Source organism: Pristiophorus japonicus, chromosome 2 (genome assembly GCF_044704955.1).
Source record: "Pristiophorus japonicus isolate sPriJap1 chromosome 2, sPriJap1.hap1, whole genome shotgun sequence".
Classification (NCBI taxonomy): Eukaryota; Metazoa; Chordata; class Chondrichthyes; family Pristiophoridae; genus Pristiophorus; species Pristiophorus japonicus.
In genome coordinates, this window is record NC_091978.1 from 131,788,460 (window position 1) to 132,333,391 (window position 544,932).

The following is a 544,932-nucleotide window of genomic DNA, read 5'->3' on the forward strand; positions in this document are numbered from 1 at the left end:
ACCTTGCTTTATAAAAACTGGTAAATTGCTATGACATGTCAATGGTTGTATATTTAGGAACAGGAATGCCCAGTTAATGGAAATTCATCTTTATTATGCCAGTGTCAATGTGCCAATTTTTAGACAGCATGTTTTCTCTGCAGCTTGATGAGTCTGTGTGATTTCCTTAATAAGTAGATATTGGAAAAATGTGTTGATACAAAATATGCAGCACTTTATTTTCTGTCTACAAATTAAATGGCATTACATAGAAATTACAACACAGAAACAGGCCATTCGGCCCAACCTGGCTGTGTTGATGTTTATCTTCCATGTGATTCAAGAATAATGGTCAGAACAATATTGTGTAGCATAAAGATACAAAATAGTTTCCAAATTGATATTTCTAATTTTATTTGAAGACATTAGGACCACTGCTCAGTTTGATAGATATTAATGACCTAGACTTGGGTATACAGAGCATAATTTCAAAGCTTGCAGATAACATAAAAGTTGAAAATGCAGTTAACAGTGAGAAGGATAGGAGCAGACTACAGACTGGTGAACTGGGCAGACATATGGAAGATGAAATTTAACACACAGGGGTGTGAAGTGATGCATTTTGGAAGGAAGACTGAAGAGAGGCAATATAAATTAAATGGTACAGTTTTAAAGGGGGTGCAGGAACAGAGAGACCTGGGGGTTCACATACACAAATCTTTGAAGGTGGCAGGATAAATTCATAAAGTTGTTACAAAAGCATATGGGATCCTTCGCTTTATAAATAGAGGCAGAGTATCAAGGAAGTTATGTTAAACATTTATATATTGCTGGTTAGGCCTCAGCTGAAGAATTGCACCCAATTCTGGGCACCACACTTTAGGAAGGATGTCAAGGCTTTGGAGAGGATGCAGAGGAAATTCAAAAGAATGATAATAGAAATGAGGGACTTCTGTTATGTGGAGAGACTGGAGAAGCTGGGATTGTTCTCCTGAGAGCAGAGTTGGTTAAGGGGAGATTTAATAGAGGCGTTCAAAATTATGAAGAGTTTCGATAAGCGTAAGTAAGGGGAAACTGTTTACACTCACGGGTGGGTTGGTAACCAGAAGACACAGATTTAAGATCATTGGCAAAAAAGCCAGGAGGGAGGCGAGAAGTTTCTTTGCACAGTGAGTTAGGGTCTGGACTGCACTGCCTGAAAGGGTTGTGGAAACAGATTCAACAGTAACTTCCAAAAGGGATTGGATATATACTTAAAAAGGAAAAAAATTGCATGGCTATGGGGAAAGAGCAGGGGAGTGAGACTAATTGGACAGTTCTTTCAGAGAGCAAGCACTGGCACAATAGGCTGAATGGCCTACTTCTTTGCTGTATGATCCTGAGATATTTAATGAAGATAACCTTGCAAGATGGTACCTCTCAGGATATGATGTTCTTCATGGTTAGTGTATAGGTTCTTCAATCAGACCCAGACAAAATTTGATAGAAACATAGAAACTTAGAAAATAAGTGCAGGAGTAGGCCATTCAGCCCTTCGAGCCTGCACCACCATTCAATAAGATCATGGCTGATCATTCCCTCAGTACCCCTTTCCTGCTATCAGGTAGTACTGTAGCAAATTAAATTCAATTGAAGATAAGTATAAGGTAGTACAGGTCATCCATCATAGACAGTCCCTCGAAATCGAGGAAGACTTGCTTCCACTCCAGAAATGAGTTCTTAGGTAACTGAACAGTCCAATACGGGAATTACAGTCTCTGTCACAGGTGGGACAGACAGTCGTTGAAGGAAAGGGTGTGTGTGACTGGTTTGCCGCACGCTCCTTCCGCTGCCTGCACTTGGCTTCTGCATGCTCTCGGCGATGAGACTCAAGGTGCTCAACGCCCTCCCAGATGCTCTTCCTCCACTTCGGCAGGTCTTGCTCCAGGGATTCACAGCTGCTGGTGGGGATGTTGCACTTCATCAAGGAGGCTTTGAGGGTGTCCTTGAAACGTTTCCTCTGCCCACCTTTGGCTCGGTTGCCATGAAGCAGTTCCGAGTATGTCTGCCAACACAGCCCCGAACTTACACGGTCCTGCTAGTTGTCTCAGGTTGGCAACGAATTCCACCGCATTCTGGCCCTCTGAGCGAACGTGCGTATAAAATCTGTATCTCGAGATGATGATGCCTTCATCTAGCTTAAGGTGGTCCTGTACCAGTGTACACAATTCTTCATACGTCTTCTCTATTGGACTCACAGGCAGGAGTAGATTCTTTATCAGACCATAAATATTTGGATCGCAAACCGTGAGGAACACTGCCCAGCGCCGATCTGCGTCGCCGACCTCCTCCATTTTGTTGGCCACGAAGAACTGTCTTCAGCGGCTCACAAAGTCTGCCCGAACTTCTCCTTCCACAAATCACTCCAACAATCCAATTGTGCTCATTTTTGCATGCAAAGGTTCTTGTTGCCTCATCAGCAAATGTTGTGTATGCAATAACTGTTAGACTGAGTACTGTTTAACTCCAAGAGGTATGACCTTGGCTCTGCTTTATTAAGGCCCAAAGTGACTAATGTACAAAATAGCTGGCCTTTTATACTTGGGCTTCACACACGTGCGTGCAGCCCAATCGCCTCCAACAGTGACGCCATCTCGTGGCTAGTGATCCCAAAAGTACATACATGACAGCCAGATACACATGTTATAACCAATTAATGGGCCACATATGATTATAATGTGAGCTGCCAGACAAAAAATGAAACCTCATACCTAAAAAAGAGATCTCATTTATAAATTACAAGATTCCCATACACAAAATAACACAACTACTCAGATATAAAGAACGCTGGCCCAGATTTTATGGTACCTATGATGACATATGCATATATGCCATTGTAAGTGCCCCGCAAGTTCTGGGTTTCTGCATGTGATGCGCATGCACAAAAACCCAGAACTTGCGATCTGTCAAGCTTCTGCTTGACAGATCATAAGCATCCTTGGAAATTGACATTTGCTGCTGTAGAATTAAGCTATTTATCCAACTACTGCCCAGTGAGTCGTTGGCAAGGCCAGCATTTATTGCCGATCCCCGATTGTCCTGGGGAAGGTGGTGGTGAGCCATCTTCTTGAACGGCTGCAGTCCATGTGGTGAAGGTATTCCCTGTTAGGGAGGGAGTTCCAGGATTTTGACACTGACGATGAAGGATGGTGTGCAACTCGGAGGGGAACTTGGGAGGTGATGGTGTTCCCATGCACCTGCTGCCCTTGTCCTTCTAGGTGGTAGAGGTTGTGGGTTTCGGAGGTGCTGTCGAAGAAGCCTTGACGAGTTGCTGCAGTGCATTTTGTAGATGGTACAAACTGCAGTCATGGTGCACTGGTGGTGGAGGGAGTGAATGTTTAAGCTGCTGGATGGGGTGCCAATCAAGCAGGCTGCATTGACCTGGATAGTGTCGAGCTTCTTGAGTGTTGTTGGAGCTGCACTCATCCAGGCAAATGGAGAGTATTCCATCACACTCCTGATTTGTGCCTTGTAGATGGTGGAAAAACTTTGGGGAGTCAGGAGGTGAGACACTCACCACAGAATACCCAGAGTCTGACCTGCTCTTGTAGCCACAGTATTTATGTGGTTGGTCCAGTTAAGTTTCTGGTCAATGTTGACCCCCAGGATGTTGATGTTGGAGGTGTTGGCGATGGTAATGCTGTTGGTAATGTCAAGGGGTGGTGGTTAGACTCTCGCTTGTTGGAGACAGACATTGCCTGGCACTGATGTGGTGTGAATGTTACTTGCCACTTATCAGCCCAAGCCTAAATGTCATCCAGGCCTTGCTGCCTGCGGGCATGGACTGCTCCATTATGTGAAGAATACCACCAAACCCTTAGGCCTGGTAAATGCAGGTGTAAGGCCTTCTTTTACCAGTGTAAGGGTTTAAATAAATGTTAGAATTTAAAAAAAATCATTTAAACATTCCCTTACATTTAAAATTAGCTTAGGTTATTTTTGTCCCATTTAAAACTATTTAAATGTTTTTAAATCTAATTTTTATTTTCATTGTTTAATTAAATGGTATTTTCATTAATTTTGAACCTGTGAAAATTTATATTTATTTCAGTGTTGTTAAAATATATTGTTTGGGGGATTTCTATTATGCCTATGGGATTCCGTACGTAAATGGAATCCCCTTAAGCATAATGGGAATTGTTGTGTATTGGAAAGCATGCACTCCCATGTTCCGCCACCAGGGAGCGCATCCCCTAAAGTCCCAAGGAATCCCAGGTCACTGTTACTTTCATCTGTGTTAGGAACACAATAGAAATCCCTCTTTGTCATTGGTTGGGCCAGCCCACATGATCTCAGGGATGCCTGTGGCCCTAGGATGCATGGGCCTTTATGCAGGCACACACCTGCAGGCCCAGGAGCGCGAGTGTTCGAGGGGTCTGCAGCAATCCGGTAGGTGAGGAGTTTTCTTGCAGTTTGGAAGCGTCCCCAACCGCAATTTCCACCTCAATATCATGCAAGGGCCCCATCGTTCTTCCCCTCAACCAAAGTCTCCTTCCATTATCCTCCTTTCCCTTGCTTTTTTGGTCCTCTCTCTCCTTTTCTGGTCTTCTGTTGCTTTCTCTCCTTTGCTTTTCTCATTCTCCCCTTGGCTTTTCCATCCCCCCTCTTAGGTAATAGTATATCTTTAGAAAGATTCCATGATTTTCAAGAATATAATGCTTGCTTCAAAAAGCATTTCCTCTGTGAATTAAGGTAGCAGGAGAGATCTGGCTGGGCCCAATAAAATTGTACAGGTAGCGGGAGGGATCGTTTAAAATGGCTGGATCTGCAGAATGGTAGAATTGGTCCTAATCCATCTAATTGCTTAAACTTAGAGTTGTTAAAGTTGTCTTTGTGAAGGAACCAGCAAGAGCTGCAAAGGCCAGATCGCAGGAGCTGAAAGGCCTAATCTAGAACTGTATAAAACACTTGATAGACCGCAACTGGAGTACTGTGTGCAGGTTGGGGCCTCCAGCAGCAGGTCGGGGCCATAAAAGGGGCAGCGTGGAGGCCTCGGGGAGCAACGTGGAGGCATACTACTCCAGGGAGCAGCGCGAGCTGATGCAGGAGGGCGATGGTAGTGAAGAGTGACATCATCAAGGTCCAGGTCGGTGATTGGAGCATGGGCAGATACAGCTACCACGGCGAGGTCGGGGCGAAGGAGTGGCGAGAGATTGTAGCGGGACGGGATCGGGGCCCAGGGGCAGCACGGGCTAGTCCACTCTGCGATATGTGTGCGCACTAGGTCCGTACAGCAGAGCTGGTCTCCAGTCATCTTGGGTAATCCTTGCCACTGGACCAAGACCTAGCTCTGTCAAGCCCGTGTGGTGACTGGTGTGCAACGACCACCACACATTAAAAAAATCCACGCATAGGCATCTTCCACCCTTGAGGGTGAATCATTGAAACACCTGTGAACTCATCCTTTTTTGGCATGGAAACAAGTCATCCTTGTTTTGAGGGACCCCTATGATGATGACTGTGTGCAGTTCTGGTCACCACATTACAGGAAAGATGTGATTGCACTTGAAAGGGTGCAGAGGAGATTTACAATAATGTTGCCTGGGCTGGAGAATTTTGGCTATGGGGAAAGATTGGAGATGCTGGGTCTGTTTTCTTTGGAACAGAGGAGGCTGAGCGGAGACCTGATTGAGGTGTATAACATTATGAGGGGCCCGGATAGTGTGGGTAGGAAGGACCTGTTTCCCTTGGCAGAGGGTTCAAAAATCAGGGGCCACAGATTTAAAGTAATTAGGGGGAGGTTTAGAGGAGAGATGAGGGGAAATTTCTTCATCCCAAGGGTGGTGGGGGTCTGGGACTCACTGCCTGAAAGGGTGGGAGAAGCAGAAACCCTCACCACATTTAAAAAAATATTTGGCTGTGCACTTAAAGTGCCGTAACCTACAGGGCTACAGTCCAAGAGCTGGAAAGTGGGATTAGCTCTTGGTCGGTCGGTGCAGACACAATGGACTGAAATGTTCTCCTTCCATGCTGTAAATGTCTATGATTCTATGATAATCGCAGGAGCTCAGGGGCAGGATCCCTGGAGCACAGGGGCCGGATCAAAGGAGGCACATTTGGTCTGCAAGACAATATCTTGCATATTTAAAGTCGAGGCTGAAAGAGATTTGGGAACAATAGTAAACTCAATAATGACTATGGCCAGTCATTTCAGAGCAATAATCAAAATAAAAAACAGAATGCTGAGCTGTATTACCAAATGAGTAGAGTGTAAGTCTGAGCCAGTTGTGGTGCCTTGATCATAGCATATGTCTGTGTTCAATTTGGATCACCAAGGAAACTATCGGAGGGTTGTAAATCTGTGGAATTCGCTGCCTCAGAGAGCTGTGGAAGCCCTCTGCATTGAATAACTTTAAGACAGAGATATACAGTTTCTTAACCGATAAGGGATAAAGGAATTATGGGGAGTGGGCATTGAAGAGGACCTGAGTCCATGATCGGATCAGCCATGATCTTATTAAATGGCGGAGCAGGCTCGAGGGCCATATGGCCTACTCCTGCTCCTATTTCTTATGTTCTTATGACACCTATGCCCAGCAGGCAGTACTGAGAAGGGCTATAAGGCCGATCCCTCATCTCATAAGATTGAGTATGAAGCTAATCTAGAAAAACTAACTAAAAAGCAAAATACCATGGCTGCTGGAAATCCGAAATAAACACAGAAAATATTAGAAATACTCAGCATCTGTGGAGAGAGAAATAGAGTTAACGTTTCAGATCGATGACCTTTCGTTAGAACTGGAAAAAGTTAGAGAAAACCAGGTTTTAAGCAAGTGCAGTGTCAGGATAGAACAAAAGGTAAGATCTGTGATAGGGTGGAAGGCAGGAGAGATTAAATGACAAATGGTATGATTGTCATTCTAAAAATTGTCATTTTGACAAAAGGTCACCGACCTGAAATGTTAACTCTTTCTCTCTCCACAGATGCTGCCTGACCTGTTGAGTATTTCCAGCATTTTTTGGTTATATTTCAGAAAAACTAACTGTTCAGCTTTGAAAGGAGGCAAATGAGATGGAACCTTATGGTATAACATATCAAACAGGATAGTTAAATCCAGACCACTGATTTAAACCACAACTGCAAGAGAAGATGATAAAGGCACAGCCAACAATTCTCTACACCCGGCAGACAATTCCATAGAATAATAGAAGCAAATACTCTGGAATCAACCAAAAGCCAGTTTAGTGCTGTGATAGGAGAAACCATAGATTTTTATGGAAGGATGAAATAGAGGAACTGAATGGCCTCCTTCAATTGTGCTTAACTTTGTGTTCCACCAAAATGGTAAGACTAATAGGACCCTGCTTTCACAGCTCAATCTGTGCTCACTAGTATTACCTTGAGATGATTGTATTAGATGTGATCTCAAATTGACTTGGAACAATATCATGAATCAGAAATTTGTCAGTATCAAATTAAATTGCGTCAAAGATCTAAAATATTTACTTTAATTTGTAATTTGACCATCCCACAGAAGTAAGTTTGAACTCCAGAGATGATTGACATTCAAACTCACTTGACCTGCGATTTTTAATGGGGGTGGGGGTGGGGGGGGGGGGGGTGGAGTTAACATATAATTGACAGGAACAGCTCTCCTCACCCCTCAGAAGCTTCAAGTATATCTCCTGTCATATACAGCCTGGACTTGGCTTCCTGCCTGAGGAAGTGTAGCAGCAGGAGAGAGACCCGAAATGAGGAAAACACCAGAATGAGGAACAGAGATGAATGATGAATGGAACTGATAGGCAATATATAAAATACATTCAATGACACTGTTTTGTATTTGTTACACATTTTTTGTGGGGAGGTGGTATTTAAAAACAAATATTGTGCTGTTTTTATCTTACTGTTCATGTTAAGCATATCACAATAGCACAATCAAATAATCCTCAATCATCAAAAAATACTTTTGAATCAGCTTTCACTATTCCAATGAAATGTGACTGATTGCAGTCACTATATATATGTGGAATACAAGTACACATTTAGATCCATTACAAGACACATATTCAGTGAAAGAAAACTGTATTGTTGCAAATATGCAATGTGACAATAAATAAACAGATTTATAAATCAGGGTCAAAGTCACTTGTACAGTGGAAGAGTTTAACCCTAATGCTAATTGCACCCCTATTTTCTTTCTTTAGGTGAATTAAAGAAATGTGAAATAAATTTGCCAGGACTAACAGCAGCACCGTAACAGATTATCAAATACATAGATAGCATCATTTAGAGGAAAATGTCATTTGGAAAACATCCTTCATATCCATTCACTTTACAAACTTTAACAAGTACAGAACCACGAAGTAAAGCAGAAAATTTGGAATTTTATTTCCACAGGATTGCATTGGAAAAAAATAGCTCGAGACTCCACCTGCTTTTAGCTATGGCTCTGCAAATGAAGTCTGAACTAGGGATTGTACCAAAGTTTTATAGTGTTGCTTCAGGACATATATATCAACTATGCATATACATTACCAGGCTATATTACTCAGTTGATGCTTTATATAATTAACCCACCAAATAAACAACAGGGTAACAGGAATTCTTCTACGTTTAGAAGCTGCATTTTTATTGTTTTAAATTACCTAGGAAAAAAACAATTCTGTGTCACAAATATGGAATACCATTTCACTGCATTCAGTATTACCTTTCAATATATGCAGTGAAATGAATGTAGAACAAGTGTCTTGAAACATGGCAATAAATTAGCATATAATTTACAAAAAAAGGAAAATATTTAGTAACAGTGTACCACATTAATACTGAATATAAAATATAAGCAACTAATCACAATAATACAATGCTAGTTCCATTCTGGATAAGGATATTTATGTGACATTCAGTGATTAATAGAGTCCATAATTAAGTGTACCGCTCCATGAAGTATGCACCTTGGGGGTATATCTGTGGACAAGCCCTTTCTTAGTCTCTATGACCAGATGCTGATAATACTGCAGTGTGTGCCTTGGGCTCTTCATTGTACTGGTTACAATGTACTGTTCTTCTCAGCATGGCAGGCCTGTCAAACTCCTTTACAGCTTGCGCAATTAGTTCTGTTATCAGTTTGAAAACTACAGAAGGAATTCAGCTTTGATATTAAGGTGGCTACAAAGTAGCAGCAGCAATGCACTGTGCTATTTGAACACTTTTTTTTCTTTCTGGTCCAATTTCATATCTATTCATTTGGGTCCCAGTTTGAAGTTTTTTTTCTCTCAGTTTATTAATTCAAACACATTTTGCATTCTGTTCCCTTTAATAATGCAATCCAATGTTGCTTTAAGGGAGTTGCTTTAATTCCACTCTCAGTGCTGTTCAATAGTGTAGATATACATTCAACTCCCTGGTTATATAGCACCAGTACCACAGAACAAAAATAAATCTGTGGAAACAAGTCTTTGCAATGTAAATACCCAATCTGAGGTAAAGAAGAGTCCTTTAAATAAAGTTCCTTGTTGAAATGAAACATTTACTGATAAACACACTCATGCCCTGGAGTATTAAGCACTGATATGAGGGCCCCATTCTTGGGATTGTCATAGCAACACTGTTCCCTTTATGATGACTTAGACTTCTCAAGGCATGACAGCACCAAGGTAGGCTGACTAGTTTTATTCAGAAGGTTGTCCAATGTTTGGAACTAGTTTGTTAAGCAAGCCTAGTGATAGGCATTCGAACAAACATATGCTAGCATGGCCAGTTGTGTTGTGGAAGAAAGCAGTTTAAAAATACTGTCGAGAGGTAGTAGATGACAGACAAAATTTTCATGGTTATGACCGAGTGTGCAGCACAACATACTATACAGATTGTCAAAAACCTTGTTGGTCTGCATTTACATTAGAAAGGTTTTTTTGTAGCTATGACTTCAGACCAAATGTGCGACATGACAATTTCCTGTGCAGACTGCCGTCAAAGAAAATTGTCAACTTGTACATTTTTGAATAACAAATCACATCCTTGCTGATGTATTTTAGCTGATGTATGGTTAGCTTGTTAGTTCTCTTTTATTTAAAAAAAATCACATTTTTCATGAATATTACTTTAAAATAATTCCTTTGAAATGAAAATAAATGTACTCTACTAAACATTTGTTTCATTCAACATCTACAGAATCTCACCTAACTGATGAAAAGTGCCCTGTTTTGCATGTTAATGGATTTTGTACACAATGATTTACAAATATTCTCACTTAGGATAGATTCATTGCACTAGACAAAAGAGGCACAGTTCAATACAAATGCACATTCATTAAAGTACCTGCTGCAAACTGCAAGTGTTCAAGTACTATAGTAATATGAACATGTATCCTCTTTTATTATCTCAATATTGAGTCTTTAATCAAGCTAGGTCATTTACTCTGCTAGCACTGCGCTTTGGAATCAGGTCTGTTTTTAGCTTTAGTGTACCAATACTATGTGGTTTCACATTTAAATATTATTAAAGTATCAATACATTGGTCAAATCTAAACATAATGTATTGCTTAGTGAGAGTAGTGCTACCTAAATATTCTAACATCATTTATATGTTCTCCTTTGCAAGTATTCTTTGGCTGCATTTATCTGTTTAGCAGCACAGAAATGATTTTGAAACAGGTGTTTCCCCTTTGAAACAGAGAAGCATCTGGAGCATATTTTACCTCTTATTTATTACAAGTTTTGCTGAAAGGTGTGCCTCATTTCAAAGTAGATAGTCTGTCTTTGCGTTATACCTAGCATGGTGGTCTTGACCAGAACTGCTTGAATGGAGCCTGGTTTAAGAAACTGGATGCCTGTGTGGTCGAGGCCACTTCAAAACCCGTGGCATAAACAAAGGCAGTTAGAGTGGTACAATTCAAGCTCTAGGCATCATTTGCACTGGCAGAGCAGTGCTCAAGTGCATGATCTCTGACTCCTCTTACTTCACAATGGCTTCAACAGAAACATCTGTGTTTCCCTTTTATTTTATTAAAAAATTCTAGTGAATAGAATGGTGTTAAAATTATTTTGTCAATAAGCCTTAATTTGAACTGTCGACTGTGCTGGCAGCAAGAAACCTTTTTCTTCGGTATCCCTACTGGACTAATGTTTTACGACTTTCATTTATTAAATGGAGTAATTCTCCTGATTGAGAATTCCAGTGTTGGTATATCATTTTTTTTAAACCATGTAACCATGAAATTTCAGCGGAAAGTACTGGAAATTTAGCACCACATACAGAAGAAAGCTGCTCCATTTTTGGTTCCTTTTTTAAAAATAACTTATCAGCTGATACTATAAAACTTTTTTGGTCACTGTTGCGTGAGATAAATAATTGTAATGTTTTTGAAGTGTGTTGAGAACATCATATCTTTCAGAGTTTTATACAGCTAGGCAAGCTCAGATCATTATTATTTTCTGCTTTATCAGCTTTTGAACATATATGAACTGTTCTCTCTCTCATTTAGGTCCAATATATATTACATTAACTTTCTGGTCCCTGGAGATTAACCAACTATTCAATTTGGTCAAGTGAACATGCATGTTCTTTAACAGCTGAGTGTTTTTTCATGTTGCTGAGCAGAAAACTGAGAACTGGCATCTCCTCCTCTCTGTGTCCAGCACCTTTGTTTAAAAAAAAATCCCACTTCACAGAAGTTAAAATAACAGCAAATTATTGTCAGCTGAAGCTGACCAGTGGTTACATTTTCCACAGGGTAAAGAGTTTGTGGGACATCAAATCCCATTCCTTTGTGTAATACAGGGCAGGCACGTTTTCCATGATAGAATTAACGAGGCTTGCTTTGGGTCAGTGTCCTTGGCAGGTCTTACAGCACATCTGTCTAAAGTACGCTCTGCTGCAGAACTTGAACTTCAGCACCAGTGGGCAGTAAGCCACTTTGTTCACATCTTTGCATTCTATGAAGTAAAAGAATTGACAGCACTAAGTAAGGCAACAAAACTGATATGACTCACTTCCAAGATGTACATGCTTCTGCGAGCACCCCACTTATCCTCCAGATGGATGAAGAAAATCGTTGATGAACTGTTGTGGCATTTGCTTCATTTGTTATTTTTATTTCCAGTTTATAAGCCATTTAAAAAAAATTAAGTTGCATTTTCATATTTAATCATGCACGTGGTACACCAATGGATACATTCCCTAATCCTGTACTCCTCGTGAGGAGCCCGCTTTAAGGAAGCAAGGTCAGAGATAGGGTTACAACATTCTAGCACTGACTCTCCCATGCTCCCGTCACGTGCAGATCCCCAACAGAGTTTACCCGATAATTTGTTGCTATGAGAACTGTTGGATGGTCACATACAGAAGCTTTATATTAGTTTCTGAAAACAGTCAAATATATGTTTTGTGTATGCTATTTGTCCAACCTGTTTTTCCTTTAAAACATTAAAATGTCATCATTTGTTCAGAATACAACGTAAAATGTAAAACAATGTCAAAATTAACTTCTCCCTAACAAAATAAATGCTTTATGATCTGATATAGGATCCCATCCAAAACATTAACTGGTCTTTCTCTTTCAGATACTGACTGTGCTGCTGCATATTTCTAGCATTCTCAGTTTTTACTTTAGAGTTCCTACATTAATGATTTATCTTTTGTTTTATGATTTACTTTTGTAAAATGTACAATAGCCATGAGTAGAACATTCTTCGTGCAACTTGCCTAACAACTGGTTAAAATAATACTTAGTCTGGAATCAATGAATCGTAAGGGAATATCCACTTCTTGATTTACAGATGTGGAATACACCAAGGATATATGTTACGGTCAAAACAATAAATACCAAATGACAAAGTACTTGCAGCTACTGTGAGAGGTGCATGCACACGCTACATAAACTACAAGGAAACTTGAAACTGCATGAAAAATTATTAAAATGGCATTTTGGTTCAAGTTTCAGATGACCTTGCACTGTCTGGATCCTGCAGCCACACACATACTTTAAAAGAAATGGGACAGAACTGTATTTCATACATTCTAGTTCAGGCTGGACTGTTGGTGTTTGTACTATAGTATAGCCTCAACAGCAAATGTAACATTATACTTAACAGAAGCAATCCTTCAAAGTCTGGCTTTAAAAAAATACTGTAATTCAAAAAGCACAACTCAAGAACCCAAACAGATGCTGAGTTCAACATCATGTCTTTCATTGGTATAAACTTTCACAACTGTTTGAAATTGCACTGCTAAATGCAGCCTCACTTCTGTCATCAATTGAGAAACCATACAGACATTTCCTCAAAAAAAAAGATTTTTTTTAAGTGATTTATTGCAAAGAACTTACTTGGACTGTTTGCAACTGCCCAATCTGCTCCAAAATCAAGCAGCACATCTGACACTAAACATGGAGTGTGGAAGCAGCAGGTTTTGCAAGTATTCAAAATGAGAACAAAATACTTGTTCAGATTGTTTTTTTTTTAAAATAGCAACCAAGCATGTGTCTAGGATGGTAGGTTCTTTATTTTTCATACTCCTGGTTATTAAAATTTGAGTATTATTTATAATTTTATGGTGAAATTATCTATCAAAATTGTGTTGTCAAAGAAAGCGTTAACGAATTAAATTCTTGAATGGACTGACCTTTACCAGTGCATTTTTGACATTTGGAATAAAAAACCTACGTCAATTGCCATAAATCTGCTGTTTCTTTACAAAATACTATGTAAGCATGATCTGCAAATTTATTCCCTTTTGAAACAGCACTTAGGAAAAGCCCAATGTTTTCAAATTCCATGGTTTTCACTTGGCAGAAATTTTTTTGGCACAACTAAGAGATCCTCATATTCTAACCAGCAAGCAACATACCACACTGGAACAATTTAAATTGCTCCAGTGTCTCTTACCAGAGAATTCGTGCATAAAATAGCTGATATGATTCAAACTGAAGAGATCCTAAAAGAGTAATTCCTAAAACGTCACCCTATTCAATTGTGTAATTATAAGTACCTACCTTCTGCATTGGTGATGGGAGTAGCATCACATTTGCTCTCACACTGTTGCATTGAGGGTGGTCGAAGGGTTTCCGGACACTCATTAGATGGTTGACCAGTATATGAGAGACACTGGACTGTCCTCATCTGCTGACCAAGACCACACTGTGCAGAACACTGCAATAAATAAGGAACAAAAAAGCATGTTGAATGCATAACATTTGTGCATGGCAAATAGATAATGAAAACATGCTCAACTTAAATTATATTTTGATTTTAATCCTGTAAAAGTCATCTAGGACTAAGCTTTCCTCTGTTTGATAACTTTATTGAAAACATTGACTAATATCAACGGAAGTGTAGCAAAGTTGGAATTCAGTTGGCTGCAAGGATGTGCCGTCGACTTCAGATGAATTTATTGGTGTCAGTCATTTGAATAATGTTGGTGTGTTCAAGATCCTCTGCCTGGAGGAGGTGCAGGAAATGACACGCCAAAGCATCAGAGGCCCGCCCGGGCATAGCATGACCCTCATCCATCCATAGTGTTACCCTCGACTTGCCCTGACATAGCGTGACCCTCGACCTGCCCCGGCATAGTGTGATCCTCGACCTGCCCTGGCATAATGTAACCCTCAACCTGCCCTGATATAGCGTGACCCTCGGCCTGCCGTAGTGTGATCCTCGACCTGCCCCGACATAGTGTGACCCTCGACCTGCCTCGGCATAGTGTGATCCTCGACCTGCCCTGGCATAGTGTAACCCTCAACCTGCCCTGATATAGCGTGACCCTCGGCCTGCCGTAGTGTGAACCTCGACCTGTCCTGACATAGCGTGACCCTCGACCTGCCCTGACATAGTGTGACCTCGGCCTGCCGTAGTGTGACCCTCGACCTGTCCTGATATAGTGTGACCCTCGACTTGCCCCGACATAGCGTGACCCTCGACCTGTCCTGCCGTAGTGTGACCCTCGACTTGCCCCGGCATAGTGTGATCCTTGACCTGCCCCGGCATAGTGTAAACCTCGACCTGTCCTGACATAGCGTGACCCTCGACCTGCCCTGACATAGCGTGACCTCAACCTGCTGTAGTGTGACCCTTGACCTGTCCTGGCATATGTGCTTCCTTTAAAAGCAATTTTTTTTAAATTAAAAATTCTAAAAGGCACTTTAGTGGGCAATCGATGGCCCTTGACAGATTCATGGGATTAGCTCCTTAAAATTTAAAAAGCTTCATTGGCTATTCGTAACACTGCTTGATGTCAGGGATGAACAGATGTCCCTTGTGCTCAATGAGGCTCTGGCAGACAGAAGATATGTTGGATGATGTATTTCCATAATTTGTCCATAAATTTGTACACTATTAAAATATACATCCAACAGGATAGTAGGCTCCTCTTACTACTGCAAACTTACAAGAGAAAAAGGTAGTATGGTGTGTACCAAACTCATTTGTATTAGGTTGTAGCACTTTCTGACCAAGGAATTCAGCTTATTTTTTGATTCCTTAAAACATAATGAAAGACAATCTGGTCAAAATGCCAACATAAGTTTGAATGTTGTCTCTGATTTGAGGATACAGACTACTTGGTGTTGGTTTTAGGATCGTGGTCAGATTTTTTCAGTACTAATGTCTTGTTTCTCGGTTTGACTTTAGAGCCTGATACAGAAGAATGGCCCATACTGAAATGGATTGTCGCTTGGGACTGGCTGAGATCAATTAAGTGTAATAATGAATGTCACAAGATAGAGATTTTAAAAATTTGTGTTTGCATTGTGGGCAATACTGGCAAGGCAGCATTTACTGCCCATTGCCAATTGACCTGAGGGCATGAATCAACCACACAGTGTGGGACTGGAAACATATGCAGGTTCCCTTCCCTGAAGGACATTAGTGAATCAATTGAGTTTTTACAACAATTTAGTAGCTTTCATGGTGTGTACAAATGACCAGATTTATTAAATTTAATTTTGCAACTTGCCATGCTGGATGTTGAACGAAATGTTGAACTAGGTTGCTGGCCTAAAACCATAACCATTAAGCTAACCATTAGTATCACTGGAAAAGGATGCAAAGGATTGGGCCAAATCTACAGACTTAATTCCTGGAATTTGTTCTATAGGATGACATCCCACTTTATCTGATGGTTCTTCAAGCTCCTGCAGTAATGGGATATGTGTTTCATGTGGCCATGTTGTGCATCAGCAGTTCCTAATAAGCACAAGTCCACAGTACAAAACTGCCCATAAGAGATACAAATGGCCACCAAATAAAATGATTTGACTGAGAAGTGGAAAAATTCACAACGGTGCGACAGGGGAAGCTTTTGTGAGGTCGAGGTTAGGCACATATTTGAGCCAGAGGAGAGGAGGTTTAATCTCCTTCTGATCCTTTCTATACCAACATGAGAATGAAATGTTAAAAACTGGTGTCCAAAATAAAAAGTCCTTCACTATTGAAGACATATTGTTCACATTGATGAGTGCAAAAATTCACTTCACCACCCCCCAAAAAAAAAAATCGGGATTGGTGCATTTTGTTTTGGGGGTGGGGTGAGTTAAAGCACATTGTTGCGGCATAGTATCGGGAGCTTCGATCTGCAGCTAGTCATCTACCAACATTATAAAAGGCCATATTGAAATTGAGTGAAGGAGAAAACATTAACCACACACAATCGTCCACCTTTGTGGGAAGCACTTTTTCTGACAGATATAAATATATAAATGCATTCTGTTTTGGAACTGTCAGCACGCCGTGAGTTATAAGCATTACACGCACAGGTCCTCATCTCACTTCTTGTGCTTCTGCTGCGCTACCAAATGATAAACTGATTTGACTAACGGTCTTATTTAGCACCTGTGCAAAAATATTGAAACAGCTTTACTGCCTGTGGGTAAAAATGAATTCAATAAAGAATACAAACTTTAGACAGAGTGGTGGGAATGTGAAAGCACTGCCTCATGGGGTGGTTGAAGCATTTACATTTACATGTTTAAGTGGAGGCTTGATGCAGACATGAGGGAGAAAGGAATAGACGGATACGGAGGTGGTGTGGGAAAAGGTGATTAGAGTGGGAGGAGGCTCGTGTGGAATATAAACACTGGCATAGACTATTTATGCCGAATAGCCTGTTCCTGTGCTGTAGACTCTGTCATTTTTCATAAACAGCGAAAGGCAATTATCTGTATGCCCAAATCTCCTTTACATTCAAACTTCTGGAGATAGTTTTAAATAAGTATTTCAATAAATGAATCCCAATTTGTAATTGATAATGATCTTCAACAATTTTAGTTCCAGGCAATGAGTAAGGAAAAACTACAAATGAATAATATGATTAAAAAAATGTATACAACCTGAAGAATGTGATGGATAATTCAGACCCATTTATATAGTTTCCTTGTATGAAGTGCAGCTCATGTTCGTTTGTTCACCTAGAATCAACAAGCATATATGTAGAAATGTAGAATAGTACAAATTTGAATTCGTGCCAACTTACCAGGCCCCATTCTCCTGTGACCCAGCGAGGGGGTGGGCAGCGCCCCAGGCTGCAGCGGATCCGGACTGGGGGCTTGCTTTCATTTGAGCAATGGGAGGGTGGGAAAGTCTTGCTTAGGTCACTGCTCTTACACAAAACAATTCGATGCTTAAATCCTGGGCCACATTTTGGAGTACACTGCAGAAGAGGGAGGAATTAGTCTTTCAATCGTCATAGAACTATTAGGATTTTCTAAATTGCAATGTTTACACTATAGAATGAAATGACATCAGCACTGTGCAATAAGCGATATAGCCTGAGAGCAAATTAATGTAGTTTTTAAAGAATTTGGAAAAATCATGTTTGTTCATAAATATTTGACAAATATTTATACAGTAGCTGTGGTCTCGTGAGTAGTGAGATACCAACATTGAAAATGCTTTCAATATTCATAAACTAACTGCTACACCATGTGACCAAATTTGGTTTTGCAATCATTACTGTGATCATCTAGCAGAAATAAATATTGATGTTGTAACAAATGGGGGAAAAATGCTCTCCCGATGGCACTGCTTGGTTGGTATTGAAATAGAGAGATCAGGAAAGTCCTAAGTTTGATTCCTGGTCTTATCTGAGTTACCCGATTTCAACTAGGATGACAATAGGGTGATTACAATTGGTCTTAGTCTTCTTTAGCTAAAGAGAAAATTGACTGGGGTACTGCTCTGATCACTATCCAGTGAGTGCATGTGTGTGCATGTTAGCTGATGACACGTTAGAGCTCAACTCTGCTGCTCCATAGTCAAATAGCTGCTGTCATTCACAATCTAGACACACAGAGAATGGCCATTTGGGCAAGGTACCAGAGAGCAGGGAGTTTCTGTAGAACAGTAGCCCAGCATTAGTCAATGCCTTCAGGTCAATAGAGGCAATGAAACAGAACAAAAATACATCTACTCCACAACCTCCACTACACTTGACAAAATATCACAAAAGGAAATAAGACCATACCACACAAGTGCCGTAGGGGTACTCCCAATCTCCTGCCATAGTCTCGGCATAAAATCAGTGGAAACCCCACAGAAACAGCGTGATCAGTTGTTTATACCTTTTCTCCAGAGTTTCACTGATCTTCTGCCGAAGTTATGGCAGGAGAACGGGGAATCCCTGTGGGAATTCTACCCCAATTGCCAGAAAATCGGGAGTTCCATGAGTCAAGTGCTTTGTTCTCCGACTGGTGCTACCATCGAATAAGACTCCATGTCAGAGCAGTCTTTCAATCTTGGACCCTAAACCGTAACCCCAGGCACCAGACCAGAGACCTTCTACAACCTGAACAATATCCAAACATGATGTGACCTAAAGGAAACTGACCACATAAACTGACTCAACTCTGACATGTGTCTGTGAGTCAGGATTTAAAAAAAGAGAACTGGCATTTATATAGAGCTTTTCATGACCTCAGGACTTCCCAAAGCTCCTTTATAGGCATTTAGAAGTGTAGCCACTGTTGTATTGTTGGGCAATATCTTAAAAATAATTTAAATATCAGGCAGGCCTCCATTGTTAATTTGTTTATCCAGCTGAACATACTTATGGCTGCATTGCTCAGATTTACTTGGAGGCCATAAACATGGCTGCCAGGAAGGCATGTCAAATCAAGCCTGTCGGGGACATAATTCTGGGAATTCCTGTATGTGACATCATCCCATCAGTCCTACTTTTTTTTTTACATCACCTGGAATGGAGAAAATTAAAGAAATGCCTCCCCCCCTTATCCGTTTGAGGAAACAATGGCATAGGGGAAATGGGGCAGAGACGAGGAGTCACCCTCTATTTCCGCTCACACTAGCTTCCCCGCCTCCCTCCCCCCCCCACCGTCATGTTCTTCAATAATGCTATCAGTGGACCAGGAGCCCTGAAGAAATTCAGCACCCGGATGTTGAAACGGGCTTCTGATCTCTATCTCACTACTAAACATTTCCTGAAGGGAATGGACAATTCACATTGCTCTACTAGCATTGCTCTGCTGAAGTGGAGATTGAGGCAATTGTTTGGGCCCAAGTGAAGGGTTTTACTCTACAACCAGTATCCCTCATCTCAGTAAACACACAAAAAGAGAATCTCATCTTTTGTAGTGCCAGTGAAGCAATGCTCAGAAAACATAAATGCTTACACAAAATCAATTTTTGTAAACATTGGTAAATGCAAAAGAAAGCACACAAGTAAGTTGCATCATAAAAATCTGTAAATGCCATTACAAGTCTGCAAGACATGAAAATAGGCCCCTAAATGTTTTGATAACTGATGCAGAATATCAGATGACAGTAAGTTTTTAGCCATAGAAAATTCACTCATAAATCGTCCTTTTCACTAAGCACCCTGCAGAGAATGTTCAGAGTCTAAAATAAGCACATGTGAGACCCATTACTCAGCAATAATACCAAAATGGTATTTCTTGTTTTTCTTTTTTTTAAGCTAACAGGAGTTTTTACTTGTAATTAAAATAAATGTAAAATCACAACATCTTTGAACAGAGCAAGTATAAATACAAAAGTAAGGAAGCACTTCGGTTTCTGTACCTCTGACCAATCCAATGCAACCCACTGTGGTGGACAGGACTGGTTGTTACATGGCTCTTTCTCAATAGGCCTGTGTGTTAGACAATGGCTGTCATCTAGGGTTTCTTCCTCAGAGGGTCCAATTTTCCTAATGCACAATACAGTTCGTATACGCATCCCACCATCGCATGTTTTACTGCATTCAGACCAATCTCCGATAAACCATCTGAAAGTCAGAGAAGATAAGCTTAGAATCATAGAATCATACGGCACAGAAGGAGCTCATTCAGCCCATCAGGCCTGTGCTGGCTCTTTGAAAGAGCTATCCAATTAGTCCCACTCCCCTGCTTTTTCCTTACAGCTCTGCACTTTTTTTTCTTTTCAAGTACATATCCAAATCTCTTTTGAAAGTTAATACTGAATCTGGTAAGAAATGTTAAAACTGCTCTCTTATTCTAACCACACAATTAAAATCTGGAAACATTCATATAACAATTCAATATAAACATTATTTGAAGAGCTAGCATAAATGTGTTAGCTAGAGAGTGCCCTTTGTGATGGCAGAAAGAGTTCAGGGATCGTGGCAACAGTTGTGCAAGAAATTTACCGGACTACAAAAGGTTACCAAGTAGAGTATCAGCACACTGTGGCAAAATTTACAATGTTGCCTCACATTGCATGCTCCCAGAATTTCACTGTTGGCTTTGTACAGCCTCACAGAGGGGGAAATAGCCAGCTGGCAACTCACACAGCACTTCCTCCCACCCCAACATATTGAATCCATTACAAAGGAAGTGGTAACAGGGCACTTAGAAAATCATAATATGATTAGGCAGAGTTAACATGGTTTTATGAAAGGGAAATGGTGTTTGACAAATTTATTAGAGTTTTTTGAGGATGTAACAAGCAGGGTAGATAAAAGGGAACTAGTGGATGTAGAATATTTGGATTTCCAAAAGGCATTCAATAAGGTGGTATTATAAAAGGTAAGGACTCAGGGGATTGGGGATAATATATTAGCATGGTTAGAGGATTGGTTAACGGACAGAAATCAGAGAATAGGGATAAATGGGTCATTTTCGGGTTGACAGGCTGTAACCAGAGGGATGGGGTGCTGCCAGGATCAGTGCTTGAGTCTCAGCTATTCACAATCTATATTAATGACTTAGATGAAGGAACCAGGGGGGCAAAATTGCCCCTTTTAATGATGGCCATTATCATGGACGCAAAATGTCTCCCGCCCAGGCACAGCACAAAGATAGCCCCCCCGCGGAATTGGGCAAGGGTTTTGCGGAGGTAGCGCCTCGCTCCTGCCGGGAGCACCCCATTCAGCTGTGCGCAGCAATGATGACATCATTGCCGTGCGCATCGCCCCGTTGCTACCACGGAAGTTAAATTGCCCCGCGCAACCTGGTGTTGACAATGACAGCTTCAGCTGAAGCTGTCGAGTTGCAGTCGGGAGCCAGCTGGAGCAGCGCCATTTAAAGGTGCAATCTTGAAAAAAATTTCTGTTGACCATCACTTTTTTCTATTTTCCAACACATAGGCAGAGTGGCTGGTGGACTGATAGCAGCATTTTTTACTTCAAGGAGTCTTCTGCTTCCTAACTATTCCCCATGTATAACTCAGAGCAGATTTGAAGTTACAACATTTCTGTCACTTCATGGGGACTGTGCTGGCACTCAACCTCCTGCTCCGACGTCACCTTCAGAGATTGCTTAGACAAAGACAATTACAGAAAGAAAGGCATAGAGAGAGGGAGAGAGAAAGGCACAGATAAAGACAGGGAGAGGCCTAAGGAGAGGTCCAGGGAGCAAGGCACAGACAAAGGCACAGATAAAGACAGGCAGCAGGACAGGGAGAAACACAGCAAGATTTGGCCAAAGGGAGAAGGCACCATAGGGCTGGCAACAGGAGGCCTTACCCTCCCAGGGTATTCTAGCAGCAGTTCCCCTACATCAATTTCACTGAGGAGCAGTGTGTGCGAAGGCTACATTTCAGCAAGGACGTGGTCCATCTTCTGCAACTAGACCTGGAGCCTCAGACCAGGGTGAGGACAGTTCTTTCAGTGGCAGTCAAGGTCATCATCATGCTCAATTTCTATGCTAATGGATCTTTCCAGGGAGCAACAGGAGACATCTCCCAGTTTGCCGTCCATTGTTCCATCCGGGAGGTCACAGATGTTCTGCACAGAAGGAGGAGGGACTACGTCTCCTTCTCCATGAGCAGAGAGAAGCAGCACGAGTGTGCATGTGGCTTCGTCAGGATAGTGGGCTTCCCCACGGTGCAGGGTGCCACTGACTGCACTCACGTCACTTTGCGGGCACTGCTTCACAATCCTGAGATTTTCCGTAACCGCAACCACTCACTGCATGTACAACTGGTCTGCGACCACACACGCAGAATCCTCACCGTCAATGTCCGCTGTCCTGGCAGCAGCCACAATGCCTTCATCCTATGCCAGCTCTATTCCAGCTCCCAAATAAAGCTCGTAGCTGGCTGCTCGGAGACAAGGGCTATCCGCTAACAACCTGGCTCATGACTCTCCTCCTCAATTCCACCACTCCTGCCCAGCACTCATACAATGACAGCCATGCCACCACCAGGAACATCATTGAGCAGACCATTGGTGTGCTGAAGCAACGATTCCGCTGCCTTGACCGCTCGGGAGGGGATCCCCAGTACTCGCCTGAGCGGGTGTCCCTATTCGTTGTTGTCTGCTGCATGCTGTACAACCTCGCCATAATGAGGGAACAGCCATTACCACCAGGCATAGCCGCACCACCTGAGGAGGAGGAGGAGGAGGATGAGGAGGAGAAGCAGGGGCAGGAGGAGGAGGAAGAGGAGCAGGAGCAGCAACATGAGTGATGGAGGAGGCCGCGAGGCCCTCGCGCTGCAGCAAGGGATCAGACCAGTGAATTCCATCCCACTTCCCAGTTCCTCTGGATGTCCCCATGACCACATCCATTTTCCCTTCCATTGCAAAGCCCCAGAACTGAAATGAGAGACAACAGCAATGATTAAACATTCCAATCAAAATTTATATCATAATAACAACAAAGGCTTACATAATGTATTAACTAATCACGCTTGTGCATTTCCTTATATCCCCTCTTTGTTTGAAATAATCCAATGCTCCTCCGCAGTGTGTCCCCTCCAGCTCAGGTAGTGGAAGGCTGCTGTATGTCAGGGTCAGAGACTACAGACGTCCTAGCAGGATGCCTTCGACATGCTCTGGGCCTGGAAAGCCCGGCTGTAGACTGCACCACCTCAGGCTGGGCGGCAGCAGTCTGGGCTGGCTGGGTGATGGCCAGCGACAAGTGCAATGTCGGAGTGGCAGTGGTGGGCTCGGGAATGCTGTCATCCTGAGAGAGGACCTCAGGTTCCTGCTCCACTGACCCACTGCCACTACTCCGGGGCAGCACCTCAGCATCCCCACCAGTCTGCTGCAGAACAGTTTTGCGGGTTGCTGCGAACCATGAGATCCCCGGTGGATTGTGATGGACCTAGCAGCGATGGCAGCATTCAGAGCATGCGTGGCATCGAGCTGAGACTGCACGAGAGCAGTCTCAGATTCCATGCCACCAACCATTGTCTGCATAACAGCACTGAGACATTAGCTTCCGCCTGTGCTGCAATGGAAGCTGCCACATTGCCATGACACGCGTCATGAGGTCTGGATCTATATGGTCTCTCTGGGAGTCCACCATGGTCTGCAGCCTGGCAATGATGGGCTCCATGGTGTGTGCCAAGCTCTGTGCAATGCTGGAGGCGGTCTCCTTCACGCTCTGTACCACTACCGAGAGGCTCTCGGGCACCCTTGCCATTGCACCTCTGATGCCTGAGTCATCACCCGTTGTGTGAATGCCTTCCCATCAAGGTCCTCATCTGAGTCCTGTGTAGCAGAACTTTCACGCGAACACGCCCTCCGGGGAGATGACTCCCGAGGTTTCATTTCCCCTTGGCCTTGCTGCAGCCCGATAGGCCCATTTACCCAGTGCAGACCCCTCTACCAAGCTAACCTCTAGTTCCAGTCTCTGAGCTGGTGCCTGCGGGTGAGAGATGCAATGACACAGTGCTCGACTCCTACTCCTCCTCTTCCTCTCCCTCCAGAATCAGTAGGGGGAGGGGGCTCTGGTGCAGGCTGTACAGCTTCTGCCTGGTTATCTGAAAGCATAAATGGCACAAGACTCGCATCAAGGTGAGGGCAGCGGGAGAGGAATAGAGCAAGGAATGTAGACAGTATGAGGAGCTGGAAAGTGATAAAGCCTTCTGGTGGGGATGGGGGGGGGGGGGCGGGGAAAGTGGTATGAGAGAAGAGGCGATAAAGATACCATTGTTGCCCCCAGTAGGGTCGATGTCTACGCCGGCCACAGCGACCACCACCTGGCTGCCAATGAGCCGCAGCACTTGCTCCTCAATGTCAGAGAGAGGTCATATGTCAGATGCTCCTCCTCAAGCCCTTTGCTGCTCCCGGCTGTTATGTGCCATCTTGGCCTGCAAAAGAAAGGAACTGGTATAAGTAAGAGTCCAGCAATGTATGTGGGAAATATGCCTGCCGTGGCTGAATAACTGTGAATGTAGGCAAGGTGTGAGATGAGGATGGGAGTGCGAGTATCTGCAGATGCTTGGTGGTTGAGTGGTTGAGTGGTGTGGAAGTGTTGGTTTTCACAGTGTGCACAGACAGAGGTTGAGAGGCTGGTATGGAGGAGGTGTAGAAGCTTGAACTCACTTTGACCATCCGACATAGGTCGTTGAATTTCTTGCGGCACTGGGTCAGGCTTCTCTGCACCTCAGTGCTTGCCGACATCTCCTGGGTAACCCCTTGCCACACGGCATGGAACGTCTGCGGTGATGGCCGCCGTCCCAAGGCAGGGAAGAAGGAGGCCCTCCTGGTTTCTAGTGCCCGCACCGATGCCTCTAAAGTCACATCACTTAATCAGGTGGCACTCTCCCTTAAAGGGGGATTTGCAGCAGCCATTTCACCTCCTTCCTGGACTCCACAGATCAGTGAATGAGTTGAGCAATGCTGAAAATGAGCATCAGCAGGTTCAAATGATCAGCGCTTTAAGAGCCTGATGAAGCTGGAGTTGAGGATTGAAGGCTGATTGATGAATAGAACTCAGCTGAAATTGGGTAAGTGCCTGTGAACTCTTTTGGGAGCAAACAAAAAACATTAAACCGTGCCCCCCGATCTGGGGGAAACACCAAACATTTACAAGGAGTGCCTGTGAATAGCGCCCCTGCAATGCCCAGCTGAGGCCATTAGTGCTTCATTTAAAGCCCCTCCCCCTCTCATTCTTGGGGCAAAAACACAAACATTTGACACAATTTGCCATCTCGCAGGGCGCTAACTTTTCTCTGAGAAAAAAATTATCCCCCAAATGGGGCACTGGCCAATTTTGCCCCCCCCCGCCCCCCGAGTGTAATTTATCTAAGTTTGCTGATGATAAAAAGCTAGGTGGGAAAGTAAGCTGTGAGGATGTCACAAAGAACCTGTAAAGGGATGTAAATAGGTTGTGAATGGGCAATAAAGTGGCAGGTGGAGTATAACGTGGGGAAATGTGAAGTTATTCACTTTGGGAGGAAGAAATAGAATATTTTTCAAATGGTGAGGAAATATTAAATGTTGGTGTTCAGCGAGATTTAGGTACAGGAAACAGAGTTAGCTTGCAGGTATAGCAAGCAATTAGGAAGGCAAATGGCATGTTGGCCTTTATTGCAAGGGAGTTGGAGTACAAGAATAAGGAAGTTTTGCTACAATTGTACAAGGCTTTGGTGAGATCACACCTGGAGTACTGTGCACAGTTTTGGTCTCCTTATCTGAGGAAGAACATACTTGCCTAGAGGCGGTGCAACAAAGATTCACTACATTGATTCCTGGGATGAAAGGGTTGTCCTATGAGGAGAGATTGAGTAGAATGGGCCTACACTCTGGAGTTTAGAAGAATGAGAGGTGATCTCATTGAAATATATAAGATTCTGAGGGGGATTGTCAGGGTAGATACTGAGAGGTTGTTACCCCTGGCTGGAGAGTCTAGAACTAGGGAGCATGGTCTCAGGAAAATGGATCATCATATACGACTGAGATATGGAGGAATTTCTTCACTCAGAGGGTTCTGAATCTTTGAAATTCTCTACCCCAAAGGGCTGTGGATGCTGAATCATTGAGTATATTCAAGGCTGAGATAGATAGATTTTTGGATTCTAGGAGAATCAAGGGATATGGGGATCGGGCGAGAAAGTGGAGTTGGGGTCGAAGATCAGCCATGATCTTACTGAATGGTGGAGCAGGCTCGAGGGGCCATATAGCCTACTCCTGCTCCTAATTCTTATGTTCTTATAACTCCCCAAACAAGTACTTGCAGTTTTCTACTCTTCAACCAATTTCTTATCATTCCCAATGTTGAATATAAATCCCCACTGCTTTGAACTTAACTAATAGCCTTTTATTTGGAACTTTGTTGAAAGTGCTTTTTGCAAGTCTCGGCCAATTGAGAGTTCACTTTCTCCGAAAGGTTCATCAGGCAAGATTTTCCTCTGCTGAATCCATGCTGAGTACTGTTTACCAGGTTATTAGATGATCCTCAAGTTTACTCCTTATAACCAATTCCATTAGTTCGCTTGGCGATGAAGTAAGACTAATGGCTCTGTCGTTTCCTGCAGCTTCTTTGCAATGCTTTTTGAACATTGGCACCACATTAGCCTGCTTCCAATCTGCTGGTACCTCCTCAGTTTTCAACTCTCTTGTGATCACCATCAATGTCTCTATCACAAAGCATCTTTCTTGTCTTTGAAACTGATCATATATCCCTAGGATTCATTTGTTTAGAGCCTATTTAGCATGTTAGGACTTTCATCTCATTTATATTGATGCCATTAATCCTACTTAGGTTACTGGTACTTAGGGAGGGCATTTTGCTCATGTCTTCCCTTGTGAAGGCCTGGAGAAATCAATCTAATACACATCCTCTGTTTCAGCTCTTTTTGCTTCTTTTAGAGTTCTTGCCAATTCTCTGACTGCCCTCTTACTGTTGAAATATTAAAAGAAATCTTACTGTTATGTTACAGTCTGCAGCTAAATTTTCCATGTCGCTCTCTTACCTCTCTGATCATCATTTTAACTATTTCTCTAAGTTCCTATGCTCATTCCAGTCAACTCTTTCCTCCCTGTATTATTTATACAGGTTGCTCTTCCTCTTTATTTTGCTTTTGATTTAAGGTCATGCTTGTTTAGTCTAAGCTTGCTGACCTTAGGCATGCGTTTATCCTGCATGTTCAGCAGTATGAATATTCCACTTTCTACTGAAATGTTATGGAACAAGCCCTGCCAATCAATTGCTTAAGCTGTTTTCTCATTGCTTTTAAATTAACCATCTTAAAATTAAATACCTTGGGCTGGATTTTCGGCCTGTTGCTGTCTCGGTTTTTGCCCCGGGGGGCGGCAATGGCAGTGGCAAGCTCTTCTGGATGGCCAGCTTCCAGCGCCCCGCCGGGCTTTTCGATGGGGCGCGGAGCATTACCGCCCGGAAGAGGCGAGTCGGTGTGCAACGCGCCTGGTTGCGACATCAGCTTGATTTTTGGCTCCCTCCCGATCCGTAGCGCTGCGCAGAGTGCTGTGCTGGGACCGCCTGTGAAAGTGGGCGGTCTGAGCTATCGTGGCGGCAGTGAGGTAAGTAATGTCAATCTCAGGTAAGTGTGATTGTTTTTATTTGATTTTTTTTGTGATTTATGTTGTGGTGGCGTGAGTCATTTATTGCGAATGCTTTTGGTGTTTTCTTTTCAGTTTGTTTTCTCCCCAGGTCTCTCTCAGAGCGTTCCAAGGCCGGTTGTTTAGCTCTGGATTTTCGCTTGCTCAGCCGGCCTAGCGCCCAAAGAGAGGTGTGCAACACTTCCCTTAGCGTTCCACCCCGCATTCAGGGCCCAGCTGCTGAAGTTAGCTGACTGAGGCGCAAACTGTTCCCGGGCGCAAACTTTACCGTCCCGCCACTATTACCGCCCGAAATGAGCAAAGCTGAAAATCCAGTATTTCTAGATCCCAGATCACGCCGAACTTGGTTATTCTATGTTCACAATTCCCTAATGATGGTACCGGTTCCCTTTCCTGTATGTTGTCTGCATTACTTATCATACCAATACAAAGTCAAATTGTGCACCGCCTCTCATGATTTTCTTGACACACTTGGTCATGAAGCAATCATTTACCTCAGACTCTGAACTGCTTGGGTAGTTCCAAATTATTGACATTTTTCAGTTAAATAACTTTCTTGTTTACATATGCCTTTCTTATTTTTTAATAGACTAAACTGTCTTCCATCTTTTTCTGATCTAGCGGTCTGTAATATGCCCTGAGCATGTTTTCTCTTTGACATTAAAGATATCTAACCAGAGGAATTCATTTTATAACTTTTCAACTCCCATAGGATCAACTTCATTAACCTCCCATGTGTCTCTGACATATAGGGCTGCACTACTCCCTTTCCTGTCTGCTACTTTTTATTTGAACACTGTATACCCCTGTTGCATGTTGTATTCATTACAATCCTCCAGGGTCAACCATGTTTCTGATATTCTTATCACATTGTGTTCCTTACTGTTACAACAGCATCCAGTTCCAGCATCTCATATCCAAAGCTTCTAGTATTCATGTGTATACATTTTAATTGTAGATTTGCCTCCTTCCTTGGCCTTGTGTCTGTCTGGTCCTGGTACCTGGCTCCTGTTTGTGTCTAAGTTTGCTGGCCCATAGGTACATGTTGACCCTGTCTCAGTCTTGTCTGGGATCTAATTTCCTCTCTGCCCATCCCCTTGCCTATCTGGTTTAAATTATTCTCACTAGCTGTGTCTTATGTTCCTTAGAAGTCTCATGTTCCTGCTTTGTTTAGGTGCATACTGTCTCTCCTGTACTAGTCCTTACTGTCCCAGAAATATTCCCAGTTACTTATAAAGATAGTATTATTTTCACACCAGGTTGTTGCCAGTTATTTACATCCTCAAATTTCTTGGTCAACCCTCTTTATCAAATACCAGAATATACCAAAGAACATTACTTTGCATTGCTTTCCTTTGAGTTCTAAAGCAATCATCAGGTGTGATTTTAAAGCCTGCATATTATTTCTCACTATATGTTTACTGCTACATGAATTATTACCCCTGGGTTCCATTCTGTCCACTTTGGTTAGCCCTTCTAACTTTCCTTCAATGTGCATTGCCCTAGCTCCAGGTAAACAAGCCACTACTCTATAGGTACTGTCCTTATATGCACCAGAATATTCATTTTCCAGAGCAAAGAGTTGGAATCATAGAATGGTTACAGCACAGGAAGCTGCCATTTGGCCCATCAAACCCATGCTGGCTCACTGCAAGAGCACTTCAGCTAGTCCCACTCCCTTGTCCTTTCCCCGTAGCCCTGCAATTTTTTTTCCTTTGGGTACTTATCTAATTCCCTTTTGAAAGTCATGATTCATAGAATGGTTACAGAACAGAAGGAGGCCATTTGGCCCATTGAGCCCGTGCCAGCTCTCTGCAAGAGCACTTCAGCTAGTCGCACTCCCCCACTTTTCCCCGTACCCTGCAATTTTTTTTTCTTCAGGTACTTATCCAATTCCCTTTTGAAAGCCACAGTTGAATCTGCCTCCATCACCCTTTCGGGCAGTGAATTCCAGATCCTGAGCCAGATTGATTATAGAGCTGATTCATGGGTGTGCGATCATCGCTGCGGAACTTCCCTCTATGTGATGCACTCGAGCGTTTCCTTTATAACAATTTGCATTTATTGAGTGCCTTTAATGTAGTAAAACATCCCAAGGTGCTTCACAGGAGCGTTATCAGGCAAAATTTGACACCGAGCCAAATAAAGAGATATTAGGACAGGTGACCAAAACCATGGTCAAAGAGGTAGGTTTTGAAGAGGAGAAGGTAGAGAGGCAGAAAGGTTGAGGGAAGGAACTCCAGAGCTTAGGGCCTAGATAGCTGAGGGCACGTCTGCCAATTGAGATAAAAAAGTAAATCAATCAGCTTCTGCTGATTCAAATTGCATTAGAAGGAAAAACTGTTACTGCTTCTACAGTGCACAAAATTATAAAGAGAAAAATCTGCAAACTTACTCTGGTGGACACGGCTCAGTGTTGCAAGTTCTCTGAGTTTCTGGTGGCTTACTGTCAAGGTCACAATAACTATTCTGGACAATAGAATTGTCATCTAATCTTTTACAAACTACTTCTTGCTTCTGTGCACCTGTAAAATAAGAAGTGTTTTTTTCCTTTTTTATTAAGATTAGCACATTTTTTAAAATAATGTCTATGCATAATCATGATTTAAAAATCGTAATAGGGATCTGCTGGCATTATAGAAAAATATTAATTTCTTATTTGATATATAGTATATTCTGAATTTGCCTAGATGTGCAATATGTTTAATTACTAAAAACATAACATTATCCAACTTCTTCATGCATGACAAAATACCTTTCATGCTTTAAGCACACATCAGTAAATGGTGGGTAGTGCACTCCCAATGTTCTGATATGTGCTTGCAAGGTGAGGACTTGGAGAAATTTTCTTCATTTCTAAATATTAATCAGTGAAGAGGATGGTAGGAGACTTCAGCAGGGCACAGACTAGTGAAATGGGCAGACAAAATTTAATGCAGAAATGTGCGAAGTGATGCAATTTAGAAAAAAAATTAGGAGAGGCAATATAAACTAAATGGCAACATTTTTAAGGGGATGCAGGAACAGAGAGACCTGAGGGTTCAAGAAACTTGGGCACAAAGCTCTAGGCTGACAGTCCAGTGCAGTGCTGAGGGAGTGCTGCACTCTCGAGGTGTCACATTTCAGCCCCGTCTGCTCTCTCAGGTGAATGTAGATGATCCTATGGCGCTATTTCAATGACGAGCAAGGGAGTTATCCCCGGTGTCCTGGCCAATATTTATCCTTCCATCAACATAACAAAAACAGATTATCTGGTCCTTATTGTTATATATGAGGACCTGTATTTACTATGTACAGCCACCAGAGGGCTCAGCCCCTGGAGTCCCAAGGGATGCCATAATTCCTTGGGAGCACAGGTATTTAAGGAGGCTTCACAGGTTGGAGAGGCACTCTGGAGACCTGCAGTAAAAGACTAAGGTCACACTTTACTTTGAGCTCACAGTGTTCAGTCTGATTCTTTCTCCATACACAACAACTGGTGACGAGATACAGATAGCGAACCCAAAGATGCAGAGAACAGTGGGCACCGTGGAGAAATTCTCGGAGGGAGATGATTGGGAAACTTTTGTGGAGTGACTCGACCAATACTTTGTGGCCAACGAGCTAGATGGGGAAGAGAGCGCTGCCAAACGAAGGGCGATCCTCCTCACCGTCTGTGTGGCACCAACGTATGGCCTCATGAAGAATCTGCTCACTCCAGCGAAACCCACGGAGAAATCGTACGACGATTTGTGCACACTGGTCCGAGAGCATTTGAACCCAAAGGAAAGCGTTCTGTTGGCGAGGTACTGGTTGTACACCTACAAAAGGTCTGAAGGCCAGGAAGTGGCAAGTTATGTCGCTGAGCTAAGACGCCTTGCAGGACATTGCGAATTTGAAGGACATTTGGAGCACATGCTCAGAGACTTTTTCGTACTTGGCATTGGACACGAAACCATATTTCGCAAACGTTTGACTGCAGAGACCCCAACATTGAGTAAGGCCATATCGATAGCCCAGGTGTTCATTGCCACCAGTGACAATACGAAGCAAATCTCTCAGCACACAAGTGCTGCTACAAGTACTGTGAACAAAGTGATGTTGTTTTTGAATCGTAACGTACAGGGCAGGTCACACGTCCCTGCAGCTGCACGTCCGCAGATGACTCAGAGTCCACCATCAAGGGTGATGAATGCAAGGCCATTAACATCTTGTTGGCGCTGCGGGGGTGATCATTGTTTCCATTCATGCTGATTCAAAGAGTACGTTTGCAAGGGCTGTGGAACAATGGGACACCTCCAACGAGTGTGCAGGCGAGCTGCAAAGCCTGTTAAACCTGCAAACCACCATGCTGCAGAGGAGGACAGATCCACGGAGGATCACGATGAACCAGAGCCTCAGATAGAGGAGGCAGAGGTACATGGGGTGCACACATTCACCACGAATTGTCCCCGAATAATGCTGAATGTTGAACTAAATGGACTCCCGGTGTCAATGGAGCTGGACACGGGCGTGAGCCAGTCCATTATGGGCAAAAAGACTTTCAAAAGGTTGTGGTGCAACAAGGTCTCAAGGCCAGTCTTAACTCCAATTCGCATGAAACTAAGAACTTACACTACAGAACAGATTCCTGTAATCGGCAGTGCTACCGTCAAGGCCTCCTACGATGGAGCGGTGCACAAGCTACCACTCTGGGTGGTACCGGGCGATGGTCACACGCTGCTCGGCAGGAGCTGGCTGGGAAAGATACGCTGGAACTGGGATGACGTTCGAGCGCTATTGCCCGCTGATGATAGTTCATGTGCCCAGGTCTTAAACAAATTTCCTTCGCTGTTCGAACCAGGCATCGGGAAATTCCGAGGAGCAAAAGTGCAGATCCACTTAATTCCGGGGGCGCGACCCATCCATCACAAGGTGAGAGCAGTACCGTACATGATGAGAAAGGGTAGAGATCGAGCTAGACCGGCTGCAAAGAGAGGGCGTCATTTCACCGATCGAATTCAGCGAGTGGGCCAGTCCTATTGTCCCAGTCCTCAAGGGAGACGGCACCGTCAGAATCTGTGGTGATTACAAAGTAACTATCAATCGTTTCTCCCTGCAGGACCAATATCCACTACCAAAGGCCGATGACCTCTTTGCAACGCTGGCAGGAGGAAAGACGTTCACGAAGCTGGATCTGACTTCAGCCGACATGACGCAGGAACTGGAGGAATCATCGAAGGCCCTCACCTGCATCAACACGCACAAAGGTCTTTTTATTTATAAAGATGCCCGTTTGGAATCCGATCAGCGGCGGCGATATTCCAGAGAAACATGGAAAGTTTACTGAAGTCGATCCCGCACACCGTAGTCTTCCAGGACGACATCTTGTTCACAGGTTGGAAAACAGTTGAGCATCTGCAGAATCTGGAGGAGATTCTTAGTCGACTCAACCGCATGGGGCTCAGGTTAAAATGCTCGAAGTGCGTTTTCCTGGCACCTGAAGTGGAGTTCTTGGGAAGGAGGATTGCGGCGGACGGCATCAGGCCCACCAATGCGAATACAGAAGCAATCAAGAACGCACCGAGGCCAGAGAACATGATGGAGCTGCGGTCTTTTCTGGGACTCTTGAACTACGTTGGGAACTTCCTATTGGGTCTCAGCACACTGCTAGAACCATTACATGTCTTACTACGAAAAGGGGGCAAATGGGTTTGGGGAAAAAGCCAAGAAAATGCCTTTGTAAAAGCGAGAAAATTGTTATGCTCAAACAAATAGGGTAAAGAAAATGCATCAATACCTGTTTGGGCTAAAATTTGAATTGGAAACTGACCATAAGCCACTTATATCCCTGTTTTCCAAGAGTAAAGGGATAAATACCAACACATCGGCCCGCATCCAGAGATGGGTGCTCACGTTGTCCGCATACAACTATGCCATCCGCCACAGGCCAGGCACAGAAAACTGCGCCGATGCTCTCAGTAGGCTGCCATTGCCCACCACGGGGATGGAAATGGTGCAGCCCGCAGATCTAGCCATGGTTATGGAAGCATTTGAGAGTGAGCAATCACACGTCACTGCCCGGCAGATCAAAATCTGGACAAGCCAGGATTCCTTATTATCTCTAATCAAAAGCTGTGTGCTTCACGGGAGCTGGGCCAGTGTCCCAGTGGAAATGCAGGAAGAGATAAAGACGTTCCAGCGGTGCAAAGATGAAATGTCTATACAGGCAGACTGCCTTCTGTGGGGCAATCGAGTACTGGTCCCCAAGAAGAACAGAGACACCTTCATCAATGACATCCACAGTACTCACCCAGGCATCGTAATGATGAAAGCGATAGCCAGATCCCATGTGTGGTGGCCCGGTATCGATGCGGACTTAGAGTCCTGCGTTCACAGATGTAATACATGCTCGCAGTTAAGCAATGTACCCAGGGAGGCGCTGCTAAGTTTATGGTCTTGGCCCTCCAAACCGTGGTCTAGGGTATACGTCGACTATGCAGGCCCCTTGTTGAGTAAAATGTTCCTTGTATTTGTAGCCGCATACTCCAAGTGGATTGAATGTGAGATAATGTCGGCTAGCACGTCCGCTGCCAACACTGAAAGTCTGCGGGCCATGATTGCCACTCACGGCTTACCCGATGTCCTGGTGAGCGACAACGGGCCACGTTTTACCAGTGCTGAGTTCAAAGAATTCATGACCCGTAACTGGATCAAACATGTCACAGCTGCCCCGTTTAAAGCAGCATCCAATGGTCAGGCAGAGAGAGCAGTGCAAACCATCAAGCAAGGCTTGAAGAGGGTAACTGAAGGCTCTCTGCAGTCTTGCCTATCCCGAGTCCTGCATAGCTACCGCACGAGACCCCACTCACTCACTGGGATCCCACCTGCTGAACTGCTCATTAAAAGAGCACTTAAGACAAGGCTCTCGTTAGTTCACCCTGATCTACATGAACAGGTAGAGAGCAGGAGGCTTCAACAAAGTGCATACCATGATCACGCAAATGTGTCACACAAGATTGAAATCAATGATTCTGTATTTGTATTAAATTATGGACAAAGTCCCAAGTGGCTTCCTGGCATTGTCGTGGCCAAAGAGGGGAGCAGGGTGTTTCAGGTCAAACTTTCATCAGAAACACTTGGACTAAATCAAACTCAGATTCACGGACTACCCTGAGCAACCCACCTTGGACCCTACCCTTTTTTGATCCCCCAACATACACACCAGTGGCAACCGGCACCACGGTTGACCACGAAGCAGAATCCATCATCCACAGCAGCCCAGCGAGGCCAGCTGCACAGCAGCCCAGCAAGGGCCCAACAAATGATTCAACAACACCAGCTTTCACACCGAGACAATCAACCAGGGCAAGAAGGGCCCAGATCGACTTACAGTGTAAATAGTTACACTATTGACTTTGTGGGGGGGGGTGGGGGGGTGAGTGTTGTTATATATGTAAACTTGTATTTAATCTGTACAGCCACCAGAGGACTCATCCCCTGGAGTCCCAAGGGATCCCATAATCCCTTGGGAGCACAGGTATTTAAGGAGGCTTCACAGGTTGAACAGGCACTCTGGAGACCTGCAATAAAAGACTACAGTCACACTTTACTTTGAGCTCTGAGTGTTCAGTCTGACTCTTTCTCCATACACAGCACTTATCACATTGTTGTCTGTGGGAGATTGCTGTGCGCAAATTGACTGCTGCGTTTCCTATAATTACAAGAGTAACTACACTTCAAAAATACTTCATTGGCTGTAAAGTGTTTTGGGACGTCCAGGGGTTATGTAAGGCACTATATAAATGCAATTATTTTTCTCACATACATAAATTTTTGAAAATTCTGAAAAAAGACTGAGGGGTGACCTAATAGAGGCATTTAATATTATGAATGGCTTTGATAGAGTGGCTTCAGAGAGAGTGCTTCCACTTGTAAGGAAGAGCATAACCAAGAAATCCAATAGGGAATTCAGAAGAAACTTCTTTATCCAAAGAGTGGTGAGAATGTGGAACTCGCTACCACAGGGGGTGATTGAAGTGAATATTATAGATGGGGCCATAAATTGCAGCCCCTCCGGGTATGTACGAAGTGCGCACGCACCCGAAGAGGCCTCGCAAGTGCCGGTTCTCAGCGCGCGATGCACATGTGCCAAGAGCTGACATTTGTGAACTATCAAAATTTCTCTTGACAGATCGCACGCACCCCTGGGAGAAGGAGACATGCACTCAGAGATTTGGGCTATTTGTCCAACTCCTGCCCAGCGAATGTCCTTCAAACTCTTATGCCTGGTAAAAGCAGGTATAGCCTGCTTTTACCAGCATAAGAGTTTTAAAAGATAGAAAAATTAAATTTTATCACTAATTTTTATATTTAAAAACTGTGTCCATTAAGGTAAGTTTATTTTTACCCCTATTAAATCATATTAAAAAAACTCAAAAAAATACATTTTTGTCTAAAACATTCAATTTTAATTAATTTTAAATTTGCGAGGTGTCTTTTTAATTTATTCTGTTGTGTTTCTGTATTTTTGGGAGTATTTTTATTGATAGTAATGGGAGCTTGTATAAACGGAACTCAACCATTCTTATCAATGAGAATACTTCCTCCGGGACCACCAGGTACTTTTGTAAAATAAATTTCAGTCAGAGGTGTCTTTCCAGAGGAAGCCTCCGATTGCGATTTCTGGACCATGCTTTTAAGGGGAGGCTCGACAAGCATATGAGGGAGACGGGAATAGAGAGTTATGAGAAAAAATTGGAAGAGGCTCGAGTGGAGCATAAGCACCAGCATGGACTGGTTGGACCAAACGGCCTGTTTCTGTGCCGTATATGCTATATAATCCAATGTAAAATCTTTCAAGTTGGCAGGACAAGTTCATAAGGCTGTTAAAAAGGCATACGGGATCCTAAGCTTTATAAATAGAGGCATAGAGCACAAAAGCAAGGCACTTATGGTAAATCTTTATAAATATTTGGTTATGCCTCAGCGAGAGTATTTTAGCTACAGTACTTTAGGAAGGACTAGAGAGCTGGCCATCCTAGACTGGGTGTTGTGTAATGAGAGAAGACTAATTAGCAATCTTGTTGTGGGAGGCCCCCTGGGGAAGAGTGACCATAATATGGTAGAATTCTTTATTAAGATGGAGAGTGACAGTGTTAATTCAGAGACTAGGGTCCTGAACTTAAGGAAAGGTGTGAGACGTGAATTTGCTAGGATAGACTGGCAAATGATACATAAAGGGTTAACAGTGGATAGGCAATGGCAGACATTTATAGATTACATGGATGAACTCCAACAATTGTACATCCCTGTTTAGAGTAAAAATAAAACGGGGAAGGCAGCTCAACCGTGACTAACAAGGAAAATTAGGGATAATGTTAAATCCAAGGAAGAGGCATATAAATTGGCCAGAAAAAGCAGCAAACCTGAGGACTGGGAGAAATTTAGAATTCAGCAGGGGAGGACAAAAGGTCTAATTAGGAGGGGGGAAATAGAGTATGAGAGGAAGCTTGCAGGGAACATAAAAACTGACTGCAAAAGCTTCTATAGATATGCGAATAGAAAAAGATTAGTGAGGACCAATGTAGGTCCTTTGCAGTCCGAATCAGGTAAATTTATAATGGGGAACAAAGAAATGGCAGACCAATTGAACAAATATTTTGGATCTGTCTTCACTAAGGAAGACACAAATAACCTTCCGGAAATACTAGGGGTTCGAGGGTCTAGCGAAAAGGAGGAACTGAAGGAAATCCTTATTAGTCAGGAAATTGTGTTAGGGAAATTGATGGGATTGAAGGTCAATAAATCCCTAGGGTCTGATAGACTGCATCCCAGAGTAGTTAAAGAAGTGGCCATAGAAATAGTGGATGCATTGGTGATAATTTTCCAACAGTCTATTGACTCTGGATCAGTTCCTATGGACTGAAGGGTAGCTAATGTAACACCACTTTTTAAAAAAGGAGGGAGAGAGAAAACAGGGAATTATAGACCGGTTAGCCTGACATCAGTGGTGGGGAAAATATTGGAATCAACTATTAAAGATGAAATAGCAGCGCATTTGGAAAGTAGTGACAGGATCGGTCCATGTCAGCATGGATTTATGAAAGGGAAATCATGCCTGACAAATCTCGAATTTTTTGAGGATGTAACTAGTACAGTGGACAAGGGAGAACCAATGGATGTGGTGTATTTGGACTTTCAAAAGGCTTTTGACAAGGTCCCACAAAAGAGATTAGTGTGCAAAATTAAAGCACATGGTATTGGGGGTAATGTATTGACGGGGATAGAGAACAGCTTGGCAGACAAGAAATAGAGAGTCGGAATAAACGGATCCTTTTCAGAATGGCAGGCAGTGACCAGTGGGGTGCCGCAGGGTTCAGTGCTGGGATCCCAGCTATTTACAATATACATCAATGATTTAGATGAAGGAATTGAATGTAATATCTCCAAGTTTGCAGATGACACTAAGCTGGATGGCCGTGTGAGCTGTGAGGAGGATGCTAAGAGGCTGCAGGGTGACTTGGACAGGTTAGATGAGTGGGCAAATGCATGGCAGATGCAGTATAATGTGGATAAATGTGAGGTTATCCACTTTGGTGGCAAAAACAGGAAGACAGAATATTATCTGAATGGTGACAGATTAGGAAAAGGGGAGGTGCAATGGGACCTGGGTGTCATGGTACATCAGTCATTGAAGTTTGGCATGCAGGTACAGCAGGTGGTGAAGAAGGCAAATGGTATGTTGGTCTTCATAGCTAGAGGATTTGAGTATAGGAGCAGAGAGGTCTTACTGCAGTTGTACAGAGCCTTTGTGAGGCCACATCTGGAATATTGTGTTCAGTTTTGGTCTCCTAATCTGAGGAAGGGTGTTCTTGAGTACAGCAAAGGTTCACCAGATTGATTCCCGGGATGGCAGGACTGACATATGAGAAGAGACTGGATCAACTGGGCTTGTATCCATTGGAGTTTAGAAGAATGAGATGGGATCTCATAGAAACATTAAAAATTATGAGGTTAGAGGCAGGAAGAATGTTCCCGTTGCTGGGGAAGTCCAGAACCAGGGGTCACAATCTAAGAATAAGGGGTAAGCCATTTAGGACCGAGATGAGGAGAAACCTCTTCACTCAGAGAGTGGTTAACGTGTGGAATTTTCTACTGCAGAAAGTTGTTGAGGCCAGTTCGTTAGATATATTCAAAAAGGAGTTAGATATGGTCCTTACGGCCAAAGGGATCAAGGGGTATGGAGAGAAAGCAGGAAAGGGGTACTGAGGTGAATGATCAGCCATGATCTTATTGAATGGCGGTGCAGGCTCGAGGGGCCAAATGGCCTACTCCTGCACCTATTTTCTTTGTTTCTATGTCAAGACCTTGGAGAGGATGCAAAGGAGATTTACCAAAATGGTACCAGAGATAAGGGACTTCAGTTATGTGGAAAGACTAGAGAATCTGAGATTGTTCTCCTTAGAGCAGAGAAGGTTAAAAGGAGATTCAATAATGGTGTTCAAAATTATGATGAGTTTGATAGAGAAGGTATGGATAAATTGTTTCCACTGGCAGGAGGATTGGTAGCCAGAGCATGCAGATTTAGGATAATTGGCAAAAATTCCAGGGGGGAAATGAAGGGAACTTTTTTAAAGCAGTGAGTTGTTATAATCTGGATTGCACTACCTGAAAGAGTGGTGGAAGCAGATTCAATCGTAACTTTGAAAAGGGAATTGGATATATAGTTGAAAAGGAGAAATTTGCTGGAGTATGGGGAAAGAGCAGGGGTGTGGGACTAATTGAATAGCTCTTTCAAAGTGCCGGCGCTGGCACGATGCATCAAATGGCCTCGATCTATGCTGTATGGCCTGTATTACTGTACACGTAAAACCTAAAAGGAATGCGGGATCTGTGACAAAAAATAATTGCTGGTAATACTCAGCAAGTATATCAGCTCCTGAACTGAGAAAAGATAGATTTATGTTTCAGGTGCAGAAGCATCAACATAACCAGAAAAATACAAGTAATTCTTTTAACTTTCATTAAAATATGACCATAATGACCAAGATTATGTATGAGTTAGCTAAGCACCCCATCACTACTGAAGACTGTTGGATGAATGTGTGATTTATGCTGGAGGAATATTGGGCATTTGACATCAGAAACATCATATAAAAGATAAATGTGTTTGTCCTTCTGATAGAAAATATGAGTATTACATTGAAGTAGTTTCAAAAAATACAGGGGCATAAATTGTCTTGTATATATTATAATTTGATTTAGATTTAGTTTCTATTTAAATTGTATACCTGAGATTTAAATGACCTTCAACACTATATCATCTAAAACAATGGCCCTGAATTTCCTGAGCTCCTGTCATAACTTGGGCAGAACCCCGTTTTCAGCATTTCTCCAGGGTTTCCACTGACTTCCTGCCAGCACGAGAGCAAGAGAATCCCCGTGGGAATTCAGGGCCAGTAAATTTAATTTACCTGAAATACCAGTACAAATTTGGAAATGTCATGCAAACTTTCAAAATGTGTTCAAATATAACAGGATAGAATAGAATAGAATAGGGTAGGATAATCTTTATAACGTAATCATGTTTAAAATTGAGGAAAAAATTACACAATGCTAAACTTTCCATAGAAAAGTAAAGCCATTTTCTTGTGCACATTCCAGTTGTCTCTCAAAAATTAAAATGCAACAATCTGACCACTGAAACCACATAAATCAGCAACTCAAGAATCCAGTGTGCATATACTAGATACACAGTTTACAAAATACCCTAAAAATCTCCCCTCCTCTCCAGAATGTTAGGGGTCAGTTTCAAAGGTGCTCCAGTACTTCAAGCAAGTGGACATTTTTACAGTGTGAGCCCAGGCAGTGAGCAGCAGCAAGTTATTCAACTGTGGAGGGTGTCAGAGCTGAGCCCGATTTTGTTGTCACCTGACGTCCATACTTTCCAGTCAAGGTCATGATTCGGAGCAGTAACCATGGCTGATTTTCCCCTTCTGCCCAGATGTGCCAAGTACAACAGTAGTTACTTACTGCTGCTCGGCTGAGTTCAGATAGCTCAGCACAGGTTGGGAATTGAACCAAGGTCATTCAGGTGTGTATAGCTTACTGCTACGCCAGACAAAGCTTTTACCTACTAGACTATTGGAGAAACTATAATCTCCTCTTCATAAGGTTTCTTTATTTTCTTCTGAAGTCTATTACTGAATGAATTTAGTGAGATCTAGCGCTTAAGTATTAGTGCTAGCCCCCGAACTGAGGAAATAGCAAGGGAGTGGAATTAATTGGATAGCACTTCAAAGAGTCAGAACAGGCACGATGGGCCAAATGGCCTCCTTCTATGCTGTAAAATTCTATGATTGTAAGTATGGATAATATTGTAAAATGTATAATAATCAGATATATGTACATTCTGAGGAACAATTGTAACCACTGATTCGAATATACCCTGCAAAGATTACATAGGCGCACAGATACACTGCCTTAGTAGTTTTACACCAAATCATAAAAGCTGTATTAAGAGTCAGTGATTATCAACAATTCTGCGGTATTCATGCGCTTCTACCTCCAGAACAGGTGGATGAGCATTCTGACCATGGCAGATTATGCCATGCAAATCCCACTTCTGTATCACCACTACCAGTACGAGTGATTGGAACGTTAAACTTGTACCGAATTCCCTGGTTTGGTTCTTGTAGAAGCACCTATGATGAAACAAAACAGATCAGACAGACCCTGCTTAAAAGGTTCATGTACACATAATGCCATTCTGTAACTTTTAATATTACAACAACCTCTTTCATCTTGTTACATTGTTTAGAGGGAAAAAAATATCTTTAGTGACTTTCTATGTGCTTATGTGAGGGATGCTGGTGCCACAGAATTGGATACTTTATCCATATTTGTCACCTAATATTAGCACTGAGATTTCCCGGATCAGGCGCAGAATAAAGGGCCTGAATTTGCTCAGGAGTTCTGGCACACTGGGGGCATTATTGGGGCAGGAGGAGCTAATGGGGAGAAATTAGTGGTGGGGCCAGTTTACTCCGGGTCTCTGCTCTACCTTGGCCATGGGTTTAAGAAGGAGTGACGGTGGGCGGATCTTGAGCCCACCTTTCCTTTACTGGTGACGGGATCACACCAGCAAACAGAATTCCTGCCAATTCTGCTTCTGATGCCCCCCTTCCCTGCCCCCAAGCCCACATTACTGAATGAAGCTGGTGTACAGTACTTAGCAAGTGGCGGGAGTGGAGACACCAAATTTTAAAAGCCACTTTCCCTGAGGAAGCTTGTCACAAAATAATCGACCGCCGTAAGTAAAGTGGTCTCTATGGAAAAGGGCAAGCTCTTTGAGCTGTGAAACTTCCTCAGCCAGACCTGATGGCACTCAGCTCCATTGGCTGGCCTGCACTGCTATTTCTAGCCTCCAACCCACTGGGTGCCCAACATTATATAAATAACCAAACCCCGGGAATTCGGATGGAGTCATGGTGTCCTGGGGCCAGCAGGTGGAAGACTTGGAAATTCAGTGCGAAAGCTCTCTTTGCTCTTTTATAAGCATGCTTCCCGACTTTTCCTGAGGATCCCCTACTGCATTAATGTAATGTTTCCACATCTCTAATTCAGTTCTCATAGGATTTTTGCAGTCAGGAGAGATAGATTTTCATTCCATCAAGCAGGGTGGAATCAAAGCCACGGCCCAGATGTGAAAGTCCAATACATTGTTCCACTGACCATCTTGTACCAAAATCTGATAATTTTTGGACAATTTGTTACTTTTAGATTGTTGTTGTATAGTTGAAAACCACATGAGGCGAGAAAGTTGCATGTTGGAGGTTTCATGCTACACAGAAGCCTCTGACCTTTAGTAATATTAACTACAATGAGGGGTCATGGAAGAAGAGTTCCAAGATTTTTGAGGTACATCTTTAGTCATTTGTGGGTCTCTGTGGATAACTGACAGCTGTAGGCATGCTGTATGGTGGCAGGGGAGAATTCACATGCAAGTCAAAAGGCATGGGAAAAAGACCAGCAAGGCACATTCAGTCAAATATAAGTTGGCTATGGATAAGGACAAGGATAGGCCTGGAATAAAAGTCCCGAATTGGGGAAAACTAATTTTGCTAAGTTAAGGAGTGGTTTGGCCACAGTAGACTGGAAACAGCTACTTGTGGGTAAATCAGTGTCAGAACAGTGGGAGGCATTCAAGGAGGAGATCCAGAAGGCTCAGGCCAAACATGTGCCCTTAAAGAAAAAGGATGGGAATAATAATTCTATAGTCCCCTGGGTGTCGAGGGACTTACAGGAGAGGATAAAGAATAAAAGGGACGTTTATGTCATATACCAACGCTAAATACTATAGAATCTTTAGAGGAATATAGAAAGTTAAGAGGCAAAATTTAAAAAGATATTAGGAATGCTAAGAGAGAGCACAAAAAATTCTTGGCTAGTAAAATTAAGGAAAACCCTAAGATGTTCTATAAATATATTAAGAGAAAGAGGGTAACTAAAGAAAGGGTAGGGCCTATTAGAGACCATGAGGGTAATCTTTGTGTGGAGGCGGAAGATGTTGGTAGGGTTCTTAACAAATACTTTGCAATTGTTTTCACAAAGGAAAGGGGCAATGCAGATACCGCTATCAAGGAGGAGTGTGATATTCTGAATGAAATAAATATAGTGAGAGAGGAGGTATTAAGGGGTTTAGCAGCTTTGAAAGTAGATAAGTCCCTAGGCCCAGAAGAAATATATCCCAAGCTGTTGAGCGAAGTAAAAGTGGAAATAGCAGAGGCCTTGACCATCATTTTCCAGTCCTCTTTGGATTTTGGCATGGTGCCGGAGGATTGGAGGACTGCAAGTGTAATACCCTTGTTTAAGAAGGGAAAAAGGGATAAGCCAAGTAAATACAGGCCTGTCAGCCTAACCTCAGTGGTGGGAAAATTATTGGAAAAAATCCTGAAAGACAGGATAAATCTACATTTGGAAAGGCAAGGATTAATTAGGGACAGTCAGCACGGATTTGTTAAGGGAAGAGTGTGTTTGACTAACCTGATTGAATTTTTTGAGGAGGTAACCAAGAGGGTCGATGAGGGTAGTGTGTACAATGTTTTTGATAAGGTCCCACATGGTAGACTGGTCACGAAGGTTAAAGCCCGTGGGATCCAGGGCAAAGTGGCAAGTTGGATCCAAAATTGACTTAGAGGTAGGAAGCAGAGGGTAATGGTTGATGGATGTTTTTGTGACTGGAAGGATGTTTCCAGTGGGGTTCAGCAGGGCTCAGTACTGGGTCCCTTACTTTTTGTGGTATATATCAATGATTTAAATTTGAATATAGGGAGTATGATTAAGAAGTTTGCAGACACTAAAATTGACTGTGTGGTTGATAATGAAGAGGAAGGTCATGGGCTGCAGGAGGATATCAATCTACTGGTCAGGTGGGCAGAGCAGTGGCAAATGGAATTTAATTCAGAGAAGTGTGAGGTAATGCACTTTGGGAGGGCTAATAAGGAAAGAGTATACAAACTAAGCGGTAGGCCACTTAACAGTATACATGAACAAAGGAACCTTGGAGTGCTTGTCCACAGAGCCCTGAAAGTAGCAGGCCAGGTGGATAAAGTGGTTAAGAAGGCGTACGGAATGCTTGCCTTTATTGGCTGAGGCATAGAATATAAGAGCAGGGAGGTTATGCTTAATTTATATAATACTTTGGTTAGGCCATAGCTGGAGTACTGCATGCAGTTCCGGTCGCCGTATTATAGGAAAGACGTGATAGCACTAGTGAGGGTTCATAGGAGATTTACTAGGATGCTGCCTGGAATGGAGAATCTTAGTTACGAGGACAGATTGGATAGGCTGGGTTTGTTCTCATTGAAACAGAAGAGGTTGAGAGGAGACCTCATTGAGGTTACAAAATATTGAGGAGCCTGGACATAGTGGATAGTAGGGCCTATTTCTATTGGTGAAGGGGTCTATTATGAAGGGGCATAGTTTTAAGGTGATTGATGGAATGTTTAGAGGGGATTTGAGGGGGGTGGGCTTCTTTACGCAGAGGGTTGAGGGGATCTGGAACTCACTGCCTGGAAGAGTGGTGGATGCAGAAACCCTCACCACTTTTAAGAGATGGTTGGATGGGCACTTAAAGTGCTGTAACCTGCAGGGTTACGGACCTAGAGCTTTAATTGGGATTAGACTGGATAACCTCTTGTTGGCCTTCGCAGATATAATGGTAAGTACTGCAGGGAATCGAATACGGCCAGGGTGATTTTACTGGACTAGTTTTGATCACCTGGAAGGATCGGAGAGGAGTTTTCCCAGATTTTTTCCCCTCTAAATTGACCTGGGTTTTTATCTGGTTTTTGCCTCTCCCAGGAGATCACATGGCTCCGGTTGGGGTGGAGTGTAGAATGTTTCAGTATAAGGGGTATCGCAGTTGTGTGGGGCGGATAGGTTGGGCTGGGTGCTCTTTACCTTCCGCCATTGTTCATTATTCATAGGTTTATATGTAACCTTCAGGGCTGCTGACCGAGGGCCGTGCAGCTCTTTGTCGGCCGGTGCAGACACGATGGGCCGAAATGGCCTTCTTCTGCGCTGTAAATTTCTATGTTTCTATATGGGCAGGGTGGGAACAGTTACACAGATAAGGGTTCTGTACTTGAATGTACGTAGCATTAGAAATAAAACAAGCAAGTTTGAAGCCTAAATTCAGCTTAAAGAGTATGATGTAATAGCCATTACAGAGTCTAGCTATAAACTGGGCATGATTGGGAGCTAAATATTCCAGGCTGTAAGATCTTTAGAAAGGACAGGGACATTGAGAAAGATGTGGGAGCAGCGATATTGATAAAAAATGCTATTGCAGCAATAGAAAGAAGGGATTTTAGTTTAGTTGAAGGAAGAAATAGCAGGACATCTAGATAGGAATAGTGCAATCAAGCAGACGCAACATGGATTCATGAAGGGGAAATCATGTTTAACTAATTTACTGGAATTCTTTGAGGATATCACGAGCATGGTGGATAGAGGTGTACCGATGGATGTGGTGTATTTTGATTTCCAAAAGGCAATCGATAAGGTGCCACACAAAAGGTTACTGCAGAAGATAAAGGTTTGCGGCGTCAGCGGAAATGTATTAGCATGGATAGAGAATTGGCTGGCGAACAGAAAGCAGAGAGTCGGGATAAATGGGTCTTTTTCAGGTTGGAAATCGGTGGTTAATGGTGTGCCGCAGGGATCGGTGCTGGGACCACAACTGTTTACAATATACATAGATGACCTGGAGGAGGGGACAGAGTGTACTGTAACAAAATTTGCAGATGACACAAAGATTAGTGGGGAAGCGGGTTGTGTAGAGGACACAGAGAGGCTACAAAGAGATTTAGATAGGTTAAGCGAATGGGCTAAGGTTTGGCAGATGGAATACAATGTCAGAAAATGTGAGGTCATCCACCTTGGAAAAAAAAATAGTAAAAGGGAATATTATTTGAATGGGGAGAAATTACAACATGCTGCAGTGCAGAGGGACCTGGGGGTCCTTGTGCATGAAACTCTTTTAGAGTCTACCTGTAAAACAAAAAACATTAAACCGTGCCACCCGCCCTGGATGACACAGCAGACATTTACAAGGCCCTTTTTTTTTCCTTTTTTGTGGTTTTTTTTTGTGTTTTTCTTTTTTTTTGTGTTTTTTTTGGGCACTAAAATCACATTTTTCCCCAGTGCCCCCTATAAAAGGGAAAGGGGACACTAAAAGCACCGTCAATTAAAACAAATTAAACTTTAAAACGTAAAATCAAATTAAAATTTGGTTGCCGGGCGTGATGATGCACTCCAGTCCCTCCGGTGCCCACCTCTCGCGGAAGGCCGCGAGCGTACCGGTGGACACCGCGTGCTCCATCTCCAAGGACACCCTGGACCGGATGTAAGAGCGGAAGAGAGGCAGGCAGTCAGGTTGAACGACCCCCTCGACCGCCCGCTGCCTGGACCGGCTGATGGCACCCTTGGCCGTGCCCAGGAGCAGTCCTACGAGGAGGCCTTCGGACCTACCTGCTCCCCTCCGCACAGGGTGCCCAAAGATCAGGAGAGTGGGACTGAAGTGCAGCCAGAATTTCAGGAGCAGCCCCTTCAAATAATAAAACTCCTTGTGCATGAAACTCTTTTAGAGTCTACCTGCAAAAACATAAAACATTAAACCGTGCCACCCGACCTGGGTGACACACCAGACATTTACAAGGCCCTTTTTTCCTTTTTTTTTGTTGTGTTTTTCATTTTTTTTTTGTTTTTTTTTTGGGGCACTAAAATCACATTTTTCCAGTGCCCCCTATAAAAGGGAAGAGGACACTAAAAGCACCGGCAATTAAAACAAATTAAACTTTAAAACGTAAAATCAAATAAAAATTTGGTTGCCGGGCGTGATGATGCACTCCAGTCCCTCCGGTGCCCACCTCTCGCGGAAGGCCGCGAGCGTACCGGTGGACACCGCGTGCTCCATCTCCAAGGACACCCTGGACCGGGTGTAAGAGCGGAAGAGAGGCAGGCAGTCAGGTTGAACGACCCCCTCGACCGCCTGCTGCCTGGACCGGCTGATGGCACCCTTGGCCGTGCCCAGGAGCAGTCCTACGAGGAGGCCCTCGGACCTACCCGCTCCCCTCCGCACAGGGTGCCCAAAGATCAGGAGAGTGGGACTAAAGTGCAGCCAGAATTTCAGGAGCAGCCCCTTCAAATAATAAAACTCCTTGTGCATGAATCCCAAAAAGTTAGTTTGCAGGTGCAGCAGGTAATCAGGAAGGCGAATGGAATGTTGGCCTTCATTGCGAGAGGGATGGAGTACAAAAGTAGGGAGGTCCTGCTGCAACTGTACAGGGTATTGGTGAGGCCGCACCTGGAGTACTGTGTGCAGTTTTGGTCACCTTACTTAAGGAAGGATATACTAGCCTTGGAGGGGGTACAGAGACGATTCACTAGGCTGATTCCGGAGATGAGGAGGTTACCTTATGATGATAGATTGAGTAGACTGGGTCTTTACTCGTTGGAGTACAGAAGGATGAGGGGTGATCTTATAGAAACATTTAAAATAATGAAAGGGATAGACAAGATAGAGGCAGAGAGGTTGTTTCCACTAGTCGGGGAGACAAGAACTAGGGGGCACAGCCTCAAAATACGGGGGAGCCAATTTAAAACCGAGTTGAGAAGGAATTTCTTCTCCCAGAGGGTTGTGAATCTGTGGAATTCTCTGTCCAGGGAAGCAGTTGAGGCTAGCTCATTGAATGTATTCAAATCACAGATAGATAGATTTTTAACCAATAAGGGAATTAAGGGTTATGGGGAGCGGGCGGGTAAGTGGAGCTGAGTCCACGGCCAGATCAGCCAGGATCTTTTTAAATGGCGGAGCAGGCTCGAGGGGCTAGATGGCCTACTCCTGTTCCTAATTCTTATGTTCTTATGTTCTTATGTGATCGGACAGTGAAAACACGATGGGTAGAGTGAGGAACAGTAAAGGATACAAAACTCTGGAGGGAGCCGTCTATAGACAACCTGAAAGTGGGGAGATATGTAAATATGGAGATCAGGGAAGCATACAGCAAAAACAATGTGTTTATAACAGGAGATTTTAATTTTCAGATAGACTGGGAGAAGCAGAACAGCTCAAGTATAAAGACAATGGCCTGGAAATGAGATCGCGCCCAAATTGGGGTGGGATCCGGGAGCAACAGACACTGCAACGCGACTAATGATATTGGCGGAGGACCACGGTCCATCAGTATAGTACCAACAAGCTGCGGATACCATTCGCGGCCCCAGAGGCAGCTTGCTGGTTGCAGGGAGAGCAGCAAGAACAGCTGTCTCAGAATCCAGCCAAGGGTCTTGGGAGAGTCTGGGGAGAGGGTGGGGGGAGGGGGTGGGTCGCGAGCATTGAGCCGCAGCGGCCCATGATTTTATGGAGAAGCCGGAAGAACCAATCCTGCTCCTCATGGCTCCACACTAAGGATTGTGAAGTTGGAAAATTACCCCTATTATTTTTATGTCAAAACACAGATAGAGGAATTTCATACCAGAGTGTTAGTGCAATATTAGTAACAAATGCACTAAGTCATTTCATCTGCAAAGAATTCAACTTTTTCTCCTGCCAAAGGTTAAATGGAGTTTCACAGGCCTGCTGGTGCAGCTGGTAAGGGCATTTGTCTCTGTCACGACACTTCATCCCTGAAAAAACCATGGTCAAAGCCAGCTGGAAGAAAAGGGCCAGACTTACTAACAGCTGTTAAAGGTCAAATGCTAACTGAGTGCTGGGTTCTAACTAGGGTTACAATGGAGGTGATTCCACAACTCACAGATTCAACATTTAAGGGACAATTTTCAAACAGTTTGGAAGTCATTTTTAATGGTTAAAATTGCAGGGTGCAAGAATTAGGCATGTTTTGTGGTGAAGGGGAATGAACATAGAAATGGGTCCAGTTATGAAATACTTGTCCCAGGTCTCCCTGTGATAATAAAATGGGGCTTTTTATTTAATTTTATGTTTTTATTAATTATCTGTGCTCTGTATTGGTCCAGTAGCTCATTCTTGATCACTTCCAGAATTTTATCCAGAATAATTGACCTTCACCACTGTCACTCAGTGAAGTTGTTGAAAGCATGAACATTTTTGAAAACACCATCAAAATGTCACGTGTGAATAGCCAGACAATTTGCATTTGCAACTAAAATAGAGTTACTTGCAGAAATATGATGGCCCCAAAATTCCACAAGAGACATTTTAGGAGTGGATCTGGGACAGAACAGAACATCTACCCACTCCACAGATGCCTCATCCCAAATCCTGGAGACAGGGATAATTGCACACTTCTGGTGGAAATCTATGCTATTTATTACACAACTGGGGCACCGGGATCAGGTGGGGAGGTGAGGGTGGAAAGTTATTGTAATCCTTCACCACAGTTTAAATGAGACAGTTATTGATTTCCATATCACAATCAATCACTTTGTAATCACCCTACCCAAATGCCCTTAGCAACACTGGACACCATCAATGTGATTATTTCTCCTTCCTTGAGCATCTTCCTAATTTTCACTACCATTCTTTTCCTCATCATTTGCATAGTATCATAATACACTATCCCCAACTGCTACCAATGCTGAGGCCAATGGGCTCAAAGGAAAACCTTCCAGTGACTGGAGTCATACGCGACATAAAGGAAGATGGTTGTTGGAGGCCAATCTTCAATGCAAAAGTTCCTCAATCCAACCATCTTCAGCATCTTCATTAATGTCTGACATAAGGTTGTTTGCTGACAATTCCCAAGTATTCAGCTCCATTCACGACTCCTCTGCTAATGAAGCAGCCCCTGCCAACCTACAGCAGCACCTAGATAACATTAAGGCTTCGGCTGACAAATGGCAGGTAACATTTGTGCCACACAAGTATTAGGTAATTACCATCTCAATCAAGAGAAAGCCCAGCCATCTCCCTCTGAACTTCAATGGCATCACCACTGCTGAGACCCCCACCATCGCTGAGTCCATCTGAAATCTACATCTTGGGGGTTGACACTGACCAGCTATATCAACACCATGACTACAAGAGCAGGACAAAGAACAGATACCCTGCAATGAATGGCTCACCTCCTGACCTCTCAAAGCTTCTCCACCATCTATAAGGCTTAAGCCAAGTTAGACATAGCTGCAACAACATTCAAGAAGCTCAATATCATTCAAGACAAAGCAGTTCACTTGGTTTGCACCCCTGCCACTGGACTCAATATCCATTTCACTCTATCACCAGCACACTGTGACGGTAGTGTGTACCACCTACATGATGCATTGCAACAACTCACCAAAATTACTTCAACAGCACCTTCCTCTTCTGCTACCTCTATGACCAAGAAGGAGAAGTTCAGAGACATCGTGGGAACACCATCACCTCCAAGTCACATACGATCCTGATTTCAATATATCGTCATTCCTTCATTGTCACTTGGTTAATATCCTGGAATTCCATACCTAACATCATTGTGGGGGTACCGTCAGCTCATGGACCGCAGCAGTTCATGGAAAAGGTCTACCACTACCTTCTTAGGACAATTAGGGATGTGCAATAAATGTGGCCTTGCCAGGATTATCCATATCCCAAGAACACATTTTTTTTAAAATATGGTGAGGCTCACCCGCAGGATTAAAAAGTCAGAAATGTATCCCTATAAACTAATGAACACACTGGGGTAATTCTGTTATGGAGACTCATTGACCTATATGCCCAAATTCCTATTATGTGCTACCAGTAGATAAACCTCAATACCTGGGAGTACAAATTTGTAAGATTAACCCTTAACTCCACATGGGTTCATTTATGGGCATGAATACATTTCCAAGGATGGGTTCCAAATCATGTCAGTTTCAAAGGAGCCAGATGAGCAAATATTTTAATGAAGAAGATATGCTCAGGCAGGTTTGGCAAACTTTTTTTGTTTGGAGAGGGTGTACAGCCAGAAGAGCTTTGTGTTCCCACAATGATAGCATGAAAATTGATACAATTATGCATTCTGACATGATTACTATTCACATTGTGTGCTTGTAAACAACAAAAATATTGTTTTGGCATATAGTGAAACTGGTGCCCCTTTAAGTTACTAATATGGCAGGCACTCAACACTGAAGATGATGAGTGCTACATCCTGTTGCCAGATACAAGACACATTTGGGCCACTTCAGTATAGGAGACCTTCTATTGACTAATACATTAGCAGTTCTGCGTACATCTTCCTTCTTTTCCCCTCAAATATGCCAATAAACCACAGGCTCTTCTGTTTCCGCAATTCATAACAGCAACTACTACACCTGTCCATGAACAATGTCTGCATGCACAGAAAATTCTGAACACCAGAATCCTATTCATATGTGTACGCAGAATACTTCTTACTGTGATTGGTTTTAAACCTAATCTTGCAATTCTCCTAGGTAGTACTTGAACAGCAAGACTGTATGGGTGACAGGCTGCTGTGTTCGAATAGGAGTCTCTTTAGACCGATGTGGGCCTCATCGCTTGACAGCCAAGTCCTGAGATGGATCTGCTGAAGTTGGATCTCTTCGGCTACTGCCTGGGCAAGTGCAGGCACCAGAAGAGGCTGGCGGTAGGGCATAGATGTGCTGCAATACTGAGAAACAGCACTATCACCTATACCCATTCCTACCCTGCCACTGCTACTGGCCACTGGCTCAGCATGGTCACTGATCTGTGGGAAATGCAGACCTAGTGGTACCAAGGAAATCAGTGAAACCCAGTCTCATGGTTGTCTGCAACCAGTCGCCAAGCTGTTAAAGCTCCAAGAGACAGTTCTCTCCAATCTGGCACCCAGGGTAATAATCTTAGCATCCATGGAAAAGGACAGATTTCCCCCAAGAATTGTACCATAGGGGCCTCAGCTGCAGAAGTCCCTGGAGCTGCCATATACTCCATAGAACTGCAGAGTTATGTAACCATCCTCTAATTTACTGAGCATGCTACAGATGAATTCCTCCACCTGAGCCACCATCTGATACGGCTCCCAATGACCGCAGCAATACTTGATGCTCAGCATCCTTCTTTTTAAAGCAGGACCAGTGAGATCTAGATTCCCAGGCTCTTCAGCCAAGAGGTGATGCATCCTGACTCTCCAGTCAGCAACATCTTCTTCCTCATGAGCCAGTGCCAGCTGATGCTACTCACTCATGCAGTGTGTGTCACCAGTGCACTCCCCTCTAACTCACTCACTAAGTCTCCTGGACTGGACGGCTCTGAGCTGCTGTTTGGGTGGTATACAGTGCGTGACAGTACATGCTGTGACACGCTGGTAATGCTGGATGCAATGGGCCTGTGATTTCTTCCTCTAGAATACCTATAGGAGGAAAGGAGGAAGAGAGGTTAGAATGATTTCCAGAGGAGCAGAGCACACATCACTTTCAGTAGAAGTGATATGAGGGTTTCATGATATGGTTCAATGGCTATTAACATGGGAAGGAAGAGAAGCAGAATGTCATCATGAACCAGCACATGCCACATGCTCCTTTACTCTGATATCTCCGACATCCCCTGTGGCCTCATAGCCCAGGATTTGGAGCACTTACTCCTCATGGGTTCAAAGGGGGGCCACTACCTGTTGCAGCTCTCTTCCAGTTGCTATGGGCTATCTTGGCCTTAGAAAATCAAGGAGAAAGAACCAGATTACTTTTTGTTACCATAACCTGTAGCAATAAGCAGCACATAATGATTGTGGTGACAGGTACCTGCAATAGGCAGTTATGCACCATGCACGGCTTGAGGAGTGAACATTTGCAATGATGTAAGTGAAGGAATGCTTGCAGATGAAGGTTGGAGTTGCGAAGGGCACCATGATACCTCACTGGCATTGCTGTCAAGCTGTTCAAGCAGTTTAGCAGAGTGGGAGAGGGAGATCATTGTTAGAGACAGACATGTTTAATACATTGCATTAGTGCAAGGTATGGCTGATTTTTCTTGTCTTTCCTAACCTGGTGAGCTCATTAAAAATGTATCCAACACTGAGTGCCTATCCATGGAGTATTTGAGTTGGCACTCAGTGCCCTGCCCATCTTCTTTCACTATTCCCGAGCAGCTCTCCTTGGCCATCTGTGTTCCTCCATTCCCAATAGAGCATCCCTTCTTTGCCTGACCTTTTCCACAGTTGCATCTGAGAGGGTGGAGGGGGAGGGGAGGGGTGGGGGGGGAGGCGGGGGTCGGCTCTATGCTCTTCAACTGACCTCACAGACAGTTTTTGGAAAAAAGATACTCGAGATCTCCCAAACTGGTGCTGGTGGTGATATCCATTATGCTACTGCAGGCCTTTAAATTCTGCAACAGCATGTTGGCAAGAATCTTAGGCCCTCCCTCCGCTGATTTTTTGGCAGAACTGGGGTGACCGGGAAGGGAAATGGGTTTGGTATGTATTCTGTCACATCCCCACCCATTTCTATGCCCCTGCCATCCAAAATTATTATGGGTAATGGCGGAACCATTTAAAGATTAAAGCTTTCTGAAATAGTTGAGGATTTTTCTGAGAAGGTCTTCTGTCACTATAGTGACCATCGGCGACACACCTCTTCAGCAGGCTCTTCCACACCCTCTCCATGTGCGATGCTAATGAACTCGAGACTAGAAAGTCAGCCAGGGTCAGGGGCAACTGGTGTCCTGGTCAACATTTATCCCTCAATCTACATCACTAAAACAGATTTTCCGGTTATTATCTCATTGCTGTTTGTGTGACCTTGCTGAGCAGAAACTGACTGCCACATCTACTACATTATAACAGTGATTACATTTTTTTTAAACTCAATCAGCTATAAAGTGAGTTGGGACACCCTGAGGATGTGAAAGATTCTATATAGATGTAAGTTCTTTCTTTCTTTCACATCTTTGTGATGGGCGGAAGTCCCAACAGGCCAAAGATGCCCTGCAATTCTGTAAAAGTTGACTATCTGGTCCCTTATCTCTTGCACCCCAGTGGGTGAATTCTCAATCAGTGACATTCCTCAAACCTGCAGCTTGCTCACAATTTTGGGGCTATAGTTTTTCTATACCAAGGTGATATATCACCTCTTACAAGTGGGTGAACAGGACATGGGAACAGTTCTAAATTTCAATTGTTTTCAAAGGAATCCAAAATTTAATTAACTGCAGGGACATCTCAAATTTAGTTATAATATGGTGGGTCAGTTTTATGTGTTTGAGTGTTCACAGACAAAGCCCAGTCTAACATAAACCTACTCACGCCATGTTGCTCAACCGACTTTGCCCCTGTTTTGGATGCAAGTCATATTTTTCTCCCACGATTGTAAAACAAATGCAGCATACTTGCATTTGAGAGGAAAACAATTTTGCAGCAAATCACCAATTGCTTTGAAAATAGCACCTGGTGCATCTTCTCAGAATAATATAATGTGAGGTTCAATCAATACTAGATTGTGCTCTTCTGCTGCAAAACTGAGCTCGTAGTTCATCAATTCAACCACACAGCAAACTTAGACTAACTGTGCTAATTGTTGTCACATGATTGTCAAATTTTTGTTTGTTAATGCTCCCGTGAAGTGCCTTGGGATATTTTACTACATTAAAGGTGCTACATAAATGTGAGTTGTTGTTGTTGTATGATGTAAAATACTTCTATTTCTGAACAATATTAGCCCTTATCTTAATCAGGAGAAAATCTCAAGTAGTACAATGAGAACCAATTAGTTTCCACGTCTCCAGAATAGTATTTAGTAAACACAAACATAGTATAACTCCCCAATGGCTCAGCTGGTTGAGGCAGTTGGCAGGAATTTCCTCAAGGATTCTCCTGATGGGCCGTCAAAAATTTGGCTGAAAATCGACAGAAACGCCATTTACACAGTGCATTCGGGATTTCTGATTTTCCGGCAGAGTTACAGGGGTGAACCCTGAGAAAATTCCTGGCAAATGAGCAGGTGAACCATACAAACGAAGGCGGCCCCAGTTTGATTCTCAGCCTGTGCTGCTAACTGATCTGAGCCAGGGTAGCAGTAGGGGCACTACAATTGACATTGGTGGTCCTAGTTAGGGAGGGGGAAATCAGCCAGGGGAAGTATGTGTATGTGGACAGGGTCAACTTGGCTATAACTGTTGCCTGCTGACGCTCACTGTCTAGGTTGGTACATAAAGAATGGTGAGTAAATAGCACATTGAACAAACTATAAGCAAGGTGTCAACACCTTTAAAAGAGGAGGGAGAGAGGGGGAAAATAGATAGGAAAAGCAGGAAGAAAATAAATAAATGGAGGATTTTTTTTAGATGAATTACCATGACAACTAAATTTTCTGTGGTGGGCCCTAATGCCTCCAGAGACTCTGGTTCATCTGCAGGTCTCCTGTAGTGGAAAGCTGTGTCAGCAACGTCAAATTTTCTTGGCCAGTCAATGGTCCAGGCACCATTTATGTAATATTCATCACCTTCAGATTTCAAAGCTACAAGTAAAAATGTTCCAAATTATTCTTCAGACAAAACTTTGACAATTTCTGAAACAAACAAAACAACACTATGAAATACATGTATTTTGCATGTAATATAAAAGTGTGCAACATTGCTTAAAAATTACAACAGAAACTGCTGGAAATAGTCAGCAGGTCCGGCAGCATCTGTGGAGAGAGAGAAGCAGAGTTAACGTTTCAGGTCGGTACTGATTATTTTCGGCATTTTCTATTTTTATTTCGGATTTCCGGTACCTCAAGTATTTTGGTTTTGTTTTATTACTTAAAAATTATTGTTTTATCAGACCAACTTACACTCTTTAAAAAAAATTGCTACTTTGTTTAAATTTATAAGACTTGCATCCAATTCTAATCCTTGCAAAGAAAGAAAGCAAATAAGTTAAGCAAACAACCCATCTCCATATTGACACTTATCACTAAAAACTCACCAATGTAGTTTTTTGACATTGCCAATTCCCGTATTTCAATATGAACTGATCCTCTTGGAATCTGGACTACTTCCATGTAACCTGAAAGCACAAAGAACATAAATTACCTTATTTAGATAGAACAGCTGAAAGTAACCATTTTTGTTATTCAATTCTTTAAAAAAAAGCAACCCTAATTGGTTTAGTAATGTGTCTCCACAGATGTCGAATACAAAAACTTCCCACACGCAGTGCTCAATGGAACCGATCTCAGAACAGCCTGATCTGAACAATGTTGTTACATATAACAGCTGAGAAAAAGGACACAATGATCCAAATATCCTTTGGACAAGCGTTTTTTTAATGCGTTTGAGACTCACATTCTTCCATGTAAATGAATTCCTAAATGTTAATCTGCACCAAGCCTTTTTCTTCAGCTTCTGCCCAACTGTCCCCTTCATCTTTCTGATGCAACCAAGTCTTTCAAAAATATAATGATCCCACTCAATCACACTGTTCTACCTACATCTCTGAGTGGTACATTTTGTTGCACCTGCGACACAACCCATTTCTCAACCATTTCCTTTTTTACCTTTGTACTTGTAAGCGATGCTCAGTACTAGGGAATAGAACACTTTTCTACTGGTTTTGCATCCAGTGTCAGCATCAAGCACTCCTTGGGCAGGCAGTGCAATACCTAGGTTATGTAAAGGTCCCTCTGCTCTGGGGCTGAATTTCACCTTGCGCCCAGACCATTTTTCGATGGGAGTGGGATGGTAGTGAGACAAAATTTGACAAAGTAAAACTTGCTCCCGACTTCCCGTCTACTACAACTTTGGAGGGTGTCATGAAATAGGCGTCCAAGGCTGCTGCCTGAAATAGGTGGGAGGCTCATTAATATGTCGTCCCCGTTTACAGCGAGTGCATTGGTGTCAACGCGATTTCTCCCCATACACGGTGGACAGTAAAATCAAACAGCAAAGTAACCAACATAATAAAAAAAAGGAATATCTCACTTAGCAACTGCCTCTCCAAATTGTTAGCAGCTGCATCCAGAATCTCATCACTAAGGTGATCGCACATTAATGAGGTGCGAATAGTTGAAGATTTCACCTGAAATCAGCATGTCTTTGCAATTGACTTCTTTCGTAATGGAAAATGGTTGGCGCCATTTGCCCGATATAGGCAGTGTAAATGGTAGAGACTGTATTTAAATCATGGTGCTATGAAGTATTTCGGAACTCGATGAAATTTTGGTCTTCCATGAATGCTCCTCCCGGCCACAAAAATATCGTTGTACCTGCTGCTAGTCCCACTACAACCTCAGCTCCCCCTCCCCTTTGGTTGTCCCAGCTGGCCTGGCTCCATGGAGGAGCTTCTAGATTTCCTGCCCCCTCTCTGCTGTCGATTGGTGAACTGCTTGTCACTGCTCGTTTAGCATTGGCAGCTTGCATATTTTATCATAATATGGCCCGATTATCAAATTTAATTGGGCCTCTCACTGCCAACATTAGGCAGACTAATTGTCTGCCCAAATTGAAAATCATCCCGTCTTTCAATGATGGTGGACAAATTTGATTTGTACCGAAAACGGGTGCAATGTCACGAGAGCACCAAGGTGTGTTGGCCTGAGGCCTGCGCCAAATTCGGCTTCAGGCCCCATTTTGCTGTCGCTAAGCTGCAGGTGGCAAACAGGTATTGTATTGCCACTCACCGGCCGGTTTAAATTCGGCCAGTTGCTATGGTATGCTGGCCGGAGTGAGGCGATCTTCAGTAGTAGGCTGCTGTTTTTTTGTGGGCCCAAGAGGAACACCCTTGCTTCTCCTAGACCCAGGAAAATAAAAACTGAATAGTTAATAAGCTTTTTTTGAGTGGCCTCCAGCAATTCTGTTAAGGATCGTTGGTTAGGCTATTCAACACCTGGTACAGCAAGGCTGAACCCACTTGTACCTCAATTTCACATTCAGGATCCTATAACCAGGGCCTGGATTTGCTATTTAAGGAGCACAATGCCCATTTCAAGACAAGCATCCTGGATGACTAAAAGCCACCCGACATATGCCGCACTTCTGGCACAGCTCGGGCACAGCAGATCGCAACACAAAATTCAACAGTTTTATAACTGGGAATAACAGGCAGTCACAAGTTGAATTTCTTGCCAATTTGTCTTAATTCCAACCTCAGAAAATCATCTACAACATGAGTGCAATTTAGTTTTCTATTTTACCAGATCAGTCATCCTTGTGGCCTCTCTGAATGACAAAACCAATTTGGTGCCAATGACACAGGTTATAGGTACTATTGTGCTGTGTACTCATACCCACTAGAAACTGGGCCAAGGTTATGGTTATGGTTACAAACCCTATTTTGTAACCATAACTCATTTATTTCTACATGATTTAATATCTGCTCGCTCTTCAGTATTTTTCAACAGCACCAGGACAGTTATTATTCAAGCTTTGCATAGACATACGGGATTCAGGCAATAAATTCTTTCAAAAGCTGAGCTTACGTTTATTTAGGCCTCAGTTTGTCCATATTATCTGTGCCTTGCTTAATGGTTTCTTGATAAACCGAACTGACATAAGATCTATTTTGCACAGCTTACATTTTCTGGGCACAACATTCATGAGCAGACGAAGTGATCAACTTGTTCCAGCTTTCATCATTAATCCTGATCATTAAAAGAATTGTACTGGATGCTGCCATTCTTGTGGACTTTTTTGGTATTAATTTCACAAGTTGCGCATTTTTGCTTTCTGGCTGATTAGGTACGAAAGGACTTGAACTGCATCTGCTAGAAGTGCAATGTTGTTTGCATACCTAAGATTATTAGTCACTTAGCCAACAAGACCCCCACAATCAGTCATTTCTAGTGCTTGTCTTAGAACAAGTTGAACAGGACTGGGTAGAATATCACCAGACTGATTCCTGGGATGGAGGGACTGACATATCAAGAAAGACTGGATCAAACTGGGCTTGTATTCACAAGAGTTCAGAAGAATGAGAGGAGATCTCATAGAAACATTTAAAATTCTGATGGGTTTAGACAGGTTAGATGCAGGAACAATGTTCCCAATGTTGGGGAAGTCCAGAACCAGGGGTCACAGTCTAAGGATAAGGGGTAAGCCATTTAGGACCGAGATAAGGAGAAACTTCTTCACCCAGAGAGTGGTGAACCTGTGAAATTCTCTACCACAGGAAGTTGTTGAGGCCAATTCACTAAATATATTCAAAACGGAGTTAGATGTAGTCCTTACTACTAGGGGGATCAAGGGGTATGGCAAGAAAGCAGGAATGGGGTACTGAAGTTGCATGTTCAGCCATGAACTCATTGAATGGCGGTGCAGGCTCGAAGGACTGAATGGCCTACTCCTGCACCTATTTTCTATGTTTCTATGTTTCTATGATGCCCTATCTCAATCCTTGTAAATCATTAACTATTCCATCTGTTATCTGCTTTGACTGCACATTTCTCTGTGGTACAGATTGAAGGATGTAAAGTGTTATGTTCAGGATAACTCTACAAGACTCTATGCTGTAAGCTCAAACTGATCAGGAAATCATGCTTGACAAACTTCTCGAATTTTTGAGGATGTAACTAGTAGAGAGGACAAGGGAGAACCAGTGGATGTGGTGTATTTGGACTTTCAAAAGGCTTTTGACACGGTCCCACACAAGAGATTGGTGTGCAAAATCAAAGCACATGGTATTGGGGGTAATGTACTGACGTGGATAGAGAACTGGTTGGCAGACAGGAAGCAGAGAGTCGGGATAAACGGGTCCTTTTCAAAATGGCAGGCAGTGACTAGTGGATTGCCGCAGGGCTCAGTGCTGGGACCCCAGCTCTTTACAATATACATCAATAATTTGGATTTAGGAATTGAGAGTAATATCTCCAAGTTTGCAGAGGACACTAAGCTGGGTGGCGGTGTGAGCTGTGAGGGGGATGCTAGGAGGCTGCTGGGTGACTTGGACAGGTTAGGTGAGTGGGCAAATGCATGGCAGATGCAGTATAATGTGGATAAATGTGAGGTTATCCACTTTGGGGGCAAAAATGCGAAGACAGAATATTATCTGAATGGCGGCAGATTAGGAAAAGGGGAGGTGCAACAAGACCTGGGTGTCATAGTTCATCAGTCATTGAAAGTTGGCATACAGGTACAGCAGGCGGTGAAGAAGGCAAATGGTATGTTGGCCTTCATAGCAAGGGGATTTGAGTATAGGAGCAGAGAAGTCTGACTGCAGTTGTACAGGGCCTTGGTGAAGCCTCACCTGAAATATTGTGTTCAGTTTTGGTCTCCTAATCTGAGGAAGGACATTCTTGCTATTGAGGGAGTACAGCGAAGGTTCACGATACTGATTCCTGGGATGGCAGGAGAGACTGGATCAACTGGGCCTTTATACATTGGAGTTTAGAAGGATGAGAGGGGATCTCATAGAAACATATAAGATTCTGATGGGACGGGACAGGTTAGATGTGGGTAGAATGTTCCCGATGTTGGGGAAGTCCAGAACCAGGGGACACAATCTTAGGATAAAGGGTAGGCCATTTAGAACTGAGATGAGGAGAAACTTCTTCACTCAGAGTTGTTAACCTGTGGAATTCCCTACCGCAGAGAGTTGTTGATGCCAGTTCATTGGTTATATTCAAGAGCGAGTTAGATATGGCCCTTACATTTAAGGGGATCAAGGGGTATGGAGAGAAAGCAGGAAAGGGGTACTGAGGGAATGATCAGCCATGATCTTATCGAATGGTGGTGCAGGCTCGAAGGGCTGAATGGCCTACTCCTGCACCGATTTTCTATGTTTCCATGTTTTCTATGATGTGACCTCAGTTTCTTTAATCAAACTCCAGACTGCCAAAGCAGCATGGCAGACAGCGTTTTATACTTGCTTGCACGAGGTGTGCAGGTGACCCTTGGGTCTCCAACAGGTGCACCCTTTGGTGGCAAGTCTTACACTATTATAAAGTTTACATACATAACATAAAGGACTGATTGTGGGAGATGGAAAACACAACTGTTAGTGTAAGCACATAATCTATGCAGACAATGCAGTGATGTACTGAATGCTCTATTGTTGGTAGCACCATCCTTTAGGAGAGCTATTAGGGCCAATTCCCTGATTGCGTGGAAATCATGGCTAGCATTAGTATTTGCTTCCACACTGATAAAGTAGACTGCAGACCACTCTGGACTCAGCTTCTTCATGTGCACAGGAAGTGCTGTGACAACTGGTGGGTAGGAAGTGAAGAGTGAAGCAGCTCTTTAAGGGCTGCTGCTATTAAAAAGTTGCTATTTAATTTTCATGGAGCCTGGCTGTTCTGGCACACCACTGTGAAGATAAGAGGGTGGACTTTCCTCTCCATCCCTGGGGTGGAATTAAACAGGAGAGAACACCCAACGTGCAGTACTCCTGTCCAGCCTCAGGCTCCTTAAGACATCCTGCTCCAGTCAGTTTACATGGCCCGGGGCACCCCTGGTGAATACCTGCCCACTGGCAAGACCTAGCATCAGAAGAAGGGGCATGAAAGGCAGGCCTCTCAGGCACACATCTGAATGTTGGGCCTCGACAATGAGAAGGTTGTGATTCTACCTGACGATCTCCGGGTCAGGGCACAGTGCTATGTTCTTCATACACTCCTGTCAGCAAACAAACAGGAAAATGAGGCACGAGGCTGGGAATGGCTCTCTTTTCTTCCTCAGAAAGCCCCCAAATTCTGGATAATGTAAAAGGCTTTAAGTTACAATGATTCTGTTCTCCTTTGAGCTTTGGTCTTTTTACCGGGAAACTGAGTGATCCACAAGGACAAAAGCCATGAAAATCCACCCTATTGACTGGAGCAGGTGGTAGAACTGCACGATTGAGTTTGGATGTGCTGCCAGATGAGGTGCAGCAGAGAAAGGTGGCTTTTTTGGGGGCTAAGGGACGGCATGCACTCAAGATGATGATAAACAAGCTTGGCGGGCGGTGTCTACCTAACTGAATGGAGTGTCCCACATCCATAGCAAGCATGCTGGAGGATGCAGACTGACAAGGAATAACTGTGTTATGCAGAAGGGAGCAGAGCATGGGGAGTGGTGAGGGGGGAAGCAGAGCACAGGAAGGGAAGCAGAGTACGGGGGTGGGAGAGCAGGAGCCCGGGGAAAGCAGAGCCTGGAAGGGGGGGGCGGGTTGGGGGATGTGGGGAGCAGGAGCAGAGCAGGCAGCAGAGCCCAGAGAAATCAGGTTGGAGAGGTAGAATGTGATCCAGATCTTGGGGGGAGGCGGGGAGGGGATGGGGTGTGGAAAGAGAGAGGGAGAACAAGAATGTGGTCCAGACAGGGAGACGAATCACATTCTCCACCTCCTTTCCCCACCATTAGACCTGAATTACACACTTCAGCATCAATGGCAGCAAGTTGATTTGTCGGAAAGCCCAGCACATGCACAGGATGGCCTGAAATCCAGAAGTTAGGACACATCGTCATTGTTCACTTTGTAATGTAAAATGCTCTCCACTTTATACCCAATAAACCTGTAAACAATCCATGGCCCTCACACAAAACCCCATCATTCATTGCAGCACTCTTGCAGAGTGTTTAGTTTGATGGAGTGTTTAGCGAAAGTGTGGGTACCTTCCGGTTTTCAATCGACCTTTGATTTAATCTTTCTGTACATGAACCGGGCCACCCAATGATGCAACTCTCAGTGGCTGCCAAAAAGCTACACAGAATTACATAGAATATACAGCACAGTAACAGGCCATTCAGCCCAGCCTGTCCATATTGGCATTTATGCTCCACTCGAATCTCCTCCACTATGGCTCCGCTAGTGACTTCACTTCCAATGACATCAGCCTCAGCCATTCTCGTTGAATGAAATGTGCCTCATTGCAGCTCAAGTTATGTAAAATAGTCAATCTTGTGGATTTTTAAAATTCAGTCTCAAAGTACCGGGTACAGCACCCTGCATGTTCTTGTAGTGCTCATTCATAGGGTCACATATTTGAAGGGGCCCACAAGTCAATTGCCGGGTTAAAAACATAGAAACATAGAAAATAGGTGCAGGAGTAGGCCATTCGGCTCTTCGAGCCTGCACCACCATTCAATAAGATCATGGCTGATCATCACCTCAGTACCCCTTTCCTGCTTTCTCTCCATACCCCTTGATCCCTTTAGCCACAAGGGCCATATCTAACTCCCTCTTGAATATATCCAATGAACTGGCAACAACAACTCTCTGCGGAAGGGAATTCCACAGGTTAACAACTCTCTGAGTGAAGAAGTTTCTCCTCATCTCAGTCCTAAATGGCTTACCCCTTATCCTTAGACTATGTCCACTGGTTCTGGACTTCCCTAACACCGGGAACATTCTTCCTGCATCTAATCTGTCCAGTCCAGGCAGAATTTTATATGTTTCTATGAGATTCCCTCTCATCCTTCGAAACTCCAGTGAATACAGGCCCAGTCGATCTAGTCTCTCCTCATATGTCAGTCCTGCCATCCCGGGAATCAGTCTGGTGAACCTTCACTGCACTCCCTCAATAGCAAGAACGTCCTTCCTCAGATTAGGAGACCAAAACTGAATACAATATTCCAGGTGAGGCCTCACTAAGGCCCTGTACAACTGCAGTAAGACCTCCCTGCTCCGATACTCAAATCCCCTAGCTATGAAGGCCAACATACCATTTCCCTTCTTCACTGCCTGCTGTACCTGCATGCCAATCTTCAATGACTGATGTACCATGACACCCAGGTCTCGTCGCACCTCCCCTTTTCCTAATCTGCCGCCATTCAGATAATATTCTGCCTTCGTGTTTTTGCCCCCAAAGTGGATAACCTCACATTTATCCACATTATACTGCCCACTCACCTAACCTGTCCAACGAGACCTGGGTGTCATGGTATATCAGTCATTGAAGGTTGGCATGCAGGTACAGCAGGCGGTTAAGAAAGCAAATGGTATGTTGGCCTTCATAGCGAGGGGATTTGAGTATAGGGGCAGGGAGGTGTTACTACAGTTGTACAGGGCCTTGGTGAGGCCACAACTGGAGTATTGTGTACAGGTTTGGTCTCCTTACTTGAGAAAGGACGTTCTTGCTGTTGAGGGAGTGCAGCGAAGGTTCACCAGACTGATTCCCGGGATGGCGGGACTGACATATCAAGAAAGACTGGATCAACTGGGCTTGTATTCATTTGAGCTCAGAAGAATGAGAGGGGATCTCATAGAAATGTTTAAAATTCTGATGCGTTTAGACAGGTTAGATGCAGGAAGAATGTTCCCAATGTTGGGGAAGTCCAGAACCAGGGGTCACAGTCTAAGGATAAGGGGTAAGCCATTTAGGACCGAGATGAGGAGAACCTTCTTCACCCAGAGAGTGGTGAACCTGTGGAATTCTCTACCACAGAAAGTTGTTGAGGCCAATTCACTCAATATATTCAAAAAGGAGTTAGATGTAGTCCTTACTACTAGGGGGATCAAGGGCGAGAAAGCAGGAATGGGGTACTGAAGTTGCATGTTCAGCCATGAACTCATTGAATAGCGGTGCAGGCTCGAAGGGCCAAATGGCCTATTCCTGCACCTATTTTCTATGTTTTCTATGTTTCCATGACCCGTTTATCCCGACTCTCTGCTTCCTGTCTGCCAACCAGTTCTCTATCCACGTCAGTACAACTCCTTTGGTTGGGAACAGAAATAAACATTAGTTCAAGTGCCCCCCGATCTGGGGGACACTCCAAACACTTATCACGACCCTCTTTATAACAAGTCAGTGCATTACCCCCAATACCATGTGTTTTAATTTTGCACACCAATCTCTTGTGTGGAACCTTGTCAAAAGCCTTTTGAAAGTCCAAATACACCACATCCAGAGGTTCTCCCTTGTCCACTCTATCAGTTACATCCTTCAAAAATTCTAGAAGATTTGTCAAGCATGATTTCCCTTTCATAAATCCATGCTGACTTGGACCAATCCTGTCACTGCTTTCCAAATGCGCTGCTATTTCATCTTTAATAACTGATTCCAACATTTTCCCCACCATTGATGTCAGGCTAACCGGTCTATAATTACCTGTTTTCTCTCTCCCTCCTTTTTTAAAAAGTGGTGTTACATTAGCTACCCTCCAATCTATAGGAACTGATCCAGAGCCCATGGAATGTTGGAAAATGCCCACCAATGCATCTACTATTTCTCGGGCCACTTTCTTAAGTACTCTGGGATGCAGACTATCAGGCCCTGGGGATTTATCGGCCTTCAGTCCCTTCAATTTCCCCAACACCATTTCCTGACTAATAAGGATTTCCCTCAGTTCCCCCTTCTCGCTAGACCCTTGGTCCCCTAGTATTTTCGGGAGGTTATTTGTGTCTTCCTTAGTGAAGACAGAACCAAAGTATTTGTTCAATTGGTCTGCTATTTCTTTGTTCCCCATTATAAATTCACCTGAATCTGACTGCAAGGGACCTACGTTTGTCTTCACTAATCATTTTCTCTTCACATATCTATAGAAGCTTTTGCAGTCAGTTTTTATATTCCCAGCAAGTTTCCTCTCATACTCTATTTTCCCCCTCCTAACTAAACCATTTGTCCTCCTCTGCTGAATTATAAAATTCTCCCAGTCCTCACGTTTGTTGCTTTTTCTGACCAATTTATATGCCTCTTCCTTGGATTTAATACTATCTTTAATTTCCCTTGTTAGCCACGGCTGAGCCACCTTCCCCATTTTATTTTTACTCCAAACAGGGATGTACAATTGTTGAAGTTCATCCATGTGATCTTTAAATGTTTGCCATTGCCTATCCACCATCAACCCTTTAAGTATCACTCGCCCGTCTATTCTAGCCAATTCATGTCTCATACCATTGAAGTTACCTTTCCTTAAGTTCAGGACCCTAGTCTCTGAATTAACTGTGTCACTCTCCATCTTAATAAAGAATTCTACCATATTATCGTCACTCTTCCCCAAGGGGCCTTGCACAACAAGATTGTTAATTAGTCCTTTCTCATTACACATCACCCAGTCTAGGATGGCCAGCCCTCCAGTTGGTTCCTCGACATATTGGTCTCGAAAACCATCCCTAATACACTCCAGGAAATCCTCCTCCACCGCATTGCTACCAGTTTGGCAAGCTCAATCAATATGTAGATTAAAGTCGCCCATGATAACTGCTGTACCTTTATTGCACGCATCCCTAATTTCTTGTTTGATGTTGTCCCCAACCTAACTACTACTGTTTGGAGGTCTGTACACAACTCCCACTCGCGTTTTCTGCCCTTTGGTATTCCGTAGCTCCACCTATACCAATTCCACATCATCCAAGCTAATGTCCTTCCTTACTATTGCATTAATTTCCTCTTTAACCAGCAACGCCACCTCACCTCCTTTTCCTTTCTGTCTATCCTTCCTGAATGTTGAATACCCCTGGATGTTGAGTTCCCAGCCTTGGTCACCCTGGAGCCATGTCTCCATGATGCCAATTACATCATACCCATTAACTGCTATCTGCACAGTTAATTTTTCCACCTTATTCTGAATACTCCTCACATTGAGGCACAGAGCCTTCAGGCTTGTCTTTTTAACACACTTTGCCCCTTTAGAACTTTGCTGTAATGTGGCCCTTTTTGCTTTTTGCCTTCGGTTTCTCTGTCCTCCACTTTTACTTTTCTTCTTTCTATCTTTTGCTTCTGCCCCACATTCTACTTCCCTCTCTCTCCCTGCATAGGTTCCCATTCCCCTGCCATATTAGTTGAACCCCTCCCCAACAGCACTAGCAAACACTCCCCCCAGGACATTGGTTCCGGTCCTGCCCAGGTGCAGACTGTCCGTTTTGTACTGGTCCCACCTCCCCCAGAACCGGTTCCAATGTCCCAGGAATTTGAATCTCTCCCTTCTGCATCAGTCCTCAAGCCACGTATTCATCTGAGCTATCCTGCGATTCCTACTCTGACTAGCACGTGGCACTGGTAGCAATCCTGAGATTACTACTTTTGAGGTCCCACTTTTTAATTTAGTAACTAGCTCCCTAAATTCGTCTTGTCGGACCTCATCCCGTTTTTTACCTATATCTTTGGTACCTGTATGCACCATGACAACTGGTTGTTCACCCTCCCCCTTCAAAATGTCCTGCAGCCGCTCTGAGGCATCCTTGACCCTTGCACCAGGGAGGTAACATACCATCCTGGAGTCTTGATTGCAACTGCAGAAACATCTATCCATTCCCCTTACAATAGAATCCCCTACCACTATAGCTCTCCCACTCTTTTTCCTGTCGTCCTGTGCAGCAGAGCCACCCATGGTGCCATGAACTTGGCTGCTGCTGCTCTCCCCAATGAGTCATCCCCCTCAACAGTATCCAAAGTAGTGTATCTGTTTTGCAGGGGGATGACCGCAGGGGACCCCTGCACTACCTTCCTTACACTGCTCTTCCCGTTGGCCACCTATCCCCTATCTGGCTGTGTAACCTTTGCCTGCGGTGTGGCCAACTCACTAAACGTGCTATTCACGACATTATCAGTTTCGCGGATGCTCCAGAGTAAATCAACCCGCAGTTCGAGTACCGCAATGTGGTCTGTCAGATGCTGCAGCCGGATACACTTCCACACATGTAGTTGTCAGGGACACTGGGACACTGGAAGCGTCCCTGACTTCCCACATAGCACAGGAGGAGCATGACACGTATCCGAGCTCTCCTGCCATGATTTAACCCTTAGACTAACTTAATTTGGCAACAACAATGCTAAAGGTTGGCCTTACTTCGTAGGTTTTCAGCATCAAAGTGAGGTGGGCGGCTGCTCAATATGGAGACCTCACTCCTCCAGCAGACAGGGGTTTTGTGGGAATCTTTACAGATCATGCTGATAGTATGGCCAAGGTTCTTCTGACTGGCACGAATTGGTGCCATGCAGCCCTCTATAGTGGAACGTAGCTTGCCAGACTGACCTGTCCTCATAGCTACTTAATTCACCTGCTTGTCCGTTTGGTCAGCCCTAAACCAGGGCAGTAGATACTTTGCCTGGTCACAGAACTAGTTTTGTGTCTCCTCACTGAATTCTGAGTATCTTGGTGCATGACACTTCAACGTTTACCACCCATCTCTGGGTGGGCAAGGGCTAACATTCTGTCAGAATCACAGTAAAGCCTTCAGCTGTCAGTTCTTAATCAGGTGCAGGGAAACGCTGCGATGCAGAAGAGGAGCACAACGTTATGATGCACATGTCAGTTGGTTGTCTTTTGCTTCCTGAAAAGGTGCTGCATGCTGAGCAGCCTGTGACTCCAGAGGACCCTGCCTGCCCCTGATTCACCTATTCGGACATGGCAGACTTACTCAAACAGCAGCTCAGATACACCCATACAGGGAGGTGGTACTACTGACACAGAACAGATGTTATCGGGTGGATCACAGAGCAGCCATGAGCAGTAGGAACTAATAGGCAAATTTGAGGAGACCTCTTTCCAGAGGTGACATAAGCAACAGCCGCTAGTTAAGGATTCCAAGACAAAAATCCCAGCAGTTCAGGCTGTTAAAGATCAATGATTCAGGAGCATGGGTCTCACGGGCTGACAGAGGAGACAGTCTCTTCTCTAATGGTACTGATGACAGGACAATTGGAAGGAGTCCAGAACCTACACCTGCAATGCAATGAAGAAGGCAAGATATGAAGTGAAGACATTAGGAGACTTGCATAAGAGCTGTTGATACATCTGTACTGGCAACAGCTATTGCTTCCATAGATGACATTCTTGCAAAGTTGCCATGACTGCTCAGGAACTACAGTTTCAACATGATAGACGTGACTCCTGGTCAAATCCATGTTCTAGAATCGTGTCCCTGTGTGCTTAGTGCTGTGCATTTAGCAATTCCATCCCCCCACCCCAGTTCATTTGATTTTGGTGGGTGCACTGCTAGCAGAATGATCTGGGCTACAGAAGGGTCGGTGGGGGAAAACCATTGCAGGAATCAAGGTGGCCAATTCTGGTGCAAAGCTTTGGCCAAGGGGCCCTGTCCCACTTCACTTGTTCGACCACCACCCAGAAGTGAGTGGTTTTCATAAGGAAAGTCCAGACTTCATGTAAGAGTAAGTTGTGAACAGTTTGCTGCTCAGACCACACCTTGACTCCCTTGTGCAGTGCTGGTCACTAAGGCGAAAGGGAGCTACTGATGTGCTGTGGGCAGTGCAGAGAAAAGCCACAAAGGAGGATCGCTAGTGTTGGAGAAAACAACATAGATTCAAATGTAGGAATGATATCAAGAAATTATTCTTCACTAAAAGAGGGATCAACACTTGATTTAAGGTGAGCCTAATGTCCTTGCTCATCCATAGTTATCTTGTGATCTCTGTTTTTTGAATGAAGAGAAGGAGCAATGGAAGGAGCATATCAACATTCATAGGTATACATAACCCAACTGGCAGAGCAGCTATAGGAGTGAAGAAGAGGCACTGTGCATTTTGTATTGCCTGCAATTCCCAACAGTTATCATCTATATTCCAAAAGGCATTGGGGCAATTTTCGGCAATGCATTCAGACGCTAACAATCCCCCGAGGTGGCCAAGATGCAGTCTTGAGCTGAAATGCCAGTTTAGCCTGCGTTTAGCACAAGCCACCATCTTGGTAAAGAAATTGAAGCCTGCTAAATCCAAAACTTTCAAACAGGCTAATCTTATTAGCACAACACCCATTTAGCTCCTGTTTTTACTCTTTGGCCAAAAGAACCCCCACTGTGCGTTATCTGCAGCTATGGAGTAGAAGGCAATGCTGTTGTCCATTGTCCCTGTACCTGTCTGCCAATTTTCCCACAACTCCATGTTTAAACCTCACCAATCAGGCTTTGGCCCGATTCAAAGTTAAAAGTGCCAACATGGTCGTGGTGCACTATTCCTCCTCATCTTTATGTCAGTCATTTTTAAACACAGTTAACCACACCATCCTTCTCCAATGCCTCTCCTCTGTTGTCAAGCTGAGTAGGAATGTCCTTGCTTTGTTCAACTCTTACCTATCCAGTCATAGCCAGAAAATCTCCTGCAATGGCTTATCTTCTCGCTCCTGCACCATTACCATTGGACTCCCCCAAGGCCCTATCCTTGACCTCATTCTATTTCTCATCTACATTCTGAACCTTGGCGACATCAATTGAAAACAGACGTTAGTGCTGTGCATTCTCCGTACTCCAGACTGTTAGTGCTGTCCGTTCTCTGAATTCGGTAGTGTTTGTGCTCTGCTTTCTCTGAATTCCAGAGCGTTAGCACTGTGTGTAATGTCATTGCTGGACTTCTCTGAACTCCAGAACATTAGCACTGTGCATTCTCTGTACTTGTATGTCAGTGCGTGCCTTCTCTGAACTCACTAGTGTCAGCGTTGTGCGGTCTTTGAACTCCAGTGTTAGCGCTATGCAGTTTTTGAACTGTGGAGTGTTCACGTTGTACATTCTCTGAACCCGGTAATGTTATCACTGTGCATTCTCTGAATTCAAGAGTGTTAGCACTTTGCATTCTCTGATCTCAGATAAATGTTAGATATTACTTGGAGGGTGCTAGTCTGGGTGGGATCTCAGGTGTACAAATACATAAATCACTAAAAATAGCGACACAGTTTCATAAGGCCATTAAAAAAAACAAACATAGAAACATAGAAAATAGGCCATTCGGCCCTTCGAGCCTGCACCACCATTCAATATGATCATGGCGGATCATGCAACCTCAGCACCACAGCCCTGCCTTCTCTCCATACCCCGTGATCCCTTTAGCCGTAAGGGCCACATCTAACTCCCTTTTGAATATGTCCAATGAACTGGACTCAACAACTTTCTGTAGCGGAGCAAGCACTAGAGTTTATTTCTGGAGGGACAGAATTGAAAAGAAGTGAAGTTATGCTAAACTTGTATCGAACCATGGAGCGCTATTTGCAGTTCTGGTCGCCATATTATAAAAAAAATATAGAGGCACTGAAGAGGGGGCAGAGAAGATTTACAAGGATGATATCAGAAATGCGAGGGGATGCATATCAGGAAAGGATGAACAAGCTGGGTCTCTTTTCTCTTGAAAAGAGAAGGCTGAGGGGTGGCCTAATAGAGGTCTGTAAAATTATGAAAGGTTTTGATAGAGTAGATACAGAGAAAGTATTTCCACTTGTGGAGAAGTGCATAACTAGAAGCCATCAATATAAGATAGTCACCCAAGAAATCCAATCGGGAATTCAGAAGAAAATTCTTTACCCAGAGAGAGGTGAGAATGTGGAATTCACTACCACATGCAGTGGTTGAAGCGAATAGTATAGATGCACTTAAGGGGTGGTTAGATAAGCATATGTGAGAGAAGGAAATAGAGGGCTATGCTAATAGAGTTAGATAAGGAAAAACGAAAGGAGGCTCGAGTGGAGCATAAACGGCGGCATAGACTGGTTGGGCTGAATGGCCTATTTCTGTGCTGTATATCCTATGTGAACTCCAGAGTGTTAGTACTGTGTGTTCTCTGATCTTGGTAGTGTTGGTGCTGTGTGTTCTCTGGACTCCAGAGTGTTAGCACTGTGCTTTATCTGAACTCCAAGTGTTTGCACTGTTTGTTCTCTAAATTCAGTAGAGTTAGCACCGTGACTTGTCTGAACTCTGTAGCCTGCCTGACAAAGACTGGATCAAATTACACATACTAGACACAGGGCTAGACTTTCTCGAGAGTCCCTCAACGCCCGATTGCCCGCCCAGAAAAACCGCTAACGTTTGGTAAGTAACGCTGGCAATAGTTTCCACTTTTAAATTAAAACTAATTAAAACTAATCACCCAGCGAGAAATGCATCTTGCGCCATTATTCTTGCTGGTTTTCTCGGCGGTTAAGGGAAAACTAAGTAAATGGGCGTTTTTTAAAAAATTTAGTCCGAGGCTGCAGTTGGGCCTAGGGAGGGGGGGAGAACTTAAAAAAAATGTTCACAAAAAAAAATAAAAAGTTAAAAAAAAACATTCCCAAGATACTTTTACACCTAATCGCAGTTTTAAAATTAAAAAGAAAAAAAGAACCTTTAACTTACCTTTCTTTGCAGAGTACTCACCTCCCGCCCTGTTTAAGCAGCTTTCACAGGGCGGTTCCCTCGGCGATCTGGACGGGCTTCCATTGAGACAAAACTTACGCCCTGGCGATTTTCTCGGCAGTGCATGTCGGCGGTTTGGTCCTGGCGGGCGCTTACAGATTTGGGCGATACCATTGAAAAACAAAAGGGGAAACTTTCGCCGGACAGAAAAACAGCTGTACCGCCGAAAATGAAAGGAAAGTTTAGGCCAAAGTGTTGGATGAGTATCGCCCTCCCACTTACTCTTGGTGAGAATAAGAAATTCAGGTATGTACAGTGATGTAAATAGATGTAGCCAAATTTAGGACTGATGTCAGAGAGCTCTTCAAAAAAAAAATGTGATCAACAAATGGAATCCAAACGGGGGGGACTCGAGGGTCTTTCTCAATGTGTGAGTTGAAAGACCTTTCTCATTATGTTCTAGTGAAATCTTTGGCAGGGTTCAAATCATAAATTAAAGGCAGCTGATCAGGTCTTAGTTTTTAAATCTAAATCCTCATTAAAGGTTACCTGTGCTCACTAGTTCGGTTTGTGTCTATGTACAGTGGATATTCAAAATGTCCAAATGAAAGTCACAAGGATATAGTCAAATTGCAGCTAAGCCATCCAGAAAAAATATTATCTGCTGTATGCCCAATATCTTCTGCTGGAAATAAGACAAGTTATTAGTTATACTTGACTGAACTTAATAATGGGCCTGAAATTGCGGTCTCCCCGGGTCCGTATGGAGTGTGTACGGAGCCGAGGAGGCATTGCAAAATAGGATTGGTTTTCGGCGTGTAATACACGTGCGCCGAAAACTGGCTTTTCTGATCTGTCAAGTTCTGGCTTGACAGATCCAACGCATCTTGGGCAGAAGGACATTCGCATAGGCGAGATTGGGTATTTGCCCATCTCTTGCCCAGCAAATGTCCTTAAAACTCTTGCACCTGGTAAAAGCAGGCGCATAGCCTACTTTTACCAGCGTAAGAGTTTTAAAATAAAACTCTTTACTTTAAAAACCCTGCCCACTAAGGTAAGTTTATTTTAATCCCTAATTACAAAACATTAAAAAAAAAATTCCAGATTTTTTAGAAACACATTTATTAACTTTAATTGAAATTAATGTTTAATATGTGAGATGTGTTTTTTTATTTTTTATGTTGTGTTTAGTGTGTTTGTTTATTTTTACCATTAGTAGCAATAAGAACTCTTAGATACGGAGTTCTCATGGCTATTAATGAGAATACTGTACCTGATTGGTTGTGCAGTCACACTTGACTGCACCTTCTGCGTCCGAACATCGAGGGCGGGAGTGTGCTCTGAAGCATGGGAAGAGAAGGCCTCCCCACCGGAATTGCAGGCTCCTCCGGAACCACCAGATAAATTCATTAAAAATTCTCGGGTCGGAGGCGTTTATCCGAAAGAAGCCTCCGACCAGAATTTGAGACCCTTTATGATATTCTAAGCAAACAAGCCCCAGGTAGGAATAATGCTTTGATTAAATGTCAAACTGGTCCATTTTTCACAGCAAAACAGTAATCCCCTCGAGTTTTCTGAAATTGGCACATTCAAATGCCTTCATTTAATTGAAAAGTAATTTGACTCATAAATCATTCAAATCCAAGGAAAAGAAACACTTTCTGCTGTTATTCAAGACAAAAATATGTCGATGGTACTCTATGGTCTATTCTGATTGCTGAATCATGATTATGTCCACCTACCTCCCCGAGGCAGGGAATCATTGAATAAACCTTCCGTTGCTTCACAAGTGCTTCCATCACCCCCACAAACACGACATCTGTCTTCTTTTGCATCAGAGCCCAAAATATGATCGCAGCCTACATGCTTTAGACACAAAGAAATAGGTACATTACAACAGTGACTACACTTCAAAAGTACTTAATTGACTGTAAAGGACTTTGGGAGGTTGTGAAAGGTGCTATACAAATGCAAGTCTTTCTTTAAATCAAAACAGCTTGAGCTATCACTGTAACACTGATTGAAATAACGGAAAATATTTATGGCTGACTCATGCAGACAAAACCATATAAAACACCGACTATTTTTTGTACGGTTTCCCAATAGAATGTTAATTTTTCTTTATACATTTAAATTTAAGCATAATTTTTCCCTCCCTATCCTCCCGAATGCAGTGACTCCTTTCTAGGGAACAGTACCATGGGTACAGGCCATCCCCGGTAGCTTGGCCAAGTGCCCATTATTCATGTGTGACCCTTAACAGTAAGTGTTGGCAGATTATTTGATGGGGCTGGGAGGGGGAAGGTATTAGAACTGAGGCTGAGCCTTTCCTCACCTAATGTCCGTGCATGTTCACTTCCAACATAGGTCATTGAGTACTGCTCAAGAGCAGAAGCTTTTGATGATTTCGCCCCTGCCTGAGCCCAAAGCTCCTAATGTCACCTTACTGAGATCAGCTAACTCAGCACAAATTAAACCCGGGTCCTTTGGTGCAGGCTCAAAGGGCCAAATGGCCTACTCCTGCACCTATTTTCTATGTTTTCTATGTTTCCTTCCTGGTGAGTTTGAATAAGTTATTCAATGAATAAACTCACTGAGCTACCAGGGAAGGACAAGCATAGCAGACTTGACACAGGTGACCATAAAAGCAAAATAAATCTTTGAGAATGAAGGACTTATAAAGAGGCTTTGAATGCAAAGAGATTCACAGCCAATACTCAATGCACATTTGCACTGGGGAAGCTTGTTATGCTGTAGATTATGTCTATATGTTGCTGAGTGCAGGTCAGTGATTCATGTCAGCCATCACATTTGCACATATCATATATGCTACAACTCAAACTTAATGACCTCACACATTGTCTAGTCTCCTTCATAAAATATAATTCTGCAATGCATACATTGCCATAATGATGTGCAAGGTCCAGTGCAATTGGGCTCTGATTAAAACAATGACCTCAGACATGAGCAAATTTAGTATTATCCAAAATCATGTACCTTTAAAGTAATCTAGGCATTTGATTTAACATCAATCTGTGACATTTAAGGATGTCACCATGGTGAGGGGGAAGACACACAGTTTGGGACACTAGTCATCCCATTTTACTAAATTCAGTTACAATGCTTGAACTTTGTGGCAAGAGAGAGAAAAAGCTTTTCCTTTGTGGCAGATTTAAAGTCCATTCAGCCAAACAATTTTATTTCTTATAACAAAAATAAGTGAGGATTTATATTCATGAATTCTGTCACTTGAGGTTCAAAACAAGAAAGCTAACTATTGCGACAGATTTAACATTTTTTAAATAGACAAGTAAAATGTTGAGTTTGCAGAATTTGAATACATTCAGATCAGACAGCTACCAGCTGAATTCCTGGACCTGAAATTTCATAACTGTTGATTAGTTAAAATATTTATTTGTTTTTCAGTTTTATATTGATTTACATATTAGTTGATGAGCAAAAATGTTATAATACTTAAACTTTCTTCACTTTTGTAAAGAATGTAATATGAGAAAACCTTCAAAATTAGGTTTCATCTTCTATCAGCTGAATTGTAGCATTCAGCAGTTAAATCTAATCACTATGTAAATACATTGATAATTTCAGAGTAAAAGTCTAACCTTTGCCCTTTACTCCTTACGTATACTTGTTTGATAGAGAAAAAAGCAGGGGATAGTTCTGAGAACCAGCAATTAAAATGTGACCTTTCCCCATTTGTGGCAAACATCCTAAACAGTAACTGCTGCAACATTTCTTTCATCAAAATAAACATTTACAAGAACTTTCCTGTAGAACTAAGCTAATCCCTAGTAAAATATCCTGGAATATTTGTCAAGCTCCAACAATATAACAGCGAATGTAAAGAGCAGAGAGCTGATTTTTGGAACATTTGTCGTTGCATGTGGCTATCTGCAGTATTTATTTGTTATGTGTGCGAGCCCTGTGAAGTCTGTGCAGGTGTAGTCTGTCTTTAAAAGTGTCATTTGTGGATACATAAGGGATTTATAGATTTCCATTCAGGTACTTGGGAGGAAAGGTACTTACAAAGATTCTGTTGCCCCCCAGCTCTATGCTTTGTGGCATTTGCAATTGTAGGAAGTACTATTGTTTTTTTTTAAAAATCAAACACCCTGGTGTTTCAAAGGGTTAGTTTAAAGTTTTAGTTTAACTTTGAAACGTGCAAGTTAGCAGGTTGTGCCTTTTTAAACTTGACAATGAATTGCTTCTTGTTGCTCGCAGTAACATTGACATGAACCGCCACTGAATTACTGCAAAGTCATTTACATAGATTCATCGCCAGGACTGTGAATGCTGCAGAACCAGTGGAAGGCATGGAGAGTTGCAATATTGGTGAATTTCATAACTCTTCTGTAAGATAGGAGGGATTTACAGAAAAAGTAAAATCTTTTCATAATCAGACTATTAAAGGATGAGGTTTATTCGTGGACTAATCCACTAAAGTCATTTAGAGAGGGAATCTCACTATCACGATCTCTTTATCAATCAATGTTACAAATACAGAGCATTTACTATAGTGTCCTTGCTTCTTCTGTCTATTTTAAATTGAAGAAAATAGAAATTTTGTTTAAATGATGAGTACTGATTAGTTCACTGGGGAATGAGCTTAGAGGATATGGATTAACATCACACAGGTCAACAGAAATGATTACCGAGTCACGTGGGTTAAAGCTTATCTCTCTTTATACATTAGCTTAAACATAATGGCCCTGAAATTCCAGCCTCGCTGGGTCCGTACGGAATATGCACGGACCCGGCAAGGCCTCGCAAAAGCTGTTTTTTGGCGCACACAGTGCATGCACCGAAAACTGTCTTTTCCGATCTGTCAATCCTCCGCATCCCCGGGAGAAGGACATCCGCGCAGGCGAGATTGGGCTATTTGCCCATCTCTTGCCCAGCGAATGTCCTTCAAACTCTTGCGCCTGATAAAAGCAGGTGCATAGCCTACTTTTGTCACCGTAAGAGTTTTAAAACATATAAAAATATCATTTAAATACCCATTTTATAGTAAAAACCCTGTCCACTAAGGTAAGTTTATTTTAAACCCTATTAAAACACATTAAAAAAAAATCCAAAAAATATATTTTTTTCTAAAACATTTAATTAACTTTAATTTCAATTAAATTTAAATATGTGTGGTGTTTTTTTTAATTTATTATGTTGTACTTGGGTGTTTTAGGGGGTTATTCTCATTGATAGTAATGGGAACTCGTAAAATCGGAGTTCCCATAATATCAATGAGAATATTGTACCGTGATTGGTGGTCCAGGCCCACGTGACTCCAGCTTCTCTGTCCGTATCTAGAAGACGTGGACGCACTGTGACGCACATGGAAAGAAGGCCCCCCACCGGAATCGAGGGTGCCTCCCGGACCACCAGGTACATTTGTAGAGAAATTTTGGGTCGGAGGCGTTCGTCCGAAGGAAGCCTCCGACCGCAATTTCAGGGCCATTTTTTCCTCGGTCATTGCTTAATTACAGCTCCAAACATTCTAAGGCACTACCCTCAACTGATTCAAGTCTCCCGTTATGTTAAGCATAGATATCTATGTAATTCACTATATGGGTCTCTCACTTTTTGACTATATATATACACAAAAATATATATATATATAGATAGATCTATGCATACATGATATAAATGCTTGTCTGTAATCCTCTTCTTCCTCCCTCTTACCAAAGGGAAACACATTAAACAGTAGCATCAACTGCCAGGATCATACACCAGATACCAGACTGACCTATATATAATGCATATCAATAATAAGTGTATATACCCGATATTCACATTGTTGCATGCACAGTCTTTCTTCTATATATATATTCCTCATTTTAATGCACTTGATTTGAGCGACCAGAGGAGAAGGCCAAGCTCAGGTAGACTGACTTAAACCCACTAAACAGGAAGACAAGCCTGTTCGTGAAGTTAGGAAGGAATTGATCCTTGTGCTTTATTGACACTGTAAATTTGTTGGTTGGAGCCCACTTTTGTGTGCACTGTTGGGATTTTTGCTTTTGACTTACTTAAGAAGCATAGAATTGTGCAGTATTGAAGCAGACTATTCAATCCAATGTACCAGTATCGGCTCTCTGAAAGAGCTATGCACAGTCCCAATCTCCTGCCTTTCCATACACCCTTTTAAATTTTTTTTTCAACTATTTATCCACTTCTCTTTTAAAAGTTATGATGGATTCTGTTTCCACCACTATTTCGGGTAGGGAATTTCATGACTTTTTGTAACTCTTTGTAACTCTTTGTAACTCTCAATTCTTTTGTGATGACCTTAACGTTATGCTCTCCAGTGGAAATAATGTTTCCCTATTTACTTTATCAAAACATTTCATAATTTTGAACACTTTTATCAGAGCTCCTCTCTTCTAATGAAAAGAATCACAGTTTCTCTAATATCTCTAAAGTCTTTCATTTCTGGCGAATCTTATAAAAGAAAAAAAACAGAAACGTGAATATCATTTATTCTGAACGAAGTCCATTTGTCATGTTTAAAGTTGCAAATGGGAACAGAATCACCCAGGTTTTAAAAAAATATATATTTGATTCCCATTTGCAACAATGAAGAAGGAATTCACAAGTTTACACATCGCTGGGCTCAATAATTCCTCACAGCCTTCCATGAAATGCTACTAAAAGGTGTTAAGGAAATGTGACACAATTTCTGAATGGTTTACTAATAAAGTATATGCAACCTTGCATTCTCCATTGATACAGATGTCCAGGGAGTCTGCATGGCAACGAGTTCCATCAATAACTGCAGGAGCCCGTTCGGTGTAAAAATTATATCCTTCAGCCAAGCAGTTTAAAGCACATGGCTTAACACCACCTGTTGAATAACAGAAGTATTTAAATGTAAGACAAAGCAGTACAGTGTACTAATGTTCTCCAAATGCAAAAACTCAAAAAAACAACATTTCATACAGGTGTATTCAGCTTTAATCTTCTGAGCAAACATGTGTGCCTTCTAATCAGAAAAATAAACATTGTTATTAATCCTTATTCTGTCCTTAAATTTCTCCCACCTCTCCTGGAGCCCATGACTGATGCTGGCGTACAGCTCCACTATCAGTGGCAGCTTCCTAATATCTCATCCAAATGACTACTGATCACGTGCAATGCTAGATAGCAACATGTTTTAACTTCCGGTTGGCGGAGGAAAACAAGCGGTTGAAGTCAAGAAGAAGAATATAGGGCAGGGTGTATATCAGGCAGCTGGTCCACTACTGCCCGATTCCCTGATTCAAAGCAAAGACCAATTCCGACTTCACCTGTCATTCACAAACATGAACTTCTCATCAGGTGCCAATGGATAGTGATGATGGACTGATTCATCAAAGACACAAATGATATCTTTTGTGACTGTGACAAAGTCAAACTATCCCTCCTCATTCTTTTTGACCGGTCTGCAGCATTTCAAACGGTTGACCACTCTGTCCTTCTCCAACGCCTCTCCACCATCGTCCAGCTGGGTGCCACTGTGCTTGCCTGGTTCCATTCTTATCTATCTAACCATAGTCAGTGAATCACCTGCAACGGCTTCTCGTCCCGCTCCCACATCGTTACCTCTGGTGTCCCCCAAGGATCTATCCTTGGCCCCCTCCTATTTCTCATCTGCATGCTGTCCCTTGGTGACATCATCTGAAAACACAGTGTCGGTTTCCACCTGTACGCTGATGACACTAAGCTCTACTTCACTACCACTTCTCACGACCCCTCCACGGTCTCTAAATTGTAAGACTGCTTGTCCAATATCCAGTTCTGGATGAGCATAAATGTTCTCCAATTGAATGTTGGGAAGACCAAAGCTATTATTTTCAGTCTCTGCCACAAACTCCGTTCCCTAGCCACTGACTCCATCCCCCGACCCAACCTCTATCTGAGGCTGGGGCTGAACAAGACTGTTCGCAACCTTGGTGTCATATTTGACCCTGAAATGAGCTTTTGACCACATATCCGCAGCATAACTAAGACCGCCTATTCCACCTCTGTAACATCGCCCCTCTCTGCCCTTGCCTCAGCTCATCCACTGCTGAAGCCCTCATCCATGCCTTTGTTACCTCTAGACTTGACTATTTCAACGCACACCTGGCTGGCCTCCCACATTCTATCCCATGGAAACTGGAGGTCATCCAAAACTCGACAACCTGTGTCTTACCTCGCATCAAATCCCACTCATCCATCACCCTTGTGCTTGCTGACCTACATTGGCTCCCGGTTAAGCAACGCCTCGATTTCAAAATTCTCATCCTTGTTTTCAAATTCCTCCAAGGCCTTACCCCTCCCTATCTTTGTAATCTCCTTTAGCTGCCCCCCCTCTCCCCCTCCCCCCCCCCCGAGATTTCTGTGCTCATCCAATTCTGCACTCTTCAACATCCCTGATTATAATCGCTCAACCATTTGTGGCCGTGCCTTCTGTTGCCTAGGCCCTAAGCTCTGTAATTCCCTGCCTAAACCTCTCCGCCTCCCTACCTCTCTTTCCTCCTTCAAGATGCTCCTTAAAACCTACCTCTTTGACCAAGCTTTTAGTCACCTACCCTAATTTCTCCTTATGCGGCTCAGTGTCAACTTTTTAAAATCTCATAATACTCCTGTGAAGCTCCTTGAGACATTTCACTACGTTAAAGGTGCTATATCAATACAAGTTGTTGTTATTGTTGATTCTCCAACTAGTGCCTGAAGTGTTATATTCACACATTTTTCACCACAAATACTAAAGGAAATGAAGAATTTAAAGAAAATTAATTTGGTTTCATAAGAATTTACACATGTAATTAGAAAGTGGGATGGCACAGAACTCCCAAGTGTTGTCCCAACAAAGTAGTGGGACATGAGTTTGTGTCTCCGATTCTCAGCTTTGCTGCCACAGGGAGCAGATGCTAGATTTTTTCCTGTATAAAGAGAGGGAAAAGTCAGAGAAAGGGTCATTTCTAATTGCTTTCTCAGATGTCCTGGGGTACAGTTGCAGAGTAGCATTGGCAGAGGGCTGTCAGCATGTTGCTTGCCCATTCCACTAGCCTGAGAGTTACATGATCCAAGGAGACTGCTGGAGGGGAAAAGGGCGAAATAGTAAAATAAATGACAAAGAAAACAACTGAAATTGCCCAGAATCACACTAACCTCCAGTGTATGGCTTCCAGTTGTAATACTTTCCACGAAAAGGTAAATTGTCAAAGTCTGCACACTGCTTTTCCCGAAAGTCACGAGATCCAGTTGGACATGGCTTAAATGGAATTGGGGGAGAAAAAAATGCATTTTTGTGCTGTACTTTGTGCAAAGATATCACTTATTACTTTTTCCTAAGGATATTTTCCCTCCCAAGAAAGACGACATTTTCAAAGTCAAATGCTACATGAGTTGAATGCCAATTGCCATTAAATAGACAAATTTAAATTTAAAAATTCTTGTTCTGAAACAAAATCAGAAAATTTCACGAGAAGTGGCCATGTGTTAATTTAGTTGCTCCATGTCGCCATGATCTTCCTAGGTGTAGATACAAAGACATGGCTACCAAAGCAGTATAAAAGTATCAACATGTAACTTGCATCATAGGTATGTTTAGCATTTGGATATATTAAACTTGGTGCTGGAACTTGCAGCACAAAAACGGCAAAACTGTTATCTATTCTCTTCCTTGTAAATTATTAAAAGTTGTGTTAATAAACAGTCCAGCATGATGACATTTACCACCCCAGTATCCACCAATCATCTTGGGATTTTCATTGTTATTGACAGTCAACCAGGAACACTATGGCAGATCACAACTGGCCAATCAAGATTAACAACTAACTTTTAATGTTCGAAAAATGTAACTGTGTTTTTGTAGCTCATACTAATGTGTAAATTGAGCAACAAAAATCAATATGGAGTGAATTGTGCAGCCATTTTTAATTGTTTTTCTTGCAATAGACCAAAATGTTCATTTGCTCGTGATTATAGTTGTGCACATGACAGCATTTACATGTATCACGATCGGAAATAACTACAGCGGTTGCACGCTGTTCCAAAAATTGTAAACAGATCACAATTACCTGTCAACATGATATAGATTAAGTTAAATCCAAAGATATGTGCTCACCTTTGATAACAACAACAGGATGTAACTAGGGCAATGTAACTAGGGCAATGATTCAAGAGAAATAAAACCCAAAATACCATTTCTGCCCATCCTACATCAAATGCACATTCTGCAAAATTACTCTGAAGCCAAGCAAAAAACATTGATTAGATTTAATTTCCTTATGTTGCCACCATATATATTGGGGCTGAATTTCCGAGGGGCTGACCTGAGACCCTGGTGCAAGGGACAGGACGTGCCCACCCAGGACTTCCAATGCTGACCTGCCAAAAGTTCATTCGGGCAGTGGGAGGTCTCTTAATTTTAAATACACTCGGCAGATATCCATGCCGGTAGCAGTGCATCTCAGGAGCCTGCCTGCTGAAAGAGGTGAGGAATCGCAGCTGAGTCAATCGGGTCCCGGGGCACTGACACCCCCTCAATAATGAGGGCTCCACTTCACCATTGGAAAGGTGGGTAAACTTGGTCTCAGTCAACATAATAACTGCCAATGCTAGACTCTGTGTATGACGGCCCAAGGATGCAGGAACTCTCCAGTTTGGGTATCCCCACCTTGGCCTTGCATTCTTCTACACCACTGGCTTTGCTGGTGGGTGGAGGCTTTCCCCCCAAAATCCCTCACAGAAACTCTGGGAGAAGGCTGGAAACCATTATATCTACACCCTGGGTAATGTGCAGCTCTCCCATTGCACTCCCGGTGGAGTTATGGTGGGATTACACTGGAAAGGTCGTGGATTTTTAGCCCCATTAATTCATCTGTAAACAGCCCTGTGCACTAACTCAAATTATTTATGCCAGACCTGAGCCACCAGATGGGCCCCACAATCGCTGGTTGACCAGGCGTTGCTCAGAGGACCACGCTGGGCTCCCTTAAGGTCCTGAGATGCAGGAACTCCTGATGTACTGAGTCCCCACCTCCTCGAATGAAAATGGCTTTGCTTGGTGTAGGCTAAGGCTTCACTCCTAAAATACCACCTGGATACTTCACTGGTTGGCCTAGATTCTAGCACACTTCTGCCGAAGTCACAGTGGCTATTTGTCAAAATGGTTACAGATTTTTAAAACTCTCTTTTCTCTTTTATACAGTATATATCATCCGTAAACACGGAGTGTTTTCGCATGTGCGCAGACGACACCCAGCTCTACCTCTCCACCACTTTGGTCGACCCCTGCTTGGTATCTAAATTGTCAGATTGCTTGTCCAACATCCAGTACTGGATGAGCAGGAATTTTCTCCAATTATATATTGGGAAGACTGAAGGCATTATCTTTGGTCCCTGCCACAAACTGTGTTCCCTAACCACTGACTTCATCCCTCTCCTTAGCATTAATCTGAGGGTGAACAAGACTATTCACAACCTAGGTGTCATATTTGACCCTGAAATGAGTTTCCAACCACATATCCGCGGCATAACTAAAACCATAACATTGTCTGTCTCTGTCCCTGCCTCAGCTCTTCTGCTGCCGAAACCCTCATTCATGCCTTTGTTACCTCTATACTTGACTACTCCAACTCATTCCTGGCCGGCCTTCCACATTCCACACTATGTAAACTTGAAGTCATCCAAAACTCAGCAGCCTGTGTACTAACCTACACCAAGTCAAGATCACCCATCACCCCTGTGCTTTCTGACCTACATTGGCTCCCAGTTAAACAACACTCCTACAGGTTGGAGGATGGCAAATGTAACCCCATTATTTAAAAAAGGAGGCAGAGAGAAAACGGGGAACTACAGACTGGTTAGCCTGACATCAGTAGTAGGGAAAATGCTGGAGTCTATTATAAAGGAAGTGATAACGGCACACTTAGATAATATCAACAGGATTAAACAAAGTCAGCATGGATTTATGAAAGGAAAATCATGTTTGACAAATCTGCTGGAGTTGTTTGAAGATGTAATTTATAAAATAGATAAGGGAGAACCAGTGGATGCAGTGTATTTGGATTTTCAGAAGGCCTTTGATAAAGTCCCACATAAGAGGTTAGTGTGCAAAATTAAAGCACATAGGATTGGGGGTAATGTATTGGCATGGATTGAAAATTGGTTACATAGAAACATAGAAAATAGGTGCAGGAGTAGGCCATTCAGCCCTTTGAGCCTGCACCGCCATTCAATAAGATCATGGCTGATCATTCCCTCAGTACTCCTTTCTTGCTTTCTCTCCATACCCCTTGATCTCTTTAGCCGTAAGGGCCATATCTAACTCACTCTTGAATATATCCAATGAACTGGCATCAACAACTCTCTGCGGCAGGAAATTCCATAGGTTAACAACTCTCTGAGTGAAGAAGTTTCTCCTCATCTCAGTCCTAAATGGCCTACCCCTTATCCTAAGACTATGTCCCCTGGTTCTGGACTTCCCCAACATCAGGAACATTCTTCCCGCATCGAACCTGTCCAGTCCCGTCAGAATCTTAAACGTTTCTATGAGATCCCCTCTCATCCTTCTAAACTCCAGTGAATAAAGGCCCAGTTGATCCAGTCTCTCCTCATATAACAGCCCAGCCATCCCTGGAATCAGTCTAATGAACCTTCGATGTACTCCCTCAATTGCAAGAACGTCCTTCCTCAGATTAGGAGACCAAAACTGAACACAATATTCCAGGTGAGGCCTCATTGTACATCCCTGTCTGGTGTAAAAATAAAAAAGAGAAGGTGGTTCAACCGTGGCTATCAAGGGAAATCAGGGATAGTATTAAAGCCAAGGAAGTGGCATACAAATTGGCCAGAAATAGCAGTGAACCTGGGGATTGGGAGAAATTTAGAACACAGCAGAGGAGGACAAAGGGTTTGATTAGGGCAGGGAAAATAGAGTACGAGAGGAAGCTTGCAGGGAACATTAAGATGGACTGCAAAAGTTTCTATAGATATGTAAAGGGAAAAAGATTAGTAAAGACAAACGTAGGTCCCCTGCAGTCAGAATCAGGGGAAGTCATAATGGGGAACAAAGAAATGGCAGACCAATTGAACAAGTACTTTGGTTCGGTATTCACTAAGGAGGACTCAAACAACCTTCCGGATATAAAAGGGGTCAGAGGGTCTCGTAAGAAGGAGGAACTGAGGGAAATCCTTATTAGTCGGGAAATTGTGTTGGGGAAATTGATGGGATTGAAGGCCGATAAATCCCCAGGGCCTGATGGACTGCATCCCAGAGTACTTAAGGAGGTAGCCTTGGAAATAGCGGATGCATTGACAGTCATTTTCCAACATTCCATAGACTCTGGATCAGTTCCTATGGAGTGGAGGGTAGCCAATGTAACCCCACTTTTTAAAAAAGGAGGGAGAGAGAAAACAGGAAATTATAGACGGGTCAGCCTGACCTCAGTAGTGGGTAAAATGATGGAATCAATTATTAAGGATGTCATAGCAGCGCATTTGGAAAGAGGTGACATAATAGGTCCAAGTCAGCATGGATTTGTGAAAGGAAAATCTTCTGGAATTTTTTGAGGATGTTTCCAGTAGAGTGGACAAGGGAGAACCAGTTGATGTGGTATATTTGGACTTTCAGAAGGCTTTCGACAAGGTCCCACACAAGAGATTAATGTGCAAAGTTAAAGCACATGGGATTGGGGGTAGTGTGCTGACGTGGATTGAGAACTGGTTGTCAGACAGGAAGCAAAGAGTAGGAGTAAATGGGTACTTTTCAGAATGGCAGGCAGTGACTAGTGGGGTGCCGCAAGGTTCTGTGCTGGGGCCCCAGCTGTTTACATTGTACATTAATAATTTGGACGAGGGGATTAAATGTAGTATCTCCAAATTTGCGGATGACACTAAGTTGGGTGGCAGTGTGAGCTGCGAGGAGGATGCTATGAGGCTGCAGAGTGACTTGGATAGGTTAGGTGAGTGGGCAAATGCATGGCAGATGAAGTATAATGTGGATAAATGTGAGGTTATCCACTTTGGTGGTAAAAACAGAGAGACAGACTATTATCTGAATGGTGACAGATTAGGAAAAGGGGAGGTGCAATGAGACCTGGGTGTCATGGTACATCAGTCATTGAAGGTTGACATGCAGGTACAGCAGGTGGTTAAGAAAGCAAATGGCATGTTGGCCTTCATAGCGAGGGGATTTGAGTACAGGGGCAGGGAGGTGTTGCTACAGTTGTACAGGGCCTTGGTGAGGCCACACCTGGAGTATTGTGTACTGTTTTGGTCTCCTAACTTGAGGAAGGACATTCCTGCTATTGAGGGAGTGCAGTGAAGGTTCACCAGACTGATTCCTGGGATGTCGGGACTGACATATCAAGAAAGACTGGATCAACTGGGCTTGTATTCACTGGAGTTCAGAAGAATGAGAGGGGATCTCATAGCAACGTTTAATATTCTGACGGGTTTAGACAGGTTAGATGCAGGAAGAATGTTCCCAATGTTGGGGAAGTCCAGAACCAGGGGTCATAGTCTAAGGATAAGGGGTAAGCCATTTAGGACCGAGATGAGGAGAAACTTCTTCACCCAGAGAGTGGTGAACCTGTGGAATTCTCTACCACAGAAAGTTGTTGAGGCCAATTCACTAAATATATTCAAAAAGGAGTTAGATGTAGTCCTTACTACTAGGGGATCAAGGGGTATGGCGAGAAAGCAGGAATGGGGTACTGAAGTTGCATGTTCAGCCATGAACTCATTGAATGGCGGTGCAGGCTCGGAGGGCCGAATGGCCTACTCCTGCACCTATTTTCTATGTTTCTATTAAGGCCCTGTACAACTGTAGTAAGACCTCCCTGCTCCTATACTCAAATCCCCTAGCTATGAAGGCCAACATACCATTTGCCTTCTTCACTGCCTGCTGTACCTGCATGCCCACTTTCAGTGACACCCAGGTCTCGTTGCACCTCCCCTTTTCCTAATCTGCCGCCATCCAGATAATATTCTGTCTTCGTGTTTTTGCCCCCAAAATGGATAACCTCACATTTATCCACATTATACTGCATCTACCATGCATTTTCCCACTCACCTAACCTGTCCAAGTCACCCTGCAGCCTCTTCGTGTCCTCCTCACAGCTCACACCGCCACCTCGTTTAGTGTCATCCGCAAACTTGGAGATATTACACTCAATTCCTTCATCTAAATCGTTAATGTATATTGTAAGAGCTGAGGTCCCAGCACTGAGCCCTGCAGCACTCCACTAGTCACTGCCTGCCAGTCTGAAAAGGACCCGTTTATCCCGACTCTCTGCTTCCTGTCTGCCAACCAGTTCTCTATGCACATCAGTACATTACCCCCAATACCATCCGCTTTGATTTTGCACATGAATCTCTTGTGCGGGACCTTGTCAAAAGCCTTTTGAAAGTCCAAATACACCACATCCTGACAGGAAACAGAGAGTAGTATTAAACGGGTCTTTTTCGGGGTGGCAGGCAGTGATTAGTGGGGTACCACAGGGATCAGTGCTTGGGCCCCTGCTAATCACAATATATATAAATGATTTGGATGGGGGAACCAAATGTAATATTTCCAAGTTTGCTAACGACACAAAACTAGGTGGGATTGTGAGTTGTGAGGAGGATGCAAAGACGCTGCCAGGCGATTTAGATAGGTTGAGTGAGTGGGCAAACACATGGCAGATGCAGTATAATGTGGATAAATGTGAAGTTATCCACTTTAGTGGGAAAAACATAAGGACAAGGTAATATTTAAATGGTGATGGCTTGGGAAGTGTCGATGTACAGAGGGATCTGGGTGTCCTTGTACACCAGTCATTGAAAGCAAACATGCAGGTGCAACAAGCAGTTAGGAAGGCAAATGGTATGTTGGCCTTCATTGCAAGAGGATTTGAGTACAGGAGCAAGAATGTCTTACTACAGTTATACAGGGCCTTGGTGAGATCGCACCTGAAGTATTATGTGCAGTTTTGGTCTCCTTACCTAAGAAAGGATATACTTGCCATGGAGAGATAGCAGCGAAGGTTCATCAGACTGATTCCTGGGATGGCAGGACTGTCGTATGAGAAGAGATTGGGTTGATTCGGCCTGTGTTCATTAGGGTTTAGATGAATGAGAGGGGATCTCATTGAAACGTATAAAATTCTGACAGGTTTGGATAGACTGGATGTGGGGAGGATGTTTCCCCTGGCTGGGAAGTCTAGAACAAGGGGTCACAGTCTCTGGATACGGGGTAGGAAATTTAGGACCCCGTAAATGTTTTCACTCAGAGGGTGGTGAACCTGTGGAATTCTCTACCACAGAAGGCTGTGGAGGCCAAGTCACTGAATATATAAGAGGGAGATAGATAGATTTTTAGGAACAAAAGGCATCAAGGGGTATGGGGAAAAAGCGGGAATATGGTGTTGAGATAGAGGATCAGCCATGATCATATTGAATGGTGGTGCAGACTCGAAGGGCCGAATGGCCTACTTATGCTCCTATTTTCTATGTTTCTATGTTTCTATGCCTCGATTTCAAAATTCTCATCTTTGAACTTGCCCCTCCCTATCTCTGTAATCTTTTTCAGCCTCACAATCCCACAAGACGTCTGTGCTCCTCAAATTCTGGGCTCTTGAACAACCTTCATTTTAACTGCTCAGCCATCGGTGGACGAGCTGCCTGCGCCCTAAGCTCTGGAATGCCCTCCCTAAACCTCTACGCCTCTCTCTCTTCCTTTAAGATGCTCATTAAAACCTACATCTTTAAACAAGCTTTTTGATCATCTGCCTTAATTTCTTCTGTGGCTCGGTGTCAAATTTATCTATTTGTCTGTAACACTGTTGTGAAGTGCTTTGGGACATTTTACTACATTAAAGGCGCTATATAAATAAAAGTTATTATTATTAAAGTTATTATTATATCTTTTAGTGCTCTGTACCTGTTGTGGTCACAGTTTAAACAAATCAATACAACTGTCTTCAACAGACGCCCAGGGACTGTTTGGGTCCAATGTAAAACCACTCAACTTGTTCTGTAATTTCTCCTTCCCCCACATGGTGATTTTCAATGTACCTTCTCAAACATTACACACTCACCCTATTGGTCATTGGCAATAAGTTTGCAACAAGCCATGTTCACAAAAATAATGCCCATGTCATTGTGTGAGATTTGTTTCTTACTGCAAAAGATCAAAGCAGAAAAAAGCAGGAGACTTACTTCATAGTAATGGGTGACCTTCACTGTTTATAAGGAACAGGTGCTACAGAAACAAACTTGCTTTCTCTGTAAAGTGCTTGCGGAGTAATTGATGCAAAGTTGTTCATGAAGAAACCACAGTAAGTTACCAAGTAGCATCCAATTGTAAGTTTCCACTTCAGATGAATTTTATCTACTTTGATTTACAATGTTTAACAACAGACAAGATTAAGTGCCATTTTAAACATTGCACAAAATACGTTGCACCCCAGTTTGAAATCTTATTCTCAGAAAGGTAACATTTTACACAACACTTGGCTGATATCATCTCTGCAAATCCGCTTTGGTCTATGCCAGCAGCCATGCACTGTCTTGTCATGAAATTACATTTCATAATATAATAAAATGATCAAATTGATCTGATCTGAGCTAATTCATATCTATTTGAACTAGTTTGGATCAATTTGCTTTGCCATCATCAAACACTGGTCAGTTCAACAAAATCCAGCTGCAGGTTTGTGAACACAGGTGTTGCAGACATACCTGACATTTTTCAAGAATTTCAAAATTTCTCCTCTGATATCAAATGTGTGCTTTTTAATTGCAAATCTATCACTGACAATTAATGGAGTGACATTTTAGTATTTGAACATTGAAAAATCACCACCTGGGGACAGGGAAGATTCCAGAGAAAGGTGTGTACAGTGGGCCTGAACAGTCCCTGGGAACCACCAACTGGTTCCTTCATGAAGAAGTGAAGGCTGGGAATAGGCTATCCTTTGTAAACTCCCAGCTGGGTGGTGTTAGGGGCTGGGCCTTTTGACGAATTATAAATTTCAATTTGAGTTCTCCAAATAACCTTTCAGCCCTTCTCAATTTTTTAACTTCTATATTTTGTAAATCATGCACAAAACCTTGCCTGCAATTCTCATAGGGAGCTAGTTACAAAAGTTCCTGGATTTTGTTATTGTTTGTCAGTAAGGGATCCACCACCAACTGGTTTCATCATGAAGAAGTGAAGGCTGGGAATAGGCTATTCCTTTGTAAACTCCCAGCTGGGTGGTGTTAGGGGCTGGGCCTTTTGACTGGGGAACAAACAACATAAGAGCTATGGAGGAAAATACTTTCTAAAATGTTTTGAATAAAAGTGAAACTCAGATTGTTAATGCTTGTGAAAAGATAAAAATAAAAGCCATGTATGCCAGAAATCTGAAATAAAAGCAAAAAATAAATGCTGGAAATACATAACAGGTCAGCCAGCATCTAAAAGATAGTGTTCAAAGGGCGGTCTTCTTCAGAACAATTCAATGCGATACAGAACGATGCAAGGGTCCCACTGGAAATATTAAAGCTATTGTCCTCATGCAGATTTTGACTGGCCAGCTGTGCATTTCCAAAACTTTCTGTATTTAATTTTGATGAACAGTTGTTTTCTCTGGAGGATTGAACAATTGCAAAAGTAAAAATTTACATGCTCCCCCATTACCATTGCCAGTAACCTTTAAAGGATTCACTTACGTCAGTGTTACAGGAGCGATAACGTTTTCTTTCTCCAAGGCAGTACTTCCCACCACCAGAAGGCCTATTTCACAATTAAAAAAAAATTATTAAAGAAATAGTATTCCATTTTGTCACATAGGCCTTGAGAAGTTAATAAAATAAAAATTAAACTGTGCTCAGCATATCATAGCTGGAAGTATATTTAAAATATAAATTAAAAAATGCTTAGAAAAAAATTGTTTTGTTTGGCAAAAGAAACATAAGGATGTTTTATTAAACATGTTTTATAATATAAAAAAATAAACAATGATCATAATAAGCTCGTAACTTCCTTACACTTTCGTCCTTGCACAAAATACCTCAGTCTTGTTCTTCAGAAACCAAAATCTAATGTTCAGACAGCAGGAGGCTTAGTGGGGTATACTTTCCCTCTGTGCGAAGGCCTGGCCAATTTTGAGGGATGGCCCGCATTGAAACAGGACCAGCGGGCTGTGTGCGGAACACAGGTGCCTTGGGCCACTGCAATATTGAGTTAAGGTCGACGAGGGTCCAGGTCATTTATGTGGAGCCTGGAGGAGCAGTGCTGCTTCTCCAAGCCCCACAAAAAGAAATAACCTCTCACCTTCTGGGCTCTACTTTGGCTGGGCCATTAGCAGATGCCAACGGGGCATGCACGGCACACGGTCTGCCCAGTTGAGTTTGAAAATGGCAACTGCATCCCATTGACATCTTAGTAACATGATTTAAATACACAAGTTAGCAATCTGCTTGCTTCAGCAGCTGCTAATTTTAAGGACTTGAGCAAATTGGCAATAGCCACAGCAATGGCGCTAAGGGGGTGGGAAATCTTTCCTCACGATTTTAAGGGCACCGGAAGGCCTCAAAATCTCTCCCAATTTTTATTTCACCTAAAGCATGGGGGTACCTTTCAACTCTGGGGTTGGGACATAATACATGCCTATTATATATCACATCAATACTATACCGCTCATTTTATAACCCTACCAAAGTTGAAAGTTCCCTTCATTTAAATCTCTTTACATCTTATGTGTTCATGGTTAACTGTTTCTAGCTACTGATTTATGTGACTCAAGCTTAGCATTTTTTTAAAATCTTTGTTTGGAGCATATCACTGCTTTAAGCATTTCCTACAGGACAGCATCCAAGCAGTTCTGAATTTGGATAGATCACATTATCCACTTATTTTACCACCTTGGTGACAAAGTTAGCCTATAAAAGGCAGAAGCTGAGTCTAAGCTATCTTAGTGACCAATAGAAAAACTATCAAGATCATTTAAATAGAAAGCTATTCAACTATTTTTAAATTTAGACATTAATACTGGATACACTAAACTAAGGAGAAGATATTAAAGAAAAATAAATAAAATTTTGCAAAATGTTACTTTGCGGCTTCTTCCGCTCTGCTGACAAAACTTTAGCAGAAGTTCAGTGGAATACCCATTTGCACGCGTAAACAGGATTTTTGCTGAACTTCCGCCAAAGTTATGGAAGAATCTTGGAGGAAATTCCCAGAATTATCATGTATCTGTGTTTCACATCAATTCTATCCAATTCCAAGAACTAAAATCTGAAATATTGGTGACAAACAGTTGCTACATATTCATGAAGTATGCTTGTATTAATTTCTCTTTGAACATGCTACCTATTTCTGTTATTATTTAATTAGAAAACAGCTGCATAAAGTAAAAAAAAATGTTCTGTTGTCTAAGTCTATATCACCGTATTGTATTCAGTATGTTATACAATCACAACATACCGACACTAAAACAATAGTAATCTATATCCACATCCACTGCATTTCCCCATCCACCAGTCCTGCCATTCCCTCAAAGAACTCTTATCAAGTTTGTTAAGCATAATCTTACTGAAATCTATGTTGGCTGCATCTAATTATTTTTAATTCATCTAGATATTTAATAATTCAGGTTTAATTAAAGAATCCAAAATGTTTCCTACCACAGATGTTAAGCTAACTGGCCTGCAATTACCTGGGTTAGCTCTGGTTTCCTGTTTGAAAATGGGTATTACATTGGCCACTCTCCAGTCCTCTGGCACACATCTACTCTGAATAGTACCCTAAAATATAATAGGTGAATTTCCACAAGGGTTCTCTCAGAACTTCAGAAGAAACGGCATCTACGTTGTTTATCCAGGAATTCTGTGGTTCATCCAATATGATTGCGGTGGACGTGTACAAGAACCCCCACATAAATTCACCCTGTAATTTCTCACGCTACTATTATCTCATCCTCCTATTTTCTTCAAGATCTTTGAATACATCCCGTCAGATTCTGTGATTTTCATATCATAAAAGTTTAGGGCACAGAAGGAGGCCATTCGGCCCATCACTTCTGTGCCGGCCGAATAAGAGCGATGCAGCCTAATCCCGCTTTTCAGCTCTTGGTCCGTAGCCTTGCAGGCCATGGCACCTCAAGTGCACATCCAAGTACTTTTTAAATGTGATGAGGGTTTCTGCTTCTACACCCTTTCAAGCAATAAGCTCCAGATCCTACCACCCTCTGCCTGAATAAAGTTCTCCTCAACTCCCCTCTAATCCTTCTATCAATTACTTTTAATCTATGCCCCCTGGTTATTGACCACTCTGCTAATGAAAATAGGTCCTTCCTATCCACTCTATCTCGGCCGCTCGTAATTTTATACATCTAAATTAAATCTCCCCTCAGCCTCCTCTGTGCCAAAGAAAACAACCCCAGCCTGTCTAATCTGTCCTCACAGCTAAAATTCTCCAGTCCTGGAAACATCTCACAAATCTCCTCTGCACCCTCCCAAGTGCATTCACACATTTCCTCTAATGTGGTGACCAGGACTGTACGCAGTACTTTAGCTGTGGTCTAACTAATGATTTACACAGTTCCAGCATAACCTCCCTGCTCTTATATTACATGCCTTGGCTAATAAAGGAAAGTTTTCCATATGCCTTCTTAACCACCTTATCTACCAGTCCTGCTACCTTCAGGGATCTGTGGACATACACTCCAAAGTCCCTCTGTTCTTCTACACTTCTCAGTATCCTACCAATTATTGTGTATTCCCTTGCCTCGTTAGCCTTCCCAAAATGCATTACCACACACTTCTCTGGATTGAATTCCATTTGCCACTTTTCTGCCCACCTGACCAGTCCATTGATATCTTCCTGCAGCCTGCAACTTTCTTCCTCACTATCAACCACACAGCCAATTTTTGTATCATCTGCAGATTTCTTAATCATGTCCCCTGCATTGAAGTCTAAATCATTGATATACCACAAAAAGCAAGGTACCTTGTACTGATCCCTGCAGAAGCCCATTGGAACCAGTTTTCCAGCCACAAAAACACCCTTACCCTTTGCTTCCTGCCAATGAGCCAATTTTGGATCCAACTTGCTACTTTCCCATGTTCTTTTTTGACCAGTCTGCCATGTGTGACCTTGTCAAAAAGCCTTGCTAAAACCCATTTAAACTACATCAAACATGCTACCCTCATCGACCCTCCATTTTACCTCCTCAAAAAAATTCAATGAAGTTAGTCAGACATGATCTAACCTTAACAAATCCATGCTGACTGTCCTTGATTAATCCGTGCCTTTCTAAATGACGATTAATACTGCCCTCAATTTTTTTCCAATAATTTGCCCACCACTAAGGTTAAGCTGACTGGCCTGTAATAATTAGGAGCATAAGAATAAGAGTAGGCCATTTGGCACCTCAAGCCTGCTCCGCCATTCACTGAGATCATGGCTGATCTGCAACTAACTCCATATAGCCGTCTTTGCCACATAACCTTTGGTTAATAAAAATCGATCAATCTCAGATTTTAAATTAACAATTGATGTAGCATCAATTACAATCAATAGAAACGTTTAAAATTCTGATGGGTTTAGACAGGTTAGATGCAGGAAGAATGTTCCCAATGTTGGGGAAGTCCAGAACCAGGGGTCACAGTCTAAGGATAAGGGGTAAGCCATTTAGGACCAAGATGAGGAGAAACTTCTTCACCCAGAGAGTGGTGAACCTGTGGAATTCTCTACCACAGAAAGTTGTTGAGGCCAATTCACTAAATATATTCAAAAAGGAGTTAGATGAAGTCCTTACTACTAGGGGGATCAAGGGGTATGGCGAGAAAGCAGGAATGGGGTACTGAAGCTGCATGTTCAGCCATGAACTCATTGAATGGCGGTGTAGGCTAGAAGGGCCGAATGGCCTACTCCTGCACCTATTTTCTATGTTTCTATGTTTCTACTGTTTGCGAAAAAGAGTTCCAAACTTCTACCACCCTTTTTCCCCTAATTTCACTCCTGAAAGGTCTGGTTCTAATTTTTATTCTATGCCCCCCCTAGTCTTAGATCCCCAACCAGCTGAAATAGTTTCTCTCTATCTACCCACTTAACCTTCTAAATTCAAGGGAATGCAACCCTAATTTGCGTAATCACCCCTCGTAATTTAACCCCTAGTGACCAGGAATCATTCTGGTAAAGCTACACTGCACTCCCTCCAAGGCCAACATATCCTTCCTAAGGTATGGTGCCCAAAACGGCTCACAGTACTCCAGGTGTGGACTAACCAGGGCTTTGTACAGCTGCAGCATAACTTCTACCCCCTTGTTTTCTAATCCTCTAGATATAAAGGCCAGCATTCCATTAGCCTTTTTGATTATTTTCTGTACCTGTTCATGACATTTTAATGATCTATGTACCTGGACCCCCAAGTTTCTTTTTACTTCCACTGATTTTTACTTTTCACCATTTAGAAAGTACTCTGATCTATCCTTTTTAGATCCAAAGTGGACGACTTCACATTTGCCGACACTGAAGTCCATTTGCCACAGTTTTGCCCATTCACTTAATCTATCAATAACCCTTTGTAATTTTATGCTTTAATCTACACTGCCTACAATGCCGCCTATCTTTGTGTCATTGTCAAATTTGTATATGTGGCTTTCTATCCCATCATCTAAATCGTTAATAAATATGGTGAATAACTGAGGCCCCAACACAGATCCCTACGGGACACCACTAGTCACATTCTGCCAATTAGAGTACCTGCCCATTATCCCTACTCTTTGTCTCCTGCTACTCACTCAATTTCCTAACTAGGTCAATAATTTGCCTTCATGGGCTTCAACTTTAGTTAACAGTTTGGTATATGGCACTTTATCAAATGCCTTCTGGAAGTTCATGTAAATAACAACCATAGACATTCCCCTGTCCACTACTTTAGTAATCTCTTCAAAAAAATTCCATCAGGTTCGTCAGGCATGACCTACCTTGAACAAATACATGCTGACTCTCTCTGATCAGCAGAATATTTTCAAGCTTTTCAATCACCCCGTTCTTAATTATAGAATCTAGTAATTTCCCGACAACAGATTTAGGCTAATTGGTCTATAAGTCCCTGGTTTCCCTCTCTCATTATTCTTAAATAGCAGAGTGACATGCGCAATTTTCCAATCTAAAGGAATGGTTTCTGAATCGAGAGAACTTTGCAAGATTATATTTAAGCCACCTGCAATGTGCTCACCTACTTCCTTTAAAACCCCTGGGATGGAAACCATCTGGTCCTCTGGATTTGTCATTCTTTAGTGCCATAAGTATCATTAGTGTCATTACTGTTGTTTTGCTTATGTTAGTTACGTTGAGTCCCTGTCCCTGATTCAATGTTAGTTTCCTTGGGATTTCCTCTACTGTAAATACTGATGCAAAGTAATTATTCAACGTCTGCCATTTCCTCATTATAAGAACATAAAAACATAAGAAATAGGAGCAGGAGTAGGCCATACGGCCTCTCGAGCCTGCTCCGCCATTCAATAAGATCATGGCTGATCTGATCATGGACTCAGCTCCATTTCCCTGCCCGCTCCCATAATCCCTTATCATTTAAGAAACTGTCTATTTCTGCTTAAATTTATTCAATGTCCCAGCTTCCACAGCTCTCTGAGGCAGCGAATTCCACAGATTTACAACCCTCTGAGAGAAGAAATTTCTCCTCATCTCTGTTTTAAATGGGCGGCCCCTTATTCTAAGATCATGCCCTCTAGTTCGAGTCTCCCCCATCAGTGGAAACATCCTCTCTGCATCCACCTTGTCAAGCCCCCTCATAATCTTATACATTTCGATAAGATCATCTCTCATTCCTTTGAATTCCAATGAGTAGAGGCCCAACCTACTCAACCTTTCCTCATAAGTCAACCCCCTCATCTCCGGAATCAACCTAGTAAACCTTCCCTGAACTGCCTCCAAAGCAAGTATAACCTTTCAGAAATATGGAAACCAAAACTGCACGCAGTATTCCAGGTGTGACCGCACCAATAACCTGTATAGCTGTAGCAAGACTTCCCTGCTTTTATATTCCATCCCCTTTGCAATAAAGGCCAAGATTCCATTGGCCTTCCTGATCACTTGCTTTACCTGCATACTATCCTTTTGTGTTTCATGCACAAGTACCCCCAGGTCCCACTTTACTGCAGTACTTTGCAATCTTTCTCCATTTAAATACTAACTTGCTCTTTTATTTTTTCTGCCAAAGTGCATGACCTCACACTTTCCAAATTTTTGCCCACTCACTTAGCCTCAGTTATCATGGGCGACTTTAATCTACATATAGATTGGACTAACCAAACTGGTAGCAATACAGTGGAGGAGAATTTCCTGGAGTGTATTAGGGATGGTTTTCTCGACCAATATATCGAGGAACCAACTAGAGGGCTGGCCATTCCAGACTGGGTGATGTGTAATGAGAAAGGACTAATTAGCAATCTTGTTGTGCGAGGCCCCTTGGGGAAGAGTGACCACAATATGGTAGAATTCTTTATTAAGATGGAGAGTGACAAAGGTAATTCAGAGAATAGGGTCCTGAACTTAAGGAAAGGTAACTTCGATGGTATGAGACATCAATTGGCTAGAATAGACTGGCGAATGATACTTTAAGGATTAACAGTGGCTAGGCAATGGCAAACATTTAAAGATCACATGGATGAACTTCAACAATTGTACGTCTCTGTCGGGAGTAAAAATAAAACAGGGAAAGGTGGCTCAACTGTGGCTAACAAGGGAAATTAAGGATAGTGTTAAGTCCAAGGAAGAGGCATATAAATTGGCCAGAAAAAGCAGCAAACCTGAGGACTGGGAGAAATTTAGAATTCAGCAGAGGAGGACAAAGGGTTTAATTAGGAGGGGGTAAATAAGAGTATGAGGGAAAGCTTGCTAGGAACATAAAAACTGACTGCAAAAGCTTCTATAGATATGTGCAGAGAAAAAGATTAGTGAAGACAAACAGAGGTCCCTTGCAGTCAGATTCAGGTGAATTTATAATGGGGAACAAAGAAATGGCAGACCAGTTGAACAAATACTTTGGCTCTGTCTTCAAGAAGGAAGACACAAATAACCTTTCGGAAATACTAGGGGACTGAGAGTCTAGTGACAAGATGGAACTGAAGGAAATCCTTATTGGGAGGGAAATTGTGTTAGGGAAATTGATGGGATTGAAGGCCGGTAAATCCCCGGGGCCTGAGAGTCTGCATTCCAGAGTACTGAAGGAAGTGGCCCATAGAAATAGTGGAGGCATTGGTGATCATTTTCCAACAGTCTATCGACTCTGGATCAGTTCCTAGGAACTGGAGGGTAGCTAATGTAACACCACTTTTTAAAAAAGGAGGGAGAGAAAACGGGGAATTATAGACCGCTGAGCCTGACATCAGTTGTGGGGAAAATGTTGGAATCAATTATTAAAGATGAAACAGCAACGCATTTGGAAAGCAGTGACAGGATCGGTCCAATCAGCATGGATTTATGAAAGGGAAATCATACTTAACAAATCTTCTGGAATTTTTTAAGGATGTAATTAGTAGAGTGGACAAGGCAGAACCAGTGGATGTGGTGTATTTGGACTTTCAAAAGGCTTTTGACAAGGTCCCACACAAGAGATTGGTGTGCTAAATTAAAGCACATTGTATTGGGGGTAATGTACTGACGTGGATAGAGAACTGTTTGGCAGACAGGAAGCAGAGAGTCGGGATAAACGGGTCCTTTTCAGAATGGTAGGCAGTGACTAGTAGGGTGGCGCAGGGCTCAGTGCTGGGACCCCAGCTATTTACAATATACATTAATGATTTAGATGAAGGAATTGAGTGTAATATCTCCAAGTTTGCAGATGACACTAAGCTGGGTGGCGGTGTAAGCTGTGAGGAGGACGCTAAGAGGCTGCAGGGTGACTTGGATAGGTTAGGTGAGTGGGCAAACGCATGGCAGATGCAGTATAATGTGGATAAATGTGAGGTTATCCACTTTGGTGGCAAAAACACGAAGGCAGAATATTATCTGAATGGCGGCAGATTAGGAAAAGGGGAGATGCAACGAGACCTGGGTGTCATGGTACATCAGTCATTGAAAGTTGGCATGCAGGTACAGCAGGTGGTGAAGAAGGCAAATGGTATGTTAGCCTTCATAGCTAGGGGATTTGAGTATAGGAGCAGGGAGGTCTTACTGCAGTTGTACAGGGCCTTGGTGAGGTCTCACCTGGAATATTGTGTTCCATTTTGGTCTCCTAATCTGAGGAAGGATGTTCTTGCTAGTGAGGGAATGCAGCGAAGGTTCCCGGGATGGCAGGACTGACATATGAGGAGAAACTGGATCGGCTGAGCCTGAATTCACTGGAGTTTAGAAGAATGACAGGGGATCTCATAGAAACATATAAAATTCTTACAGGACTGGACAGGTTAGATGCAGGAAGAATGTTCCCGATGTTGGGGGAGTCTAGAACCAGGGGTCACAGTCTAAGGATAAGGGGTATGCCATTTAGGAATGAGATGAGGAGAAACGTCTTCACTCAGAGAATTGTTAACCTGTGGAATTCTCTTCCGCAGAGAGTTGTTGCCAGTTCGTTAGATATATTCAAGAGGGAGTTGGATATGGCCCTTATGTCTAAAGGGATCAAGGGGTATGGAGAGAAAGCAGGAAAGGGGTACTGAGGTGAATGATCAGTCATGATTTTATTGAATGGTGGTGCAGGCTCGAAGGGCCGAATGGCCTACTACTGCACCTATTTTCTATGTTTCTATGTTTTGATGTTTCTAGCCTGTCTATGTCGTTTTGCAGATTTTTTGTGTCCTCCTCACACATTGCTTTTCCTCCCATCTTTGTATCGTCAGCAAATTTGGCTACGATACACTCAGTCCCTTCTTCCAAATCGTTAATATAGATTGTAAATAGTTTGGTTCACAGCACTGATCCCTGCGGCACCCCACTAGTTACTGTTTGCCAACCAAAGAATGAACTATTTATCCCGACTCTCTGTTTTCTGTTAGTTAGCCAATCCTTTATCCATGCTAATATATTACCTCCAACCCCGTGAACTTTTATCTTGTGCAGTAACCTTTTATGTGGCACCTTGTCAAATGCCTTCTGGAAGTCCAAATACAACATCCACTGGTTCCCCTTTATCCACCCTGTTCATTACATCCTCAAAGAATTCCAGCAAATTTGTCAAACATGACTTCCCCTTCATAAATTCATGCTGACTTTGCCTGACTGAATTTTGCTTTTCCAAATGTCCTGCTACTGCTTCTTTAATAATGGACTCCAACATTTTCCCAACCACAGATGTTAGGCTAACTGGTCTATAGTTTCCTGCTTTTTGTCTGCCTCCTTCTATAAATATGGGCGTCACATTTGCAGTTTTCTAATCCGTTGACAATATCACCGATTGCTCCTGACCATCCTCTTTTTCCTAATATAATTGTAATTACTTGGTCTATCCTTTTCTCCCTTTTTAAACAACCATACATTGTTAGCAGTCCTCCGGCACCATGCTTGTGGCCAGAGAGGTTTGGAAAATTATAGTCAGAGCCTCCACTAGTTCCCCCTTTTCTTCTTTTCCCTTTAGCCAGAGAATAAAAACACTCTTTGTATCCCAGAGGCTAACATGAAAAAAAAAATGTAATGCCTGGTCTGTTTTATAATTGTAAAGTAGAAAACAAAAGAAAACTGAAGATTATTTTCTGGGAGAACCGAAGATTTCTTTGTGATGTCAGATAGTGTTAACAGCTGTGCTTCATACTAGTCATGAGTCATTGGAGTGATTTTAATTTGTTGCAACTGGTGTTCATAGGTGGTAACTGCCTCAAATGGAATCGGTAGCCTTAACCACCCACCCTCGCCACCCCCACCATTCATTCCGATGATGTGCAAAGTGATATTTTGAAAGTGCCTACTGCTAGGTGCCCCAGAATACCTGCTTATTTCAGGTGGTAGGCCCCTCCTAGGATCCCGACTGCCAGTTTAGGTTGGAACCTGTTGGACTGTGCACCATGCGCACTCTGAAACAGTTCCATGGGCAATAGAGCCAAAGCAGCCCAGCAAAGGTAAGTTTAAAATTATTCTTCTGAGGCCCAGAGAAGCAGAAGTGCAGAAGCACAAAAATAATCTGGAAGCCTGCTGCCCTGGAACCTCCTCACCACTTGCCTTGCTGCTGGCCTGGGCGACAAATTCACCAGAATTGTACCAGGGTTTAAAGTTTAAATTATGAGGACAACTTGGCTTGTATCCCTCAGATTTAGAAGGTCTGATCTAATCGAGCTGTTTAAAATGGTAAATGGATTTTTTAGGGTAGACACAGAAACTTTTTTCTCTGTTGGGAAAATCCAGAACAAGGGGCATAAATTTAAAATTAGAGCTAAGTCATTTGGGAGTGAAATCAGTTAAAGGATAGAGGAAATCCGTAACTCGGTCCCCTAAAAGTGAATGTTGGGTCAATTGAAATTTTCTAAACAGAGATCAATAGATTTTTGTTGGGTAAGGGTATCAAAGGATATGGAGCAAAGATGGGTAAATGGAGTTGAGGTGCAGATCAGCCATGATCTAAGTGAATGGTGAAACAGGCACGAGGGGCTGAATGGCCTACTTTCTGTCCCTATGTTTCATTGGTATTGGGCAGACTTAAGAGGTGCATCAGGTGGCTCATTTGGTGCTAATGAGGCCAAGGATTCAAAATTGCTGCTGTCTCTTCGCGTGTGTACGTGCACCCCTGGCTGGCACCCAGAATCAACACCAGAGTGCCACTGGCATCTGGGCAGTTCTTGCCTGAGTATTGATGTTTTTCTTTAAATGGAAATGCTTGAAGTGGAGAGGTATCACCTGTTTGCTTAGTCAGGTTGCAGGTATGGAGATGCTTTATTAGGAATATATTATGTAATGGATGCCCCACCTGTTTTGGTAAGGGGGTATTGACGGATACTTTTATTTATCTTGTGAGCTGTTTCACTGTTAGAAATCATTACAGTTCAGCATGTTATCCAACTCATGCTACTTAACTATTGTCTGCGATCACAGACATGGGATAAACAGTATTATTTAGAAGTGCTAACCCCCAATTATAGAATATTAATATATTCAGTCTTATTCTTCCATCGCAAACTTCTAATCCATTTTGTAGAGAACATATAAAACCAAGTTACTGTGTTGTTTTCAAATATCTTTTTGCTCTGGCTTACTTTAGCTACTTACGCTGGACTGTCACAGTGCCTCAGAGATGAGGAGACTCCTCCCCCACATGTCCTACTGCATTCTCCCCATATGGACCATGGTCCCCAGCCCCCATCTACACTCTGAGGCCAAGTACCAAAAGGTACACATTCGCCTTGATAACACCACTGTAAGAGACCAGAAAAAACAGAATTAGCTTTTCAACTGACAGAGTGCAAACAGTCTAACACGTCAAGCAATGACGAATTGTAGCCATTAGTATTCCTTATCCTAACAAAATGTATACTTAAGTACTAAATAGCAATCCCTTTTGTTAAACTATTAGAGTCCCAGGGTTAGAATTATCAGAAATAAGATGCTTCTGATTCTGCTGACAAATGTTCTGAAATTTGCATGGAAAGTAGTTTGTACTTATTACACTTCCATTATAAATTTCAGTAAGGAACATAATGTTGTTCAAGATTGCTATAGTTGAATTTTGTGTTCGTCAAGGTGAAGGATCGGTTCTGGGGAGTGCAACATTTTTCCCATTTTGTGTCAACATCAAGAATTCATAAGTTAAGTATTGCACAGGTAGGTGACAAACAAAATTCACTGTGCACTGCCCCAACAACTTGCCTTAACCCTAATTGCAGAAGTGAACCTGTTACTGCACCTGTGCAAATGTTTTCACTTTCCATTCCAACCATCCTTACAGATCCTCTAAGTGACATTGCCAATTTAGTGCTAAATATGGGCAGTTTTCTGCTTTGGTTAACATACACCGAAAACCGAATTGAGACTGCCAACATATATTTAATGTTAAAGTGGAGAGGGGAGATTTTCATTCCATCAATCTGAGCTGCTTTCAAACGCAGTCTTTAGGACAATGTGCTGATCTGCTGAACCACTCATTTCCTCAGCTGAAAATATTTTAATACTGAATTAAAATGCATCTTCATTATAGGTTGTTTGGATTCAGCATATTCATAAAAATGTTCCATATTTGCTCTAAAAGATTGGTTTCTAAAAAAAAAAGCAACAGTTTTCAATTCATTTAAACCTAGACAAGTAAAATACACGGCCGGTAAAAATACACTCTGGCATTCTTTTCAAATGGGTACCATTTACTCTTTGCAACAACTTTTCATTTTCCAATCCATTACAGGAAAACATCTTCAGAAAGAAAATGGCAAATGTCCATTTTCACATGGTTAGTTGAAGATTTCCCATCACTTTACTTTGGTAGACCAGTGAAATATCAATGCGGATTTTTAAAAACTTATGATTGTATCAAATGTACTACAACATTTCACCAAATTAAAATTCCTCTAAAGAACTGCCAATCTCAATTACATTTGGAAATAAAAACAGAAACATTTGCAGCTTCTTTTACTATCATTTTATAAAATTATCTTGAGACACAATTATTACCTAATACAGTAATGTAACATTCTTCAGATATAGCACTTGTACTATGAACATGCACATTTATTAGACATCTAGGACTTGGCTTTAAGTAAGCAAATAAGGTTGAGTTTAATGCAATGGTTTAGGAGTAAGTAGGGAATTCAGGCAGAACTACTTCACAGTAAAGGTAATGGACATACGTTACTAGGGAAATCCCTTTAAGTAAAGAGCGTAAATGGTTCAAAGACAACTAGCTATGTTCTTACGAAATGCAATCAAGGGATATGGGGCCAGAAATTTGCCACTATAATGATCAATTTAGTTCCATTTTTTGGAGCTAGTTTTTTTTTCGAGCTAAATAAATTTAAGGCAGTTTTGCAAGTTTCACCAATGATATAACGCCGTCGTTAAAAAAAAAGGGCTGTTTTTTTAAAAGAACCGTTTTTGTGATGTCACTTGAGGCCAAACCGCCATTTTTGCGAGTTTCCCTAATAAGGATATTTTTAAGGACAGTGCTAAATACCATTTTTTAAAAGCTTGCCTTACCTAGTCGAGTCCGATCGAAATTGGCATTAACGGGGCCATCTTGGAAAACAGTTAAAGCTTTTGGAGGGAACAAAACTTAAATTTTATATAAAAACTACTTTAAAATGTTTACAGCATTTCCTACAAAAGTATATCCAGCATTCTAGATAGTTGCTGCTCTTTATTGAGATGGAGTTATTGGTACAACACGGAGCTAAAAGACATGCTTGTAGATTTTAATATTTAAATGCTGATATTGTGTTTATGAATGCTGGATATGTTTGAGATATTATGGAGGGCCACTAAAGGGCGAGTGTTTGAAAATCAACGCTTAGCAAGTTGATCATCAGCAACAGGAGAAAATTGCAGCTTTGAAATAAAACAGACACTGGAGCTTAGCTCTTGAGACCGAAAGCATATTTGTCAAACATTTAAACGCAACTCTTTTTGAAAACCAGTGATCCCACGGCGTAGGTGGAAAGGATCTTAACTTAATTTGAAATCCAACATTTTGTACCAGTCTGTGGTAAAAAAAAATAGATTTGATACACTGAAAAAACATAAGAGAATCAGAGATCTTAAACATGCCGGGGATTGTCACTTGTGCTTATGCAAAGACTGAACTATGAAACCTTCAAGGTTCAGCCTATATTCCCCAGATGCTATTTGTTGACATTTAGAGATGTGATGATTAATGAATAGTGCAGTCAGTTAATTGTGACCTGTATCTGATTATTAATTGATGCGTCCATTATAACTGCTGGAGCAAATTAATTCAAAATGTATAACTAATATACAAAGGTCATTTAGAAATAGTAAAACACAATTGAAAGTTTCGGAGCTGGGACGTGAACAGTTCAGTGTTGGCCGAAATCTCTGCCACCCATAATCAGGTCAGTGGGAATCCTTCCAACTCGGGGTTTTGTGAACAAGTCCCTCCTGTTTAATTCAGGCTACTATAGCTGTTATTAGTTTAAGGAGCTGGGGTGAAATTCAAACAGAAAATGCAATTTAAGGATACATTAAGATTGCTGAGAGCCCCGTTTTTTGTGAACAAACTCACCGAGTTGCAATTGTGCCTCGCGTTTCGTTGAACAACGTTACCCTGGAAACCTAAATGCTTCGAGTGTTGGGCATGCGCAGAACTGGCGTTATTTTTAAGGCAAAGAAATCTGGCTCCATCCTTAAAAACAAAGGTGTTTTAAGGCTACGCCAAAATTAAAAACCTTTTGGCGAAACTTAGGCCTTATTTTTTTGGCATAATTTCGGCCTAAAAAAATGTCCGTTAATCGGAAATAACGCCAAAACGCGGAACTATTTTTCAATGTGGAAAGTCTGGCCCATGGTGAGAAGATGCTTACATGGGATTAAGATCAATCTAAAAGGGGTAGATTAATGCATCAAACTGCTTACATTTCCCCAGTGGCAGCAAACATTGGATTTTCATTAAGGTGTGCACAACACAGGGGGAAAAATAAGCAAATAAGCAAGTGGGAAATTTAAATAATTTGGCCCAATAAAACAGATACTCGTTTCCCAGGGTTAATAGACAAAGATGGCTGCTTCCAGGAGAGCTTCTGTGAATCCTTTGACTCTAATACAAAGAAAGCACCAACACTGAGGCAGACAGACACCAAAGACACATCAGCAGCAATCTAAGGCAATATAGTGGATGACTGATATCATCGGGAATTATCTAATGTAATGGGGCAATACTTCAAAGCATTCAGGAAACCACGAATGTTCAGTGCAACCAGGTAAGATTAAAGAGGTGAGGAATGATCAGAAAGAGAGGCAAGATATAAACTTAATTGGGAGCTAGAAACACCAGGGAAACTAAAAACCTGCCATGTTAAAAAAAAACCTTGGGAACGGCAAAGCTTGGCATGGTACTTCAGGAAGAGCACTCAAAACCAAAGGGGGTCAAAGAGCTAAAAGGAGATTGCTAACTTAAATAATTCTAAACAACGGCAACATAGATATAAACAAATTTATTGAAAAGAGAATATCTATATGCATGCAAAGGACAGTTATTGACAGGAAGGCAAGTAAAAAGTAAAAGAGCGTATCAGAAAATCAAAAGGGAACATCCGAGATAAAATAGAAAAATTGGAAGAGGGCGACTGAAGAAATATAACAAAGGCAATACCCAAGAGTAGTATAACTAAGATTACAAAATACTTTTGAATCTTAATACTGTACATCCATCCAGAACAATTCTACACTCCCCCCTGTTGTTGAGTCTAATAATATTTTAAATAATTTTAGGGTTTCGTCTCCAGCACTCTACCAGTAAATCCATTCCAAGTGCTGATGATTTTCTGCATGAAGAACCTCTCGATATAAGTTCTAAAGTTATCATTTAATAGTCTGAATTTGTGTCCCCTCCCACTGATTAATTTAAAATTGTAATCCAGATTTATCTTAACTGTACCACGTGCTATCTTAAATACCTCGATAGAATCAACTCTCAGATTCCTCCTTTCCAGGCTGAAAAGTGCATGTATGTCTAGTCTTTCCTCATAACTCCGAGCCATGACACACGGGAGCACCACCTCCAGTGCTTAACTATCTCCATTCTTTCTCGGCCACCAGAAGTAGACACAGTACTCAAGATGTGGTCTGACCAAAGCACTATACAGTTTGAACATGACTTCCTCTGACTTGTAGTCCACTGTTTTGGCAATGTATTTTGACATTTTGTTTTTTGCTGACCTGCATTAGTTGGACATGTTGGGCTGGATTTTCTGTTTTCAGCGAAAACAGTAGTTTTATGCCTAAATTACCGTTTTCACTGCGCTACCGTTTTTAGGCCTAACTTTCGGCCTTTATGTCATCGGTAAAGTCGGCATTGCATGTGGATTTGCAGTGCAAACCGCAAGTTTTGCCAAATTTAGTTGGAGGCCGGTAGCACTGCGAGAGCGGCATGGGAGGGGCATAAAAACAACAAAATTGCAAAAAAATTCACAAAACACTTACCGACTAAATCACTGAAAAATAATTAAAAAATAAAAACTTTAACTTACCTTTTTTGCAGGTCTTCATACTTACCGCTGCTGACAGGGCTGCACCGACAGGTTTGACTTTGTCGGTATTCTGGGCGTGGCAGAGAGTGCCGAAAGTACGACGGTAATGCAATCACGCCGGTGCACCTCTCCCCACCAGTACATGGAAGCGCCGCCACAAAGAGTTGTCCGAGGATCCCGCCAACCAGGTTTTCGCCGCGGAGGATCAAATCGCAGAAAAAACCCAGTCGCAAAGTCGGCGAAAATCCAGCCCCATTGAGTCTAAGGGGTAGAAATTTCCCTCCACCCGAAGCGAGGTGCACCTACCATTTTTGAAGTGTTCTGGCTGCTGCAATGGATGAGGAGGCAGCCTATCCATCAAATTTCAGCTCTTCGCTGTTTTTTTTTCCAGTGGGGCGGAAGTGGCCTCATCATGGGGGAGGAAGTGGGGGCGGAGGGGAGTGGCCTTCACTAGCGCGGCGGAAGTGGGGGTGGGACGGAGTTTCTGCAGCTATCAGTCATCAGCACCGCGCTGACGACATCATCGGGCTGGCACGTCACAAGGTCTCTCAACTTCAGTTAAAGGGGAGAGCCGCTGCGAACTCTGCATTCATTTTAGTTCGGTTCACTGGGCCATCAGGGAGGGTTTCAGCTGGGCCAGCGGCCTGGCACCCAAGAAGAGGTGCCAGGTTGCCTGTTGGCGGCCCGGCCAAACCCAAGGCCATAATTGTTGGTCCGACCTGGCAGTCGGCTGACAAAAAAAAAAACATGTCGTGGACGGCAGCGCCACCTCCCCTTTAAGGGCGGCCGCGCTGCCCTTTCACAGAGAGTGCACTGACAGCAAAAGCTGTTGGGGGCACCGCCCGGCCTGCGGCGGCACCACACCGGCGGGGCAATTTCAGGTAAGGGGAAATTTCGTGAGGGGGTCCCCGCCAGACGGTAATGGGTCGGCGTGTGCACTTTGTGGCGGGAAAACGAGTGGAGGAAGGACAAGTAACAAAATGGCGTCCCCTTCACGGAGAGTCGATGGCCATTCCGCACCGCTCCATGGCCGCCACTTTCAGGCAGTCAGAGACCTTACCGGAAGGGGCCTAACTTCTGCATTTCATCAAATATACATGTTGCCCATTTTTTCCTTTCTTTATACTGTACTTTAAACTTCTCTGCCATTTAAATGTCATCTGCCATTGTTTGGTCCACGTACATATTTTGTTTAGCTCAATCTCTAGTTTCTGGGCTGCCTCTTTCGATTCTGCTATGTATGCAAACCTCACCAATGTGTAAGACTTGCCACCGGGGGGCACACATGTGGGAGACCTAGGGTCACCTGTGCAAGCAGGTATAAAAAGCAATCCACCTCGCTGCATCCTCACTTTGGAGTTAAATTAAAGAGACCAAGGTCACAATGGTTTGAGCTTACAACACAGTCTTGTGGAGGTATTATGAACATAACAGATTCCACTGCCCTCTCCAGTTTAATATCATCTGCAAATGTAACCTCTTTACATTAGGTTTCAGAATCCAAGTCACTAATTCACAATAGTACTCCCAACACTGAGTACTTAACCATATTCAGGTTTTGCCCACAATTCCTGCTGCTTTGAGCTCAACTGGTAATCTTTCATGTGGAACTTTAATCTTTTGGAAGACTAAGTACACAGTGATGTAGGGTTTACCACAGATGACTAGGGCTGTCAGTTCTTCAAAGAAATCAAGCAGGTTGGCCAAACAGGATCTTGTCCATCTAAATCCGTGTTGACTGCTGTTTACTAGATTCTTGTACAGATAATTCTCAAGGTTACTTTTGATAATCAATTCCATTGGATTAAAATTTGCCGTGCATATGATGGTGAACTCTCAGAGGAAGCCATCATACCGCCTTTGAAATGGACTGCAAGTTCAGGATTTCCCGAACATGCAATCTGTCAAGTTACAACTCTTTTGGGGAAAACATAATAAATTAATCCAAGTGCCCCCCGATCTGGGGGACACTCCAAACACTTTTCACGTGCCTTTTTTTGTTTTTTTTTGTTTTTTTGTGTGGTGATTTTTTGTGTTTTTTTTAGGCAGTAAATCCATAATTTACAAGTGCCCCCTATAAAAGGGGAGGGGGACACTAAAACCCAGCAATTAAAAGAAATGAAACTTTAAAACATATAAAATCCAATTAAAATTTGGTTGCCGGGGGTGACAATGCATTCCAGTCCCTCCGGCGCCCACCTCTCGCGGAAGGCCGCGAGCGTACCGGTGGACACCGCGTGCTCCATCTCTAAGGACACCCTGGCCCAGATGTACGTGCGGAAGAGAGGCAGGCAGTCAGGCTGAACGACCCCCTCAACCGCCCGCTGCCTGGACCGGCTGATGGCACCCTTGGTCGTGCCCAGGAGCAGTCCTACGAGGAGGCTCTCGGACCTACCCGCTCCCCTTCGCACAGGGTGCCCAAAGATCAGGAGAGTGGGACTGAAGTGCAACCAGAATTTCAGGAGCAGCCCCTTTTAAATAATGGAACAGGGGCTGCAACCTCGTGCACTCAATAAAAACGTGGAACACGGACTCTTCCATCTGTCAAGTTACAACTTGGAAATCCCAATTGCAGGTGCAGAGTTGAACTAATTGCCCACCAACGGCCCAGCAATTACATAGGGAAATTTTACAGCTGTTTGCATCAGCGTAAGGAGATACCTTAAAAGATTCAAAGCATCGTTTGACATATAGTTAGCTTATTTAGCTCACATAAAAGTGAAATTGTTCATTTATTTTGTCTACACATTTGATTGAAACCCTGATTTTCGGCAGGCTTGCGACCGGGTTTTCACTGCGATTTGACCCTCTGCGGCGAAAACTCGGTGGCAAAGCCCGGGTGGGATCCGCGGGTACTTGTTTGCCGCAGCACTTTCAAGTACCGCTGGCACTGGGGAGAGGTGCGCCGACGTGCAACAACTCAGATTACATTTGCGTCCCGAGTTTCAGCACTCTCCCGACCCGTACGCCGTGCCCAGAATAACGACAAAGTCAAACCTGTCAGTGCAGCCCTGCCAGCAGCAGTAATTATACAAATCTGCAAAAAAGGTAAGTTCAAGTTTTTATCTTTTAATTTTTTTTGCAGCAACTAGATAGTTAAGGGTCTTCGAAATGTTTTTAGGAGTTTTTTCTTTCCCCCCGTCCTGTCCCGTTCCCCCCCTCTCTCGCAGCACTCCCGGCCCCGGACTAAAGCTGCCGAAACTCCCGTTTTGTGCTGCGAATGCTTGTGCTACGCCTCCCTTACTGATGCGACCCTGGCGCAGACGTAAAGGCCGAACGTTCGGCCTATAAATGGTAGAGCAGCAAAAACGGCAAGTTTCACGTATCGCTACTGTTTTCGACAAAAAACCCCGAAAGCCAAAAATCCTGTTGAAGCTTGGTACTGTCATTTGGACAGTTCTTTTTGTGTCGGTAATCTGAATTCAACTGATACTACATCCCAAATAAAGAACAAAATGATAAACCTAACTATATATTTATAGCTTATTTCCTGATATTAAGGGGCTGAAATTGCCCCTTTGCGCAGGACAATTAACGCTGGCAGCCGGCAATAAGGGTTCACGAAAGTGTTTTTGCCCGGGCACTGCGCACAGAGTGCGCCCCCCCCCCCCCCTCACCCCCGGAATTGCCCCCAAGGGTCAGTGGGTGAAAAGAGGTTTACACTGTGCCCTGGCAATGACGTCATTGCCGTGCTCGCCGACCCCTTATCGCCTCGATCCGACCCATTAGCATTCCGCGGGGGAAATTTCCCCGTGGGAGCAATGTCTGCACGGGGCGAGAAGCTGTGGTGGCAGTGGCGCCCCAGCCGCCCTTAAAGGGGAGGTGCCGCTGCGGCCGCCCGCCGCCATCTTTTTTGTATAAGCCGACTTTTTGGTCGGCCCGACAATAGTGGCCGCTGTTTTGGCCGCACCACCAACAGGCAGTCCGGCACGCCCTCTGGCCCGGCCGACACCCTCCCTGGTGGCCCAGTGAGTGGCACTGAAGGTGCTGCTCAAATCGCAGTGGCTCTCCCCTTTAAGGGGAGAGACATTGCAACATGGTGGCATGTCAGCGATGCACTGTCGTCAGCACCGAGGCGCTGATGTAAGGAGTGTGCGCTGAGCGTCGTGTGCCGCGAGCACCCCAGGAGCGCCGCAAGACCGCGTGGTTAACATTTTTTTCCCAACATAGGACAATCCGCACCGGTTCCGGTGTTTCCCACACCAGCGCAAAACAAAGTACTAATTTGAATTATGCGCTGCAAATCCAGCGCGGGGCAATTTCGGCTCCAAAAGCTTTTAAAGTCATCGTACAGTGCTCTTGTCATTGACCATGCTATTTCTGAGTGGATTCAGCGGGTCAGGTACCAGTCTGCACCCTCTTTTCTCCTCTGTCGCCTTATTCCCTCTTGTATTAGTTATCATAAGAACATAAGAAGATAAGAAATAGGAGCAGGGTTATAGCCATTTGGCCCCTCGAGCCTGCTCCGCCATTTAATAAGATCATGGTTGATCTGATCTTGGGCTCAGCTTTACTTCTCTGCCCGCTCCCCATAACCCTTCACTCCCTTATTTTACAGGGCTACGGACCAATAGCTAGAAAGTGGGATTAGGCTGGATAGCTCTTGGTCGGTCGGCGCCAACTCGATGGGCCAAACAGGCCTTGTTCCGTGTTGTAAATTTCTGTGATTCTATGATTCTATGATTATCGTTCAAAAATCTGTCTATCTCCACCTTAAATATATTCAATGACCCAGCTTCCACAGCTCTCTGGGCAGAGAATTCCTCAGATTTACGACCCCGAGAGAAGAAATTCCTCCTCATCTCAGTTCTAAATGGGCGACCCCTTATTCTAAAACTTATTCTGCCCTAGTTCTAGATTCCCCCACGAGTGGAAACATCCTCTCTGCATCTACCTTGTCGAGCCCCCTCAGCATCTTATATGTTTCAATAAGATCATCTCTCATTCTTCTGAACTTCAGTGAGTATAGGCCCAACCTGCTCAACCTTTCTTCATAAGTCAACCCACTCATCTCTGGAATCACCTAGTGAACCTTCTCTGAACTGTATCCAATGCAAGAATATTCCTCCTTAAATAAGGAGACCAAAACTGTACGCAGTACTCCAGGTGTGGTCTCACCAATACCCTGTACAGTTGTAGCAGGACTTCTCTGCTTTTATACTCCACCCCACTTACAATAAAGGCCAACATTCCATTTGCCTTCCTGATTACTTGCTGTACCTGCTTACTAACTTTTTGTGTTTCATGCACAAGGACCCCCCAGGTCCCTCTGTACTGCAGCATTTTGTAATTTTTCTCCATTCAAATAATAATTAGCATTTTTATTTTTCCTGACTAAGTGGATAACCTCACTTTTCTACATTATATTCCATCTGCTGAATGTTTGCCCACTCACTTAGGCTGTCAATATCCCTTTGCAGATTAAGGGCTGCAAATTCAGAAAATAGCGCTAAGACTTGTTTTTGGGCGGTATTTGAGGATTTAGATTATTTTTTTAACCGCCGGAATACCACTATGACGGAAGGCCACAAAATTTGCCAAACGGTGACCGGCGGTAACAGTAGTGGTAAAATCCAGTCTTGCATGATGGCACTGGAGCCGACTTCAGCGATCTGAAAAAAACCGGACGTTCTGCGCATGCGCAATTCTTTTTCTTTTGTCGGATTTTTTTTCTGATTTTTTTTTTCTTCCCCACGATTCCATTCAGGTGTCAGGGTGCACCCGCGTATACACAGTACACCCAGCTCTCAATTAGACATTTTTCAGACACAGACAACATGCAGCACATTGATCAGAGCAGGCAGAGGGCCCGAAAATTTAGTTTTGAGTGCCATTGAGGCTCTTATTACAGCCATAGTGAGTAGATGGGGGGAGTTTAACAGGAGGGGTTGAGGTAAACCCCACCCATTGTAAGAAGATTTTGGAACGCTGTTGCTGAGGAGGTGTGCTCAACGGATGTTATTCCTAGGGACTACTAGCAATGTAGGGTGGTGAGAGGAAGTAATATTTTAATTTATTCACTCGTTGATTACTTAAATTATAAATCTGGCACATGTAGGTCGGCTTAGTGTTGCACCTTATTTGCCATGAATGATCGTTACACATTATTAAGACTGCTTTTTGACATCTTAAAAGATGTTTCTGCACGTCTTTGTCTTCCTCATGAACCACGTGGAATTACCAGTACTATTAAACAGACAGCTGTATTAAATGCACACATTATGGTATAAATGCTTTGATGGCTATCTGTGTGTGCCACAAGAGCAGAATAGCCCTCTGGTAACCATTTATAGTGTCATTTTTGCAGGAAAAGCCATCACACAATCGGCGTGAGCAGCGATGGACAGGTGGTGGTCCACCCAATACCCATCCTTTGACAGACTTGTTGGAACGTGTGGCAGCCTTAATCGGTGCTCACGAGAGATCAATTACTCATGCGGGTGCTGAACCCATGGTCGGAACTGAGGGTAAGTCCTGCAAAAACCCTGGGCTGGTTAGGAGTCATGTCATGTAGTATCTGTGGACTCGAGTTCGGGTAATGTGATGCAGTGTCTCTTGACGACATATAATGCAGTAGTGGCGGTCCTTCAAATAAGCCTGCGCTATGTAACCTTACTCATGTCACCCTGCCCCCTCCCCTGCTGTTAACCACTTGTCTGTTATTTTCTATTTTGCAGATGAGGATTCTGAGGCGCCACATTGTCCCATGGAAGCCTCCACCTCAGTCCATCGTGTGTGGGTCGAGGAGGAAGATGAGGGGCAAGCTGAGGACCCTCCACGGGAGGAACAAGATCCTCAAGCTGTTGCGGGGGGTGGGGGGGAGATGTTGTTAGTGGGGGTGGAGGAGGTGCTGGGGTGGAGGAGGTGCTGGGGGTGGAGAAGATGCTGGGGGTGGAGGGGTGGTGGGGATGGAGGGGTGGTGGGGATGGAGGAGGTGCTGGGGGTGGAGAGGTAGTGGGGGTGGAGGAGTAGTGGGGGTGGAGGGGTGGTGGGGATGGAGGGGTGGTGGGGATGGAGGAGGTGCTGGGGGTGGAGAGGTAGTGGGGGTGGAGGAGTAGTGGGGGTGGAGGAGGTGCTGGGGGTGGAGAAGATGCTGGGGGTGGAGGGGTGGTGGGGATGGAGGAGGTGCTGGGGGTGGAGGAGGTGCTGGGGGTGGAGGAGGTGCTGGGGGTGGAGGAGATGCTGGAGGTGGAGGAGGTGCTGGGGGTGGAGGAGGTGCTGGGGGTGGAGGAGATGCTGGAGTTGGAGAGGTGCTGGGGGTGGAGAGGTAGTGGGGGTGGAGGAGTAGTGGGGGTGGAGGCGGTGAAGGGGGTGGTGGGGGTGGAGGGGGTGGAGGAGGTGCTGGGGTGGAGGAGGTGCTGGGGGTGGAGAAGATGCTGGGGGTGGAGGGGTGGTGGGGATGGAGGAGGTGCTGGGGGTGGAGGAGGTGCTGGGGGTGGAGGAGGTGCTGGGGGTGGAGGAGGTGCTGGAGATGGAGGAGATGCTGGAGGTGGAGGAAGTGCTGGGGTTGGAGAGGTGCTGGGGGTGGAGAGGTAGTGGGGGTGGAGGAGTAGTGGGGGTGGAGGCGGTGAAGGGGGTGGTGGGGGTGGAGGGGGTGGAGGAGGTGCTGGGGGTGGAGGGGTGCCGGGAGTGGAGGAGGTGGAGGGGGTGGAGGAGGTGGAGGGGGCGATGCAGTCAGCACGTCTTTTAGCTGCGGCCACAAGTTCCTCGGAGGAAGCCACATTCACAGGCTTTGTCCCATCCGAGGCAGCGGGTCCAAGTCGTGTGCTGCAATGCATCCCCAGGGTAGAACCCCATATGCTGTCTCTGCAGAGGTTGAGTCGACAAAGCCAGTCTGCTGAAAGACAGGCAGACACACACCTGAACATGCTGGAACTGTCAAGGGAGAGCGTCAAACACGGCTGAGAGCATCTTTAGGCCCTGGGTGGCATTTCTGGCAACATCGCCGCACAATCTGCGACACAATCTGCGGACATGTTGCAGATTGCAGTGCGATCCGGGAGAACACTGAGGCTGTCAATGCCCTGCATCAATTGATGGTCTCGACTTTCCGCACTGCAGTCCCCAGTGTCATACCACCCAGACCGACAGCACCTGTGAGTGGGGAGGCAGAATAAGAGCCTTCTGACTCAGAAGCCGGGCCTTCCATACCCGGAGCTTCTCCAGGGGGTCCAGTGACGTCTCCATTATCTTTCCCACAACAACAGCAGCGCCCTGCACGCCTTGCTGTACACCGTCTTGGTCCCAATGCAGGTAGGGGTAGGGGCAAGAAGCGAGGGGGGGGGTGCGGGGTTAAGTTCTGGGGGAAAGGTGGCCGCAGTTAAAAACATTGGGCCCAAGTTTGCCCCCACGCTTAGAACGACGCACCTCCATGACTTTTTAGAACAAAAACCGCGTCTAAAAGTTACCTAGGTATTCTCCATGCAGCTGGAACGATGCAGGCCCTTGGCGTGGCGCACAGAAGGAATGGGGGCGGAGCCAGGTCCCGGCGCTGAAAACTGTGCCAGGACCTCTGCTTATGCACGCTAGAGTGTGCGCGCATGTGCAGTAGCTCCTCGCTCTCGAATCTCTGCAGGATGTTGGAAGGGGCCCGAAGCACGCCGCCCCTAGCCCTGGCCGAATGGGCTCCCCGCCATTTGATTAAGACTGCTGTGACTGTCCGCAAGCATTGGAGAGTAACAGGAACGATAAAGATGCCAAGTTCCGTTTGATTCTTATTGAGAGCAGAATCCACAGGCTGGCTCGTTATTACAAGTCCAAGAGGGTACTTCCACCTAAACTGGAAGTATGAATCCTTCACAGCTTCAGCACTTGTAGCCTAAGAAGTTTCTTCATTGGTTTATTGGATCTAAAAAAAATAAAATGCTCCCCCACTTCCCCCCCCATCCTCCGCCCCCTCTCCACAAACCCCTCGCCCATCCCACCGCCCCCAAAACCACCCCCACTTACCTATACAGACCTGGCTTACAACAGAGATATTTAAAATGATAGCTACAAATCAGTCAGTGTGAATCTGCAGGGGACAGTCTTGCTGTAGATTCACTCCCGTTTCAATGCTCAACTGTATCCTCGCTTAGCTTCTAGAGGAAGAAGTTAACTTTTCAGGTTAAGCATTGAAATGCAATTCTGTGGAAGGGATAATTGCCATCAATCAAAGTCTATATATGGCAGCTTTTGAGTGACACCAGGCCCTTTCACACAAACCACAAGGCGGCTTTCATTATCAGCGGGGTTTTGGACCATTTCCAAACACACAGGTGACTAATTGCCTTACACTATATGAGACGCACAGATCTCTCCTGCTGCTGGCTGCGAGCATCCCCCTCTAGCCCTGGCCGAAGGGCTTTGCTGGTGCGTGCTCCAGTCGGCAAGGTAGGACATTTTATTTCTTATTACTTGATTTATTTTTCATTTATTATTCTTTATTAATTATGATGGTTTCTGTGCTTCGTTATTGTTAAAAGTGAAGTGTTTAATGCTTTGGAGAATCCTCTAACTTCCCTCCCTCCCCACCCCCCCCCCCCCCCAATCTCTGGCTACCTGCGCTGATCTCTTAATTCACCGTTTTTTTCAAAGGGTTTTTCAGAACGTACAAAAGTAGCCACTTACTCAGGCCTAAGTTAGTTTGGAATAAGTTTTAGCTGGCTAAACTTGCTTAATTGGCCTAAACAAGCGTAAGTGGCTGGTAACACCCCCTTTTGAAAAAAAAACTGAACTAAAAAAAACCTAACTAACTCACTTACACTGGAGCAACTTAAATGGGGAGAATTGCGATTTTTAAGTTACTCCAAAAAAATCTAATTGCTCCAAAAAAAACGGAGCAACTCCTGGGGAAACTTGGGCCCCTAGAAACATAGAAATCTACAGCGCAGAAGAAGGCCATTTCGGCCCATCGTGTCTGCGCCGGCTGACAAAGAGCCACACGGCCCTCGGTCAGCAGCCCTGAAGGTTACATATAAACCTATGAACAATGGCGGACAGGTAAATAGCATCCGGCCCAACCAGTCCGCCCCATACAACTGCGACACCCTTTGCACTGAAACATTCTACACTCCACCCCAACCGGAGCCATGTGATCTCCTAGGAGAGGCAAATACCAGATAAAAACCCAGGGCAATCTGGGGAAAAAAAATCCGGGCAATCAAAACTAGTCCAGGAGATCACCTTGTCCATATTCAATTCTCTGCAGTATCTGTGCCAGCCAACAAGAGGTTATCCAGCCTAATCCCACTTACCAGCTCTAGGTCCATATCCCTGCAGGTTATGGCACTTCAAGTGCCCATACAAGCACCTTTTAAATGTGGTGAGAGTTTCTGCATCCACCACCCTGCCAGGCAGTGAGTTCCAGACCCCCACAATGCTCTGCGTGAAGTAACCTCTCCTCCAATACCCTCTGAACCTTCCACCAACCACCTTAAAACTATGCCCCCTCCACCAAGGGAAATAGGCCCTTGCTACCCACTGTATCCAGGCTCCTAAAAATGTTGTACACCTCAATGAGGTCTCCTCTCAACCTCCTCTGTTCCAATGAGAACAAACCCAGCCTATCCAATCTCTCCTCATAGCTAAGATTCTCTATTCCAGGCAGCATTCTAGTAAATCTCCTCTGCACCCTCTCCAGTGCAATCCTATAATAGGGTGACCAGAACTGTACGCAGTTTTCTAGCTGTGGCCTAACCAGAGTATTATACAATTTAAGCATAACTTCCCTGCTCTTATATTCTATGCCTATGTTAAATAGAAGTTCGGTGCGGGGGGTTGTTATTGTTTTGTTCCTGTTTATTTTGGTTATTTTATAATATTTTTACAAATTGTTTCAAGCAAAAAATGTGTTTGAGTTGCAAATTTAAAGTTTATCATCCTAGTTTCTACAATGTAAATATGTTTCAAAAATTTAACAATGTTTTATAAATTCTTGTGCAGTGTCTCATTTGTAGGGTAAGAGGGGTAAAACTTGCCTTTCACTGTTCAAGCAAAGCATTGATTTATGAGCTGCTGACGTAAGACTTTTGCAGTGGAGAGACCTCCACGAAGCCTCCCTTGTGGTGGGGTGGGAGTGGTGGCATGGGTTCATCGCCAGGCTCCTCGTCCTCCTCCTCCTGGTCGTCATCCTCCTCCTCCTCCCCTCTCTCCTCAGGTGATCCTGCAATCCCCATTGGCAATTCCTGTCACCTCATGATGGCTAAGTTGTGTAGCATGCAGCACACCACAACAAACTCAGCGACCTGCTGAGGGGAATATTGCAGGCTGTTCTAGAGTGGTCCAGGCATCGCAAACGCTGCTTGAGCACTCTAACTGTCTTTACGACGATATTGCGTTTGGCTATATGATTGTTATTGTAGCGATGCTCAGCTTCTGTCTGAGGGTTCCGGAGGAGGGTCATAAGCCAGGTCGCGAGGCCATAACCTTTGTCCCTCAGACGCTCAAACAGGTCAGAGACACTGCTCTCACGCAAGATGAAAGCATCATGGACACTCCCTGAAAACTGGGCATTTACTGCCATGATGCGCTGAGTATGGTCGCAGACGATCTGTACATTCAGTGAGTGGAATCCCTTTTGGTTTCGGTAAACCTCTGGCTCCTCTAAAGGTGCTCGCAGGGCAATGTGCGTACAATCAATAGCACTCTGAACCTTGGGGAAGCCAGCAATTCATGCAAAACCCACAGCCCTCTCACTCTGTGCCTCCCTGGTCATTGGGAGCTTTATAAAGTCCATCCTGTGTGCGTACAATGCAGTAGTCACCTGCCGAATGCAGCAATGTGTAGCATGCTGTGAGATGGAGCACATGTCCCCTGCTGATGCCTGAAAAGAGCCGGACGCAGAGAAGGCAAGTGTTGCAGTCACCTTCACCTCGACGGGCAGTGCAGTCCTATTCCCGCTGGTAGGCTGTAGGTCTGCCTTTATGAGGCATTTCTCTGTGACCACACCTTCGAATGCAGTGTGCCTCAGACAGCTGCAGATATGAGCGCTGTTTCCTGTAAACTCATGGAGGGTAAGGCATCCTCCCCAGAGGTCTGCGAGCTCTTTGATTACGTTCATAATGCTTTTAAATAAACCTTCTTCCAGCTCAATGCTGCATAGAAAAAGCAGCCAGCATTATTGGCAGAGATATTATAGTCCCCATTCTTTTATGGAACTAAATATTTATACTGCACTTTTTTTAAACAGACAGCTGTCTGTCAAGCCCCACCCCCCACTGCCTGCACTGCATTTTTTTGACAGACATGCGTCAAACTCCCCCGCCCCGGCTGAATCATTCCCTCCATGTGGGGCCGAGGGCCGAGTGTGAGAGAGGCTGGGGGGGAGAGAGGCTGGGGGAAGGTGAGAGAGGCTGGGGGAGAAAGAGAGAGAGAGGCTGGGGGGGGGGGGGCGGAGAGAGAGAGGCTGGGGGGGGGGGGGGAGAGAGAGAGGCTGGGGGGGAGAGAGAGAGGCTGGGGGGGGGCGAGAGAGAGAGGCTGGGGGGGAGAGATAGAGGCTGGGGGGGGGGGAGAGAGAGGGGCTGGGGGAGAGTGAGAGGCTGGGGGGAGAGTGAGAGAGGCTGGAGTGGGGGGGAGTGAGAGAGGATGGGGGGGGGGGAGAGAGAGTGAGAGAAAGAGGCTGGGGGAGAGAGGAGCTGGGGGGAGAGTGAGAGAGTCTGGGGGGGAGAGAGAGTGAGAGAGAGAGGCTGAGGGAGAGAGGAGCTGGGGGGAGAGTGAGAGAGTCTTGGGGGGTGGGCAGAGAGAGAGAGAGGCTGGGGGGAGAGAGAGGCTGGAGTGGGGGGGAGTGAGAGAAGATGGGGGGAGAGAGAGGCTGAGGGAGAGAGGAGCTGGGGGGAGAGTGAGAGAGTCTGGGGGGGTGGGCAGAGAGAGAGAGAGGCTGGGGGGAGAGAAAGAGGCTGGGGGGAGAGAGGAGTTGGGGGAGAGTGAAAAAAGCTAGGGGAGAGAGAGAGGCTGGGGGAGAGAGAGAGGCTGGGGGAGAGAGAGAGAGGCTGGGTGAGAGAGAGAGGCTGGGGGAGAGAGAGGGAGGCTGGGGGAGAAAAAGAGGCTGGGGGAGAGAGAGAGCCTAGGGGAGAGAGTGAGGCTGGGGAGAGAGAGAGGCTGGGGGAGAGAGAGAGGTTGGGGGAGAGTGAAAAAAGCTGGGGGAGAGAGAGAGGCTGGGGGGGAGGGGCGAGAGAGATACGGCGGGGGGGGGGGGGGGGGAATCCGAAGGGATAGAGGGAACTCAGGAAAGACAGATCACGTTCTTCTAACCCCTACAGGGGACATCGTTGGAGTGGATGATATCCAGAAGTCACGAAACTGTCACTAGTCACCTCATACCCAATAAATCTCTTAACAATCCGTACATAATGCCCCATCTATGGGGGGGGTGTCATGTATGTACTTTTGGATTCACTAGCCACTAGATGGCGTCACTGTTGGAGGCCATTGGCATAAAAGGCCAGCTATTTTGTATATTAGTCACTTTGGGCCTTAATAAAGCAGAGCCAAGGTCATACCTCTTGTAGTTAAACAGTACTCAGTCTAACAGTTATTGCATACACAACATTTGGCGACGAGGATACAAGAACCTTTGCATGCAAAAATGAGCACAATTGGATTGTTGGAGCGATTTGTGGGAGGCGAAGATTGGGCAGACTTTGTGAGCCGTTTGAGCCAGATCTTCGTGGCCAACAAACTGGAGGAAGTCGGTGACACAGATCGGTGCCAGGCGGTGTTCCTCACGGTTTGTGGTCCAAAAATTTATGGTCTGATAAAGATTCTACTCCTGCCTGTGAGTCCAACAGAGAAGATGTATGAAGAATTGTGTACACTGGTACAGGACCACCTTAAGCCAGACGAAGGCAACATCATCTCGAGGTACACATTTTACACGCACGTTCGCTCAGAGAGCCAGAATGCGGTGGAAATCGTTGCCGACCTGAGATGTCTAGCGGGACCGTGTAAGTTCGGGGCTGTATTGACAGACATGCTGTGAGACTTCTTTGTAATCGGCATCAACCACGAGGTGATCCTGCGTAAACTACTGGCGGTGGAGACGTTGGACTTGAACAGGGCCATCACGATCGCTCAGTCATGCATGACGACGGATAGAAGTCTAAAGCAGATATCAGTGAAAAATCGAAACTCGGCAAGTACTGTAAATATGATTGATTCATCATTCGGCAGAGTGGCACATGTCAGGGCCTACCCGACTGTGAATACGAAACCTGTGGCTGTCCAAAGTCCGCCAGCGGGAACGCATCCGATTTCTCCGTGTTGGCGTTGTGAGGGAAATCACTGGCTCCAGCAGTGCCGATGTAAGCAATATTGTTGCAAAGGCTATCTGAGAGTGGGGCATTTCCAGCGCAAATGTCCGCAGATGAGCAAGCGAGCTGCGACACACCACATGGAGGATGAGAGTCAGACTAGCACGGATCCGGATACGCAATCCGAGATACCAGAGGAGGAAGTGTATGGACTGTACTCATTCCTAACTAAGAACAAACCGATAATGATCAATGTGAAATTTAATGGGGTGCCGGTATCGATGAAACTGGACACGAGGGCGAGTCAATCGATAATGAGCCAGAGAGCATTCGACAAGCTGTGGGATACTAAGGCTGTGAGGCCCAGGCTGAGTCCAGTCAATGCCAAGTTGTGCACATACACCAAAGAACTCATAACGGTGATTGGCAGTGCCACAGTTAAAGTGTCATATGAAGGTGCGGTTCATGAGTTACCGCTATGGATTGTTCCAGGCAATGGCCCAACACTGTTTGGCAGGAACTGGCTTGAAAAAAATCAGATGCGATTGGAACAACATCAAGGCGTTGTCGTCGGAGAAAGATACATGTGCCTAAGTACTGAGCAAGTTCCCCATGCTGTTCGAACCAGACATCGGCAACTTCACGGGAGCCAAGGTGCAGATCCACGTGGACTTGGATGCAAGACCCGTCCATCATAAAGCTCGGGCAGTTCCGTATATGATGAGAGAGAAAGTCGAAATCGAACTGGACAGACTCCAGCGTGAAGAGATCATACCACCAGTCAAATTTAATGAATGGGTCAGCCCCATTGTTCCTGTGCTGAAAAGTTATGGCACAGTCAGAATCTGTGGAGACTACAAGGCTACGATCAACAGGGTTTTGAAACAGGATCAGTACCCGTTATCAAAGACTGATGACTTGTTTGCAACACTAGCCGGGGGAAAAGTCGTTCACCAAACTGGACTTGACGTCTGCCTACATGACACAGGAGTTGGTCGAGACGTTGAAGAGACTTACATGCATTAACACACATAAATGACTTTATTTATCACAGGTGCCCTTTTGGAATTTGCTCGGCTGCAGCAATATTTCAGAGGGAGATGGAGAGTCGACTGAAGTCCGTTCCCAGAACCGTCGTGTTCCAAGACGACATCCTGATCACAGGTCGTGACTCCGAGGAACATCTCAACAACCTGGAAGAGGTTCTACATCATCTGGACAAAGTGGGACTCAGACTGAAATGCTCGAAGTGCGTCTTCATGGCACCAGAGGTCGAATTCCTGGGGAGGAAAATTGTTACTGATGGCATCAGGCCCACGGACATGAAAACCAAGGCCATCAAGGATGCACCCAATCCGCAGAATGTGACAGAGCTGCGTTCGTTCCTGGGTCTACTCAACTACTTCGGTAACTTCCTACCTAAATTGAGCACCTTATTAGAACACTGCACATGCTGCTAAGAAAAGGCGACAACTGGGTGTGGTGCATCTCAAGAGAGAGCTTTTGAGAAAGCCACTAATCTGCTTTGCTCTAACAAACTGCTGGCACATTATGACCCGTGTAAATGTTTAGTATTGGCCTGTGATGCTTCGTCATATGGAATTGGTTGCATACTCCAACAAACTAATGAGTCGGATAAATTACAACCAGTCGAGTATACTTCAAAAAGTTTGTCTAAAGCGGAGAGCCTACAGCATGGTAGAGAAAGAAACACTAGCCTGTGTGTATGGGGTTAAAAATATACATCAGTACCTGTTTGGTCTTCGGTTTGAACTGAAGACAGATCACAAGCCACTCAATTCACTGTTCTCTGAAAACAAAGGTATCAATACCAATGCTTCATCCCGCATCCGGAGGTGGGCGCTGACATTACCCGCTTATGATTATGTCATTCGCCATAGACCTGGCACCGAGAATTGTGCCGATACTTTGAGCCGTCTGCCGTTGCCCACACTGGAGGTGGAAATGCCACAACCGGCAGGCCTATTGTTAGTTATGGATGCTTTTGAGAGTGAAGGTACCCCTGTCACGGCTCAACAAGTTAAGACCTGGACCAGACAGGACCCGATTTTATCGGTGAAGAGTTGCATCCTCAAAGGTGATTGGTCTGCCATACCCAAGCAAATGTGCGAGGAGACCGAACCTTACATTCGTCGCAAAGACGAACTGTCTATTCAGTCGGATTGTATACTGTGGGGCAATCATGTTGTTATGCCCAAGAACAGGAGAGAGAAATTTGTATGTGAGCAACATAGCACACATCCTGGCATTGTAATGTTGAAATCCGTCACCAGGTCTCATGTATGGTGACTGGGAATTGACTCTGAGCTGAAATCACGTGTGCATCAGTGCAACACTTGCATGTAGCGCAGCAAAGCACCAGCAGAATCGCCACTGAGTCTGTGGTCGTGGCCGTCCAAACCATGGTCCAGGATCCACATCGACTTTGCAGGTCCCTTCCTGGGGAAGATGTTTTTAGTTGTGGTGAATGCTTATTCGAAGTGGATAGAGTGTATAATCACGTCATCCAGCACAACCACAGCTGCCATTGAGAATCTCAGTGCCATGTTCACCACACATGGTCTGCCTGACATTGTTGTTAGCGACAACAGATCATGCTTCACCAGTCAGGAGTTTCAAGAGTTCATGAAACTCAGTGGTATCAAACATGTAAGGTCAGCACCGTTCAAACCTACATCCAATGGGCAAGCAGAAAGTGCTGTCCAAATCATAAAGCAGAATATGAAGCAAGTAACCCAAGGGTCATAGAAACATAGAAACATAGAAAATAGGTGCAGGAGTAGGACATTCGGCCTTTTGAGCCTGCACCACCATTCAAAAAGATCATGGCTGATCATCACCTCAGTACCCCTTTCCTGCTTTCTCTCCATACCCCTTGATCCCTTTCGCCGTAAGGGCCATATCTAACTCCCTCTTGAATATATCCAACGAACTGGCATCAACAACTCTCTGTGGTAGAGAATGCCACAGGTTAACAACTCTCTGAGTGAAGAAGTTTTTCCTCATCTCGGTCCTAAATGGCTTACCCCTTAACCTTAGACTGTGTCCCCTGGTTCTGGACTTCCTCAACATTGGGAACATTCTTCCTGCATCTAACCTGTCCAGTCCCGTCAGTGTTTTATATGTTTCTATGAGATCCCCTCTCATTCTTCTAAACTCCAGTGAATACAGGCCCAGTCGATCCAGTCTCTCCTCATATGTCAGTCCTGCCATCGCAGGAATCAGTCTGGTGAACCTTCGCTGCACTCTCTCAATAGCAAGAATGTCCTTCCTCAGAATAGGAGACCAAAACTGAACACAATATTCCAGGTGAGGCCTTACCAAGGCCCTGTACAACTGCAGTAAGACCTCTCTGCTTCTATACTCAAATCCCCAAGCTATGAAGGCCAACATACCATTTGCCTTCTTCACCGCCTGCTGTACCTGCATGCCAACTTTCAATGACTGATGTACCATGACACCCAGATCTCGTTGCACCTCCCCTTTTCCTAATCTGCCACCATTCAGATAATATTCTGCCCTCGTGTTTTTGCCACCAAAGTGGATAACCTCACATTTATCCACATAATACTCCATCTGCCATGCATTTGCCCACTCACCTAACCTGTCCAAGTCACCCTGCAGCCTCTTAGCATCCTCCTCACAGCTCACACCACCACCCAGCTTAGTGTCATCTGCAAACTTGGAGATATTTCACTCAATTTCTTCATCTAAATCATTGATGTATATTGTAAATATCCGGGGTCCCAGCACTGAGCCCTGTGGCACCCCACTAATCACTGCCTGCCATTCTGAAAAGGTCCCGTTTATCCCTACCCTCTGCTTCCTGTCTGCTAACCAGTTCTCTATCTACATCAATACATTACCCCCAATACCATGTGCTTTAATTTTGCACACCAATCTCTTGTCTGAGACCTTGTCAAAAGCCTTTTGAAAGTCCAAATACACCACATCCACTAGTTCTCCCCTGTCCACTCTACTAGTTACATCCTTAAAAAATTCTAGAAGATTTGTCAAGCATGATTTCCCTTTCATAAATCCATGCTGACTTGGACCAATCCTGTCACTGCTTTCAAAATGCGCTGCTATTTCATCTTTAATAATTGATTCCAACATTTTCCCCACTACTGATGTCAGGCTAACCAGTCTACATTTCCCCATTTTCTCTCTCCCTCCTTTTTTAAAAAGTGGTGTGACATTAGCTACCCTCCAGTCCATAGGAACTGATCCAGAGTAATTGCAAAAGATCTCAATACAGAATCACTGAACCTTTCAATCCCTAACATGGCCATTGCCACTCCCACCAGGTCAGCCACCCAGCCACCAGTCACAACAGGCTCTGAACACTTACCCAAGAGTGGAGTTGAACTGAGATGGTCAACCCAGGACCGTAAAACACTGGACTGTCTTAATTTGTAAAAGACTGTGTTAATATCTCAGAGGAGGGTATTGTCATGTATGTACTTTTGGGATCACTAGCCACTAGATGCTGTCAGTGTTAAATGCCATTGCGCTGCATGCACGTGTGTGCAGCCCAAGTATAAAAGGACAGCCATTTTGTATATTAGTCACTTTGGGCCTTAATAAAGCGGAACCAAGGTCACATCTCTTGGAGTTAAACAGTACTCAGTCTAACAGTCATTGCATGCACAACGGGGAGAGGGTGGGGGTGTGGGCGGTGGTGAGAATGCATTTGCGCTTGGGTAAGGCATTTCGGCTGGGGCAAGCATGCACTGGTTCTGGGGTACGGGACTTTGGTTGGGGGAGGCATGCATGGACTGGGGTAAGGCACTTCGGCTGGGTAGGGATGTGTAAAGTCCTTACTCTACACTATGAAACCATACGAGGCACATTCTGGGGCAAGGTCACTCTGTGACCTTAACTCTTTATTCAGAGGACTCCAAAGACGATGACCCTGCGTTGGACCTCCCTTTTGATACCTGTGTGATCAGGTAAGGAGCGTCTCCCACAAATTCACCCCTTGTAGTCAAGGTGTGCATCTAGGTTGAGTGTATAAAGTAATACAGTGGTGTTACATTGTGGTTACATACATGACATCACCTCCCCCCAAGTCTTATTGGGATCATAGGTTTAGTCTTTCAGGTGGTCTACGCTCCCTCGTGGAGCGCCGCAGTTGGGGCTCTGGTTGTTGGACACTGACGTGAGTGTCTGTCACCTGTGGTGATTCCGGCCTGTCCGGGCTGACCGCAGGGACTGTGCATTCTTCTGATTGCTCTTGTTGCTCATTCACTGGCGGTGTTGTGAGCTCTATCTCATGGTCTTCTTCAGGTTACTCCGTGTCGATGCTGAACCTTTTTTTTTTAACTTGGTCCAGATGCATATCTGACCATTGTTAAGTTTTACCAAGATGACCCTATTCCCCTCTTTGTCAATTACAGTGCCCTCAAGCCATTTGGGCCCCATGGCGTGATTGAGGATGAATACAGGGTCATTTATTTCTATACATCTCCCTCTCGAATTACGGTCATGGTACTCGTTTTGTGACTTGCGCTTGTCCTCAACTATGTCGGTCAGGACTGCGTGAATGAGGGACAAACGAGTTTTGAGTGCCCGTTTCATTAGTAGCTCTGCAGTCAGGAGCGATATCTATAGGCCAGCAGGAGACGCGATAGACGGCATTGTAGGGAGGGTCCTTGAATCCTGAGCATACCTTGCTTAGTGATTTGGACCGCACGTTCCGCCTGGGCATTGGAGGCCGGCTTGAACGGCGCAGTCCTGACGTGGTTGATGCCATTACCCGACATAAACTCTCGGAATTCGTAGCTTGTGAAACACAGGCCATTACCACTAACCAGGATGTCGGGCAAGCCATGGGTTGCAAAGATCGCACGTAGGCTTTCCACGGTGGGGGATGACGTGCATGAATTCAGAGTGATGTACTCAATCCATTTCGAGTACGCATCTACCACAATAAGGAACATCTTTCCCATGAACGGGCCCGTGTAGTCAACATGAATACGTGACCATGGCCCGGTGGGCCAGGGCCACGGGCTAAGCGGGGCCTCCCTGGGGGCATTGCCCAGCTGGGCACACGTCGTGCACCTGCGAACACAGTGTTCCAGGTCTGAATCAATTCCAGGCCACCAAACGTGTGTCCGGGCAATGGCCTTCATCAGCACAATGCCTGGGTGTTCGCTGTGGAGTTCCCTGATGAATGCCTCCCTACCCTTCTGGGGCATAACTACCCGGCTGCCCCATAGTAGGCAGTCGGCTTGGATGGCGAGCTCATCCATCCGTCTGTGGAATGGTCTGACCTCCTCAGGGCGTTCTCCGTGTGCGGGCGCCCAATCCCCAGTCAGGCCACACTTCTTAATCAGGGATAGGAGGGGATCTCTGTTTGTCCAGATTTTGATCTGGCGGGCTGTGATGGGGGAGCCTGTGCTGTCAAAGGCATCAACAGCCATGACTATCTCTGAGCTTTGCTCCGCTGCACCCTCAGTGGTGGCCAGTGGAAGCCTGCTGAGCGTATCAGCGCAATTTTCAGTACCGGGCCGGTGCCGAATGGAGTAGTCATAAGCAGCCAGCATGAGAGCCCATCGCTGTATGCGAGCTGATGCATTGGCATTGATAGCCTTGCTGTCTGACAACAGGGATGTTAATGGCTTGTGGTCCATCTCTAATTCAAACTTCCTACCAAATAGGTACTGATGCATTTTTCTTTACACCGTAGACAGCTTGAGAGCGCGACCTGGACGCATAAGCCACAGGTTGTAGTTGACCCTCAGCATTGCCCTGCTGCAACACGCACCTAACCCCATAGGACGATGCATCACATGTCAGAACTAATTTTTTACAGGGGTCGTACAGGGTCAACAACTTGTTTGAACAAAGTAGGTTTCGCGCCCGACCAAAAGACAGTTCGTGACAGTCCCCCCAAAACCAATTGCAACCCTTACGCAGGAGCACGTGTAGCGGCTCCAACAACGTGCTCAAGTTCGGCAGAAAGTTCCCGAAATAGTTCAACAGTCCCAGGAATGAACGCAACTCCGAAGTGTTACAGGGCCTGGGTGCTCGTCGAATCGCTTCTGTTTTGGATTCGGTGCGCCGAATCCTATCTGCAGCAATCCTCCTGCCCAGAAACTCAACCTCAGGAGCTAAGAACACACATTTAGACTTGAGTCGCAGGCCTACCCGGTCCAGTCGATGTAGCACCTCCTCCAGGTTGTGAAGGTTTTCCTCGGTGTCTCGACCCGTGATGAGGATGTCGTCCTGGAATACGATCGTTCCAGGAATGGATTTAAGCAGGCCTTCCATGTTTCATTGAAAAATCGTGGTCGCTGATCGAATGCCAAAGAGGCATCTGTTCTAAACGAACAGTCCCTTGTGCATGGTGATGGTGGTCAGTAGTTTAGATTCGTCGGCCAGTTCCTAGGTCATATAGGCTGAAGTGAGGTCCAACTTGGTGAACAGCTTGCCGCCTGCCAGCGTGGCGAAGAAGTCCTCCACTCTCGGGAGTGGGTATTGATCTTGTAGGGACACCCGATTGATGGTGGCCTTGTAGTCGCCACAGATCCTGACAGAGCCATCCGTTTTTAGTACGGGAACGATGGGGCTCGCCCAGTCACTGAATTCAAAGGTGAGATGTTGCCCTCTCTCAACCGCCGGTCCAGTTCGCTCTCGATTTTTTCCCGCCTCACATACGGCACCGCTCTGGCTTTGTGGTGCACTGGCCTGGCATCCGGGGTGATGTGTATCACTACTTTAGTGCCTTTGAAAGTCCCGATGCTAGGTTGGAATAGTGAATCGAATTGTTGTAGGACTTGTGAGCACGAACTTCGCTCCACAGATGACATTGCGTGAGCATCCCCCCATTTCCAGTTCATCTCGGCTAACCAGCTCCTCCCCAACAGTGCGGGACCATTGCCCGGGACAATCCAGAGCGGCAGCCGATTCACTAACCCAAGGTGTGTGACAGCCAACATTGCACTGCCAAGCACCGGAATGATTTCTTTCGTGCAAGTCCGTAATTGTGTCTCAATACGTGTTAATATGGGTCTACTGGCTTTAAGTGGCCATAGCTTCTCAAATTGCTGAACGCCCATGAGTGACTGGCTGGCCCCAGTGTCCAGCTTCATGCGTACTGGGATACCGTTTAATAAAACCCTCATCATCATTGGTGGCGTTTTGGTGTATGAACTGTGAATATTCGCGACATGGACCCACTGAACCTCAGCATCCATCGATTTGCCCCACAAGTCATCCTCCCTCAAAGCACCCTCTTCTGGTCCATCCACCTCATATATTAGTCTGGTTGCAGACTTCCTGCACATTCGTGCTAAATGGCCACTGAGATTGCAGTTCCTGCAGACAAACTGTTGAAATCTGCAAGATCTAGCTGAGTGTTTTCCTGCACACCTCCAACATGAGTTAAAGTTTCCATTGTTGGGAACAAAGGGACTATGGCCAGGCATTCTGCGCTGACTGTCCCTTTGACTGCTCTTATGTACCCTATTAATGAGTTTCAATGGCCCCATCCTGGGCCGCATTGTCCACTGTGATGGCATGAATGTCGATTCAGCCTGCCATTGTCTCTGTTGAAGTCCTACTCTGGGATCGATTGCTGCCTGGGGAGTGTCGGACCGCCCCTGCCTGCCTGCGGGGCTCTGAGTCGCATTGATGATGTTGACTCCCTGCTCCATCGCCGCGTTAGAGGCAGAATTGCGCGCGTATATTATTTTTGTCTCTTCCTCCCCCGCCATGAAAGTTTGAGCTATCAATACCGCTGCTTCCAAGGTCAAATCCTTGGTCTCAATTAATTTGCAGAAAATTCCCACATGACCGATGCTCTCGACAAAGAAATCCCTTAGCATCTCCCCCCTGCAGGCGTCTGTGAACTTACAGAGACTGGCCAAACGCCGGAGGTCCGCTATGAAACATAGAAACATAGAAAATAGGTGCAGGAGTAGGCCATTCGGCCCTTCTAGCCTGCACCGCCATTCAATGAGTTCATGGCTGAACATGCAACTTCAGTATCCCATTCCTGCTTTCTCTCCATACCCCTTGATCCCCCTAGTAGTAAGGACTTCATCTAACTCCTTTTTGAATATATTTAGTGAATTGGCCTCAACAACCTTCTGTGGTAGAGAATTCCACAGGTTCACCACTCTCTGGGTGAAGACGTTTCTCCTCATCTTGGTCCTAAATGGCTTACCCCTTATCCTTAGACTGTGACCCCTGGTTCTGGACTTCCCCAACATTGGGAACATTCTTCCTGCATCTAACCTGTCTGAACCCATCAGAATTTTAAACGTTTCTATGAGGTCCCCTCTCATTCTTCTGAACTCCAGTGAATACAAGCCCAGCTGATCCAGTCTTTCTTGATAGGTCAGTCCCGCCATTCCAGGAATCAGTCTGGTGAACCTTCGCTGCACTCCCTCAATAGCAAGAATGTCCTTCCTCAAGTTAGGAGACCAAAACTGTACACAATACTCCAGGTGTGGCCTCACCAAGGCCCTGTACAACTGTAACAACACCTCCCTGCTCCTGTACTCAAATCCCCTCGCTATGAAGGCCAACATGCCATTTGCTTTCTTAATCGCTTGCTGTACCTGCATGCCAACCTTCAATGACTGATGTACCATGACACCCAGGTCTCGTTGCACCTCCCCTTTTCCTAATCTGTCACCATTCAGCTAATAGTCTGTCTCTCTGTTTTTACCACCAAAGTGGATAACCTCACATTTATCCACATTATACTTCATCTGCCATGCATTTGCCCACTCACCTAACCTATCCAAGTCACTCTGCAGCCTCATAGCATCCTCCTCGCAGCTCACACTGCCACCCAACTTAGTGTCATCCGCAAATTTGGAGATACTACATTTAATCCCCTCATCTAAATAATTAATGTACAATGTACACAGCTGGGGCCCCAGCACAGAACCTTGCAGTACCCCACTAGTCACTGCCTGTCATTCTGAAAAGTACCCATTTACTCCAACTCTTTGCTTCCTGTCTGCCAATCAGTTCTCAATCCACGTCAGCACACTACCCCCAATCCCATTTGCTTTAACTTTGCACATTAATCTCTTGGTGTGGGACCTTGTCGAAAGCCTTCTGAAAGTCCAAATACACCACATCGACTGGTTCTCCCTTGTCCACTCTACTGGAAACATCCTCAAAAAAAAGATGGTTCGAACCCCATCTTTCCTCGATATGTACTGCTATAGTTCCAGGTAAGACAGTTTCCAGTTCTTGAGAGATTATGAGCAATGTTGCACACTCCATTTCCTCTCAGGGCGGGTTCGGGGGCACTAGGGCTAGTGATGTACAAATTGAGGAAACCTTCAAAGGAATACTGAAAGGGGAAGGCAGGATCCAGTGGTGAGAGTCCACATGAAGAGGTAAAAGACATGGGGAGATGCAATGTAGGTTTCATAAAGCCACATAGCCAAGGATTGCCTGAAACAAAATGATGGAGGATGCAAAGTAATGTTCTCTGGTGCAGTTCCAATGCTACTTTCATAAATAGGAGGAAAGTGATAATAGTACGATCAAGTCTAACATGATCTGAGAGTCAGAAATGCCCAAGATTTACTTCAATGAAAGGAGGGAGTAACTAAAGCTAATGAATTGGGGGGTATTGTTCAACATCACTTCAGTGTAAGACACGTGGAACACCTTTAAAGGTATCACCCCGGTTATGGGCGGTAAACTTTCCGAGACCAGAAATTCTGGGCCCAGCACAGAAGTCCCATCATAGAAGTGAAATTGGGTCTACCGACCCTCACAGAAAGTGGAGCGCAATGTTGCACACACCACTTCCTCTCAGGGCAGGTTCGGGGCGTTGCCGGGCACATCACGGAGCGTTACGTGACCTTTCTGCATAGCGTTCACGTGTTTCAACGTCCCTCCACTTCCGTTAAAGGAGAGGGACGCTGTGAACTCTGCAGGCCTTTTGATAGGCCTCCACTGGGATGCGGGGTGCCGTGGCCACAGCCCAGAAGTGAAACGGAGTGCCGAGCTGCATGATCACGGCTTGGAGCCCACGACACCGGTGGACAACGGCCCGACCGGTGAGTTCGAGAGAAACAAAAATGGTAGCGTGCAGCGTAGCGCACTTCACCCATAACTTTCGCCCTGCGATTGGTGTGCGTCCTGGTTCGCGACCTGCGAGGCTGGCCCTGACATTTCTGCCACGGGGCGAAAAGGGGTTGCTGCGCATGGCGATGACGTCATCGGCGGAAGTTCGGCGGTCCGTGGTGCGGCGCTACCGAATTCGCACCTCCACTAACTCCCTCGCAATTTCACGGGAGCCGGTCATGCCTCCCTTCCCCGGCGTAAACACCTTCGTGCTCCCCGGAGGTGCACAACAGGGGAGGTTTGCCCCCACAGTGCTTAGCATGTGGGATAAATACATACCAAAAATCAACATATGCAGACTAAAGAAATGTGATCCTAAATGGATTAATACACAAATTAAAAGTGACATTAAGAGGAAAAGCAACCTTTGCAAATCCTGCAGGGAGAAAGGGAAAGGGATTTCCTGGGATAAGAAAATGCAGAAACAAGTTAAAGAGGTGTAAAGAAAGATCTGAAAGACTTGCATTTATATCACGCCTTTCATGACCTCAGGACTTCCCAAAGTGCTTTACAGCCAATGGAGTACTTTTTGAAGTGTGCTCACTGTTGTAATGTAAGAAACACTGCAGCCAAGTACGCTCACAGCAAGTTCCCACAAACAGCAATGTGATAATTACTAGATAATCTGTTTTTGTGATGTTGATTGAGGGATAAATACTGGCCAGGACACCGGGGATAACTCCGCTGCTCTTACAGAATCATAGGGCCCAAGTTTCGGGCCGCGCCTAAAATGGCGCAGCCCCGACCTGGACGCCCATTTTTTGCGCTCGAAAGTGCACCAAAAAAAACCTCCGATATTCTCCAGCTCCTCGCAGATCTTCAGCAGCTTGCGCGGCGCGCACAGAACAGCAGGGGGAGCGGAGCCAGACACTCGCGCCGATTCTACAAGCAGTGGGGGGCGGGCCTAATTTAAATCAGGCAACGTCGTGCCGGCAACCCTGCATGTGCATGTTGGAGCGTGCGCACACGCGCAGTGGGAAATAAACATTGGCACTCGGCCATTTTTAAAGGGACTAGAGGAAAAGTGAAGATTTGTCTCGTGGACCCCTGGAAAGGCTTGTGATTTAATTTTAGTGATCTTTTGCATAATATGTGGTGTTGACAATGCAGCACCCATTCTGCAAATTTAAGTTTAAAAGTATCTATGTGGCTGCCTCTCCCTGTCCCTAGGGCCTCAGTCTCCCTTGCAGCTCGAAGGCTGCTTGATTGCTGTGTCTTTGGCTGCCGTCCAGCCACTGACGCCGCTCCTATTCCTGGCTGAATAGCCTCAGTCCCCTTCGCAGCTCGAAGGCTGCTTGTTGTTTCTTCGGCTGCCGTCCAGCCACTGCCGCCGCCCCTATCCCTGGCCGAATAGCCTCAGTCCCCTTCGCAGCTCGAAGGCTGCTTGTTGTTTCTTCGGCTGCCGTCCAGCCACTGATGGAAGGAAGGCCTGCCTGAAGCACCGCAGCTCGAAGGCTGCTTGCTGCCGCTGTTGGGCTGCCATCGAGACACTGAAGCCACCCCTGTCTCCAACATGGAAGGCCTGCCTGAAGCACCACAGCTCGAAGGCTGCTGCTGCTTCACACAGGTAGAAACATGGAATATTTAATCTTTGCTTTGTTTATAAATTTTTATTCAGGTTGGATCTTTATTTGTATAAGTATGACTGTTGAATGATTGTAGAATTTAATTACTTCCCTTCCCCCCCACACTCCCCCCCACTCCCCCCGTTCCCTACGCCTGATTTGTAAAGTGTAGGCAAGGTTTTTTCGATAGTACAAAAATCTTCACTTGCTCCATTCTAAGTTAGTTTGGAGTAAGTTTTCACTGCTGAAACTTTGAAAACAGGCGTAAGTGGCCAGACACGCCCCCTTTTGAAAAAAAAATAATGTTCCAAAGTGAAACTGTTCCAACTGACTAGAACTGGAGCAAACTAAATGCCGAGAATTGCAATTTCGAAGATATTCCATTCTAAACCAGTTGCTCCAAAAAAACAGGAGCAACTCAGGCCGAAACTTGGGCGCATAGAATGGTTACAGCACAGAAGGAGGCCATTTGGTCCGTTGAGCCCATGCCGCTCTCTGCAAGAGCACTGCAGCTCGTCCCACACTCCTGCCCTTTCCCCATAGCCCTGCAATTTATTTTCCTTCAGGTACTTGTCCAATTCCCTTTTGAAAGCCACGATTGAGTCTGCCTCCACCACCCTTTCAAGCAGTGCATTCCAGATCCTAACCATTCGCTGCCTAAAAACTTTTTTCCTCATGTCACCTTTGGTTCTTTTGCCAATCACCTTAAACCTGTGTCCTCTAGTTCTCCGCCCATCGCCAATGGGAACAGTTTCTTTCTATCTACTCTGTCTCGTCACCTCTTGATTTTGAATACCTCTATCAAATCTCCGCTCGACCTTCTCTGCCCTAAGGAGAATAACCCCACGTCTCCAGTTTATCCATGTAACTGAAGTCCTTCATCCCTGGAAAGCTAAGCAGCAGATACATAACTGTAGAAATTATTTCTGTATCACAGTAAAAGGACAGTCAGAAAAGTGGTGAAAACCATAAAAGTTGCATATGAGTTCAAAACTGAGGACGAGCACAAAATAGTAAATATTCTGAATGATTATATCCTCCAGTTAATTACAAGAGAAGCCATCGGCAACATACCTTCTCTAAAAAAGATTGCCCAAGTAAAATTACTAAAGTTGGAATTCTGAGCAAGGCTAAAAGTTCTCAAAACAAATAAATCCCAAGGATAGTTGGTATTTATCCCAAAGTGCTGAGAGACACTTGGAAGGCAATTTGTGAGACACTGACAATCATCACGAGGGAGCTGATAGTGTCTCGGGAGATATCAGCAGATTGGTGGCGAAATATCTAAGGTTGACGCTGAGTGAGATCGAGGGGGGAAATTGCCCCCTTCTTTAAGGCCCGTTACCACAGTAAGGCTTTTCCGGTCTGGGACAGGCGGCAGGGCCAACCCATTCGCAATTGCCCCCGGGCCGGGGGCGGCGTGAACGGGTTTCTGCCACACAACGTGTTTCCGCCCCGCCCGGCACGCCGACCCCTTACCACCTGGTGGCGACCCCTTTTCCGCCACATGGGGGAAATTGCCCCGCGGGGGCACAGCCACCCCTGGTCGGTGCCCCTGACAGCTTCGCGGCCGCAGCTGTTTTAATTGTCGGCCAACTCCTGAGTCGGCCCAACAATGGCGGCCACTGGTTCAGCCGGGCTGGCAGCCAACAGGCAGCCCGGCCGAACCCTTCCCTGGTCGCCCTTTAAGTGAAGGGGAGGGACGTTGCAACGCATCAGCAATACGCAGTACGTCCGCGTCGTGCTGGACGTCATCACTGCCGCACTGACATGGTCAGCGAGGTAGTGATGGACACCGCCCCATGCCCGACTAGAACCCACCCCAAACCGCCTCAAACAGCACCCAAAGCGCTGGGAGGCAGTGTCACAGTTAAAGAGCCGAATTTTCTGGCTTTTCCCTCTGACTCCCGATGAATGTTAAATGTCTGGATAAATCGAAGTGTCCTCCCCAATTTCCCGCTGAGGGCAATTTCGAGCCCCGAGGATCTTACCAGACTCAGTGCTAAGTATGTCCAGAGCTGCAATGAATAAAGCCAACAGAATGCCGAATTATATACCCAAAACAGTAGAATATAAAGTCTGAGGAGGCAGTGATCATCCTTTATAGTCCTCTGTTCAGGCCACACCTTGAATACTGCATCCATTTCAGGTTGCAAAAAACAAGGGATACATTCAAGCACTGGAAATTATTTTTCACACAAAAGGGCCAATTTTGACTTCTGGGCATGCAGGTCGGTCACTGTACCCACAGCGAAGAGGCAGCTGCGATTTTGAGCATTGACCTCATTTACATCAGGCTGGCGAGCTGTAGGCAGCTAGGACAATTTGCATATTGAAATGGGCTGACCACCTGAAACAGGCAAGTGCTTTGGGTACCCAGAGGTAGACCCAAATAGCACAAGTTGCATTGTCAGTGTTAATGGAGGTGTAAGGCCACCGACTCCATTTTGAGGCCATTAATGTCAGGCAATGATGTGAAAATTGCCCCAAAACATGAACATATGGGATTGGTGTACAAAATTAAAGCAGGTTGGCAGACAGGAAGCAGAGAGTCGGGATAAACGGGTCCTTTTCAGAATGGCAGGCAGTGACTAATGGGGTGCCGCAGAGCTCAGTGCTGGGACCCCAGCTATTTACAATATACATTAATGATTTAGATGAAGGAATTGAATGTAATATCTCCAAGTTTGCAGATGACACTAAGCTGGGTGGCGGTGTGAGCTGTGAGGGGGACGCTAAGAGGCTGCAGGGTGACTTGGAATGGTTAGATGAGTGGGAAAATGCATGACAGATGCAGTATAATGTGGATAAATGTGAGGTTATCCACTTTGGTGGCAAAAATACGAAGGCAGAATATTATCTGAATGGCAGCAGATTAGGAAAAGGGGAGGTGCAACGAGATCTGGGTGTCATGGTACATCAGTCATTGAAAATTGACATGCAGGTACAGCAGGCGGTGAAGAAGGCAAATGGCATGTTGGCCTTCATAGCTGGGGGATTTGAGTATAGGAGCAAGGAGGTCTTACTGCAGTTGTACAGGGCCTTGGTGAGGCTTCACCTGGAATATTGTGTTCAGTTTTGGTCTCCTAATCTGAGGAAGAACGTTCTTGCTATTGAGTGAGTGCAGCGATGGTTCACCAGACTGATTTCCGGGATGGCAGGACTGACATATGAGGAGAGACTGGATCGACTGGGCCTGTATTCACTGGAGTTTAGAAGGATGAGAGGGGATCTCATCGAAACATATAAAATTCTGACAGGACTGGGCAGGTTAGATGCAGGAAGAATGTTCCCGATGTGGGGGAAGTCCGGAACAGGGGACACAGTCTAAGGATAAGGGGCAAGCCATTTAGGACTGAGATGAGGAGAAACTTCTTCACCCAGAGAGTTGTTAACCCGTGGAATTCCCTACCGCAGAGAGTTGTTGATGCCAGTTCGTTAGATATATTCAAGAGGGAGCTAGATATGGCCCTTAGGGCTAAAGGGATCAAGGGGTATGGAAAGAAAGCAGGAAAGGGGTACTGAGGTGAATGATCAGCCATGATCTTATTGAATGGTGGTGCAGGCTTGAAGGGCCGAATGGCCTACTCCTACACCTATTTTCTATGTTTCTATGTTTCTATACTTCCAGATAGAGATGGGGAGGCATTTAAGAAAGAATTGGATGCTGCAGTGGGCTACAATGGGAAGGGGCATTTGGAATGTTTCTGGATGGGTGAGTTAAGATGGGCAAAATGGCCTTCACCATTTGCTGCAAGGGTATGCTGGCAAATGGATTGAACAAATTGCACAAAGACAACATGAAATTTCAAGTAATCAGTAAAAGGACACCAACTTCCAGGTTTGCTTCACTGCAAGTTTCTTACTTTGAAATGTATTTTTTTCTAATACAAGTCATAGACATTCTTGTTCGATGTTTGTGTAGCTTAATGTCCTTTCATTTTGTAATCGACAGGATTTCAGGTGCAGCCTTCTGCAAGTACACAATCTGTGTCTTGGATAGCAGCTAGTTAACACCACCAATCCCTCACCATCTTCTTCACTAGATGATGAACTTCTACCACCAAGTGCTTCCCAGTGTGGCTGAAAATGGCATTGTGCCTTTAACAGGGAGTAATTGGACCTGTAAAAAGAACAAGTCTAGGTGAGATGAATATGCAATTGTCATTTGGGAGAGTCCATAACAAAACAGAGATAAATTAAGGATGAAAGGACGGATGAGTGGGTAGATAAAAGAAAATACAAGGCTACATAATGATAGATAAGCAACAAAATAGTTAGACAGTTAAGAATATGATGGAGGTTAGAAAGAATATTTTTGGGGGCTAGAGAAGGGTGAAGAATAGCATGGTGAGGCTGGGAGGTATGTGGAGCGACAGAGATTAGCCGGTGACATCAGTTAGGAGCCATGCTCACTGGCTTTCTTCAGTTGCATATCTACAATTACCTTATTTGGGAATTCTTCAGGTCCTGGTGCTACTAGACCACGCAGTAGGGAAAAAGATAATGGTCATCAGATCGGCATCTACCTGTGTCAAAGAAAAAACAGATATACAGATAATAGCCCGCATTACTTTAACAAGTTATTTAATAAATGTCATATTTTTGAAAATGTGGGAAAATTATATATGTGAAACAAAATCTTCTGAATATGTATAATTAATAATGAACAAAGTACCATACCTTCTTACTTTGTGTAATAAATGGATTCAACTTGTTTCCTTATATGGAATTCTTCAGCTTATTCCTTGTGGAAAGCAGTCATTTTTATGCAGTTGTCTTCTCAAATAATGAATCCAATTACCCTTCACACTGTCTTTGGTAGTTAACATTTTTCAAGATGATGTGTGCTCAAAGATAGCATTTGTCCCATGAGGAGCTAAAGCAAAATGGGACGTTGTTGACACGTACGCAGTGTTCTTACCTATCATACATGCTATGTGTGTGTGTTTGTACCTTTACAAAAAGTGATTATAGCTGATGGCACTACACAGGTCTCTGACATTATATTATTCCTGTATAACATCCTTGGTTCAACACCTCTCTCGTTAACTATCATTTCTGCTTTCTAACATATTATGCACAAAATTGTACAGTGTTGCCTTGTTGTGCAGTGTGCAGCAACAAGATATTTGCAGATATCACAGTGCGGTATTATGATCAACCCACTGTGTAATGTAAATATAAGTTTAGAAGTATTAAAGTCAATACTATAACTATCATGAATATTGCCTGTGCCCGATTATCTCTCTCTTTTGAGAAGGTTTGGTTATCGGTCAGATGGCTTCCGACCATAATCTCAAAAATCTGCAAATTACAGAACAGAACTATTTAGAAAGATTAGAAATAGCACAAAGAGAGCTAGGCATTGATTAACATTTCCCCTGCTGTTAATTGTCCTTTAATCAACAGCCTACCTACTCCAGAATTGGGAAATTGCTGGTGACAGGGAAAGTTGCACTCAGAACTGGGATCCTGACGTTGCCTACATGCTGTTCATGAACAAAATAGACACCATTCTCATTACAGTAAACATACAAGCTCTCCATGTGTGCACAAATTGGGTCAGTCAATCAAACAAACTAAAAGGTAACGAAGGAATTCGGAAAAGTCAAGGAACATGTCTTCGGTTCCACACAGTTAGGTCGCAATCTTGCACCTTTTTTAAAGATGGGGTCTACATTAGCCTCCTTCCCTTCTATAGGAGCCATTCCAGAGTGCAGTGAACCAGTAAAAATACAGGCTAGGGGCTCACATAGCACATGCCCCATCTCCCTGAGTACCCTCGGTGGATATCATCTGGCCCGACTGCTCTATCTACGTTCAAGTTCTTAATTCTTTCTAAAGCAATATGTTCATTTATGTTAATACTAGTTTTGTTAGTAACATTATTAAATTCTAATAGTTGAGCATCATCTTCAAGGGTGAAGACCGATGTAAAATGCTCATTTAATATTTCCGCCATATGCAGTGAATCCTTTGTAACCTGTCCTTGAATATTCTTCAATGGTCCAATACAGTCTTTGACAGTTCTCTGACTCTTCACATAACTGAAAACGCTTTTCCTATTATTTCCACAGTTGTCTACAATCCTTTTTTCCATTAGCCTTTTTGCTGATCTAATAGAGGCCTTCATTTTCTTCAATTGTTCCTTGTACTCAACTCTGTTTAGTTGAGTATTAAATGTCTTAAACTGTTTACATCTTATTTGTCATAACCATTCAGCCAACTTGACTTTTTCTTACCACACTTCCTTCTTTTGACTTTGGGTACATATTTGTTTTCCACATTTTTTAATCTTGTTCTTAAATCTTTCCATTTGTATTCTACATCTGTCTCATCACCACCCAGTAGGGTTAACCAATTTAACCATTCCAAATCATCTGCTATTTTGGTGAAGTTTACTCTTCTGAACCATAGTACGAGTTGCAGATTCTCAGTACCTTTAGTTTTACTAGCCAATTGGAACCATATAATGTGATAACTGTTGGCCAAATGTTCCCCCACATGGAGGCCCGATACGAGGTCAGGCTCATTACTAAATCCTCCCTTCCCGCCTCGCAGTTAGCCTCAATTGGCCTCGGGGCCAACGTCTCTCAAGCCCCGGTAGATGCTTCTCTTTTGCCTGTACCACATAGTTACTTGTAAATATGAACTTGGAAAATGAAGCTGTTTACATGCTGCATCACCAGACCAATGCAAACATTTGAGACTGTTGTGCAGAGTAATAAAGACAGAAGGGGTCTTTTTTTGTATTGACACAAGTATCACTGAACCAACACAGAGGACAGAATGGATGTCAAACAATGGCACACAGCATTTCTGTATTACGCACTTTAGTACAAAACATAAGCTTACTTTACTTTCGAATAATGGCCTGGAATTTGGGGTCAGCAGCGAAGCAAAGGCATTCGCCACTGGCCCCAAGAAAGCTGCCCTCAAAGATATCAACGCAGCTGGTGAATGACTGACCGCAGCTTCAGGATTTCCATGTTTAGATGTGCATGCGCTGCATCCTGAAGTTGCGGTCAGGTTCAATGTGGTAATAATGGCGAACACTGTTCGTTCGCCATTATTACTCACTGCACATTCTGGCCCAATGTCTTCCCATATGACAGAATACAAAGTCACAAGATTACTGTTTTTATTACAACAGTTCTAAACTTCATTTGTTCCACATTATATAGGATAAACTCAAGATTGTGCCACTATATAATATATAAAAAACACTCACTGTTTAGAAGAGCAAAGTTAATAATAAAACAAATCATTACTAATTATAAATCTGGACTGCATGCCATTTTTGGCTTTGTTTCAACCCTGTGCTGCACAAACAAATATAAGCACCAAAAATAAAGAAATCACTTTTATTTATAAAGCTCCTTTCACGCCCTCAGGACGTCCCAAAGTGCTTTACAGCCAATGAAGTACTTTTGAAGTGTAGTCACTGTTGTAATGTAGGAATATGACTCTTGTGATTGAGAAACTGCCCATTGTTTTCATTTTAAAGTGAACGCTCCTGGTCAAAAAGCTCTGAATAGGTTTCTGTAATAACGCAATGATTAACTCTTAAAGCACCATAGACCCAACAGATAGGTAGTCCCATGGGAGTTATTGGGCCAAATATTGCGGCCTCGTCGGGTCTGTACGAAGTGCACACGCACCCGGCGAGGCCACACAAAAGCCGGTTCTCGATGCGCGATGCGCATGTGCCAAAAATCAGCTTTTCCAATCTGTCAATATTTCTTTAGACAGATTCTATGCATCCCCATAGGAAGGGCATCCATGGGGTAGAGGTTGTAAAATCTTTTACCAACGTAAGATTTTTAAACATAGAAAAATTAAATTTAATCATTCATTTTTATATTTAAAACCCTGTCCATTAAGGTAAGCTTATTTTTTACCCTATTAAAACACATTAAAAAAATTTAAAAATATATATATTTTTAATAACATTTAAATACATTCAATTTCAATTAATTTCAAATATGTGAGGTGTTTTTATTGTGCTATGTTTCTTGTTTTAGGATTTTTTTCTCAATGATAGTATTGGGAGCTCGTAAAAACGGAGTTCCCTTTATTATCAATGAGAATACTAGATAGTGATTGGTGGTCCAGGCCTAGCTGATCCCAGCAGATGCGTCCGTATGCGGGAGACAGGTCTCCGTACGCTGCGCAGAGAATGGAGGCTTCCGACCTGAACCCTACCGGGGTTCCACTGGGACCAACAGGTATTTTTGTAGATTTTTTACGGACTGGAGGGGTTCGTCCAAAGGAAGCCTCCGACCGCAATTTTCGGCCAAATGTTTACTGAATCTCGTTGCATATTTGTTGCAAAAGAAGAAAAAATGTGCACTTGTATAGCACCTTATCACACCCTCAGGACATATCAAGCAATTCATAATCAATCAATTACTTTTTAAGGGCAGTCACGAGCCCCAATTTTATCCTAATGTGCCCGGTGAGAACAGAGCACATTTGGGTCGGGCGCCCGATTTTACGATCCATTTACTCCAATGGTGCTGAAAATTGAATGAGGTGTAAAACGGGTGTCCAACCCAAAAGTGCCCCGTTCTCGCCAGGCAAGGTAGGTTAAAATTGGGGCAATTGTAAGCAAATGTGGCAATCAATTATACACGGCAGGCTCTCCAAAACCAGCAAATGACAAATACCAGTTAATCTGTTATTGGTGGTACTAGTTGAGGGGAAAAAAAGTTGCCAGGACACCAGGATAACTCCCTGCTCTTCTTTGAATTGTGCCAAGGGATCTTTTATATCCACTTGAATAGGCAGATGGGACTCTGATTGAATGACTCATCTGAAATACAACAAAGTAGCAGCCTCTCAATACTGCTAAAGTGTCAACCTAAATAATGGCTTAGAATTTCCTGGAAATGAAGAAAAAAGCTGCGCCCGTATGTGGTCCACAGAGGGAGCTTCCCGTGGGTTTCCTGGGTCGGGTCAGTTACATTCGCATTTGTGCAGTAATTGGCATAAAACGGGTGTAAACAATCAAACTACATAAAAACTGTTGTGCAGACATTAAAAGGACAGTTCAGCCTGAACACTCAGCAATAGACTGCCAGGTATGTGATGAACAGTGCTTGGCTCTTTAACTTTGCTCTCAAATAACTGCATGACTTATCAATATTTTTACTATACTTTTATAGAATAATGATCACTCAAGCATCATCTGTACTGAGAACAATTTTCATAATAACTTGTGCAACAATTAAAAATATCCTTCGAAATTATAATTTATAATTCAATAGAAAATAACCCTTCTATGTGACAAAATTCATGCTTTCCATGCTTTTCTTCCTACATTTTTGATCATATGTACCTGGAGGTAAACTAACAAAAATCAGGAAAATTCCATTAAAACCTAATCATCAGTAAAGTATCTAAAACAAGTTCAAGTAAAGCATATAGCAGTCCTAGGCCTGGACATGCAAAGTAATTAAGGAAGCATCTATCATCATACGACACTAAGGATAGCTTCGAACAGATTGTGATCTGGCCGAGATATCAGACATGTGTACTAAGCAGGTTCTAAAATAAACACCAAGGAGCCAAATATCTGTGATCCTTCCAGCACAATCCAGTCATAAATCCAGTGTCAGGATGGCCGAAGAGCCAGAAATTAGGCTGTGATCTGGAAACACCAGGTCCTGACTTTTTGTGCATGTTTCTGTAGAGCCTCTGTTTGGGAACAAACTTCTGTTCATCCAAAACAAGATCACCCATATCAGAGAGAAGATATGAGCAGGTACGAAAAAACAGCTTGGACCTCTCTGGTCCAGGATTCTCTGGTCCAGAAACATTCGTGCTTCGGCATCGGCATCGGTTTCCCGCACTTCCTGGCTCTCAGTGATCAGTGTGCAACTTACACAAAGAGAGAGAGCGAGGCCCGAGTTTCACAGCCTGAGCCGGAGCCAGAGTGTGGCGGAGGCGTTCAGGAGCTCGGGCGCTGCCTAGGCTCGGCACAGAAACATAGAAACATAGAAAATAGGTGCAGGAGTAGGCCATTCGGCCCTTCGAGCCTGCATCACCATTCAATAAGATCATGGCTGATCATTCACCACATTACCCCTTTCTTGCTTTCTCTCCATACCCCTTGATCCCTTTAGCAGTCAGGGCCATATCTAACTCCCTCTTGAATATATCAAACGAACTGGCATCAACAACTCTCTGCGATAGGGAATTCCACAGGTTAACAACTTTACGAGTGAAGAAGTTTCTCCTCATCTCGGTCCTAAATGGCTTACCCCTTATCCTTAGACTGTGACCCCTGGTTCTGGATGTTCCCCAACATCGGGAACATTCTTCCTGCATCTAACTTTTCTAATCCCGTCAGAATTTTATCTGCCTCTATGAGATCCCCTCTCATTCTTCTAAACTCCAGTGAATACAGGCCCAGTTGATCCAGTCTCTCCTCATAAGTCAGTCCTGTCATCCCGGGAATCAGTCTGGTGAATCTTCGCTGCACTCCCTCAATAGCAAGAACATCCTTCCTCAGATTAGGAGACCAAAACTGAACACAATATTCCAGGTGAGGCCTCACCAAGGCCCTGTACAACTGCAGTAAGACTTCCCTGCTCCTATACTCAAATCTCCTAGCTATGAAGGCCAACATGCCATTTGCTTTCTTCACCACCTGCTGTACCTGCATGCCAACTTTCAATGACTGATGTACCATGACACCCAGGTCTCGTCGCACCTCCTCTTTTCCTAATCTGCTGCCATTCAGATAATATTCTGTCGTCTTGTTTTTGCCACCAAAGTGGATAACCTCACATTTATCCACATTAGACTGCATCTGCCATGCATTTGCCCACTCACCTAACCTTTCCAAATCAACCTGCAGCCTCTTAGCATCCTCCTCACAGCTCACACTGCTACCCAGCTTAGTGTCATCTGCAAACTTGGAGATATTACACTCAATTCCTTCATCTAAATCATTGATGTATATTGTAAATAGCTGGGGTCCCAGCACTGAGCCCTGCAGCACCCCACTGCCTGCCATTCTGAGAAGGACCCGTTTATCCCTACTCTCTGCTTCCTGTCTGCCAACCAGTTCTCTATCCACATCAATACATTACCTGCAATACCATGTGTTTAATTTTGCACATCAATCTCTTGTGAGGGACCTTGTCAAAAGCTTTTTGGAAGTCCAAATACACCACATCCACTGGTCTCCCTTGTCCACTCTACTAGTTACATCCTCACAAAATTCTAGAAGATTTGTCAAGCATGATTTCCCTTTCATAAATCCATGCTGACTTGGACCGATCCTGTCACTGCTTTCCAAATCCGCTGCTATTTCATCTTTAATAATTGATTCCAACATTTTCCCCACTACTGATGTCAGGCTAACCGGTCTATAATTCCCCATTTTCTCTCTCCCTCCTTTTTTAAAAAGTGCTGTTACATTAGCTACCCTCCAGTCTATGACCTTCCATGGTTCGGAAAATTCTCTGTTCTGGCAGCAGTCAGGTCCCGAGGGTGCCGGACCAGAGAGGTCCAACCTGTACAATACTCTTACATCAAACAGCAAACAATTATGAACCGGTATCGACAGCTATCAAAATACATAGCCTTGGCTAGAGTGAGTTACAAGCCAGAAACACATGGAAGGGTTCAAAGATTAAAAACCACAAGAAGTAAACATAATCAAATCCAAGAGAATTATGATGCCCAGAAAGCATTTGTCGCTTTCATAATATATAATACAGATGAAATTTGTGGAAGCCGTTTTACTCCACTTGGATCCTTTGTTTTTGGTACTTGGCTTTAGGGTGGACTGATGGGTGAGAGGAACCTGGAACCTGTCATTTGAACTGAAGTGTTACTGCACCAAGTGTGATACTGGGTTCCATTTCATTACATTTAGCTGGGAAATAGAACATATTAATGGCCCTGAAATTCCAGTAGAGCTCTTCCCGCGGGCAAACGAAAGAAAAAGAGAAAAAAGATGCCCATTTATCTGTTGCTGCTGCGCCCGTTGGAACTTCCGAGCCTGAGGCCTCTGGTGACTGCGCGTCGCAGCGCGTGCATGTGGGGACATGCGCAGGCCGGGATCTGGTGACAGCAGCCAATCAGGTGTTGTATAGATTCTCATTCATTGTAATAGGAGCTCCGTAAGTCCGGAACTCCTATTACTATGAATGAGAAACCCCCCCCTCCCACCCCCGCCAAACACCCAAAACACAATTTTAAAAAGTTGCATGTTCAGCCATGAACTCATTGAATGGCGGTGCAGGCTCGAAGGGCCGAATGGCCTACTCCTGCACCTATTTCCTATGTTTCCATGTTTCTATGTTTATAACTACATATTTAACATTCAGTTAAATTAAAGTTGTTATAAAAAAAAATATTTTCCCGACTTTTTAAAAAAATGTTTTAATTAAGCCTTAAAATAAACTTACCGTAGTAGGGAGGGTTTTTAACAATAAAATGTGTTTTTATAATTTTATTTTAAAATATTTTTGTGTATTTTTAAACACTTGTGCCTGTAAAAGTAGGCTATACGCCTGTTTTTTCAGGAGTAAGATTTTAAAGGACATTTACTGGGCAAGATAGTCGTAAATATCAGAAATCTTGCCCTGCGAGTGTCCTCGCTCCCGATATGCGTTGGATCTTTCAAGCCAGAAACTTGACAGATTGGAAAAGCTGGTTTTCAGTGCGTGCGTATTGCGCGCTGAAAGCCGTTTTTTCCGATGCCTTCCCGGGTCCGTAGAAACTTCATACGGACCCGGGACATCGGAATTTCAGGGCTAAAAGTAATACTAGCAATATACATCTTAAACCAAATCTGACCATAGCTCTGCATAAGTGCCCATAGCTACCATTTGGTGTATGATTTTGATGATCACATAACTAAAGGAGAACTACAACACAACAATGGGTAACCAAATTAGAACATTAGCAGTATAATAACCTAGTGATATTATAAGCGCATAAGAATTATGAGAAAGAGTAGGCCATAAGACCCTTCGAGCCTGCTCCGCCATTCAAAAAGATCATGACTAATCTTCGAACTCAACTCCAGTTTCCCACCCAATTCCCATATCCCTTGATTCCCCTAGAGTCCAAAAATCTATCTATCTCAGCCTTGAATATATTCACTGACTCAGCATCCACAGCCCTTTGGGGAAGAGAATTCCAAAGATTCACAACCCTCTGAGTGAATAAATTCCTCCTCATCTCAGTCCTAAATGGCCGACCCCTTATCCTGAGACTGCGTCCCCACGTTTTAGACTCTCCAGCCAGGGGAAACGCCTCTCCGCATCTACCCTGTCAATCCCCCTCAGAATCTTACATGTTTTAATGATAACCTCTCATTCTTCTAAACTCCAGAAAGTATAGGCCAATCTACTTAATCTGTCCTCAAAGGGAAACCCTCTTGTCCCAGGGATCAATCAAGTGAACCTTTGTTGCACTGTCTCTAAGGCAAATATATCCTTCCTCAGCTAAGATGACCAAAACTTCACTGTACTCCCGGTGTGGTCTCACCAAACTCCGATGGATGGGCCACATCATCCGCATGCCCAATACTAGACTTCCAAAACAAGCGTTCTACTCAGAGCTCTGACACGGCAAGCAAGCCCCAGGTAGGCAGAGGACACGCTTCAAGGACACCCTCAAAGCCTCCTTGAAAAAGTGCAACATCCCCACCGACATATGTGAATAACCTCACATTTCCCCACAATATACTCCATCTGCCAATTTATTGTCCACTCACATAACCTGTCTATATCCCTTTGCAGGCTCTATGGGGCCAATTTTCAGCAAGGTCTCCACCCGCCCAAGTGCCGCCCAAAGTGCCGCCGAGGTACCGGACGGTACTTTGGGCAGGATATTCATGAAGAAGGTCCCTCGAAGTTCATCGGGTGGCAAATGTGCGCCACCAATCTGGGCGGCAACGGGCGGGAGGTCGCATTCTCCGCGGCAGAGGCGCTTGCCGCCCAAGTGCCGTTGAGGATGGAGTCGGGCCCACGGAGGGTCGAAGACCTGAAAAAAAAAATCACAAATAAAAAATACAAAAACTATCCAAAGACCTTCAGGGGACCCCATGCGGGTAAGTCGCTGTTGAAAATTTTAAAAACAATGTTCACTTACCTTTTTTTCGGGTTCTTCAGACTTACCGTCAGGGACAGACCAGCCTGCAGCTAGCGGTCCACCCCCATTCTGCCGCCGACTCCTGCCCACAGGAATCTGGGAGCTCGCTGTGCGGAAGCTCAGTTGCGCCACTCGTTCGTCCGCTGACGTAAGCGGACAGTTCACGGTGGCTCTCCCCTCTCGCCTGCTCCAGGCCACCTCCAAAGTGTCACTGCAGGCGGAATGTCGGCGGGAGTGGGAGGCAGTCGGCGGCAACGGACGGTGGGCTGATGAAAATCAGCCCCTTTGTGTCCTTCTCACAGCTTACTTTCCCATCTAGATTTGTATCAATAGCAAACTTGGATACATTGCACTCGGTCCCTTCATCTAGGTCATTAATATTGGTTGTGAATAGCTGAGGCACAAGAACTAACCCTTATGGCACCCTGCCAACCTGAAAATGACCTGTTTATCCCTAGTCTCTGTTTTCTGTCCATTAACCAATCCTTTATCCATGCTAATATATTTCCCCCAACCCCATGAGCCCTTATCTTGCGTAGCAACCTTTTATGTGCCACCTTATCGAATGCCTTTTGGAAATCCAAATATACTACATCCACTGGTTCCTCTTTATCTACCATGCTAGTTACATCCTCAAAAAACTCTAATAAATTTGTTAAACACAATTTCCCTTTCAGAAAATCATGTTGCCTCTGCCTAATCATACTATGATTTTCTAAGTGCCCTGTTACCACTTCCTTAATAATGAAATCCAGCATTTTCCCGCCCACTGATAGGCTGACTGGCCTGTAGTTCCTGGTTTTCTCTCTCTCTCCTTTCATTACCAAAATGACAATGCTACTCTACTAACACTATTTGATGTTATTCCCCTCAAAGCTTTGCTGTGAAAAGAACAGAGGTGTGTATTATTACAGCTGGGTACAAATGATTCAGTATGGTGGTTCATAGGGAATGAATTGAAGAATTTTCCCAATAACTTAGAGCTCACTACCACAGAGAGTAGTTGAGGCAACTAGCTTGGATATTTTCAAAAGGAAACTAGACGAGTACATGAAAGAAAGGGGAATACAAAGATATGTTGAAGATGAGTGTCATTTTTGGTTCTCATCTTCAAAAAAAAGTCTAATAGTATAAACCAAATTGAATCTTGTAAATTGGGAATCTGCGTATCTGAGGCTATCACCACCAATGCTTCCTCTGATTATTTTTTGTACTGAGCGGGCCATGAACTCCTTTGAGCATGACCTTTTTCTCCGTAAGGCAAATTTTACAACAACAAGAAGAACTTTTACAACAGCAACTACTTAAAAACAGATATACAGTACATAAGAGCATAAGAATTAGGAGCAGGAGTAGGCCATTCAGCCCCTCAGCCTGCTCTGCCATTTATTGAGATCATGTCTGATCTTCATATTGCCACACCACCGTCTCAAACCTTGAGAACATCAGACAAACTCTTAAAAATCATGAAATCAGTTGCCTTTTCTTGGTTATAAACCTCATTAGTGGCTTTATTTAATCTCTAACAGGTAACAGATCTTACAAAAACTATATTACACATGTCTCATGTTCAAATTTACTCTGTCAGGTGCCCCATCAAAGTTAATCATAACATCTCGGGGTCATTGTCCGATTAGGATATGCGAATATTGGAGATTAGGCGGGACAATGGTGGAGTATGAAACAGACGTGTCAGCAACATTTCATGTGAGGTGTTAATAGCAGATTGGCCAGAACAATGGAGGCACCGAAGCTAACACATTAGCATCTAATAGCAAAGTCACATTAACTATCTGAGATTGTCCAGGTCATCTCCTACTCCTTTGTAAATTCACAGACAAGAAACATCAGGTTAAATTGATTAGGAGTTAAACCATTAAAATGTCCATTACGTCAAGGTCTGGAAGTTTGGGGAGAAGAAACCTCACTTCAATATTCATTCTGGGCAAAGTCTCATACATTCCGTGCTACCTCAATCAAATTAGTCAGACACAGTTTGCCTTTAACAAATCCATGCTGGCAGTCCTTTATTAATCCATCTGAACCATAGGAGCAGATTTAACCTCTCATCCCAAAAACAACTAGACTGGATATTGTTGGTGGATGAAAAACACTTGATGAACCAAATGACTTGTTCTGTTAAGTTTTCTTATTATTACACCAGACATTAGCAATAACTTTGTTTCCAACACTTGTTGGGAGGTGGTGAGAAACTACAGCTGGAGTTAACGTGCACTCAATGCAAACATAAACCTGTACGAGACTCGTGCTTCACGCATTTAGTACCCGCAATTATCTCTTGTGTTATACCACCAACTTTTCCATTGAAGTACACCCAAAGCCGCTTTCCATGGGAGCCAAAGCGCTTGTTGAAATGTGGCCTACTTTAAAATTAAAAAGTGCTTCCCTCTCCCGCCTTGGTATTATTCAGCTTTAATCAGAACTCATTCACATCAATATTTCCATCTCCTTGTGTTACACATCCACAGTTCATCTTTGTCTACATTACACCGCATGAATTGAAACGTGAAACATAAAAAAAAAATTGCCTGAAGAGGTTCACCAAGACACTCAAAAGGAGAAATTGCCCCTTGCCCCAATTGGGGACGGTAACCTTCCAGGGCCGGGTCTTTTATCGGCAGGCATGGAAGTCCCACCCCCCGACGCGAATTGCGCCATGTGCCTCTCAAGGGAAGCAGAGCGCTATCTCCGACGCTCTGCTTCCTTTGAGGGGCGCTCCCGGGACAGTAGTGCAGCACTAGGTCCAGCACTACTTGGAGCAGACCACAGCTACAATGCCCCTTCCCTTCAATTAAAGGGGAGGCCCGCTCCACACTCTGCATGGCTCTTTGGTGGACGCCACTCGGATGTGTCGCACTCTCCGCCTGTCCCCGGTCGGTAAGGCCTTACTGCCCCGTTACTGCCTCTTAGAGGCGGTAACGGGCCTTAAAAAAGGGGCAATTTCGGGTCCATTGTTTTTTTGAATCAGCACACCCCCCATCTAACATGTCAGAAATGTAGCACTTATTCACAAGTGCAGAAAAACACATACACAATTTGCGTCACCAAATTAATTAAGAACCAATCAATCAGACTTACTTGGAAATGTTTACCAATATGTTGATGTAAAGATGTTAATTTATGAATTTCACTTCTAAATCTCTCAAACATTCCCCACAATATTCATCTCTGCTCTTACCATGAAAAGTGTCCATTTATTTTCGGTACTTTGCTATTAAATAGCGGGAAGTAAACTTCATTGTACTCTCAAATTTTAAACTCCTATTTCAAATATTTATAGCAAATCGAAATTGTATATTATCAGTTTAATCAAAGTATTTTCTGTGTCTTTCGCAATAAAAGAATAGTGGTTTCTTCTAAAGTAGCTTCCTGCATTTTTTATACATCATTACATAACTCTTGTTTCTATTAACACTCCACTAAAGTTGAAAATTAAATCTATATTTACATTATTTCTGAGACTTGTTCGGTCTATAGAATGACAGCCAAAATAAAATGGTTTGTGTTTTACCCCTTTTTTTGGTCTTTTCCTAAATGGCTTAATGACATAATTTTAAAATGTCAATAAAAGGTCATATGTAACTCCTACAAATGCTTCCCGACTCTCTTCCTCCTTAACAACACGGCTGCACGTTTGTGTAAAGCTATTCACTTCAGTTGACTATTCAAAAGATATTTAGAAATTTCAATTTTAAAATGTTTTAAGCATTTCAGAGCCTCTTTAAAAGTATTTGGACTTGGAGATCTGATTGAAACTTCTTTGGATGAGGGAAAAATTGATTTTTGATTATGTTTCTTCCAAAATCATATTCAAAACTTAGGGGGGAACAAAGTGTCTTTAACCTTCATTTTTTGTGAAATGTTCAATGAAAGTCTTTAAATTATTTCAAATCTTGTTGCAGCTATGACAGAAAAAGTTGCTCTTAAGTTTCTCTTTCACTCTTCAATGCTGTCAATATACATACAACAAACAAAAATAATAAAATAAACACTAACTCCAAACAGAGTTCAAATAAGAAAGTGAATAAAGTGGTTAAACTCCCCAATCTTAAGGTTATCCCTCCCCAGCCATGTTTTGGAGAAGTTGTTTCCTTTTTTTTGCTGCCTTTCCCTCCGTTTCTCACAGACACTGTGGCACAAACCTTTTACTTTCTCTCACAACACAAATTAAATAACCATGATAAACTATTTCAAAACAGGGGCAACACCTGGCAAAATTTTACTGGAACTGGACATTCAACATCACTTTCCCATACTTTTTCCCGGCTTTAAACAATTTTCCGAATTTAAAAAAAATTCTCATTTTTTTTCACAGCGGGCCTAAAAATTGTTTGCTTTAGCCTCCTTCCAGCGGCCATTGTACACGTGCTGTGCCTTCACCTGTGTTGTATCAAAGTATAGCCGTCGCTCTGTCCCTGGGAATGGAGTACGCGTATCTCCACAGAAAAAAGTACTGACAGAATCCTGAGACAATGCTCATCGGGTTCCAGTGCTCTATATTTTAGCAAATGGCATTCCAATTCGGATCAGCTCTGTGAGGTCACAAATGACTGTGAGGATTCCCGAGCCATTGTGTATTGGGCCCCTCCCCCAGCTCTCCAGCTCAGTGTATGCAGGACCTTACAGATTAGTACATGGCTATGGACATGCAGTTTACAGGGAACAGTGGTCACCACTTGCTCAAACCAAAACTTGGGGCCATAAATACAAGATAGTCACTAATAAATCCAATAGGGAAATAAGATTAGAATGTGGAGCTTGCAACCACAGGGAGTGGTTGAAGAAAATAGCTTGGATGATTTCAAAAGGAAATTAGATGAGTACTTGAGAGAAAAGAAAATAGAACGACAAGCTGAAGATGAGTAACATAGAATGGGAGGAATATAAACACCAGCATGAACTAATTGGGCCAAATGGCCTGTTACTGTGATGTACTATGTACTATGTAATTTCCTTCTCACGATCAGATTACAACTGGGAATATAATGACCCTGAAATTGCGGCCTCGCCGGATCAGTACGGAATGTGTACTGACCCGGGAAGGAATGGCAAAAGCTGGTTTTCGGCGCGCAATGCATATACGCCAAAAAACGGCTTTTCCGAAGTTTTAGCTTGACAGATCTTCCGCATATTTGGGAGAAGGACAGCCACACGGGTGAGATTGCTGTATTTGTCCATCTCTTTCTTAGCGAATGTCCTTCAAACACTTGCATCTGGTAAAAGCATAGCCCACTTTTATCAGCGTAGGAGTTTTAAAACATATAAAAAACACTGAAAAATAAAATTTGAAACACATTTTTATGTTAAAAATCCTGCCCACTAAGGTAAGTTTATTTTAAACCCTAATTACAACACTAAAAAAAATCAAAAAAAAAAATATTTTCTAACACATTTCATTAACTTTAATTTAAATTAGTGTTAAATATGTGAGGTGTTTTTTAATTGTTTATAATATGCTTGGGTGTTTGGGTGTTGAGGGCGGGGAGGGGGGTTGTTTCTCATTCATAATAATGAGAACTCCTACTTACGGAGTTCCCATTATTATGAATGAGAATACTTTATCTTGATTGACTCCAGCTTCTCGCTCCACATCTCGAACACGTGAACGCGCTGCGAAGCGCGGGAAGTGAAGGCCTCAGACTCGGATCGCTGGAGTGTGGAGGAGCAACAAGTAGTTACGGTTCTTTTTTCTTATTAACAGGCGAATGCCTGCAGGAAGACCAGAACCGGGATTTCAGGCCCGTTATGTTTCAGAGTTGCAGTAAGAAAAAAATTCAATTCTCAACCCTAACATTTTTTTACACTTGTATTTGCTACGTTATTGCTCTTTATAGTGTAATATATAGAGTTTATTGAGGCATTCTTGAACTGTTTTAGGTTCATTTTCTTGACAGTGAAAGTATACACAACTTGTGCTCTTATAATTAATTTGTAAGATTTAAACTGTGATTATATTGGGGGTAAAATTCACCCTGTCAATAATTTGACTAAATACAGTTTTGCTTATACAGTATTTATGCCAACTTTTTTCACGAATATCATCAACAGATGGAATTGCATTCTCTATGGCCTAGAAATTGGATCCTGTTTTGTCCTATTTTCAGATGTAAAATGGGAACAAAAATTTGCAATTTCACAGGGCTGTGTCCCGTGCCCCAAGGACACCTGAAATACTTCTGCCACCATATTAGCCTTGGACGATATTCAAGCATTCTGGGTGGCCGCCTTTAACAGGCATTAGGCCCCTTGCATATGCTAATAATGGGCCTAACGCCTGTTTAAAAACTCCTCTGCAAAATTGGTCAGTGCTGAGTAGAGCAGAAGCCAGGCTTGCTCGACACAGGTTTTCCAGTGATTGCCATGGCCTAACCAGCAGCTGCCAACCAAAAGATATAATTTTATTTTTATTTGACCTTCCTGCTCCACAGTAGTACTGTGGACTACTGCTGACCCATAATCACTCCTTCCACCATCCTCCTCCTCCTAGGAATTACGTCAAGGCAGCTGACCCAAATTGGAAGCCAGTATACCGTACGGTGAGTTGCCTCTGGAGCCCAGCAGGGGTCCACAGCTTGCCAGATATTTGCTGATGAGGCCTGAGGCCCAATTACAGGTGAGCCTTGGACTCCAGATTTTGGCACATGCTCGTAGTGTACCAATCATTTCAGACCTGCAAATAGGCCTACGCAATTTCTAGGCCATGCTGTTTAGTTTCACTGCATGCTGCAGCTCCATCAAAAATATGAGACTACAGGTGGAGTCTTCCAGTCAGCTCGCAATCCTCAGTTCCTTGGTCCAGTGCACACAAAATCCATTTAACTTACTCAAATTTACATGTTAATCACATTTACTATTGAATTTGTTTGGAAAATTGTTAATAAATTTCTGGTACTTTTTCAATACATTTTCTAGGCTTTGATAAGTTTGATACATCCCAACACTTATCTGAAATTTCTCCAAGTTTTCAGCAGTAAAGTCTTCCCATAGCTCTTTGTGAAAAAGGTAAATAAAATGCAAGATGCTGCTTCCAAAAACATTAGAAAGTAACAGGAAATGTGACTAATGTGCAAAGATTAAGAACAGAAGAGAAGGGTGGAAGAGCAAGCATGTTCTCCAGTTTGTTTATACACTTTGTACGAGGATATCTTCAGTGATAGTACAATAACTTCAATCATTTTCTAAAATACAATTGCCAGCCAGACAGAGTCCAAGTATTCTGACAGCTATTAAACTTACAATAACACTATATCATCATCAGCATCATCACAGGCAGTCCCTTGAAATCGAGGAAGACTTGCTTCCACTCTAAAAGTGAGTTCTCAGGTGACTGTACAGTCCAATACGGGAATCACAGTCTCTGTCACAGATGGGACAGACAGTGGTTGAAGGAAAGGGTGGGTAGGGAGTCTGGTTTTCCACGCACTCCTTCCGCTGTCTGTGCTTGATTTCTGCATGCTCTCGGCGACGAGACTCGAGGTGTTCAGCACCCTCCCGGATGCTCTTCCTCCACTTAGGGCGGTCTTTGGCCAGGGATTCCCAAGTGTCAGTGGGGATGTTGCACTTTATCAAGGCAGCTTTGAGGGTGTCCTTGAAACGTTTCCTACTGTATATACCCAATGAAACACAACACTACACCTCAAAGAGGTCTGATAACTCACAAAGCAAGCAGGAACTATAGTGACAGAATCAGGATAAATATATGCAGCCTGAAATTGCTGGTTTGGCTTGATTCAGCTAAAACTTGGCTTGATCTGATATTGCTTTTGTCTCCTGCTCATTTTCACCATTTTAGATTGTTACTGAAAGAGAAAGGGAACAATCCAAACCTCTCCAACCCCAAATAAGAGAAAATTCAGTTTTGATTCAGTTTGCACGACTTAAATGTTAAGAGATAGGGTTGACCTGTTATCTTAGCTCTGGTCTCACTTCAAGACATGTCAAAACTTTAAAACTATTTCTATTACATTCACTACCAGCTTTATTCAGGATTGAATCTGGTGTGGTGTAAAAATTGGCATGAATAGACTGTCACATTACATGTATATCTCTTCAATTGTGGGCATGAAGATCAATCGAAACAGTTGCCTGGGGCCACTCTAGAATCCTTATCCTACCAGTTTTAAAGTTGCCTGGAGTCACAAGGGCTAATAAGATTACATCGGTGGTAACTTATGTTTCCTCATTAGTTGGTTTCTGTATCTTAAAACTGAATGAGTACGTGTAGCCTATTAACTGTAACAGAAATGCCCTATGAGCAGTTCAAATATTTAGCAGCATCAGTACTTTAACTGAGATCAAGTAATATTAAGCAACGTTACTCTGGGTATAAATTCTAACAGAGCTCTGTCTTACAAATAGATTAATAACCATGCAAATCAGTCAACTATTTTTTGTTAGGACAATGAAATTTGATGCACTCTTGCAGCCTTTGCATAAAAGTTCTGAGCAAACAGAGTTCTAAAAGGTTACTTACCCCTTTTTCAATAGTTCCAGTCTGGCACAGGGTACCTTCAGCAGCAGGGATGCTGTTGGTCACACATCGATTGCTCTTGCTGAGGCACCAGAGCTCTCTGCACACTTCCTAGGAAAGAATGCAAAGGCAAGTTGATCAGAATAAAGTTTTAACGCCGATGGTCACGTTTACATTGTGCTGGTGCCACCTGCTATAGATGCACGTGTCTTGTGCAGCCAATGACATCACCAGCTTGCCAGATTTTCTAAATTCGGCCATCAGGAAGGCCTGCTATTTACAAATCATCCTGATTGCCATTGGTCTTCAGAGCTCAGTAAGGTGTTAACAAAAGCTCTGGGTCGAAATTCAAGATGCAGTATCATGATATCAGCGCACAGATGCACACGTAGGGCCCAAGTTTCGGGACGCGCCTAAAACGGCGCAGCCCGGACCTGGACGCCCGTTTTTCGCGCCAGCAAGTGCGCCTAAAAAAAACTTCCCTATTCTCCAGCTCCCTGCAGGTTTTCTGCAGCCGGACGCAGCGCAGCACGAGCTGTTGGGGGCGGAGCCAGGTCCCTGCACTGAAAACAGTGCCGGGACCTCTGCACATGCACGCTACAGTGGGCGTGCATGCGCAGTAGCTCTAGGCGCCCAAAACTGTGTGGGAGGAGCCCGCGACTCTCTTCCCCCCCCCCCCGGACCTCCGCGACCCCCCACCCCCCCCGAGACCCGACGCCACCTACCTGTAAATCTAGCCTGAGGTCTTGGGCCCGGCCGTTCAGCCTCCTTCTCTCCCTCCCCCCCCTCTCCTTCCCTCCCTCCCTCTCTCCCTCCCTCCTTCTCTCCTTCCCTCCCTCTCTTCCTCCTCTCTCTTCTCTCCTTCCCTCCCTCCCTCCTCTCTACTTCCCTCCCTCCTCTCTCCTTCCCTCTCTCCTCTCTCCTTCCCTCCCTCCCTACATCCTCTCTCCTTCCTTCCCTCCCTCCCTACATCCTCTCTCCTTCCCTCCCTCCCTACATCCTCTCTCCTTCTCCCCTTCTCCCCCTCCCTCCCTTCTTCCCCCCTCCCCCCACTTCTCCCCCTCTCCCTTCTCCCCCCCCACCTCCCCACTCCACCTCCCTTCTCCCCCCCAACCTCCCTTCTCCCCCTCCCCCCCTCCCCGCCTTCTCCCCCTCCCCACCCCTTTCTCCCCTCCCCTCGCTGTCAGAAACACAGACACTGACAGACAGAGAGTGAGAGACACACACACAGACAGACAGATAGAGACACTGACAGAGACACACTGGGGGGACCGTCCCAGCACGCTGTTGGAGGACTCCCGGTGCTGCAGTCGGTAAGTAGAAACTGTTTTATTTATTGATTTTTAAATTTTTTTTTATTTTTTATTAATTTTTTTTGATTGATTTATTGGTTGATTTATTGATGTATTTATAATTTATTATTGATGATGGCTCTTTATTTGTAAAACTGAAGTGTTTAATGTTTGTAAACTTCCCTTTAAACCCCCCCCTGCCATTCCCAACGCCTAATTTGTAACCTACGCCTGATTTTCTAAAGTGTAGACAAGGTTTTTTCGAATGTACAAAAATCTTCACTTACTCCATTCTAAGTTAGTTTGGAGTAAGTTTTCACTGCCGAAACTTTGAAAACAGGCGTAAGTGGCCGGACACGCCCCCTTTTGAAAAAAAAATTCTGTTCCAAAGTGAAACTGTTCTAACTTACTGGAACTGGAGCAAACTAAATGCCGAGAATTTGAATTTCTAAGATACTCCGTTCTACACCAGTTGCTCCAAAAAATCAGGAGCAACTGAGGCCGAAACTTGGGCCCGTAATCTGGGCACAAACCAATATGCTGAAATTGTCTCCTCGATCTTTTACATCCGTTCATCAAACCTTCCATCTGAACAAATCTCCACCCACAAAACTGGCTAGACCTCCCAGCTCTCAAATGTAAGACTCCTACAATTGCGCTTGTTTGGTGACCACACGTTATAAAAGCAGCTCATAAAAGCAACCAACCTTACTTCACAATTTCAAAAAAAATTAATAACATGTGAATTGCACATTACTTTGAGAAAATAGCATAAATTATACCCTCCCTTTCTAGAATTTAGCATTATGTCAACAGCCTATTAGATGTTGAAGCAAAAACAATACAATTCACTGAAAGCCTTACAACAACCTACGTTTATATAGCGCCTTTAAAGAAGTAAAATGTCCCAACAAAAGGTGCTTAAACAAAATTTGACACCGAGCCACACAAGGAGGTATTAGAGCAGATGACCAAAAGCTTGTTCAAAGAGTTAGGTTTTAAGGTGCACCTGAAAGTAGGAAAGAGGGGTAGAGAGGCAGAGAGGTTTAGGGAAGGAATTCAAAACCTTAAGGACTTCGCAACTGAAGGTACAGCTGCCAATGGTGGGGCGATTAAAAATGGGGATGCACAAGAAGTCAGAATTAGAGGAGCGCAAATATCCCAGATACTGTCAGGCTGAAGGAGGTTGCAGAGATAGAGAGGGGCGAGGCTATGGAGGGATTTGAAAACAAGGATGAGAACTTTAACATCAAGCACAGGGGTGATGGGTGAATGGGACTTGGTGCGAGTTAGGCAGCAGGTTCTTGGATGACCTTAAGTTTGTGGAAGGTGGAAGATGGGAGGCCGGCCAAGAGTGTGTTGGAATAGTAAAGTCTAGAGTTAACAAAGGCGTGGATGAGGGTTTCCAGCAGCAGATGAGCGGAAGCAGTGGCGGAGTCGGGCGATGTTACAGAGGTGGAAATTATGATCTAGATATATATAAAATAAAACGTAAATGTAGTAAGTGAATAAGCTAATGTATTGATTAATATGAAAAGATTTAATAACCTACAGTCGCCAATATTATTTGCAAAATACGATTGTGTTTTCACCATGGTTGAAATGGCATACAATTAGAGACTGAATAAACCACACATTCCTTACAGCCCTGTAGAAAGCATCTACTGGGAAAGTGCACGACTTTAAGTAGCTTCCTTATACATATAGTTCAGTATGGAGAGTTGGACAGTGGTGCATTTTTGTCCTTTTTTTGCTCACACTGTTTCTGTCTCAAGATATGAAAAAGCTTTTTAAAAAAAGATTCCATTTACACCAACAAGTTTTATTCTACGTTAAATGTGATAGTGCTCCAAGCTATTTCTCAACAATAATTTAATGACAACACTATGAAGAACATTGTACTGTCTGTCTGTAGCACCTGAAACTTTACATTAATATTTATGGCTGTCCTGGCAGCCATCATTGAACGTTCAGGTTTTTCCAGCGGCCCAAGCCTATAAAGCTTCATTGACTTGAACGCATGGATTAAAGAAGTCTGTTCTTTCTTACAGACTCAAAACTTTAACTGCTGCAAAAATAAACAAATGCAATATAATAATTTATTTTCATTTTACTGTCATTTCATTCTCCCTTTATTGGTTTCGCTGAATCATGCAGCATTCCCTGACCAAAAGTGGAGGCAAGCTCTGTGCAAGCATCTACTGGGACACCTGTGACAGAAACCTGGAGTGATTCATCCTCTGAATTTGCCATGCTCCCTGTGGAGATGGGCTTAAGCTGAACCAGGTGTTGTTTTGTCATCTCATAACAAAGACTGAGATATCACTGTGTGGGTAAACACAACAAACCAAAATCTTGTAACTCAGTAGTAGCACAGTACATTAGAGCACTTTACCAGCTCACCACTTAGAAGATATAAACATGCAGCAAAATCACTTGCACCTATATCAACTTACCAGTGAGCAGCTGCACATTTCTCAAGTACAAAAGCACAGTTGAAACAAAAAGTATGCAATCAGAGGGCCAGCTTTGGGTGCCACACATTTGAAATGAAACTTGCTGCACTACAGGATAGCAGAATGCTGATGGCTGGCCATGACTCTTCACATAGTAAGATTGCAGCAAGATTTCCATATTATTGTGAGGTACCAAGCAGAGTTCAAATACTTCTCAACAGGAGAGAAAAGCAGAAGGGTCAATCATCCTGCACACTCTTAGCTGTCAACCAAGTGATGGTTAGGCCCAGCTCCACAGGGAGTCAGGGAAATTCAGAGTACAAATGGGTGCTATCGCAGGTGTCCAGGATGGTATGTTGCCTCCCTGGTGCAAGGGTCAAGAATGTCTCGGAGCGCGTGCAGGACATTCTGAAAAGGGAGGGTGAACAGCCAGTTGTCGTGGTTCACATTGGTACCAACGATATAGGTAAAAAAAAAAGGGATGAGGTCCTACGAGACGAATTTAAGGAGCTAGGAGCTAAATTAAAACGTAGGACCTCAAAAGTAGTAATCTCGGGATTGCTACCAGTGCCACTTGCTAGTCACAGTAGGAATCGCAGGATAGCTCAGATGAATACGTGGCTTGAGCAGTGGTGCAGCAGTTAGGGATTCAAATTCCTGGGGCATTGGAACCGGTCCTGGGGGAGGTGGGACCAGTACAATCCGGACGGTCTGCACCTGGGCAGGACCGGAACCAATGTCCTACGGGGAGTGTTTGCTAGTGCTGTTGGAGAGGAGTTAAACTAATATGGCAGGGGGCTGGGAACCAATGCAGGGAGACAGAGGGAAACAAAATGGAGACAAAAGCAAAAGACAGAAAGGAGATGAGTAAAAGTGGAGGGCAGAGAAACCCAAGGCAAAAAACAAAAAGGGCCACTGTACAGCAACATTCTAAAGGGTCAAAGTGTAATAAAAAGGCAAGCATGAAAGCTCGGTGCCTCAATGCAAGGAGTATTCGGAACCCAGGAGAGGGCTCTGAGCTAGTTAGAGTGGGTGAGAGCTCAGATGAACAGGACCCCAAGAAAGAATGCAAAAGGCAGGAGGCAACAGAGCAGAGTAGCACTGGGTTAAGTGTAAACCACAAGGTGATAGGAAGGGACAATATGTATGAATATAAAGGGGCTGCAGGAGGGGTCAAAACTAAAAATCATGGTTTAAAAACTAGTATTAAAACACTCTACCTAAATGCACGCAGCATTCAAAATAAAGTAAATGAGTTGACGGCACAAATCATTACAAATGGGTATGATTTGGTGGCCATTACAGAAACGTGGTTGCAGGGTGGCCAAGACTGGGAATTAAACATACAGGGGTATCTGACAATTCGGAAAGATAGACAAGAAGAGAAAGGAGGTGGGTAGCTCTGTTAATAAAGGATGATATCAGGGCAGTTGTGAGAGATGATATTGGCTCTAATGAACAAAATGTTGAATCATTGTGGGTGGAGATTAGAGATAGTAAGGGGAAAAAGTCACTGGTGGGCGTAGTTTATAGGCCCCCAAATAATAACTTCACGGTGGGGCGGGCAATAATCAAGGGAATAATGGAGGCATGTGAAAAAGGAATGGCAGTAATCATGGGGGATTTTAACCTACATATCGATTGGTCAAATGAAATCGCACGGGGTAGCCTTGAGGAGGAATTCATAGAATGCATACGGGATTGTTTCTTAGAACAGTATGTTACAGAACCTACAAGGGAGCAAGCTATCTTAGATCTGGTCCTGTGTAATGAGACAGGAATAATAAACGATCTCCGAGTAAAAGATCCTCGGAATGAGTGATCACAGTATGGCTGAATTTGTAATACAGATTGAGGGTGAGGAAGTCGTGTCTCAAACGAGAATACTATGCTTAAACAAAGGGGACTACAGTGGGATGAGGGCAGAGTTGGCTAAAGTAGACTGGAAACACAGACTAAACGGTGGCACAATTGAGGAACAGTGAAGGACTTTTAAGGAGCTCTTTCATAGTGCTCAACAGAAATATATTCCAGTGAAAAAGAAGGGCGGTAAGAGAAGGGATAACCAGCCGTGGATAACCAAGGAAATAAAGGAGAGTATCAAATTAAAAACCAATGCGTATAAGGTGGCCAAGGTTAGTGGGAAACTAGCAGATTGGGAAAATTTGAAACGACAGCAAAGAATGACTAAGAAAGCAATAAAGAAAGGAAAGATAGATTACGAAAGTAAACTTGCGCAAAACATAAAAACAGATAGTAAAAGCTTTTACCGATATATAAAACGGAAAAGTGTGACTAAAGTAAATGTTGGTCCCTTAGAAGATGAGAAGGGGGATTTAATAATGGGAAATGTGGAAATGGCTGAGACCTTAAACAATTATTTTGCTTCGGTCTTCACAGTGGAAGACACAAAAACCATGCCAAAAATTGCTGGTCATGGGAATGTAGGAAGGGAGGACCTTGAGACAATCACTATCACTAGGGGGGTAGTGCTGGACAGGCTAATGGGACTCAAGGTAGACAAGTCCCCTGGTCCTGATGAAATGCATCCAGGGTATTAAAAGAGATGGTGGAAGTTATAGCAGATGCATTGGTTATAATCTACCAAAATTCTCTGGACTCTGGGGAGGTACCAGCGGATTGGAAAGCAGCAAATGTAACGCCTCTGTTTAAAAAAAGGGGCAGACAAAAGGCAGGTAACTATAGGCCGGTTAGTTTAACATCTGTAGTGGGGAAAATGCTTGAAGCTATCATTAAGGAAGAAATAGTGGGACATCTAGATAGGAATAGTGCAATCAAGCAGACGCAACATGGATTCATGAAGGGGAAATCATGTTTAACTAATTTACTGGAATTCTTTGAGGATATAACGAGCATGGTGGATAGAGGTGTACCGATGGATGTGGTGAATTTAGATTTCCAAAAGGCATTCGATAAGGTGCCACACAAAAGGTTACTGCAGAAGACAAAAGTACGCGGAGTCAGAGGAAATGTATTAGCATGGATAGAGAATTGGCTGGCTAACAGAAAGCAGAGAGTCGGGATAAATGGGTCCTTTTCGGGTTGGAAATCGGTGGTTAGTGGTGTGCCATAGGGATCGGTGCTGGGACCACAACTGTTTACAATATGCATAGATGACCTGGAAGAGGGGACAGAGTGTAGTGTAACAAAATTTGCAGATGACACAAAGATTAGTAGGAAAGCGGGTTGTGTAGAGGACACAGAGAGGCTGCAAAGAGATTTAGATAGGTTAAGCGAATGGGCTAAGGTTTGGCAGATGGAATACAATGTCGGAAAATGTGAGGTCATCCGCCTTGGAAAAAAAAACAGTAAAAGGGAATATTATTTGAATGGGGAGAAATTACAACATGCTGCGGTGCAGAGGGACCTGGGGGTCCTTGTGCATGAAACTCTTTTTAGATCCTTATGCATGAATCCCAAAAAAAAGTTAGTTTGCAGGTGCAGCAGTTAATCAGGAAGGCGAATGGAATGTTGGCCTTCATTGCGAGAGGGATGGAGTACAAAAGCAGGGAGGTCCTGCTGCAACTGTACAGGGTATTGGTGAGGCCGCACCTGGAGTACTGCGTGCAGTTTTGGTCACCTTACTTAAGGAAAGATATACTAGCTTTGGAAGGGGTACAGAGACGATTCACTAGGCTGATTCCGGAGATGAGGGAGTTACCTTATGATGATAGATTGAGTAGACTGGGTCGTTACTCGTTGGAGTTCAGAAGGATGAGGGGTGATTTTATAGAAACATTTAAAATAATGAAAGGGATAGACAAGATAGAGGCAGAGAGGTTGTTTCCACTGGTCGGGGAGACTAGAACTAGGGGGCACAGCCTCAAAATACGGGGGAGCCAATTTAAAACCGAGTTGAGAAGGAATTTCTTCTCCCAGAGGGTTGTGAATCTGTGGAATTCTCTGCCCAAGGAAGCAGTTGAGGCTAGCTCATTGAATGTATTCAAATCACAGATAGATAGATTTTTAACCAATCAGGGAATTAAGGGTTACGGGGAGCGTGTGGGTAAGTGGAGCTGAGTCCACGGCAGATCAGCCATGATCTTGTTGAATGGCGGAGCAGGCTCGAGGGACTCGATGGCCTACTCCTGTTCCTAATTCTTATGTTCTTATGTTCTTATGTTAATGCTTGGAATAAAACTGCCTCCCCTTTTGGTCAGGGAATGCTGCCACTTGGCCCAGCCAAAGTCTTCCCTCGTGGCCCAGTGGGCGCCAAGGAGACCTCGCTAAGCCTTGCAGCATCCCTCCGTGTCACGCTGACGTACTCAGCGCAGTGCTGATGACTCAGCCTGACTTTCACCCCGCTCCCCACTCACTTCCGCCCGCAACACCGCCCCATTCATTTTTGCAGACAAAAGTTTCCAATTTCCCTCTATTCCCCGCCCCATCTGTACTGGCGGTAACTCACCATTTAATTCGAATTACCCACCTCAAACAGGGCGGAGTGCAATTTCGGCCCCCAGGGATTTCATCTATGTAACAAAAACTTGCATTTATATACCATCTTTAACATAGAAAAAAAATGTCACAACATGCTGTGCAGAGGGAAACAAAAGCAAAGAATGGCAAACTAAGGTGTGAAAGATTAGGAATGATGACCGAAAGCTTAGTTGAAAAGATGGGTATGCTCATATTTGATAGAAACACCAGTCTTATGTTTCAACCTTTCAAATACAGGTATTTAATTTTGATCAGTGTAATGCATGACATAAACAGGAGGAAACATTACCGTGTGCTAGGTAATAAAGTACAAATTGCCCACTGTATTGTAAAATTATTCCGTCCTAAAGTGTGGAACAGGCATCCAGTGCACAAATAAGATCAGCCCTGTGAAAGTCTTATTGGTTCTCAGGACTCCCTCTTCCTTACATAGGGAGATAGACAGGCTAAGTTTTCCGATCAATGTTATTTTAACACTGCTGGTGTTAAAAAGTGGCAATTAGAAAATAGAGGCACATCTCACATAGAGCCAATCTGCCAATAAGACATGATTGTTAATATAAAAGCATACTCCAGTCTTTTAGGGTCAGGAGTCCAGCCACCTTCCCAGTTTTGAAAAAAAAACTTGGTGCTCGAGGCTGATAAGATATGAGTCTGTGCCTGTGATTCCCACATGGTATGTTCCCAGTCTTGACCATGCTGTGGATGAAGATATCAAGCAGAGGTCAGGTGCTTCTCCACATCAGGAGTGGGGAAATAGGTGAAATCTAGTCCAAGAGACTTTTGAGTACCTGTTAGCATCTGACTCAAGACTGGCACTGACAGAAACTTGCCAATAAGTGCGCTGCACCTTCTCATCTCAGGGATGGTGCATGGATTGTGTAGAGCAGGGGTGGCTAATTATTTGGGCTGGAGAGCCATTCAACAAGTTTTGGTGAGCTGTTGAGGGCCGCCCACCAAAGTTCTACCAATCGAGTGGTCCCGTGCAGGATGCTCCCCAGCTCCTGCCGCTGGAAGAGATACTGCGCACGCGCGGCTGTATGGTGGCCGACCGCGCAGCAAATTTAAAGGGACGCGCGTGAAAAAAATTAGAAAGAACATTGCAGAAACATAAACATTGCAGAAACATAAATTCAGATAGTCGTCAGATGCTATCTTGCATGCACAACATGTATTCGATAGAGCTTAGAAATGAATCAAAGATAAAAGTTAAAAATATTGTGGTATCTTCTGGTCTCTATAAATCAGTGCTGTGAAATAGACCTGTATCCTCTTTAGAGCCTGTGTCAGCATCAATTTCCCACCTCAGTCATCCTTATGTCCCTCTGCAAAGATTATTAACGCCATCCCAATTGGTGCCAGATGAGAACTCACCTGCCGTTGTACTCTGGGGACCGGGAGAGGAAAGATGCAGCACCGGTCACTTTTTTCACTAAAAGATTTGTGGAGATGAGCAGCATTTAGGGTTAGGGTTATTCTAAATTGGATAGGGCATATTCAAGTACACAGTGCATTCTATGTATGGATGTCCGCCATTCTAGCTCAGAATCATGGAACGGATTCTTTTACATAGAAACATAGAAACATAGAAAATAGGTGCAGGAAAAGGTCATTCGGCCCTTCAAGCCTGCACCACCATTGAATATGATCATGGCTGATCATGCTACTTCAGTACCCCATTCCTGCCTTCTCTCCATAACCCCTGATCCCTTTAGCCGTTAGGGCCACATCTAACTCCCTTTTGAATATATCCAACGAACTGGACTCAACAACTTTCTGTGGTAGAGAATTCCATAGGTTCACAATTCTCTGGGTGAAAAGGTTTCTCATCATCTTGGTCCTATGTGGCTTACCCCTTATCCTTAGACTGTGACCTGGTTCTGGACTTCCCCAACATCGAGAACATTCTTCTTGCATCTAACCTGTCCAATCCCGTCAGAATTTTATATGTTTCTATGTGATCCCCTCTCATTCTTCTAAATTCTAGTGAATATAAGAATAGTCGATCCAGTCTTTCTTCATATGTCAGTCCTGCCATCACGGGAATTAGTCTGGTGAACCTTCGCTGCACTCCCTCAATAGCAAGAATGTCCTTCCTCAGATTAGGAGACCAAAACTGCACACAAAACTGAAAGTGTGGTCTCACCAAGGCCCTGTACAACTGCAGTAAGACCTCCCTGCTCCTATACTCAAATCCTTTCGCTATGAAGGCCAACATGCCATTTGCTTTCTTTACTGCCTGCTGTACCTGCATGCCTGCTTTCAATGACTGATGTACCATGACACCCAGGTCTCGTTGCACCTCCCCTTTTACTAATCTGTCACCATTCAGATAATAATCTGCTTTCCTGTTTTTGCCACCAAAGTGGATAACCTCACATTTATCTACATTATACTGCATCTGCCATGCATTTGCCCACTCACCTAACCTGTCCAAGTCACCCTGCAGCCTCTTAGCATTCTCCTCACAATTCACACTGTCACCCAGCTTAGTGTCGTCTGCAAACTTGGAGATTTTACATTCAATTCCTTCATTTAAATCATTGATATATATTGTAAATAGCTGGGGTCCCAGCACTGAACCCTGCAGTACCCCACTAATCACTGCCTGCCATTCTGAAAAGGACCCGTTTATTCCCACTCTTTGCTTCCTGTCTGACAACCAGTTCTCTATCCACGTCAATACATTACCCCCAATACCATGTGCCTTAATTTTGCACACTATTCTCTTGTGTGGAACCTTGTCAAAAGCCTTTTGAAAGTCCACATACACCACATCCACTGGTTCTCCCTTATCCACTCTACGTCAAAAAATTCTCGAAAATTTGTCAAGCATGATTTCCCTTTCATAAATCCATGCTGACTTGGACCGATCCTGTCATTGCTTTCCAAATGTGCTGCTATTTCATCTTTAAAAATTGATTCCAGCATTTTTCCCACTACCGATGTCACGCTAACCGGTCTATAATTCCCTGTTTTCTCTCTCCCTCCTTTTTAAAAAAGTGGGGTTACATTAGCTACCCTCCAATCCATAGGAACTGATCCAGAGTCCATGGAATGTTGGAAAATGACCACCAATGCATCTACTACTTCTAGGGCCACTTCCTTAAGTACTCTGGGATGCAGACTATCAGGCCCTGGGGATTTATCAACCTTCAATCTGATCAATTTTCCTAACACCATTTCCTGATTAATAAGGATTTCCCTCAGTTCCTCCTTCTCGCTAGGCCCTCAGTCCCCTAGTATTTTCAGGAGATTATTCATGTCTTCCTTAGTGAAGACAGAATGAAATTATTTGTTCAAATGGTCTGACATTTCCTTGTTCCCCATTATGAATTCACCTGATTCTGGCTGCAAGGGACCTACATTAGTCTTCACTAATCTTTTTCTCTTCACATATCTACAGAAGCTTTTGCAGTCAGTTTTAAGATCGGGCCAGCGAGAATCGCTTTTGCGAATTATTGGCCCAGAAATACTGGCCTCCCTGGATCCGTACGAAGTTTCTACGGACCTGGGAAGGCATCGGTAAAGCCGGTTTTCAGCACGCAATGTGCATGTACTGAAAACCAGCTTCTCCGACCTGTCAAGTTTCTGACTTGACAGATCATCTGTATCTCAGGAGCGAGGACGTTTGTCAGGGCAAGATTGTGGGATTTACGCATATCGTGCCCAGCAAATGTCCTCAAAACTCTTGCACCTGATAAAAGCAGGTGCATAGCCTACTTTTACAGGCATAAGAGTTTAAAAACATACAAAAATATAATTTAATTAAATTTAAAAAACACATATTATTTTTAAAAACCCTGCCCACTACGTTACATTTATTTTTAACCATAATTAAAACTTTTTTTTTAAATCAGCAAATTTTTTTTCTCAAACAACATTTCTATCAACTTTCATTTCTATAGTGTATTTATATGTGCTGTTTTTTTAATGTTTTATGTAGTATTTGGGTGCTTGGGGGCATTTCTCATTCATAGTAATAGGAGTTCCGGATTTACGAAACTCCGATTACAGTTGAGCATCCCGAATCCGGCAACCTCGGGACCGAGGCCGAGCCAGTTTTCATGTTTTTCCAGACTCCGGAACATGTTTCTGATGTCCAAAATCCGGAAACACCCGAGCCTAGGTTCGGGTATTTCCGGATTTCGGAACGTCAAAAGGAGGGCGGGGGGTGCGGTTGCTCTCTGATGAGCTGTTCGGGTTGCCGGCCCCATCCAGGAGGTCGTCGGGCAGGGCCCCACCAAGGAGGTGTTTTGGCGGGCCAGCAAGGAGGCCCCGAGGCAAGGGCGGCGAAGCAAGCGACGGCGAGGCAAGGCCCAAGGTTGGGCAGCGGCGAAGCCCTGAGATCAGGCAGTGGCAAGGCCCAGAGGTCGGGCAGTGGCGAGGTCCAAGGTCTGAAGGGTCGTCCGGTCTGGATTGCGGAACATTTTACGGATTCTGAACGACCCTGCCACGAATCGTCCCGGAGTCCGGATTCCGGAACATTCCAGATTCCAGAACACCGGATTTTGGACGCTCAACCTGAACTATGAATGAGAAAATACTTTACCGTGATTGGATGTCCAGGCCCACGTGACTCCTGTGGATGTCCCAACATGAACTCGTTCCGTTGGGCAAGAAGAGGAGGCCTCGAGTCCGGGATCTCTGGCGGGCGTTCGACCAAAAGGTAAGTGTGCATCTTTTCTCTTATTTTTAGTCGAACGCCCGCGGAAAGAAGAAACAGGGATTTCTGGACTAATAATTTGAATGAAGTATTACTATGTTTTTTCCTTGGCTGTAGTTTGGGTCTGTCTTTGACACATGAGAAGTGAAAGTGGATAAACGAATGTGCAGCTCAAGCTCTGGCTTGCATTCTATTTCTGTCCCATCCAGCGGGCCGGATATAGCCTGCGGGTCGTATTTTGCCCACCACTGGTGTAGAGGGAAATTGTATTTACTTTGATGTGTGTTTCATGTGGCTATTCCTCCCATATGCTAACAAAAATAAATGCTTGCATTTATATCGCGCCTTTTATGACCACCAGACATCCCAAAGCACTTTACACCCAATGAAGTACTTTTGAAGTCTAGTCACTGTTGTCATGCAGAAAACCCGGCAGCCAATTTGCACATAGCAAGCTCCCAAAAACAGGAATGTGATAATGACTAGATAATCAGTTTTTGTGTTATATTGATTGAGGGATAAATATTGGCCAGGACACCAGGGATAACTCCCCTGCTCTTCTTCGAAATAGTGCCATGGGATCTTTAGCATCCACCTGAGAGTGCAGACGGGGCCTCGGTTTAAGGTTTAAGGTCTCATCCGAAAGACGGCACCTCCAATAGTGTAGCATGTCCTCAATACTGCACTGGAGAGTCAGCCTAGATTTTTGTGCTCAAGGGTCTGGAGTGGAACTTGAACTCACAACCTTGTGGCTCAAAGGCGAGGGTGCTACCATCTGAACCACAGCTGACACTTAAAATTAAAATTAATGAAAATGTCAAGACTAGTGCATCATAATCATTTAAATGTAATCATAAAAGTATAACAGCGCAAAAGGGTGAGGAAAATGGATTTGTCCATTTACATGGCACATAAGGTGGGGGTGGCGAGGGGAAGAAATGCCTATAGCAGTGGATTGCTGAAACACATGAAAGACTGCAATTGAACAACGTTAGGATTCAGATGTCTTACCCCATATTTACACTGGCGTGACGTGGTACCATACTGGAACCGACATTGCTCATCAGCATCGTACACCTGGCCTGGTGCAATCGTTGGATAAAGAAAATCACGTTTCGGTGGTTCGTTATCCAGGCAAGTTCCACGCCCAGAACTGTTATAAAATGAACAATTTTACAATGTGAAAAAATTATCTATTCCAGAAAAGTATTTAAATTATCCATCTATCAATTTTTTTAAATGACACACTTTGACCTTTGAAGAGTATTTCTTTTCATCCTGTTCCTATTTACTAACACAGATTTAATCAAAAACATGGCACACATAAACTTGTTATAGAAACATAGAAAATAGGTGCAGGAGTAGGTCATTCAGCCCTTCAAGTCTGCACCACCATTCAATAAGATCATGGCTGCTTCTCTCCACACCCCGTGCACAAGAAATGATGCCTAGATTCAGTATTATTACCGTAACGAAGTCACAAAGTTGGTCAATACTCTCTTGTGGAAGTCACAATACACACCAGTGAGAAATTAGAACTATTTTGGTAAGTGTCATGTATGTAACCACAATGTAACACCACTGTATTACTGTATACACTCAACCTAGATGCACACCTTGACCACAAGAGGTGGACTTATGGGAGACACTCCTTACCTGATCACTCAGGTATAAAAAGGGAGGTCCCACACAGGGTCACTGTCTTGGGAGTCCTGTGAATAAAGAGTTCAGGACACAGAGTGACCTTCTCCCCAGAATGTGCCTCGTGTGGTTTCATACTGTAGAGTAAGGACTTTACATTGGCGACGAGAAACGGGAATTCACGACCCACGAGAATGGCCACCGGTAGCACAGAGGAACGGTATTGTGTTGGGGAAGACTGGGACGATTTTGTCGAGAGGCTTCAGCAAAGCTTCGTTACGAAAGAATGGCTGGGGGATGCAGCAGCCGACAAGCGAAGGGCTAATATCTTGACGAGCTGCGGACCAAAGACTTATGGGCTCACGAAGAACTTACTAGCACCTGAAAAGCCGGCGGACAAAACCTTTGAAGAACTTAGCAAATTGATTGGGGAGCACCTCAAACCGGCGATTAGCATACATATGGCCCGACACAGATTCTACACCCACCGATGTCATGAAGGACAGAGCATACCGGACTTCGTAGCGGACCTCCGGCGTTTGGCCAGCCTCTGTAAGTTCACAGACACCGGCAGGGGGGAGATGCGAAGGGACTTCTTTATCCAGGGCATCGATCATGTGGGAATTTTCCGCAAATTAATTGAGACCAAGGATTTGACCTTGGAAGCGGCGGCGTTAATGGCTCAAACTTTCATGGCGGGGGAAGAAGAGACGAAAATAATATACACGCGCAATTCTGCCTCTAACGCGGTGATGGATCTGGGAGTCAACATCATCAATGGGACTCAGAGCCCCGCGGGCAGGCAGGAACAGTCCGAAGCAATAGAACCCAGAGCAGGACTTTAACAGAGACAATGGCAGGCTGAACGGACATTCACGTCATCACAGTGGACAATGCAGCCCGGGATGGGGCCATTGATACCCACTAATAGGGTACTTAAGAGCAGTCAAAGGACAATCAGCGCGGAATGCCTAGCCATAGCCCTTTTGTTCCCAACAATGGAAACGAACTCATGCTGGAGGTGTTGGGGAAAATACTCAGCTAGATCTTGCAGATTTCAACAGTTTGTCTGCAGGAACTGCAATCTCAGAGGCCACTTAGCTTGAATGTGCAGGAAGTCTGTAACCAGACTAATAGATGAGGCGGATGGACCAGAAGAGGGTTCTTTGAGGCAGGATGACCTTTGGGGCAAATCGATGGACGCCAAGGTGCAGCGGGTCCATGTGGCGAATATTCACAGTTCATACACCAAAACGCCATCAATGACGATGAGGGTTTTAGTAAACGGTATCACTGTATGCATGGAGCTGGACACGGGGGCCAGCCAGTCACTCATGGGAGTTCAGCAATTTGAGAAGCTATGGCCACTTGAAGCCAGTAGACCCAAATTAGCACGTATTGAGACACAATTACGGATTTACACTAAAGAAATCATTCCAGTGCTAGGCAGTGGAATTTTGGCTGTCACACACAATGGGTTAGTGAATCGGCTACCGCTCTGGATTGTCCCGGGCAATGGTCCCGCACTGTTGGGGAGGAGCTGGTTAGCCGAGATGAACTGGAAATGGGGGGATGGTCATGCAATGTCATCTGTGGAGCGAAGTTCGTGCTCACAAGTCCTACAACAATTCGATTCACTATTCCAACCTGGCGTCGGGACTTTCAAAGGCACTAAAGTAGTGATACACATCACCCCGGATGCCAGGCCAGTAGCACCACAAAGCCAGAGGGGTGCTGTATGTGATGCGGGAAAAGATCGAGAGCGAACTGGACCAGCTGTTGAGAGAGGGCATCATCTCGCCTGTTGAATTCAGCGACTGGGCGAGCCCCATCATTCTCGTACTAAAAGCGGATGGCTCTGTCAGGATCTGTGGCGACTGCAAGGCCACCATCAATCGGGTGTCCCTACAAGATCAATACCAGCTCCCAAGAGCGGAGGACCTCTTCGCCACGCTGGCAGGCGGCAAGCTGTTCACCAAGTTGGACCTCACTTCAGCCGATATGACCCAAGAACTGGCCGCCGAATCTAAACTACTGACCACCATCACCACGCACAAGGGACTGCTAGTTTATAACAGGTGCCCGTTTGGCATTCGATCAGAGCCCGCAATTTTTCAACAAAACATGAAAGCCTGCTTAAATCCATTCCGGGAACGATTGTATTCCAGGACGACATCCTCATCACGGGTCGAGACACCGAGGAACACCTCCACAACCTGGAGGAGGTGCTATGCCGACTGGACCGTTTAGGCATGCGACTCAAAAAGTCTAAATGTTTGTTCTTAGCTCCTGAGGTTGAGTTTCTGGGCAGGAAGGTTGCTGCAGATGGGATTCGGCTCACCGAATCTAAAACAGAGGCGATTCAACGAGCACCCAGGCCCTGCAACACATCGGAGTTGCGTTCGTTCCTGGGACTGTTGAACTATTTCGGGAACTTTCTGCCGAACTTGAGCACGTTGTTGGAGCCGCTACATGTGCTCCTGTGTAAGGGTTACGATTGGTTTTGGGGGGACTGTCAGGAACGGGCTTTTGATCGGGCACGAAACCTACTTTGTTCAAACAAGTTGTTGACCCTGTACGACCCCTGTAAAAAAGTTGGTTCTGACATGTGATGCATCGTCCTATGGGGTTGGGTGCCTGTTGCAGCAGGACAATGCTGAGGGCCAACTACAACCTATGGCTTATGCCTCCAGGTCGCTCTCTCAAGCAGAACGGGGATATGGGATGGTCGAGAAGGAACCGCTTGCATGTGTCTACAGTGTAAAAAAAAATGCATCAGTATCTATTTTGTAGGAAGTTTGAATTAGAGACGGACCACAAGCCATTAACATCCCTGTTATCAGACAGCAAGACTGTCAATGCCAATGCATCAGCTCGCATACAGCGATGGGCTGTCACGCTGGCTGCTTATGACTACTCCATCCGGCACTGGCCCGGCACTGAAAATTGCGCTGATGCGCTCAGCAGGCTTCCACTGGCCACCACTGAGGGGACAGCGGAGCAAAGCGCCGAGATGGTCATGTCTGTCAATGCCATTGACAGCGCAGGCTCCCCCATCACAGCCCGCCAGATCAAAATCTGGACAAACAGAGATCACCTCCTATCCCTGATTAAGAAATGTGTCCTGACTGGGGATTGGGCGCCCGCACAGGGAGCATGCCCTGAGGAGGTCAGACCGTTCCACAGACGGATGGATGAGCTCGCCATCCAAGCCGACTGCCTACTATGGGGCAGCCGGGTAGTTATGCCCCAGAAGGGCAGGGTGGCATTCATCAGGGAACTCCACAGTGAGCACCCAGGCATTGTGCTGATGAAGGCCATTGTCCAGTCACACATTTGGTGGCCTGGAATTGATTCAGACCTGGAACACTGTGTTCGCAGGTGCACGACATGTGCCCAGCTGGGTAATGCCCCCAGGGAGGCCCCGCTCAGCCCGTGGCCCTGGTCACGCATTCATGTTGACTACACAGGCCCGTTCATGGGTAAGATGTTCCTTATTGTGGTAGATGCGTACTTGAAATGGATCGAGTGCATCACTTTGAATTCATGCACGTCATCCCCCACCGTGGAAAGCCTACGTGCGATCTTTGCAACCCATGGCTTGCTGGACATCCTGGTTAGTGATAATGGCCCATGTTTCACAAGCTACAAATTCCGAGAGTTTATGTCGGGCAATGGCATCAACCACGTCAGGACTGCGCCGTTCAAGCCGGCCTCCAATGGCCAGGCAGAATATGCGGTCCAAATCATTAAGCAAGGTATGTTCACGATTCAAGGGCCCTCCCTACAATGCCGCCTATCGTGTCTCCCGCTGGCCTATAGATCCCGACCGCACTCGCTCACGGGGGACCCACCCGCAGAGCTACTAATGAAACGGACACTCAAAACTCGGTTGTCCCTCATTCACCCAGTCCTGACCAACAGAGTTGAGGGCAAGCGCAAGTCACAAAACGAGTACCATGACCGTAATGCGAGGGGGAGATGTATAGAAATAAATGATCCTGTATTCGTCCTCAATCACACCATGGGGCCCAAATGGCTTGAGGGCACTGTAATTGGCAAAGAGGGGAATCGGGTCATCATGGTAAAACTCAACAATGGTCAGATATGCCGTAAGCATATGGACTAAGTAAAAAAAAGGTTCAGCATCGACACGGGGGTACCTGAAGAAGACCATGAGATGGAGCTTATCACACCGCCAGTGAATGAGCAACAAGAGCAATCAGAAGAATGCACAGTCCCTGCGGTCAGCCTGGACAGGCCAGAATCACCACAGGTGACAGATACTCATGTCAGTGTCCAACAACCAGAGCCCCAACTGCGGCGCTCCACGAGGGAGCGTAGACCACCTGAAATACTAAACCTATGATCCCAGTAAGGCTTTGTGGGGGGAAGTGATGTCATGTATGTAACCACCATGTAACACCACTGTATTACTGTATACACTCAACCTAGATGCACACCTTGACCACAAGGGGTGAACTTGTGATCACTCAGGTATAAAAAGGGAGGTCCCACACAGGGTCACTGTCTTGGGAGTCCTGTGAATAAAGAGTTCAGGACACAGAGTGACCTTGTCCCCAGAATTTGCCTCGTGTGGTTCCATACTGTAGAGTAAGGACTTTCTAGTCAGAAACAGAAATTCATAACTTAAAAAAATGTAAAGGGTCCATATATAAAATGCGAGACTTACTGGGTAGGACTGCCCTCATCTGGTTCCATTCTTATCTATCCAGTTGTAGCCAGAGAATCATGTGCAATGGCTTCTCTTCCCATTCCCACACCATTACCTCTGGTGTCCCTCAAGGATCTATCCTTGGCCCCCTCTTATTTCTCATCTACATGCTACCCCTTGGCGACATCATCTGAAAACACAGCGCCAGTTTCCACATGTATGCTGATGACATCCACCACCTCTCTCAACTCCTGCACTGTCTCTAAATTGCCTTACTGCTTGTCTGATATTTAGTACTGGATGAGCAGACATTTCCTCCAACTAAATATTGGGAAGACCGAAGCCATTGTTTTCAGTCACCGCCACTAACTCCGTTTCCTAGTCACTGACTCCATCGCTCTCCCTGGCAACTGTGTGAGGTGGAACCAGACTATTCACAACCGTGGTATCCTATTTGACCCTAAGATGAGTTTCCGACCACATAGCCACGCCAGCACTAAGACCGCCTATTTCCAACTCCGTAACTTTGCCCGACTCCATCCCTGCATCAGCTCAGATGAGCTGCTGATACCCTCATCCATGCCTTAGTTACCTCTAGACTTGACTATTCCAATGCACTACTGGCCGGTCCCCCATCATTAAGCAATGCCTCGCTTTTAAAATTCTCATCCTTGTTTTCAAATTCCTCCCCATCTCTGTGACCTCCTCCAACCCTACACCCCTCCGAGATGTCTGCGCTCCTCCAATTCTGGTCTCTTGCTCATCCACCAATTTTAATCACTCCACTATTGGCGGCCATGCTTTCAGCTGCCAAGGCCCTAAACTCTGGAATTCCCTCCCTAAATCTCTCCACCTCCTTTTCCTACTTTAAGATATATTTACAATATACATTAATGATTTATACGAAGGAATTGAATGTAATATCTCCAAGTTTGTAGATGACACTAAGCTGGGTAGTAGTGTGAGCTGTGAGGAGGATACTAAGAGGCTGCAGGGTGACTTGGACAGGTTAGGTGAGTGGGCAAATACATGGCAAATGCAGGATAATGTGGATAAATATGAGATTATCCACTTTGGTGATAAAAACAGGAAGGCAGAATATTATCTGAATGGTGACAGATTGGAAAAGGGGAGGTGCAACGAGACCTGGGTGTCATGGTACATCAATCATTGAAAGTTAGCATACAGGCGCAGCAGGCGGTGAAAGCGGCAAATGGCATGTTGGCCTTAATAGCGAGAGGATTTGAGTATAGGAGCAGGGAGGTCTTGCTACAGTTGTACAGGGTCTTGGCAAGGCTACACCTTGAATATTGTGTACATTTTGGTCTCCTAATCTGAGGAAGAACATTCTTGCTATTGAGGGAGTGCAGCAAAGGTACACCAGACTGATCTGACACATGAAGAAAGACTGGATCGACTAGGCTTGTATTCAATGGAATTTAGAAGAATGAGAGGGGATCTCATAGAAACATATAACATTCTGAGGGGACTGGACAGGTTAGATGCAGGAAGAATGTTCCCGATGTTGGGGAAGTCCAGAACCAGGGGTCACAGTCTAAGGATAAGAGGTAAGCCATTTAGGACCGAGATGAGGAGAAACTACTTCACTCAGAGAGTTGTGGGCATGTGGAATTCTCTACCACATTGGGGCCAGTTCGTTAGATATATTCAAAAAGGAGTTAGATGTGGCCCTCACGGCTAAAGGGATCAAGAGGTATGGAGAGAAAGCAGGAAAGGAGTACTGAAATGAATGATCAACCATGATCATATTGAATGGTGGTGCAGACTCAAAGGGCCGAGTGGCCTACTACTGCACCTATTTTCTATGTTTCTATGTAAGATGCTCCTTAAAACCTACCTCTTTGACCAAGCTTTTGGTCATCTGCCCTAATATCTTCTTATCCACATAAGAATTGGTGTCAAATTTTGTTTGATAACGTTCCAGTGAAGTGCCTGCGGATGTTTTACTATGTTAAAAGTGCTATACAAATACAAGTTGTTGTTGTAGACACCAGCAAGTGAATTTAAGGTTGCAATCTAACCTTGTGGTTTAAATGATCTTAATAAGCTGCTCAAGACTCTCTCATGCCCTTTACAAAATGATCTGGAATCTCAACTAAAATACAGACTTTTCACTCAGTCCATTATTCGAACTTTAATATTTAATTGACTAATTTCCTTTGAAACATAAAAGATATTACATTTCAATTTAACCAACAAGCATTATTATGTTACACTTCAATGTTTATTTCTTTTGTCAGTTCATTAAGATTGTTAATAAAATCAAGGTATGCCAACATTTTTTAAAAATTGTGATTCTCTATTACCTTATGGAGAAGGTACTGAATTTCATTAATTGCGTGGTTTGGAAATAGTATACCACAGAAGACTCTATCCACTAACATCCGCATAATCTCCAGACGTGATAGATAGGGGCAAAAACTGCACCAGGACCAAGGAACATGTGGAACAATTTTTCAGACTATATAGAACATAATCTTAATTTGGCCAAAAAGGTTCCTTTATTTGTTTTCAATCAAAACATACCTACATCTGGTTGTATGATTAAAAGCGAGACTAAAGGTAAAACACAGCTGCACTATGAAAAACTAAACCATTCGGGGCAGACTTTATACAGGTTTATGCTACACAGTTCCTGAACCCTCCCCCACCCCCACATACAATGCAACAGGTATGACTAATGTTACCAAAGGTCAGAACTCTACCAAAGATCTATGAAGGTACTTTATATGGCGCAAAATCCTAAAAGCAACATGTGCAACAAGCTATTCTGTGCAGGAGCTTCATTTGAAATACAAATGAGGGGCTTTTGAGGTGCCAAAGCATTTCCCAATCTTCAATTGGAGGTCTCCAGCATTACCTCCATCTATTCAGAAGGTTGTGGGTTCAAGTCCCACTCCAGGGACTTGAGTACATACATCTCGGCTGACATTCCAGTGCAGTGTTGAGGGAATGCTGCACTGTCGGAGGTGCCGTCTTTCGGATGAGGCGTTAAACCGAGTCTGTTCTCTCAGGTAGACATAAAAGATCCCATGGCAATATTTTGAAGAAGAAAAGGGGCGTTATTCCCGGTGTCCTGGCCAATATTTATCCCTCAACCAATATAACAAAAACAATTTATCTGGTCATTATCACATTGCTATTTGTGGGAGCTTGCTGTGCACAAATTGGCTGCAGCGTTTCCCACATGACTACACTCCAAAAATACTACATTGGCTGTACAGTGCTTTGAGATGTCCGCTGATCGTGAAAAGTGCAATATAAATGCATGTCTTTCTTTTTTCTTTTTATTCTAAACTGCATGCAGAAGGCAACTGTTAAAGGGACACATGTTTTATTAGGATTTTTGGTTGGATTTAAGCTAGTGTTAAGAAGCTTTTTTGGGGCTATTGTTACCAGACAAGCAGTCAAATGATTGTCTCCAACATCACCGAGAAATTCACTCCTCAGTGTTCAGCAGAACAGGAGGGTCCTTAAGGAAGAAGGGAATTTTAAGTGTTTCCCAAGATGCTATCTGTTATGTATGCAACCCTAGGCAATCTGTATCATACCTGTTGGAGTCCCAAGGGATCCCAGCATCCCTTGGGAGCACTGTTTATAAGCAGGCTTCCCATAATGTACCAGCACTCTGGAGTTTGAATAAAGGAGCTAAGGTCACACTTACTCATTGTCCATAGTACTCAGTTGCATTACTTTATTATGAGCTGAAAAAACGGTCGTCGAGATAACGAACAACCACTCGAAAATGCAAAGAACTGTTGGTATCCTGGAGAAATTCTCAGAAGGTGATGATTGGGAGGCCTTCGTGGAGAGACTCGACCAATATTTCCTGGCCAATGAGCTGGAAGGGAGTGTGAATGCTGCCAAACGAAGGGCGATCCTCCTCACCGTCTGTGGGGCAACAACCTATGGCTTCATGAAGAATCTTCTAGCTCCGGTGAAACCAACAACCAAATCGTATGAAGAAATGTGTACGCTGGTCCGGGAACACCTAAATCCAAAGGAGAGCATTCTGATGGCAAGGTATTGATTCGACACGTGTCAACGGTCTGAAGGCCAGGAAGTGGCGAGCTACGTCGCCAAACTAAGGCGCCTTGCAGGACATTGCAAATTCGATGGATTCCTGGAGCAAATGTTAAGAGACTTTTTTGTGCTTGACATTGGCCATGAGGTTATCCTTTGCAAACTATTGACTGTTGAAACACCAAATCTGAGCAAAGCCATAACGATAGCTCAGGCATTTATGTCCACCAACGATAATACCAAACAAATTTTGCAGACTAAAGCGGTTTTGGCTAGTTCTGTACACAAAGTAACGTCATTTTCAGGCAGGAATGCATATGGCAGAACGTACACGCCGGCAGCTGCGTGACCTCAGATGACCCAGAGTCCGCCATCAATCGTTAATGCGAGGCAGTTAACACCTTGTTGGCGCTGCGGAGGTGATCATCGAGCCCATCAATGCCGCTTCAAACACTATGCATGCAAAGGCTGTGGAACAATGGGACACCTACAGTGAATGTGCAGGCGAGCTGCAAACCCTGCAAACTACCAAGTTGCAGAGGAGGATCGATCCATGGCGGATCAGGTTGAACTAGAGACTCGAACCGAGGAAGCAGAAGTGTACGGGGTACACACCTTCACCACGAAATGTCCACCGATCATGCTAAAAGTCGAACTGAATGGAATTCCAGTATCCATGGAACTGGACACGGGTGCGAGTCAGTCTATCATGAGCAAAAAGGCCTTCGGCAAGCTGTGGTGCAACAAGGCAAACAGGCCCAAGCTTAGCCCCATTCATACCAAGATAAGAACTTGCACTAACGAGCTGATCCCTGTTATTGGCAGCGCAACAGTAAAACTCTCCTATGATGGAGCAGTGCATGAACTCCCACTATGGATTGTACCAGGAGATGGCCCCACACTGTTCGGCAGCAGCTGGCCTGGAAAAATCCGCTGGAACTGGAACAACATCCGAGCACTCTCGTTCTGAGCAAGTTCTCGTCGTTGTTTGAGCCAGGCATCGGAAGTTTCTCCGGGGCGAAGGTGCAGATCCACTTGGTTCCCGGTACATGACCCATCCACCACAAGGCACGGGCGGTGCCATACATGATGCAATAAAAAGTGGAAATTGAGCTGGACAGGCTGCAGCGAGAAGGCATCATTGCACCGGTGGAGTTCAACGAATGGGCCAGTCCAGTTGTTCTGGTTCTCAAAGGCGACGGCACAGTCAGAATTTGTGGGGACTAGAAAGTAAAGATTAACTATTTTTCGCTACAGGACCAGTACCCGCTACCAAAGGCAGACGACCTATTTATGACCCTGGCTGGAGGAAAGACGTTCACCAAGTATAACCTGACCTCGGCCTACATAATGCAGGAGCTGACGGAATCTTCAAAAGGCCTCACCTGCATCAACACGCACAAAGGTCTGTTCATCTACAATAGATGCCCGTTTGGGATTCGATCAGCCGCGGCAATTTTCCAAAGGAACATGGAGAGCCTGCTAAAGTTGGTTCTGCGCACCGTGGTTTTCCAGGACGACATATTGATCACAGGTCGGGACACCATCGAACACTTGGAGAACCTGGAAGAGATTCTAAGTCGGCTAGATCACATGGGACTTAGGTTGAAACGCTCGAAGTGTGTTTTCCTGGCCAAGAGGTCGAGTTCTTCGGCAGAAGAATCGCAGCAGACGGCATCAGACCCACCGATGCCAAGACGGAGGCCATCAAGAACGCACCGAGACCACAGAACGTGACGGAGCTGTGGTCATTCCTGAGACTCCTCAACTATTTTGGTAATTTCTACCTGGGTTAAGCACCTTGCTAGAACCCCTACTTGTGCTGCTACGCAAGGAGACGACTGGGTATGAGGGAAATGACAAGAGGCTGCTTTTGAGAAAGCCAGAAATCTGTTATGTTCCAACAAACTGCTTGTTCGGTATAACCCATGTAAACGTTTAGTGCTAGTTTGCGATGTGTCTTCATACGGGATTGGGTGTATGTTACAACAAGCTAACGAATCGGGAACATTGCAACCCGTCGCCTATGCATCCAAGTGTTTGTCCAAGGCCGAAAGGGCCTACAGCATGATTGAAAAAGAAACACAGGCATGCGTTTATGTGGTGAAAAAAATGCACCAGCATCTGTTTGGTCTCAAGTTTGAGTTAGAAACTGACCATAAGCCGCTCATATCGCTACTCTCAGAGAGCAAAGATGGGCGTTCATGCTGTCGGCATACAACTATGTAATCCGCCACAGACCAGGCACAGAGAACTGCGCTGATGCTTTCAGTCGGCTACCATTGCCCACCACCGGGGTGGAAATGGTACAGCCTGCAGACTTGCTCTTGGTGATGGATGCATTTTGAAAACGAAAAGTCACCCGTTACGGCCTGCCAGATCAGGACCTGGACCAGCCACGATCCTTTACTGTCCCTTGTAAAAAACTGTCCTCCATGGGAGCTGGTCCAGCGTCCCAGCAGAGATGCATGAAGAGATCAAGCCGTTCCAGCAGCACAAAGATGAAATGTCCATACAGGCGGACTGTTTTTTGTGGGCTAATTGCGTGGTCTTGCCTAAGAAAGGCAAGGAAACGTTCATACATGATCTACACAGTACCCACCCAGGCATAGTAATGATGAAAGCTATAAGCCATATTCCATGAGTAGTGGCCCGGCATTGACTCAGATTTAGAATCATGCGTGCGCCAATGCAACACTTGCTCTCAACTGAGCAATGCACCCAGAGAGGCACTGCTAAGTTTGTGGTCATGGCCCTCCAAACCGTGGTCTAGGATCCATGTTGACTTTGCGGGCCCGTTTCTTGGCAAATGGCAAAATGTTTTTGGTTGTTGTGCATGCTTATTCAAAATGGATTGAATGTGTAATTATGTTTATAAGCATGTCCACTGCCACCATCGAATGCCTACAAGCCATGTTTGCCACGTACAGCCTGCCTGATGGCCTTGTCAGCGACAATGAGTCGTGCTTCACCAACGCTGAATTCAAAGAATTCATGACCCGCAATGGGATCAAGCACATCACATCTGCCCCATTCAAGCCCACATCCAACTGCCAGGCAGAACGGGCAGTCCAAACCATCAAGCAAAGCTTGAAATGTGTGTTGGCAGCCTCCCTGCAGACCCGCCTGTCCCGAGTCCTGCTCAGCTACCGCACCAGACCCCACTTGCTCACTGGGGTTCCCCCGGCCGAGCTGCTCATGAAAAGGGCGCTCAAAACAAGGCTCTCTCTTGTCCACCCTGATCTCCATGATCACGTCGAGGGCAGGCGGCATCAACAAAGCACGTACCGTGATCGCGCAAACATGTCACTCGATATTGAAGCCAATGACCCTGTATTTGTACTTAACTATGGACATGGTCCCAAATGGCTTGCTGGCACCGTCATAGCCAAAGAAGGGAGTAGGGTGTTTCAGGTCAAACTTGCCAATGGACTAATTTGCAGAAAGCATTTGGACCAAACCAAACTGCGATTCACAAACAGCCACGAGCAACCCGAAGAGGACACCACCAACTTCGACTCTCCAACACACACACAAGTGGCAACTGACATCACGGTTGACCATGAAGCTGAACTCACCATCCCCAGCAGCCCGGCAAAGCCAGCTGCCCAGCAGCCCAGCGAAGAACGAACCAACTCACCCACACCTGCATTTGTACCGAGATGATCGACAAGGGAGTGAAAAGCCCCAGATCGTCTTACCCTGTAAATAAGTGTATTGACTTTGGGAGGGAGTGATGTTATGTATGCAACCTTAGGCAACCTGAATCATACCACCACCAGAGGACATACCTGTTGGAGTCCCAATGGATCCCAGCATCCCTTGAGAGCACTGTATATAAGCAGGCCTCCAATGCTGTACCGGCACTCTGGAGTTTGAATAAAGGAGTTTAGGTCACACTTACTCATTGTCCACAGTACTCAGTTGCATTACTTTATTATGAGCTTAACACTATCCATGGGCCCAAATTTCGCCAGGAGTTGCTCCGTATTTTTTGGAACAACTTGATTTTTCTGGAGTATCTTAAAAATCTCCATTCTGCACATTTAATTTGCGCCAGTATAAGTGAGTTAGTTAGGATTTTTTTTAGTTTAGTTTTTTTTTCAAAAGGGGGCGTTACCAGCCACCTCCGCCTGTTTTGGCCAGTTAAGCCAGTTTGGACAGCTAATAGTTGCTCCAAACTAACTTAGGCCAGTGTATGTGGCCACTTGTGGCCCGCACAGAAAACCCTTGTGGAGAGTTAAGAAATCAGCGCAGGTAAGTACATTCTAAAGCACCAAGCACTAAACAAAGCACAGAAATAAGCATTCAATAACAAATAAAAAATACAAGGAAGCTGAATAGACCTGCACCAAGCACCAAGACTTACAAAGCACTAAACAAAGCACAAAAAGTAATAAGCAATTAATTAACAAATAAAAAATAGAAGGAACCCTGCACCTAAAGCACCAAGACCAAAGTAATAAGCAATCAATCAATCAATAACAAATAAAAAGTAAAAGTCCTACAAAAACACGACCTGGGAAGGCAGCGGGTCGCCAATGAGGGAGACCATTCGGCCAGGGATAGGGGTGACGCGCTTCGGCCCCTCCCACACAGCCTGCAGCACACTCTCACAGATTCTGGGGGCGAGGAGCTACTGCGCATGTGTGCACACTCCAGTGCGCATGTGCAGAGGTCCTGGCACTGTTTTCAGCGCTGGGACCTGGCTCCGCCCCCGAATCCAATGGCCATGCTATGCCACCATCGAGGAGAGGCTGGGAAGCGGCCAAACTCGGCCCGAAGATTTTTGGAGCACTTCGAGGCGGACAAAAACGGCGCACCTCTGGTGAGTAAACCAGGAATCTGGACTAGCCAAATTCTACTCCATTATCTCCACCTCAGGGAATGGCGGGGCATCTGACTCCAAGCTGCAGAATCCAGTTCTGTTTGGCAAGTCAATGTAAAATGAATGCTCTGGGTTCCATTGAAAGTGCCCTAATAACAGTATTTCATGCTTTGTGGTACATTATGAAAGGCGGCATTTTCTGCCATTTTAATTTGCACCAACGGAAGGAAGCTTTCTGGACAAAGTGGTAAGAGGTTAAATTGAATTTATTGCCATACAAGTACTCAGCACAAAAGTGCTCGGTGTTCTTTATGCCAGTGCTCTGCCTCGACAGAAGTACATGTTTTGAGTTCTACACCTAATCTTATGCACTTTCTAGATGCTCTCTCAGTGACAGGAGTAAGTGTGATGACTGATTGCTGGCTGTTCATGGAAGCTTCCTGGGACTCAGGTGGTCCTGTACCTCTTTGTGCTGGATCATGAGACGTGACTGCAAATGGCGCCACCATGTTGATGGCTGGCTGGTCCTGTCTGAATTTATCATTTGGGGGGCTGGGGGATTGAATGAGCCAAAGTGGCTTTATTCTGAGAGACCAAGAGACCAACAGTTTTCTCGGTATCTTTTCCAGCCAAGTATCTCCTGCTGGGCTGTCCTTCAACATGTATCTGACCTGCACAGGAGCAGGGCTCTCGGCAGTTAGCAGCATCATGGAATCCTGCCTCGTGGCTTTCTCCATCAGATCAATCAGCAGGTTGAATTTAGACAAGAAAGCCTCCTATAGACTGTAGCCCAAAGCCTCTATGGCAGCAGTATGAACATTCATGAGAGATACTCCAACACGGTTTAGGATTTCTGTATTTTGTGTTTTGCTTCAATGCCACACGTCCCAGGTTGGACTGCAGATCTTTTAAGCAGTGAAACACACTGCATAAGTCACAACCAGTCCTTGCAGGGTGTTTTAGACACTCTCAAATGATTACATAAAAGGTTGCTCAGATAACAGCATTCTTTTATGTACAGGCTCTACGAGATGCAAATCTCTTGGCTCGTAAGCTGAGGAAGGTCCAGCCATCAGTTTCCTGCTCCTCAGCTGTCACCAACCACCACCTGTCATTTGTGTTCTGTAATTATCTGGTTCTCCTTTCTCAAAATGACTATCCAAATCATCTGGAACGGATCTTCCTGTGCTAGTGCTTGCAATGAGTGGAGTGAGAGGTGCAGGGTACTGGCATCTTGGGATGCACTGGTATCTGTAGTTGGTTCTTCTGGGACACCTACAGAAACAGAGGAGGAACAGGCATTACAATGCTAGCTGCATAACTGTAATGTATTATCACATGGTTTGTCACATGGTTTGGTATGAGCATGTTCAGTTCGCTCTGGCCTAATAAAGCAAGTACATGGGTGAGCAACTCATTGTGTCTCTGTCCTTCATTTGTTCTACCCTCATATATTATATTTTGCCGACGAGGATGGGATCCCATTTTTAGGGATCATGGAAGGAGACGGTGTTCAACTGTTGAGTGGATAAGTTTAAAGTGAATCTGTGGCACCGAAACTGAATTTTTGCAATGTTTTATTATTAATGCTCATGCAGAATCGTCTGTGCTTCACCTTCACATGTATGTATATACAGCCACAGTGGCGTTGATTCTCACAGCTACACAGTTAGCGTGCTGGGTCACTGCTCGATGGGATCGGGACAATCATGGTCGCACCTATGTGATTCAGCGGAAGCCTCAGCATGTATGACCAAACTCGCAAACCACTCAGTTCTTACGTTGAGTAGATGGAGATTTTTTTTAGGGCCAATAACTCTATTGAGACTGAAGGTGCAGATGAGAATGTTCAAGCTCAAATTAAAGTAATTCGTGAACAGAAGAAAGCAATTTTTCTAAGGGAGATGTCTACAGAACATTGGGAAAGCGAAGGATGTTTGTTTGAAGACATTGTCAAGAAACTCGAGGACCATTTTGATCCAAAGCTGTTCGAGTTAACAGAGAGCTTATGGCCCCAAGTTTCGCCATGATTTGCTCCTGATTTTTAGAAGCAACTGGTGTAGAACGGAGTATCTTAGAAATCGGAATTCTCGCCATTTAGTTTGCTCCAGTTCTAGTCAGTTAGAACAGTTTCACTTTGGAACAGAATTTTTTTTTCAAAAGGGGGCGTGTCCGGCCACTTACGCCTGTTTTCAAAGTTTCATCAGTGAAAACTTACTCCAAACTAACTTAGAATGGAGTAAATGAAGATTTTTGTACACTCGAAAAAACCTTGTCTACACTTTAGGTAATCAGGCGTAGGTTACAAATCAGGCGTAGGGAATGGGGGGGGGGGTTTTAAAGGGAAGTTTACAAACATTGAACACTTCAGTTTTACAAATAAAGAGCCATCATCAATAATAAATGATAAAAACATCAATAAATCAACCAATAAATCAATCAAAAAAATTAATAAGAAATAATTTTTTTTTTAAATCAATAAATAAAACATTTTCTACTTACCGACAGCATCACCGGGAGCCCTCCAACAGCGTGCTGGGATGCCCTCCCCCCCCAGTGTGTCTCTATCAGTGTCTCTATCTCTCTGTCTGTCTGTCTGTGTATGTCTCTCATTCTCTGTCTGTCAGTGTCTGTGTTTCTGACAGCGAGGAGAGGGGAAGAGAGGGGGAGCAGAAGGAGGGAAGGGGGAGGGGGGGAGGAGGAGAAGGGGGAAGGGGGGAGGAGGAAAAGGGGGGAAAGAAAAAGGGGGGGAAAGGCGAAGGGGGGAAAGGAGAGGGGGGGGAAAGGAGATGGGAGGGAAAGGAGATGGGGGGAAAGGAGATGGGGGGGGAAAGGAGATGGGGGAAAGGAGATGGGGGGAAAGAAGATGGGGGGGAAAGGAGATGGGGGGGAAAGGAGAAGGGGGAGGGAGGCTGAACGGGCTGGGCCCGGCCGCCCGAGACTTCGGGCAGGGCCCAAGACTTTGGGCAGGGCCCGTCCCCAGCACCAGATTTACAGGTAAGTGGCGTTGGGTTGGGTCGGGTCGGGGGGAGCGCGGGTCGGGGTCGGGAGCACGGGTCGGGGTCGGAGGGGTGGTGGGAGGGAGGTCGGTTCGGGTCGGGGGGAGGGAGGGAGAGGGAGGTCAGGTCGGGGGGAGGGAGGTCAGGTCGGGTCCAGTCGGGGGGGGGGAAGTGGGAGTCGGGTCGGTTCGGATCCGGGGGCAGGGGGGAAGGGGAAGCGGGAGTCGGTCGGGTCGGGTCCGGGGGCGGGGGGGGGAGCGGGAGTCGGGTCGGTATCGGGGTCGGGTCCGGTCCAGGGGCGGGAGGGGGAAAAGCGGGAGTCGGGTTGGGTCCAGTCCGGGGGGTTGGGTCGGGGGCGGGGGGTGGGGGGGTGGGGGGTGGGGAAGCAGGAGTCGGGTCGGTGTCGGATCCGGTCCGGAGGCGGGGGGCAGGAAGCGGGAGTTGAGTCGGGTCGGGAGGAAGCAGGAGCTGGCCGTGGGAGGAGCCTTATTCACGCAGCCCCAGTGAGGCCATTCGGCCAGGGCTAGGGGCTGCGTGCTTCGGCCCCTCCCACACAGTTTTGGGCACCTGGAGCTACTGCACATGCGCGCCCACTGTAGTGCGCATGTGCAGAGGTCCTGGCACTGTTTTCAGCGCAGGGACCTGGTTCCGCCCCCTGCAGCTCGTGCTGCACTGCGCCGAGCTGCAAACAACCTGCAGGGAGCTGGAGAATCTGGAAGTTTTTTTTAGGCGTACTTTGTGGCGTGAAAAACGGGCGTCCAGGACGGGAGTGCGCCGTTCTAGGCGCGGCTCGAAACTTGGGCCCATAAGCTTGGTACCAGAAACCAAAAACAAAGTGAAACCATCACTAAGTACATTGTAGCTCTTAAGAGCCTGTCTTTGCATTGCAACTTTGGCACATTTTTGGATTGTGCGTTGTGAGATAAGTTTGTGTGTGGACTGGTGGATGAGCACACACAGTGCAAGTTACTGAACACTCTGATCCTAATGTTTGACATAGGGCAATTGCCCTATCTATGGAGATTGCGTTTAAGAATGTTTGGGAGCTTCGTCCAATTCAAGTGACTAGTGCAGCTGAGGTCTACAGTCACAAAGCCACTGCCAAACCTAAAGCTGAGAGACCAGGTCAGAAACATGAGATCAGTTCAGTAAATTTTTATTGTTGTAATGGAAATCACTCACCACAGTCCTGCCAATAGAGAAATGCAATTGTTTTCACTGCCAGAAGCAAGGCCATAATTCAACAGCTTCCAAAGCAGGAAGTAAGAACCATTCTAGTGGCAATGCAAAGCAGCGACAACAAAAGGGAAGAGTTCACAATATTGAAGTGAACATACCTAGGGACCGAAACTGATGAACTCACCGCCCACTGTCGCCTGTTGCCGTCGAAATTCCTCTGGAAGATCTGCCCAGTGCCACTTTCGAGGAGGGGTGGAGCGGGCGGGAGGGGTGAGCTGCCGGGAAGCGCCCACTAACGTCAGTGGATGGCCGAGTGGCGCAACTGAGCACCTGCCTGCCAAGCTCCCACGTTCATGTGGGCGGGTGTCGGCGCCAGAACGGGGGTGAACCGTTGGTTGGAGGCTGGTCTGTCCCTGACAATAAGTATGAAGATCCTGAAAAAAAGGTTAGTAAACATTTTTTTTTCCCCCACAGCGACTTACCTCAATGGGGTCCCCTGAAGGTCTTCCGATGTTTTTTTTTCCTGATGATTTTTCTTTGCAGGTCTTCGATCCTCGGTGGGCCTGACTCCATCCTCGGCAGCACTTGGGTGGCAAGCACCTTTGCCGCCGAGTTTGGGCGCTCCTGTCGGCTGCCACCAAGATTGGCAGCATAATTCCCTCATTTGCTGCCCGCCGACCTTCGAGGGACCTTGTTGTTGAATATCCCGCCCAAAGAACCGTCAGGTACCTCGGCGGACATCGGCGGTCCTTTGAGCGGCACTTGGGCAGGTGGGGGCCTCCACCAATTTCGGGCCCCTGATGTTGAAGAATTAGGCAACTATAGTATCTATGCCACTGGTGGTAATGCTAGCAGTCGTGAGAAAGATTTCCAAACAAAACATTTGATCAATGAGCAATATATTGATAGGTGTACTGACACAGTGGTGGACTTCCCTATCATGAGAGTAAATTAAATCAAATACCACTTACAAAGAGTACCATAGAGTTATTAACCTACTCTGGAGAAATCCTAGAAACATATGGACAAATGGAAAGTACAGTTCAACACAATGACCAGTCAGTAAAGCTGCCTATTATTGTAGAGAGCTACAACAACAGGCCAACTCTCACGGGCAAAGACTGGTTGAGAAAGTTAACACTAGACTGGAAAAACGTCTTTAGTATAGATGCTTCAAAGAAGCAACTCGACACAATACTGAACAAGTACGGAAGCATGTTCACAGACAGTTATGATGACATTACTGGGTATGACGCGCATATCTGCATCAAGTCCAACGCGAAGCCTGTCCATTGTAAGTCAAGGCCGGTCCCCTATACATTGAAAAGTCAGGTGGAGGAAGAGCTAGCGAAGCTCAGAAAGAACGGAGTGCGAATAAAAACTGACAAAAGTGAATGGACTACCCCAATTGTGGTAGTGCCCAAAGTAGACAAAACTGTACGCTTGTGCAGTAACTATAAAGTTACTATCAACCAAGCAGTTGACGATGAGCAGTACCCGTTACCTACATCACAAGATTTGTATGCAGCACTCTCTGGGTCAAAGGTTTTCTCCAAGCTTGACCTGTTGCATGCTTATGCTCAGCTGAATGTTGATAAAGAGAGCCCACAGTAACTCACCATCAACACACACAAGGAACTGTACTCAAACACCAAGCTGCCGAATGGTGTAAAGTCATCCTCCAAAATCTTACAAGCTACAATGGATAAGATTTTGCAACGATTTCCAAATTGCTTATGCAATTAAGACGATGTGTTGATCGCAACAAGAAGTGAGGAAGAAAATCTAGAAATGTTAGATATAGTGCTTCAAAGGTTAAATGCCCACAATGTCAAATTGAAAAGGAGCAAATGTGCTCTTGTGCAACCCGTGGTTGTGTACCTTGGTTTGAAAGTTGATGCAAATGGCTTGTAACCAGTGAAGGAAAAGGTTGATGCTGTCATCAATGCTCCAAAGCCACAGAATGTGTCTGAGTTAAGATCTTTCCTTGGAATGGTTCAGTATTACACACGATTCTTACCTGAGTTAATGACTATGTTAGCTCCATTGCATGAGCTCCTCAAGAAGGATGACCAGTGGAAGTGGCCAAAAGTGTAACAGGAAGCTTACGATACTTGTAAGAGAAGTCTCTCTAGTGATGCTCTACTTGTGCAGTATGACACAGAGCGTGAGCTTAAGTTAGTGTATGATACTTCCAGCTACGATGTGGGAGCTGTCATAAGTCATGTAATGGATGACAGACAAGAGAATCTGTAAAGTCCTTACTCCATAGCATGAAACCACTCGAGGCACATTCCAGGGACAAGGCCACTCTGTGACCTTAACTCTTTATTACAGGACTTCAGAACTGATGACCCTGCGTGGGACCTCCCTTCATATACCTGTGTGATCAGGTAAGGAGTGTCTCCCACAAGTTCACCCCCTGTAGTCAAGGTGGGCATCTGAGTTGAGTGTATACAGTACTACAGTGGTGTTATCACCTTCCCCCCACCCCCAAAGTCTTACTGGGATCATAGGTTTAGTCTTTCAGGTGGTCTACACTCCTTCGTGGAGCGCCGCAGTTGGGGCTCTGGTTGTTGGACACTGACGTGAGTGTCTGTCACCTGTGGTGATTCCGGCCTGTCCGGGCTGACCGCAGGGACTGTGCATTCTTCTGATTGCTCTTGTTGCATGTTTTACTTGGTCCAGATGTTTATGGCATATCTGGCCATTGTTGAGTTTTACCACGATGACCCTATTTCCCTCTTTGTCAATTACAGTACCCTCAAGCCATTTGGGCCCCATGGCGTGATTGAGGGTGAATACAGGATAATTTATTTCTATACATCTCCTCCTTGAATTACGGTCATGGTACTCGTTTTGTGACTTGCGCTTGCCCTCAACTATGTCGGTCAGGACTGGGTGATGAGGGACAACCGAGTTTTGAGTATCCGTTTCATTAGTAGCTCTGGGGGCGGGACTCCCATGAGCGAATGCGGGCGGGATCTATAGGCCATCAGGAGGCACGATAGGCAGCATTGTAGGGAGGGTCCTTGAACCCTGAGCATACCTTGCTTAATGATTTGGACAGCACGTTCCGCCTGGCCATAGGAGGCCGGCTTGAACGGCGCAGTCCTGACGTGGTTGATGTCATTGCCCGACATAAACTCCCAGAATTCATAGCTCGTGAAACACAGGCCATTATCACTAACCAGGATGTCCGGCAAGCCATGGGTTGCAAAGATCGCACGTAGGCTTTCCACGGTGGTGGATGACGTGCATGAATTCAGGATGATGCACTCGATCCATTTCTAATACGCATCTACTACAATGAGGAACATCTTCCCCATGAACAGGCTCGCATAGTCAACATGAATGCATGACCATGGCTTGGTGGGCCAGGGCCACGGGCTGAGCGGGACCTCCCTGGGGGCATTACCCAGCTGGGCACAGGTCGTGCACCTGTGAACACAGTGTTCCAGATCTGAATTAATTCCAGGCCACCAAACGTGTGACCGGGCAATGGCCTTCATCATCACAATGCCTGCATGCTCGCTGTGGAGTTCCCTGATGAATGCCTCTCTGCCCTTATGGGATATGACTACCCGGCTACCCCATAGTAGGCAGTTGGCTTGGATGAAGAGCTCATCTATCCGCCTGTGGAATGGTCTGACCTCCTCAGGGCATGCTCCGTGTGCGGGCGCCTAATCCCCAGTCAGGACACATTTCTTAATCAAGGAAAGGAGGGGATCTCTGTTTGTCCAGATTTTGATCTGGCGGGCTGTGATGGGGGAACCTGCACTGTCAAAGGCATTGACAGCCATGATCATCTCAGCGCTTTGCTTAGCTGCCCCCTCGGTGGTGGCCAGTGGGAGCCTGCTGAGCGCGTCAGCACAGTTTTCAGTGCCGGGCCGGTGCCGGATGGAGTAGTCATAAGCAGCTAGCATGAGAGCTGTATGCGAGCTGATGCGTAGGCATTGACAGCTTTGCTGTCTGACAACAGGGATGTGAGTGACTTGTGGTCCGTCTCTAATTCAAACTTCCTACCGAAGAGGTACTGATGCATTTTTTTTACACCATAGACACATGCAAGCGCTTCCTTCTCGACCATCCCATATCCCCATTCTGCTTGAGAGAGCGACCTGGAGGCATAAGCCACAGGTTGTAGTTGAGCCTCAGCATTACCCTGCTGCAACACGCACCCAACCCCATAGGACAATGCATCACATGTCAGAACTAAACGTTTACAGGAGTCGTACAGGGTCAACAACTTGTTTGAACAAAATAGGTTTCGCGCCCGATTAAAAGCCCGTTCCTGACAGTCCCCCCAAAACCAATCGCAACCCTTATGCAGGAGCATGTGTAGCGGCTCCAACAACGTGCTCAAGTTCGGCAGAAAGTTCCCGAAATAGTTCAACAGTCCCATGAACGAACGCAACTCTGATGTGTTGCAGGGCCTGGGTGCTCGTTGAATTGCCTCTGTTTTGGATTCGGTGCGCCGAATCCCATCTGCATCAACCCTCCTGCCCAGAAACTCAACTTCGGGAGCTAAGAACATGCATTTAGACTTCTTGAGTCGCAGGCCTACCCGGTCCAGTCGGCGTAGCACCTTCTCCAGGTTGTGGCGGTGATCCTCGGTGTCTCGACCCGTGATGAGGATGTCGTCCTGGAATACGATCATTCCCGGAATGGATTTAAGCAGGCTTTCCATGATTCGTTGAAAAATCGCGGCCGCTGATCGAATGCCAAATGGGCACCTGTTATACGCAAACAGTCCCTTGTGCGTGGTGATGGTGGTCAGTGGTTTGGATTCATCGGCCAGTTCCTGGGTCATATAGGCTGAAGTGAGGTCCAACTTGGTGAACAGCTTGCCGCCTGCCAGCGTGGCGAAGAGGTCCTCCGCTCTTGGGAGCGGGTATTGGTCTTGTAGGGACACCCGATTGATGGTGGTCTTGTAGTCGCCACAGATCCTGACAGAGCCATCCGCTTTCAGAACGGGAACGATGGGGCTCCACCAGTCGCTCAATTCAACAGGCGAGATGATGCCCTCTTGCAAGAGCCAGTCCAATTTGCTCTCGATTTTATCCCGCATTATATATGACACCGCTCTGGCTTTGTGGTGCACTGGCCTGGCATCCAGGGTGATGTGTATCACTACTTTAGTGCCATTGAAAGTCCCGACGCCCGGTTGGAATAGTGACTCGAATTGATGTAGGACTTGTGAGCACGAACTTCGCTCCACCGAGGACATTGTGTGAACATCCCCATATTTCTAGCTCATCTCAGCTAACCAGCTCCTCCCCATCAGTGCGGGATCATTGCCCGGGACAATCCAGAGTGGCAGCCAGTTCACTAACCCATTGTGTGTGACAGCCATCATTGCACTGCCTAGCACCGGAATGATTTCTTTGGTGTAAGTCCGTAATTGTGTCTCAATAAGTTCTAATCTGGGTCTACTGGCTTTGAGTGGTCATAGCTTCTCAAATTGCTGAACGCCCATGTGTACTGGGATACTGTTCAACAAAACCCTCATCATCATAGGTGGCGTTTTGGTGTATGAACTGTGAATATTCGCCGCATGGACCCGCTGAACTTCGGCGTCTATCGATTTGTCCCAAAAGTCATCCTGCCTCACAGAACCCTCTTCTGGTCCATCTGCCTCATATAATAGTCTTGTTGCAGGTTTTCTGCACATTCGAGCTAAATGGCCACTGAGATTGCAGTTTCTGCAGACAAACTGTTGGAATCTGCAAGATCTGGCTTAGTGTTTTCCCCCACACCTCGAGCATGAGTTAAAGTTTCCATTGTTGGGGACAAAGGGACTATGGCCAGGAATTCCGTGCTGACTGTCCCTTTGACTGCTCTTAAGTACCCTATTAATGGGTGTCAATGGCCCCATCCCAGGCCGCATTGTCCACTGGGATGGCGTGAACGTCCGTTCAGCCTGCCATTATCTCTGTTGAGGTCCTGCTCTGGGGTCTGTTGCTGCCTGGTAAATGTCGGACTGCCCCTGCCTGCCTGCGGGGCTCTGAGTAGCTTTGATGGTGTTGACTCCCAGATCCATCGCCGCGTTAGAGGCAGAATTGCACGCGTAAATCATTTTCGTCTCTTCCTCCCCCGCCATGAAAGTTTGAGCCAACACGCCGCCGCTTCCAAGGTCAAGTCCGTGGTTGCAATTAACTTGTGAAAAATTCCCGCATGACCGATACCCTCGATAAAGAAGTCCCTTAGCATCTCCCCCCTGCAGGCGTCTGTGAACTTACAGAGGCTGGGCAAACGCCGGAGGTCCGCTACAAAGTCCGGTATGCTCTGTCCTTCACGACGTCGTTGGGTGTAGAATCTGTGTTGAGCCATGTGTATGCTGCTTGCCGGTTTGAGGTGCTCTCCGATTAATTTGCTAAGTTCTTCAAAGGTTTTGTCCAACGACTTTTCGGGTGCCAGTAAGTCCTTCATGAGCGCATAAGTCTTTGGCCCGCAGCTGGTCAGGAGATGAGCCCGTCGCTTGTCGGCCGCTGCATCCCCCAGCCAGTCTTTAGTAACGGAGCTTTGCTGAAGTCTCTCGACAAAATCTTCCCAGTCTTCCCCAACACAGTATTGTTCCTCTGTGCTACCGGTGGCCATTCTCGTGGGTCATGAATTCCCGTTTCTCGTCGCCAATGTAAAGTCCTTACTCTACAACATGAAACCACACAAGGCACGTTCCAGGGACAAGGCCACTCTGTGACCTTAACTCTTTATTACAGGACTCCAGAAGTGATGACCCTGCGTGGGACCTCCCTCTATATACCTGTGTGATCAGGTAAGGAGTGTCTCCCACAAGTTCACCCCCTGTGGTCAAGATGTGCATCTAAGTTGAGTGTATACAGTAGTACAGTGGTGTTACATTGTAGTTACAAACATGACAGAACCCAATCGCGTTCGCATCGCGAACCCTCAAAAAGAGCGAAATAAACTACACGCAAATTGAAAAGGAAGCACTCACCATAGTGTTTGGAATCAAGAAATTCCAACAGTTCCTCATTGGCAGAAAGTTTACCCTGGTAACCGATCACAAACCGCTTCTAGCAATATTGGGGCCCAAATCTGCCAAACCTGAAATGGTCGCATCAAGAATGCAATATTGGGCAGTATTGTTGTCACACTATGAATACACAATTGAATATCGCACTTCAAAGCAGAACGCAATCACAGGTGCCTTGTTTAGGTTGCCACATGAGGACTCATGTGTTGGGAGTAAAGGTGCGATTTTCATGCTAGGTGCAGTTGACAATGACTTTCCCGTGAATGCAACTGAGATTGCAGATGAGACTCAAAAGGACTCAGTACTGAAAAGAGTTTATGAACACACATTGAATGGATGGACTGATCAGTCTATGGGCACAGAATTGAAACCATTCAATAACCATCATAGTGAATTGTCTTATGAACAAGGCTGTATCAAGTGTGGTAGTGGTGGTACCTACTTCTTTGAGAGATAGAATTCTGGCCAAACTTTACACTGAACATTCAGTATGAAATCAATTCCAAAAGCTTTGTTTACTGGCCTGGATTGGACAGTGACCTTGAACCACTTAATCATGAACACACATGAGTTTGACTCAGTTCAGACTTTAGTAACTGAGGTACCAGGTTCAAACAAGTCTGAGATAGAAACTGTCATGTATGTATGCTTGGAGTTACTAGCAACCAGGTGGCACCACTGTCAGAGGTCATTGGGCTTTACGCACATGTGTGCGGGCCAGGTATAAAAGGCAAGCTATCATGTTATGTAATCACTTTGGGCCCTAATAAAGCAGAGCCAGGTTTGTACCTGTGTTAGTTTACAGTATTCAGTCTAATAAGTTATTACATACATAACATTTGGCGATGAGGTATTAAGAAACTTCGCATGCAAAAATGAGCACAATTGGAATTCTGGAGAGATTCATGGAGGGAGAGGACTGGGCAGATTTTGTAGCTCGCCTGGACCAGTACTTCATGGCCAACAAAATGGAGGAACCCACTGACGCAGTTAGATGCATGACAGTCTTCCTCATGGTTTGCGGTCCGAAAATCTATGGACTCATAAAGAATCTTCTCTCGCCTGCAAGTCCGATGGGCAAGGATTATGAGGAATTGTGTGCTCTGGTACGTGACCATCTCAAACCAGAAGAAGGCATCATCATCTCACGATATCGATTCTACAAGCACGTTCGTTCTGAGGGCCAGGATGTGTCGGAATTCGTTGCCGACCTAAGACGTTTCGCTGGACCGTGCAAGTTCTTTGGGAGACATGCTGCAGGACTTCTTTGTAATCGGCATCAACCATGAGGTGATCCTGCGTAAGCTACTGGCAGCAGAGACGCTGGATTTGAGCAAGGCCATCACGATTGCCCAGGCATGCATGATGACAGACAAAAACTTAAAGCAGATATCATCAAAAAATCAGAACTCGGCAAGTACTATAAACAAGATAGTATCATCGTTTGGCAGAGCTGCATATGGCAGGGCCTATCAACTGAGTATGCAAAACCTGTGGCTGCCCATAGTCCGCCAACGGGAATGAATCCGATTTCACCGTATTGGCGTTGTGAGGGAAATCATTGGCCTCATCAGTGTCGGTTTAAACAGTGCATTTGTAAAGGCTGTTCGAGACTGGGGCATCTCCAGCGCATGTGTCTGCAACTGAGCAAGCGTGCTGTGACACACCACGTGGAGGATGATGACCAGTATAACACGGATCCGGATATGCAATCAGAGATACCAGAGGAGGAAGTGTATGGACTGTATTCGTTCCTAACAAAGAGCCAACCGATAATGATTAATGTAAAACTTAATGGTGTGCCGGTACCGATGGAACTGGACACGGTTGCGAGTCAATCAATAATGAGCCTGAGGACATTTGACAAGCTGTGGGATACTAAAGTTGAGAGGCCTAAGCTGAATCCAGTCAATGCCAAGTTGCGTACATACACTAAAGAACTCATGGATTGGCAGTGCAATAGTCAAGGTGTCTATTGTCAATGATAGTGCGGTTCATGATTTACCGTTATGGATTGTTCCAGGCAATGGTCCAATGCTGTTTGGCAGGATCAACTAGAAAAAATCAAATGGAATTGGAACGATATCAAAGCGTTGTCGTCGGAGGCTGATACTCCAAGTGCTGAGCAAGTTCCCCTCGCTGTTTGAACCAGGCATCAGCAGTTTCACGGGAGCCAAGATGCAGATGCACATGGACTCGGATGCAAGACCTGTCCATCATAAAGCTCGGGCGGTTCTGTATATGATGAGGGAGGTGGTTGAAATCGAACTGGACAGACTCCAGCGTGAAGGGGTCATATCACCGGTCAAATTTAATGAATGGGCCAGCCCCATTGTTCCTGTGTTGAAGAGTGATGGCACTGTCAGGATTTGTGGAGACTACAAGGTTACGATCAGCCGAGATTCGAAACAGGATCAATACCCGTTACCAAAGGCTGATGACCTGTTTGCAACTGTAGCTAGGGGGAAGTTGTTCACTAAACTGGATCTGACGTCGGCCTACATGACACAGGAGCTGGGCGAGACGTCGAAGAAACATACGTGCATCAACACTCATAAAGGACTGTTTATCTACAACAGCTGTCCTTTCAGAATTCGCTCGGCTGCAGCCATATTTCAGAGGAACATGGAGAGTCTACCAAAGTCCGTCGCTAGAACCGTCGTGTTCCAAGATGACATCCTGGTCACAGGTCGTGACACCGCCTAACATCTGAACAATCTGGAAGAGGTTCTACATCGTCTGGACAAAGTGGGGCTCAGACTGAAACATTCGAAGTGCGTCTTCATGGCACCGGAAGTCGAATTCCTAGGGAGGAAAATTGCCGCTGACGATATCAGGCCTATGGACTTGAAAACCAAGACCATCAAAAATGCACCCAAGCCTCAGAATGTGACGGAGCTGCGTTCGTTCCTTGGTCTACTCAACTACTTCGGTAATTTCTTACCTCGATTGAGCACCTTATTAGAGCCACTGCACATGCTGCTAAGAAAAGGCGACAACTGGGTTTGGGGTGCATCTCAAGATAGAGCTTTTGAGAAGGCTACTAATCTGCTTTGCTCTAACAAGCTGCTGGTACATTATGATCCTTGTAAGCGTCTAGTATTGGCCTGTGATGCTTTGTCATATGGAGTTGGTTGCGTGCTCCAACAAGCTAATGAGTCAGGTAAACTACAACCTGTTGCGTATGCTTCTAAAAGTTTGTCAAAGGTGGAAAGAGCCTACACAGCATGATAGAAAAAGACGCACTAGCCTGTGTGTATGGGGTTAAAAAGATGCATCAGTACCTGTTTGGTCTTTAGTTTGAACTGGAAACAGGTCACAAGCCACTCATTTCATTGTTTTCGGAAAACAAAGGTATCAACACCAATGCATCGTCATGCATCCAGAGGTGGCCGCTGACATTATCTGCCTATGATTATGTCATTCACCATAGACCTGGCACCGAGAAATGTGCCGATGCACTGAGCCCGTCTGCCGTTGCCCACACCGGAGGTGGAGACACCACAACCTACAGACCTACTGTTAGTTATGGATGCTTTTGAAAGTGAAGGAACCCCTGTCACGGCTCAACAAGTTAAGACCTGGACTAGCCAGGACCCGATATTATCGGTTGTGAAACGTTGTGGCCTTAGTGGTGATTGGTCTGCCATACCCAAGCAAATGGGTGATGAGACCAAACATTATAACCGTCGCAAAGACGAACTATCCATTCAGTCAGATTGTTTACTGTGGGGTAATCGTGTTGTTATGCCTAAGAAAGGCAGAGAGAAATTTATACATGATCTACATAGCACTCATCCCGGTATTGTCATGATGAAAGCCATTGCCAGGTCTCATGTATGGTGGCCTGGAATTGACTCTGATCTGGAATCATGTGTGCATCACTTACATGCAGCTAAGTAAAGCACCAGCGGAATCGCAGCTGAGTCTGTGGTCGTGGCCATCTAAACCATGGTCCAGAATCCACATCGACTTTGCATGACCCTTCCAGGGAAAGATTTTTTTAGTTGGGGTGGATGCGTATTCCAAGTGGATGGAGTGTAAAATCATGTCATCCAGCACATCCACAGCTACCATTGAGAGCCTTCGTGTCATGTTTGCCACTCATGGTCTGCACGACATCGTTGTAAGCGACAACGGACCTTGCTTTACTAGTTTGGTGTTTCAAGAGTTCATGAAGCTCAATGGTATCAAACATGTGAGGTCAGCACCATTCAAACCCACATCTAATGGTCAAGCAGAGCATGCTGTCCAAACCATCAAGCAGAGTATGAAACGTGTAACTCAAGGTTCACTGCAGACTCGCTTGTCATGCATATTGCTTAGTTACAGGACAAGACCCCACACGCTTACCGGGGTACCCCTGCTGAACTATTGATGAAGAGAGGTCTCAAGACCAAACTCTCTCTTGTCCACCCTGACTTGAACGATCATGTTGAATACAGACGTCAGGGTCAGCAGTGGTATCATGATCGCGCTGCTGTGTCACGTGACATTTCTGTTAACGATCCTGTGTATGTACTAAATTATGGTCAAGGTCCCAAGTGGATTGCTGATACTGTTACAGCCAAGGAGGGTAACAGAGTGTTTATCGTCAAGCTCAAGAATGGAGAAACATGCAGGAAACATGTTGATCAGATAAAGCTGCGGCACACGGATGAACTGGAACAGTCTGAGGAAGACACAATCAGTGACCAACCAACCTACCCTCAGTCATCAGAGGACTCTGCTGTCATCAATGAATCTGGACTTTCAGTCCCTGACGTGGTCATTGCCACTTCCATCAGATCGGCTACCCAGCCCCCAGTCATAACAGACTCAGAACACTCGCCCAAGGCTGGAGTTGAACTGAGGCGATCAACTTGGGAGCGGAAAGCCCCGGACCGTCTCAATTTGTAAAAAGACTGTTACTAATATCTTAAAGGGGGATATTGTCATGTATGTATGCTTGGGGTTACTAGCCACCAGGTGGCACCACTATCGGAGGTCATTGGGCTATACGCACGTATGTGCAGGCCAGGTATAAAAGGCAAGCCATCATGTAACGTAATCACTTTGGACCCTGATAAAGCAGAGCCAGGTTTGTACCTGTGTTAGTTTACAGTATTCAGTATATAGAGTTATTACAAACATAACAGAAACAGGATCATCTTTGAGTTCAGAACCAAAATAAAACAGCCCGAAAATTGGTTCAACACCAAAAGCTTGTGTAAGGAGATTAGAAAGGCTCTGCAAACCTGTTACTAAACTGGATTGTAGTTAATTTGTAGAATTTGTAGTTAATTTAAAAAAGAAAAAGCCAGGAGTTTTTGTTATGTGGTACATGTAATGCTGGGAAAGTTGGGACCATGGTTTTGTTGTATTTAAGAGGGGAATATATATATTTTTTTAAGGTTTGCAACATGGTTTGGTATGAGCATGCTCAATTCACTCCGGCCTAACAATACAAGCCCATGGACTAGCAACTCATCGTGTCTCTGTCCTTCATTTGTTCTACCCACATATATTACAATAGCCATCCTTCAAACATTACTTAGGCGACAATTCACTGTGTGATACAGTGTTATGTTTGAGTGTATGCCTGGGGCAGGAATAAGTGAGTGACTGACTAACAAGAAAAGAATACAACTAGGATATTATTAGCCCCCACAGATTTAAGGTGATTGGCAGAAGAACCAAAGGCGACATGAGGAAAACGTTTTTGTGCAGTGAATGGTTAGGATCTGGAATGCACTGTCTGAAAGGGTGGTGAAGGCAGATTCAATTGTGGCTTTCAAAAGGTAATTGGATAAGTACCTGAAGGAAACAAATTTACAGGGATACAGGGAAAGAGCGGGGGAGTGGGACGAGCTGAAGTGCTCTTGCAGAAAGCCGGCACGGGCTTGACGGGACTGAATGGCCTCCTTCTGTGCTGTAACCATTCTATGATTCTATTACTCCAACTATGGGAATGATTTCCAGCTCCACCTCCTCAAATGCACAACAACTTCAGTCTATGGGTCCCATCTCCTGTGAGCAGTTACTCCCTTCTGTTATATGCTGTCTTCTCCTGCAAGCAGAGAAGCAGTGCTTCATTTGTTCCCTGTTACATCGTGGCCATGCATGGTAAGCATTCAAAGGGCTGTAATGTAGCTTTAGTGAGAGGAAACACGTTGGCTGGAGTCATACCTGGCACAAAGGGAGATGTTTGTGGTTGTTGAAGGTCAATCATCTCAGCTCCAGGACATCGCTGCAGGAGTTCCTTGGGGCAGTGTCCTAGGCCCATCTATCTTCAGCTGCTTCATAAATTACCTTCCTTCCATCATAAGGTCAGAAGTGGGGATGTTCGCTGATGATTGGACAATGCTCAGTTCCATTTGCAACTCCTCAGATAATGAAGAAGTAAGTCCCTGCCCACATGCAGCAGGACCTGGATGGCATTCAGGCTTGGGCTGATAATGGCAAGCAACATTAAAGCCACACCAGTGCCAGGCAATAACCACCTCCAACAAGAGAGAGTCTAACTACCGCCCCTTGACACTCAACAGCATTACCATTGCCGAATCCCCCACCATCAACATCCTGGGGTCACCATTGACCAGAAACTTAAGTGGAGCAGCCACATAAACACTGTGGCTAAATAAAGCAGGTCAGAGGCTGAGCATTCTGTGGCGAGTGTCTCACCTCCTGACTCCCTAAAGTCTTCCACCACATACAAGGCACAAGTCAGGAGTGTGATGGAATACTCTCCACTTGCCTGGATAGGTGCAGCTCCAACAACACTCAAGAAGCTCAACACGATCCAGGACAAAGCAGCCCGCTTGATTGGCAGCCCAACAACCACATTAAACATTCATTCCCTCCATCACCGATGTACCGTGGCTGCAGTGTGCACCATCTACAAGATGCACTGTAGCACCTCGCCAAGGATTCTTCGGTAGCGCCTTCCAAACCCCTGACCTCTACCACCTAGAAGGATAAGGGCAGCAGGTGCATGGGAACACCATCACCTTCAAGTTTCCCTCCAAGTCATACATTAGTCTAACTTGGAAATATATCACCATACCTTCTTCGTCACTGGGTCAAAATCCTGGAACTCCCTTCCCAACAGCATTGTGGGAGTACCTTCACCTCAAGGACCGCAGCGGTTCAAGAAGGCGGCTCACCACCAGCTTCTCAAGGACTATTAGGGATGGGCAATAAATGCTGGCCTTGGCTGCAATGCCCACATCCCGTGAATGAATAAATAAAATAAAATATTTTTCTCAGCTACTTGGTATAAAGTAATGGTGGGTAGCCTTACCTTGACTAATCTTTTCACGTCTGCAAACTTAATTTGGAACCAATTCCTTTGGTTAGCATAGAATTGAAATGGAGTGTCACCTCCCCTCAAGCACTGGAGACTTACTTCCCTCCTCTTGGGAATGTCAACCCTATTGGGTCTCGCTTTTAACAGCACCGCCACTGCCGAGTCAGCAAACCTTGCTGTTCTAACCTTGTCATATTTACAGTTCTGATATAGTTTAGAAAAACTTCTTTGCATAAAAAATGCACTCTCTTATGAAAAGTTAGTCCTGCTGACAAACAGTAAGACCAATCGCCGACAGACTGCATGCTGGGAGCTCACTCAGAATGTGTAATGAGGAAGATTCATTGGGCTGGTTGTGCAAGACTTAGGCAGACATAACATCCAGGCTGCAATGTTCCTGTCACAAACATGCTCAGATCAGTAAATTGGCCTCATCAATTTTTAACATAAAACTATGGAATCAATTCCCAGGTGGACATGCATCCGTATCGCCTACAGAAATAAGCAATGTCCCAGCTATTTTATATTTAGATGATTAGCTCGTTACTTAAATACTTAAATTCACTGTCAGTAGGTTACACATTTTCTTTGCATCTCATTTTGTGTAAGAAAGCCATCTGATCACGAGGGCAGGTTTTGGGCTAAATGGTCATTTTTGGAAAAAAAAATTAAATACTGCCCCTGCCTGTGGGGAATGCACACAGCTGGAATGCTGCTTTATTAAGGACAGGTCTCGAGCATTCTGTAGGCTTTTTCACTTTTGGAAAAAAATGACCTTGAGCATGTGGTTAGGTGTTAAAGACTACAAAGGTATGAGGGCAGAGTTGACTAAAGTGCACTGGGAAAATAGATTAAAATATGGGATGGTTGATGAGCAGTGGCAGATATTTAAAGAGATATTTCATAACTCGCAATAAAAATATATCCCAATGAGAAGGAAAGACTGTAAGAGAAGGGATAACCATCCGTGACTAACTAAGGAGATAAGGGATGGTATCAAATTGAAAACAAGGGCATACAATGTGGCCAAGACTAGTGGGAGGCCAGAGGATTAGGAAACTTTTAAAAGCCAGCAAAGAACAACTAAAAAAATGATACAGAGAGAGAAGATAGATTATGAAAGTAAACTAGCACAAAATATAAAAACAGATAGCAAGAGTTTCTACAGGTACATAAAAAGGAAAAGAGTGGCTAAAGTAAATGTTGGTCCCTAGAGGATGAGACTGGGGAATTAATAATGGGAACAGGGAAATGGCAGAGACGTTGAACAAATATTTTGTATCGGTCTTCACGGTAGAAGACACTAAAAACATCCCAATAATGGATAATCAACGGGCTATAGGGAGGGAGGAACTTAATACAATCACGATCACTAATGAAGTAAAATAATGAGACTAAAGGCAGACAAGTCCCCTGGACCTTATGGCTTACATCCTCGGGTCTTAAAAGAAGTGGCTGCAGAGATAGTGGATGCATTGGTTGTAATTTACCAAAGTTCCGTGGATTCTGGAGAAGTCCCAGCGGATTGGAAAACCGCAAGTGTAACACCCCTATTTAAAAAAGGAGGCAGACAGAAAGCAAGAAACTATAGATCTGTTAAAATCTGTCATGGAGTCCATTATCAAGGAAACAGTAGCAGGACATTTGGAAAAGCATAATACAGTCAAGCAGAGTCAGCATGGTTTTATGAAACGGAAATCATGTTTGACAAATTTGCTGGAGTTCTTTGAGGATGTAATAAGCAGGATGGATAAGGGGGAACCAGTGGATGTGGTGTATTTGGATTTCCAGAAGGCATTCGATAAGGCGCCACATAGAAGGTTACTGCACAAGATACAAGTTTACGGGGTTGGAGGTAATATATTAACATGGATAGAGGATTGGCTAACTAACAAAAACCAGAGAGTCGGGATAAATGGTTCATTCTCGGGTTGGCAATCAGTAACTAGTGGGGTGCCGCAGGGATCAGTGCTGGGACCCCAACTATTTACAATCTATATTAACGACTTGGATGAAGGGACCGAGTATAACCATAGCCAAGTTTGCTGATGATACATAGATGGGTGTGAAAGCAAATTGTGAGGAGGACACAAAAAATCTGCAAAGGGATATAAACAGGCTAAGTGAGTGGGCAAAAATTTGGCAGATGGCGTATAATGTGTGAAAATGTGAGAAACATAGAAACATATAAACATAGAAAGTAGGTGTAGGGGTAGGCCATTCGGCCCTTCGAGCCTGCACCACCATTCGATATGATCATGGCTGATCCACTTTTGCAGAAAAAATAGAAAAGTAAATTTAATTTAAATGGAGAAAAATTGCAAAGTGCTGCAGTACAGAGGGACCTGGGATCCTTGAGCATGAAACACAAAAGTCAGAATGAAGGTACAGCAAGTAATCAGGAAGGCAAATGTAATGTTGGCCTTTATTGCAAGGGGATAGAGTATAAAAGCAGGGAGAAGTCCAGCTACAACTGTACAGGATATTGGTTATGTATGCATGCTTGTATTGTTATATGATGTCTGTAACATTGAATGTACCTTCACACTGTACACATCTTACCTGTACACCAGAGGGTGCTGCTGCTGGAGACCTAAGGGTTACCTGCAGGTAACCCAGTATAAAAGGGAACTCACCTCTTGTGTCCTCACTCTCGGAGCTGCAAATACAGTCTTCACAGTTTGAGTACCATACCTCTGCCTCGTGGAGTCACTAACAAGGTGCCTACATGTACAATACGAGGTCACAAACTATGCTCAGCATGTTGAATCTCAGCAACTTTCAACAATTCACTGATGGGGAAGATTGGGATCCTTTCATGAAATGATTGGAACATTTTTTCATAGCCAACGACCTGGATGGGGACACACCGGCTACACTACCGAACAAGCGCAGGGCCATCCTGCTTAGCAGTTGTGGGCCCACTATCCATTGTCTCGTCAGGGACTTGCTAGCCCCAGAGAAGACAACAATCAAAAGCTATGAGGAACTCGTAACACTAATACAGGAGCAACTAAAACCCAAAGAAAGCATCCTCACAGCCAAGCACCGGTTCTACACTCACCGGCGACCCGAAGGTCAAGAAATTGCTAAGTATGCTGCACATTTAAGAAGATTGGCTGCACCGTGTGATTTTGGCAACCACCTTAACGAAGCACTAAAGCACATATTTATTATCGGAATCAGCCACGAGGGCCTCCTCCACAAATTGCTCTCTGCGGACTTCACAGTCACCCTGCAGAAGGCAATTAAAGTGATCCAGGCCTACATGATTTTGGTCGGCGATTCCAAGCGAATATTGACCAAGGACTCTAAGCTGATGAACACAGTGCACCGAATGGCTACTTCTAAAGGCAGAAATGCTGCCCCGAGTCCCGCATCCCTGCGTCTGCCACATGGGGCAAACCGGCTGGCCCCGTGCTGGCGCTGTGAGGAAACCACAGGGCCCACCAGTAGCTGCTACTGTTATGCCCATAATAAATGGTGAGACTGAGTACTGTGTGTAATGAGCAAGTGTGACCTTAGCTTCTTTATTAAGGTTCCAGAGTGCAGGTACCTCGTGGGTGGCCTGCTTATATACTGTGCTCCCAAGGGATGCTGGGATCCCTTGGGACTCCAACAGGTAGGCCCTCTGGTGGTCAGGTGTAATGCAAGTTACAAAGGGTTAAATAGATAACATCACTCCCCCATGAAGTCAACAGTACACTTATTTACAAGGTGAGACGATATGGGGCTTTGCGCTCCCTTGTCGATCATCTCGGTACAAATGCTGGTGTGGGTGGGTTGGTCAGTTCTTCACTGGGCTGTTGGGCAGCTGGCCTTGCCGGGCTGCTGGGGATGATGAGTTCGGTTTTGTGGTCAATTGTGATGTCAGTTGCCACTTGTGTGTGTGTTGGAAGGTCAAAGTTGGTGGTGTCCTCTTCGGGTTGTTCGTAGCTGTTGGTAAACCGCAATTTGATTTGGTCCAAGTGTTTTCTGTGCGTTTGTCCATTGGTCAGTTTGACCTGAAACATCCTACTCCCCTCTTTGGCTGTGACCGTGCCAGCGAGCCATTTGGGACCATGTCCATAATTGAGCACAAACACAGGATCATTGATCTCAATATTTCGTGACAAATTTGCGTGGTCATGGTACATACTTTGTTGATGCCGCTTGTCCTCCACGTGATCACGGAGATCAGGATGGACAAGAGAGAGCCTTGTTTTAAGCACCCTTTTCATGAGCAGCTCAGCTGGGGGAACCCCGGTGAGCGAGTGACGTCTGGTGCGGTAGCTGAGCAGCACTCGGGACAACCGGGTCTGCAGGGAGCCTTCCGACACACGCTTGAAGCTTTGCTTGATGGTCTGAACTGCACGTTCTGTCTGGCCATTGGATGCGGGCTTGAATGGGTCATGAATTCTTTGAATTCAGCACTGGTGAAGCACGGCTCATTGTCGCTGACGAGGACATCAGGCAAGCTGTTCGTGGCAAACATGACTCGTAGGCTTTCAATGGTGGCCGTGGATGTGCTTACAGACATTATTGCACATTCAATCTATTTTGAGTAAGCGTCCACGAAAACCAAAAACATTTTGCCTAGGATTGGGCCTGCATAGTCTACATGGATCCTCGACCACGGTTTGAATGGCCATGACCACAAACTTAGCGGTGCCTCTCTGGGTGCATTGCTCAACTGAGAGCAAGTGTTGCACTGGCGCATGCATGACTCTAAATCTGAGTCGATGCCAGGCCACCACACGTGAGATCTGGCTATGGCTTTCATCATTACAATGCCTGGGTGCAGTTCGCAAATAAATGTGTCTCTGTCTTTCTTGAGCAACACCACACGATTGTCCCACAAAAGACAGGGACAACTTGTCTTTGCGTCTGTGGAACGGCTTAATCGCTTCCTGCATCTCCACTGGGACACTGGACTAGCTCTCATGGAGGACACAGTTTTTTTTACAAAGGACAGTAAAGGATCCTGGCTGGTCCAGGTCCTGATCTGGCGGGCCATAACAGGGGACTCATTCTCAAAGGCCTCCCTGACCATGAGCAAGTCGACTGGCTGTGCCATTTCCACCCTGGTGGTGGGCAATGGTAGCCGACTGAAAACATCTGCGCAGTTCTCTGTGGTGGATTACATAGCTGTTTGCCGACAGCGTGAGTGCCCATCTTTAGATGTGGGCAGAGGCATTGGTATTAATCGCTTTGCTCTCAGAACAGCGATATGAGCGGCTTGTGGTCAGTTTCAAGCTCGAACTTGAGGCCATATAAGTTCTGGTGCATTTTTTTTTACCCCGTAAACACACGCCAGAGCCTCTTTTTCAACCATGGTGTAGGCCCTTTCGGCCTTGGACAAACTCCTGGATGCATACGCAACTGGTTTCAAAATTTCCGATTCATTAGCCTGTTGTAACACACATCCGACTCCGTATGACGACGCATCGCAAGCTAACACTAATCGTTTACATGGATTATACAGGACAAGCAATTTGTTAGAACACAATACGTTTCTGGCTTTCTTAAAGGCAGCCTCTTGTGAATTCCCCCATACCCAGTCATCTCCCTTGCGCAGTAGCGCATGTCGGAGTTCTAGCAGGGTGCTTAACCCAGGTAGGAAATTACCAAAATAGTTAAGAAGTCCCAGGAACGACCGCAGCTCTGTCACGTTATGTGGTCGCGGCGGGTTCTTGATGGCCTCTGGTTTGGCGTCGGTGGTTCTGATGCTGTCTGCTGCGATTCTCTTTCCTAAGAATTCGACGTCCTGTGCCAGGAAAACACACTTCGAGCGTTTCAACCTGAGCCCCACGTGATCCAACCGACTAAGAACCTCCTCCAGATATTTCAAGTGCTCAATGATGTCCCGACCTGTCACCAATATGTTGAACCGACTTTAGCAGGCTCTCCATGTTCCGCTGGAAGATTGCCACGGCTGACCGAATCCTCAACGGGCACCAGTTGTAGATAAACAGACCTTTGTGCGTGTTGATGCAGGTGAGGCATTTCGAAGACTCCTCCAGCTCCTGTGTCATGTAGGCCGAGGTCAGGTCCAGCTTGGAGAATGTCTTCCCTCCAGCCAGGGTCGCAAATAGGTCGTCTGCCTTGAGTAGCGGGTACTGGTCCTGCAGCGAAAAACGGTTAATCGTTACTTTATAGTCCCCGCAAATTCTAACCGTACCGTCCTCCTTGAGTACCGGGACAATCGGACTGGCCCAGTCGTTGAATTCCACCGGCGCGATGATGCCTTCACGTTGCAGCCTGTCCAGCTCAATTTCCACTTTTTCACGCATCATGTACGGTACCACCTGAACCTTGTGGTGGATGGGTCACGTACCGGGAACCAAATGGATCTGCACTTTTGCCCCCAAAAAGCTTCCAATGCCTGACTCAAATAACAATGGGAACTTGCTTAGAACCTGGGTACATGAGGCATCGTCGACGGACAAAAGCGCTTGGATATCGTCCCAGTTCCAGCGGATTTTCCACAGCCAGCTTCTGCCAAACAACGTCGGGCCAACCCCTGGCACAATCTACAGCAGGAGTTCGTGTACTGCTCCGTCATAGGAGACTTTGACTTCTGCACTGCCAATTACAGGGATTAGTTCCTTGGTGTAAGTCCTTAGTTTAGTGTGCATGGGGCTGAGCTTGGGCCTGTGTGTCTTCTTTCCCCACAGCCTGTCAAAGGTCTTTTTACTGATTATGGACTGACTTGCTCCCGTATCCAGCTCCATAGATACTGGAATGCCGTTCAGTTCAACTTTCAACATTATTGGTGGGCATTTCGTCATGAACGTGAGTATCCCGTACACTTCTGCCTCTTCCATACGAGTTTCCAACTCAGTCTGATCCACTGTGGATCAATCTTCCTCTGCAACGTGGTGGTTTGCAGGATTTGCAGCTCGTCTGCACATTCATTGCAGGTGTCCCATTGTTCTGCAACCATGGCACGAATAGTGCTTAAAGCGGCATTGATGGGGCTGATGATCACCTCTGCAGCGCCAACAGGGTATTAACTGCCTCGCATTAACAGATGATGGCGGACTCTGGGTCAATTGAGGTCGGGCCACAGCAGCCGGCGTGTACGTTCTGCCATGTACATTTCTGCTCAAAACCGACGTTACTTTATGCACAGAAGGGCAGGAAAAAGAATGGGAGAGTGATACTGATAGGGGATTCAATGGTGAGGGGAATAGATAGGCGTTTCTGCGGCCGCTACCGAGACTCCAGGATGGTATGTTGCCTCCCTGGTGCAAGGGTCAAGGATGTCTCGGAGCGGGCGCAGGACATTCTGAAAAGGGAGGGAGAACAGCCAGTTGTCGTGGTGCACATTGGTACCAACGACATAGGTAAAAAAAGGGATGAGGTCCTACGAAACGAATTTAAGGAGCTAGGAGCTAAATTAAAAAGTAGGACCTCAAAAGTAGTAATCTTGGGATTGCTACCAGTGCCACGTGCTAGTCAGAGTAGGAATCGTAGGATAGCGCAGATGAATACGTGGCTTGAGCAGTGGTGCAGCAGGGAGGGATTCAAATTCCTGGGGCATTGGAACCGGTTCTGGGGGAGGTGGGACCAGTACAAACCGGACGGTCTGCACCTGGGCAGGACCGGAACCAATGTCCTAGGGGGAGTGTTTGCTAGTGCTGTTGGGGAGGAGTTAAACTAATATGGCAGGGGGATGGGAACCAATGCAGGGAGACAGAGGGAGACAAAAAGGAGGCAAAAGCAAAAGACAGAAAGGAGATGAGGAAAATTGGAGGGCAGAGAAACCCAAGGCAAAGAACAAAAAGGGCCACTGTACAGCAAAATTCTAAAAGGACAAAGGGTGTTAAAAAAACAAGCCTGAAGGCTTTGTGTCTTAATGCAAGGAGTATCCGCAATAAGGTGGATGAATTAACTGTGCAAATCGATGTTAACAAATATGATGTGATTGGGATTACGGAGACGTGGCTCCAGGATGATCAGGGCTGGGAACTCAACATCCAGGGGTATTCAACATTCAGGAATGTTAGAATAAAAGGAAAAGGAGGTGGGGTAGCATTGCTGGTTAAAGAGGAGATTAATGCAATAGTTAGGAAGGACATTAGCTTGGATGATGTGGAATCTATATGGGTGGAGCTGCAGAACACCAAAGGGCAAAAAACGTTAGTGGGAGTTGTGTACAGACCTCCAAACAGTAGTAGTGATTTTGGGGAGGGTATCAAACAGGAAATTAGGGGTGCATGCAATAAAGGTGCAGCAGTTATAATGGGTGACTTTAATATGCACATAGATTGGGCTAGCCAAACTGGAAGCAATACGGTGGAGGAGGATTTCCTGGAGTGCATAAGGGATGGTTTTCTAGACCAATATGTCGAGGAACCAACTGGGGGGAGGCCATCTTAGACTGGGTGTTGTGTAATGAGAGAGGATTAATTAGCAATCTCATTGTGCGAGGCCCCTTGGGGAAGCGTGATCATAATATGGTGGAATTCTGCATTAGGATGGAGAATGAAACAGTTAATTCAGAGACCATGGTCCAGAACTTAAAGAAGGGTAACTTTGAAGGTATGAGGCATGAATTGGCTAGGATAGATTGGCGAATGATACTTAAGGGGTTGACTGTGGATGGGCAATGGCAGACATTTAGAGACTGCATGGATGAACTACAACAATTGTACATCCCTGTCTGGCGTAAAAATAAAAAAGGGAAGGTGGCTCAACCATGGCTATCAAGGGAAATCAGGGATAGTATTAAAGCCAAGGAAGTGGCATACAAATTGGCCAGAAATAGCAGCGAACCCGGGGACTGGGAGAAATTTAGAACTCAGCAGAGGAGGACAAAGGGTTTGATTAGGGCAGGGAAAATGGAGTACGAGAAGAAGCTTGCAGGGAACATTAAGGCGGATTGCAAAAGTTTCTATAGGTATGTAAAGATAAAACGGTTAGTAAAGACAAACGTAGGTCCCCTGCAGTCAGAATCAGGGGAAGTCATAACGGGGAACAAAGAAATGGCAGACCAATTGAACAAGTACTTTGGTTCGGTATTCACTAAGGAGGACACCAACAACCTTCCGGATATAAAAGGGGTCAGAGGGTCTAGTAAGGAGGAGGAACTGAGGGAAATCTTTATTAGTCGGGAAATTGTGTTGGGGAAATTGAAGGGATTGAAGGCCGATAAATCCCCAGGGTCTGATGGACTGCATCCCAGAGTACTTAAGGAGGTGGCCTTGGAAATAGCGGATGCATTGACAGTCATTTTCCAACATTCCATTGACTCTGGATCAGTTCCTATCGAGTGGAGGGTAGCCAATGTAACCCCACTTTTTAAAAAAGGAGAGAGAAAACAGGGAATTATAGACCGGTCAGCCTGACCTCAGTAGTGGGTAAAATGATGGAATCAATTATTAAGGATGTCATAGCAGTGCATTTAGAAAAAGTTGACATGATAGGTCCAAGTCAGCATGGATTTGTGAAAGGGAAATCATGCTTGACAAACCTTCTGGAATTTTTTGAGGATGTTTCCAGTAAAGTGGACAAGGGAGAACCAGTTGATGTGGTATATTTGGACTTTCAGAAGGCTATCGACAAGGTCCCACACAAGAGATTAATGTGCAAAGTTAAAGCACATGGGATTGGGGGTAGTGTGCTGACGTGGATTGAGAACTGGTTGGCAGACAGGAAGCAAAGAGTAGGAGTAAATGGGTACTTTTCAGAATGGCAGGCAGTGACTAGTGGGGTACCGCAAGGTTCTGTGCTGGGGCCCCAGCTGTTTACATTGTACATTAATGATTTAGACGAGGGGATTAAATGTAGTATCTCCAAATTTGCGGATGACACTAAGTTGGGTGGCAGTGTGAGCTGCGAGGAGGATGCTATGAGGCTGCAGAGTGACTTGGATAGGTTAGGTGAGTGGGCAAATGCATGGCAGATGAAGTATAATGTGGATAAATGTGAGGTTATCCACTTTGGTGGTAAAAACAGAGAGACAGACTATTATCTGAAGGGTGACAGATTAGGAAAAGGGAAGGTGCAACGAGACCTGGGTGTCATGGTACATCAGTCATTGAAGGTTGGCATGCAGGTACAGCAGGCGGTTAAGAAAGCAAATGGCATGTTGGCCTTCATAGCGAGGGGATTTGAGTGCAGGGGCAGGGAGGTGTTGCTACAGTTGTACAGGGCCTTGGTGAGGCCACACCTGGAGTATTGTGTACAGTTTTGGTCTCCTAACTTGAGGAAGGACATTCTTGCTATTGAGGGAGTGCAGCGAAGATTCACCAGACTGATTCCCGGGATGGTGGGACTGACCTATCAAGAAAGACTGGATCAACTGGGCTTGTATTCACTGGAGTTCAGAAGAATGAGAGGGGACCTCATAGAAACGTTTAAAATTCTGACGGGTTTAGACAGGTTAGATGCAGGAAGAATGTTCCCAATGTTGGGGAAGTCCAGAACCAGGGGTCACAGTCTAAGGATAAGGGGTAAGCCATTTAGGACCGAGATGAGGAGAAACTTCTTCACCCAGAGAGTGGTGAACTTGTGGAATTCTCTACCACAGAAAGTAGTTGAGGCCAATTCACTAAATATATTCAAAAGGGAGTTAGATGAAGTCCTTACTACTCGGGGGATCAAGGGGTATGGCGAGAAAGCAGGAAGGGGGTACTGAAGTTGCATGTTCAGCCATGAACTGATTGAATGGCGGTGCAGGCTAGAAGGGCTGAATGGCCTACTCCTGCACCTATTTTCTATGTTTCTATGTTTTCTATGAAACGTCTTTGTTCTGCTAAATCTGCTTGGTGTTGTCGCTGGTGGACATAAATGCCTGGGCTATCGTTATGGCTTTACTCAGATTTTGAGTTTCTACAGTCAGCAGTTTTCGAAGGATTGTCTCATGCCCGATGCCCAGTACAAAAAAGTCTCTGAGTATTTGTTCTAGAAATCCCTTAAACTCACAATGTCCTGCAAGGTGCCTTAGTTCAGCAACATAGCTCGCCACTTCCTGACCCTCCGATCGTTGACACGTGTAGAACCGATATCTCGCTATCAAAACGCTTTCCTTAGGATTTAGGTGCTCCAGGACCAGCGTACACAATTCTTCGTAGGATTTCTCTGTTGGTTTTGTCGGGGCCAAGAGATTCTTCATGAGGCCATAGGTTGTTACCCCACAGACAGTTAGGAGGATCTCCCTTCGTTTGGTAGCGTTCTCGTCCCTTTCCAGCTCGTTGGCCACAAAGTATTGGTCGAGTCTCTCCACAAAGGCCTCCCAATCATCCCCTTTTGAGAACTTCTCCAGGATGCCGACTGTTCTTTGCATTTTCACGCGGTTGTTCGTTACCTCATTGCCAATTGTTATGCTCATAATAAATGGTGAGACTGAGTACTGTGTGAAATGAGCAAGTGTGACCTTAGCTCCTTGATTAAGGTTCCAGAGTGCAGGTACCTCGTGGGTGGCCTGCTTATATACTGTGCTCCCAAGGGATGCTGTGATCCCTTGGGACTCCAGCAGGTGGGCCCTCTGGTGGTCAGGTGTAATGCAAGTTCCAAAGGATTAAATACATAACAGCTACAAAGACTTTACCTGCAAAGGCTGCAAAGAGAAAGGGCATCTTCAGAGAATGTGCAGAAAAAGCTTTACTCATCGTGTCTCTGAAGAGTTGGCTGATCACCGGGGCTGTGCCACAGATGAAGATGAAGCTGCTCAACCCCTGGAAGAAGAGTACGGAATTTATACCTTCTCCACCGAAAGTTCTCCATGGAAGATGGAAGTAGACATCGACGGAGTTCCAGTTTTGAGGGAGATCGACACAGAGGCAAGCCAGTCTTTGATGAGCCAGAGGACCTTTGAAAAACTTTGGATCAATCCTGCCAACCGACCAAAATTGTCTCCTGTCGAAGCGAAGCTGCTCACCTACACCAAAGGTAAACTCCCGGTCGTTGGCAGCGTGGACGTCCAGGTCTCCCAGGGCGGCGTGATGAACAAACTCTCCCTGTGGATTGTTGCCGGCGATGGTCCGACACTGCTCGGCAGAAGTTGGATGAAGCAGGTCCAAGTCGGTCAAAGTGACGACTGCCTCCGGGCTCCAACAATCGACATCCAACGCAGCCCCGAACATGGATCCATCGCTAGAGATCCCACTGTCCAGCTCGACTGCGCGGCGATGACTTCACTACACCGTGGCGAGATCTCCGGAACCGAAAATCCAAACTTCACCTTCCGGGCCATGGCAGGACTCTATGAGACGAATACCGTCGAAAAAAGTGGATCCCCGACGTCCATGGCCGAACCTGAGGAGGGAAAGATCATCACAGCCTACCTGGAGGAGAGCGAGAAGATGGCGGCTGCACCACGAGACGAAGAACCTAAAATCAAAATGGCCGCGACCAGACCACGAGGGGCAGCGTTGGAGGAGTGACACGTGGCACTGAGCGGCGAACCGGATTGGACGGCCTCCTTAAAAGAGACCGTGTAACCCAAAGAATTTAAAGGGACAGTTTCAATTTAAAGATGACAAGGACTTTAAAGTTAAAAATGCAGTTATCAAATGCAGGTATGATAATGTAACTTGAAATTGTGATGCCGGAGTAATTGATGAGAAAAATGAAATGAATAAGTGTAAGAACAAGTTTGTAATGTCTGATGATTATGATAGAAAGTTCAAAATGACTCATGTAACCATGTTTGGAGAGCCTATGATACAAGAAAGTGATGTAAATGCTGTAATTAACAATGCAAAGGTAGTTAATAATGTAGACTCGACTGTGTATGATCGGAGCCAATGTGTCATGTATATAGGTAGTAGATTGTTACAGGACACTGGGTTCTACAGGGACAATGTAAAGGCTAGTGGAATCCCCCCCGTGGGAGATCCCCAGGTCCAGCGAGCTACCTGACCATGTAGCCTGGACTTTTGGAACAAATATGATGCCCCAGGAAGGGCTCACATACACCCAATGGGAGCAGACCAGTGGTCAATGGGTAGCACAGCCACCACCACTGGCAACCTTCCCCAGATCGGCCCTACACCCCCTGGCCACCAGGGTCAACACCAGGAGTGAGAGGCCAGTACCCTCCAGCTTTCCTGCCGAACCCTGGGATGACCAGACTCTGATCCCAAATGAAGGACAAGTAGCCCACACAGTCCTGTAGCCCTGCCCACCACCACACACTTACCCACTCTACAGAGTATGTACCCTACCCACTGCTGCACTGGCTACCCCACTGAGGGATCCCACAACAATGGCACCCACATAGTCTATGTATGAGGGAGGGGGGGAAATGTATGAGGCCAGCCTCAAGCACAGGGATCACACCTGGCACCCACACAACCCTCACCATAACCTCCCACAGCCCCCTACTGATCACCCCCCCAGGTCATGGCAATACAGACTTAAAAAATGCTTAGGGGGGGGGGGGGAGTGTTGTTATGTATGCAGGCTTGTATTGTTATATGATGTCTGTAACACTGAATGTACCTTCACCCTGTACACTCCTTACCTGTACACCAGAGGATAATGCTGCTGGAGACCTAAGGGTACTGCAGGTAACCCAGTATAAAAAGGAGCTCACCTCTTGGTGTCCTCACTCTAGGAGCTGCAAATAAAGGGCTACAGTCTTCACAGTTTGAGTACCATACCCCTGCCTTGTGGAGTCACTAACAAGGTGCCTACATATACAATAGTTTTGGTCTCTGTATTTAAGGAAGGATATACTTGCATTGGAGGTTGTTCAGAGAAGGTTCACTAGGTTGATTCCGGCGATGAGGGGGTTGACTTATGAAGATAGGTTGAGTAGGTTGGGCCTATACACATTGGAGTTCAGAAGAATGAGAGGTGATCTTATTGAAACATATAAGATAATGATAGTTAATGAGGGGGGCTCGACAAGGTGGATGCAGGGAGGATATTTCCACTCGTAGGGGAAACTAAAACTAGGGGACATAGTCTCAGAATAAGGGGCCGCCCATTTAAAACTGAGATAGGAGAAATTTCTTCTCTCAGAGGGTTGTAAATCTATGGAATTCTCTGCCCCAGAGAGCTGTGGAGGCTGGGTCATTGAATATATTTAAGACGGCGTTATGAACAGATTTTTGAGCGAAAAGGGAATAAAGAATTATGGGGAGCGGGCAGGAAAGTGGAGCTGTGTCCATGATCAGATCAGCCATGATCTTATTAAAATGGCGGAGCACGCTCGAGGGGCCGGGTGGCCTACTCCTGCTCCTATTTCTTATGTTCTTAAAGACAGATCTGAATATTCCTCAACACCATGCATTTTTCAGGATTGGAAACCTGTCCCCCCCCCCACATACACCATTCTTCCAACTTGCATAAATCCCCACAGGAGCAGTAAGCTATTATTTATACAGGGTGGTATATCAGTTTCACATGTCAGCAGTACAGAATAAGCCGTTATAACTCATCGCTGCTCAGGCTCCCGCTGGCTTATAATGCAAACTAACATTTTGGAGCCGAAGCCTTATTACTGGTTTGACGATTTGTATTTTCTTCAGTGATCAAAACCAATGGAAGTATGAGTGCAAGAATCAGAGTGAACATGCAGTATTATTTTTTACAAATGAACTGCTATCGATAGTTAATTAGAAAAAGACCAAAGATTAGCTTCACAAATCATTTATCCTCCACAAAGTACACAACAAAAAATATAAGAATATTGATGCAGTTTTGGTGCATTGGAGACGTCCCATGATCTTCTCCCAGCCACAGAACCAGATAGTTCATTAATTGGCTCTATTTAAACATAAAGACTTGTATTTTTATAGCGCCTTTCATGACCACTGGACGTCCCAAAGCACTTTACAGTCAATGAAATACTTTTTTTTGGCGTGTAGTCACTGTTGTAATGTGGGAAACATGGCAGCCAATTTTGCGCTCAGCAAGCTCCCACAAACAGCGATGTGATAATGACCAGATAATCAGTTTTTGTTATGGTAATAGAGGGATAAATATTGGCCAGACACCAGGGATAACTCCCCTGCTCTTCTTCAAAATAGTGCCATGGGATCTTTTACGTCCACCTGAGAGGGCAGACGGGGCCTCGATTTAATGTCTCATCTGAAAGACAGCAAGCACCTCCATCAGTCCAGCACTCCCTCGGTATTGCACTGGGACTGTCAATCTAGATTTTTGTGCTCAAGTCTCTGGAGTGGGACTTGAACCCACAACTTTCTGACCCAGAGGCAAGGGTGCTAACACGGTAGCAATAGGAAGGATAAATCAAAACCAACACGAGCAAATCAACTCAAACTCCTGTGGATGCATTTGCTCTACATGGAAATGAATGACCACTATTTTTAAATGTTTATATTGCTACCTTTAACTGAAAAAAACAAAGCAACAAGATAAGGAAAAACTAAATGGAGAAAAATAAAGAATTCATCAGCTGGTTTGTACTCATTTGCAAATTTGTGCTTACTTTAGATGGATTAACAAACCTCAAAGAAAACCTGTATTTTAAAATCAAGCACATTTCCATTACATTCAGCAAAACCTAAATAAAAACCTTTCAGCAAGCTGCACATCCAATAATATTAATTCATTGTATATTTATGTGTGAGGACAAATAGGTGTTACTTTCTTTATAAATTTGGTAAACTAATTTGTTGTGTTACTGGGCACTTACTCCAAAAAGCTGGTGATATAATCTCTGCTGCACGTAGACCAGGAGAATGGATTGGTGTTGGCAGTAATGTGAGCCGCCATGAGCTTTGCTGCTTCATGACCTTTCGTCCCACAGGAGTTTCCAATTCCATCATGGTTCATGCCGAAACTGTCAAGAAAGAAGTACTGTATTAGCTCAATGTGCAACCAGACAACTATCTATCATGGCACCATCTGACATTCAAAGCACTGAGTGTCTTGACACACAGCATCACTCTCAGTACAGGGAGGTTTTCAAAACCCCGTACGTGTTTCGAGATGTGACTCCTCTTGCTTAAGTACGTTGATGTACATTTATTCTCAAAACCTTTTCTATGTCAGTCTTCTTTCATATTAAAACACTCAGCTGATGTGGTCTTCAACAAACTTTCTGGGTTTTTTTACTCCTTCACAACTAAAATTGTCTTTAGCGTAAGTTCTAAGATACACAGATGATCCATAACAGGTAGCAAAAAAATGACTCATTCCATGATGAGGAACATTTCTCAAGTGATATTGAGTATATATTGTACAGCTCTCTACCATACCTGTCATTTGAAAACAAATTAATAACGGCTACTTTAATACCCCCTATCCAACCTGAGACTTTCAAGTGAAGCATTCTCTATCCAGCTGAGGCATTTGGAAGAGAGCAGTTCACAGGCATAGAAAATGGTATAATTACGCTTGTTTTCAGAGCAAAAAACTGGTGCATTGCATACAGATTTAGCAGTGGGCAGTCTGTGCCCAATCTGCACAGGCGTGCAGCGCACTGCTAATTTCATAGGGCTCATTTATTTAGGCGCCCAGGTGGCCGTCTAAATCAGTCGCTAAGCCCCTTGCATTTGTAAATGAGTGGTCTGACACGCATTGAAGTAACCCTTGCTGAAATTAGTTCATGATGAATGCAGCAGGTGATGCTCCTGCCCGACTCAGTTTATTCAAATCATTTAGAAACATAGAAACATAGAAAATAGGTGCAGGAGCAGGCCATTCAGCCCTTCTAGCCTGCACCGCCATTCAATTAGTTCATGGCTGAACATGAAACTTCAGTACCCCCTTCCTGCTTTCTCGCCATACCCCTTGATCCCCCGAGTAGTAAGGACTTCATCTAACTCCCTTTTGAATATATTTAGTGAATTGGCCTCAACTACTTTCTGTGGTAGAGAATTCCACAGGTTCACCACTCTCTGGGTGAAGAAGTTTCTCCTCATCTCGGTCCTAAATGGCTTACCCCTTATCCTTAGACTGTGACCCCTGGTTCTGGACTTCCCCAACATTGGGAACATTCTTCCTGCATCTAACCTGTCTAAACCCGTCAGAATTTTAAACGTTTCTATGAGGTCCCCTCTCATTCTTCTGAACTCCAGTGAATACAAGCCCAGTTGATCCAGTCTTTCTTGATAGGTCAGTCCCACCATCCCGGGAATCAGTCTGGTGAATCTTCGCTGTACTCCCTCAATAGCAAGAATGTCCTTCCTCAAGTTAGGAGACCAAAACTGTACACAATACTCCAGGTGTGGCCTCACCAAGGCCCTGTACAACTGTAGCAACACCTCCCTGCCCCTGCACTCAAATCCCCTCGCTATGAAGGCCAACATGCCATTTGCTTTCTTAACCGCCTGCTGTACCTGCATGCCAACCTTCAATGACTGATGTACCATGACACCCAGGTCTCGTTGCACCTTCCCTTTTCCTAATCTGTCACCATTCAGATAATAGTCTGTCTCTCTGTTTTTACCACCAAAGTGGATAACCTCACATTTATCCACATTATACTTCATCTGCCATGCATTTGCCCACTCACCTAACCTATCCAAGTCACTCTGCAGCCTCATAACATCCTCCTCGCAGCTCACACTGCCACCCAACTTAGTGTCATCCACAAATTTGGAGATACTACATTTAATCCCCTCGTCTAAATCATTAATGTACAATGTAAACAGCCTGGGAGCCAGTAAAAACAGGAGTGCTTATGCAACACCACAGTCATGTCAATTAGTCCCTCGTCCACTGGAACTCATTTCATCCGCCTCCCCCCAGGACTTGCCCGAGAGCCACTGCCGGCGAGACGGGTGGCTCATAATTGCTTTTTCCCATCGAGTGAGCTAGCAGTGGAGACTAGATAGGCCCCGGCAGCTCTCCCCGTATATGTGGATAAGACCCGAGGACCAAATCTTGGCTATGCTTGAGTCTCTTGGTTCAGGGCGCACTTCTTCTTTGGGCCCAGATGAAAATGTACCCCAAATAGTATAAATTAAGCCTTTAAAAAAAAAAAGATCTCACCCACTCCTTTTGCAGCACTATAGCTAAAGCTTTAAAATGAAACGGTCTGGCTACTAAAATTACAGTAGAATCTAAGCAACACACTTGCCTAGACACAGAGAGGCATTACCCAGCATACTAGGAAGCCTGGCAGTGCCTTAGTGATCTAGGTATCATCATCATAGGCAGTCCCTCGGAATCGAGGGAGACTTGCTTTCATTCCCAAAGTGAGTTCTTTGATGGCTGAACAATCCAATATGAGAGCCACAGACCCTGTTACAGGTGGGACAGACATTTGTCGAGGGAAGGGATCGGTGGGGCTGGTTTGCCGCGCACTCCTTCCGCTGTCTACGCTTGGCCTCTTCACGCTCTTTACGTTGAGACTCGAAGAGCTCAACGCCCTCCCGGATGCACTTTCTCCACCTCGGGTGGTCTGCGGCCAGGGTCTCCCAGGTGTCAGTGGTGATGTCGCACTTTACCAGGGAGGCTTTGAGGGTGTCCTTGTAACGTTTCTGCTGCCCACCTTTGGCTCGTTTACCATGAAGGAGCTCCGCATAAAGCATTTGCTTAGGGAGTCTCGTATCTGGCATGCGTACTATGTGGCCTGCCCAGCGAAGCTGATCGAGTGTGGTCAGTGCTTCAATACTGGGGATGTTAGCCTGGTCGAGGACACTAATGTTGGTGTGCCTGTCCTCCCAGGGGATTTGCAGGATCTTGCAGAGACATCATTGGTGATATATCTCCAGCGACTTGAGGTGCCTTCTGTACATCGTCCATGCCTCAGATCCATACAGGAGGGCAGATATTACTACAGCCCTGTGGACCATGAGCTTGCTGGTAGATTTGAGGGCCCGGTCTTCAAACACTCTTTTCCTCAGACGGCCGAAGGCTGCACTGGCGCACTGGAGGCAATGTTGAATCTCCGCATCAATGTCTGCCTCTGTTGATAAGAGGCTCCCGAGATATGAGAAATGGTCCACGTTGTCGAGGGCTGCGCCGTGAATCTTGATGATTGGAGGGCAGTGCTGTGTGGCGGGGACAGGCTGGTGGAGGACCTTTGTCTTATGGGTGTTAAGCGTAAGGCCCATGCTTTTATGTGCCTCAGTGAATACACTGACTATATCCTGGAGTTCAGCCTCAGAATGTGCGCAGACGCAGGTGTTGTCCGCATACTGCAGCTCAACATCAAGAGCGATAGGATCCTCTCATTTATGAAAATTGTGAATGATACTGCACCATGAAGTTTTAATTAGATTGATCTGGCTGCTGCCATTGGTCTGGAATTAGACCATGATGCTCCCTGATCCTCCAGTGACGAATGTACGCCAACATTTGGTAGACAACTCGTTGGAACAGGTTGCAGCGAGTCGGAAGCGCTTCAGTTAGTGTCCGATATAAATCCAAGGTGTCCCCTTGTGTAAACAATCATTTAGGGAAGTGGCCATTTTGGAACATTTAAGAAGTTTCTCCCCTTAGCCACATACAATTAAATATTACTATGTACGATGAATATTAATAATTTCACTGTTTAAAAAACTGTTAGTGGAATTTTATTAAAGATACTCAGAGAATTCAAAATGTGGATTTAATAGTTTCTCATCACAGGTATGCCGTTAATTTTATAAATTAAAATGGGCAACAGGGATTAAACAATATTTGAGATGATTTTATTTCAATAAAAAGTGAAGTTGTGGTTGAAGATCAGCCATGATCTTATTGAGTGGCGGAGCAGGCTTGAGAGACTGTATGGCTTACTCCTGCTCCTAATTCTAATTGTTCTAATGTTAATAACCAGGAGGGCAAACCTCAATAGGTAGTAGTATCTTATTAGAGATAATGAAATCTATATTTTTTTTTAAGGAAACTGGAGTATAAATGCAGTAGTTGCTCTGATTCTCACCTGTAAATATTTTATGTGGCACCAAGAGGACTTTCACATGGATAAGTTATTGTGAAGCTAATATCCACAGGGTGATTTTGAAGTTTTTTGCTGATACAGCAGCGAGACTTTTAAAGTTTATTATAAAATTAAGCTCTTCCTCAGATATATGAAACCTGCTGAGTGATTATTTACAGATTATAAGCACTCCAGCACCATACAGTGACTCACCGGCCCCATTCTGTGACCTACCAACGCCATTGTGTAATGGTCCAACTGTCAACAATCAAAGTAGTTTTAATTCAGCTAAATTGCGATTACGAGTGATTTTGATTGTTGGGTGGGGCGGGGAAGGAGCAGAGATATTATTAACTTTCGGCGAAGTGGCTTAAGAATCCCAGGAAATTATGGGTGATGCAAGTAATGGCACATCACTCATATCATCATTTCCAAGAAAATCAGCACTGTAATGATGGCATACGCCCTACATGGGCCATTACTATGGCACAGATTTTCAGGAAAATTCAGTCCATTATTTATTTCCATTTAAACTCTCTCTCTTCTTGCTGCCTCTACCACCTCTTTATTTTACAGTGGATGTGAGGGAATTCCTGTTAACTTAATACATCACATAACTTCAGGAGGATCAATTAAGTCATAGACAATTTAAACAAAACTTCTGGGTTTTATTTTGTAGTGACAACCTAGGATCAGTGTCTTAGGATTCTGATCCCCACTGGTTTTGAATAAATACTCAGGGTTTGGAGAACATGAGCATCATAGCAGGGGTAAGATCAGCAGCTACAATGCCATAATGTTTGATTCTCAACTAAGAGAAATGAGCTTGATTCCCTATCTTGAATGACATTCTCACTTGAGCTTCTTCCAAGGATGAGACTATATAGTCCTGAAAAAGTTGTAAAGACATGGACTGATGAAAGCAAATTTGGCCCATCAAGCACCTTCCTTCCACAGACCTTAAAAAAAGCAAAATACTATGGATGCTGGAAATCTGAAATAAAAAACATTGTGCTGGAAACACTCAGCAAGTCAGGCAGCATCTGTGGAGAGAGAAACAGAGTTAACGTTTCAGGTCGATGACCTTCCTTCAGAACTGGAAGAAGTTAGAGATTTAACAGTTTATAAGCAAGTGCAGAGCCAGGAATTTTGCCTGACCTGTTGAGTTTTTCCAGTATTTTCTGTTCCACCCTAGCACAAGCCTTTCTCTTTGTTCTTTTCTCCCACCCCTTTTCCCCTGGCACTGTACTTGCTTATAAACCATTAAATCTCTAACTTTTTCCAGTTCTAATGAAAGGTCATCGACCTGAAACATTAACTCTGTTTCTTTCTCCAAAGATACTGCCTGACCTGCTGAGTGTTTCCAACATTTTCTGTTTTTATTCCACAGACCTCGTTTAACCCGTTCTGCCATGGATTCTACCCAATTCATCTCCTTTGAAAAGGTTGTATAAAATTTGATCATTTCTAGCCATAAACATCAAAAGTTCCTAACTATAAATTAATCAAGCTTTTTTAAACATATGTGCCTTAGTTGGCAGCATATTGTGTGTATCCACTGCTCTGGAAAAAATCTAACTTTAAATCATCTGGGAGAGGGAGGGAAAACTGGCAGGACACTCCAGTATGCCTCCTCCTGGTGACTCAACCAAGGAGTGGCAAGATGGGAGGGTGGAAAACTGTGCACGAGGGTTGGAATCCTTTCCACATAGCTTACGAGCAGATCATACTGCTGAGTCAACCAGGAGTCTTGAGACATCTCCAGGGTGAACACAGTTGTCTTCTGACCAGTGGAGCATATTGTGGGAAGAAAAATACAAAAACAAGTGAGTCAGAGTGATAGAAAAGCAAACTGGACTGGTATCAGCCTGACAGTCAGGACCATGTTAGATAGGGAATGCTAGAGAAAGTAATTAGGGGTTATATCTTGTGCATGTGAAAATGTATTTCCTTTGTTAAAAATAGTCCTTTGAAGATTCAATGGTTTAGAAATGAAGCTGCACTGATTGGGTAGAAATTGTTTTTTTATGGGTGCCGTGAGGGCCAATGTCAGAAACCAACATCCCACATCTGAAAGATGTCCAGCTCGACATAGGGTCAGACCATTTTCCAGGCATCCTCGAGGGCCATCTAAAACAGGCATCAGGATTCTTCTGTGGTAGGTCAGTTTTTTTTACAAAAAATGTAAAACATTATTGCCGTGGATCCCGGAGGAACAGGAGAGTACCCCGACTCCTCAGTAACCTGGCTGCATCCCTACATTCCCCGGGACTTGCTTTCAGGCAAGTGGGCCGATATTCATTTTCTTAAAATGGACGAACTGCTTGTGGAGGCGCGTCAGCAGCTCGTCCAAATAATATTAATAAGGCTCAAGGCCCAATTACAATCTAGCGTCAGGCCAACCAGTTGGGCATTTCAGGCCCGAAACGGACCTAGAGGATTTCAACCCCTAAAAGTGCTACTGCATGAACATTATTTCATTACTATAGAATAATGATATTGATTTTTCTGCATCAAACAATTCAAAAACTGTAGATGAGGAGGGTTCGCTGGACTTGACATTGCATTTTAGTGGCACCCTTAGAAGAGATGCCTTTTCTACATATGGAGGTCCCTGACTCTATGTTTACTTCTTTACCATAAGTCTGTTTAATCACAGCAGTTCTTACACCCTGAACATCATCACCTGTGAAGCAGAAATTAAGAGACAACAATTCACTTACACATTGGCAGTGGAAAGCCAATGAGTCAGAGTGGAATAAAGTAGAGTCAGATAGAAAATCTGGAGTTTTGCTCAATTACTGTGGGTGTCAGGAAGAAGTTTTGCAGAACGATTCCCTGGGAGATTAAATACGTGGGGTAACGTCAATAAGAGGACAGATTGTACATGATCTGTGCCAGGGATGAACTGGATAGGACGGGTGATATTTTATTCTTCCATGCTTTATGTTCATATTCTGCTTGCTTTCTTTTTAGTAGGATTCTTGGCTTAAGAGGAACACTTGTCTGCTTAAATCACAACCAGTTTTTACACCACAGCACTCCATATCACCTGGAAACAGAATGCAAATGATAGCAACTCACTTATGCCTGTGATCTCCCACAATCAGTAGGGAGCAATAATTTATGCTGATGTTTACAAGCAAGTCATTGCTCATTGGAAACCAGGAGGCGTTGCACTCTGCACCATTTGAACGATGTGAGCTGAGCCAAGTCATAGCCTAGGTTTAGAGAGTGTGGAATGCTGCCTGTGGGGGTGGTCTCTCTGGCTGGCTACCTGCCTCGCTTTCGCGGCTTTGTCTGCGACTGGGTGGCCCTGGAGAAGGAGCACGCGGTGTCCGTCGGTATGCTTAAGGCCTTCCGCAACTGGTGGCCACTGCAAGGACTGGAGTGCCAATGCATAGTAGATATAGAAAATATTATTTCGTTTGTTAAGTTTCCTTTCGTTTTTATGATTGGGTTTTATTAGTTGTGTCCCTCTAACAAGGGGCCACTTTCATTGTCGTTAGATTACTTTGGTCGACGACATTGGGGCAACCCAGTGTCTCTATCATTTCAATTAAAGAGTAGAAAGGAAACAGGAAGAGAAGTTATCTCATTCCTATGGGAAAGTCAGATATTTAGACATAAACTGACTCTCGCCCAATTCGTGACTGCAGCATGAATGGTTTGGTTTGCAAAAAACACACCTTTTTTGACACATTTCAAGATATCTCTGACTAATTTCCAAAAAATTAGTTTGGTGAGAATGCAGTGTTTATAAGCGAGTGATGGGTGTTGAGTAGCACTGAATAACAAATATCTTAAACATTAACTAAAATGATCAAGATTCCCTACATTTTCAAAAAGGTATTGCTTGAATTATGCACAACAGAAATTCAAAAGTCCCTTAAGGGGGATTTTGTGAGACTTTCTGTGATGACTTACAAAATTTATCAAGTGAGTAGTTCAGCCATGCTGGTCAGGAAGTCCCAGATTTGATCCTTAGTCTGTGCTGAGTTAGCTTATCTCAGCCTAAGTCGTGGTTGGGACTCTACCATTGGCCTCAGTGTCACTGTGTTAGGATGGGGAAAGTGTTCCCTCTCCTCAATATACAGCCAGTCGAACTAAAATGTGTGACTGTGGATGTTGGGTGGAGAGGGATTAGGTTCAACTGTTAAATTTCACACAAGAAAAATGAATGACTAGAAGCTGTGTAGCTCAGGGTAGGATTAACATTTTCGGGAGGTTGGGAGGGGAGAAATCATCATATTGATTAGCATTATATCATGTAGAAGTGCCACAACAATAGATTTTGACTAATTTAGGTAAATGTATTGTGCGAGTGGTTCCCCTTTAATCAGTTGGCATTTGAAGAAACATTCATTAGATGTTTATTTTAATTTGTTAGAACTGCCATTTGATAAAATTTATCAATTAAGGATACTAAACTGCTTTCTGAATATTAGTGACATTTGCTAAAATTTGCCAGTTTCCACACTTATGCAAAATTGGACAAGTAGATATATAGTTTAAATACTACAATGTGTCAAATTTTAGAATGAAATATTTAACCCTTCCCTTTCTTCATAAATACAAGCTGTCGGTAATGTTGTGACTGCTGCTTTCAAAATTAAATTTGAGTACACCTGTTTTGCACATGAAGGAGGTAGAAACCATTGTTATCCATGATTTATGAAAAAATAACAGAAAGGTTTGAGTGTTAAACCTTCCCTACATTTATACACTGAAGCAATCCCTAAGGAAATAACAGGTTGAGGAGGGGTTATTTTCTGTATTGTTTCCTGTGTGATGGCATTCAGATAAAGACAACTCTCAGAACTAGGTAATTCTCCCCTCCTCCCCATTTCCTCTGGTGAGACATCATCTTTCCCACTATATGCTAGGACTCTTCACATTGTGGAGAGCAAAATGTCAAGGAGTTAGAGTCAGATGTATCAACAATATCGGCTATGGAATCCAATGAACTGGATAGCGAGTGCATAACATAGCAAATGTTGAAAAGATAGTTGCTGCATTGAAAACATTTATTAAAGGATTGATTTTGTTAAATTATTATATTCTTCACTGCTGGTACACAAATGGTAACGATCTGGTTTAGATTGGGATAAAAGGAACTATTAAAAATGAAATTGATTAAGTTAAGAAATTCAGTTGTCATTGCCTCACATCTCATATGATAAACATTACCCATCTTTAAAGATTGAAAACTACCACAAGATTAATCATAGTTGATTAGATTAGGCCAACAACAAAACAAATTGCCTCTAGTATTGTTTCTAAAAAAAACATCACCTACTACACATTGAACAGTAGGTCTCCCTCCATCACCAGCAGCAGTCTTTGGCCTCACAGCCCTGGGCTAGCCCATCAGTTGAAGCAGTTTTCAGAGTGTGATCACTGACATGTACTATGAGTTCCATGCATCTTATCCTTTTCAAACAATGCCAACTCCTTTACTAAACTTCTCAAGTAACACTCATATTAATTTAATTATTTCTCTGATTAAAAACTTCACAGCCAGCCATCTTTAAATGTAATGCACAGACAATAAATCAGTTGGGTGATGTGGTGTGCAATGCATCATTGCAACAATGCACGGCGCAGTAGAGTGGTGGTATGTGCATTCTTGCCTGTATTCCTCCACATGAAGGAATTCCCAATTTCATAGAATCATAAAAAAGGATGGCACAGAAGGAGGCCATTCAACCCATTGAGTCTGCGCCACAATTTTAACCATGTCAATAGTGGAAAGTGAAAACTGAAGACCAGTCACTCCCCCATGTAAATCATAGTTACAACCATCCTTGAGTTGCTTTTGTGCAATTCTTAATGACCAGTCCAGAGAGCTATTGGCAGAAGCCAAAACGATAACACACTGTGTGGGAAAAGCCAATTGTAAAAGGGGAGGGGAAGGGTGGGCGGGGGGGGGGGGGTGAAATAATAAGATGAAGCATTACCTTATTAAAAAAAAATACTGTCACTTTATTTTTTTTTTAAGCAAGCATATATTTACAGCTACTGTACTACAGGCAGGAGGCTAAACAGGGGGAAATATCATTTCTTTGACATTTGTAGTTAGGATTCATAAACTAATATCACCTCAAGTTACTAAAAACTGCATTTCTGTAAACTTGGCAAAGATATACAAAGAATTCATTTTAAAATTGGGAATAGGGATTACTTTTAATTCACTCACTTGTGACCAATCTCATGTGCAATTGTGAATGCTGAACCCAAGCCAATATCTTCATTGATGCTGCAGCTTCGCTCAGGCTCACACATTCCAGCCACCGAGGCCAAGCCTGAATAAACAGAGGGAGACACAAAGGGTCAAGCCAAGGTGTTTCGGTCTTAAATACGCTTGTTATAAAGGCTTACGCTCTCTTTTTTTTAGATATATATAACCTACGTACACAGAAGGAATAATTGGCACAAGGTTAAGTTTATAGTCATTTGCAAATTCACTGGAGGGAATTGCACTTTACAAGCCAGACATTAATTTTTTTTGAGCCACAGCCAGTGCTGGAAAACGTCTAGACTAGGGGTTAGATTTATAAATTTACTTCTGGTAACTTGGGACCACCTGAAACTTGAGCCTGAAGAGGGAACTAAAAACAACATTTCTATTTTTTTTCGATTCTTACCTAGCAAGAAGTAAAATGTACTTTTTTGTCAGGCAATTTTTTTAGGAATAGTAATTTGTTTATATTGCAGCAAATTGTTGAAATAGGTAAGTGTTTTCATAACACGTTTGAATTTCTGTCATGTGAAGCTGTTTTATAAATAGAAGAAAAATGGCTGATGTAGCTCAGAGTAGCAGTGAGTAATTTATCCTTCAATTTTTGTAAGTAATGAATTATGCATAAGAACATATTTAAGTATTTGATGAAAAATACAGCATTTGACCATAGGGTGCATTCTGTATTTTAAACAATGTATAACCTGCAGTGGAGCATTTAAGCATTATGGAAGCCAATGTAATTTAAGTTTATGAACAAACTGTAGTTAGAAAGCATCAGTGAGCAATTTTTTATTCTTCTGGTATAATTTCTAAAATTAATTAATTATATGTTGCATTTATATTCAAATCACATGCAATAAATATTGCATAACATTTGTGCTGGAGCAGATTCCAACAGTCAAGAACCCAGAATAAATCATGGAGTAATTTTACAAATTTACACTGCTGGTGTGGAGTGTAAAATGTATCCTCATAAAATTGTGATACTAAAACTCAAGTGGTTTGTGCAGAATATATGAACCCCATGTAAGTGTGTTTTTGTTTATGTGCTTTGTAGGCAAAATAGAAGTAGTCACAGTACTGTAAAACTTGATATAAGATTTGTTATTGTTAATCGTGGCAGGATGAGAGGGTACAACAGTCGTTACCATGAAAAATATCATATCATTGGAAAGGGCCAGTGATACAAAAATATATTTGCTCGTGCATTACTGGAAACAAAAATAGTTATCATGTAGATTAATTATATTTGCATACTGCTCCAAGTTGAGAATTTACATTTTGTTTTAAAGAAGCTTACTGTGAGGAAAGAAAAGGAAAATAATACTTCACCAAATTTAAACCTCGAATAATTCGAAAGGGCGAGTTAAAATAATCTAAAATAAACTGCTTTATCTTTCCAGGTTAAGAAAAACCAACTGGCATCGAAGTAAAAAGTTAATGGATCAATAAGAACACCTGGGAAACAATATTAGCTGCAACAGTAAAAACTTACCCAGGGTTCCACAAGGCTTGTTTTTATAGGTGCAGATGTCATATCTACGAGGGGGAGAAATTGTGAAGAATTCAGTAGCATATAAAATATTGTTTTTTTATAACTGTTCCATTTACATAGCATAGTTAACACTTGTAGATGATGATCGGTAAAATTATATGTTGCCAGGTAGTATTGGTGTTTTCAGCACTATAGTGAGGATGATGTGAACAGCACACTTACAGGATCTGGCTTCAAGCCAATGGGACATCTGCCAGTTTAAAAAAAGTTAAGTTTGATCTTTGCAGTCACAAGCCTCAGTGAAAAGAAAATGGTTTGAGGTGAAGAGATGCAGCATGTCTGGAGACAGCCACAGTAAATGGTTGGATCTGGGGCCTTTTTGTTTAAAAAGAAAGAAAATTTGAACTATAGATAGATGATGGGCTTCAAAGGTGGTCAGATTAACGCATATTTTTAAAAAGTTATATGAAAATTTAGTTTAAAAAGTTAAAATATAAAGTACAGCACATTTATTAAAAAGATAGAATACTTCCCTAATCAGGTCTTCTTCATTCTTTGACTGGAAAACATCTTCCCCAAGCCCATAGGATAAGTCCAGGTTAACAGTACTGTGAACTGCAGAAGTGACACCCCTTTTAACACATTTTGAATGGCAGTAACATCATGACTTTAGGGTGTTGCTTCCATTACTCTTCCTCGTACCACATAAAAGTTGTGCCTTTCCTGAGCAGTGTCAAGCTCTTTCCCCAGGAGAGGCAAAGCAACGTGTACAATCACTATGATAAAATACTTGTAAGCAATATATGAGATACACATAACTTTCAAGCTGAAAAGGTCAGTACACCAAGATTTGGTACATGTAGTGGATGCTTTCCATTCGAAGACTGAAGACCCTACTGAATAGGTGTCTATCTTCATTCATCAAACACATCATCTGGGATGTGGCCTGACTTGTAAACCTGACAAAAGGAAGACGGATCTTTCAGGCATTTCAGGGAAATCACTTGCACTGTGGCACCTTGGAGGAAGTGGTTACTTGGGTGGGGGATGGGGAAGTAATAATGTTGATAAGAAAAGGCAGGCTGAAGATTATATTATTGAAGGGGTAGATACTCTTTGCTGCAACTGCAAGGAGGAGTTCTGAATAGTGTGTTGCCTCACTGTTGCCAATAAGGGAAATAACGAACAGATGGAAAATATTCCAAAAAGCAAGGGTGATCACTTAGACATCATGATTCATGTGACATTCAGTGACGGAAGAAAGATCAGGATGCTTATAAGGGAGCTTGAGGAGTTAGGCATTTGATTAAAAAACAGGACTTCAAGGGAAGTAATCTCAGGATTGCTCCCAGTGACACATACCAGGCCAGTTTGGAAAAGGCAGACTAGACACATAACACATGGCTTTAAAGGTGATGTAAAAGGGAGCATTTCAGATCTTGAGGATACTACGACAAGTTGTGAGACAAGGGGAAGCTGTACAAATGAATCGGCTTCACCTAAACTAAACTGTTAGCCATATCCTTGCAAAGAGGTGGAAAAGAACAGTAGAATGGAAAGTAGAAGAAAGTAAAATTCAAGATTTTAGCCTAGGTATCTTGTTAGGAGGGAAAATAATGCAGACGTGGTGGACTTGGAAATTTAGCAACATTTGAGCTCGGGAGGATTTCAAGAAGAGTGGAAACAAAAAAGTTGGGAAACTGAGAGAGAGAAAAGTGATAAGCAAACAATGAAGAAGGAGGAAAGTGATTGCTTCAAATTCTGTTCCAGTCTAAGGGACAAAAGTAGATATAGGGGCGAAATTGCCCTGCGCCAGGTTTGGGGCGCATAATTCAAATACACTGAAAATTTATCGCCCGGCACCAAGAGAAGGAAAGTGACTCGGAATTTGTGTCTTTAACTTGAAAAATTGTCCGAGCGCTATTGGAGACACCCTGCTCCTCCGCGGGTGGGAAAGGGGCGGGAGCGTGGCGAAAACGGTACTGTCAGACAGCACAACGCAGACGTGCCATGTTGCGCTGATGCATCACAACGTCCTTCCACTTCTCTTAAAGGGGAGGGCTGCTGCGAACTCTGAAGCCACTTTATGGCACCCACCGGGCCACCAGGGAGGGTTTTGGCTGGGCCAGCGGCCCAGTGGTTGCCATTGTCGTGCTGACTGCAAAGTCGGCCTGCAAAAAATATAAGATGGTAGTCGCAGCACAAGGCTCTCCCCTTTAAGGGCGGCCAGGGGATGCCAGCCAACACAGCTTTGCGACTCGCAAAGTTGTCGGTGGCATCGCCGCACGCCAACCTCACTCCCGCGTGGCAATTTCCCCCACGGGGCGTAAAGGGGTCAGAGCGTGGCAATAAGGGGTCGCAAATTACGGGGCGCAGCGCAAAACCATTTTCGCCCACAGCATCCTGGGGGCAATTCCAGATAGGTCGCTTCCATCACTTGCCCCTGGGTGAAACACCCTTATCGCCCGCTAGCACCTCCCGGAGATACTAACGGACCTGTCGCAAAGCGGCAATTTCGGCCCCGTGGACTCTGGAGTCTATGTTGAGGAAGGAAATTATAATATAATGTACTTTATTGATGCAGGGGGGGGGGAGGCGGTGAGGGAGGATATATTTGCAAGGTTATAGATTGTTCTGAATGGATGCAAAGTAAGTTGATGCCTGGCTTGTTGATTCCATCGTTCTTAAATATGAGCGACTGAGGGACATTGGGATATTTCAGACAGAAGACGAGAATGGAGGGAGGGAGGAGAGTTGGTGATTAGTCAAGAATGCATCTTCAAGCTTTCTTTCTTGCCGAAATAATTGGAAAGGAATTTCCTTGAATCTGCCCAATTTTGCCTTCCCAAGGAGTTAGCATTGCTAGTGATTGAATAGGATGGTGCTTAATATTGCACCATCGAACAGATCAATTAAGAACAGATCTATCAAAGAGCAAGGGGGCAAAATTGACCCTTTTTATAGCCCTGTTAGTGCCTCTGGGCACACGGTAGTTTTCACTTGGGGGATGGGGGCGCTACCGCCTCCTGGGAAATTGCCCGGGTGGTTGGGGAGGCGCTACCCTGGCAGTGCCGCACCTCACGTTTAGCGCCATGGGCCACCCCGCAACCGGCAATGCCATCATCGCCATGCTCGGCAACCCCTCACCACCCTGTGCTGACCCCTTAACGCCCCACGGGGGAAATTGCCCTGCGGGTCGCGAAGCGGACATACATCCGTTCTCGGGGTGCTCATTAAAGGGAAGGACGCCAGCGCTCCAATCGCCATCTATTTTTATTGGCCGACTCTTAGGTCGGCTCGACGATGGTGGCCCTAGCATGGTCCGGGCCGCCATTGGGCAACCCTGCACTCCCTCTTGGGTGCCGAGCTGCTGGCCCAGTCTCACGCTGCAATGGTAGCCTAGTGGCGGCCATCAGAGGCAATGCAGAGTGCATCCGCGTAGCGCTTGACTCACCGCCCCAGTACCTGCCCCCAAAGGAAGAGGAATGCCACAGATTACGCTCTGCTTCCTTTGAGGGGTGGTAAGCCCAATTTTCCGTCGGGGACACGAACTCCAATCCGGGCGCTAAAATTCCCGGCCCCGGTAGGTTACCACCCCCAATCGGGACGCAGGGCAATTTCGCCTCCAATTCGATTTCAGAATTTAAATTCATGATTCACTGACACTTCTCATACAATGGAAAATTTTACCAAATTGCATTTTTGGCAGATGAGCTCTCCCCGGAGGCACCATTTCATAACATTACCCCTACAGTGTGTTCTTTTTCAGAATTGCTGATTATCCTGTTATCCTGTCATGCAATACTCCTTCCAACATCTTCATAAGACTGGTCTGATATAGTGGTACATAATGACTAAAGATTGCTGCATGTATGCACTTTCCAGGCATTTTGAAAGCCAGCATTGTTGATGTTACTTATGAGATGGCAATGGGACAAGAATAATACATTTTCTTCATGCAAATTAATTATAATGATGCATGCACTTTCTGGAAAGACTCAGTTTAAAAAGAATGAGAGTCCCATAAGAAACAAATAATTGTTTGGTTCTACAAAAATCTTTGGTTCAAGGCCCACTTAATACCGATAGAATGGAACTACCTCTCCATCTCCAAAAGATGAGGTGGCAAGCAAAATTCAAGCAACTATTCTTGTGAAAGTTACAAGCTGGGCAGTATTTTGGGATGGAGCCTCAATACAATCCTGTACCTATGCTATATGTGGTAGGATTGGTCACCTACAAGATCTTGCCATTCTAAGCCCTCTTATAGCATCAATAAGTCAAGAAAGTTAATTTAACAGTGTAAAATGTTAGGTTCCATGTATGTAGTGAGAACCTGAAATGTTTTATGTAACAAATAGCAGCAAACCTGAGGAGTGGCAGAAAGTTAGAATTCAGCAGAGGAGGACTAAGGGTTTAATTAGGAGGGGGAAAATAGAGTATGAGAGAAAGCTTGCAGAGAACATAGAAACTGACTGCAAAAGCTTCTATAGATATGTGAAGAGAAAAAGATTAATGAAGACAAACGTAGGTCCCTTGCAGTCAGAATCAGGTGAATTTATAATGGGGAACAAAGAAATGGCAGATCAATTGAACAAATACTTTGGTTCTGTCTTCACGAAGGAAGACACAAATAACCTTCCGGAAATACTAGGGGACTGAGGGTCTAGTGAGAAGGAGGAACTGAAGGATATCCTTATTAGGTGGGAAATTGTGTTGGGGAAATTGATGGGATTGAAGGCCGAGAAATCCCCGGGGCCTGATAGTCTGCATCCCAGAATACTTAAGGAAGTGGCCGTAGAAGTAGTGGATGCACTGGTGATCATTTTCCAACAGTCTATCGACTCTGGATCAGTTCCTATGGACTGGAGGGTAGCTAATGTAACACCACTTTTTTAAAAAAGAGGGAGAGAGAAAACGGGGAATTATAGACCGGTTAGCCTGACATCAGTAGTGGGGAAAATGTTGGAATCAATTATTAAAAATGAAATAGCAGTGCATTTGGAAAGCAGTGACAGGATCGGTCCAAGTCAGCATGGATTTATGAAAGGGAAATCATGCTTGACAATCTTCTAGAATTTTTTGAGGATGTAACTAGTAGAGTGGACAAGGGAGAACAAGTTGATGTGGTGTATTTGGAATTTCAAAAGGCTTTTGACAAGGTCCCACACAAGAGATTGGTGTGTAAAATTAAAGCACATGGTATTGGGGGTAATGTATTGACGTGGTTAGAGAACTGGTTGGCAGACATGAAGCAGAGAATCAAGATAAACAGGTCCTTTTCAGAATGGCAGGCAGTGACTAGTGGAGTGCTGCAGGGCTCAGTGCTGGGACCCCAGCTATTTACAATATACATTAATGATTTAGATGAAGGAATTGAGTGTAATATCTCCAAGTTTGCAGATGACACTATGCTGGGTGGCGGCATGAGCTGTGAGGAGCATGCTAAGAGGCTGCAGGATGACTGGGACAGGTTAGGTGAGTAGGCAAATGCATGGCAGATGCAGTATAATGTGGATAAATGTGAGGTTATCCACTTTGGGGGCAACAACACGAAGGCAGAATATTATCTGAATGGAGGCAGATTAGGAAAAGGGGAGGTGCAACGAGACCTGGATGTCATTGAAAGTCGGCATGCAGGTACAGCAGGCGGTGAAGAAGGCAAATGGTATGTTGGCCTTCATACCTTGGGGATTTGAGTATAAGAGCAGAGAGTTCTTACTGCAGTTGTATAGGGCCTTGGTGAGGCCTCACCTGGAATATTGTGTTCCGTTTTGGTCTCCTAATCTGAGGAAGGGCGTTCTTGCTATTGAGGGAATGCAGCGAAGGTTCACCAGACTGATTCCCGGGATGGTAGGACTGACATATGAGGAGTGACTGGATCGACTGGGCCTGTATTCACTGGAGTTTAGAGGATGAGAGGGGATCTCATAGAAACATATAAAATTCTGACGGGACTGGACAGGTTAGATGCAGGAATAATGTTCCTGATGTTGGGGAAGTCCAGAACCAGAGGACACAGTCTAAGGATAAGAGGTAAGCCATTTAGGACTGAGATGAGGAGAAACTTCTTCACTCAGAGAGTTGTTAACCTGTGGAATTCCCTGCCGCAGAGAGGTGTTGATGCCAGTTCATTAGATATATTCAAAAGGGAGTTAGATATGGCCCTCACGGCTAAAGGTATCAAGGGGTATGGAGAGAAAGCAGGAAGCACTGAGGTGAATGATCAGCCATGATCTTATTGAATGGTGGTGCAGGCTCGAAGGGCTGAATGGCCTACTCCGGCACCTATTTTCTATGTTTCTATGTCCAAGTGCCATACTGGCTATCCAGTTTTGATTAATTTACCTTCATCCCTTCATGAACCAAGGGGATATTCTCCAAGGGATCTTTGGAACTTTGAAAATTACTACAGCTGCCTTAAAGACACACACAAAACTCTAATCAATCCAAATTTATGAATATGTTATTGGTACTCCAATAATATAGGATCATGGGAGATGGGATCAATTTCATGACTGCAGAACTATATTTTCCCACTTTACATCTTAATTTCTGTTGGAAGAGGCTTTTCTTGCAATTGCTGATCTATTGGTTGTAGGCAATGGGAGATCACTACTAAGAACTGTGTCCATTCAACAGTTAGAACAACTAACAAAATTGTTTAGTGCTAGCTAGAAAATAAATCTGGCAGTCCAATTGAGATAGGAGATCTGTCTGACAAAGCAACATGATGAGTGAGAAAATCTAACTATTACCTCCAAGTACCACACCTTCTTTAACCAAAAAAAGACAACCAGGTTTAGGGCCAACCCCTCAATCTGAGCCTTTGCAAGATCCAATGAATTAGGGAACTAACAGGAAGGCATTGAAAAAGAGGTCGATTATGGGAAAGTAGATTGTCTAGAAAGGGCGATATGATCCCTCTCCCTGCAACAGAATTGAGGTTACCTGTTGTTTGCAATAGTGACGGATAGGTATAATTCTGAATCACTCAATTGTTGCAGCTGGTAATTAATGATCTTTGAGAGAAAGTCTTATTGTGATGGTGGACAGCTGTCCAGCTCAAGACAACATCATCAGTATCCTGAACTGATTAGGTGAAGAGAATATAGAAGAATGCGAGTGAGCTGTTCGTTCTGACACAAGAAACTAATTTACAGTGCATCAAAGCAAAGGAACCTCTTCCTCACTGGTTGACAAAGCAAAAGACCATTATTCATCCAAAACTCTGGCACCAGACCATGCTGAAGTTCCTGCACCACTCACCAATGGAAACTAAAAAAAACTCAGGAGTGTAGAGCCAGCTAATCATCAAACCAAGTGCTAAGGTGGCACCAAAGCAGAAACATCATTAGCTGGTGCTTGCCTTGACATGTAAATGAGCATATTTGAACTTTGTTGGTGCTCCTTGGTTTGTGATGAATACCAAAGCTGTAGGAAGACTCAGGCTGAAAGGAACTTTGTTAGATCGCTGCTTAATACTAAATGTGATGGAAGCAAAGCTCTGCCTTGTGTTGAACTCCAAAAAAATCTGTATTATTTCCTTTTAAGTGTCTTTAGATAAAAATTGTATTTTAAAATTAACTTTATTTCGCTGTGTTCTTAAAAATAATTATTTTGTGTTTTGTGAGGAAGTAAGACATTATAAAAAATTTATCCAGTGACAAATATTTGTTCCAAGGTGAGGTGACCAGCTGGGTTTCCTATGGCCCTGTTGATTATCTATACTGATGCAAGTTTCCCTCCTGTCTTTCAAATGTTTAAAGCAATGCAAAATGTGCAGATGACTGACGGACACAGTTTGGCTGTTCTTGAAACCAAGCTGTTTGACGTGCCAATCTAGTGTCAAAAGTAAAACAAAGGCAACAGACAGCCAAAGGACTACTGGTAAAGTCAATTAAACTATTTGAGTTAATCTAGAGTCATAGAATACTTTTGATTTCATGTTGAATTCTGCCTTGGAGAACAGAAGATTGGTATAATGGGTTTGGAATTTCCCAGTATCATCAGTTCAGTTTTCAGTGGTTCACAAACTGACAGTTGAGCTGGGATTGAAGGCTCCAACAAGTTTCACCACCTCGCTTTCTTCTACACAGCAACATAGCAGACAAATAGATACATTAAAATAAATTATACATCTTTAAGAACAAGGACCCAACTCAAGGGAAGTAGCCATCCTTGCACTGCTCATTTTTTATGGGAGTTAAGTTTACGGAGTGTCACAATATAGGGACCGCTCTTCATTTGCATGATAATCGAGACCTTAATGAGCCGAGTGCAGAACTAGTGCACAGGCTCCAACCATCTGAATCATAGAATAATAGAAATTTACAGCATGGAAGGAGGCCATTTCAGACCATCGTGTCCGTGCCGGCCGACGAAGAGCTATTAAGCCTAATCCCACTTTCTAGCTCTTGGTCCATAGCCCTGCAGGTTACAGCACTTCAAGTGCACATCCAAGTACTTTTTGAATGTGGTGAGGGTTTCTGCCTCTACCACCCTTTCAGGCTGTGAGCTCCAGACCCCACCACCCTCGGGGTGAAAACATTTCCCCTCAAAACCTCCTACCAATGACTTTAAATCTATGCCCCCTGGTTGTTGACTCCTGTACTAAGGGAAATAGGTCCTTCCTATCCACTTTATCTAGGCCCCTTATAATGTTATACACCTTAATAACGTCTTCCCTCATGCTCCTCTGTTCCAAAGAAAACAAACCCAGCCTATCCAATCTTTCCTCATAGTTAAAATTCTCCAGTCCAGGCAACATCCTTGTAAATCTCCTCTGTACCCTCTCCAGTGCAATAACATCTTTCCTGTAATGTGGTGACCAGAACTGCACACAGTAATCAAGCTGTGGCCTAACTAGTGTTTTATACATTTCAAGCATAACCTCCCTGCTCTTTGTATTCTATGCCTCAGCTAATAAAGGCAAGTATTCCATATGCCTTCTTAACCATCTTATCTACTTAGCTTCCTACCTTCAGGGATCTGTGGACATGCACTCCAAGGTCCCTTTGTTCCTCTACACTTCTCAGTGTCCTACCATTTAATGTGTATTCTCTTGCCTTGTTCGCCCTCCCTAAATGCAATATCTCATACTTCTGCGGATTGAATTCCATTTGCTACTGTTCTGCCCAACTGACCAGTTCATTGATATCTTCCTGCAGTCTACAGCTTTCTTCCTCATTATCAACCACACAGCCAATTTTTGTATCTTCTGCAAACTTCTTAATCATACCCCCTACATTCAAGTCTAACATTGATATACACACCAAAAAGCAAGGTACCTAGTACTGAGCCCTGTGGAACCCCACTGGAAACAGCCTTCCAGTCACAAAAATACCCATCAACGATTATCCTTTGCTTCCTGGCTCTGACCCAATTTTGGATCCAACTTGCCACTTTGCCTTGGATCCCATGGGCTTTTTCTTTCATGACCAGTCTGCCATGTGGGACCTTATCAAAAGCCTTGCTAAAATCCATATACACTAGATCAAACACACTACCCTCATTGACCCTCATAGTTATCTCCTCAAAAAATTCAATCAAGATAGTCTGGCACGACCTTCCCTTAACAAATCCGTGCTGACTGTCTTCGATTAACCTGTGTCCTTCTAAATGAAGATTTATCCTGTCCCTCAGGATTTTCTCCAGCAATTTTTCCACCACCGAGGTTAGGCAGACTGGCCTGTAATTACTCAGTCTATCCCTTTCTCCTTTTTCAACTAAGGTACAGCATTAGCAGTCCTCCAGTCTCCGGCACCACATCGCAGCCAGAAAGGATTGGAAAATGATGGTCAGAGCCTCTGCTATTTCCTCTTTTGCTTCTCTTAACATTTCATCCAGGCCTGGGGATTTATTCACTTTCAAAGCTGCTAAAGCCCTTAATAATTCCTCTCTCACTATGGTTATTTAATCTAATACTTCGTACTCCTCCTCCCTAATTGCAATGTCTGCATCACCCTCTTTTTGTGAAAACAGACACAAAGAATTCATTAAGAACATAAGAACATAAGAAATAGGAACTGGAGTAGGCCATACGGCCCCTCAAGCCTGTTCCCCATTCAATAAGATCATGGTTGATCTGATCATGGACTCAGCTCCGCTTCCCCACACACTCCCCATAACCCAGAAGAAATTTCTTCTCATCTCTGTTTCAAATAGCGGCCCCTTATTCTAAGATCATGCCCTCTAGTTCTAGTCTCCCCCCATCAGTGGAAACATCCTCTCTGGATCCATCAGCTCCCTCATAATCTTATACGTTTCGATAAGATCACCTCTCATTCTTCTGAATTCCAATGAGTAGAGGCCCAACCTACTCAACCTTTCCTCATAAGTCAACCCCCTCATCCCCGGAATCAACCTAGTGAACCTTCTCTGAACTGCCTCCAAAGCAAGTATATCCTTTCATAAATATGGAAACCAAAACTGCATGCAGTATTCCAGGTGTGGCCTCACCAATAACTTATATAGCCGTAGCAAGACTTCCCTGCTTTTATACTCCATCCCCTTTGCAATAATGGCCAAGATATCATTGGCCTTCCTGATCACTTGCTGTACCTGCATACTATCCTTTTGTGTTTCATGTACAAGTACCCCCAGGTCCCATTGTACTGTGGCACTTTGCAATCTTTCTCCATTTAAATAATAACTTGCCCTTTGATTCTTTCTGCCAAAGTGTATGACCTCACACTATTATACTCCATCTGCCAAATTTTTGCCCACTCACTTGTCTATGTCCTTTTGCAGATTTTTTGTGTCCTCCTCACACATTGCTTTTCCTCCCATATTTGTACCATCAGCAAACTTGGCTACATTACACTCAGTCCCTTCTTCCAAGTCGTTAATATAGATTGTAAATAGTTGGAGTCCCAGCACTGATCCTTGCAGTACCCCACTAGTTACTGGTTGCCAACCAGAGAATGAACCATTAATCCTGACTCTCTGTTCTCTGGTAGTTAGGCAATCCTCTATCCATGCTAATATATTACCCTCAACCGGCGTAACCTTTTATCTTGTGCAGTAACCTTTTATGTCCACATTATAACCATGTACACATCTTCTGCCTCCACACACAGATTACCATTATGGCCTCTAATAGGCCCTACTCTTTCTTTAGTTATCCACTTGCTCATAATGGCCCCAAATTTCCCCAGCCACTTAGAGCGGCATATCTCAATGTGGTGCGCCGACTTCCTGGAGGAGAAAAAGCGCCAAAAATCTACCTGTGAATTTGGCCGCTCCCTCGTCGTCCGCATCCATCGGCGTCGCACAGCATAGTGTGGGGGGGGTGCGGAGCTTCGGCCTTGCTTGCTCAGCGTGGCCGGCAGTGGGGCGGGGCTTGGGCCCAGCGTGTCGAGCAGTGCCGACAGGGGCCCGCATAACTGTTTCAGTGGGCGCTCCAGTCTGCACACATGCGCAGTGTAGCAGGAAGCTTGGCAATTGGCCAATTAAAGGGAGAGCATTCTCAGAATAAGTGGCTATGGAGCATATATAGAGGTGAGGTCTGAATATTGATTTTTATGTGGTTGAGGGAGTGGAAAGGAGTGCTGGATAGGTGTATGAGGGGTGTAAGTGTGATCTTTGAACATTACCTGCGTTTGAGTCCAATAGACGAATGGCGCAAGAGCGTGCAAGAAAAACCAAGAATTTCCTCCATGAGGAAGTGGAGAAATTAGTGACGGTTATTGAGGAGAAATGGCTGGAGCTGGATATCAGCAAGAGTGGTCCGTCAAAGGTTTTCCCCAAGGAAATGAGGAAAAGGTGGACCCGTGTTGCCGAAGAATCCTCCGCTGGGGTCAACACTGCAAGATCTGGAAGCCAGTGGAAGAAGAAATGGCAGCACATTGGTCAAGTAGTGAGTGTAAGTAATATCTTCATCTTTAAATTGAATTGCAGTGGAAAATGTGAGCATCTGTATGTGTCCCATCAGAAGTGCACCATATTTGACAATTTATATTTTCATCTTTGCAGAAGAAATTGGCCCACAACAAGAGGGAAAGAACTAGAACAGGAGGAGGTCTGCCAAATCTGCACCAACTGACACCCCTGGAACAGAGGGTTGCTGCCTTGCTGAGTCACACTGGCAGAAAAAGAATAAAGCTCTGCACAAACTGGACCCACACACAAGGGTGAGGGTGAGTCATTAAAATGCATTGTCGCCCTTCAAATCAACTTGCTGACTGACCTGCTACACGTGAGACTACTCATGCCACCCATCCTGCCCCCTCCTGTGCTGCTAACCATTTGACTGTTGTGTTGTCTTTTGCAGAAGATGACGACACTCCTCAAGACCCTGAGGATCCAGATGCGTGCGCTCCAGACCGAGGTGGGTAGGGGAAGGAGGGGTCCATGAAAATGTGTGACAGCAATATCGATCATGACATATCACAGGGCATCGCACAGCCAGAACCCTCCATTAGCTCCTCAGCAACCTTCCATGGGTTCACACCTTCCAAGGTCATGGGTCCGAGTGGCGAGCGGGAAAGGCATCTTGGGACACCCAGTGCCCCACCATCCCAGCCTGTGCCTCGCACTGGAGGTGTGCCACTAGGTAGACCCACAGCAAGGGGAAGGAGAAGCCGACCAATCTCTCCTGAGAGGCAGCCCTCAGCAGAAGTAAATCAGTTTTTTTTATTGGGTGAGGAGACCAATGCCCTTACAAGATCACTCATGGCGGCCATCACTGGGGTGTGTGATGAGGTCGCCACACTATCGGGTGAAATCTCTGCACTAAGACGGGAAGTCAGGGTGGGTATTGCAGAGGGTGTGCAGACAATGGCAGATGCCATGAGGGAGCTGGCTTCTGCAATAAGGGCACAAAGGCCAGAGACTCAAATTTCATTCCCACTTCACTCCACGCACCAGCCACTGGTCAGACCCAAGCCCAGCCCCCAACCCCTCCCACCACCATCACCGACCCTATGAGGAAGTGCACTTTCCCCGAGATGTGGGTGAGGGATGGGTGCAGACTTTCTTTCGTGCTGTGGATGTTGTTGTTGTTGTTTGTATCATTGAAGTGCACTGTAAAATTCACAATAAAAGATATTTTGCATCAAAACTGAATCATCCTCCATTAGGACCACGCAACATTTAGGGTCAACTATAAAAAGTAAAAGTCCCTCACCCCTACAGTCATATGTGCCTGCCGCCCCTAGCCCTGGCAGGAGGGCTAGCCGGTGTGTTCTGCAGTCGGCAAGGTAGGACTGCTCTATTTTCTGTAGCTGATTTATCTTTCATTTATTTGTGGTTATGTTGTGCAGCTGTTGTGCTGAAGATATTGTAATGTTGTGCTGATGTTGTGAAGGTCTTTAGAGCTTTGGAATCCTCTAACTCACCTTCCCCCCACCCCCCTGGCTACCTGCGCTGATTTCTTAAATGTAGGTAAGGTTTTTCTGTGCCTACAAAAGTGGCCTCATACACTGGCCTAAATTAGTTTGGAGTAACTTTCAGCTGGCCAATTTGCTTCTATGGCCAAAACAGGTGTAAGTGGCTGGTCACGCCCCCTTTTGGAGAAAAAAAACTAAACTTAAACAAAACCTAACTAACTGACTTACACTGCAGCAACTTAAATGGGGAAATTTGCTATTTTTAAGTTACTCCAAAAAAGGCTACTTACTCCAAAAAAAGCGGGGCAACTCTTGGGGAAATTAGAGCCCAAAGTATTTATAAAACATCTTAAGGTTTTCTTTGATTTCACTTGCCAAAATTTTTTCATGCTCTCTCTTTGATTTCCTAATTTCCTTTTTAATATCACTCCTGCACTTTCTATACTCTTCCTCCTGCAATATTTAGCCCTCAGTATCTGTCATTAGCCTCCCAGTTTTTCTTTATCCTATCCTGTATGCCTCTTGACATCCAGGGAGCTCGAGATTTGTTATTCCCATCCTTTTTCTTTAAGGGAACGTACTTGCTCTGAACCGTCAGGATATCCTCCTTGAATGCCTCCCACATTGATTTACCTTCAAGTAGCTGTTTCCAGACCACTTTGGGTAAATCACATCTCAAATTGGCTTTTCCCCAATTGAGAACTTTTATTCCTGGTCTTTCTTTGTATTTTTCCATAACGACCCTAAATCTAACTGAATTATGATCACTAGCACCAAAATGCTCTCTCACTGATATCCCGTCCACCTGCCCAGCTTCATTCCTCAAAACCAAGTCCAGAATCTCCCCCTCCCTTGTTGGGCTTGCTACATACTGACTAAAAAAGTTCTCCTGAATGCACCCTCTATACCTTTCACACTAATTTTATCCCAGTTATATTAGGGTAGTTGAAATCTCCTACTATTACTGCCCTACAGTTTTTGCACTTCTCAGAAATTTGTCGCTATATTTGCTTTTCTATCTCCCTCTGACTGTTTGAAGGGTCAATAGTACACTCCCAGTCGTGAGATCACCCCATTTTTGTTCTTCAATTCAACCCATATGGCCTCACGTGATGATCCTTCTAACATATCATCCCTCCTCATAGCTGTAATTGTTTCATTAATCAATATTGCGACCCCCCACCCCACTCCTTTTTTATCCCCCTCCCTATCCCATCTGAAAACCCTGAAACCAGGAATGTTGAGCTGCCATACCTGCCCTTCTTTCAGCCATTTCTCAGTAATAGCTATAACATCATACTCCCAAGTGTCTATCTGTGCTCTCATTTGCCTTATTCCTTAGACTTCTTGCATTGAGATATACACTATTTAGCACTGCAAAACTCCCTTGTTGTATATTTTCTAGCCTTTGTTTCCTCTGCCTTCCATATTCATTTTCTAATGTTCTGCTTTCCAATTCCAGCTTTGCTTCCCACCCTTCTGAATCTACTCTCAGGTTCCCATTTCCCGGCCAAGCTAGTTTAAACCTTCCCCAACAGCACTCGAAACCGTCCCCCCCCCTCCACCCTCACCCCCCGCGAGGATATTGGTCCCAGCTCTCTTGAGGTGCAACCCGTCCAGCTTGTACAGGTCCCACTCCCCCAGAAATGGTCCCAATGATTCAGGAATCTAAAGCCCTCCCTCCTGCACCATCTCTGCAGTCGTGCAGTCATCTGCTCTATCCTCCTATTTCTGCACTCACTAGCACGTGACACCGGGAGTAGTCTGGAGATTACTACCTTTGAGGTCCTGCTTTTTAATCTCTCTCCTAGTTCCCTAAACTCTGCCTGTAGGATCTTATCCCTCTTTCTACCTATGTCATTGGTACCAATATGGACCATGACCTCTGGCTGTTTACCCTCCCTCCTCAGAATGTCCTGCAGCCACTCAGTGACATCCTTGACCTTGAAGTGCTTCTGGACTGGGTTGTTTGGTGCAGGTGTCACTGGCACTCCATAGGCCTCCATTGTACATAAGGCAGGGAGGCAGTGCCCAATGTGTGCAGCACTATGGACGCTGAAAATCAGATCATCGATAAATAAAGACATTTTCACTTGAGTTAAATTGTTTTGCAACTATAGCCTAGAAAGGACAGTTGCCAGATGGACACTCACTGAATTCTTTTAATATTCTGGTTGCTATTTTAATGCGGTGATTAATACATTTATTTTAAATCTGTGAATGTCTCTGCTAAAATAATAGAGTATGGAGTGTCAAGCATCCTTCCACTAATATTGCCAACAGCCATTCCTCGGATTATATTTTTATTAATAGTACAGGATAGTTTGATGAGCTTGTTGATGATTATTAGTAAGAAAATGGTGCTGGAGAAACTAATGGGACTGAAAGCCAATAAATCCCCAGGGCCTGATAATCTGCATCCCAGAGTACTAAAAGAGGTAGCCATGGAAATAGTGGTTGTCATCTTTCAAAATTCTATAGATTATGGAACAGTTCCTGCAGATTGGAGGGTGGCAAATGTAACCCCGCTATTTAAAAAAGGAGGGAGAGAGAAAACAGGGAACTACAGACCGGTTAGCCTAACATCAGTAGTAGGGAAAATGCTAGAGTCTATTATAAAGGATGTGATAATGGGAAAATCAGATAATATCAACGGGATTTGACAAAGTCAGTTTGGATTTATGAAAGGAAAATCGTGTTTGACAAACCTACTGGAGTTTTTTGAGGATGTAACTGATAGAATAGATAAGGGAGAACCAGTGGATGTAGTGTATTTGGATTTTCAGAAGGCCGTTGATAAAGTCCCACGTAAGAGGCTAGTGTGCAAAATTAAAGCACATAGGATTGGGAGTAATATACTGGCATGGATTGAAAATTAGTTAACTGACAGGAAACAGAGAGTAGGAATAAACGGGTCTTTTCGGGGTGGTGGTCAGTGACTAGTGGAGTACCACAGGGATCATTGCTTGGGCCCCAGCTATTCACAATATATATAAATAATTTGGATGAAGGAACCAAATGTAATATTTCCAAGTTTGCTGACGACACAAAACTAGGTGAAATTGTGAGTTGTGAGGAGGATGCAAAGACGCTGCAAGGCGATATAGATAGTTTGAGTGAGTGGGCAAACACATGGCAGATGCAGTATAATGTGGATAAATGTGAAGTTATCCACTTTGGTAAGAAAAACATAAAGACAAAGTATTATTTAAATGGTGATAGCTTGGGAAATCTCGATGTACAAAGGGACCTGGGTGTCCTTGTACACCAATCATTGAAAATAAACATGCAGGTGCAGCAAGCAGTTAGGAAGCCAAATGGTATGTTGGCCTTCATTTCAAGAGGATTTGAGTACAGGAGCAAGGATGTCTTACTACAGTTATACAGGGCCTTGGTGAGACCACACCTCGAGAATTGTGTGCAGTTTTGATCTCCCTACCTAGGGATATACTTGCCATAGAGGGAGTGCAGTGAAGGTTGACCAGACTGATTCCTGGGATGGCAGGACTGTCGTATGAGGAGAGATTGGGTCGACTAGGCCTGTATTCACTAGTTTAGAAGAATGAGAAGGAATCTCATTGAAACGTATAAAATTCTGACGGGGTTGGACAGACTGGATGTGGGGAGGATGTTTCCCTGGCTGGGAATTTTAGAACAAGTGGTTACTGTCTCAGGATACGGGATAGGAAATTTAGGACTGAGATGAGGAGAAATTTCTTCACTCAGAGGGTGATGAACCTGTGAAATTCTCTACCACAGAAGGCTGTGGCGGCTAAGTCGCTGAATATATTTAAGAAAGCGATAGATAGATTTCTAGACACAAAAGACATCAATGGCTATGGGGGAAAAGCAGAAATATGGTGTTGAGATAGAGGATCAGCCATGATCGTGTTGAATGGCGGTGCAGGCTCGAAGGGTCGAATGGCCTACTACAGCTCCTATTTTCTATGTTTCTATGTTTGTTTTAGTTCACATATGATTCAGGTGCCTTTACATATGAGCAATCTTAATATCTATTTAATATCCTGCATCAGAGCATCATCAATAATATAATTCTACAGAATATGGAGAAGTCATTGAACCATTTAAAATAGTTAAATCCAGCTTTGTGCATTTTTAAAATACTGTATATATAAAAAGTTATGTTTAAGATAACCCATTATTGTTTCAAAATATGCTGCAGAAAAGAATACTAATCACTTTGTACAATAATTACTCTGAACAGCTTACTTAAAGTGTTGCTTAGAGCACACGGTCAAAGACGTTTATCGATCAATGTCATTGCTCACCACGTCAAGGTTGTTATTTTCAATCTTTATCTTGAGCTTGAAAATGTTTCAATTGCATTACAGCTTTCATCACGGTTACCCAAGGTGAGGCAGGTAACTGTTTAGTTCAACAATAAATCAAAGAGAAGATCAACCAATAGCCTGCCCTGTATCTACTCTGAGGACAAGCTCAATCCTTCACATTTGAAAAGGCAAAGAACTTCTGCCATTTACTTTCAATACTTACTGTAGGGATTATTTTGACACTAAATGTGCAGTATTAACCCTGAAGAATTTATAAATTTAGTACCTCTATTCTTATTTATCCACCCCCTCCCAAAATAAATGGCTTCATGATACCTTTCAAAGTTAAGCAAATCTAATGTTTTTGTACAATTAAGGTACAATACAGCAGAACCACTTTTTGTCAGCGCATGAAAGACTGGAAAACATTATTGCCATCATGACCAGAGCTATATTATTTGTGTTTTCAACTGCCAATTCCAACTTCAAAACAGCAGCATTTCTCTAATGATTTCTCCTCCCCCACCCCTCCTCCATCAAGGATCTAGCACTAGGCTTTCAGGGTTAACTACCTCCTGGGAGTCCTACAACTTGCTCTATCACCAGTTTCCTCTCAAGACTAATATAGCTTTCCACCAGATGCAGCTTTCTCTATAAACAACTGTAGTTCTGTGCAGAACCATTTTCTTCCCATTGTGACTCCAATTCTCTTTTGGGCATCATTTACTACCTGGCTCCATTGATGGGCGCATCAGATCTCTCATCTCCTTGACACAGATCAGCACCACCTTTGCTTGTTGTCCCTAACTGCCTTAAAGTTTTTTGGCAATGATTTTTATGTCAGCTGAACACCGGGCCTTCCAAATATGGAAACATCACCTGTGACACAACAAGAAGTCGCAGGTTACAAAGGCAGTATGACAAAAAAATGAATTTTTAAATTTTAGTTTGCTGGTGGATCTCCTGTGGTGTTGATTATGGTTGTTAAGAGGATATAAGTATTGAACACTATGTTACCAGTGCCACTAATTTACAGAGAGTAAATAAATCAAACTGAGTATTCACTATAGCATTTGGTGGAGTGTGAGTAATATTTTTCGGCTCAACATCTATGATTGTGTGCAGATTTGTGTGGAAACTGTAAAGCAGTGGCTTTGCTTACTGCTAAAATTTGTTAGTTTAGCTATGTAGTTAATTTTATTTCTTGCCTTTTTTTTTAAAGCCCAGGATATATAGGAAGATGGTAAGGAAAATATTCTAGATTGCTGGAAGATTTGAAGTATATAGATATGTAGCATTCGTCAATCATAGGCAGTCCCTCGGAATTGAGGAGGACTTGCTTCCACTCCCAAAGTGAGTTCTTTGATGGCTGAACAGTCCGATACGAGAGCCACAGAGGGGTAGATGATTGGAGAGAGGTAGAGGATCTTAGATAACTTGGAGAGGGGTTGCAGTATGTGGGAACACAATAAGGAGCAGCTGCAGTGTTTGGGAACACAGGGAAGTCAGTATTAGGATCTGAGAGGAATGGGAGAGGGGTATTCAGAAATTACAGCAATGGCCGGGTCCTGGGGTAGGAGAGAAGAAGGAAATAGGTCCCAGGATTTGTGGTGTGACAATGTGATAGCAGCATCTGAGAGCATGGGCAGAGGGTTTAGGTGGTGCTGATAAAAATGCAGTGGGGGAGGCATCTGAAGTCAGCATGGATGGCGGGGAGCGGGTGGAGGGGAGACAAGAGGCAGCAGAAGGGAGCTGGAGTAAAGTACTCAGGGCAGGTAGGGGCCTAGTCTCAAGGTGTGGCAGAGCTGGGGTTGCTCGGTCGTATTGAGGAGCGGGAATTTAAAAGGATTTCCCCAGCAGTTACTTGGGGAAGCCTGTATTTAAATAGACACTGTTAGGGATTCATTTTAAACATTCCCCACGACACTGCTTTGTCCCCCCTCCACCACCCTCCCATCTGCCCCACTGCTCTTCTCTGCTTCTGGGTTGGCTTCAAGGTTGGATGCCAGGTCTCTCTGTCCAGTCAAGGTAGAGGGGGGAATTTCGATGGTTTTCTTTAAAGAGTTTCTCCAATGGTGATAGTGGAAACCTGTACTATTTAAATAAATACTTGCTGCATATTTTAAATAATATAGATTTCCCCATCCTTTCAATAGATATCCCATTGCTCATCACAGCCACCCTCTGGCACAAGCTGACTAACTTGTGCCTTCGAGGATTGACAAAATCCGTGTTCCCAGCCAATGGTGGGAACCAACTTAAAGGGATTTCAGCACTTCTAAAATTAAAAACGCTGAAATCGTTTTAAGAACTTAAGCCCGGAATGTAGCATTTAGCACTACAGGAGGCAGCCCTTAAAGGTTGAGGTCATGTTAGATGTCGAAGTGGGGCGGGAGGAGACTCCAGGCACAGAGGGGAATGCAGCAGCTGCAATGCTTGAGGCTAGGTCAGGTTGTTGAGGTAGGGAGGTGGCAACCAGCTGTGGGCAGTCAGGATCAGGTCACAGTTCTGATTTGGGGATATCCAAGAAGCATGGAACTGTGAACAGACCTCAGCACCACATATCTTGGAGATCAATCTGGAGGATTCAATCAGAGGTAAGTCAAAAGAATAGGCAAGTCTGCTAGTGACAGAAAAGCACGACAGATGGAAGTAATTAAGAGTTAACCTATGCTCGCTTACTGAAGTTCTTTAACTTATTATATACAGCTTCAGCACTTCCACAAGCAGAAGAGTATAATTTTAGTGTAACAAGTTTATGTGGATAGTTTCCATTGCAAATGTGGTCACAGGAATTACAATGGAAAAGCTGCCATGACACGTATGTAGATGGCAGATTTTTTAATATAAACAAATCGATCTCCTATGGCTTTGCACACAGAGCCACAACCGAGCGTGATCTTCTAGTGATGCAGGGCTAGAGGGTGGGGGATAATTGAATGCGCAACGAAAACCGGCTTTTGCGATGCCTTCCCAGGTCCATACACACTCCTTATGGACCCGGGTAGACCGGAATTTCAGGGCCCATAAATTCAAATCCCATATGGGAAGTTATGAAATTGAATTTAGTAAAGCTGGTAACTTATGGACTACCTCCTGAAAAAGTGACCATGAAAGCTGTAAAAACCTAACTGATTCACTAGTGCCCTTCATACCACCCTTACATGCAACTCCAGTTCCCCAGTCAGTGGTTGACTCTCAATATCCTCTGAAGTGGTCGAGCAACTAGGGATGGGTAATAAATGCAGTCTTGCCATTGTCACCCACAATCTGAGAATAAATAAAACCAAAGTACACAATATGTTTAAAACACTAATTCTTAGTAAGTAAGGGAGGTGGATAAGAAGCAGTCAGATCACAATGAATTGTTAGCACTTAATCTTCAGCATTGTTCAGGTTTAGTTGAACAGTGAAGAAATGAGGCCAGCCCAGGGAATTACAGGCCAGTGACCAAAATAGCCCAACTTGCTGCCCGTGGAGGCCCTTTTCCCAGGAATACGTTGGATCTGTCAAGAAATTTCTTGACAGATCGCAAGTTCCATGTTTTCGCGCATGTGCTTCAATCAACTCTTGTGTTGTATTGATCAGCAGATCTCCTGTGGCATTGCTTAGGGTGAGTTGGTGATTCCTTTGTTAAATGCACATTTACCTTGCTCACACAAAATTAAGCATAGAAGTTAATCAATTATGGTTTCAAACAGCTACTTTTATTCAGCCACAGAAGTGGTTTCATTGAAGCCAGCCCATCAATGTCAGCTGCAATACCAGTCAGGCAAAATTCATAGATAAATAGTATAAAAATGTACCTTTAACTATCTGGTATTACATAAATTTACAGTTCCTTTAAGTTTCCTTCATGCTTAGGGATATAAAACATCTGCCTGGAATTTGTGTGCGGGTTCTCCAATTGGAGATTGGCGGAGCCACCAGAGTACTGGTGTAAATTGTTAAAAATGGCCAATATAAAAAGTAAACAATATCAAAACCTCAACGGAATTGTCAAATATTAAAAAGTTGCAGTTGCTAAATAACCCCTTGAATCTGTTAGTTTAATGCAGACAAAATTTCAAACTTCCTCCATTTCAATATTTTGATTATATTCTACACAAAAGAAATCAAATTAACTTGCCTGCTTCTAATAGTGACTTCCCGAGGGCATTTTAGTTACCAGCTCTGCTCCATTGACAAACAATAGGGAGAAGGGGATAACAACTGCAACCAGTAAGACAGGTATGCTCAATGAATTGTCAGTCCTGTTGTCAATCATTACAAACAATATATTTGGAGCTAGAAATAGAAGCCAAATATTCTCTATCTCTTTAGTAAGAACATAAGAACATAAGAATTAGGAACAGGAGTAGGCCATCTAGCCCCTCGAGCCTGCTCCGCCATTCAACAAGATCATGGCTGATCTGGCCGTGGACTCAGCTCCACACCGCCCGCTCCCCGTAACCCTTAATTCCCTTATTGGTTAAAAATCTATCTATCTGTGATTTGAATACATTCAATGAGCTAGCCTCAACTGCTTCCTTGGGCAGAGAATTCCACGATTCATAACCCTCTGGGAGAAGAAATTCCTTCTCAACTCGGTTTTAAATTGGATCCCCCGTATTTTAAGGCTGTGCCCCCTAGTTCTAGTCTCCCCGACCAATGGAAACAACCTCTCTGCCTCTATCTTGTCTATCCCTTTCATTATTTTAAATGTTTCTATAAGATCAGCCCTCATCCTTCTGAACTCCAACGAGTAAAGACCCAGTCTACTCAATCTATCATCATAAGGTAACCCTCTCATCTCCGGAATCAGCCGAGTGAATCGTCTCTGTACCCACTCCAAAGCTAGTATATCCTTCCTTAAGTAAGATGACCAAAACTGCACGCAGTACTCCAGGTGCGGCCTCACCAATACCCTATACAGTTGCAGCAGGACCTCCCTGCTTTTGTACTCCATCCCTCTCGCAATGAAGGCCAACATTCCATTCGCCTTCCTGATTACCTGCTGCACCTGCAAACTAACTTTTTGGGATTCATGCACAAGGACCCCCAGGTCCCGCTGCACCGCAGCATGTTGTAATTTCTCCCCGTTCAAATAATATTCCCTTTTACTGTTTTTTTTTTGCTGTGTTTTTTTCCAAGGTGGATGACCTCACATTTTCCGACATTGTATTCCATCTGCCAAACCTTAACCTATTCGCTTAACCTATCTAAATCTCTTTGCAGCCTCTCTGTGTCCTCTACACAACACGCTTTCCCACTAATCTTTGTGTCATCTGCAAATTTTGTTACACTACACTCTGTCCCCTCTTCCAGGTCATCTATGTATATTGTAAACAGTTGTGGTCCCAGCACAGATCCCTGTGGCACACCACTAACCACCGATTTCCAACCCGAAAAGGACCCATTTATCCCGACTCTCTGCTTTCTGTTAGCCAGCCAATTCTCTATCCATGCTAATACATTTCCTCTGACTCCGCGTACCTTTATCTTCTGCAGTAACCTTTTGTGTGGCACCTTATCGAATGCCTTTTGGAAATCTAAATACACCACATCCATCGATACACCTCTATCCACCATGCTCGTGATATCCTCAAAGAATTCCAATAAATTAGTTAAACATGATTTCCCCTTCATGAATCCATGTTGCATCTGCTTGATTGCACTATTCCTATCTAGATGTCCCACTATTTCTTCCTTAATGATAGCTTCAAGCATTTTCCCCACTACAGATGTTAAACTAACCGGCCTATAGTTACTTGCCTTTTGTCTGCTCCCTTTTTTAAACAGAGGCGTTACATTAGCTGCTTTCGAATCCACTGGTACCTCCCCAGAGTTCAGAGAATTTTGGTAGATTATAACCAATGCATCTGCTATAACTTCCGCCATCTCTTTTAATACCCTGGGATGCATTTCATCCGGACCTGGGGACTTGTCTACCTTGAGTCCCATTAGCCTGTCCAGCACTACCTCCCTAGTGATAGTGATTATCTCAAGGTCCTCCCTTCCCACATTCCCGTGACCAGCAATTTTTGGCATGGTTTTTGTGTCTTCCACTGTGAAGACCGAAGCAAAATAATTGTTTAAGGTCTCAGCCATTTCCACATTTCCCATTATTAAATCCCCCTTCTCATCTTCTAAGGGACCAACATTTACTTTAGTCACTCTTTTCCATTTTATATATCGGTGAAAGCTTTTACTATCTGTTTTTATGTTTTGCGCAAGTTTACTTTCATAATCTATCTTTCCTTTCTTTATTGCTTTCTTAGTCATTCTTTGCTGTCGTTTAAAATTTTCCCAATCTGCTAGTTTCCCACAAACCTTGGCCACTTTATACGCATTGGTTTTCAATTTTATACTCTCCTTTATTTCCTTGGTTATCCACAGCTGGTTAGCCCTTCTCTTACCACCCTTCTTTTTCACTGGAATATATTTTTGTTGAGCACTATGAAAGAGCTCCTTAAAAGTCCTTCACTGTTCCTCAATTGTGCCACCATTTAGTCTGTGTTTCCAGTCTACTTTAGCCAACTCTGCCCTCATCCCACTGTAGTCCCCTTTGTTTAAGCATAGTACGCTCGTTTGAGACACTACTTCCTCACCCTTAATCTGTATTACAAATTCAACCATACTGTGATCACTCATTCCGAGAGGATCTTTTACTAGGAGATCGTTTATTATTCCTGTCTCATTACACAGGACCAGATCTAAGATATCTTGCTCCCTTGTAGGTTCTGTAACATACTGTTCTAAGAAACAATCCCGTATGCATTCTATGAATTCCTCCTCAAGGCTACCCCGTGCGATTTGATTTGACCAATCGATATGTAGGTTAAAATCCCCCATGATTACTGTCGTTCCTTTTTCACATGCCTCTATTATTCCCTTGATTATTGCCCGCCCCACCGTGAAGTTATTATTTGGGGGCCTATAAACTACGTCCACCAGTGACTTTTTCCCCTGACTATCTCTAATCTCCACCCACAATGATTCAACATTTTGTTCATTAGAGCCAATATCGTCTCTCACAACTGCCCTGATATCATCCTTTATTAACTGAGCTACGCCACCTCCTTTCCCTTCTTGTCTATCTTTCTGAATTGTCAGATACCCCTCTATGTTTAATTCCCAGTCTTGGCCCCCCTGCAACCATGTTTCTGTAATGGCCACCAAATCATACCCATTTGTAATGATTTGTGCCGTCAACTCATTTACTTTATTTCGAATGCTGCGTGCATTTAGGTAGAGTGTTTTAATACTAGTTTTCAAACCATGATTTTTAGTTTTGACCCCTCCTGCAGCCCCTTTATATTCATACATATTGTCCCTTCCTATCATCTTGTGGTTTACACTTACCCCAGTGCTACTCTGCTCTGTTGCCTCCTGCCTTTTGCATTCTTTCTTGGGGTCCTGTTCATCTGAGCTCTCACCCACTCTAACTAGCTCAGAGCCCTCTCCTGGGTTCTGAATACTCCTTGCATTGAGGCACCGAGCTTTCATGCTTGCCTTTTTATTACACTTTGACCCTTTAGAATTTTGCTGTACAGTGGCCCTTTTTGTTTTTTGCCTTGGGTTTCTCTGCCCTCCACTTTTACTCATCTCCTTTCTGTCTTTTGCTTTTGTCTCCATTTTGTTTCCCTCTGTCTCCCTGCATTGGTTCCCATCCCCCTGCCATATTAGTTTAACTCCTCCCCAACAGCACTAACAAACACTCCCCGTAGGACATTGGTTCCGGTCCTGCCCAGGTGCAGACCGTCCGGTTTGTACTGGTCCCACCTCCCCCAGAACCGGTTCCAATGCCCCAGGAATTTGAATCCCTCCCTGCTGCACCACTGCTCAAGCCACGTATTCATCTGAGCTATCCTGCGATTCCTACTCTGACTAGCTCGTGGCACTGGTAGCAATCCTGGGATTACTACTTTTGAGGTCCTACGTTTTAATTTAGCTCCTAGCTCCTTAAATTCGTCTCGTAGGACCTCATCCCTTTTTTTACCTATATCGTTGGTACCAATGTGCACCACAACAACTGGCTGTTCACCCTCTCTTTTCAGAATGTCCTGCACCCACTCCGAGACATCCTTGACCCTTGCACCAGGGAGGCAACATACCATCCTGGAGTCTTGGTTGCGGCTGCAGAAACGCCTATCTATTCCCCTTACCATTGAATCCCCTATCACTATCGCTCTCCCACTCTTTTTCCTGCCCTCCTGTGCAGCAGAGCCAACCACGGTGCCATGAACTTGGCTGCTGCTGCCCTCCCCTGATGAGTCATCCCCCTCAACAGTACTCAAAGCGGTCTATCTGTTTTGCAGGGGGATGACCGCAGGGGACCCCTGAACTACCTTCCTTGCACTGCTCTTTCAATTTGTTATTGTTGTCGGAAGCTCATCTCAGGGTCATATATGACAGCAAGGTTGTGAACAATCCGGACACTGCTTGTCTGACATCCAGTACTGATTTGCAGAAATTTCCTCCAACTAAATATTGGGGAGATCAAAGCCATTGTTTTCGGTCCATGCCACAAACTCCATTCCCTAACCACCAACTTCAGCCCTCTCCCTGACAACTGTCTGAGGCTGATCCAGATTGTTCACAACCTTACTGAGTGTATACGGACCCGGGAAGGCACCACAAAAGCCGGTTTTCAGCGCACAATGCGCATGTGCTGAAAAACTGCTTTTCCAATCTGTCAAGCTGGAGCTGTGGTATTTACCCATATCTTGCCCAGCAAATGTCCTTAAAACTCTTGTGCCTGATAAAAGCAGGTGCATAGCCTACTTTTACAGGTGTAAGAGTTTTAAAACACATTTAAATCATAAAAATAAAATTTTAAAAAAACATTTTATTTTTAAAAACCCTGCCCACTACATTAAATTTAGTTTAAAGCATAATTTAAAAACTTTTTTTTCCAAATCGGAAAAATATATTTTTTTAATAAGACATAACTTTAATTTAAATTAATGTTAAATATGTAGTGTTTTTTTCTATTTTTTTATTGAATGTTTTGTGTGTTTGAGGGGGTTTCTCATTATCTGATTGGCTGCCCAGAGCCATGTGACTGCAGCTCCAGCCATGCGCATGGCCTAACGTCAGTGGAGGCCTCAGGACTGGGAACTCACGTGGGCGCAGCAGCTTCAGGTAAGTGTGCATTTTTTTAAAGCAGCTGACCAGGATTTCTGGGCTAATATCTCCTTACGAGGCTCTGCGTCAAATTTGTTTTACGACACTTCTGTGAGCGCCTTGGGAAGTTTTACTATGTTAAAGGTGCTATAAAATACAAGTTGTTGTTGTCCTTGAACGTGTTGTTGCCTCCCAAATCCGTGTCTGTCTTTCCTGCAATTTCATGATTGAATCCCTCCAATCCAGTTTCCGCGCCTATCACAGTACCGAAACGGCTCTCATCAAAGTCACAAAGTGACTGTGACAAAGGTGAACATAGAAACATAGAAACATAGAAAATAGGTGCAGGAGTAGGCCATTCGGCCCTTCGAGCCTGCACCACCATTCAATAAGATCATGGCTGATCATTCCCTCAGTACCCCTTTCCAGCTTTCTCTCCATACCCCTTGATCCCCTTAGCCGTAAGGGCCATATCTAACTCCCTCTTGAATATATCCAATGAACTGGCATCAACAACTCTCTGCGGTAGGGAATTCCACAGGTTAACAACTCTCTGAGTGAAGAAGTTTCTCCTTATCTCAGTCCTAAATGGACGACCCCTTATCCTAAGACTATGTCCCCTGGTTCTGGACTTCCTCAACATCGGGAACATTCTTCCGGCATCTAACCTGTCCAGTCCCGTCAGAATCTTATACGTTTCTATGAGATCCCCTCTCACCCTTCTAAACTCCAGTGAATAAAGGCCCAGTTGATCCAGTTTCTCCTCATATGACAGTCCAGCCATCCCAGGAATCAGTCTGGTGAACCTTCGCTGCACTCCCTCAGTAGCAAGACGTCCTTCCTCAGATTCGGAGACCAAAACTGTACACAATATTCCAAGTGAGACCTCACCAAGGCCATGTACAACTGCAGTAAGACCTCCCTGCTCCTATACTCAAATCTCCTAGCTATGAAGGCCAACATACTACTTGCCTTCTTCACCGCCTGCTGTACCTGCATGCCAACTTTCAGTGACTGATGAACCATGACCCCCAGGTCCCATTGCACCTCCCCTTTTCCTAATCTGCCGCCATTCAGATAATATTCTGCCTTCGTGTTTTTGCCCCCAAAGTGGATAACCTCACATTTATCCACATTATACTGCATCTGCCATGTATTTGCCCACTCGCCTAACCTGTCCAAGTCAGCCTCTTAGCGTCCTCCTCACAGCTCACACCGCCATCCAGTTTAGTGTCATCTGCAAACTTGGAGATATTACACTCAATTCCATCATCTAAATCATTAATATATATTGTAAAGAGCTGGGGTCCCAGCACTGAGCCCTGCGGCACTCCACTAGTCACTGCCTGCCATTCTGAAAAGGACCAGTTTATCCCGACTCTCTGCTTCCTATCTGCCAACCAGTTCTCTATCCACGTTAGTACGTTACCCCCAATACCATGTGCTTTGATTTTGCACACCAATCTCTTGTGTGGGGCCTTGTCAAAAACCTTTTGAAAATCCAAATACACCACATCCACTCGTTTTCCCTTGTCCACTCTACTAGTTACATTCTCAAAAAATTCCAGAAGGTTTGTCAAGCAGGATTTCCCTTTCATAAATCCATGCTGACTTGGACCAATCCTATCACTGCTTTCCAAATGCGCTGCTATTTCATCCTTAATGATTGATTCCAACATTTTCCCCACTACTATCCCTCCTCATCCTTCTTGATTTATCTGTAGCCTTTGACACGGTTGACCACTCCATCCTTCTCCAAACCCTCTCCACCTTCACCCAGCTGGGTGGGATTGCACTCGCCTGGTTCCATTCTTATCTATCTAATCTTAGCTAGAGAATCACATGCAACGATTTCTCTTTCCAACCCTGCATCGTTACCTCTGGTGTCCCCCAAGGATCTATCCTTGGTTCCCTACTATTTCTCATCTATATGTTGCCCCTTGGCGACATCATCCAAAAGCACAGCATCAGTTTCCATATGTACGCTGATGACACATAGCTCTACCTCACTAACACTTCTCTCGACCCCTCCTCGGTCTCTAAATTGTCAGACTGCTTGTCTGACATCCAGTTCTGGATGCGCACAAATTTTCTCCAATTGAATATTGGGAAGACCGAAGCCATTGTTTTCGGTCCCCGCCACAAACTCCGTTTCCTAGCCACTGACTCCATCCCTCTCCCCAACTTCTGTCGGAAGCTAAACCAGACTGTTCACAAACTTGGTGTCATATCTGACTCTGAAATGAGCTTTTGACCACATATCCACAGCATGAGGGGGTTTGACAAGGTGGATGCAGAGAGAATGTTTCCACTAATGGGGGAAACTAGAACTTGGGGGCATGATCTTAGAATAATGTGCCGCCCATTTAAAACTGAGATAAAGAGAAATTTATTTTCTCAGACGGTTGTAAATCTGTGAAATTCGATGCCTCAGAGAGTTGTGGAAGCTGGGACATTGAATAAATTTAAGACAGAGATCGACAGTTTCTTAACTGATAAGGGAATAACGGGTTATGGAGAGCGGGCAGGGAAGTGGACCCGAGTCCATGATCGGATTAGCCAAGATCGTATTAAATGGCGGAGCAGGCTTGATGGGCCATATGGCCTACTCTTGCTCCCATTTCTTATGTTCTTATAACTAAGTCCACCTATTTCCATCTCCGTAACATCGCCCGACTCCGCCCTTGCCTCAGCTCATCAATTGCTGAAGCCCTCATCCATGCCTTTGTTACCTCTAGACTTGACTACTTGACTGTTTCAATGCACTCCTGGCTGGCCTCCCACATTCTATCCTACATAAACTAGAGGTGAGACAAAACTCGGCTTTCCATGTCCTAACTCGCACCAAGTCCCGTTCACCCATCACTCCTGTGCTCGCTGACCTACATTGGCTCCTGGTTAAGCAATGCCTCGATTTCAAAATTCTCAGCCTTGTTTTCAAATTCCTCCATGGCTTCACCCCTCCCTATCTCTGTAATCTCCGCCAGCCCCACAAACCCTCTCCCCATCCGTCCCCCCGATATGTCTGCACTCCTCAAATTCTGCCCTCTTGAGCATCCCTGATTATAATCGCTCAACCACTGGTCGCCATGCCTTCTGCTGCTTAGGCCCTAAGCTCTGGAATTCCCTCCCTAAACCTCTCCGCCTCCCTACCCCTCTTTCCTCCTTCAAGACGTTCCTTAAAACCTACCTCTTTGACAAAGCATTTGGTCACCTGCCCTAATTTCTCTTTGTGCGGCTCGATGTCAATTTTTTTAAATCTCATATTACTTCTGTGAAGCGCCTTGGGACATTTCAGTGCATTACAAGATGTTGTTGTTGTTGTAGTACAAGCAGAGCATAGTAAAACATATTAAGAGGATAGAATATTACAGGAACACATGCTGCACCTCAAACAGCACCTGTATATCCAAAACAACTTCCTCCTAAGAGCACCATTAAGCCAAAGAGCTAGCCTGGTCTTTGGGGTGTCAGTATTAAGTTGTGGGAGGCCAGCCAGGGGTATGTTGGAATAGTCAAGTCTAGAGATAGAGGGTTTCAGCAGCAGATGAGCTGAGGCAGTGGCAGAGTTGTCAATGTTCCAGAGGCGGAAATAGGTGGTCTTGGTGGCTATGTGGTCGAAAGCTCAATTCAGGGTCAAATATCACACCAAGGTTATGAACAGTCTGGTTCAGCCTCAGACAGATGTTAGCGAGAGGGATGGAGTTAATTGCTAGGGAATGGAGTTTGTGGCAGGGACCAAAGACAATGGCTGTGTAGACCAAGGCTGTGCATAATCACCAGGAGCACACCCAGCCAAGTGCAAAACCACAACCATCAATATCCATATCCATATCCTCATGGGAAAATTACCCTTGCTCTGTTCCCAGGGGAATCGGAGAAAGGCTTTGAGGACACCAAGTCTGGAGGCATGCGGAGACCACTCAGCCAATATGCTCTTTTCTGGATGTCTTTCCTACATACCTGTCTTCCTCCTCCCCTGGATCTACACAACATGAATTAAATTGGTCGAAGGCAATAGCACAAAACGTGCGATGGAGAATCGGCAGCCCGTTTGATTTCCTTTACCATTAACTTCAATGGAAAACAAAATTGGGCAAAGTGTAAACCAGACTGCCGATTCATTATCACCCATTTTGCACCACCACCCAAGATCAATTTCACCTCCATGATATTCCATTTGTTAGCATTTTGTCCTGCAATAATTTACACCAATTCCATCTCATGTAAATACTTAAAATCTTCATAAACAGAAAGAAAAACATTTATCATGCTGAAGTCTTAGTTGGTTGATATATTTGATTTTGTTTTGACATTACAAAAACATGAATTTTGTTTATGAATTTAGATTATGCAATACGAAAGAGGAAATGGCTCGGCCAAATAATTTGGTGTGGTACAGGACATCGTTTCCACTTTTCCCCACATTGTGTTACGTGGCGCTGTGCAAATGACATGATGTAATTTAAATGAATGCAGCTGTTACATTAGTGGTTAGCAGAGGAACACGATAGATAACCAGCCCGATTCAATCAACTTCAAATTAAACCTAACCTTAGGACAGAAAAGATTGATAACTGAGATTTTGAATGAACACACAAACACTTTGGCAGACAGCAATGATACCATTTGACAGTGATGTTGTCTATCAAGAGCAATTTATCCAAGTATTATATTTCTTTGCACGATTTCCTTTTGGATTGAGTAATATATTTGAGTAATTAAAAACAAAACTTCTGCAATGCATTGTTTTCTATAACTCAATTGTTTAGCTCCCCAACATTGTAGACAAACATGCTGGCCAACACATTAAACAAATGAATGTTTGCGGTTTTCATTCTGATAATGTACTACTGACAAGAGTGCAATTAATAACATAAGAACATAAGAAATAGGAGCAGGAGTAGGCCATATGGCCCCTCGAGCCTGCTACGCCATTCAATAAGATCATGGCTGACCTGATCATGGACTCAGCTCCACTTCCCCACCCGCTCCCCATAACCCCTTATCCCCTTATCGTTTAAAAAGAAATGACTATTTCTGTGTTAAATTTATTCAATGTCCCAGCTTCCACAGCTCTCTGAGGCAGCGAATTCCACAGATTTACAATCCTCTGAGAGAAGAAATTTCTCCTCATCTCTGTTTGGCATACAGGTGCAGCAGGTGGTAAAGAAGGCAAATGGTATGTTGGCCTTCATAGTTAGGGGATTTGAGTATAGGAGCAGGGCGGTCTTACTGCAGTTGTACAGGGCCTTGGTAAGGCCTCGCCTGGAATATTGTGTTCAATTTTGGTCTCCTATTCTGAGGAAGGACGTTCTTGCTATTGAGGGAGTGCAGCGAAGGTTCACCAGACTGATTCCTGAGATGGCCGGGCTGACATATGAGGAGAGACTGGACCTTTATACATTGGAGTTTGGAAGGATGAGAGAGGATCTCATAGAAACATACAAGATTCTGACGGTACGGGACAGGTTAGATGCGGGTAGATTGTTCCCGATGTTGGGGAAGTCCAAAACCAGGGGACACAGTCTTAGGATAAGGGGTAGGTAATTTAGGACTGAGATGAGGAGAAATCTCTTCACTCAGAGAGTTGTTAACCTGTGGAATTCCCTGCCGCAGAGATTTGTTGATGCCAGTTCATTGGATATATTTAAGAGGGAGTTAGATATGGCACTTATGGCTAAAGGGATCAAGGGGTATGGAGAGAAAGCAGGAAAGGGGTACTGAGGGAATGATCAGCCATGATCTTAACGAATGGTGGTGCAGGCTCGAAGGGCCGAATGACCTACTCCTGCACCTATTTTCTATGTTTCTATGTTTTAAATGGGCGGCCCCTTATTCTAAGATCATGCCCTCTAGTTCTAGTGTCCCCCATCAGTGGAAACATCCTCTCTGCATCCACATTGTCAAGCCCCCTCATAATCTTATACGTTTTGATAAGCTCACCTCTCATTCTTCTGAATTCCAAGAGTAGAGGCTCAATCTACTCAACCTTTCCTCATAAGTCAACCCCCTCATCCCCGGAATCAACCTAGTGAACCTTGTCTGAACTGCCTCCAAAGCAAGTATATCCTTTCGTAAATATGGAAACCAAAACTGCATGCAGTATTCCAGGTGTGGCCTCACCAATACCTTATATAGCTGTAGCAAGACTTCCCTGCTTTTATACTCCATCCCCTTTGCAATAAAGGCCAAGATACCATTGGCCTTCCTGATCACTTGCTGTACCTGCATACTATCCTTTTGTGTTTCCGGTACCCCAGGTCCCACTCTCTTGCAGTACTTTGCAATCTTTCTCCATTTAAATACTAACTTGCTCTTTTATTTTTTCTGCCAAAGTGCATGACCTCACATTTTCCGACATTATATTCCATCTGTCAAATTTTTGCCCACCCACTTAGCCTGTCTATGTCCTTTTACAGATTTTTTGTGTCCTCCTCACACATTGCTTTTCCTCCCATATTTGTATCGTCAGCAAACTTGGCTACGTTACAGTAAGTTCCTTCTTCCAAGTCGTTAATATAGATTGTAAATAATTGGGGTCCCAGAACAGATCCCTGTGGCACCCCATTAATTACTGATTGCCAACCAGAGAATGAACCATTTATCCCGACTCTCTGTTCTCTGTTAGTTAGCCAATCCTCTATCCATGCTAATATATTACCCCCAACCCCGCAAACTTTTATCTTGTACAGTAACCTTTTATGTGGCACCTGCTGTACTTGAAAGTTGGCATGCAAGTACAGCAGGCAGTGAAGAAGGCAAATGGCATGTTGGCCTTCATAGTTAGGGGATTTGAGTATAGGAGCAGGGAGGTCTTACTGCAGTTGTACAGGGCCTTGGTGAGGCCTCACCTGGAATATTGTGTTCAGTTTAGATCTCCTAATCTGAGGAAGGATGTTCTTGCTATTGAGGAAGTGCAGCGAAAGTTCACCAGACTGATTCCCGGGATGGCAAGACTGACATATGAAGAAAGACTTGATCGATTAGGCTTAGATTCACTGAAATTTAGAAGAATAAGAGGGGATCTCATAGAAACATATACAATTCTGACAGGACTGGACAGGTTAGATGCAGGAAGAATGTTCCCGATGTTGGGAAAGTCCAGAACCAGAGGTCACAGTCTAAGGATAAGGGGTAAGCCATTTAGGACCGAGATGAGCAAAAACTTCTTCACTCAGAGAGTTGTTAACCTATGGAATTCTCTACCGCAGAGAGTTGTTGATGCCAGATTGTTAGATGTATTCAAGAGGAAGTTAGATATGGCCCTTACGGCCAAAGGGATCAAGGGGTATGGAGAGAAGCAGGAAAGGGGTACTGAGGTGAATGATCAGCCATGATCTTACTGAATGGTGGTGCAGACTCGAATGGCCAAATGATCTACTGCTGCACCTATTTTCTATGTTTCTATGACTCCCCCTTCATAAATCCATGCTGACTCTGCCTGACCGAATTTTGCTTTTCCAAATATCCTGCTACTGTTTCTTTAATAAGGGATTCCAATGTTTTCCCAACCACAGATGTTAGGCTAACTGGTCTATACTTTCCTGTTTTTTGTCTGCCTCCTTTTTTAAATAGGAGCATTACATTTGCAGTTTTCCAATCTGCCGAGACATCTCCAGAATCCAGGGAATTTTGGTAAATTACAACCAATGCATCCACAATCTCTGCCGCTACTTCTCTTACAACCCGAGGATGCAAGCCATCAGGTCCAGGGGATTTATCTGCCTTTAGTCCCATTATCTTACTGAGTACCACTTCCTTAGTAATTGTGATTGTGTTAAGTTCCTCCCTCCCATAGCCTCTTGACTATCCATTGTCAAAATATTGTTCGTGTCCTCTACCATAAAGACTGATACAAAATATTTGTTCAGAGTTTCTGCCATTCTGTTGTTACCAAATTATGCTTATCTAAGGGTTAAGTCATGGCAGGAGAGCTTGGACATGCTCCTCCTGTGCTATGTGGGAAGTCAGGCACGCTTCCAGTCTCCCTGACGACGACATTTGCGGGAAATGCATCCGACTGCAGCACCTGACAGTCCGCATTGCAGCACAGGAGCTGCGGGTGGATTTACTCTGGAGCATCCGCGATGCTGAGGATGTCGTGATTAGCACGTTTAATTAGTTGGTCACACCACAGGTAAACAGTACACAGCCAGATAGGGGATGGGTGACCAACAGGAAGAGCAGTGGAAGGTAGTGCAGGGGTCCCCTGCGGTCATCCCCCTGCAAAACAGATACACCGCTTTGGGTAGTGTTGAGAGGGATGACTCATCAGGGAAGGGCAGCAGCCAAGTTCATGGTACCGAGGGTGACTCTGCTGCACAGGAGGGCAGGAAAAAGAGTGGGAGAGCTATAGTGATAGGGGATTCTATTGTAAGGGGAATAGATAGACGTTTCTGCGGCCGCAACCGAGACTCCAGGATGGTATGTTGCCTCCCTGGTGCAAGGGTCAAGGATGTCTCGGAGCAGGTGCAGGACATTTTGAAGAGGGAGAGTGAACAGCCAGTTGTCGTGGTGCATATGGGTACCAACGATATAGGTAAAAAAAACGGGATGAGGTCCTACAAGACGAATTTAGGGAGCTAGGAGCTAAATTAAAAAGTAGGAACTCAAAAGTAGTAATCTCAGGATTGCTACCAGGGCCACATGCTAGTCAGTGTAGGAATGACAGGATAGCTAAGATGACCACATGGCTTGAGGAGTGGTGCAGAAGGAAGGGATTCAAAGTCCTGGGACATTGGAACCGGTTCTGGGGGAGGTGGGACCAGTATAAACCGGACGGTCTGCACCTGGGCAGGACCGGAACCAATGTCCTGGGGGGAGTGTTTGCTAGTGCTGTTGGGGAGGGGTTAAACTAATATGGCAGGGGAATGGGAACCTATGCACGGAGACAGAGGGAAGTAGAATGGGGGCAGAAGCAAAAGATAGAAAGAAGTAGTAAAAGTGGAGGGCAGAGAAACCCAAGGCAAAAAGCAAAAAGGGCCACATTACAGCAAAATTCTAAAGGGGCAAAGGGTGTTAAAAAGACATGCCTGAAGGCTCTGTGCCTCAATGCGAGGAGTATTCGGAATAAGGTGAATGAATTAACTGCGCAGATAGCAGTTAACGGATATGATGTAATTGGCATCACGGAGACATGGCTCCAGGGTGACCAAGGCTGGGAACTCAACATCCAGGGGTATTCAACATTTAGGAAGGATAGACAGAAAGGAAAAGGAGGAGGGGTGGCGATGCTGGTTAAAGAGGAAATTAATGCAATAGTAAAGAAGGACATTAGCTTCGATGATGTGGAATCTGAATGGGTGGAGCTACGGAATGCCAAAGGGCAGAAAACGCTAGTGGGAGTTGTGTATACACCACCACATAGTAGTAGTGAAGTTGGGGACAGCATCAAACAAGAAATTAGGGATGCGTGCAATAAAGGTACAGCAGTTATCATGGGTGACTTTAATCTACATATTGATTGGGCTAACCAAACTGGTAGCAATGCGGTGGAGAAGGATTTCCTGGAGTGTATTCGGGATGCTTTTCTAGACCAATATGTCAAGGAACCAACTAGAGGGCTGGCCATTCTCGACTGGGTGATGTGTAATGAGAAAGGACTAATTAAGAATCTTGTTATGTGAGGCCCCTTGGGGAAGAGTGACCATAATATGGTAGAATTCTTTATTAAGATGGAGAGTGACACAGTTAATTCAGAGACTCGGGTCCTGAACTTATGCAAAGGTAACTTCGATGGTATGAGATGTGAATTGACTAGAATAGACTGGCGAGTGATACTTAAAGGGTTGATGGTGGATAGGCAATGGCAAACATTTAAAGACCACATGGATAAACTTCAACAATTGTACATCCCTGTCTGGAGTAAATATAAAACGGGGAAGGTGGCTCAACCGTGGCTAACAAGGGAAATTAAGGATAGTGTTAAATCCAAGAGGCATATAAATTGGCCAGAAAAAGCAGCAAACCTGAGGACTGGGAGAATTTTGTAATACAGCAGAGGAGGACAAAGGATTTAATTAGGAGGGGGAGAATAGAGTATGAGAGGAAGCTTGCCGGGAACATAAAAACTGACTGCAAAAGCTTCTATAGATATGTGAAGAGAAAAAGATTAGTGAAAACAAACGTAGGTCCCTTGCAGTCAGATTCAGGTGAATTTTTAATGGGGAACAAAGAAATGGCAGACTAATTGAACAAATACTTTGGTTCTGTCTTCACGAAGGAAGACGCAAATAACCTTCCAGAAATACTAGGGGACCAAGGCTCTAGTGAGAAGGAGGAACTGAAGGAAATCCTTATTAGGCGGGAAATTTTGTGAGGGAAATTGATGGGATTGATGGCCGATAAATCCCCGGGGCCTGATAGTCTGCACCCCGGAGTACTTAAGGAAGTAGCCCTAGAAATAGTGGATGCGTTGCTGATCATTTTCCAACAATCTATCGACTCTGGATCGGTTCCTATGGATTGAAGGGTAGCTAATGTAACACCACTTTTTAAGAAAGGAGGGAGAGAGAAAACGGGTAATTATAGACCGGTTAGCCTGACATCAGTAGTTTGGGAAAATATTGGAATCAATTATTAAAGATGAAATAGCAGTACATTTGTAAAGCAGTGACGGGATCGGTCCAAATCAGCATGGATTTATGAAAGGGAAATCATGCTTGACAAATCTTCTAGAATTTTTTGAGGATGTAACTAGTAGAGAGGACAAGGAAGAATCAGTGGATGTGGTGTATTTGGACTTTCAAAAGGCTTTTGACAAGGTCTCACACAAGAGATTGGTGTGCAAAATTAAAACACATGGTATTGGGGGTAATGTACTGACGTGGATAGAGAATTGGTTGGCAGACAGGATGCAGAGAGTCGGGATAAACGGATCCTTTTCAGAATGGCAGGCAGTGACTAGTGGGGTGCCGCAGGGCTCATTGCTGGGACCCCAGCTATTTACAATATACATTAATAATTTGGATGAGGGAATTGAGTGTAATATCTCCAAGTTTGCAGATGACACTAAACTGGGTGGGCTGTGAGGAGGATGCTAAAAGGCTGCAGGGTGACTTGGACAGGTTAGGTGAGTGGGCAAATGCGTGGTAGATGCAGTATAATGTGGATAAATGTGAGCTTATCCACACTTTGGTGGCAAAAACACAAAGGCAGAATATTATCTGAATGGTGGCAGATTAGGAAAAGGGGGAGGTGCAACAAGACCTGGGAGGCATGGTACATCAGTCATTGAAAGTTGGCATGCAGGTACAGCAGGCGGTGAAGAAGGCAAGTGGCATGTTGGCCTTCATAGCTAGGGGATTTGAGTATAGTTGCAGGGAAGTCTTACTGCAGTTGTAGAGGGCCTTGGTGAGGCCTCACCTGGAATATTGTGTTCCGTTTTGGTCTCCTAATCTGAGGAAGGACGTTCTTGCTATTGAGGGAGTGCAGCGAAGGTTCACCAGACTGATTCCCGGGATGGACTGACATATGAGGAGAGACTGGATCGACTGGGTCTGTACTCACTGGAGTTTAGAAGGATGAGAGGGGATCTCATAGAAACATATAAAATTATGACGGGACTGGACAGGTTAAATGCAGGAAGAATGTTCCCGATGTTGGGGAAGTCCAGAACCAGGGGGCATAGTCTAAAGATAAGGGGTGAGCCATTTAGGACTGAGATGAGGAGAAACTTCTTCACTCAGAGAGTTGTTAACCTGTGGAATTCCCTGCCGCAGAGAGATGTTGATGCCAGTTCATTGGATATATTCAAAAGGGAGTTAGATATGGCCCTTACGGCTAAAGGGATCAAGCGGTATGGAGAGAAAGCAGGAAAGGGGTACTGAGGTGAATGATCAGCCACGATCTTACTGAATGGTGGTGCAGGCTCGAAGGGCCGAATGGCCTACTCCTGCACCTATTTTCTATGTTTCTATCTCAATGGGCCCAAGTTGCCACACGATAAAAAACGGGCGCCCCTCCGAGCTGGGCGCCCGTTTTTCGCGCCTAAAAAAAACTCGCGATTCTGGAGAGCCCTGCAGCTCCTCGTCTGTTTGGCGCGGCGCCCAGGGGGGCGGAGCCTACACTCACGCCGATTTTGTAAGTGGGAGGGGGTGGGTACTATTTCAATTAGTTTTTTTCCTGCCGGCAACCCTGCGCGTGCGCGTCGGAGCGTTTGCGCACGTGCAGTGTGAAGGAAACATTGGCACTCGGCCATTTTTGTAGTTCTTTGTAGCTGTTTAATTTTTGAACATTTTTTAATAAAAGCACATTGCCATCAGCACATCAGCACTGAGGCTTCCTGCAGCCTTCTCACTGTCTCCTTCCCGCCCGCCGTCTGGAACGGCTTCCTCCCCCCCCCCCCCCCCTCCGCTCGTTCGGGCCCGCACTCCCTCCCTCCCGCCCGCCGTCGGGAACGGCTTCCTCCTCCCCCCCTGCCGTCGGGAACGAACGAACGAACTTGTGAGGCTGGCTGAAGCACTTTCACACAGGTAGGAAGATGGTTTATTTAATCTTTTCTTTGCTTATAAATGTTTATTTAGGTTGGATTTATTTGATAATATTTGTATAAGTATAAATAAGGATTTATTGTAGAATTTAATGACTTCCCTTCCCCCCCCCCCCCACCTCGTTCTGGACGCCTGATCTTTTAATGTGTAGAACAGGTTTTTTCAGTTCTACAAAAATCTTCACTTGCTCCATTCTAACTTAGTTTGGAGTATGTTTTCACTGTGGAAACTTTGAAATCAGGCGTCAGTGGCCGGACACGCCCCCTTTTGAAGAAAAAATTCTGTTCCAAAGTAGAACTGTTCTACCTGACTGGAACTGCAGAAAAAAAAATGTGGAGAATTGCGATTTTTAAGATAGTCCGTTCTCCACCAGTTGCTCCTAAAAATCAGGCGCAAATCATGTGGAAACTTGGGCCCAATGTTCCCCATTACTAATTCCCCGGTCTCATCCTCTAAGGGACCAACATTTGCTTTAGCCACTCTTCCTTTTTATATATCTATAGAAACTCTTGCTATCTGTTTTTATATACTGTGCTAGTTTACTTTCATAATCTATCCTCCCTTTCTTAATTTTCTTTTAATCGTTCTTTGCTGGCTTTTAAAAGCTTCCCAGTCTTCTGTCCTCCCACTAGTTTTAGCCACTTTGTATGACCTTGTTTTTAATTGGATACCGTCCTTTATTTCTTTGTTCAGTGTTTCTGTCATCTCCATGTTCCCCATTCCTAGTCTTATGTCAGGCATGCGAATAATGTGGCCTGCCCAACGGTGCTGGTTGAGTGTGGTGAATTCTATGGTGAAATTGGCAGAAGAATTCTTTGGGCACTCATTTTCCACCCGCAGCCCACTGGCCATATGTTAATGAGGCCCAGCCCCTTCACCGGTCACCTGCAAGGCTGAAAACCACAGAAAGGAAAAATCTACCCTTTGGGCCTTTCAACCTGGAAAAGAGGCGTCCAAGAAATGATCATAATCCATCTTTTGGATGAGATATTAAACTAATTCTGTCTTCTCATGTGGACATAAAAGATTCCATGGCACTATTTCAACGAAGATCAGGGGAGTTTTCTATGGCCAATATTTATCACTCATCATCATCATAGGCAATCCCTTGAAATCGAGGAAGACTTGCTTCTAGTATAAAAGTGAGTTCTTAGGTGACTGAACAGTCCAATATCAGGAATTACAGACTCTGTCAGAGGTGGGACAGACAGTCATTGAAGGAAAGGGTGGGTGGGACTGGTTTGCCGCACACTCCTTCTGCTGCCTGCGCTTGATTTCTGCATGCTCTCGGCGACGAGACTCGAGGTGCTCAGCTCCCTCCCAGATGCACTTCCTCCACTGAGGGCGGTCTTTGGCCAGGGACTCCCAGGTGTCAGTGGGGATGTTGCAGTTTATCAAGGAGCTTTGAGGGTGTGCTTGAAATGTTTCCCTCTGCCCACCTTGGCTCGCTTGCCGTGTAGGAGTTCCGAGTAGAGCGCTTGTTTTGGGAGTCTTGTGTCTGGCATGTGAACAATGTGGCCCACCCAATGGAGCTGGCCAAATGTGGTCAGTTCTTCAATGCTGGGGATTTTGGCCTGATCGAGGACACTAACGTTGGTGTGTCTGCCCTCCCAGGGGATTTGCAGAATCTTGCGGAGACATCATTGGTGGTACTTCTCCAGCGATTTGAGGTGTCTACTGTCTATGATCCACGTCTCTGAGCCATACAGGAGGGCGGGTATCACTACAGCCCTGTAGACCATGCGCTTGGTGGCAGATTTGAGGGCCTGATCTTCCAACACTCTTTTCCTCAGGCAGCCGAAGGCTGCGCTGGTGAACTGGAGGTGGTGTTGAACCTTGTCGTCGATGTCTGCCCTTGCTGATAATAGGCTCCCGAGGTATGAAAAGTGGTCCACATTGTCCAGGGCCACGCCGTGCATCTTCATGACTGGGGAGCAGTGCTGTGTGGCGGGGTCAGGTTGGTGGAGGTCCTTTGACTTACGGATGTTTAGTGTAAGGCCCATGCTTTTGTACACCTCAGTGAAGATGTTGACTATGACTTGGAGTTCAGCCTCTGAATGTGCGCAGAAGCAACTGTCGTCCACGTACTGTAGCTCGACGGCAGAGGTTGGGACGGTCTTGGATCTGGCCTGGAGACGACGAAGGTTGAACAGGTTCCCACTGGTTATGTAGTTTAGTTCCACTCCAGTGGGGATCTTGTTGAGTATGAGGTGGAGCATTGCAGCGAGGAAGATCGAGAAGAGGTTTGGCGCAATGACGCAGCCCTGGTTGACCCCGGTCGGGACGTGGATTGGGTCTGTGATGGATCCGTTGGTTAGGATCACGGCTTGCATGTCGTCGTGCCGTCATCGCTCAACCAACATCACTAAAACAGATTATCTCGTCATTATCACAATGCTATTTGTGGGACCTTGCTATGTGAATATTGGATGCTGCGTTTCTGACATTACAACAGTGACTGTACTTCACAGGGTGCTTCATTGGCTTTGGGGCTCTTTGGGACCGTGAAAGGTACTATATAAATGCAAGTTCTTTCTAAAATAATAGCCAACGGTATGGAAAATTTAATCCAGAATATTACTTGAAATTAAACTGTAAATGTAGAATAATGGAACAAAGGTTCAAACTCGTAAAAGTTAATTTTAGGACTGATGCCAGGAAGTTTCTTGTCATGCAAAGAGTGTCTTCCAGATCGGGGAATGGAAGCTAAAAAAACATTGAATCATTTAAGAAACAATTCATCATCATCATCATCATCATCATGGGCAGTCCCTCTGAATCAAGGAAGACTTGCTTCCACTCTTAACATGAGTTCTTAGGTGGCTGTACAGTCGAATACGAGAACCACAGTCTCTGTCACAGGTGGGATGAAAAATCATTGAGGGAAGGGGTGGGTGGGACTGGTTTGCAGCGCGCTCTTTCCGCTGCCTGCGCTTGATTTCTGCATTCTCTCGGCGACGATACTTGAGGAGCTAAGCGCCCTCCCGGATGCACTTCCTTCACTTCGGGCAGTCTTTGGCCAGGGACTACCAGGTGTCAGTGGGGATGTTGCACTTTATCAGGGAGGCTTTGAGGGTATCGTTGTAACGTTTCCTCTGCCCACCTTTGGCTCGTTTGCCGTGAAGGAGTTGTGAGTAGAGCGCTTGCTTTGGGAGTCTCGTGTCTGGCATGCGAACTATGTGGCCTGCCCAGCGGAACTGATCAAGTGTGGTCAGTGCTTCGATGCTGGGGATGCTGGCCTGGTCGAGGACGCTAATATTGGTGCGTCTGTCCTCCCAGGGGATTTGTAGGATCTTGCGGAGACATTGTTGATAGTATTTCTCCAGCGACTTGAGGTGTCTACTGTACATGGTCCATGTTTCTGAGCCATACAGGAGGGCGGGTATTACTACAACCCTGTAGACCATGAGCTTGGTGACAGATTCGAGGGCCTGATCTTCAAACACACTTTTGCTCAGATGGCCGAAGGCTGAACTGGCGCATTGGAGGCGGTATTGGATCTCATCGTCAATGCCTGTTCTTGTTGATAGGAGGCTCCCGAGATAAAGGGCGTGGTCCACGTTGTCCAGGGCTGTGCCATGGATCTTGATAACTGGGGGGCAGTGCTGTGCGGCGAGGACAGGCTGGTGGAGGACCTTTGTCTTACTGATGTTTAGCATAAGGCCCATGCTTTTGTACGTCTCAGTAAATATGTTGACTATGTCCTGGAGTTCTGCCTCTGTGTAATTAGGACACAATTAGATGGGGAAGGGGTGGGATAATTTTTTCACTGACCACTGACAAGGCAGCATGGGCCAATTAGGTCTATGTAAGTATCCAAAAGTAAGTATCTCCTGACTTTGTGAACTTGATGAATGCAATACGGAACTATGACAACATTCGGAGACAGCAAAACACGAGTAATTAAGTTAACAGCTGACATTTATATCTTGCATATTACAATTATTATTTAAAATTCTTATTAGATTTGGTATTGATGATGTAGGAACATGGAAGCTGAAAAGACACCAAGTGAAGCCTAGCGGTATGAAAATACAACATATTGTAATGACTCAAGAGTCCGGTTACTGTAAACTCACTCAGGTGCAACCTGATCCATCTTTATTCCAGCCCAAGAGTGCCTACGTGACAAAGACACCCAGCTTAAGTACAGGTGACCAAACACACATGCCACATGCGTACAGCCCGATGACCTCCGACCATGGCGCCCTCTGGTGTCTGGTGACCCCCAAGCATTAATGCATAACAACATCCCTCTTTTAAAATCTTAACAACAGTCTTTTTACAAATTAAGACGGTCTGGGGCTTTCCTCTCACGAGTTGATCGTCTCAGTTCAACTTTGGCTCTGGGCGAGCGTTCTGAGTCCGTTGAGACTGAGGACTGAGTAGCCGATCTGATGGGAGTGGTCATGACCACATCAGAGACTGAGTCAGAGTCAGTAATGTCAGCAGAGTCCTCTGATGAGTGAACAATGGTTGGTTGGTCACTGACTGCATCTTCCTCACTCGGTTCCAGTTCATCCGTGTGCCGCAGTTTAACCTGGTTGTGTTTCCTGCATGTTTGCCCACGACAATAAACACTCTGTTACCCTCCTTGGCTGCAACAGTGCCGACGATCCACTTTGGACCTTGACCAAAGTTCAGTACATAAACCGGATTGTTGACCGAGATGTCACGTGACACGGCAACACGATCATGGCACCATTGCTGACTTTGACGTCTGTTTTCAACACGATCATTCAAATCAGGATGAAGAAAAAGCCTGGTCTTGAGATGTCTCTTCATCAGTAGTTCAGCAGGAGGAACCCCAGTAAGCGTATGAAGTCTTGACCTGTAACTGAGCAATAAACATGACAACCATCTCTGCGCAGTGAGCCCTGAGTTACAAGTTTCATATTTTGCTTGATCGTTTGAATGGCATGCTCTACTTGACCATTAGAAGCAGGCTTGAATGGAGCTGATCTCACATGTCTGATGCCATTGAGTTTCATGAACTCCTGGAACTCGAGATTTGTGAAGCAAGATCCGTTGTCGCTCACAACAATGTCAGGCAAACCATGAGTGGCAAACATGATACGAAGGCTCTCAATGGTGCTGTAGACATGCTGTATGATATAATAACACACTCTATCTGTACTCTGTACAGCCACCAGAGGGCTCATTCCCCGGAGTCCCAAGGTATCCCATAATCCCTTGGGAGCACAGGTATTTAAGAAGGCTTCACAGGTTGGAGAGGCACTCTGGAGACCTGCAATAAAAGACTACGGTCTCGCTTTACTTTGAGCTCACAGTGTTCAGTATGACTCTTTCTCCATACACTACACTATCCACTTAGAATATGCATCTACCACGACAAAAACATCTTTCCTAGGAACGGGCCCGCAAAATCGATGTGGATCCTCGACCATGGTTTGGATGGCCACGACCAAAGACTCAACGGAGATTCCGCTGGTATTTTACTTAGCTGCATGCAAGTATTGCACTGATGCACGCATGATTCCAGATGAGAGTCAATTCCAGGCCACCATACATGAGACCTAGCAATGGACTTCATCATGACAATACCAGGATGAGTGCTATGAAGTTCATGTACAAATTTTTCTCTACCTTTCTTAAGCATGATTACACAATTACCCCACAGTAAACAGTCTGACTGAATGGACAGCTCATCCTTGCGATGATTGTAAGGTTTGGTCTCCTCATGCATCTCCATAAGTATGGCACACCAAACACCACTGAGTACACACCGTTTCACAACCGATAAAATAGGGTCATGGCTGGTCCACATCCAAACTTATTGAGCAGTGACAGGGGTTCCTTCACTCTCAAAAGCATCCATTACTAACAGTAGATCTGCAGGCTGCGGCGTCTCCATCTCAGTTGTGGGTAAGGGCAGACGACTCAGTGCATCGACACAATTCTCCGTACCAAGTCTATGACGGATGACGTAATCATAGGCAGATAATGTCAGCGCCCACCTTTGAATGTGGGACGATGCATTGGTATTAATATCTTTATTTTCCGCAAACAATGAAATGAGTGGCTTGTGATCTGTTTCTTGTTCAAAACGAAGACCAAACAGGTATTGGTGCATTTTTTTTACTCCATACACACAGGCCAAAGCTTCTTTCTCTACCATACTGTAAGCTCTTTCCGCTTTAGACAGATGCCTCAAAGCATACGCAACAGGTTGTAGCTTGCCTGGTTCATTTGCTTATTGGAGTACGCAGCCAACCCCATATGATGAAGCATCACAGGCCAATACAAGATGCTTACACGGATCATAATGAACAAGCAACTTGTTTGAACATAGCAGATTCTTGGCTTTCTCAAAGGCTTTATCTTGAGACTCACCCCAGACTCAGTTGTCGCCTTTTCTTAGTAACACATGCAGTGGCTCTAGTAAAGTAGCTCAAGGAATGAATGCAGCTCCGTCACATTCTGAGGCCTGGGTGCATTTTTGATAGCCTTGGTTTTTAAATCAGTGGGCTTGATGCCATCAGCAGCAATCTTCCTCCCGAGGAATTCGACTTCAGGTGCCATGAATACACACTTTGAGCATTTCAGCCTGAGTCCCACTTTGTCCAGATGCTGTAGGACTTCTTCAAGATTGTTCAGATGTTCAGCAGTGTTGCAACATGTGACCAGAATGTCATCTTGAAACATGACAGTTCTAGGAACGGACTTCAATAAACTCTCCATATTCCTATGAAAAATGGCTGCAGCCGAACAAATCCCAAAAGGACACCTGTTGTAGACGAACAGTACTTTATGGGTGTTGATGCAGGTGAGTTTCTTTGAAGTGTCAACAAGCTCCTGGGTCATATAGGCCGATGTCAGATCCAGTTTTGTGAACGACTTTCCACCAGCTAGCATGGTGAACAGGTCATCAGCCTTCGGTAATGGATACTGATCCTGTTTTGAAAATCGGAACAATGGGACTAGCCCACTCGTTAAACTCGACCGGTGATATGATCCCTTCACGCTGGAGTCTGTCAAGCTCAATTTAAACCTTCTCCATCATCATGTACGGAACAGACCGAGCTTTGTGATAGTCAGGCCTTGCATTGGAGTCCAGGTGAATCTGTATCTTGGCGCCCATAAAATTACCAATGCCCGGTTCAAACAAAGAAGGAAACATTTTCAATACTTGAGCACACGAAGTATCATCCACCGAGGACAACATCTTGACATCATTCCAGTTCAGCTTGACTTTCTCGAGCCAATTCCTGCCGAACAGCGTTGGACCATTACCTGGGATGATCCATAGCTCGTGAACCACACCGTCATATGACACCTCAATTGCTGCACTGCCAAGCACCAGTATGAATTCCTTAGTGTAAGTACGCAACCTGGCATTGACTGGACTCAGCTTTGGTTTCGCAGCCTTAGTGTCCCATAGCTTGTCGAATGTTCTTTGGCTCATTATCGACTGGCTCGCACCCGTGTCCAGCTCCATTGATACAGGCTCGCCATTTAGCTTCACATTAACGACTATTGGCTGGCTCTTGCTCAGGAACGAATACAGTCCATTCACTTCCTCCTCGGGTTGCATATCTGGGCCATCACTGAACTGGTCCTCATCAACCATGTGGTGAGCCACAGCACGCTTGCTCCGTTGTGGACACATCCTGAGAAGATGCCCTACTTTCAAACATCCATTGCATGAGTATTGTCTAAACCGACACTGATGAGGCCAATGATTGCCTCCACAACACCAACAGGGTGAAATCAGGTTCGAACCAGTTGGCGGGCTCTGAGCAGCGGCAGGTTTCATGTAAGCAGCTCTGCCCGAAAATGACGCCATCTTGGTTACAGTACTTGCCGTGGAACTCCGACTCGTCAATGATATCTGCCTCAAATTATCATCCATCATCATGCATGCCTGGGCAATTGTGATAGCCTTTATCAAATCCAGCGTCTCTGCAGCCAACAGCTTCCTGAGGATCGCACGATGGCTGATGCCTATCATGAAGACATCAAGCAACATGTCTTCCAACATGTTCCCAAACTTACACGGTTCAGCAAGACGTCGCAGGTCAGCGACAAATCCCGACACGTCCTGGCCCTCAGCATGAACATGCGTGTAGAAATGGTAGCGTGATTTGCTGATCCCCTCTTGTGGCTTCAGATGGGTATCCACCAATGTACACAATTCCTCATACCCTTTTTCCACCGGACATACAGGCGAGAGAAGATTCTTCATGAGGCCGTAAATTTTCAGACCACAAACAGTGAGGAGAACTGCCCCGCGCTTAACTGCGTAGGCCTTTGCCTCCATGCTGTTGGCCACAAAATACTGATCCAGGCGGTCGACAAAATCTGCTCAATCCTCGCCCTCCACAAATCTCTCCAGGATTCCAACAGTGCCCACTGTGCATGCAAAGGTTCTTAAATTACCTCGTCACCAATTGTAATGACCCAAGAGTTTGCTTACTGTAAACTCACTCAGGTGCAACATGACCCATGTTTATTCCAGCCCAAGAGTGCCTAAGTGACAAAGACACCCAGCTTATATACAGGTGACCAAGCACACATGCCACATGCGTACAACCCGATGACCTCCGACCGCGGTGCCCTCTGGTATCTGGTGCCCCCTAAGCATTAATACATAATACATATGATCAAGATTTTCCGAGTAATTAAATCTGAATGAAAAAGCAAATAAACCGATGAAAATTCATCCACCGCTTTCCTCTGCTAGAACTGTCTTCTCTAGTTTTAACAACTTTCTATCAAAACTCTTTTACCATGTTATATTTAATGGCTTGTGAAGATTTTACATCTACTCCATTCCCACTGTAAAATCCTGTTTGTTTCATTAGCTCAATTAAGTTAGAGCTACATTTCTTTAAATGTTTTAATGTAATCCAAATTTCAGTCAATTAACAAAGAGCAGAGAGCTAAATTTCACACCTTATATTTCTATGTCAAAGGGGAAATTGTGGTAATTTGAAAATCATGACTCCCATTTAAAATAACAGCACAGTCTAAACAACCGACACAGCACTGCACTAAAGCACATGTATCTTACACAGCTATTGCGCAGTTTATTTAGTATCTACCTTAATATTTCCAAATTTCACTTCATGCCGGAATATTGCAGCTCAATGCTGCAGTTCTGATGAAAGGTCATCAACCTGAAACGCTAACTTTGTTTCTCTCTCCACGGGGGGCAGAGGGGGGGCAGTGTTCAGCAGCACTTTTTATATTTTAATTTGATTTTAGTGTGACCAGCATTAAACCAAAATAGTGATAGATTTCTTCCCAAAGGTTTCTCATATCACTTCTGATAAATGAATTTATACACAGACTATTTGACATAACTGCAGTGATATAGTGATGTGGTGCAATGTAAAAACTGCCCTAAATCTTCACAAAATATACAGTATATACATGCCAGACTGCCATTCCCCATGTACCGTCTTACTTGTGCAGTCAGGAGCCTCCATCTTATAGATACCCTATTAATAAATTGCTAGATACTGCTCTTGGGACTCTTGACTGCCAAAACCTTCAAACAATTCACATTTTCTAAGTATTAGAGGGAACAGTTCCAATGTCTTTATTTCTCTGTATATATTTTTTTTCTATTCTTATAGTGTTAAGAGAACCATGGAATTTATTTGTACTGTTCAGTTTCTTAACCACAGGGACCTTTCCCCGTAGTGCTTTCTTTGTTATGGTGAACCGAATTATAATGTGCAATCAATGGTTTCACTGGAACACAGCAACAGGGAGGTTTCTCAGCACACTCTTACCCAGATAACTTTTAAAGGGTAAGTTTTCATGAACTCTTGTCCACACACTGCAGTAGTAAAAACTTCTCCCATGGAAAAACCATACATCAGTTATAGTTTTATCTCAAACACTGACCATATTTTTTGCTCAATGGCTGGTTGACCTATTATACATTTCCAGCATTTTCTATTTTTGCAGCATTTATATTTTGTGTTACTTCTACTGTTTGATAGTTTTGTTTCATTTGAAGAGACTGTTTATAGGGTGAGCTGAAGTAAAGTGGGAGGAGGCTTATGTGGAGCATAAACACCTGCATATACCTGTTGGGCCGAATGACCTGTTTCTGTGCTGTAAAATTCTATGAAATGAGTTTTCGATTTTCACTTTTAAGTTTCTTCTTTCTTTGTCATTATCATCATTACAATTTCAGATATTAGAAATGTTTTACAATCCATAACAGAGAGTATATTAATTGGTTTCCAATCCACACACGGAGCAGTGAAGGATAAGCCTTTATGTATTGTTTATACACTACAAGGCACACACACAGCTGTTTCTCCACCCGAAATATGCTAAATGTTTTATTTCCCTTCAATTAAATATATCAGATCACATCTATTAAAGAAGCTTTAGTGACAGGTGAAATATACAGGTTATATAACTGCAAAATGTCACAACTGTGCAGTGCCAAAAATGGGGCACAGCAACCATCCTGTCAGATTTTAACCCCAACCTGCCAGTATGATTTAACACTACAATTTGGCACATTATTCAAAGAATGAGCAGTACAGACTTACACTGCAGGAAGCTGCATGGTGCTTTTTTCTCTTCCACATTTTAGATAAATGTCATCCGACAAGACTTTTAGGTAACTATATTATGAAAAAACATTTATTACATTGTGTAATGAATGTAATGACTCAAAAGACTTGTTACTGTAAACTGCCTCAGGTGTAAACCTGATCCAACTTTATTCGCGCCTAAAGTAACCCGCGTGACATGCTACGTGCGCTTATATACTAGTGATCACGCACGCGCTCATCCAGCCTGATGACCTCCGACAGTGGCGCCCCCTGGTGTCTGGTGACCCCAAGCATAAATACATAACAACATCCCTTTTCAAGATCTTAATATCAGTCTTTTTATAAATGAAGACGGTCTGGGACTTTCCGCTCACAAGTTGATCGTCTCAGTTCAACTTCAGTTCTAGGCGAGCGTCCTGAGTCAGTTGGGACTGAAGGCTGAGTAACCGATCTGATGGGAGTGGTAATGACTCCCATGGACTGGAGGCCCAGTTTCAATAATGACAGCAAAGTCCTCTGAAGAAAGAACATTGGTTGGTTGATCACTGACTGCATCTTCCTCAAGTGGTTCCAGTTCATTCGTGTGCCGCAGTTTTATCTGATCAACATGTTTCCTGCATGTTTGTCTATTCTTGAGCACGACAATAAACACTCTGTTACCCTCCTTGGCTGTAACAGTACCGGCAATCCACTTTGGACCTTGGCCATAGTTCAGTACATAAACCGGATCGTTGACAGAGATGTCACGTGACACAGTAGCACGATCATAGAACATAGAAACATAGAAAATAGGTGCAGGAGCAGGCCATTCAGCCCTTCTAGCCTGCACCCCCATTCAATATGATCATGGCTGATCATTCAATCTCAGAACCCCACCCCAGCCTTCTCTCATAGCAACATAGAAACATAGAAAATAGGTGCAGGAGTAGGCCATTCGGCCCTTCTAGCCTGCACCGCCATTCAATGAGTTCATGGCTGAACATGCAACTTCAGTACCCCATTCCTGCTTTCTCGCCATACCCCTTGATCCCCCTAGTAGTAAGGACTTCATCTAACTCCCTTTTGAATATATTTAGTGAATTGGCCTCAACAACTTTCTGTGGTCGAGAATTCCACAGGTTCACCACTCTCTGGGTGAAGAAGTTTCTCCTCATCTCAGTCCTAAATGGCTTACCCCTTATCCTTAGACTGTGACCCCTGATTCTGGACTTCCCCAACATTGGGAAGATTCTTCCTGCATCTAACCTGTCTAAACCCGTCAGAATTTTAAAAGTTTCTATGAGGTCCCCTCTCATTCTTCTGAACTCCAGTGAATACAAGCCCAGTTGATCCAGTCTTTCTTGATAGGTCAGTCCCACCATCCCGGGAATCAGTCTGGTGAACCTTCGCTGCACTCCCTCAATAGCAAGAATGTCCTTCCTCAAGTTAGGAGACCAAAACTGTACACAATACTCCAGGTGTGGCCTCACCAAGGCCCTGTACAACTGTAGCAACACCTCCCTGCCCCTGTATTCAAATCCCCTCGCTATGAAGGCCAACATGCCATTTGCTTTCTTAACCGACTGCTGTACCTGCATGCCAACCTTCAATGACTGATGTACCATGACACCCAGGTCTCGTTGCACCTGCCCTTTTCCGAATCTGTCACCGTTCAGATAATAGTCTGTCTCTCTGTTTTTACCACAAAAGTGGATAACCTCACATTTATCCACATTATACTTCATCTGCCATGCATTTGCCCACTCACCTAACCTATCCAAGTCACTCTGCAGCCTCATAGCATCCTCCTCGCAGCTCACACTGCCACCCAACTTAGTGTCATCCGCAAATTTGGAGATACTACATTTAATCCCCTCGTCTAAATCATTAATGTACAGTGTAAACAGCTGGGGCCCCAGCACAGAACCTTGCGGTACCCCACTAGTCACTGCCTGCCATTCTGAAAAGTACCCATTTACTCCTACTCTTGGCTTCCTGTCTGACAACCAGTTTTCAATCCACGTCAGCACACTACCCCCAATCCCATGTGCTTTAACTTTGCACATTAATGTCTTGTGTGGGACCCTGTCGAAAGCCTTCTGAAAGTCCAAATATACCACATCAACTGGTTCTCCCCTGTCCACTCTACTGGAAACATCCTCAAAAAATTCCAGAAGATTTGTCAAGCATGATTTCCCTTTCACAAATCCATGCTGATTGGACCTATCATGTCACCTCTTTCCAAATGCGCTGCTATGACATCCTTAATAATTGATTCCATAATTTTACCCACTACCGATGTCAGGCTGACCGGTCTATAATTCCCTGTTTTCTCTCTCCCTCCTTTTTTAAAAAGTGGGGTTACATTGGCTACCCTCCACTCGATAGGAACTGATCCAGAGTCAATGGAATGTTGGAAAATGACTCAATGCATCCGCTATTTCCAAGGCCACCTCCTTAAGTACTCTGGGATGCAGTCCATCAGGCCCTGGGGATTTATCGGCCTTCAATCCCTTCAATTTCCCCAACACAATTTCCTGACTAATAAGGATTTCCCTCAGTTCCTCCTTCTTACGAGACCCTCTGACCCCTTTTATATCCGGAAGGTTGTTTGTGTCCTCCTTAGTGAATACCGAACCAAATTACTTGTTCAATTGGTCTGCCATTTCTTTGTTCCCCGTTATGACTTCCCCTGATTCTGACTGCAGTCTTTACTAACCTTTTTCCCTTGACATATCAATAGAAACTTTTGCAATCCGTCTTAATGTTCCCTGCAAGCTTCTTCTCGTACTCCATTTTCCCTGCCCTAATCAAACCCTTTGTCCTCCTCTGCTGAGTTCTAAATTTCTCCCAGTCCCCGGGTTCGCTGCTATTTCTGGCCAATTTGTATGCCACTTCCTTGGCTTTAATACTATCCCTGATTTCACTTGATAGCCACGGTTGAGCCACCTTCCCTTTTTTATTTTTACGCCAGACAGGAATGTACAATTGTTGTAGTTCATCCATGCGGTCTCTAAATGTCTGCCATTGCCCATCCACAGTCAACCCCTTAAGTATAATTCGCCAATCTATCCTAGCCAATTCACGCCTCATACCTTCAAAGTTACCCTTCTTTAAGTTCTGGACCATGGTCTCTGAATTAACTGTTTCATTCTCCATCCTAATGCAGAATTCCACCATATTATGGTCACTCTTCCCCAAGGGGCCTCGCACAACGAGATTGCTAATTAATCCTCTCTCATTACACAACACCCAGTCTAAGATGGCCTCCCCCCTAGTTGGTTCCTCGACATATTGGTCTAAAAAACCATCCCTTATGCACTCCAGGAAATCTTCCTCCACCGTATTGCTTCCAGTTTGGCTAGCCCAATCTATGTGCATATTAAAGTCACCCATTATAACTGCTGCACCTTTATTGCATTCACCCCAAATTTCCTGTTTGATGCCCTCCCCAACATCACTACTACTGTTTGGAGGTCTGTACACAACTCCCACTAACGTTTTTTGCCCTTTGTTGTTCTGCAGCTCTACCCATATAGATTCCACATCATCCAAGCTAATGTCTTTCCTAACTATTGCATTAATCTCCTCTTTAACCAGAAATGCTACCCCACCTCCTTTTCCTTTTATTCTATCCTTCCTGAATGTTGAATACCCCTGGATGTTGAGTTCCCAGCCCTGATCACCCTGGAGCCACGTCTCCATAATCCCAATCACCTCATATTTGTTAACATCTATTTGCACAGTTAATTCATCCACCTTATTACGGATACTCCTTGCATTAAGACACAAAGCCTTCAGGCTTGTTTTTTTAACACCCTTTGTCCTTTTAGAATTTTGCTGTACATTGGCCCTTTTTGTTCTTTTTCTTGGGTTTCTCTGCCCTCCACTTTTCCTCATCTCCTTTCTGTCTTTTGCTTTTGTCTCCATTTTGTTTCCCTCTATCTCCCTGCCATATTAGTTTAACTCCTCCCCAACAGCACTGGCAAACACTCCCCCTAGGACATTGGTTCCGGTCCTGCCCAGGTGCAGACCGTCCGGTTTGTACTGGTCCCACCTCCCCCAGAACCGGTTCCAATGCCCCAGGAATTTGAATCCCTCCCTGCTGCACCACTGCTCAAGCCACGTATTCATCTGCGCTATCCTGCGATTCCTACTCTGACTAGCACGTGGCACTGGTAGCAATTCTGAGATTACTACTTTTGAGGTCCTACTTTTTAATTTAGCTCCTAGCTCCTTAAACTCGTTTCGTAGGACCTCATCCCTTTTTTTACCTATGCCGTTGGTACCAATGTGCACCATGACCACTGGCTGTTCTCCCTCCCTTTTTAGAATGTCCTGCACCCGCTCCGAGACATCCTTGACCCTTGCACCAGCGAGGCAACATACCATCCTGGAGTCTCGGTTGAGGCCGCAGAAACGCCTATCTAGTCCCCTCATAATTGAATCCCCTATCACTATCGCTCTCCCACTCTTTTTCCTGCCCTCCTGTGCAACAGAGCCAGCCACGGTGCCATGAACTTGGCTGCTGCAGCCCTCCCCTGATGAGTCACCCCCTCAACAGCACTCAAAGCAGTGTATCTGTTTTGCAGGGGGATGACCACAGGGGACCCCTGCACTACCTTCCTTGCACTACTCTTCCTGCTGGTCTTCCATTCCCTTCTCCTGCAGTAAGACCAACTCGCTACACGTGCTACTCACATCGTTCTCAGCATCGTGGATGCTGCAGAGTGAATCCACCCTCAGCTCCAATTCTGCAACGCGGTCAGTCAGGAGCTGGAGGCGGATACACTTCCCGCACACGTAGTCGACAGGGACACCGAAAGTGTCCCTGAGTTCCCACATGGTACAGGAGGAGCATATCACGTGACCGAGCTCCCCTGCCATGACTTAACCCTTAGATACACTTAAATTGGCAACAACAATGTTAAAAGTTACTGACTGATATAAAAAAGAAAGAAAAAGAAAAGCTACTCACCAATCACCAGCCAATCACTTACCCTCTTGGCTGTGACATCACCTTTCTGTTTCTTTCTACTTCTTTTTTGCCCTCTCCCTGTAGCTGCACCGGCTCGCCTCTCGCTGACCCCGGACTCACGTCTCTCCACGCACCTCCCGACGCCTCTCGCGGCCTTTTGTAGGCCTCTCGCTGACCCCGGACTCACGTCTCTCCACGCACCTCCCGACGCCTCTCGCGGCCTTTTGTAGGCCTCTCGCTGACCCCGGACTCACGTCTCTCCACGCACCTCCCGATGCCTCTCGCGGCCTTTTGTAGGCCCCTCGCCGACCCCGGACTCACGTCTCTCCACGCACCTCCCGACGCCTCTCGCGGCCTTTTGTAGGCCTCTCGCTGACCCCGGACTCACGTCTCTCCACGCACCTCCCGACGCCTCTCGCGGCCTTTTGTAGGCCTCTCGCTGACCCCGGACTCACGTCTCTCCATACCCCCTGATCCCTTTAGCTGTAAGGGCCACATCTAACTCCCTTTTGAATATGTCCAATGAACTGGACTCAACAACTTTCTGTGGCAGAGAATGCCACGGGTTTACAACTCTCTGGGTGAAAAGGTTTCTTTTCATCTCAGTCCTATATGGCTTACCCCTTATCCTTAGACTGTGTCGCCTGGTTCTGGACTTCCCTAACATCAGGAACATTCTTCCTGCATCTAACCTGTCCAATCCCATCAGAATTGTATATGTTTCTATGAGATCCCCTCTCATTCTTCTAAATTCCAGTGAGTATAAGCCTAGCCGATCCAGTCTTTCCTCATATGTCAGTCCTGTCATTCCGGAATCAGTCTGGTGAACCTTCGCTGCAATCCCTCAATAGCAAGCTCATTCTTTCTCAGATTAGGATACCAAAGCGGCACACGATACTCATGGTGTGGTCTCACCAAGGCTCTGTACAACTGCAGCAAGACCTCCCTCCTCCTATACTCAAATCCCTTCGCTATGAAGACCAGCATGCCATTTGCTTTCTTTACTGCCTGTTGTACCTGCAATGACTGATACCTTCAATGACTGATGTACCATGACACCCAGGTCTCGTTGCACCTCCCCTTTTACTAATCTGTCACCATTCAGATAATAATCTGCCTTCCTGTTTTTGCAACCAAAGTGGATAACCTCACATTTATCCGCATTATACTGCATCTGCCATGCATTTGCCCACTCACCTAACCTGTCCAAGTCACCCTGCAGCCTCTTAGCATCCTCCTCGCAGCTCGCACTGCCACCCAGCTTAGTATCTGCAAACCTGGAGATATTACATTCAATTCCTTCGTCTAAAGCATTAATCATGATACCCTTGCTGACTATGACCTCTGTTTTTAACACGATCATTCAAATCGGGATGAACAAGAGAGAGCTTGGTTTTGAGATTTCTCTTCATCAGTAGCTCAGCAGGGGAGACCCCAGTAAGCGTATGAGATCTGGTCCTGTAACTAAGCAGTATACAGGACAAGCAAGTCTGCAGTGAATCCTGAGTTACATGTTTCATACTTTGCTTGATCATTTGAACAGCATGCTCTGCTTGACCATTAGAAGCAGGTTTGAATGGGGCTGACCTGACATGTTTAATACCATTGAGTTTCATGAACTCTTGAAACGCCAGACTTGTGAAGCAAGATCCGTTGTCGCTCACAACAATGTCAGGCAAGCCATGAGTGGCAAACATGACACGAAGAAACTCTATAGTAGCTGTAGACGTACTGGATGACATAATAATACACTCTATCCACTTTGAATATGCATCCACCAGAACAAAAAACATCTTTCCCAGGAAAGGGCCTGCAAAATCGATGTGGATCCTCGACCATGGTTTGGATGCCACGACCAAAGACTCAGCGGAGATTCCGCTGGTACTTTACTTAGCTGCATGCAAGTATTGCACTGATGCTCACATGATTCCAGATCAGAGTCAATTCCAGGCCACTATACATGCAATGCAAGCAATGGTTTTCATCATGACAATACCTGGATGCGTGCTATGTAGTTCACGTACAAATTTTTCTCTACCCTTCTTAGGCATAACAATACGATTACCCTGCAGTAAACAATCTGACTGAACAGACAGCTCACCTTTGCGACGGTTGTAAGGTTTGGTCTCATCACTCATTTCCATAGGTATTGCAGACCAATCACCACTGAGACACACCGTTTCACAACTGATAAAATAGGGTCATGACTGGTCCAGATCCTCACGTGTTGAGCAGTGACAGGGGTTCCTTCACTCTCAAAAGCATCCATTACTCACAGTGGGCAACGGCAGATGATTCAGTGCATTGGCACAATTCTCAGTGCCAGGTCTATGATGAATAGCATAATCATAGGCAGACAACGTCAATGCCCACCTCTGGATACGGGACGATGCATTGGTATTAATACCTTTGTTTTCCGAAAACAATGAATAAGTGGCTTGTGATCCGTTTCGAGTTCAGAACGAAGACCAAACAGGTATTGTTGCATCTTTTTGACCCCATACACACAGGCCAAAGCTTCTTTTTCTACCATGCTGTAAGCTCTTTACGCCTTTGACTAACTTCTCGAATCATACACAATATGTTGTAGCTTATCCGACTCATTTCCTTGTTGGAGTACACAGCCAACCCCATATAATGAAGCAACACAGGTCAATATAAGATGCTTACATGGATCATAATGAACAAGTAACTTGTTTGAACAGAGCAGATTCTTAGCTTTCTCAAAGGCTCTATCTTGAGACACACCCCAGACCCAGTTGTCACCTTTTCTGAGTAGCACATGCAGTGGTTCGAACAAAGTGCTCATTCTGGGTAAGAAATTACCAAAGAAGTTGAGTAGCCCAAGAAATGAACTCAGCTCCATCACATTCTGAGGCCTGGGTGCATTTTTGATGGCCTTAGTTTTCGAATCAGTGGGCCTGATGCCATCAGCAGCAATTTTCCTCCCCGGGAATTCAACTTCAGGTGCCATGAATACACACTTCGAGTGTTTCAGCCTGAGTCCCACTTTGTCCAGACAATGTAGGACTTCTTCAAGATTGTTCAGATATTCAGTAGTGTTGCGACCTGTGACCAGAATGTCATCTTGAAACATGACAGTTCTAGGAATGGACTTCAGTAGATTCTCCATATTCCTCTGAAATATGGCTGCAGCCGAACGAATTCCAAAAGTACACCTGTTGTAGACGAACAGTCCTTTATGGGTGTTGATGCAAGTGAGTTTCTTCGAAGTGTCGACAAGCTCCTGGGTCATATAGGCCGACGTCAGATCCAGTTTAGTGAATGACTTACCACCAGCTAGCATGGCGAACAGGTCATCAGCCCTCAGTAACAGGTACCGATCCTGTTTTGAAAATCAGTGAATTGTAACCTTGCAGTCTCCACAAATCCTGACAGTGCCATCACTCTTCAACACAGGAACAATAGGACTGGCCCACTCCTAAACTCGATCGGTGATATGACCCCTTCACGTTGGAGTCTGTCAAGCTCAATTTCAACCTTCTCCCTCATCATGTAGGGAACAGATCGCGCTTTATGATAGACAGGCCTCGCATCAGAATCCAGGTGAATCTGCATCTTGGCTCCAGTAAAATTACCAATGTCCGGTTCAAACAAAGAAGGAAACTTCTTCAATAATTGAGCACACGAAGTGTCATCCACCAATGACAACGCTTTGATATCGTTCCAATTCCACTTGATTTTCTCGAGCCAATTCCTGCCAAACAGCGTTGACCATTATCTGGGACAATCCATAATGGTAGATCATAAACCACACCATCATATGATACTTTGACTACTGCACTGCCAATCACTGGTATGAGTTCCTTAGTGTAAGTACGCAACTTGGCATTGACTGGATTCAGCTTAGGCTTCACAGCCTCAGTGTCCCACAGCTTGTCGAATGTCCTTTGGCTCATTATCGACTGACTCGCACCCATGTCCAGCTACATTGATACAGGCATGCCATTCAGCTTCACATTAACGATTATCGGCTGGCTCCTTCCCAAGAATGAATGCAGACCATACACTTCCTCCTCGGGTTGTGTATCCGGGCCAGCACTGGACTGGTCATCATCAGAAATGTGATGAGTGGCGGCATGCTTGCTCAGTTGTGGGCACATTCTCTGAAGGTGCCCCACTTTCAAACAGCCATTACAGGAGTACTGTTTAAACCGACACTGATGCGGCCGATGATTGCCCCCACAACGCCAACAGGGTGAAATCAGATTCGTACCAGTTGGCGGGTATGAGTAGGCCCTGCCATAAGCAGCTCTGCCAAACAACGACACAATCTTGTTTACAGTACTTGCCATGGAGCTCTGACTCTTTGATAATATCTGCCTCAAATTATCATCAGTCGTCATGCATGCCTGGGCAGTCATGATGGCCTTGCTCAAATCCAGTTTCTTTTCGGCCAATAACTTCCGGAGAATCACATCATGGTTGATGCCTATCACAAAGAAATCTCGCAGCATGTCGTCCAACATGTTCCCGAACTTGCACGGCTCAGCATGACGTCGCAGGTCGGCGATGAATCCCGACACATCCTGGCCCTCAGCACGACCTTGTGTGCAGAAGCGATAGCGTGAGATGATGATCCCCTCTTTTGGCTTAAGATGGTCATGCACCAAAGCACACAAATCCCCATATTCTTTGTCCATTGGACATAAAGGTGAGAGAAGATTCTTCATGAGGCCATAAATTTTTGGACCACAAACGGTGTGGAAAACCGCCCTGTGCCGAACTGCATCAGCCTTTCCCTCCATTTTGTTGGCCACAAAATACTGAGCTAGGCGGTCGATAAATTCCGCCCAATCCTCGCCATCCGTGAATCTTTCCAGAATTCCAATAATGCCCATTGTACATGCGAAGGTTCTTAAGTTACCTCGTCGCCAAGTGTAATGAATGTAATGACTCAAAAGACTTGTTACTGTAAACTCACTCATGTGAAAACCTGATCCAACTTTATTTTCGCACCCAAAGTAATCCACAAGACATGGTAGCCGCGCTTATATACCAGTGACCATGCACACGCGCGTACAGGCCAATGACCTCCGACAGTGGCGCCCCTGGTGTCTGGTGACCCCAAGCATAAATACATAACACATTGTAAGAGCATTTCTCCATTATTACCATTTTTTCAACACAACAGTTAAATTGATCAACTTCAATACCTTCTCTTTATAATATTGTTCTGTTGATTGAAAAATATTTATATATTTTAGTTTTGAAAAAATCACTGCAGGAGAAAGTATTTTTTTTAAATGGGAAGTATTCTTGCCTTTTAATTCTCCACCATAACATTTTCTTAAAATGCTTTTATGTGGTCAGAGAAGTCCTTGTGCAAACTACTCTTCTAACTCTTATACAGACTAACATTTCAGCTATCTTATCCGTTCAACAGTAAATGTTATTTTAGTTCATACACCGTGCCAGGTTCAATAACTCCTTCAAGCCAATTTATCTCAGGTTGCCAGCAGATGGTGTTAAAATTACAAAAAAATGTTAAGTTAATGATATATTTTGGTAGATGGAACCTTAAAAGAGGATAATAATGATGAGACGTCCCCATTAAAGACTACTGAATCCCTTTGTCGTAGTTGCAACTTTGACCAAGAACAGAATACGTCAGCGGCTTCATACAAAGCAGTTCGGAGGACTCTTCACCCTCCTTTTGCCCTCAACATGAAAGCAGTGATTGTTGCTGGAGTACAGTTCTAGGGGTATGGCAGCCCATGTTCAAGGGTCCATTCTTTGCAGTAGATTTAAACCTACACCATCCCAACAAAAAAATGATGGCAAAACAAATTGGTTGTCCGTTATTCACCCTGCCTGATTTTCCATTCTATTAAAGTTATGGATAGCAAAATCAGGCAGTGTGTATAATATAACAGATGGCCGATCTGCTACCATCCATTTTACACCCCCAGCATGAAAGTTAATCATCCGTAAGCTTAGACAGTAAGGGAGCAATTTTGACTTTTGGCGGGCGGGTAATGCGACCACATCTCCCACCCGATGCCCTCGGCGAGAGGCATGAGCCATTCTGATGGCAATGCCTCAATTAGATAATGGCAGTTAGCTGCTTGCAGGCACTGGTTTAACGCTCACAGCTTGCTGCCAAATTCTGGGAGCTCGCCAACGAAGCTGAAAGTTTCATGGGGGGAGATGGGGGGCAATCATGGCGCTCTGGGAGCGGACGGGCATTCATGCTCATCCAGGCTCCACAAAAATCATCCTCAGATCTTTTACTTACCTGCTTCTGGAACAGCTTGCAACAGTCCCTTTAAGAACTGCTGGCTAGGCCGTTCAATGCCTAGAAAGCTATCCAGCCATTTTCCATCCTTTGTTAAATAAGTTTCCCTGTTGGGATTTTGAAAAATAACCAAGGCATGTGTGGATGAAAATAATCTGACACAAAAATCCTTTCCCTTCCACAGAAAATCAAGATATAAATAAATACACCCCGGCAAAACAAAATGGATTGGCTGAAGCTCATACTACACTTAATATAGTCCTTAATACATGTATTGTGCTAAATCTTTACAATTGATGTCTTACTATTCATGGAGCTTTATGAAGTAAGTAGTGTCAGAACTCTAGCTGTGTTTCCAGACATTATGCAAAAATGTGCCTTTATGAGTATCCGCCAAGATGTATAGCTTGCCAAAAAAAAAAGAAACGCTAATAAGAATTCTTGTAATATCTGATCCCAGATTTAACAGTGCTTTGGTACTTGTGTTTTGCACCCTATCATAATTATTACAACATGGGTTCAATTCTCAAAACTAAACAAGAAATCATACACTTTTCTTCCTAACGTTCACCTAGAAATAGCAGCATATGTTAGTCTGCAATAGCAGTGATGCACCAATAACAGCACAGCTCGTAATTCTCACTGTGCTTACTGTCCAAACATCAGAAAATGCTTTGCTGTAGGTTTGACAGACCAGCTCCTGTTATCATTTCTCTGTCTCTTTCCATAGAAAAGCTCTGTTCTCTGACCGAGTTCACCACTAAAGGTCACAGGTTAGATAACAAACACAGAAGCTCAAATCTGTGTCCAGTGAAAACCTTTCTGTCTGTACTAAAAATGACTTACTGCACTATAATTCAGCTATTTCTTTATCTGCAATGTTGTGACATGGAATACTTTGTTGATTTAATTAAGTGAATTATACAGTATTGATTCATATATGGAAAGTGCATTGATAGCAGTTTGACAAACAGTCCTGTAATGTTCTTAGAAATAGCAGGATATATTTGTCTGCAATAGCCTGTGACCATGGCAGTGTCAGAAATTGTAAAGCATGTATTCTATAGTCTCCTATGCTGAAAAGCGTTTTGTTACAAATGCCAATCAGCAGCACTCATATGAGCTTAACGATAACCTTGATAGCTACTGCAACCTGCAAATATTCATCTAATACTGAGCCAAACTAAGGCAAGCGTTAAGAAGAAACCAAATAAATGGTTGAGGGCGAGTTAAGAATGGATATATTATAAGTAATATTCATTATACACTATTGCTGGAGAGTAAAAAGAATTATCTTTTGTCACAACCATGCTATTGGAAAAAGGCATTAAGCCATAATCTGAAGCTTCCTCAAATGGCAGGGCTGGGGGGGTGCGGTTGATGATTAATGAGAAGAAATTAGGAGAGTAACTTCCAGGCCCTTGGTACACACCTAAGGACCAAAATGCAATTCCAGCTGCACATTATCAGGACCATTGCCCTAGAGCTTCTCCATGCACTGCTCAGGCGCAAGTCAAGCTCCAGAGTGACATTACAACATTTTGTTTTGCTCCCGGTGATGAAGACCTTGAGTTTGTATAACTGTTAATACTTGGAGAAGAAAGGTTCAGGATAGGAAAAAAGAATGGTGCTGGAAAATTCCACCTTTTGATCCAAAAGTTCAAGCAGAAAGTAAGCTGGGTGGCCCTAGTGGAAAGTCAGGGCGATCTAGATAAAGGAAAATTGTAAGTTTTACTGCAGGTCCTCCCTTGCAGTTCTCATTTGTAATAGGTGCTGCTCAAGTACCACAGCGGCATTATGTGGAGCAAGCCTAATTAAAAGTTATTAAAACAGCCTTATTGAGCATTATACACACATTGTGTGCTGAATTTCAGAACGCTACACACTAACTGGCTAAACTCGTACCGCTAAGGCCAGAATAGAACTCCCAGCCTTTGCACCCAATTATATGAATAGTGAGCTGATACACATCAGCTCACTGGATTCTGGCCACTGCATTATCTGTTTTGTACTCATGGAGGTTTCAAAGTAGTCTGCCTGCTGTCTTCACTGCAGATAATGTGTAAACCTGGAGAGCTGGGGAACTGGGGAGAAAAGAAAGGGACTTTATACAATCCCCCCAAAATGGTGTAGGACATTAGAGCATCAGCGATATGCTTCACAGATTGCTGGGATGCAGACTTCATCTCCACAAATCTCTGGCTTGCCACTGTGGTAAAGCATTGAGTGGAGATTGGAAGCCTCCTCATTGGGCCAGGGTGAGGTTGTAATGAGTACAGTCATCTTTATGCTGCTCTAATATATTTCTTAAGAGCTGTTTCTGTGCAGTATCGGAAGAAACCAAGGAGTATTTTGTCCATTGGTCTACCCACTCAGTTGAAGTTGTTGCAGAACATGTGGAGAGTAGTGGAGAGAAAGAAAGGAAGCATACGCACAAGAAAATAAAATACAGAATAACTTTCCTTTCAAGGTCTATGCCTCTGAGTGTAATGTACTTGTCACATGAGTCATACATGATTAAACTGGCACTTCATTTTAAATGCTACAGTTTAGGAGTTTACAAAAATAGATCTGTCATCAGCTTTCATTTTTTTTTCACATAGAAAGTGCCTGGTCACTGCAGATAGAATACAACATCAAACGGGCAGTTCTTACATCAGTGTTATTTTTAAAACACAGAAATAGAACGGAAGCCACTGAAGGAACAGTCATCAGACATGCAATCCAATATCAATGCAGATTTGGCAGGTTAAAAATCTAATTTGACACCTGGAAAAATATTGTCATTATCTGTTAACCACTTCAATGATTTGTTAGAACCAAACAGTAAAATAATGTCATAGTTACTTTCCAAAGTACATAAAGTTTCATTCAATGTGCCAAATTTTGAATTTTTCATTTTTTTTATAGTCAATCAGCCCCATGCTGTGCACTTCACTTCAATTTGTCTTTGCAAAATGGAACGTGTTCTTTTCAGTAAAACACTCTCTGTCACATCAGCAGGCTACACATTTGATTTTGCCAACAAAATTCCCAGCTGTGTCATAATGTTGCTTTAAAATAAACTTCCTATGATGCAAAGCCACACAGTAAAACTCAACAGTCATAAATATGATGGCAATTTTAAACAAGCAGCATTCACAGAAATTGCAAATTACAGCAGTAAACCTCAACTGGCAAATATAGGAATAGCTTAGGAATGTGTTCTGTGACACACTGTTGGGGTTCAGACAATATTATAAGCCATTTGAGTTTTGCTCCTGTGATTAGGATTTCCTCGAAACTTCTCAATTGTGTCTACCCTTTTAAAACACTCCCATCCCTCTATTATTCTCTACGCCTAACTTAAAATTGATCCAAAACTCAGCTGCCCGTGTCCTAGCTCGCACCAAGTCCCGCTCACCCATCACCCCTGTGCTCATTGACCTACATTGGCTTCTGGTTAAGCAATGCCTCGATTTCAAAATTCTCATCTTTATTTTCAAATCACTCCATGGCCTCGCCCCTCACTATGGCAGTAATCTCCTCCAGTCCCACAACCCCCTCAAGATGTCTGCGCTCCTCTAATTCTGCCCTCTTGAGTATCCCTGATTATAATTTCTCAACCATAGGTAACATGCCTTCTGTTGCCTAGGTCCCAAGCTCTGGAACTTCATGCCTAAACCTCTCCGCCTCTCTTTCCTCCTTTAAGACGCTCCTTAAAACATACATCTTTGACCAAGTTTTTCATCACCTGCACTAATTTCTACTTATGCGGCTCGGTGTCAAATGTTTTTATCTCATAATACTCCTGTGAAGCGTCTTGGGACGTTTCACCACCTTAAAGGCGCTATATAAATACAAGTTGTTGTTGTTCCCTCCCTTACAGGGAAGGGCCATCGCTGCAGGCTCTGCAAAATAAAAACTTACCTTCTCCCCGACGGCAGCTGCGCTTTGGCTCAATCAGCCCGATGCACTGAAGCAGTGTGCCGGGCTGATCAATCATGCGCAAAGAAGAATGGCAACAAACCTGAAAAAGAGAGCAGTTAAATTTTTATTTATTTATTTCTTTATTTTAAACTTACCTCGGTCACCTTGCATCGCCCCCGAAGCACCCGGCCTCGATGGCCGCCTCCTGCAGCTGACGATGTTTTCGCCCAGCAATGCTGCAAGGGATGGAACCTAAGTTCGTGTCCGGGGCGTGACCAGAGTGATGGGCACTGCGATGATGTCACAATCTCCGGGCGAAGGAGATCGAGGCGCAATGCTGTACCACTGCCACAAACCTCCCGCCAAATATGGTGGGAATCGATGTTATCGCCGCGCCTGCTCGGTGCCTGGTTGGCGCCCTGTTATTGCCCACCCCCCCAGAGGCAATAATGGGAGGTGCAAAGGCAGCCAATTTCTAGGCCTACAGATCACAAGCTTGAACTGAGGGACGTGACATATGTTCCAATTTCCAAGAATACCTTCTGATCAGTGTTTAAAGAAAAGCACATGGAAGAAAGTGATTATCTAAGATAATGGCTAGGAAATAATTAATAGTACCAATAGAATCTTCAACCTCAATTAAATACTTAACACAATATATTCTTAAGAACGTGCATGTACGAAATTACAGTTGACCATTAGTAACAACACTTAAATTGACAAAAAAGCCTGCACAAAGTCTGAGGTACAAACATCAACTTTATTAAGCCAGCATAAATACTAAGTCAGAACTAAATAATTAGATTTAACCATGCCACACAAACCAGATTAATTAATTTTATTATACTAACTGGAGACTCAGACAAATTGCGTATGGCATAGATTTTACCCTGGACAGTAAGGATATCGATTGATCTTTAAATAATTCTCTACTTAAAAGTAAGAACTATTGACTGGTAAATAATTTCTCCCTTGTATTTCTGGCATCATCAGGTATTCAGGCACAGACTGAAAAAATACAGGTGAAATGAAGGTTGGCTTGGGTTAACTATAACCGGGTTAACTATAACCGGGTTAACTATAACCATACTACACTTTCCCTTTAACATAGCTAGAGTGACATTTGCTGCAGGAGAAGAATTCAGCCAGGAATTCAAATGATATCTGGAAGTGGTTGCAACAAAGAAATGACATAAAACGGAAAAAGATGCATTTATTTAAAGACTCATGATCACAGGACATCTCAAAGTGCTTTGTAGCCAATGAAGTGCTTTTGACGTATAGTCACTGTTGTAAAGCAGGGAAATGCGGCAGCAATTTGCGCACAGCAAGCTCCAACAAATAGCAATGTGATAATAATCAGATAATCCACTTTAGTGATGTTGGTTGAGGGATAAATATTGGCCAGGACACTGGAAGAACTCCCCTGCTCTTCTTCGAATAGTGCTATGGAATCTTATACATCTACCCAAGAGGGTGGATGAGGCCTCAATTTAATGTCTCATCTGAAAGGAGGCACCTCTGATAGTGCAGCACTCCCTCACCGTCATAGGCTGTCCCTCAAACGAGGATGACTTGCTTCCACATGGGTTCACAGATGTTTCAATGAAGGAGCTGATTTTACAGTCCTGAACTCCAATTGAAGGGTGAAAGATGCCTGTGCGTGGATTTTTTTAACGTGTGGTGACCATTGCACATCAGCCACCGCACGGGCTTGACAGAGCTAGGCCTTTATCCAGTGGCAAGGATTAACCAAGATGACTGACGACCTGCTCTGTTGCACGGACCTAGTGCACACACATATCGCAGTGTGGGCTGGCCCGTGCTGCCCCTGGGCCCTCGGCTCTTCTGGGCCCCGTGCCCGCCACGATCTCTCGCCGCTCCTCCGCCACAAACATTTGCCGCACCTCCGCCACGATCATCCACCAAATCCCTCAATACTGTAATGAAGTGTCAACCTGGAATATGTGCTCCAGTCTCTGGAGTGGGGTTTGAACCCACAACCTTCTAATTCAGAGGCAAGAATGTTACCACTGAGCCAAGACTGCCACAGTTGGAAAAATTATGTAGCTTTGAAAAAAAAACTATTTATATAGACAATGTTGGAAATGTCATTTCTGATAAAAGTTTCTTTCAAGATACTGATTGAACTGCTGTGCTTTTCCAGCATTTTCAATTTTTAATTCAGATTTCTTCACGTGTTTTTTCTTTCTAACTTTTTTTTAAAATTATATTCAGATGGCTAGTCAAATTTGTACTTACATCACATTGGGAAATGGGCAATAAATGCTGGCCTTGCCAGCAATGCCCACATCCCGTGAATGAATAAATTAAAAAAAATTAAAATTGTATGTCATAAATATCTGATTGATAAAGTGCTTCAAAATATCACCTTTCCATTTCTATTATGGAAATCAGACTGAAATAAGGTCTGTACACTTATTTTGTAATAACCATGGTATTAATTACATAATTAACATACAATATCTCAATGCGGAAATATATACCTGTACTTATGTTGAAATGGATATTACTACCTCCCACAGAAGTAAAACGGTCAAATACAATTTTTAAATCTCTTTATAAAGGTATGATTTTTAAATTATTATAGTTTATCAAAAATGTGTGTAAACTATCTTTTGTAATATTTGTTAGCTGTGTTTAGATCTAATTGACAATTTCAATTCATAGCAACCTTTACAAAAAATAATGGTATTTCAAGCAAGACAAATTGTATGGAATGCTCCTTTACATAGTATCCTGGGTGCAACTTTAAAACACGAGAGTATTGTTTTGACTGGATGTAGACATAGTTCAGTTCTTCCAGAATTTAAGGCTTCTTTGTGAAAGCAGTAGAGATCTGGGGCCATAAATGGAACTAATTACAGAAATGTAAACACAACCTAAAATTGCTTAGTTTTCTTTGTAAAAGCAGACATATTATAGAAACTTAACAAAACCATTCTGCTCTGTCAACTCTAATCTGTAAAGCCTTTTATTCAAAAACATGAGGATTTAGCAAGCTTCAGTTCATTACAATCTCCATTTACAACAACATAACATGTAACCTATTTTTGCAGCAAGAAAATACAACAGTTAGTTCAAAGACAGACAGAAATGGAATTGTAAGGTACTCTATGTGTATTTGAGGATACCGAGTTACACTGATACTCAATAGCATGGCAAAACCTGGGGCCCATGTTCAGAGATTTTAGTTGATAAGAAAGTGTTCTCTACAGACAGCCACTACTTAGCAAAGCTCCAGTTCCAACACATCCCTGGAAAACCCAGTGGAGTTTAAAATTTTTTTAAAAGACATTCAATGCTGACAGATAGTCGAAAGTTTTTCTTTTACCATATGTAACCTCAATCACATCCTCAAAAGATTTTAGGCAAGCCTGTGTACTCTGGGAACATAAACCCTAGTGAGTTACCATTTTTTCCACCAGTCAGAGCCCCACTACCATCACTTTGGTATGACATTCCATGGGTCCACCCAGTACAGCGAATGCTTCATTGACTCATAGGATTGTATTAGGTATCATTCTGCCTCAACACATTCAAGCACCCAATACTTCAGCAACATAGAAAATAAATGTTTTGTTGCCCAATTTTTTCCCATTCATCTCCTGAAGCTACTGACTCAAAAGGTTCCACAGATACCAGCCATTCTCTGGTACCTTGTCCAAGGCTAGCCAGCGAAGCTTCTTTTATTGATTTTTTTTAAAAGTAAAAGTGTGAACAATTCTTACACTTGTCGGTATTTCATGCATGAAGCACATATCAGACATACTGTGTTGCTATATTTTTACAGCCAGTAAGGTAGTTGTTATAATGCATGTACATCTTTATTGGCTCAAGTATTGTCATCAACTCACTGGCTATGAATCAGACTAACACTCATCTGCTGTCCTCCATTTAAACATTAAGGGCTGGATTTTCGTTTTTTGCAGTTGAGAGCCTTTCCGGGCGCAATTTGCAGCAGAGCGAAAAATTTAGCGCCTTGATAACGTTAGCGCCAGAGCGAGCAATTTTTGCCGAATTAAAGTTCACGAGGAGCGTTAGCATTAACTCCGGCGTAACACCACGGACTCTGTGCGCCAGATCCGACAGTTCCGGCATTGACGCAGTCTGCCATTTTGCGCATGCGCTTTTTTCACCCCCACGCTTCCACCTTCTGGTTTCCGGTCGCTAACACTAATGCAGGGCACGGCCACATTCTGCACGCACATACGCAGTACAACAGGGGCTGAGACAGCCATTTCACATTTTGAATTCAACTATAGAGGAGGACGAGGGAAGACAGCGTGCCAGGCGATTCAGCCACGAGGCTAATGAAGCTTTGGTGGGGGCTGTGGAACGGAGATGGTAGAAGTTGCATCTTTGGGATGATTCTAGACCACTGCCATCCATATTCAAGAGAATTTGGAAAAAACATCGCAGAGGAGGTCTCAGACACTGTGGTGAGGACTGGCACACAGTGCCGAAAGAAATTTAACGATCTCACCAGGGTTGTCAGAGTGAGTACCATTTTCATTCATGCACTCCTTCATTACTTCAAGGATAAATCTGACACACTATTTGTTCTCATGCTGTTGGTACCTCTCAACACGCTATGGGTTGCCTCCTAAAATGCATGACACATAGGTAGGCTTAGTTTGGAACCCTATTTGCCATGAATGATCTTTACACATTATTAAGAATGCTTTCTGAGATCTCATAAGATGGCTCCCCACTTCAATGTCCTGCTGATGAACCACGTGCAACTTCCAAGGCCATTAAATAGAGGACTGTATTATATTCAGACAGTATGGTATAAGTGCTTTGGTGGCTATCTGTGTCACAAGAGCAGATGGACTCTCTTGTAACCATTCCCATTTTCATCTTTGCAGGCAAAGAAGTCTCATAATCGGCGCGAGCAGTTGCGGACAGGCGACGGTCCACCTCAGACCCTGTCACTCACCGACATTGAGGCGAGAGAGGCAGGCCTCATCGGCGTCACAGGTCGGACAGGTGCCACTAGGGGCGCAGAACCCCGCTCGGATACTGAGGGTAAGTCCTGCACACTCCCTGGGCTGGGTTGGGACAATGTCCTGCACACTCCCTGGGATAGGCTGGGGCAATGTCCTGCAGTGCCTCTGGACCAGGTTGGGGCAATGTCCTGCCGTGTCTCTGGAGTAGATATAATGGAGTAGCGGCGGTCCTTCAAATGAGCCTGTGCTATGTGACCTTCCTCATGTCACCCTGCCCCCTCCCCTGCTGCTAGCCACTCGTCTGTTGCTTTCTACTTCAAGATGACCAAACACAGGTGCCGCATCCCTCAAGGGGCCTCTTCACATCAGGCCATTGTCTGGTGGAGGATACGGATGAGCTGACTCTGATGCAGCATCTTATGATCCCTGCTCCACCATCGGCACTCAGCACCTCTGAGGACGACGTGACATTCTCGGGGTTCGAGGAATCCGAGGTTCCTGGGACCAGTGGCATGCAGCAACGCAGTGCTGGGGTTGAATCCCGCAGGCCATCTCTCCGGAGGGTGAATCGACAGGCAGATGTGGAACTGGACATGGTGGGAATGTCCAGGGACAGCATCCAAATCAGCAGTCAGCTCCTTGATGTCTTGGGAAGGATTCCCCTAAGCATTAACAGTCTGAAAGGAACCATTACGGAGGTAGGGTCGCAGATTGTCAGTGAGCCATGATACCAGCAAGGCCACCAACGCCCACAAGAGACTGGTGGCCTCCAGCAGTGACAGTGGAGTCCCAGAGAGTGTGGCGCGAGCCCTTGCAGAACATGGCGCATCACAGTCACAAGTTCTGCTTCAGCTTGGGCAGATGATGCAGTCCATACTTGCCTCTACGCTCTGCGTTCCCCACTGTCACTCGGGGAAGTGACGGTTCCGAAGCAGGCCAGCAAGGTGTTAGTTTACATCATGCACCGGTTGCTAGGGACCAGCCCCATCGGCGACTGAGTGGCTCCACGGATATGGGAGGTGATGTCATTCCTCCGGATGACAGCATTCCGTCTCCCCCCACTCAGTCACCAACCGAACATCAGCGACGGTTGTCACCCAAACCACCTGTGACTGCCGACGCCGATGAAGAGGCTAGCCAGTCAGAAGCCGGGCCTTCCACGCCACGAGCTGGTCCATTGCTTCCCCGGATGCCGTCTCCATTGTCTTCCCCCCCCCCACCCCCAACACATCAGCACTCTGGCAGCCTTACTGCATACCTGGTGCCACTTTGTTGAGGAGCAGCAGGCAAGGAAGAGGAATGAAGGGAAGCGGGGGAAAAGATGGTGGGAAAAAATAGTGGGGCAGAATTTGATTTAATTATCGCACTGCTGGATTATGTTCTGATAATGTTCTTGAATTATCACACTGTTGGATGCAGCTCATTATTTTATTTTATTTTATTTAAGTATCACAAAGAAGGTTACAAAGTTTACAATGTTATAATGTTCAATACATTTTTTTGTTCACCTTAACCATTCCTGTGCAGTGTCTCATTTTCAGAATAAGAGGGGGAATAGTCAATATGGTGGGATAGAGTGGCCAGCCAACGCTCAAATCTGCCATTCACTCTTCAAGCAAAGTGTTCAATTATGAGCTGCCGACATAAGGCTTTTGCAGCGGCAAAATCTCCACGATGCCTCCTCTGTGGTTGTGGTGGGGGCGATGGCATGGGTTCCTCGCCAGGTTCCTCTTCCTCATCTTCTTCCTCTTCCTCTTTCTCTGGAGGTGGTCCTGCAATCCCTATTGGCAATTCCTGTCCCTTCATGATGGCTCAGTTGTGTAGCATGCAGCACACCACAATGAATTCAGAGACCTGCTGAGGGGAGTATTGCAGGCAGCCTCCAGAGTGGTCCAGGCATCGGAAGCACTGCTTGAGCACTCCAATTGTCTGTTCAATGATGTTGCGGGTGGCTGCATGGCTTTCATTATAGCGATACTCAACTTCTGTCTAAGGGTTCCGGAGTGGGGTCATGAGCCAGGTGGCGAGGCCGTAACCTTTGTCACCCAGCATCCAGCTTTGGCCTTGTGCTTGACGCTGGAACATGTGTGACACTGTCACGCAAGGTGAAAGCATCATGGATGCTCCCTGGATATTGGGCATTGACTGCCATGATGCGCTGAGTATGGTCACAGACGATCTGTACATTCAGGGAGTGGTATCCTTTTCGGTTTCGGAAAACCTCTGGATTCTCTAAAGGTGCTCGCAGGGCGATGTGTGTACAGTCAATGGCACCCTGAACCTTGGGGAAGCCAGCAAATCATCCAAAACTTGTAGCCCTCTCATTTTGGGTCTCCCTGGTCATTGGGAAGTTTATGAAGTCCATCCTGCATGCATACAGTGCATTAGTCACACAACGAATGCAGAAATGTGTAGCATGCTGCGAAATGAAGCATATGTCCCCTGCTGATGCCTGGAATGAGCCAGAGGCATAGAAGGCAAGTGCCACAGTCATCTTCACCTCACCAGGCAGTGCAGTCCTGTTGCCGCTGGGAGGTTGTAGATCCGCCTGTATGAGCTGGCATATCTCTGTTAGCACTTCTTTTCAGAAGCGCTGCCTTCTAACGCACTATGCCTTAGAGTGCTGGAGGTATGAGCGATGTTCCCTGTAAACCGTGGGGATAAGGTCTCCACCCCATACATCTATGACCTCTTTGATTACATTACAAATGATCATCAATAAGCCTTCTTCCAGCTTGAAGACTGGATCGACTAGGCTTATATTCACTGGAATTTAGAAGAACGAGAGGGAATCTCATAGAACCGTATAAAATTCTGACGGGATTGGACAGGTTAGATGCAGGAAGAATGTTCCTGATGTTGGGGAAGTCCAGAACCAGGGGTCACAGTCTAAGGATAAGGGGTAAGCCATTTATGACTGAGATGAGGAGAAACTTCTTCACTCAGAGAGTTGTTAACCTGTGGAATTCTCTAACACAGAAAGTTGTTGAGGCCAGTTCATTAGGTATATTCAAAAGGGAGTTAGATGTGGCCCTTACGGCTAAAGGGATCAAGGGGTATGGAGAGAAAGCAGGACTGGGGTACTGAAGTTGCATGATCAGCCATGATCATATTGAATGGCGGTGCAGGCTCAAAGGGCCGAATGGCCTACTCCTGTACCAATTTTCTATGTTTCTATGAAGCCGCATGGCAATAGCATCCAGGATTACTGGCTCTTGACCTAGCAAGGCCCTCATCTTTTAAAATGTCCTTAAATTTCTGTTATAAAACAAACTAGAAACTCACGTAAAACTTCACAATGAAAAGTATGCATTAACGCAGTATTCTTCTCCCAATCCTTTTAATCACTCACAGCTGCAACTTTCTCCTTCGCTTTTAACATGGCGCCGTTAGCGCCTGGATCCGTCTGGTTTTTCTGGATGGGTCCTCGGGCGGACGCTAAATCGGACGAAATGCTCAAAAGTTCCACCCGGGGCGCTAGTGCAGCGGTGCACGACGATTTACGTCATCCAAATGATCAAGACAGCGGTGGGGCGATAAGTTTTAGCGCTGCCACTAAACCATTGGTGAAAGTTCTGCCCGATGCAAAATCTTGTGCGCCTCGTTTCACGTCCAAAAAAACATTTTTGCGTTCCGTCGAGATGCTAAATGGGGCTTAATTTAATCGAAAATCTAGCCCCAAGTCAATAATAAACAATAGCTGTAGTCTTATACCCAATAAAATGCAATCTAAACACATTAAAACCAATTGCACAAATTATATTTACTTTGGGTGTGACCTGGCTCACACACTAGAGTCGATTTTAATTTGTTTCACCTGAGGGTAGTGGCTTCAAAATTGGGTCAGCAGCCTTAATGCCCTGTTAACCCAGACGATGCGGATGGCGACATTTTGAAAGGGGCCTACCACCCACTGGGTGCCCAACATGTCCGTCTGTTTCAGGCCTATTTTAATATGCAAATTGGGTTCCAAATAGGTATTTTAGGTTGGAACTGGTCAGACTGTGTGTTGTGCATGCTCTGATTGGAGAAGCCGGGATTGTTGTCCTTCGGTCAGAGAATGTTAGGGGGAGATTTAATGGAAGTGTTCAAAATTAATCAGAGAGAATAAATAATGAGAAACTGATTCCACTGGCAGGAGGGTCGGTAACCAAAGGACACAGATTTAAGATTATTGGCAAAAGGTGAGGGTAGATGGGGAAGCATTTACGCAGCAATTTGTTATGATCTGATACGGAGACATGGCTCCAGGGTAACCAAGGCTGGGAACTCAACATCCAGGGGTATTCAATATTCAGGAAGGACAGACTGGAAGAAAAGGAGGTGGGGTAGCGTTACTGATTAAAGAGGAGATTAACGCAATAGTAAGGAAGAACATGAGCATGGATGATGTGGAATCTATATTGGTAGAGCTGCGAAACACCAAAGGGCAGAATACGTTAATGGGAGTTGTGTACAGACCCCAAACAGTAGTAGGGAGGTTGAGGATGGCATCAAACAGGAAATTAGGGATGTGTGCAATAAAGGTACAGCAGTTATCATGGGTGACTTTAATCTACGTATTGATTGGGCTAACCAAACTGGTAGCAATACTGTGGAGGAGGATTTCCTGGAGTGTGTAAGGGATGGTTTTCCAGACCAATATGTCGAGGAACCAGCTAGAGAGCAGACCATCCAAGACTGGATCTTGTGTAATGAGAGAGGATTAATTAGCAATCTGGTTGTGTGGGGTCCCTTAGGGAAGAGTGACCATGAGGTGGTAGAATTCTTCATTAAGATGGAAAGTGACATAGAGACTAGGGTCCTGAACTTAAAGAAAGGAAACTTCGAAGGTATGAGATGTGAATTGGCTAGGATAGACTGGGGAATGATACTTAAAGGGTTGGCGGTGGATAGGCAATGGCAGATATTTAAATATCACATGGATGAACTACAACAATTCTCCATCCCTGTGTGGCATAAGAATAAAAAAGGTAAGGTGGCTCAACCATGGCTAACAAGGGAAATTCGGGAAAGTGTTAAATCCAAGGAAGAGGCATATAAATTGGCCAGAAAAAGTAGCAAACCTGAGGACTGGGAGAAATTGAGAATTCAGCAGAGGAGGACTAAAGGTTTAATTAGGAGGGGGAAAATAGAATATGAGAGAAAGCTTACAGAGAACATAAAAATTGACTGCAAAAGCTTCTATAGACATGTGAAGAGAAAAAGATTAGTGAAGACTAATGTAGGTCCCTTGCAGTCAGAATCAGGTGAATTCATAATGGGGAACAAGGAAATGGCAGACCATTTGAACAAATACTTTGGTTCTGTCTTCACTAAGAAAGACACGAATAACCTCCTGAAAATACTAGGGGACCGAGGGTCTAATGAGAAGGGAGAACTGAGGGAAACCCTTATTAGTCAGGAAATTATGTTAGGGAAATTGAAGGGACTGAAGGCCGATAAATCCCCAGGGCCTGATAGTCTGCATCCCAGAGTACTTAAGGAAGTGGCCCTAGAAATAGTAGATGCATTGGTAGTCATTTTCCAACATTCCATGGACTCTGGTTCAGTTCCTATGGATTGGAGGGTAGCTAATATAACCCCACTTTTTAAAAAAAGGAGAGAGAAAACGGGGAATTATAAACCGGTTAGCCTGACATCGGTGGTGGGGAAAATGTTGGAATCAATTATTAATGATCTAATAGCACCGCATTTGGAAAGCAGTGACAGGATCAGTCCAAGTCAGCATGGATTTATGAAAGGAAAATCATGCTTGACAAATCTTCTAGAGTTTTTTGAGGATGTAACTCGTAGAGTGGATGAGGGAGAACCAGTGGATGTGGTGTATTTGGACTTTCAAAAGTCTTTTGACAAAATCCCACACAAGAGATTATTGTGCAAAATTAAGGCACATGGTACTGGGGGTAATGTATTAATGTGGATAGAGAACTGGTTGGCAGACAGGAAGCAAAAAGTGAGAATTACCGGGTCCTTTTCAGAATGGCATACAGTGACTAGTGGGGTGCCGCAGGGTTCAGTGCTGGGACCCCAGCTATTTACAATATACATTAATGATTTAGATGAAGGAATTGAGTGTAATATCTCCAAGTTTTCAGATGACACTAAGCTGGGTGGCAGTGTGAGCTGCAAGGAGAATGCTAAGAGACTGCAGGGGGACTTGGACAGGTTAGGTGAATGGGCAAATGCATGGCAGATGCAGTATAATGTGGATAAATGTAAGGTTATCCACTTTGGTTGCAAAAACAGGAAGGCAGATTATTATCTGAATGATGACAGATTAGTAAAAGGGGAGGTGCAACGAGACCTGGGTGTCATGGTACATCAGTCATTGAAGGTAGGCATGCAGGTACAGCAGACAGTAAAGAAAGCAAATGGCATGCTGGCCTTCATAGCGAAGGGATTTGAATATAGGAGCAGGGGGGTCTTACTGCAGTTGTACAGGGCCTTGATGAGACCACACTTTGAGTATTGTGTGCAGTTTTGGTCTCCTAATCTGAGGAAGGACGTGCTTGTTATTGAGGGAGTGCAGCGAAGGTTCACCAGACTGATGCCTGGGATGACAGGACTGACATTTGAGATAGAATGGATCGGTTAGACTTATACACCCTGGAATTTAGAAGAGAGGGAATCTCATGGAAACTTATAAAATTCTGATGGGACTGGACAGGTTAGATGCAGGAAGAATGTTCCCGATTTTGGGGAAGTCCAGAACCAGGCGTCACAGTCTAAAGATAAGCCATATAGGACCGAGATAAGGAGAAACTTTTTCACCCAGAGAGTTGTGAACCTGTGGAATTCTCTGCCACAGAAAGTTGTTGAATCCAGTTCATTGTATATATTCAAAAGGGAGTTAGATATGACCCTTACGGCTAAAGGGATCAGGGGATCTGGAGAGAAGGCAGGGGTGGGGTACTGAGGTTGCATGATCAGCCATGATCATATTGAATGGGGGTGCAGGCTCGAAGGGCCGAATGGCCTGCTCCTGCACCTATTTTCTCTGTTTCTATGTTTCTATTTTTCTCACAGGTTGGGCTGGCTCTAGAACAGAGGCCAACAATTAACAGATCAGTATTTCAAAAAGCTGAGGCTAGGATACTGCCTGTGACATTATACACTTAAAATAAATATTCTTATTATTATGCACTTAACAAAATAGGCTTCATATAAACAAAAGGGACGAATCTGGGCTGTTAAAAAATACAATACACTCAACAAGTATACACTTAAGTGGAGTGCTATACTTTGATGCTTACAAAGTAAAAGCACTTATAAACATTCAAGTTAGAGATATATGGTCTAAAGATAAAAGTCTGCCGTGTTCTTTTGTTTTGTTACATAGAATAAAATGTCCCTTAAAGGACTTCATAGTGCTCCAATGTAGGCAACATCGTCTTTAGCATGTAATCACAGCTAAACACTTAACACTTTAGTACTGCTGGTAAGATGTAATGGAAAATAAAGAGCTCTAGTCCTTTAAGGGACATTTTATTCTATGTAATAAGACAAAAGAACACATGGCAGACTTTTATCTTTACACCATGTATCTCTAACTTGAATGTTTATTGGGCTGTAAATAAGAAACACTTCCAGTGAATGTCATGAAAACCTGTTATCCATTTTAAGAAAGCATCTACAGTGGAATCTATGCTATCCCCCAAGATGTAGCAGACCTCGTCCAGTAGCTAATGGAAATGAGCAATAATTGAAAGTTGTTAAATTTTCATCTTGTACATATGGTACAGTAATACTCTAGCAACAGGAAAAAAGAGAAGTATAATAATAACAAATTGAATTAAATCTTTATTGGGCTATAAATTGATTTATATGGGGGTCACAAGAAGTGGTGGAGAATTAAGCTGGGTGTCATTTGCATACATGTGGATGCTCACATCATGTTTGTGGATGATGTTGCTATGGGACAGCATGTATTGAGGAAGGTTAGGGGACCAAGGATAGATCCTAAGGGGACCCCAGAGATAATGGTGTGGGGGTGTGAAGAAAAGTCATTACTGATTTTCTAGCAATGATTGGATAGATAAAAGTGGAACCAAGCAAGAGAAGTCGCACTGAGCTGGACAATGGACAGGATTTGTTGGATGAGGATGGTGTGATCGACCAAGTCAAAAATTGTAGAGGTGGATGAGGAGAGACAATACACCATAATCCCAGGCACATGATGATAATTTTTAATTTTGGTTGTGACTGTTTTACATAGTAACCTGCTTGTAGCAATTCAAACAAGAAGTCTTGGGAATAATAGCCACAATTTGAGAGGCAACAATATGTTCAAGGATTTGAAAGTAAAGGGAGATTGGTGATGGGGCACGTGTTTGCAACGAAAGAAGGGTCAAGGGTGCTTTTTTTGAGGTAGGGGATGATGATGGTAGTTTTGAAAGGGAGGGGACAGTAGCTGAAGAGAGGGAACCATTCATGATAACAGCTAGCATGGGAGCCAGGAATTCTGAGTGCGAATCTCATCCAAGGAAAAGTGTGGAGATTAGTCCCTCCCCTGAGCAAAATACATTTCCTGACTGACACAGAGTGAAACTGAAAGAATTTATGGACAAGTCTACAATTGAGGCTTCCTGGTGCAAAAAGGAAGCATGGCAGCAAGAGGCAGTGGTGTGGAATATCAAAAGTGGGGGCATAGGTGGGAAGTGATGGGAGTGTAATTGAAGAAAAAGCATTTATTAACCAAAGGGTGTTCTAGTTCCTATGAAACACGTATTCAACATTCTTCATAAACTCATTAGAATTAGATATCACAATAAATGTGACTGCATCTGGGTGAATAATTGTGAATCCATCCCTTTCTAATCACTAATGCACTGTACTGGTACCCATACGAGATGCTGCCAGTCATCCCTTAATTTCAGTGATTTTGTGATAATAGTGAGATGATGTTTATGTTAGCACAGATCTGGTGCTATGCCATATAAGAATGCTTTAGTAGTGTCTACAACTTAGCATGATACTATTTTTTTCTTAATTCTGTCCCAGCACAGAAGGAGTTAGAAACTACTTTCATTCACAGAAAAGAAAACCAATTTTCCTCTTCAGCCATAATGGACAGGTGTATTATAAACCTGGCAGAAAGAAAAGTAAAAACATTGGCTCAGATTTTGCGGTAACAACAACAGGGTGGCTATCAGCGCTCATCGTTATTGTACAGTAAATCGGACAGCAGTTACATGCGGAAATCAGAAAGTTGCTGTCCTCCAGAAGCTTTACTATAACAGTATCTTGCCGAGAGAGACGTCATTGAAACACATCCACTAAACACGCCAGAACAAGTTAAAGCCTGCCCATTCTGGTATAATTAGATTTTTAATGGCGTGATAAGTCTTAATTACTGCCAAGCAACCTCTCTGGTACTGAAAATTAACTTTTACAAGTGTGAAGTCGCATTCCTTTAGATTTTAGTTATCGTTAGAGTTTAAAAGAAATTAAAAGTTTTAAATGAAAATATTTTCTTTCTATCTCTTTTACTTCTCTCTCTTAATCCCACTTTTCTTTCTATTTATTTCATTTTCTGTACATGATTTTACATTGAATTAAATATTAGAACTTATGCTCCCTGGTTTAGACTCTGTGTGCCTCAGTAAGGATTCTTCAATCTGATTGGTTAAGGAGTTTGCCCTGTTCACACTGATCCCAGATCCCCTGTAGAGGGCACTGTGCTGTTCAAATAACAGCAGGTTCCAGTGTAAAAGCCCACAGAAAGTCTGAGGGCACTTGTAAGTGCAATGAAGGGCTGGAGTTGATTATTCGCTGCTGACCGCAAAATCCGAGTCATTGTTTTTCATAAAATGACTAATACTGATTTATGTATTATTTTTTGTGCACAATAACTATTTAATAAGCAAAAAGAAAAAGTTGCCTCGTCATATCAGTGAAGTACCATTGATATTCCTCTCAAGTGCGACAGCTGAAATAGTGACTTCAGCATCACAGCACCAATACACCATTTAGAGCAAGACACTAAAATGTAATAATTCCATTGTGGACACAAATGACATCTTGCAGTGGTTATTTTTATGGTTTGATTTATACAACACAAACTACGGGCTCAATTTTCCCCAATGCCGTTTTTTGGCATACTTGAAGAATTACGGCTGTTTTTTGGGGCCCAACTACGCCAAAAAAAAATCATCCAACTTTCCCCGTTTGAATTGTTGATTTTGGCGCATGTAGCCTGTCCTTTAGCTTTGGGGGTGGAGCCTAAGATTTGCGCCAGAAAGATCGGGTTGCCAGGGTAACAAGGGACACACTGTGGGCTGAGGCTGAAAAGTGAAACATACAACACATTCTGGCCAGCTCACAGCAACCTGCACAAACACCTTACACAGTGCAGCAGCTTACCATTATTAAATTATTAACAAGTTTATGCCAAAAGTCTATCCCCCATCCCCCCCCTTCCTGGTGCCGCTGCTAACCTTGGCTGAAAGGCCTCCCTCCTCCCAGTGCCAGTTGCCACTGCTAACCCTGGCCGAAAGGCCTCCCCCTCCTCTCCCCCGCTCTTTCCCTTTCTGCTGCTGCTGTCCGGGCCGTGGAACTGCATCTGCTGCACTGATTTTGTTCATTGCCCAGAAGACTTTTCCAGAGTGGTCACATATGCCGTCCTAAGAAAAATTGGAATAAATCGGAGTTGGCCAAACTTACTTAAATTACCAGAATTGGCACGGGTGGCAGGTTACGCCCCCAATGAGGTAAGAAAATCGTAGCCTAAAAAAATCCTACCTAAGTGAATTACGCTAGCACAGAAACTTTGGGGAAACTTAAAGATTTGAATTTACTCAAAAAAAAAGGTGCATGCCAAAAAAACGGTGCAGATAATTGGGGAAAATTGAGCCCATAGTTAGTAACACTAAATTATATCATGGGCAATTTTCAAGTTAATTGTTACAAATTAAAATGACATTTATATAGTAGTCACCATACTTTGGTCTGAACTTCTAATTCATTATTTCACATTTATGCTTCATATGAATATTATGTTAACATTTGAAATGTAATGTGCAAATCAGTTTCTACAGCAAATTTAAAAAGTGCACTTAATCATTATTAAAATGCTTGTAGTGACAGCATTTAATTTGATTTATAGTCAAAGGTGGTTTTCCAACAGTGTTGAGAAACTAATGCCTCACTCATGATGTGATACCCCTCCCCAGAGAATTCTAGACACTTATTCCCATTAGTGCAAGAGGGGGATTTATTAAAAGATTAAAGCATTAAAGAGCTGACCTCCAGAACTAATGCGAAAAGAGTAATGTCATTTCTTGTGATAATCTGCAACTCCTAGATTTTATTTCAGAGAAAATTATACCGTTCTGAATAGGCTTAAAATTATTGGATGGAACCAACATGTTCAATCTTTCCAAACACCAACTGACTCTTCCATAAAAGCAAAATATGTACTTGGCTGTAAATTAGCTCATTTGCTATTGCTGTTGACCGTGGAATAGAGGATTATAGGACTGATTGCTGTTTAAGGCCTCAAGCTTATATGCAAGGCGAGCATTCGGGTGTTGTATTAAATCTACTCTGTAAACTCAGTACTTGGATCTATGTCATCATGTTTAGTAACATTTGTGTCTGTTAAATGATCAAAATAACTGGAACAAAAAAACTTGAAGCACTAGAGAAAGAGCAAAAAAGATTTACAAGGATGATAGCAGAACTGAGAGGTTATAAGTATCAGGGAAGACTGAACAGTCAGGGACACTTTTCTATAGAAAAGAGAAAGCTGAGGGGTAACCCAATAGAGGCCTTCAAAATTTTGAAGGGGTTTTATAGGGTAGACAAAGAGAAGATGTTTCCACTTGTGGGAGAATCCAAAACTAGGGATTATAAATATCAGATAGTCACTAATAAATTAAAGAAGGAATTCAGGAAAAACGTCTTTACCCAGAAAATGGTTAGAATGCAGAACTTTCTACCACATAGAGCAGTTGAAGCAAATAGCATAGACACATTTAAGGGGAAGCTAAATAATTACATGAGGGACAAAGGAATGGAAGTGTATGCTGTTAGGGTTATATGAAGTAGACTGGGAGGAGGCTCGTGTGGTAGAAAGTTTCAGGTCAATGACCCTTCATCAGAAGCCTCCAGCATCTGCAGTATTTTGCTTATGTACTGGCATAGACTTGTTGGGCCAAATGGCCTAGTTTCTGTGCGGTAAATTCTATGTAGCTTCTAGTTTCTTACTGTTCACTCCAAATTAACTACAATTGAGTAGAGGATACACACTTACTGAAACTTGGGGAACTCTCCACTTGCCTATTTTTTGTAACTTTCTGTGTATTGTTTTAAAATATTTACTTGCTCATAGAACTGACTAAAACACCATGGAAAGGTGTCACCATAGTATTAACTGGGATGGAAATGCAATCAATATCAATATCCTCCTTCAAAAACAGCTATCACTGCTTTCTACAATTTGCTCAAGAATATTCTCAGTAATGATGTACAAGCATCTCAAGAGTCATCAAAAAGACAGTATTTTAGCATCTCTTTCTCAACTTTTAGGTGTTCTAGTTCAATGTCCAGACCAATGAGGAATTTGAGAGTGAGATTGAGGAATATTCACTGGGCGATACATAGAGCATGAGTGAACAGGAGCAGCAGCAGGAAGTTATGGCAGTTTAAGAGCAGGAATGGGTTTTCTTGAAGGCCAGCTTGTGTCTGCCCTCAGCTAACATTACAGGAACCTAGACCACGGGAGAAATCGCTTTTAAAAGATGCCTACTGCGCAAAGATCACCACAGTCACTGGAGACTCTGACAAACTACTTTCAAGAGATGACGGCCAGTGGGGAGCTGCCCACAGCTCAACGCGTGCTGTGTAGATGTATAGAATCAAGATGATGCACAATCCATTATCGGGTGTGTGGCATTTTGAGGGACATCCGCAGCAGAGTCTATAGTATTTATAAGCTCTAAAGTAAATCACAGCATCTCTCAACAATACTCAAGACTGCTAGCAAAGAAGTTTGAGCTGTAATGGGGCGACAGGCTCACTCCTCCACGTTGGATATGTTTGTTGATTGCATGGAGAAACCCGAGGAGTGAAGTTTCAACAATCTTATTGCTCTCATTTGGTGTAGTGACATGCAAATATGTATGGCAGGATGGTGTCCAGTTGCAGGGGCGGGTATAGAATAGGCACAGACGATGCCATTGTCTCAGGGTGACAACAAATCCACACCCTTCCACCATCCCCCTATGTTGACTGCATATGTATGAGAAGGCTGGAAAAGCTGGGCTCCTCCCAAAGCTAAGTCACAGAAGTGCATAGATTCCTTTTCTGGCCTTACAATCTTCTGAGTACAGGTGCAGCGCCTAAAATCCAAAACCCTCGGGACCGAGGCCGTTCTGGATTCCGGGCTTTCGATTTGTTTTCTGACGTCATGAATCCGGAAATAACTAAGCCAAGGTTCGAATATTTCCGGATTTCAGAACGTCAGAAAGGGGGGTGGGGGTGGAGTTCCCACCAAAGAGCTGTTCGGGCGCTCCGGCCCCGCCGAGGAGGATGTCGTCGGGCCGGCCCCCGCCGAAGATGTTGTCGGGCGGGGCCCCGCCGAGGAAGTGTTCGGTGAGCTGGCGAGGAGGCCCCAAGGTAAGGGCAGTGGCGGCGAGGCGAGGCCGAAGGTCGGGCAGCAGCGGGGCCCCGAGGTCGGCAGGGTCATCGGGTCCAGATTCCGGAACATTCCGGATTCCGGAACTCCGGATTCTCGGCGCTGCACCTGTATTACCAATTGGATAGACAATCCAAGTGTAAAATTAAGAGACAAATGATAGCAACACTCTGGCAGAGGTCTCTAGCAAGCTTGGCTCTTGGTATTAACCAAAACCAAATACATCCAATGCCTTCATTATTTATATATATTTTGATATATTTTGTTGCGATTCGATGCTCATGTGACATTGCTTGTTCAGAGTTGTTGTTAGTAGCAATTTCATTATTAGTCACTTAAATCTGTATTTTCTTGAAAAGAGAACCTCACATGAAAAGGTTTTTTTTTAGAAAAGGAAAGGCAGTAAAAATTAGGCATCACAAAAGAAGAATTGCTCTGGTTACTAACGAGTCTTCGCATAAAAAATCAATGATGAAGAGTGGTTTACTGAAAAATAAAATGTGACTTCAATTCCATGGCGTCCCAAGACTGACCCAGATTTTGCTGCCAGAATAATGGTGTGTTTAATGAGTACACCATTATCGTGTAAAGCGTCCAGCAACTTGTGGCGAGAAAGAGATACCTAGTGAATTGCGAATCGCCACAAGTTGCTGAATGATTTACATAAGAACACAGGAAATAGGAGCAGTCATAGGGCATAGGACCCCTCGAGCCTGCTCCGCCATTCAATAAGATCATGGCAGATCATCGACCGCAACTCCACTTTCCCGCCCAAACTCCAGAGATAAGCAAACCAAAACTGTGCACAGCACTCCAGGTATGGTCTCACCAAGGCCCTGTACAACTGTAGTAAGACTTCTTTACTCTTATACGCCAACCCTATTACAATGAAGGGCAACATGCCATTTGCCTTCCTTATTCCTTGCTGTACCTGTATGCTAGCTTTCTATGTTTCTTGCACGAGGACACCCAAATCTCTCTGAACACCAACATTTAAAAGTTTCACCGCATTTAAAATATATTCTGTTTTTCTATTCTTCCTACCAAAGTGAATAACCTCACATTTCCCTACATTATACTCAATGTGCCACCTTACTGCCCACTCACTTTGCAGAAACTTTGGGCTAGAACCTCCACTTTTGTGGTTATCGGTCAAAAATGGGTGATATTTCTGGCGTGGGCAGTAAAAAAGGGTTTTCAGATCACTGGCTTCTCGCCCATTCTCAAACCACCTAGTCTCCACTTTTGAAAATGGGCGTTACCGCGAGTGATATAAAATGGGCGATAGCGTTACATTTTTTTGACCTTCTGCCGTAAAATGTGGCCGTCCTTAGCAACGACATGGCAACGCTCGATTCCTGTGATTCTGGAGGTCAGGGGTCACCATGACATGCACAGAAGAGGACAGAGAGAGAGGGAGCTCAGAGGGACTGAAGGCGTGGCTGGGTGTGGTGTGGCTACTTTGGGAGGAAGGAAGAAGACTTTAGAGCTTCACAGCAAGTAGGCAAACAAAAATTAGCTGTTATCAGCTACATATTTGACAGAATTTGGCCTATAATGGAGACAGAGGAGGAGGCATCACAGCAAGCTGTGGAGACTGACCCTGGAGAGAACAGTGAGCTGGGAGAGGAGCACATTGGAGGCCGCAAAGGAGCCAGGAGGTTCTCGGACGAGGCAAATGCTTCCCTCCTGCAGGAGATCGAGTTACACTGGGATGATTTGACACAGGGAGGTTGTGGGAAGCCCACCCCAAATGCCTATCAGAGGATAGGGACTGAGATTAGCAGAGGTGGCCTCGCCAGCGATCAACTAGGTGCGTGAGGGCAAACAATGCCGCAAACGATGGAACGACCTGTGGGATCCGCAAGAGTAAGTATTACATTGATTTACATGTACTAATGTATTTATATAACTTGATTTATAACAGTCATGAGTGACTATCAGCAGATGTGATGTCTTGCACTTTTACCAGGAATATTTTACTCAAAGCCTATGGTCACGATGTACGTCTGTAGGTAAAGAATGATAATAATCACAATAATCATGATTACATCTGTCGGTTATGTTGTATCAATGTCTGTGACAGTACCTAGCAATGATATCATGCAATGATCTCATGCCATGTCACCCTGTCACCTTTTACAGAAGAAGCTATCGACGATGAGGTCTGTGCAGTGGCGAACGGGTGGGGAGCTACCAGTCCCCAGCGACATCACAGAGATGGAGGAGCAAGTGCTCGCATTCATGGGGAAGCACCCCCGGACAGCCACAGACGCATCTGCAGACCCTGAAGTGATGCCACATGTGTAAAGCTTACACCATTGCATCATGGAAAGTCTATAGATGCCACACCAACTCATATCCGACAATCAAATATGATAGATGATTTCTAAAAGCGTCATAGAAATAATGCTGGCCTAATGAAAATCATTGCAATCCACAATGTGTTGATGGTCATGAAATGTGACGTCTACGATGATTTTGAGAGCGGTGGTGCTTTTGTCGTGCATATGCTGTGTGTAGCGCTGGACTCACCTTGTCACCCTAGCACTCCCTTCTCCTCTAATAACCTCATTTGTGTTTTGCCGCTCAGCCAGCAGCGCAGCTCCATGCAAGACTTTAGACACCTGAAGGTGGGGGCGCAGGGCAGGAGTCGATGGACGATCCTACTACATCTGGTGCTGAGGAGCTCCAATTCTCGTCCACCAATCCGCTGGGTCTGTCCTCCATGGATGCGAGCGCGGACTTCGAAGAACCTGCATCGCCACGCTTCAGAAGCCATTCCACACCAAGGCCATCTAGTAGTCCTCCGGTCATTCCCGCCTCTACTCTGGAGCTACCAGCCGCAAGCACCTCTCCACAGAGCACCCCATTTGTCCCCAGGATGGCGCTAAACCCGCGGAGGCCTGTTCCACGAGTGCAACATGACAGCGGAGAGATGGTACAGTTGTCCAGGAGGACTGTAGACATTGGTAACCAGCTCATCGAAGCATTGGGGGGCATATCCCGACAGCTGGCCACCATGACCGAGTGCATTCCACGCATGGCGGAGTTCCTGGATGCGATAGCCAGGAACACTGCTGCCACAGGCCTCCCAATGGTCCCCGAGCACGGCACTCCACCCCTAGGTTCCACATCACCACTGTGAATGACAGATGAGAGCAAGGACCAAGATCTTGCTTCTGCATCAGAGAATGTTGCCCCTTCGGCAACCCCCGCTCCCGTACATGTGCAACGACCGCATCTGCCTTCATCACCCCCAATGAGGCACCGCCTGAGGAGCTCCTTGGCCAAGCGCCGTGGAGCGAGGAGGGGAAGGAGTAGAGGTGGGGAGAAGGAGAGGGGGGGAAGGAAAGTGAGGTGCATGTGCACAGGTAATGGCTGTGTTATATCTCCATCTGGGTGTATGCAATTTGTTGCAATGTATGGGGGCTGAGGACCACGCTACTGCTTTGCCTTTGTATTATGTGTTGGTGGACATGTTGAACATGTGATTTATGTCAACGGTGCAAAAAGTGGGGTGTGGGTGGGGGTTGGGTGTTATTGGCTGTGATACTTATGATTTCAGACGAATGTTGGTATTAAATTTTTGTTATTGAACATAACCTTGTTGCACATTGTCTCAGATAGTTGGACCATTACACACTGGTGATTCCTTACCTTGAAAGAGTTAAATACAACTTAACATCAATCAATGTAAACTTTAACTGGCACCGAGGTGATGGGCACCATTGATCTCTGAGCTGCACACACACAGCAGTGTATCAGCATTGTGACTCACAACAACGCTCTTACAGGCAAATCTTTCAGATATCAGCTCCTCACGTAAGAGTGGGATTTAACAAATGCCAACCACACTGCTGCCGTTCGTTCTGGTTAGTTCCACTGTTTGTGGGCGATTTTTTGAGCAAGCGATATTGTGGGTGATATGTGTGCGAGGTGGTGAAATTGACAATGGCCGATCTCCATGGCCGCTAGTTTGGATAAATATGCTCTTTACGACAAAAAACAGTGGGCGGGTGTTAATATTGAATCTAGGAGTTCAATCAGTGCGGAAATTAACGCTGGGCGATATTATGGGCGTTGAATTCGCCCATTCTGCTGATTCCGCTCCCAAAAAGTGGGCAGGCGGTAATATTTTTTCCCAGCGTTAAGCACACGGGGAAAGTAACGCCCGGCGATAAGTTTCCGAAAAATGCCCGCCAGTTTCCATTTTGTGCCAAAATGGCCGATATATGGGCATTATACGTCATTTCAGCGGTAAAATGGGCATTAAGTGGGCGTTAAGCATGGAAAAAATGTGGAGGTTCCAGCCCTGTGTGTTCTCTTCACAGCTTACTGTCCCACCTAGTTTTGTATCAGCAGCAAACTTGGATACATTACACTCGGTCCCTTCATCTAGGTTATTAATATATATTGTAAATAGCTGAGGCCCCAGCACTGATCCTTGCGGCACCCCACTAGTTGCAGCCTGCCAACCTGAAAAAGACCCGTTTATCCCTACTCTCTGTTTTCTGTCTGTTAACCAATCCTCTATCCATGTTAATACATTTCAACAGTGACTACACTCCAAAAGTACTTCATTGGCTGTAAAGCACTTTGAGATGTTTGGTGGTCATGATAGGCGCAATATAAATGCAAGTCTTTCTTTCTCTAATCCCCTGAGCCCTTAACTTGTGTAGTAACCTTTTATGTGCCACCTTATTGAATGTCTTTTGCAAATCTAAATATACTACATCCACTGGTTCCCCTTTATCTACCCTACTAGTTGCATCCTCAAAAAAACTAATACATTTTCCAAATACGATTTCTTTTTCATAAAACCATGTTGGCTCTTTCCTAATACCACTTGCATAATAATGGATTCCAGTATTTTCCCGATGACTGGTTAAGGGAACAGTAGCAAAGTGAGTAAATTATGGGACTAGTAATCCCGAGGCCTGGACTAATAACCTGGAGACATGAGTTCAAGTCCCACCACGGCAGCTGAGGAATTTAAATTCAATTAATTAAATAAATCTGGAATAAAAAAAGCTAGTATCAGTAATGGTTACCATGACTGTTTATAATATACATAGATGACCTGGAAGAGGGCACAGAGTGTAGTGTAACAAAATTTGCAGATGACACAAAGATTAGTGGGAAAGCGGGTTGTGTAGAGGACGCAGAGAGGCTGCAAAGAGATTTAGATAGGTTAAGCGAATGGGCTAAGGTTTGGCAGATGGAATACAATGTCGGAAAGTGTGAGGTCATCCACCTTGTGGAAAAAAAAACAGAAAAAGGGAATATTATTTGAATGGGGAGAAAGTACAACATGCTGCGGTGCAGAGGGACCTGGGGGTCCTTGTGCATGAATCCCAAAAAGTTAGTTTGCAGATGCAGCAGGTAATCAGGAAGGCGAATGGAATGTTGGCCTTCATTGCAAGAGGGATGGAGTACAAAAGCAGGGAGGTCCTTCTGCAACTGTACAGGGTATTGGTGAGGCTGCACCTGGTGCAGTTTTGGTCACCTTACTTAAGGAAGGATATACTAGCTTTGGAGGGGGTACAGAGACGATTCACTAGGCTGATTCCGGAGATGAGGGGGTTACCTTATGATGATAGATTGAGTAGACTGGGTCTTTACTCGTTGGAGTTCAGAAGGATGAGGGGTGATCTTATAGAAACATTTAAAATAATGAAAGGGATAGACAAGATGGAGGCAGAGAGGTTGTTTCCACTGGTCGGGGAGACTAGAACTAGGGGGCACAGCCTCAAAATACGGGGGAGCCAATTTAAAATCGAGTTGAGAAGGAATTTCTTCTCCCAGAGGGTTGTGAATCTGTGGAATTCTCTGCCTAAGGAAGCAGTTGAAGCTAGCTCATTGAATATATTCAAGTCACAGATAGATAGATTTTTAACCAATAAGGGAATTAAGGGTTATGGGGAGCAGGCGGGTAAGTGGAGCTGAGTCCACGGCCAGATCAGCCATGATCTTGTTGAATGGCGGAGCAGGCTCAAGGGGCTAGATGGCCTACTCTTGTTCCTAATTCTTATGTTCTTATGATTTCAGGCTAACTGGCCTGTAGTTCCCTGTTTTCTCTTTCCCTCCTTTCTTGAATAATGGTGTTACATTGGCTACCTTCCAATCCGCTGGGACCATTCTAGAATCTAAGGAATTTTGGAAGATCAAAACCAATGCATCCACTATCTCTGCGACCACCTCTTTTAGAATCCTATGATGTAGGGCGTCAGGTCCAGGGGATTTGTTGGCTTTTAGTCCCATTAGTTACTTCGCTCTGCCATTAACCTCGTGAAAACAGCAGCTCCCCCTCAACCACCCTGTGAGTTTTAAGAAATTGCTGCACTTGCACATTAATTGCCAATTAAACTCGCCCAGAAAGTTAGGGCTAGTACTTAACAGTGTAATGATGAGATTTATGTTCCTGCAATGCCACTCAACCTCTCCAGTCCAGAAAAAGAATTGAAACTGTGGAGTCCCATTCCTATAGGTAGTAAATTGCTGCTGCAGATTTAAACAAAAAACATTTTTAATGTTTTTTTCTTACTTTTCCTTTCCATCTTTTTTCTCGCGCTTAATCCAATCTTTCTTTCCCTCTCTTTCTTCTCCTGATTTGACTATTATTCATCCTCCTTTTCTGTGTTCCTCTGTTTCTTTCTCAATCTTTAAACCTAATTGGTTAAAGAGTTGGACTGGTGATCCCATCATTCACTGTGCCCCAGATGCCCCGTTGCCCTCACCATGCTGTTATCAGCTGAGGGAAAAATTCTAACTAACGAGGTATGCCACGAGATGCCCTGCTCCAGCAAAATCTGGGCCTATGCAAGGTGGTTTATTTTTCACTAAACCACTGCTTAAAATGTGTTTGTTTAGTTTGAACCAAAGTAATATCTAGCATTGACTTGTGGAAGAAATCAACCGCTGAAGGTAAATAATGGCCAGAACCACCAAATGTATGGCACAAGAAGGATTCTTGCTTCCTAAGAGATTGCTGATACTTTATGAACAGATATAGATGAAAGTTGCAACCAATAAAAAATGTTGGAGGAGCATCACAATGGGCCGAAAATTGCAGTCAGCGGTGAACGAACGACGCCAGCCATTCAGTTCACGTGCCCACATATTTTCTATGAGCTTTGCACTGTAACTTGCTGATTTGAAATTCATTTTAGCGCAGCACCCTCTACAGGGGCCCTGGCACCTGTGTGAATTGGGAAAACAACTGGGTATCTCCTTAACCAATCAGATTGAAGAATGGTTACTGAGGAAGCGCAGAGTCTGAACCCAGAGGTGTCAGTTAAGAATATTTAATTCAATGCCAAATCATTGGCAAAAAAGCAAAATATAAAGAGGGTACGAAAGATGGGATTAAGGGAGAGATAAAAGAGATAGAACGAATTAAAAATATATATATATATTTATAAAATCTCCAACAATAATTAAAATCTGAAGGAATGAGAGTCCACACTTGTAAAAGTTAATTTTCAGTGCCAGAGAGGTTGTTTGGCAGTAATTAAAATTTATCACTCCGTTAAAAATGAACTTGCAATGGAATGGACAAGCCCTAGCCTTTTCTGATGAGATTAGTATCTGTCATGTAAATACAGCAACTTCACATCGTTGCATATGGTTCAATGATGAGTCTCTGGACAAGATATTTTTATAACGAAGCTTCTGGAGGAGCAAGGCAACTCGGACAGCAACCCCCTGATTTCCGCGTTTAACTACAATGTGCCAGAAGTTGTGGTCTGATTTACTCTTCAATAATGAGGAACATTGATAACCTCCCCGTTATTTTTACTGCAACATCTAGGTCAATGTTTTTTCCTTGTTTCTTTTTTACTAATTCATTTCGGGGATGTGGGCGTCGCTGGAAAGGCCAGCATTTATTGCCAATCCCTAATTGCCTTTGAGAAAGTGGTGGTGATCCGCCTTCTTGAGCCACTGCAGTCCGTGTGGTGAAGGTACTCCGACAGTGCTTTTAGGGAGGGAGTTCCAGGATTTTGACCCAGCGACAATGAAGGAACGACGATATACTTCCAAGTCAGGATGGTGTGTGACTTGGAGGGGAATGTGGAGGTGATGGTGTTGCCATGCACCTGGTGCCCTTGTCCTTCTAGGTGGTAGAGGTCGCAGTTTTGGGAGGTGCTGCTGAAGAAGCCGAGGCGAGTTGCTGCAGTGCATCTTATAGATGGTACACACTGCAACTGGTGAAGGAAGGAGTGAATGTTCGAGTTGGTGGTTGGGGTGCCGTACAAGTGGGCTGCTTTGTCCTGGATGGTGTCGAGCTTCTTAAGTGTCATTGGAGCTGCACTCATCCAGGCAAGTGGAGAGTATTCCATCACAATCCTGACTTGTGCCTTGTAGATGGTGGAAAGGCTTTGGGGAGGCAGGAGGTGAGACACTTGCTGCAGAATACCCAGCCTCTGACCCACTCTTGTTGCTACAGTATTTATGTGGCTGGTCCAATTAAGTTTCTGGTCAATGGTGACCCCCAGGATGTTGATGGTGGGGGATTCGGCGATGGTAATGCCATTAAATATCCAGTGGAAGTGGTTTGACTCTCGCTTGTTGGAGATGGTCATTGCCTGGTATTTGTGTGACGTGAATGTTACTCGCCACTTTTCAGCATAAGCCTGAACGTCATCCGGGTCTTGCTGTATGCGGGCATGGACTGCTTCGTTATCTGAGGAGCTGTGAATGGCACTGAACACTGTGCTATCATCAGCAAACATCCCCACTTCTGACCTTATGATGGAGGGAAGGTCATTGATGAAGCAACTGAAGATGGTTGGACCTAGGACACTGCGCTGAGGAACTCCTGCAGCAATGCCCTGGGGCTGGGCTGATTGACCTCCAACCACCACAACCATCTTCCTTTGTGCTAGGTATGACTCCAGCCAGTGGAGAGTTTTCCCCCTGATCCCCATTGACTTCAGTTTCACTCGGACTCTTTGATGCCACACTCAGTCAAATGCTGCCTTAATGTCAAGGGCTGTCACTCTCACCTCACCTCTGGAATCAGTTCTTTTGTCCATGTTTGAACCACGGCTGTAATGAGGTCTGAAGCTGAGTGGTCCTGGTGGAACACAAACTGAGCATCGGTGAGTAGGTTATTGGTGAGTAAATGCCATTTGATAGCAGTGTTGACGACACCTTCCATCACTTTGCTGATGATTGAGAGTAGACTGATGGGGCGATAATTGGCCGGATTCGATTTGTCCTGCTTTTTGTGGACAGGACATACCTGGGCAGCCTTCCACATTGTCGGGTAGATGCCAGTCTTGTAGCTGTACTGGAACTGCTTGGCTAGAGGTGCGACTTGTTCTGGAGCACAAGTCTTCAGCACGACTGCCGAGATATTGTCAGGGCCCACAGCCTTTGTTGTATCCAGTGCGGTCAGCCTCTTCTTGATATCACACAGAGTGAATCGAATTGGCTGAAGACTGGCTTCAGGATCTCAGGAGTAGACCGATTATGAATCATCCACTCGGCATGTCTGGCTGAAGATGATTGCAAACCCTTGAGCCTTGTCTTTTACACTTGTGTGCTGGGCTCGACCATCATTGAGAACGCCAATATTCATGAAGCCTCCTGCTCCCGTTAGTTGTTTAATTGTCCACCAGCATTCATGACTGGATGTGGCAGGACTGCGCAGCTTTGATCTGATCCGTTGGTTGTGGGATCGCTTAGCTCTGTTTATAGCATGCTGCTTCTGCTGCTCAGCATGCATGTACTCCTGTGTTGCAGCTTCCCCAAGTTGGTACCTCATTTTTAGGTATGCCTGGTGCTGCTCCTGGCATGCTCTTCTGCAATCGTCATTGAACCAGGTTTGGTCCCCTGGCTTGATAGTAATGGGAGAGTTTGGGATATGCTGGGCCATGAGGTTATAGATTGTGGTGGAATACAATTCTGCTGCTGCTGCTGATGGCCCACAGCGCCTCATGGATGCCCAATTTTGAGAATCTAGATCTGTTCTGAATCTATCCCATTTGGCATGGTGGTAGTGCTACACAACACATTGGACAGTGTCGTCAGTGAGAAGGCGGGATGACTGTGCGGTGATCATCCTACCAATGATGTCATGGACAGATGCATCTGCGACAGGAAGATTGGTGAGGACAAGATCAAGTAGGTTTTTTCATCGTGTTGGTTCTCTCACCACCTGCTGCAGGCCCAGTCTGGCAGCTATGTCCTTCAGGACTCAGCCAGCTCTGTCAGTAGTGGTGCTACTGAGCCACTTTTGGTGATGGACTTTGAAGTCTCCCACTCGGAATACATTCTATGCCCTTGCTACCCTCAGTGCTTCTTCCAAGTGGTCTTCAACATGGAGGAGAACTGATTCGTCAGCTGAGGGAGGGCGGTAAATGGTAATCAGCAGGAGGTTTCCATGCCCATGTTTGACCTGAAGCCATGAGACTTCATGGGGTCCAGAGTTAATGTTGAGCATTCCCTTCTGACTGTATACCATTGTGTCGTCACCTCGGGTGGGTCTGGCCTACCGGCGGGATAGGGCATTCAGTCTGGGACATTGGTTGAAAGGTATGATTCTGTGAGTATAACTATATCAGGCTGTTGCATCACTAGTCTGTGGGACAGCTCTCCCAATTTTGGTACAAGTCCCCAGATGTTAGTGAGGATGACTTTGCAGGGTCGACTGCCATTGTCGTGTCCGAAGATGGTGCGTCCAGTTTTATTCTTATTTCTTGTAGTGGTTTGGTACAACTGAGCGGCTTGCTAGGCATTTCAGAGGGCAGTTTAGAGTCAACCACATTGCTGTGGGTCTGGAGTCACATATAGCCAGACCAGGTAAGGACGGCAGATTTCCTTCCCGAAATCTCAAAAGCTGAAAATCCAGCCTTGTATGTTATATCCATATTAAAAAAACAGCCTATCTTCCAACTCAATTTAATAATAACTTAAGCAAGCTTTCCTGACCATCTTCTTTTATCCATATATACCGGTCTGTAAAATCTCTCTCAGACTGTAGCTTCTATATATACATCACAAGTCTGCTATTATAATACTCATTTGTGAAATCACAAGAATCTGATCAAGAGACAGTTCCATGGTCTAGACGTATCAGTTTAACAATAACTGACTCCATTACTTATCAGCTTTCAACTTCCCATATTAATAACTGCTGTGCATGGAATTCACTGGAACTATATTTTAAAAAGGAAAACTCCAAATGGTTCTAACTTTAATACCCACTTTTTATTACAGAACTCTTTTAAGTGGAAGCATTTCTGCAATAATCTGGACATCCTGGTACTGTGGAATTCATCCCATAATATTGTTGGGCAGAGTCCACAGCACCAACAGCAACAGAAGTGTGCAGGATGCAAATCATCACTTTTTATAGCCAACAGACCTTCCAATTGTAAAATTGTCCTATTAACTTCTACAGGCAACAGAGTACTCAGCCTTCCTGTGACTAAAAACTAGCAGCCAACAGTGTCTGTACTTTCCACTTTCAGCACGGCTACCACTGGAAGCGCCAGGGTAGGGAATAAAGTCATCTTTTCAGATGATCCTCAACATTTCCTGAGGCAATTACTGCGTTCCCATGGAAAATGGGGCCTCTCAATGTGAGCAGACCATAAAACCATAAATGATCAGTGATTATTGTGGCACACTGTTACAGTTACTCATTCATCATAGGTTTGAATCATCAAGTTTTGATTGAAGTTTAAAGTTGAACTAGACTAAATCTAGCTAAAAGTTGTTCTAATCATTTATGACACGTGAATAGTTACGTTAATTTACGGTTTATTTGTTACCTTGAATGGGGTATTTTAAAATGACCAGAGTTTTCTGCAACAAAGTGTCTATTATCTAATGAGCCAGATACTTTCACCTAAATGATTGGAAAGTAAGATAACAGGCACTACTGAATACAAAACCTATGTGGTTCTACTTAACAAAATAAACTTTATCATCCATGTCTGTGACACTGGAAAATATAAATAAATACTTTGCACTTTGTAAATATACGTACTGCCAGGGTATAAAACATAATAAAATGGAAGACACCTGTTCATAAATCTTGTGAAATTAAAGCTTTAAATTGACCAACCACTGTGCCAATGAGGTCAAGTTGCATTACATTATTTGGCTCTTTGAAAGCATTCCACAGATTCAAGCCACACGTTAATTGGCTGCAAATCGCCTGCTGTCTGACATTTGCCATGTAGCTGGCAGCTTTTCAGAAACACTTCCAAACAACCAGTTTAGTTCCATCCACATGAAGCCTTCTCAATTCACCAGGAGTCAGCTAATTTAGTCACCCTTGCCACTCATATTAGTCTTGGTTCATTAGAATGTTTTCACACATCCTATTATGGCACACTTAATACTGGCAATACACTGTCAACAATTTTGGTTTTACGCCTCTAAAGCTAATTATAGTACCCTGTACTTCACAACAGCACTCAAAATGTTTCCTATTTTTTAAACAGTAATGGCTTTACATTATTCAGTTCACTGGCATAACATGTATTTGAAAAGATGATATATGTCATCATCTTGTTTTATTTTCCAGATATTCACAGTCAAAATTTAGCAAGGTCCATCTCGGCTGTGTGCAGACTGTACAGTCTCCTACTTGATCAAACAAAGTGACAGCATTACTGGTCAACCAGGAGAAATTGTCTGCTTGACTGGATAGTAAAAATGATTTGAGGGTTTTGTTCCACCCCCATCTGCTGAATCATTCTGTACATTACGGAGATACTGCACATTTACTACTTATTGCAGTACATTACTACTGGTGGTAAAGTATCCATAAATGTCGCTGCTCTGTTTCATTCCCGTAAGTTTAAATGGAGTTGAATGGAACACAGGTCAAGTTAAATAAACCATCAATTTAAACTAACTGTCAGAGGATAGACATTATCCGAGCAAGACTGATATGGTCCTGCTTTTTGGAGATGCTAAATAATGTGCTATCTAAAGCTACTTTTATATTTTGAAGCATTCAAATAAAGATCAACAACAACTTGCATTTATATAGCACCTTTACCAGTGTCAGTGCACCAGTCTCCAAGTTTACTTTATCTGGTGCTAAAATCAAAGCTCCTAATCATGGCCTGTCAGAGGCCAGAAACTAGCAAGTCCCACGGCTAAATGGGAAGGAATCTGACTCCACAGATGTAGCTTTAAGTGAAGTCCCCGAAGCCATCATATCTCCAGAGGTCGGGCTCTTTTCATTACAGAGTGCCATCAATGGTAGGAGTACGCCACTAATAGTATAAGTGCCTTAGGTCAGATAGAGAGCAGGGTTTAATATAATACCACTATATTGTACTGTCACTTGTTTTTACATGCATTTTCCTTTCCAAAATACAAACCTCCTGTGCGTCATTCAATTATCGGGCTTCATTATCCTTCACTTTAATGCAATTCCTGATGCAATACAGTGGGCTGTGTTTTTTACTTAGAGACAGTGGTGGGGTGCTGGAGATCAGGAAACTAGGAAGAACAGGTTTCCCTCAGGCCCTGTTGAATTTTATGGCATTTTTATTAACATTTATTCCTGCCGATTCGTGGCCACAGTCAGCTAGATTGGGAAGCTGGCTGGCTGTTAGCTGGGTAGGTCTTCGGCACCAGGCCACAGCCAGGGAGCAGAGAGGAGAAAGAGATCAGAGGCCGGACAGATCAGAGGCTGGTGGGGGGTGGGTGAAGATCTGAGACCAGAGAGATCGGAGGCTGTGGAGTTCGGGGACTGGAAGGGGTTGAGAGGTGGAGGCCTCGGGGGATTGGTGGGGGCGGGGGAGAAGGTTGGAAGCTCAGGGAGGGGGACGCGGGGGAGATGGAGATCTTGGGGAGGGGGGGGGTCGGTGACCTCAGAGGAAGGGGGTGGGGAGTTCAGAGATCTCGGGGAAGGGGAGAAGAATTAGGCCTCGGGATGGGGGAGGGCAGAAGAGTGTTTGGAGGCCTTCGGGGGGGGGGGGGTGCAAGTTTGGAGGTCTCGGTGGGGGGAGGTCGGAGGTCTTCGAAGAGGAAGAAGGAGAGATCGGAGGCCTCATGGCAGGGGGTAGTGATGAGTTCGGAAGCCTGGGGGGAGTGGAGGAAGTTCAGAGGCCTCGGAGTGCTGGTCGGAGGCTTTCAGGAGGGGTAGGGGAGGTCGGAGGCCTTCAAATGGGGGGAGGAGAGGTCAGTGGCCTCGTTGTGGGAGGGTGTGCGAGGAGTTCGGAGACCTTGGGTTGGTCAGTGGCCTCCAGGTGGGGTTGGGGACGGGAGGGAAGGGGAAGTCGGAGGGTTTCTTGGGGCCATTCGGAGACCTCACGGCAGGGGTGGGGACGTCGGAGGCCTCGCGAGTTTGGGGAGGAAGAGGTCGGAGGCCTTGAGGAGGGAGGGAGATCGGATGGGTGGGGAGGGGGGTTCCGATTGCGGACGATTGATGAAGCACCAAGTAAGTGGAAAGGCACTTACCTCCTGGATCCAGCAGTCGTCGCCTCTCTTTAGCCGGGTTAAATTGGAAATGGTGGATAAATGAGAAGCACGCAGCTTCATTATAATATTTAAATAGCCAACCTGCTTTCTGGGAGCAGGTTGTTTGCCCGCCCCCGCCGTCCCACCTCTATTATAACTGGAAGTAGGCAGGTTGGAGGCAGTTTGGGGTCATGATTCTGATTTTTAACACTTAAACCTCCCAAACCCGTCCTTTTTTGGGTTTAAAATTCCCCCCAGTTACTTAATTAATTGTTGATCGTTTTAAAATTAGTATTCAGTATTTCATTACAGGAAACATTTGAATTGAAGTGATGATTAAAAATTTTTACATAATCTGATATTTCACACAATGGAACATTTTGTAAAAAGTTAATTGATACCAGAAAAAATTCTACATGGATATATTAATAAGCATCCAAACAACATGGTCCAGATTACTCCGCAAGGTCAAAGTACTGGACGAAGGCGACATCACATTACTCTTTTTATATTGTGAAGAGTGATGCAGCAGTGCTGAAAAATTACTTCTTTTAAAGGAGTTTTTAATAATATATTGCAGTTTTTCCACACCAAAAGAAAAATTTTACAACTAAGTTGTATATTAAATAGCAATCTAAATGCAACCTGATGAATAAACATTTGAATCTACATCTTCCGCTGGAACCTCCATAGGGTGAACCTCGATAAAATGGCACATTAGACATAGTGGCACTCAACACTCTCTCCATAATCTCACCAGAGTGACTGGTACAGAACCATGAGGAGGTCTGGCTGGCAGCATCCTGAGCAGTGTAAAGGAAGGGCAGCTGGTCACAGGCCAGTGTAGTCACCAAACTGACTGTTCCCAGTCTACCTGCATAATTACACAAGGATGACATGTCATTATGTAGCTGGTGTAAGTCAGATTGTGCACATTATTTATCTATTCTGTGCCTCAAGTTCTTAAGAGGCATGCTGCGTCCTAGTCTGAGAAGTTATGGGAGGTTGAGCGGAGAACTCCTAACCACTGAGGCTGATGTGTCCCCTACATATTTCAGGCAGCTGCTCAAACAAATTGGTCTTCTGAGAAGTGACCCTGTGGAGGATTCTGGAATGGAATGTTGTTCTCTTTGTGTTTCTTCCTGGCTGTGTTAAGTGTCCTCAGATTCAGAATCTCCAATGATGATGGATTCCAATCTCTCTTTCTTTATGTCAGCTGTGGCACAGTGGGTAGCATACTTGCCTCTGAGTCAGAAGGTTGTGGATTCAAACCCCACTCCAGGGACCTAAGCTCATAAATCTAGGCTGACACTCCAGTGCAGTGCTGAGGGAGTGCTGCACTGTCGGAGGTGCTGTCTTTCGGATGAGACATTAAACCAAGGCCCCATATGCCCTCTCAGGTGGATGTAAAAGATCCCATGGCACTATCCTGAAGAAGAGCAATGGAGTCATCCCCCAGTATCCTGGTCAATATTTCTCCCTCAATCAACATAACAAAAAAACTGATTATCTGGTCATTATTACATTGCGGTTTGTGGGAGTTTGCTGTGTGCAAATTGGCTGCTACGTTTCCTACATTACAACAGTGACTCCAGTCACTTCATAAGTACTTCATTGGCTGTAAAGTGCTTTGAGGTGTCCAGTGGTCGTGAAAAGCGCTATTTAAATGCAAGTATTTCTTTCTTTTTTATATCTTGGGATTTATCATCCTCCTGCTCCTCAGATGAAGGTGATGCATAAAGATTTAGATGACAGTGTGTAACTGAGCCTTACAATCTAGAAAGTTCCAGTTTTGATTTCTGCTCCATGTCGCGATATATGATCCAAAGTGAAATGTTACTTTCAGGCTATTCAGGATGAGAGACGCGACAGTTAGCCACTGTATCCTAGGGATAGGGAAGAGAATAATCAGCCAGGATTTTGCTTCCTGATTGCTAGCTAGCATTATTTCATGCTAGAGAGTATGCTTGTGTGAACACCAGGAAAGGAAAAGATCAGGCTTGGCTGTGATGCTCCCTGTGGTCAAATACATGAATATTTGCTCATACATGAATGTGACCACTTAGGTGACTGGCACTGATGAGCTTCTACATGTAAAAAGGAAGATAGTAGTAAAAATAAGCATTGGTCCCTTAGAGGCTAAGATGGGAGAAAATATAATGGCAGAAATGTTCAACAAATATTTTGCATCTGTCTTCACATTGGAAGACACAAAAAGCATACCAAAAGTACTGGGTAACCAAGGAACTAATGAGAGTGAGGAACTAAAAGTAATTAATATCAGCAGAGAAAAAGTACTTGAGAAAATAATGGGACGAAAAGTCGACAAATCCCCTGGACCTGATGGCCTTTATCCCAGGGTTCTAAAAGAGGTGGCTGAAAAGATACTGGATACATTCATTGTGATCTTCTAAAATTCCCTAGATTCTAGAACGGTCCCAATGGATTGGAAGGTTGCAAACGTAACCTCACTATTCAAGACAGGAGGGAGAGAGAAAACAACTAACTACAGGCCAGTTTACCTGACATCAGTCATCGGGAAAATGTTGGAATCCATTGTTATGGAAGTGGTAATATGATTAGGCAGAGTCAACATGGTTTTATGAAAGTGAAATTGTGTTTAACAAATTTATTAGTGTTTTTTGAGGATATAACTAGCAGGGTAGATAAAGGGGAACCAGTGGATGTAGTATATTTGGATTTCCAATAGGCATTCGCTAAGGTGCCACATAAAAGGTTGTTATGTAAGATAAGGGCACATGGGGTTGGGAGTAATATATTAGCATGGATTGAGGATTGGTTAGCGTACAGAAAACAGAGAGTAGGGACAAATGGGTCATTTTCAGGTTGTCGCGCTGTAACTAGGGGGGTGCCACAAGGATTAGTGCTGGGGCCTCAGCTATTTACAGTAAAGCTTCAGCTCCTTTGGAGATCCTGAGTAAGACGGTCAATTTATGTTGTTGTTACACTGAATTTGGTGCTGAATTTATGCAATGTGTAACACCGCTGATTCAAAAATAAGCCCACTTAAACTACATCCAGCAAGATCAACCCTTAAATTTGACTGAATAATGGAGCAGCACTCCCCCGCCCCCCCCACCCCAGAAAAGATCTGCAGCATTGTGCAACACGGCATAGACGTGTTGGGCCAAATTGCATGTTTCTGTGCTGTAAATCATAGAATTATAAAATAGTACAGCACAGAAGGAGGCCATTCACTTCACAGAATCTGCTCCAACTCTTTCAAAGAGCAATCCAGTTGGTCCCACTCCCCCGCTCTTTCCTCATACCCCTGCAATTTTTTCTCCTTCAAGTATTTAACCAATTCCCTTTTGAAGACTGTTATTGAATTTGTATCCACCACACTATCAGGCAGTGCATTCCAAATACTAAACACTCATTGCGTAAAAAAGTTTTTCCTCATGTCACCTTTGGTTCTTTTGTCAATCACCTTAAATCTGTGTCCTTGTTATCGATCCTTCAGTCATTGAAAGCAGTTTCTCTTTATTTACTCTATCTAAATCCTTCATTATTTTAAACACCTCGATCAAATCTCCTCTTAGTCTTCTCTGTTCCATGGAGAACAACTCCAGCTTCCCTAGTCTGTCCACGTAACTGTATTCCTTCATCCCTGGAACCATTTTAGTAAATCTCTTCTGTACTCCCTCCAAAACCTTCACATCCTTCCTAAAGTGTGCTGCCCAGAATTGGACACAGTAATCTAGCTGAGGCTGAAATGGTGTTTTATATAGGTTTAGCTTAACATCCTGGCTTTTGTAGTCTATGCCTCGATTTATAAAGCCCAGGGGCTAGAACCTCCACTTTTGTGATCGCCCAAAAATGGGCATTATTTCGGCATTGGCGTTAAAAAAGGGTTTTCAGATCGCTGGCTTCTCTCCCATTCTCAAAATACCTAGTTTACATTTTTGAAAATTGGCTTTACCGCGAGCGATATGAAATGGTCAGTAACGTTACATTTTTTGGACCTACTGCCATAAAGTGTGGCGGTCCTTAGCAATGGCATGGCAATGCTCGATTTCTGTGATTCAGGAGGTCAAGGGTCACTATGACATGCGCAGAAGAGGAGACAGGGAGAAAGGGAGCTCAAAGGGACTGAAGGCGTGGCTGGGTGTGGTGTGGTTGCTTTGGGAGGAAGGAGGGAGGCTTTAGAACTTCACAGCAAGTAGGCAAGCAAAAAGTAGCTGTTACCAGCCACATATTTGACCGAATTTGGCCGATAATGCAGAGAGAAGAGGAGGCATCACAGCACGCTGTGGAGACTGACGCTGGAGAGAACAGTGAGCTGGGAGAGGAGCACATTGGAGGCCGCAAAAGAGCCAGGAGATTCTCAAACGAGGCAAATGCCTCCCTCCTGCAGGAGGTTGAGTTACGCTGGGGTGATTTGACACAGGGAGGGCGTGGGAAGCCCACCCCAAAGGCATACCAGAGGATATGGACCGAGATAGCAGTGGTCTCGTCGGCGACCAACGAGGTGCGTGAGGGCAACCAATGCCGCAAACAATGGAACGACCTTGTGGGAACCACAAGAGTAAGTATTACATTGATTTACATGTACTTATGTATTTATATAATTTGATTTGTAACAGTCATGAGTGACTATCAGCAGATGTGAGGTCTTGCACTTTTACCGGGAATGTTTTACTCAAAGCCTGCGGTCACAGTGTACATCTTTAGGTAAAGAATGATAATAATCATAAGAATCATGGTTACATCTGCTGGTTATTGTTGTATCAGTCTCTGTGACAGTACCTAGCAATGATATCACACAATGATCTCATGCCATGTCATCCTTTTACAGAAGAAGCTATCGAAGATGAGGTCCGTACAGAGGCAAACGGGTGGGGGGGCCACCAGTCCCGAGCGACATCACAGAGATGGAGGAGTGGGTGCTCGCACTAGTGGGGAAGCACACCCGAACAGCCACGGACGCATCTGCAGACCCTGAAGTGATGCCACATGAGTAAAGCTTATACCATTGCATGACGTAAAGTCAATAGATGCCACACCCACTCATATCCGAACAATCATATATGATAGATGATTTCTAAAAGCGTAATAGAAATAATGCTGGCCTAATGAAAATCATTGCAATGCACAATGTGTTGATGGTCATGAAATGTGATATCTGCGATGATTTTGAGAGCGGTGGTGCTTTTGTCGTGCATATGCTGTGTGTAGCGCTGGACTCACCTTGTCACCCTAGCACCCACTTCTCCTCTAACAACCTCATTTGTGTTTTGCAGCTCAGCCAGCAGCGCGGCCCCAGAGGCCAGAAGGTGGGGGTATGGGGAAGGAGTTGGCGGACAATCCTAGTACATCTGGTGCTGAAGAGCTCTGATTCTCGCCCGTCAAGCCGCCGGGCCTGTTCTCCGGGATGAGAGCATGGACCTGCATCGCCACGCTCCAGAAACCATTCCATCCCAAGGCCATCTAGTGGTCCTACGGTCATTCCCGCCTTTACTCTGGAAGTACCAACCGCAAGCACCTCTCCACAGGGCACCCCATTTGTCCCCAGGATGGCGCCAACCCCGCGGAGGCCTCGTGGACGCGGCAGATCTGTTCCACGAGCGCGACATGACAGCGGAGAGATGGTACTGTTGTCTAGGAGGACTGTAGACATTGGTGACCAGCTCATCGAAGCATTGGGGGGCATATCCCGACAGCTGGCACTATGACTGAGTGCATTCCACGCATGGCAGAGTCCCTGGATGCGATAGCCAGGAACACTGCTGCCACAGGCCTCCCAGTGGTCCCCGAGTGCGGCGTTCCACCCCTAGGTTCCGCACCACCACTGCAAATGACAGATGAGAGCAAGGACCAAGATCCTGCTTCTGCATCACAGAATGTTGTCCCCTCGGCACCCCCCACTCCCGTACACATGCAACCTCTGCATCTGCCTTCATCCCCCCTAAATGAGGCACCACCTGAGGAGCTCCTTGGCCAGGTGTCATGGAGCGAGGAAGGGAAGGGGTAGAGGTGGGGAGAAGGAGAGGGGGGGAAGGAAAGTGAGGTGCATGTGTGCAGGTGATGGCTGTGTTATATCTCCATCTGGGTGTAAGCAATTTGTTGCAATGTATGGGAACTGGGGACCACACTCCTGCTTTGCCTTTGTATTCAGTGTTAGTGGACATGTTGAACGGATGATTTATATCAATGGTGGAAAAGGTGGGGTGTGGGCAGGGGTTGGGTGTTATTGGCTGTGATACTTATGATTTCAGACCAATGTTGGTATTAAACTTTTGTTACTGAACATAACCTTGTTGCGCATTGTCTCAGATAACTGGACCGTTACACACTGGTGATTCCTTAGCATGAAAGGGTTAAATATAACTTAACATCAATCAACGTAAACTTTAACTGGCACCAAGCTGATGGGCACCATTGATGTCTGAGTGTGTCAGCGTTGTCACTCACATGAGCGCTCTTTCAGGCAAATCTTCCCGATATCAGCTCCTCACATAAGAGTGGGATTTAACAAATGCCATCCACACCACTGGCGTTCATTCCGATTAGTTCCACTTTTTGTGGCCGTTTTTTTGAGCGAGCGATATTGTGGGCAATATGTGTGTGAGGTGGTGAAATTGACAATGGCCGATCTCCATGGCCACTAGTTTGGATAAATATGCTCTTTACGACAAAAAACAGTGGGCGGGCGTTCATATTGAATCTTGACATTAATTCCGTGCGGAAAGTAACGCTGGGCGATATTATGGCCGTTGATTTCGCCCATTCTGCTGATTCCGCCCCAAAAAAGTGGGCGGGTGGTAATATTTTTCCCCGGCGTTAAGCACATTGGGAAAATAGCGCTCGTCGATAAGTCTCCTAAAAAAGCCTGTCAGTTTCCATTTTGTGCCAAAATGGGTGATGTCTGGGCATTATACATCATTTTAGCGGTAAAATGGGCATTAAGTGGACGTCAAGCATGCAAAAAAAGTGGAGGTTCTAGCCCCAGGTCTCTCTGTTCTTGCACCCCCTTTAAAATTGTACCAATTAGTTTGTATAGTCTCCCCTCATTCTTCCTACCAAAATGTATCCCCTCACACTTCTCTACATTGAATTTCATCTGCGATGTGCCCATTCCACCAGCCTGTCTATGTCTTCTTGAAGTCTATTACTGGGGCTAAAATTCCAGCCTCGCCAGGTCCATACGGAATACATACGGACCCAGTGAAACCCCGCAGAAGCCAATTGTCGGCACGCAATGCGCATGCGCCGAAAACCATCTTTTCCGATCTGTCCAGTTGACAGATCGAATGCATCCCCACAGCCAGGAGATTCACGCGAACAAGATTCTAAAAATACTAAAAATATTTTTTTTTCTAAGACATTTAATTACTTTAATTTCAATTAATTTTAATTATGTAAGATGTTTTTTTTATTTTTTTTATGTTTTGTTTAATGTGTTTTGTTTTTTTTCTCATTGATAGCAATAAGAACTCGGAGATATGGAGTTCTCATTGCTATCAATGAGATTACTGTACCGTGATTGGTTATCCAGTCACACATGACTCCACTTTTTTCGTGTGCACCTCAAGGATGGGGGCACGCTCCGAAGCATAAGAAGAGAAGGCCTCCTGCCGCAATCGCAGGCGCCTCCAGGACAACCAGGTAATTTCGTTAAAAATTGCCGGGTCGGAGGCATTCGTCCGGAGGAAGCCTCCGACCTGAATTTCAGGCCATCTATATTCCTTACTGTTTACTCACTTCCAAGTTTTGTGTCATCTGTAAATTTCTAAATTGTGCCCTGTACCCCCCAAGTCCAATTCACCACTGTATATCAAAAACAGCAGTGGTTCTAGTACTGAACCTTGGGGAACACCACTGTTTGCCTCCCAAAAATCCAAAAAACAGTCATTCACCACAATTCTCTGTTTTCTGTCCCTTAGCCATTATTGTATCCATATTGCTCCTGCCCCTTTATCTCATGGGCTTCAATTTTGCTAACAAGCCTAGTATGTGTACTTTATCAAATGCCTTTTGAAAGTCCATATACACAACATCAACTGCACTGCCCTCATCCACCCTCTCTGTTACCTCATCAAAAAACTCAATCAAGTTAGTCAAACATGATTTGCCCTTAACTAATCCGTGCTGGCTCTTATTAGTCTATGCTTTCCAAGTGGCTGTTAATTTTCTCCTGGGTTATTGCTTCTAAAAGCTTCCCTACCACCGATGTTAAACTGACTGGCCTGTAATTGCCAGGTTTATTATCCTTCTCCCCTTTTTTGAACAAGGGTGGAACATTTTCAATCCTCCAATACTTTGGCACCACCCCTGTATCTAAGGATGATTTGAAGATTGTAGCCAGCACCTCTACAATTTCTACCCTTACTTCCCTCAGTAACCGAGAACACATCCCATCCGGACCGGGTGACTTATCCACTTTAAATAACTCCAATCAACCTCCTTGTTTACCATAGCTTTTGCGAAGTCCTCCTCCTTGATAAACACCAATGCAAAGTATTTATTTAGTACCTTGGCCAAGCCTTCAGCCTCCACTAGTAGTTCTTCAGTTTGGTCCCTAATCAGCCCCACTGTTTCTCTGACAATCATTTTACTGTTAATATGCCTTACAGAAGACCTTTGGATTCCCCTTTATGTTAACCGCCAATCTATTCTCATATTGTCTCTTTGCCCCTCTTATTTTCTTTTTCACTTTTCCTCTGTATTTTTTATATTCAGCCTGATTCTCCCTTGTAGATCAAGCTGACATCTGTCATACAAACTCTTTTTCTGCTTCATCCTACTCTTCAACTCCTTTATCATCCAGGGAGCTCTGGCTTTGGTTGCCCTCCTTTTTCTCCCCTTGTAGGAATGTACCTACACTGTACCTAAACTATTTCCTCTTTAAAGGCCATGCATTGCTCCATTTCATTTTTGCCTGCTAGTCTTTGACTCCAATTTACCAGATCACTTAAATTAGCCCTCCTCCAGTTTAGTATTTTTATTGTAGATTGCTTCTTGTCCTTCTCCATAACTAATCTAAACCTTACCATACTATGATCACTATTCACGAAATGCTCTCCAACGGTAACATTCTCCACTTCACCCACTTCATTTCCGAGGACTAGATCCAGCAATTCTCATATAATGAAGCAGTCCATGCCTGCATGCATCAAGACCTGGACGACATTCAGGCTTGGGCTGATAAGTGGCAAGTAACATTTGCACCACACAAGTGCCAGACTATGACCATCTCCAACAAGAGAGAGTCTAACCACTTAACATTCAACAGCATTACTATCACCAAATCCCCCACCATCAACATCCTGAGGGTCACCCTTGATCAGAAAATTATACTGTGGCTACAAGAGCAGGTCAGAGGCGATTGTCTCACCTCCTAACTCCCCAAAGCCTTTCCATCATCTACAAGGCACAAGTCAGGAGTGTGATGGAATACTCTCCACTTGCCTGGATGAGTGCAGCTCCAACAACACTAAAGAAGCTCGACACCATCCAGGACAAAGCAGCCCGCTTGATTGGTACCCCATTCACCACATTAAACATTCACTCCCTCCACCACCGGCACACCGTGGCTGCAGTGTGTACCATCTACAAGATGCACTGCAGCAACTTGTTAAGGCTTCTTCGGCATCACCTCCCAAACCCGCGACCTCTACAACCTTGAACGACTAGGGCTGCAGGCGCTTGGGAACACCACCTGTAAGTTCCCCTCCAAGTCACACACCATCCTAACTTGGAAATATAATCGCCGTTCCTTCATAGTCACTGGGTCAAAAACCTGGACCCTCCCTAACAGCACTATGCAAGTACGTTCACCACATGGACTGCAGTGGTTCAAGGAGGCGGCTCACCACCACCTTCTCAAGGCAATTAGGGATGGGCAATAAATGCCGGCCTTGTCAGTGACGCCCACATTCCTTGTTGGGCAGGAAACATACTGATCAAGAAAATTATTCTGAACACACTTCAAAAATTCCTCCCCTTATCTGCTCTTAATACAATCACTGCCCCATTCAATATTTGGAGCAGTGATTGTGTTAAAGTCTCCCATTATCACTACGCTATAGCTCCTCCATCTCTCAGTAATTTATTTGCAAATCTACTCCTCTATCTCTTTCCCGTTATTTGGTGCCCTATAAAAGACGGCAAGTAATGTAAAAGCTCCTTTATTGGCCTCAAATTTCCACACGCGGCAAAACAGGCGCCCCTCCGAGCTGGGCGCCCGTTTTTCGCGCCGAAAACGGCGCCTGAAAAAAAAACGCGCTATTCTCGAGCGCTTTGCAGCTCGATGTCTGCTTGGCGCGGCGTCCAGGGGGCGGAGCCTACCACTCGCGCCGATTTTGTAAGTAGGAGGGGGCGGGTACCATTTAAATGAGTTTTTTTCGTGCCGGCAACCCTGCGCGTGCGCGTTGGAGCGTTCGTGCACGCGCAGTGTGAAGGAAACATTGGCACTCGGCCATTTTTGTAGTTCTTTGTAGCTGTTCAATTTTTAACATTTTTTAATTAAACCACATTGCCCTTCATGATCAGCACTGAGGCTTCTTACAGCTTTCTCCCCCTGCCGTCCGTCGGGCCCGTCGGGAACGGCTGCCTCAACTTCTGAGGCTTCCTGCAGCCTTCTCCCTGCCTCCCCCCCGCTGCTGTCGGTCGGGCCCTCACTGCCTCCCCCCCCCCTGCCGTCGGGAACGGCTGCCTCAACCTCTGAGGCTTCCTGCAGCCTTCTCACTGCCTTCCCCCCCCTGCCGTCGGTCGGGCCCGTTGGGAAACTGCTGCCTGAAAGGCCTGCCTGAAGCACTTTCACACAGGTAGGAACATGGTTTATTTAATCTTTTCTTTGCTTATAAATTTTTATTCAGGTTGGATTTATTTGTATAATATTTGTATAAGTATAACTAAGGATTTATTGTAGAATGTAATGACTTCCCTTCCCTCCCCGCCCCTCCCCCCCACCCCCCACCTCGTTCCGGACGCCTAATTTGTAACCTGCGCCTGATTTTTTAATGTGTAGACAAGGTTTTTTCAAGCCTACAAAAATCTTCACTTGCTCCATTCTAAGTTAGTTTGGAGTACGTTTGCACTGTGGAAACTTTCAAATCAGGCGTCAGTGGCCGGACACGCCCCCTTTTGAAAAAAAAATTCTGTTCAAAAGTGAAACTGTTCTACCTGACTAGAACTGCAGAAAACTTAAATGTGGAGAATTGCGATTTCTAAGATACTCCGTTCTCCACCAGTTGCTCCTAAAAATCAGGAGCAAATCATGTGGAAACTTGGGGCCATTGTTTCTCAATTCCAACCAAATAGATTCTGTCTTTGATCAGTCAAGGACTTTCTCTCTTTCTAGCACTGCAATATTTTCCTTAATCAAAACTGCTACTCCTCTTACATTTTTTCCCTTCCCTATCTTTCCTGAATAGCTTAGACCTAGGAATATTACGCATCCAAACTGTTATGTTCATGATAAACTAATGTAACTGAGTATCTTAGTTCCTTTATTCTAACTCCAGATTGTCGGTACAGCATAGGAGGCTTGCTTAAATACAGTGCTCCCAAGGGATGCTGGGATCCCTTGGGACTCCAACAGGTATGCCCTCTGGTGGCGGTATGATACTGGTTACATAGGGTTGCATACATAACATCACTCCCTCCCAAAGTCAATAGTACATTTATTTACAGGGTGAGACGATCTTGGGCCTTTCGCTCCCTAGTCGATCGTCTCGGTACAAATGCAGGTGTGGGTGAGTTGGTTGGTTCTTCGCTGGGCTGCTGGACAGCTGGCCTTGCTGGGCTGCTGGTGATGGTAAGTTCAGCTTCGTGGTCAACCATGATGTCGGTTGCCACTTGTGTGTGTGTCGGAGGGTCGAAGTTGGTAGTGTCCTCTTCGGGTTGCTCGTGGCTCTCTGTGAATCGCAGTTTGGTTTGGTCCAAATGCTTTCTGCAAGTTAGTCCATTTATGAGTTTGACCTGAAACACCCTACTCCCTTCTTTTGCTATGAAAATGCCAGCAAGCCATTAGGGGCTATGTCCATAGCTGAGTGAAAATACAGGGTCATTGACTTCAATATCGCGTGACAAATTTGCGTGATCATGGTACATGCTTTGTTGATGCTGCCTGCCCTCGACATGATCATGACGATCAGGGTGGACAAGAGAGAGCCTTGTTTTGAGTGTCCTTTTCATGAGCAGCTCGGTAGGGGGAACCCCGGTGAGCGAGTAGGGTCTGGTGCGGTAGCTGAGCAGGACTCGGGACAGGCAGGTCTGCAGGAAGTTTTCCAACACGCGTTTCAAGCTTTGCTTGACGGTTTGGACTGCCCGTTCGGCCTGGCCGTTGGATGCGGGCTTGAACGGGACAGATGCGACCATGCTTGATCCCATTGCGGGTCATGAATTTCTTGAATTCAGCACTGATGAAGCACGGCCCATTGTCACTGACAAGGACATCAGGCAGGCCGTGCGTGGCAAACATGGCTTGTAGGCTTTCGATGATGGCAGTGGACGTGCTTACAGACATTATTACACTCTCAATCCATTTTGAATAAGCATCCACAACAACCAAAAACAGTTTGCCTAGAAACGGGCCAGCAAAGTCAACATGGATCCGAGGCCACAGTTTGGAGGGCCATGACCACAAACTTAGCAGTGCCTCTCTGGGTGCATTGCTCAGTTGAGAGCAAGTGTTGCACTGGCACACGCAAGACTCCAAATCTGAGTCAATGCCGGGCCATCGCACATGGGATCTGGCTATAACTTTCATCATTACTATGCCTGGGTGGGTACTGTGTAGGTCGCATATGAATGTTCCCCTGCCTTTCTTAGGCAAATCCACGCGATTACCCCACAAAAAGACAGTCCAGTCCGCCTGTATGGACATTTCGTCTTTGCGCTGCTGGAACGGCTTGATCTCTTTATGCATCTCCGCTGGGACGCTGGACCAGCTCCCATGGAGGACACAGTTTTTTTTACAAATGACAGTAAAGGATCCTAGCTGGTCCAGGTCCTGATCTGGTGGGCCGTAACGGGTGACTTTTCGTTTTCAAATGCATCCATAACCAAGAGCAAGTCTGAATAGCGATATGAGCGGCTTACGATCAGTTTCTAACTCAAACTTAAGCCCAAAAATACTGGTGCATTTTTTTTTAACCCCATAAACGCATGCCAGAGCTTCTTTTTCAATCATGCTTGTAGGTCCTTTCGGCCTTGGTCAAACTCCTGGACGTATAGGCGACCGGTTGCAATGTTCCCGATTCGTTTGCTTGTTGTAACACACATCCGACCCCGTACGAAGATGCATCGCAAGCTAGCACTAAACGTTTACATGGGTCATACAGAACAAGCAGTTTGTTGGAACATAACAGATTTCTGGCTTTCTCAAAAGCAGCCTCTTGTGATTTCCCCCATACCCAGTCATCTCCCTTGCAGGTGAGGCCTTTCGAAGATTCCGCTAGCTCTTGAGTCATGTAAGCTGAGGTCAGGTCCAACTGGTGAACATCTTTCCTCCTGCCAGGGTCGCAAATAGGTCGTCTGCCTTGGGTAACGGGTACTGGTCCTGCAGCGAAAAACAGTTAATCGTTACTTTATAATCCCCACAAATTCTCACCATGCCATTGCCCTTGAGAATCGAAACAATCGGACTGGCCCACTCGTTGAACTCCACCGGTGCGATGATGTCCTCTCATTGCAGCCTGCCCAGCTCGATCTCCACTTTCTCTTGCATCATATATGGCACCGCCCATGCCTTGTGATGGATGGGTCGTGCACCGGAAACCAAGTGGATCTGCACCTTCGCCCCCGAGAAACTTCCAATGCCTGGCTCAAACAACGACGGGAACTTGCTCAGAACCTGGGCACATGAGGCATCATCGATGGACGAGAGTGCTCGAATGTTGTCCCAGTTCCAGCGGATTTTCCCTAGCCAGCTTCTGTCGAACAGTGTGGGGCCATTTCCTGGTACAATCCATAGTGGGAGTTAGTGCACTGCTCCATCATAGGAGACTTTTACTGCTGCGCTGCCGATTACAGGGATCAGCTCTTTGGTGTAAGTTCTCAGCTTGGTATGAATGGGGCTAAGCTTGGGCCTGTGTGCCTTGTTGCACCACAGCCTGTCGAAGGCCTTTTTGCTCATGATAGACAGACTCGCACCAGTGTCCAGTTCCATGGATACTGGAATTCCGTTCAGTTCGACTTTTAACATGATCGGTGGACATTTCGTGGTGAAGGTGTGTACCCCCTACACTTCTGCCTCCTATGTTCGAGTCTCTAGTTCAGTTTGATCCGCCATGGATCGATCTTCCTCTGCAACTTGGTAGTTTGTAGGGTTTGCAGCTCATCTGCACATTCGCTGGAGGTGTCCCATTGTTCCACAGCCTTTGCATTCATAGTGTTTGAAGCGGCATTGATGGGCTCGATAATCACCTCCGCAATGCCAACAAGGTGTTAACTGCCTCGCATTAACGAGTGATGGCGGACTCTGGGTCATCTGAGGTCGTGCAGCTGCAGGCGTGTACCTTCTGCCTTATGCATTCCTGCCTGAAAACGACGTTACTTTGTGTACAGTACTTGCCAAAACCTCTTTATGCTGCAAAATTTGTTTGGTGTTATCGCTGGTGGACATAAATGCCTGGGCTATCATTATGGCTTTGCTCAGGTTCGGTATTTTAACAGTCAATAGTTTGCGAAGGATAACCTCATGGCCAATGCCAAGCACAAAAAAGTCTCTTAGCATTTGCTCCAGGAATCCATCGAATTCGCAATGTCCTGCAAGGCACCTTAGTGCGGCAATGTAGCTCGCCACTTCCTGGCCTTCAGACCGTTGACATATGTAAAATTGATACCTTGCCATCAGAACGCTCTCCTTCGGATTTAGGTGCTCCCAGACCAGTGTACACAGTTCTTCATACGATCTGGTTGTTGGTTTCACTGGAGCAAGAAGATTCTTCATGAGGCCATAGGTTGTTGCCCCGCAGATGGTGAGGAGGATTGCCCTTCATTTGGCAGTGTTCTCATCCCCTTCCAGCTCGTTGGCCACAAAGTATTGGTCAAGTCGCTCCACGAAGGCCTCCCAATCATCCTCTTCTGAGAATTTCCCCAGGATACCAACAGTTCTCTGCATTTTCGCGTGATGGTTCATTATCTCGTCGCCAGTTGTTATGTTCATGATAAAGTAATGTAACTGAGTACTGTAGACGTGAGTAAGTGTGACCTTAGTTCCTTTATTCTAACTCCAGAGTGTCGGTACAGCATGGGAGGCCTGCTTATATACAGTGCTCTCAAGGGATGCTGGGATCCCTTGGGACTCCAACAGGTACGCCCTCTGGTGGTGGTATGATACTGCTTACATACGGTTGCATACATAACACAAACCTCCCCTTTTTTGAGCCAGGTCTCAGTTATCGCCAATACTTCATATTCCCACGTGTCTATTTGCACCTGCAGTTCACCAACCTTATAAACTGCACTTCGTGCATTTACACACATGCACTCCAAACCGAACTTAGACCTCTGTATTTTCTATGATCCCACCTAATTCTGTATTATTTCTAACTCTAATTGTCTCTTTCACAGTCCTCTGTGCACCCCGTTTCTACTTTTTAATACTACATCCTGGTGCCCTACCCCCTGGCGAATTAGGTTAAACCCATCCTCACAACAATTCTATGTAATTCTATGATACACAACAAGAAGTGAAAGCATGCCATCTATTTTCAGGTACAAGTTTCCCCTATACCCATTTCTACCCTGCAAACACCCACCAAATGGACCTAATTGTAGAAACTAGGTAATGTATTCATCACTAAGGGGCAGGGAGAGGAAGCTCCAACCTGAAACACAGGGGAGCTTCATTAAAATATAATTATAACATGGGAACACTGTTACATTATCTCCTGTGTCCTCTTTTGGCCTTTATACTGCAACTACGTGGCATCCAAAGGAAACCCATATAATATGGTTTTAAAGGTTGCTAGGCTCTGAGGATTACACAGAAGTATCATTATTGAACCAGAATAAAGACTGATACACCAGCTTTTGAATCCATTCCTGGCCTACTTTAGTTCATTGTTTTTCTCATGGCACTTAGGTTCTCATAAACCTCTGTGCAAATAGTTTAAAACTTTCTTGCCTCCAGCATCATTACTGGCATCAATGGGAATCCCACTACCTGAAGCATTTGGAGCAGGAGGAGGATCACTAAAAGGATAGCAGGCAGGTTAGGCCATATGAGGGGTTTCAATGCTCACCTACCACAAACCCAGATACAAATTTGGACAACTTTCTGCAGACTGAGGTAACCAGACTTTGATTTGGCAGATTTTGCATGAAAAGGCTCCAACTTTGAAAGTTGATTAGGCCGCAGGTCTGACGTCACAGGTATGCATGAATGCCTGACGAACTATTATGCTGGATAATTCTTTAGAAGCAATCTTGTGACAGTGCTGTATTAAAGGAAGCATGCCAGGGTGGCATTGGTCAAAAAAGCCACACCTGCCAAAATGCCAAGCATATTTACAGTTGTTGCACCTAACTGGCAATGGCTTTGGCAAAGTGCTTTCACAGGACCTGCGAAAGTAGAAAACCAGATTCAGAGCTGAGTCACCTGCTGTAAATGTCACTTGCTTCCAACATGCACCATAGGACTGGCACAGCCAGTGACAGCACCGGTCAGATGCAGCCTCAACCCTGCACATGGATGTGTCCTTTACCTTCACTTTTGTCCAACACTTCTTAATCTTCTGCACTTTCAGCAAGAGCTGCTAATCAGTTGGGATGTCTTTTGAAACTTGCTAATTAGCTTTCAGAATGTTTACCTCCATATTGTCACACTTCTCTTTAAGTGTGCCGCCCCATTTAAATTTCAATTACAGGTCATTTTCCACTTCTTACCACTATTGTGCACTCTATACCAAATTTGTACCTGGATTTGTGAAAGTATTTGGCTGATCTGGATTAGTAGAGTGCTATTAGCACTTTACCATTCCAGCAGGATTAGCATCAGTTCTAAACCATTTAGACCTGACTTACACGAGTTAAAAGGGGGCCGAAATTGCCCCACAACCAAAAAGTAAGCGCACACTGATCTTGCAGTTTTTTCTCCGCACCAATATTCAGGACTTTGTTCTGCATTTCCGATCGGGGCTGAGTTGAGGGGCAGAAGTGACCTGCTAGTGGGTCAGCCGACGCAATGGGTCATCAGCGCGCACTGATGACATCAGCATCTCGCTGATGTGCCACAATGTCCCTCCCCTTCAGTTAAAGGGGAGGGCCGCTGCAAACTCTGCATGGGGTTTAGTTAGGCCCACTGGGCCACCAGGGAGGATTTCGGCTGGGCTAGCGGCCGAACCGTGGCCACCATTGTCGGATTGATCTCGGAGTCGGCCCGACAATTAAAATAAAATGGAAGCGCCGGCACTGCGTCCTCCCCTGAAAGGGCGGACGTGCCGCCCAGCCACACACAGCTTTCCGCAGGGGGCAACGATACTTAAAGGGTTGACGGTGGATAGGCAATGGCAAACATTTAAAGATCACATGGATGAACTTCAACAATTGTACATAACCTGTCTGGAGTAAAAATAAAAGTGGGAAGGTGGCTTACTTGTGTCTAACAAGGGAAATTAGGGATAGTGTTAAATCCAAGGAAGAGTCACATAAATTGGCCAGATAAAGCAGCAAACCTGAGGACTGGGAGAAATTTAGAATTTAGCAGAGGAGGACAAAGGGTTTAATTAGGAGGGGGAAATAGAGTATGAGAGGAAGCTTGCTGGGAACATAAAAACTGATTGCAAAAGCTTCTATAGATATGTGAAGAGAAAAACATTAGTGAAGACTAATGTAGTTCCCTTGCAGTCAGAATCAGGTGAATTTAAAATGAGGAACAAAGAAATTGCAGATCAATTGAACAAATGCTTTGGTTCAGTCTTCATGAAGGAAGACACAAATAACCTTCCGGAAATCCTAGGGGACCGAGGGTCTAGCGAGAAGGAGGAACTGAAGGAAATCCTTATTAGTCAGGAAATTGTGTTAGGGAAATTGATGGGATTGATTGCCGATAAATACCCAAGGCCTGATAGTCTGCATCCCAGAGTACTTAAGGAAGTGGCCGTAGAAATAGTGGATGCATTGGTGATCATTTTCCAACAGTCTATCGACTCTGGATCAGTTCCTATGGACTGGGGGGTAGCTAATGTAACCCCACTTTTTAAAAAAGGAGGGAAAACGGGGAATTATAGACCGGTTAGCCTGACATCAGTAGTGGGGAAAATGTTAGAATCAATTATTAAGGATGAAATAGCAGTGCATTTGGAAAGCAGTGACAGGATCGGTCCAAGTCAGCATGGATTTATGAAAGGGAAATCATGCTTGACAAATCTTCTAGAATTTTTTGAGGATGTAACTAGTAGAGTGGACAAGGGAGAACCCGTGGATGTGGTGTATTTGAACTTTCAAAAGGCTCTTGACAAGGTCTCACACAAGAGATTGGTGTGCAAAATTAAAGCACATGGTATTGGGGGTAATGTATTGACGTGGATAGAGAACTGGTTGGCAGACAGGAAGCAGAGAGTAGGGATAAACGGGTCCTTTTCAGAATGGCAGGCAGTGACTAGTGGGGTGCCGCAGGGCTCAGTGCTGGGATCCCAGCTATTTACAATATACATCAATGATTTAGATGAAGGAATTGAGTGTAATATCTCCAAGTTTGCAGATGACACTAAGCTGGGTGGCGGTGTGAGCTGTGAAGAGGATGCTAAGAGGCTGCAGGGTGACTTGGACAGGTTAGGTGAGTGGGCAAATGCATGGCAGATGGAGTATTATGTGGATAAATGTGAGGTTATCCACTTTGGTGGCAAAAACACGAAGGCAAAATATTATCTGAATGGCGACAGCTTAGGAAAAGGGGAGGTGCAACGAGACCTGGGTGTCATGGTACATCAGTCATTGAAACTTGGCGTACAGGTACAGCAGGCGGTGAAGAAGGCAAATGGCATGTTGGCCTTCATAGCTAGGGGATTTGAGTATAGGAGCAGGGAGGTCTTAATGTAGTTGTACAGGGCCTTGGTGAGGCCTCACCTGGAATATTGTGTTCAGTTTTGGTCTCCTAATCTGAGGAAGGACGTTCTTGCTATTGAAGAAGTGCAGCAAAAGTTCACCAGACTGATTCCTGGCAGGACTGACATATAAGGAGAGACTGGATCGATTGGGCCTTTATTCACTGGAGTTTAGAAGAATGAGAGGGGATCTCATAAAAGCATATAAAATTCTGACTGGACTGGACAGGTTAGATGCAGGAAGAATGTTCCCGATGTTGGGGAAGTCCAGAACCAGAGGTCACATTCTAAGGATAAAGGGTAAGCCATTTAGGACCGAGATGAGGAGAAACTTCTTCACTCAGGGAGTTGTTAACCTGTGGCATTCTCTACCACAGAGAATGCCAGTTTGTTAGATATATTCAAGAGGGAGTTAAATATGGTCCTGACGGCTAATGGGATCAAGGTGTCCTGAGATAAATGATCAGCCATGATCTTATTGAATGGTGGTGCAGGCTCGAGGGGCTGAATGGCCTACTCCTGCACCTATTTTCCATATTTCTATGAACTTGTCAATGGTACCGACTGGTTGCTGCTTGACTCCTGCGGGGCAATATCCTGCGGGGGGGGCCGCCGCCGGTCGTGGGGGATCGGCGCGTGCCCGATGGGTGGCAGCATGGGTGGTGCGGAGACCCATTCTCAGCGCTCCTGGCCCGGGGGAAATTTAAGACGGGTCGTTCCATCTGTCTTCCTCTGGTTGGTAAGGCCTATCTGCTCCATGACCACCTCTTAAAGACGGTAATGGAGCTAAAGGAGAGGGTCAACTTCAGCCCCTTTAATGACAAACAAATGCTACCAGACAAAATCGGCCCCAGAATCCTCAATGTCACAATTTTGCAAAGTGCAAAATAAAAAGCCAACAAGATATTCCAATTTGTCTCAGTTCAATATAATCTCTGAAATTCAGAGGAATTCACATTTTTGCTTTGGCACCCAAGAGATGTGAATCCCGTTCTATACATTATCACAATTCAAATCCATTTCAAAGACAATGATAAACTATCATTGAATGATAGGACATGTAATTCCAAGTTGACACGCTCTCACTAGAGTTGCTTCTTAATTAATGAGGTTATAAATTCACAACAAATCCAGATTTATAGCTATAGTGTAAACATGCTGCAAGTGATCCATGAATAGTAAAAACACATCAGCTTCATCTGCACTGCCAAACATGAAACCACTTACTCCAGAGTCAATTTTTTTTTAACAAGATGAGTTACTCCTATTTACACGAACTTTTTGGCAGGTCATACCGCCTTACAGATAATACAAACATAGAAGCTATCAGCTTACCAGCGTTTCATCAAAAATGCTCCATAGAATAAACAATCTTTCAAGAAACGCAAAAGATGATGAGATAACAATATCACTTTCATGTTCCCAGATTATTTACACTAGATACATATTACTGTAAAAGGCCATGGTTAGTGGGAACATCCCTATTCCTTAACCAAGAGTGCAAACTAGTGACCTGTTCTCAGGTGCTATTATCAGGTTGTAACCAGCCACTGGGAGATTGGCAAGAGCAGCTCAGGATGGCTTTGCTTAAGGCTAGCTCCAGTATCCCAACCAAGATGGAGAACCACCATGTATTTTAGGATATATACATATCCTATTGTGTAATACACTTGCACATCAACCAACTGCACCGTCAGACTGTACAGTGAGGTTTTGGTGGTCTCCATCTGCACGCCCTAGACAATAGAACAGCAAGAACATGGTCCAAAGCTTCTGCATTTCATTAAGGAACTACACACTGCACCAGAATGGACCAGGGTCACTCCCTTTCCAACTTTCTCTCTTTCATGTGGGGAAACACCTGTTCTGTATCTCCTCCTGATTCCACAGTTGAAATTAGAACGCGACCATGTAAGGAATTTGCAGGCACAAACTTGCTTCCTATTGCTCCATGGCAAAACACTTTGGAGCTGGTAATACCTTGTACTCCACGGAGGTATTTTTCATTCTAGTTTCATACAAGCATTGATATTTTAATAGGTTTTACACCATCAACTTCACATTAGTGCCATAACCATCAATATTAGTACATGGGTACTCTAACAGTGATTTGTGTCATTCTAGATTTCTAAAGGTCCTGGTTATAGAAACATAGAAACATAGAAAATAGGTGCAGGAGTAGGCTATTTGGCCCTTCTAGCCTGCACCGCCATTCAATGCGTTCATGGCTGAACATGCAACTTCAGTACCCTATTCCTGCTTTCTCGCCATACCCCTTGATCCCCCGAGTAGTAAGGATTTCATTTAACTCCTTTTTGAATATATTTAGTGAATTGGCCTCAACAACTTTCTGTGGTAGAGAATTCCACAGGTTCACCACTCTCTGGGTGAAGAAGTTTCTCCTCATCTCGGTCCTAAATGGCTTACCCCTTATCCTTAGATTGTGACCCCTGGTTCTGGACTTCCCCAACATTGGGAACATTCTTCCTGCATCTAACCTGTCTAACCCCGTCAGAATTTTAAACGTTTCTATGAGGTCCCCTCTCATTCTTCTGAACTCCAGTGAATACAAGCCCAGTTGATCCAGTCTTTCTTGATAGGTCAGTCCCGCCATCCCGGGAATCAGTCTGGTGAACCTTCGCTGCACTCCCTCAATAGCAAGAATGTCCTTCCTCAGGTTAGGGGACCAAAACTGTACACAATACTCCAGGTGTGGCCTCTCCAAGGCCCTGTACAACTGTAGCAACACCTCCCTGCCCCTGTACTCAAATCCCCTCGCTATGAAGGCCAACGTGCCATTTGCTTTCTTAACCGCCTGCTGTACCTGCATGCCAACCTTCAATGACTGATGTACCATGACACCCAGGTCTCGTTTTGGCAATTATATTTTAATTGCCAAATCACATTCTCAAAGTTGCATACAGTGACTGCCAAGTATTCTCCAAAATGTTGCAAAAATACTTTCATTTAACCACATACTATTCACGCAAAGCAATGATCCTCACATAGTATATTGCGAGAGTCAGCTGTGTGGTCAGTGGTTGAAGAAACCAGCCACTTGACCATCGAATAATAGTGGGTAAGTCACTATGAATTTTCTTTAAACATATAATGCACTGCATGTTTTCTGTCAACATGTGTGAGCTAAATTACATTAATATCTCATTAATTGCAGACCCAGGTGAGAAAAAGGGACAATCAAAGATGCAAGTATACTATTTACATTTTTCCTTAATGTTGATATACCCAAAACAAAATGCTAATAAAATTTGGAACCATGGCAAGTACAGGCCACTGCAGTTATAAAAAATATGTATTTAAAACACGTGTTTTCATTCTGTCCCAGACCAATCCACAATCACATTCCTTGAAGCCCTTATCTCAGTACAAGTAGAGAACTGATAATGTAAAAAATGCAAACAGCACATACTTTAACAAAGAGAAAGCATCTCTACTTTTAAAGACAGCTCTTTCTTTATTCTGCTATTGTAAGTTAAACATAAATAGTGTCCGATGGGAACTCATTTCTAAGTCTAGTGCTTTTGGTTATGATTATAAATATTTTCTCTTCCATGACATTTTCTAGTGTGTATGAAGAAAGACATACATCTGGCTTGTTGACCTTATTAGATAACAAACTGCAAATGTGTTAGCACATACCAGTATGTTCTGCTTATACTGCCTTGTGACTAAAAACAGATTTTCCTGCTGGTGACATCTGGGAATGGGGCCCGGAACAGTCAATAACTCCAAGCTTGGTTCCCAGCAGTGGTACTGCAACTTTCAACCTGCCTAGAATGGTACAAAGAGACTAGCTTCCCCTCCCTCCCAAGGCTGAAGGTAAAGGATGAGGTAGCTGTAGCATTGGCCCGCTGCTCAATTTTCTCCTTTAGTTATTCTTTCTATAATTGAAAGGGACAAGATCAGTCAGATTTTGGTCTTATCCTAATAATGGCTGCTGTTACTAGCTTCCTGGCAATTTCTTATTTGCAAGTAAGGAAAGGCAGTAGCGTGGAAATTCCGACGTCCCGGGCCCGTACGAAGTTTCTACGGACCCGGGAAGGCATCGGAAAACCCGGTTTTCAGCTGGAGCTTGACAGATCGTAGCCAGATCGGGAGCGAGGACGACAGATCGGGAGCAAGGACATTTGTACAGGCAAGATTGGGCTATTTACCCATATCTTGCCCAGCAAATGTCCTCAAAAATCTTGCACCTGAAAAAGCAGGCGCATAGCATACTTTTACAGGCACAAGTGTTTTAAAACACACAAAAACAATTGTAAAATAAAATTATAAACACATAGTTTATTGTTAAAAACCCTCCCCACTGCGGTAAGTTTATTTTTAACCATAATTAAAAAAATATTTTTAAAAATCTGGAAAATATTTTATTTTTATAAGACATAATAACTTTAATTTCAATTAATTTCAAATATGTCTGGTCTGTTTTTTATTTTTTTATTATTTTGTGTGATTGGTTTTGTTCCTATTAATAGCACTGAGAACTCGTAGATACTCGCATCTCAGTGCTATTAATGGGAACCTGTGAACTACCTACCTGATTGGCTGAGAAGTCACACGTGACTGCATCTTCTGCATCGGGACCCTCTGGGTGGGAGCGCGCTTCACAGCACGGGAGGTGAAGGCCTCCCCATCGGAAATCAGGGCGCCTCCTAGGCCACCAGGTAAATTCATAAAAAATCTCCAGCGAGGAAGCAATTGCCCGTGGGAAGACCCCCAGAGGAATTTCTGGGCCATTATTTCCTGTTTTGTGTGCAGTTACCAAATAATATGGCCCAAAAATAGAAATCAACCTCATTCTGCTGACTGGATTAAGAATCAATATAGGATTACTGTGAAGTAGTAACCAAAACTGGGTACTCAAACCTGAGCATACCAGACACACAACTGGCTTAGTCATCCATTGCCAGATTGGGCTGGATCACATCAAGTACTAATGGACCTTGCTCTTCTCTTCCAAATCCACTCACTATTCTAGGATCATTGTGAAGGCTCTTTTTCTCCTCTGCCAACGACATCTTAGACCATCTCCCCTGCCTAGCTACTATTAGGAAAAGGGGAGGTGCAAAGAGACCTGGGTGTCATGGTACATCAGTCATTGAAGGTTGGCATGCAGGTGCAGCAGGCGGTTAAGAAAGCAAATGGCATGTTGGCCTTCATAGCAAGGGGATTTGAGTACAGGGGCAGGGAGGTGTTGCTACAGTTGTACAGGGCATTGGTGAGGCCACACCTAGAGTATTGTGTACAGTTTTGGTCTCCTAACCTGAGGAAGGACATTCTTGCTATTGAGGGAGTGCAGCGAAGGTTCACCAGACTGATTCCCGGGATGGCGGGACTGACCTATCAAGAAAGACTGGATCAACTGGGCTTGTATTCACTGGAGTTCAGAAGAATGAGAGGGGACCTCATAGAAACATATAAAATTCTGACGGGGTTAGACAGGTTAGATGCAGGAAGAATGTTCCCAATGTTGGGGAAGTCCAGAACCAGGGGTCACAGTCTAAGGATAAGGGGTAAGCCATTTAGGACCGAGATGCGGAGGAACTTCTTCACCCAGAGAGTGGTGAACCTGTGGAATTCTCTACCACAGAAAGTTGTTGAGGCCAATTCACTAAATATATTCAAAAAGGAGTTAGATGAGGTCCTTACTGCTAGGGGGATCAAGGGGTATGGCGAGAAAGCAGGAATGGGGTACTGAAGTTGAATGTTCAGCCATGAACTCATTGAATGGCGGTGCAGGCTAGAAGGGCCGAATGGCCTACTCCTGCACCTATTTTCTATGTTTCTATGTTTCTATGTTTCTAACAAGAAGTGCGAAGACCTCATGGATTTTTTTCAGCAACATGATAGAGACAATCCTTCAGCTGCATCTCCTACTACCCCCCTTCCCCTTGTCAAAAATTCCAAATATTGCCCTGGTCCCCACCTTACCCTAGAGTGCGGAAGCCAATTGAAGTGCCCCTAAAGCCGCCTGATCAGCTAATTCAGCAGAGACTGCAGATCAACTTGTTATCTTCCTGACCTATATAACTCAGCTACTCACTGGCTAAACTGACGAAGCCATGAAGGAAGCTACTGATATAATCTGAGAAATAATTACAGATATGGGTATTACAAATCACTGAATGAAAAACACAGAGCACCATAAAGTGATGGAACCAGGGGTTATGCCCACAGTCCTGCATAATGCAGACTTCCTAATCACAGACACAGCACAGTTGGGGGAAGACATTTGCCCCCAGCCGCCGCCACCCACCGCCCCAACCCACCCCCGCCCCGAAGAGTGAAGGGAGTGGGGTGGGGGGAGGGGGGGGGGGAATAAAAGGAGTTTTTTTTCTTGGGGCAGTCTCATGCATCCTTTGAAGGCTATCTGTGACCTTCATCAGTGGAAGCCTGGAGGCAAGTTGCCAGCCCTCCCCCTCAGCTGCAGTTGATGCAGGGCTCAGGGAGATTGGAGAAAAAAGGTGAACAAAAAGCATTACTTGCAAATGGAGGGATTTTTACCCTCGCATAACAAACAAACTTTGGAAGAAAATTAAAAGCCTGCTTTAATCCACTATCAAAAATTGAACAGTGTTCCAATCTATGCTTGTCACATATTCAGAACATGACTGTAACTATTCTGGCAACTATTCGAGTAAAAAACTCTTTTACATTTAATTTTAGTTTGAGAAGCAGCATTGACTTTGCTAAATATGGTACATTTCATACATTTTGCTGCATTAAAGTCACAACTGACATAAAAAGAAAAATATTCAGAAATACATTACAGGCTTAAAAATTGATTTTTATTTCTTATTCTCTGTCTCTAGCACAGAATTGCCCAAGTTTCTTTCAAACAGACATGTATCCCATTTGCCTTACGCATAGAATGTAAAGTCCAAAAATGATGTTGTGCAAACACATTAGGCTTTAGTATTTTAACATTACACAATGTCATTTCTTGGTTGAAATTTTTATCTGATTGATAATGCAATCAGGCCTTTAAGAGCAGCTGAAATGTTAGTGAGCTTTTTTTCACAAGCAGTTGTTTGACTACATTCATTAGCCCTCTGTTTATAGCATCACCTCAACAAAGACAATGCAGGATATTAATGCTGGACATATATTAAGCATGTTGTAAATGTTCTCCCTCCTTTCCCTGACATAGCTATTTGTTCTGACTGGCATCAATTGTTCTTCATATTTTATTGACTCTGAAACCCAATTGCATGCTAGAAACCTGATTGATATTAAACTGCGTAGATCTTCAGAATATTTTTCTTAAATGGTGAGAAACTTTTAAATGCTGATGTACAGAGAGATTTGGGTGTCCTTGTTACAAGAAACGCAGAAAGCTAGCGTGCAGGTACAGCAAGCACTAAGGAAGGCAAATGGCAAGTTGTCCTTTATTGCAAGGGGGTTGGAATATAAAAGAGTAAGGAAGTCTTGCTACAATTGTACAGGGCCTTGGTGAGACCACACCTGGAGTATTGTGCACAGTTTTGGTCTCCTTATCTAAGGAAGGATATATTTGCCTTGGAGACGGTACAACTGAGGTTCACAAGATTGATTCCTGGTATGAGAGGGCTATCTTATGATGAGAGATTAGAATGGGCCTATATTCTCTGTAGTTTAGAAGAATGAGAGGTAATCTCATTGAAACATACAAGATTCTGAAGGGGATTGACTGGGTAGTTGCAGAGAGATTGTTTCCCCTGGCTGGTCCAGAATTAAGTGTCACAGTCTCAGGGTAAGGGGAAGGCCATTTAAGACAGAGATGAGGAGGCACAAATCATTACAAATGGGTATGATTTGATGGCCATTACAGAAACGTGGTTGCAGGGTGACCAAGACTGGGAATTAAACATAGAGGGGTATCTGACAATTCGGAAGGATAGACAAGAAGGGAAAGGAGGTGGGGTAGCTCTATTAATAAAGGATGATATCAGGGCAGTTGTGAGAGATGATATTGGCTCTAATGAACAAAATGTTGAATCATTGTGGGTGGAGATTAGAGATAGTAAGGGGAAAAAGTCACTGGTGGGCGTAGTTTATAGGCCCCCAAATAATAACTTCACGGTGGGGCGGGCAATAATCAAGGGAATAATGGAGGCATGTGAAAAAGGAACGGCAGTAATCATGGGGGATTTTAACCAACATATCGATTGGCCAAATCAAATCGCACGGGGTAGTCTGGAGGAGGAATTCATAGAATGCATACGGGATTGTTTCTTAGAACAGTATGTTACAGAACCTACAAGGGAGCAAGCTATCTTAGATCTGGTCCTGTGTAATGAGACAGGAATAATAAACGATCTCCAAGTAAAAGATCCTCTCGGAATGAGTTATCACAATATGGTTGAATTTGTAATACAGATTGAGAGTGAGGAAGTAGTGTCTCAAACGAGCGTACTATGCTTAAACAAAGGGGACTACAGTGGGATGAGGGCAGAGTTAGCTAAAGTAGACTGGGAACACAGACTAAATGGTGGCACAATTGAGGAACAGTGGAGGACTTTTAAGGAGCTCTTTCATAGTGCTCAACAAAAATATATTCCAGTGAGAAAGAATGGCGGTAAGAGAAGGGATAACCGGCCGTGGATAACCAAGGAAATAAAGGAGAGTATCAAATTAAAAACCAATGCGTATAAGGTGGCCAAGGTTAGTGGGAAACTAGAAGTTTGGGAAAATTTTAAACGACAGCAAAGAATGACTAAGAAAGCAATAAAGAAAGGAAAGATAGATTACGAAAGTAAACTTGCGCAAAACATAAAAACAGATAGTAAAAGCTTTTACTGATATATAAAAAGGAAAAGAGTGACTAAAGTAAATGTTAGTCTCTTAAAAGATGAGAAGGGGGATTTAATAATGGGAATTGTGGAAATGGCTGAGACCTTAAACAATTATTTTGCTTCCGTCTTCACAGTGGAAGACACAAAAACCATGCCAAAAATTGCTGGTCACGGGAATGTGGGAAGGGAGCACCTTGAGACAAACACTATCACTAGGGAGGTAGTGCTGGACACGTCCCCTGGTCCTGATGAAATGCATCCCAGGGTATTAAAAAAGATGGCGGAAGTTATAGCAGATGCATTTGTTATAATCTACCAAAATTCTCTGAACTCTGGGGAGGTACCTGCAGATTGGAAAGCAGCTAATGTAATGCCTCTGTTTAAAAAAGGGGGCAGCCAAAAGGCAGGTAACTATAGGCCGGTTAGTTTAACATCTGTAGTGGGGAAAATGCTTGAAGCTATCATTAAGGAAGAAATAGCGGGACATCTAGATAGGAATAGTGCAATCAAGCAGACGCAACATGGATTCATGAAGGGGAAATCATGTTTAACTAATTTACTGGAATTCTTTGAGGATATAACGAGCATGGTGGATAGAGGTGTACCGATGGATGTGGTGTATTTAGATTTCCAAAAGGCATTCGATAAGGTGCCACACAAAAGGTTACTGCAGAAGATAAAGGTACGCGGAGTCAGAGGAAATGTATTCGCATAGATAGAGAATTGGCTGGCTAACAGAAAGCAGAGAGTCGGGATAAATGGGTCCTTTTCGGGTTGGAAATTGGTGGTTAGTGGTGTGCCACAGGGATCGGTGCTGGGACCACAACTGTTTACAATATACATAGATGACCTGGAAGAGGGGACAGAGTGTAGTGTAACAAAATTTGCAGATGACACAAAGATTAGTGGAAAAGCAGGTTGTGTCGAGGACACAGAGAGGCTGCAAAGAGATTTAGATAGGTTAAGCGAATGGGCTAAGGTTTGGCAGATGGAATACAATGTCGGAAAATGTGAGGTCATTCCACATTGGGAAAAAAAACAGTAAAAGGGAATATTATTTGAATGGAGAGAAATTACAACATACTGCGGTGTAGAGGGACCTGGGGGTCCTTGTGCATGAATCCCAAAAGGTTAGTTTGCAGGTGCAGCAGGTAATCAGGAAGGCGAATGGAATGTTGGCCTTCATTGCGAGAGGGATGGAGTACAAAAGCAGGGAGGTCCTGCTGCAACTGTACAGGGTATTGGTGAGGCCGCACCTGGAGTACTGTGTGCAGTTTTGGTCACCTTACTTAAGGAAGGATATACTAGCCTTGGAGGGGGTACAGAGACGATTCACTAGGCTGATTCCGGAGATGAGGGGGTTACCTTATGATGATAGATTGAGTAGACTGGGTCTTTACTCGTTGGAGTTCAGAAGGATGAGGGGTGATCTTATAGAAACATTTAAAATAATGAAAGGGATAGACAAGATAGAGGCAGAGAGGTTGTTTCCACTGGTCGGGGAGACTAGAACTCGGGGGCACAGCCTCAAAATACGGGGGAGCCAATTTAAAACCGAGTTGAGAAGGAATTTCTTCTCCCAGAGGGTTGTGAATCTGTGGAATTCTCTGCCCAAGGAAGCAGTTGAGGCTAGCTCATTGAATGTATTCAAATCACAGATAGATTTTTAACCAATAAGGGAATTAAGGGTTATGGGGAGCGGGCGGGTCAGTGGAGCTGAGTCCACGGCCAGATCAGCCATGATCTTTTTGAATGGCGGAGCAAGCTCGAGGGGCTAGATGGCCTACTCCTGTTCCTAATTCCTATGTTCTTATGTTCTTATGTAATGTCTTCACTCAGAGGGTTGTGAATCTTTCGAATTCTCAGCCCAGAGGGCTGTGGATGCTGAGTCTCTGAATATATTCAAGGCTGAGAGAGATACATTTTTGGAGTCAAGGGGAATCAAGGGATATGGAAATTGGGCAGGAAAGTGGAGTTGAGATGATCAGCCATGATCGTATTGAATGGTGGAGCAGGCTCAAGGGGCCGCAGGGTCTGATCCTGCTCCTATTTCTTACGTTCTTCTGTATAGGCTACTTGAACAGCCATAAACAGATTGGAAAAGGAATCATTGGAAGTTTGAAATTAGGATGGTTCAGCAGTAGAGTATTAGAAGGCTGGTATTCAGAGAAAATGCAGTTCCCATCTTAATTCATCTCCCAATCTGACCCATGCAGATTAGGTTAATTGCCGTGTAGAACCTACGCCTCTCCCAGCAGGAGGCAGAAAAATCAGTGGGGGGAGTGGCAGTTCCTACTACCTCCTGGGAGTGGAGCGCATGGGGCATTGGCAACAGCCCATCCACCACCCTCACAGAAGAATCTAGGCCAGGTGGACCAAAGAGGGGGACAGCTTACATGAAGGAAACTTAAGATAGAAAAAGCACTTAAAAAGTCTGAAGTGCACATTCTGATGTGAACATAAGTATATTACTAGTCACACTGCATAAGACTTTTACTTTGTGATTAGAAATCAAATGCAAATATCCAGAACATCCATCTTACCTAGTAATTAAAACAGCATTATCATGATGAGCAATCCCATTTTCTGGAATGGTGTTTCCATCATTTTGGTGAGAAAGAATGGATTTCTGCCATTTACAGAAGCTGTCCAAGGACTTGTCTGCATGATGATTTATCTCCAAGTTTGGCTACAATGCAACAAGTATACCAGAGAAATCCAAACACATTACTGAAGAACCAGTTTTTCTTCAAAGAATAAAAATGAAGATGATAATTAGTAAGGGCAGTTTTCTTTTTTATTTTTTTTGAAAAACTACCCTTTATTTCAATTAACAATTTTCTATTTTGACATTTCCTGATGTCTGACTTCAGCCCAACAAATCATTCAACACATCAAGGGAAGAAGAACTGAAGGAAAAACTCCTTCTCACGTAAACACATTCTTGTTGAATGCATTTACAATGTCGCTACATGTAGGACCGGAGTATTTCTTCCCCCGGTATTTTTTCAGTAATAGAACTTTGCTTCAATTTGTGTAAAACAATCAAAAAACGTAACTATTAAAGAGAATAGCCATTTTGGATTCCTCGTCTTACCTGATCTTCAGTAAGAACAATCAGACGAGTGACTATTATGTTCACAACATTTCCTAGACTGGAATCACGGTAAAGTTTGGCAACCTGACCTCCAGAAAAAAAGAAAAGACACAAAGTCAGACAAAAGTAAAATTCTTTTCTGTTTTCACTTTTATTCTGACAACTTTATGATGACAGTAATATCATAATTAAATACAGCTTCACAGGGGTAATATTATGAAATCATGCTCCCAGTGCAGAGCCTCTTTTACTAGAAGAACATATCAGGAATTCAAACATATGATTTAATGGACTAAAAGTCAGGGGAGTGTGCTCTCAGCTGAGAGAACTCCGTGTCAAGAACATGATGTTATAAAATTATTCCTTGTATGTTAGAACTAGTATCTAAAGTACTTCTGTTTAAAGTAACCATCACCTTAAATTTGCATGCTGTCACACATCTGTTTCTTTTACATTTCTATACTTATCGATGAGCACAGGTAATTGCAAATAGATATTTATTGAAATAGTCATTGTGTCAGCTTCCACATTCTTTGTGTAGCTCTATTTCATTGGTGATTGCTAAATATGATGAATAACCCACAAGATCCAGTACATTTTTTGTAGCAATATTCTTATTTGTTCTCCATTTACTGCAGTGAAATATACAATAATAAATGGACTGGAATGTTAGACATGATTGGCTGTTAGAAACATTGGGGAGAATTTTAACTCCCACTGGGTGTGGGCAATTAAAGTGAAACTCAGCCAACAGCTTCTTTGCCCGATCTGGCTGCCGGCAATTTTAAATTGTAGGCAGCAAGGAAACCCACCCAAAGCCAGCAGGGTCTTTCTTTAGTCTGACGAAAGGTCATCGACCTGAAACGCTAACTCTGTTTCTCTCTCCACAGATGCTGCCTTAAGTGTTGAGTATTTCTGGCATTGTCTGTTTTTATTTCAGATTTCCAGCATCCACAATATTTTGCTTTTGTATTCGGGTTATTTTTTAAATATGCGGATCGGACTCCGATAACATACTCGGGATTTAACTGCAATATTAACCCGAAGCCTAAGTGGGGGAGCAGTGGTGGCTTCCCCGCCTGGCCAAAGCTGTTGGGAAGTCGGTCCAGGCCAGAAGCAGCCCAGAAAGGCAAGTTTTTTTTCAAAACAATTAGGTATTCTTGTGACCAGGAGGAACTGGAGTGCTCCTTTGGGCACCAGAAGGAAATCATGGGATTCCCCTGCCATGGGCTTCACTTCCCCTTGCATGACTGTGATCCCTGTTTGACCCATCCCCAAATGAACACTTATTTTAGTGCTCGGGACCAATCCTTTTGGTCCCCATTTTATCAGCTGTCATCCATGCCATTTTGGTGGGAAGTCAGCCAACATGTTAATGAGGCCCGGCTATTAAAATTGGTTGGATCTCTCCGCTGCCACTCCATAATGGGCCAGCCCTTCACTAGGCCGCAATCCCCCCGGTACTTAAAATCAGTACCATCATGTGCCTGCTGGTCAGATATAGGTTTGTTTCTTCAGATTACAAGTGTGTGATCTGAGCTGTGTTATCTGAGAGGTGCTGAGTGGAGGGGAGATGCTGCCCACATGAAGTGAGGAAATATTTAATTAACATTCAATGCATACCACTTTTGTGGAGCTCATAGTGGCTGGTTACAGAACAGTAAACAAATTGGCTGTCTGTCCACTAATTTAAACAAAGAGGGGTGTGGGAACAGAAAGCTCAAGCAGCAAAAAAAAAACGTTAAAAATTCAATTTAAAAAGCTAAGAAATAAAGGTTAACAAAAAGGCATGGACTGAAACAACACAAAAATAAAGCCAGTCTCCAAATGGAAGACTAATATTGTGATTGTGAGCATCTGGTTCACTCACTCCCCACGATTATCCACCTATTCATTTTAATGGATGAAAGGCATGGGAAGCATTCATGCATCAATTGTTGGGAAATTGCTGGAATCCATTATTAAGGAAGTGGTAACAGGGCATTTAGAAAATCATAATATGATTAGGCAGAGTCAACATAGTGTTATGAAAAGAAAATCGTGTTTGACAAATTTATTCACATTTTTTGAGGATATAACTAGCAAGATAAAGGGGAACCAGTGGATGTAGTATATTTGGATTTCCAAAAGGCATTCGATAAGGTGCCACATAAAAGCTTGTTACACACAGCACCATGGTACAGGGGGCCATTCAAGTGGAGGGAGTAAAAAGAAACATTGTAGTGGTAGTGGACAGTATAGTTAGGGGGATAGGCACTGTTCTCTGCAGTCGAGAGCGTGAGTCCCGAAGGCTGTGTTGCCTACCCGGTGCCAGGGTTAAGGACATCTCCTCTGGGCTGGAGAGGAACTTGGAGTGGGAGAGGGACGATCCAGTTGTCGTGGTCCATGTCCCAACGACGTAGGTGGGACAATAAAGAGGTTCTGCTGAGGGATTTTGAGCAGCTAGGGGCCAAATTAAAAAGTAGAACCACAAAGGTAATAATCTCTGGGTTACTGCCTGAGCCACGAACAAATTTGCATAGGATAAATAAGATCAGAGAGTTAAACACGTGGCTCAAAGACTGGCGTGGGAGAAATGGGTTATGGTCCGTGGGACACTGTCACCAGTACTGGGGTAAGAGGGAACTGTTCTGTTTGGACGGGCTCCACTTAGACCGTGCTGGGACTAGGGTCCTGGCAAATCAAATAACTGGGGCTGTAGAGAGGGCTTTAAACTAATTAGTGCGGAGGGGAGGGGAGGTAAGCGAAAATTTAAAAAGTCATAGAATAAGGAAAAGGCAATAGAGCAGGGTAGCACTGGGGGAAATGAAAACTAGAGCATGACAGGAAGGGACAGAATGTATAAACATAAAAGTGAATCAGAAAGTGGGGTCAAAGCAGGAAAAAACAAATTTAAAAGCTCTTTATCGCAATGCACGCAGCATTCGTAACAAAATAGATGAGTTGACGGCACAAATAGATACAAATGGGTATGATCTGATAATCATTACAGAGAAGTGGTTGCAAGGTGACCAAGGCTGGGAACTAAATAGTCATGGGTATTTGACAAATCGGAAGGACAGACAGAAAGGAAAAGGAGGTGGGATAGCGCTGTTAATAAAGGATGAGATCAATGAGTTAGTGACAAATGATATTTGCTCAGAAGTTCAAGATGTAGAATCAGTTTGGGTGGAGATAATAAGGGGAAAAAGTCACTGTTGGCCCCCTAACAGTAGCTACACTGTTGGACGGAGTATAAATCAAGAAATAATGGAGGCTTGTAAAAAAAGAAATGGCAATAATCATGGGCGATTTTAACCTTCATATTGATTGCATAAGGCAAATTGGCCAGGGTAGCATTGAGGAAGAGTTCATTGAGTGTATCCAGGATAGTTTCCTCGAACAGTACATTGCAGAACCAATCAGAGAGCAGGCAATCTAAGATCTGGTACTGTGTATTGAGACAGGATTAATAAATGATCTCGTAGTAAAGGATCCTCTAGGAATGAGTGATCATAGCATGGTTGAATTTAAAATTCAGTTGGAGGGTGAGAAAGTTGGATCTGCAACCAGTGTCCGAAGCTTAAATAAAGGAGACTACAAAGGTATGAAGGCAGAGTTGGCTAAAGTACACTGGGAAAATAAGTAAAGTGTGGGACGGTTGATGAGCAGTGGTAGACATTTAAGGAGCTATTTCATAACTCTCAACAAAAATATATTCCAATGAGAAGGAAAGACTGTAAGAGAAGGGATAACCATCCGTGGCTATCTAAGGAAATAAGGGATGGTATCAAACGAAAACAAGGGCATACAAAGTGGCTAAGACTAGTGGGAGGCCAGAGGATTGGGAAACTTTTAAAAGCCTGCAAAGACCGACTAAAAAAAGAGAGGAAAGATAGATTATGAAAGCAAACTAGCACAAAATATAAAAACAGATACTAAGAGTTTCGACAGGTACATAAAAAGGAAAAGAGTGGCTAAAGTAAATGTTGTTCCCTTAGAGGATGAGACTGGGGAATTAATAATGGGGAACAGGGCAGAAAATGGCAGAGACATTGAACAAATATTTTGTATCGGTCTTCAAGGTAGAAGACACTAAAAACATCCCAGTACTGGATAATCAAGGGGCTATAGGAAGGGAGGAAGTTAATACAATCACTATCACTAAAGAAGTAGTACTCGGTAAAATAATGGGACTAAAGGTGGACAAGTCCCCTGGACCTGATGCCTTACATCCTCGGGTCTTACAAGAAGCGGCCGCAGAGATAGTGGATGCATTGGTTGTAATCTACCAAAATTCCCTGGATTCTGGGGAGTTCCCAGCAGATTGGAAAATTGCAAATGTAACACCCCTATTTAAAAAAGGAGGCAGACAGAAAGCAGGAAACTATAGACCAGTTAGCCTAACATCTGGGAAAATGCTGGAGTGCATTATTAAAGAAACAGTGGCAGGACATTTGGAAAAGCATGATTCAATTAAGCACAGTCAACATGGTTTTATGAAAGGGAAATCATGTTTGACAAATTTGCTGGAGTTCTTTCAGGATGTAACAAGCAGGGTAGATAAGGGAGAACCAGTGGATGTGGTGTATTTGGATTTCCAGAAGGCATTCGATAAGGTTCCACATAAAAGGTTACTGCACAAGATAAAAGTTCACAGGGTTGGGGGTAATATATTAGCATTGATAGAGGATTGGCTAACTAACAGAAAACAGAGAGTCGGAATAAATAGGTCATTTTCCGGCAAACAGTAACTAGTGGGGTGCCGCAGGGATCAGTGCTGGGGCTTCAACTATTTACAATCTATATTAATGATTTGGATGAAGGGAACGAGTGTAATGTAGCCAGTTTGCTGATGATACAAAGATACGTGGGAGAGCAAATTGTGTGGCGGGCACAAGAAATCTGCAAAGGGATATAGACAGGCTAAGTGAGTGGGCAAAAATTTGGCAGATGGAGTATAATGTGGGAAAATGTGAGGAGAAAAAATAGAAAAACAAATTATAATTTAAATGGAGAAAAATTGCAAAGTGCTGCAATACAGCGAGACCTGGGGATCCTTGTGCATGAAATGCAAAATGTTTGTATGCACGTACAGCAATTAATCAGGAAGGCAAACGTAATGTTGGCCTTTATTGCAAGGGCGATGGAGTATAAATGCAGAGAAGTCCTGCTACAACTGTACAGGGTATTGATGAGGCCACACCGAAAGTACTGTGTACAGTTTTGGTTCCGTTTTTAAGGAAGGATATACTTGCATTGGAGGCTGTTCAGAGAAGGTTTATTAGGTTGATTCCGGAGATAAGGGGGTTGACCTATGAAGATAGGTTGAGTTATGAAGATAGGTTGAGTAGGTTGGGCCTATATTCATTGGAGTTCAGAAGAATGAGAGGTGATCTTATTGAAACATATAAGATAATGAAGGGGCTCCACAAGGTGGATGCAGAGAGGATAGTTCCACTCATAGAGGAAACTAAAACTAGGGGGCATAGTCTCAGAATAAGGGACCGCCCATTTAAAATTGAGATGAGGAGGAATTTCTTTTCTCTAAGGGTTGTAAATCTGTGGAATTCTCTGCCCCAGAGAGCTGTGGAGGCTGGTTCACTGAATATATTTAAGGCAGAGATAGACAGATTTTTGAGCGATAAGATAATAAAAGGTTATGGGGAGTGGGCAGGGAAGTGGAGCCGAGTCCATGATAAGATCAGTCATGATCTTATTAAATGGCAGAACAGGCCTGAGGGACCAAATGGCCTATTCCTGCTCCTATTTCTTATGTTCTTATGTAAGATTGGAGCTCATGGGATTGGGGTTAATCTATTAGCATGGATAGAGGATTGGTTGAAGGACAGAAAACAGAGAGTATGGATAAAGGGGTCATTTTCAGAATGTCAGGCTGTAACTAGTGGGGTGCCGTAAAGATCAGTGCTTGAGTTTCAGCTATTCACAATCTATATTGATGGCTTAGATGAAGGGACCGAGTGTAAAGTTTGCTGACGATACAAAGCTAGGTGGGAAAGTATGCTATGAGGAGGACACAAAGAGCCTGCAAATGGATATAGACAGGTTAAGTGAGTCAACAATAAGGTGACAGATGGAGTATAATGTGGGGAAATGTGGAGTTAGTCACTTTGGTTGGAAAAACAGAAAACAGAATATTTTTTAAATGGTGAGAAACTATTAAATGTCGGTGTTCAGAGAGATTTAGGTGTCCTTGTACAGGAAACACAGAGTTAGCATGCAGGTACAGCAAGCAATTAGGAAGGCAAATGGCATGTTGGCCTTTATTGCAAGGAGGTTGGAATACAAGAGTAAGGAAGTCTTGCTACAATTGTACAGGGCTTTGGTGAGACCACACAGTTTTGGTCTCCTTATCTGAGAAAGGACATACTGTCTTAGAGGCAGTGCAACAAAGGTTCACTAGATTGATTCCTGGGATGAGAGACTTGTACTATGAGGAAAGATTGATTACATTGGCCCTACACTCTCTGGAGTTTAGAAGAATGAGAGTTAATCTCATTGAAACATAAGATTCTGAGAAGGGTTGACAGGGTAGATGCCTAGAGGTTGTTTCCCCTGGCTGGAGACTCTAGAACTAGGGGCCATACCCTCAGGATAAGGGGTCGGCCATTATAATCATAAAATCATAGAAATTTATGGCATAGAAGGAGGCCATTTGGCCCATCGTATCTGTGTTGACTGAAAAAGAGCTATCCAGCCTACTCCCACTTTCCAGCTCTTGGTCCGTAGCCTTGTGGGTTGCAGGACTTCAAGTGCATCTCCAAATACTTTTTAAATATGATGAGGGTTTCTGCCTCTATCACCTTTTCAGCCAGTGAATTCCAGACCCCACCACCATCTGGGTGAAAATTATTCCCCTCAAATCCCCTCTAATGCTTCTACCAATTACTTTAAATCTATGCCACTTGGTTATTGGTCTCTCTGCTAAGGGAAATAGTTCCTTCCTATCCACTTTGTCCAGGCCCCTGATAAATTTATATAACTCAAACAAGTCTTCCCTCAGCCCCCTCTGTTCCAAAAGAAAAACCCAACCTATCCAATCTTTCCTCATAGCTAAAATTCTTCAGTCCAGGCAACATCCTCGTAAATCTCCTCTGTATCATCTCTAGTGCAATCACATCTTTCTGTAATTTGGTGACCAGAACTGCACGCAGTACTCTAGCTATGGCCTAACTAGTGTTTTATAGAGGTGAAGTATAACCTCCCTGCTCTTAAAATCAATGCCTTGGCTAATAAAGAAAAGTATCCTGTATGCCTTCTTAACCATCTTACTACCTTCAGGGATCGGTCGACATGCACTCCAAGGTTCCTCGGTTCCTCTACACTTCAGTATCCAAGTTTTGTTTGCCCTCCCCAAGTGCATTACCTCACACTTCTCCAGATTGAATTCCATTTGGCACTTTTCTGCCCACCCAACCAATCCCTTTATATCTTCCTGCAGGCTATAGCTTTCTTCCTTACCATCAACCACACGGCCAATTTTTGTATCATCTGTAAAGTGCTTGATCATGTCCCCTACATTGAAGTCCTAATCATTGATATATGAAGTCTAAATAATTGATATATCAGAATAAATCATGTGCCCGATTAGTTTAGTGTGACAATTATCACTTTTTAACTGCAACCAATTTAGAATTAAAAAATATTAACTCAAAAAAGCTTTTTTGTACACAATCCATACAGATTAAAAGAAAGCTAAAGAAATGTAAAGAATTTCCCCCATTTTTAAATAATTAAAAGGGACCTCGTATTGAGCCCTGAGCAACCTAACTGGAAACAGCCTTCCAGTCACACAAACACCCATCAACCATTACCTTTTGCTTCCTGCCACTGAGCCAATTTTGGATCCAACTTGCCACTTCCCCTTGGATCCTATGGGCTTTTATTTTTCTGACCAGTCTGCCATGTGGGACCTTGTCAAAAGCCTTGCTAAAATCCATGTAGACTACATCAAACACGCAACCCTCATTGACCCCCCCCCCCCCCCACCTCGTTGCCTGTTTAAAAAGTACAATTTATTAGTCAGATACGACCTTCCCTTAACAAATCCATGCTGACTGCCCTTGATTAATCCTTGCCTTTCTAAATGACGATTGTTGCTGTCATTCAGAATTATTTCCAATAATTTGCCCACCACAGAGGTTAGGCTGACTGGCCTATAATTACTGGGTCTATCCCTTTCTCCCTTTTTAAACAACGGTACAACGTTAACAGTCCCCCACCATCACACCTGTAGCCAGTGAAGATTGGAAACTAATGGTCAGAGCCTCTGCTATTTCCCCCCTTGCTTCTCTCAACAGCTTGGGATACATTTCATCCGGGCCTGGCGATTTATCTACTTTCAAAGATGCTAAACCCCTTAATATATCCTCTCTCACTGTGTTATATATTTAAGGCTGAGATAAGGAGGAATTTCTTCATTCAGAGGGTTGTCAATCTTTGGAATTTGCTATCCCAAAGGGCTGTGGATGCTGAATCGTTAAGAGTACTCAAGGCTGAGATAGATAGATTTTTGGACTTTAGGGGAACCAAAGGATATAGAGATTGGGCGGGAAAGTAGAGTTGAGGTTGACGATCAGCCATGATCTTATTGAATGGCGGAGCAGGCTTGAGGGGCCGTATGGTCAACTCCTGCTCTTAATTGTTATGTTCTAATGTTCTTATGCAATTTCCAGAAACTCCATGGGGTTAAATTCCACCCGAGCATCTGGACTTTTAAAGTCAACCAGTAGAACTATTTTGAAAAATCCTGACTAAACTTTAAATATATAACTGTTGGAAAAACTAATTATAAAATGAAATATAATGGGTTTTTTTGTGACACCAGCAAAATAAGTTATTGTTGATGACAGGAGAAAGCAACCTGAGGTACAATAATGGATAGAGACTGAACAAATGAAATACAATACAGGATGTTCCTAATGTTCATAAAATGGTGGCGTTTTATTCTCATGGTTGGCAACAGAAAACATAATTATTGTCTTGTAACTCACTTACTGCCATCTATTAGCATCACTCTCTCTAATAAATACAGGGGGAAACATCCTTTTTCAAACAGATAACGTTAGATTATTGGAGTTGATAAAAGAGGTTGATTTTGATGCTGCCCACCTGGCAGAAACTGGTGGGTGGGCAGTTAAAATGCACAGGTGACTCACCCACTGATTTCCCAACTGCTTTGCGCTGATCCTGATTTTAACCTGCTCATTGGCCTTCCACTGCAATCTTTACTCTGGCTTGATTAGAAAAGCCACTGCAGCTTTCTTGCCAGATGAAGACGGCGAGGGCAGGATCTGGGACCAGAAAAGGCCATTTAAGGCAAGTTATCTTACTTTTCTTGTGGGGCCAGGAGTGCTCCTCCGGGGCCCACAATGAATATTTAGGCCTCCCCAGCTCTGGGCTGCCCACTCACAGGACCCCCATGAAACTCCCTCCCTGTGACTTGCCTTCCTGATGGCAAGTCTCCCTTTGGTGCCAAGCCAGCGACCACCTGCCACCCAGAGCGCCATTCCCCTGCCAGCCTGCATGCTGCAGCTTTCTGCTCATTGTGGGCAAGCAGCATGCAGACAAGGCCCCCACTCAACTGAATTGTGCTCCCAATTAACATTCTCCCTTAAATGTTTGTGCCTGTGTCATTTTAGGGAAAGAAAAGTCTTAGACTTGCACTGTGCAATAACAGATACAAATGCTTAATGTGTTCATTTGTAACTCTTCTATTTCAGTAGAGGTGTTAGTCCATTCATATTAAATGGATTAATGCCTCTGCTAAAGTAGCAGATAGAAACATTTTAGACAACACTTATTCAAAGCCAAGAAAACAGATTCAACAAATGTTTATCATTTTAAAATACAAAGGGATAAAACTTACAATATTCATTACAGACAAGATATAATGTTCGATATCCTTACGACCATGGTATCCCACCATCATTTTGTCTGCCACTACAAGAGTTTCCACAAAGCGTTCAAGGCTTACTGATCTCTTGTGTCGATGTGGACTGTTTGCAGTTTTGTTATTTGGCAATGAGGTTGGAAAGGCCGAGGGACCATTTAACCACCGAGGCTTTCTTCTTCCTGTGCGGTCTTCTAGGAGTGAAGATAATCAACCATGTTAGCTGGCATAGTAGCTTAGCATCTTACAGTCCAGCTGCTTTAAATGTGGAGTTCCACTTTCATGAATTGAAACAATCGCTAATTAAAGGGCAAGAAAACAGGGAGAAAATATTTGGTTCAAATGTTAGGGGAAAAAACAATATACAGACTAGAAATTTACTTGATGTTTCATGTCAATTTTCTTGCAAGCATCGAAGCCCTCAAGTGGGTCTGTCTTCTTGCTTTGCTGCTCAAGTGCCATCACAGATCAGAGCCATGTCTATGCATCCTGAAACAGCTCTAACTTCAGACCAGCTTGAAAGCTGTGCAGGAGCTGGCTGGATGAGCCAGTTCCCCATAATGCCTTCTTAGTACATTTGGTCTTCTGCATTATACAGTGGACCCCACCAAGATTAACAAGGGACTGAAATGTAAAAGGTGGAGATAGTTCCACAAAGATTACTCTCCATAGTTAGGAATGGTAAAAAATAGGTAGCAAAGTGCTTTATAACCAATGAATAATTTTTTGAAGTGTAGTCATTATTTTTTTTAGGCAAACTCAGCAGGCAATTTACACATAGCAAGGTTCCATAAACAACAATCAGCTAATGTGTTTGGGTTGTATTGGTTGAAGGATGAACGATATCAGGAGAAATCCAGGTTTTCATGAAAAAGTGCCATGGGATCTTTTACATCCACCTGATCAGGCAGACAGGACCTCGGTTTAACATCTCATTGTATTCTCTATGGAGGATTGATGGCAAAATGAGGGGGCACTTTAATTTTTCAAACTTCCTAAAAAGATAATGGGGGGAAAATTGCAGTCGGAGGCTTCCTGCGGGCGAACGTCTCCGACCAAAAATGTTTTACGAAAATACCTGGTAGCCCCGGAGGAACATAGGATTACACTCTGAAGCCTAGTTTCGCAGTCCAACGTATGGGAACATATCTTCCAGGATCGTATGCGTATCCTGGGATCATGTGAGCCTGGACCACCAATCGCAATGTAGTATTTTCATTCATAGTAATGGGAGCTCCGAACTCCCATTGCGATCAATGAGAATACCCATCAAATCAAATAAAACTCAAACATAAATTTAAAAAACACTTCATTTTTTTAAAAATTAATAGAAATTGCATTAAATTAAAAGTTTTAGAGAAAAAAATATTTTTTTGAGTTAAAAACAAATGTTTTAATAGTGTTAAAAATAAACTAACCTTTATAGACAGGGTTTTTAATAGAAAAATTAAATGTTACAAATTTTTATATGTTTTACAACTCTTACGCTGGTAAAAATAGGTTATACGCCTGCTTTTACCAGCGGAAGGATTTGAAGGACATTTGCTGGGCAAGAGTTGGGCAAATAGTCCAAATCTCCGCCCGCAGGCCCTTCTCCTGGGGATGCGTACGATCTGTCAAAAGATATTTTGACAGATTGCAAAAGCCGATTCGTGGCGCATGCGCATCGCGCGCCGAGAACCAGCATTTGCGAGGCCTCTTTGGGTGCGTGTGCACATCATACGCATCCAGAGAGGCCGCAATTTTTGGGCCACTGAGTCCTAGATTGCACACACATCGGCCTATATGCACTCCCTTGCTCAATACCACAATGTGGAACCTGATTAACTATTGTGGGACCTGATTAACTGGGAACTGATTAAGTTATAATTATAGAGTAGCTGTGTGCTGCGTACGTGCTCACTAACAATGGAAAAGGTTGCAGCGTGGTTGGGGCCAAAGCATAGTCACAGGGTTAAGCGCTGTTCCGACCAGATAACAGGAACATGCTGCGACACAGTGAACAGCAGGAGGAAAGTGCATGATGTGCTAATCACATCATGACCAAAGCGATTGTTATCTGCAATGGGTGATAACCAGCGGCCAGTCCGGAGTCGACATACTGACCCCAGTAACAGCAGGGGGGGCAATCAGGGAATGGGAAGACCCCACGTTCGCGACTATAACTGGAGCTGTAACACGCGGTAGAGCGTGCTTTATTCTTAGTAACTGCAAGATGTAACTGAATGTAACTAAGTCAATAAAGTTTGCCTGGATACTACCACCGGACTCGAATCTCGTCAACTGCTAAGAATATAAGAGACCCTACATTCTGGCGTAGTCGGCAAGATCGCTGAATGTCAGCCGCTAGGAGATCCTAGGACCCACGTCGACATGAGGGTAAGGACATCTCTTAAATAAAGTCCTCGTCCGAAGTTTTTCGCGGCAGGTGTCATTCATGCAATCTTTAAAAGAACCGTCTGTGGGTAGTATTAGGGTTGAGACCCCCGTAACTGAGAGCTCTCCACTCGACAGAACATAAGGTCCTGTCCCGGACTTAAGGTCCACGTCTCGCACCCACCGCAACTAAGGGTTCTAAATCGGCACAATGGCTGAAGGCGGAAACAAAAACCGTCCCATGACTGAAAAAGGAGGGCTGGCCCCACCGGAGGTCATGGACGAGGAAGTGTTAGAAAGCCTTAGGGAATACATCGAATAGCAGTTTGATTTACGAAAGACATGTGCCGAAGTTGAACAAAAGTACAGAACCTCTAAGGGTCAGTGGACCCTGGACGATATAAAAATGGTATGGTGGAAAACCACACGCATGAAAGATAAAGAAAGGACCTGCTGGTCCCTGGCTGTCATGAGCCAAGTTCGATAGAGAAAATAAATCATGACCCAGTCCCAATTCGATTGGGATCTGAAAGCTGCTAAAGATCAAATCAAGGCACTTGGGAAACAAGTGACCAAGAAAAATTTGGAAATAGAGAAGAAAGGGAATGAGATAACTAAACTGAAGGGTGAGATTAACGATTTGGTCGCAGCCAGTATGCAGGGGCCACGTTTGGGGTACAAAGCCGTCTATCCAAGTCTGGCACACGTAGGGAAAGAACACCGACAGCTGGAAAGGCAACAGGCGGGAGTATTGATGTCGGATTCGGATTCGGGCTCCTCGTCATGTGACAAGGACTCGGACGGCAGCGATATTAGCCCTATATTAGCCCCACTAAAAACAACGAGAGTTAAAGTAGAGACAACAACCAAGACGGAAGGCGGAATTAAGAAACGTAAACAAAGATACGAGAATATGATCGTTCACGTAGCCGCAGAACCCGAAAAAATAGATAAATGGTCGAAAGAACGCCAACACCCGAAAAAGGGGCGGGCGAGAACTTGGGAACAATTAGATTGACTTCGAAGTATTTACACACTCCATCCTTTGGACAGAGTCCAGATTCTGACCATCATGGTGCCGGGACGATCGGCACGTAAACTCCAGAGGGCGGTAATAGAGGCACTTGGAGACACTGGACAGGGGATTGACGCAGCCTGGGGAGAAGTGAAAGAGTGGTTAAGAAAGTACGGGCCGGCAAGGACGGATTGGAGTAAGATTGCAGTGTGCCAGCAAAAAGGCAGAGAGGAGGTACTCGAGTATGAGGAGCGATTCAAGTCTACGTGGCTGGAACATTCGGGTCTGCATCAAGATGCGGAGCAGATGGATGACGAAAGAGTCGGACCCTTGAAGGCTGCCTTTATGGCGGGGTTGAAACCAAAACTATCTAAATTAGTGAAGGCGACCCTGGTAGATTAGGATGATCGGGGAACCTCCTTCGCGCAGTTGGTAGACCGGTGTAGCCAGTTAGATCGGGATTTAACTTCAAAGGTCCGAGTAATGAAGACTGGATGGAAATCAAAGGACCGGGAGAGACAGACGTCCGGAAGACTGCCGGGAAAGTGCCACTATTGCGGTAAAGAGGAACATTGGGCCCAATTGTGCCGAGCGAAGAAACAGAACAACCAGGGAAGCTCAGGGACGGGCCAGAAACAGGCCGATGGGCGGTCAGTGATGGAGCGGTTTAAAGAACTTTCCTTCGATCAGCAGCTGCAGTTGCTGGAATGTGCAAAAAACTCGTAGAGCCCACCCCCTCCCTGGCAGGATCCCTGTTAGCATTAATACATCAGCGCAGGGACGGACTATATGTCAGTGTGGGAATGGGCGACCAAGAGACTGATTGTTTATTGGACATGGGCAGAATTGACGTGCGTGCCTGAAAATGATAAATTCCCCCTCAACGGGACAACCTGTGTGGCACATGGAGTCGGAGGCCATAAGCTGATACTCCACCAAACCCAGCCGATGTGTTTGGTTCTGAGACCACATGAAGTAACCGCATCGGTCTGGGTGGGACCGGTAGGACAACCCCTACTCGGGATGGACGTCTTTACGAAAATAGACTCCTCCCTGGATGAGGACGGTCAAGTCACATGGTCGATCCGATCCCTGCAGAGGGAAGAACTAAGGGACCACCCGATATGGGTCAAGGACAAACATGACTGTGGCTTGCTAAAAATGGACCCGGTTACCTTCACCGGGACTCCACCTCCTTACACCAAACAGTACCCGATCAGCCTGACATCAATCCAAGGAATATTACCCATCATCCGGCAGTTAGAAGAACAAGGGGTACTAGTTAAGACCCACAGCTCATCCAACAGCACTGTGTGGCCAGTGCATAAGGGTAAAGACGCCTGGCGCATGACGGTGGACTACCGGAAGGCCAACCAGTGCATTCACCAAAAAGCCCCGTTGGTAGCGGACCCCTCCACTATATTTCAGGCTCTGTTGCTGGAAGACAAGTACTTCTCCGTTATTGATATGGCCAACGGATTCTGGGCAATTCCGTTGGCCCCGGAGGTGCAGCCGTGGTTTGCCTTTACCATCCAGGGACAGCAATACACCTGGACCCGTCTACCTCAAGGGTTCCACAACACCCCAACAGTGTTCCACATGGCCCTCCAGGGTCACTTAAGGGAGCTACCCCTGATGGGACCGACAGTCATACAATATGTCGATGATATCCTACTGACGTCCACCACGGAAGAACAGCATGAATGAGACGTGCTGACCTTATTGGACTTCTCGTCGAAAAGGGATACAAGGCCAGTATGGCCAAGGCCCAGATAGCCCAGGAAGAAGTAATTTACCTAGGACAAAAGATCTCAATGGGAGAGCGGGGACTGACCCAGGATAGGACCGAGGCTATCCGCGCAGCTAAACAGCCCGTCACGATCCAGGAACTTTGATCGTTCTTGGGTCTGTGCAATTTTAATAGGAACTGGGTGGACTCCTACACGCAATTGGCACAACCATTGAATGACCTGCTAAAAGGAAAACGGACCTCAAAAGAAGCTATCACCCTGGCTGAGGAGCAAAAGGAGGCGTTTGAAAAACTGAAACAGGCCCTGTGCACGGCACCCGCCCTAGGGATCCCGGACACCAGGAAGCCCTTCACCCTATTCGTGCATGAAAAAGAAGGATACATGATTGCTATCCTGACTCAAGAACATGAGGACCAACAGAGGCCCATCGGATGCTACTCGGCCAAACTGGACACAGTGGCTCTCGGATGGGGAAGTTGCCTGAGGGCCATGGAAATTAATGCCGAACAGTAATGGTAATGGCGGGATTAGTCTTAGACCAGAAACTGATCATCAAGTGTCCCCATACAGTACATGCTATGTTATCCATGAACCGGGTCACCCAGGTGACCTCAGCCAGATGGACAACAGTCCTGGAAGCTCCAAACCTGCATATTGTACGAACTAGCCCGGTTAATCCGGCCACCATGCTCCCCCTGCCTGAAGAAGGGTATGAAGACCAACACGACTGTGCGGGCATGTTAGAAGAAGCAGAAGGAGCCGCTGCGGCAGCCGAAGAGCTGTTACCCAATCCGGACTTGATTCTGTTTACGGACGGGTCATCAGCTGTGGAGAATGGAATCTGGAAGGCGGACTGGGCAGTCATGATGCTGCACGAGGTAGTAAGGAAAGGGGGGGGCTCCCCGCCGGAACCTCCACTCAGCAGGCCAAATTGAGAGTGCTGGCCAAAGTCTGCAGGGTAGCCGAGGGACAAAAAGCTAATATATACACGGATTCCAGGTGCGCTTTTGGGGTGGCACATGATTTCGGCCAGTTATGGCGGAAGAGAGGATTCTTGACTGCAGCAGGAACCCCAATACGGAATGGGGCAGAAGCCCGTGACCTACTTGAAGCATTACTGCTGCCAGAGGAGATATTTATCCTGAAATGAAAGGCCCATACGAAGGAGAATACAGATGAGGCTAAAGGGAAGGCACGGGCTGACTAGGCAGCTAAGGAAGCCGCCTTAATGGAACCAGAGAAGGGCACCCTTGTATGCCAATTGGGGACCCGAACGCTGACACAGGATCTGGCAGACCACATCAAAAAGGAGATAGAACAGCTGAAACAACCCCAAGCTACCACACTGTGGAGCTGGGCCACAGGATGGCTGGGCTCCGTGGGCAGCTCATTGGTACAAGGAATTATATTTGTATTTGCTGTAATAGTAGCATTATACTGTTTGTTTGTTTTGATTAGATGTTTGGCTATGCGTATGATGACAACGACTAACCCTGGAATAAGTAATGTGGAAGGGGGCTTTCGCCACCCACTTCTGCACCTTAAGAAGAGGATATATATATATATATATATATATATAATCGGGGCATTATGATTCCGGCTAAGGAGGGAATCAATGGGGGGATTGTGGGACCTGATTAACTATTGTGGGACCTGATTAACTATTGTGGGACCTGATTAATTTATCATTATCGAGTAGCTGTGTGCTGCGTATGTGCTCACTAACAATGGAAAAGGTTGCAGCGTGGTTGGGGCCAAAGCACAGTCACAGGGTTAAGCGCTGTTCCGACCAGATAACAGGAACATGCTATGAAACAGTGAACAGCAGGAGGAAAGTGCATGATGTGGTAATCACATCATGACCAAGGCGATTTCTATCTGCAATGGGTCATAACCAGCAGCCAGTCCGGAGTCGACATACTGACCCCATTAACAGCAGGGGGACCAATCAGGGAATGGGAAGACCCCACGTTCGCGACTATAACTGAAGCTGTAACACGCGGTAGAGTGCGCTTTATTCTTAGTAACTGCAAGATGTAACTGAATGTAACTGAGCCAATAAAGTTTGCCTGGATACTACCACCGGACTCGAGTCTCGTCAACTGCTAAGAATATAAGAGACCCTACACACAACCTATGTCAATAAAAAAAGGATTCCACTCTGTGCAGCTCATTTGTGACCATCAACACCACATCATGCTCGTGAATGCTTACTTCTCTGGGAGTGGCCACAATATGGACAGGGCACCAGTACAATGAAATCCATCTGGAAACAGTGCAAAAAGTTGAGCACACCACTGGTATGCTGAGGAGCTCCTGGAGAAATTTTGGGCTTCCTGCAATATAGTCCGGCTAAGTTCTCAAGTATCGTAGTTGTGCACTGCAAAATTTTGCCTTACAATGATGCCTCAACACGAAAGCTCCAGAGAAGGAAGGGCCTGACAGGTATTAAAGGGTCCAGGAAGTACAGCAGCAGCAGCCTGAAGAGGATAATGAAGACAACCCTTTGATGGCTACAAGAAAAATTTATGTCACTCTCATATAACAACAACTTGTATTTATAAAGCTCCTTTAAGGTAGTAAAACATCCGAAGGCGCTTCACAGGAGTATTACAAGACCAAAAAAAAAATCTGACACCAAGCCACATGAGAAAAAATTAGGTCAGATGACCAAAAGCTTGGTCAAAGAAGTAGGTTTTAAGGAGCGTATTAAAGGAGGAAAAAGAGGTAGAGAGGCAGAGAGGTTTAGGGATGAAATTTCAGAGCTTAGGGCCCAGGCATCGAAGAATGATTGAATGATTAAAATCAGGGATGCTCAAGAGGGCAGAATTAGAGGAGTGCAGATATCTCTGGGGAATGTGGGGCTGGAGGAGATTATAGAGATAGGGAAGGGTGAAGCTATGGAGGGATTTTTGAAAACTAAGATGAGAATTTTGAAGTCGAGATGTTGTTTAACCGGTAGCCAATGTAGGTCAGTGAGCACAGGGGTGCGAGTTAAGACACGGCAGCCGAGTTTTGGATGACCTCAAGTTTACGTAGGGTAGAACGTGGGAGGCCAGCCAGGAGTACATTGGAATAGTCAAGTCTAGAGGTAACAAAGGCATGGATGAGGCTTTCAGCAGCAGATGAGCTGAGGCAGGGGCGGAGACGGGCAATGTTACGGAGGTGGAAATAGGCAGTCAGTTATGCCACAGATATGTGGTCGGAAGCTCATTTCAGGGTCAAATATGATACCAAGATTGTGACCAGTGTGATTCAGCCTCAGACAGATTTTAGGGAGAGAGATGGAGTCAGTGGCTAGGGAACAGAGTTTGTGGCGGGGGTTGAAAACAATGGCTTCATTCTTCCCAATATTTAATTGGAGAACATTTTTGCTCATCTAGTACTAGATGCCGGACAAGTAGTCTGACAATTTAGAGACAGAGGCGTCAAGAGAAGTGGTGGTGAGGTAGAACTGAGTGTCGTCAGCATACATGTGGAAACTGATGCTGTATTTTCAGATCATGTCGCCAAGGGGGAGCATGTGGATGAGAGCTAGGAGGGGGTCAAGGATAGATCCTTGGGGGACACCAGAGGTAATGATGTGGGAGTGGGAAGAGAAGCCATTGCAGGTGATTCTCTGGCTACAAACAGGTAGAGAAGAATGGAACCAGGCGAGTGCAGTCTCACCCAGCTGGACGATAGTGGAGAGGCGTTGGAGGAGGATGGAGTGGTCAACCGTGTCAAAGGATGCAGACAGGTCCAGAAGGCCAAGGAGGAAAAGTTCACCTTTGTCACAGTCACAAAGTATGTAATTTGTGACTTTGATAGCTGTTTCGGTAATCTGGCAGGGGTGGAAACCTGATTGGAGGGATTCAAACATGGAGTTGTGGGAAAAATGGGCACAGATTTGGGAGGCGACAACACGTTCAAGGAGGAAAGGGAGGTTGGAGATAGGGCGGTAGTTTGCAAGGACCAAGGAGTTAAAGGTTGTTTTTTGTGAGGAGAGGCATGATGATGGCAGATTTGAGGAAAGGGGGACAGCACCTGTGGAGAGAGAACCATTAACAATGTTGGCTAACATGGGAGACAGAAAAGGAAGTTGTGTGGTCAGCAGTTTGGTGGGAATAGGGTCAAGGGAGCAGGAAGTGGGTCTCCTGGACAGGATGGGCTCGGACACTTTCTCTTAACTACCATTATGTGGCCAATATATTATCAGTTCTGTTTACGTATTCCTCCTTCCCTCCATAAATCATCATCTACAGACTCTTTGCTATGCACAACTCACTAAGCTCCCATTCATGCTAACACATGAAAGCAACTTTCCAGGAACAATATCTATATATTAACAACAAATTTAACACAACTATAATTGTGATGTGAAAATATATTATACATAATTAGTGTTTACTTCCAAGGTACGTCCTTTTGGTGATGGTGCCTGTACTCTAAAACAAGCCTCGAGCTTCTCCTATGTTGAAAAATGAGCCGCTTGGGACACAGCTAGTCCTCATCTCATGACAGCAAAGTCCTTCGATAGACCTGCTGCAGACTGTGGGAGTGAAATTCAACTTTGGCAGTAGCACAAAACAAGCAACAGCGAATCAGCAGCCTGGTTTACACCCCGCCGTTGAAGAATGGGAAAGAACATGGGGGTGGGGGGGGGGGGGGAGGTGGGAGGCAGGAGGGTAAAATAGGCTGCCAATTCGCCCTCAGTCATTTTGTGCTGAGGTCAAATTTCACTCCCTTTATCTCCTGTACTGCTGCTGCATTCTGGCTCTGTGACCTTTCTGATACATGTAGAAGCATCACAGAGGGCTTCCGGGAGCACGCACGATCCCGAAAGACAGCACCTTCATTTATGCCCATTCTTGCTATGCCAGTATTGAAAATATTGGGCATGGGTTCAGAATGGCCACTTATATGCAGACAATCAGAACTAATGGGACAAATGAGATAACTGAAACCCTGCCACATAGTCACTCTGGGGGTAAGTGGGGGGCCAGTGGGGGGAGGTAGCCAAGTTTGCTGATGATACAAAGATGGGAGGAAAAGCAATGTGTGAGGAGGACACAAAAAATCTGCAAAGGGACATAGACAGGCTAAGTGAGTGGGCAAAAATTTGGCAGATGGAGTATAATTTTGGAAAGTGTGAGGTCAAGCAAAATCAAAGAGCAAGTTATTATTTAAATGGAGAAAGATTGCAAAGTGCTGCAGTACAGCAGGACCTGGGGGTACTTGTGCATGAAACACAAAAGGATAGTATGCAGGCACAGCAAGTGATCAGGAAGGCCAATGGAATATTGGCCTTTATTGCAAAGGGGATGGAGTATAAAAGCAGGGAAGTCTTGCTACAGTTGTACAGGGTATTGGTGAGGCCACACCTTGAATACTGCATGCAGTTTTGGTTTCCATATTTACGAAAGGATATACTTGCTTTGGAGGCAGTTCAGAGAAGGTTGAGTCAGTTGATTCCGGAGATGAGGGGGTTGACTTATGGGGAAAGGTTGAGTAGGTTGGGCCTCTACTCATTGGAATGAGAGGTGATCTAATCGAAACGTATATGATTATGAGGGGGCTTGACAAGGTGGATACAGAGAGGATGTTTCCACTGATGGGAGAGACTAGAACTATGGGGCATGATCTTAGAATAAGGGGCCGCCCATTTAAAACTGAGATGAGGAGAGATTTCTTCTCTCAGAGGGTTGTAAATCTGTGGAATTCGCTGCCTCAGAGAGCTGTGGAAGCTGGGACATTGAATAAATTTAACACAGAAATAGGCAGTTTCTTAAACAATAAGGGGTTATGGGGAAATGGAGCTGAGTCCATGATCAGATCAGCCATGATCTTATTGAATGGCAGAGCAGGTTCAAGGGGCCATATGGCCTATTCCTGCTCCTATTTCTTATGTTCTTATGTTCTTATAGTTGTCCTTAAGTGGTTACCAAAACTGTCAAAGAACTAGGCCTCTCCCATCTGGCACTTGAGGCCTCTTAGCCAACAGTCTCAGCATCCATGGCAGAAGCACAAATTGCCCCTAGAGCATGGCACACAAGGGTGTGAGTAAACAAACGCTTGCAGGTGAAGACTAGAGATGATAGTGGCACCAAGCTACCTCACTGACATTGCTGTTAAGCAGTGTAAGCACTTTAACAGAGTACGAGAAGGAGATCATTGTTAGAGAGACATGCTTAGTAAACTGCATTCTAGGAAGGTGTGACTGGCTCCTCTTATCTTGCTTACCTGATATGGTCATTTAACTTTTTTCCTATACCAAGTGCCTATGCAAGGGTGTATTGTGTTCATATTCATTGCCCTGGCCAAATTCTTCCTTTGTCCCTGTATAGGTCTCCTTGGGGTCTGTATTGTTTGATGCCAGACAGGGCCTCCCTCCTCTGCCCGATTCCACAGCTTCAAACAACGTGGGGGCTCTCTACCCTCCTGCTGACCTCACATACGTTAGATAAATCAACTTCCTCCACTGCGCCAAAAATGATGCCTGTCCCTTTAAACTGCTGCAGGCCTTTAAATCCTCCAGCAGTAAAACTTTTTTCTGATCCTTCAATAAACAAATTTGCAATATTTCTGATGTTTGGAGCTTGCGCAAAAATATTAAAATGCGGTTGATCCCAGAATTTACATATGTTCAGGCCCTAGGAATTGGTGAAGGTTCCTTTGGTGATTTTATAGTGCAAACAGTTGGTGAGGGAGGTATGAACCACTTAAGTTTTCTATTGGCATCTCAATTGAATGCAATTTTGCATTTAAGATGAAGAGGGTTTTTTAAATTTCAAAAATCTGAACCCACATGACCAATATAGGGCAACCTAATAGTTCTACCTATAGAATGTTGGACTCCTGATTAGATTAAATATTTAAAAGGATTCAGCATTATTGCTTCCCCATAGGGCTAAAACAGTGATGATTTTAAATATATGTCATTTAAAAGGAACAGTAAAAAAAGGAAGTTCTTGTATCAATTTTTATAATTGCTTGCATTTCATGCAATGTGAACAAGCAATATGGATGTGGCAGGATGGATAATTTTAATTTTCACATGCGATTAATAGGAACACAAGTTAAGGGTTCATCGGATTGGAGGTAATGTATTAGCATGGATAGAGGATTGGTTAACAGACAGAAAACAGAGAGAAGGGATAAACGGGTCTTTTTCAGGTTGGCGGGCTGATACTAGTGGGGTGCTGCAAGGATTAGTGCTGGGGCCTCAGCTATTTACAATCTATATTAATGACCTCGACGAAGGGACCAAGTGTAATGTATCTAAGTTTGCTGATGACACAAAGTTAGATGGGACAGTAAGCTGTGAGGAGAACACAAGCATCTGCAAAGGGCTATAGTCAGACTAAGTAGTGGGCAGCAAGGTGGCAGATGGAGTATCATGTTGGGAAATGTGCAGTTATTCATTTTGGTAAAAATAATAAAAAACACAGAATATTTGTTAAAAGGTGAGAAACTTTTAAATGTTGAAGAAACACAGAAGCTAGCACACAATAAGGAAGACAAATGGCATGTTGTCCTTTATTGCAAGGGGGTTGGAGTATAAGAGTGAGGAAGTCTTGCTACAATTGTACAGGGTCTTGGTGAGACCACACCTGGAGTACTGTGCACAGTTTTGGTCTCCTTATCTACTTGCCTTGGAGGCGGTGCAACAGAGGTTCACTAGATTGATTCCTGGGATGAGAGGGCTGTCTTATGATGAGAGATTGTGTCGAATGGGCTTATATTCTCTGGAGTTTTGGAGAATGAGAGGTGATCTCATTGAAACATACAAGATTCTGAAGGGGATTGACAGGGTAGATGCTGAGAGGTTATTTGCCCTGGTTGGATTGTCTAGAACTAGGGGCACAGGATAAGGGGCAGGCTATTTAAGTCAGAGATGAGGAGGTATTTCTTCACTCAGATGGTTGTGAATCTTTGGAATTCTTTGCCCCAGAGGGCTGTGGATGCTGAGTCTCTGAATATATTCAAGGCTGAGATAGATAGATTTTTGGGGTCTCGGGGAATCAAGGGATATGGAGATCGGGCAGGAAAATGAAATTGAGGTTGATGACCAACCATGATATTATTAAATGGTGGAGCAGGCTCAAGGGATCGTATGACCTATTCCTGCTCCTACTTCTTATGTTCAGGAGTAGTCCATTCAGCCTCTTGGGCATGGTCTGCCATTCAATGAGATCGTGACTGAAATGTATCCTAACTCCATCCACCTGCCTTGGCTCCATATCCCTTAATACCCTTGTCTAGCAAAAATCTATCAATCTCACATTTAAAATTATTATTTGAGCTGGCATCTACTGCTTTTTGTAGGAGAGTGTTCCATACTTAGACCACCCTTTGTGTGAAAAGGTGTTTCCTAATTTCTCTCCTGAATGGCCTGGCTCTGATTTTAATATGTGTCCCCTTGTCCTAGAGTCCTTGACCAGCAGAAAAAGTTTCTCTCTATCTACCCTATCAATTCCTTTCAAAATCCTAAAAACATGAATCAAATCATCCTTTAACTTTCTATATTCCAGGGAATGCAAGCCTAGTTTATGTAATCTCTCCTCATAATTTCAACCTTGGAGCCCTGGTAACATTCTGGTGAATCTGTAATGCAATCCTTCCAAGGCCAATATATCCTTTCTAAGGAGCAGTGCCCAGAACTGTACACAGTACTCCAGATGTGGTCGAACCAGGCTTTTGTATAGCTGTAGCAAAACTTCTTTCCCTTTATATTCTAGCCCTCTAGTTATAAAGACTAAGATTTCATTAGCCTTTTTGATTATTTTTATGCTACATTTTAGGGATCAGTGTGCATGGACCCTAAATCTCCAGTGCTCCCAACACTTACTTGCATTGAAATCCATCAACCACAGTTTTGCCTACTGACTTATAGAATCATAGAATAGTACAGCACAGAAGGAGGCTATTTAGCCCACTGAGTCTGCGCCGGCTCTTTCGAAGACCAATCTAGTCAGTCCAACTCCCGGGCTCTTTCCTCATACCCCTGAATTTTTTTCTCCCTCCAGTATGTATCCAATACCCTTTTGAAAGGTGCTATTGAATCTGTTTCCACAACTCTTTATCAGGCAGAATATTCCAAATACTAATAATTAATTGCGTAAAATACATTTTCATGTTGCTTTTGGTTCTTTTGCCAATCACCTTAAATCTGCGCCGTCCCGTTATCGATCCTTCAGTCACTGGAAAGAGTTTCTCTTTATTTACTCTATCTAAATCCTTCCTGATTGTAATCACCTCTATCAAATCTCCTCAGCCTTCTCTGCTCCAAGGAGAACAACCCCAGTTTCTCTAATCTATCCACATAACTGTAATCCCTCATTATTGGAACCATTCTATACGCTTCTGTACTCCCTCCAAAGCCTTCATGCCTCTATTTATAAAGGCCTGGGTTCCCATATGCTTTCAGAACTACGGGGTTAAAATTGCCCTGCGCCCCAATTGAGGGCAGTAACCTGCTCAGGCGGTACTTCCTGCATCCGGTGCGGCGGTCCTGCACCAGCCGCTGAATTGGGCTTACCGCAATCTCGCGCGCTCCACTGCCTGCATGATTGGGTACATGCCCCCCCCTTCGCTTAAAGAGGCTTAAAGGGGGGGCCTTTGATGGCCTCCACTGGACCATCAGGGCAGCATGGTACCGGGGCGGAGTGCCGGGCTGCACGATGGCAGCCCACAACACGCTAGGGAGCACTTCTTCAAGCCGACCCGAGAGTTGGCAAAACTTTAAAGATGGCGGCGCAGGATGCTGGCAACCTCCCCTTTAACTTGTGCCCCACAAGTGGGGCGGAACAGGTGGGCACGTGGCGCTAAGGGGTCGCCGCGCACAGCAATGACATCACACAGCGGCCCGGGGCGTTACCCGTGGGGCGCGGTTCTGCTCCAGGCCTGCTCCGCCATTTAATAAGATTATGGCTGATCTTATACATCAACTCCACTTCCCCGCCTTATCCCCATATCCCGCGATTCCATTAGTGCCCAAAAATCTATTGATCTCAGTCTTGAATATAATCGACGACTGAGCATCATCAGCCCTCTGGAATAGAGAATTCTAAAAATTCACAACCCCAAGTAAAGAAATTTCTCCTCATCTCAGTTCTAAATGGTTGACCCCTTATCCTGAGGTTGTGACCCCTAGTTTTACACTCTCCAGCCAGGGGAAACAGCCTCTCAGCATCTACCCTGTCAAGCTCGCGAAGAATTGTATATATTTCAATGAGATCACTTATTGTTATTCTAAACTCCAGAGAACATAGGCACATTCTACTCAATCACTCCTCAGAGGACAGCCCTCTCATCCCAGAAATCAATCTAGTGAATCTTTATTGCACCCCCTCTTAGGCTATTTCTCAAGTAAGACCAAAACGGTATATAGTACTCCAGGTGTGTTCACACCAAAGCCTATATAATTCCAGCAAGACTTTCTTACTCTTATACTCCAACGCCCTTGCAATAAAGGCTAACATAACGAGTTCTGACAAAAGGCCATTGACCTGAAACATTAACTCTATTTCTCTCTCCACAGCTGCTGCCTGACCTGCTGAGTATTTCCAGCATTTTCTGCTTTTATTTCAGATTTCCAGCATCCACAGTATTTTGCTTTTGTGATAACATTTTCCTTCTTAATTGCTTGCCGTACCTGCATGTTAACTTTCTGTCATTTTTGTACCAGAATACCCAAATCCCTCTGCATACCAACATTTAGTAGTCCCTCACCATTTAAAAAATATTCTGCTTTTATATTCTTCCTACGAAAGTGGGTAATTTCACATTTCCCCACATTATACTCCAAGTGCTACCTTCTTGCCCAATCACTTAACCGGTCTATATTCCTTTGGAGCTTACTTCTTCACCTAGCTTTGCATCGTCAGCAAACCTGGATATATTACATTTATGTTATTGTAACTTGACAGAAAGGTCAGCAAACAGGATAACAGACAAGTGATGGGGAATCTTAAAATATGAGATGCGTAAAGTATAAAATAGATAAATTTCTATCGTGCAAAAAGGGAGTGCATGAAAAGGAGTTCCATGGACAAATATAGAGATTAAAACTAAACAATTTAAGAGAGTTCAGACAGTTCAGTGCTAAAATTAGAGCTAATAATACTAAAGAAAATCATGAGGAATAGAGAAAGTGTAATGGAAAAATGAAAGAGAGAATGCAAATGTGTTAGAGGATGATATGGATCAATTGTTGGAGCGAACTACAGAAAATAAATTGATCCTAAAAAAAAAATAGCAGACCTCAAAGTAGCTAAGTCACCTGGCCCTGATGGCATGTATGCTAGGCTGATAAAGAGATGGCAGAGGCTCTGACCACTATTTTTCAATCCTTAAATACGCAAGTTGTGCCAGGAGACTGGTGAGTAACCAAATTTTGTGTAGATGGATTTTCAGACAGTGTTCAAAAATGTTGCCTTACAGAAGGCTTGTTACAAAAATCTAGGTGTACAATATAAGAGAAAATGTAGCAACATAGATAGAAAGTTGGTTGATGAACATGAAACTACCAGTAGAGTAATAGGTACTGCTTAGATTGGACAAGGGTGGGATGTGATATAATGATGGGTCAGTGCTTGGTCCACTTAGTTCTCAGAGTTGGGTTTATCAAAAAAGAGCAATATCAAAATTTGTTGATGACACTAAAGAAGGGGGTTGATGAAAAGCAAGGAGGACTATAAACAGTTTCAGGAGGACATAGTCAAGTTAGCAGAATGGGCTGACAAATAACAAATGCAATTTAATGCCAAGAAGTGTGAGGTGATTCATTTTGGCTGAAAAAGCAAGGAATGGATATACAAATGTTTTGTGAAAAGATATGTAGGTACAGAGTGACTTGGGCTGAAAATGTGTACTTCCTTGAAAGTGCAAGTGCAGGTAGATAAAACCATAAGAAAGAGAAGGCAGGATTTTGAGTTTTATAAACAGAAACAGAGAATATGAAATCAAAGAACAGATAGGGCACTGTTAGGAAACTGTGTGCAGTTCTCCACCTCCTGCCCTAATCCGCACCTGCTCCCTCCCCCCACTCCCCGCTGTGGCAGAATACAACCCTCCCCAACCAAGATTGTGAGTGAAAAATCTGTGCAACATATGTTAGCCACAACAAGTGATGCAGAGACTCTACCTGGAACTTGGCAAGTACCAGGCAGTCTGGAATACTTTCTTGGAAACCCACACACCTCCCACATAGATCCAGACTACCTCCCAAGGAAGTTAGAATGGAGCCGTAAGCTAGCAATCTTCCCCCAGTAGTTTACAAGGGACAATGAGCCAACCTCAAAAGAGCCATAGCAAGCAGAACACTTCACACCTATCGATCCAGGCAAAGCCTAGGGACTGTGGTCAAATTGTCTGAATTCACAAACAGAATGCTGCTCACAATGTGTGCAGAGCGAACCAACAACCTCAGTGTACCAATTATTCTCCCTAACAGACCATGTGATGGAACTGCACAGTGATGTCACAAAATACACATGTGTATTCTCGGTTAAGATTTTTTTGTTTAAAAGAAATCTTTTACCTCATATGTTAAATATCAGAAATACTGTTGTGCCAACAGCTTTACAAAAGAGCTGGATGAATATCAATTTAGGAACAAGATTGAAGGTTATAAGGATAAGTATAGACAAAGAGAAGCATATGCTGTGTGCAAAATAATGGGCTAGACTTTCCACTAGGTGGCTAAGGCCGAAAAAAATGGGCCTTGTTCCAGCAATGTGGGACGTCTCGGCCTTGTTGATCGCCGGGACAAGGCGATTTTCCACTTGGCCTTACCCCAGCAATGTCAAATGGGTGATGTGATTTTTCGGCAGTCTCGCGATCGCCCACCGAAAACGGAAGTTAAAAAAAAACTTCCCTAGCAACACTCTTCTGCGCATGTGTGAGATTTATTTTTAGGTTGACTTTCTTTGCCGAGTTTTGAGAGGTCAGGGGTCATCACACATGCTCAGAAGGCACAGGGAGGGTCAGAGAGAGAGAGAGAGAGTGGAGATAGAGTGAGCGAGGGAAGGTAGAGAGGCAGAGGAGATTTATTGGGCTTGTTTGAATTTGTTGCGATCAAAAATAGTTATTTTTACTTTAAAAAATTTATATTGTTATACTTATTATTGTGGAAGTGGCCGGAAAGTTACAAAATTAATTGTAAACTTTATTATAAAAATTATATATCAAAATGGAGAGCGAAAGCGAAAGGAAAAGGGCAAAACCCTTCAGCGACGAGGCCAAAGAGGCACTTGTCAATATTGTTCATGGCAGGTGGGACGACTTGACACGGGGTGGGCATGGGAAACCTCCACCCCGTGCCCACCGAAAAATCTGGCAGGAGATTGCCGATGTTGTCATATCTGCATCCCAAGAGATGCGGACACCTGACCAGTGCCAGAAAAGGTGGAACAGCTTGTTCACAGCGGCCAGAGTAAGTTGCATGTTATATTTTAAATGGTTTATGTAATATTTTAATGATGCATACAAATTTTAATTGGAAGCTTGAATTTTATTTCTTTATTGTATTAATTAATTACATTATGAATTAATTTATGCATCCTAACAGTAAGTTGAATTTTATATTTATGAAATATTGTTCATATGCAATGCAATGCAATTTTTTAATCGAACATTGCATCTCTGGCATTGAATTTAAGTCTGTCATTCTTAAATCTTTATTCCCAAGTCCATTAGCTTCTGCCATGCCATGTTCTCTTCTCATTTGCAGAAGAAGATATCTATCAACCGCTCGGAGCACAGGAGGACAGAGGACAGCTCTGCTCAGCTCCAGCCTCTGTCAGAAATTGAAGAGCTTGCGGTCGCGCTGGTGGGACATGACAGCCGTTCGGTCACGACCCATGGTGTGGCTGAACCCAGCCTTGAGTCTCGTGAGTAATGGGAACTGTGTAATGTATCAAACATTATTAAAGACATTTTAAAAATCTATCTTAGTTACGCATGTAATGTCCTGTAATTATAATGCAATCTGCAATATACTTGTGATGTACTCTTGATGTGCGAATAATGTCATGGCAGCCCTGGTGAACCCTTGTGCAAATGGTGTATTGAAATCTATTGTTATGTTATGGGTTATTGAAAACTATTGATATGTAATGTTTCCTATTAATGATCACCGTTAATGTCCTAATAAGTTGGTTAGAAATGTCATTTGTCTTTTTAAGATTAACCTGAGAAGGACGTCTCACTACAGCCATCCACTCCACATGTACCATCAGCAGCAACCACCTCGGAGAAGGAAGAGGAAGAAGATGAACAAATTAGTGTGGAGAAAGAGGAAGAGGAGGAGGAGGATGAGGAATCACCCATTGTTGTGGGAGGGAAGAACTTGCGGTCATCTCTATTGAGAGGGATGAGGCACCGGGACCAAGCGGTATGCAGGTGGCGACGCCAAGGCGCGACATTTTGCACACGCCAACCCCACAGAGGTCGGGTCAGTGAGGTGAGCAATCGTCTACCTCGGACGGGCAGATGGAGTGCTTGATATCCCTGTGTAAGGAGACGGTTGCGATCGGTCGTGGCCTTATCCAGGGGTTCGAGGGTTTCTCCACAAACTGGAGCCAGTTCTCCACAACCTGGAACCAGTTCAACACGAACTTCTCCAACTGGTCTTACGTGCAAACCAAGATAGCACGGGAGACGTTGGAGGCGATCTGAGAACAGCCCGCCACAACCAATGCCCTTCAGCATGTGTTGCTGGCTGGACACGGCGCTGTACCCCAAGGTGTCGTGTCGGCTCGGAGTGCGACCCCTAGCACTCAAGCGAGTACGGAGGACACAGTTCCTCCTGACTCAGAAGTGGAGCCTCAGGCTTCTGCATCCACTCCGTCACCTCCACCATGGCAGGAAGTCTTGCCGTCCCACTCTGAACACCGCGGTCGTGTTGGTCTGCGTAGACTAAAACGGGTGGGTGGAGTAAGAACACGGGGTGGGAAAGGACCTGGGGGGAAATGTGGCCGCAGGTGGGCAGGGTGGAGGGGGGGGTGGGTGTTTTCAATTACATTGTTAAATTGTTCTTTGTTCATGGTTGTTTGGGGTTGGGGAGGGGAAGGGTGGGTTGAGGTAGGGGGTGGGGAGGGTGTTGTTAACTCATTTTTTTTAATGAATTTGTTGTATTAATAAAAAAAATATTGAATTCAACAATTGTTGTGCCTTCTCTCTTAGTTATATTAGTTACATTAAGCATAACATTTTCATATAACATATTTACAGTGTTCATCATTATTTGTTCAGTCTTTTATTACAGCCGTACTTTACTTAAGCTAAGCATTAATGCAGATGCAAGGCCAATGTCGGCAAGGCAAAAATGAAACTCCACGCAAATGAAACTTTTGATTAACCGTAACTGTAAATGCAAATGTCAATATCCACAATGTAAGTTCATGGAAAGCGTTCATAAATGAGCTGCTGACGCAACAGTTTAGCAGCCACGTAACTGCCACTGGGTACTGGTCTTCGGGAGTGGGGTGGTAGTACCGGGGCTAGATCGCCAGGCTGATTGCGCTCCCCTAGGTCCTCACCAGCCTCTTCTTCTGCCTCTTCCTCCTCTGCCTCCTTGCTAGCTGGCTCTTCCGTCTCCCCTCATTCTGGAGGTGGACCTGCAGCCCGATCTGGCATTACTTGTCCTCTCTTTATAGCTAGGTTATGCAGCATGCAATACACCATAATAAACTCAGTGACCTGGTCTGGGTGGTAGTGTAGACTGCCACCAGAATGGTCCAGGCATCTGATCCAGAGCTGCTTTAGGACTCCAATTGTCTTTTCAACGATGTTGCGAGTCGCTATGTGTCTTTCATTGTAATGCTTCTCTGCTTCAGTGACGGGATTACGCAGCAGGGTCATCAGCCAACTGGCAAGTCCATATCCCTTATTCCCCAGCATCCAACCGTGACCTTCTGGCTGATTGACAAACAGGTCAGGGATAGCACTCTCACGTAGGATGTGCGCATCATGGATGCTGCCAGGAAATGTAGCATTTACTGTCATGATTATTTGGTTGTGGTCGACAATAAGCTGCACATTTAGGGAGTGGAACCCCTTTCTGTTCCGAAACACCTCCGCGTTCTTTAAGGGTGCTTTCAGGGCAATGTGTGTGCAGTCTGTTGCTCCTTGTACCTTGGGGAAGAGTGATATTCTGTAGAAACCCAAAGCCCTCTTGGTCTGTGCCTCCCTGGTCATTGGGAAGCTTATGAAGTCCATCCTGCGAGTGTAAAGGGCTTCAGTCACCTGTCGAATGCAGCAGTGTGTAGCGTGCTGAGAGATATGGCAGATGTCGCCAGCTGAAGCCTGAAAAGATCCCGATGCATAGGAGGCTAGGGCAGCAGTAACCTTCACCTCAACGGACAGTGCGGTTCTGATGGAAGGCTGCAGATCACCCTTGACGAGTTGGCAAATCTCATCGATGACCTCCTTGCCTCCTAAGTCAAGTGTTTTCAGACAAGTTGAGGTAAGATTGCTTTTCTAAGTACCTTCGTTGGCTGTACGCTCACCTCCTCTGACTTCGTCTCCGTCTACGCATTACTGTGCCACCTCTTCGATTGATCCTTTCAGTAACCAGCGTGTGAGCAGTTGCAATTAAAAGCAGGGAAAGCATAGGCCCCATCACTATCAATAATTACTTTCACTAAATTAAACTAATCTCTCTACTCTCTCTACACTGTATACCAGTCAGATTAATAGGCCCCAACAAGATCAGTAATTATTTTCACTATCTATTTCTTTTTCACAAAAAAATGCCTATACAATACCTACTATCAATATATATACCATAATATAATATTCTGAATTGATCTATTTATAAATAACTCGCTAAATAACTCACAACTATTTAGCTCCTTTTTTTCTGTTGCCTTCATCCTTCCTCCGATCTTCAAAATGGCGTCCGTAGTGCCCATTTCCTTCTGTTAAGCCCAGGAAAAGCAACTATTTCTCAGCGATCTTTTCGACCTTGAATCAGCCCAGCGAAGTGCAGGCTAGGTGCCGAAACTTGGGATGGGCCTTGTGTGGGCAATCAGTTCGGCGATCATTTCGGCGGAGTGAGACAAAACTTGGGGGCCTATTTTTCCAGCGATATTTTGGGCCTAGTTTCCATTTTTTCCTCAAAATGGGCGATAGAGGTCCATTTTGGGCGATAGATGGGCCTTAGATGGGCGATGTGAAGTGGAAAGTCTAGCCCAATGATTCCTGAGAAGCTGAGACCATGGAAATGCTGTTCTATTACTTGGGTATTCTGCAGTCTTGCTTCATTTACTTTTGAAGCAGGGAGAACATTTTCAGAGTATTTCCTCAGTAAATGAAATGGATTGGGCAGAATCCACGATAGAGAAGTTTTACAGTGTGGAAGGAACATGCTTGATGAAATGAGTGGCTTTTTTTGTTCTTATATGTAGCAACAATTATGACACGATGATTAAACAAATACAAATGCACATGTACTAAACATGTTAAAATGTAACTCTTTCCACCAACTATAGTGAAAAAACAAAAGAATTGTGGGCATCATAGGCATTGTAAATTTCATGCAAATGAATGACAGAGGGATTTGCACCCAGATTTCCTCTAACAGATTAGGGACAAACTGCCCCCATACAAACCTAGCGCTGGAGCTATCGCTTCCCGAGCTATTGTTCAGGCGACATTAATATTTTCATTTCTTTACCAATACTTCCTGACTTGGAGTGTTTCCAGGATTCTCTGCTTTCGTTTTCAACAAGAATTGATTTCTCGGAGGCATTGGGAGATCAGCGAGCGCATCTCTTGGGGCAGTGGAGGAAGAGAAAGCACACCTTTCAGAGGCAGTGGGGAAGCATTCATGGGGGCACGCGGCAAATTTCCCAATACTCAGTCCGCCCCGCCACTGAACGCAAATTTTTTTTAATATAAGAGTCATGGTGAGCAAAGCCACTCGGATAAAAGGGACTAAACCTTTATAAGGCAAATGCAATGACATTAGTAAACTCTGGGCAAACGTCATGTGATCAAACATCCTTTGATCAAACCTCTGGGAATAATATTGGCCGGAACTTTCAACTTTGGCAAGCGTGTAAAATGAGCAATATCAAATCACCGCCTGGTTTGAACCAAGCCCGATTTTTCCTTTCCATTAAAGTCATGGGCAGCTGATCTAATACCAGTCATTTTACCACCCCGCCCCCAACCACCCCCCCCCCCCCACCACCCGCTCACCAAAGTTCTGCTCATTGTTGAAAGTTCTGCCCATTGTATAACATATTTCAGCTGTAAACCATATTTTACTAATCTGAGGGGCATCATTAGTATACAAAAGCCTCTTTAATAGTTGGTTTTCAATTTTTTTGATCTCTCTGTATCAAGCATCTGACCCACAAAGTGGGCATGAGGCCCACTCCAAGGCCATTCTGCCAATACTGATTACAGTGTTTGAGAGTAACTGAGCTTCCATAACCTCCAAATTTTCTTTCCTCCCTGTAAGCAAGTAGGTTTGTGAGTGTATGGGTATGTGTGCTTGCCGTGTGCATGCCGGGTAGAGTTAACTTCGGCCTAGAAATCCAGGCCTCCCAGGTCTGTGCGAAGTTTCTACGGACCCGGGAAGACATCGGAAAAGCCGGTTTTCAGCGCACAATGCGCATGCGCTGAAAACCGGTTTTCCGATCTGTCAACCTGGAGCTTATTTTTAACTATAATTAGAAAAACTTTTTAAAAACTCAGAATTTTTTATTCTAAGATATTTATTAACTTTAATTTTAATTATGTGAGGTCTGATTTTTATTTTTTATTATATGTGTTTAGTGTATTTGAGTTTTTTTCCCATTAATAGCAATGAGAACTCGTAGATACGGAACTCTCATTGCTATTAATGGGAAAGCTGTGGAATACTGTACTTGATTGGCTGAGCAGTAACACGTGACTGCATCTTCTGTGTGGGAACCGAGAGGACGGGAGCACGCTTCGCAGCGCGGGAAGAGAAGGCCTCTCCAACGGAATCGCAAGCTCCTCCCGGACCACCAGGTACTTTGTAGAAATGTTTCAGGTCGGAGGCAATTGCCCGCGGGAAGCCTCCGACCGCAATTTCCGGACCTTCCTCTCTCTTACAGTGGCCAAAATTGTAAAATTTGCCATGACACAATTTATGCACACATTACAATATGCTCTCACTCCATGGTAGTCCAAGTCATGGTCAGTGTTCAGGCACAGGTTTATGACCAAATTTGCATCACTCTGAAGGCTTCCAATATACAATGAGGGGAATGTGACTGTGTAACTTCAGAGTTGAGTTCTGATGTGACTTGTGAGTGCAACATTGTGAACCCACAGGGGAAAGTCATCTCACATTGTTGGGTTTGACCTCACATGGAGTAAAGCTCTATTACAGTCTCAAGCTGGTTTCAAAAAGTGCTCAAGGGTCATAGGAACATAGGAACAGGAATAGGTCATTCAGCTTCTTGAGCCTGTTCCGTCATTCAATGAAATCATGGCTGGTCTGTATCTTAGCTCCATTTACATGCCTTGGTTCCATATCCCTCAATACCCTTACCTAACCAAATTCTATCAATCCCAAGTTTTAAAATCTTCAATTGACCTAACCTCAACTGCTTTTTGGGGAGAAAGTACCAGATTCCAGATGTCACTGAGCAACTGCAGAACATTCTTAGGGGGGAGGTGAACAGCCAGAGGTTGTGGTCCATATCAGTACCAATGACATAGAAAGAGGGATGAGGTCCTGCAGGCAGATTTTAGGGAGCTAAGAAAGAGATTAATAAGCAGGACTTCAATGCCAGCAATCTTTGGATTACTCCCCGTGACACTCACTGGTGAGTACAGAAATAAGAGGATAGTGCAGATGAATGTCTGACTGGAGAGATGGTTCAGGAGGGAGGGCTTTAGATTTCTGGGTCATTGGGATAGGTTCTGGGGGAGATGGAAACTGTACGTCGGATGGGTGGCAGCTCAACAGTGCCAGGACTAATATCCACGCAGAGCGGTTTGCTAGTGCTGTTGGAGAGATTTTAAACTAGCTTGGTAGGACAATGGAAATCTGAGCATAGATTCAGAAGTGAGAGCAGCAAAGCTGGAAATGGAAAGCAGAAAATTAGTAAGCATGTTTGGAAGGCAGAGGAAACAAAGGCTAGAAAATATACAAGGAATTGGCAGTGTTTAATGGTATTTACTTTAATGCAATGAGTCTAGTGAATAAGGCAGATGAGCTGAGGTCACAGCTAGACAAGGGGGTTGGAGTACAAGGGTAAGGAAGTCTTGCTACACTTGTACAGGGCTTTGGTGAGACCACACCTGGAATACTGTGCATCATTTTGGTCTCCTTATCTGAGGAAAGATATACTTGCCTTAGAGGCGGTGCAACAAAGGTTCACGAGATTGATTCCTGAGATAGGAAAGTTGTCCTATGAGGAGAGATTGAGTAGATTTGGCCTCTACTCTCAGGAGTTTAGAAGAATGAGAGGTGATCTTCATTGAAACATATAAGATTCAAAGTGAGATTGACAGGGTAGATGCTGAGAAGTTGTTTCCCCTGGCTGGTTAGTCTAGAACTAGGGGACACAGTCTCAGGATAAGGGATTGACCATTTAAGACTGAGATGAGGAGGAATTTCTTCACTCAGAGGGTTGTGAATCTTTAAATTCTCTATCCAAAAGGGCAGTGGATGCTGAATCACTGAGTATATTCAAGGCTGAGATAGATAGAATTTTGTACTTTAGGAGAATCAAGGAATATGGAGATTGGGCAGGAAAGTGCAGTTGGATCCAAAATTGGCTCAGTGGCAGGAAGCAAAGATCAATGAATGTTTTTGTGACTGAAGGTGGCTTCCAGTGGGGTGCGCATGGCTCAGTACTAGGTCCCTTGCTTTTTGTGGTATACATCAATGATTTAGAATTCAATGTAGGGGGCATGATTAATAAGTTTGCAGATGTTACAAAAATTTGGGGTGTGGTTGAGAGTGAGGAAGAAAGCTGTAGACTGCAGGAAGATATCAATGGACGGGTCAGGTGGGCAGAAAAGTAGAAATGGAATTCAATCCAGAGAAGTTTGAGGTAATGCATTTGAGGAGGGCAAACGAGGCAAGGGTAACACACAATAAATGGTAGGATACCAAGTAACAGAGGGACCTTGGAGTGCATGTCCACAGACCCCTGAAGGTAGAAGGACAGGCCTATAAGATGGTTAAGAAGGCATACAGGATACTTTCCTTTACTAGCCGAGGCACAGAATACAAGAGCAGTGAGGTTACGTTTGAATGGTATAAAACACCAATTACATAAAAACATAGAAAATAGGTGCAGGAGTAGGCCATTCAGCCCTCCGAGCCTGCACCATTCAATAGATCATGGCTGAGCATTCACCTCAGTACCCCTTTCTTGCTTTCTCTCCATACCTCTTAATCCCCTTAGCCGTAAGGGCCATATCTAACTCCCTCTTGAATATATCCAATGAACTGGCATCAACAACTCTCTGCGGTAGGGAATTCCACAGGTTAACAACTCTCTAAGTGAAGAAGTTTCTCCTCATCTCAGTCCTAAGTGGCTTACCCCTTATCCTTAGACTGTGTCCCCTGGTTCTGGACTTCCCCAACATCGGGAACATTCTTCCCGCATCTAACCTGTCCAGTCCTGTCAGAATTTTATATGCTTCTATGAGATCCCCTCTCATCCTTCTAAACTCCAGTGAATACGGGCCCAGTTGATCCAGTCTCTCCTCATATGTCAGTCCTGCCATCCCGAGAATCAGTCTGGTGAACCTTCGCTGCACTCCCTCAATAGCAAGAACGTCCTTCCTCAGATTAGGAGACCAAAACTGAACACAATATTCCAGGTGAGGCCTCACTAAGGCCCTGTACAACTGCAGTAAGACCTCCCTGCTCCTATACTCAAATCCCCTCGCTATGAAGGCCAACATACCATTTGCCGCCTTCACCGCCTGCTGCACCTGCATGCCAACTTTCAATGACTAATGAACCATGACACCCAAGTCTCGCTGCACCTCCCCTTTTCCTAATCTGTCACCATTCAGATAATATTCTGCCTTCGTGTTTTTGCCACCAAAGTGGATAACCTCACATTTATCCACATTATATTGCATCTGCCATGCATTTGCCCACTCACCTAACCTGTCCAAGTCACCCTGCAGCCTCTTAGCGTCCTCCTCACAGCTCACACCGCCACCCAGCTTAGTGTCATCTACAAACTTGGCCACAGCTGGAGTACTGGGTACAGTTCTGTTCACCACACTACAGAAAAGATGTGATTGTGCTAGAGAGAGTACAGAGGAGATTAACGAGGATGTTGCCTGGACTGGAGAATTTTAGCTATAAGGAAAGATTGATAGGCTGGGTTTGTTTTCTTTGGAACAGAGGAGGCTGAGGGGAAACTTGATTGAGTTGTATAAAATTATGAGGAGCCTAGATAGAGTGGATAGGAAGGACCTATTTCCCTTAGCAGAGAGATCAATTACCAGGGGGCATAGATTTCAAGTAATTGGTACAAGGATTAAAGAGTTGAAGAGAAATGTTTTCACCCAGAATGTGGTGGTGGTCTGGAACTCACTGCCTGATAGAGTTGTAAAGGCAGAAACGCTCATCTCATTTAAAAAGTACTTGGCTGTGCGCTTGATGTGCCGCAACCTACAGGGCTTCGGACCAAATTGGAAAATGGGATTAGGTTGGATAGCTCTTTTTCAGCCGGCACAGACACAATGGGCCAAATGGCCTCCTTCTGTGTCGTAAATGTCTATGATTCCTACTCGCCTTTGTGTGAAGGTGCTTCCTGACCTTACCACTGAATGGTCTAGCTCTAGTTTTATGGTTATACCCCTTGTTCTGGATTTGCCCACCAGAGGATATAATTTATCTCTATCTACCCTGTCAAATCCTTTAATGATCTTAAACACCTCAATTAGATCACCCTTTAATCTTCTATATTCAAGAGAATACAAGCCTACTTTATGCAACCAGTCCTCATAATTGAACTCTTTTCGTCCCAGTATAATTCTAGTGAATCTGCGCAGCATTCCCTCCAAGGCCAATATTTCTTTACTGAGATGCGGTGCCCAGAACTTGTTGTCGTGTCCAAAGCCATTTCAGAGGGTAGTTAACATAGTCACATATAGGCCAGACCAGGTAAGGACGGCAGATTTCCTTCCCTAAAGGAAGGTCTATTCACCTTTGTTTGCTAAGTGCTATTGCTTCTCATCTATAGTGTTGGTGCTTATCTGCTACAGGCTAGTAAACAATCACACCACAAGTACTATGAATTCCACGTAGTGCGAGGACTTGCAGGAAGGAGGGAGGAAGGAGGACAGTAGGAGTATGTTTGAGTTTGTGTGTATGTATTGGCACTTGCAGCGGAGCCTGGTATCCAGTCGTCTTGGATCACCTTGCCACTGGATCAAGACCTTGCTCCGTCAAGCCTGTGTGGTGGCTGGTGTGCAACGGCCACCCCACGTTAAAAGAATTCATGCACAGGCATCTTCCACCATTTAAAATGAGTTCATCAGTCACTTGAGTACCCACTTTTAGTGTGGAAGCAAGTCATCCTCGACCTCGAGGGACTGCCCATGATGATGAGATTCACTGGATTTCCTGAGCATTTTATAAACTCAAGCAAAAATGTTTCAACTCTCATGCTCAAAATGATTGTTTTGAAATTCCTACCTTTTTTAAAATCTTTCTGCATCAAGCACCGAGTCCTAATTCACACAGTGGATAAGGGACTCACTATAAAGCGACTCTACCAATGCCAGTTTTAAAGTAAATCACCAGGTGCATGAAAGTAAATGTGCAGAATTGTCTGCTGCCCCCAACAGAGCAAGGCAGTTTAAAGCCGGCTGCAAACTGACGCCATAATTACCAGCCTCAAATTAGCTTAATATTCCCTAGAAATTCTGAATGCACTGACCACAGTTATCTATGTCAGCCTTGACTCAGTGGTAGTGCTCTTGCTTCTGAATCAGATTGTTGTGGGTTCAAGCACCATTTCAGAGGCCTCAGCACATTGGTTGGCACTTGAGTGCAGTACTGACAGAGGTGCCCTCTTTTGTATGATACATTGAACTGAGGCCCTGTTTTCCCTTTCAGGTTGGCATAAATAATTCCATGGCATAATGTGAACAGGAGAGTTCTTCTGGTGTCCTGGTTAACATTTATCCAAACCAACACCACTAAAAAAGATTATAACATAAGAACATAAGAAATAGGAACAGAAGTAGGCCATATGGCCCCTCGAGCCTGCTCCGCCATTCAATAAGATCATGGTTGATCTGATCGTGGACTCAGCTCCACTTTCCCGCCCGTTCCCCATAACCCCTTATCGCCTTATCGTTTAAGAAACTGTTTATTTCTGTCTTAAATTTATTCAATGTCCCAGCTTCCACAGATTTACAACCCTTTGAGAGCAGAAATTTCTCCTCATCTCTGTTTTAAATTGACGGCCCCATATTTTAAGATCATGCCCTCTAGTTCTAGTCTCCCCCATCAGTGGAAACATCCTCTCTGCTTCCACCTGGTCAAGCCCCCTCATAGGCCCCAAGTTTCCACATGATTTGCTCCTGATTTTTAGGAGCAACTGGTGTAGAACGGAGTATCTTAGAAATTGGAATTCTCGTCATTTCGTTTGCTCCAGTTCTAGTCAGTTAGAACAGTTTCACTTTGGAACAGAATTTTTTTTTCCAAAGGGGGCGTGTCCGGCCACTTGCGCCTGTTTTCAAAGTTTCGTCAGTGAAAACTTACTCCAAACTAACTTAGAATGGAGTAAGTGAAGGTTTTTGTACGCTCGAAAAAACCTTGTCTACACTTTAGAAAATCAGGCGTAGGTTACAAATCAGGCGTCAGGAATGGTGGGGGGGAGGGGTTTAAAGGGAAGTTTACAAACATTAAACACTTCAGTTTTACAAATAAAGAGCCATCATCAATAATAAATGATAAATACATCAATAAATCAACCAATAAATCAATCAAAAAAAATTAATAAGAAATAATTGTTTTTTTTTAAATCAATAAATAAAACATTTTCTACTTACCGACTGCAGCACCGGGAGCCCTCCGACAGCGTGCTGGGATGCCCCCTCACAGTGTGTCTCTGTCAGTGTCTCTATCTCTCTGTCTGTCTGTGTGTGTTTCTCATCCTCTGTCTGTCAGTGTCTGTGTTTCTGACAGCGAGGGGAGGGGGAGGAGGGGGGTAGAGGGAGAAAGGGGGGGAGCAGAGGGAAGGAAGGGGAGAAGGGGGAGGGATGGGGGAGAAGGGGGAGGAATGGGGGAGAAGGGGGAGGGGGGAGGGATGGGGAGAAGGGGGAGGGGGGGAGAAGGGGATAAAGGTGAGAAGGGGGAGAAAGGAGATGGGGGAAAGGAGATGGGGGAAAGGAGATGGGGGAAAGGAGATGGGCGGGGAAAGGAGATGGGGGGAAAGGAGATATGGGGGGGAAAGGAGATAGGGGGGGAAAGGAGATAGAGGGGGAAGGAGATGGGGGGGAGGAAGGAGATGGGGGGGAGGAAGGAGATGGGGGGGAAGGAGGAGATGGGGGGGAAGGAGATGGGGGGGGAAGGAGATGGGGTGGGGAAGGAGATGGGGGTGGGGAAGGAGATTGGTGGGGAGAAGGAGATTGGGAGGGGGGGGAAGGAGATTGGGGAGGCGGGGAAGGAGAAGGGCCCGAGACTTCGGGCAGGGCCCGTCCCTAGCACCAGATTTACAGGTAGGTGGCGTTGGGTCGGGTCGGGGGGAGCGCGGGTCGGGGGGGTGGTGGGAGGGAGGGAGGGAGGTCAGTTCGATTCGGGTCGGGGGGAGGGAGGGAGAGGGAGGTCAGGTCGGGGGGAGGGAGGTCAGGTCGGATCCAGTCCGGGGGAGGGGGGGGGGGGGAAGCGGGAGTCGGGTCGGTGTCGGGTCCGGTCCGGTCCGGAGGCGGGGGAGGGGGGGGGGAAGCGGGAGGAGTCAGGTCGGTGTCGGGTCCGGTCCGGAGGTGGGAAGCGGGAGTCGAGTCGGGTCGGGAGGAAGCAGGAGCTGGGCGTGGGAGGAGCCTTATGCACGCAGCCCCAGTGAGGCCATTCGGCCAGGGCTAGAGGCTGCTTGCTTCGGCCCCTCCCACACAGTTTTGGGCGCCTGGGGCTACCGCGCATGCGCGCCCACTGTAGCGCGCATGTGCAGAGGTCCCGGCACTGTTTTCAGCGCAGGGATCTAGCTCCGCCCCCTACAGCTCGTGCTGCGCTGCGCCGAGGGCCAGAGGACCTGCAGGGAGGTGGAGAATCTGGAGGGTTTTTTTCGGCGCACTTTGTGGCGCGAAAAACGGGCGTCCAGGTCGGGAGTGCGCTGTTCTAGGCGCGGCTCGAAACTTGGGCCCATAATCTTATACTTTTCGATAAGATCACCTCAATTCCAATGTAGAGGCCTAACCTACTCAACCTTTCCTCATAAGTCAACCCCCTCACCCCCGGAATGAACCTAGTGAACTTTCTCTGAACTGCCTCCAAAGCAAGTATGTCCTCTCGTAAATATGGAAATCAAAACTGCATGCAGTATTCCAGGTGTGGCATCACCAATACCTTATATAGCTGTAGCAAGACTTCCCTGCTTTTATACTCCATCCCCTTTGCAATAAAGGCCAAGATTCCATTGACCTTCCTGATCAATTGCTGTACCTGCATACTATGCTTTTGTGTTTCATGCACAAGTACCCCCAGGTCCCGCTGCACTGCGATACTTTGCAATCTTTCTCCATTTAAGTAATAACTTGCCCTTTGATTTTTTTTCTGCCAAAGTGCATTTAGCCTGTCTATGTCCTTTTGCAGATTTTTTGTGTCCTCCTCACACATTGCTTTTCCTCCAATCTTTGTATCGTCAGCAAACTTGGCTACAATACACTCAGCCCCTTCTTCCAAGTCGTTAATATAGATTGTAAATAGTTGGGGCCCAGCACTGATCCCTGCGGCACCCCATTAGTTACTGGTTGCCAACCAGAGAATGAATCATTTATCCCGGCTCTCTGTTCTCTATTAGTTAGCCAATCCTCTATCCATGCTAATATATTACCCACAACCCCCTGAACTTTTATCTTGTAGAAACATAGAAAATAGGTGCAGGAGTAGGCCATTAGGCCCTTTGAGCCTGCACCACCATTCAATAAGATCATGGTTGATCATCCTTCAGTACCCCGTTCCTACTCTCTCCATACCACTTGATCCCTTTAGCCGCAAGGGCCATATCTAACTCCGTCTTGAATATATCCAATGAACTGGCATCAACAACTCTCTGCGGTAGGGAATTCCACAGGTTAACAACTCTCTGAGTGAAGAAGTTCTCCTCATCTCAGTCCTAAATGGCTTACCCCTTATCCTTAGACTGTGTCCCCTGGTTCTGGACTTCCCCAACATCGGGAACATTCTTCCTGCATCTAACCTGTCCAGTCCAGTCAGAATTTTATATGTTTCCATGAGATCCCCTCTCATCCTTCTAAACTCCAGTGAATACAGGCCCAGTCGATCCAGTCTCTCCTCATATGTCAGTCCTGCCATCCCGGCAATCAGTGTGGTGAACCTTCGCTGCACTCCCTCAATAGCACGAACATCCTTCCTCAGATTAGGAGACCAAAACTAACACAATATTCCAGGTGGGGCCTCACCAAGGCCCTGTACAACTGCAGTAAGACTTCCCTGCTCCTATACTCAAATCCCCTTGCTATGAAGGCCAACATACCATTTTCCTTCTTCACCGCCTGCTGTATCTGCATGCCAACCTTCAATGACTGATGAACCATGACACCCAGGTCTCGCTACATCTCCCCTTTTCCTAATCTGCCGCCATTCAGATAATATTCTGCCTTCGTGTTTTTGCCCCCAAAGTGGATAGCCTCACATTTATCCACATTATACTGCATCTGCCATATATTTGCCCCTCGCCTAACCTGTCCAAATCAACCTGCAGCCTCTTAACGTCCTCCTCACAGCTCACACCACCACCCAGTTTAGTGTCATCTGCAAACTTGGAGATATTACACTCAATTCCATCATCTAAATCATTAATATATATTGTAAAGAGCTGGGGTCCCAGCACTGAGCCCTGCAGCACTCCACTAGTCACTGTCTGCCATTCTGAAAAGGACCCGTTAATCCCGACTCTCTGCTTCCTGTCTGCCAACCAGTTCTCTATTCACGTCAGTACATTACCCCCAATACCATGTGCTTTGATTTTGCACGCCAATCTCTTGTGTGGGACCTTGTCAAAAGCCTTTTGAAAGTCCAAATATACCACATTTACTGGTTCTCCCTTGTCCACTCTACTAGTTACATCCTCAAAAAATTCCAGAAGATTTGTCAAGCATGATTTCCCTTTCATAAATCCATGCTGACTTGGACTGATCCTGTCACTGCCTTCCAAATGTGCTGCTATTTCATCCTTAATGATTGATTCCAACATTTTCCCCACTATGATGTCAGGCTAACCCTCTACTGATGTGTAGTAACCTTTTATGTGGCACCTTGTCAAATGCCTTCTGGAAGTCCAAATACACATCCATTGGTTCCCTTTTATCCACGCTGTTCGTTACATCTTCAAAGAACTCCAGCAAATTTGTCAAACATGACTTCCCCTTCATAAATCCATGCTGACTCTGCCTGACCGAATTTTGCTTTTCCATTATGAGTTTTCTTTTAATAAAAAGAAAGTTTATCATAATATACAATATTTACTTATTAATATTTCCTGATTCCTGTTTAGACACATAGAAACATAGAAAATAGGTGCAGGATTTGGCGATTTGGCCCTTCGAGCCTGCACCACCATTCAATATGATCATGGCTGATCATGCACTTCAGTACCCCATTCCTGCTTTCTCTCCATACCCCTTGATCCCTTTAAACGTAAGGGCCACATCTAACTCCCTTTTGACTATATCTAACGAACTGGCCTCAACAACTTTCTGTGTTAGAGAATTCCACATGCTCACAATTCTCTGAGTGAAGAAGTTTCTCCTCATCTCGGTCCTAAATGGCTTACCCCTTATCCTTAGACTGTGACCCCTGGTTCTGGACTTCCCCAACATCGGGAACATTCTTCCAGCATCTAACCTGTCCAATCCCATCAGAATTTTATATGTTTCTATGAGTTCCCCTCTCATTCTTCTAAATTACATTGAATATAAGCCTAGTCGATCCAGCCTTTCTTCATATGTTAAAGAAAGACTTGCATTTATATAAGCGCCTTTCAGGACCACCAGACCTCAAAGCACTTTACAGCCAATGAAATACTTTTTTTTTGTAGTGTATCCACTATTGTAATGTGGGAAACACGGCTGCCAATAACCACTGCGTCTCAGCATCATTTCAAACCATCATGTTTTGTTCAAATGCGTGTCTTTCAAGAACAATACAGATTAATAAATAGGGCTATGTTATTTGAGGACTCATTAAATAAATAACAAGCTTATGCTTTGATTTATACTTTTAAATTTCATTGATAGGATGAAGTTGAAATATTTTCTTCTACATTTGAATATTCTACTAATTATTGAAATGGTTACACAGTAATATGTGCAAAGGAAATGTATCGTGCTGTAGCTTATAAAACCAATATCCTTGTAAATTAAATACTAAAATCCTTGTAATTTACATGCTTTTATAGATATTTACTGTAACTATAATTTGTCATCTGCCCTGATATCTCATTCTGTAGCTCAGTCAAAAATGTCAAGACTGTTTTCATTGATATCACTCTTGTTAAGTTTCTTGTGTCATTTTACAATGATAAATGTGCTATATAAGTGTGAGTTGTTGTAATTTTGACCTTAAGCTATCAGGCATCCACTGTGCTGTTTCATTTCAAATGGCATTCGATCCCTGCTCATTATGGCTGTTTGCTTTTGCTCATCAGCTTATTCTGACAGAATACAAGCCATTGTTCAAGGATGGAGCAAAATAAGAAAAATGACACATGTATGTGCAGGACAAAATAACAGAAAGCCAGGAACAGCACTAATATTTAAGATTATAAACCTACATGGCAGTATGTGTACTTTGCTACAGAATGGCAGAGCATGGGTTAGTACTACATTTCCCCCTATTCGTATTTCTTGAGTAATACCATCAAGGGTAGGCATAAAGTGACTACCAGGGTGGAAAACCTGCTCAGGAGAGTTGCCATCCTCACACTAGTTCAAGACTTTCGGGGACTGTCATTGGCATGCCGAGGAACAGGCTGACCAATGTCCTCTCAGCCAGAGAATGTTACAGAGGTGCTGGGAGACCTCAAGAGCATGGAATCCAAGAATCACAAAACAACCAAGAAAGTGAAAAAGTGACCTGTTGATAAGTTTCTATCAATGCAGCTCTATAATTGACCACTGAGAAAATCTCCCCCTCTCAGATTACACCTGGCTTCCACTCTGCACCTCCACCCAATGGTTGACCTGCAATCTGATCCAGTAGGGTAACTTCAGTGTGAACCTGCATCCCGTCCTGCTTGAGTACCAATGCTATGTCCTACCTTACTACCATTGTACATTTAATTGTATTTATGTTACTAGACATCTATACCACTCCAAAGGTTAAAGTAGTACTACATAAAAGTGTACTGAAAAAGCATGAACTTCCACACAATCATTTCAGCAACTTTTGAACATTCATGTGGCTCTGTGTAGAACATTTTTTTCATTTATTGAATGGTAACAACTGCAATTCATTAACACACTGCAAAGAGTTGCAAGTACAAAGAAGAAACAACAAAACAGAACTCTTGCAGCAGTCCTCTCGGTACTACAAGACAAAAGTCCTTGTTAAAAAGAAAGAACTTTCACTTATATAGTGGCTTTCCCAAAATGTTTTACACCCAATGAAGTAGTTTTAAAGTGTAGTCGCTTTTATAATGTACAAAACATGGCAGCTAATTTTGCGCACAACATGCTCCCACAAACAACAATGTGATAATGATCAGATAGTCTGTTTTAGAGATGTTAGTTGAGGGATAAATGTTGGCTAGGAGACCGGGGAGAACTCCCCTGCTCTTGTTCAAAATAGTACCATAGGATCTTTTACATCCACCTGATAGGGCAGACGGGGCTTCGATTTAACATCTCATCCAAAAGACTATCCTGCACTGAAGTGTGACTTGAATCCACAACCTTCTGACTCAGTGCTATCAGAGTCCCAGTTGACACCATGATGATGAAGAAACTCTTAACTAGTCATTCTTTATTGTATTTTGAGGATCAGCTGGCTCTAAAGATGTATGGCCAGAACATACTAAATGTTGTTTTATCAACAAAGTTTTCTCTAGCTACATCAATTGTATTAAAACATGTTATGATTCTGTACTACAAAGTAATCAAAAACTGTAAAAATCACTGCCATATAGAGTTATCTACACAGGACCGAGTTATCTGTTTCAGTATTTCTGTGCATTCTTCAGTATTGTGGTTTTATATATTATTTGTATGCACTGTTTAATCCTACATCTTTTCATGAAAGAGAAAAGGATTATATCTTTGTATATTCTCCTGAAATATTAAGTAAATTACCTGGAACTCCGCAGTTTGACATGTTGGTTTGATGCCTTTGCCGAATGGAAGAACGTTTGTAAACAACATGAGGGTGGCCTTCGCCATAGGTAAAGTTACTGGTATGGTCCTCAGATATATTCTGCAATGGCTCAATGAAATACTGATCTTCTTCTGTTACAATCACCCCATGCTTGAGAAAACAAAACAGATCAGCATTACTGCATGGAAGAACTTTAGAATTCGTTTAGGAATTAGGCTCAAAAAGCCCATCCCTAAAGTACAGTACAGATATATCTGGATTGTGCATAATGAATGTTCAAAATTCTTTAAACTGATATTGTATGAAATGTTATAACAAAAAGGGTGAATAATGAAACTTGTAACAATGAGCATACAGCAACTGAGTCTGAGGATTATCCAAAAAAATCCAAAGAATTGAAATATATTAAATCTACTGACAATTAAAAGCTCCTTTTTCTTTTAATTCACTACTTTCTAAGGCCATTTTTCCCCCATTCATCTGGGTATTTAAACGGTTGGACCATTTTTGCTGAGGAGTTGCCAGCAACGCACGGTTTGTTACTCCTTCATTTTTTGTACAGCTTTCTTCCAAAAAATTAGTTAATGCTGATTTCAATGCATTTGATCACTTTGAAATAAATATACTAGCCAGGCACTTATAATAGTGATTTGTATCCAAACCAAAGTTGTACTTTTCTCTATTCAAAACTTATAAAGGTGTAATATGTTAAACACGAGTAATCATGTATGCAGCAAAACTCTAGTTTACACTCCTTGTAAGTTGGCAGAAACATATTGTTCCCATATAGTGGTCATATCTGTTATGGTAAGATATCCATCATTTGTAAACACTGAAAAAAGAGTTAATCAACCTCCCAACTAATGCAGCTTTTACTACATCGCCAAGAAATATATTATTTAATTAAACTACCCGACTTGCACGGAACTTTGTCAGAAATCTGTACTTTGGTATGCTACACAGGAAGTTGGATTTTTGTACGTGCTTCGGAATAACATTCGGTCTGCAGAGGCCAGTGAAAGGGACCTGCCTCTTTAAGATCTGGCTACCCTTCCCACTGCGGTGGATCATATGCAAATTAGCCATGTGCATCATACAGCGGGGCAGCTGTTTGTGTTTCCTCTGCTGTTCCATTAGTTCAGTTAACATTTCTGGCTGCTGCATAATAACAAGTAATTTATATACTACAGAACAAAGCAACCGAATGAATAAAGCACCATCCCAATTTGAAAAGCAAGTTTAGTGTTCTACTCACCAGACCATTACAGTTGCTTAAAGCCACTGTTGTAGTGTTGTATTCATGTTGTGCATATCCCACGTAATGGCAGTTATCAATAAAATCGTGTTTCCATTCAGGACCATCATTCCCCCAATATTCTACGATAAAATGTCTGGCGATTAATTTAGTGTTTAAACTCAAGTTTAGATGAAAGTGCTTTCCATAGGCGGACAGTCTGTAAAATAATTTAGATTCGGCTGGATCACGAGGTGTAACATCCGAACTCCTCCTTCGCCTTGAATGTCTAGAGCTTTTCCCACTGTCGTTCAGGAAACCTCCGTTATGGTCCACTCGAACAGGAACCGTCAGCTGATAATGTTCAAGGTAAGAAAGGAATTCCTCTTTGAAATCATAAGGTGGAAAGATCCAGGAAGTGGGCGTGGAAGAAAAGAAAAAGGACGTGACAAAGTACTACTAAAACACCAGTCAAAAATCATTCCATCCAATCTAAAGGGAGAGTAGCTGCCAAGTATTTTCAAAATGCAGCGATGTTAAGCTATGTAACTACATCACATAGTCCAGTAGTAAATCAGTTAATACCTCAGAATTAATGGAACCACGTCAGATGCAGTAAGTTGGGAAGGACAAAGACATCAAACTAACCAGACTTATGCAGAAAAAGTTAACTGCACCATCCCTTGAAAGGTGATCTAGTAATAATTAGCATATTGCAAAATATTGCTATTAACACCCCAAGTGCAATATGTGGACTCTGCTATGTAGACAAACCAAATTTATGCAAACTCCTGACATAAACAAAACATTAAAGAATGTGTTCTGGATCTCGTTCAGATTGGACCAAATGAGTTATTTTCGGTCTATCCCGATCCCCAATCTACTGTATATTACGGGGCTGTATTCAACAGGTTTGCATCAAGTCACTCACATACAGTTCAGTCCAATCGTCTTAACTAAATTCTGCTGCTGCACTCGGTCAAAAATGTAGATTTAAAAATAATTTTTTTTTTAATTTTTCGTTGCCAATCTTTCCAATTCTTTGTCAAATCACAAACGCCAGAGGTCACCTTGCACACATCAAGGATCACTCTGCGCCAATGCTCTTAGCCACAGTTGTAACAAAGTAAAAATGAACTTGTGCCATCAAAAGCCAACATCGTTTATTTCTGTTTTAAAGCCTTGGTGATGTGGCGCTAGTCTACAGTGTATTGGTCATGATGAGAAGATCCTACCTTGAGAACTGTAAGAAAGCCTTGTGTCACTGTCAAATTCCGAAGCAGCCATGACTAGGCTCAAAATCCAAGTCACCGTCTTCCACAAAATTTCCATAATTTAGTGAACCTAAAGCTGTTTGTGGCTACCTTTGCGCTAGACAGTTTTGTCGACTCCAGAAGCGCACCATAACAAGCCCATGGGTCGCGGCGTCCTCGGCACGTTTCCGTGCGGCGGCGGCGGCGATGCCTCAGCGCCGAATGGCCCAGCAGCGCCTGCACCAGCCCGTGTGCCCACTCATCCCTGCGCCCAAAGCCAGCAGCAAAGCCGCGAAACCCTCAGCACCGACACTCATTGGCCGTGTATTGGGACTCAGTCATCCGTATGCCTGCAAAAGGGGAACGCAATGCATTAATGATGCTATTGTCCACTCTTATTCTCAGTAAATTTCTTGTGCGGGTCATTTTAGCTTATTCAGATTTTGGATTATATAGATTTATTTTATGTCGCTATAGACTGAATGCACAGTTACTACTGACTGTAAGGTTCAGACTAAAGAAGATTCAAAGGCCAGATACGTGAAGTAGATCGGAGAGGAAATGCACAGTCTCTCTCCTCCCCTTTAAAGCCTGGGATTGTTGACTTCTTAACATCCGGTCTCTGACAAGGAAAATCACACAATTAAGAAAATACAGCTGACGAGAAAACAGTGCAAAACTCATGTCACGCGTCTTCCTAATCTAAAGGAAAAGGCATCAGAATCGACAGCAAACCAAAACAACTCGCTCGTGATAACTCGTGCCTTCCAACCAGAGTGAAACCAAAGGTTTATATTTAGTTAAAAAGTGCTCCTGCAGCGCTTTCCCACAACCCTGAGCCTACATCAGCCCATTGGCAGCGACAAATGCAGCATGGAATGTAAGTGAATAGTGAAGCTCCCTGTGGAGAGGCCGAGCCGCCCCACACCAGGAGCCCGCTCTTCCAGTCAATCCACAGGGACCGCCGATCACAGCCTTGGGAGCCATCACCTTCCCGCGAACTGCCTGAATGCAGCAAGAGCGCTAGGTGGTAGGGTGGAGAGGGAGAGTGGATGTGGAGGGATAGAGAAAGATGGTGGAGGAGGTGAGGGAGGGGGTAGGGTGGAGGAAGAGGAGGTTGGAGGAGGTAGGGTGGAGGAGGTAGGGTGGAGGAAGAGGGGAGGGGAGGAAGAGGGGAGGGAGGAAGAGGGTGGAGGAAGAGGGTGGAGGAAGAGGGTGGAGGAAGAGGGTGAGGGTAGGGTGGAGGAAGAGGGGAGAGAGGGTGGAGGGTGAGGGTAGGGTAGAGGAAGAGGGTAGGGGAAGTTTGGGGAGAGGGTGGTGAATTGGAGGAAAATGAGCAAATGGGGAGGAAGGGGAGGAGAGGGTGAATGAAGGGGGAAGACTGGAGGAAGGGGGAAGAGTGTGGAAGAAGAGGGGAGTGTGGGGGAAGGCAGAGGGAATATGGAGAAGGAAGAGTGGAGCAGAGAGAGGGAGAGGGGAGCAGGCAAGGCAGCTGAAGGGAGGGAGATGGAGGGAGAGGGGGAGGGAAGAAGAAGAAGGAAGTAGGGCAGAAAGGGAATTGGAGAAAAGAGGGTTAGAAGGAGAGGGGAGGGAGCGAGTGGGATAAGGAATAGGAAGGGGAGGGAGCATGGGATAAGGAATAGGAAGGGAAGGGGAGCGAGTGGGATGAAGGATAGGGAAGGGGAGAGGGAAGGAGGGGAGGAGGAATGAGAGGGAAAGGGGAGGAGGTAGCGAGGAAGTGGAGAGGGAAGAGGGGAGGAGAGTATGGAATGAGTGGATGGGAGTGGAGGAGCAGGAATGAAGGATGGGAGAGGGGATAAAACGGGAGGACAGGTGTGTGGAGGGAAGGGTGCAGCAAGAGGGGGGAGGGGAGAGGGTTAGGGGTTGAAGGGCAGGGAGGAGGAAGAGAGATGGAGAATTGGGAGGGGGAAGATTTGACAGGAGTAGGAGATGTGGAGAGGGGAGTAGGCAGGAGAGGAAGGACAAAAGGTAGGAGGGTGAGGGTTGGAGTGAGTGGATGGGAGTGGAGGAGCAGGAATGAAGGATGGGAGAGAAACGGGAGGACAAGAGTGTGGAGGAAGGGTGCAGCAAGAGAGAGCGATGGGGAAAGGAGTAGAGAAGGGGTTGAAGAGCAGGGGAGGAGGAAGAGAGATGGAGAACTGGGAGGGGGAGATTTGACAGGAATAGGCAGGAGAGGAGGATGCAAAGGGTCGGAGGGTGAGGGGAGGAGTGGAGAGTTGGAGGGAAAGAGAGGAGATGGGTGAAGGAGTGGGAGAAGCGAGTGACTAGTGGCGTCCCGCAAGGATCTATGATGGGGCCTCAACTATTCTCTGTATTTATTAACGACTTAGACGATGGGATAGAAAGCCACATATCCAAATTTGCCGATGACACAAAGAAAGTCGGCATTGTAAGAAGTGTAGATGGAAGCATAAAATTACAATGGGACACAATCTAAGGATAAGGGGTAAGCCATTTAGGACCGAGATGAGGAGGAATTTCTTCACCCAGAGAGTGGTGAACCTGTGGAATTCTCTACCACAGAAAGTTGTTGAGGCCAATTCACTAAATATATTAAAAAAGGAGTTAGATGAAGTCCTTACTACTAGGGGAATCAAGGGGTATGGTGAGAAAGAAGGAATGGGATACTGAAGTTGTATGTTCAGCCATGAACTCATTGAATGGCGGTGCAGGCTAGAAGGGCCGAATGTTTCTATGTTTCTATATCGATAGATTAAGCAAATGGGCAAAACTGTGGCAAATGGATTTCAATGTAGGCAAATGTGAGGTCATCCACTTTGGACCTAAAAAGAATAGAACAGGTTACTTTCTAAATGGTGAAAGCTAAAAGCATTGGACGTCCAAAGAGACTTAGTGGTCCAGGTACATAGATTATTAAAATGTCATGAACAGGTACAGAAAATAATCAAAAAGGCTAATAGAATTCTGGCTTTTATATCTAGAGGATTATAATACAAGGGGGTAGAAGTTATGCTAAGTTCAGGTCTGGGTACCACACCTTAGGTAGGATGTATTGGTGTAGGAGGGACTGCAGCGTAAGTTTACCAGAATGATACCTGGACTCCCAGGGTTAAATTACAAGGAGAGATTACACAAACTTTGGTTGTCTTCCCTGAAATTAGGGAAGGTTAGGGGTGATTTGATCGAAGTTTTCAAGATTTTAAGGGGAACAGATACTGTAGAGAGAAACTATTTCTGCTGGCTGGTAAGTCTAGGACTTAGGGGGCATAGTCAAAACACTGGAGAAGCACCACCAATGTTGCCTCCGCAAGATCCTGCAAATCCATTGGCAGGATAGGCGCATCAACATCAGTGTTCTCGCTCAGGCCAACATCCCCAGCATCAGAGCATTGACCACGCTTGATCAGCTCCGTTAGGCAGGCCACATCGTCCGCACGCCCGATACTAGACTCCCAAAACAAATGCTCTACTCAGAGCTCCAACACGGCAAGCAAGCCCCAGGTGGGCAGAGGAAACGCTTCTAGGACACCCTCAAAGCCTCCTTGAAAAAGTGCAACATCCCCGCGACACCTGGGAATCCCTGGCCCAAGACCGCTCAAAATGGAGGAGAAGCATCTGGGAAGGCGCCGAACACCTCGAGTCTCTTCGCTGGGAGCACACGGAAACCAAGCGCAAACAGTGGAAGGAGCGACACGACAACTCACCCATCCCTCCAACCACCATCTGCCCCACCTGTGACAGAAACTGTATGTCCCACATTGGACTCATTAGTCATCTGAGAACTCATATTAGTGTGGAAGCAAGTCATCCTCGACTCCGAGGGATTGCCTAAGAAAAGAGGGGGCGTAGTCTAAAAATTAGAGCCAGCCCTTAGTGAAATCAGGAAACACTTCTACACACAAAGGGTGGTAGCCATTTGGAACGCTCGTCCACAAACAGCAATTCATGCTAGATGAATTGTTAATTTTAAATCTGAGATTTTTGTTAACCAAAGGTGGGTATATGGAGTTAGGTTGTAGATCAGCTGTGATGTCATTGAATGGCGGAACAGGCTCAAGAGACTAAATGGCCTAATCCTATTTCTATGTGCCTATGAGCAGGAAGGGAGAGGAGAGTAAGTGGAGAGGAAAAATGCGGGTATAGAAGAAAGAGAGATGAAGAAAGGAAAGGGGGACCATTGACTGAGGAGAAATAGGGAGAGAGGAGGCAATGGGACATTTTCCAATGTTAAAGGTGTTATATAAATGCAAGTTGTTTTTGTTGTTGAAAAGGAGGCAGAGCAATGGAAGATAGGGGTGGGATGGGAGCAGCGGAAGAACAACCAGGAAGGAAGAAAAGCAAGGGAGCAAAGGGGGAGGAACAAGTGAGAGAATAGCAGGAAGATGAGAAGTAATCTCGAGCTGAGGAAAGCAAACTGGAAAAGCAAAAAGGAAGGTTGAACCCACTGGAGGAAAAGGGGAGCAATGGAGAAATGGCAAAAGAGAGGAGAGAACAGGATGAGGGAAAGAATAACGGGGAGAGAAGTGCAACTTTTGGTGAGCGAGCAACAAGGAAAGGAGAACGGGTGAAAGCAATAGGTAGACAAAGGATAAAAGTAACAGAGGGGGCAACAAGCGGAAAGCAAAGGGAAAACAAAGGAAGAGGGGAAAGTTTTTTTTTAAAGCTATCAGGGAGAGCGGGCGGGGAGCAGCAAGAGGACAGAGGAGGAGGGGAGGAGGAGGAGCGAGCGAGGGGGGCGGGTGTGAGCGAACCTGGAGCACTGGAAGCAACCAGGAGCCGGCCGCTCCCCGCCACAAAGCGAGGCCTGTGTAACACAGGGCAAGTAAGAACAGCCTCAGGGCGACTCCGAGAGAATCCTGAGAGTGAGCTCCAATAACATATTACAATGAGCAGGACCAGGCAAGGCGAGAGTTAGATGGAGCCCAGAGGGGAAGACACCGAAGGTGGTGAGGGACCGCATCACTTCGCGGGAAAAGGGAGCGCTTAGAAGCGGGCGAACAAATTGAAGTCAAAGGGGTGTCACCAAACCAAACCAAAGCCTGGCCTCAGGCTAAAGCTAGAAGGGATTCTGCATGATCTATATTTAAAATAAAATATTTTTAAAAGGGACGAAGCAGGAGGTGGGAGTGGCGACCACCGCTGGCTGACTTGTCTAGATTACACTTCCCTGGCACATCATAACAGCTGAATCATTTTTAGGCTGAAAAAATGAAATAGATTTGCGACTCCGAATGTAGTGACATCGGCTTTATAGAGTCAGTGCCAAAATTGTGAAACAGAGGAAATGGACCATGAATTACAATTAGAATAATTTATTTAAAAGCTTTTCTATTTTGATAAAAGTTTGATCATAACTCATTGAGTCTGAAGTTGTAGCACAGTAGTTAACGATGACCAAGTGCACACAAAAGTCACGTTAGCCAAGTGCATGCGAAAGTTCGCATTCAGTGGGAGACCCGCGGAACATAAAACAGTGACACGGTTTGAGATTTGAGATAAGCGCGCATCATTAACTTCTAAACCGATAGGGTTAGCCTGGTCCAAGTGGCAAGTGTATGTTGCTAGGGAAGTGAAGGGGGAGGGGCAGTAACTCAATCCTAGGATATAAAGTCTGCGGCTCCCCGCTGAAGTTGCAGAACTGCTCCTTGCATTGAATGGTTACCGTTTCAGCGGAGAGATAAATAATACGTCCCTCAGCTACCGTCAGAATTCTGCAACGAAAAAATATGACTTTCCTTTTTAATAAAAAATATAAAAGTCTGATCTCCGATACAATGATTGCAGAACACGAGCACTCTTTTTTAAATCAAATTTTGGGCGGAAATCACACCAGGAATAGACTCTGAAAAGAAAACCAAACTTTGCAGACGTCACCAAAGTCAGGTTTGGCTTTATAACCTGTGCTGTGTTTCCTGCGTCGTGCCGAGTAAGTTTTCCAGGAGCTGTCAGATTTCTGCTGGACAATCCCAAATTTTTCAGTGAAGCAGCTACGAAAAGGCTAGACACTACAAAAACATAGCCCACAGTTGGCCATTCAACGTCAGCATTTCAACGTCAAAAAGAAGCAAATTAAAACTTTTCATACATAGAGGGAAACGGAATAGGCTCGGTAGAGTCAATATAAAGTAACATTCAGCAGCCCATTCCCAGACAGCAGCTCGAAATCTATTTGGATAAAACGCGTGTGACCCAGACAGTTGGCATTTGTCCCAAATACATTACACCGGCAACTCAAATAAAAACAAGCGTCTCTACAACAATGAAAGAGTTGGAAAGTCTGTGCCTTCTTGCACACTTTTAAGTCTTGTTGCAATGTTTAAAGATATATATATATAGGTTGCTTTCTATAGTCACACTCCCAACATTTGATTAGTTGGAACGACGCATTCTTAAAAAACCCTCACAAATCACACGAGGTACGGATTACATTAAAGAACATTATTCTGCATAGCGTTTTGTTACTCTCCTAAAATCAGGCAAAAAATGCAACTATCATACTTAAAATGCACGAGAGGATCTGCTAAATTAAGGTTTCAAACATATAATCGCAAAAAAGACCAAACGACCCCTTCAGTGCAGTCCATTTCAGCAAAAATGTGAAATAATTGAAACTGCTTCAGTGTCCAATCCCATTAATTTACAATACAACTTGTAGTGAGCTTTAGCAGTAAAACGACACTTTAAGATAGACAAAGGGGTCGGAAAAATGCCTTTACCGTTTTCATCTTCATTCTGGGAAGGTTTTAAGTGCAGCTTTCAAACAATAGACCGTGCACACTGGCGATCCGTACCAACCAATTCTACTCTCTCGAAACCACAAGAGTTATTTTCATCCAGAACAAAATCCTGCAGTTTGGAGGGGGGTGGGGGAGGTGAAGGGGGGGGGGGGGGGGAGTGGGAGCTTACTGAAGTTACTGACTTGGCAGAAACTGGGATGCCATCAGCCACCACCAAGCAACATAGATTTTTTACCCACTGACTCCTCTCTCCCGGGCAGTTGAGCTCGTACAAAGCTATACAGGACGTTGGAAAAGTAAGGCAGGCAATACAACAAAGTATCTGAAACAACCCCGATCTGACTACCGGCCTTCAGCCAAGTTTAGACTTGCAATCTGGCAATCCGATGTGTGCTACAGAGCGTACTTACGTCAGTGAAAAATGCAGATGTGCTTTTTTTCCACAGACCGGGTTGTGCGCATGTCTTATGGGTCACGTGAAGGGGAGGGGGCGACGAAGGGGTCCAGTCAGGGTGAAACTGGCATAGGAGAACCCAGCATAGACTAAACTTCAAAAAACTACACCATTATCACTTTAAAGTGAGCGACTACCTAGCTCGCATACTGTTTCTGCTTAATAGTAACACTTTGCGTTGCTGATTAAGGACATTAATTTTCTTCAGTCCGTATTCAACAGGGAAACAAATTATAGCTCGGAAACACACATGTCATCTTATTTTAATGCTATCACGGCGGGGTGGGGGGGGGGGGGGCATTTATTCTTAGATTGTTATTCGTCTTGATGAGATTACAGCCGGTACAGTTTTTTTGTTGCAAGCGTTTCCACTTAAGATTACATTATCTTCAATATTAAGTACACGGGGCAATTTATTACAGTTTAAAACTCCCATGAAAAGCTTAACGCAGTCACAATAGCAGAAGCAGCGCAGTTATTCGTCCTAAAAGCTCTTCCTAAACATGACTTAAATTAGAATGGATTGGAAGTCGATTTAACTTTACATTCCAGTGGCAGCACCAGCATAAACTTTTAAATAGCCTCAAGCCATCATAGCATTTATCGGGGAAACACATTCATGCGCTAGTGAAAATAATGTAGTCAAGCAAATTGTCAGTTGTACTGTAGAAATTAACCTCTACATTTATTAGTGGTGGGGCAAAACTATATAGCTAGCCATTTAAGCTCAATCTAAAAGAAAGCAGCTCAAAAATTAGAAGGAAGCAACATGCTAAATGTTATGTGGTGCTTAGATCTTCGCTGCTTTAAAATTAAAACCTGACATGAAGGGATTTGCCCATTATTTCCCCAGACGTCATCGCTGGCCGAACCCACGTTTTATATCGGCATGGTCGCATAGAATAGGTTAACGGGTAAGCAGCAGGCGCAACTATTGTTGAGTTCCAAGACATTGTGTATTACCAACAAAAAGCTGGATAGATAAATAATGTGCAACATGGTGAGTGTAAGACAGGTCTGCACTACCCGTTCTAACCGACTGCTATATCAAAGAACACGGAGTAAATGAAAAGTCTCACAGAACTTGGCAGAAAGTTCAGTCGAACTGTGGTGCACTTCTGGTTTACAATTGAAGGTTAAAATGACATTAAGCAATTATAGCCTGTAGGTCCCATAAGATAATCATATTTGAGATAATATTGTAAAAAAATAAATTGTAAACCATAAAAAGTCTGTTCTCAGCATCACCATAAGTGAAGATTTAAATCAGATGACGCTAAATAAACATAAAAAAGCAAAGCTACTGGTTTGGACTATTGCTTTCTAAGCGTTTCTAAGAAATGCTCAGTAATAACTCATACGTTTTTTAATTGGATTGGTTCCAGTTAATACATAGGATCCTGTACCTCTAAATAGACATAAGCGTTAAAGTGGGCGGAGAATCGGAGCAGGAGCATGAATGTAGCTGCAGGTGTCTGCCATCGCGATCACAGTTTCAATGACACAAAGCGGGACAGCGGTGTCGTCGTGCGATGTGCTGATACAACTGTGCAACCGGTGAATGTTGGGGTCGTTTTGCACTTTTGGTTTTATTTAAATAAACATAAACAGGACTATTCACACATCTAGACAAGTGTTCTAAACAGTGTTGCTATGCCGTTTGACCTGCGTTAGTCTGTTTCATGTGGTTAGAAAAACAACGATTGTGAGTAGCAACTTAATTTTATCGATTTCCTAAACAACTCTTCGACACAGTACACTTACATCTGGTTTGTCTTTCAGTTATTCTGCAAACTATCACGGTTTTCTGTGCAGGGAAAGAATCCTTTGAAAAAGAAGCCTTGAAACTTTTTTAAAAAATCTGGTCGGTCACGCACTGTCTGAAAACAGACAAGATACAACGTTTCCAGTCTTCTGTCTCAATTACTTTGCATCGTGAATCAGGTTTTATTTCCATTAGACTGTTCCAACCCACGCCGGAGGTAGTAGGTGTAAGCCGTTTGGTGGTCTATGGAACCTTTAGCTAGAGTTCTCAATTATATAAAAGTCGCCAAAGAACCCATGCAGACGTGCTTTCTTAGAGGTGAAAGGGAAACGCATCAGTCTCCACAGCCTCTAGTCCTCAACGTGACCTTCTCATTACTTGGCTCCACGCCAAACGAGTCTAGAAGGTATAAGTACATCCTGTGGTGGGTATTGACAATTTCAAATAAACACGTTCCATATGTTATGCCGAATTGGTGAAACGATTGTTTGTAATAAAATATTCGTCTTGAACTATGATTCCGGAACTGATTCTTTAATGTCATGAAAAGCAGTTATAGAGAAGCCTTTCAACAATGTCCAACGCACATCGTTCTTAGTATACGTGTGTGTGAAAACATTAGGTTTTAGTCCAGTAAATAAAAATTCCGCTCATATTTTCTTTATTCGCATATTTGTATTTAATCGATGTTATTGGCAACTGAAATTGGAATACAACTGAAACTAAGTAACTGAAATTGTAACATACTATTCACTAGAAAGGCTTTTAAAATGTTGTTACTTATTGTTTTTGTTTAAGGGTTATATACGAATGACAATGTATTAAAAGTTTGTTTTGAAAGGTAAGTATGTTGAACTGGCTCTGTGACAGTCGTATATTTAATAACGATTTCCTGGAAACCGCGAGGTAAAACCGTTGGCATTCCCCAGGCTACTGTCCAAAACGTTAGAGAAGTACATGCTGGTTCAGTATATAGACAGTCAGTTGGCGACTTTCATTACTTCCTCTGTTTATTTAGACAACGCCATCGTGTGGCTTCGGGGAATGAAGACAAAGACTACAAACGTACTGCAAAGAAATACCACTCGCGCAGGCAAGCAGAGAATCCCGTTTAACATTTCACTGTGTTTCTAAATTGTTACAGCACCAGAAAGAAGTAATAGCCGAATAGTATGCACGGATTACGGAATTGTAACTGCTGTGTATTAATATAAGTGGGTTTGCCCCATGTGGTATAACGAAACGTGTCTGTTTTATGATACCATAAATCTATTATAAAACACTGATGGGTTTCACAGAATTAATACTGCACGAAAACACAGGTAATTCTCTACCGCAATGAGTTATTATTCGGTTTTCTAAGGAAAGTGTTGATGTTGCTACAGTAGTTATCATTTTTCCTTCCCTTTATCAAGTTTCACCACTTTCTTTAATTAACAAAAACATTCCTTCAGAGTCTTTTTCTTTTCAACTTCCAGAAAATAAATTATTGTTCTGGTCTTCATTAATCTTATGGCAGTTTTAAACAACTGGGCTAATAATGGCTTCGCTTTAAAATAAAAAAAACAATAGCTTGTTCGACGAGCATAAATATGAGGAAATTTGCAACATAGAATGTGTTAGACTCATCGTTTTATTTATCCGTCAGGACTATGACCTATGTCACCAAAAAAGAAATTAAAAATTTCCCCCTGGAAAATACTACAGGATCTAATGACAACTTAATTTCAACCAAAAATGCAATTTAAATATTATTTTTGCTTCCCCAATAGTTCAGTGCGTAGATGCAAGTTGGTTGATCCAGGTTGGCTGGATGACAGGAAGAGCACCGCAATTGGTCTTAGCATCACTGAGAAATGAAGGGGGAGATGAATTGGGATTCTCACTACTGATCACTATCTACTGATAACTGTTGAGAAAGTTGCATGTCTAGACATGGGGTGAGGATAGAATTGGTAATGCCTTCCATGGTTGAACAGATGCCAATACTCAAGTCTTGATTTCCTGCCTTGTTTCAGTCAATTTTGGGCTAATAGTTAGGCAGACAGAGGTCCCTCCCCCGCCTCTCCTCCACCACCCCCCACCTCAATTTTCCAATGTTATTTCTGCAGAAGTTGGAAGAGCCCACACATTTTTGGGTGGGTAAATGTAAATGAGGCAGGACTGATTTGGTAACATTATATGCTCTATTTGCCATCTTTCCCACCTCATTTCTGCAGAGTATAAATTACACTAGTATAAAACAGATGTCCGGTGTTGCTAGCCATTACCCTGCAGGTGGAAATAAGTTTAATCATAAAGAGGGACAGCAGCCTAATAAGTAGTGGAGGACATTCTGTTTCTGGCTGCAAGACACATTCATATCATAAAGGGACCTTTGCATAGGTGCCACAACCAGCATGGATACTCCTCTCTACGCTCCCTTCCTATCACACATATGCTATAATCTACACACTCTGTATGCATCAACTCACACAGCATTGGAAAAAACAACTTAAAGCTGCCATCATTTTATTTAAAACCAATAGTTTCTGTATGTGCTTTGTTTCCTCTTGGCGTCAGTGTCTAATATATGCATTCTTAAACTTAATCTTGAGCTTCTCCGAGGTGAGACTTGAGTGTGGCTAGCTACTGTACATTTGGAAGAGCCTCTTGGAGCTGAGGTACCCTGCATCTCATGGAAGTTAAGTGCTGAGATAGACTAGCTACAGGCTTGTGCTTCTGTGAAGCACCTTGGGACATTTTTTCTACATTAATACAGTATAGAGATGTAGGTTGTCGTTGTTAATGACCAATCTGCCTCTGCCTCTTTGCCGCCAAATGTGCAGACAAGGGGTGAGTTGGAAGATACCCATGTACTGCTATTATGAGAGAAAGCACCATCCTTTCTGTGCCTTTTTGCCATGCTATTAGTACTGGGCACTGACACTATTTGGCTATTGGTCTGCAGAAAAGTGATGTAATGGCTTCAGTGAAATCAGTGAGCCCCTCTACGATACTTTTCTGCAACTGGTCACCAAGTCTGTCCAAACCAGTAGCAACAGCCTTCTCCAATATGCTACCCGAGACCTCAATAGCTGTAGTCTGAGCATCCATGAAGGAAACAAAGATTGGCCTTAGGGCTTCTGTCATAAGTGTTGTGTATGGAGAAAGAGTCAGATTGAACACTGTGAGCTCAAAGTAAAGTATGACCTTAGTCTTTTATTGCAGGTTTCCAGAGTGCCTCTCCAACCTGTGAAGCCTCCTTAAATACCTGTGCTCCCAAGGGATTATGGGATCCCTTGGGACTCCAGAGGATGAACGCTGGTGGCTGTACAGAGTAAATACAAGTATACATATATAACAACACTCCTCGCCCAAAGACAATAGTGTAACTATTTACAATGTGAGGCGATCTGGGGCCTTTCTTGCCCCGGTTGATCATCTCAGTGTGAAAGCTGGTGTTGTTGAATCATTTGTTGGGCCCTCGATGGGCTGCTGTGCAGCTGGCCTTGCTGGGCTGCCTGGTGTGTTGGGCCCTGCTGGGCTGCTGTGGATGATGGGTTCTGCCTCGTGGTCAACCGTGGTGCCGGTTGCCACTGGTGTGTATGTTGGGGGATCAATAACAGGTAGGGTCCAAGGTAGGTTGCTCAGGATAGTCCAAGTGTTTCTGATGAATGAGTCCATTTGAAAGTTTGACCCGAAACACCCTGCTCCTCTCTTTGGCCACGACAGTGCTGGGAAGCCATTTGGGACCTTGTCCATAATTTAATATAAATACAGGATCATTGATTTCAATCTCACGTGACATATTTGTGCTGTCATGGTATGCACTTTGTTGAAGCCGCCTTCTCTCGACCTGTTCATGTAGATCAGGGTGAATTAACGAGAGCCTTGTCTTAAGTGCTCTTTTCATGAGCAGTTCAGCAGGTGGGATCCCAGTGAGTGAGTGGGGTCTCATGCGCTAACTAAGCAGGACTCGGGATAGATGAGTTTGCAGTGAGCCTTCAGTTACCCTCTTCAAGCCTTGCTTGATGGTTTGCACTGCTCTCTCTGCCTGACCATTGGATGCTGGTTTAAACGGGGCAGATGTGACATGTTTGATGCCGTTACAGGTCATGAATTCTTTGAACTCAGCACTGGTAAAACACGGCCCGTTGTCGTTCACCAGAACATAAGGTAAGCCATGTGTGGCAAACATGGCCCGCAGGCTTTCAGTAGTGGCAGCAGACATGCTAGCCGACATTATCTCACATTCAATCCACTTGGAGTACGCGTCTACAACCACAAGGAACATTTTACCCAGAAATGGGCCTGCATATTCGATGTGTACCCTAGACCATGGTTTGGAGGGCCAAGACCATAAACTTTGCGGCGCCTCCCTGGGTACATTGCTTAACTGCGAGCATGTATTACATCTGTGAATGCAGGACTCTAAGTCCGCATCGATACCGGGCCGCCACATGTGGGATCTGGCTAACGCTTTCATCATTACGATGCCTGGGTAGATACTGTGGAGGTAATTGGTGAAGGTGTCTCTGCCCTTCTTGGGGACCACTACTCCATTGTCCCACAGACGGCAGTCTGCCTGTATAGACATTTCATCTTTGCGCCGCTGGAACAGCTTTATCTCTTCCTGCATGTCCACTGGGACACTGGACCAGCTCCCCTGAAGTACACAGCTTTTGACTAGAGATAATAAGGGGTCCTGACTTGTCCAGGTCTTGATCAGCCGGGCAGTGATGGGTGATTGCTCACTCTCAAATGCTTCCATGATCATGGCTAGATATGCAGGCTGCGCCATTTCCACCCCTGTAGTGGGGAATGACAAGCTACTGAGAGCATCGGCGCAGTTTTCTGTGCCTGGCCTGTGGTGGATGGCGTAGTTGTATGCGGACAATGTGAGCGCCCATCTCTGGATGCGGGCCAATGCATTGGTATTAGATACCTGTTCTCCAAGAGTAAAGGAATTAAGTGGCTTATGGTCAGTTTCCAATTTGAATTTTAGCCTAAACAGATATTGATGCATTTTCTTTACCTCATAGATACACGCTAACGCTTCTTTCTCAATCATGCTGTCGGCTCTCTCAGCCTTAGACAGACTCCTGAATGCATAAGCAACCGGTTGCAGTTTCCCGAAATCATTAGCTTGTTGCAATACATATCCGATGCCATATGACGACACATCAAATGCTAATACCAAACACTTACATGGATCATACAACACAAGCAATTTGTTTGAGCATAACAATTTCCTCGCTTTTACAAAGGCATTTTCTTGGCTTTTGCCCCAAACCCATTCGTCCCCTTTTTGTAGTAAGACATGCAGTGGTTCTAACAGTGTGCTGGTAAGAAGTTACCAAAGTGGTTCAGGAGTCCCAGAAATGACCGCAGCTCTGTCACGTTCTGTGGCCTTGGTGCATTCTCGATTGCCTCCGTCTTCACGTTGGTGGGCCTGATGCCGTCTGCCACAATCCTCCTTCCCAGGAACTCCACTTCAGGTGCCAGGAAAATGCACTTCGAGCATTTTAACCTGAGCCCCACGCGGTTGAGTCGACTAAGAACTTCCTCCAGGTTCTGCAGATACCAAAGGCCGACGACCTGTGACCAAGATGTCATCCTGGAAGATCACGTGTGTGGTACCAACTTCTGTAAGCTTTCCATTTTCTCTGGAATATCGCTGCCGCCGATCGGATTCCAAACTGGCATCTGTTATAAACAAAAAGATCTTTGTGCATGTTGATGCAGGTGAGGGCCTTCGATGATTCCTCCAGTTCCTGCATCACATAGGCTGAAGTCAGATCCAGCTTCGTGAACGTCTTTCCTCTCGGCAGCATTGCAAAGAGGTCGTCGGCCTTTGGTAGTGGGTATTGGTCCTGCAGGGAGAAACGATTGATAGTTACTTTGTAATCGCCACAGATTTTGACGGTGCCGTCTCCCTTGAGGACTAGGATGATATGACTGGCCCACTCGTTGAACTCGATCGGGGAAATTATGCTCTCTCTTTGCAGCCGGTCTAGCTCGATCTCTACCCTTCCTCTCATCATGTACGGTACTGCTCTCACCTTGTGATGGATGGGTCGTGCCCCCAGAATTAGGTGGATCTGCACTTTTGCTCCTTGGAATTTCCCAATGCCTGGTTCGAACAGCGAAGGAAATTTGTTTAAGACCTGGGCACACGAAGTGTTGTCTGCGGGCGATAGCGCTCGAACGTTGTCCCAGTTACAATGTATCTTTCCCAGCCAGCTCCTGCCGAGCAGTGTGGGACCATCGCCCAGTACCACCCAGAGTGGTAGCTTGTGCACTGCTCCATCGTAGGAGACCTTTACGGTAGCACTGCCGATTACAGGAATCAGTTCTTTTGTGCAAGTTCTTCGTTTCGTGCGAACTGGAGTTAAGACTGGCCTTGAGGCCTTGTTGCACCACAATCTTTCAAAAATCTTTTTGCCCATGATGGACTGGCTCGCGCCCGTGTCCAGCTCCATTGATACCGGGAGTCCATTTAGTTCAACATTCAGCATTATCGGGGGACAATTCATGGTGAATGTGTCCACCCCATGTACCTCTGCCTCCTCGATCTGAGGCTCTGGTTCGTTGTGATCCTCTGTGGATCTGTCCTCCTCTGCAACATGGTGGCTTGCGGGTTAACAGGCTTGGAAGCTCACCTGCGCACACATTGGAGGTGTCCCAATGTTCTACAGCCCTTGCAAGTGTACTCTTTGAATCGGCATGAATGGAAACGATGATCACCCCCCCCCCCCCCCCCCCGCAGCACCAACAAGGTGTTAATGGTCTTGCATTCATCACCCTTGATGGTGGACTCAGACATCTGTGGATGTGTAGCTGCAGGCATGTGTGACCTGCCCTGTACGTTACGATTCGAAAACAACATCACTTTGTTCACAGTACTTGTAGCAGCATTTGTGTGTTGAGAGTTTTGCTTCGTATTGTCACTGGTGGCAATGAATGCCTGGGCTATCGCTAAGGCCTTACTCAAGGTTGGGGTCTCTACAGTCAAAGCTTTGCGAAGTATGGTTTCATGGGCAATGCCTAGTACGAAAAAGTCTCTGAGCATGTGCTCCAAATTCGGATGTCCTGAAAGGCGTCTTAGCTCGGCGACATAACTCGGCACATCCTGGCCTTCAGACCTTTTGTAGGTTTGGAACCAGTACCTCGCCATCAGAACGCCTTCCTTCGGGTTCAAATGCTCTCGGACCAGTGTGCACAAATCGTCGTATGATTTCTCCATGGGTTTCATAGGAGTGAGCAGATTCTTCATGAGGCCATACGTTGGTGCCCCACAGATGGTGAGGAGGATCGCCCTTCGTTTGGCAGGGCTCTCTTCCCCATCTAGCTCGTTGGCCACAAAGTATTGGTCGAGTAGCTCCACAAAAGTTTCCCAATCATCTCCCTCTGAGAATTTCTCCAGGATGCCCACTGTTCTCTGCATCTTTGGGTTTGCTATCTGTATCTCGTCCCCAGTTGTTGTGTATGGAGAAAGAGTCAGACTGAACACTGAGCTCAAAGTAAAGTGTGACCATAGTCTTTTATTGCAGGTCGCCAGAGTGTCTCTCCAACCTGTGAAGCCTCCTTAAATACCTGTGCTTCCCAAGGGATTATGGGATCCCTTGGGACTCCAGGGGATGAGCCCTCTGGTACAGAGTAAATACAAGTATACATATATAACAATAAGAACACAAGAAATAGGAGCAGAAGTAGGCCATTTGGCCCCTCAAGCCTGCACCACCATTCAATAAAATCATGGCTGATCATTGACCTCAACTCCACTTTCCCTCCTGATCTCCATATCCCTTGATTCCCCTAGACTCCAAAATTCTATCTATCACAACCTTGAATATACTCAGAGACTCAGCATGCACAGCCCTCTGGGGCAGAGAATTGCAAAGATTCAAAACTCTGAGTGAATAAATTTCTCCTCATCTCTATCTTAATTGGCCTACTCCTTATCCTGAGACTGTGCCCCCTAGTTCTAGACAATCCAGCCAGGGGAAACATAAGAACAGGAGCAGGAGTAGGCCATACGGCCCCTCGAGCCTGCTCCACCATTTAATACGATCATGGCTGATCCAATCATGGACTCAGGTCCACTTCCCTGCTCGCTCTCCATAACCCCTTAATCCCTTATCGGTTAAGAAACTGTCTATCTCTGTCTTAAATTTATTCAATGTCCTGGCGTCCACAGCTCTCTGGGACAGCAAATTCCACAGATTTACAACCCTCAGAGAAGAAATTACTCCTCATCTCAGTTTTAAATGGGCGGCCCCTTATTCTAAGATATGCCCCCTAGTTCTAGTCTCCCCTAACTCTGGAAACATCCTCTCTGCATCCACCTTGTCAAGCCCCCTCATAATCTTATACATTTCGATAAGATCACCTCTCATTCTTCTGAATTCCAATGAGTAGAGGTCCAACCTCCTCAACCTTTCCCCATAAGTCAACCCCCTCATCTCCAGAATCACCCTAGTGAACCTTCACTGAACTGCCTCCAAAGCAAGTATACCCTTTCGTAAATATGGAAACCAAAACTGCACGCAGTATTCTAGATGTGGCCTCACCAATACCCTGTATAGCTGTAGTAAGACTTCCCTACTTTTATACTTCATCCCCTTTGCAATAAAGGCCAAGATTCCATTGGCCTTCCTGATCACTTGCTATACCTGCATACTAACCTTTTGTGTTTCATGCACAAGTACCCCCAGGTCCTGCTGTACTGCAGCACTTTGCAATCTTTTTCCATTTAAATAATAATAATAATAATAATAATAATAACAACAATACTAGAGAAACAACCTCTCAGCATCTACCCTGTCAATCCCTTTCAGAATCTTGTATGTTTCAATGAGATCACCTATCATTCTTCTAAACTCCAGAGAGTATAGTCCCATTCTACACAATCTCTCATCATAAGACAGCTCTCTCATCCCAGGAATCAATCTAGTGAACCTTTGTTGCACCACCTCCAAGGCAAATATGTCCTGTCTTAGATAAAGGAGACCATAACTGTGCACAGTACTCCAGGTGTGGTCTCACCAAAGCCCTGTACAATTGTAGCACAACTTCCTTACTCTTATACTCCATTGGGGTTTGCACGTAGTTGTTCCTGGAGCTGCCACACATTCCGTAGTGCTATTAAGTGATACTTCACTATGCTGCAAATGCCTCCACCTTTACAGTCATCTACAGTATATTGTCCCACTTGTTTCCTAATACCTGCACCAATGCTTGACGCTTGGAGGGCATTATTCTTTTAAATGCAAGCCCCATGAACTTCATACCTTAGTGTCACCAGCTGAGAAGTGATGTCTCCTGACCAGCAACATTTTCCTCTTGACGTGTCACTTTTAGCTACATTGCTCATTCATGTTCTCTGTCTCACCCAATGCACTAACCTCTTCCTCAGTAACTAATTCCCCTGGACTTTATGTCTCTGGTCTAATATTTGAGAGAGATAGAGTGAATGACAAGTTCATGCTTTAAAATGCTGGCATTGCTGGATAGTGAGGACAACTAGGAAGAGAAAACGAGGAAGAGTAGTTAGGATGTTTTACTGAGAAGCAGAGATCACATTTCATGTAGGAATAAACTGGTCTTTTTCAGGGTGGCGGGGTGTACTTGAGCCCCAGCTATTAACAATATATATATATATAAATAAATGATTTGGATGAGGGAACCAAATGTAATATTTCCAAGTTTGCTGACGACACAAAACTAGGTGGGATTGTGAGTTGTGAGGAGGATGCAAAGACGCCACAAGACGATTTAGATAGGTTGAGTGAGTGAGCAAACACATGGCAGATGCAGTATAACGTGGTAAATGTGAAGTTATCCACTTTGATAGGAAAAATATAAGGACAAAGTATTATTTAAATGGTGATGGCTTGAGAAGTGTCGATGTACAGAGGGACCTGGGTGTCCTTGTACACCAGTGATTGAAGGCAAACATGCAGGTGCAGCAAGCAGTTAGGAAGGCAAATGGTATGTTGGCCTTCATTGCAAGAGGATTTGAGTACAGGAGCAAGGATGTCTTACTACAGTTATACAGGGCCTTATTGACTTCGCACCTGGAGTATTGTGTGCAGTTTTGGTCTCCTTACCCAAGAAAGGATATACTTGCCATAGAGGAAGTGCAGCGAAGGTTCACCAGACTGATTCCTGGGATGGCAGGACTGTCGTATGAGGAGATATTGGGTCCACTAGGCCTGTATTCACTAGAGGTTAGAAGGATGAGAGGTGATCTCATTGAAATGTATAAAATTCTGACTGGGTTGGATAGTCTGGATGCGGGGAGGATGTTTCCCTGGGAAAGTCTAGAACAAGGGGGTCACAATCTCAGGATACGGAGTAGGAAATTTAGGACCGAGATAAGGAGAAATTGTTTCACTCAGAGGGTGGTAAACCTGTGGAATTCTCTACCACAGAAGGCTGTGGAGGCCAAGTCACTGAATATATTTATGAGGGAGATAGATTTCTCGAAACAAAAGGCATCAAGGGAAAAACTGGGAATATGGTGTTGAGATAGAGGATATATTGAATGGCGGTGCAAACTCGAAGAGCCGAATATCCTACTACTGCTCCTATTTTCTATGTTTCTATGTCATTTTCAGACAAAGACATGACATGAGGGTTTTATGCTATGGTTCAGTAATAATTAATGAAGGGTCCAATAGAAGGAGAAACAGAATGTTCTGATGAACCCTCATCTGACACAAACTGTCCTACTTCTCCATTTGCAACATCTGCAATGGCCTTTCTTTCCAGATGTGCATGGCTCCCTCCTCATATGTTGTAAGTGGATTTTGGAGCTTTCCCACCTGTTGCCAATCTGACTTCTTAAAAAGAATACAAAAGTGAGAATTACCATAATTGGCTAATGACAGATCCATGGAGGAAAGCAATTGATCCCACTAAGGGTCATTGTAGGGGAGTTGCATGCAACTTTGAGTGAAAGAACACATTGATGGGTATAAAGGCAAAGGGTGTCAAGAGCATTATGCTGCCTCCTCGAATAGATGGGAAACATTGCAAGTACTTTAACAGAGTGTGATGGGAAGTCAGTGTAAGTGGCAAACATGCTTAGTAGAGATCATTCCGATGCTGGTTCGTTCCACCCTGCCTGACTTCATACGGTTGTTAACTTACTTCGAGCATTGAAATGTAGTGGTTTAGATCATGGAACTGGGAATTACAGCTCTGGCCACCTCATTCCACTACCCGGAGTTGCCATCATTTGGTTCCTCTGTCTCCAATCCAAACAGGGCCACCCTTCCAACTCTAATCTCCTGCAGGTGCAGTTCCATTTCAACAGCACAAAAATCTGGGGCTCTGTGCCCTGCAGCAGACCTTTCAGACATTCTATGCAGCAGATATTTGTTGTAACTGGGGGAAAAAAAACTTATGAATATAACTGCCCTTTAAACTGCTACAGGTATTTGAATCCTGTGGCAGAATATTTCCTGTCCCAAAAGGGTAATCTCTCAATCAGAGGCAGCTCCAATGCCTAGAGCTTGCTCACATTATTTAAATAGCCTAAGCCCAGAAATTACAAAGAGATCGGCATTCATCATTTCAGGCAATAACAAATCCCACCCCAACACATATCTGGCGGGGATTGGATCCTGTGAAAGATTTAGGCTTCATTGTCTAAGCCCACACATGAATAGCATCCATTTGGATAAGGTTGGGGGGTGGGTGGGGGGTACTGCTGCTGGTGTCTGTGGAATTATACCACAGCAGAAGTCAATGCCTTCAGAAAAGGAGAGAAAATTGATTTCTTTTAAAGCTTGTGTTAGTAAAACAGAGAGACAAGTGTTTGAAGTTAACAACTGATTTATGTTAGTCTTCAGTCTGTTGCTGAGGTTTGTGAATGGAACCCTGAGCCTTGCAGATATAAACTAGTCAATAATTGTTGGTAACATCATTTCTAAGATAAAATTATGGAATTTAAACAAGGTAGTCATTTCTGGGATTGTGTTGAAATGTAGTCCCCATAATTACCTATTTTTTTACATAACCTGAAAAAAACTGTTAAAATTAATAATAAAAAAATCTCCCAGTTGTCATCCATTAAGAAGATATTTAAACATTCAGAGCCAAGGTCAATCTCAGTAATGCATGATTTGTTTGTGTTGCTGACTGATTTTTACTCTCCATTACAGCTCTGTGATTGACACGAGCCCTGGGCAAAGACTTGAGTTTAGACCACAATTACATAAAGTGCACATTACTGAAACTGGCTGCCAATGAATACTTTGATTAATTTTACAACAAATGACACTAGGAAGAACATTTTTGAAAAAAGGAAAGGTTTTATCTCAACAACAACAACTTGTATTTATATAGCACCTTTAGTGTAGTGAAACGTCCCAAGACACTTCAAAGGAGTATTATGCGATACAAATTTGACACCGAGCCGCATAAGTAGAAATTAGTGCAGGTGACCAAAAGCCTCGTCAAAGAGGTATGTTTTAAGGAGTGTATATTTAAAGGAGAAAAGAGAGGTAGAGAGGCGGAGAGATTTAGGCAGGGAATTCCAGAGCTTGGGGCCTAGGTGACAGAAGACGCATACACCAATGGTTGAGTGATTATAATCAGGGGTACTCAGGAGGGCAGAATTAGAGGAGCAGAGACAACTCGGGGGATTGTGGGGCTGGAGGAGACTACAGAGATAGGGAGGGGCAAGGCCATAGAGGGATTTGAAAATAAGGATGAGAATATTGAAATCGAGGTGTTGCTTAACCGGAAGCCAATGTAATTAGCACAGGAGTGATGGGTGAGTGGGACTTGTTGCGAGTTAGGACACGGGCAGCTGAGTTTTAGATCACCTCTAGTTTACATAGGGTAGAATGTGGGAGACCAGCCAGGAGTATATTGGAATGGTCAAGTCTAGAGGTAACAAAGGCACGGATGAGGAATTCAGCAGCAGATGAGCTGAGGCAAGGATGGAGACGGGCAATGTTGCAATGGTGGAAATAGGCGTTCTTAGTTATGCTGCGGATATGTGGTCGAAAGTTCATTTCAGAGTTAAAGATGACACCAAGGTTGCGAACAATCTGTTTCAACCTCAGACAGAAGTTGGGAAGAGGGATGGAGTCAGTGGCTACAGAATGGAGTTTGTGGCAGGGAATGAAAACAATGGCTTTGGTCTTCCAATATTCAATTTCTGCTCATCCAAGACCTCATCTGTACATCAGAAAAAAGTAATAAAGCAACTGTGTGATACTAAATTTTGAAGAAACAAGAAACAAACACTGTCATTTCCAATAATATAGATTAGATATTTACACTTTCCATAGCAGTTTACCATGGAGATGCATCAGATTCCCAAGGCCCAGTCACAGTTTTAATCAACTAATCTCCATTAGTTTTCTTCCTCATTTACCCAGCAGGGATTGGATACATACCTTTTAGAAAAATTGGATTTAAAATTCACAAAACTACTCTGAATAGCACAATGCCTCAATGATATCCCTGCCAAGTCTCGGAAGCAAAGAGCTCACATGTCTGCATGCTTTTTTTTGCATTTGTGTTTAGGAGATTTGGAACTGAAAGGTGATGTCATGATATCACATCGTAACATTGGTGGAATCCAAGAGAAATGGCATCAATTACCATTTTCAGGCATTTATTTTGTTTCCCCAGGAGTTCCACCAATCTACCACTGAAATTATGGCAGAAGAGCAGGAACAGAGGAACAGGAGTAGGCCATTCAGCCCCTCAAATTTGTTCCACCATTCAGTTAGATCATGGCTGATCTGTACCTCAACTCCCTTTACTTGTCTTTCTTCCATATCCCTTGCTACTCTAACCCAACAAAAATCTATCTATCTTAGTCTTGAAAATTTTAATTGGCCTGGCATCCACAGCCTTTGGGAGGAGCAAGTTTCAGATTTTATCCTTTGTGTGAAAAGGTACTTCCTGATTTCACGCCTAAGTGGCCTAGCTCTAATTTTAAGATTATGCTCTCTTGTTCTGGATTCCTCCACCAGAGGAAGTAATGTCTCCGTATCTACTCTAACAAATTCCCTAATCATCTTAAAGACCTTGATTAGAACACCCAACAACCTTCGAAGCTCAAAGGAATACACACCAAGTGTACACAACCTGTCCTCTTAATTTAACCCTTTAAATCCTGGTATCAGCACTGTACCTCCTCCAAGACCAATATAATCTTCTTGAGATGTGGAGCCCAAAATCAAATGCAATACTTCAGATGAGGTCTGACCAAGACTCTGTACAAGCATCAATTGAGGCATCACTTCCTCACTTTGTATTGTAACCCCTTGAGATAAAGGGCATTATTTTTGTATCTGTACACTAGCTTTTAGTGATTTGCATACATGGACACCTAAATCCCATTGCTCTTCCACAGCTTAGTTTCTCACCATTAAGAAAATATTCTGATTTGTCTTTCTCAGATCCAAAGGGGATAACCTCACTCTTAGCATTTAAGTTTACACACTAAAAATATAGGGGGGAAACTTGCAGTCGGAGGCTTCCTGCCGGCAAACAATTTTTTAAATGCAATTACCTGGTGGTCCCGGAGGAATGTAGGATTGCGCTCCAAGGCCTAATTTCGCAGTCCAGCATACAGGAACATGTCTTCCAGGATCATATGCATCTCCTAGGATCACGTGGGCCTGGACCACCAATCACACTGTAGTATTCTCATTCATAGTAATGGGAGCTTGGAGCTCCCGTTGCTATGAGAATACCTCTAAAATCAAATAAAACACAAACATAAATTAAAAAACACTTCACATTTTTTAAATTAATAAAAATTGCATTAAATTAAATGTTTGAGAAAAATGTATTTTTTTGAAAATTAAAAAATGTTTTAATAGTGTTAAAAATAAACTTGCCTTCATAGACAGGGTTTTTAATATAAAAGTAAGTAGTAACATTTAATTTGTCCATGTTTTAAAGCTCTTTTGCTGCTAAAAGTAGGCTATATGTCTGCTTTTACCAGGCATAAGAGTTTGAAGGACATTTGCTGGGCAAAAGCCCAAATCTCCACCCTCAAATGTCCCTTCTCTCAGGGATGCGTGCAATTTGACAGATCAGAAAAGCCGGTTCTCAGTGCATGCGCATCGCGCACCAAGAACCAGCATTTGCAGGGCCACTTCAGGTGCATCATCATCATCGGTGGTCCCTCGAACGAGGATGACTTGCTTCCACATGAGTTCACAGATGTTTCAATGGAGGACCCGATATTCCAGTCCTGAACACGAATTGAGGGGTGGAAGATTCCTATGCATGGATTTTTTTAACGTGTGGTGACCATTGCACACCAGCCACCACACGGGCTTGACAGAGCTAGGCCTTTATCCAGTGGCAAGGATTGACCAAGACGACTGGAGACCTGCTCTGCTGCACGGACTTGGTGCGCACACATATCACAGTGTGCCTGGCCCGTGCTGCCCCTGGGCCCTTGGCTCTTCTGGGCCCCGTACCCTCATCTGTCGCACCTGCATGCACACATCGTACGCGCCCAGAGAGGTCGCAATTTGTGGACCATAATCAATTCAAACCTATTTAGACGCTACTTAAATATATTTGTCTTGCTAGGCAGCTCTAGTGCTAGGCAGCATTATGGTCATTTGATAACTATTTTCAACAAAATACTTTTTGTTCTCTCTCCTGAAGGTGATGGGTCTTGCTGCGTACAGTTCCACAGAGCTGGAAATCAAGTGGCCATTCTTTGTGTACAAGTCTAAACAGTGAGACTTGGCAAAAAATACACATATTTACAGTTATATAACACTTTTAACACATCAAACATTCAAAGAGGCTCCACAGATGCAGAAACAGATGTCATACAACAAGAGAAGAATTGGATGGCCTGACAAAGCTTGATTGAAGAGGTAGGTACTATGGAGGATTATGCCACACTATTCCTATTAGGATGCTTGCCTGCATTTTTCTGGTCAGCCTTTCTGACTGGCTCTCGGCTTGAATTGGGCAAGTTTTCCTCCTTCCTCCTGACCTAGCTCGCTGACTGAGTGCCCCTGTGCTTTTATCTCTCCATGTATTTACAGGAAGTGAAAAGACTTCCGCCCCATTCAGTGATTCGCCAGTAGGCCTGTCAATAAAACCATCAACCTCTCCTCTCCCCTTGGGGTGTGGGCATCAATAATCTATCTCCTGCTATTCTCAAAATAAATAGATGGCTTAATAGGTCTGGGATGAGACAATTGGCTTTCATTATCTCTGCCTGTGAGCTATGACATTCCGCAAACTGGTTCATCAAGCATTAATGCACATCTTCAATGCCAGCAGCATTGTTTTGTTTTTGTTAAACCTATGCAAATTTGCTTTCTTTAAAATCACAACATTTAAACATAATTTATTACCAAATCTTTAATATGAACAAAAATTAAATGTGACTTGGATTCACTCATTTATTAATTTAAGAAACCAGAAGGCTAGCCAAGTGAATTAATTAATTCATTTAAAAAATCCAAACCCTTTTGCGTGCTTTTTTTTCTCACTAACTGAATTTTTTAATGTTCAAAACTTAAGCACTAAAGGAGGTCATTTGGTACATTATATCTATTCCAGTACTCCAGCTGGAGCTGTCTAATTGAATACAATTTTCCTTCCCTTTCCCATATCTCTTGCTTTTCAAACATTTTTCAAATACAATTCCCTTTTAAAGTATGTTATAATCTCTGCCTCAGTAGTTATTTGTGGCAATGCATTCCATCTCTACTAATCCTCTATATACTCTATGAAAACTTTTCATGATTTTGAAAGCCTCTATTAGATTCCTCTGAAAATTCAAAGTTCTGGGGAAATAAAAATATTTTTGTGCATATCTTCATAACTATAACCTTTCATTCATGGTAGCATTCTGGTGAATCTTCATAGAAACATAGAAAATAGGTGCAGGAGTAGGCCATTCGGCCCTTCAAGCCTGCACCACCATTCAATAAGATCATGGCTGATCTTTCCCTCAGTACCCTTTTCCTGCTTTCTCTCCATACTCCTTGATCCCTTTAGCCGTAAAGGCCATATCTAACTCCCTATTGAATATATCTAATGAACTGGCATCAACAACTCTCTGCGGTAGGGAATTCCACAGGTCAACAACTCTCTGAGTGAAGAAGTTTCTCCTCATCTCAGTCCTAAATGGCTTACCCCTTATCCTAAGACTGTGTCCCCTGGTTCTGGACTTTCCTAACATCGGGAACAATCTACTCACATCTAACCTGTCCCGTCCCTTCAGAATCTTGCATGTTTCTATGAGATCCCCTCTCATCCTTCTAAACTCCAATGTATAAAGGCCCAGTTGATCCAGTCTCTCCTCATATGTCAGTCCGGCCATCCCGGGAATCACTCTGGTGAACCTTCACTGCACTCCCTCAATAGCAAGAACGTCCTTCCTCAGATTAGGAGACCAAAATTGAACACAATATTCCAGGTGAGGCCTCACCAAGGCCCTGTACAACTGCAGTAAGACCTCCCTGCTCCTATACTCAAATCCCCTCGCTATGAAGGCCAACATACCATTTGCCTTCTTTACCGCCTGCTGTACCTTTTCTGCCAACTTTCAATGACTGATGAACCATGACACCCAGGTCTCGTTGCACCTCCCCTTTTCCTAATCTGCCACCATTCAGATAATATTCTGTCTTCGCGTTTTTGCCCCTGCAGAGAGCAAAATTCACCAGAACCCCCGCTGTGTTTGGGCTCATTCAAAAGGAAATTTAATTTGGAACTGTCTACCGAAAAGTTTGGAACTCTAAAGTGCTTATGGAAGAAACTACGAACTTTAATAGAATTATGAACTTTTACAAGACAAATTTAAGCCTGTAGGCAGACCTAGGGAACAAAAGAAACCCACTTGATTATTGGAATTGTCTCGGTGTGAGGACTGAGGTCACCTATCTGGAAGAATGAGTATTTGGAAATCTTCCGCCACAAGAGACATTACCATCACAGTATCACCCAGAGATAGCTCCCCATCAACATGGGTCTGGACAAACCATTTTTAGCATATACATCACAAAGAGGCCCAATCCAGCCTGTATGCGAAAGACTAAGCACAAAAGGACATTGCAATTACCAAACTAATATTTCCATCAGGAAACAGTTTTTCGAAGATCAACCCACCCAAGACATATCAACTTTAATGAGCCCAACAAAATATTACAAAGATAAACCAAGCCCGCCAAAATTATATAAAGGATTATGAAGAGATTTCGTGGCAAGATTAGAACACTGAAATCGTATAGCTGGCCACTGTTTTCAACAGAGGTTAGTGGTGGAGAGAGGTGGTCGCTACTACCTCATCAAGACAAGGAGAGAAACCAACGTGACAGTTTTAAAACTAACTACTCCAGCCTCGAAGTCTTGAAGTCTTGAAGGAAGGAAGAACATCATCATCTACCATTAACTATCAAAAGAATTGGTGAGCATAAGTCCCTGCCCTGGAGTCTAACCTAGCTAGAATTAGGTATTGGGAGGTGGGAGGTATAACTTTACTGCATCTCCCTTTGAATGTGTAGTGTATTGTACTTTATTAGAGTGATTATAAGATTGACCTTGTACCTTTCCTTGTCTTGTTCTTTATTAGAGTGATTGTAAGTTTGGCCATGTATTTTCTTACTAGAGTAATAAGCCTGTATTACTTTGACTGTAATAAAACCAAAGTTCTTTGCATCCAGCCAGTGTCCTCTGCACTTTTGTCACACCACCCAAATAAATCCAGAGTATAGAACCCAAGGGAGGGGGAGCGATTTGAAACTGTTCAAGTTGGTCAGAAGGGAACCTGACCTCCTCATAGAGACCACAACACATCCCAAACCGCCCCCCCTTACACCCCCAAAGTGGATAACCTCACATTTATCCACATTATACTGCATCTACTATTTATTTGCCCACTCACTTAACCTGTCTAAGTCACCCTGCAGCCTCTGAGGGTCCCCCTCACAGCTCACACCGCTACCCAGTTTAGTGTCATCTGCAAACTTGGAGATATTACACTCAATTCCTTCATCCAAATCATTGATGTATATTGTAAAGAACTGGAGTCCCAGCACTGAGCCCTGCGGCACTCCACTAGTCACTACCTGCCATTCTGAAAAGGACCCGTTTATCCCGACTTTCTGATTCCTGTCTGCCAACCAGTTCTCTATCCATGTCAGTATATTACCCCATTACCATGTGCTTTGATTTTGCACACCAATCTCTTGTGTGGGACCTTGTCAAAAGCCTTTTGAAAATCCAAATACACCACATCCACTGGTTCTCCCCTGTCCACTCTACTAGTTACAACCTCACTGCACCTTTTCCATGGCTCCAATAATAATTGTACAGACACAATATTCCAACTGTGGCTTAAGCAATGTAATTTACAAATTCAACACTTCCTTGCTTTTATATTTAATTGCATTATATATAAAACACAGACCTAGAAATTGGATATGGCCTGAAAACGGTCATGCCCCAGCGCTATTAAGCTGCTCCAGGTCAAACTGGTCCAGTGCTCAGTCCTCATTAACATGATTATAGTGCTGATCTTGGCACTAAAACAGCTGCTCATTGGCTTACCACTCAACAGGTGGACCAACGTCAGGTGCAATCTAATTCCCAATCATGTTTGGTCTAGGCTTTATCCAGTACTTAGAGTGGAGGTGTATTGATGCAACAGCACTTTATTGTCATTCCACGTGTAAGCACAACCAACTACAAAGAGATGGCTGAGTCTTAGCACAGGAGGCACTGGTGGTGGTGGTTGTGGAGAGGAGGTGGGCTGTCCTCTTCCTGCAAGCTGGCAGGAAGCCATCAGCCCATACGTCCAGAAGGCTGTGGTGGGAGATATCCGATTATATGATGGGCGCCAGTGTGGTCCCCAGGTCCTCCATCCAATGCCACTAGAAGTTTAATAACATCACAAGGCAGGTCAAGGTGAGTAAATGTTTCAGCAAATGGCACTTCCCACCATCTGCACCACAAGCCTCACACACTGCTCAATGCACCACACCCCCAGCACTCACCTACCAACAATCTCTAACTATCACCACTCAGACCTCACAATCAAAGCTTCACTTTACTTTCACAACCTTACCACTGCTGCAACACTCACATGCACATCTCACACCTTGCACACACTGACAGCTATTCAACTATGGCAGACACATCACCCAAATGCATTGCACCACACTCACTCACACACTTGCCTTTCTCTTGCAAGCCAAAATCGCACATAATCACCGGGAGCAGCAGCAGACAGGCAGGGGCAAGCTGCCATACAGGCCCTGAGCCAACTGGAGGAGGGAGTGCTTGACATTATTGGATGGGAAGTCATTGAGGCCGTGGCAACAGGAGAGGTTGAAGTCCTTGGGGACAACAACGGTATGCTCATTCCTAATGCTTCTTCTCAAATCCCACTTCCCACTCATCTCTTCTCACTTACAAGCTGCTGGCTGATGTTGTATGCAGGCTTGTATTGCTTCCCCCTGCCCTCCCCTCACCATAACCTGACTTGTGCCTTTCTGCTTTCAGATAACCAAGAACAAGCAGCAGCCTAGCCTGTACCTGAGGTGATAGAAGAGAGCGAAGGGGGAGAAGAAGATGACACAGCGTCATTGCAGCCGTCACTCGCAGACACCAGCTCAGAAGCTGGCACTGTGTGTAATTTAGAGGGTAGCGTAGATGCAGGATCTGCACTTGGTAAGGGACCAGGCACGAGTGGGCTGCAGCAAGGCCAGAGGGATAGGGTAGCTTGGGGGCCCGCTCCCCAGAGGGCGAGTTCGTGTGCAAGTTCTGCTGCATTCGAGTCAGATGAGAACCTCGAAGGAGCGGCCTTCAGAAGAAAGGTGATGGCCAAGACATAGAATTGCTAGGTGCAATGGCAAGCCTGCCAAAGAGCCTCTTGGCAATGTCAAGGAGTGTGGAGGAGTCGACCTCCAACTTTTCACGGGGCTCTGTGCAGCCCAGGATTTCCAGGCTGGGAATGAGGAGATGTTAGCTATGTCTCCTGCTGCAGACTGGAAGGATCCACTGGCGATGAAATTGAGGGCCACGGTGATCTTGAGGGTCACTGGGAGAGTTGTGGTTGCCTGTTCTGAGGCTGCAGTTCTGGTTGCAGGAGATGGCAGAGTTCTGTGACCACCTCCTTGCTGAAAAGGAACCTTCTAATACACTGCTCCCACTTAAGTGGAGATAAGAGAACTGCTCTCGGATGACCCATCACTTTCTAGGGACATACATGGTAGGATAAAGAAAAAAAAGGGAAGCTTGTGACAGATACTGAGGGCTAAGTACTGCAGAATCTCTAGAGGAGTATAGAAAGTCCAGGGGTGAAATTAAAAAGCAAAGAGAGAGCATGAAAAATTTTTGGCAAGTAAAATCAAGGAAAACTCAGAGAGGTTTTATAAATATATTAAGAGCAAGAGGATAACTAAAGAAAGGGTAGGGCCTATTAGAGACCATAAAGGTAACCTGTGTGTGGAGGCGAAAAATGTGGGTATGGTTCTTAATGAACACTTTGAGTCTGTTTTCTCAAAAGAGAGGGGCGATGCAGACACTGCTATCAAGGAGGAGGAGTGTGAAATATTAGATGAAATAAACATAGTGAGAGAGGAGGTGTTAAAAGGTTTAGCAGCTTTGAAAGTGGATAAATCCCCAGGCCTGGATGAAATGTATCCCAGGCTGTTAAGCGAAGCAAAAGAGGAAATAGCAGAGGTTTTGACCATCATTTTCCAATCTTCTCTGGCTTCAGGTGTGGTGCCAGAGGACTGGAGGACTGCTAATATTGTACCTTTGTTTAAGACCGAGTAATTACAGGCCAGTCAGCCTAACCTCAGTGGTGGGAAAGTTATTGGAAAAAATCCTGAAGGACAGGATAAAACTTTATTTAGAAAGACACGGATTAATCAAGGACAATAAGCACAGATTTGTTAAGGGAAGGTCATGTCTGACTAACTTAATTGAAGTTTGCGTGGAGGTAACACGGAGGGTCGACGAGGGCACTCCGTATGATGTAGTGTATATAGATTTTAGCAAAGCTTTTGATAAGGTCCCATATGGCAGATTGGTCATGAAAGTAAAAGTCCATGGGATCCAGGGCAAAGTGGCAAGTTGGATCCAAAATTGGCTCAGAGGCAGGAAGCAAAGGATTGATGGGTGTTTTTGTGACTGGAAAGATGTTTCCAGTGGGGTTCCGCATGACTCTGTACTAGGTCCCTTGCTTTTTGTGGTATACATCAATGATCTAGACTTGAATATAGGGGTTATAATTAAGAAGTTTGCAGATGATACTAAAATCAGCTGTGTGATTGATAATGAAGAAGAAAGCTGCGGACTGCAGGAAGATAGCAATCAACTGGTCAGATGGGCAGAACAGTGGCAAATGGAATTTAATCCAGAGAAGTGTGAGGTAATGCATTTGGGGAGGGCTAACAAGGAAAGGCAATCACATTAAATGATAGGACACTGAGAAGTAAGAGGAACAAAGGGACTTCGGAGTGCATGTCCATAGATCCCTGAAGGTAGCAATCCAGGTAGATAAGGTGGTTAAGAATGCTTGCCTTTATTAGCTGAGGCATAGAATATAAGAGCAGGATGGGTTATGCTTGAACACTGGTTAGGACACAGCTGGAGTATTGCATGCAGTTCTGGTCACTGCATTACAGGAAGGACGTGATTGCACTGGAGAAGGTACAAAGGAGATTTACAAGGATGTTGCCGGGAGTGGAGAATCTTATCTATAAGGATAGATTGGATAGCCTGGGTTTGTTTTCCTTGGAACAGAGGCGGCTGAGGGGAGACCTCATTGAGGTGTATAGAATTATGAGGGGCCTAAATATAATGGATAGTAAGGGCCTATTTCCCTTAGTAGAGGAGTCAACAACCAGGAGGCACAGATTTAAAGTAATTGATAGGAGGTCTAGAGGGAATTTGAGGGGAACATTTTTCATCCAGAGTGTGGCGGGGGTCTAGAACTCACTGCCTGAAAGGGTGGTAGAGAAAGAAACCCTCACCACATTTAAGAAGTACTTGGATGGGCACTTGAAGTGCCGTAATCTGCAGGGTTACGGACCTAGAACTGGAAAGTGGGATTGGGCTGGATAGCCTCTTGTTGGCTGGCATGGACATGATGGGCGAAATGGCCTCCTTCCATGCTGTAAACTTCTATGATTCTATGAAGGTGGGTAAGGCCTGTTGAGAGCCCTCCTCCTCCTCCCCCGCGTGCTTTTTCTCGTCTTCTTTGCTGCCTCCGCTCCCTCTCCTTAAGATACTCAAGCACGAGATGGACTGCCAGTAGAGCCCCCATGACTGTGAGCAAATGTTGTGAGCAGAAATCTTTAAATGAGAATTAAGACATTCTCCACTTGCTCCAACACTCCTGGTATCTTGGGACCTTGAAAGCTTTAGAAAGCTGCTGAATTTGCAGAAAGTTCCACAAAGCCATTCAAACTCAAGAAGCATGTCTGCTGCAAGTAATTGCTGATGATCCCTTTGAATACCACTGCTGAAGCCTCTTTCCTGCGTGTCAATGCTTGCTCAGCTGTTTGCAGTTAAGACATGCCAATAAGTGGAGCGGCAAAGTTGAAAATGGCAGATTGGGCGTCAAGTGAGTGTTGTACACTCATTGATGTCACAATCTGCATAATTTTTATAATTTTCGCATATGTGGACATCAGCAGTGCTGCTGGCCAGCCAAAATTTGAAGGGCCGTCGGACCCACCAGCAGCGGAGCAGCCGACAATCTTTCCCCAAATTGTGTGGTAATGGCCGGTGCTAAACTCCCGAATATTTACCCACAGTATCCCATTGGTTTTTCTTGTGGTGCTTTCTATGTGCACTGCTTCCTTTAAAGATCTGTGGGAGAAATTTTGAAGCTGCACACTGGACAGAAATGGGGTAATGCTTTGCATGCTACACGCAGTTTCAGCTGACAATCAACTGTAGAAGAGCCCAAAAGATCAGTTTTTATTTATTTTTGTGGGACCAAGATGAGGACGTCTTCCATCAGTACTATTAGGGTGCCAGCTTCAAACCACAATGAGGGAAAATCTACCCCTGTGTATCTGCATATCTAGATCTCTCAATCTCTTAGCTCCTCTCCTTAAGTCTTATACTCATTATCCCTGCAACTCACGCGAGTTGTTAAACCTGTGATAGTCTTATTTGAAGGGCTGAGAAGCCTCATGCGTGGGTTTTGGGAGAGCAAACATCTGCACTACACTGGAGGATCAGTGGGACCTTTTACTTAAAACCGCCGACCTCCAAGTGGGCCCCCACTAAGAGCCCTCTAAAATTATGTAAATTAAGCTGACTCCAGCTGTGAGACGGGAACCTCAGTTTCTACTAGGTCACCACCTTGTGCAAGTTTCAATAGAATTGATATGGTCAAATCTGGTTTAGATATGGAGGCACCACACTGGAATTTTGTATTGCATTCATACCATAGTGAGTTTAAATATACCATGAAAATCTGCCAAAAATATATGCATTGAATTCTTTCAGCCGCAAATTGATGCTATTTTAATTCTGATCACACTTTCTTTATAGCATTTGGCAAAAAAGATCCACCGTGGCAGATGAGGGCAGAATAAGGTTATGTCTCTATCATAGAAAAATGCATTTGCATCATGAAACGCAACACCATATGTTTTATTTTTCATTAATGCAAATGGAATTGAATCAAGCCCGTCATAATTTTGAATAACCTGGAAACAGAATTATAATAATTTAAGTCACAAACTTCATAAGACCGAATAAATGAAGTTGAAGGAAATAAGCAACATATCCATATTCATGATATCTTGCATATGCTATGCAAATCATAGATTTCAGTAATAGATAAGAAAAGCTTTGTATATGTATCAGAACTGAATAAGCAATAGCAGATTAACAAATGGCAGGCTTTGAGTTACCTGAAACTTTTAACTGTGATTCACACATGTTACATATACAGAAGATGCCACCATGTGGACATTGCTTGTGCAGCAAATGAAGGAGAATGCACAGCAAAATCAAAAATGTATTAATTTTCTCTTGTTGCAATAGTCATGGATCATAACATTTTAACTATGCCAGATTAAGTTTTGATTAATATAACTAAATTAAACCGAACAAACGACAGTGAAAGACTGAACCGCAATAATCATTCAGGATCCACTCTGGAATCTTCAAAATATCATTTTTAGGACTATATGGAACCATAGAAACCATATGTATCCAAATCAGCATCAGCTGCTATAATTAACCTATGGCACAGTGTAATCCACACAGTATAGAAATTTATTTTAAGAAATCATAGGGCAACTAAGTAATTGACAGAGTAAACTGAACCTGCCATTCATTCACAGCATTTACAGTCCATTATAAACCATAATGGTTCCCAGGTTGACATCACCCTGATATTTTAATATGATAGCGAAATATGGCTTAAGAACAACATGGCACTTTAAAATCAGGGTAAGAGTTTAATATGGAAATTATATAGTTTTAACTTTCCCCCATGTTTTATCACCCAGAAAATTATGTTTATGTAATGGTTAATTTATATGATGATGCAGTATTTGAACTAACTACATTATATGATTTTTATTTTTCAATACAATTAATTTCCTAATGTTCCAACAAATTGCCTTGCTATCTGTTATGAGATACAGCACAGAAGGATCACATTAATTTAACATGGAGCCAAATTAAATGCTTCCAGTTTTTTGTGTGTGAGTGTTTACACAGGAGCTTAACTAGTGTTTACGTTGCATGACATTTGACATCATGCATTGGGATGGAGAGGAAAGCCACCTTCTGGCACAACAGGAAGGGAAAACCAAATAAGCTTCTGGCAGTGGCGACAGAAGTTCTTGATGACTAGAACATCCCAGTTGACAACGTCACCATTCAGCACCGGCACGGAGGGATTTTCGCATTTTAGACCAGCAATTTAGTTATATACTAATCGTTTCTTTTGGATTTTACAGCGGAGGCCTTCAATTCTGTTCAGCAAAATTCAATGACCAACAAAATACACAAGAATACTAGAAGGTATGCAATTGTGATCTGTGGTGATTTGCTCATCCATATTCTCTTCGTCCATATGGGGCAATCCATGTTCTGTTTGACAGTTTCCCCACTGGTATAAAGGAGATTGGGAACATGCTCCTTAGAGAATCAAACTCGTGAACTGAATCCTAAACTCGATGGCAAGAGTCATTGGGGTTCCACTGCACTGTCACTACAAGTACATATTTAGGGGTCCCTTTCTGCTACTGAAATAACTGGGAAACAACAATTCTTCACATCTATCTTGTGATTGGTATAATATCCGCACCAGCATTTGATGTTCAGGTCCAATAAGGACTTAATCCAAGTTGCACAAGTCACTCTCAGCTCTGCCAGAATATATGTATTCATTTAGTTTATTTGTTTTAATGTTTCTGAAAAGATGAAGTTTTATTGAATTCAGAATTTTATTATTTCCATATTATTGTACATTATATCTAAAGACCATTGACATCAGGAAAATCTGGCTTGCAAGTTATAAATTTCTACAACCAGTGCTTAGCAAGAGGAATTGGATTTGCAAGAATTAGTTAAGGGCAGCTTCAGTGGTGCAGTATTCATACAGAAACGATTCTGTGATGATTGTATTTTCTATGGGCCCAAATTTCCCCAACCCCTTTTTCCGGCGCACTCTCCCGAGATGCGGCGACCTTGTGCGCTCAAAACAGCGCCAAAAAACTTACTAAGGATTCTGGCTGTTCTGCTGTGTGTCCCAGGTCCTGGCGCGCCGTTTTTCGTGGAGTGGGGGGCGGAGCTACAGCCCTGCGCCAAAAACAGTGCCGGCAGCTATCCGCATGTGTGGTGGAGTCTGCGCGCATGCGCAGTAGCTCCTCGTCCTCCCAGCGCGTCCTGCAGGCTGTGAGAAGGACCCGAAGCTCGTCGCCCCTATCCCTGGCCGAGTGGCCTGCCGCACAGGCCGGCCACTACCTTCCCGCGCTGAAGGCTACAAGAAACAGGTTGGTGTGGGGAGATTTTGAGGGGGGGGGGAAGAGTTTTGATGGGGTGGGAAAGGGGGAGGGAAGAGTTTTGATTGGGGGTGGGGGGGGAGAGTTTTGATTGGGGTGGGGGAGGGGGAAGAGTTTTGATCGGGAGTGGGGGGGCAAGAGTTTTGATTGGGGGTGGGGGGGGGCGAGTTTTGATCGGGGCTGGGGGGGGGCGAGTTTTGATCGGGGTGGGGGAGGGGGAAGAATTTTGATCGGGAGTGGGGGGGCAAGAGTTTTGATCGGGGGTGGGGGGGGGCGAGTTTTGATCGGGGCTGGGGGGGGGCGAGTTTTGATCGGGGTGGGGGAGGGGGAAGAATTTTGATCGGGAGTGGGGGGGCAAGAGTTTTGATCGGGGGTGGAGGGGGGATGAGTTTTGATGTTGGGGGGGGGGGAGGAGGAGAGTTTCTTTAAATGATTTAGAAAAAGAACAAGCTGCTTGAATTAGAAAAGTTGTCCCTAATTGATTCATAAATGGTTTTATGAAAGCCTTTGTCTTCTGATATAAATGATATTAAAAAGTGCATATTTTATGAAGCTTTATATAGTGGAATGTGTAAATTATGTAGAAGTTACAGTACAAGATCTGTATTAGTTGTTGTGAAAGTGTTTAGTGCTTTACAAGATCCTCTGTGCTTTGCAGGCAATGCATAACAAGCCTGAAGTATTCCGTAACTGCAAAGGCTACCACTCACTTAATGTGCAGTTGGTCTGCGACCACACACAATGAATTCCTCACCTTCAATGCACACTATCCTGGCAGCAGCCACGATGTCTTCATCTTGCACTAGACTGCTGTGCCAGCTCTGTTTTAACCATCGCATGAAGCTTGTGGCTGGCTGCTGGGAGACAAGGGTTATCTGCTCTCCACCTGGCTCATGACTCCCCTCTGCAACCCCAACACTCCTGCCCAGCTCTCATACACTGAGAGCCATGCTGCCACCAGGAACATCATTGAGCAGACCATCAAAGTGCTCAAGCAATGGTTCTGCTGCCTTGACCGCTTGGGAGGAGCCCTCCAGTACTCGGCTGAGCGGGTGTCCTTTTTCGTCGTCATCTGCTGCATGCTGCACAACTTGGCCATCAGGAGGGCTCAGCCATTGCCACAAGGCACAGCTGCACCACCTCAGGAGGAGGAAGAGGGAGATGAGGAGATGAGGAGGAGGAGGTGGAAAAGCAGTGAGGGAGGAGACAGCCACTCAATCGGCCTTGTGGAAGGGTGGTCCGTGACCGCCTCATCAGACTTCGGTTCCAATGAATTCGAGGCCACTTCCCAGATACTCAGCACATCCCCATCATTCCGTCAATTCCTCATTCCATATCTCAGTGCAAAGCTGAAATGAGACACAGCAGCAAATCTGCCACATTCCATTCATACATTTATCCAAATTCAGTAAGCGCACATATACAGCAATAATATTAACTAATCACCCTTGTGCAAATCCTTACTTCCCCTCTTTACCGTGCCTTTTCCTAATTTACTGCTGCTACGTAGTGTGTCCCCTGTGTCTGTAGCAGGGCTGGTGGAAGGCTGCTGTGTATCAGTGCCAGAGACTACACATAGCCTTGCAGGATGCCCTCGACCAGCTCTGGTCCTGGAAGGCCCGGCCTGTAGACTGCACCACCTCAGGCTGGCCAGCAGCAGTCTGGGTTGGCTGGATAACTGGTAGCGACAAGTGCAATGGCGAAGTGGCAATGGTGGGATCAGGAATGCTGTCATCCTGAAAGTGGACAGCAGGTTCCTGCTCCACTGACCCACTGCGCTCCCCTGGGGCAGCAGCTCAGCTTCCCCACCAATATGCTGGAGCAAAAATTGGTGGCCTTCTGTGAAACTGTGAGATCCCTGGTGGATTGTGGTGGACCCAACGACGATGGCAACAGTCAGAGCCTGTATGGCATCGAGCTGAGGCTGTGTGACAGCAGTCTGAGACTCGATGCCACCAACCATTGACTGCATTACAGCACTAAGACATTGCGCTGCTTCCATCTGTGCTGCAATGGAAGCTGCCACATTGCCCATGACATGCGTCATGGTGTCTGGATCTGCACGGTTTCTGAGAGTCCACCATCCTCTGCAAAATGGAACTGATGGTGTGCGCAGAGCTCTGTGTAATGTTGGAGGCAGACTCTTCCATACTCCTTTCCATTGCTGAGAGGCTCTCGGGCACCCTTGCCATTGAACCTATCATCTCGGAGTGCATGGCCATCACCCTTCTTGTGAATGCCTCCCCATTTGAGGTCCTCATCTGAGTCCTGTGCAACAGAACTTGCGCGCGAACTCTCCCTCCGGGGAGATGGCTCCCGAGCTACCCTTTCCCCTTTCCCCCTGGTCTTGCTGCAGTCTGCTCATCCCTGGTGCATCACCCAGTGCAGACCCTTCGACTAAACTTGTCTCTAAAGATCGCTTAGTGCCAGTATCTGAGGTGGTGCCTGCAGTGAGAAATGCAGTGACACGTGCTTTGTTCCTCCTCCTCTTCTTCCTCACTCTCAGTGGGGTGGGGGGGTATCAGGGACAGGCTGGTCATCTGATTGATGATTATCTGAAAGCCAAAAGGCACAAGACTGGTGTTAAGGTGAGGGCAGGAGGACAGGGAGGGAGCAAGGAAAGCAGACAGTATCAGGAGCTGGAAAGTGAGAAAGGCTTGTGGTGTGAGGGGGAAGTGGGATGAGAGAAGGAGAGGGGATGGAGATACCGTTATTGCCCTCAAGGGGGATCGATGTCGCCACCAGCTGCTGCCCAATGAGTCGCAGCATCTTACAGACCTGGAGGAGCAATTGCACATCACCCCCACCTGTTCTCTGCTGCTCCCTCCTTTTGTGGGCCATCTTGGCCTGCAAGAGAAATGAATGTGTACAAATGAGTGATGCTATGTGTGTGGGAGATGTGCGTGCCAAGTTGAATAGCTGTAATTGTAGGCAAGGCATGAGATGTGGATGTGAATTTTAGTCGGTGGAGATGCTTGGTGGGTGAGTGGTGGGGTGTAGTGGTTTGTGCAGTTTGTACAGACTGAGGTTCAGATGCTGGTATGTAGGATGTGTTGAAGCATGTACTCACCCTGACCACCCAAGTAAGGTCGTCGAATTTCTTCCGGCACTGTGTCAGGCTCCGGACGACCACACTACTGGCCGTGACCTCCTTGGCTACTTCCCTCCACATTGCCCTGAAGACCTGGGGCAATGACCTCCTTCCAGTGGCCGGGAACAGCACTGCCCACAACCAATGCCTCCAATGCCTGGTCGCTGAAATTATGAGCTCTCTCCTTGGGAGTGGGATCAGCCATGACGATCAGCAGATTCAGTTGGTTGCAGGTTGCCTTCACAGCCAGCAAAGCTGATTAAAAAAGGATCTGCACAACCTCCTCTTTCAGAGCTCGAAGGAACCAGAGTGAAAGATAATTCCTGATTGCATTGCACGTGAAATTCATTATCGCTCTGCTGGTACAGCCCCTGTAGCACTTGATTAGCATTCCAGTTCTTTACTGGACCACTAACAGCCAATTTACTGGACCCCAGTTATTTACAATATACATTAATGATTTGGATGAAGGAATTGAGTGTAATATCTTCAAGTTTGCAGATGACACTAAACTGGGTGGCGGTGTGAGCTGTGAGGAGGATGCTAAGAGGCAGCAGTCTAACGTGGACAGGTTAGGTGAGTGGGCAAATGCAGGGCAGATGCAGTATAATGTGGATAAATGTGAGGTTATCCAGTTTGGGGGCAAAAACACGAAGGCAGAATATTATCTGAATGGCGGCAGATTACAAAAAGGGGAGGTGCAATGAGACCTGGCTGTCATGGTACGTCAGTCATTGAAAGTTGGCATGCAGGTACAGCAGGCAGTGAAGAAGGTAAATGGTATGTTGGCCTTCATAGCTAGGGGTTTTGAGTATAGGAGCAGGGAGGTCTTACTGCAGTTGTACAGAGCCTTGGTGAGGCCTCACCTGGAATATTGTGTTCAGTTTACGTCTCCTAATCTGAGGGAGGACGTTCTTGCTATTGAGGGAGTGCAGTGAAGGTTCACCAGACTGATTCCCGGGATGGCTGGACTGACATATGAAGAGAGACTGGATCGACTGGGTCTTTATTCACTGGAGTTTAGAAGGATGAGAGGGCATCTCATAGAAATATATAAAATTCTGATGGGATTGGACAGGTTAGATGCAGGAAGAATGTTCCTGATGTTGGGGAAGTCCAGAACCAGAGGACACAGTCTAAAGATAAGGGGTAAGCCATTTAGGACTGAGATGAGGAGAAATTTCTTCACTCAGAGTTGTTAACCTGTGGAATTCCCTACCGCAGAGAGTTGTTGATGCCAGTTCATTGGATATATTCAAGAGGGAGTTAGATATGGCCCTTATGGCTAAAGGGATCAAGGGGCATGGAGAGAAAGCAGGAAAGGAATACTTAGGTGAATGATCAGCCTATTGAATGGTAGTGCAGGCTCGAAGGACCGAATGGCCTACTCCTGCATCTATTTTCTATGTTTCTATTACCACCTGGCGCTAATTTTTCAAGATTTCAAAAATTAGCGCCCAAATTTCTAGCCCATTGTCAGCATTAAAATGAATTATTTCTTTAAGAATGTTGAATACTTTAATAATATCTTCCCTGAGCATTCTCTTCTCTACAGTAAACAAACCAGGCTCTTCAACCTCTCCTCATAGCTCAGATGTCTTAAGTAAGGTATAAATTTGTTTCACTTCTTCTGCACGGCCTTGAATGTCAGGATATCTTTGTTGTTGTACAGAAAACAGATTTGTACACAGTATTCCAGATGTGGCCACACTAGTACCTTCTAGAGATTCATTATCGTCTCCTGGGATTTCTGCATTTACCCTCTGGCCATATATATCTCAAGATCCAATTAGCGTTCCTTACCACTGCTTACTGCACTATTGGTTTCAATGACCACAAATAGCCACTCATTTCTCTCGTGTTTTATTCTGCAACTTAGAGCTATTTTGTTTATGTTCTCACAGTTTGTTTCCCTATCCTGGCCTTATTAGCTTGACTTTGTCCACATTAAATGTCACATCACTCTTTAGGCCATCTTCTCAACCTATCCAGATCCCTTTGTATTTGGTCTGACTCTTCATCATCATCATCATCATCTTAGGCAGTCCCTCGGAATCAAGGAAGACTTGCTTCCACTCTTAAAAATGAGTCCTTAGGTAGTTGAACAGTCCAATACGAGAACCACAGTCCCTGTCACAGGTGGGACAGATAGTCGTTGAGGGAAGAGGTGGGTGGGACAGGTTTGCCGCACGTTCTTTCCGCTGCCTGCGCTTGATTTCTGCATGCTCTCGGCGATGAGACTCGAGGTGCTCAGCGCCCTCCCGAATGCACTTCCTCCAGTTAGGATGGTCTTTGGCCAGGAACTCCCAAGTGTCAGTGGGGATGTTGCACTTTTTCAGGGAGGCTTTTAGGGTGTCCCTGTAATGTTTCCGCTGCCCACCTTTGGCTCATTTGCCGTGAAGGAGTTCTGAGTAGAGCGCTTGCTTTGGGAGTCTCGTGTCTGGTATGCGAACAATACGGAGCTGATCAAGTGTGGTCAATGTTTCAATGCTGGGGATGTTGGCCTGGTCGAGGACGCTAATGTTGGTGCATCTGTCCTCCCAGGGGATTTGTAGGATCTTGCGGAGGCATCGTTGGTGGTATTTCTCCAGCAACTAGAGGTGTCTACTGTACATGGTCCTGAGCCATACAGGACGGCGGGTATTACTACAGCCCTGTAGACCATGAGCTTGGTGGCAGTTTTGAGGGCCTGGTCTTCAAACACTCTTTTCCGAAGTCTGCACTGGAGGCGGTGTTGAATCTCGTCGTCAACGTTTGCTCTTGTTAATAGGCTCCCGAGGTATGGGAAATGGTCCATGTTGTCCAGAGCCGCGCCGTGGATCTTGATGACTGGGGGGCAGTGCTGTGCGGTGAGGAAAGGCTGGTGGAGGACCTTTTATCTTACAGATGTTTAGCATAAAACCCATGCTCTTGTACGCCTCAGTAAATACGTCGACTATGTCCTGGAGTTCAGCCTCTGTGTCTGTGCAGACGCAGGCGTCGTCTGCGTACTGTGGCTCAACGTCAGAGATTGGGGTGGTCTTGGACCTGGCCTGAAGATGGCGAAGGTTGAACAGGTACCCACTGGTTCTGTAGTTTAGTTCCACTCCAGCGGGGAGCTTGTTGACTGTGAGGTGGAGCATGGCAGCGAGGAAGATTGAGAAGAGGATTGGGGCGATGACGCAGCCCTGTTTGACCCCGGTCCGGACGTGGATTTGGTCTGTAATGGATCCGTTGGTAAGGATCACGGCCTGCATGTCGTCGTGGAGCAGGCGGAGGATGGTAACGAACTTTTGGGGGCATCCGAAACTCTTCATTTTGACTCTTCACTATTGTTACTAATCCTCTCTTTAAAAAAAAAATGGTATCATCGTTGTTATATATGTAAACTTGTATTTACTCTATACAGCCACCAGAGGGCTCATCCCCTGGAGTCCCAAGGGATCCCATAATCCCTTGGGAGCAAAGGTATTTAAGGAGGCCTCACAGGTTGGAGAGGCACTCTGGAGACCTGCAATAAAAGACTGTCACACTTTTTACTTTGAGCTCACAATGTTCAGTTTGACTCTTTTTCCATACATAACAACTGAGGAGGAGGATGGAATACTTCATGGCCAACGAGCTAGATGGGGAAGAGAATGCTGCCAAACAAAGGGCGATCCTCCTCACCGTCTGTGGGGTACTAACGTATGGCCTCATGAAGAATCTGCTTACTCCAGCGAAACCCACAGAAATCATATGATGATTTGTGCACACTGGTCCGAGAGCATTTGTACCTGAAGGAAAGCGTTCTGATGGCGAGGTACCGGTTCTACACCTACAAAAGGTCCGAAGGCCAGGAAGTGGCGAGTTATGCAGGACATTGCGAATTTGAAGGACATTTGGAGCACATGCTCAGAGACTTTTTCGTACTTGGCATTGGCCATGAAACCATATTTCGCAAACTTTTGACTGTAGAGACCCCAACCTTGAGTAAGGCCATAGCGATAGCCCAGGCGTTCATTGCCACCAGTGACAATACGAAGCAAATCTCTCAGTACACAAGTGCTGCTACAAGTACTGTGAACAAAGTGATGTTGTTTTTGAATTGTACAGGACAGGTCACACATGCCGGCAGCTGCACATCCGCAGATGTCTCAGAGTCCACCATCAAGGGTGATGAATGCAAGGCCATTAACACTTTCTTGGCGCTGCGGGGGTGATCATCATTTCCATTCATGCTGATTCAAAGGGTACTTTTTTGCAAGGGCTGTGGAACAATGGGACACCTCCAACATATGTGCAGGTGAGCTGCAAATCCTGTTAAGCCTGAAAACCACCATGTTGCAGAGGAGGACAGATTCATGGATGATCACGACGAACCAGAGCCTCACACCGAGGAGGCAGAGGTACATGGGGTGCACACATTCACCACGATATGTGCCCCGATAATGCTGACTGTTGAACTAAATGGACTCCCGGTGTCAATAGAGCTGGACATGGACACGAGCCAGTCCATCATGGGCAAAAAGACTTTCGAAAGATTGTGGTGCAACAAGGCCTCAAGGCCAGTCTTAACACTAATTAGTACGAAACTAAGAACTTACACTAAAGAACTGATTCCCGTAATCGGCAGTGCTACCGTAAAGGTATCCTACGATGGAGCGGTGCACAAACTACCACTCTGGGTGGTACCGGGCGATGGTCCCATGCTGCACAACAGGAGCTGGCTGGGAAAGATACACTGAAACTGGGACGACGTCCGAGTGCTATCGCCCACTGACGACACTTTGTGTGCCCAGGTCTTAAACATCCTTCGCTGTTCGAACTAGGCATTGGGTAATTCCAAGGAGCAACAATGCAGATCCACCTAATTGCGGTAGCGTGACTCATCCATCACAAGGGTGAGAGCAGTACCGTACATGATGAGAGAAAGGGTAGAGATCAGACTAGACTGGCTGCAACGAGAGGGCATCATTTCACCAATCGAGTTCAACGAGTGGGCCAGCTCGATCATTCCTGTCCTCAAGGGAGAAGGCACCGTCAGAATCTGTGGCGATTACAAAGTAACTATCAATCGTTTCTCCCTACAGAACCAATACCCACTATCAAAGGCCGACGACCTCTTTGCAACGCTGGTGGGAGGAAAGATGTTCATGAAACTGGATTTGACTGCAGCCTACATGACGCAGGAACTGGAGGAATCATCGAAGGGCCTCACCTGCATCATCACGCACAAAGGTCTTTTCATTTATAACAGGTGCCCGTTTGGAATTCGATCAGCGGAGGCGATATTCCAGAGAAACATGGAAAGCTTACTGAAATCGGTCCCGCGCACCGTGGTTTTCCAGGACGACATCTTGGGCACAGGTCGGGACACAGTCGAGCATCTGCAGATCCTGGAGGAGGTTCTTGGTACACTCAATGAGCGTTTTAACCTGAGCCCCACGCGGAAGTGCATTTTCCTGGCACTTGAAGTGGAGTTCTTGGGAGGAGGATCGCAGCGGACGGCATCAGGTCCACCGATTCGAAGACGGAGGCAATCGAGAACGCACTAAGGCCACAGAACATGACGGAGCTGCGGTCGTTTCTGGGAATCCTGAACCACTTTGATAACTTCTTACCGGGACTCAGCACACTGTTAGAACCACTGCATGTCTTACTACGGAAAGGGGATGAATGGGTTTGGGGCAAAAGCCAAGAAAATGCCTTTGTAAAAGCGAGAAAAATGTTATGCTCAAACAAATTGCTTGTGCTGTATGATCCATGTAAGCGTTTGGTACTAGCATGTGATGCGTCGTCATATGGCGTCGGGTGTGTATTGCAACAAGCTAATAATTTCGGGAAACTGCAACCAGTTGCTTATGCATCCAGGAGTCTGTCTAAGACTGAGAGAGGCTACAGCATGATTGAGAAAGAAGCGTTAGCATGTGTTTACGGGGTAAAGAAAATGCATCAATACCTGTTTGGGCTAAAATTCGAATTGGAAACTGACCATAGGCCATTCATATCCCTGTTTTCCGAGAGTAAAGGGATAAATACCAACGCATCGGCCTACATCCAGAATCCAGAGATGGCCAATCACGTTGTCCGCATACAACTACGCCATCCGCCACAGGCCAGGCACAGAAAACTGTGCCGATGCTCTCAGTAGGCTGCCATTGCCCACCACGGGGGTGGAAATGGCGCAGCCCGCAGATTTAGCCATGGTTATGAAAGTATTTGAGAGTGAGCAATCACCCGTCACTGCCCAGCAGATCAAAAGCTGGACAAGCCAGGACCCCTTACTGTCCTTAGTAAAAAAATGTGTGCATCACGGGAGCTGGTCCAGTGTCCCAGTGGAAATGCAGGACGAGATGAAGCTGTTCCAGCGGCACAAAGATGAACTGTCTATACAGGCAGACTGCCTTCTGTGGGGCAATCGAATAGTGGTTCCCAAGAAGGGCAAAGATACCTTCATCAGTGACCTCCACAGTACCCACCCAGGCATCATAATGATGAAAGCGATAGCCAGATCCCACATGTGGTGGCCCGGTATCGATACGGACTTAGAGTCCTGCGTTCACAGATGTAATACCTGCTCGCAGTTAAGCAATGAACCCAGGGAGGCGCTGCTAAGTTTATGGTCTCGGCCACCCAATCCGTGGTCGAGGGTACACGTCGACTCTGCAGGCCCGTTCTTGGGTAAAATGTTCCTTGTGGTTGTAGATGCGTACGCCAAGTGGATTGAATGTGAGATAATGTCAGCTAGCACGTCCGCTGCCACTACTGAAAGCCTGTGGGCCATGTTTGCCACACACAGCCGACCCCATGTCCTGGTGAGCAACAATGGGCCATGTTTTACCAGTGCCGAGTTCAAAGAATTCATGCCCCATAACGGGATCAAACATGTCACATCTGCCCCGCTTAAACCAGCATCCAATGGTCAGGCAGAGAGAGCAGTGCAAACCATCAAGCAAGGCTTGAAGAGGGTAACTGAAGGCTCACTGCAGACTCACCTATCCCGAGTCCTGCTTAGCGACTGCACGAGACCCCACTCACTCATTGGGATCCCACCTGCTGAATTGCTCATGAAAAGAGCACTTAAGGCAAGGCTCTTGTTAGTTCACCCTGATCTACATGAACAGGTAGAGAGCTGGCGGCTTCAACAAAGTACATATCATGATAGCGCAAATGTGTCACACGAGATTGAAATCAATGATCCTGTATTTGTATTGAATTGTGGACAAAGTCCCAAATGGCTTCCCGACACTGTCGTGGCCAAAGAGGGGAGCAGGGTGTTTCGGGTCAAACTTTCAATTGGACTCATTCACCGGAAACACTTGGACCAAATCAAACTCAGATTCATGGACTATCCTGAGCAACCCACCTTGGACCCTACCTTTTTTGATCCCCCAACATACACACCAGTGGCAACCAGCACCACGGTTGACTACGAAGCAGAACCCATCACCCACAGCAGCTCAGCAGGACCCAACACACCAGGCAGCCCATCAAGGCCAGCTGCACAGCAGCCCAGCGAGGGGCCCAACAAATGATTCAACAACACCAGCTTTCACACCGAGACGATCAACCAGGGGCAAGAAGGGCCCCAGATCGACTCACATTGTAAATAGTTACACTATTGACTTTGGGCGGGGAGTGTTGTTATATATGTAAACTTGTATTTACTCTGTACAGCCACCAGAGGGCTCATCCCCTGGAGTCCCGAGGGATCCCATAATCCCTTGGGAGCACAGGTATTTAAGGAAGCCTCACCGGTTGGAGAGGCACTCTGGAGACCTGCAATAAAAGACTAAGGTCACACTTTACTTTGAGCTCACAGTGTTCAGTCTGACTCTTTCTCCATACACAACAATCTATAAACCCAGACAGCTTTGTTTCTATCCCAGCTACAAATTATTTATACAATGTATATGGTCCCGGGCCCTGATCCCTGTGGCACCCTGCTAGTGATCAGTTGCCACTTCAATAGAGCTCCATTCACACCCCCTTTTGTTTTCTCTGTTTCTTCCAATTTTCAATCCACTTCTGCAGCTTGCCTCCTATTTCCTGTCTTCCTACCCTGTGGATTAATAATTTGTGTGGAGCTGTCTCAAAATCCTTGATGAAATCAAAATATCACCTCCACAAAATTTCTATTGATACCAAGGCCCAGAATTTTGTCAAAGAGCTCCAGTAAATTTGTTAGACAAGACCTATGTACCATGCATGGGGCAGTAGTAGGTTTATGGCTGTTCACATTATGAACTTTTCAATTTGGCCAGATCATCTGGTGGAGTTATTGATGGAGGCATATTGATTGCTTCCAGGAAAGGAAGGAAATTTAATGAAGAGTAGCATCAAATTGTTCTCACATGCCATCTAGTGGCGAATTACAGATCAAATCATTTGGCCACCCTCTTAAGGGTTCAATTTTTGTGCGTTAATTTTAGCAGTTCCTGGCTGGGGCAGAGATTGTAGCATACAAGAGGTAAGTACCAAATAATACAGTCATGGTTAAATGTGGTCTCCTGGATTTGTTTTGATCACCTAGCGAGATCAGAGAAGAATTTTGTTCCCTTTTTGGGCTTGGGTTTTTGATCTGGTTTTTCGCCTCGCCCAAGAAACTTTTGGTACCTAGAGGGTAAGGAGTGTCTTGACCTGATGCATAAAGCATCACAACTGTATGGGACAGGCTAAATGGACCAGCTAGTCTTTTCCGGTCTGTTTTCATATATAAATTAAGAAAAAGTCAATTCTATTGATTGGAAAGCTGGGCAAATAAGAGGTAAACCTAAAAAGGAAGGGGAAATAGTGACTAATAACAAGGGAGAAACAAAATTAAAACGTTTCACATTCTATTAGCTCCACACAGTTTGGATACACATTTTACACCTCTGTCAAAATAAAAGGATAATCTACATTTTCCCCACAACCAATCAGTTTGTAGGCATTGCTATGTACAAAATGGCTGCCACATTCATTTACATAACACATTCCCTTTTTTCGTGCTTGTGCCTTAACAATGAATGTTGACAGACTATTAGACTGCAAAGGCCATAAGAGTCTGGTCCTGTCCTGACCTAAACACCAAGGGACTAAAATTGCCCCTTTAAGAGCCGTGACCTCCTCAAAGAGACGTCCACGGGTCAGTAAGGTCTCACTGTCGAGTCAGCATGGAGTCACCGACATTTATGAAATTGCCCTCCATTTGTTTGTCAGCAGTGATCGTCACTGCGCCGCCCATGTTGTCGCCCCGTCGGGCACGTGCCAACCCCCCACCGACCGGTGGCGACCCCTTTCCACCCCGTGTGGGAGATTGCCCCACAGGAGCAGAGCCGCCGCCACTCGGTTCCCCAGTGGGAAGCTGTGCATAGCTGGGAGGCGTGTCTGCCCTTAAAGGGGAGGGCACTCTGCCGCAGGTCAGACACTAAGGTCAGCCCAACAATGGCACCCACCGGGTTTGGTCGGGCCTCCAACAGGCAGCCTGGCAGCCCCCTCTTGGGTCCTGGGCCACTGGCCCGGTCAAAATCTTCCCTGGTGGCCCAGTGAGCCAAACGAAACTAACTGCAGAGTTCGCAGCTGCCCTCCCCTTTAACTGAAGGGGAGAGACATTGTGATACATCAGCGCACGCTGATGACTCCGAGCGACACCCACTCCACTCTAAGGGCACTTCTGCCCCGAAGTCACCTCAAACATCGCCCTGACCGGAAAAAAAATCAAAAAGCTGAATTTCGCTTTACTCTCCGCCCCAATCTTCAAGATCGGTGAGCGTGCCCCCTTTCGGTCGGAGGGCAATTTCAGCCCCTAAATATATGCATATTCCAACAGGGGGTCACTGGATAGCAATCAGGAGCAGGACACTTTTCCTCCTTCCAGGCCCAATAATGCTGAGATGATTGAACTCTGATGAAAAGTCAGCAATCTCTTTATCTCTCCATAGATGCTGCCTGACCTGCTGAGTGTTCCCAGCATTTTCTGTTTTTTTTTCACATTTTCAGCATGTGTAGTACTTTGCTTTTGTTTGACCCAACTCATTATAGCCCATTTGAACTTGCAACTATTTGCTCTATAAAGTTTATTGCTGGATGAGGTGGTGCCCTCACCAATTAAGCCATTAGGGGAGTGGCTCAATTATTAAGTGCCATTTTAAAAATTGTTCTTTCTAGTTGAGCTACTCAAAACAGTTAATCTTAGGATCAAAGATTTGCAAATATGCAGTCAGTTTCAGAGCAGACAACCTGAACGTACAACCACTTTGGATCTGAGATTTCAAATCAATCTTCAAAGCAGAGTTGACTATTTTAACTTAACATGAACTTGTGCTTTCAGCAGCACTTCCGACAAGGGGCAAGTATATTGCCTTCTATGTTGCTGAGGCATACAGGGAACAAAAAGGTCCTCGGTTTAACCCTTGTCTAAACTGAGTTAGCTAATCTCAACTTTGATGTGACCAGAATTAGCCATACTGGCATTGGGCTAGGGGGACGTCAGTCAAGGCTCTAGCTGCTCTTCGCTATCAAGTGATCCCTGCTGGAAAGTGCATACATGTGTAGATTGAGCTCAATGGTGATGTCCCTCCATGCTCAAATAGTCAGCCAACATTCATTTTGTCAGCTCCCACAAGAAGAATAAGGCTATTTGGGCGAGGCATTGGAGACCACCTATGGATCCATTCCCTAGTCTCAGTCAATGCCTTCAGAAGAGGAAAAAAATGTTGCTTTCTTTTTTTCAGCAATCTGTAAATAATTAATGTTCAATCAGGTGGCCCCTAACATAATGAAAATGTTTTGTAGAAAATAAAATAATTCTACGAAGTGTTAAAACAAAAGAGAAAAACCTACACACTTTGTGGGAGGAGGGGGAGTTTATAAAGTGCCTTTTGTTTTTGGCACATCAGTGAATACAAACTTTGCCTTCAGATCCCACCACTTAAAGCTCTGCAGAGATTGCATCTAAACAGGAAGCTTCTATCCACACATCCATCATTTGAGCGAGACATTTCTGCCTACAGACTTAACGTGCATTGTATAATGAATATGTGATAGATAAAGAAACAGAACCACCCTGTTAAGCTGCACAAAAATAAATACAGGGACATTCATAAATAATGGAAAAGAATACAGAGAACTTAAAAACATCAACAAATAAGAGAGCTTATTTATGTGTGAAATTCCTTTTATTAAAAGTATTGCTTTCTGTTTTCTTGAATTTGCCTGTGCCCAGACTAGAATGGGTCGGCTGTGGCTGTAGCCGTGCCATGAAGCCAGGAGCAGCACTCCTGCTCCTCACCCGGTTCCACATAAAGGTGAGTTAAAAATTGTACTCACCTTTCTTTGCCGCCTCCCTTTAAGATCCACTGGTTAGACCACTATAGATGTGTAAAAAGTAGACCTGTACTTGTTTCAGGTGACCATCAGGGCTGCCTAAAACAGGATCCTGACACATTTACCAATGGCCCGAATGTATGCAAGATGGCTGTCTTACTGCTAACATCATCATCGTTGCGCCCATTTTACGACCGTAAGAAGACAATAGAGTTAGTATTTTGGAAGGATGAGAGCAGATGGGCCAAAGCAATGTTTTCACTCAAACCTATCTTGTGTTATTGTAATTTTCCTTTCTCCTCATTAGCACATGTTTTGGCTTTACATTGCCTTCTGACAGTCACATGTCTGAAATCAGTAACTTGGAATGTGGGAGATTACAATTAAAACTTGTGTTCTGTCATGTTGCATCCAATATTTTTTTTATGTATTAATTCTCAGAATGTGGGCATAACTGGCAAGGCCAGCATTTATTATCCACCCTTAGTTGCCCTTGAGCAGGTGGTGGGCCTTCTCCTTGAACCGCTGCGATCTGTGTGGTGAAGGTGCTCCCACAGTACTGTTAGGTAGGGAGGTTCCAGGATTTTGACTCAGTAATAATGAAGGAACGGTGTTTTATGTCCAAGTGAGGATGGTGTGTCACTTGGAGGGAAACTTGGAGGTGATGGTGTTCTGATACTGATACCCTTGTCCTTTTAGGTGATGGTGGTTGCAAATTTGGGAGGTGCTGCTGAAGAGGTCTTGGTGAGTTGCTGCAGTGCATCTGGTTGATAGTACACACTGCAGCCACGGTGTGCTGGTGGTGGAGTGGGTGTTTGTTTAGGCTAGTAGATGAAGTGAACTGCTTTATCCTGGAAGGTGTTGAGCTTCTTGAGTGTTGTTTCAGCTGCACCCACCCTGGCAAGCAGAGAGTATTCCATCACATGCCTGACTTGTGCCTTGTAGAAGTGAGTAACTCACCACAGAATACCTAGCCTCTGACCTGCTCTAGTAGCCGCAGCAATTATGTGGCTGGTCCACTTGAGATTTTGGTCAATGCCAATCCCCCAGGATGTTGTTGGTGGTGGATGTGGTGAAGGTAAAGCAATTGAATGTTAAGGGAAGGTGCTTAGCCTCTCTGTTGTTGGAAATGGTTATTATCTGGCATGTGTGGCGTGAATGTTACTTATCACTTATCAGCCCAAGCCTGGATGTTGTCCAGGCATTGCTACATGTGGCTATGGACTGCTTCATTATCTGAGGAATTGTGAATGGAGTTGTGCAATCATCAGCAAACCTTCTGATAGAGGATAGGTCATTGATGAAGCAGCTGAAGATGGTTGGGCCTAGGACACTCCCCAGAGGAAATCCTGCAGCGATGTCCTGGGTCTGAAATGATTGGCCTCTAACAACCACAATCATCTTCCTTTGTGCTAGGTATGACTCCAGCCACTGGAGAGCTTTCCCCCCGATCCATTGAATTCAGTTTTAAACATAAGTCCATAAGAAATAGGAGCAGGAGTAGGTCATACCGCCCCTTGAGGCTGTTCTGCCATTCAATAAGATCATGGCTGATTTTACTCGGGCTCCTTGATGCAACACTCAGTTGAATAGTGCCTTGATGTCAAGGGCAGTCACTCTCCCCTCACCTCTGGAATTCAGGACAAGAACAGAAAGACTTTAACCCATGTAAAACTTTTTTCAGTTCTCAATTCCCATTGAAAGACTATATCCATCAGATAAGCTAAAATTAAAATAAAGACTACCAAACATTTGGTTGGAAAATGTTGGTAGAGTCATGAGTGTTAAAGGCAAGCATTGTAGGAGAGTCTTCTCTAAGAAGTCTGAATATAACCTCAAGCCTGAGACCCAAATGTGTTAATTAGACACCTGTACCTTCCTCATCTGTCAGCAGAGATTTCATCATTCCTGATTGTTTTCATGATGACACTGCCTCCGGCATCTCCTGCAGAGAGTGGAAAAGTGATGATTCTTTTTTCAACCTACTTATTACCAATGACTCTTTTGGAAAAAATAGAGCTCTTTTCCTTCAAGGTTTCAGTGAGAAGGAAATGAGAAGCCAAATCTTTCAGCAGATCAATGCTATGTCAGTAAAACCCAACACCTTTTCTGTTTTGGGCACAGAATGGAAATAATCCTTTCATGCTCACATACAAAGTTATGCATGGATACTGATTCTGTGGAATGGGGAAAAAATATCTTCTTTGAAGCTCTGTTAACAGTTAGTTATATAGCGGAATGCAAGGTCAGATATCAAAGTAAATTTACAGGCTCCAGACAACTTATAATGAATAGTTTGCTTCAGTTAAGTAAACACCTGATAAGTGCATATTTCTGTTAATGAACATAAATTAAAAATCCATATTTTTTGTATTTGTTCCTGTTGGATTTCCTTCTCACTGTTATAATGTTATCCCTTTATAGTGCCCCCATTTTACTGTTGCTCAACTAGTTCCGCCTAGGATTTGTTAACATACCTTGAGAGAGTTGCTCACAGCTAATTTTCCTCATATGATGGGAAGCACCCACTCATGGTTTCTTCAACAGCATAAGTAAGATCTGGAAGTTATTGAATGTGAACTAGGGCCTTAAACCAATAGTCAGTCATTCCAGTGTACAATGCTGGGACCGTCAATTTGCTTGATTACCCCATACTATATTCCAATCAAACGCTTTGCTATCAATTATTATTGTTAAGTACAACTACAACAGGAGCAACAACAATCATAACAACAACTTACATTTATATAGCATCCTTAGCATAGAAAAACATTCCAAGGTAGTTCACAGATGCGGAATTAAATAAAAATGGATGCCGAACCAAAGATAGAGATATCAGGAAAAGTGATCTAAAGCTTGGTCAAAGAGATGGGTTTTAAGGAGGGTCTTAAAGGGGAAGAGGGGAGTGGAGAGGTAGGAAAATTTAGGGAGGTAATTCCAGAGCATAGAGCCTAGACAGCTGAAGGCACAAGCATCAATAGTGCGGTGAAGGAGGGGGCGGGACACACAAGAAGTGAGAGAAGTGGAGAGTTCTAACGGGTTGTAGGGCTAAAGGAGGTTATAGAGATAGGAAGGGGCAACACTGTTATGTCTTGAATAAAGAATCTGACCAGATACTGTAAGTTCAAAGTAACGTGTGACCGTAATCCTTTATTACAGGTCTCCAGACTGCCTCTCCAGCCTGTGAGGCCTCCTTATGTACAGGTACTCCCAAGGGGATTGTGGGATCCCTTGGGACTCCGTGATGTCAATTACATCATACCCGTTAACTACTATCTGCGCAGTTAATTCATCCTCCTGTGCTATGTGGGAAATCAGGAATGCTACCAGTGTCCCTGACTACTATGTGTGCAGGAAGTGTGTCCAGCTTCAGCTCCTGACAGACCGCACTGGGGCTGCGCATGGACTCACTCTGGAGCATTCGCGGTGCTGAGGATGTCGTGAATAGCGCATTTAGTGAGTTGGTCATACTGTAGGTAAAGGTTACTCAGGCAGATAGGGAATGGGTGACCATCAGGCAGTGCAGTGGAAGGAAGGTAGTGCAGGGGTTCCCTGCGGTCATCTCCCTCCAAAACAGATACAGCGTTTTGAGTACTGTGGGGGAGATGACTCATCAGGGGAAGGCAGCAGCAGCCAAGTTCATGGCACCATAGGTGGCTCTACTGCACAGGAGGGCAGGAAAAAGAGTAGGAGAGCTATAATGATAGGGGATTCTATTGTAAGGGGAACAGGTAGGCGATTCTCCAGCCACAAACAAGATTCCAGGAAGGTATGTTGCCTCCCTGGTGCAAGGGTCAAGGATGTCTCGGAGCAGCTGCAGCGTATTCTGGAGGGGAGGGTGAACAGCCAGCTGTCGTGGTGCATATAGGTACCAATGATATCGGTAAAAAATGGGATGAGGTCCTACAAGCTGAATTTAGGGAGCTAGGAGTTAAATTTTAAAGTAGGACCTCAAAGATAGTAATCTCAGAATTGCTACCAGTGCCACATGCTAGTCAGAGTAGGAATTGCAGGATAGTTCAGATGAATACGTGGCTTGAGAAATGATGCAAGGAGGAGGGATTCAAATTCCTGGGGCATTGGATCCGGTTCTGGGGGAGGTGGGACCAGTACAAACCTGGGCAGGACTGGAACCTATGTCCGAGGCGGAGTTTTTGCTAGTGCTGTTGGGGAGGAGTTAAACTAATATGGCAGGGGGATGGGAACCTATGCAGGAAGACAGAGGGAAGTAGAATGGGGGCAGAAGCAAAAGATAGAAATAAGAAAACTAAAAGTGGAGGGCAGAGAAACCCAAGGCAAAAATCAAAAAGGGCCACATTACAACTTAATTCTAAAAGGACAAAGAGTGTTAAAAAAAACAAGCCTGAAGACTCTGAGTCGAGGAGCATTCGTAATAAGGTGGATGAATTGACTGCGCAATTAGCTGTTAACGGATATGATGTAATTGGGATTACGGAGACATGGCTCCAGAATAACCAAGGCTGGGAACATCCAGGGGTATTCAATATTCAGGAAGGACAGACAGGAAGGAAAAGGAGATAGGGTAGCGTTACTGGTTAAAGAGGAGATTAACACAATAGTAAGGAAGGACATTAGCATCGATGATGTGGAATCTATATAGGTAGAGTTGCGAAACACCAAAGGGCAGAAAACGTTGGTGGGAGTTGTGTACAGACCACCAAACAGTAGTAGTGAGGTTGGGGATGGCATCAAACAGGAAATTAGGGATGCATGCAATAAGGGTACAGCAGTTATCATGGGTGACTTTAATCTACATATTGATTGGGCTAACCAAACTCGTAGCAATGCTGTGGAGGAGGATTTCCTGGAGTGTATAAGGGATAGTTTTCTAGACCAATATGTCGATGAACCAATTAGAGAGCAGGCCATCCTAGACTGGGTCTTGTACAACGAGAGAGGATTAATTAGCAATCTGGTTGTGCGTGGCCCCTTGGGGAAGAGTGACCATAATATGGTCAAATTCTTCATTAAGATGGAGAGCGACACAGTTAATTCAGAGACTAGGGTCCTGAACTTAAAGAAAGGAAACTTCGATGGTATGAGACATGATTTGGCTAGGATAGACTGCCGAATGATACTTAAAGGATTTGCGTTGGATTATAGATCGGTTAGCCTGACATTGGTGGTGGGAAAAATGCTGGAATCAATTATTAAAGATGTAATAGCAGCGCATTTGGAAAGCAGAGAGAGGATCGGTCCAAGTCAGCATGGATTTATTAAAGGAAAATCATGCTTGACAAATCTTCTAGGGTTTTTTGAGGATGTAACTAGTAGAGTGGACAAGGGAGAACCAGTGGATATGGTATGTTTGGACTTTCAAAAGGCTTTTGACAAGGTCCCACATAAGAGATTAGTGTGCAAAATTAAGGCACATGGTATTGGGGTAATGTATTGACATGGATAGAGAACTGGTTGGCAGAGAGGAAGCAAAGAGTGGAAATAAACGGGCCCTTTTCAGAATGGCAGGCAGTGACTAGTGGGGTACCGCAGGGTTCAGTGCTGGGACCCCAGCTATTTACAATATACATTAATGATTCAGACGAAGGAATTGAATGTAATATCTCCAAGTTTGCAGATGACACTAAGCTGGGTGGCAGTGTAAGCTGTGAGGAGGATGCCAAGAGGCTGCAGGGTGACTTGAACAGGTTAGGTGAATGGACAAATGCAGTATAATGTGGATAAATGTGAGGTTATCCTCTTTGGTGGCAAAAACAGGAAGGCAAATTATTATCTGAATGGTGACAGATTAGTAAAAGGGGAGGTGCAACGAGACCTGGGTGTCATGGTACATTAGTCACTGAAGGTAAGCATGCAGGTCCAGCAGACAATAAAGAAAGCAAATGGCATGTTGGCCTTCATAGCGAGTGGATTTGAGTATAGGAGCAGGGAGGTCTTACTGCAGTTGTACAGGGCCATGGTGAGACCACACTTTGAGTATTGTGTGCAGTTTTGGTCTCCTAATCTGAGGAAGGACGTTCTTGCGATTGAGGGAGTGCAGCGAAGGTTCACCGGACTGATTCCCGGGATGGCAGGACTGACATATGAAGAAAGACTGGATCGGCTAGGCTTATACTCACTGGAATTCAGAAGAATGAGAGGGGATCTCATAGAAACATATAAAAATTATGATAGGACTGGATAGGTTAGATGCAGGAAGAATGTTCCCGATGTTGGGGCAGTCCAGAACCAGGGGTTATAGTCTAAGGATAAGGGGTAAGCCACATAGGACCGCGATGAGGAGAAACTTTTTCACCCAGAAAGTGGTGATCCTTTGTAATTCTCTACCACAGAAAGTTGTTGAGTCCAGTTCGTTGGATATATTTAAGAGGGAGTTAGATGTGGCCCTTACGGCTAAGGGGAGCAGGGGGTATGGGGAGTGGGGTACTGAAGTTGCATGATCAGCCATGATCATTGTCATGTATTCAACTGTCATTGCAATCCATGTATAAACTGACCTAAGTTGTACACTGTGAGAACACTGACCACTTGGTGGTGAACTTGTGGGAGACACTCCTAACCTGGACTTTCAGGTATAAAACGGGAAGCTCCACCCATCTTCTCCACTTCAGTGCTGGCTAATAAAGGTTACTGGTCACAGAGTGACCTTCTCTCTAGTATGGGCCTCGTGTGCATTTGTACTGTTTGTAAGGACATATCAATCATATTTTCTATGTTTCTATGGGCCCAAGTTTCCACATGATTTGCGCCTGATTTTTAGGAGCAACTGGTGGAGAACGGACTATCTTAGAAATCGCAATTCTCCACATTTTCTTTTCTGCAGTTCTAGTCAGGTAGAACAGTTCTACTTTGGAACAGAATTTTTTTCTTCAAAAGGGGGCATGTCCGGCCACTGACGCCTGATTTCAAAGTTTCCACGGTGAAAACGTACTCCAAACTAAGTTAGAATGGAGCAAGTGAAGATTTTTGTAGAACTGAAAAAACCTGTTCTACACATTAAAAAATCAGGCGCAGGTTACAAATTAGGCGTCCAGAACGAGGTGGGGGGGGGAGGCGGGGGGAAGGGAAGTCATTAAATTCTACAATAAATCCTTATTTATACTTCTACAAATATTATACAAATAAATCCAACCTGAATAAACATTTATAAGCAAAGAAAAGATTAAATAAACCATCTTCCTACCTGTGTGAAGGCACGGAGAATGCTGCAGTCAACCTGAGGTGCCCGTTCTTCCCGCGGGGGGTGGTGGGGGAGGTGCCCGTTCTTTCCCGCGGGGGGGGAGACGCCCGTTCTTTCCCGCGGGGGGGAGGGAGGTGCCCGTTCTTCCTGCGGGGGGGGGGGGGGGAAGGAGACAGTGAGAAGGCTGCAAGTGCTGATGTGCTGATGGCAATGTGCTTTTATTAAAAAAATGTTCAAAAATTAAACAGCTACAAAGAACTACAAAAATGGCCAATGTTTTTTTCACACTGCGCATGCCGAACGCTCCAACGCGCACGCACAGCGTTGCCGGCAGGAAAAAAAATAATTTAAATAGTACCCGCCCCCTCCCACTTACAAAATCGGCGCGAGTGTAGGCTCCGCCCCCCTTGGCGCCGCGCCAGACAGACAAGGAGCTGCAGAACGCTCCAGAATTGCGAGGTTTTTTTTAGGCGATGTTTTAGGCGCGAAAAACGGGCGCCTAGCTCGGAGGGGCACCCGTTTTTTATCGTGTGGAAACTTGGGCCCTATGTGTGGTGGCTGGTGTGCAATTGCTACCCTACATTAAAATAATCCATGCACCTGCATCTTCCACCTATCAATATGTAGTTTGGGACCTAGAATGTCAGGTTTTTTAAAGGCGCCATCTTTAGAAAAAAATGTTGTTGGCCATTCCAGTTCGCAGCTTACTAACACATAGGCATACTGGCTGTTTGACAGATTTGAGCGATTTTTGGTTGAAGGAGTGTTCTGCTTCTTAACCATTCTTGTGTTTCATTGAGGTCAGATTTGAAACAACAACATTTATATCATTTCATGGGGTCTGTGTTGGCACTCGACCTCCTGCTCCAATGTCACTATTGGAGGCAACTTAGGCAGGGAGAAATACAGAGAGAAATACAGAGAGAAAGGCAGAAAGAAAGGCAGAGAGAAATACAGGGAGAAATGCAAGAGAAATACAGGGAGAAAGGCAGGGAGAAATACAGAGAGAAAGGCAGAAATAAAGGCAGAGAGAAATACAGGGAGAAATACAGGGAGAAATACAGAGAGAAATACAGGGAGAAATGCAGGAGAAATACAGGGAGAAAGGCAGGGAGAAATGCAGAGAGAAATACAGGGAGAAATACAGGGAGAAATACAGGAAGAAAGGCAGGGAGAAATACAGGGAGAAATACAGAGAGAAATACAGGGAGAAATACAGGGAGAAATGCAGGGAGAAATACAGAGAGAAATACAGGGAGAAATACAGGGAGAAATACAGGAAGAAAGGCAGGGAGAAATACAGGGAGAAATACAGGGAGAAATACAGGGAGAAATACAGGAAGAAATGCAGGGAGAAATACAGAGAGAAATACAGAGAGAAATACAGAGAGAAATACAGGAAGAAAGGCAGAGAGAAATACAGGGAGAAATACAGGGAGAAATACAGGGAGAAATAGAGAGAGAAATAGAGAGAAAAATACAGAGAGAAATACAGGGAGAAATATAGGGAGAAATACAGGGAGAAATATAGGGAGAAATACAGGGAGAAATACAGGGAAAAAAAATAAAGAGAGAAATACAGGGAGAAATATAGGGAGAAATACAGGGGGAACGGCAGGGAGAAATACAAGGAGAGATACAGGGAGAAATACAGGGAGAAAGGCAGAAAGAAAGGCAGAGAGAAATACAGGGAGAAATACAGGGAGAAATACAGGGAGAAATACAGAGAGAAATACAGGGAGAAATACAGGAAGAAAGGCAGAGAGAAAGGCAGGGAGAAAGGCAGGGAGAAATACAGCGAGAAATACAGCGAGAAATACAGGGAGAAATAGAGAGAGAAATACAGGGAGAAATACAGAGAGAAATACAGGGAGAAATACAGGGAGAAATACAGGGAGAAATACAGGGAGAAATACAGGGAGAAATACAGGGAGAAATACAGGGAGAAATACAGAGAGAAATACAGGGAGAAATACAGGGAGAAATACAGGGAGAAATACAGAGAGAAATACAGAGCGAAATACAGGGAGAAATACAGGGAGAAATACAGAGCGAAATACAGGGAGAAATAAATGGTAGAAATATAGGGAGAAATACAGGGAGAAAGGCAGGGAAAAATATAGGGAGAAATACAGGGAGAAATATAGGGAGAAATACAGGGAGAAAGACAGGGAGAAAGACAGGGAGAAATACAGGGAGAAATACAGGGAGAAATACAGGGAGAAATACAGGGAGAAAGGCAGGGAGAAATACAGGGAGAGATACAGGGAGAAAGGCAGGGAGAAATACCGGGAGAAATATAGGGAGAAATACAGGGAGAAATACAGGGAGAAAGGCAGGGAGAAAGGCAGGGAGAAATACAGGGAGAAATACAGGGAGAAATACAGGGAGAGATACAGGGAGAAACACAGTAAAATTTGGCCAGAGGGAGGAGGCCCAACAGGGCTGGCAACAGGAGATCTTACCCTCCCATGGTATTCTGGCAGCAGTTCTCCTACAATCAATTTCACTGAGGAACAGTGTGTTTGAAGGCTGCGCTTCTGGAAAGACGTGGTCACAGAGCTCTGCCATCTTCTGCAACCAGACCTCAAGCCTTAGACCAGGATGAGGACTGCCCTCTCAGTGGCAGTTAAGGTCACCATCGCGCTCAATTTCTACACCAATGGATCCTTCCAGTGTGCAACAGAAGACATCTCCAACATCTCCCAGTTTACCGTCCATTACTCCATCCGTGAGGTCACAGATGCTCTGTACAGAGGAGAATGGAAAGCATTTCCTTCCATATGACCAGAGAGAAGCAGCTGGAGCGTGCATGTGGCTTTACCAGCATAGCAGGCTTCCCCATGGAGCAGAGTGCCACTAACTGCATCCACTTCGCTTTGCGGCAATGGCATAACAATGCTGAGGTAATCCATAACCGCAAATTCAACACTCACACCAAATCCTCACCGTCAATGCCCGAAAGAAGGACAGGTATGGCAGCTCAACATTCCTGGTTACAGGGTTTTCAGACGGGATAGAGAGGGGGGTAAAAAAGGAGGGGGTGTTACAGTATTGAGTAAAGAGACAATTACAGCTGTGAGGAGGGATGATATGTTAGAAGGATCATCGAATGGGGCCATATGGGTCGAATTGAAGAACAAAAAAGGGGCGATCACACTGTTGGGAGTGTACTATAGACCCCCAAACAGTCAGAGGGAGATAGAAGAGCAAATATATAGGCAAATTTCTGAGAAGTGCAAAAACTATAGGGCAGTAATAGTTGGGGATTTCAACTACCCTAAAATTAACTGAGATAAAATTAGTGTGAAAGATATAGAGAGTGTGGAATTCCTAAAATGAATTCAGGAGAATTTTTTAGCCAGTATGTAGCAAGCCCAACAAGGGAGGGGACAGTTCTGGACTTAGTTCTAGGGAATGAAGCTGGGCAGGTGGAAGGGCTATCAGTGGGAGAGCATTTTGGTGCTAGTGATCAGAATTCAGTTAGATTTAGGGTAGTTGTGGAAAAGGACAAAGAAAGACCAGGAGTAAAAATTCTCAATTAGAGAAAAGCCAATTTTGATAAGCTGAGAGATGATTTAGCCATAGTGGACTGGAAATAGCTACTTGAAGGTAAATCAGTGTCAGAGCAGTGGGAGGCATTCAAGGAGGAGATCCAGAGGGTTCAGATCAAGTATGTTCCCTTAAAGAAAAAGGGTGAGACTAACAAATTTAGAGCCCCCTGAATGTCAAGGGACATACAGGGTAGGTTAAAGAAAAAGAGGGAGGCTTATGACAGATACCGAGGGCTAAATACTGCAGAAACTCTAGAGGAGTATAGAAAGTGCAGGTGTGAAATTAAAAAGGAAATTAGGAAAGCAAAGAGAGCGCATGAAAACATTTTAGCAAATAAAATCAAGGAAAACCCAAAGATGTTTTATAAATACATTAAGAGCAAGAGGATAACTAAAGAAAGGGTAGGGCCTATTAGAGACCATGAAGGTAATCTGTGTGTGGAGGTGGAAGATGTGGGTATGGATCTTAATGAAAACTTTGCGTCTGTTTTCACAAAAGAGAGGGGAGGTGCAGACGTTGCAATCAGGGAGGAGGAGTGCGAAATATTAGATGAAATAAACATAGTGAAAGAGGAAGTATTAAGGGGTTTAATAGCTTTGAAAGTGGATAAATCCCCAGGCTTGGATGAAATGTATCCCAGGCTGCTAAGAAAAGCAAAAGAGGAAATAGCAGAGGCTCTGACTATCATTTTCCAATCCTCTCTAGTTACAGGTGTGGTGCCAGAGGACTGGAGGACTGCTAACGTGGTACTTTTGTTTAAAAAGGGAGAAAGGGATTAATTACAGGCCAGTCAGCCTAACCTCGGTGATGGGAAAATTATTGGGAAAAATTCTGAGGGACAGGATAAATCTTCATTTAGAAAGACATGGATTAATCAAGGACAGTCAGCATGGATTTATTAAGGGAAGCTCGTGTCTGACTAACTTGATTGAATATTTTGAGAAGGTAACACAGAGGGTCGATGAGGGTGGTGCATTTGATGTAGTGTATATGGATTTTAGCAAGGCTTTTGACAAGGTCCCACATGGCAGACTGGCCATAAAAGTAAAAGCCCATGGGATCCATGGCAAAGTGGCAGGTTTGATCCAAAATTTGCTCAGAAGCAGGAAGCAAAAGGTAATGATTGCTGAGTGTTTTTGTGACTGGAGAGCTGTTTCCAGTGGGGTTCCACAGGGCTCAGTTCTAGGTCCCTTGCTTTTTTTGTGGTATATATCAATGATTTAGACTTGAATGAAGGGGGCATGATTAAGAAGTTTGCAGATGATACTAAAATCGGCTGTGCGGTTGATAATGAAGAAGAAAGCTGTACACTCCAGGAAAATATCAATGCACTGCTGGGCAGAACAGTGGCAAGTGGAATTCAATCCAGAGAAGTGTGAGGTAATGCATTAGGGAAGGGCTAACAAGGCAAGGGAATACACATTAAATGGTAGGACACTGAGATGTGTAGAAGAACAAAGGGACCTTGGAGTGCATGTCCACAGATCCTGAAGGTAGCAGGCCAGATAGGTAAGGTGGTTCAGAGGCATACAGAATACTTGCCTTTATTAGCCGAGGCATAGAATACAAGAGCAGGGAGGTTATGCTTCAACTGTATAAAACACTAGTTAGGCCACAGCTAGAGTACTGCGTGCAGTTCTGGTCACCACATTACAGAAAATATGTGATTGCACTAGAGAGGGTACAGAGGAAATTTATGAGGATGTTGCCTGGACTGGAGAATATTAGCAATGAGGAAAGATTGGATAGGCTGGGTTTGTTTTTTTTGGAACAGAGGAAGCTGAGGGGAGACCTTATTGAGGTGTATAAAATTATGATGTGTCTCGATAGAGTGGATAGGAAGGGCCTATTTCCCTTAGCAGAGAGGCCAACAACCAGGGGGCATGGATTTAAAGTAATTGGGTAGAAGGTTTAGAGGGGATTTGAGAGGAAATTTCTTCACGGGGGTCTGGAATTTACTGCCTGAAAACCTCACCACATTTAAAAAGTACTTGGATGTGCTGGAAAGTGGGATTAAGCTGCATAACTCTTTGTAGGCCGGCGCGGACACGATGGGCCGAAATGGCCTCCTTCTGTGCTGTAAATTTCTATGATTCTGATTCTATCCTAGCAGCAGGCACGCTGCATTCATCCTGCGCCTGACCGGTGTGCGAGCTCTCTTCCAGCCATCACATGAAGCTCAGAGACAAGAGCTATCCACTCTCCACCTGGCTCATGACTCCCCTCCGCAACCCCAACACTCCTGCCCAGCTCTCATATAATGAGAGCCATGCTGCCACCAGGAACATCATTGAGCAGACCATCGGAGTGCTCAAGCAATGGTTCCACTGCCTTCTCCAGTTCTCGCCTGAGCAGATTTTCCTATTTGTTGGCATCTGCTGAATGCTGCACAACTTGGCCATCATGAGGGTGCAGTCACCACCACCTCAGGAGGAGGAGGATGAGGGCATAGCTCCACTACCTCAGGAGGAGGAGGAGGATGAGGAGGAGCAGGAGAAGGACGAAGAGGAGGAGGAAGAAGAGGATAAGGAAGAGGACGAAGAGGAGCAGTAGCAGCAACACCAGCGACGGAGGAGGGAGACGATTCTGCAAGGGCAGTCTGCAACCACCTCATCAGACTTCGGTTCCAGTGAATTCCATCCCTCATTTTAGTTCCTCTGGACGTTCCCATCACCACATCAATTTGCTCTTCCACACCAAAGCCCCAAAACTGAAATGAGAGACACCAGCAAAGATGAACCATTCCAATTAAAATCTAAGTCATAACATTTAAGCATATCATAAAGAACAATTGTATTTAAGAATCACCCTTGTGCATTCTAAGGATAAGGGGTAAGCCATTTACGACTGAGATGAGGAGAAACTTCTTCACTCAGAGAGTTGTTAACCTGTGGAATTCTCTACCGCAGAGAGTTGTTGAGGCCAGTTCATTGGATATATTCAAGAGGGAGTTAGATATGGTCCTTATGGCTAAAGGGATCAAGGGGTATGGAGAGAAAGCAGGAAAGGGGTACTGAGGTGAAAGATCAGCCATGATCTTATTGAATGGTGGTGCAGGCTTGAAGGGCAGAATGGCCTACTCCTGCATCTATTTTCTATGTTTCTATTTACTTATATCCCCTCTTTGGTTTAACTATTCTACCGCTCCTCCGCAGTGTGTCCCCTGTGGCTGCAGCACAGCTGGTGAAAGGCTGCTGTGTGTCAGGGACAGAGACTACAGATGGACTTGCCGGATCCCTCAACCAGCTCTGTGCCTGGAAGGCCTGGCTGTAGACTGCACCACCTCAGGCTGAGCGGCGACAGTCTGGGCTGGCTGGGTGACCGGCAGCGACAAGTGCAATGTCGGAGTGGCGGTGGTGGGATCAGGAATTCCTGCTCCACTGACCCATTGCCACTTCCCCCAGGGCAGCACCTCAGCATCTCCACCAATCTGTTGGAGCACAGATTGATGAGCTGCTGCGACACTGTGAGATCCTCGGTGGATTGTGGTGGGCCCAGCGGCGAGGACAGCAGTCAGAACACACCTGGCATCCCGCTGAGACTGCATGAGAGCAGTCTGAGATTCGATGCCATTAACCATTGTCTGCATTACAGCACCAAGATGTTTCATTGCTTCTGTCTGTTGTGCAATGGAGGCTGCCACAACGTCCATGACAAACGTCATGACGCCTGGATCCACATGGTCTCTCTGGGAGTCCACCATCGTCTGCAGACTAGAAATGATGTGCTCCATGGTGTGCGCAGAGCTCTGTGCAGTGCTGGAGGTAGACTCCTCCATGTTCCTTACCATTGCCTCTCGGGCACCCTTGCCATTGCACCTATCATGTCGGAGTACATGGCCATCACCCTTCTTGTGAATGTCTCCCCATCGAGGTCCTCATGTGAGTCCTGTGCAGCAGAACTCGTACTCGAACTCTCCCTCCGGGGATCTAGCTCTCGAGGTGCCCTTTCCCCTTGACCTTGCTACAACCCAATGCAGACCCCTGCCCTAAGCTAACCTCTAAGGACCGTATAGTGCCAGTCTCTGAGCTGGTGCCTGCAGGTGAGAGATGCAGTGACGCAATACTTGGGTCCCCCTCCTCCTATTCTCCCTCTAGAGTGTGCTGGTACAGGCTGCACATCTGCTTGCTGATCATCTGAAAGCATAAATGGCATGAGACTCGTGTTAAGGTGAGGGCAGGGGGGCAGGAATGGAGCAAGGTAGGCAGACATTACCAGGAGCTGGAAAGTAATAAAGCCTTCTAGTTTGACAGGGAAGTGGGATTAGAAAATGAGAGGGGATGAAGATAATGTTGTTGCCCCCAGCGGGGTCGACGTCTCCGCCGGCCACACCGCCCACCAACTGTGGGCCAATGAGCCGCAGCACTCAGGAGAGTGAGCTCCTGCAGTTGAGGTGCTCCCCCACCAGTCCTCTGCTGCTCCCGTCTGTTATGTGCCATCTTGGCCTGCAAAAGAAAGGAACTTGTGTGAGTAAGAGTCCAGCTATGAATATGGAAGATATGCCTTCTGTGGTTGAATAGCTGTGAATGTAGGTAAGGCGTGAGATGAGGATGTGAGTCTGAGTAGCTGCACATGTTTGTTGGGTGAGTGGTGGGTGAGTGGTGGTTTGCTCAGTGTGCACAGACAGAGCTTTAGAAGCTGGTATGTAGGAGGTATGGAAGTATGTACTCACCTTCACCTCCCGACTGAGGTCATTGAACTTCTTGTAGCACTGTGTCAGGATTCGGTCAACAACAGTGCTGGCTGACACTTCCTCGGCCACTTCTCTCCACATGGCCCTGAACACCTGTGATGATGGCCTCCTTCCAGATGCAGGGAACAGCGATTCCCTCCTTCTCTCCACTGCCCCCACCAATGTCTCCAATGCCACAGCGTCTGGCCCTCTCCCTTGCAGCAGGATTTCAACCAGCCATCCCACAAAGTTCTCTCAGTAGCTCACAGGTCTGACTCAAGTGCAGCAATGCTGAACATGAGCAGCTGCAGCTTGATGTTACCTCTTCTGTAAGAGCTGGAATCAAACAGTTTGAAGCATTGAAGGATGATTACTGAATGCAAGTCAGCTTAAATTGGGTAGCACTCTGCAATTAGCACCCCTGCAATGCCCCACTGAGGTTATTAGCACCTCCTTTACTATGCACTCCTCCTTCCTTCCAGAAGCACTAAAGCTCAATTTAGCATAAGTTAGCAATCATTTGTGCCTGGTGTTAACTTTTCAAACTTTTAAAAGTTTGGGGTGCTACCAAATTTCACCCCCTAGGTTTGCTTACATTTTTGCTATATAGTTAATTTTGATCTATTAGAAGCTAGTTCAAATGAACCAGTTTTAATCTGGGCCAACATGAGAAGAAAGTTACATCACGGAACACAAAACACACAATATTAAGAACAAACAGACTTGGAATATATTATATATAATCAAATGTGTATGTTGGTAAATGGGGAAAAAAATCTACCAAAACAGAAAATGTACACAGCATGTTCATCAGCATCTGAAAAGAGAAAATACAGGCTAATGTTTTGGTGTAGATCCTTTTAAATGTGAATGTTTGCATTTATCCATAAAAAAAGCTAAAAGTAAATTTGAAATATTTACTATTGATGGATATCTGCTGAAGAGCATGGGGGCCGAAATTGGTGAAGGCCCCCGCCCGCCCGACTGCCGCCCAAAGGATTGCTGATGGCCACCGAGGTATCTGACGGTACTTTGGGCGGGGTTTTCATCGAAAAGGTCTTTCAAAGGGCGGCGGGCAACAAAAGAGGGATTTATGACGCCAATCTGGGCGGCAGCTGGTGGTAGCTCCCAATTTCGGTGGCAGAGGCGCTTGCCGCCCAAGTGCCGCCGAGGATGGAGTCGGGCCCACGGAGGGTCAAAGAGCTGAAAAGGAAAAGCACTAAAAAAAAAACCATTGGAAGACCTTCAGGAGACGCCATCCAGGTAAGTCCCTGTAAAGAAAAAAATTATAAAATGTTAACTCACCTTTTTTATGATTCTATGCATTCACGGAGAAATGCACGGAGAGATGATGAGGATGGATGGTTGGCCAATACAGTACAGAGCAATGACAAGCTTCATTAAACATGACCTTTAAATACCGTTTAATATCGAAATAGTTTATTTAAAAATAGTTATTAATAATAAGGAGTGTATATCTTGGGCTAGTAATCCAGAGGCCTGGACTAGTGATCTGGAGACAGGAGTTCAAATCCCACCATTGCAGCTGGGGAATTTCAATTCAGTTAATTAAATAAATCTGGAATTAAATATCTAACAGCATTAATGATAACCACGAAACTACCAGATTGTCGTAAAAACCCATCTTGTTCACTAATGTCATTTAGGGAGGGAAATCTGTTGTCCTTACCCAGTCTGGCCTATATGTGACTCCAGACCCACAGCAATGTGGTTGACTCATAACTGCCCTCTGAAATGGCCTAGCAAGCCACTGTTTCAAGAAGGCGGCTCACCACCACCTTCTCAGGGGCAATTAGGGATGGGTAATGAATGGTGGCTTTGCCAGCAATGCCCACATCCCATGAACAAATAAATAAATTTTTTTAAATTGCCATGCTAGTGATTAACTCAACATGAAGAAGCTAAGATAAAATTTGTTATACTGGCAAGGGGGTACCTGATATCAGGAAAAATGGCTTGCAAAACTTCACTAGCCAGGGGGCCTCTGTTGGTAATGGCATATGAAGAGAGTGACTAGGGAAATTTATGAACTGAGATATAGGTTGGAAAATGACAAGAGGGAAAGATTTGGAGGCAAAGTGATAAACAAAGATGAAAAACCATGGCATGATAGACATGGACAGGCTAGCTGGGTGAAATGGAAATGAGTAAACCAGACACAAAAATAAACAATCACAAATAAACTAGCAATTCCCAGACCACTGAGCTATAAAAGAGCTAAGGTCCCAGGTCCAAATATTAATATTGTATATCATCATCATCATCATAGGTAGTCCCTCGGATTGAGGAAGACTTGCTTCCACTCTTAGCATGAGTTCTTAAGTGGCTGTACAGTCCAATACGAGAACCACATCTCTGTCACAGGTGGGACAGATAGTCGTTGAGGGAAAGGGTGGGCAGGGAGTCGGGTTTGCTGCACACTTCTTCCGCTGCCTGCGCTTGATTTCTGCATGCTCTCGGCGACAAGACTCGAACAACTCAGCGCCCTCCCAGATGCACTTCCTCCACATAGGGCGGTCTTTGGCCAAGGACTCCCAGGTGTCAGTGGGAATGTTGCTTTGAGGGTGTCCTTGTAACGTTTCCGCTACCCACCTTTGGCTCGTTTGCCGTGGGCGAGTTCCGAGTAGAGCGCTTGCTTTGGGAGTCTCATGTCTGGCATGCGAACTATGTAGCCTGCCCAGTGGAGCTGATCAAGTGTGGTCAGTGCTTCAATGCTGGGTATGTTGGCCTGGACGAGGATGTTAATGTTGGTGTGTCTGTCCTCCCAGGGGATTTGTAGGATCTTGCGGAGACACCGTTGATGGTATTTCTCCAGTGACTTGACTCCACGTCTCTGAGCCATACAGGAGGGCGGGTATTACTACAGCCCTGTAGACCATGAGCTTGGTGACAGTTTTGTGGGCCTGGTCTTCAAACACTCATTTCCTCAGGCGGCTGAAGGCTGCACTGGTGCACTGGAGGCGGTGTTGGATCTCGTCGTCAATGACTGCTCTTGTTGATCGGAGGCTCCCGAGATAAGAGAAGTGGTCCACGTTGTCCAGGGCTGCGCCGTGGATCTTGATGACTGGGAAGCAGTGCTGTGCGGCGAGGACAGGCAATGTGTTTTTCAATAAGCGATATGTTCAGTGTGTTGGCACTGCCTCATAAAGATGTAGAAATCTTCGTTTTCTTTTTTGTATAGATCAAGAAACTTAAATACAACATTAAAATTATACTTGTGATGTTATTGATTAAAAATGCTAAATTTAAATAACAGCTAATGTTTACCTGTTGTCTTGACATAAAAACAGTTTTGTTCCATCAACATAATCGATTTTGTATTTTTTTTAAAGATTTTCAACCCTAGTTGATATTTCTTATCCAGTTCAGGATCTCTAAAAGCTAAAACTAGTAGCCAAAGCTACTTATATTTGAAATGTATTAGCCCAACTAATATTTACATAGCCTGGGGTTACTTGGCTACTGTGAAGTTTGACCTGACCTGTATTAAGTAATCACTTTTGAGACTGAACTAACTGGCTGCTTAAGGCAAGTAGCTATTAAATCCAAATGACAGATACTGAATTTTTGCTGTTGTACTAAATCCAACCAAAATGGCCATTTTGAATAGTAATCATATGTTTAAGGGTGAATGCTTAATCCAGGTGCAGAGTGCATTTACTTTTTTTTCCTTAACCTGTCACTTCTTTTACCAGTACTTATGGCCACATCAGCAGATAGCTGCATAATCCAGCTGTCGGTTCTATTGAATTAAATCATTGTAGAAACCTACTTGTTCTGAGAAAAAATGAGTTGCTAGGGTGGGTGGTTGTTTAGCTAAGGTGAGCAGAAGGACAGATCTTACTGCCGTTAATCATACTGTGTCCCCCTACAGCTCAGGGCCTTTTCATCATAGATTTTACAGTCCAGATAAACACCATAGCTCAAAGCTACTTTGCTAATGCTTTATTCAGTTTAAAATAACAGAGGCTTTAGTGATGGCCAAGTCAACTAGATCTCAGGTAACATTTACACTCCATCTTCTCCTACAGGGCAAGTTTCGCCAGCCTGGCTCAACTTGTTTGAGGAAAAGGGAGGGAAAGCAGCTGGGGGGTGGGGAGGGCAGCTGGGAAGAGGTCTTTTCAAACATCATTTGTGTGCCTCCTAGGAGGTCAACAAAGGAGCGCCATCAATAGTATCTGTATAAATGTCTGCAGGCCAGATGATACCACCACACTCCCTCTAATCAAGAGGTGGACGGTGGGGGGGGAGGGGCGGGTAGCTTGAATGTACATGGCTAATTTGAGGAGAAAGAACAATTGGGATGTTGCTTTCACATAAAATTATACATCAAAAGGTACAGATGCAGGTAAATTCCTTTGACTTTGGAAATGGAATGCTCTAAGGATTTTTTTCAGAATCTCATTTGTTTCTAATACACAGTTGGTTGGAAGACAATCGAGCTGAGTTTAATTTGGAGAATGCAAGCTAAAGGGCCACTGGCAAAGTGGAAAATTGAAGGACGGAGGACTAGTTCCAGGTAGCTTGTTACATTGGGCTAGATTTTCCGCTCTTTTGCGCCTCGTTTCGCGCTCCGGCAGGGAGGTAAATGCTGTTTCTGGGTGTGAAACGGGACCTCCAGGATTTAGCGCCCGGCCGGAAGTTTCGCAAATGGTTTTGCGGCGGTGCAAAATCTTATTGCCCGCCCTCCGTTTTGACTGTCAGTATGACGCAAATCATCGTGCAAGGCTGAGCTAGCACCCCAGATCGAACTATCGGCCCTAACGCCTCATTTAACATCCGCACCAGAAAATGACTGAAACAACCAGGGTGCAGCAGGCGCTATTGGTGGCATATTTAAACGAAGGCTGGAGGATCTTATATCGCAGTTGTCAGTGACTGCTACGGTTGCACGCAGAACGCTGCGTGAGGCTCTGAGTTGCAAACGGCACGTTTATGTGCCATGACACTTTGCTTACAAGGTCAGTGAGAGATTTCAATGGGGGCAATACTAGTTCGTCGGTGTATCATGCTGGTTGCTATTGGCAGGCGGCTTCAAGCTGGAAGAAGGGTTCTTGGTCATGTTGGGCCACGGAATCGAAGAGGTCGCAAACGTTGGGGGAGGAGGCCTTACCCCCCACGGGTTTACAGGGAACATCACTCATACCTCCACATCACTGAGGCACAGTGCATTAGAAGGCTGCACTTCTGAAATGAAGTGCTGGCAGAGATATGCCAGCTCATACAGGCAGACCTACAGCCTACCAGCACCAACAGGATTGCGCTGCACGTCGAGTTGAAGGAGACTGTGGTGATGGCCTTCTTTGACTCCTGCTCTTCCAGAAAGCAGCAGGGGACATATGCAACATCTCACAGCACGCTGCACATTGCTGCATTCGCCAGGTTACAAGGGCACTGTACGCATGCAGAATTAACTTCATAACGTTTCCAATGAACAGAGACAGCCAGAATAAGAGGGCTCTAGGGTTTGGACGATTTGCAGGCTTCCCCAAGGTTCAAGATGTCATTGACTGTACACACATTGCCTTGCGAACACCATCACACAATGCAGAGGTAGTCAGAAACCAAAAGGGATACCACTCCCTAAACGTACAGCTGGTCTGCGACCACACTCAGCGCATCCTCACAGTGATTGCCCGCTATCCAGGGAGCACACATGATGCTTTTATCTTGTGTGAGAGCAGTGTCTTATGAATGTTTCAGCGACAAAGACAAGGTCAGAGCTGGCTGATCGGGGACAAAGGATGCAGCCTGGCCTCTTGGCTCATGGCCCCTCTCCGGAACCCTGACACAGAAGCCAAGCAGCACTATAATGAGAGCCATGCAGCACCCGCAGCATCATTGAACAGACAATTGGCATGCAGAAGCAGGGCTTCTGATGCTTGGACCACTTTGGAGGCAGCCTTCAATACTCCCCACAACAGGTCTCCGAATTCATTGTCGTGTGCTGCATGCTACACAACTTAGCCATCATGAGGGGACAGGCATTGCCAGTGGGAATTGCAGGGCCACCTCAGGAGGAGGAGGAGGAGAAGAGGAAGAGGAAGAAGAGCCCATTGCGCATCCACCACAACCACAGGGGAGGCAATGTGGAGATGTGGCCACAGCAAGAGCCTTACGTCGGCAGCTCACCATTGACTGGTTTGGTTGAATGTGGAAGGTGTGGTTGCAACGCTGACACGCTATGCTATGCCACCATGCTGGCTATTCTACACTTGATTCTGTGAATGAGACACAAGACACCAATGGCAAAGGTCAAACAAACATTTTTATTGAAATGCAACATTTACAATTTTCCCTCCCAAAAAATCCCAAAACTATACAATCCTTAAAGACTACGTAAATTAACACAAATCTGCTCCTTGCAGTGAACAAAATGTAAATTAACACAAGACTGCTTCATGCAGCAACACCATTGAAGAGGAATGCATTGTTATCACACAACTATGTACAATGTGGATAATGGTACAGACATTCCTGGCAATGAAGTGTTGCCAGCTCTTAATGGGTCTTTGCAAGACATTTCCCCCCCTTTCTTTCAACCCCATCTCATGCCTGCTGCTCCTCCTCAATGAGTATTTAAGGTATACAGCAAGGCTGCTGGAGAGCTGCTGTGTTGGGGGCCAGATAATGCAGACGCCATCTGAGGATACCCTGGACCAGCTCTTGGCCTGGAAGGCCCGGCTTTGAATCAGGACACCTCATCATCACCAGTCATAAGTAGCTGGGGTGTCAACCGTATATGGTGCATGGTTGGCGAATGAGTGGTGAGATCTGGAATGCTGTCATCCTGAAGAATGACAGGACCTCCCATTCCGTGGAGCCACTGACTCTCCGACGGGGCTGAGCCTAAGCAACTGGAGCACGATGTCGCCCCACACCTTGCTAGTCTGCTTTGGCACCATCACTTCCCCATTGGACAGCGAGGAACAGAGAGAGTATCGAAGCAGACATGGACTGCATCACTTGGCCAAGCTCAAGCAAAGCTTGTGCCTGCGATGCGCCCGAGTCTGCGGCATGATCAAGGGCACACGCCACACACTCTGAAACTCCACTGTCGCTGCTCGAGGCCACCAGCCTCTGTGTGTGGGCAATGACGGCCACGCTGGACTCATGATTCGCAATAACAATCTGTGACGCTGCCTCCGCAACAGTCGAAGTACGCTTGTTGATGCTCGCTGGGATCTGTCTCAGTGCATCCATAAGCTCACGGTGCATAACTGTGGTTTCCCTGGACATTTCCACCAGGTCCAGTTCCATGTCTGCCTGCCTTTGAGCAGAGGACATTGCCGACTCACCCTCCGGAGAGCTGGCCTGTGAGATTCCACCCCGGCACTGTATTGCTGTACGCCACTATGACCAGGAGCTTCCGACTCCTCAAACCTCAGGAAGTCAGCATCGTCCCCAGTTGAACTTAGCCCCAATGGGTCAACTGGTGGGCTGTGATGCTCCGCAGGAGCAATCTCCTCCCCTCCCTGACGTGGAGGCCTCCCTCGAAGGTTGCTGCGCCTCTGGTTAGTCATCTGGAAGTAGAAAACAACAGACCAGTGGTTAGCAGCAGGGGAGGGGGCAGTGTAACATGAGGAAGGTGGCATTGCACAGGTTCATTAGAAGAGCCACCGCAATGCCACAATATCTGTCAATGCAGTGTGTTGAGTCGTGCCATCCATTTACATACCATCACTACCCGAAGGGGGCTCAGCATCGTCCCGAGCAATTGCCCGAGCAGGAACTCCGATGAGAGCCGAGATCCTTTGCTCCACATCCGTCAATGGGATTGGTTGAGGCGGACTTCCACCTGTCCACAGCTGCTCCCTTCTATTATGGGAGTGTTTGGACTGCAAGGAGAAAAATAGGAAGGGTTCAGACAGGGTTTCACTGCTGTTGTGGCACATATGCCTACCAGAGTACAATAGGTGATACTGTGTCAATGTTATTGTAGCTTCAGTTCAATCTGTTTGGATGTTGCATGTGCGTCGTCAGTATTTGTTCACAGGTTTGAGGCATCTAACATGGGGGCTGTAAATTATCTTTCAGAAAGGCATAGCAGCAGTTGGAGTGAATTGTGAGGGATGATGTGCATGGATCATTAAAAGCCAATGGGTGCCAAAGTAAGCCTTCATCTTTATTATGCATTGTGATGGCCACCCCACAGAGTGTTGAGAGGGACCATCTGCATGACAAATTTCACATAGTGTGTGAGATTAATGTTAGAAGCCATGGAGGCATACATAGATGCAAATGGTACTCACCTTGATGATAGGAACATAGAAACATAGAAAATAGGTGCAGGAGTAGGCCATTCGACCCTTCGAGCCTGCACCGCCATTCAATGAGTTCATGGCTGAACATGCAACCTCAGTATCCCATTCCTGCTTTCTCGCCATACCCCTTGATCCCCCGAGTAGTAAGGACTATATCTAACTCCTTTTTGAATATATTTAGTGAACTGGCCTCAACAACTTTCTGTGGTAGAGAATTCCACAGGTTCACTACTCTCTGGGTGAAGAAGTTTCTCCTCATCTCAGTCCTAAATGGCTTCCCCCTTATCCTTAGACTGTGACCCCTGGTTCTGGACTTCCCCAACATCGGGAACATTCTTCCTGCATCTAACCTGTCTAAACCTGTCAGAATTTTAAACGTTTCTATCTCGTAAGGTCATTGAAGTTTTTTCGACACTGTGTGCCAGTCCTGGGTACAGTGTCTGCAGCAGACACCTCCTGAGCTATTTCCCTCCATAGTCGCTTATATACAGAAGGGAGTGGTCTGACTCCCTCAGCAAGATGGAGTGAGTCCCACTTCCTCTCCACTGCCTGGACTATGGCCTCACTCGCCTTATGGCTGAAGCGCCTGGCACGCTGCCTTCTGCCCTGATTCTCCATCTCAGCAGAAGTGGCTGAAGTTAGGTGGTTTACAGGAAACCGTCGCGCCCTACATTAGCATTTGCGACCCGAAAAGAAAAAAAAATTCACTGTGCATGCGCAAAATGGCTGCCTCCTTTAATGGCGAAAGTTTCGGCTTGGGCGCACAAAGTTAGGCGTACAACGCCTGACTTGCCACCAATGCTCCTCCAGATTACTTTTTTGCCATTGAAGGTGCAAACTATTTTCAGGCGCAAACTTTTAAAGCTGGCAATCCAGCCCAATGGAACATGTTTTTTCACATTAAAAAAACAATTACTTTGCAGTGAAGCTTTTAGAAAGAGTGGTTTAGAAGTTGCAGTTGACATGTTCACATGTCATTCTTCTGTCCATTATTTTAACACAGGTGAACGGATCGAGGGCTCCAATAAAACAGCTGACAAACAAATGAGTATATTAAGAAATTATCTGCTAATATGGCAACAGTCATTTCTAGGCTAACGTGACTCCAGCACCAGTGTACTGAGCAAAAGCAGAAAGTTGAAAGATATCCTGTGACAGCAAAAAATTTAATTCTCAAGCCAATCCACATATTCAGGTATTGTATTTACTGTATCATGAGGTATATATTCGAACCAGCACTGTTGCCATTTGAATGTTTTATGTGCTGGTACTATATTTTCTTGGGCTTTTTTAATGTGGGGCAGCCTGCTTCATGTTCCACTAACCTTTTGGTTACTTCCCTACCTGAGGAATCTCCCTCCTTCTCTCCAAGCTGCTGCTATCTACTGCCCAGCTTAGGTGACAAAATGTGCTAAAGAGATGCAGAAATCTCAGTCAATAATGTGCTTTCTGTGCATCATAATTGAGAGCACCACCAGCAGGAAATGTCACTGAGAGGAGGAAGCCAGGACATTTTTCTTTATGACGGATATTTAATATTCTTTTCCTCCTCTATCCCTGTAACTATTTGTTAACCCACTCCAGACTTTCGACCTATGTCATTCCTGGCATGAGATGACTCACAAAGAATAAACCAGAAAAAATTGGGTGGTACTGAAGACTAGACATGAGCCTTTTAAGTATGGAACCTGGGTTCAAATCTCATTGACACTGATGGAATGAAAATTTCCTCTTTCTGATGACTTAGAACATGAAAATTGCAGGAAGAAAGCAAGACTTTACTCCAGTCCCATCATTTTGCACTACTTCTACTGGAAAATACACTCAACTGATGAAGAAAAGGACTCTGAAGCTAATGGTGTGGGAGTGAAAAGAAACGCATTGCCGGAGATGCTCTGCTATGATTGGATATGTAAGAGTGGAACCAAGCAAGGGCCACAGAGGAGAGGTGTTGGAGGAGGATGGTGTAGACAATTCATGTTAAAGATTGTAGAGAAATTCAGAAGGATCAGGAGGGATAGTGGACCATGGTCACAGTCACAAAGTTGTGTCATTTTGGACTTTGATAAGGGCCGTTATAATTTAAAATGTGAGTAGAGAAATTTAAAAGAGTTCTGGCCATTAATTTAAAATGTTTTGCCTTGTACTACTCTACCTTCCTTGCTCGAGCCATCAATTTGAATATGTGCTAATGCAATAGGTTCACTGTAGTATTTCTCACTCTAACTGTCCATGAGCTGTTAAGAATGGACAACAGAACTGGCTCTACTAGTTGGCCGATTGCCTAACTACAAAATTAATAATTTAAACAGTACCCTTAAGCAGTTTGCCTGCCTGCTCTACCCCATCTTCACTTTGTGACAATGGGTAGTATACAGGAGGAAAATAGATAAAAGTTATAGTGAATGCAAAGCATGCTACAATTGCATATAAGCTACATGCAGCTTTGACATTGCTCTGCACTGTGCCATAGGATCATGAAAAGAACTATTTGTATTCAGATGCAATACATGCTATAATGGCCAAGTTTTCCAGTTTCGGTCATGGACCAGCCCATAGAAAATTCTGGCCCAGTAATAAATACGATAGGGTCGAAAATCCTTGGGTGCGTTCCGCCAGTGGCAATGTAATGAGCTGGCATTGGTGATCTCCACTCCTAACCCTGCCAGAGTATCCAGGGCCAGAGGGATGTCACCTAATTAACATACCAACAGTGGACGGCTGCACCACTATGAGCAACTTGGGTGCGCACCCAGAGAAGGGTCGGGGAACACGCTGCACTGACAAACTGCTTATTGGTCAGCTTTCAAATTCTTGCCAATCAGCCCCTCTCTAAAAGTACAGCTTTTAGTAAAGCTGTCAGTGTTCTGGGGGGAGGGGGTCCAGTCTTGGAACCCCAGGTTGCTCCAATGATCTGTACAACCCAGAATCCAGGTTGGTGGGTGTTAGAGAGACCAGGGCCAAGGAAATTTCCAGTGCGAGAATTACTCCCCTGGTCCTGTCCCCTCTGATGTCAGAGGCCATGTTTGTGGAAGATGGAGGTTTCACCCAAACAGGCCCCCACGGAAACTTTTGGCCTGGGTTGAGACCCGGCAGATCTGGACCCTGTCGATTTTCCACCCAGCTCCACTGTACTTTCAGTTAACTTATGTTGGGAGTGCAGATCTTCCAGCTCATCTCCATTTTGAAGAGGACACCCTTATTTATGAATAAGTACCTGCCTGTTTTTAATAAACACTAATTTATCTCATAATCTAGTCTCCTGATATATTATGATATGAAGTGAAAAGCTTGTAACAAGCAAAAACTTTGGAGGCCTAAAGCAGTCTCTAAGGCCTAGAAATTGGCCTCCTTTGCGCCTCCGGGAGGCAATAGCGGGGCACTAATGACTTACCAACCGGGCACAGCGAAAGAAACGATTCCCGCTAAATTGGCCGAGAGGTTTGCGGCGGCGGTAATTACTTGCATCACGATCTCCTGAACCCAGAGATCGTGACGTCATTGTCCTGCGCATCGCCCCGGTAGCGCCCCGGACCCGAACTTTGGTTCCGCCCCCTGCAGCATCGCCAGGTGACAACACTGACAGCTGCAGGAGGCGTTATTCAGGTGGCCGGGTGCTTCAGGGTCGCAAGTTAAAGGGGATGTTGGTGCGGTAAGTTTAAAAAATTGGGCAAATGAAAAAAATGTCAATTTTTTTCAATTTGTCTTCGGCCGCAATCGCTCAGCCTGGCACTTTGCTAGAATGCTTGGGGCTGATCGGGCTGGATCACGGCTGTCGTCAGTCGTCAGGGACCAGCTCACTAGTCCCAATGCAGAACCTGCAGTGATAGCCCTTTGCTTTAAGGGAGGAAAGGAGCCTTGGATCCCGGCAGCACTGCAGGGAACATTGTGCAGCGCTGCACCACTACTACACGCCTGTGTGGTTAAGCCCTCCAACGGAAATGATAGCGCTAGATTAAGCCCTCCACTTCCGTCCTGGAGCGCTAACACCAAATTTAGAGAAAGCTGAGAATCATTAGCGCCTGGTGCTAATTTTTCCAGCTTTCAAAAGTTAATGCCACAACTGGAGCGCTCCCGAATTTCTTCCCCTAAATATCCAGTCAATTTGGCTACACCTTCCTTCTTCGTCAGGTAACTGAGTTTTCACCCTCAAAGTTTTCTCAGGTTGGAAATCCTGTTAACGTGAGTGTTGCATTCTCAAACTGTGCTTCAAAAATGCCAAACCAATCAGTTATTAGACTAAAGATACAGAGATTAACATTATATTGAGTCATATAATTACCGTAAATCTTTTCTAGTAACAGACTGACTCTGATATTGAATTATTAAGAGTTTGTTATTAAAATATATTCACATATGGCAAAAATTGTATTTAAAAAGTACAAGATCTCCATTTATGTATAATCAGTTAAACAATATTGAAAGGATGGAATGAAGTTTAGAAATTAATTGCACAAATACAGGTGTGGAGGGCAGCCTACTGGGGTCAGGTAAGATCACACATGAAATAATTACCATGAAGCCAGGAGGCAGCCCACGAGCATGTGTCACTAAGGCATTTTTGCCCATTTGACACCATTAATCCTTCAACCAAAAAAAGCCTTTCAAAGTTTTTCGAAAACAAGAATAATTCTTACCATGTAGTCTTAGAAAAGTTAACTGTGGGTATGTTATACGCATCAAAATAAAGGTCTATGCTGCAAAACAGCCAGGAGAAAATCTCTGATAGGAAATAACTCTGTGATATCATATACAGAATGCAGCTTGTGTTGCCATTTAGTTTGCATCTTCAACTTATATATGGCTGTACTTAATTAAAACATTTTCATACTCAAAGTATCTTGTCTTGATACAGAATTAAATCCAGCGCTTGGTGATTAATTGGTTGACTGCAGGTCATGGGCACAGATGGACACATACTTGTCATCATGCAAACACACATTATAATGAGGGGTCATCGACCCGTAATGTTAACTCCGCTTCCTCACCATAGTTGTTGCCTGACCTGCTGAGATTTTCAGCATTTGCTGTTTTTATTCCAGATTCCAGCATCCGCAGTATTTTGCTTTTGTACACATTTTATTTAATCTAATATACTTTGTGATTAGCTTATTCTTTTTTTTTAACAAATAAAGTAAAGGTCAGATGCTCACAAAGTGTATCAGATTTGGAAGAAACTTGCCCTGTGTGTGTACGATTATTACAGGATTTTATTTACTAAAAAAAAGGGATGTTGCTCACAAAATGTACCAGATTTTTTTTTGAAGTCAAGAGACTCACTACGAATGGTACAATTAACAAGGGATAAAGAATGATTCATTTTAGAAGAATGTAACCATTGCATATTAATATTAAATTTTTCATATGCAAGAAATTAACCAAAACTCAAGCAGTAATGAAAAAAGGCATGAGAGCGCCAATACACATGTCCAATTTTCCCATGCCATTCAACCTCTCATTTGAACAGCACAGTCCAGGGAGGCAGTAACAAAGATCATTTGATTTCCTGTAAGGGACGAGGGAAAATCAAAGGGTGTTATCTTTCACTGACTGCGAAAGAAGGCATTGGCATGCGGTTTGGGGACAGGCCACCCACTGATTGCTCAGCTGCAGAAATGCATAACCTGCAAAAGGAATGTGGAAAAAAAATTATTGGGGGTGTGAGTTCTTCATTGGAAGATAAATATCTTCAGTCAAAAATGTAGAAAAGCAGCAAAACCCTGACCAGTTTCAGATTTGAGGCCTAATTTTTTGTACCCATTTTGAAAGCAACCATGTCTGCCACCTAGTGGCCTACCTGAAATCTGAGTAAAACCAAAAGGGAGCTCAGTGCATAACCTTTCTGAATCAGCAGGCTGGATTTTAACTCCAAGCAGGAGTGAAGCAGGCAGGCGTCGAACAAGTAGAGACTGGGCTGAAAACCGTGTGGCCCCACGCAGCGTGAGACCCAATAGATTTTAACTCCCCGGCCTCATTTCCATCTTGTCCGTCAGTCTCCTGCCTGAACCTGGTTGACATCATTACCTGGTCTGTAGATGGGAACAGTTCCCAGCACTAAAGTAACTGGTCTGGGGAGGGGCTCTGGAGGTCTGGAGTACATTATAATGGGGGGTGGGCGATGGAAGCCCAGGCAGGGTTTCCTTCTGGTCCACAAGAAAACCATTAAAAAATGAAAATGGTGACCTCAAAAGTAGTAATCTCGGGATTGCTACCAGTACTACGTGCTAGTCAGAGTAGGAATCACAGGATAGCTCAGATGAATACGTGGCTTGAGCAGTGGTGCAACAGGGAGGGATTCAAATTCCTGGGGCATTGGAACCGGTTCTGGGGGAGGTGGGACCAGTATAAAACCGGACTGTCTGCACCTGGGCAGGACTGGAACCAATGTCCTCGGGGGAATGTTTGCTAGTGCTGTTGGGGAGGTGTTAAACTAATATGGCAGGGGGTTGGGAACCAATGCAGGGAGACAGAGGGAAAAAAAATGGAGACAGAAGCAAAAGACATAAAGGAGATGAGTAAAAGTGGAGGGCAGAGAAACCCAAGGCAAAAAACAAAAAGGGCCAATGTACAGCAAAATTCTAAAGGGTTAAAGTGTAATAAAAAGGCAAGCCTGAAAGCTTGGTGCCTCAATGCGAGGAGTATTCAGAACCCAGGAGAGGGCTCTGAGCTAGTTAGAGTGGGTGAGAGTGCAGATGAACAGGACCCCAAGAAAGAATGCAAAAGGCAGGAGGCAACAGAGCAGAGTAGCACTGGGGTAAGTGTAAACCACAAGGTGATAGGAAGGGACAATATGTATGAATATAAAGGGGCTGCAGGAGGGGTCAAAACTAAAAATCATGGTTTAAAAGCTAGTATTAAAACAATCGATGTAAACGCACGCAGCATTCGAAATAAAGTAAATGAGTTGACGGCACAAATCATTACAAATGGGTTTGATTTGGTGGCCATTACAGAAACGTGGTTGCAGGGTGGCCAAGACTGAGAATTAAACATACAGGGGTATCTGACAATTCAGAAAGATAGACAAGAAGGGAAAGGAGGTGGGGTAGCTCTGTTAATAAAGAATGATATCAGGGCAGTTGTGAGAGATGATATTGGCTCTAATGAACAAAATGTTGAATCATTGTGGGTGGAGATTAGAGATAGTCAGGGGAAAAAGTCACTGGTGGGCGTAGTTTATAGGCCCCCAAATAATAACTTCACGGTGGGCGGACAATAATCAAGGGAATAATAGAGGCATGTGAAAAAGGAACGGCAGTAATCATGGGGGATTTTAACCTACATGTCGATTGGTCAAATCAAATCGCACGGGGTAGCCTGGAGGAGGAATTCATAGAATGCATACGGGATTGTTTCTTCGAACAGTATGTTACAGAACCTACAAGGGAGCAAGTTATCTTATATCTGGTCCTGTGTAATGAGACAGGAATAATAAACGATCTCCAAGTAAAAGATCCTCTCGGAATGAGTGATCACAATATGGTTGAATTTGTAATACAGATTGAGGGTGAGGAAGTAGTGTCTCAAACAAGCGTACTATGCTTAAACAAAGGGGACTACAGTAGGATGAGGGCAGAGTTAGCTAAAGTAGACTGGGAACACAGACTAAACGGTGGCACAATTGAGGAACAGTGGAGGACTTTTAAGGAGCTCTTTCATAGTGCTCAACAAAAATATATTCCAGTGAAAAAGAAGGGCGGTAAGAGAAGGGCTAAGCAGCCGTGGATAACCAAGGAGATAAAGGAGAGTATCAAATTAAAAACCAATGTGTATAAGGTGGCCAAGGTTAGTGGAAAACTAGAAAATTGGGAACATTTTAAACGACAGCAAAGAATGACTAAGAAAGCAATAAAGAAAGGAAAGATAGATTACGAAAGTAAACTTGCGCAAAACATAAAAACAGATAGTAAAAGCTTTTACCACGGAAGAGAGTGACTAAAGTAAATGTTGGTCCCTTAGAAGATGAGAAGGGGGATTTAATAATGGGAAATGTGGAAATGGCTGACACCTTAAACAATTATTTTGCTTCGGTCTTCACAGTGGAAGACACAAAAACCATGCCAAAAATTGGTGGTCACGGGAATGTGGGAAGGGAGGACCTTGAGACAATCACTATCACTAGGGAGGTAGTGCTGGACACGCTAATGGGACTCAAGGTAGACAAGTCCCCTGGTCCTGATGAAATGCATCCCAGGGTATTAAAAGAGATGGCGGAAGTTATAGCAGATGCATTTGTTATAATCTACCAAAATTCTCTGGACTCTGGGGAGGTACCAGCGGATTGGAAAGCAGCTAATGTAACGCCTCTGTTTAAAAAAGGGGGCAGACAAAAGGCAGGTAACTATAGGCCGGTTAGTTTAACATCTGTAGTGGGGAAAATGCTTGAAGCTATCATTAAGGAAGAAATAGCGGGACATCTAGATAGGAATAGTGCAATCAAGCAGACGCAGCTTGGATTCATGAAGGGGAAATCATGTTTAACTAATTTACTGGAATTCTTTGAGGATATAACGAGCATGGTGGATAGAGGTATACCGACAGATGTGGTGTATTTAGATTTCCAAAAGGCATTCAATAAGGTGCCACACAAAAGGTTACTGCAGAAGATAAAGGTACGCGGAGTCAGAGGAAATCTATTAGCATGGATAGAGAATTGGCTGGCTAACAGAAAGCAGAGAGTCGGGATAAATGGGTCCTTTTCGGGTTGGAAATCGGTGGTTAGTGGTGTGCCACAGGGATCGGTGTTGGGACCACAACTGTTTACAATATACATAGATGAACTGGAAGAGGGGACAGAGTGTAGTGTAATAAAATTTGCAGATGACACAAAGATTAGTGGGAAAGCAGGTTGTGTAGAGGACACAGAGAGGCTGCAAAGAGATTTAGATAGGTTAAGAGAATGGGCTAAGGTTTGGCAGATGGAATACAATGTCGGAAAATGTGAGGTCATCCACCTTGGGAAAAAAAACAGTAAAAGGGAATATTATTTGAATGGGGAGAAATTACAACATGCTGCGGTGCAGAGGGACCTGGGGGTCCTTGTGCATGAATCCCAAAAAGTTAGTTTGCAGGTGCAGCAGGTAATCAGGAAGGCGAATGGAATGTTGGCCTTCATTACGAGAGGGATGGAGTACAAAAGCAGGGAGGTCCTGCTGCAACTGTACAGGGTATTGGTGAGGCCGCACCTTGAGTACTGCGTGCAGTTTTGGTCACCTTACTTAAGGAAGGATATACTAGCCTTGGAGGGGGTACAGAGACGATTCACGAGGCTGATTCCGGAGATGAGGGGTTACCTTATGATGATAGATTGAGTAGACTGGGTCTTTACTCGTTGGGAGTTCAGAAGGATGAGGGGTGATCTTATAGAAACATTTAAAATAATGAAAGGGATAGACAAGATAGAGGCAGAGAGGTTGTTTCCACTGGTTGGGGAGACTAGAACTAGGGGGCACAGCCTCAAAATACGGGGGAGCCAATTTAAAACCGAGTTGAGAAGGAATTTCTTCTCCCAGAGGGTTGTGAATCTGTGGAATTCTCTACCCAAGGAAGCAGTTGAGGCTAGCTCATTGAATGTATTCAAGTCACAAATAGATTTTTCACCAATAAGGGAATTAAGGGTTACGGGGATCGGGCGGGTAAGTGGAGCTGAGTCCAGATCAGCCATGATCTTTTTGAATGGCGAGCAGGCTTGAGGGGCTAGATGGCCTACTCCTGTTCCTAATTCTTATGTTCTTATGTTCTTACTTGGCCTTTTCTGGCCCCGCTCCTGGTTTTCACCAGGTTTCACTGGCAAGTTCGGCGCGATATGGAGTTACAATGGCGCTGGGTATCTAATTATGTCATAGGATCCTGACTGTTACATATTAATCAGTTCTGTGGTAGGCGTTATTCCTGAAACTAAATACTGTGCCGTTAAAATGGTAGAGGTCAGGAGCATGTCCATTCACCAATCCCGTTCCCACATGGTTAGGATCGATCCTAACACATCTTGATCCTAATTATAGTAAATTTTATTAAAAGAAATCCTAAACTGTATAAGGCTATTAATCGTGTGCTTATATCAGCCTTTCAAAAGTCAACGCGGGAGAAATTTGCATGGTTTACGACTGGCGTAATGGGGAGCAAATCATTTCTCGCCGTGGTAGGGGGGGTGCTACCGGCTCCCGCGAAATTGCCGACTGCGCCTCCGGTGATGATGTCATCGCAGTGCCCCGCGTGACCCGTTTTCGCCCCATGCCGGAAATTGGCCAGTGCCCCATGAGACCGCCGCGGACGATGTCAGCACCAGCCTCGCGTGTCACGAACCAGGCCACACCCCGCTCGCAGGGCGAAATTTAAAGGGGAGCTGCGCGCGGCATTTTGATTTTTCTGGCGACTTACCGGCCAGCCTCTGTGCGGCTTTCCGCGGGGTCCATGCCGCGATCGTACCACTCCGGTTCGGTGCCGGGCTGCGGCCACGGCAGCCCACATTCCCGGTGGCCTGGTGTAGGTCCCTGAATACCCTGCAGAGCTCACAGCTCCTTTAACGGATGGGGAGGGCCCTGGAATCGCATCAGCGTTACATGGAGAGGCCGCGTAGCACTCTGAGTTGCGCATGCCTAACGCCCCTGAGCCGCCCCGAGAGGAAGTGGAGCGCCCAACGTTGTGCTCCACTTCCTCACAGGGGCAGTAATTCCAACGTCACTTCTGGGCGGGACTTCTACGCCGGGCGCAGAATGTCCCACTTCACAAAGGTTACCGCCCCCAAACTGAGCGATATGCAATTTTGGCCTCAATGTATTATATATCTGGAATAGTAGAAAACTATTAAAAGAGAAGGTTGCACCCATCTCTCCTTTCGGAAACATCTCAAAGTACTTTACATACAATAAATTACGCAAATATGGCAAATATTGCACAGCAAGGTCTTTAAAAACAACAATATAATGATTAGCTAATCAGTTGAGAGACAAATGTTAATCACGACAAATACTGCTATGGGATCTTTAACAGCCACCTAAATAGACAGATTGAACCTCCGTTTAATGTGTCATTTGAAGGACAGCATATCCAAAGATATAGGGCTTGAACCGCCACTTTTTTTGCATGCTTAACGCCCACTTAACGACCATTTTACCACTGAAATGACGCAAACGCCCATATATCGCCCATTTTGGCACAAAATGGAAACTGATGGGCATTTTTAGGAAACTTATCGTCGAGCGTTACTTTCCCCATGTGCTTAACGCCGGGAAAAAATATTACTGCCGCCCACTTTTTTTGGGTGGAATCATCAGAATGGGCGAAATCAATGGCCATAATATCACCCAGCATTACTTCCGCACGGAATTAACGCCGAGATTCAATAATACCGCCCGCCCACTTTTTTTTGTCATAAAGAGCACATCTGGTGAAACTAACACCCAGGAGATCGCCCACCATCACTTTCACCACCTCGCACACATACCGCCCACAATAATGCCCACAAAAAGTGGAACTGTTCTGAACGAACGCCAGCGGTGTGGCTGGCATTTTTAAAATCTCACTCTTACGGGAGGAGCTGATATCTGAACGATTTGCCTGAAAGAGCATTGATGTGAGTGACAACGCTGACACACTACTGTGTGTGTACAGCTCAGAGATCAATGGTGCCCATCATCTTGGTGCAGTTAAAGTTTACGTTGATTGATGTGAAGTTGTATTTAACACTTTCATGTTAAGGAATCTCCAGTGTATAGTGGTGCAGCTACCTGAAACAATGCGCAACAAGGTTATGTTCAATAACAAAAATTTTATACCAACATTGGTCTGAAAGCATAAGTATCTCAGCCAATAACACCCAACCCCCGCCCACACCCCACTTTTTTCACCATTGACATAAATCACATGTTCAACATTTCCAGCAACACAGAATACAAAGGCAAAGCAGGAGGGTGGTCTCCAGCCCCCAAACATTACAACAAATTGCATACATCCAGATGGAGATATAACACAGCCATCACCTGCGGACATGCACCTCACTTTCCTTCCCCCCTCCCGTTCTTCTCCCCACCTCTACCTCTTCCCCTCCTTACTCCATAGCGCCTGGGGGGTGCCGAGGGGGCAACATTCTCTGATGCAGAAGCAAGATCTTGGTCCTTGCTCGCATCTGTCGTTCGTAGTGGTGGTGCGGCACCTAGGGGTGGAGTGCCGCGCTCGGGGACCCATGGGAGGCCTGTGGCAGCAGTGTTCCTGGCTATCGCATCCAGGGACTCTGCCATGCGCGGAATGTACTCGGTTATGATGGCCAGCTGTCGGGATGTGCCCCCTAATGCTTCGATGAGCTGGTGATCAATGTCTACAGTCCTCCTGGACAACTGTACCATCTCTCCACTGTCATGTGGCGCTCGTGGATCAGACCTGCCGCGTTCACGAGACTCCGCAGGGTTGGCGCCGTCCCGGGGACAAATGGGGTGCCCTGTGGCAAGATGCTTGGGGCCGGTATCTCCAGAGTGGAGGTGGGAATGACCTAGATGGCCTTGAGGTGGAATGGCTTCTGGAGCGTGGTGATGCAGGTTCCTCGAAGTCTGCGCTCTCATCTGTGGAGAACAGACCCAACGGATTGACGGGTGAGAATCGGAGCTCCTCAGCACCAGATGTAGGATTGTCCATCGACTCCTGCCCCGCGCCCCCACCTTCTGGCCTCTGTGGTCTTGCCTTGGGACGCGCTGCTGGCTGAGCTGCAAAACACAAATGAGATTATTAAAGGAGAAGTGGGTGCTAGGGTCACAAGGTGAGTCCAGCGCTACACACAGCATATGCACGACAAAAGCACCACCGCTCTCAAAATCATTGCAGACATCACATTTCATGACCATCAACACATTTGCATTCCAATGATTTTCATTAGGCCATCATTATTTCTATGACAATTTTAGAAATCATCTATCATGTATGATTGTTCGGATATGAGTGAGTGTAGCATCTATTGATTTTACATCATGCAATGGTGTAAGCTTTACTCACATGGCATCACTTCAGGGTCTGCAGATGCATCTGTGGCTGTCCGGGGGTGCTTCCCCACGAGTGTGAGCACCCGCTCCTCCATCTCAGTGATGTCGCTGGGGACTGGTGGCCCCCCACCTGTTCGCCTCTGCATGGACCTCATCGTCGATAGCTTCTTCTGTAAAAGGTGACAGGACGACATGCATGAGATCATTGCATGATATCATTTCCAGGTACTGTCACAGAGACTGATACAGCACATAACTGACAGATGTAATCATGATTATTATGAAAATTATCATTCTTTACCTGAAGACGTACACCATCGTTCAAGCTTTGAGTAAAACATTCCCGGTAAAAGTGAAAGACCTCACATCTGCTGATAGTCACTCATGACTGTTACAAATCAAATTATATAAATACATGAATACATGTAAATAAATGTAATACATACTCTTGCGGATCCCACAAGGTCGTTCCATCGTTTGCAGCATTGGTTGCCCTCACGAACTTCATTGGTCACCGACGAGACCAACTCTGTTATCTCAGTCCATATCTTCTGGTATGCCTTTGGGATGTACTTTCCATGCCCTCCCTGTGTCAAATCACCCCAGCGTGACTCGACTTCCTGCAGGAGGGAGGCATTTGCCTCGTCCGAGAACCTCCTAGCTCTTTTGCACTCTCCAATGTGCTCCTCTCCCACTTCACTGCTCTCTCCAGCATCTGTCTCCACAGCGTGCTGTGATTCCTCCTCCTCTCTCTCCTTTATAGGCTAAATTCAGGAAAATATGTGGCTGGTAACAGCTACTTTTTGTTTGCCTACTTGCTGTGAAGCTCTAAAGTCTCCCTTCTTCCTCCCAAAGCAGCCACACTACACCCAGACATGCCTTCAGTCCCTCTGAGCTCCCTCTCTCTCTGTCTCCTCTTCTGCGCATGTCATGATGATCCTTGACTTCCTGAATCGCAGGAATCAAGCGTTGCCATGCTGTTGCTAAGGACGACCACACTTTACGGCAGAAGGTCAAAAAATTTTTACACTACCACCCCAGAATGGTGTACACAGAATGGTGCCTTTCACAGGCAAGACTGTAGAACGTGGCTTTGCCCAGGGCAGAGAGCACAGACCTTAGGGTTCCAGAACTCAGAGTCCGCCGAAGGGTGCTGCCGGGTTCAAGACTGTGTGGATTATTTTTTTGACGAGACAGTAAACCTTATCTCCACAACTGGAGAGCAATATCGCCTTACGCTTATCTTTCATTGCGTCCGTGTCCTCCGTCAGGTCATTTGCTGTGAAGTAGTACTCGAGCCTTTCCGTAAAGACCTCCCAATCATTGCCCACGGTAAAATCTTTTAGCGAGCCCAGAGTAGCCATGGTTGGGTGGAGTTCGTCCGCTTCCTTGTCGCCAATGTGGTGTATGTAGCACACAAATCACTGACTCCACACGGTCTGGTGTTAATCTAACTGCTGTGACCTTCGTCCTTTATTGTTCAACTCCAGAGTGCCTCTCAGGTGTGGTGATCAGCCTTTTATAGTGCCTGTTGCAGGTACTTCCAGGTTTCCCACCACAGTGCCCTCTGTGGTGTACCATTGTGCTTATATTACATTTAAGGTACCAGGACGATACACACATCAATACATAACATCTGGTGCTAATCGAGTAGCACCATGCTGGTGTTGCGGAGGAAACCATAGGGCTCAGCAGTGTTGATTTGCTGAGTATGTATGCAAAGCCTGTAACACGAAGGGCCACCTCCAGCGTATGTGAAAATGAAATACAACTCACCGTCTAGCAGAGGAGTCGGTGGATGACTTTGAATCCAGTGGGCAGTATGATGATTTGGCCAGAGAGGCAGCTCAGCCCCAAGAAGAAGTGTATGGAGTGTATACCTGCACCACATATTGTCCTCCAGTGAAGATGGAAGTCGAGATAAACGATGTTCCCGTCTTCATGGAAGTGGACACGGGAGTGAGCCAGTCAGTGATGAGCCAGGATGCCTTTGAGAGGCTATGGAACGAAAAATGACCCGAGCTGGTTCCAGTACAGGAAAAGCTGCGCACCTACACCAAGGAGCTGATCCCTGTCCTTGGTAGTGCAGATGTAAGTGTGATCCATAATGGCGTGGTGCACAAGTTACCTCTGTGGTTTGTTGCAGATGATGGTCCAACACTACTCAGAAGAAGGTGGATGGGAAAGATCCAGTGGAAATGGGAAAACCTCTTCACTCCAGCAATCGATGTCCCCCATGCTCAGAGGCAGAGCAAAACCTCACCTTCGCTTCGGTCAGGCACCAGAGAACAGACCAGTGCAGCACCTGAGGCACAGACCATCCATCACGACTGCGTGGCAATGATCCGACCGGAACGATCTAAAAATACCTTTCCGGCTCCAATGGCAGGACTCCTGGGGAGGAAAATTGAATTCACAGGTATTCTTCCAGCTTTTGTGGCAGAATCACTGGAGAGAAGGATCAAGGCAGTCGACTGAGGAGAGAGGCAAGATGGCGTCCCTGCTGCAGCGAGGTGCAGCGTGGCTGAAAAAAAGGATGGCCACGACCATATCACGAGGTACAACGCTGAGGGACCAACACGTGGTGTCTAACAAAGGATTTGATTGGGGTAAACCCAGCAGGGTTCTCTTAAAGGAGACCTGCAACCAATTGAACTTAAAGAGACATTGTATGCATGGCAATCAATGTAACGAATCGATTAAGATTGTGAACAAAATCTCGTTGGGAGATGTTGGGAATAGAGTGTCCCCAAAAGTAGCAAGCGAGTGAATTCGTGAGGGTAAAGGCGCTGATCCTGATGCCCCAGGTGTCCCCACAAGTTATACCTCAGGAGGGTGAAGGCACTGATCCTGATACACTGCCCCAGGTCTATCCCACGCTGCAGTCATCCGATGGCATTATTTGCCACGGACCTGGAAATGAAAACAGTGCCAATACACACAGTCGGCCGCCATTGCCCCACCACCCGGGTGGAGATGGCACAGCCCCAGACCCAGTCACTACCTTGGCCATGTCCAGGAGCGAAAGGTCAGAACCAACGAGTTCCCCAAACGGGACCTGGAATAGCCAGGTTCCTAACACCGTTAGAGAGCAGGCAGAAGATTCTGCAGCCCTCAAAGGAGGACAGCGAGGCCACACACATCTGTGGCTCTGCCCACCACTAGGCAACGGCAAAGGCCCTGAGTCCTGGCTAGTTGAGCGAACAAAGCCCACCCTGCTAGTAGGCGGCGCGGCACGGCGCCGCTATCAGATGACTAGGACCCCATCCGGTTGCTCTGGAACATGGGTCCTCGCATACCTGTACTGCTACCTCAGTACTCACCATGACTGAACCACGAATGCAATCTTCCCAATCCTGGCGCACTACCGTAAAACGTAACAAATGTAAGTCACTGAACCAAGGTATCATGATGCAAACTGTAACTTCCTTTCTTTGTACTTGCACTGTGCCTGATCCTGTATGTTAATGTAACGGGCCTGCTGCATGATCTCGCTGTGGGGGGGGGTGGAGGGGATGGGGGGGAAATGGATGTATGTAGCCCTGGACACACACATCGACCACACCCAGAAGCCACTGGAACCTCCACTGCATCATCGAACCATCCAAACTGGTAACTGTCATGTATCTTACATTATTATATATAACTGTATCCTAACATGCTATACATGACTGTAATAAGATATGACCTGTAACCACCAGCATACCTTACCACCAGGGGTGCACTTGCAAAAGACAGGTATATAAGGGCAGGTCTCAGGCAAGTGCAGCATTCCAGAGCTGTGAAATAAAGGTGCAGGTCCAGAGTGACCTTGACTTCACTACATGCCTCGTGTGGATCTGTACTGAGGGGACAGGACTTTACAGTGGCAATGAGTTACGGGATTACAGAATCTACAGAATGGCGAACAACGGATCAGATGAAAAGTACAATGCGGGAGACAATTGGGAGGACTTTATAGAAAGGCTCCAGCAAAGCTTTGTAACCAAAGACTGGTTAGGCGAAGATAAGGCAGACAAGAGAAGAGCCCATCTCTTGACCAGCTGTGGCTCGAAAACATATGCTTTAATAAAGGATCTGTTGGCACCCGAGAAACCAGCAAGCAAGTCATTTGAAGAATTGAGCACACTGGTAAGAGACCACCTGAAGCCAGTGAGCAGCCTACACATGGCCAGACACAGGTTCTACAACTACAGACGCTGTGTGGGCCAGAGCATACCCGACTTTGTGGCGGAACTTCGGAGGTTGGCTAGTTTATGTGAGTTCTCCGATGAACTGAGGAGAGAAATGCTGAGAGACTTTTTCATTGAAGGAATAGGCCATGCAGGCGTATTCCGAAAGCTCATAGAAACCAAGAACCTGACCTTAGAGGCAGCAGCATTGGTTGCACAGACATTCTTGGTAGGGGAAGAAGAAACGGGTTGATTTACAATGCAGGTACGACAACTAACGAAATATCGGAAGAAGAAGTTCACAGCACTAAACAAGCTGCCACCCCCCACACACAGACAAAACCGGGGGAACAGGCTCTCGACAGCAGGCAGAAGCCATCAAGCTGCTACCCCCACACACAGACAAAACCGGGAGAACAGGCTCTCGACAGCAAGCAGAAGCCATCAAGGGCCACAGGAATGGCCGTTCCCACCTCATCAACCCACAATGCGAGCAATCAACTACAAACTGAGAGAAGCTCAAGAGAGATCAGCCAGGCGCAGCTCATTCTTTGGAAACTCTTTGAACAATGGAACAGGTCTGTGCTGGAGGTGTGGGGGTGGGCACTCGGTAAGGGGATGTCGATTTCAGCAGGCTGTTTGCAGAAATTGTGAATATACAGGGCATTTGGCCCACATGTGCAAAAAAACGGCAGCTCGGCTGGTATACGAATTGGATGGGTCGGAAAGCGAACCAGAAGATGGTGGGGACAGTACCCGGGACACCGGTGTACAGCGGGTCAACACGATCAGTGGCCGCTGCTCCTAAAACAGGATGCCTCCTATAATGATGAGGGTCCTACTCAACGGGATATCTGTCAACATGGAGCTGGATACGGGAGCGAGTCAATCTCTCATGAGCGCTCAACAACTTGAACAACTGTGGCCGCAAAAAAAAGAGACAGACCAAAACTCACAAGGGTCGACACCACACTAAGGACCTATACCAAAGAAATCGTACCAGTCCTCGGCAGCGCCATGCTCTCTGTCACACACAAAGGGACAGTGAACCGACTTCCCCTGTGGATTGTCCCAGGATACCCCCCAGCACTGCTGGGGAGAAGCTGGCTGGCAAAACTAAACTGGAAATGGGATGATGTCCATGCCATGTCATTAGAGGAACGGACCTCCTGCTCAACAGTTATAAAGCGATTTGAATATCTCTTTCAGCCAGGTGTGGGCACTTTCAAAGGGGCCAAAGTCAAAATCTACATCACACAGGATGCTAGACCGGTCCATCACAAGGCCAGAGCTGTGATGAGGGAATAGATTGAACATGAACTAGACAGGCTTCTGCGGGAAGGCATTATATCACCTGTGGAATTTAGCGACAGGGCAAGTCCCATCATCCCAGTCATGAAGCCTGATGGATCCGTACGAATCTGTGGGGACTACAAATCTACCATAAACAGAGTCTCCCTACAGGACCAGTATCCGCTGCCCAGAGCGGAGGACTTATTTGCCATATTGGCTGGAGGTAAACTTTTCTCAAAATTAGACCTCACATCTGCGTATATGACGCAAGAATTGACCGAGGAATCCAAGCTACTCACCACCATCAACACACATCGAGGCCTTTTCATGGACAATCGATGCCCATTCGGCATCAGGTCGGCAGCTGCCATATTCCAGCGCAACATGGAAAGTCTGCTCAAGTCCATCCCGGGGACGGTTGTATTTCAAGACGACATACTTATCACGGGCAGGGACACCGACTCCCATCTCCGTAATTTGGAGGAAGTACTAAAGCGGTTGGATCGGGTAGGCCTACGAGTCAAGGAATCCAAGTGCCTGTTTCTCACACCCGAGGTTGAATTTTTGGGCAGAAGGATTGCCGCTGATGGAATCCGCCCAACAAAATCCAAAGCAGAAGCAATTCGCCTGGAATGTCTCAGAACTGCACGCCTTTCTCGGGCTACTCAATTACTTTGGGAACTTTATGCAGAACGTAAGCACGCTGCTGGAGCCTCTCCACATGCTACTCAGGAAGGGGTGCAATTGGTTTTGGGGGGACGCCCAGGAATGCGCCTTCAATAAGGCACGCAACCTTCTGTGTTTCAACAGTGTTTTGACTTTCTTTGACCCAGGTAAAAAGCTAATTCTCACATGCGATGCATCAGCGTATGGGGTCGGGTGCGTTTTGCAACATGTCAATAGTGCGGGCAAATTACAACCCATAGCTTATGCCTCCAGGTCACTTTCGCGGGCGGAGCGCGGGTACGGAATGGTAGAAAAGGAGGCGCTCGCGTGTATGTACGGTGTCAAAAAGATGCACCAATACCTTTTCGGGGCCAAGTTCGCATTAGAAACCGACCACAAGCCCCTCACGTCCCTCCTATCCGAGAGCAAGGCAATAAACGCCAACGCCTCGGCGCGAATTCAACGGTGGGCACGACTATACCATAAAGCACAGACCAGGCACAGACAACTGTGCCGACGCGCTCAGCAGGCTACCCCTGGTGACCACGGAAGGGTCTGACGAACAGGACTGTGAGATAGTCATGGCAATCAGTGCCTTTGAGTCCACAGGTTCGCCCATGACGGCTCGCCAAATCAGAGCCTGGACGGCCAGCGACCCCACGTTATCCTTAGTAAAAAGATGTGTCCTAACTGGTGACTAGCCAGAGGCTCGCGATGCCTGCCCTGAGGAATTAAAACCCTTTCACAGGCGAATGCATGAGCTATCATTACAAGCAGACTGCCTGATGTGGGGCAGCCGAGTAATCATGCCTCTGCGAGGCAGAGAGGCATTTGACCGGAAGCTCCATCGCGAGCACCCGGGGATCGTTCTCATGAAGGCCATAGCCAGATCCCACGTCTGGTGGCCTGGCATTGACATGGACCTGGAGCTCTGCGTCCGAAGGTGCACCATTTGTGCCAACTCAGCAATGACCCCAGGGAGGCTCCACTGAGCCCCTGGCCTACCAAACCGTGGTCGTGGGTGCACGTAGACTATGTGGGCCCAATTCTGGGCAAAATGTTCCTCGTAGTTGTAGATGCATTTTCAAAGTGGATCGAATACACCATTTTAAACTCGAGCACAACATCCGTGCTTCACCAGCGCAGAATTCCAAGACTTTATAATTGACCACTGCATAAATCACATCAAGACGGCACCGTTCAAGCTGGCCTCCAACGGCCAGACGGAGTGAGCAGTGCAAATCATTAAACAAGGCATGCTTAAAATCCAAGGTCCCCCGCTGCAGGGTCGCCTGTCACGACTGCTGCTGGCATACAGATCTCGTCCGCACTCATTGACTGGGATCCCCCCCCGCGCAACTGTTGATCAAAAGGACTTTAAAAACAAGGCTCTCATTAATCCTCCCAGACATGCACAAAATCGTTGAGGCAAAGCGCCGTAAGCTGACCGAGTACCATGACAGAAATTCGAGGGGGAGATGGAATGAGATAGGGGACAAAGTGTTTGTACTAAACTATGGCAGGGGTCCCAAATGGCTTGCAGGGACAGTAACGGGCAAGGAAGGAAACAGGCTACTGGTAGTACAAATGGACAATGAAAAACCTGCTCACTCCAGAGAACCCCACAGACAAGTCATACAATGAGTTGTGCACACTGGTCTGGGAGCATCTAATCCCTAAGGAAAGCATTCTGATGGCAAGGTATCAGTTCTACACGTACAAGAGATCTGAAGGCCAGGAAGTGGCGAGCTACGTCGCCGAGCTAAGGTGCCTTGCAGGACATTGCGAATTTGAAGGACATTGGAGCATATGCTCAGGGACTTCTTTGTACTTGGCATTGGCCATGAAGTAATACTTCGCAAACATTTGACTGTGGCGACCCCAACCTTGAGTAAAGCTATAGCGATAGCCCAGACATTTATCTCCACCAGTGACACTACCAAACAAATTTCCCAGCACACTAGTGCTGCTGCAAGTACTGTGAACAAAGTAACGTTGTTTTTGAATCGAAATGTACATGGCAGGACTTACACACCTGTAGCTGCACGTCCGCAGATGACTCAGAGTCCGCCATCAAGGGTGGTGAATACAAGGCCATTAACACCTTGTTGGCGCTGCGGGGGTGATCATCGATTCCATTCATGCCGTCAAAGGATACGTTTGCAAGGGCTGTGGAACAGTGGGACCTGGGTGTCATGGTACATCAGTCGTTGAAAGTTGGCATGCAGGTACAGCAGACGGTGAAGAAGGAAAATGGTATGTTCGCCTTCTTAGCTATGGGTTTTAAGTATAGGAGCAGATAGATCTTACTGCAATTGTACAGGGCCTTGGTGAGGCCTCACCTGGAATACTGTGTTCAGTTTTGGTCTCCTAATCTGAGGAAGGACCTTCTTGCTATTGGGGGAGTGCAGCGAAGATTCACCAGATTGATTCCCGGGATGGCCAGACTGACATATGAGGAGAGACTGGATCAACTGGGCCTTATTCACTGGAGTTTAGAAGAATGAGAGGGGATCTCATAGAAACATATAAAATTCTGACGGGACTGGACATGTTAGATGCAGGAAGAATGTTCCCGATGTTGGGGAAGTCCAGAACTAGGGGACACAGTCTAAGGATAAGGGGAAAGCCATTTAGGTCCTAGATGAGGAGAAACTTCTTCACTCAAAGTGTTGTTAACCTCTGGAATTCTCTACCACAGAGAGCTGTTGATGCCAGTTCGTTAGATATATTCAAGAGGGAGTTAGAAATGGCCCTGACAGCCAAAGGGATAAAGGGGTATGGAGAGAAAGCAGGAAAGGGGTACTGAGGTGAATGATCAGCCATGATCTTATTGAATGGTGGTGCAGGCTCCTACACCTATTTTCTATGTTTCTATGTAATATCTGTTCGGGCTCAAATTTGAATTGGAAACCGACCATAAGCCGCTTATATCCCTCTTTTCTGAAAATAAGGGGATAAATACGAATGCATCGGCCCGCATCCAGAGATGGGCGCTCACGTTGTCCGCATACAACTGCGCCATCCGCCACAGGCCAGGCACAGAAAACTGTGCTGATGCTCTCAGTAGGCTACCATAGCCCACCACCGGGGTGGAGATAGCACAGCCTGCAGAATTAGTTATGATAATGGAAGCATTCGAGTGTGAGCAATCACCTGTTACCACCCGATAGATTAGAACCTGGATAAGCCAGGGCCCCTTACTGTCCCTAGTAAAAAACTGTGTTCCACGGAAGTTGTTCTAGTGTCCCATTAGAGATGCAGGAAGAAATAAAGCCGTACCAGCGGCGCAAATGTGAAATGTCTATACAGGCAGCCTGCCTCCTATGGCACAATCGGGTAGTTGTGCCAAAAAAGAGCAGGAACATTTTCATTAGTGATCTCCACAATACCCACCCAGGCATTGTAATGATGAAAGCGAAAGCCAGATCCCATGTATGGTGGCCCGGTATCGATGCAGACTTAGAGTCCTGTGTGCGCAAATGTAATACATGTTCCCAGTTAAGCAATGCACCCAGGGAGGTGCCACTAAGTTTATGGTCCTGGCCCTCCAAACCATGGTCTTGGGTTCATGTCGACTATGCCGGCCCATTCTTGGGAAAAATGTTTTTAGTGGTTGTACATGCGTACTCGAAATGGAATGAATGTGTGATAATGTTGGCAAGCACGTCTGCTGCCACCATTGAAAGCCTACGGGCCACGTTTGCCATGCACGGCCTGCCTGATGTCCTTGTAAGTGACAATGGGCCGTGCTTTACCAGTGCCGAATTCAAGGAATTCATGACCCGCAATGGGGTCAAACATGTCACGTCTGCCCCGTTTAAGCCAGCGTCCAACGGTCAGGCAGAACGAGCAGTTCAAACCATCAAGCAGAGCTTGAAAAGAATAACTGAAGGCTTCTTGCAGACTTGCTTATCCCGAGTCCTGCTTAGTTACTGCACAAGACCCCACTCACTCACCGGGGTCCCTCCTGTTGAACTGCTCATGAAAAGGGAACTTAAGACAAGGCTCTCATTAGTCCACCCTGATCTCCACGAACAGGTAGAGAGCAGACGGCTTCAACAGAATACATATTTGGTCACCTAATCTGAGGAAGGAGGTTCTTGCTATTGAGGAAGTACAGCGAAGGTTCACCAAACTGATTCCTGCGATGGCAGGACTGACATATGAGGAGGGACTGGATCAACTGGGCTTGTATCCACTGGAATTTAGAAGAATGAGAGGGGATCTCACAGAAACATATAAAATTCTGAAGAAATTGGACAGGTTAGAGGCAGGAAGAATGTTCCCGTTGCTGGGGAGTTCCAGAACCAGGGATCACAGCCTAAGAATAAGGGGTAAACCATTTAGGACTGAGATGCGGAGAAACTTCTTCACTCAGAGAGTGGTTAAGCTGTGGAATTCTCTATCGCAGAGAGTTGTTGAGACCAGTTCATTAGATGTATTGAAAAGGGAGTTAGATATGGCCCTTACGGCCAAAGGGATCAAGGGGTATGGAGAGAAAGCAGGAAAGGGGTACTGAGGTTGAATGATCAGCCATGATCTTATTGAATGGCGGTGCAGGCTCGAAGGGCTGAATGGCCTTCTCCTGCACTTAATTTCTATGTTTCTATGTTTCTGTATCATGATCGCGCAAATGTGGCACGCGAAGTTGAAGTAAATGATCCTGTATTTGTGTTGAACTATGGACAAGGTCCCAAGTGGATTGCTGGCACTGTTTTGCCCAAAGAGGGGAGTAGGGTGTTTGTGGTCAAACTCACAAATGGACTTGTTGTGTCCTTGCATACTACAGCAAATCAACACGAGGCACATACTGGAGACAAGATCACTCTGTGACCTGTACCTTTATTCACAGGACCAAGAAGTGATGACCCTGCCTGCGACCTCCCTTTATATACCTGGATGACCAGGTGAGGCGTGCCTCCCACAAGTTCACCCCCTGTGGTCAAGGTGTGCATTTCTCAGGTGTATACAGTGTACAGTGTTGTTACATAAAGGTTACAGTTATGTGAAGGTTACAAACATGACATCACCTCCCCCCAACGTCTTTGGATCAAAGATTGAGTCTTTCAGGCGGTCGAGCTCTCTCATGGAGCGCCGCAGTTGGGGCTCTGGTTGTTGAGCCTTGGCATGCATCTTTGTCACCTGTGGTGATTCCGGCTCGTCCGGGCTGGCCGCAGGGACTGTGCATGCTGCTGACGGTTCTTGTTGCTCGTTCACTGGCGGTGGTGTGGGCAGCATCTCATGATCTTCCTCAGGTTCCTCAGTGTCCATGCTGAACCTTTTTTTTACTTGGTCCAGATGCTTGCGGCATATCTGCCCATTGTTGAGTCTGACCACTATGACCCTATTCCCCTCTTTACCAATTACAGTACCCTCGAGCCACTTGGGCCCCACAACGTGATTAAGAACAAATACAGGGTCATCGACTTCTATCCATCTCCCCTTTGAGTTACGATCGTGTCACTCATTTTGGGACTGGCGCTTGCCCTCAACAATGTCTGACAAGAATGGATGAATGAGGGACAGCCGAGTTTTGAGTGTACGTTTCATGAGTAGTTCCGCTGGCGGGACTCCCGTGAGCGAGTGCGGTCGGAACCTGTAGGCCAGCAGGAGGCGCGATAGATGGTATTGAAGGGAGGGTCCTTGAATCCGGAGCATGCCTTGCTTTATGATTTGGACCGCACGTTCCGCCTGGCCATTGGAAGCCGGCTTGAACGGCGCTGCCCTGACATGTTTGATGCCATTACCCGACATGAACTCCCGGAATTCATAGCTAGTGAAACACGGGCCGTTGTCGCTAACCAGGATGTCCGGCAAGCCGTGGGTCGCAAAGACGGCACGCAGACTCTCCACTGTGGTGGATGTCGTGCACGAATTCAATATGATGCACTCGATCTATTTCGAGTAAGCATTAACGACAATGAGGAACATTTTTCCCATGAATGGGCCCGCGTAGTCTACGTGAATATGTGACCATGGCTTGGTGCACCAGGGCCACGGGCTGAGTGGGACCTCCCAGGGGGCATTGCCCAGCTGGGCACACGTTATGCACCTGCGAACACTGTGTTCCAGGTCTGCATCAATTCCCAGCCACCATACATGTGACTGGGCAATGGCCTTCATTAGCACAATGCCTGGGTGCTCGCTGTGGAGTTCCCTGATGAATGCTTCTCGTCTCTTCTGGGGCATGACTACCCAGCTGCCCCATAGTAGGCAGTCGGCTTGGATGGAGAGTTCATCCATCCGTCTGTGGAACGGTCTGACCTCTTCAGGGCATGCTCCGTGTGTGGGCGCCCAACCCCCAGTCGGGACAATTTTCTTAATCAGAGATAGGAGGGGATCTCTGTTTGTCCAGGTTTTGATCTGGTGGGCTGTGATGGGGGAGCCTGCGCTGTCAATGGCATCGACAGCCATGACCATCTCCGCGCTTTGCTCCGCTGTCTCCTCAGCGGTGGCCAGTGGAATCCTGCTGAGCGCGTCAGCGCAATTTTCGGTGCCTGGCCGGTGCCGTATGGTGTAGTCATAAGCAGCCAGTGTGAGAGCCCATCGCTGTATGCGAGCTGATGCATTGGCATTGACAGCTTTGCTGTCAGACAACAGGGATGTTAACGGCTTGTGGTCCATTTCTAACTCGAACCTTCTGCCAAAAAGGTACTGGTGCATCTTTTTCACCCCGTAGACACATGCGAGTGCCATCTTTTCAACCATCCCAAACCCACTTTCTGCTTGGGAGGGCGACCTGGGGGCATAAGTCACAGGTTGGGGTTGGCCCTCATCATTACTCTGTTGCAACACGCACCCAACCCCATAGGATGATGCATCGCATGTCAAAACCAATTTCTTACAGGGGTCGTACAGGGTCAATAACTTATTAGAACAAAGTAGGTTCCGCGCCCGATTGAAAGCCCATTCATGACAGTCCCCCCAAAACCATTCGCAACCCTTATGCAGGAGCACGTGCAGCGGCTCCAACAAGGTACTTAATTTTGGCAGAAAGTTCCTGAAATAGTTCAGTAGTCCCAGAAGTGAACGCAACTCCGATGTGTTGCCGGGCCTGGGCGCGCGACGGATCGCCTCCGTTTTGGATTCGGTAGGCCGGATCCCGTCTACGGCAACCCTCCTGCCCAAAAACTCGACCTTTGAGGCCAAAAACACACACTTGGACTTCTTTAGTCGCAGGCCTACCCGGTCCAGTCGGCGTAGCACCTCCTCCAGGTTGTGGAGGTGTTCCTCGGTGTCTCGACCCGTGATAAGGATGTCATCATGAAATACGATTGTTCCGGAGATTGATTTGAGCAAGCTTTCCATGTTCCTCTGAAAGATAGCGGTCGCTGAATGAATGCCAAATAGACACCTGTTGTAGACAAACAGCCCCTTGTGCGTGGTGACGGTGATCAGTGGCTTGGATTCTTTGGCCAGTTCCTGGGTCATGTAGGCCGAAGTGAGGTCCAACTTGGTGAACAGCTTGCCGCCTGCCAGTATGGCAAAAAGACCCTCCGCTCTCGGAAGCGGGTATTGGTCCTGAAAGGACACTCAGTTGATGGTGGCCTTGTAGTCGCCACAGATCCTGACCGAGCCATCCGTTTTTAGAACAGGGACGATGGGGCTTGCCTAGTCGCTGAATTCAATGGCCGAAATTATGCCCTCTCTTAGCTACCTGTCCAACTCACTCTCAATTTTTTCCCGCATCACATACGGCACAGCACTGGCTTTGTGGTGCACTGGTGTGGCGTCCGGGGTGATGCGTATCACTACTTTGGTGCCTTTGAAAGTCCCGACGACATGTCCACAGATGAAATGGCATGCACATCCCCCCACTTCCAGTTCATCTCGGCTAGCCAGCTCCTCCCCAGAAGCACGGGACCATTTCCCGGGACAATCCAGATTGGCAGCAGGTTCTGGGATCCATTATGTGTGACCACCAACATTGCACTGCCTAGCACTGGGATGATCTCTTTGGTGTACGTCCGAAATTGCGTGTCAATGCATTCAAGTTTGGGTCTGCTAGCTCTGAGTGGCCAGTTTCTCGAATTGTTGGACACTCATAAGTGACTGGCTAGCTCCTGTGTCCAGCTCCATGCATACCAGGATGCCGTTTAACAGTACTCTCATCATCATAGGTGGCGTTCTTGTGTATGAGCTGTGGATGTTTGCCACCTGAACCCGCTGAACTTCAGCATCCATTGCTGTATCCCAGGCATACCCCTCTTGTGGTTCATCCACTTTGTAAACCAGCCTCGCTGCGGGCTTCCTGCACATCCTGGCTAAATGTCCGCTCAAGTTACAATTTCTGCAGATGAATTGCTGAAACCGGCAGGTCTTGGCAGCATGTTTGCCCCCGCACCTCCAGCATGAGCTGAGATTGTTGTGAACAAAAGAGCTGTTACCAGGCATTCCTCTCTGATTGTCTCTTTGATTACTCTTGAGCACTCTGTTTGTGGATGTCAATGGTCCCATCCCGGGACATTTTGTCCCTTGTGATGGTGTAAATGTCCATTCAACCTGCCATTGTCTCTGTTGAGGCCCCACCCTCGAGTCTGTTCCTGCCTTGTTGGTGTCAAATTGCCCTTGCCTGCCTGCAGTGTTCGGAGTCGCATTTACCATGTTAACTCCCTGATCCATTGCCACGTTGGGAGCAGAGTTGCGCGCGTATATGATCTTGGTTTCCTCCTCCCCCGCCATGAAGGTTTGAGCCATCAACGCCGCTACTTCCAACGTCAAGTCCTTGGTCTCAATTAGCTTCCTAAAAATCCCAGCATGACCAATGCCCTCAATGAAGAAATCTCGTAACATCTCCCCCTTGCAGGCATCTGTGAACTTACAGAGGCTGGCCAAGTGCCGAAGGTCCGCAACAAAGTCCGGTATGCTCTTCTCTTCCCGACGTCGGTGCATATAGAATCGGTGTTGGGCCATGTGTATACTACTCACCGGTTTGAGGTGCTCACCTATCAGTTTGCTGAGCTCCTCGAAGGTCTTGTCCGCCGGCTTCTCGGGTGCGAGCAGGTCTTTCATCAGTGCGTACGTATTAGGTCAACAGCTGGTCAGTAGATGCGCCCTCCGCTTGTCAGCAACTGCCACTCCCAGCCAGTCCTTCGTGACAAAACTCTGCTGGAGCCTCTCAACGAAATCGTCACAGTCCTCACCAACACAGTACCGTTCCTCCATGCTACCGCTGGCCATTCTCTTGAGTCATTGATTCCCGTTTCTCGTCGCCAAATGTTGTGTCCTTACACACTACAGCAAATCAACCCGAGGCACATACTGGAGACAAGGTCACTCTGTGACCTGTACCTTTATTCACAGGACCAAGAAGTGATGACCCTGCATGGGACCTCCCTTTATATACCTGGATGACCAGGTGAGGAGTGTCTCCCACAAGTTCACCCCCTGTGGTCAAGGTGTGCATTTCTCAGGTGTATATAGTGTACAGTGTTGTTACATAAAGGTTACAGTTATGTGAAGGTTACAAGCATGACAGGACTCACCAGCAGAAAACACTTGGACCAAATCAAAATCAGATTTACGGACTATCCAGAACAACCCACAATAGACTCTATCTTTTTCACACATGCTCAAGTGGCAACCAACCCAGCAGTTGACCATGAGGCAGAACCCATCACCCCCAGCAGCCCAGCATGGCTCATCATCCGCAGCAGTCCAGCAAGGCCAGCTGCGCAGCAGCCCAGCAAAGACTCACCAACACCAGCATTTTCACCAAGGCGATCAACCAGGGAAAGGAAGACCCCAGCTCGACTCACATTGTAAATAGTTACACTATTGACTTTGGGGGTGAGTGTTGTTGTGTATGTAAACCTGTAATTATCATGTCTAACCATCAGGGAGCTTATTCCCTGGAGTCCCAAGGGATCCCACAATCCCTTGGGAGCACCTGTATATAAGGAGGCCTCACAGGCTGGAGAGGCACTCTGAGATCTACATTAAAGGACTACGGTCATACTTACTTTGAGCTTTCAATACCTGGTCTGACTCTTTATTCAAGACATAACACAAAGGACTTGGGGGAGAGTGATGTTATACATGCAGACTATTGATATTACTCTCTGTGTAGTCACTGTATAGTTGCATAAGATGGAGACGTTGCCTGATGTACTATCAATAAGGTTTATACTGTGTATATACTATGCTGGCACCACTAGAGGGTGCAACTGCTGGAGACCAAGGTTTCCTGACCCCATGGCAGAGGCTGTCCACCAGAGGGCACTGCGGTGGGAGACCTGAGGGTCACCTGCATAGGTGTGCAGGGCCCATTTTAAAAGGCTGCCCACCATGCTTGGGCCTCACTCTGGAGTTATGAATAAAGGACCAAGGTCATTACAGTTTGAGTACAACACATTGCCTCATGGAGTGTATTACAGACATAACAATTTGCTTGGTGCTACAGGTCGAAGTCATGAACGCGTGACTGATGCTGATGGCCTTCTGCAGGTTGATTGTGGTGTCGGCAGATAATAGCTTGAGGCCCTCGTGGTCAATTCCCATAACGAAGATGTCTCGCAATGCTTCGTTGAGGTGTATGCTGAAATCACATGGTGCCGCAAGTCTCCTGAGGTCGGCAGCATATTTTGCAATTTCCTGGCCCTCAGGTCTGCGGTGAGTATAGAATCTGTGCCTGACCGTGAAGATGCTCTGTTTTGGTTTTAGTTGGTCGCGAATTAGTTCAGTCAGCTCATTGTATGTCTTATCCTTGGCCTTCATGGGTGCCAGCAAGTTCCTGATGAGTAGGTAGTCCTCGGGCCCACAACTGGTCAGCAGTATAGCCTTGCGCTTCTCCGCCAATGTGTCCGTCTCCACTGCCAGGTCGTTTGCCATTAAATATTGTTCAAGCCTATCCGTTAAGGCATCCCAATCATCCCCCTCTGCGAAGTCTTTTAGTGTGCCAAAGCTATCCATAATCACGTGAAAGTCCGTATTCTCGTCACCAGTTGTTACGTCTGTAATGCACTTATGAATGACTCCATAAGGCAATGTGTTTTTTAATACTCAAACTGTAGTGACCTTGGTCCTTTATTCGTAACTCCAGAGTGAGGCACAAGCATGGTTGGCAGCCTTTTATACTGGGCCCTGCACACCTATGCAGGTGACCCTCAGATCTCCCACCGCAGTGCCCTCTGGTGGACAGCTCCTGCCACAGGGGCAGGAAACCCCGGTCTCCACCAGTTGTACCCTCTAGTGGTGCCAGCATAGTATATACACAGTGTAAACCTTATTGATAGTCTATCAGGTAACAAGTCTCTATCTTATGTAACTATACAGTGACTACACAGAGAGTATAACTATAGTCTGCATATATATAACAATGATTACAATGTTTGCATAAAGTAATTCCAAGTTGTTTGTGTAATTGTTGAGTGGCACACTAACATCTCTTGATGCACTATTGGGGAGAGGTGGAAATTGTTTAGAAAGGTGTGCTTAGGGTTGCTCCATGATGACATGCAAGCCTTGATCCTGACCAACGGAACCACCACAGATCCAATCCACGTCCGGAGCAGGGTCAAGCAGGGCTGCGTCATCGTGTCAATGCTCTTCTCGATCTTTCTTGCTGCAATGCTCCATCACACTATCAACAAGCTCCCTGCTGGAGTGGAACTAAACTACAGAACCAATGGGAACCTGTTCAACCTCCGTCGCCTCCAGGTTAGATCCAAGCTCATCCCATCCTCTGTCATCGAACTACAGTACGCGGACGATGCTTGCATCTGCGCACATTCGGAGGCCGAACTCCAAACCATCGTTAACATCTTCACCGAGGCATACGAAAGTATGGGCCTTACATTAAACATCCATAAGACAAAGATCCTCCACCAACCTGACCCCGCTACACAGCACTGCCCCCCAGTCATCAAAATCCACGGCACAGCCTTGGACAACGTGGACCATTTTCCATACCTCGGAGGCCTACTATCAGCAAGGGCAGACATCGATGATGAGGTCCAACACCACCTCCAGTGTGCCAGCGCAGCCTTCGGTCGCCTGAGAAAGAGAGTGTTTGAAAGAGAGTGAGGATCTCAAATCTGGCACCAAGCTTATGGTCTACAGGGCAGTAGTGATACCTGCCCTCCTATATGGCTCAGAGACATGGACCATATACAGTTGACACCTCAAAGCACTGCCTCTGCAAGATCCTGCAAATCCACTGGGAGGATAGACGTACCAACTTCAGTGTTCTCGCTCAGGCCAACGTCCCCAGCATCGAAGCACTGACCATATTCGACCAGTTCTGTTGGGTGGGCCACATCGTCCACATGCCCAATACGCGACTCCCTAACTAAGTGCTCTATTTGGAACTCCTACACGGCAAGCGAGCCCCAGGTGGCAGAGGAAATGTTTCAAGGACACCCTCAAAGCCTCCTTGATAAAGTGCAACATCCCCACCGGTACCTGGAAATCCCTGGCCCGAGATTGCCCTAAGTGGAGGAAGAGCATCTGGGAGGGCATTGGGCACCTCAAGTCTCGTCGCCGAGAGCATGCAGAAAACAAACGCAGACTGCGGAAGGAGCGTGCGGCAAACCAGACTCCCCACCCACCCTTTCCTTCAACAACTGTCTGTCCCACCTGTGACAGAGACTGTAATTCCCATATTGGGCTGTACAGTCACCTGAGAACTCACTTTTAGAGTGGAAGCAAATCTTCCTCGATTTCGAGGAACTGTCTATGATGATGAGGGTTGGCAACATCTTCAAAGAAGACAGCAACAACATCAAGGAATGGAGCAATGCCTAAGGAATTATGGCAATGATTCCAAACAAAGCATCAATGCCACTGAGTCTGATGTTATGCTTGTGGGTTGTAGCACCACCCTTTTGGAAGCTGTGTACAATCTTATGGAGAGTGATTGCAACTGGCTATTACCAGACTACACAAAGGAGAGGGCATTTTGAACAGCCTTATTAAGCAAGTAAACAGACCTTTCCGAGGGTAGTCTGGGTATGGGGTGTTGAAGGAATCAGCACCTGCCCTCTCCGGCTGTTACTGCTGGTGGAAACTTGCTAACATCCACCGAAGACAAAGTTCAGCGCCATTTTTCCCATCCAGCGCCTGTGCACAATCTTAAAAGAAGTAAAATATTACAGCACTATATTTGGTGCAGGCAAATATTTCATTTTGAGATTATTGAACAAATAATAAGATATCTGTTAACAACAGTATAACAGTAAATGAGGCTGCAGCTAACAAGGCAAAACCAGTACCTGTTGGCTGGGATTATAGTCACCAAGCTCGGTCTGAACAAGGTGCAATAACAATGGAGCTCTCTATGTGCATATATGCTTCAATATTTCTGCAGAACGAAGTTCAATCTGATGTTAGGATAGAGCAGGCAGAATCCTGAAATGATTGAATGGGAAATTTTAGAAGTTTCCAGGTGATAGGTGATTCAATGAGACATGACATCCCAGTTATGCTGCCACTTTTGACATCAATGTGCATCCAAAACAGCTTTACGTTGCACAAGAATGGCAGTATAACTGTACCTTTCATCTAGTTGCATAACCGGAGGCTGAGTGAGGGACAAAGGGATTCTTTTAAAGCAACTTAATTGTTTGTGACTAGTTGAAGAGCTTAAAAGTTTTCCATCTGGGAATATTCTTCGACCAGCAATTAATACTCAACAAAAAACAAAGGTTACTGATTATTGGATTTCATATATTTGAATTGGTAATGCAAATGATCTGGTTTAAAAAAATGATTGGACACTTGTACTTTGAACCACGAAAACCTTCCTAAAGTAATCCATACGAGTAAAAATGAAAAGATCAAGTAGGTGTCATTCAAAAGTATGTTAGAGATTTTGGTGCAATTTTCAAACTGAAATCATTTCAAAAGTAGGATGTGAGGATGACATAAGAATAATATATATAGGTTAGGATCAAAACACAAGACCAGATAGAGATGGCAGAAGCTGGCATTCGTATAGAGTGCACTTACATATTCAGATTCCACTGGATGGCAGCCAGGAATGTGTCAACAATCTGCAATTAGAGCAGATTCAACTTCTTCTACAGATAATATTACAGAAAATGATAAAAATGGATTATTACCAGACATATAGGTATAAGCAAAGCAGCATCTGTTCTTGAAGTTTCTTTTGAAAACTGTACCAATTAATTACACGTAAAGAATAATGTTTGAGGTTGATTGTAAAAATGTCAAGCACTTTCTGCATTAGGGCTTATGGTCAAAGGATGAAAGAGGGTGGAAACAGTAAAATTAATCCACGCCATACACTCAAAGTTAAATGATTTAGCTGTGTGATTGATCAGACATGTTTGTGTCAAAATTAGCAGATGGTTTGATTTAATCATACAAATTTGATGACCTATGTTTTGGAATAAATACAGTATATATAGGTACAATTTAATTTTTTTTAAATTTGTTTATGGGATTTGGGCATCACTGGCAAGGCCAGCATTTATTCCCCTCCCTAACTGCCCTCTAGAAGGTGGTGGTGAGTTGCCTTCTTGAACCGCTGCAGTGTTTGTGGTCAAGGTACTCCCACAGTGCTGACTTTGTCATAGCGGTTTGGTACTGTGTGGTTTGCTAGACATTTAAGAGTCAACCACATTGCTGTGGGTCTGAAGTCACATATAGGCCAGACCAGGTAAGGACAGCAGGTTTCCTTCCCTAAAGGACATTGGTGAATCAGTTGGGTTTTTCTGACAATCTGGTAGTTTCTAATTTATTTAATTTAATTAACTGAATTTATATTCCCCCAGCTGCCATGGTGGGATTGGAACCCACGTCTCTGGATTACTCGTCCACTAACATAACCACTGTGCTACCATGCCCAGGGCAAATGGCACTTGTCTATCAGGCTGACAATAAGCAAGTTGAGGTTTTGAAGAGGAAATTACCACTTCTAATTATGTTGCGGTGCTTCTTATAGAAGTTTGTGACTGATTTATTTTAGGTAAGGAAGCTACAGAAATTTCTCAGGGTATGAGATCTTAAATCATTTTCATACAAGTCAATAATTTGAAGTGTAGGAGATCCTGAAAATAGCATAGTACAATGGAGATGTTGTTTTTATGCAGTTAAACTCTTTCAGATATTGGTATGTAAGTATAATAAATTTATTTTAATTAGCTTTGATATATTTCAAGTTTGCACGTGGTAATTGATCAATGTTAAAAAGGGGCATCTTCCACCAGATTTAGAACAATGGAAGGAAAACAGTACCTAAAATGTGGTGTACCAGTAACTGTTGGATCTTTAAGGAGATCAATACACAAGTTTCATGAATTTAGATGAACTCTGAGACCACGATACCCAAGATTCTTACTTTCTTAATTCCTTAATCAACATAAGAAGTTTGATTCTTAAGAGGGCGTGTGTCCTTACTCCTTTTACATTAAAACATGTTTTATGTATTGCCCAACTCTAGTAGCCCTGACAAAGTGGCGGTGGGCTTCTCCTTGCAGCCTTTACGCTGCTGGTGCTCCCACAGTTTTGAGCGATAGGAAATTCTAGGATATTGACCCAGGATGATGAAGGAATGGCAGTATAAGTCCAAGTCAGGGTGGAATGTGAATTAGAATCATAGAAACCTATAGCACAGAAGGAGACCATTCGGCCCATTGTGCCTGTGCTGACTCTTTGAAAGAGCAGGCGTGCTTAGTCCCTGCTTTTCGTTCATAACCCTGAAAGTTCCTCATCCTCAAGTACCTTGGTATGTCCTTACTATACAGTCTAAATGCACACGAGGCCCATACTTGAGAGAAGGTCACTCTGTAACCAGTCAACTTTATTACCAAGACCTCAAGTGATGAAGGTGGGTGGAGCTTCCCCTTTTATACCTGAAAGTCCAGGTTAGGAGTGTCTCCCACAAGTTCACCCATTTGTGGTCAATGTTCTCAAGGTGTACAACTTAGGTCAGCTTATACATGGGTTACAATGATAGTTGAATACATGACATCACCTCCCCCCCAAAGTCTTATTGGGATCACAGATTAAGTCTCTCTGGTGGTTTACGCTCCCTGTGGGGCTCCAGTTGTTGTGTGCTGGCCTGAGTGTCTGCTGTTTGCGGTGCCTCAGGCCTGTCCGGACTGCCCACAGTGACTGGGCTCTCCTCCACTTGGTTCCGGTGTTCGGTCACCTGTGGTGGAGTAAACTCTACATCGTGTTCTTCCTCTGCTTCTTCTATGGGATTGCTGAACCTCCTTTTTGTTTGATCCACGTGTTTGCGGCAGATTTGTCCATTGGTAAGTTGAACTACCAAAACCTTATTCCCCTCTTTGGCAATCACAGTGCCTGCAAGCCATTTGGGCCCTGCAGCGTAATTAAGGACAAAAACAGGGTCATTGACATCAATACATCGCATTCCTGTCATGGTAGTCACATTGTGCTCTCAACAATTTCTTTCATAGCAGGGTGTATAAGGGATAACCTGGTTTTGAGCGTCCTTTTCATTAGCAGCTCTGCGGGTGGAACCCCCGTGAGCGAGTGTGGTCGGGACCGATTGGTCAACAGGAGGCATGATAAGCGGCTTTGTAAGGAACCCCCTTGGATTCTGAGCATCCCCTGTTTGTTTATCTGCACTGCTCGTTCTGCTTGGCCATTTGAGGCCAGCTTGAACGGTGCCATTCTGACATGGTTGATTCCATTGCCTGCCAAGAAGTCCTGGAATTCAGTGCTTGTGAAGCACGGGCCATTGTCACTGATCAAGACATCCGGTAGGCCATAGGCGGCGAACATTGCCCGTAGACTTTCTACCATGGCAGAGAATGTGCTTGAATTTAAAATGGCACACTCAATTCATTTGGAGTAGGCGTCTACTACAACCAAAAACATTTTTCCCATGAAAGGACCTGCGTAGTCCACATGGATGCGTGACCATGGCTTGGCGGGCCAGGACCAGGGGCTAAGGGGGGCTTCCCTGGGTGCGTTGCCCAGCTGAGCACACGTGTTGCACCTGCGAACACAAAGTTCCAGGTCTGCATCTATCCCTGGCCACCAAACGTGTGACCTGGCAATTGCCTTCATCATGACAATGCCAGGGTGCTCATTGTGAAGTTTTCTGATAAACACCTTCTGCCCCTCTGGGCCATGACTACTCGGTTTCCCCACATAGGCAATCGGCCTGAATCGAGAGTTCATCCTTGCGCCTATGAAACGGTTTAAATTCCTCAGGGCATGCCCCGTACGTGGCTGCCCAGTCCCCATTCAGGACACATTTCTTAACTAAAGACAGTAGCGGGTCTTTATTTGTCCAGACTTTAATCTGACGGGCAGTCACAGGTGAGCTTTCGCTTTCGAAAGCTTCAACAGCCATGACCATCTCAGCATCATGCTCAGTTGCTCCCTCAGTGGTGGCTAGTGGGAGCCTGCTGAGTGCATCGGCGCAGTTTTCAGTGCCCGGTCTGTGCCGAATTGTGTAGTCATAGACGGCTAACGTAAGTGCCCGCCTTTATATGCGGGCAGATGCATTCGCATTTATGGCCTTGTTGTCGGCCAAAAGGGACGTTAGGGGTTTGTGATCTGTCTCCAGCTCAAATTTCCTGCCAAACAGGTACTGGTGCATTTTTTTTACTGCATATACACATGCTAGCGCTTCCTTTTCTACCATCCCGTAGCCCCTTTCTGCCTGGGACAGACTTCTGGAGGCATAAGCTACTGGCTGTAATTGACCATTGGCATTCATATGCTGCAACACACACCCGACCCCATAGGATGACGCATCGCACGTTAGAACAAGTTTCTTACACGGGTCATATAATATTAACAGATTTTTGGAGCTTAACAAGTTGCGTGCTCTATCAAAAGCCCTTTCCTGGCTGTCCCCCCAGACCCAATCGCGACCTTTGCATAGGAGCACGTGAAGCGGCTCTAACAGCGTGCTCAATTTGGGAAGAAAGTTACCAAAATAGTTCAGGAGCCCCAGGAACAAATGCAGCTCCATCGTGTTACGGGGTCTGGGTGCTCTCTGGATCGCTTCCGTTTTGGACGCAGTGGGTCTGATCCTGTCTGCTGCTACCCTCCTCCCCAGGAATTCTACCTCTGGAGCTAAGAAGACACACTTTGCCTTTTTCAGTCGCAGCCCTACCCGGTCCAGTCTGCGTAGCACCTCCTCCAGGTTGTGGAGGTGTTCTTCAGTATCGCGACCCGTGATGAGGATATCGTCTTGAAAAACCACTGTCCTTGGAATCGACTTGAGGAGGCTTTCCATATTTCGCTGAAAGATCGCGGCGGCCGAACGAATCCCGAACGGACATCTGTTATACTCAAACAACCCTTTGTGTGTCGTGATCGTGGTCAGCTTCTTCAACTCACTCGCCAGCTCCTGGGTCATGTAAGCTGAGGTCAGGTCCAATTTTGAAAAATGTTTGCCACCGGATAGCGTCGCAAAGAGGTCCTCCGCTCTCGATAGCGGGTACTGGTCTTGGAGTGACACCGATTGATGGTGGCCTTGTAATCGCCACATATCCTGACCGACCCATCCGCCTTGAGCACCGGCACAATCGGGCTCGCCCAGTCACTGAATTCGACTGGCGAGATGATGCCTTCCCTCAGCAGGCGGTCTAATTCGCATTCTATCTTTTCCCTCATCACGTACGGCACCGCTCTGGCCTTGTGGTGTACTGGCCTGGCGTCCGGGTTTATGTGAATCACTACCTTGGCCCCCATGAAAGTGCCGATTCCGGGTTGAAATAATGAGTCAAATTTGTCCAGGACCTGTGAGCATGATACTCGCTCCACAGAAGAAATTGCATTGACATCGCCCCATTTCCAGTTCATGACGGGAAGCCAACTCCTCCCCAGTAGTGCGGGACCGCCTCTGGGACAATCCAGAGTGGCAACCTGTTCTCCGAATCTTTGTGGGTCACGACCATCGTGGCACTGCCTAGCACCGGAATGATCTCCTTTGTATATGTCCGTAGCTGTGCGTCAATCGGCAATAATTTTGGCCTCCTGGCCTTGGATACCCACAACCTTTCAAACTGTTAGATACTCATCAGGGCCCCTGTGTCTAGCTCCATTAATACTGGGATGCCATTGAGGAGCACTTTCATCATTATCGGTGTCGTCCTGGTATATGAACTGTATATGTGCACCACATGAGCTCGTTGAACTTCAACTTCCAGCGATTTCCCCCAGTATTCATTTGGCCTCGTAGGGCTTACATCGGGTCCGTCCTCCTCGTATATCAACCTGGCTGCAGGCTTCCTGCACATATGCGCCAAGTGACCGCTGACTTTGCAGTTTCTGCATGTATATTGCTGATACCTGCAAGCTCTGGCTGGGTGTTTGCCTCCACACATCCAGCATGGGCTGGAGGCCCCATTGTTGGAAACAAAAGATGCATTACCAGTCGACCGTCTCTGACTGTCTCTGTAATTGTCCTTAAGCGCACCATTAACAGGTGTTGATGGCCCCATTACTGGCCGCATTGTCCATTGCGATGGCATGAATCGCCGTTCATCTAGCCATTGTCTCTGTTGAATTTCCCCTTTGGGTTCGACTACATGCTGGGGCATGTCCGATTGCCCTTGTCTGCCTAGAGAACTGTGTGCCGCGTTAACAATGTTGACTCCCTGGTCGTTCGCCGCATTTGAGCCAAGATTTTTGTCATTAATCATTCTGGTCTCTTCCTCCCCTGAGATAAATATCTGGGCTTTCAGAGCCGCCGCTTCCAAGGTCAAGTCTTTGGTCTCAGTCAGTTTCCTGAAAACCCCAGCGTACCCGATGCCCTCAATAAAAAAGTCTCGCAGCATCCCCGCTCTGCATGCATCTGGGAACTTACATAGACTCACCAGTCGCCGGAGATCTGCCACGAAGTCTGGAACGCTTTGCCCTTCTCACTGCCGGTGCGTGTAAAACCGGTGTCTCGCCATGTGCATGCTGCTCGCCGATTTAAGGTGTTCCCCGATCAACTTACTGAGCTCTTCGAACGTCTTGTCCGCCGGCTTCTCTGGCGCTAGAAGGTCCTTCATCAGGGAGTATGTTCTGGATCCACAAACCGCCAGGAGATGAGCCCTGTGTTTGTCGGCCGAATCCTGTCCCAACCATTCCTTAGTGACAAAACTTTGTTGTCGTCTCTCAATAAAGTCATCCCAATCATCACCAACACAGTAGCTCTCTTCTGTGTGGCTAGTGGCCATGCTCGTGTGGTTTAAATCCCAGTTTCTCGTCGCAAATGATATGTCCTTACTATACAGTATAAATGCACACAAGGCCCATACTTGAGAGAAGATCACTGTGACCAGTTACCTTTATTACCATGACCTCAAGTGATGAAGGTGGGTGGAGCTTCCCCTTTTATACCAGGTTAGGAGTGTTTCCCACAAGTTCACCCCTTTGTGGTCAATGTTCTCAAGGTTAGCTTATACACGGGTTACAATGATAGTTGAATACATGACATACCTGTCTAACTCCCTTTTAAAATGATTTATGGAATCAGCTTCCCCCAACTGTTCAGGTGAGCGTTCCAGATCCCAAAACTCTCTGAGTGAAAACAATTCTTCTCATCTTCCAAATAGAGCGCTTGCTTTGGGAGTCTCGTGGACGATGCGGCCCACCCAACGGAGCTGGTAGAGTGTGGTCAGTGCTTCAATGCTGGGGATGTTGGCCTGATCGAGACCACTGACGATAGTGCGTCTATCATCCCAATGGATTTGCAGGATCTTGCGGAGGCAGCAATGGTGGTATTTCTCCAGCGCTTTGAGGTGTCTACTGTATATGGTCCACATCTCTGAGCCATATAGGAGTGCGGGTATCACTACAGCCCTGTAGACCATAAGCTTGGTGCCAGATTTGAGGTCCTGGTCTTCAAACACTCCTACATGGCAAGCAAGCCCCAGGTGGGCAGAGGAAACGTTTCAAGGACACCCTCAAAGCCTCCTTGATAAAGTGCAACATCCCCACCAGCACCTGGGAATCCCTAGCCTAAGACTGTCCTAAGTGGGATCCGGGAGGGCGTTGAGCACCTCGAGTCTCGTCACCGAGAGCATGCTGAGAACAAGCGCAGGCAGCGGAAGGATCCAGCAAACCCACCCACCCTTTCCTTCAACGCCTGTTTGTCCAATCTGTGACAGAGACTGTAATTCTCGTATTGGACTGTACAGTCACCTGAGAACTCATTTTTGGAGTGGAAGCAAGTCTTCCTCAATTTCGAGGGACTGCCTATGATGATGATTCCAGAGAGAATAATTTTTCTCTACTCTATCAAAACTTCTCATCATCTTGAAAACCTCTATTTGGTCACCTCTTAATCTTTTCTGTTCTATGGAGAACAGTCCTAACTTTTCTAACCTCTTCTCATCACTGAAGTCCTTCATCCCTGGTAACATCCTGGTAAACCTCCTCTGTAACCTTTCTAAGGCCTTTAGCCCTTTCCTTAAGTGTGGTGTCCAGAATTGTCAACAATACTCTAGCTGAGGCTAAACCAGTGATTTATAAAGTTCTAGCATAATCTTTTTGTTTTTATATCCTATTCTTCTATTTCTAAACCCAAGTAACCCCTATGCTTTTTTAACCACCTTATCAACTTGCTTGGCCACCTTTAAGGATTTGTGTATATGGACACCAAGGTCTCTCTGCTCATCTACACTTTTCAAAATCATGCCATTTATAGTACACTGTCTTTCCATATTAGTTCTTCCAAAGTACATCACTTCACACTTCACTGCCTTGATTTCCATCTGCCATGCTTCTGCCCATTTCACCATCCTGTCTATGTCATCCTAAACCCTATAACTGACTATACTTATTATGATCTACTACTTTGGCAAGTTTCGTATCATCTGCGAACTTTATAATGCTGCTCTTTACACTCGAGTCTAGGTCATTTATAAACATTGAAAAGAGCAATGGACCCAAAACTGACCCTTGGGGAACACCACTGCAAACCACCTCCCTGCCTAAAAAACATCCATCCATCACCACCCTTTGCTTCCTGCCACTGAGCCAATTTTGTATCCATACCGTCACTTTCCCCTAATTCCATGGGCTTCCATCTTTTTAATAAGCCTCCTATGTGGTACTTGGAAAGGAACTTGGAGCTGTTGGTGTTCCCACAATATTCCTGCCCTTGTCCTTCTCAGTGGACAGAGGGAAGGGAGGTGCTGTCGAAGTAACCTTAGTGAATTGCTGCAGTTCATCCTGCAGATAAATGGGATAGATTCAGAACAGATCTCACAGCTCAAATCTGGTCACCCATGAAGTGCTGTGGGCCATCAGCAACAGCAGAACTATATACAACCACAAACTGTAACCTCATGGCCCAGCATATCCCTCACTCTACCATTACCATCAAGCCAGTGGACCAATCCTGGTTCAATGAGGAACGTAGAAGAATATATCAGGAGCAGCACCAGGTGTACCTAAAAATGAGCTGCCAACCTGGTGAAGCTACAAACCAAGACTACATGCATGTTAAACAGCAAAAGCAGCATGCTATAGACAGAGCTAAGCAATCCCACAACTAACATATCAGATCACAGCTCTGCAATCCTGCTACATCCAATCATGAATGGTAGTGGATAATTAAACAACGAACGGGTGGAGGAGGCTCCATGAATATCCCCATCCTCAATGATGGCGGTGCCCACCACCTGAGTGTAGAAGGCAAGGCTGAAGCATTTGCAACCATTTTCAGCCGGAAGTACTGAGTGGATGGTCCATCTCGGCCTCCTCCTGAGGTCCCCACCATCACAGAAGCCAGTCTTCAGCCAATTTGATTCACTCCACGTGATATCAAGAAATGGCTGAGCACACTAGTTACAGCAAAGGCTATGGCCTCGACAATATCCCAGCTCTCGTGCTGAAAACTTGTGTTCTAGAATTAGCCAAGCTGTTCCAGTACATTTACAACACTGGCATCTACCCGACAAAGTGGAAAATTGCCCAGCTTTGTCCTGTCCACAAAAAGGATAAATCCAATCCGGCAATTACTGCCCCATCAATCTACTCTCAATCATCAGTAAAATGATGGAAGGTTTTGTCGACAGTGTTATTAAACGGCACTGACTCACCAATAACCTGCTCACCAAAGCTCAGTTTGTGTTCCGCCAGGACCACTCGGCTCCAGATCTGAACATGGACAAAAGAGATGAAATCTAGAGGTGAGGTGAGAGTGACTGCCCTTGACATCAAGGCAGCATTTGACCAAGTGTGGCATCAAGGAGCACCAGTAAAATTTAAGTTAATGGAAATCAGGGGCTGGAGGCCTACTTAGCACAAAGGAAGATGATTGTGGTTGTTGGCGGCCAATCATCTCAGCCCAGGACATCGCTGCAGGAGTTTCTCAGGGCAATGTCCTAAGTGTCCTCGGCCCAACCATCACCATCTGCTTTTTTTTTTTCATTCATGGGACAAGGATGTTGCTGGGAAGGCCAGCATTTATTGCCCATCTCCAATTGCCCTCGAGAAGGTGGTGGTGAGCCGCCTTCTTGAATACAACAGAGTGGCTTGTTAGGCCATTTCAGATGGCGGTTTAGAGTCAACTAGATTGCTGTGAGTCTGGAGTCACATTTCGGCCAGACCAGGTAGGGACGACAGGTTTCCTTCCCTAAAGGACATTAGTGAGCCAGAGGGTTTTTATGATAATCTAGTAGTTTCATGGTCACCATTACTAACACTAGCTTTTTATTCCAGATTTATTTAGTTAATTGAATGCCATGGTGGGTATGAACCCATGTCTCTAGATTATTAGTCCAGGCCACTGGCTTACTAGTCCAGTAACATAACCACGATGATACGGTATTCCCAAAGTTCATCAATGATCTTCCCTCCATCATAAGGTCAGAATTGGGGATCTTCGCTGATGATTGCACAGTGTTAAGTTCCATTCCCAACTCCTCAGATAATGAATCAGTCCATGCCCGCATGCAGCGAGACCTGGGCAACATTCAGCCTTGGGCTGATAAGCGGCAAGTAACATTCGCCCCACACAAGCGCCAGGCAATGACAATCTCCAACAAGAGTCTAGCCACTTCCTTTTGACATTTAACAGGATTACCATTGCCTAATCTCCCACCATCAACATCCTCAGGGTCACGATTGACCAGAAACATAACTGGACCAGCTACATAAATACTGTGGCTACAAGAGCAGGTCAAAGACTGGGTATTGTGCAGCGAGTCACTTACCTTCTGACTCCCCAAAACCTTTCCACCATCACTAGTCAGGAGTGTGATGGAAATCTCTCCACTTACCTGGATGAGTGCAGTTCCAACAACACTCAAGAAGCTCGACCCCATCCAGGACAAAGCAACCCAAGACAGACATCATCTGCTACTGGAGAGCCATCAACTTGGTGAAAGACGCACTTTGGTCTTCCCAAAACTTGCTGGTCTTCCAGAGCGCGGAGATGTCCACGGTCAAATGTTGCAGACTGGCGCAATCCAAGGTCCAGGAGTACGTGCTGAGGGACGCATTGAAGATTGGTGCAGTTGCCGCAAAGGCACGATGAGGAAGAGCCACAGATTAAGGCCCTTCCGCCACGATAAACCCAGGGGATGGAATCAGAACCCCTTGGGCTATACTTGTTAATCTGCTTGTATACATAGAGCACGTGTACTAAAAAACACCTGTGTTGTGCCATGTATAATGAAAGTCTCTGCACTGTTTAGTAACTTGTAAAGAAATGTAAATGTATCCCCATCCGTTCCGTGTACCGCTTTCATCTGCATAGTGCTACATGTAACGTGATTAGTGATCGGTATTGAAATGTATCCTGGAATGTAATGTAAACCTGTTCTCCTCATCTGCTCCATATAATACCCTTATTTGCACAGTACTACATGTAACGTGATTTACGGATTGTACTAAACTGTACCTTGAAATGAAATGCATGCTAGTGCATTGTATGGAACTGCTGTCAGCATCCAACCAAATTGCATGGAATTGCTGACCGCAAGATACTGAGCTATTTTCCAATGTATTGTGAACATTTTATATGAATAAAGTATATTTTTGAAAAAAAAAATTGATTGTCAACTCATCCACCACCTTAAACATTCACTCCTTCCACTAGTTGTGTACTGTGTCTGCAGTGTGTATATCTACAAGATGCACTGCAGCAATTTTCCAAGGCTTCTTCGACAGCAACTCCCAAACCTGCAAAATCTACAACCTATAAGAATGGCAGCAGGCACATAGGAACACCACCACCTCCAAGTTCCCCTCCAAGCTACACACCATCCTGACATGAAAAAATATCCTTCATCGTCACTGGGTCAAAATCTCGGAGCTCCCTAGCACTGTGGGAGTACCTTCACCACATGGACTGCAGCGGTTCAAGGTGGCAGCTCACTACCACCTTCTCACAGGCAATAAGGAATGGGCAATAACTGTTGGCCTTGCCAGTGATGCCCATTAATAAATAAATAAAGACAGTAACTATTGTAGCCACGATGTGCTGGTGATGGAAAAAAGTGGATAGTGAGCCTGATAGTAGGGGTCCTGATCAAGTGAACTATTCTGTCCTGGGTGGGGTTGCACATCTTGAGAGGAGTTGTTGTTGTCTTGAGTGTCAGCTGTAGCACTCTAGACTCTGAGTCAGAAGGTTGTGGGTTCAATTCCCACTCCAGGGACTTGAGCACAAAATAATCTAGACTGACAATCCAGTGCTCAGGGAGCACTGCACTGTTGGAGGTGCCGTCTTTTGGATGAGACGTTAAACTGATGCCCCGTCTACTCTCTCAAGTGGACATAAAAGATCCCATGGCACTATTTCGAAGAAGAACAGGGGAGTTATCCCCAGTCTCATGGCCAATATTTATCCCTCAATCAATGTAACAAAAAAACAGATTATCTGGTCATTATCACATTGGGGAGCTTGCTGTGCACAAATTGGCTGCCACATTTCCCACATTACAACAATGACTACACTCCAAAAGTACTTCATTAGCTGTAAAGCGCTTTTGTAAGGGGTTCTCAGGGAGTGTTGTTGTGCCTTGGGTGTCTCTCTCTGGGCTTCTGCCCTCACAGCTTATGCCTGGCCTGTGAGGTACCCTGAGTGCCGCAAGAGCGCCCCTGGAGAGACTGTGTCCACAGCTTATGAAGGGGGTTTTGAGACTCGTGCGTCTCCACAGCTTATGCCTAGCCTGTGAGGCACCTGTGAATGTCAAACACTCCTAACCCCTTCTTCCCTAGCCTGTGACACACAGTTGAGCGTTTTCGAGGCGCTCCTAGCTTCCCTTACACTGTTCTGACAGAAGACTCATGATCAGGAGATGTAATACAATAGAACTGAGACAAGGTGATTCCAAGAGGAACTTAGGCTTCCAATTTATTTGACAAGGTGTATCTCAACAAACAGCAATACACCAACAAAACAATCCCCCTAAATCCCACTAAACGGACACAATGAAAATCTTTACACAAGTTTAGCAGTACAATGCCCAGCCTCCCACCTTTCCTGGCCTAACTGAGTTGGGAGTTCTGGGGACCAGAGGTTATACTCACTACTGTGCCTTCTGCAGTCTGGTGGTTTGTTTCTTCTGTCTTCGGACACTGGTTTTCCTTCAGTGTCGAGAGGCTTGCTGGTTGTTGGATCACGAGGGCAGGGAACCACACACAATGCGTCAGAAACCCCTTTTTATAGTCAGATTATCCCGTCCGCCTCTCCTGCTGAAATCGATCCTTCCCATTGGTGGGCTTTGTGATTTTGAAAAATGCAGCAGTTTTAGATTATTTCGGGGTTTTTTTCCACTGATGTTAACCTATTCAAGGTTTGAGTGGGTGTTGATTGCGTTGGCCTCCTGTAGCCATTGTGTAGGCCCTTGGGTTGTTTTGGGTTCCCTAGTTTTCTGAAGGTCTGCATAATTTCCTTCCATAGTGTAAACATGGGGAAGACAATAGCCCGATAATGGCGATGAGTCAGTCCCACAATTTTTGAGCAAGTGCTCTCCCATTGGCTTGAAAGCCCCATGCTTCAGGATACCATTGACCCTCCGGTGTCCTCCCTTGTCCAATCACTGCTCTGCCAAGGTCAAACTATCTCGGTTTCAATTCACAGCACAGACCGATCCCACAGCCCTTTTCCTTCTGGGTAAAATGAGGGGGTTTTCGTCCTCCCCTACACTTTGAGACATCCAGTGGTTGTGAAAGGCACTATATAAATCCAAGTCTTTCTTTCTTCTTTCTTCCATGTACATCCATCCAAGAGAGTGGTCAGTATTCCACCACACTCCGACTTGGGGGCATAGATGGTGGAGAGACTTTTAGAGCTTGTAGCTGTGTTTGTGAGAAGATACTAAAGACAATGGCCTGGAAACCCCGGCGTCCCCGGTTCCGTACGGAGTGTGTACGGACCAGGGGGGGGGAATTGCAAAATCCGTTTTTCAGAGCACAATGTGCATACACTGAAAACCATCTTTACCGATCTGTCAAGCTGGAGCTTGACAGATCTTCCATATTTCGGGAGTGAGGACATTTGTAAGGGCAAGGTTGTGGTATTTAATCATATCTTGCCCAGCAAATGTCCTGAAAACTCTTGCGCCTGATAAAGGCAGGTGCATAGCCTACTTTTACAGGCTTAAAAGTTTTAAAACATACAAAAACATAATTAAATTAAATTTAAAAATCACATTTTATTGTTAAAAATCCTGCCCACTATGGTAAGTTTATTTTAAACCATAATTTTAAAAACTTTTTTTAAAAATCGGAAAAATGTTTTTTTTTCTAAGACTTTAATTTCAATTAAATTGAATTAACTAATTAACTTTAATTTCAATTAATTTTAATTATGTGAGGTGTGTTTTTTATTTTTTATTATGATGTTTAGTATGTTTGTTTTATTTTCTCATTAATAGCAACGATAATAGCAATGAGAACTCGTAGATACGGAGTTCTCATTGCTATTAATGAGAAAGCTGTGGAATACTGCACCTGATTGGCTGAGCAGTCACACGTGACTGCACCTTCTGCGTGGGAACCTCGAGGACGGGAGCGCGCTTCGCAGCGCGGCAAGAGGCCTCCCCAACGGAATCGCAGGCGCCTCCGGGACCACCAGGTAAATTCGTTAAAATTCTCCGGTCAGAGGCATTCGTCCGAAAGAAGCCTCCGACCGGAATTTCAGGGCCAATTTCTAAAGGAAGGCAAGTTCTACTATTTTTATTGGTGGTATTTCCAAGTTTTAGAACATCTTTATAATTTTAGAGATACATGGGGATTTTAAAAAAATATTAATTCTAGGGATGTGTGCGTCACTGGCAAGGCTGGCATTTATTAGCCCATCCCTGGTTGCCCTGAGAAGATGGTGGTGGGCATTCTTTTGCGATCTGATAAAACTTAATAGCTTGCTAGGCCACTGCAGATAGCAGTTAAGAGTCAAGCATGTTGTGGGTTTAGAGTCACATATGAGTCACATTGGGTAGGATGGAAGATTTCTTTCCCTAAAGGACATTAGTGAACCAGCTGTTTTTTACAACAATCCGACAGTTTCACGGTCACTATTACGGATACCAGATTTTTATTTCCAGTATTTTTAAAAGTAAATTCTCAAACTGTATAGTGCATGATATCTTGTGAACTGCTGGAAAACAACTGCTGAGAGAGTTTTTGGGGTTTATTTTGGCCAAAGGGTGAAAACAGACACTCTCTTTCTCCTGGTTTTACTCATAGAAGGTGTCCAATATGGTGGAATAGCACAGCACTTACTGGAATAAATTCCAGTTTCTGGAAATAAATGTTGCTCAAGTGTTGGTGAAGTCTTGACAAAGTGTCCCAGAAAGTCTCCCAATACGTTTCAGAGGTCCTTCTTCACAGTTCTAGCAGCAATGATCATGAAATGGTGAGTATCCCTTTAAGTAGTGCTTGAAATTGACATCAATGCTGTGTTTACTCCCAAACAGCTGGTCGCTGTTAGGAGAGGATGTTAATTGAAGCTCCCCAAAAAAAAACAAAAGAAAAAAAATACAAAAAAAACAAAAAAAAACACAAAAAAGGGCCTTGAAAAATGTTTGGAGTGTCCCCCAGATGGGCACTTGATTTAATGTCTACTTTTCTCCCCAAAAAGAGTTGTTAATTGAAGCTCTATCCATCAAAATGCTGTGCAGCCTCTTTAATGAGTACTTGCAGGCATTTTAAGTGAAAATCAGCTTTTGAAGAAGTCTCCGGGCAGCCGTTCCTAGCGCTGGCTTCAAGCCCTTTACCAAGATGACATCTTGCGCTAAACATGGGCTAAAGTGGCGTTTGTTTAAAACCTCATCTTGGCCACCTCTTTTCCTCTTTAGCGCCTAAAGTATTTGGCAAAAATCACCCCCAGGAAGCATGGATTGTGCTGCTGAATAATGTTCCAGAATTTAGCTCGATTACCCTTACAGTTTGGGAAGAAATTTCACAGAGTTTTATCTTCTTAGAGATATACCTGCGGTTTGTTACTATTTTGGGAGATTGACCTGGCTATGTTGAAACTGTTGCAGGGCAAATTGTAAATGTTCAGTAAGTGAGATTGATGGGCATATTGCTCTTCTTATTTTGTGCTCTCCTATATTTTTAAGTCACGTAGTCATTAAGATTTATTTTTTTCTGGCATATTGCTAGGTGGGGAAAATAGCATTTTTGCCTCGAACAATTAGTGATTTACTACCATAAATAGCACCAATGCAAGGCGAGGGGCAGATGAGGATCCATTATTGTTTAACAATCTGATGCCCACTGCTGTCACAATGTGATTGTAGCCTTCGACGTCCGGTTCACGGCCAAAGCCATCGAGTCGCTAAAAGTGACACTGGGCCTTGACTCCACTAGGTGTGTTGAGGAGGCTCATGCACATGGGGCGATCCTGTCCAGACAGAATTCCTCATCGACGTCAAGGCCCGTAACCTCCCTTGGGGGCCGGCACCTCACAATTTGAGCCACCTCCAGGAATTCCCTTCCATGCCTTTCCATTCTGTGTGGAGGGGATTCCTGCACGTCCTCCATTTTGCCATCCTTGTCTTGCTGTCCGGAGGAGGCAGGGGTCCCCAATGGAGGGCTCTCTATGCGGGAGTCCTCCCTTTATCTATTGGGGAGGGTCTGGAGGGTCTTGCATGGGGCACTCCCATGCAATAAGTTTTTAAGTCAGTTCATGGACTCTCAGGCCGCCTGCATTTTCCGCCACCTGGAGGAGTCCGTATTCCATGTCTATGTATGGTGTGTGAGGTTGCAGCCCATCTTCTATTATTTGAAGGGGCTGCTCCTCGATTTCTGACTGCACTTCAGTCCCATGCTCCAGATTTTTGGGCACCCAGTGCGGGGTGGAGCGGGCAGGTCGGAGGGCCTCCTCGTGGGACTGCTCCTAGACCTGACCAAGATGGCCATCAACATGTCTAGGCAGTGGACAGTTGAGGGGTCATTCAACCCGACTGCCTGCCTCTCTTCCACGGCTACTTTCATGCCCGTGTGTCCCTGGAGGGCACCGGAGAGACTGGAATGCATCATCACCCCTGAAAACAAAATTTTGATTTGGTTTGTTAGGTTTTCCTTGAATGTTTTTGGTTAGTTTGCAGGTTCTAGTGGTTGTGCCCCTTTAACAAGGGTGCACAGGATTGAATTCAATTGGCAAATCGCCTGTATTTAAAAGTGTTGTTATTGTAGCCTAAAGTGGTACTCATCAAAGTGGCTGAGCTATTTAAAGTACCAGCAAGTTAAATAAAGTGACTGGAGTGAAATGTGTATGGGATTCAGGTTTGGTCCTGGTTATTTATCTCTGGATGGTGGAAAGAGGGCTAAAGTACAAAATTTGAAGAAACCTATTTTGCTCCTGCCAAAGTAATTCTCACATGAAAATATTATTGATGCCTAGTGCAAGAGGGAAAGAATGGGCCCAGCAGTACTTGTTTTTCTTGGATAATTCTTTCATTGGTGGTCCAGAAATAGATGGTTTAAGCTATAATAATCTTCAGGAAAACAGTCATTAGGTGAAGTATGATGATCAGAGCAACAAGATATTTATGTCTCGAACTGTTTTAACTAGAGCTGCAAGGTTAACTAGTTCTAAATTGTAACTGATTACAGGATTTTGCTGATCTTGAAAGGTCTACTTTCAATTGCAATTTTCTGTTTATAATGTTGGTGGTCTCAGATGGAAATGATGCTTTGGCTTTGACAATAAAATGTTGCCTGTCATGTATGTAACGCCACTGTATTGCTGTATACACTCAACCTAGATGCACACCTTGACCACAAGGGGTGAACTTGTGGGAGACACTCCTTACCTGATCACACAAGTACAAAAAGGGAGGTCCCACATAGGGTTATCGTCTTTGGAGTCTTGTGAATAAAGAGTTAAGGTTATAGAGTGACCTTCTTCTTAGAATGTGCCTCGTGTGGTTTCATACTGTAGAGTAAGGACTTTACATTGGCGACGAGAAACGGGAATTCACGGCTCACGAGAATGGCCACCGGTAGCACAGAGGAACGGTACTGTGTTAGGGAAGACTGGGACGATTTTGTCAAGAGGCTTCAGCAAAGCTTCGTTACAAAAGAATGGCTGGGGGATGCAGCGGCCGACAAGCGAAGGGCTCATCTTTTGACCAGCTGCGGACCAAAGACTTACGCGCTCATGAAGGACTTACTAGCACCTGAAAAGCTGGCGGACAAAACCTTTGAAGAACTTAGCAAATTGATCGGGGAGCACCTCAAACCGGCGAGTAACGTACATATGGCCCGACACAGATTCTACACCCACTGACGTCGTGAAGGACCGAGCATACCGGACTTTGTAGCGGACTTCCGGCGTTTGGCCAGCCTCTAAGTTCACAGACGCCTTCAGGGAGGAGATGCTAAGGGACTTCTTTATCGAGGGAATTTTCCGCAAATTAATTGAGACCAAGGATTTGACCTTGGAATCGGCGGCGTTGATGGCTCAAACTTTCATGGCGGGGGAGGAAGAGACGAAAATAATATACACGCGCAATTCTGCTTCTAACGCGGCGATGGATCAGGGAGTCAACATCATCAATGCGACTCAGAGCCCCACAGGCAGGCAGGGGCAGTCCAATACTCCCCAGGCAGCAATAGACCCCAGAGTAGGACTTCAACAGAGACGATGGCAGGCTGAACGGACATTCACGCCATCTCCGTGGACAATGCGGCCCGGGATGGGCCATTGACACCCACTAATAGGGTACTTAAGAGCAGTCAAAAGGACAGTCAGTGCGGAATGCCTGGCCATAGTCCCTTTGTTCCCAACAATGGAAACTTTAACTCATGCTGGAGGGTTGGGGGCAAACACTCAGCTAGATCTTGCAGATTTCAACAGTTTGTCTGCAGGAACTGCAATCTCAGTGGCCATTTAGCTCGAATGTGCAGGAAGTCTGCAACCAAACTAATATATGAGGCGGATGGACCAGAAGAGGGTTCTTTGAGGCAGGATGACTTTTGGGGCAAATCGATGGACGCCGAGGTTCAGCGGGTCCATGTGGCGAATATTCACAGTTCATACACCAGAACGCCACCAATGATGATGAGGGTTTTATTAAACGGTATCCCTGTACGCATGGAGCTGGACACTGGGGCCAGCCAGTCATTCATGGGCGTTCAGCAATTTGAGAAGCTATGGCCACTTAAAGCCAATAGACCCAAATTAGCACGTATTGAGACACAATTCCGGTGCTAGGCAGTGCAATGTTGGTTGTCACACACAATGGGTTAGTGAATCGGCTGCCACTCTGGATTGTCCCAGGCAATGGTTCCGCACTGTTGGGGAGGAGCTGTTTAGCCGAGATGAACTGGAAATGGGGGGATGTTCACGCAATGTCATCTGTGGAACAAAGTTCGCAATGCTCACAAGTCCTACAACAATTCGATTCACTATTCCAACCTGGGCGTCGGAACTTTAAAGTAGTGATACATCTCACCCCGGACACCAGGCCAGTTCACCACAAAGCCAGAGCGGTGCCGTATGTGATGCGGGAAAAGATCGAGAGCGAACTGGACCGGATGTTGAGAGAGGGCATCATCTCGCCTGTTGAATTCAGCGACTGGGCGAGCCCCATCGTTCCCGTCCTAAAAGTGGATGGCTGTGTCAGGATCTGTGGCAACTACAAGGCCACCATCAATCGGGTGTCCCTACAAGATCAATACCCGCTCCCGAGAGCGGAGGACCTCTTCGCCACGCTGGCAGGCAGCAAGCTGTTCACCAAGTTGGACCTCACTTCAGCCTATATGACCCAGGAACTGGCCGACGAATCTAAACTACTGACCACCATCACCACACACAAGGGACTGTTCGTTTATAACAGGTGCCTGTTTGGCATTTGATCAGTGGCCGCGATTTTTCAACGAAACATGGAAAGCCTGCTTAACTCCATTCCTGGAACAATCGTACTCCAGGACGACATCCTCATCATGGGTCGAGATACTGAGGAACACCTCCACAACGCCGACTGGACCGGGTGGGATTGCGACTCAAGAAGTCTAAATGTGTGTTCTTAGCTCCTGAGGTTGAGTTTCTGGGCAGGAGGGTTGCTGCAGATGGGATTCGGCGCACCGAATCCAAAACAGAGGCGATTCGATGAGCACCCAGGCCCTGCAACACATCGGAGTTGCGTTCATTCCTGGGACTGTTGAAGTATTTCGGGAACTTTCTGCCGAACTTGAGCACGTTGTTGGAGCTGCTACACGTGCTCCTGCGTAAGGGTTGCGATTGGTTTTGGGTGGACTGTCAGGAACGGGCTGTTGATCAGGCGCGAAACCTACTTTGTTCAAATAAGTTATTGACCCTGTATGACCCCTGTTTAAAAAAAAAAAAATTGGTTCTGACTGGTGATGCATCGTCCTATGGGGTTGGGTGCGTGTTGCAGCAGGGCAATGCTGAGGGTCAACTACAACCTGTGGCTTATGCCTCCAGGTCGCGCTCTCAAGCAGAACGGGGATATAGGATGGTCGAGAAGGAAGCGCTTGCATGTGTCTATGGTGTAAAAAAAATGCATCAGTACCTCTTTGGTAGGAAGTTTGAATTAGAGACGGACCACAAGCCATTAACATCCTTGTTGTCAGACAGCAAGGCTATCAATGCCAATGCATCAGCTCGCATACAGCAATGGGCTCTCACGCTGGCTGCTTATGACTACTCCATCCGGCACCGGCCCGGCACTGAAAATTGCGCTGACGCGCTCAGCAGGCTTCCACTGGCCACCACTGAGGGGGCAGCGGAGCAAAGCGCCGAGATGGTCATGGCTGTCGGTGCCTTTGACAGCGCAGGCTCCCCCATCACAGCCCACCAGATCAAAATCTGGACAAACAGGGATCCCCTCCTATCCCTGATTAAGAAATGTGTCCTGACTGGGGATTGGACGTCTGCACACGGAGCATGCCCTGAGGAGGTCAGAACATTCCACAGACGGATAGATGAGCTCTCCATCCAAGCTGACTGCCTTCTATGGGGCAGCCGGGTAGTTATGCCCCAGAAGGGCAGGGAGGCATTCATCAGGGAACTCCACAGCGAGCACCCAGGCATTGTGCTGATGAAGGCCATTGCCCGGTCACACGTTTGGTGGCCTGGAATTGATTCAGACCTGGAACACTGTGTTCGCAGGTGCCCAGCTTTGGTAATGTCCCCAGGGAGGCCCCGCTCAGCCCGTGGCCCTGGCCCACCAGGCCTTGGTCACGCATTCATGTTGACTACACAGGCCCGTTCATGGGTAAAATGTTCCTTATTGTGGTAGATGCATACTCGAAATGGATCGAGTACATCACTCTGAATTCATGCACGTCATCCACCACCGTGGAAAGCCTACCTGCGATCTTTGCAACCCATGGCTTGCCGGACATCCTGGTTAGTGATAATGGCCCATGTTTCACAAGCTACGAATTCTGAGAGTTTATGTCGGGCAATGGCATCAACCACGTCAGGACTGCGCCATTCAAGCCGGCCTCCAATGGCCAGGCGGAACGTGCGGTCCAAATCATTAAGCAAGGTATGCTCAGGATTCAAGGACCTTCCCTACAATGCCGCCTATCGCGTCTCCCACTGACCAATAGATCCCGAACGCACTCGTTCACAGGGGTCCCGCCTGCAGAGCTACTAATGAAACGGACACTCAAAACTCAGTTGTCCCTCATCCACCCAGTCCTGACCGACATAGTTGAGGGCAAGAGCAAGTTACAAAACGAGTACCATGACCGTAATTCGAGGGGGAGATGTATAGAAATAAATGATCCTGTATTCCTCCTCAATCACGCCATGGGGTCCAAATGGCTTGAGGGCACTGTAATTGACAAAGAGAGGAATAGCGTCATCGTGATAAAACTCACCAATGGTCAGAGATGCCGTAAGCATCTGGACCAAGTAAAAAAAAAAGGTTCAGCATGGACACGGAGGAACCTGAAGAAGTCCATGAGATGGAGCTCACAACACCGCCAGTGAACGAGCAACAAGAGCAATCAGAAGAATGCACAGTCCCTGCGGTCAGCCCGGACAGGCCGGAATCACCACAGGTGACGGACACTCATGTCAGTGTCCAACAACCAGAGCCCCAACTGCGGCGCTCCACGAGGGAGTATAGACCACCTGAAAGACTAAACCTATGATGCCAATAAGACTTTGGGGGGGGAGGGGGGAGATGATGTCATGTATGTAACCACAATGTAACACCATTGGATTACTGTATACACTCAACCTAGATGCACACCTTGACCACAAGGGGTGAACTTGTGGGAGACACTCCTTACCTGATCACCAGGTATAAAAAGGGAGGTCCCACGCATGGTCATCGTCTTTGGAGTCCTGTGAATAAAGAGTTAAGGTCACAGAGTGACCTTGTCCCCAGAATGTTTTCATGCTGTAGAGTAAGGTCTTTACATTGTCCACAAGCTGGAACTTGCCAGAACAAGCTATTGCTGCTTCATCCTCAATGAGAAATTCAATGAACATTTTTGCAGCTGAGCCACACCATTTTTTCCTTAGACATTGGATTACATAGGATATACAGCACAGAAACCGGCCATTCGGTCCAACCAGTCCATTCTGGCATATATGCTCCACTCGAGCCTCCTCCCGTCTTTCCTCATCGAACTCTATCAGCATAACCCTCTACTCCCTTCTCCCTCATATGCTTCTGTAGCCTTTCCTTAAATGCATCTATACTATTTGCTTCAACCACTCCCTGTGGTAGCGAGTTCCACATTCTCACCACTCTCTGGGTAAAGAAGTTCCTTCTGAGCTCCTTATTTGATTTCTTGGTGACTATCTTTTACTGATGACCTCTAATTTTGCTCTTCTCCACAAGTGGAAACGCTCACTCTGTATCTACTCTATCAAAACCTTTCATAATTTTATAGACCTAAGAGAAAAGAGACCTAGCCTGTACATTCTTTCCTGATGGGTATACCCTCACCTTTCTGGTATAATCCTTGTAAATCTTTTTTTCACCCTCTCCCGTGCCTCTCTATCCTCTTTTTAAAAATTCTTTTCCTACATTATAACAGTGACTACACTTCAAAAAGTACTTAATTGACTGTAAAGCACTTTGGGATGTCTGGTGGTTGTGAAGGTGCTATCTATATAAGTATTTTTCTTTTTCTTTTCTTTTTTTTTTCCTTTCCTTTCTTATAATATGGCGACCAGAATTGTACGCAGTACTCCAAGTGTGGTCTAACAAAGGTTCAATACAAGTTTAGCATAATTTCTCTACTTTTCAATTCAATCTCTCTAGAAATAAACCCGAGTGCTTGGTTTGCTTTTGTTTTGGCCTGTTATTTATCAATTAGTTCACAACATTAAAAAAATCTGAATTGACATACAGCCAAACAAACAATTACACAGGAAGCAGATCAATCTAGTCTCATGTTCTTAGAAACAATTAATTCTAAATGGCAGCATTTCACCCTTGGGGTTTTTGTAAAGGTACAATATGCATTTTATGGGATTCTTACTGTGTGTGGTCCTTGTTCACAGCTTTCACTGTACTTTGATTAAGATGTTTTACTACAGGTATCCATTATTTGGAGGAAATAATTGCCATGTAAAATCAAAATTATGTAAAGAATCTGAAATAATATTGCAGAACATATATTGTGTAACAGTCTTGCAGTCTCCTAACTATGATCTTTCATTTCATAAATAGTTATTTAAAAAAAAAAGTCCATTCACATTTTCACCAAGGTTGCAACAAAGAGGAAGCAACCTGTAATATAAAAGAAATGCTCATCTGACTGATGCTTTCCTAAGTCCAACACTATAAAATCAGAAATTTGTTTGTGGCACATTGCCCCTTAGCGACATCATCCACAGACATTGGGTCAGCTACCACCGGTTTGCTGTTGACATCCAGCTCTACCTAGTACGGGAACGGTAGCATTGTGGTAATGTTACTGGGCGAGTATTCCAGAGGTCTGCACTAATGATCCGGAGACAAGAGTTCTAAATCCCACCATGGCAGCTAGGGAATTTAAATTCAGTTAAATAAATCGGGAATAAAAAGCTAGTATTAGTAAGGGTAACCATATAATTACCAGATTGTCATAACAATCCATCCTTTAGGGAACGAAATCTGCTGTCCTTTACCCAGTCTGACCTATATGTGACTCCAGGCCCACAGCAATGTGGTTGACTCTTAACTGCCCTCTGAAATGGCCGAGCAAGCCACTCCGTTGTCAAGGTAGTGGCTCGCCACCTATTCAAGGCAATTTAGGAATGGGCAATAAATGCTGACCTTGCCAGTCACGCCCATATCCCATGAATGAATTATAAAAAAATAAAAAAAACTCCAAGCTCTGGTTTTTCAACATCCAGTCATGGATGAGCCACAATATCTTCCAACTACATTTTGGTAATATCTAAGCCATTGTCTTCTGCCCTTGCCATAAAATCAGTACCTTTGCCACCAATCTATCTCCCTTCTCAGCCACTCTCCGGCTGAACCAAACTGTTTGAAATCTTGGCCTACTAAGCCATCTTCTTATATTGAATGTATTCAAATCACAGATATAGATTTTTAACCAATAAGGGAATTAAGGGTTATGGGGAGCGGGCGGGTAAGTGGAGCTGAGTCCATGGCCAGATCAGCCATGATCTTGTTGAATGGCGGAGCAGGCTCGAGGGGCTAGATGGCCTACTCCTGTTCCTAATTCTTATGTTCAGCGGAGTTTTCACTCCATATACTTCTCATCACAAAGACTGCCTACTTTCACCCATGTAATGTCGCAATGTTATAGAACTGGGTAGCCACTTTGAATAACATCTTGCATTTATAAAACGTCTTTTAATGTAGAAAACTATCCCAAATACATCCTGTTTAATTGAAATGCACCAATGATGCTACAGTATCACACCTAGAGTACTATGCACAGTTCTGGTCTCCATGTTAAAAAACGATATGGAGGCATTAAAGAAAGTGCAAAAAAGATTTACAAGGATGATACCAGAACTCTGAGGTTAGGCACTTTTCTGTGGAAAGGAGAAGACTGAGGGGTAACTTAATAGATGACTTTAAAATTATGAAGGATTTGATATGGGGAGATATAGAGCAGCTGCTTCCACTTGAGGGGGAAGACCTGTAGTGTATGTAGGTGTAAAGTCCTGTCCCTGCAGTACAGACTCACACGAGGCACATGCTGAAGTCAAGGTCACTCAGGACCTGCACCTTTATTTCACAGCTCTCGAATGCCCACTTGCCTGAGACCTGTCTTTATATACCTGTGTGGAACAGGTATGCAGTGTCTCCTGCAAGTGCACCCCTGGTGGTAAGGTATGCTAGTGGTTACAGGTTATAATTAGTTACAGTCATGTATAGCATAAGATACAGTTATGTACAGTGATGTGAGATACATGACATCACCCTCCTCCAAGGTCTTATTGTCTTTTTAGATTCAGTCTCTCAGGTGGTCTACGCTCTCGCGTGGAGCGTCTTAGTTGTGGTTCAGTTGTTTGCCTTGGTGCCTGTTTTTCTTTTGGTGTGATTGTTGGTATCTCGCCTGGGCTGTCTGTTGCCCTTTCCTCAGGTTGTTCCCTCTATCTGTCCACCAGGTGTGGTGTGAGTTCCACATTGTAGTCTGCCTCTGGTTCTGCAGTGTTGTTGGTGAATCTACTTTTTACTTGGTCTACATGCCTCGGCAGGTTTGGCCATTGTCCATTTGTACCACCAGTAGCCTGTTTCCTTCCTTGCCTGTTACTGTCCCTGCAAGCCATTTGGGACCCCTGCCATAGTTTAGCACAAACACGTTGTCCCCTATCTCATTCCACCTCCCCCTCGAATTTCGGTCATGGTACTCAGTTAGCTTACGGCGCTTTGCCTCAACGATTTCATGAATGTCTGGGAGGATTAACGAGAGCCTTGTCTTTAAGGTCCGTTTCATCAATAGTTGCGCGGGGGGAACCCCAGTCAATGAATGCAGACGCGATCTGTATGCCAGCAGCAGTCGCGACAGACGGCCCTGCAGCGTGGGACCTTGGATTTTAAGCATGCCTTGTTTAATGATTTGCACTGCTCACTCCACCTGGCCATTGGAGGCCGACTTGAACAGTGCAGTCTTAACATGATTTATGCTGTGGTCAACTATGAAATCTTGGAATTCTGCGCTGGTGAAGCACGGACCATTATCACTGACCAATATGTCAGGAATTCCGTGCGTTGCAAACATGGTTCTAAGGCTCTCCACAGTGGTGGAGGTGGTGCTCGAGTTTAAAATGGTGCATTCGATCCACTTTGAAAACGCATCGACGACTACGAGGAACATTTTGCCCATGAATGGGGCCGCATAGTCTACGTGTACCCGCGACCATGGTTTGGTGGGCCAGGGGCTCAGGGGGGCCTCCCTGAGGGCATTACTGAGTTTGGCACAAATGGTGCACCGTCGGACGCAGAGCTCCAAGTCCGCGTCAATGGCAGGCCACCAGATGTGGGATCTGGCTATGGCCTTCGTGAGAACGATCCCTGGGTGCTCGCGGTGAAGCTTCCGGACAAATGCGCCTCTGCCTCGCAGAAGCATAACTACTCGGCTGCCCCACATCAGGCAGTCTGCCTGTAGTGACAGTTCATGCATGCTCCTATGGAAAGGTTTGATCTCCTCGGGGCAGGCATCGCGAGCCTCTGCCCGGTCACCAGTTAAGACCCATAGTTTGACTAAGGATAACGTGGGGTCGCTGGTCGTCCAAGCTCTGATTTGGCGAGCCGTCATGGGCGAACCTGTGGACTCAAAGGCATTGATTGCCATGACTATCTCACAGTCCTGTTCGTCAGGCCCTTCCGTGGTCGCCAGGGGTAGCCTGCTAAGCGCGTCGGCACAGTTGTCTATGCCTGGTCTGTGTAGTCATAAGACGCCAGCATGAGTGCCCACCATTGAATGCGCGCCGAGGCGTTGGCGTTTATTGTCTTGCTCTCGGATAGCAGGGACGTGAGGGGCTTGTGGTCGGTTTCTAACGCGAACTTGGCCCCGAAAAGGTATTGGTGCATCTTTTTGACACCGTACATACACGCGAGCGCCTCCTTCTCCACCATACTGTACCCGCGCTCCGCCCACGAAAGTGACCTGGAGGCATAAGCTATGGGTTGTAATTTACCCGCACCATTGACATGCTGTAAAACGCACCCAACCCCGTAGGCTGACGCATCACGTGAGAACTAGCTTTTTACCTGGATCAAAAAAAGCCAAAACACTCTTGGAACATAGAAGGTTGCGTTCCTTATTGAAGGCGCGTTCCTATGCGTCCCCCCAAAACCAATCGCACCCCTTTCTGAGTAGCATGTGGAGAGGTTCCAGCAGCATGTTTAAGTTCTGCATAAAGTTCCCAAAGTAAATGAGTAGCCCGAGAAAGGCGCGCAATTCCAAGACATTCTGGGGTCTGGGTGCCAGACGAATTGCTTCGGTTTTGGATTCTGTTGGGCGGATTCCATCAGCGGCAATCTTTCTGCCCAAAGATTCAACCTCAGGCGCGAGAAACAGACACTTGGGTTTCTTAACTCTTAGGCCTACCCGATCCAATCGCTTTAGTACTTCCTCCAAATTGCGGAGATGGGAGATGCGAGGGTGAGGTGTGAACGGCCGTTTATATGGCCCTTGATGGCTTCTGGCGCCACTGCCTGCTGTTGAGGGCCTGCTCTCCTGCCTTTGTCTGTGTGTGGGGGTAGCGGCTTGTTTCACGCTGTGAATCCCTTGTTCCAATGTTTCGTTAATTGTCGTACCCGCAGTGTAGATCAACCTCGTTTCTTCTTCTCCTGCCAAAAATGTCTGTGAAAGCAGTGCTGCTGCCTCTAGGGTCAATTCTTGGTCTCTATGAGCTTTCGGAATATGCCTGCGTGGCCTATTCCTTCATTAAAAAAGTCTCTCAGTATTTCACTCCTTAGTTCATCAGAGAACTCACATAAACTAGCCAGCCTCCGAAGTTCCGCCACAAAGTCAGGTATGCTCTGGTCCACACAGCGTTTGTAGTTGTAGAACCTGTGTCTGGCCATGTGTAGGCTGCTCACTGGCTTCAGGTGGTCTCTTACCAGTGTGCTCAACTCTTCAAACGACTTGCTTGCTGGTTTCTCGGGTGCCAGCAGGTCCTTCATTAAGGCGCATGTTTTCGAGCCACAACTGGTCAGGAAATGGGCTCTTCTCTTGTCTGCCTTATTGTCGCCTAACCAGTCTTTGGTTACAAAGCTTTGCTGGAGCCTTTCTATAAAGTCCTCCCAATTATCTCCAGCATTGTATTTTTCATCTGAGCCGTTGGTCGCCATTCTGTGGATTCTGTGATCCCATCCTCGTCGCCACTGTAAAGTCCTGTCCCTGCAGTACAAACTCACACGAGGCATATGCTGAAGTCAAGGTCACTCAGGACCTGCACCTTTATTTCACAGCTCTCGAATGCCCACTTGCCTGAGACCTGTCTTTATATACCTATGTGGAACAGGCATGCAGTGTCTCCTGCAAGTGCACCCCTGGTGGTAAGGTATGCTAGTGGTTACAGGTCATAATTAGTTACAGTCATGTATAGCATGGTAAGATACAGTTATGTACAGTGATGTGAGATACATGACAGTAGGCACCTTTAGTAATGACTCCACGAGGCAAGGTATGATACTTAAACTGTGTAGACCTGTAGTCCTTTATTTGCAGCTCCTGAGTGAGGACAACAAGCTGTGAGTTCCTTTTTATACTGGGTTACCTGTGCAGGTAACCCTTAGATCTCCAGCAGCAGCACCCTCTGGTATATAGTGTAAGGGTACATTCAGTGTTGCATAACAGTGTTACAGGCATGCGTACATAACAAGACCAAAACTAGGGGTCATATAAAATAGTCACCAATAAATCTAATAGAGAATTCAGGAGAAACTTCTTTACCCAGAGAGTGGTAAGAATATGGAACTTGCTACCACGCTGAGGTGAATAGCATAGATGCATTTAAGGGGAAAGAAAAGACTTGTATTTATATAGCGCCTTTCTGAACCACCAGATGTCACAAAGCGCTTTACAGCCAATAAAGTACTTTTTAAAGTGTAATCACTATTGTGATGTAGGAAACTAGGTAAGCACCTGAGGACGAATGGAATAGAAGGATGTGCTGATAGGGTTAGAGGAAGAGATGTGGGAGAAGGCTTGTGTGGAGCATAAACATTGGCATAGTTTAGTTGGGCTGAATGGCCTGTTTCTGTGCTGTAAACTCTATGTAATTCTATGTAACTATTGGAGTGGTTCACAAGTACACACCTACACACAGTGCAAGGTCATCATACCATGTTAATTTTTTGGCACTCATGGTAACGTAGCACTGTGTCATGGACTTTAGACAGCAGTTCATATAATCTTGATTGCCTAGTTTCCAATCTCAGCTATGCTGTTGTGGGTCAATAGCAATGGACATCAGATCCACCACAGACCAATCCACGTCCGGAGCAGGGTCAAGCAGGGCTGCGTCATCGCACCAATACTTTTCTCTATCTTCCTTGCTGTAATGCTCCATCTCACTATCAACAAGCTCCCCGCTGGAGTGGAAATAAACTATAGAACCAATGGGAACCTGTTCAGCCTACGTCGCCTCCAGGCTAGATCCAAGGTCGTCCCATCCTCTGTCATCGAACTACAGTATGCAGACGACACTTGTGTCTGCACACACTCGGAGGCTAAACTCAAAGCCATTGTCAACACCTTCACCGGGGCACACGAAAGAATGGACCTTACGCTAAACATCCGTAAGACAAAGGTCCTCCACCAACCTGACCCCGCCACACAGCACTGCCCCTGGTCATCAAAATCCACGGCTCGGCCTTGGACAACGTGGACCATTTTCCACACCTCGGGAGTCTATTATCAGCAAGGGCAGACATCGATGACTAGGTCCAGCACCGCCTCCAGTGTGCCAGCGCAGTCTGCGGAAGAGAGTTTGAAGACCAGGACCTCAAATCTGGCACCAAGCTTATGGTCTGCAGGGC

The 544,932-nt window shown here is 44.8% G+C and overlaps 1 protein-coding gene and 1 long non-coding RNA gene across 2 annotated transcripts; one reads left to right on the top strand and one right to left on the bottom strand.

Moving 5' to 3' along the window:
- Positions 1–8,127: 8,127 nt before the first annotated feature.
- adamts6 (ADAM metallopeptidase with thrombospondin type 1 motif, 6) lies at positions 8,128–408,650 on the bottom strand. The gene is made up of 24 exons (XM_070869378.1): positions 408,554–408,650; positions 407,340–407,704; positions 406,063–406,234; positions 369,412–369,629; positions 359,544–359,627; positions 358,990–359,135; positions 230,691–230,734; positions 229,151–229,256; positions 218,773–218,919; positions 170,535–170,676; positions 156,652–156,759; positions 102,201–102,346; positions 90,704–90,767; positions 81,170–81,272; positions 78,745–78,878; positions 73,765–73,888; positions 56,045–56,125; positions 55,429–55,592; positions 41,200–41,338; positions 30,070–30,199; positions 19,985–20,189; positions 17,424–17,600; positions 13,951–14,107; positions 8,128–11,893 (listed from the first exon to the last, which is right to left on the bottom strand). The coding sequence occupies exons 1-24, from the start codon at positions 408,648–408,650 to the stop codon at positions 11,784–11,786; spliced, it is 3,363 nt and encodes a 1,120-aa protein (XP_070725479.1). The 3' UTR covers positions 8,128–11,783.
- Positions 408,651–417,248: 8,598 nt separating this feature from the next.
- Positions 417,249–436,160, top strand: LOC139240879 (uncharacterized). The gene is made up of 4 exons (XR_011588754.1): positions 417,249–417,449; positions 418,528–418,602; positions 433,152–433,369; positions 435,162–436,160. It is a non-coding gene; the product is annotated as an uncharacterized lncRNA (long non-coding RNA).
- Positions 436,161–544,932: the final 108,772 nt, after the last annotated feature.

Coding starts and splice junctions, on each gene's coding strand:
- adamts6 (XM_070869378.1), bottom strand. CDS start 408,650: ATGGAAATTTTGTGGAAGACGGTGACTTGGATTTTGAGCCTAGTCATG. Junction 73,889..78,744: donor GTATCAATGGAGAATGCAAG/GTTGCATATACT, acceptor TTGTGTCTAAAG/CATGTAGGCTGCGATCATAT. Junction 14,108..17,423: donor TCACAGGAGAATGGGGCCTG/GTAAGTTGGCAC, acceptor TATTTATTGCAG/TGTTCTGCACAGTGTGGTCT.